The following is a 564,784-nucleotide window of genomic DNA, read 5'->3' on the forward strand; positions in this document are numbered from 1 at the left end:
TGGTTGGGTGGCATCACTGACTCAATGGACATGAGTTTGAGCAAACTCCAGGATACAGTGAAAGACAGGGAGGCCTGGCGTGCTAGAGTCTTTGGGGTTGCAAAGAGTCGGACCACAACATGCCCTGCAGCTCTAATTACAAAAGTCAAGACAGAAACAGCAAATCTTCACCAACAGATCAAAGCTTAAACAAGATGCCCCACATCTATACGGTGGATTGTTACCCAGTCATTAGAGACCGGCACTGAAGTTAGGAAATGATGCCACAGGTGCCCGAGGGTCGACACTAAGGGAACTCTGCCGGACACAGGAAGATAACAGCACAGGATGTCCTTTCTAGGCAAAAGAGAAACAGAGAAACAAAGGAACAGATTTACAGCCCAAAGAGAAAACCTGAGAATTCAAACTCAAACAATGGTCCCCCCAAAGAGGAAAAACTTAAGGGCCAGGGCTCAATTACTAGGTGGGGACTACCATAGACACAGAGATCTGTATCTGTAATAGATAATGCTCACAAATTATCAACATCTTTCCATCCTTCCACATACACAAAGAGCTTTCTGTCCTCCACCTATACACAGAAATGTGGATCTCTAAGGGATAATGCACAAGGATATCTATTCCATCCTTCCACATATACACCGAAAACTGCCTGTGAGACAGAAAATTCGCAAGAACCTAATATTCAGCACCATGTTCGACATTCTGCAATAAACTCTCCTGCCAAAGAATCCAGGAAAGAGTAGATACACTCCTTGGTTGCGTCACTGCTGAATCAGAGCGCTGTACATGGACATGGACTATACTTCAGCATGTCACTGGCTTGTTAAACAAAAGGAAAGAAATGTGGTAACTACTGTATTCCCTCGGATGTCCCTGAGTTGATTTCAATCGCTTGCCAGAAACCTGAGCAGGCTTGGGTTCCAGGGATGGACTGGGGTGAGCTGGAGACAGCCTGGCAGCGTGCCCTTAACGAAGCCCCTTTTAAAATCTATAATGTCTCTTTGTCTCTGGCTGGGACCAGAGTGCTGAGTGGGACAGAGGCCTTGCAGACCTTGGAGGAAACAGTCCGCTAGCCTGCAAGTGTGCTGGTGCTGGAGTTCCCAACGCAAGCCTCCCTCCTGACAGTGCAACCTCCTAGGCACCACAACACCCTCCGCTGGGTGTTGTGGCCAGAACTGACATTAGTCTGACAGTCTGGAATGTGAACTACTGGGGGAAGGACTAGTGGGACACAAGCCTGAAACGATTGCTCGGTCATATTCCACTCCAATTCACAATCCAGGAAGGTGACTTGGCCTAAGGCTCTGTTTTACCCAGGAACCTGAGGAGGGTGAGAACAGTGCCGCCACCGTGTGGACACTGCCTGTAACTACAATGGCACCGCCCTTGCTTATCAGTTCAGTTCAGTTCAGTCGCTCAGTCGTGTCCGACTCTTTGCGACCCCATGAATCGCAGCACGCCAGGCCTCCCTGTCCATCACCAACTCCCGGAGTTTACTCAAACTCATGTCCATCGAGTTGGTGATGCCATCCAGCTCCAGTAGCCTATTGGGCACCTACCGACCTGGGTAGTTCCTCTTTCAGTATCCTATCATTTTGCCTTCTCATACTGTTCATGGGGTTCTCAAGGCAAGAATACTGAAGTGGTTTGCCATTCCCTTCTCCAGTGGACCACATTTTGTCAGACCTCTCCACCATGACCCGGCCGTCTTGGGTGGCCCCACACGGCATGGCTTAGTTTCATTGAGTTAGACAAGACTGTGGTCCTGTGATCAGATTGGCTAGTTTTCTGTGATTATGGTTTTAGTGTGTCTGCCTTCTGATGCCCTCTTGCAACATCTACCGTCTTACTTGGGTTTCTCTTACCTTGGACGAGGGGTATCTCTTCACGGCCGCCCCTCCTGACCTTGAACACAAGGCAGAGGGGGCTGTGAATGATAACAGCTGCCCTCAGGGCCTGTTCTGCAGTGGGTATTGCAAAGATAAATTCCAAACACAACGGACATTCAGGTAAATCTTCCAACACAAACTTTAAGGGCAAAATAAAACACACATAATACCACACTCAGGACAAAATGCTCAGTATCCCTAATTCCTGACAGAAAGCCAATCAAATGGTCAATGAGAAAGCAAATTTCACCAGTCAGGTTAAATATCCTCATGAGGCTATAGGCAATAAATGTGGGAGAGGGGCTAGAAAAAAAGGAACCCCCTATACTGTGTGAAGGTACACTGGCAACACCCAGTAAAATGCACAGTCTCCAAAGGCCTGCAAAAAACTATCAAGAGAGGCTAAAACTAGGACCTGACATTCCCACACCTGGGCCTGGATCCCCAGAAATCCATCACTCAAAAAGAGACGTGCACCTCAACATGCACTGCAGCAGTATTCACAGGAGCCAGGGAACAGAAACAGCAAAACCCTCACCAACACATTAAAGCTTCAAAAAGAAGTGCTACATATACAAGAGGGACTATTACTCAGCCACAGAAAACCACCACCTAAAGACGGCGAGTATGCCCCTGGGGGCCACAGGGATGGAATGGAAGGATCATATCCTAAAGGAACCCAGCCAGACAGCAGAGACCATAGGACCACATGATGTCCCTTCTGGTTAAAATAAAAAAGAGGAACATAGGATCAGATTTATACCCCAAAGAGAGACCCTGAGAATTCTAACTCATACCAAGAGTTCTGGAGTGGGGGGGAAAGTGAAGGGATGGGGAGAGTTAGGGGGTCGAGGCCAGCATAAACAAAATAATCTGTGTCTGTCATAGATAATCCACCAGGACTATCAGCTTTCTAACTTTCTTCTTTCATTCATTTTTCAGCATACACACAGAAACCTCTATCACTGACTTGTCCACAGAAATGTCGATCTCTAAAAATAATCCACAGAGATATTCTCTTTCCTTCCTCACATACACTGAAAACTGGGTCTGAGATAGACAATCCCCAAGGACCCTGAGCTCAGGAGGAGGCTCAACCTTTTACAATAAACTCTGTGACCGGAAAACAAAGAAACACAGATACGCCCATGGTCACGCCACACCTGACTGGCGTCTGCGGCACTGACAGCAAGGACGGAATGGCCAGTCGACTGACGGCAGCACAACACGGGCACGATGCGAGAGAACCAGAAAAGCAAGACCCCCGGTATCCCTCAAACCTACCTTACTTTGCATTATGTATACCAGAAGTGTGTGCAGATTGTGTCTCAGGCCTGGGCAGGGTGGGCACAAGTGAGCCTGGCAGGCTGCCCTTCACTGAGACCTTTTTTCAATTTCTAGTGTCCTCTTGGCCCTGACTGGGACTATCGTCCGGACTGGGATTAAGGTCTGGACGATCTTGGAGGCAATAATCAACTCACCTCCACCTTTCCTGGTGCTAAGGTTCCCAGCTCAAGCCCCCTTCCTGACAGTGCAGCCTCCTAGGCACCTTCACATCTGGAGCTGGGTGCCCTGTCCCCCTTGGGATTGGTTAAAATTCGGGAGTGTAAAGTTTTAGGGAAAGGCAGTCGTGGGACAGAAGCCCCGAGGTGTTTGTTTAGACACATTCCACTCGAATGCACAATCCAGGAACCTGGCATTCCGTAAGACTCTATTGAATGGGAAACAAAAGGTGGCTCTGGGAAAGTGCTGCCGCCTTGTGGACACTTCCTATAACTACAACCAAGCCAGCGGTGCTTCTGGGCCCCTGGAACTCACAAGGCATCTGGTGCTATTAAAGACAGCTGCCCTTAGGACATGTTCTGGGGAGGGTATTGCAGAAATAAATTTTGACAAAAATGGAATTCCGGAAGCCAAGTTCCATGGTAAATTGGTAAATTATCCTCACACCCTGGGGAAAAAAAACACCTAAACCTCAATGACAAACCAAGATGCTCCTCATTCCTAATGACTGCAGGCTCGTCCATCAGAAGGACAAGGAGAAATCAAAGCCCACTAGACAAGCTGGCAGTCTCAGGGAGATACAAAGAGTAACTGTGGGAAACAGTCTTGAGAAGAGGAACCCCCTCACACTGTCCGAGGGAATATCCACTGTCGACAGTATAAAGGACAACAGCTGAATACCTGCTAAAAACTAAAAGAAGAGGCTAAGCCAAGGACCTGAGATTCCGGCACCTGGCCTCCAGATTCCGAGAAATCCATCATTCAAAAAACACGGGCGCCGCAACATGCACTGCAGCGCTAACTGTGAAAGCCACGGGAGGGAAACAGCAAATCCACACCAGCAGATTAACGCCTCAGCAACACGTGCTACATTCATACGACGGAGTGTTACCCAGCCATTAGAAGCCGGCACTGAATATGGAAATGATGCCACTGGCAGAAACAGGGATGGATCACGAAGGATCAACACTAGCGGAACTCAGCCGGACACGAGAAGACAACAGCATGTGATGTCCTTTCTAGGTAATGAAAAATAGAGAAACAAAGGAACAGATTTACAGCCCAAAGAGACACCCTGAGAATTCAAACTCAAACAAGGGATCCCAAAGGAGGAAAAAAGTTAAGGGCCAGGGATCAATTTGAAGGTCGGGACTAACGTAGACACAGAAATCAGTATATGTAGTAGATAATTCTCAAAATTATCAGCTTTCTTCCTTCCATCCACCCTTCCACACACCCACAGAGCATTCTTTCCTCACCTGATCTCAGAAATGTGGATCTCCACAAGGATTATCTCTTCCGTCCTTACACATATATACGAAAACTGCCTGTGAGATAGAAAATTCTCAAGGAGCTAATGCTCAGCACATTGTTCGACCTTCTGCCATAAATTCATGCAAAAGAATCTTAAAAAGAGTAGATATATTCCATGGTTACATCCATCGTGAATCAGGGGGCAACACCCAGACAACAAGCACAGTATGGCCCATGGACTACACTCCATCATGGCATCGTCTTGTTGCTAAAGAAAACTTAAGAAAAGTGGGGCCTTTTGTATTTGCTCAGACGTCCCTGAATTGATTTTAATCCCATGCCAGGAACCTGATTGGGTTCCAGGGCTGGACTGGGGTGGGGTGAGGTGGAGACAGCCTAGCGGTGTGCCCTTAATTAAGACCCTTTTAAAATCTATACTGTCTGCTTGTCTTGGCTGGGACCAGACTCGCGAATGGGACAGAGGCCTTGGAGAACTTGGAGGCAATGGCCAGCTAGCCTGCAAGTGTGCTGGTGCTGGAGTTCCCAACACAAGCCTCCTTCCTCAGTGTTTCCTCCCAGGCACCAGGACACTCTCAGCTGGGTGCTGTGGCCGGGCGTACACTAGTCTGGTGACCGGGGCGCGAAGCATTAAGGAAGGAATAGTGAGACTGTGACTGTTTCCTCCTGTGACAGTTTCCTCCAGTATATTCCATTCCAATTCACCGTGCAGGGAGCTGACTTGGCCCAAGGCTCTGTTAGACCCAGGAAACTGAGGACAGGAACAGTGCTGCCACTGTGTGGACACTGCCTGTAACTACAATGGCACCACCCTTGCTTACGGCACCTCTAATTCACAAGGCAGAGCGGGCTGTGAATGACAACAGCTGCCCTCAGGATCTGGGTATTGAATTGATAAATTCCAAGCACAACGGACTTTCAGGTGGCCTACTGCACAGGTAAATTTTCCAAACACAAACCACACTCAGGACAAAATGCTTGGTATCCCTAATTCCTGAAGGGATGCCAATCACACAGACACGGAGAAATCAAATCCCGACAGTCAGGTTAGGCATCCTCAGGAAGCTACAGGCAATAATATCAGGGGATGGCCTGGAAAAAGGGAACCTCCTATACTGTCAGTGTGAACGTACACTGGCAACACCCAGTAAAATGCACAGTCGCCAAAGGCCTGCAAAAAACTGTCGAGAGAGGCAAAGCCTAGGCTCTGACATTCCCACACCTGGGCCTGGATCCCCAGAAATCCATCACTCAAAAAGAGACGTGCACCTCAACATGCACTGCAGCAGTACTCACAGGAGCCAGGGAACAGAAACAGCAAAACCCTCACCGACACGTTAAAGCTTCAACAAGGTGTGGTACATACACAGGAGGGACTGTTACTCAGCCACAGAAAACCACCACCGAAAGACGGAGAGTATGCCCCTGGGGGCCACAGGGATGGAACGGAAGGATCCTACACCGAAGGGGCTCAGCCAGACAGCGGAGACCATAGGACCATAGGATGTCTCTCTGGGCAAAAGAAAAAGGAAAAACATAGGATTGAATTTACACCCAAAAGAGAGACACTGAGAATTCTAGGTCATACCAAGAGTTCAGGGGAAAAAAACGCAAGTGAAGGGACAGGGACCAATTAGGGGATCACGGCTAGTTAAACAGAGAAATCTATATCTGCCATAGCTGATCCACCAGGATTATCAGCTTTCTTACTTGCTTCTTTCTTTGTTTTTCCACATACACATAGAAATCTCTATCTCTGACCCATCCCAGAAACGTCAATCTCTAAAGACAGTTCACAGGGATATTCTTTCTTTCCTCAAATACACTGAAAACTGGAGACAGAGGATCCTCAAGCACTCAGCAGTGCTGCGGCCACTGCAGCAGACAGGGATCAAAAGTGGTTCACTCACAGTTTGGGGAAAAGAAACTAGAGACAGAATTGGGGTTTTACAGATGGGACCAGGGGACTCAAGACCCCTTGGATCAAGAGTCCTGTTCCTTGGAGCCACACCACTTTTATTTAGTGTCTTGGCAAGCAGGAAGTATCTGTAGTGCTATGATGAAGTCAGCCTGTGTCCCCAGTCACGTCTCCCATTTTATTATTGTTATAGCCACGCTTTTCGGGAAACAGACTCACTCAGAAGGACAATGCAGATAGTGGAGTGCAGTTTATTACGCCGGCGGGCCCAAGGCAGAGTCTCCTCTTAGCCAAGGACCCCGTCCAGCATTTGTGAAAATCTTTTATACCCCATGCGTACGTGTCTAAACCCACCATCTACCCCATGTGTACGTGTCTAAACCCACCACCTAACCCATGTGTACGTGTCTAAACAGTCAATAGTCAATAAGCCCGCAGTTACATTCCAACCAGTTAATAATCGATAAGCCTGTGATTACATCCTGATGGATATGAAAAAAGTTTATGACCTGTCCGGAGACAGGGGTGATTACGGTATGCTTCCTCTTAGGCAATGAGTAGCCTGGATGTGATCTTCAAGATTCCTCTGTCTGGAGGGGGTCTTATCCTTCCATTGTCGTCCTCACAGGCACTAAGCAGAGAGTTCAGAGTCCGCTGGAGAGGCAGCCGAGCACAGCCAGCACGGACAGGCCTGAGATGGAGTTCAGGCCCTATGAATTCCTTCTTCATTCCCCCCTCTTGATGCTCTTAGTTTCCATAACGAGCATCACTCATTGAGATATATTGTACCTTAGCCCTCCTGTCACCCACATGAGAGAATGCTATCAACCTCTGGGTTACAAAATTCACAAGGCATTGTAGGAAGCAGGGCCCACAGAGCAGTACGATTAAGATTACTATAACAACAGTTACAATGGTTTTCCACCAGTCTCCCTTTACCCAGGAGAGAACTGAAGTCCAAAAGGGAATATTTTCATTAGACATGGCTTTCACTTGATTTTGCATATCTTTCAAGGCAGTAGATACATTTCTAGACAGGTCAGGGATGTACACACAACATTTGACTTCAATTACGGCGCAAGTCTCTCCTTGGGCTGCCGTGAGTATGTCTAATGCCATCTTATTTTGAATTACTGCCTTCCTCATCTGAATCTGTTCTTCGCTCAAAGCTTGAATGGCTTTTGTACTGTCTAAGAGGGCCTGTTTAGTGAAATTAGTTAAGGCCTCTACCTTAACCATGATATCTGTTGTCCCTACAGAGGGTACAAACAAGGCAGCAAGATAGTCATACCATTGGAACACAGATCGTGTCCATCTTGCATGCAGATAAGGCAGGTTTACTGGAGGCTGGTGTAGGCTAGGCTTAATTCTGCCATGGGCGAAAGCAAATCCTAATGTGCAACGCCGCACCCAGCCAACTGGTAACCATGGCCATAAGTTAAGCCCACAGAGCCACTGGGTCCCATTGGGGGCTACCCAGCGGATTCCAGGATTATATTTTCAGTCGGAACCAGGCCACTGAACAGACTGATTGGGGTGATAGGTAACTTCCAAGATTTGTTTACATTGTTCAGGGGGCAAATAACCCATATATTTTAATTTTGGGGGGTCTAGGGGGTGGTCTCTAAATCCAACTTTTTGTTCTTTTGTTCCCAGCAAATAGTAGCAGGGGTAATCAACTGTCTTTTCTCAGGAGTCATCTAGAAATATTTATCCCAGACCTGGTAGTATTGCTCAAGGTACCGGGAGGCCTGTCCCCCTTTTGTAAGAGAACCCTTTTCCTTTTTATTTTTTATATATGAGGTATAAGCCTTTGTTACTTCTGTAAGGCTGGTGTTTATGTTAAATGTAACCCTATGCCCCTGGTCCATTGATGGCTTCTTCTTACACCAGGAGAGCAAAGAAAGGTTATGGTTGGTGAGAGAGAGAAAAGTTCCTTTCTGTTGCTCTAAGAAGGAACACAGTGGTATAAAGTCCCCATAACGGAGTGGTGATACCCACCAGGGGAGTCCGTCCATTACTGACAGGGGCATGGCCCCACATACCCAACAGTTGGAGGAGTTGTGGAAGTTCGTGTAAGAATGTGTCCACGAGATGAAGACGTTGTCCTGTGCCGGAACACTGGTCAGGTTCAGAATTGCGTTGATGAGGCCGAGCAGCAGGAGTCATTTACCCAGCTCTATCTTGTAGAGGGCTCGTCCGGGATCTCGTTCTCTTTTTTCTCTTCAGAATGATCTTGGTTCCCCGTGGGTCGGTGGGGTCTTTCTGGGTGGTCCACTCAGCGTCTTCCGGGTCAGTGTTGTATGCCTTCTTCGCTCTGGTGTGATGGATCTAAGGGGCAATGCCTGCAACTTTAACTGCAGTAGGGGTAGTTAGAATAACATAAGGGCCCTTTCACCAAAGGGCTAGCAAGTCATGTTCCCAATCTTTGACCCACACTTGGTCACCAAGTGTAAACTCATGAATCTGTTCCCCAAGGGGGAACGGCACCCTTTTTTGTATAGTTACCCGATTTATTACCTTACCCAGTTCCATCTGCTGTGAAATCCTATCTCCCCTTACCTGAGGCAAATTTGTTGACACCTGTTTTATTATGGGAGGAGGCCTCCCATACACAGTTTCGTATGGAGAATAGCCTTGGGACTGTGGGGTCATCCTGAGTCTGAGCAGAGCCATTGGAAGCAAGTCCACTCAGGAGCAGTCAGTCTCTCTGATCCACTTGGAGAGTCTCTTTAAGTGTCCGGTTGGTTCATTCCACCATCTTAGAACTCTGGGCCTATATGCAGTGTGCAGTTTCCATTTGATGTTTAAAGTTTTGCTTACTTGTACTAAATCAGCTGCAAAAGCCGGGCCATTGCCTGATCCAATGCTGGTAGGAAATCCAAATCTGGGAACCATTTCCCTAAGCAGGCACCGGGCTACTTCTGATGCTCTTTCAGTCCAGGTAGGAAAAGCTTTACCTATCTCAAGAATGCACATACCATGACCAGCAGGTAACGGTAGTGTCGGTGAGGTTTCATTTCAGTGAAGTGCACTCCCAGGTGTTCAAGGGGCAGCGTGCCTTTCACCTGAATACCCGGAGGATTTTGTCTGAATACCCGAGAGGAAGCATTAACCTGTGAGCAGGCAGCATAGCCTAGGTGGGTCGCTTGGTGTGTTTGGCTTACCAGAGTGTGTGCCAGCTCCTCCGGTACCAATAATTTGCCACTTGGCAATTCCCACCATCTCTTTTCAGTCTTGATGGCCCCTTCCGCTCTGGCTAATCTGACAGCCATTGTCCTTGTTTTATCAGGCTAGTGCCATCAGTATATAGGACCCAATTAGGGTCTGGAACCTTGAGCCCTTCTTTAAAACAAACCCCAGATACCTTACCTCCTCTTTGTAGATTGTGTCTTCTTTTTCAACACCCGGTAACCTGCTTCCATCAACAGCTGGAGCAGTGCATTTGTCCCTTTCCAGCACTTTTCCTTGGTCTCAGGCAGCCAGCAGCAGGTCATCCCCGTATTGTAGGAGCTGACATCCATACTCTTCTGGATGGAATGAGTCCAGATCAGAAGCCAAGGCTTCCCCAAAGATGGCTGTGGAGTTAGCCTTTGTTATCTGGTGCTCCCGACTGGATCTTCCCATTCAAAGGCAATGATGGGCTGTGATGCTGGGGCGAGGTGTATGCAGAAGAAGGCATCCTTGAGATCTAGGCAAGGGTAAACTTTAGTCCTCGGCGGGAGGAGGCTAAGCAAGGTATAGGGGTTTGCAACAGTGGGGTGTAAAGTCACAGTAGCCTGGTTGACTAGCCTGAGATCTTGTACAGGCCTATAGTCCTGTCCTCCTTCCCTTTTGACTAGCAGGATTGGCGTATTCCAAGCCAAATGGCACTCTACTAGAATGCCTGCTTGTTTCAATCTATTGATGTGGGGCAATATGCCGGTTCAGGCCTCCATCCATAGCGGGTACTGGCGCTTTCTAACCGGGATGGTACCTGGTTTGAGTTTCATTATCACTGGGGCGTGATGTTTAGCCAGCCTGGGGGGAGGGGGGGTTGTCTTCCACCCAGACCTCAGGGAATAATTGAGTTAGCTCTCTCTCATGCTCTTCTGGTCCACCCGGTTCTGCCTTCAGAGGCTCATGCAACTTCCAGTCATCTTGGGTTGGTATTGAGAGAGAGGGCAAGTAAGTCATAGAGTCCATCCAGAAGGTGGGCCTCTCCTCAGGGGAGAAAGTCACCTGTGCTCCTAGTTTGGAGAGCAAGTCTCCTCCCAACAGGGGTACTGGGCACTCAGGAATGTCACTTGGTGCCCCCCCCACCCCCATCTGACATTTTCTGGGCTGGCAAAATGATTTAATCATCTCTTCTCCCGATACCCCAGTTACAGCGGTAGTCTTTTTGGACAGTGGTGCCACAGGTTTTGTTACTACCGACAGTTCTGCTCCTGTATCCCCCATGAAATCAATGTTTTGGTCCCCCACTTTTAAGGTCACCGTGGGCTCTCAGGGACCTGATATCTCTGAGCCCCAGCAGCCCTAGTTAATTTCCAGGTCAGCAAGCCCCACAACTGCGGGAGCTTCCTCTTCCTTCCTTGCCTTAGGGCATTCATTCTTCCAGTGGCCAAAAGCTCGGCACCGGGCACACTGGTTTGGCTGTAACGGGCCCAGGGCTTCCCTTGGGACAGGCTGAAGGACTGTCCTGTCCCTGGGGCAGATGAGGTTTTCTGGAGGGCCCGAGTTAGACTTTCTCAGAGCAGCAGCTTGCACTGTAAGTCTCTTGTCTGTTCTCTTTTATTCCCTCCGGCTCTCTGGCAGAGCGCGGTCTCTGCTTAATTTCAACGTCTCCCTCCCCCTCTTGTCAGTACTCACCGGGAGAGGCGGGTATAGCTTGGGCGATTCGGGTGGAGCCAGATCCTGGAAGTGTTGCCCAGAGGCTTCTGTCCCCGGGATCGGAGCCTGCCCAAACGGCAGCTCTACGAACTCCGGGAAAGCTGGCGGAGGAGCAGCGGCTGTTGCAGAAACTTCACCTGGCCCTGGATCGGGCATTAAGGCGGCCTCCGGTCCTGGTGAAGCACTGGGAGGCAGGCGTGTCATTATCCAGCATGGGGGAGGGGTCAGTTCATCCCGTCCAAATCCTGTAGAATTTCCTTTTTTATCATCAGTCAATTTTTGTGCCCTTAATATTTTTTCTTTTCCTTCTGGATACAGAACCTTGTCCAAGTAGGAGGGTCTCAAGCTAACCCTAGCCATGAGTCAATAGATGGATATTGATCCAGGTGTCCTGGCTCTCCTGTGACTACTGTGTGGGTTGCTTCCACTATTTTTAAGTTCACGGTGTTCTCTGGTGGCCATCCTGCTCCCATAGGGGGCCATTCGACCTCACAGAGTATGTGGAGGCAGTTAGGCTTCATCTTCACCCCATAGTCTCCTCCTAATCCCTTCTTTAAATTTTTAATCATACACTCCGATACAGTTGCCTTAGATTTACTTTCCCCCATCTTGCTTACCTTTTCAGACCTTCTTCTACTTTTTCTTTTCATTCTGTCTACGAAGTTCTCAGTACCCTATGTACTTCTGATATTTCCACTCAGTGACACTTAAATTGCCATTCTGCCTCCTTCCTAATTGGGGTGAGAAGAGCCTTACCTGCCAGACTCCAGAGGGAGAAGGGGGATCGGCGTGTCTTCACCTGCTGGTCAGCATAGCTGAACCAGAACATCACATGGTCTGAGACTGTTTCTCCCTTAAAGTCCATTCTTCCTTGGTGGGCTTGATCAGGTGCGGATGAAAACACAGATGGGTTAAATATCTCATGTCCCAGGCCATCTCCAGAAAAGCCAATTCATACTCACTTTTGTTTCCCCCTCCTTCTAGCCTAACAATTCCGGGGGGTGGTCAAGAATTTCACAGCAGACGGGACACCTCCTGGGGGAGGGCAGAATACAAGCATACAAGGACCAGTTTCTTATCCTAAAAATCCCCTGGCGATCGCTTGGTAATAATTTTTCCTCAGACGGCGTGGACACACCTCCTAAATGTCTTTCACAAATTTCCTTCCTAAACCCTAGCACGCTCGTCGACCTGTGTACCAAGCAATCGCCACCTGCCTATTCCAGGCTCCTGTGGGTCCCCGCTCCTTCTGGTCCCTCCCAGGGGGGTGATCAGGCCCCCTCTTCCACCCTGCTGGGTGGGCTCCTCCTCACCTGAGCGCTCAGTTCCCCTGCTGCCATTCACTACCTGCCAAAGTGAAGAAACCGGGCTTTGAAAGGCTGAATTCTTCCAGAGGGGCGAGGCGCCTTTCCCCCTCTAGGAGATTCAAGCCACAAAGCCAGGGGGTGGCTTCAAATGAGACCTGTCTCTTCAAAGTGAGGAGTTTCCCGGCCAATGCACCAAATGTTATAGCCACGCTTTTCGGGAAACAGACTCACTCAGAAGGACAATGCAAATAGTGGAGTGCCGGCGGGCCCAAGGCAGAGTCTCCTCTTAGCCAAGGACCCCGTCCAGCATTTGTGAAAATCTTTTATACCCCATGCGTACGTGTCCAGACCCACCACCTACCCCATATGTACGTGTCTAAACAGTCAATAGTCAATAAGCCCGCAGTTACATTCCAACCAGTTAATAATCGATAAGCCTGTGATTACATCCTGATGGATATGAAAAAAGTTTATGACCTGTCCGGAGACAGGGGTGATTACGGTATGCTTCCTCTTAGGCAATGAGTAGCCTGGATGTGATCTTCAAGATTCTTTTGTCTGGAGGGGGTCTTATCCTTCCATTGTCGTCCTCACAGGCACTAAGCAGAGAGTTCAGAGTCCGCTGGAGAGGCAGTCGAGCACAGCCAGCATGGACAGGCCTGAGATGGAGTTCAGGCCCTATGAATTCCTTCTTCATTATTACTTTAAACTATTTGTTATTTTCTTGTGCAAGGGCTATCACCTAGCTGGAGGTCATAGGCCTGCATATGTCATGGGAAAACATCTTGGTGTGTGCACAGGCAGCGTTCTGAACTTGTGATGACCCGGCGTTCCAAGGTCCACACTGTGTTTTCCCTTAGCTTAGCAGGGCATGACAAGCCCAACTAATCAACCCGATGTACTTTTGTTTGGTTATGCTGTATTGTTATATTTTGCTTTTATTCTTTTCTATGGTGATTTTCTCATGGCTTGGCCACAGCAACAGGCGGCTGACTGTTAACCGCGGCACAGCAGGTTGCTCAACCTCCTACAACAAGCCCTAGCACAAAAACTAAAAGCATAGATACACCCCAAGGTCATGTCACCCCTGAATCAGGCGTCTGTACACTGGCAACAAGCACAGAATGGACAATCAACTGTTGCAACACGTATGGGCACGGTGTTAAAAGAAAAGACAGAAAAGCAATACCTACTCTCTTCCCTCAAACCTACCTTATTTGAGGCATCGTGTACCAGGACTGTGTGCTGGCTTGTGGTTCCACGTCTGGACAGGGTGAGGTCGGGACATCCTGGTAAGGTCCCCTTCACTGAGACCCTTTTTAAACCTTTGGTGTCTTCTTGGCTCTGGCGGGGACCAGAGTTCAGAGTGGGATCAAGGCCTGGACGATCCTGGAGGCAAGAGTCAACTAACCTCCGCTTCTCCTGGTGCTGAGATCCCCAGCGCGAGCCTCCTTCCGTAGAGTGCAGCCTCTTAGGCACCGTAGCGTCTAGAGCTGGGTGCTCTGGCCACGCTGGGATTAGGTAAGATTTGTAAAGCTACAGCGGGAGGCAGAAGTGGGACACAAGCCCCTGGGTGTTTGCTCAGACACACTCCACTTAAATGCACAGCCCAGGAACCTGATACTCCCTAAGGCGCAAGGAACCAGAGTGGTCATGGGAAGTGCTGCCGCCTTGTGGACATATCATATAACTACAACTGGACCACCAGTGCTTACGGCACCCGGAGACCTGTTAATGATAACGGTTGCCCTTAGGATATGTCCTGGGGTGGGTGTGGCAGAAATAAATTTTGACTAAAAAAATTTTCAGGAAGCCCAAGTGCCATAGTAAAATTATCTTCAAACCATTGAAGAAAAACAAACAAACAAAAAACCCTTAAATCTCAACGACAGACCAAGGTGCTTCGCAATCCTAATGACTGCAGCCACGTTCGTCAGAAGGACAAAGGGAAATCAAATCCCACTAGTCAAGCTGGCATCCTCACAGGGCTACAAGCAGTAGCTCTGGGAGAGAGCCTGGATGACAAGGATCCCCTACACTGTCCGTGGAGACCCACACTGCCGGCATTCAGTGTAAAGGACAGCGTCTGCAAATCTGAGAAAATGCCAAAAAGAGAGGCTAAGCCAAGGATCTGACATTCCTACACCTGGCTCTACATTTCGAGAAATCCATCATTCAAGAAAACACGGGCACCCCAACCAGCAGTGCACCTCCTATTAGGAAAGCCAAGGGAGGGAAACAGCAAAATCTTCACCGACAGATTAAAGCGTAAACAAGATGTGCTACATCTACATGGTGGGTTGTTACCCAGCCACAGGAAACCGGCACTGAAGTTAGGAAATGATGCCACGGGTGCCCCAGGGGAGGACCTTGAAGGATCAACACTAAGGGGACTCTGCCGGACACAGGAAGATAACAGCACAGGATGTCCTTTCTAGGCAAAAGAGAAACAGAGAAATAAAGGGACAGATTCACAGCCCACAGAGAGAACTTGAGGATTCAAACTCAAACAAGGGGTCTGCAAAAGAAGAAAAAAACTTAAGGGCCAGTGATCAATTACAAGGTAGGGACTAACAGAGACACAGAGATCTGTATCTGTAATAGATAATGCTCACAAATTACCAGCATCCTTCCTTTCTTCCTTCCACATACACAAAGAACTTTCTATCCTCCACCTATCTGCAGAAATGTGGATCTCTAAGGGATAATGTGCAAGGACATCTATTCTGTCCTTCTGCACATACACCAAAAACTGCCTGTGAGACAGAAAATTTGCAAGGGCCTAATGTTCAGCACAATGTTCGATCTTGTACAATGAACTCTCCCTGCCAAAGAATCCAGGAAAGAGTAGATACACTCCATGGTTACCTCACTGCTGAATCAGGGGGTTGTACATGGACAAGCAGCACAGTGTGGCCCGTGGACTATGCTCCAACATGGTATCGGCTTATTGTTAAAGAAAAGGAAAGAAAAATCGTGCTTTTTGTATCCCTCGGATGTCCCTGAATTGATTTCAGTAACATGCCAGGAACCTGAGCGGGGTTGGGTTCAAAGGCTGAACTGGAGAGGGCTGGAGACAGCCCGGCAGCGTTCCCTCAATTAAGCCCCTTTTAAATCTATACTGTCTGCTTGTCTCTGGCTGGGACCAGACTCCCAAGAGGGACAGAGGCCTTGGGGACCTTGGAGGCAACAGTCGGCTGGCCTGCCAGTGAGCTGGTGCTGGAGTTCCCAGTACAAGCCTCCTTCCTGACAGTGCAACCTCCTAGGCACCATAGCACCCTCAGCTGGGTGCCGTGGCTGGGGCTTACATTAGTCTGACGGTTCGGGGTGTGAAGCCTTATGGAAGGAATGGTGAGGCACAAGTCCATAAATGTTTGCTCAGGCCTATTTCGCTTGAATTCACAACCCAGGAAGCTGGCTTTGCCTAAGGCTCCGTGTGACCCAGGAACCGGAGGTGGGTGAGGACAGTGGCGCCACCGTGTGGACACAGCCTGTAACTACAATGACACCACCCTTGCTTATGGGCACCTCTAATTCACAAGGCAGAGGGGGCTGTGAATGGTAACAGCTGCCCTCAGGACCTGTTCTGCAGCGCATATTGCAAAGATAAATTCCAAACACAATGGGCATTCAGGTGGCTAGTGGCACAGGTACATCAACACAAACTTTAAGGAATGACAAAAAGCACAATACCACACCCAGGACAAAATGCTCATATCCCTAATGACAGAAGGAATGCCAATCACACGGACAATGAGACATCAAATCCTCCCAGTCAGATTAGGCACCCTCAGGAGGCTACAAGCAATAAATGCAGGAGAGAGGCTGGAAAAAAGGGAACCTCCTATACTGTCAGTGTGAACGTACACTGGCAACTCCCAGTAAAATGCACAGTCTCCAAAGGCCTGCAAAAAACTATCAAGAGAGGCAAAGCCTAGGCCCTGACATTCCCACACCTGGGCCTGGATCCCCAGAAATCCATCACTCAAAAAGAGACGTGCACCTCAACATGCACTGCAGCAGTACTCACAGGAGCCAGGGAACAGAAACAGCAAAGCTCTCACCGACACGTTAAAGCTTCAACAAGATATGCTACATATACAGGAGGGACTATTACTCAGCCACAGAAAGCCGCCACTGAGAGATACTATGTTCCCTGGGGGCCACAGGGATGGAATGGAAGGATCATAGCCTGAAGGAACTCAGCCAGACAGCAGAGACCATAGGACCACATGGTGTCCCTTCTGGGCAAAAGAAAAACCAGAAACACAGGAACAAACTTACACCCAAGAGAGACACTGAGAATTCTAACTCATAGCTAGGGTTCCAGAAAAAAACAAAAGTGAAGGGATGGGGACAGACTAAGGGGTTGAGGCTAGCATAAACAGAGGAGTCTGTATCTGTCATAGATAATCCACCAGGACTATCAGCTTTCTTACTTTAATCTTTCATTCATTTTTCAACATACACACAGAGACCTCTGTCTCCGACTCATCCACAGAAATGTCGATCTCTAAAGATAATCCACAGAGATTCTCTTTCCTTCCTCATATACACTGAAGACCGGGTCTGAGATAGACAATCACCAAGGACCTAGTGCTAGGCAGGTTGCCTGACACTCTGCAATAAGCCCTATGACAAAAAAACGAACAAGCGGAAACACAGATACACCCCATGGTTACGTCGTACCTAAAGCAGGCATCTGTGCGCTGACAACACCACAAAACGGCCAGTTGACTCCACTGCGACGTAACAAGAGCATGATGTTAAAGGAAAACAAAGAAGAGCAAGGCCTATTTTATTCCCCCGAACCTACCTTATTTAGCACTCATCCTATGAGGCAGCCTGGCAGGTTACCCTTCATTGAGACCCTTTTGAAACCTCTAGTGTCTGCTTGGCTCTGGCTGGGACCAGAGTCGGAAGTGGGATCAGGCCTGGAGGATCTCGGAGGCAACAGTCAACTACTCTCTGCCTCTCCTGGTGCTAAGTTTCCCAGCACAAGCCCCTTCCTGAGAGTGCAGCCTCCTAGGCACCTCAGCATCTAAAGCTGGGTGCTCTGGCCCTGTTGGGATTTACTAAAATTCGGGGATGTAAAACTTTAGGGAGAGTAAATAATGGGACACGAGGCCTTTGGTGTTTACTCACACACATGCCACTCCAGTGCACAACCGAGGAACCTGACATTCTCTAAGGCTCTGGTTGCAGGAGAAACCAAAGGAGGGTATGGAAAAGTGCTGCTGCCTTGTGGACATACCTGTAACTACGACGGGATCACCAGGGCTTACGGCCACCGGGAGTACACAAGGCATCAGTTCAGTTCAGTCGCTCAGTCGTGTCTGACTCTTTGAGGCCCCATGAAACCAGCACGCCAGGCCTCCCTGTCCATCACCAACTCCCGGAGTCCACCCAAACCCATGTCCATCGAGTCGGTGATGCCATCCAGCCATCTCATCCTCTGTCGTCCCCTTCTCCTCCTGCCCTCAATCTTTCCCAGCATCACGGTCTTTTCAAATGAGTCAGCTCTTCGCATCAGGTGGCAAAAGTACTGGAGTTTCAGCTTCAGCATCAGTCCTTCCAATGAACACCCAGGACTGATCTCCTTCAGGATGGACTGGTTGGATCTCCTTGCAATCCAAGGGACTCTCAAAAGTCTTCTCCAACACCACAGTTCAAAAACATCAATTCTTCGGCACTCAGCTTTCTTTATATTCCAACTCTCATATCCATACATGACCACTGAAAAAAACCATAGCTTTGACTAGATGGACCTGTGTTGGCAATGTCTCTGCTTTTAAATATGCTATCTAGGTTGGTCATAACTTTCCTTCCAAGGAGTAAGCATCTTTTAATTTCATGGCTGCAGTCACCATCTGCAGTGATTTTGGAGCCCAAACAAAGTCTGACACTGTTTCCCCATCTACTTCCCATGAAGTGATGGGACCAGATGCCATGATCTTAGTTTTCTGAATGTTGAGCTATAAGCCAACTTTTTCACTCTCCTCCTTCACTTTCATCAAGAGGCTTTTTAGTTCTTCTTCACTCTCTGCCATAAGGGTGGTGTCGCCTGCATATGTGAGGTTATTGATATTTCTCCCGGCAATCTTGATTCCAGCTTGTGCTTCCTCCAGCCCAGCGTTTCTCATGATGTACTCTGCATATAAGTTAAATAAGCAGGGGGACAATATACAGCCTTGATGTACTCCTTTTCCTATTTGGAACCAGTCTGTTGTTCCATGTCCAGTTCTAACTGTTGCTTCCTGACCTGCATACAGGTTTCTCAAGAGACAGGTCAGATGGTCTGGTATTCCCATCTCTTTAAGAAGTTTCCACAGTTTGTTGTGATCCACACAAAGGCTTTCGCATAGTCAATAAGCAGAAATAGATGTTTTTTCTGGAACTCTCTTGCTTTTTCTCTGATCATAGGGGGCTGTCAATGATAACAGCTATGCTTAGGATATGTACTGGGGTGGTTATTACAGGAATAAATTTTAACCAAAATGGAATTTCAGGAAGCCAAGTACCATGGTAAATTATCCTCTTAACCTTGAAGGAAAAAAAAAAAAAAACAAACTAAATCTAACCCTCAACTACAAACCAAGATGCTCCTCACTCCTAATGAATGCAGGCATGTCCATCAGAAGGACAACGAGAAAGAAATCCCACTAGTCAATCTGTCATCCTCACGGGGCTACAAACAATAACTGCACTACACTGTTCGAGGTAATAGACACTATTGACACTCAACATAAAGGACAGCTTCAAAAAAAATCTGCAAAATAAACTGTCAAGAGAGGCTAAGCCAAGGATCTGACATTCCCACACCTGGCTCTAGATTCTAAGAAATCCATCGTTCGTTGTGTCCTATATCCTTCTACTTCCCTGTATATTTATTCTATTAATTTTTGAGAGTTTGACAGCCAACTAAAAATCAATCTTCTTAAAAATAATTGTAATATGTAGTGGAACTTTGTTCTGTATTTTTCCAAGTCTCCTGTAAATGTATTAACTTATTTTCATAATTTAAAAGAGAAAAAAAATTTGTCTATCCAGGCAACACCACAGTGCTACAAAGACATAGCGGTGTGGTACTACACACACACAAAAAAACAGTCACACAGATCAATGGGCAGAACTGTGTGCCAAGAAACAAACCCGCGCACCCAGAGTCAATTAATCTTTTTCTCTAGTTTTTCTTTTCATTTTAGCCAATTAATCTTTGACAAAGGAGGCAAGACTATACAATAGAGAAGACAGTCTCTTCAATAATTGGTGTTGGGAAAGTTAGACCGCCACATGTATACCAGTGAAATTAGAACACACCCTCTCGCCACAGACAAAAACTCCAAGTGGCTTAAAGTGTTAACTCTAAGATGGGAACCATTATACTCCTAGAAGAGACTGTAGGTAAAACATTCTCTAACATAAATCATAGCAATATTTCTTAGTCTCCCAAGGAGAAAGAGCTAAAAGCAAAAATGAGATCTGATCAATCTTACAAGCTTTGGCACAGAAAAGGAAACCATGAACAAAGTGAAAAGACACCCACAGAATGGGAGAAAATATTTGTCAAAGATTCGGTCAAAGAAGGTTTTAATTTCCAAAATATATAAGCAGCTCATACAACTCATTATCAAAAAAACAAGTGATTCAGTCAAAAAATGGGCAAAAGACAGGCATTTCTCCAATAAGACAGAAAGATGGTCATAGGCACATGAAAACATGTTCAACGTCATTAATTGAGAAATACAAATCAAAACTACAGTGAAGGTCACCACACACCAATCAGAATGGCCATCATCAAAGAGTCCACAAATAACAAATGCTGGAGAGGGTGTTAGAAAAAGGAGACACACAGTACCCTGTTGGTGGGAGTGTAAATGATACAGCCACCATGGAAAACAGTACGAAAGTTTCTTTCCCTGAAAACTAAAAGGAGAGCTACTATTTGATCTAGAAATCCCATTATTGTGCATATATCCGGAAAAGACAAAAACTTGAATTAGAAAATATACATGCACCCCAATGTTCATAGCAGCACTATTTACAATAGCCAGGACAGTTACTTCAAACCCTAAAAGACGATGCTGTTAAATTGCTGCACTTAATATGCCAGCAAATATGGAAAACTCAGCAGTGGTCACAGGACTGGAAAAGGTCAGTTTTCATTCCAATCCCAGAGAAGCACAACGTCAAAGAACATTCAAACTGCCGCACAATTGTGCCATCATTTTACACGCTAGCAAAGTAATGCTCAAAATCCTTCAAGCTAGGCTTTAATGGTATATGAACTGAGAACTTACAGATGTTCAAGCTGGATTTAGAAAAGGCAGAGAAACCAGAGATCAAATTACCAGCATCTGTTGGATCATAGAAAAAGCAAGGGAATTCCAGGAAATTCATTGACTTCACTAAAGCCTTTGACTGCGTGGATCACAATATACTGTGGAAAATTCTTAAAGAGATGGGAATGCCAGACCACCTTACCTGCCTCCTGAGAAATCTGTGCGCAGGTCAAGAAGCAGCAGTTAGAACTAGACATGGGACAACAGACTGGTTTCAAATAGGGAAAGGAGTATGTCAAGGCTGTATATTGTCACCTTGCTTATTTAACTTCTATGAAGAGTACATCATGCAAAATGCTGGTCTGGATGAAACACAAGCTGGAATCAAGACTGTTGGGAGAAATATCAATAACCTCAGATATGCAGATGACACCAACCTTATGGCAGAAAGCAAAGAGGAACTGAAGAGCCTCTTGATGAAAGTGAAAAAGGAGAATGAAAAAGTTGGTTTAAAACTCAACATTCAAAAAACTAAGATGAGGGCATCCAGTTCCATAACTTCATGGCAAATAGATGGGGAAACAATGGAAACCATGACAGACTTTATTTTCTTGTGTTCCAAAACCACTATGGATGGTGACTGCAGCCATGAAATTAAAAGATGCTTGCTCCTTGGAAAGAAAGCTATAACAAACCTAGACAGCAAAGACATCACTTTGCCAACAAAGGTCTGTACAGTCAAAGCTATGGTTTTTCCAGTAGTCATGTAGGGATATGAGAGGTAGATCATAAAGAAGGCTGAACGCTGAAGAATTGATGCTTTCAAATTGTGGTGCTGGAGAAGACTCTTGAGAGTCCCTTGGACAGCCAGAAGATAAAACCAGACAAACCTAAGGGAAATCAACACTGAATATTCACTGGAAAGACTCATGCTGAAAGCTCCAATACTTTGGCCACCTGATGTGAAGAGCCGACTCACTGTAAAAGACCCTCCTGGGAAAGATTGAAGGCAGGAGGAGAAGGTGACAATGGAGAACGATATGGTTGGACGGCATCAACCATATGGGTTGGGGCATGAGTATGAGCAAACTCTGGGAGACAGTGAAGGACAGGGAAGCCTGGCGTGCTGCAGTCCATGGGGTTGCAAAGAGTTGGACATGATTGAACAAGAACAAATGCTCGCGCGCACACACACACACACCTATAACTGAATCACTTTGCTATATGTCTGAAACTAACACAATATTATGAATCAACCACACTTCACATTTTTTAAAAAATCAATTGTCCATAGATGAATGGGCTTATTTCTAAACTCTCTTTGAGTGATGAGGAGCTCATTTCCTCTAAAATCAACTCCTTTCGGATCAGGTAAACTCTCATCATTTTCCCAAAACGGAGTTAAAGTCTGGCTTCTCTGGACCCTTCCCTGATCATCTCTATTCTGTCTTTGGAGAACCGCTCCTCCCGTGTACTCTCAAAAGCCTGAGGGATTTAATGAATCAGCGGCCCCAGTCCACAGCTCCCCTACACTAGTCTGTTTTCCTCCATGGGAGGAAGAAGTATTTATTAGGCAGCTACTATGTTTGAAACTCATGCATTTTCACCACTTTACACTTATCACCACCCAGAGAGATACATGTGATTATTATCCCCATGTTACAGATGAGAAAACTGAGGCTCCAAGAAGTTAAGTGACCTACTTGAGGTCAGACTCCAGGCCTCACACCTTTTCCAATATACCAGGTTAAACCTTGTCAGTTTTTATTTCACTTCTGCCAAGGACACAGTTTTGAGTTTGTTCTGCATGCTGAAGGGGAGAGGTCAGTCTCTTCAGCTCACAGAGGAAAACAAAACAAAACAGTGTCTACAGAACACACTGCCAGCAATTAATCAGAGCTGAGGTGAGCACTGAGGCCACCGGATGCAGAGGAGTGGAGAGGATTTAACCAGATTATAATCCTCCTTTCCAGCCGTGTGTGCTTGAGCAAGTCACGCTAGCTCCCTGGGCTTCCGTTTCCTCACCTGTGAATTGTCTACAGATGATGCAACTGACCTTTCATTCAAAGTGGCCAACCCAGTACCCACTGAAAACTACCCATTCTGCTCCATACACTCAGAAAAGACAGGGAATACAACGTGAACAAAAGACCACAGCAGAGGTGCCCAATGGCAAGAGGCTGGGACCCGTGTAGGAGCACCTCATATATGATGTCAAGGACACGTGCCCTTAAACCACCGTGCCCAGATGCACATGAGAGAACTACCCAGACACGATAGAGTCACAACCATTTCATGTAGTTTCCCCAAACTCCCCAACGGGAAGAATTTTACATCTGAGGAAACAGAGAAAAAGAACAGTCTAAAAGGGGCTTAACACTACTGAGCATACACCCAGAGAAAACCATAGCTCCAAGAGACACATGCACACCAATGTTCACTGCAGCACTGTTTACAAGATCCAGGACAAGGAAGCAACCCAGATGTTTGTCTACAGAGGAATGGACAAAAGATGTGGTACATGTATACAATGGAATATTACTCAGCCATGAAAAGGAACAAGACTGGGTCATTTTTAGAGACGTGGATGGACCCAGAGACTGTCATACAGAGTGAAGTAAGTCAGAAAGAGAAACACAAATATCCCATATTAACACATAAATGTGTAATCTAGAAAAAGGGTAGAGATAACCTTTTAGCAAAGCAGAAACAGAGACATAGACGTAGAGGACGAATGTATGGACACCAAGGAGGGGATGGGCGGCAGGATGAAATCGGGAGACTGGGATTGACATATATACACATTTGATACTATGCATAGAATAGATAAAAAAGTGTTAATCACTCAGTTGTGTCTGATTCTTTGTGACCCCACGCACTGTAGCCCGCCAGGCTCCTCTGTCCATGGGATTCTCCAGGCAAGAATGGGTAGCCATTCCCTTCTCCAGGGGTTCTTCTCAACCCAGAGATCAAACCTGGTCTAATGAGAACCTACTGTATAGCACAGGGAAGTCTACTCAATGCCTGTGGTGACCTAATTAGGAAGGAAATCCAAGAGAGGGGATATGTATACAGACACACACACACACACCGATTCCCTTTTATAGTATAAAATAGCACAACTCTGTAAGGCACACACACACATACAAAATGTTAGTCATTCATTTGTGTCCCACTCTTTTCAACCCCACGGACTGTAGCCCAGCAGGTTTCTCCGTCCATGGGATTCTCTAGACAAGAACACTGGAGAGGGTAGCCATTCCCTTCTACAGGGGATCTTCCTGACCCAGGGATCAAAGCCACATCTCTTGTGTCTCCTGCAGTTCCTGCATTGGCAGACAGATTCTTTACCACTGAGTCACCTGGGAACCCCTTTAAAGCAACTATACTCCAGTAAATTAAATAAATAAAAAGGGCTCAACATCAAATATATTTAAATCACTCAAAGAGATAAAGGATGGAATAACTGCCATGAAAGAGTAGGAGACTATATAAACAGGCAGATATAAAAGACTCAGAGTTAGATAGAAAAAGTATAATTGATAGAATAAAAACTCAATAGATGGGGAATGGATGCAGAGCTGGGGAGGAGCTGAACGAGGTCACATCAGGGTTCAGTGGCAGATATGGAACTAGAACCAAGACTGGATTCTGGGCGCGAGGTTCTCTGAGGAGAGTGGATGTTCTGTTTTCCTCTCTCTTGTTGCTCATTTCTCTTTTCTCTCCTTGAAATGTTAGGCTGCTGTAAGGGCTGAACTCCATAGCCCCTTTCTAGTTGACAGACAAGTCTTCTGTTCCTAGACTGGGCCGGGGAGACAATAGGTTTCTCTTCGGGGTGGAGAGTTAGCAGCCCTCTCCCCTGGAACTTGAGTTAAATCAAACAGAATTCTTAATTTCTGAAGAGAAGTTGGTTAAAAGCCTAGAAAAGCCACCAACAGAATTGCCTCTTTGAAAGACAAATACTGTATGGTATCACTTATATGTGGAATCTAAAATATAACACAAGCGAACCTATCTATGAAGCAGAAAGAGACTCACAGACATAGAGAGCAGACTCGTGGTTGCTGAAGGGGTGGAGGAGGGGTGGACTGGGAGCAGTAGATGCAGGACAAAAGGACACGGTCCTACTGTGTAGCACAGGGAACTATTTTCAATGTCCTGGGATAAACCATAATGGAAAATATAAAAAAAGAATGTATATAAATATAAAACTGAGTCACTTCGCTATACAGCAGAAATTAACACATTGTAAATCAACTATACTTCAATAAAAAAATTAAAATTAAAAAATAATTGTCTCTTCTACATTGGTCATTGGATGCTGGGTTTGTATCTGAACCTCCCTGAGCCTCAGTTTCCTCATCTGCAAAATGGGTATGAGGGTTACCACCATCACGAAAATTAAATGGGGACGTATCAGACATTCATCACATCGAGCTTTCTCACATGGAACATCTCCTGGGGCTTCACAGCTCTGTCCTTTGAGCTCAAAGACACCCCCAGACACTAAGAACAAAGCTACAGGCACCAAGAGAGACCCCAGCCTCCAACATAGAAGAGAGGTATTTAAAACTGCAAAGGGGCATAAAAGGAGAAGAAAAAACAGGAATCAAAAGAGGGCAGGGAGACTGCTGCACCACTTCCCCACCCATGGGGCCAGAGCATGGAGCTTTGCTTTTGCTCCTGAGATGACGCACATTTTCTGCTAGGTTTGAGGCCTCATATTACAGGCATTTCTGAAAACATTGTCTGACCATGCCACATACACAAGAAATGTTGATTTGTCTTCATTTACACAATAAGACATAATCTTTCCCATCTGGAGTTCGAGAAGATTTAAAACCCATGCCAGGAAGGATGCAGTCACATGGGAATGGCAAGTGGCAGAGAATTGGGTAGGAGGGGGTTGGGGGTGAGTAAGGAGCCTCCGGGCAGAGCAACTAAAAAATACAAAGCCCCTTGTGTCCCATGAGGGCACCTGCTCCAAGGTGCTCATTATCCCTTTGCTTAAAAGCTTTTGCAGAGCAAGGGAACCGTCAACAAAAAGAGAAGTCAACCTATTGTATGGAAGAAAATATTTGCAAATTGTATGACCAGTAAGGGATTACTATTCAACATATATAAAGAGCTGGTACAACTCACCATCAATAAAACAAACAACCTGATTTTAAAATGGGCAGAAAAACTGAATAGATAACTTTCCAAAGAGAAAATGCAGATGACCAACAGGGCTAATCAGGGAAATGCAAGTCAAAACCACAGTGAGATATCACCTCACACCTGTCAGAAGGGCTATCATCAAAAAGAACACAAATAACAAGTCTTGGTGAGGATGTGGAAATAGGAAACCCTGTACACTGTGGATGGAATGTAAATTGGTACAAACACTATGGAGAACAATATGTAGGTTTCTCAGAAAACTAAAATCAGAACTACCATACGACCCAGCCATCCCACTCCTAGGTGGAATCGAAAAACAAATTTTAAAAGATGCATGTGTCCCAGTTGTCACAGCATCATTGTTTACATTGGCTCCTTGTGACCAGGAGAAAACCTGTTGTAAAGTAAGTGCTTGGTTGCACTGAGCGCCCCCTTTACCAAAGTCTTATAATATCCTGACCTTCCCTCTGCCTCTTTGGAGCAGTCTCTCAGAGCTGTCTGAGTGCTGTCTCCCGGGCTGCAGTCCTCGTTTTGCCCCAGATAAAACTTAATTCACAACTCTCAAGTTGTGTTTTTTTAGATGACAAGTCCATGGGGTCACAAAGAGCTGGACACAACTAGCATGCGCGTACACACACACAATGGAATACCACTAAACCGCAGGGGAAAAGAGAGGAATCTTGCCATCTGCAACAACATGGACGGCCGTGGTGGGCATTGTAAGTGAAGTAATTAACATAGAGAAAGACAAACACTGTACAATAGAACATACATGAAATCTAAAAAAAATACAACAAACTAGTGAATGTAACAAAAAAGAAGCAGACTCAAGGATATAAACAGCAAACTAGTAGTTACCAGTGGGGAGAGTGAAGTGGGGAGGGGCAAGATGGGGGGGAAAAAAAAGGTCCTCAAGTACAAAATGAGCTAAAAGGATATACTGTACAATACAGGGAATATAGCCAATATTTTTAAATGGAGGTAACCTTTAAAAATTGTGAATCACTATTGTACACCTGTAACTTATATATTATTACACATGGACTATACTTCAAATTCAAAGAAAGAAGAAAAAATTATATAATTCATGCACCATGGGAGGGTGGGAGAAGACAGGGAATAAGTTGCTTTCTGGCAGAGCAACCAGGAAATACAAAAGAAAAGGTCACTTGTCTCCCATGGGTACACAGTTCCAGCATGACCCCTTTGCTGGCCTCAGCATCCCTCTTCAAACACAGTGTTCCAGCCATTCCAAACCTCTTTTGGTTTCCAAAAGGATGTTCTCTGCCTTCCACATGCTGTTCCTTGTGCCTGGAACACTCTTTCCTCACCTCTTCTATGGCCAAATTTCATTCATCCTACAGGGGACTCAGGTTAGACGTTACTTCCTACATGAAATCCACCAGACTGACCTCCTCTCAACTAGGTCAGGAGCCACTTCTGGACTCCCGGGGTCTCCTGGCCTTCCACCATCACTGCAGCGAGACTCTGGGTCTGTGTACCAGGGACACACATCCCCACAACAGGCATGCAATAAGTATTGGAGGAGTGAAATATTTAGAGAAAGAGGTGAGCCTGGTGTGGTTAGGGGACCACAGGGGAAGGGTGGAGGTCCAGGTTGGGGTCAGCATTTGAAAGAACATTCCAAGAATTCTAGCTCATGGGCCAGCCTGGCTGCCTTGGTAGGTAATGAGCTGCTCATCACAAGAAGTCACACAAGGAGATGTCAGACACTGCCTCCCGCAGCCCCTCTCCTTCACCCCCAGGGAGCCTCTGCCAAGGCTCCTCCCTCCAGTCTTTGTCCAGCGCCCTCTGCCCCCAGCTGCTCCATGGGCCTTGTACTCCCTCCTCTTGTGAAGAAGGCTGCCCAGCAGGCTTGGGCTAAGGGGTCACAGGGGCTGTTCCCACAGCTTTGGGCAGCCCAGCCCATTCCTCAAAAGGCCTCGAGAGCCCTGAATCATGATGAGAAGGTTCCCATGCATGAAAGCCTTAGAATGAGTCCCACCTGGGCCCAGCCAAGCCCATATCCACCATGACAGCGGGCATCACATGAGAGCCGCGTTTGCAGACTGAGCTAGTCTGTGTTCAGAGCCTTGTGTGCCCAACCCCAGAGCTTCCCGCCTCACTTGGAGTGAGGGCAAAATTCCGCACACTCTGCCCCACCCCTTCCACCTGACCCACTCTGCTTAGCCACACTGGCCTCCTTGTCGTGGCCCAGGGCCTTTGCACAAGCTCTTCCCTCCCCCTGGAACACTCTCCTCCCACCCTACCCGCCCAGATATCAGCGTGGCTAGCCTCTCCCCTGATGCTCACAGTCCTCTCAGTTCCCAGGGGAGAGACCCTGCACCTGCCCAAAGTCTGTGACTGAGACCCCCGACCCCATACATTCAAGGCCAGTCCAAGCACCCCCTGGACTTAGCCTTAAGGTTCAAAGCAAGGAGCTTGATCAAGGGTTCTCTGGCACACAGCATCCAGCTCTTTCACCCCATATAAACCTATGACTTCAGTCCAAGGACCAGGCTCCATGACAGGGGTCCCACCTCCTCCCCTATGAGCAGGGTCCAGAGCCCTGCTACAGCTGATCTACACACACAGGAAGTGCTCAACACGTGTGGATGGAAAGGAGAAGTGCAGAGAGAGAGATGGAAACAGAAATGTGGGCAGAACAGAGAGATAACATAGGAAGAAGGAAAGCTGAGGGAGCTGATCTCCACTAACTACACCCCCAAGACGACACACACACAACACCCAGACTCCAGCAGATAACAGCCAGAGGCCTATAAGCAGTGACTGCCTGCAACACGCACTCATCCACTGACTCAGCAGCTGGAACTCCCCAGTACCCCGCTAGACCCACCACCAGCTATGAGGGGAAAAGGCCCAACAGCAACCAGACTCCCCAAACCAAAGGCAACGAATGAACACCCAGCAGCCAAGGACAAGCATCGACCTCCCAAAGCCAAGGACAAAAACTTACCTCCCAAAGCCAAGGGCAGCCTCTGACCTCCCAAAGCCAAGAGCAAACGCTGGCCTCCCAGAGCCAAGGGCAAACGCTGACCTCCCCAAACTGATGGCAACACTGACCTACCAAAGCTGATGACAACCACTGACTCAACAGCCCAGCCCATGGACCCAAGGTACCAGCCCATGGCACCACCCCACCCAGCAACCAGAGCTTTGTACCAGCACAGTTACCCTGGATCTTTACAACTGCTTCCCCAGGACAGTCAGACCTCCACAGCAGTGCAAGTCTCCCCATTAAGAAGCCCCACATCCTCTACAGCCAAGCCCAAGAACAAGTACCCCTAGAGCCACTCAACGGCCAGACCCTCCCTGGCCTCCAAAGTGCTGTCTTCTGAGTCCTCAAGCACCGCCCCAGCCGAGCCAGACTGCACAGCCCACCCCCAGCCAGTGGTCGTGGAAGGACCTAAGATAACGGAGCGTTAGCAGAGGTGCAGGCAGCCGAGGCCTGGCCTTTGGTCAGTGTCAAGGCCGTGGTAGTGAATGACAGGAAAGCCCAGAAGCTGCAGCACGCGGACAGCTGAGCCATGGGTGGGGGTGACACCTACAGAAGCAGCAAAGAAACAGGACAGAGGTCAGAGCCCGGAGATGAGAAAGGGCGCGAAGAGGGAAGAGGCAGCCCACAGTGATCAGGAGGTCATGGGTAAGGCCCTTCCAAAGTGGAGCTCAGCATGGGGTTTGCGACTCCACACAGCAGCTGTGCTCGCCACCTGGCCCTGGCCCTGGCCCCTTCCCTGGGCAGCCCCTTCCTTCTCCTCCCAGGGTGGGCACTGAGGTCAGAGGAAGTAGAACCCAAGAGGAGAGAGGAGGGACCCTCAGGGTTGAGAAGCCCAAAGATGGGAATCAACAGAGACAACAGTGGACAGAGAGATGGGGCCGAAAGAGAAGGCGGAGGCTGTAAGGGACTTAAGACAGAGAAACTGAGGCGGGGCAGAGGGGACAGAGAGAGGACAGAGAGACAGACACAGGCAGACAACGCTGGATGCCACCTCAAGAACATCCCACGCCCCCAGAATGCCGGCGGGCTCAGCCAGGTCCATGCCTACACACGGGACTTCGCTCCCGGCTGTCTCGCTGAATCCTGTGAGCCTCTTGTGGCCTCCGAGCTCCTCTGTACTGCAGGGAGTCACCAACACTTCCAGAAAGGTGACACCCAGGTCCCACCTGCAGCTGGCAGCTTCCCCACCGGGACTGACCCCGCACACACACCTGGTGTCTTCCAGGGACCAGAGGCCGGATCAGGCTCAGAGGAGGTCACCAGAGGGCAACAGCCCCACCCGGGAAAGCAAAGAGAGAGGAAGACCCTCTGGGCCAGACACGGCTGGACCCATAGAAGAGGCCTGGGTTGGCCAAAGCCAGAGCCCCCTACACCTTAAGGGCTGGAGGGAGGGGAGGCCTTTCTCCCTTTTTACTTCCCAGGACTCTCCCCTGCTCAAACACCCTCTGTGTCTCCCAACTGCCTTTCAGGTTTTCTAATTCTTCAACCTGGATTTACCTTCTCTTTCTGGCCAAACCAGAGGCACAGAGAGATTAAGTAACCTCCCCCAGTAACTAACTCATATTTTAAATACAGTATGAGTTTTGTGGACATTAGTAAAATAGTGAAAACCATTCAGGCAGAAGGAACAGGAATTGCAAAGGCCCAGAGGTCAGCATTAACATGAATATGTTTGGGGAACCCTGGAAGAGGTCAGAGCTGCTCACAGGAAAGATTCTTCAAGTGGCTGTGAAGTGAGTGGATTGCAGGGCACGGACTAGGGGCTGTGAGACCAGGGTGAGTCGTGGGTTCTGCTCCGGGCAAAAAGATAACTCAAACGGGGCAGCAGGCGGGAGCCACCGCGGCTTGGGGAACAACCCCGCCATCTCGTGGTATCTTTTTGAAACTGCACCCTCTGTCACTGGCTCCAAGGGTCATTTAGTGCAAGCTTCTCCAGCATCACCCACTCAATGCACATGAGTTTGAGCAATCTCTGTAAAATAGTGAAGGACAGGGGAGCCTGGTCTGCTGCAGTCCATGCGGTCGCAAAGAGTCAGACACGACTTAGCAACTGAATGACATCAGCTTTCTCCAGTGTATTTGACACCCAGAGCGATCACTTTAAACACCTCCTCCCCATAAAGTATTTTCAGCAATAATTATAACATGAAACAATAATAGTAATGCCCATAAAAGAAATGCAGACAGCGAAAATGTTTTCCCTTTTGATACAATACTTTATGTAACAATGTAAATAATTATCCAGGAATAACAAGTGGTTTAACAAAACTAAAATACCTGCAAACAGTACAACTTGGGAAGCCACAAAACAGTACTATTGATGTAACTTTTGTTGATTTGTTCATTCACTTGAAAAGTTAAAAAACAATTTTTGCATTTTAATGGTGTTAAAGTCAGTAATACAGTTTACAAACTAATATGTACATTTACCAAATAAAAGAATATCGCATGGTTTGCAAGCCTTCACAGCTTTAAATTTTAAAGACAAATAAAAATCTCCAAGTGGCTGCACAAAATGACAAAATGCAGGTAATTCAAGTTTGTGTCTTTATCTTTACAACAGCTGTGCTCTCCTTGTCTGTTGTCAATCTTTGCCGGAAGATACTGTCTGGCAGCGCTCAGAAACCCGCAAACAATTCCAAACCATGACAGATTTACTCTCCAAACACAGAGCTGAGAGTTTGTGTGTCTGGGGTTGACTATAAAACTGGGCGTTCTCTCAACTACCTTGCAGGTAGAATGCAAAGTTCATGAAAGAATATGCTAACATGAAGCTTACATGTAAATTATTATAACTCCGTAAGCGGTAAAAATCAGAGTAAGGTCTATACCTAAGTTAATAATCCTAACATCAATTTCCTGGTTTTGACAAAGCACCCACATCACCAAGGTTCCGGGGCCGCCTCCTGGGTGTCCCCTGCCCGGTCACCCACCCAGGTCTTGTGCTCAGCCTCCACACAATCCTGAAAGCCCCTGTCCCCCCACCCGCACCCTATAGTTCTACAAAAGAGCCTCTGACTTTCTAGAGCTCCACAAACAAAAAGAAAGAAAATCTACCTTCCCCGAAGCTGCAGAAAATCTCCTGGCATCTCCCTGGTTTTGAGGGGGATTCATGGCCACCCTGGAGCCCTCGGCTGTTTGAGGCCAGGGAACTGAGCACGGGGTTAACTGCAGTTGAGGAAGGGGGAGTGAGTCCAGAAAAGAGAGGCAGGGACCTGGCTCTGTTTCACCCACCCGGTTGGGTTCTGAGCTCCAGCACCCCAAATCTCCACGCAGGGAAGCTGAGGCAGCGAGGGCCTGGAGACGGGTCTTCTCTGGAGCGGGATTGAGCCGGGACAGAGTCCGCAACGGGGCATCAGGTTGATAAAGATTCCCAGCTGCGACTGCCTGGGCCAAGGGAAGAGGGGGAGGCAGCCGAGTAGGCGGGACAGAATGCTGGAATCACCTGAAGAGACTTTAAAAGCACAGGGTGGGGCGTGACTGGGGGGAGGTGCCGGCAGGGTGTTTTAAGTCTCTGCAGGTGACTGCTCACAGGCAGTGAACACGGGCAGCATCTATTTCACGCCGACCACAGAGGTCTGGCAGCTGGGGTCAGCAGTGACCCTGGCCCCTCAGCCCCCAGGCTCACCTCCCACAGACCCCCGACTCACAGGAACAGAGGGGTGGGAAAAGCAGCCCCCAGACCCACACAAAAACAGCTTCTTCAGGCACTTCTCATGGAGCCCTTGCATTGACCCTTTCCTGGTCCTCCCAGCCCCACCCCAGAAAGATGAGGGATCCCAAACAAGGGAGAGGCTCGAGTTTATTCCAATGATTCCAGGTCTCGCAGCCTGAGGACTCCCAGAGTCTGCCTTTCTGGACCCAGAGGAAGGAGGGTCCCAGCTGTAAGCAACCCCCCTCAGCTCAGGGCTCCCCTGTAGCTTCCAGTCCAGGACCATCTTCTTCAGGTATCTTGCTTCCTCCTCCAGCCAGAGAGGCCAGGTGCCCGGGCTGGGAACACCAGACCACTGTGGGCCAGAGAGAACCTGGGCCGGGCGCAGCCTGGAGGTCCCGGGAGAGAGCTGAGGGCACAGGAGGAAAAGCTGGGGGCGTGGGGGCCTCGGGCCCTGGGCTGGGTGGAGCTCAGGGACACGCAGCCTCAACCCCGTTTGCACAAGCGCCGGGCTCCTCCGCCTTGGTCGCCAAGCTGTAGTAGTAGGTACGCATGCGCTGTTCAACTGCAGCGAAGTCTGGGCGGTCCTCCCACCTGTGAGGGCAGTGGAGACCAGGCGGCTGACCACACCCCCGGAGCCCAACTGCAGCTCGTGGGTGGGCATGCACGAGGCCCAGAAAGCAGCGGGGCAGGGGTTATTGGGTGATGGGGGGGAATCTCCTGCGTGTAAGACAACTGCAGTTCAGGGGTCGCCCTCCGGCCTAAGAGAAGGGCCGACTTTCAGGATGGACAGGAAGCCTATACTGAGTCCTGACTGCTGAGGACTTAGCCTGGAGAGGTCACCGAGGGTTGGGGTGACAGCTTGACTCCAGGGAGCTGGGACCCTGAGTGCTGAAGTACTGAGCATGGGTATTTGGGCAGGGTACTTGGGTGCTAGGTGTGGACTCACATGGATGCAAGTACGCTGCCCGGGATGGAACCGTATTGGGGTGAGGAGGGGGCTGGGTTCATCTAGTGGAGATTCCAGGTGTTAATGGTACCGTGTGTGAAGTATCCATGAACTGTGTTGGAGTGTTAGACACTAGTCTCTTTGGATATTGAGGTGATGGTGTACTGAGCGTTTCCTGATAGAGGCTGGCTTAATATATATTGGAGTAGGAATGATCTGATCATTTCTTATTAATTTATCATAAATTTGTTGTTCAGTCACACAATCCTGTCCAACTCTTTGCAACCCCATGGACTGCAGCACGCCAGGTTTCCCTGTCCTTTACCATCACCCAACATAAATAGGGTGTCTATTTATTGGATTGCTTGGATGTCTGGGTATCAGTGTGACAGGTGTTGTCCAGTGGAATAATTGACATTGCGGCAGTAAAGGGATCAAATATTGGAATGCCTAAGCATTGCATGGTTAGTGAAGGGTGACAGCTTGTCTGGGTGCACGTTACCTGTGCTTGGAAGTGGAGATACTGATGGTGTTAGGGGTTACGTGTTCAAGCACTGGACTTCAAGCACATGAAGGTGGGGGATATTGAATATTTGGGGGCTTCAGTGTTGCCTTAATGGGCAACTAGGTGTTGGCTGATGGGGAAAAGGAATTATATTATACAGTGGAATATCACCCCAGGCCCTGAGTACAGGTGTCATATTTTTATATTATACAGTGGAATATCACCCCAGGCCCTGAGTATGGGTGTCATATTATTATATTATACAGTGGAATATCACCCCAGGCCCTGAGTACTGGTCTCATATTATTATATTATACAGTGGAATATCACCCCAGGCCCTGAGTACTGGTCTCATATTTTGGGTAACAGTACTGACTTGTTTGAATCTTGCAGGATTGCTTGAGTGCTGGCTGAGGGGGACTGAGGTTTTAGATGCTGGAGCCCTGGGTGTCCACAGGTAGGGTGTTGGGGTGCTAGAGCATTGTAGGGCCAGTGTGTTGAAGAGCTGAGCACAGACGCAGGGGAGTAAAGGTATTGTGGGTTGAAAAGGCCATGAATCGCGTGGGTCTCTGGGTGGGAAGAGTGATGTTTGACTGTTGGACACCACAACCTCCTGCCCCAGGCCCAGGTGTCAATTCAGCCAGGTACCCTCCCTCCCGCTGGCACTCACTTGTAGGTCCAGCAATCGCTCATGAGCTTGTACATCTCAGGGGGACACTCTGGTGGGCACTCCATCCGCTTGCCCTGCTCAATGAAGGCCATGACCTCTGGGCCCTTCATCTTCTGCTCAAGCCAAAGCCAAGTGCACGTGTGAGTAATCAAGGGCTCCCTCCCCCAGCCCCCCTTCCCACCTGGCCAACCACCCGCCTCTGCCCACGCCTGCCTTGTAGGGCTTCTGCCCGTAGGAGAAGGCCTCCCACATGGTGACTCCATAGCTCCAGACGTCACTGCGGCTGGAGAACTTGCGGAAGTTGATGCACTCAGGCGCATACCACTTCAGCGGCCACTTCCCAGCTGAGCGGGCCTGGGGGGCGGGAGATAATGCTGAGACAGGGCTCGGGAACCCTCCCCCGTCTGGGCATCCCAGGGCCAGGGGCTCACGGTGTAGTAGCTGTCGTCGGCACCCAGGGCCTTGGAGAGCCCAAAGTCGCTGATCTTGGCATAGTGCCGGTTGACCAGAAGGACGTTGCGGGCCGCCAGGTCACGATGCACAAAGTTTTTCTCTTCCAGGTACTTCATGCCCATAGACACCTGATGCAGCAGCTCCGCCACATTGCTGACGGGTATCTCCTCCCTAGGGGGAGGGGGAAGAAGGGAGCAGCTGGGACAGGATCCCAAGTCCTCAAGGGGGCAAAGCCCCAGTCTGACCCAGCTGAGCCTCTGTTCAACAGGAGCTTATTGTGCACCTGCTGTGTGCCAGGCATGGGGCGGGGACACACCCAGTGTGTGAACAAAACAGGCACAAACTTCTGCCCTCATTCAGGCTTTAAATTCTACCCACCATGATCCCCAAACCTAATGCATCCCCTGTGTGCCCTCAGGGCGTCTCCTGGCCATCCCTAAGATAATGAAGTCAAGCTCCTGATTGTTCACAGGTGCACACACACACACTCCCCTTTCATCTTGTCATGTACTCAAGCCTTGCCCTCAGCTCCTCTTTGTCACACACAGTAGTCAATCCATCAGCAAACCCTGGCAGCTCTGCCTTCAGAATTCCTCCAGTATCCCCCAACTTCTCTCCATGTCTGCTTCTGCCACCCTGGACCAGCCCCCATCATCACTAGCCGAGACCTGAACAGCCAGCTCTGTCCTCACCCGCCACAGCCTGTCCTTCACACACTGGCCTCAAGCCCTGCTCTCCTCTGCTCACAGCCCCCACAGCTCCCACCTCACTCAGCGTAAATGTCCAAGTCCTCCCCAGAGCCGACAAGGTCATGCGTCATCCACCTTGTCACACCCCTGCCCATATTACGTCCCCGCCCTCCTGCACTCAGGGCCCTAATTCATGGTTCCTCCACCACTCCAGGCACCTCAGGGCTTCGCACCAGCCGCCCACTCTTCCCCTACAGCTGCACCTGGCTGCCTCCCTCAGTTTGCAGAAACCTCACATTCTCACCTCCCAGCCTGACATTATATACTTTATTATAATTATTATTAAGGCCTCTCTTCCTCAACCAGAATAAGGGCAAAGAGCTTTGTCTCTCTCTTCAGTGATAATCCCAAGTATTGGTAACAGTCCCCAACACAGAGAAGTTGCCCAGGAAACACCTGTGGAATAACCGAGTACCTGAGCTGGGACCCGTGAAGGCACGTGCTCCAGTGAGGGCTCGGGTTCAAGGTCACATGCCTCCATGAATGTAAAAGATTCTGTCATAAGGATGAGAGTTTGAGGCATGAAGAAACCAAATGAAACTGCAATTTCTTTGTATTAAAAGTCGGCCAAATTTTTTTTCTCTAAAGGGCCAGAGAGTAAGTATTTCAGCCTTTGCAGGACACACATGGTCTCTGTTACATAGTCCTTTTTTTTTTTTTTTTTTGAGACCTTTGAAGATGCAAAACCAGGCTATAGAAAACAAACCTGGCTGCAGTTTTCTGACCGTGCTTTAGGTCAAAGACAGTCAACCATCACAGTGGATCTTGAATTGGCGGGAAGAGCTGGGGTGGCAGAAGCAACAGAGCTAATACTTACAAAGCTCCTACAAGCAGTGCTAGGCCCTGTTCTGAGCACTTTATAAATATCAGCTCATCTGACTTCAAGGGCCCCTGAAGGGGGCATTGCAGTTTTTCAAATGAAGAAACTGAGACACAGACAAATTAAGAGACCTGCCTGGCGTCACAAGAGTTAGTGACAGCTGAAACTCAAACCTGAGATCAGATCTGCCAGGGGTGTAAGTGTGGGCGGCAGGTGTAAATGTGTCTACAAACATGGGGACATGAGTGTGGTGCACACCTCTGGGTGGACAGGCTCAGCCCCCAGTCCCAAACGACCCGCCAGCCCAGGGGCTCACTTCCTCCCGGCCAGGAACTTGTGCAGGGGTCCGCCGCCGGCCATCTCCATGACCAGCATGAGGGCCTCGGCCTGGCAGACTCCAATGAGCCGCACGATGTAGGGGTTGTCCAGCTGGTGCATGATCTGTGCCTCCCGCATCATCTCGTCCTTGTCCGCCTTCTCCGTGCTCTGTTTCAGCACTTTGATGGCCACGTCGATCTGCTTCCTGCCGTGACACATGGAGGGGCACTGCCTGAGACCACACAGGCCTGGACCACTCCCTCATCCCCACCGGACCTGCCTCTCTCCCTCCCAGACCTGTGTAGCGGATACTGTGGTCTGCCGCCTAGACCTCCCCGTCACTCAGAGCTCACAGCCAAGCCCCTCGCCAGGAATTGCCCCTCACCAGAAAGAACCGGTTCAGTTTCACCCTCCCCAGGGGCAGCCTATATCCAATGACCAGCGTGTATCCAAAGGCCAATCAATGGAGGAGACGAGGGTTGGCCCCTCAGCAGCTCCCCTGCGATCAGCCAAGGACTCCATTGCAACTGCAGCTAGCCCAAACTCTCCCTGCCCCTGGCCAGCTCCTCACTCCCTCTCGGGACTGTCCTGAACTCTCCCAGGTAAGCCCCCCTCACAGTCAATCTGAAGTCTCATCCTGGCTCCACCCAACAAGGCCTGGAGAGGCCACGCCCCCTCCATCCCACCCACAGTGGTTCCCCAGCCAAGGTGGGGGCTTACTTGCGCATGCGGTAGACGCCCTGGCGAACTGAACCAAAGTTGCCGCAGCCAAGTTCGATGTCAGCCATGAGGAGGTTCTCACGCTTCAGGAAGAGCTTCTTGTTTTTGAGCTCCTCGGGGTCGCTGTAGGGGCTCTCGTAGACACTGGTGTCCATGGGCATCGTTCGCGGCTTCTCTGAGGACACTAACCGTGCTGGGCACACACACAGGCGTGCACTCCCAAGTCAGGAGCAGGGAAGGGGACAGGGGTGGGAGGAGGACAGGGCAGCCCTGGCCCCCACCAGGCACACACGCCACAAGTCGCACCATGCAGAGCATGTGTGTGCATGTGCACTTGTGTGTGCTCCTGGTCGCACCAACTGTGAAGCCACATCTAATGTGCACGTGTAACATGTGTGCACCCACAAATTCTCTCACCCATGTCTCTGTGTGTGATAGGGGTCCTAAAGTGTGTCTACACAAGCAACCATTAGTGTGCCAGCTGCAGCATGCACATCTGTGCGCGTGTGCACACTGACACATGTGCACACGTGTCATGCCCACCCCCATCCATGTGTGAGCCACACAGCATGTGTACAAGGACTCCAGGCTTGCATCCATACATGAAACACACGAGCATCTGCGGCAGGCATGTGAGGCACGTGGGCTGTGGAGTCAAACCCCAGCTCCACCCCCGGCCCGCTCTGGGACCTGACAGTCCCTGCCCCCCTCTCTCTTCTGTGAAATGAGAATAACGACCATGACCGCCTCCTGTGGTTTGTCAGGAGGACTCTGCAAAGCTCGCACGCTCAGTGTGCTACAGCGTGAATGGCACACAGCAGGTGCTTATGGATGTGTTCTACCCCCGGGGTTGCCTGGGCACGGCCAGGTGTAACCCCCGTGTGTCAGCATGCCCCGGGCACATGCATGCAGCCAGGCGTGATATGCATGCCCCCATGCATACCTGCGGGCACACTCTGCACAGGGCAACCCAGCCACTGCCAGAGGTCAGGCCTGGCCTAGGTCCCTCCCCGACACACCCCAGGGCCTAGCCAGGAGCCCAATCTCAGCCTGACACGAACCCCCACACACCTTCACCTCTGCCGGCTCACCTGGTTCAGGGGTATATCCATCTGAGTTGAGAGTGTCGATCCGTCTCTGAGGCTAAAGGTCATGGGGTCAGCAGGGCCTGGGCTGGGGGCACCCAGCCCCTCTCACGGGCCCACCTCCTCTGAGGACTCCCAGGGACAGTGCTCAGGGGGACCCTCTTCTGTTCCATGGCAGCCCCACTCTTCCCTGCCTGTCCCACCCTCGGAACAGGACCCATCGCCCACTGTGCTCCATCCCCGAGGCCCCTGACTCACCTGGGTGAATGTGGACGGGTGGGCGGGGAGTGTAGGAGCAGCGGCCCCTGGGGGAGCAGAAGGGACAGTGAGGAGGTGGAGCCGTGGTCTCCCGCCTCCCCCTGCCCCGGCCCCCACTGACACCCCACTCACCTGGGCTGGCGCTGCTGTTGGGACAGGCCTCCTTCAGGCAGTAGATGAGTCCATCAGCCTTCAGCTTCAGGTACTCCACCAGCTGTGGGGGGTAGGGTCAGGGCTGGGACTCCCCTCTTCCCCAGGAGCCTGAGCACCCCCCAAACAGTCTCTCCACTACAACAGGGCGGGTGGGTGGCTTACCTGCCAGAGTGTGTCAAACTTGGTCCCCTCGGGAATGCAGTATTTGCCCGCCTTGTCCTGGCTGATGAGGTAGTGGTACACAGTTTTCCCATAGATCAGAGACAGTGCGTACGTGCCCGGCTCCTTCCGGGGTCTCAGCCTGGCACAAGGAGGAGGGGGTGTCACCCTGACAACCACCTGGGCCCCTGGGGGTTCCCTCCTAATGGAACTCAGTTCCCACACATATACCCTACGGGTTCTGCACCCCAGAGCCCCATGGAGAAGTGGCAGGGGTTGTGGGAACCAAGGTCAGGCCCCACTTGACCTCCAGACCTACTGGTAACAGACTCTGGGTAGGGCTGGGGGAGGGGGCACCAGGGCGACCAGAGAGGAGGACCATGTTCACAGTCGTCCAAGCACAGGCATGGGGCCATCCACAGGGGAATATTGGACCACCTGTGGTGGATTTTCAGCCCTACATAGCCGAATACTCAGCCACCCTCAGCTGGATACTTGGCCATTCAGGGGGCAACACTTGGCTATAAACTGGGGACACCTGGTTCTCCGTGGCTCAACATCTCGCCACCCGTGGCTAGACACTTGGCCACAAGTGGGTGGGGGAAGACAGTTGGCCACTCATGGTGGGATATTTTTCCGTCTGTGGTGGACACAGAGCCACTCATGGAGGACACACAGCGTTAAGACCATTCTCCTGGGGAAGCAAAGCTATTTCTATACATTGAGCGATAAAGGTAAGCACAGGTCCATGGCTAGATCATAGGGCACCTTCATACAAATCAGAATAAGTCACCTCATCATCACAATAGATTCATCAATTATCATAACAGATGACCTTTAACAGAATGAGACCCTTGATTGTACTCTTCTGGAAATTTGCCAAAATAAATGTTAAGATCTTCCATGTCTATGAATGGGCATGGAGCCCCTCAAAGATGGTGACTTCATGCATTAAGAACCTGTCCAACCATGCACATGTGCTTGTGCATGGACGCACACAGACACACAGGCCAGTTTAGGCACCCCGCACCCTCCTATCCCATGGTAAAACCAGTCAGTGTCCTGGCACAAGGTTCTATTCCAAGGTTAAGTGTAGCTTTCCAGCAGAGGAGGGAAGGCAGCTGTTCCTGGGGTCTCTAGTATTGTGGAAGTTGCAGACAACTGACCAATAATCTAGAGGATTGAACTGACTTACACAAGAGTTGGACAGCAGCATGCAGCAGGAAACAGTCATGGGATAACCCATGTGGGTACCCTCAGACCATACACTCTCAGGGCTTGGGTCCTGCCCACGGATATCCATTCAATGGGCAAATATTTACTAAGTGTTGGGCACATGCCAGGCACTGTTCTAAGGGTAGGAGTCCAGTGGTGAACAAGAGAGATGAGAGTTCACCTTGCAACCCTTCCTTAGGCCAAAGGGACAGAGAAATATCCCTTAAATCTCCATGGCAAAACCTGAGTGAAGAATGGAGGGGTGACTGTGAATATCCCATCCATTCCCAGATAGCAAGTTCCCAAAAGAACAATTCAATGAAGGCTGACATGGTTCCCAGGCCAGCTCACAACATTCAGGGACACCTGGAGAGACAGGAAACAGGGTATGTCGGGGAGTAACAGGGGAGCACCAAAGTCAAGGAAGAGAATCCTACAACAAACTAAGAAATGCAAATATCCCACAGAAAGGAAGGAGCTTCCATAACTAGACTGGTAGGCTGGCCTGGAGGTAACGGCCTCTAATTTCTAGTTCTCTCCTTTTGAGAAGTGAAAAATACCTCATAAGTTCAAACCCTTAAGATTTTTGAACTGACAACAAAAACTCAATGCCCAGCCATTCACCTGCAAATGTGTGTGGAATATTGAAAAAAAAAAACAACACAGCCCCAATATTGGGCATTCCTTCCCATCAACAGACGGACTCTAGTTCTGTATACTTTGAATCAGGGCTTGACCACATGACTTTCTGTGGCCAATAAAACATTAGCAAACAGGACACAGGAAGAGACTTGAGAAATGGTTGAGCACTGGGGCTTGCCTGTCCTTTTTTGCTTTTCCTGGCAACCCTGCAACCACCACAGAAATGAGCCCATGCTAGCCTGCTGGGGAAGCCACACAAAGGAGAACCCAGGCACCCCAGCCTGCCAACTGCCAGACTTGTGAGTGAGGCCATCCCACACCTTCCAGCCCCAGGCAACCCTCCAGTTGTGACCATACAAACAAGTGCAAAGGAAATCAGCTGAAGAACCACCCAGCTGAACTAAGCCCAAAGAGCCAACCCATTGAATCAAGGATGAATAAACAACTGGCATTTTAAGCTACAGCACTTTAGGCTGGTTTGTTACACAGCAAAGGCTGACTGATGCCCTGTCTTTGGGATGAGACATGAGCGTTCATAAAAGAGCAGCCACCAGTCCCATATGGGCAAAGACATTGGTGTGTTCACCAAATACATTTCAATACCACAAATTCTACTTTGTTTACTAAAAATCCACCAGTTGGTGGCAGTTCTCTGTCCTTGAAGTTCAAACCTGAACTTAAAAACTAGAGGTACAGGCTAACACATCAACTTCTATCTCCACTTTTAAAATAAATTATAGAGGGCTACCCTGTGGCTCAGTGGTAAAGAATCCGCCTGCCAATACAGGAGACACGGGTTTGATCCCTGAGTTGGGACGATCCCACATGCCACAGAGCAACTAAGCCCATGTGCCACAACTATTGAGCCTGTGCTCTGGAGTCTGGGAGCTGCAACTTCTGAGCCCACAAGCCGCAACTACTGAAGCCCAGGCACCCTAGAGCCTGTGCCCTGCAACAAGAGAAGCCACAATGAGGAGGCCATGCACCACAGCGGAGAGTGGCCCCCACTCTTTGCAACTAGAGAAAAGCCCGTGCAGCAACGCAAACCCAGCACAGCCAAAAATAGACAAATATTTACAAAATAATACATGGAACCGGATGATGGTGATAAAAATAAGCTACCATTTATGACTATACTTGCTCAATTCTTCAATATTTGTCCTTTCATCTTCACCACGTTCTCCACAAGATACCCACCCTGTGCTCTAATTACCCACATTTTGCACACGAGGAAGCTGAGGTTCAAGGAGATCACATCTCTTGCCTCAACTGCACAGTTGGTTTGGGATGGATCCAGGATGTAAACCCATTTCTGACCCTACAACTGATTGCTACCTGGGTCTGACAGATTCTCTGTGCGCCTCCAGCAAGTTGCTTCTCCTCTGTGTACCTCAGTTTCCTCACATGTAAAATGAAAGAACAAAGCTAACTCAGACGATCTTATCCTGAAAAGGGCTCCAAAAATGAGGTTCAGGATTAACCATGATCTCCTATAAGTATGAGCCACTCAGCTGTGTCTGACTCTTTGTGACCCCATGGACTATAACCCGCCAGGCTCCTCTGTCCACAGGATTCTTCAGGCAAGAACACTGGAGTGGGTTGCCATGCCCTTCTCCAGGGGATCTTCCCGACCCAGGGATTGACCCTGCATCTCCTGCATTGCAGGTGGATTCTTCACTGTTTGAGCCGCCAGGGAAGCCCATGATCTCATATAACTGTCTGCAAAATCTTTGGGGGTAAATATGTATTGGGGATTATGAGTAGTGTTCAGCTTCAGTACAATTTCCAAAGGGGCCTGTGGTCCATTAAGAAACACTTAATGATATAGTCTTGAAGGCCCTTTCCAGGGTTCAGGTGTCTTTTTCAGTTGAATCAATCAGGACCACAAATGCTGCAAATAGGCAGAAAGGAAGTAAGCTTTGGCAGCAAAGAGCAGTCGGTATAATTCCATCCATTTGCCAGCAGCTCTGAACAGTGGTCAGTGATAAGTATGGCGCTGGTCTTGACTCCTGGCCACAGGGGCCTGTGACTTTCCATCACACCTGCACCCTCATTGCAGAACTAGACCAGTCCTGGGCTTATCCCTGGCATCATGATGAGCCAGGGGTGTTCCTCCATGAGATTTTGTGCCTACAGCTTTGACCTTCAGTCCCTAACCATCCACATATTGAGAAAGCAGTTATTGGTGACAGGAAACACAAGAAGAGCCTACAACAGCTTCTGTCCAGAGCATGCCTTGCCTAATTGTCCAGGAGTCTGGCTCACTGTAGGGACTCTTTGTCTCAACATTTCCCTCCCTGATTCATGGCCCTCATAATGTCAGTGCCCCAGCTGTTTCTGAACCCCAGCATCAGCCTCAGTCTATACTGTATCCAGATCCTAGCTCCCTCAGCATCAGTCTTAGAAAATAGCCTTAAGTTGTTCAGAAGCCATCTTTGCAGCTGAGTATTATCTATAACATGCACTGAAGAACTCCCTCAGAAGCTTTGCAAGCTCCACTTCAATTTACAGCCTAGCTTTTTTACTCAGGGTGAAAAAAAAATATTGTATTATTTGACAATAATATTTTATTATTATTACAAGAATCTTGTAGAGGGATCCCTGCAGATAATCCGGTGCATATGCTCAGGCCTCACAGGGGAGGGGAAATCAAGCAGAAAAGGTCAGTTCCTCCAAGTGGGATGGCCCTGGGAGAGGAACAGCCCTGAGGGAGGTGGGTGAGAGCAAGGATTCAGCCAGGCAGGATCTCAGGCCAAGAAGAGACCATGAGAAGGGAGGCCCTCAAGAATTCACATCTTAGGGAAGGATGCTGTGCTTCCTGAGGCCACAGGAAAGAGACAGGCATCAACTTTCTCTATATGACCTCAGCTGACATCTGGATAACACCTGCTTGATAGAGGAACCCAGGTCCTGACCAGAAAGAGCAGCCCCAGCACAGGGCTGTAAATAGCTTTAGACAGACTCTTTCATAATAACTAACTCATAGACAGCCACATGGCTCAGCCACGGCTCAGGCTCAGGCAGAGATACCGCATTTACCCACATATACTAACATTCAGTGCACTTTTAGTATATGCCAGATACTTGACTTTTACTTATTGTTGTTTAGTCACCAAGTCATGTCTGACTCTTCACAACCCCATGGACTACAGCACACCAGGCTTCCCTGTTTCACCATCTCCCAGAGTTTGCCCAAGTTTATGTCCATTGCATCGGTTATGCCATCTTGCCATCTCACCTTCTGTCGCCTGCTTCTGTTTAAGACCGCTTAACACATTAATTGGTGTTTCCCCCTAACAGATCCTTGAGTTAGTACTATCGTCATCCACAGAGCAGTTTCAATGCTCCCCAGGGCTCCTACCTCACTCAGGGTCAAAGTCAAAGTGACCTCCCTGGCCTCACCCTCTCCCACTCCGTGCATGCATGGGTGCTAAGTTGCTCAGTCGTGTCCAACTCTGTGTGACCCCATGGACTGTAGCCTGCCAGGCTCCTCTGGCCATGGGATTTCTCCAGGCAAGAATACTGGAATGGATTGCCATTTCCTTCTCCAGGGGATCTTCCCAACCGAGGGATTGAACCCACGTGTCTTATGTCTCCTGCACTGGCAGGCAGATTCTTCACCACTAGTGCCACCCGGGAAGCCCTCCCACTCCAGCTGTCACTTACTCAGCTCCAAGCACACTGGCCTCCTCACTGCTTCTGGAACATGCCAAGAACCTCCTCCTGGTCTGAGTACTTGCCAGGAACACCTCCCAGAGAGCTCACAGCCCACTTATCACCTCCTTCAGTTCTTTACGCAAATGTCACCTTCTCTGGCCACCTAAGCTCAGCTTGCAACCCCCTGCCCAGCTCCACACACAGCACTTGACACCATCTGACATACTCTATGTTTCAGTGATTCCTCGTTTTTTGTCTGCCTGCTCCTTAAGGACACTGGATTTGTGTCTGTCTTATGCACTGCCACGTCCTCAATGCCTGGAACAGTGCCTGGCACATAGTAGGCGTTCAGTGAAATATTTGGTGAATGCAGAAGAGTTAATGCAAGCAAGCAGTTACGATACTTGCCCAGCAAGCCCAGCTGCTAAGTAGCAGACGCTGGCTTTCAACCCAGGCCACCCAACTCTGAGTCACTAGCACTTGTGAGCACAGGCACACTCCCTCAATACCCACCTGCACACTGAGGCCCACCCCAGCCTCACTCCCCAAAACCCCAGGCCCCAAGCCCCACATACAGGAACTTGCCGTCGGTCTGGGAGCCCGAGTAGAGTTTGCGCTCGGCCTCCTCGCGCGTCAGGCTGCTGTGGTACCAGGGCATCCGTTCGTGAGCTGTTGTGGCAATGAGCTTCTCCACCTGGGGTGCCTGGCTGATGATGGCTTGCTCCAAGGCCTCGCCCTGGGGAAGGGAGGGTGAAGAAGACGTGTGAGTGTCGTTAAGTGCCCGCCACAGGACCCCTCTTCCATCTCCTGGACACTCCCAACTCAGGCGCGCCTAGGACCTAAGTCTTTTAGGCTGATGAGGACAGCCACCCTCCTCTCATCTCCGTGGTCCCGCTCCAATCCATCCAGGCTCCGGGCATAGGCCACGGCCCAGGCCCTGCCTTCTAGTAGGCCCCTCGCTCACCTCCCACTTGAAGACCTGACACTGGTAATCGGGCAGTGCAGGCTGTCGAAGACCACAAGCCACTGCCCCTGCCGGCCAGCCTACCCCAGGGCGCTGCTCCCAGCCCAAACCCCCGCTCCTTGGGTCCCGCTCCCAACCTCGTCCGTCCCGGACTCAGAGAGACCTCAACTTTCCCCGACTTACACTTTGCCTCGGATAAGCACCATAGCATCGCTCAGGCCCCTGCCTCCGAGGTCTCCTCCTAGGTCCTGCCCCCAACCAGGTCCCATCCCTCTAAGCATCTAAAACGGGCGCAGCAAAGCACAGCGCAGGCTGGCAAAGACTGCCGGTCTCACCAAGACCCACAGCTCCCTCGGCCCCAGGTCCCGCCCTCCCCGACCCCACCTTCTCAAGGCCCGCCCCTCCGGCTCCGCCCCAAGCCCCTCCCCCAGCTCCGCTCTCAAAAGACCCGCCCCCTCCTAAAACGGCTCCGCTCTGGCCAAGCTCCCCCAGGGCCTGCCCCTCGGACCCCGCGGTCTCACCTCCAGCTTCCAAGTCTGGCGCACGTAGTCGCGCACCATGGCATCGCGGAGGTTGTCGAAGACCCCGGGCTGCGGCTCGAGCCCCGACGGCCGGTTGCAAGGCTTGCGCAGGTTGCAGGGCAGCCCGTCGGGGTCGCGCGAGTAGAACTCGCAGAGCTCAGCCGGGCCGCAGTGCGCCTTTCCGCCCGCGATGGCGTAGGTGCCGTTGAGCTGGCGCTCGATGGGGAAGTGGTGGATGCGCACTTCGTGCACCAGCGAGAGCACGTAGCCGCCCAGCGAGCGCAGGCACTGCCGCAGCAGGAAGAGCCCGTCGGCCATGCCCGCCAGCTTCAGGTGCTCCTCGGCCTCGGCGCGCGAGATGCTGCCGTAGAAGAAGGGCAGGTGCGCCGCGGGGTCCGGCATCGCCGCCGGCGCCCTGTGCAGGGTGCGTGGCCTCGCGCCTCTCCAGACCCTGTGGGTTCGAAACGGGATTGAGGGCACGTCAGGGCCTTGGTTTCCCTTCCTGAACCCATCCATTGGACCCAGAGATAGGAGGAGAGACCCCTCATTAAAGGGCATCCTTGCGGCACTGTGGGCCAGTTGTGCAGAGCCTGACGTGTGACGGAGTCAAATTGGAAAGGAGCCTTACCCTGCTGGACTCGGACTGGGGAGTCCCAAACCAGCCTTTGACTTTTCAGGCCTAGTACGGAGCACCGAGGCACCCCTCACTGGCCTGCACACACACGCATCGGACACATCCATCTCCCAAACACGTGTTGTATTCTTACTGTGTTTCAGGCTGGAGATATGAGTGAATAAGACAGACATGGTCTCTGCCCTCCCCGAGAAGACAGTCTGAGGGAGAGAGGATGCAATAAACAAGAAACAAAAATAATAATTACAGATTGAGGTCAGTGTTTTAAAGGAAGTAGAGTGAGACCAAGAAAGAAGCCACTGTAGCCAGGGTGGTCACAATCTCTGAGGAGGTAGCACGTGAGCTGAGATCTGAAGGATAAAGAGGAACCCACTTCTCAAAAAGCATCAGGCAGAGGGAACAGCAAGTACAAAGGCCCCGCAGCTGGAACAACCTTTGCTCACCAAAGGAGCTTGACTCCATTAGCCTTCCACAACCTGAGAAATGTCCGTTTGCCCTGAGTTTGTAGAAAGCAGAAACTAGCTCGAAGCTGTGGCTTTTCCAGTAGTCATGTACGGATGTGAGAGGTGGACTATAAAAAAGGCTGACAACCGAAGAATTGATGCTTTCGAACTGTGGTGTTGGAGAAGATTCTTCAGAGTCCCTTGGACTGCAAGGAGATCAAACCAGTCAATGCTAAAGGAAATCAACCCTGGAGATTCACTGAAAGGACTGATGCTGAAGCTGAAGCTACGGTACTTTGTTCACCTGATGCAAAGAGCCAACTCACTGGAAAAGACTCTGATACTGGGAAAGATTGAGGGCAGGAGGAGAAGCTGGCAACGGAGGGTGAGGTGATTGGATGGCATCATTGACTCAATGGACGAGTTTGAGCAAACTCCAGGAGATAGTGAAGGACAGGGAAGCCTGGCGTGCTGCAGTCCATGGGGTGGCAAAGAGTCAGACTGAGCCATTGAGCAACACATAAACTAGTTCAGATAAAAATATATTAGGATTTAACATCAATGTGAACTTTGATATGGCCATTAAACAAAATAAAGTGTGTGACTGGAAAGTATGACCTCTTGTGGTGAGGAGGAATTAAGGACATTTAAATAGATAGATATCTGGAGAGGCAGATAACTTAAAATTGCCCACCTTCAACTTTCCACAGTAATGGTGATGTCTGATATCTTGAGTAGCACTGGGTTACACAGGTGTCTGAATCGCTCAAAATTCAGACGATGTACCAACTTGTTCATTTCATTGTATTTGGGCCTCTCAATTTTACAAAGCACCATAAGAGACATCCCTGGTGGCTGAGTGGTTAAGAATCCGTCTCGCAGTGCAGATGACACAGGTTCGATCCCTGGTTGGGTAACTAAAATTTCACATGCCATGGAGCAGCCTAGCCCGTGTGCCACAACTACGGGGCCCACACACTCTGGAGCCGAAGGGCCACAACTGGAGAGCATGCGCCACAGTGAAAGCACCCGCATTGCACGGTGAAGACGCTGAGCGCCTGTCACAACTAAGACCGATGCAGCCACATTTAAAATAAATTTTTAAATATATTTTTTAAAGGCACCATAAAATATTGAACCCCAGTCAATGATCTGTGTGCAGAAATATTTAGGTGTGATGGGTAGTGATGACTGTAATTTATTTTGAAAGGAAGGCATCCAAAAACTAAAGTTGATGTATGGATAAGTAGATTGATATAGTTAAGTCTTGCTCTCTGCAATATTTCTATAAGGTATTGAATGAGGAAGTACTAAGCCATTGCTTCTAGAAGAAATTCAGGGTTAAGTTCCTTTACGTCTCTGATCACAAAATTTTCATCAACAGATCAGTATATAACCTTGTTTTATTTACTTCTGTTTAAAGACACCTTACATAATTATATTGACTCATTAGCATTGAACTCTTGGCCAACAGCCCTATAACTATAAGCTTATTCAACACGTACTTTTTCTGGGAGGCATAGCTCAGCCTTCCTGCACTTAGGGACACTAAATACCGCCTCTGTGCTGCCCTTGGGGACCATTTACACAGTGAAATTACGGACAAATAGCACAAAATGTGGTACCAAATAGACTGTGAGAAAGAGACTTGTTTACAATATGAGCTGAAACAAGAAGGCAAAGCATTGCCTTGTTCGGCCTCAGCAGGAACCAGCATGTGGGTTGACAAATCTCACACCGCTTTGCACATGCCTTCCAACCGTGAAAGTGCAGCGAGCATGAGCTTGGAGGTTACAAATAAACTTCAGCAAGCAGGCAAGTTGGCAGATACAGAATCCAATACTAATGAGGATCTAGTGGATGTGATGAAGCAAATATAGCAAAATTCCACTGTAGAATCTAAGAGGTAGATAATTTGTACAATGAATTGTTCTCATTTTCTGTATGTTTGTAAGTTTTTATATAATGTTGAAAAAGTATGCCCATAACAGTTTCTGGTCGTTTCTCTACTAAGATGGGTCCAGTTAAGGCCACCCGGGCATAGTTTTGCATTCAAGGAAGGGTCCTTGAGCACCCTTCTTAGTTCAGCAATTATGAGCAGGGGTGGGAAGAAAGCTTTTGTGGATTGAGAAAGGCTGCCTTTCCCTGGTGTTCAGGAACACGCAGAGACGGCGCTGGGACTGAGCGTGAATCATCCGAGGCCTGAATCGGGGCAGCCAGAGGAGGGGCCAGATCCAGCATTCGAACCAGAAGGCTTCCGGCACTGGGGTTGGGAGGGCCAGAGTCGCGGGGCAGGTCCTGGATGTCCCAATAGTTACAGGCAGGTGATTAACTGGGGACCAGGAGAGGCAGTCACCATCCCATTTACTGTTTTTGTTGAGTTGCTAAGTCGTGTCCGACTCTTTTTGACCCCATGGCCTGTAGCCTGCCAGGCTCCTCTGTCCATGGAATTCTCCAGGCAAGAATACTGGAGAGGATGACCATTTCCTTCTCCAGGGGATCTTCCCAACCCAGGGATCAAACCCATGTCTCCTGCAATGGCAGGAGGATTCTTTACCACTGAGCCACCAGGAAAGCCCCCATCATCCCTTAAGAGTGTTTAAAGGATTGGAAGACTTCCCTGGTGGTCCAGTGGCTAAGATTCCGAGCTCCCAATGCAGGGTTGAGGGGGAGAGGGTGGCGAGTTTGATCCCTGGTCGAGGTATTATATCCCACATGCCTCAACTAAAGATCCTGCAGCAACTAAGACCTGGCACAGCCAAATAAATAAATAAAAATTTTAAAATAAAATAAAAAGCATCAGTTCAAAATTAATAACCAACAAGGACGTGGAGCTTTATAGGACATGGAACTCTACCCGATATCAGGTGGCAGCCTGGATGGGAGGGGCATTTGGGGGAGAATGGATACATGTATATGTATGGCTGAGTCCCTTCAATGTTCACCTGAAACTACCACAACATTGTTAATCGGCTACACCACAATACAAAATAAAAATGTTAAAGTTTGAAAAAAAAAAATAGAGTCAGGATGGCTTCTAGGTATTCATCCTAGAAAAATGGAAACTTAGGTTCACACAAAAACCTGCACAGGGGCAGACCCGGGACCCGGAGCAGCTCAGAGGCGGTGAATAATAGCTCTTCAAGTCTGCAATAAAAAATGGCCTCCAGTAAAACTACATTGCAAAAAATGGGAAAGAAACAAAATGGAAAGAGTAAAAAAGTTGAAGAGGCAGAACCTGAAGAATTTGTAGTAGAAAAAGTACTGGACTGCCGTGTAGTGAATGGGAAGGTGGAGTATTTCCTGAAGTGGAAGGGATTTACAGATGCAGACAATACTTGGGAACCTGAAGAAAATTTAGATTGTCCAGAGTTACTTGAAGCATTTCTTAATTCTCAAAAAGCTGGTAAAGAAAAAGATGGAACAAAAAGAAAATCTTTGTCTGACAGTGAATCTGATGATAGCAAATCAAAGAAGAAAAGAGATGCTGCTGATAAACCGAGAGGTTTTGCCAGAGGTCTTGATCCAGAACGAATAATTGGTGCCACAGACAGCAGTGGAGAATTAATGTTCCTCATGAAATGGAAAGATTCCGATGAGGCAGACTTGGTACTGGCAAAAGAGGCAAATATGAAGTGTCCTCAAATTGTAATTGCTTTTTATGAAGAGAGACTAACTTGGCATTCTTGTCCAGAAGATGAAGCTCAATAATTGTTTGCATTGCCTTTTATATATATTTATATATATATATAAAATGTGGGTCTTGGTTTTTTGATTTATTAGTGTGAAGAAATAACTACATTCTCTAATGAAAATCAGGTTTGATATGTTTGTTTTGAAGTAATATTGGGGAAGTTACATTGGGTTTTGTTTTTTTTTTCCATCTGTAGCACTGGTTACTTTGAACAAATAAAAGCTTTCTGTAGTTGCTTCCTTCAGTAGGAAAGAATTTGATACCATGGTATATTATTTCCTCAGCATTAGAGAACAGTTTTTCTAAATGTTCGAGGAAATCTCCATAGTCATTACTCAGTCAGAATTTAGCATTTAACTCATATATGCTTGAGGACCATTCTAAGTTTTTTGTATGTGTATACATAAAAGACACATGTAAATGGTTGGGAGTTAATTTTTTGTTGTGGTTTTTGTTTTGGTAAATATACTTAAACAACAGCCTTTCATAACGATGGATAAGCCCATGTTCTGGAATTACATCATTTTGAGCAATATAAGAAATAACTTCAACTTAGATTGAAAATTTAAGTCTGAACCTTTCAAATTAAATAATTTTGTAGTTAATTAGACAAATTAAGCAGTTTAAATTGGGTAATTTTTTAAAGCATCCCTATCAGAATCTGCATCCATATCTGCATATAAATGTAGTTTTATATGCAGAAACCCTGGAAGGAAAATTTTTATCACCATCAACAACCTTCCCAACCAAATAAAAAAGTAGAAAAATTCTGGTATGTTTTAATATAGCAAAGCAAAACTTAGTTAAACAGACACTTGATGGTTCTTTTTGGTGAACCATTGTTTTACAAGAAATTGAAGTCTTTGTGCTATATTTAGGAAAGGTTGTGATACATGGGATGTCTCAGATTTGTTCATGGAAACCTAATCAGATAAATATTGGCAATTTACAATCTACAGGAATAAATGAGTGAACAAACTTTTCTAATCTATGCTTGACCTGCATGTTTTTTCAGACTCGACTCCAATCCATTCCTTACATGAAGGCTCAATTTTCTCAGTATTTTGGGTTACTAGTTCAGCATAAGCCAAGAAAAACAATAACTTTGTAGTAATCAGAATGTTATTCAACTGTATATTGTTTACTTTATTGTAAATACTGGTGAACAGTGGTCAATAAATAGTTTTATATTCCTTAAAAAAAAAAAAAAAACCTGCACAGGATGTTAACAGCAGCTCTGTTCACGATTGCCAACATGTAGGAAGAACTCAAAGGCTTCCCTGGGGGCTCAGATGGTAGAGATTCTGCCTGCAGTAAGGGAGACCCAGGTTCGATCCCTGGCTTGGGAAGATCAACGTTTTCCAGCAGGTGAAGAAAGTGGGAGTACATCCCACGTGGGATCCTACTCTATCATGAAATGGAAGGACATGGTGATACACACACATGAATGAACCTGAAAAGCATCATGCTGAGAACAAGGGGCCAGACTCAAGAGGCTACAAACCATCTGATTCCATTCAGAACTGCAGAACAGGTGGAGGCTGCCAAGGCTGCAGACCTGCTGGGAAGTGGGGGTGTCGGGATAAGGACTGCTTACAAAGGGGTAAGAGGGAATTCAGAAGAATAGCCTGTATCTTAAGATAGTTTCTCAGCTGTATGCCTTTGTCAAATCTTACAGTTTTTCACTAAAAGGGGTAAATTTTACTGTATGTAAATGATACTTTATTTTTTTAATGTAAACAGAGGAAAGGGAGCAGGAAACTATAAACATGATGTGCGTGTGTGTGCTCAGTCGTCGCCAACACTTTGTGACCCCATGGACGGTAGTCTGCCAAGCTCCTCTGTCCATGGGGTTCTCCAGGCAAGAATCCTGGAGTGGGCTGCCCTTTCTTCCTCCAGGAGATCCTCCAGACCCAGGAACTGAACCTGCATCTACACATCTCCTGCATTGGCAGGCGGATTCCGTAACCACTGTGCCACCTGGGAAGCCCACATATAGATATAGCAGGCACTAAAATATTAATTAGAAAGGGAAAGAGCAGGCTTTCTACACTCCTGTCATTATCTGCTCCCCCCACCTCCACCTGGCTGCCCTCCAGCTGCCAAGATATCACTACCTGATGGGCACCAGGCACCCTCTTTGAGGCTGGGTCCCCTGAGCGATGGACATTGTGACTGCCCCCACTCCTGCTTGAGCATCGCGGCTCTCTTGAGTCCTTCACCAACCCCCCAGCTTGCCTCCTTCCTCTCTGATGGTTCCTGTTCTCTCTCCTTCCCCATCCTCTGTTCCCAACTCAGGCCATTCTGTCTGCCTACCCACGCAGCTGCTCCCACCTGTCTGGTCCAGATCTCTTCCCCTGTGGTCTCTCTCTGCTGCTATCACCGCCTTTGATCTCCACCAGCTGTTTTCTATTAATAAAACCCGAGATCCAGATCTAACTCACATAGTGCCTGTGGTTGGCTGAACCCCACAGTCTGTTTCCCACATGAGCTGAAGCTCTGGGGTCTGCAAGTTGCTTTGAGGTAGTTCTCCCCCAGGGCCTCCCTGGCTCAAGAAGCTACTGTGTGGGACTTCCCTGGTGGTCCAGTGGTTAGGACTTCACCTTCTGATGCAGGGGGTGTGGGTTCAGTCCCTAGTGGAAGGAGTTAAGATCCCACATCCCTCGGGGACCAAAAACCCAAAACACAAAACAGAAGCAATGTTGTAACAAATTCAATAAAGACTTTAAAAATGACCCACGTCAAAAAAAAAGAAAGAAAAACCTTTTAAAAAGTAAAAAGGACCTACTGTGGCTCCCTCCTGCCGACATCACTGAATCTATTAACAACTGAATTCCTTGGCCCTTCCTTTGCTCCAGTCAGGCTGTGCTATCAGTCTTTCTTCAAATTCACTTCCCCACTTGAATCCATGCAGTGCCCTCCACTGGGTACCCCCTCCCCACTCCTCTCTGCTCCCCCAATCCAGCCAGCCCCGCCTGGCGGGCTCACAGCCCTGCTCCTCAAGGGGATCAGAACCTGACAAAAGGCAGCAAAGTGGAGGCTTGTCCAGGGACAGCGGGGAGGGGTGGGGGTAGTGGAGCTGGTCTCTGGGGCCGGAAGCTGTGGCAGGAAACTGTCGACAACACAGTTTGAGAGGCTCCGCCCCGCGGTGGCCACAGGTGCAGACTGGGTAGCCAGAGGCAGGTTGGTGCGGAGGCGGCAGTGGGGAGAGGCAGGCCCTGGGGACCCCGTCCAGGGCCAGAAGTTGTGATGGCCCACCTCAGACCTGAGTCCAAGGTGTCCCAGAGGCCAGAGCCTTCCCGTGCATCCTCAGTTGTATCCCCACTTCCCTGTCTCTGTCAATAACAGACAGCGGTAACCGCAGCAGCTCCAGAGGAGCCTGGCTGGTCTGCAGCCTCCTAGAGGACCAGATGTTTCAGTCCTGAACCAAGTCCCCGCAGACTGCATGACTTTCCCAGGAGACGTGCCCACCATACTCTCCCACCCCGCTCCTGCCCAGGCTGACTCCCCCCAGCCTCCCCTTGAGCTGGCGAGCTCCTTGTGAGCTCAAAGATGCTCCTCTGGCCTTCCCAGAGTTTGCAGCTCCATCAGGAGACCACCAGGCTGACTCTCACCGCCAAGGCCCTGTGGGGAGGGGAGGAAACTATGATCCTTGGCTAGACAGTTCTGTCTGAAATTCCACCCTTCAAGCCTCCTTTCTGGGGAAAGGTAGGGTTAAACTGTATCTGTTCCAGGCACAGGATGTCCAAATACATTTGAAAGGAAAAAAGGTCAAGGGACCAACTGCATTTTGAAAAGTTGTGGGGGGCATATTTGCATATTAAAGGCCCTGAGAAGACCTGCCAGGAAGGACCCTTTTTAGCTTTGTTTAATCCCCACACCTGATGAGAAGAGCCCACTCACTGGAAAAGACCTTGATGCTGGGAAGGAAATATTGAAGGCAAAAGGAGAAGAGGGCGGCAGAGGATGAGATGGTTGGACAGCATCAGTGACTCAATGGACATGAATTTGAGCCAACTCCAGGAGATGGTAAAGGACAGGGAAGCCTGGCGGGTTGTAGTCCGCGGGGCTGCAAAGAGTCAGCTGTGACTTAGAGACGGAACAACAACAACAGTCCCCACACTAGGTAGCAGAGCCTGGAAGCACTGCTGTTGCATAGAACAGGCCTTGAGCGTCCCAAGCTCCAGTTAAATGTTTACCTTGAGACACCAGAGGGGAGACTGAGGGCATCGGGCTGCCGACAGAATGAGATGATCCAACTGGATTTGGCAGGAGGCAGGGGGCAGGGGCAGCAGTCAGGTCTGGAGGCCCTGTGCGCCACCCGCAGCCCGGCATCAACAGCATTCCCACCCACGACGCTGCTGGAATGGAGGCACAGTCCCAGCTGCCCAGGCCCCCTCTCACAGACCCCAGTCCTCTGCCCAAGATGCCAAGTCCCCCCTGAAGCCACATTTCCTGCTCCCAGTCCACAGGCCAAGAACAGAGGCAGCACAGACATTTGTCAACTAACAAAACACCAACTTTGTTCCATCCTGAGTCACCAGGACAGTAGTGAGCACTGTGCCGTGGATGGCGACAGGCTCCTTCTCTCTTTTTCTGACACCACGGCATGCAATCTGATCATGGGATCACAGATCTATGGGTAGCCGCAGTGTGCATCTGGATGGGGAAGTACACTCGCCAAGACCCACCTGGAAGACAGGGCCAGAGAAGGTGCCCAGTGCTGGGGGGCTGTGAGGATCCCATGAGGTAAGGCTTGCCCAGCACTGAGCACGGGCCCAGCCCACTCTCGTCCTATCACCTCCTTTTCTGCTTGCAGCCCTCCAGGACGCCCACCTCACTCAGGCTTAAAGCCCCGGTCCTTACAGCAGCCCCTGAGGCCGTGCACAATCTGCCCTGCCAGCTTCTTGTCCTCACTCACTCCCCACCAGCCACACCAGCTTCCTTATGTTACTTGTTGAGAAAACTGGAACAAATTGGGCCTGGTCCAACCTCAGAGCCTTTGCACTGGCTGTTCCCTCTGCCTGAACACCATTCCCTTAACATCTGTCACTTCATCCGGGTCTCAGCCTCCAAGAGGCCCTCCCTGGCCTCTCTAAAATCACCTCCCCCTACCACTGACCCAGTGTTACTGTTCTTCACCATTGAAATTGTGTTCTATCAACTTGTTGACACAAGACCTTTGTCCCCTGCTAGCATGTAAGGCTGAGGAGAGTGGAGACTGTCTTGTTCTCCTGCCTCTACCAACGAGACACAGAGCAGGCGCCCAATAAACTTTGCTGGTGGGCAGAGGCTACCCTCTGATACCAGGCACCTGAGAGGGTATGTAGCCTGCTGTGGTGGGCGGGGACACCTCTGCAGGGTCTTGGAACATGGCAGTCTGATGAGGGAAGAGAGGTGATGGGGGCTTCCCTAGGAGAGAAGAGGGAATGGCGGATCTAGAGGCGTCCTTCACTAACAGAGGGTGGAAGAGGAGAGGACCCACTGGAGCAGACTTTGCACAGGCTGTTCCCTCTGCCTGGAACAGCTTGCATGCCCAGTCACTAAGTCATGTCCGACTCTTGGTGACTCCATGGACTGTAACCTGCCAGGCTCCTCTGTCCATGGGATTCTCCAGGCAAGAATGCTGGAGCGGGCTGCCATTTCCTCCTTCCGGGTATCTTCCCAACCCAGGGATCAAACCCACATCTCTTGGGTCTCCTGCACTGGCAAGTGAATTCTTTACCACTGCATCACCTGGGAAGCCACCCACGTTTCTGCTAGCCACGAGCCTCAGGTCCCCTCAGCAGTCCCTTCCACGCGGAGGTGTTCCATGACTCCCCTTTTCCTTCCCCAGCTGAGTCACCTACTCTGTTCTCCCAGGGCCCCATCCTCCCACATCACAGCCCTGATGGCCATGTGTGATCAGTGTCTCCGTTTGCCCCACAGTCTCTGACCAGCGTGAGCTCCCCCAGGCAGAGCCTACACTGTCTTGTTTTCACTGTGGCTCCCACTGCCTCCCAATGAAGATTTGTCAAATCAGCAACAATAACAATATCCTGTGTGCTGGAGACTTTATGACACCTCTTCTGAGCATGATCTCTTTAATCTAATCTTCACTGTTATCCCCATTCCTCAGATAAAAAGTCTGAGGCTTGGGGAGGGTAAGGTCATGTTCAGAGCCATGTGGCCTAAGAGTGGCAGTCAGGATTTGAGCCCAGGTCTCTCTGACCCAGCAGCCAGTACTAGCCACTGTGGTGCATGGCCATAAAGAAAGTGGCATCTATCGCTCTGAGCTGGGTTCTCAGGGCTCCCACGCCTGCCTGGCCCAGGTATTGCTGCACTCTGAGCTGCCTATGACTGTCAGGGTGCAGAGTGCTGGGCTGCTGCGGGGTCGGAGGCAGGTCCTCAGACCTCAAACAGACTCTGTCTGTTGACTGACTGAATAATGCCCCAAGACCAGCTCCCCACCACCACCACTCCCCACCAACTCCAACCTCTGCTGCTGGGGCTCTAAGGGCTGTGTAACCTGAGCAAGGAGCTAGCCTTCTCCAGGTGTCAGGCTCTGTGACTGTAAAAGGGGGAGAGGAAAAGGCTTAGGGGATGGGAAAGGTGGGACGAGTCTGGACAACAGAGCCTGACTGTGAGATCTCACGCTATCCATGCATTGCAGGGTGTTCAGCAGTATCCCTGGCCTCTGTCTTACTAGATGCCAGTAGCCATGAGACCACCCTGAGCTAGTGATAAGAATAAAGCCTTTAACATTATGCGTATAGAGCGCCTCCAGCATGCCAGGCACTCGAGAGCAATTCAGTCTCCTAATCCTGACTAGAACACTGTGTGTGTGGAGAATTCGTGGGTTTGGGACATGAAGGAGGGACAGAGAAGAAGGAACTAGCCGAAGGTCGCACGGCACACGCACAGTACAGGTGGCAGAGTCGGGCCCTGAATCGGCCTCCTGGCTCCAGAGTGCACACAAAACACTGTCTGCCTGGGCCCCCTGCCTGCCCAGCATCCCTGCCCGGGCCCCCTGGCAAGGCTGCAGGCCAGGCGGCGGCAGGAAAAAGCACGGGCAGGAGAAGAGCCCCCGCGGGTGACACCCAAGGACTGTCACAGGACACAGGCCCTAATCTCTCAGCAAAGCTTTATTAAGCACCTACCATGTACTGGCTGCCCTGGCTGAGACAACAGTACGTTCAGGGGCTTTCCTGCTGGTCCAGTGGTTAAGAATTCGCCTTGCAACGCAGCAGACCCAGGTTCAATCCCTGGTCTGGGAACTAAGACCCCCACATGCTGAGCGGCAACTAAGCCCTCACGCTGCCACTACTGAGCCTGCTTGCTCTAGAGCCCGAGAGCCACAGCTAGAGTCTGTGCGCGGCAATGAAAGATCCCACATAAAGCAACGCAATCTCGAGGGCCAGCTGCAACTAACACCTGAGGCAGCCAAGTAAATAAACAAATATTAAAAAAGAAAAAAAGGAACAAAGCTCATCTTGAGCTGCTCGCCACACGAACCCCTGTTCCTTCCTGCCAAGAACCTTCCCTGCCTGGGACAGCTTTCCCAACCTCTCACCCAACAGTCAGGAGCCAAAGAGCCAAGCACATACTGGGCGCCATAATTTGCTTCTGCATTTAAAAGATGGGCGAACTGAGGGTCAGAAAGGCCAGGCAATTTGCCCGGACACACAGCAGCTGAGCAGGATTCAAGCTGTTTACTCCTTCACCTCTGTCTCCCCTTTAACCTGAGCTCCCTACCAATGGTTGGAGCCTGCCCTGGACGCCCTCACGGAAACCATCCGGCATCTGGATGGTCCAGTTTACAGCCCTGTTGATGCTCCCTCATATTCCTGAGCCTGGGGCACAGAGCACATGTTTGCTTTCTCTGGACATTTCTCTGCTTCCTGGAACTAAGGTTGTCTCACTGATGGGGCCCTGCAGGCGGCTAGGGACCGAACCAGCGTCTGTGGGGCCCCTGGATACACATGTCCACTGCCACTCAGCTGGTGCTCTGGAGAGAGACCTCTTTGCCTCAGGAGGGTCACAGACCACGTCTGCTTCCTTCTCCTGTGGGACACCACCCACGAGAGCCCCTCAGCCTTCCTGGTACCCCAGTTCCTCCTGACTCTCCTCCTCCTTTCTCAACCAGACCCAGGCCACCCCTAGAGCTGGCGGCTAAGTGCTGCTTCATCCAGAATGACTTACCTGGGGACGTGCCGATGGACGCCAAGGCCCGGGCCACCTACAAGGCCTCAGGTCCCAAAGCCACCAGACAACTGGTTCTAGATGAAGAACCGGGGTCCGAGAAACCACTTTGGGCTTCTCTGCAGCCCGAACCCCCAGCCCGGGCCCCCACCAGCTAACCACCCCCTCATACACCCCTGCCAGGTGTAAAGAGGTCATATCCCACTAGGGTTTCTCACTCAGGTTGGGGGTGGGGGCGGAACCTGAGTCCCCCTCTGCCAGCTGCCCCGGGAGACCCTGCAGTCGGTGGCCATGCTGGACGCAGGCGGCCAGAGGACAGCCACTCACCGAGATGCCCCAGAAGGTCAGCACGCCCAAGCTGGGCAGGGACGGGCCCGGAAGGCCTGGTGTGCTCCTGGAAGCGCCTTTCTGTGAAACTCGGCCTATTTCCTTGATGCGCAGATAGGAAATGGGGCCGTGTTTGAAGTTTACGTCAAAGTCACAAAGTGCTGTGTTCAAGGAAAATCGCGAGGCCACGTGCTCCGGGGAGGGCAGAGGGCACTTCCTGGGCCAAACAGAGCCCACCCAGCAGTGGGAGGAATGGGGCGAGCCATAAGCGGGCTCACACTAGTAGGGTGCTTCCAACAGCATCCCCCAGACCTGGGGAGCGGAGAAGAGGGAGGCTGTGTGCTGGAGAAGCAGTGGGGTAGTGGCAATGGGAGGGGGATCCCCCGGACTCGCTAGAAACTAGAAAGCCCTTACTTTCCCCTCCCAAGGGGGTGTGGACCTGGGGCCTGACTGTGGCTGAACTGCTCATATGAGTTATTTATTCCACTAGCAGGTGAAAGCTGGAGAGGAGAAACCTAAGAAGTCGGTCCAGACTGCAAGGGTTCAGAGTACTTCCTGTGTGCCAGCCATCAGGCCAATGATGACGGCCCTGTCCCTGCCCTTGGATGGCTCACAGGCTCAACGAGGGGGCAGCTGAGTCACCGGGGAGGCCAGAGCGGGGATGGCAAAAACCTAGACACTGTGTGTACACCGTGGAGCCCGATGCAGCCCCGTGCTGGGGACAGACTCTAAGAGGGATCGCTCGTGTTGTCCAGTCTGGGGATAGTGTGTCCCCCCAGCGTCCCCAGTATCCCAGCCCGCCCCACGCCCCGCACCTGGCCGCTGACCACCTCCTGCGCTGCTCACAGCCCCTTCTCCTCCTTTCTTCCCACGTTCGCTTGCCCTCTGACCACGTGACCACGCTCACATCTGCTCCCTCAGCCCACAGAGCTGTCGGGTGGCAAGGCCGAGTCCATCCCGGTATCCACGCTGCCCTATTGGCCCTTGGTGCCCTGAGACCTCAGGGGCTTGCTCACCCATACCTCCTTGCCTTCTTGGACGGTGGGGACCTCTTCAGTGGCCCATCACCGTGGGGCCTCAGGGACCTATATGGGGCTGTCCTAGGCCACTGTTGAGACCCCAGGAACCCTTCTCTTGTGCCTGAGCCCTGCCAGAGTGGGGCTGGGCTCAGCTCCCCAACAGGCCTGGCGCTTCCTCCATGCTTTACCCCGATCTCCTTTCCTGGGGCCCTCTCCACAATCTCTACTGCCTCCCAGTTCTCTAAACCCCACTCGCCCCACTCACGAAATCTTTTCTCTAAGCTCCAGCTTCCCCTACATATGTGCGTGTGCTCAGTACTCAGTTGTGTCAGACTCTCTGTAACCCCATGGACTGCACCCGCCAGGATCCTCTGTCCATCGGATTCTCCAGGCAAGAATACAGCCCTGGGTTGCCATTTCCTCCTCCAGGGGATCTGCCCAACTCAGGGATCAAACCCATGTCTCTTGCATCTTCTGCAGTCACAGGCGGATTTTTTACCACTGAGCCACCTGGGAAGCACCCCCACCCACAGATTTCCCCTAAAACTGTTTTTGTTAGAAGCCTCCCCTTTCCCCAGGGACATGGAGAAATTCAGGATGCAGAAAGACATCTTTGTTTCCATCCTGCATGCTCTTGTCCCAGGGTAGTGAGGAAAGAACACCCCAGAGAACTGGAGAGGAGAGAAATCACAGCATCAGAACCACATGATTTATAATAATAGTAACTCTTACTGAGCACTTACTATGTGCCACACCACTGAATGAGTCCATTTTCCAGGTAAGGTAAGTGAAATCCAGAGAGGTTAAACCACCAGCTCCAAGTGGCCAGACATGATAGGGCAGGGCGATCTGGCCCCATAGCCTCGGTGATGGTGCACAGAGGCGGCGGGAAGCTTGGCTGTAAAGCGGCTCCTGTGCACCCCTCCCCCCTGTAAAGCAGCTCCTGTGGCCGCCCCCTCCCCGAGAGCTGGAAGGTGTGCAGCCTGCCTGTGGGGCACCTGAATGAAGGCAGCATTTGGGACTTCGATTCCAGGGTCTTCAGGCCTGAGAAAGGGGCTCCCAGCCTCAGAAAGGTGCTGGCTTAGCCACCCGCTCATCTCCTTCCGTCCCAGAGACCACGTCCTGAGGGGCCCAGGCCAGCTGGATGCTCAGACAGTTCTGAGATGGGCCTGCAGATAAGACCATGTGTTTTGCCAAAGTGGAGGGCGGTGGATGAGTCTTTTGAATGCGCAGAGGAAAGAGTGAACGGATGGAAATGTGGGCTGGGAAAGTTGCGGTGAGTTTGCCCTGCGTGGGTTTGGGTAAACATGCAGTTGAGACACGTGAAGAGCTCGGAAGAACCTGATCACTCATTTTCACACTCCCCGGGGCCTTTGGCCAGCCGTGTCCCAGCCTGAACTCTCTTTCCTGACCTCTTCTCCCATACCTGACTCCTCCTCCTCCAGGTCTCTGATTAAATGCAGCTTCCTCCAGGATGCCTTCCCCTCCTCAGACTGAGTGTTATGAGACTGGGCTGGTTTCACCTGCCCTGAGCCAGCCAAATTTAGTTTCACAGCTAAAAGGACACCAAGCCGCTGCGGGGGTGGAGGGGACATCCGGCAGATAGGCCGTGGGTCAGAGGCCTCAGGCTGCCAGAGAAGGCTCAGATCTCAGCACAGTGGTCCTCCCAGGGCCCCTCCTGAACTCCCTCCCTCCTGCGCGTCTTCAGCCGTGCAGCACCTTCCTTTCCTCTGGATGGTCAGACAGCGTGACTTTTATCTACTTGCTCATGTCTGGTTCTTCCACTTACAGCTGAGGGACCTTGAGCAAGCTCTTTGACCTCTTGGTGCCTTTGTTTCCTCACTCAGGAATAGGGATGATAATGGTACCCACCTCACGAGCACTAGAGCAATGCTCCATCATCACCGTCATCCTCATCACCATCACCACCTGCATCTCTGTGGTGTGCTAGTGACTGCACGTCCAAGGGCAGGGACGGGATTTCCTCGCACCCTCCAGGGACTCTTGAGTATAGCATCCTTCCAAGAGAAATTTAGGATTCTAAGGGCGAAAGTGACACACCCCTCAATAAAATCAGTCCAGTCTGGCTTAAGTCAGAAAGTCGCTCAGCTGTGTCCAACTCCTCGTGATCCCACGGACTGCAGCCCACCAGGGTCCTCTGTCCCGGCTCCTCTGTCTTTGCCATGCCCTTCTCCAGGGGATCTTCCTGGTCCAGGGATCAAACCCAGGCCTCCAGCATTGCAGGCAGATTCTTTACCGTTTGAACTACCCAGGAATAGAAGAGAATGAATTTGCTTCAGTAGCCACGTGCTGCACCCGCCTCTGAGGGTCAGCAAACAGACGGCTCCTTCTTATTAAACATCCAAACCACAATGACAATGTCATCTCTTTAGACTGGTCTTTGGGGGCTCCCTATTTATTCAACACTGAGCACCCACCCTCTGGCACACTCTGTTCGAGGCATCATGGAGCTGCTGTGAACAACCCAGACAGAAATCCCCGCCCTTGGAAGGACACTCAGGGAGTTTGGGATGGACATGTGTACACACTGCAGGCAAACCAGATTATCTCATTTTAAGATCCTTAATTACAAATATAAAAAAGAATGTATATACATGTACAACTGGGTCACTCTGCTGTATAGCAAAAATTAATTTAAAACAAGGGGCCAACAAGGACCTACCGTATAGCACAGGGAACTCTGCTCAATGTTGCGTGGCAGCCTGGGTGGGCGGGGATTTGGAGGAGAGTACATGTGTATGTATGGCTGAGTACCTGAAACTGTCACAACATTGTTAGCTGGTTATAGCCAATACAAAATAAAGCTTTTAAACATAAAATAAATTTAAAAATTAAAAAAAAAGAAAACCCCTTCCCTCATGAGGCTGACATTCTAGTGGAGGAGATAGAGAAGTAACAAAATAATCCAGTATTCTATAGAATAAACTAAATCAGAAAAGGGTAGAAAAGGTGCACAAGTGTGTGATTTTGAACAGAGAGGCTAGGGCAGGCCTCGCCGAGGGGTAACCTCTGAGTCGAGACCTGAAGAAGGAGGTGCAGGAGGGGGCCATGGAGATATTGGGGGAAGAGCATTCCAGGCGAGCACAAAGGCCCTGGGCCCTGGGCACTGGACCTCTGTGAGGTGAAGACTGTCTTGCTCCTGGTTCCATCCCCAGCAACTGGGATGGCAGCTGGCACATAGCAGAGTTGAACAAATACAGCACGCTGGGTGAAAAGCCTGGCGTGGACCTCAGAACAGCCTGCTCGAGGCCCATGTGATGCTCTCAGGGTTATCACCTCCTCCACCCGTTGGCTCTACTCTCAGACAGCTTTCTCTCTGTGCTCCAAGGTAGCAACCCAGCCTCAAACCCCACTCAGGAGCAAACACCTATTTCTCAGTATTCCCAGCAAAAGGCCCTTTTCAGCAAAAGCTCAATGGCTGAGTGCATCGCATGTTCCTCCCCCAGTCAGCCCCTGAAACCACCGGATTGAATGAAAACTGGTCACAAAGCCCATCCACACCTCATTGAGGTGGGGAGAAGAACCCAAAGGGAAGTTGGAGGCTATGACTGGAAGGATGCTAGACAGGTGAAGAGTCAAACTTTCGCAGAATAATCATAAACAGCTCACGCTCTGAAGCCCGCGAGCCACAACTACTGAAGCCTATGACCTAGAGCCCGTGCTCCACAAGAGAAGCTACTGCAGACAGAAGCCCGCACACACCACAGAAAGCAGCCCCCACGAGAGACAAGCACTCTTGCTGCAATGAAGACCCAACGCAGTCAAAAACAACACAAATTTAAAAGTCCCAACAGCTAAGATTTCTTTATTTCTTTATATTGAGCACAGCTGTGTGCCTCTCCAAGGCTCTGCTCTGAATTCCCCGGTGCTGTCTGCTGACACCCCCTCATCACTCCAGGGCCAGGCTGTCTGGACCAACCACTGAGCTGGAGGTGGGAGCCCTGAGCAAACAGAACACAAAGGGAGCAGGCTCCCTGCACAGAAAGAGGGAGAGAGATGGTCCAAGGCAGGCTCCAGCGGGTCCGCGGGCATGGGGAGGCCACGGGTGAAGGCCAGAGGCACGTGACCCCAGCTCATTTCTCAAACGGAAGTGCAGATGGGGGAGGAGGCCAGCGGGAGGGTGGGCTGCCTCTCCGGGCTGGGGTCCCGAGAGGTCAGGGTGAGGGTGGGATGAGGGCGGGGGCGCAACCTGTCGGGAGCTCAGGAAGAATCTGATATTTATGGGGTGCCTGCTGTATACCCAAGCCTGACAGCCACATCTCCTTCCAAGCTCAGGAGGGCACTGGCAGCCTATCAGGAAGCCAATCCACCTGCTCTCCCCACACCCCCAGCACCCAGCCTCACAGCAACCGGCGCAGGGAGGGAGGTAATAAACATGTGCTGCTGAACAAACTCCCCAACAACCCCGCAAAGGAGACAAATTCCTACCCCACTGCCAAGATGAGGAAACCGAGGCTCAGAGGTCAGAGCAGGGCCAGTATGGGGGTCCAGCTGGGCCCTGCTTCCCAGGACAGCATGCATGGGAAATGCTGCAGCAGTGAGGTCTGGGGGCAGATGGACGTCAGGTGGAAGTGGCTGGCCAGGCACCCAGAGACCTGTGGGGTAACCAGGGCCCCGCTCTCACTAAACTTTAGCTCTTCCCCTCCCTGGCCTCAGGTTCCTTGTTTGTGAAATGGGGACAATCACACCCACCCCGTGATGAAAGGGTTAACTCACTGACACAAAGACCAGGGCCACGACATCTCCAGCGTGAGCTCTGGGAGGACGGGGGAGTGGGGGGTGGGGGGCGGTATTTGCCGCCAGGGAACTGTGTCTGGCACAGGGAGGTGCCCGCTATACGCTTGCTCCATGGGGACAAGTGCTCAATAAATAATATTGTTGTTGATGATGCTGCCGATGCCAACTAGGGACAGCCCCTTCCCACCCCTCTGCTGCATTCACCCAGATCCCCCAATTCTTCCTGTCTCCCTTTCCTTATTCCTTCCCCTCCTCACTCCCATACTCCTCCATTCAAACTACCCCTGACAATATACAAATTAAATAAATAAAAAACTCCTCCATTACTCCATTTAAATCTTTACTCTTCCCCGGAACCCCAATCTTCCTTTCTCCTCCCCACCCATCCCCCTCTATTTTTTCTCCCCTCCCCCCACATCATTCTTCCCTAACCCTCCTTTTCCCCAACAGTGCCCCAGTGCTCCATCCTATTCTACCTTGTACCCTTCCCCAACCTTATCCTCCCATCCTGTTTGCACCCAGTTCTTCTCCCCATCCCCCCCCTCCCAACACTCAGGGGCACCAGGCCTGGCTGGCAGGGAGTTTTCATGGAAGGCCCTCAGGAAGTGCCTTCCCCTCACCTCCTTCCCCACCTCCTCCCTCCCTAGTGGTGACACTTTGGGGGGCTGGGGTGATGCTGCCCAGGCCAGCAGAGGGTGGGCCCAGGGCTCCCGTCCAGCCAAACCCAGGAAACATCAAACCTGCTAGTCCCCACTGCAGGGTCTGTGCCGCCACTGTGCACTTTCCCGGCTGCCCTAAACACAACGCTGCACACTCCTCACCGCCTCAATCTCCAGGGGCCCCCAAGGCCAGTCCTACGTGCTCTCAAGACTGAAGTATCAGAGACAGTGTGTATGGCCATGTACCTGTTTTTTAGGACTGCCACAGTAAGTCACCACCAACTGCGTAGTTTAAAACCTCAAAAATTTATCATCACATTCTGGAGGCCACAAGTCTAAAACCAGGTGTCATCAGGGGCTTCCCTGGTGGCTCGGTGGTAAAGAATCTGCCTGCCAATGCAGGAGACGTGGGTTTGATCCCTGGTCTGGGAAGATCCCACAAGTCTCGGGGCAAGTAAGCTCCTGTGGCACAACTACTGAAGTCCACTCTTAGAGCACGGGAGCTGCAACGAGAGAGGAGCCCCCACTCACCACAACTGGAAAAAAGCCTGAGCGGCAACGAAGACCCAGCACAACCAGTCAGTCGGTTTTCTTAAGAAAAAAGGGCCACAGTGGGTCTGGAGGCTTTAGGACAGTGGCCCCCCAACCTTTTGGGTACCAGGGACCGATGTTCATGGACTGGTTTATGGGGATGGTTTGGGGATGATTCGAGTGCATTACGTTAACGGTGTGCTTTATTTCTAAGCTAAAGCTGCCACTGACCTGGCAGGCAGCCCGGGTCCATGTCTGGAAGCTGGGGACCCCTATTCTAGAGCAGACCCACTGCCTTACCTCCTCCAGCTTCTGATGGCTGGCAGCAGGCCTTGGCTTCCCCAGCTGTGACCACATCACTCCAGTCTCTGCCTCTGTCTTCTCCGCGAGTCTTGTCTTTCCTCTTCTGTCTCTCATGACACTTGTCCTTGGATTTAGGACCCACCCAGGCAAACCAGATTATCTCATTTTAAGATCCTTAATTACAAATATAAAAAAGAATGTATATACATGTATAACTGAGTCACTCTGCTGTATAGCAAAAATTAATACAACATTGTCAATCAATTATAGTTCAATAAAAAATAAATTAGTAAGGCCCTGAACTTAATTATATCTATAAAAACCCATTTCTCAAAGAAAGGAATACTATGGGGGTCTAGGCATTTGGATGTGGACATATCTTTTTAGGGATCACCATTCAAACATATTCAGGCTATATCCGAGCTAGAATTATCTTAACTTGAAAGGGAGACAGAGCAGCTGTTGAAATCTCACTTCATTTTCTTTGTTCACAAATGTTCAGCAGCTGCCAGTGGGGTTGGGGGCTGGGTGAGGGACAAACTCTGGAACAATTAATACTTAATTGTCATTCCATGCTTGCTGCTGACCCTAACTTGGTTGGTAACCACTGAGCCTCCTAATGAATTTCTAAAGAGTTCTGAAGCTACCCCCAAGCATTTACTGTGCCTTGGTTACCCTAACACTGATGATAATGCTAAGATACCCAGAAAAAGAGAGGGGCTTTCAGGGGGGCAAGAAAACCAAGCACAGACAGCTTGGCATGTACAGTGGGTATTGCACCATACTGAATTCAGTCTTTTATCTTCTGAAGAAACATCTCTGTCCCTAAAAGCAAAGGGGGAAATGATTCAGTATCCATAAGCTGGTTAATAGATGTAAAGTGCTGGGCCTAGTGTCCGATCCACAGAGATGTGGTCATTATTACTCCTTTTAGGCAATGTTGACTTTTATGTTGACTCTGACACTTGCCTGTCACAGCTTTGCAGTGTAAACAAGGCAAACCTTAGGCTGTCCATTGTGTAGAAGAGAAAAGGCCCACAGAGGGGAGACGAGCTGAGGTCTCCTAGAGTGGCCAAGGTTTATTGAGTTACATCACAGTACCTCTCTGTGGAGAGGGGGCCTAAGGCAGAGCTGGGATAAGTCAGGTCTTGAATGAGGTGCCAAAAGTGGGATCTGAGGCCAGGTTAACATCTTTAGAAATGCTTGGGGGGACACCAGCCAAGTGAAGTCAGAAAAACAGACTGGGATTTTAGCCAAGAAATGCCTTGCGTGAGGGGGCAGAAATTAGGGACTCTTTGGAACAGGGATGAAGGAGCAGATTTGAAGAAAACCCAGCAAACCTACCATGAGCCGGTTTCACTCAGGGACTGTCTTTGGAAGGGTCCCCTCTTACAGTCACTGGTCAAACTCCAAGTTCTCAAAGCTTGGGTGGATCAGATTCAAAGGGAGGATTACATGTGTGGTGCTTCCTTTTAACCTTTTTTTTAAGAGGACACAGGATCCCAGTTACCAAAGGGAAGTCCTGTGGAATTGGACTGAGACATAGGTTAGAGAGTCTAAAGAGTTCTCCCATAGCTGAAGTCAGTGGAGTTTATACAGAGATATTAACCTGGACCTAAAGGGTCACAATGACTCCTTGAGCTGGTCCATCCTCCAGGCCAAGGCCTGGGCAGCCCCAGTAGGATTCAGACAGAAGAAAGTGGGCTGATATTTCACTGGAGAGACACAGGTGCCAGGAGTGTCCCACTCATACCCAACCTGGCCCTGACCCTCCCCCATTCCCCATGGTTAAAAGCTTTGGGGGCTTCCCCAGTTTTGGAGGGCAAACGAGGAAAACCACAGAGCTGGGAAAATCATCTACCAGGCCTGCTTTTTCAGAACCACCTCTGTTCCCCTGGGGCTGCTTCACTCACTCTGCCTCCCCAAAAAAAAGGAGATCAGAATCCTTCCTATTCATTCCTCCTCAACAGGTCCCAAGGGTCCTTCTGGAGACTCCGGAGATGACAGGGGCTGGGCTACTCAATGGTTACAGCACAATCTCTGGATCCAGATTAGAGGCCAGGATACCCCTTAGCTATATGACCTCTAGCTAGTGAATTTATCTGTCTGGGTTTTTCTTTTCTCTAAATAAGATGAGGACTATCATGCTTAAAAGATAAACAAGATTGACAAACCTCTGGCCAGCTTACCAAGAAGAAAAGAGAAAACTCAAATAAACAAAATAAGAAACAAAAAAGGAGACATAACAGCTGATATTTCAGAAGTATAAAAACCATAAGAGAATACTGTGAACAATTATATGCCAAAAATTCAACAACCTGGAGGAAATGGACAAGGACAAGTTTCTAGAAGCATATAGCTCACCAAAATCAAAGAAGAAACTGACAATTTGAACAGACTGATCACCAGAAGTGAAACAGAATCTGTAATTAGGGAATTCCCTGGTGGTCCAGCGGTTAGGACTTGGCACTTTCACTGCTGTGGACTGGGTTCAGTCACTGACCAGGAAACTTACATCCTGCAGTCCATGCATTGTGGACAAAAAAAAAGAATCTGTAATTTTAAAGCTTCCTACAGACAGAAGTCCAGGACCAGATGGTTTCACAGGGAAATTCTACCAAACATACAAAGATGAACTTATACTGATCCTTCTCAAACTCTTCCCAGAAAAATGAAGAGGGGGAAACATTCTCCAAAGACATCGTATGAAGCCACCATAACACTGATACCAAAATCAGATAAAGACACCACCAAAAAAAAAATTATAGGCACTAAATTTGATGAATATACATGCAAAAATTTTCAACAAAATATTAGCAAATACTGAATCCAACAGCACATAAAAAAGATCATACACCATGACCAAGTGTGATCTATCCCAAGTTCACAAGGTTGGGTCAACATACGTGAATAAATGTGATATACCACATAAACAAAAGACAAAAACCACATGATCACTTCAGTAGATGCAGAAAAAGCATTTGACAGAATTCAACATCCAATAGAAACTCTTACCAAAGTGAGTACAGAGGGAACATATATCAATATAATAAAAGCTATTTATGACAAACTCATGACCAATAAAACACTGAATGATGCACAGCTGAAAGCCCTCCCACTAAAATCTGCAATAAGACAAGGATGCCCTCGCCTCTTCTATTCAACACAGTATTGGAAGTCCTTCCTAGCCACAGCAATCAGACAAGAAAAAGAAATAAAAAGTATTCAAATTGGAAACAAAAAGGTAAAATTGTCATTATATGCAGATGACATGATACTATATACAAAAAAATCCTAAGCAAGCCACACAAAAACTAGTAAAACTGAACAATTAATTGAGCAAGGTAGACAGGATTTAAGATTAACATACAGAAATCAGTTGCATTTCTTTACACCAACAATGAAATATCAGAAAGGGAATATTAAAAAAAAATACATTTTAAAATCATACCCCAACAAATAAAATATTTAGGAATAAACCTGACCAAGGAGGTTAAAGACTTATACATTGAGAATAAAACATTAATAAAGGAAACTAAAGATGACTCAGCAAATTTGGAAAACTCAGCAGTAGCAACAGGACTGGGAAAGGTCAGTTTTCATTCTAATCCCAGAGAAAGGCAATGCCAAAGAGTGTTCAAACTACTGCACAATTGCACTCATCTCACACGCTAGTAAAGTAATGCTCAAAATTCTCCAAGCCAGGTTTTAGCAATACATGAACCATGAACTTCCAGATGTTCAAGCTGGTTTTAGAAAAGGCAGAGGAACCAGAAATCAAATTGCAACATCTGTCAGATTGTTAAAAAAGCAAGAGAGTTCCAGAAAAACATCTACTTCTGTTTTATTGACTATGCCAAAGCCTTTGACTGTGTGGATCACAACAAACTGTGGAAAACTCTTCAAGAGATGGGAATACCAGACCATCTGACCCGCTTCTTAAGAAATCTGTATGCAGGTCAAGAAGCAACAGTTAGAACGGGACATGGAATAACAGATTGGTTCCAAATAGGGAAAAGAGTACGTCAGGGCTATATATTATCACCCTGCTTATTTAACTTACATTCAGAGTACATCATGAGAAACACTGGGCTGGATGAAGCACAAGTTGAAAAAAATTGCCGAGAGAAATATCAATAACCTCAGATATGCAGATGACACTACACTTAGGGCAGAAAGCAAAGAAGAACTAAAGAGCCTCTTGATGAAAGTGAAAGAAGAGAGTGAACAAATTGGCTTAAAACTCAACATTCAGAAAACTAACATCATGGCATCTGGTCCCATCATCACTTCATGGCAAACAGATGGGGAAACAGTGACAGACTTTATTATTTTGGGCTCCAGAATCACTGCAGATGGTGACTACAGCCATGATATTAAAAGACACTTGCTCCTTGGAAGAAAAGTTATGACCAACCTAGACAGCGTATTAAAAAGCAGAGACATTACTTTGCCAACAAAGGGCCATCTAGTCAAAGCTATGGTTTTTCCAGTAGTCTGTATGGATATGAGAGTTGGACTATAAAGAAAGCTGAGTGCTGAAGAACTGATGCTTTTGAACTGTGGTGTTGGAGAAGATTCTTGAGAGTCCCTTGAACTTCAAGGAGATCCAACCAGTCTATCATAGAGGGAATAGTCCTGAATATTCATTGGAAGGACTGAAGCTGAACTGAAACTCCAATACTTTGGCCACCTGAGGCAAAGAACTGACTCATTTGAAAAGACCCTGATGCTAGGAAGGCTTGAAGGTGGGAGGAGAAGGGGACGACAGAGGATGAGATGGTTGGATGGCATCACCGACTCAATGGACATGAGTCTGAGTGAACTCTGGGAGTTGGTGATGGACAGGGAGGCCTGGCATGCTGCAGTCCATGGGGTCGCAAAGAGTCAGACATGACTGAGTGACTGAACTGAACTGAACAGAGAAAGGGAAGGAAATCTCATGCTCTTGGATTTGAAGAATAATGATCGCTAAAATTGTCATACTACCCAAAGTAGCCTACAGATTTAATTCAATACCTATCAAATTATACATGACATTTTTCAGAGAGCTAGAACAAGTTATCTTAAAATTCATATGGAGTCATAAAAGAGCCAGAATTGCCAAAGCAATCCTGAAGAAAAACAACAAAGCAGGAGGCATAACTCTCTCAGACTTCAGAAAACACTACAAAGTTATAATAATCAAAACAGTATGGCATTGGCACAACAGACATGAATCAATGCAACAGTCTAGAGAACCCAGAAATAAACCCACTCACCTATGGTTAGTTAATCTTCAAAAAGGTGGTGAGAATATACAATGGGGGAAAAGTCTTTTCAGCAAGTAGTGTTGGGAAAGTTGGACAGCCACATGTTAATCAAAGAAGCTATGACACTCCCACACACCATACACAAAAAGAAACTCAAAATGGCTTAAAGACTTAAATATAAGGTGCGTACTAAGTCGCTTCAGTCGTGTCCAACTCTTTGCAACCCACCAGGCTCCTCTGTCCATGGGATCCTCCAGGTAAGAATACTGGAGTGAGTTGCCATGCCCTCCTCCAGGGGATCTTCCTGAACTAAGGATTGAACCCGTGTCCCTTACATCTCCTGCATTGGCAGGAGGATTCTTTACCACTAGCGTCACCTGGGAATCCCAAAATATAAGATATGACATCATAAAACTCCTAGAAGAGATCATAGGCAAAACATTCTCTGACATAAATCATACTGATGTTTTCTTAGGTCTCCCAAGACAATAGATATAAAAACAAAAATAAACAAATGGAACCTAATTAAACTTAAAAGCTTCTGCACAGCAAAGGAAACCATAAACGAAATGAAAAGACAACCTACAGAATGGGAGAAAATATTTGCAAGCAATGTGACTGATAAAGGCTTAGTTTCCAAAATATATAAACAGCTCATATAACTCAGCAACAAAAAACCAAACAACCGAATTGAAAATTGGGCAGAAGATCTAAGTAGACATTTCTGCAAAAAAAGAAATACATGTGGCCAACAGGCAGTGGTAACCCATTCCAGTATTCTTGCCTGGAAAATTCCACAGACAGAGGAGCCTGGCAGGCTATAGTCCATGGGGTCGAAAAGAGTGGGACGTGACTGAGCGACTAACACTTTCACTTTCAACAGGCACAGGAAAAGATGCTCAACATGGCTCATTAGAGAACTGCAAATCAAAACTATAATGAGGCACCACTTCATACCAGTCAGAATGGCCATCATTAAAATGTCTACAAATAACATGCTCCTCATAGATGTCTTGGGCCAGGTCCCCCCATCCCTTGAGTGGGAATTCTGCTTAGGCCACAGTCCTTTCTTGAACCTCTGACCTCAGATCTCGCTCCTGTCCTTGCCCTTCCCAGAATGACTAAGACCCACCCCCAAGAATGTGCTTGTGGCTGGGCTCCTCCATCGCCCCTTTCACATTCCCAGACATAAGAAGGTGTGCGTCCCCTCCATGGGAAGGCATGGATGGCACCTGGAGCATGTGCACCTGAGGGACCCCTGTGGTCACACATGCAGCTGCAGGGCAACCTCCTCCAGCCTCAGGAACCCCCTTCCAGGAGATAGGAAGGTAGCATCCTTCTCTCCAGACCCTGCCTTCCAGTGTAGGGGCAAGAACTGACTGAGCTATAATGGCTACTCTCTTGCTCTTGCAACACCAACATAAGTTTCCTTTTCCTTCCTTTCTCCTCTGGACCCCAAGCCTCAGACCCTTGGCCCCTTTAGCAATGGAGACACAGAGGCATAAATTGACTACCAGAGAGCTTCAGCTGGCTGTTTGCCATGTCTTCAGAAACCTGTGATAGCCATGCCTGATTCAAATATCTTTGATTGCCTCATGTATTTTAATATCACCTGTATATTAGTTGTTTGATTCATATCTGTTCAATGAATGGCTGAAAAAAACGAATCAATATTATCAATAAATAAATCAATCCATTGTTTTGTCAGGTTAGTCTCTGGGGAAATGTGCTAAGTCTCCTGTATTAGCCATTAATGCTGTTAACATTATGAGCAATCTGTGGTCAAAACTGTTTTCTTGGTCCATTCAAAATTGAGAGGAAAAGGTACACTTTTTAGGGTGCACCTCACAGTCAGAAATCCAAATGCCTTTCCATGCGTCTGGATGGAGAATCACCTCACATCACAGCTTTAGGTGCTGGTTGGCTGGCCTCACCACCTGGCTTAGATACCGGAATTTAACTTCAGCTGTTTCTGTTTTCCTGCATGTTTTTTGGTCTTCTTGTCTTGAGACTTTTGCCACCAAGTCTTTCCATTCATTATAAAAATATTGTATGTCATGTCTGCCGGAGAATGTCTAAAACAAAAGACACAGAAGCTGTACTCCACAACTAAATGTGTAGCAATTCCTAATGTCTATTCCTTGGGAGGCAATAGAGGCTGACATTTCTGAGCGGGGAAGAGTCTGAGTGCTACCCATCAGGAAGGTGTGTCATGTGTGAAATTCATTTTGCCTCTGAGAATTATGGAGCCTCTGGAAATGTCCTCCCCCATCCTCAACCTTCTCGTAACCAACCCAGGCTCTTCACAGCTTTGATCTTGTCTTTGGAAGGGAGTCGCAGCCTTCACTACTTCTTTTGATACTTCTGAAAGACCCAGGAGGGAAATGGTGACTCTGATGGATAGGCCCCCGTCAGAACCATGAAATGGGTCAAGTTTATTCCCAGGAGCTCTTTAAATCTTCTCTCTCTAACATTTGCCATATCCAGGGCTCCTCTTTCACTTCAAGAGACCAACTGCTGCCTCAGAGGAGAAAGCTGGGTGTGAGGTGGTGGTGGTTGGCCTGAAAGGGTTACTGGTCCTGGGAGCCTTGGCATTTTAAAGGACACTTTTAGGGAAAGCCATGCCACTGTTGTAGGGAAATGTAAATACTGCAGTGATGGGGGCGGGTGGGATCACCACACACCGTACCCCTTTCCCTGTGGACAGGCTGAGCATCCAACACAGTGGTGGGCAGGAGCTGAGCGGCCCTAGGGAGCTGCTCTTCCCCGTGTGTGTCCCAAGGGATGCAGATGGAGGCACATAATTTTGAGGTACCGTTACTGCAAATGCACAATGTTGTAAACGCTGTGTTGTGCCTGCTCCTGATCAGAGCCACTGTGCCTGAGCTCTCCCTTCAGGGGGATAACTGAGGTATTTAACAGCTAGTACAGGAGGACACTGACTAGTCAAGATGGCCACAGCTGGAACAGAGGCCTGGAGAAGGGGCTGCTTACCAACCAGTAGAGGCATCTTTCAATATTTTACCAATCAGCGCTGCTGCAGGAGCGTGAGCGAGCTGAACGTCAGCCCACCTCCTCTCCGCCAGAGCCTCCCTCCCCACACTCGCGGAGCTGGGCCTTTCCATTCCTTTCTACCCCACGTTCCTGTTTTCTGACCTTTCTGCCAGAGGCTGTCCCATCTCCGCCATCCGTGGCCCTCAGTGTAAGAAGCGGTGTGGCCTGATCTGTGGTGGCCTTCACAGGCCAGGACGGCCCAGACCAGGAAACCCCAGACCCAGCTGCGCATCGGAACCAAAGGCAGGGTGTCCAGGAACCGTGCCAGCCAATGCTGACACACAGCCAGGCCCGGAGGCCCTGCTCTCCTGCTGGATCCGGGGCCAGAGGACGCTCTGGGCCAATGCTGGTACAAACGCCTGTGGGCTCCTGGGAGGAGGTGGGGCTGAGAGCCACTCACAGCGACCGACTCTTCCTGACGTACACGAGCAGCGCCAGGAGCAGCAGCACCGCGGCCACGGCGATCCCCACCACCGAGACGGCGGCGACGATGATGTTCTTCTGGAGGAACTGCAGAAGCTGTGAGCACGGCATGCCCCTGCTTGGAACATCTAAGTGAGAAGACACACAGCCGAGTCAATGGGGAGCAGCCATCCCGTACAGATCAGCAGCACGGCCTGTTGGTTCTGCTTGCAGCCCAGAGGGAAACCTCAGCTGCTGGCTCCAGGGGTCCTCTTGGGGAAGAAATGGCTATGTTTAGGGAAAGACATTCATGACCTCTTTGGTGGTGAAGGTGAGATGCTGAGGGTATGAACTAGCGAGGAGCCAAGCAACCAGTCTGGAGCAGGTGAGGAGAGAAAAAGGTGAGAGTGAATATGCAGGGAGGAGGTAGGGCCACCATTGGGGGTGAAAGTCCTGCTGCGATGGCTTTTAAGAAAGATGGAGTTAAAACCATTAAAAGGAGTGAAATAATGCTGCTCCCAGCAACATGATTGGACCTAGAGATGATCATACTGAGTGAAATAAGTCAGACGGAGAAAGACAAATACCATGTTATCACTTACATGTGGAATCTAAAAAAAATGATACAAGTGGACTTATTTACAAAACAGAAACAGACTGACATAGAAAACAAACTTTTATGGTTACCAAAAGGGAAGGAGGGGCAGGGATAAACCAGGAGTTTGGAATTAGCAGATATAAACTACTATATATGAACTATATAAACAACAAGGTCCTACTGTATAGCACAGGGAACTATATTCAATGTCCTATAATAAACTGTAATGAAAAAGAATCTGAAAAAGAATATGTGTGTGTGTGTGTATATGTTTATATCCTGAATCACTTTGCTATACACCAGAAACTGATACAACATTGTAAATCAACTATATTTCAATAAACAGAAAAAAGAAAAACAGAGTCAGGTATTCAGTCCAAGGCTTGCACAGGGCAAAGATACAGTCTCTTCTCTGCTGCCTGCCACTCCCAGCTTCAGGAAATTATACCATGCACACTATCTGCCTTGTGCGCGTGTGGGTTTGGGGGAATTTCATGACATAAGGCAAACATGATGCCGAGCTCTTTCGACCCTTGAGGACTTGCAGAAAGCTTGAGGGTAGATTTGGAATGCCCCTGCATGTGGGCTGGGGACTACAAGGCAATCTTAGCTAGAGCTCAAAGGAAGGTGTCCTCAGCTGACACTGGGGACTCAGAGCTTCTGTCACCCCATTTGTAACATGACCCCAAACAGACACAGGAACCAGGGAAACGGGGCACGGAGGTACAATGACAGGAATCAGATGTGGAGAGCTGCTGAGGGGAGCTTAGTGATGCAGGCAGGAGGATGCTGGCCAAGGGCCTTCTTGGGATATAGGGAGACAACTGGGGCACCTCCAACTCCCCACCTTCATCAGCTGTGTGTCAAAAGGCAGCAGCAGCAAGCAGCTCTAAGGGCTCTGCTGGGATGATTCAGCATTTAATCCCTCAGAGTTAGGAAGTAACAACCAGCTATGATTTTGATAGTGGGTGGCTATGAGGAGGGAGTGTCCTGGGCTTGGTACCAGCACATGGCCATGATGGGTAAGTTTCTATCCATTCTGAATGGGCCCAGCTCAGGCTATCCAAGGTGAAGATCAAGGACTAGGTTAACCTTTGGCATGTAATCCCTCCTGCTTGTTAGAAAGCATCAGTGCTCAGTAACGTCAAGGACTGTGAACATGATGTCTGTGTTATGAGTGACCCTAGCTGTGTAGAAACAACATCAAAGTAGCATCTTTCTGAAAGTGAAAGTGAAAATGTTACTCACTCAGTCATGACCAACTCTTGCAACCCCACAGACAACAGACCACCAGCTCCTCTGTCCATGGGATTCTCAAGGCAAGAATACTGGAGTGGGTTGCCATTCCCTTCTCCAGGGGATCTTCCTGACCCAGGGATGCAACCCAGGTCTCCTGCGTTGCAGGATTCTTTACCATCTGAGCCACCATGGAAGACCATTTTTTTGAAAGGGTAGGGGCAAATTCTTGGAGTTAGGGACTTCCCTAGCAGTCTAGTGATTAAGACTCTGTGCTTCCACTGCAGGGGGCACTGGTTCAATCCCTGGTCAGGGAACTAAGGTCTTGAATGCCTCGTGGCATGGCCACAAGACAGATTTTTTTTAAAAAAATTACTGGAGTTAATTTAATTCATAATTTTAACTGCTGTCTGTATGCTTTTGTGAGTAAATTAAAGGTGTGCTGACATCTAGTCTCTTCCCTTAAAATACCATGAAAGGCAAACAGACGCCTTCTGAAGACATCCATACTGAGGCATCTTTTTTAGCTCATGCTGTGCAGATTATTATTAATACCTGGACTGACTGCTTCTTGATGCTTCCCCTTATTGATGGTCGTTGATTGCGTATCACTCACATCCCTGTTAAAGAGAGAGGATTCTTGATCCCTCTGCTCCCCTGCAATGTGATCTATAAAAGACAAAACATACAACGTGTTCATCTAAAAACATCCAGCGGCCTGTGACTAGTTCTGTTTTCATGATGAAAGTAAATGCCTCCAGAGTCAAAGTGAGGAGTCAGCAGAAAGGCAGTGTTTTGGGGTTTTTTTAATTTATTCATTTTTGGTTGCACTTGGTTTTTGTTGCTGTATGTGGGCTTTCTCTAACAGAAACACAGGCTCCAGAGCGTGCATTGTTTATTTTTTTAATCTAACACATTCCTGGATGGATCCAGGCCCTGGTTTTCACCCTGGAGTGTGCATCAGAATCACCAGGAGGCCCTGTTAGAACACAGATTGCTGGGCCCCACCCTAGAGTTTCTGATTCAGTAAGTTTGGAGTGTGGCATCCCAAGTGATGCTGGTGCTACTCATCAGGGACCACCCCTACAGGACCTAGCAAGAGCCTTTCAACTAGTTGCCGAGACTCTCTGACCCGTGTCAACTAGTATAAAACAAGAGATAATAAGACCTATCTCCCTGATAGCATGATGTTCGTGAAAACAAATCATAACCACAAAATACTATTAAAAAAATGTTTCTTGAGGTATGTGGCCAAGATGGCAGAATAGGAAGACCCTGAGCTCATCTCCTCTTACAAGCACAACAAAACTACAACTATTTGCAGAATGACCATCTATGAGAATGACCTGAAGACCAGTAGAAAAGATTTCCCACAACTAGAGATGTAAAGAGGAAACCATGGTGAGACAGGGTATAATCAGGACCTACTCCGCAGGCAAGGTGATCTGCAAACAGGAGGGCAACCACAACTGGATATTCTCCCCAAGGAGCAGGGGTTCAAACCCCACTTCGGGCTCCCTAGCCCAGGGCTCCTGCACCAGGAAGATGAGCTTCCTGGCTTCGAAGGCCAGCAGGGTTTGCAAATGGAAGAGATAAATGGTTGTAGAAAACCAGGGACTCCCCTGGTGGCCCAGTGGCTAAGACTCCATGCCCCCAGTGCAGGGAAGGCAAGTTTGATGCCTGGTAAGGGGGCTGGGTCCCACATGCCGCAGTTAAGAGCTCACCTGCCACAACTAAGACCTGGTGCAGCCAAATAAATACATATTAAAAAACAAACAAAACAAATAAACAAAAACCAACAGAGACCCTGCTCTTATAGAATACACCCAAAATCTCAGTCCCAGCACAGAGGCAATAATTTGAAAGGACTCTTGCTGATCTCAGAGAGGCTCCCAGAGAGGGAGGAGGCAACAGGGACTCCCCCTGAGAACACGGACGCTGGCATAGCCATTTTGGGTGACTTGTTCTTCCACAAGCACTCTGGGACTGACAAGCACCATCTTGGAGTCTTGCAGTCCTCCCTCTAGTCTATCAGTGCTGGGGGCTTGCCCGCCCACCATTGGACTGGCACCAGCCCCAGGACTCCCGGGCTGTGCAGCCAGCCACCCCAGGACCCAGTGCCGCAACACCAGAGGGCACGGGGCAGGGCCTGGCAGCCGACTAAGGGCCAGCCTCACCTACCAGCACCCACAGGAGCCAGCCCTGTCACAACAGAAGAGCCCATCAAGCCCACAGAGCAGGCACTGCTAGACCACACAGCCTGGGTGACCACAGGGACGTGGGCTGTGGGCCCCCTAGCAAGTCTCATACATAAGGCCACTTCTCTAAGAAAAGGAAACATGACTGATTTACTTCACACTTAGAAATAAACACAATTAGGTAAAATGTGGACACATATGAAGATATTCCAAACGAAGGAATAAAACAAAACCCCCAGAGAACTAAGCAAAGTATAGAGAAGCAACTTAGCAGATAAAAGACGTCAAGGTAGGATCATAAAGATGTCCAGTGAACTTAGGAGAATGATGAACACAGTGAAAAGTTTAACAAAGAGTCAGCAAATATAAAGAAGAAACAAACAGACTTGAAGAATAATAACTGAAATAAAAAATACACGAGAGGGAACCAACAGTACATTAGGTAATACAGAGGAATGGGTCCACAAACTGGAAGATGGAGGAGTGGAAATCACCCAAGCTGAGCACAAAAAAGAAAAAAGAATTTTAACAAATGAGGATAGTAAATTTAAAAATATAATATGTTTATATGTTATGTTAAATAATGTTCATATGTTATGTTCAACTGAATATAATATGTTAATATATTAATGTTAATGGAGAAAAGACAATCTCTTTAACAAGTGGTGCTGGGAAAAGCAGTCAACCGCCTGTAAAAGAATGAAACTAGAACACTTTCTAATACCATACACAAAAATAAACTCAAAATGGATTAAAGATCTAAATGTAAGACAAGAAAATATAAAACTCCTAGAGGAAAACATAGGCAGAACACTCTCTGACATAAATCACAGCAAGATCCTCTATGACCCACCTCCCAGAGTAATGGAAATAAAAGCAAAAATAAACAAATGGGACCTAATTAAACTTAAAAGCTTTTGCACAATGAAGGAAACTATAAGCAAGGTGAAAAGACAGCCTTCAGAATGGGTGAAAGTAATAGCAAATGAAGCAACTGACAAACAATCTCAAAAATATACAAACAGCTCATACAACTCAATACCAGAAAAATAAATGACCCAATCAAAAAATGGGCCTAAGAACTAAACAGACATTTCTCCAAAGAAGACATACAAATGGCTAACAAACACATGAAAAGATGCTCAACATCACTCATTATCAGAGAAATGCAAATCAAAACCACAAGGAGGTACCATCTCACGCCGGTCAGAATGGCTGCTATCAAAAAGTCTACAAACAATAAATGCTGGAGAGGGTGTGGAGAAAAGGGAACCCTCTGACACTGTTGGTGGGAATGCAAACTAGTACAGCCGCTATGGAGAACAGTGTGGAGATTCCTTAAAACACTGGAAATAGAACTGCCATATGACCCAGCAATCCCACTGCTGGGCATACACACCGAGGAAACCAGATCTGAAAGAGACACGTGCACCCCAATGTTCATCGCAGCACTGTTTATGATAGCCAGGACATGGAAGCCAGCTAGATGTCCATCTGCAGACAAATGGATAAGAAAGCTGTGGTACATATACACAATGGAATATTACTCAGCTATTAAAAAGAACACATTTGAGTCAGTTCTAATGAGCTGGGTGAAACTGGAGCCTGTTACCCAGAGTGAAGTAAGTCAGAAAGAAAAACACCAATTCAGTATATTAATGCATACATAATGGAATTTAGAAAGATGGGAACAATGACCCTATATGTGAGACAGCAAAAAAGACACAGATCTAGAGGGTGGGATGATTGAGAGAATAGCATTGAAATATAAATTACCATATGTGAAATAGATGACCAGTCCAAGTTCAATGCATGAAAGAGGGCACTCAAGGCCGGTGCACTGGGACAACCCAGAGGGACGGGGTGGGGAGGGAGGTTGGAGGGGGCTCAGGACGGGGGTCGCATGTACACCTGTGGCTGATTCATGTCAATGTACGGCAGAAACCACCACAATGTTGTAAAGTAATCAGCCTCCAATTAAAATAAATAAATTAATTTTAAAAAATAAAGTAAAATAAAAATATTTCCAAAAATGAGGATAGGTTAACATATTAATATGCATGTTAAATAAAAAAATTCAAAAAATGAGGGTATGTTAATATATTAATATGTTAAAAATATTTCAAAAAATGAGGATATTAAATTTTAAAATATAACATGTTAATATATTGTGTTAAATTAAATATAATATGCTAATATATTAATGTGTGTATCCTTCTCCAGGGGCTCTTCCCAACCCAGGGATCGAACTCAGGTCTCCCTCATTGCAGGCAGATTCTTTACCAGCTGAACCACAAGGGAAGCCCTTAATATATACTAATGTGTGTGTGTGTCCGACTCTGCAAATCTATGGACCGTAGCCCACCAGACTCCATGTCCATGGGATTTCCCAGGCAAGAATACTGGAGTGGTTTGCCATTTCCTTCTCCAGGGGATCTTCCCAACCCAGGGATCAAACCCAGGTCTCCTGCATCACAAGCACTGAGCCACCAGGGAAGCCTGGAATATGTTAATATGTATATTAAATAAAAAAATGTTTTTAAAAAAATGAGGATAGTTTAAGAAACCTCTGGGACAACATCAAGAAAACTGACATTCATACTGCAGAGACCAAGAAGCAGAAGAGTGAAGAAAGGGGCAGGGAACTTACTTGAAGAAATAATAGCTGAAACTTCCCTAATCTGGGAAAGGAAATAAACATCCAGGTCCAGAAAGCACAGTCTCAAACAGGATGAATCCAAAAAGGTCTGCACCAAGATCTAAAGTGGCAAAAATTAAAGATAAAGAATATACTCCAATAACGAGAATTTTAAAAGAAAAAAATAAAGAGGAAATCCACAAAGCAGCAAGGGAAAAGCAATTTGTCATGTATAAGGAAACTTCCATAAGGCTATCGGCTGACATTTCAGCAGAAACTTTGCAGACCAGAAGGGAGCGGCATGATGATCAAAGTGGTGAAAGGAAAAAACCTACAACCATGAATAGTCTACCCCGCAAAGCTATCACTCAGATTTGAGAGAGAGATAAAGAGTTTTACAGACATGTGAAAGCTACACTGAAGCAATTTTACAAGAAAATCTAAAGGGACATCTCTAAGCGGGAAAAGAGAAAAAGGACCACAACTGGAAATATGAAAATTACAAAAGGAAAAATCTCATTGGTAAAAGCAAACATATAGTAAGGTAGTGGAATAACCACTTATAAAGCTAGTAGGAAGGTTAAAAGACAAAAGTAGTAAAATCATCTACAGCCACAATAAGTAGGGATACACAAAACAAAAAGGTTTAAACTCTGATGTCAAAAACATTAAATATGGTGAGGGTGCAGGAGTGGAAATGCAGGACTATCAGAATGCATTCGAACTTAAGAGATCATACTCAATGGTGAAAAGCTGAAAGAATTTCCCCTAAGATCAGAAAAAGACAAGTATGCCTACTCTGTCCACTTTTATTCTGCAAGGTATTAGCTCTAGCCAGAGAAACCAGACAAGAAAAAGAAATGAGGAATTCAAATAAACAATTGGAGTCTACAGATTCAATGTAATTCCTATTAAAATACCAATGGCATTTTCCATGGAACTAGGAGAAATAATTATAAAATTTGTATGGAAAAAAAGAATGAAATATTGCCATCTGTGGCAAACGGATGGACCTAGAGATTATAATTGGAGAAGCCAATGGCACCCCACTCCAGTACTCTTGCCTGGAGAATCCCAGCGATGGGGGAGCCTGGTGAGCTGCCATCTATGGGGTCGCACAGAGTCGGACATGACTGAAGCGACTTAGTAGCAGTAGCAGCAGCAGAGATTATAATACTAAGTGAAGTAAGTCAGACAGAGAAAGACAAATATACGATCTCACTTATATGCAAAATCTAAAAAATAATACAAATACATACACACACACAAACAGAGGCATGAAACAGATGAGGGGGATTAAGGGGAACAAACTTCCAGTTATAAAATAAACATGTAACAAGGATGTAATGTACTGCACAGGGAATACAGTCAATAATATAGTAACTCTGTATGACGCCAGATAGCAACTAAACTTGAAAAGTGTGAGTTGCTCAGTCGTGTCTGACTCTTAGCGATGTTATGGACTATAACCCGCTAGGCTCCTCTGTTCATGGAATTCCCCAGGCAAGGATACCTGAGTCGGTAGCCATTCCCTTCTCCAGGGTATCTTCTCAACCCAGGGATCGAACCTGGGTCTCCTGCATTGCAGGCAGATTCTTTACCACTTTAGTCACCTGGGAAGCCCAGTAACTAAATTTATGGTGATCATTTTGTAATGTATAAAAATATTGAACCACATATATTTTATACCTGAAACTAATATGATATTTTAAGTCGATTATACTTCAGTTTTAAAAAGAATGTTTCTTGAATTGCAAGGGCAATGCACTCAAATATTCATTTATTGGTAGAGGGACAACAGAATGGTTTAGTAGAAACAGACAGGGTTGAAAACCTGCAGCTAACTCTGCAGATGAATCTGTCTAGGAAGTATGTGAGAACAGCCTCACGTAGTTAAATTATTTCTGGGGAAAGAAAGAAACTTGTTTTTATACAATTTGGCTTAGAAAAAGAGAGAAAATGTGCAGATTAATATGACTGGTAATTACTTGACTTTAGAAATGCCAGCTTGTCCAATGAGAGTTGAGAAATTAACCCCACAGACAGAAAACTCTGGATAACATAGATTTAATCTACTAAGGGGTTGTGTTTGCCTTGCTCTTTCATAGCATTGTTTAAAAAAAAAAAAAAAGATGGACTTGCCACTTAAACACAAATTTTGACATTGTCTCTGTAACACAAAAACAAAAAGCAGAATCAGGAGCCACAATCTACACTTATCACCAATAAGGTCATAAACTCTCATTTACCTGACAATCTTTGGAGAGTTTGGGAGATGTTTTCCACATGTGGTGGGTTGTGATTTTGATCATCTGTTGGATCATCTTCTGTAAGAAAAAAAATAAGCACAAATTACCAAGGTTCGCCAAATAACGGTCAATTTTCAAGCTCTGTTTCAACTTTAGAAAGCCATTAACTATGAGAAAAGCAGCAATCCATTACAAGAGCAAATACAAGGAACAACCCCCCCCTCCCTCTCCCCCGCCGGCTGCATTTCCATGATGGAGACTCGATCCAAGTTGTCCTTCAGTAACATCCTAGACCTGGTAAGATCGTCTTGAACGAGCCCAGAACCAAGAAATCTTGGTTTTGTGCTTAAGGAAAAGCTGAAGTTTTACATCTTTAGAATTTCTTTGGGTTTTGTTTTACTCTCAGGAGGCTCTAGCATAGAAATGAGCCTTTGGTTGTGTTAACACTTTATTGCTACGCTGTTATTGAAGACTAAACTCACTTCAGTATCATTAAGGGCTTGAACTCTCCACAGACCTGGACACACTCTTTCCAAGACACTTCACTTCTCAAAAGGATAATTTCTTCACCCCTCTTCCTAGCCAGTTTTTACTATTAATTCTGGTTTTTTGAAAGGTCTGCTAAGGAAGAGATGCAGACAGTGTGGTCTAGGATTTCCTGGTCCCCACAGAGTAGCCCAGAGTGGCTCCTGGCCTCTGAAGAGGGGTCCAGTCAGCCTCTTTTTCTTGCGGGGTGTCACCTTCACCACTGTCTGCAGGGGCTCCTCGGACCCCTTCTTTCTTCACCCCTGCCTTCTCGTTTGATCTTCCAAAGTTCCATGCAAGCACAACCGAAAACACTTGTTTTGGTGGCAGGGAGTGTGTGGTGCTAGGTCTCTGCTGTGGCGCACGGGCCTCTCTCTAGTTGTGGCAAGCAGGCTTAGTTGCCCCATGGGCATGAGGGATCGCTGTCCCAACCAGGGATCAAACCCGAGTCCCCTACCTTGGAAGGTGGACTCTTCACCATTGGACCACCACGGAAGACCCTAAAACATTTTTTAAATACCTTCAAATGTAGCAGATTTCTGTCCAGCAATTATTAATGACACTGATTCTCTCACTAGCTGTGAGCTTTTGGAAGACAAGAATGCCCCCTCTCGTTCTCCAATTCCTGGCACAATGCTGACCACTGAGAAGGACAGCAACAGATAGGTCTTAACTGAGATCTCGACTGCAAGCAACCTCATGAAAGACACTGAGCCAGAACCACCAGTTACACCTGTCTTACTGGCCAAGACTGTAGCTGTTTGAAGGCTGAAAAGTACTGCAGGCTCTGTTTCCAAGATGGCTCACACAGCTGTTGGAAGAAGGTCTCACCTCTGCACCGGCTGTAGGCAGGAGGACTCAGGTCCCTGTCACAGGGGACTCCTTAGAACTGCTGGAGTGTCCTTACAACATGACAACCAACTTGCCCTCAGGCGAGCAGGCAATCCCAGACACAGCCGGGCGGAAACCCCAGTGTCTTCTCTGACCTAATCTCAGTCATCAGAGGCAAGTCACTAAGCTTAGCCCACAACAAGGGAATGGAGATGAAGCTCCATCTTTTGAAGGGAGGGGTATCAAAAAATTTATGGACATATTTTAAAACTGCAGTTTTGTGACCCTTTGTGACCCCATGAACTGTAGCCCATCAGGTTCCTCTGTCCATGGGATTCTTCAGGCAAGAACACTGGAGTAGGTTGCCATCCCCTTCTCCAGGGGATCTTCCTGACCCAGGGATTGAAACGGCATCTCTTGCGTCTCCTGCATCAGCAGGCAGATTCTTTTATCACTGCTCTACCTAAAATCACAGTAAGAATGAAATTCCAAGGAAAACAGTTGAACAAAAAAGGAACATTCACTTGTGTCCATATAAATGAGGATTTTAATCAGCTGCCTCTGGTTTGGTGTAAGAACTGTGGATGGAGAGAAGTGACACCCTTACAGAGGCATCTACACTCTGCCGGAAGCCAGGATCTAGGTATACAACCTGTACCATTAAGCAGAGACCCCTGAAGGATTCCCAAGATATTAGACTGAACCGCATGAAACTGGAGATCTTTGACAATTTTTGACCTACAAAAACAGTAAGTTCAAATGATTCAACCTAACATTAGAGCCCCAAGGGAGGTTTTCTAGTCTACCTATTTCTTCTAATTTTGGTCCCAAGAGAGGTTTTCTAGTCTACATATTTCTTCTAATTTTGAGACTCCTAGAAACCCAACATTATGGATTACCAAGATAAGTGTGATGATCAATTTGTAATATGATCCTTTGTTTACAAAGAAAATACAGAATTGGCTTCACACCAAGTTTATATTGATCACTGCACACCTTGGGGATCCAGGAAGAGAGAGGAAAATAAGTCCATTTTGTACTTAGAAAGTGGTCAAACATCCTGTCAAGCTCCTCTCAAGGAGAAAAAGCAATAAAGCTGATGATCGATCGACAGTTTTAGAGGTGATGTCATTTTTGGTAATATGCAAAAGTTGAAATCTACCAACAAGACCAGTAGGGATATGCTGCAAAGGTCTGAGGGGGGCGGCACATTTTTCCCAGGGGACCAAGTTTAATTGGGCACCAGGGACTCCTGGCCCCCTCCTGTGTCATAACAGGGAGGCAGCAAGTGCTCACTGTCAGTGGCTGTATTTGCCAATTCTTTCATATGGCAATTACTTGAGAGGAAAATGCTGCCCTCACTGTTCTCCACTGGTAATGTTTCCGGCACATCAGCAGCATGGGTGGAACCCACTCAGCAGAAGACAGAAGGAGGTCTTGCCCTGGGAATACTGGATAGCTGGCCTAGTGAGAAAATGTAAGGATTAGTCAGGAGCAATGGCAAATTACTCCTCAGTGTGGTGTCCGTGAAACTCTTTTGCCTAAAAGTTCTTCCGGGTGTCCTTAAAAGGGACACTGGGTAGTCATGTCACAGAAAAATGGGATGACGTGGACTGTGTTGATAAAGCCACTCTCGCCCATGTGTGGTCCTCAGCACAAAGACATCCTCTCGCTTCTTTCAGTGGAGACCCAGATACCAAAGAGATGTCCAACCATATCTAATTTATGACTATCATGCAACTTACAGAAGGAAATGTGTAGGGCAAATTCAGGGATATTAGAACTATTTATTTTAAAGAGAATTCTGTGGTAAATTTATCTTCGAAAACCATCTAAGCCAATGGTTCCAAATGCCAGGGGCTGGCGTCTGACCGACTGAAGCCAAGTCACTCAGAGAATATGAAAAGATGTGCAGAACCAGGACTCCACTTCTAGAGATTCCTGGTCACTTTTGGAAATAAGATCCCCTGGAGAAGGAAATGGCAACCCACTCCAATATTCTTGCCTAGGAAAATCCCATGGACAGAGGAGCTTGGCGGGCTACAGGTCAGGGGATCACAAAGAGTCAGACATAACTGAGCCACTAACACTTTCTACTTTCTGGAAATAAGGATTTTTTTTTTTTTTTTTTTTTTGGCTGGGGGTCGGGGGTGGGGGGTGGCATGTGGGAATCTCAGTTCCCTGACCAGAGATCAAACCTTTGTCCCCCGCATCAAAGTGTGGAGTCTTAACCACTGGACCACCAGGAAAGTCCCAGAAGAAGGGTATTTAATAAGCTCTTTCCATTCCACAGCCTCTTCCCTGTGGCTGATGCATAGTTGGGATTGGGAACCACTGACCTAGTTTCTATTTCTGCACCCAGAAAAGCCTACAGAGTTGCCAGCTCAGACAGTGACATATTTGGCCTTTTTTGTTTTTGTTTCTTTCTTGGCTGCACCACGCAGTTTTTGGGATCTTAGCTCCCTGGCCAGGAATCAAACCTGTGCCCCCTGCAATGGAAGTGCTGAGCCTAACCACTGGACTGCCAGGAGAAGTCCTTATTTTTCCTTTTAAATCTTTAAATCTGTCAAGGTAAGAAATGCTGCGTGAGATTCTAGTTCCTTATCCTGTCTTCATCCTGTTTGCTTTCATCCTAACTGGATCTGAGATGAGTCTGCTCATCCTCTGAATGGATGGAGAGAGGCCTCTGGGTACCCCTTCCAGGAAGTGCTCAGCCCCTCACTAGCCCTGCCCCCTGGGGTAGGGGAGGGACTTCACTGGTAAGTTTGGGAGGATTCAGGTGCTTGGGACTGGCTCCTTTCTCCTTCCCTCTCTCTCTCTAGCTCTCTACCTCTCTCTCTCTGCAGACAGCAGACATTTTGATCTGCTCCTCTATGCTATGAATTTTACAAAGCCACATCTCTCGTGGAGGGAACTGAAGAAGGCAAGGGCATCCTAAACCTTACCAGTGATCACAGCACCCCTCCTAGCTTCAGGTGAAGCCAACCAAGTATTCCTGGAGAAGATGGTCTGAGCGCCATCTGCTGGGGCTTTAGCTTAGTGTCACACTTTGTTCTGAACTTGGGCAAAAGGAAGACGTATTACTTATTGACCCCTAACTCCACTTTTATCCATCTGCATTTACCGTTATTGGACATTCTGTCTGTGCTATCAAAGAAAAGTTCTGGTTCATGAGAATTCCCATCAACGGTTGCTCCTGTGATGATGAAACACATGAAAAAAATAAAAAAAAATTTATCAGTACATCCTTAAAAGCACCTTAGGCCCATATTTTCAGTGTTTTTAAAATTATTTTTCATATTATTCTCCATTATGGCTTATCACCGGATATTGAATATAGTTCCCTGTGCTGTACCGTAGGACCTTGTTTTTATTAATCCTATATATAGTATATATCCTATACTACAGTAGTATAGGATAGGATATAATCCTATATATAATAGTCTGCACCTACTAATCCCAAGCAGCTCCCAATCCAGGGCTGAAATGCTAATATAGAAAGCAAATTGTACTTGGAAATGTGTGTTTGGAAGTTTGTATGTCATTGTGGAGAGAAGCACCAGCCAGTTGCTGATTGCAGAGGCCATGGGAATGGAACCTCAGAAATCGAAGTTCACATCTTTCCGCAAAAATTTCAACACAGCGCTCACTGCTCTGCGGCTCTGCTGGCAGTTCCTGACACACAGTTCCATCCTTGTGACCTGTGATCTGCCTAATCCTCAAAGTGTTCCTTCAAAAATAATAATGTTATGAAGCTGCTTTAAAGGGATGTCCCTAGGGCAAGTGATTTTTGTCCTTGATCTTATCCATGGAATGAAGCTCTAATGACTGCACCAGCTCTCACCCAGGGCTGGGATTACCCTCAAGCCATGTCACACACGCGGAAGTACAAAGCGTGTTCAGCAGAAAGCTATTACGCCAACTCAGGGATCTGGGTGTGAGAAACAGTAAACACCATTTGCAATTCCAGTCTCTGCCCTCTGAACAGCCTCCAGAAAGTAAGAACTTGTCTGACCCATGAACTTGAGGGATTTCCCCCAAATAGGGGGACAGTCACACTTTCATCTTGGAGGTTTATAGAGGGAATTTCAGACAGTTCTTTCCTTCACATCTCAATTTGTCTTTGCCGCACAAGTAGCTATTCTAAAGAATGCTAAGATGATAGCACAGTGCCTACAACACAGAATATAAGCCAACAGAAAAACACACACTCAGAGTTTTAAGCACGTATACTTGCTTTCTTTTGTGTCTCTCTTTGTAATTGATCTGCCAGCTGCTGCTCTTGTTTCTTCTAATGGAACTTTGGAAAATACTTGCAGTAGAATTTCATCTCAAGAGAAGTAAATAAAGGCGTATTCATATCAGCAGTGGTGTTACAATTTTTTGTAAAAATTTTTTGTAAAAAAATTTTGTAAAAAATTATGATTTTTCTCTGTAAATACAGTGAATAAATAATACAAACTCAACAAATACATGAAATTACACTCGCAAAGTCTTTCTGTTGGGAAGGGAACTTCTAATGACATAAATCATTTCTGAAAAATTGTGATTTCACTATATGTCCTGGGTAGTAAAAACTGTCCACTAAAGATATGTGGCTAGAAACTTTCTCTCAAATCTCATAATATGGAGTGTCATAATTTTCCTTCTTATTCTTGTCATTTTGACCCACCTCTGACATTTTCCCTAGGACAGCCCATAACAATGGGTGAAGTCTGGAGGGTAAAAATAAAGCAGAATAGATCTTTAAGCCAGAAAAACCTTTGTGTATAAAAAGTTTTTTAAAAGAAATCTGTTTATAAACTGTTCCAAATTTTTAATGTTACAGTTTTTTTTTTTAATATCTGCATTTCTCCTTCCATTTTTAGGGCTTTCCTGTGGCTCAGATAATAAACAATCTGCCTGCAATGCAGGAGACCTGGGTTCAGTCCCTGGGTTGGGCTGATTCCTTGGAGAAGGGAATGGCAATCTACTCCAGTATTCTTGCCTGGAGAATCCCATGGACAGAGGAGCCTGGTGAGCTACAGTCCATGGGGGTCACAAACAGTTTGACAAGAATGAGTGACTAATACACTTCCCTTTTAAAACTATTTATTTTATTTATCTATTTTTGACTGTGCTGGGTCCTTGTTGCTGCTCAAGAGCTTTCTCTGGTTGCAGCGAGCAGGGGCTACTCTTTGGTGTGGTGCACAGGCTTCTCATTGCAGTGACTTCTCTTATTGTGGAGCACAGGCTCTCAGGCATGCAGGCTTCAGTAGCTGCAACACAGGTTTAGTAGTTGTGGTGAATGGGCTTAGTTGCTCCATGGCATGTGGAATCTTCCCGGAGCAGGGATCAAACTCATGCCCCCTGCGTTGGCAGGTGGATTCTGATCTACTGCACCACCAGGGAAGTCCCCTTATTTTTTAAAAAAATATTTATTTATTTATTTGGCTGCATTGGGTCTTAGCTGCGGCAGGCAGATTCTCTAGTTCAGGAGCATGGGCTTAGTTGCTCCTTGGCATGTGGGATGTTAGTTCCCCAACCAGTGACTGAACCCATGTCCCATGCATAGCAAGGCAGATTCTTAACTATTAGACCACCAGGGAAGTCTCTCTCCTTCCCTTTTAAAAATTTTCAGTCTTCTACTTTTCCCTGGGGACAGCAGCTTTGTTTGTCCTTCTAGGTTGACTTTGCAAAGCCACAGAAAATAGTTATCACAAATTCAGTTTATTTTGTGTATATTCTGAGCCCCTTTTCAAGAGTTGTTGGTACATTGGCACATTGATGAGGGGCCTACTCACCTGATGGACTAAATGCTTACAATAAGGACACAAAGTTTAGCCATCACATTCACTCATTCAAGATGGGGAGTTCTCACAGCCCCTTCCTTGATGAATGCAATGACCTACCAGTTCCTGAACGATTGCTCAGAGAGACTCTGGCAAGTTTATTGGTGGCCCACCAATGCCAAGGTCAACACTGGCCTGGCAGTGGGCATGTCAGTCGACCCAAGGGGGTGATGGGATCCCTCCCAACTCTGAACCAGACACCATCTTCAGATGTACCCACTCCCCTTTCACACATGCGGGGCTGGATTCAGAGACACAGGGGAGCTGCTAAGAAGAGAAATGTGCTCTCATTCCTAGATGGGAATTTCTGAAAGCCTGGATAGAGTGACTCCAAGAGCTATCTGCATCTACTCAATCATTCAATCATGGTCACTTACCAATGATCAATTAGCCAGAATTATTGATCCTTACCTCACACATGGAATAAGGACAAACCTGAAACTCCTGAAATGCTTTATCTGCATCAGTTGAGATGATCATGTGGTTTTTTTATTTCATTCTGTTAATGTTTAGTAGTACGTTACATTGATTGATTGATTTTCCTATGTTGAACTGTCTTGGTGGTGGTTTAGTCACTAAGTCTCATGGGACACTTGTGACCCTGTGGACTGTAGCCGGCCAGGATCCTCCGTCCCTAGGATTTCCCAGGCAAGAATACTGGAGTAGGTTGCTATTTCCTTCTCCAGGGGACCTTCCCAAACCAGGAATCGAACCCACATCTCCTGCATTGCAGGCAGATTCTTTACCTCTGCACCAGGGAGCCACATGGGAAGCCGAACTGTCTTAACTTCCAGGAATAAATCCCATTTGGTCTAGTGTATAATCCTCTTAATAGGATGATGAATTAGGTTTCCTAGCATTTTGTTGAGGAATTTTGCATTTACATGGACAAGTGATATTGCTCTGTAGTTTTCTTATAGTGTCTCTATCTGGCTTTGGTATCAGGGTAATACTGGCCTTTTAAAATGAGTTAGAAAGCATTCCCTCCTCTTCAATTTTTCATTGTTTCATTTTCGTATACTTGTGCATTTTCCAGTTTTCTGTTATAAATTTCTAGTTTCATTCTAATGTGATCAGGAAAGATACTTTATATGATTTTAATCTTTTTCAATGTATTAAGGAGTTGTTTTGTGGCCAACATATGGTCTATCCTGGAGAATATTATATGTGAAATTGATAAGAATGTATTTTCTGCTGTTGTTGGGTGGCATGTTCTGTATAAGTCTGTTAGGTCTAATTGGCTTATAGTAGGGAAGTATTCTATTTTTTATTGATTATATAGTCTTATCTATTATTTAAACTTGGATATTAAAGTTTCCAAGTATTATTGTAGAATTATTTCTTCATTCAATTCTGTCCATTATTGGTTCAAATATTTGCGGGCTCTGTTGCTGTGTGCATATGTGTTTATAACTGTTATGCCCTCTTTCTGTGCTGAAATTCTTATCAATATATGTGCTTCCTTGTCTCTTGTAAACTTTTTTACTTGAAATCTATTTTTTTTAGCCACTCCAGCTGTATTGTTTTGGTTAATATTTGCATGGAATACCTTCTTCCATTGTTTTACTTGCAACCTCTTTGTATCCTTTTACCCTAAGTGAGTCTCTTGTAGACAGCAAAGAAATCCTCTTTTTCTATCCAATTTGCTACTTTCTGCCTTTTAATAAGCATCTAATTCTTTTACATTTAATGTGATTACTGATCAGGAAGAATTTACTAATGCCATTTAGCTATTTGTTTCCACTTATATATTTTATATTCCTCCGTTCCTCCATTATGACTTTTCTTTGGGAGTTTTTTGGTTTTCTGCAATGTTACATTTTGATTGCCTCTGTTATGCCTTTTTCTGCATTTTTAAATTTTCTTCATATTTACCTTGAGGATCACAATTAAGATGTTAAACTTATAACAACCTAAAGTACCAACGTAGTTTCAGTAGCATACAAACATACTGCTCATGTATTAATACATCTCCATCCCTCCCCTTTTATGTTATTATTAGCCTAGATTACATCTATGGACACTGCATGCCTATTAGATAGATTTGTTATAAATCTATGTCACAAATATTTGTTATAAATCTATTACACAGATTGTTTTATGCACTTGTCTTCTAAATCATACTAGAAAAAGAGAAAAGTCACAAACCAAGCCAAAATGACAATAATATTGGCTTTTATATTTACCTGTATAGTCACCTTTACCAGTGTTCTTTATTTTTTTCTTATGGCTTTGAGTTACTGTCCAGTATTCCTTCATTTCACTCTGAAGCACTCTCTTTAATATTTCTATCAGGGCAGATCTCTTAGCTTATGTTTATCCGGAAAAGTCTTGATTTCTCCTCCATGATCAAAGAACAGTTTTGTTAGATACAGAATTCTTGAATGACAGTCCTTTTCCTTTAGGACTTCAATTATGTCATATCACTGCTTCTGGCTTCCAAGATTTTTATGTTGAAGTCAGCCATTAATCTTATTGAGGATCCCTTGTACATAATGAGTTGCTTCTCTCTTTGATGCTCCGAGATTCTCTTTGTCTTTTGGTTTCAACAATTTGACTCTAATGTGCCTTAGCATGGCTCTCTTCCATTTACCCAGCCCGGAGCTTGTAGAGCATCTTGGATGTGAATAGTCATCAGATTTGGGGAGTTTTGTTAGAGCATTGCTTCCTGACATTTTTTGTCTCCTGCTCGCCTCTCCTCCTGGGACTTCTAAGATGTGTTAGTTGATGCTGCTGCTCTTCATGGTGTCTCATGGTCCCCTGTGCCCTGTGTATTCAGTTCATCTTTTCCTTTCTCCTTCTCAGACTGGATTATTTCAAGTGTCCCAGGTCAAAGTTAAGGATCCTTAATTTTGCCTGCTCAAATCTGCTGTCAAATCCCTCCAGGGAGTTTTTCATTTCAGTTACTGTACTTTTCAAATTCAGAATTTCTATTTGGCTCTTTTTAATAATTTCTATTTGCTTATTGATATTCCTACTTTGTTCAAACATTGTTTTCCTGATTTCTGCAAGTTCTTTGTCCATCATTTCCTTTACTCATTAAACATATGGAAGACAGTTGATTTAATATCTTTGATGAATAATTCCAACTTCTAGGCTTCCTCGGGGATGAGTTCTATCCATTTCTTTTTTTTACCCTGTGAATGGGCCATTCTGTCCTGTTTCTTTGTATGTTCTGCAAAATTTTTTGTTGAGAGCTAAACATGCTGAGTATTATATTTTGGTAAATTTGGAAATCTACTTCTCCCAGTCCTCAGGGATGGCCAATTTCTGCTTTCAAGGGCTACAGCCTTAGTTTTGCTAAGGCTTAGTTTGGCTTTTCCAAACTGTTTTGGCAAAGTGTGTATGGGTTCTGAATTTCTAGTTCCCTATGTCTGCTGTCACTCAGCAACCTGACAAAGGTTTCCTTAAGTGTCTGTATTTCAAAAGGAGAAAAACAAAAAACACCATCTCTTCAATCCTTGACAGAGTTTCTTGGAAGCCTCTTCAGCTCATGAAAGTGAAACAACGACAAGCCTCAGTGCCAGCCCTCAGTGATCAAAGGCAGTGATCAACATACACTCAAATTTCTGAAGGACAAGGTTCCCAATTGCCCATTCTGGCACCAGCAAGCACACTGCCAATGTGGGCTTCCAACCACCCGGCTACCTGCCGTGGGGCTGGAGGGTGGAGAATGGTAGACTCTAAATGGAACACTAAAATTCACTAAAATTTATTAGTCTCTTCATCAAGCTTTTTCAGGACAATGCAAGTGTTCAATTGATAGCTTATGTTCCAAATTAGTTGCTTAAGATAGTTCTTCCCAGATTAGGTGTAGCTTTGGTTAAGAGATGTATTCCTAGAACTTCCTACCTCCACCATCTTCTACCTAGGCCTTGGTTTTTCTCAAATGTTACAGGGGAGCTTGGAAGAGATCAATAAGTACCAGACTAGAATCACCTGGAGAGCTATAATAACTCCTGATGCAAACATCTCATCCCACCCCCAAGTAACCTGATCACTTATCTCTTTTTTAATGAACTCCCAGGAGATTCTCATGCTCAGTTAGGGCTGAAGACCTGGGAGAAAGTCTGTCTTAGCCTCAAGGCCTTGCCATCTCTAACATGTGCAGAAATCACCTGGGGACCTCATCCAGACTGGTGTGACGCAGCTGGTCCAAGCTGGCGTCTGACACTGCACTTCCAGTAGCTCCCAGATGGTTGGCCCTGCTGCTGCTACACGGGACCCTCTTTAGGGAGTAGAATCCTTTCAGCTGTTTATTTTCTATGTTTTGCTTAATTTCTTGAGATTCTGGCATCTGTTTTAGCCTCAAGGCAAAGCACTTTCCTTCTCATCAGAGCAGCAGGGACAGGTTATCTGGGAGACCACCATGGATAAGCACGAGATTCTACAAACACAGCCTGACCATTTCACATGGGAGGGATACCTACCAAACAATTTAGCCAAATGTTCATCTCGCTTATTTGAACTCAATGCAAAGTCGGTTTCTCTTGAGCTCTTTTGTGGAGGATAACCTATGGGAAAATAAAGCTTAGCTGTGAGTCAATCTTTTGCTGGATCTGTGTGTGATTCTTTTGAAATCGACACTTTCTTGGATGGTATTCTGAGAGGAGCATCCTGCACTTGGCCTGCTCTAGGGAAAGAGCACTGGGCTTGGGTTCTGATAGGACATTTGAACACTGTGTGACCTTGGGCAGTGAAGTTCTGTGGGATTTGACTTTCTCATCTGAGGCTGAAGGGAAAGACGTGGACCAGAGGAGGGCTATGGGGAAGGGAAGGAAATACACCGATGTGACCGTCAGACTCAAAGTGCTCGCCCCTCACCCCGACTCAGTGCTGTTATCCATGATGGACGACAGTAAACAGAGCTGGTTCCAAGCAAGGGGATGCTCAGCACTCAGCTGTGGGAGGAACGGAGACAGATGGACACACGTCTCGGCGGCTCTTCAACCAAAACTCTCCCCTCCACAGGCAATGAGGCCAACAGTCAGTGTCTGACCATTCTGGAAATGTGATGCTTTCTCACTTTGGAGGAAAGAGAACAATCCTGCTGCATGTTCTGTACTGATCCTCACTGTAGGTTTACATTTAGGAGGGGCCTGGGGGCCTGAATTCATCCAGACTTGACTCATTTGATAAACACAAGGAATTCCTAAAGTTGTCATTCAGGACTGAAAAAAAATGAAGTTGCAAACAGAGATGGACTGGGTCAGCCATCTCCCCTAGGACAGCATGGATGGGTGTTAAGACTTATGCTGACCCACATCTGGCTACATCAAGGACATGAGCTAATTGTGCCAAAAGACTGTGGCGACCTGTGGAGATTTTGAGCTATATTATCAAGCTTTTTTAATGAAGGTTGTGATGTCTCAGGGTCTGGACACATTTTCTTGATTCAAGATCAAGGTCAATCCTTTTCTCTGGCCCCTGGGGAGAGGGCAATGAAGTTCTGATAAACCCTGACAGGTTTATCAGGGAGGCTATATTTGTGCCCTAATGAAGGTGTTTCAGACCACAGAAGCCATCTATTCTGAATGCCACAGAGCATTCATGAAGTGTCTGCAAGAATCTGAACTTTTAACTCAAAACCAGTGATAACACCAATTTTCTCATGGTTTCCTCATAATCTGCATAGCCACTGAGTAATCTGTGCACTTGGCAACTCTCAACTCTCAAAGAAACAATTGATAGGAAGGCCGACCTCGTGCATGCCACACGATTAAGTGTGACTACTGTGATCCAGTAAATGACAAAGGCCCATGTCTCTGTTAATGAGACGCTGGTGAATTACTGGGAATAGACACACTTAATCACTTTGGGAAGCAAGCACTTTCTAAAATGTGTTCAACACACAGTGTCAGTCAATGGCGTAATAAGATATTGTGCGGGACACACCATCACTATTACACAGTACAAAATTCACTGTTTTAATCATGTGGCTTATAAAATGCACCAGGAGGGCTGTTAGTTATAAAACAGGTTTGCCAACAGCTCTGCAATTTCAACATGGCATGTGTGCCTGGCTTATCCCAATAAATAATTACCTAATTTTAATATTATCCTAATGCACATAGTGTCACCTTAAAGGACTTCTCAGTCCCTTGTGTGATTTGGACTAATGTCCATGTTTTGGGCATTTGTGACCAGCTTCTTTCTCTCAGCCTCCGCATTTGAGCATCAGTGTGAGCAGAGAAATCAGCTCGGCTTCCAGTGCAGATGTTTTCCAGTGGCTGCAGTGGGGGCAGGTGATGGGAAGGGATGTGGGAGGACTTCCTTCTCAGAAGCCAGTGAGTAGAGCACATGCACCCTAAACTATGATGGGCCGCTGAATAAAGCGTCATTACAAATTTTACCAGAAATAAAGGACACCACTGGAAAGTCTAGTTCCTGTCCCCTGAACAGCCTCCAGAGTGACAGAACCTGTCTGACTTTTAAACTTCAGGGATCACCCCTAAATACAGGGCTCTTCATACTTTAGGCCATAAATTCCATAGGCAGTGATTCTTTCTTCCATATCTCAATTTGGTTTTGCCCCATACCTACCTGGTTTAAGGAATGCTAAAATGATAGAGTAGTAAAAATAATACAATACAGGCACATCTTGAGACATTGCAGGTTGAACTATTCCAGACCACTTCAATAAAGCTAATATAATAATAAAGCGAGTCACCGGGATTTTTTGTTTTCCAGTGTGTATAAAAGTTATGTCTTCACTGTAATTCATTAAGTGTGTAGTAGCATTGTCTGAAAAACCATGTACTTAATTTTAAAAAACTTCATCGCTAAAAAATACTAACCATCATCTGAGCCTTCAGTGACTGTAGTAATAGTATCAAAGATCATTGATTACATAACAGATACAATCATAATGAAGAAGTTTGAGATATCGTGACAATTACCAAAATGTGATGCAGAGACACTAAGTGGGCTCATGCTGTTGGGGAAAATGGCACCAAGAGACATGATCAGTGAAGAGTTGCCACAAGCCTTCAATTTGTAAAAACACAGTATCTGCCAAAAGCAATAAAGCACAGCGCACTAATATGAGGTCTGGCTTGTACATCAGCCTTTAGAAATATGTGTACTTAAGAGTTTAAAGACATATACTTGCTTTCTTGCATGTCTCTCTTTGTAATTGATCTGTCTGCTGTTCTTCTTGTTTCTTCTAATGGAACTTTGGAAAACACTTGCAGTAGAATTTCATCTCAAGTGAAGCAACGAAAGGCATGTTAATACCAGTAGTCTAGGATTAACATATTCTGTTCTGTATCAAGTAGTCTACAAATACGGCGAATAAATTATGCAAATGCAATACAACACCTTGTCTTAAAAAGGGGAACTTGGTATATCTAAAGCATTTCTGAATCTTTGTGATTACACTAGATGGTTGATTCAGGAAACATTACCCTCTGTAAATATGCAACTACAAATTTTGCCCCGGATCTCATAATATTTAACATCATAATTTTTCTTCTTGCTCCTGCTGCTGCCATTCTCCCTTCCTCCAAGACTGTCCCCAAGCTGTCCCTTTATAAGAACAAACCTCTTCCCTGTTTCCACAAGATACACATCATTTTCTGCCACTGAAACCTAATGCCTCTCCCAGAAAGCTTCTCACAGTGAGATCCTTTTTGGCAAAGACCTAGAAGCAAATCCTGATTTTACTGTTTACCAAGATGTGATCTTGGGCAAATAACTGCACTTCTTTGAGCTTGAATTCCCTCACTGGAAGGATGGGCATAGGATCACTGAGCACATAGAATGTTTGTGAAAAGTAAATAAAACAGTATTTGTAAAAGCGCTCAATACACAGTGCCAGTGTGAGGACCATGCAACAAAGGCCGAGTATTTGGAAACTACTGATCATCATCTTACTTATAAAACCCCCAGGGCTTCCCTGGTGGCTCAGTGGTAAAGAATCCACCTGCTAATGCAGGAGACACAGGTTCGATCCCTGATCTGGGAAGATCCCACATGCCGCAGAGCACCTAAGCCCACGCATCATAACCACCGAGCCGGTGCTCTAGAGCCCGGGAGCCCAAGTACCGAGTCCAGGTGCCACAACCAACAAAGCCCGCGCACCCTAGAGTCTGTGCTCCGCGACGAGAGAGGCCACTGCAAAGGGAAGCCTGCACATCACAGCTCCAGGGTAATCCCCACTCTCCACAACTAAAGGAAAGCCCGCGAGACAATGAAGACCCAGCACAGCCATCAATCAATCAATCAATAAAACTCTAAAAAAAAACAAAGAACCCCCTGATCAGCTAGTATTAATTGCTTGTTTTCTGCTCACTGGAACCCTGTGCAAGTGGAATGATATGCAGGAAGAAGAAAGACATAAAACACACAAAAAACAAAGATGTTAGTATGTGACAGAAAAAAGAGGTATCTGCCACAGATTCTACAGCATTCCATCACCAGCCACTTTCACCTCCTTTCATGCCTAATTGTGACCAGAAACAAAGGGACCGGACCTCAGAAAAACACTTCCTTTTCACCCTCCCTGGCAGGAGGGAGGGCAGTGGGACATGTACATCTCTTCCAAAGACCCCTGGGACCCTGGAAGATTCTTAGACCTCCAGATGGATGCAAAGGTAATGCTGAGGCTGCACTTCCACACCCCCTTTACCTCCTGTCCTGAGAGCAGATATGGGCAGAGGATCTGAATAGACTTTTTTCCCAAGGAAGACACACAGATGACCAACAGACATGTGAAAAGATGCTCAACATCACTAAGCATCAGTGAAATGCAAATCAAAACCACAATGAGCTATCACTTCAACCTGTCAAAATAGCTATTGTCAAAAAGACAACAAGGGCTTCCTTGGTGGTGTAGTGGTAAAGAATCTGCCTGCCAATGCAGGAGACACAAGTTTGATCCCTGGTCCAGGAAGATCTCACATGCCATGAAGCAAGTAAGCTCGTGTGCCACAACTACTGAGCATGTGCTCTAGAGCCTGGGAGCTGCAACTACTGAGCCCATGTAGGCAACTACTGAAGCCTGAAAGCTCTAGAGCCTGCACCATGCCACAGTGAGAAACCCCTGTTTACAACTAGAGAGTAGCCCCTGCTCGCCGTAACTAGAGAAAAGCCCGCATGCAGCAACAGAGATCCAACACAGCCAAACAAATAAATAAGACGACAAACAGCAAGTGTTGGTAAGGATGTGGAGGAAAGGACCCTCGTACACTGTTGATGGGAAAGCAAGTTTGTGTAGTCACCACAGAAAAAAGTGTGGGAGAAAAATTAAAAATAGAACTACCGTACAACCCAGCAACTCCACACTTGGTATTGATCCAAAGAAAACAAAAGCACTAATTAGAAAAGATAAACGCACCCCTATGTTCACTGTCAAGACGTGGAAACAACCAAAGTGCCCGTTAATAGTAAATGGATAAAGAAGATGCAATGTGTGTATGTACATACACAGATTTGCTCAGTCACCCAGTCGTGGTCAGCTCTTCAAGACCCCATGGACTGTAGTCCGCCAGGTTCCTCTGTCCATGGGATCTCCCAGGCAAGAATACCGGAGTGGGGAGCCGTTCCCTTCTCAGGGATCTTGTCAACACAGGGATGGAACCTGTGTCTCCTGAATCTCCTGCATTGGCAGGCAGATTCTTTACCACAGAGTCACCTGGCAAGTCCAAGAGTTCTCATGAAGAGAAAAAAAAATTTTTCTATCTCTTTAATTTTGTATCTATGAGATGATGGATGTTCACTAAACTTATAATAATAACTTCATGATGTATGTAAATCAAGTAATTATGCTCTATACATTAAACTTATACAGCACTATATGTCAATTATATCTCCATAAAAGTGGAAATGACATAAAATGAAATGAAATACAACCTAACTTTACATATCGAGAAACTAGAAAGGGGAATTCCCTGGCAGTCCATTGGTTAGGATTTAGCCCTTCACTGCTGGGGGCCTAGGTTCAATCCCTGGTCAGGGAACCAAGATCCACGAGCCTCATGACACAGCCAAAATATTTTTAAATAATAATTTTAAAAATTGTTTTAAGTTCCTAGAAAAAGAAAAACAAGGTAAGCCCAAAGTTAGAATAAGAAAGGAAATAACAAAGATTAGAGCAGAAGTAAATGAACTAGACACCAGAAAAATAACAGAAAATTTTACCAGAAATAGGAGTCAGTTTGTTGAAAAGATAAACAAAATTGACACACCTCTGGCTAACCCATCCAAGAAAAACATAGAGAAGGCTCAAGATCATAAAAGAGGAGACACTACTACTGACAGCACAGAAATCAAAGAATAAGAAGAAATCGCTATGAACAATATATATCAGCAAACTGGAGCATAGAAGAAATGGATAAATTCCTAGCAATAAACTTACTAAGACTGAATCATGAAAAAAATAGAAAATCTGAATAGACCAAATAATGAATAAGTAGACTGAATCAAAACTTTCCAACAAAGGAAAGCCCGGGATCAGATGGCTTCACTGTTGAATTTTACCAAACAAGGAATAATTAATGCCAATCCTCCTCAAAATGTTCCAAAAAATTTAAGAGGCAGGAACCCTCCCAAACTTATTTTATGAGGTTAGCATTATCCTGATACCAAAGCCAGATGAGAATACCACAACAAAAACAAAACAAAACCACAGACCAGTATCACTGATGAATGAATACAAATGTCAAATTCTCAGCAAAATATTAGACTGAATTCAACGGCTAATGAAAAGGGTCAAGCAAGGGGGTTAAGTGGGGTTTATCCCTGGGATGCAAGGACGGTTCAACATATGCAAATCAATAAACATGATATATTATGCTAATAGAATGAAAGACAAAAATTGCATGATCATCTCAACAGATGCAGAAAAACCACTTGAAAAAATACATCATCATTCCACAATAAAAACACTCACCAAATCGTGTATGGAAGGAACATACCTCAACATTATAAAAAGCTATATATGGCAAACACATAGCTAATACCATACTCAACCATGAAAGGTTGAAAACATTTCCTCTAAGATTAAGAACAAGACAAGGATGCCCACTCTTATCGTGCCTATTCAACATAGTGCTGGAAGTCTAACCAGAGCAACCAGGCAAGAGACAGAAATAAAAGGTGTCCAAATCATAAAAGAAAAAGTAAAACCATCTCTTTTTTCACAGTTGATAGGTGGCGCCAGTGATAACCTGCCTATCAATGCAAGAGACCTAAGAGACACAGGTTGGATCCCTCGGTTGGAAAGATCACCTGGAGGAGGGCATCGCAACCACCCCGGTATTTTTCCCTGGAGAATCCCATGGACAGAGGAGACAGGCAGGCTACAGTCCACAGGGTTGCAAAGAATTGGACATGACTGAAGCAATTTAGCATGCATGATCATATATAGAGAAAATTCTAAAGACTCCACGTACACACACACACAACTGTTAGAACTAATCAACAAATTCAACACAGTTGCAGGATACAAAATCAACATTATGTTGCATTTCAATACACTGACAATGAAATATCTGAAAAAGAAATATAGAAAAAAAATCTCATTCACAACAGCATCACGGACAATAAAACATTTAGGAATAAATTAACCAACAAGGTAAATGATCTATCTATACAGTGAATAGTACAAGATTTCGATGAAACAAATTGAAAGACACAAATAAATTGACATATATCCTGTGTTGATGGATGAGAAGTATTAACATTGTTAAATTGTCCACACAACCCTAAGCCATTTATAGATTCAGTGCAAGCCCTATCAAAATTCCAATGGCATTTTTTCACAATCCTAAAACTCATTTGGAACCATAGAAGATCTCAAATAGCCAAAACAATCCTGAGAAGTAAGAACAAAGCTAGGGGCATCACACTTTCTGATTTCAAAGTACATTATAAAGCTCTAGCAATCAAAACAGTATGGTACTATTATAAATATTGACACATAGACCAATGGAACAGAATCAAGAGCCAAAATAAACCCTAGCATATACAGTCATCTCATATTTGACAAGGGAGCCAAGGAAAAGACAGTCATTTAATAAACGGTGTTGAGAAAACTGGATAATCACAAGCAGAAGAATGAAACTTGATCACTAACACCACTCACAAAATTTGACTCAAAACGAATTAAAGACTTAAACAGGAGAGCTAAAACGATATGGCTGCTAGAACCATGGGTGACTAAGCACACCCGCCACAGCTAAAGAGAAGCTAAAGAGAGCGCAACGGAGCGCTGCGACACACGACACTGCACGCCGCAGCTGAGGCCTGAGGCGGCAGAAATCAACCCGCCTCAGGTTAGTTCACTGACCTTTAAAATCTAGAAGAAATCTCAGAATAAAAGTTTCTTGACATTGGTCTTGGCAACAATTTTTTGGATATATCAAAAGCATAGGCAACAAAAAAGCAAAAATTAGTAAATGAGACTTCATCAAACTAAAAAGCTTCTGCACGGCCAGAGAAACAACCAACAGAATGAAAAGGCGGCCCACGGAACGGGAGAAAATACGCGAAAGTCACAGAGCTGCTAGGAGGCTAGTGTCCAAGATACGTAAAGGATTTATACAACTCAATAGCAAAAAATATTATCAATCTGGCTTTTAAATGGGCTGAGGAATGGGATAGACATTTTTCTGAAGAAGACATACAAACGATGAACAGATATATGAAACAGTGCCTGACACCACTAACCGTCAGGGAAATGCAAATCAAAACCACAATGAGATGTCACCTCACACCTGTTAGAATGGCTCCCATCAAAAAGACAAGACATAACAAGTGTTGACAAGGATGTGTAGAAAGGGAACTCTTGTGCCCTATTGGTGGGAATGTAAATTGGTACAGCTGCTGTGGGAAACAATATGGATGTTTCTCAAAAATTAAAAATAGAACTACCTTAATTCAGCAATCCCACTTCTGGGTATACATCCAAAGAAAACGAGAACAGTATCTCAAGGAGATAGCTGCACTCCCATGTTCATTACAGCATTATTCACAATAGCCAAGATACGGAAACAATCTAAGTGTCCGTCAGTGGATGAATGGGTAAAGAAGAGGTAATATGTTTTTTTCACACAACACAATGGAATATTGTTCAGCTATGAGAAAGAAGGAAATCCTGCCTTTTGCAATAGCCTGAATGGATTTTTGAGGGCATTATGCTAAGTGAAATAAGTTAGATAGAAAAACAAATGCTATATGATCTCATTTACAGGTGGAATCTAAAAGTCAAACTCCACAGAAACAGAAAGTAGAATGGTGGTTGCCAGGAATCAGGGGTGGGGGAAATATAGGTCAGAGTCCAAACTTCCAGTGATAAGATGAGTATGTTTGGGGGATCTAATATACAGTGTGGTCATTACAGTTAATAATACTATATCAGATACTTGAAAGTTGCCAAGACAGTAGATCTTAAATGTTCTCACAACAAAAAATAAATAGTTATTATGTGACATGGTGGAGGAGTTAGCTAACACTATGGTGTTACTGAATTTGCAATGTATAAGTGTATCAAATCATCACATTTACACCTTAAACTTACATGACATTATGTACCATTTATAGCTCATAAAGCTGGAAGTGCATAAGGTGATTGTCTTTTTATGAACCTACGTGGGAAAAGGCTTACTATTAGTAGCACTGTTTGGGGGTAAAATGTGGTCTAACTTTAAAACTAACAAGGTCAAAATAAACATTTGCAATCTAATTGTACAAATAGGACTTCTCTGGTGGCCCAGTGCTTAAGACTCTGCACTCCCAACGCAGGGAGCCCGGGTTCAACCTCTGGTCAGGGAACTAAATCCGTGTGCTGCAGCTAAGACGTTGCCTACTGTAACGCAGATGGACGATTCCACACACCACAACTGAGACCCCATGCAGCCAAATAAACTAGTAAATAAATAAATAAAAATATATAAAATGACTAACGTTTTAAAAAGAATAAAAAAATAATAAATTGGACAAATAAACTCTGTATAACATACATAGTAGGCACTGAATGAATGATTAAATATTTTAAAGAAAACAAAACAAAGAGGACAGATCTGCCTCCTGGTCTGTGTCCCTGAGCCCCTCAGACACAAAGGAGAGCCATAAATACACACAGACATGACCAGACACACCAACACAGCCACCCTGGAGCAATGAGGCCAGGGCCAGCAGCACATGGGAGAGGACAGTCAGCTCAGCCAAGGCAGCAGGGGACAGACTAGGCTGAGTGCCTGCAGGAGCAAGCAGTGGGCCCTGTCGGGTAGGCTGAGCTCAGAATCCAACTGACAATGATATTTAGTGAGATGCCCTTCAAGGCCTCTCCTGTCCATAGAATAAGGTATCAGTCAGATACGGCAGCCCCTACTGAGTCCCCACAGATATAAAATGTTACTACTCTTTCATAGCTACATATTGGAAGTACATTAACTTCTCCTTCCCTTTTAAAAAATTTTAATTGCAGTATAGCTGATTTATAACATTGTGTTAGTTTCAGGTGCATAGCAAAGTGATTCAGTTATACACATTTTTTCAGATGCTTTTCCATCATAGGTTATCACAAAATATTGAATATAGTTCCACGTGTGTGTGCTCAGTCGCTCAGTCATGTCCAACTCTTTGTGACCCCAAGGACTGTAGTCCGCCAGGCCCCTTTGTCCATGGAAACCTCCAGGCAAGAATACTAGAGTGTGTTGCCATTTCCTAGTCCAATAGTTCCCTGTGCTATACAGTAAATCCTTGTTATTTATTTTAATATATAATAGTGTGTATCTGTTAATTCCATACTCCTAACTTACAGTGTGTGTATATGTACATATATGTTGTTTTCTAGTTGCTAAGTCATGTCTGACTCTTTTGCAACCCCATGGACTGTAGCCCGCCAGGCTCCTCTGTCAATAAGATTTTCCAGGCCAGAATACTGGAGATGGAGAGGGTTGCCATTTCCTCCTCCAGGGGATCTTCCCAACCCAGGGACTGAACCCCCCTCTCCTGCATTGGCAGGTGAATTCTTTACCGCTGAGCCATGGGGAAAGCCCCTCAATCATGGTCACAGACTATTGATCAGTCAGCCAGACAGTTGGTGAAGATTTAATGAAGCTTCTTTAATAGCATACATGGAAAAAGGCCAAACTCAGAATTCCTGACAAGAGACAGGAAAAACAATCCACATCTCGTGTAGACAGAAGTCCTCCTTCCAAGCAGGGCTGGAAGGCATTGCTGTGATCAGAACATCTAACAGCTCCTAACCCAGAGGAAGCATCAACACTTACACACCTGGGAGCTCTTTCTCAGACCAAAGACGACTCTCAGTGTCCACTCACGACAACACAGCCACCAGAAAGGAAATATTTCTCTAGAATCTAGATTGCTTCTTTCAGCAGAGGATTGATTTTTAATGTTTTTCATCAGCTAAAGATGACCTCCCTGGACCTCAGATTTTCTCAATTAAGTGAGAGGCTTGGAGTAGACCAGTAAGTCCCAGCACAGAATCCCTTGAAGAGCTTAGAAAACTACTTATGCAAGGGTCTCACCCCACACAAAGGAATCTGATTACTGGAGGCGGGCCTGGGTATCCCTTTCTAACAATCTCCCCAGAGGATTCTCATGTGCAGTAAGGCTGAGTACCTCCAAGAAGGATTATCTTAGCTGGGGCCTTGCCCATCCCTGTGTGCTGAGCTCAGTCGTGTCCGACTCTCTGTGACCCCATGGACTGTAGCCCACCAGGCTCCTCTGTCCGTGGGATTCTCCAGGCAAGAATACTGGAGTGGGTTGCCATTTCCTGCTCCAGGGGATCTTCCCAACCCAGGGATTGAACTTGTGTCTCCTGCTTGGCAGATAGATTCTTTACCACTGTGCCACCTGGGAAGCCCTGCCCATCCCTAACACAAGCAAAAGTCCTCTGAACAGATGGACGCAGCTGGTCTCAGCTGGGGTCTGACACTGCATTTCCAGTAGCGTTCCCAGATGGGGGCCCTGCTGCTGCTACACAGACCCCTCTTTAAGGAGCACAATCCTTTCCAACTATTTATCTTCAATGATTTATTTAATTTCTTGAGATTCTGACATCTAGAAAATCTGTTCTAGCCTCAAGGCAAAGCACGTTCCTTCCCATCAGAGCAGCAGCAGGGACAGGTTATCTAGGAGACCACCACGGACGAGCACGAGACTTCAAACACAGCCTGACCATTTCACGTGAGAGAGGTACTTACCAAAGAGTTTAGCCAGACCTTTGTCCAAAATTTTAGAATTTGATGAAAATTCAGCATTTGAACCTGTGGGGAAAATAAGCCTCAGCTGTGAGTCAATCTTTCACTTAGGAGCTGTGTGTGATTCTTCTGAAATCGACACTCTTTTGCATGGTATTCTGAGAGGAGCATCCTGCACCTGGCCTGCTCGAGGGGAAGAGCACTGGGCTTGGGTTCTGGTAGGACATTTGAACACTGCGTGACCTCGGGCAGTGAGGTTCTGTGGGATGTGGTTTTCTCATCTGAGGCTGGAGGGAAAGATACGGACGGACCAGAGGAGGGCTATGGGGAGGGGGAGGAAATTCACCAATGTGACCTTCAGACTGAGAATGCTCGCCCCTCATCCCAACTCAGTGCTATTATCTATGATGGACCACAGTTAACAGAGCTGGTTCCAAGCAAGGGTATGCTCAGTACTCAGCTGTGGGAGGAATGGAGACAGATGGACACACGTCTCGGGAGATATTCAACAAAAACTCTCCCCTCCACAGGTAATGAGGTCAATGGGCAGTGCCTGACCATTCTGGAAATGTGATGCTTTCTCGTTTTGGAATAAAGGGAACAATCCTGCTGCATGCTCTGCACTGATCCTCACTGAGGATTTTGTATTTAGGAGGGACTTAAGGGCCTAAGGTCATCCTGATTTGACTTGATAAATATAAGGAATTCCTGATGTTGTCACTCAGGATTGAAAAAATGAAGATGCAAACAGAGATGAACCAGGTCAGCCATCTCCCCTAGGACAGCATGGACGGGTGTTAAGACTCCTGTTGACCCACATGTGGCTACATCAAGGACATGAATTAATGGTGCAAAAAGACTGTAGCGACCTGGGGAAATTTTGAGCTATGTGTGTGGGTGCTCAGTCCCTCAGACATGTTCGACTCTTTGCGACCCTACAGACTGTAGCCCTCCAGGCTCCTCTGTGCATGGGATTTTTGTGGCAAGAATACTGGAATAGGTTGCCATTTTCTCCTCCAGAGAATTTTCCAGACTCAGGGATCGAACTCACATCTTCTGCATTGCACGCGGATTCTTTACCACTGAGCCACTGTGGAAGCCCTTTGAGCTACAATATCAGGCTTTTCTTTTTGGAGGTCATGATGTCTGTGACACATTTTCCTGATTCAAGGTCAGCCCTTTTTTCTGGCCCCTGAGGAGTGGGCAAACCCATCAGGGAGGAGAAACTTGTGCTTTAATAAAAGCATTTTAGGCCACAGTGCCCCACCCCCTGCCCCCTGAGTTCCCCCTGAGTTCTGAGTTCCACAGAGTATTCATGAAGTTTCCTCAAGAATCTGGACTTTTGCCTCAAAGTCAAAACAACACTGGTTTCCTCAGTCTGCAGAGACATTGAATAGTATGTGCACGACAGGTTCCCACTCCACAGGGAAATTGCTAATTAGTGGTTAATAGTGCATGGATATGATGGCTTTTTGGTGTATGAACACAACAAAAATTTTTCTCTTGCTGAGACAGTTGTGAATCACTAAGAATCAATAAGGTGAAAGTGTAAGTAAGCCCCATGAAGTAAAATATTTGTTCACAAAAACTCTTGGTTTTTAAAGTGACTGTAGCCACAAAATTAAAAGATGATTGCTTCTTGGAAGGAAAGCTATGACAAACCTAGACAGTGTATTAAAAAGCAGAGACATAAAAAAAAAAAAAAAAAAAAAAAAAAGCAGAGACATCACTTTGCCAACAAAGATCCCTATAGTCAAAGTTATGGTTTTTCCAGTAGTCATGTATGCATGTGAGAGTTGGACGGTAAAGAAGGCTGAGCGCTGAAGAACTGATGCTTTCAAACTGTGGCGCTGGAGAAGACTCTTGAGAGTCCCTTGGACTGCAAGGAGATCAAACAAGTCCATCCTAAAGGAAATCAACCCTGAATATTCATTGGAAGGATGGATGCTGAAGCTGAAGCTCCAATACTCTGGCCACCTGACGCAAAGAGCTGGCTCATTAGAAAAGACCCTAATGCTGGGAAAGATTGAAGGCAAAAGAAGGAGCTGGCAGAGAATGAGATGGTTAGACAGTATCAGCAACTCAATGGATATAAATTTGAACAAACTAGAGGAGATGGTGGAGGACAGAGGAGCCTGCAGTCCACGGGGTCACAAAGAGTGAGACAGGACTCAGTGACTAAACAATAACAAGGACAAGAGGAGTTACTATCTTCCCTTTCCTTGAAGTCACCCCTGGTGGACTGCTGTATAATGTACCTCTGTCCCTCATGACAGATGACACTGTTTTGTACTCTTGGTCTGCTAAATTTTTGGAAAACAGTACTATAGTTTCCTCCATCATAAGGATTGCGTCTACTGCTTTTCTCCACAGACCCAATTTCTTTACATTGAGAGAATGTCCCAGAATGTGGTCAGCCAATCAGTTTAGTAAATAGCACAAGTGCTTCCAATTGCAGTAAGATCCTGAAAGTAGCATGGAAATCTAATGTTCACTTTGAAAAATCCACATTCATAAGATGTTCATAACAGCACTATTCAGATAGTCAAAAGGTGGAAACAACCCAAACGTCCATCAACTGACACATGGATCAACCAAGTAGGGCATGTCCATGCGATGGACTATCATTCAACCATAAAAGGGAATGAATTCCTGAGGCATGCGACCACGTGGATGAACCCTGAAAACGTGTTATATGTAACAAACTGGTCACAAAAGACCATACAGTGTGTGATTCCATACACAAATACCAAGAATAGACAAATCCATAGGACAGACAGTGGGTTAGTGGTTGCCAGGGTCTGTGGAAAATGGGGGATGGGGATTGATAGCAAGTGGGTACGATATTACTTTGGGGAGTGCTGAAAATGTTCTAAAATTAGATAGTGGTGGTTCACAACCCCATGAATATACACTGTAAGGGTGTATTTTATGTTATATAACTAATATATCAAGCTGTTGTTTAAAGTACAGTGTGTGAATAGCCAGTGGGAATTTGCTACAAGGCTCAGGGAACTCAAACTCGGGCTCCATGACAACCTAGAAAGGTGGGATGGGATGAGATGCCATAGGCAGGCTCAAGAGGGAGAAGACAATGTAGACTTATGGCTGATCCATGTTGCTATATGGCAGAAACCAACATAATGTTGCAACTGTTCTTCAATCAAAAGTAAGTTAATTAAGAAAAGAACAAAAAAGTGTGAAAAATAATAAAACTTTAAAAAATAAAACATAGTGTGTGTGTATCTATGAGGGGGTAGACAAAACAAGATGTGACTGATTAGCACATATAGGTTCATTATATTACTACTAATCTCTCTCCTTTTGTATACGTTTGAAATTTTTCACAAGGAAAAGTTAAAATGTGCAAGTATGCTACTCTCGCACGGAGCTCTGGATTTTGAGTAGTGTGCAAAGTTAGGAATACTGATAAAATTTCTCCTTTCTCCTTTGCAAAGAATCCCTAAGGTAGATCCGGGGAGGTGAAGCAGGTAGAGTGAGGAGAAACCCTGCGTTCACTCCAGCACCCATCGGAGGCGAGCACCGTCTCCTGTCTGATTCAGGCTCACGATGAGTCTTCACACGCATCTCCACCTGCCACAATACACCTGGGGCGGTACCTCTGGTCAGACGGGAAGGGTGAGGCTCTGCACCTTGCCAATAATCCAGGAAGAGAACAAAGAAGAGCGTCTCTGCTCCTCTCTTCTTTGCCATAGTCTGTGTACCATTACAGAGAAGCAATCTCCCAAAATACTTCAGACAGAACAGCCTTTAACTCCAGGATACTTCAGAACCGACGGTCTGTGACGTCACACCCGGAAACGGAAACGGAAGCGAGGGCCTGGGCAGGTCCACAGTGGGAAGGGGGAGGGTGGTGTCTATGGGCCAGCACGGGAAAGGGAGAGGCCACCTTAAGGCAACAGCCTCTCCACTCAGCCTTGGGTTCTGCACTGCCTTCCTTCATCCCCAGGCACCGCCTCCTGGAGGCAACCAGAACTCTTCAGTTGCAAGTGACAAAAACTCAATTAAATCAACTTAAATGAACTGTAAGTAGCTAGAGTAGCCAGAAAAATCTTAGGACAAATCAACATATCACATTACAAAAGTATCATTATTTATTGCATCACATAATAGAATTGTTGTTGTTGTTCAGTCCCTAAGTCATGTCCAACTCTCTGCAACCCCATGAACTACCATACACCAGGCTTCTCTGTCCTCCACTATCTCCTGGAGTTTGTTCAGGCTCATGTCCATAGAGTCCATGATGCTATCTAACCATCTCATCCTCTGCTGCCCTCTTTAACAAGTATAGCACCAAAAATGTTATAAATAAAAATATAAGTTGATGCTGTCACTCATATGTCAATATTTCCCCTATTACATTTCATAAGTATTAAAGTATTTCCAAAGGGGAAAAATGTCTTTATATTTTAGCACCTTTAACTGTACTTTTCTTCCTGCATTTTCATTATACACTGAGTCCTACAAGTTATGTAGCCAGTCCTGCTTTGTATGCAGTGATAGGACGAAAGAAATCTGAGGAGGGGATGGAGTGCAGGGAGAAGTTATAGAAAAAGTTATAGAGTTGAATTCTGAGTAGCTCAGATGTACTGGATTGTTGAGGCTGCCCCAACAAAATTCCACAAAATGGTGAAGTTAAACAACATGAGTCTATTGTCTAATAGTTCTGGGGACCAGAAGTCTGAGACAGAGTTGGTTCTTTCTGAGGCCTCTCAACCTGGCTTGTAGGCAGCTGTCTTCTCCTTGTGACTTCCCTCCACAATCATCTGTGTCCAGAGTTTCTCTTCTTATAAGGACTCCAGTCATATTGAACTATAGTCTACCCTAATGTACCTCATTTCTGAAATACTGGCAGTTAGGACATCAGCATATGTATCTGGGGTGGGGACACAACTCAACCCATAACAGGAGGTAACTGAAGCAGCAAAATGTTATTTTCCTAAAATATCTTCAAGAAAACAAAAACAACAAAAAGAACATATACCCCAACACAAAACTCACATCCTCAGCATAACTGGGAGACAGAAAATGTCCAACTTCAAATTCCGGTAATATAAAAAGAAGTCCTAAGCCAAGACACTAATTCTCTGGCTTCTGCCACTTGTCTTGGTGGAGAGGAAACACAGCAGCCCCCAAATGACCTAAAATCTCCTGTAGAAAGAGAACACTCACCCTACGAACACAAGCACCCCACATGTGTCCGGGTTCAGTTCAGTCGCTCAGTCGTGTCCAACTCTCTGTGACCCCATGGACTGCACCATGCCAGGCCTCCCTGTCCATCACCAACTCCTGGAGTTTACTCAAACTCTTGTCAATTGAGTCGGTGATGCCATCCAGCCATCTCATCCTCTGTCGTCCCCTTCTCCTCCTGCCTTCAATCTTTTCCAGCATCAGGGTTTTTTCCAATGAGTCAGTTCTTTGCATCAGGTGGCCAAGGTATTGCAGTTTCAGCTTCAGCATCAGTACTTCCAATGAATATTCAGGACTGATCTCCTTTAGGATGGCCTGGTTGGATCTCCTTGCAGTCCAAGGGACTCTCAAGAGGCTTCTCCAACACCACAGTTCAAAAGCATCAATTCCTCGGCACTCAGCTTTCTTTAGAGTCCAATGCTCACATCCATACATGACTACTGGAAAAACCACAGCCTTTACTAGACAGACCTTTGTTGGCAAAGTAATGTCTCTACTTTTTAATATGCTGTCTAGATTGGTCATAACTTTTCTTCCAAGGAGCAAGCGTCTTTTAATTTCATGGCTGCAGTCACCATCTGCAGTGATTTTGGAACCCAAAAAAATTAAGTCTGTCACTGTTTCCACTGTTTCCCCATCTATTTGCCATGAAGTGATGGGACCAGATGCCATGATCTTAGTTTTCTAGATGTTGAGTTTTTTTTTTTTTTTTTGATGTTGAGTTTTAAGCCAACTTTTTCACTCTCCTCTTTCACTTTAATCTAGAGGCTCTTTAATTCTTTGCTTTCTGCCATAAGGGTGGTGTCATCTGCATATCTGAGGTTATTGGTATTTCTCCCTGCAGTCTTGATTCCAGCTTGTGCTTCATCCAGTCCAGCATTTCTCATGATGTACTCTGCATATAAGTTAATAAGCAGGGTGATGATATACAGCCTTGACGTACTCCTTTCCCTATTTGGAACCAGTCTGTTGTTCCATGTCCAGTTCTAACTGTTGCTTCTTGACCTGCATACAGATTTCTCAAGAGGCAGGTCAGGTGGTCTGGTATTCCTATCTCTTGAAGAATTTTTCACAGTTTGTTGTGATCCACACAGTGAAAGGCTTTGGTATAGTCAATAAAGCAGAAATATGGAACTATTTTTCTGGAACTCTCTTGCTTTTTTGATGATCCAACAGATGTTGCAATTTGATCTCTGCTTTTTCTAAATCCAGCTTGAACATCTGGAAGTTCTGAGTTCACATACCGTTGAAACTTGGCTTGGAGAATTTTGAGCATTACTTTACCAGAGTGTAAAATGAGTGCAACTGTGCTGTAGTGTGAGCAATCTTTGGCATTGCCTTTCTTTGGGACTGGAATGAAAACTGACCTTTTCCAGTCCTGTGGCCACTGCTGAGTTTTCCAAATTTGCTGGCATATTGAGTGCAGCACTTTCAAAGTTGTCATCTTTTAGGATTTGAAATAGCTCAGCTGGAATTCCATCACCTCCACTAGCTCTTTTTGTAGTGATGTTTCCTAAGGTCCAGTTGACTTCGCATTCCAGGATGTCTGGCTCTAGGTGAGTGATCACACCATTGTGGTTATCTGGGTCATGAAGATCTGTTTTATATAGTTCTGTGTATTCTTGCCACCTCTTCTTAATATCTTCTGCTTCTGTTAGGGCCGTACCATTTCTGTCCTTTATTGTGCCCATCTTTGCTTGAAATGTTCCCTTGGTAGCTCTTAATTTTCTTGAAGAGATCTCTAGACTTTCCCATTCTGTTGTTTTCCTTTATTTCTTTGCATTGATCGCTGAGGAAGGCTTTCTTATCTCTCCTTGCTATTCTTTGGAACTCTGCATTCAAATGGGAATATCTTTCCTTTTCTCCTTTGCCTTTTGCTTCTCTCCTAGTCACAACTATTTGTAAGGCCTCCTCAGACAACCATTTTGCCTTTTTTGCATTTCTTTTCCTTGGGGATGGTCTTGATCCCTGCCTCCTGTACAATGTCATGAACCTCTGTCCATAGTTCTTCAGGCACTCTGTCTGTCAGATCTAATCCCTTGAATCTATTTGAAACTTCCACTGTATAATCGTAAGGGATTTGATTTAGGTCATACCTGAATGGTCTAGTAGTTTTCCCTACTTTTCTTCAATTTCAGCCTGAATTTGGCAATAAGGAGTTCAGCTCCCGGTCCTGTTTTTGCTGACTGTATAGAACTTCCCCATCTTTGGCTGCAAAGAAAATAATCAATCTGATTTCTGTACTAACCAGCTGGTGATGTCCCTGTGCAGAGTCTTCTCTTGTGTTGTTGGAAGAGGGTGTTTGCTATGACCAGTGCATTCTCTTGCAAAACTCTCTTAGCCTTTGCCCTGCTTCATTCTGTACTCCAAGGCCAAATTTGCCCATTATTCCAGGTATTTCTTGACTTCCTACTTTTGCATTCCCGTCCCCTATAATGAAAAGGACATCTTTTTTGGGTCTTGTAGGTCTTCATAGAACCGTTCAACTTCAGCTTCTTCAGCATTACTGGTCAGGGCATACACTTGGATTACAAACCATATTAAAAGGTTTGCCTTGGAAACAAACAGAGATCATTCTGTTGTTTTTGAGACTGCATCCAAGTACTGCACTTCAGACTCTTTGGTTGAATATGATGACTACTCCATTTCTTCTACGGGATTCTTGCCCACAGTAGTAGATAGAATGGTCATCTGAGTTAAACTCACCCATTCCAGTCCATTTTAGTTCACTGATTCCTAAAATGCCAAACTTCACTCTTGCCATCTCCTGTTTGATCACTTCCAATTTGCCTTTATTGATGGACTTAACATTCCAGGTTCATATGCAATATTGCTCTTTATAGAATTGAACTTTACTTAAATACCCAGAGGTGGAAAAGACCTGGGCAAGAGATTGGGGAGGCTTCAATCAAGCAAGACCCTGGAAGGGCCTGGGCATGGACTGGATGTGGGTTGGAGATGGAGTCCTCTGGGGGACTGTAACCAAGGAGATTTCACACAATGCTGAGGGTCAATAAAACCAAAGCAATGGCTAGCTTCAAACTCAAGATGTATATGCATCTGTCTTTCAAGTCCTATGGCCCACTCCTGCCACTTTCCCCCATCTCAGCAACAAATCAATCCTACTTCTTCAGGCCAAAATCCAGAGTACACCCCCAGACTCCTCTCTTTCTCTTTCACCACGCATCCAATCCATGAGCAAATCCTCTATTTGATTCTCAAATACATCCCCAAACCTGGCCAGCTGGCCCCCCTCTACTGCTACAGCAGACACCAGCCAGCAGCATCCCATCCTCACCTCAGTGCTGGTGAGATGAGAGGCCACTGTTGAATCCCAACGAGTCATTACCAAAATCTTCACCACCTCCTCTCCCACTTACCCCTCCTTTCCCTTCTATCTGCTGACATCACCAGAGGAAGAGAATATGGGTTGCTTTGCAACCTGAGGACACCAGACCACACAAGGTGTGATCTACCAGCTGCCTTTACATGATCAACAGGCTTTCTCTCCCCCGATTCTCTCGTTTCCCAGCAGAACTGTTAGGTACCAAGGTAATAGGGTGAGACATTAATAAACAGAAACCTCAGCTCTATTCAGAGCTGAGAGACCACAAGGGGGCGCTCTGACGCTCAGAGCCCAACAGGAAGAAGAAACAAGTCCTCTTCACTTCCCGCAAGGGCTCAGCCAGTGAAATCCATGGATCCTTTGTTTGCTACAGCCTCCCCCAACTTGCTTTTCTCCTTATAAAAGAGTTCTCTCTCTCTCTTGCCATGCAGGGACTTATCCGTAGCACACCATGATTGAGGACCCCAAATTGGAATTCTCTGTGGATCCCAAAATAAACCCCTTTTCTTTTTTCCTGGAGAAATCACCGGCAGTCTACTTCTTTTACTTCAACAACATCTATATTTACATAGTCATCCAAGTATGGAGTAAGAATCAATAAATCTTTTCCGTAAAGAGCCAGATAGAAAATATTTCAAGTTTTGCAGGCTATGTATGTTTCTTTTCTCTTTGCTGTTATTTTTATAACCTTTTAAAAACATAAAAAACACTGGGGTGGGGGTGGGGTGGGGATCAATGAAACAAAAAGCTAGTTCTTTGAGAAAATCAATAAAATATAAAACTCTAGCCAGACTGATCAGACAAAAAGACAGAAAACATATTAACAATATCAGGGATGAGAAAGTAGACATTACTAGAGATACTACAGATGTAAAGGAAGATAAGTGTACAATTATTTTAAAAAACTTTCTGCCAATAGATTCAACAACTAGATAAAATGTACAGATTCCTTAACACAAACTAATAGAGCCTCCTCAAGAAGAAATAAATAAACTTAATAGGAATGTAAGACAGAAAGCACTTTTCTTTTTTAAAAAAGAAAAAAGCTCCATATTAAAGAAAAGGCACTTGATGAAAGCTAAATGGCAACCCACTCTAGTACTCTGGAGAATCCCATGGACAGAGGAGCCTGGCAGGCTACAGTCCATGGGGTTGCAATAGTCTTAGCAACTAAACACAACTTAGTGACTAAATCAACCAACCAAATCAACCAACATCCATTTAAGATAAAACTCCCATTAACTAGAAAACAAAGAGAATTTTCTCAGTTTGATAAAGAGAATCTATGCAAGACCTAAAGTAACATCATCACAAACAAAATGGTAAAAGATTGAATGCTTCCTCCCTAATCTCAGGATCAAAACAAGGATGTCCACTCTTACCACTCCCATTCAACTTTGTCCTCAAGGGTCTGCCCATGCAGTAAGGCAATGAAAAGAAAAGGCATACAGATTAAAAAGGAAGAAATAAAACTGTCTTTATTCTTAGTTGACTTGATTATCTAGGTACAAAAAATCTAAGAATTCCTAAGAAAAAATAAATGAGTTTAGCAGGGCAGCAGGACACGTTTTTAAAACCAATTGTACTAAGAGAATGAAAAGACAAGCTACAAACCAGGAGAAAATATTTGCAATACACATGTAATAAAGGACTTGCATCTAAAATATACAAAGAATTCTTAAAACTCAACAAGAAAACAACTCAATTAAAAAATGGGTGAAACCTGAACAGACCCCTCACCATATTTGCTACACTATATAGGTAGTAAATATTCATTTGAAAGATGTGCAACATCACAGGTCATTAAGAAATTACAAATTAAAACAACAATGAGATGCCACTACACACCTATTAGAATGGCTACAGTCCCAAACACTGACAACATCAAACGCTGTAGAGGATGTAGAGAAACAGGAACTCTCATTCATTACTGATGGGAATGCAACACTGGTACAACCACTCTGCAAAACTTTTCTCACAAAGCTAAACATAGGTTTACCATCCATCAGTTATATTCTGAGGTACTTAAACAAATGAGTTGAAATTGTATGCCCACATAAAAAGCTGTACATGGATGTTTACCACAGCTTTACTCATAATTGCCAAAAATTGGAAGCAAGTTAGATGTCCTTCCATAGATGAATGGATAAACAAACTGCAAGGGACTTCCCTGGTGGTCCAGGGGTTAAGACTCTGTGCTCCCAACACAAAGGGCGCAAGTTTGATCCCGGGTTGGGGAAGTTTCAAGTGCTGAGGGGTGCAGCGAAGAAAAAAAAATGCAATACATCCAGACAATGGAATACTATTCAGCAACAGAAGAAATGATTCTATCGAGTTACAAAAAGGTATGGAGGAGCCTTAATTCTAAGTGAGAGAGGCCAAGCTGAAAAGACTACACACTGCATGATTCCAACTGTATGACATTATGTATAAAGGCAAAATCATACAGACAGTTAAAAAAAAAAAAACAAAACGGAGGAAGAAAGGAATGAATATGTGGAAACAGGGAATTTGTTTAAAGCCATAAACCATTCTGAATGATACTGTACTGGTGGATACATTATGCATTTGTCAAAAACCCACCGAAAGTAAAACACAAAAAGTGAGCCCTAATGTATGTGCTACGCTGTGCTCAGTTGTTTCAGCAGTATCTGACTCCCTGTGACCCCATGGACTGCAGCCCACCAGGCTCCTCAGTCCCTGGGATTTTCCAGGCAAGAATACTGGAGTAGGTTGCCATACCCTCCTCCAGGATCTTCCCAACCTAGGGATCCAATCCCCGTCTCCTGCATGTCCTGCATTGGCAGGTGGATTCTTTAGGCTGAGTCACAGGGGAAGCAATGTAACCTATAGGCCTTAGTTAATAATAATGTATCAATATTGGTTCATCAGTTGCAACATATGCATACAGTAATGCAAAATGTTAAGAACTGAGGACATTGCAGCAAGGAAGGGTGGGTGTTTATGGAGGTATAGGGGAACTTTGTATTTTCTGCACAATTTTTCTATAAACCTAAATCTGCTCTAACTATAAAATCTACTGTTGTTTTTTAAAATCAATTTTATTTCTACCTATTGACAATGAATAATTAAAGTTTAAATTAGAGAAACAATACTATTGATAGTAGCATCAAAAATATGCATTATTTAGGGATAAACTTGATGGAGGACTCTAAAATCTATACACCAGAAACTTTCAAAATAAAATTTATCTCACTCCTGGGCAAACATCCAGAGAAAACTCTAATTTGAAAAGATATATGCATTACAGGGACTTCCCTGGTGGTCCAGTGGTTAAGACTTCACCTCCCAAGGCAGTGGGTATGGGTCTGATCCCTAGTCAGGGAGCTAAAATCCCAAATGCCTCATGGGCAAGACACCAAAAAACATAAAACAGAAATAATGTTGTAACATGCATCCCAATCTTCACAGCAGCACTACTTAACAATAGGCAAGACACAGAAGCAACCTAAATATCCATCAAGATCTGGTCCTATATATATAGATTTCCCAGGTGGCATTAGTGGTAAAGAATCTGTCTGCAAGGTGGGAGACCTGGGTTCGATCCCTGGGTTGGGAAGACCCCCTGGAGAAGGGAAAGGCTACCCACTCCAGTATTCTGGCCTGGAGAATTCCATGGACTGTATAGTCCACGGGGTTGCAAAGAGTCGGACATGACTGAGCGACTTTCACTTTCACTTCATATTGGCTTCCCAGGTGGCATTGGTGGTAAAGAATCCACCTGCAAGGCAGAAGACACAGGACATGCGGGTTGGATTCCTGGATCAGGAAGATCCCCTGGAGCAGGAAATGGCAACCCACTCCAGTATTCTTGCCTGGAGAATCCCATGGACAGAGGAGCCTGGTGGGCTACAGTCCACGGAGTTGCAAAGAGTCAGTCATGTCTGAACACACAATGTCTGAGCACACACACACACACACATAATGGAATACTGCTCAGCCATAAAATTGAAAGAAACAATATGGCAACACAGACAAACCTAGAGACTATCATGTTAAGTGAAGTAATTCAGACAAATACAAATATCATACGGTATCACTTATATGTAGAATCTAAAATATAATACAAATTCACTTATTTACAAAACAGAAACACAAAACAAACCTATGGTTGCCAAAGCGGGGGAGGGGGACTAAGTCAGGAGCTTGACGACAAGGCCGTACTGCAGGGCACAGGAAGCTATGTTCGATGTCATGTGATAAACCGCAGTGAAAAAGGATCTGGAAAAGAATATACACGTATATATACGTACACGTATGTATATGTAACTGAATCATTCTGCTGTTTACCAGAAGCTAACACAACGCTGTAAACCAGTTATATTTCAGTAATGATAATAATAAAATTTAAAAGACCTACTACGAAGAGAGACACGCTTATGGATCAGAAGACATTTTGTTAAGATGTTAACTCTCCTCAAATTGCCCTCTCCTCAAATTGCAAAACCAATCAAAATTCCAAGAGGCTTTCTTGTGTATATGGAGAAGCTGGTCCCCAAATTGTATGGAAGTCAAAGGATCCAGATTTTTCAAAACAATTTGAAAAAGAACAAAAGAGGGCTTAACATTATCTGATTTCAAGATAAATAAAACTACAATGAATAAGACCATGTGGTACTGACAAATAGGTCAATGGGACAGAAGGGCCAGAAATAAATTCATACACACGAGGTCAACTGATAATAAAGGTATCAAATGACCTTTAACAGAATGTACTTTGGGGGCCCTTCCTCAGGCACTCTTTCTCCAGCACTGTTGTCCTGCTGACAAGAGTCCTGAGGACTCTTCACAAACAGGACCCTGGCACTTCTAAAGCTCAGGGGTTCGTTATGCAAGCACTTATTCATTCCCATTACATATTTCATTTTTAAAAGTAACATATCAAAAGCACCTCCCTGGTGGCACAGTGGATAGGAATCTCTGCCAATGCAGGGGACACAGGTTCAATCCTTTGTCCAGGAAGATCCCACATGCCTTGGACCGACTAAGCCGGTGTGCCACAACTACTGAGCCTGCGCTCTAGGGCCTGCCAGCCACAACTAGTAAGCCCCTGTGTTGCAACTACTGAAGCCCGAGCGCCTAGAGCCTGTGCTCCACAACAAGAGAAGACACCACAATGGAAGCCTGCACACTGCAACAAGAGAGTAGCCCCCACCTGCTGCAAATAGAGAAAGTCTGCACACAGCAACAAAGACCCAGCACAGCCAAAAATAATAAGTAAATAATTTTTAAAAAGAAACTTGAAAAAATCGGTACTGAACAGACATTTATCCAAAGAAGATATACAAATGGCCAACAAGCAAATTAAAAGCTATGCAACATCATGAATCACTGCAGAAATGCAAATCAAACCAATGATGAGCTACGATCTCATACTCATTAGGATGGCTATAATACAAAACAAAAACAGAATATAACCAGGGTGGTGAGGCTGTGGAGAAACTGGAACCCTTGTGCACTGTTGTTGGGAATGAAAAATAATGCATCCACTATGGAAAAGAGTATGGCTGTTCTTAAAGCAATCAAAAGCAGAATTTTAATATGATCCAGCAATCCCATCAGTCTGCTCAGTTCAGTTGCTAAGTCATGTCCGACTCTTTGTGACCCCATGGACTGAAGCACGGCAGGCTTCCCTGTCTTAGCACCAATTCCTGGAGCTTGCTCAAACTCATGTCCATCTAGTCAGTGATGTCATCCATCTCATCCTTTGACATCCCCTTCTTCTCCTACCTTCAGTTTTTCCCAGCATCACGGTCTTGGTCTTTTTCGATGAGTCAGTTCTTCACATCAGGTGACCAAAGTAATGGATTTTCAGCTTCAGCATGAGTTCTTCCAATGAATATTCTGGACTGATTTCCTTTAGGATTGACTGGCTTGGTCTTCTTGCAATCCAAGGGACTCTCAAGAGTCATCTCAAACACCACAGTTCAAAAGCATCAATTCTTCAGCGCTCAGGTTTCTTTATGGTCCAACTCCCACATCTATACACGACTACTGGAAAAAACACAGTTTTGATTAGATGGGCCTTTGTCGGTAATGTCTCTGCTTTTTAATATGCTGTCTAGGTTGGTCATAGCTATTATTTCGAGGAGCAAGCACCTTTTAATTTCATGACTACAGTCACCATCTGTAGTGATTCTGGAACCCAAGAAAATAGTCTGTCACTGTTTCCATTGTTAACCCATCTATTTGCTGAGAAGTGATGGGACCGGATGCCATGATCTTAGTTTTCTGAATGTTGACTTTTAAGCCAGTTTTTTCACTCTCCTCTTTCACTTTCTTCAAGAGGCTATTTAGTTCCTCATCCCTTTCTGCCATAAGGGTGGTGTCATCTGCATATCTGAGATTATTGATGTTTCTCCCTGAAATCCTGATTCCAGCTTATGCTTCACCCAGCCCGGCATTCCACATGATGTACTCTGCATATAAGTTAATAAGCAGGGTGACAATATACAGCCTTGATGTACTCCTTTCCCTATTTGGAACCAGTCTGTTGTTCCATGTCCAGTTCTACCAGTTCTAACAGTCGCTTCTTGACCTGCACACAGATTTCTCAAGAGGCAGGTCAGGTGGTCTGGTATTCCCATCTCTTGAAGAATTTTCCAGTTTGTTGTGATCCACACAGTCAAAGGCTTTGCCAAAGTCAATGAAGCAGAAGTAGATGTTTTTCTGGAATTCTCTTGCTTTTTCTATGATCCAACAATGGATGTTGGCAATATGATCTCTGGTTCCTCTGCCTTTTCTAAATCCAGCTTGAACATCTGGAAGTTCTCAGTTCACATACTGTTGAAGCCTAGCTGGAGAATTTTGAGCATTCCTTTACCAGTGTGTGAGATCAGTGCAACTGTGTGGTAATTTGAACATTCTTTGGTGTTGCCTTTCTTTGGGATTGGAATGAAAACTGACCTTTTCCAGTCCTGTGGCCACTGCTGAGTTTTCCAAATTTGCTCGCATATTGAGTGCAGCACTTTTACAGCATCATCTTTTAGGATTTGAAATAGCTCAGCTGGAATTCCATCACCTCCACTAGCTTTGTTCGTAGTGATGCTTCCTAAGACCCACTTGACTGCACAGTCCAGGATGTCTGGCTCTAGGTGAGTGATCACACCATGGTGGTTATCTGGCTCATGAAGATCTTTTTTGTATAGTTCTTCTGTGTATTCTTGCCACTTCTTCTTAATATCTTCTGTTTCTGTTAGGTCCATACAGTTTCTGTCCTTTATTGTGCCCATCTTTGCATGAAATGTTCCCTTGGTATCTCTCATTTTCTTGAAGAGATCTCTAGTCTTTCCCAGTCTATTGTTTTCCTCTATTTCTTTGCATTGATTGCTTAGAAAGGCTTTCTTATCTCTCCTTGATATTCTTGGAACTCTGCATTCAGATGGATATATCTTTCCTTTTCTCATTTGCTTTTTGCTTCTCTTCTTTTATCTGCAATTTGTAAGGCCTCCTCAGACAACCATTTTGCCTTTTTTGCATTTCTTCTTCTTGGGGATGGTTTTGATCATCACCTTCCATACAATGTTACCGTCCAAAGTTCTTCAGGCACTCTATCTATCAGATCTAATCTCTTCGATCTATTTGAAACTTCCACTGTATAATCATAAGGGATTTGATGTAGGTCATACCTGAATGGTCTAGTGGTTTTCCCTACTTTCTTCAATTTCAGTCTGAATTTGGCAATAAGGAGTTCATGGTCTGTGCCACAGTCAGCTCCCAGTCCTGTTTTGGCTGACTGTACAGAACTTCTCCATCTTTGGCTACAAAGAATATAATCAATATGATTTCCGTACTGACCATCTGGTGATATCCATGTGTAGAGTCTTCTCTTGTGTTGTTGGAACAGGGTGTTTGCTGTGACCAGTGTGTTTTTTTGCAAAACTCTGTTAGCCTTTGCCCCGCTTCATTCTGTACTCCAAGGCCAAATTTGCCTGTTACTCCAAATATCTCTTTACTTCCTACTTTTGCATTCCAGTCCCCTATGATGAAAAGGACATATGTTGAGCTGTTAGTTCTAGAAGGTCTTGTAGGTCTTCATAGAACCGTTCAACTTCAACTTCTTCAGCATTAATGGTTGGGGCATAGTCTTGAATTACTGTGATACTGAACTGTTTGCCTTGGAAACAAACAGATCATTTTGTTGTTTTTGAGATTGCATCCAAATACTGCATTTCAGACTCTTTTGTTGACTATGAGGGCTACTCCATTTCTTCTAAAGGATTGCTGCCCACAGTAGTAGATATAATGGTCATCTGAATTAAATTCACCCATTCCAGTCCATTTTAATTCACTGATTCCTAAAATGTCGACATTCACTCTTGTCATCTCCTGTTCGACCACTTTCAATTTACCTTGATTCATGGACCTAACATTCCAGGTTCCTATGCAATATTCTTTATGGCTTTGGACTTTACTTCCATTGCCAGTCATATCCACAAATGGGTGTTCTTTTCGCTCTGGCTCAGCATCTGCATTCTTCCTGGAGCTATTTACCCACTCTTCTCCAGTAGCATATTGGGCACCTACTGGCCTGGGGAGTTCATCTTTCACTATCATATCTTTTTGCCTCCTCATACAGTTCATGGGGTTCTCAAGGCAAGAATACTGAAGTGGCTTGCCATTCTCTTCTCCAGCATACCACGTTTTGTCAAAACTCTCCACCATGACCCATCCATCTTGGGTGGCCCTACGCAGCATGGCTCATAGTTTTCATTGAGTTAGACAAGGCTATGATCCAAGTGATCAGTTTGGGTAGTTTTCTGTAACTATGGTTTCCATTCTGTCTTCCCTCTGATGGATAAGGGTAAGAGGCTTGTGGGAGCCTCCTGATGGGAGGGACTAGTTGTGGGGAATCTGAGTTTTGCTCTGATGGGCAGGGCCATGCTCAGTGAATCTTTAATCCAGTCCAATTCCATATCTTGTTATATATCCCAGAGAATTGAAGGCAGAGTCTTGAAGAGGTATTTATACACCAATGTTCACAGCAGTATTGCTTACAATAGCTAAAATGTGAAAGAGACCCAAGAATTCATCAACAGATGAATGGATAAGCAAAATGTAGTATGTACATATCATGGGATACAATTCAGCCATAAAAAGGAAGGAAATTCTGTCACATGGGAAATGGGAAGTTACTGTTTAGTGAGTACAGCATTTCAGTGTTATAAGGTGAAAAATGTTATGGAGATGGATGGTGGCAACTGTTGCACAATATTACACTATTACCACTGAACCGTACACTTTAAAATGAGTTAAGAAGAATCTTAAGCACAGTGGATATGTGTATATGGATACCAGGTTCACTTTGCTGTACACGCGAAACTGCCCACTACAAACCAACCACACCCCGAATTAAAAGAATTTAATGGGTTATCGTGGTAAATTGTATGTCGCATGGATTTTACCACAACTTTAAAATAAGGAAAAAGTAATATATACTGAACAGGGGCTTCCCAGGTAGCTCAATGGCAAAGAACCTGCCTGCCAATGCAGAAGATGCAAGAGGGTCTTCTCCTGAGGGTTCGATCCCTGAGTCAGGAAGATCCCCTGGAGAAGGGAATGGTAATCCACTCCAGTACTCTTGCCTGGGAAATTCCATGGACAGAGAGGCCTGGCTGGCTACAGTCCATGGAGCCACACAATAGCTGGACACAACTGAGCAACTCAGCACCCACGTACAAATACATGAACATATTAAAAAATTAAAAGTTTACATTGTACAAAGAATTTGCTCTTCATTCCCCCACCTTTACCAGTGGTCCCCGTTTCCCATATTAAAAAGTCTTACAGGTTCCTCAGACATTCTTCAGAGCCATTCACACATAAACAGTCTGGACATTGTGACTGCCTTTCTTTGCTTTGACTTAGCCATATGTCCTGATGTATTTCATATCAGATTATATAGAACCCCTTCATTATTTTAAACAGTTGCATGCTGACCCATTTTATGAACGCATAGACACCAGATACAAATGAACACATACCTATGATTCTATTTGCATAAAACTCCAAAATAGGCTAAACTAACCTGTGGTGACCTGCAGACTGGAGGATAGTAGTCCCTTTCGAGGAAGAAGAGGGCAGTGAGCACGAGGGGTGGGAGGCTTCTGGAGTGCTGCTCATGCTGTTTTTTAAGCTGTGTTCACAAGTTAATAATTCATTGAAATGTACACTTACGATTTCTGCACTTTCCTGTATGATGTTGTGCTTCAACTTGACCAAATTTAACCTCACAGTCTAGTGGGAAAGTTCTATAGCGCGGCAAATAACTATGGCTCAGTCTGGTCAATGAATTCAGGACTGGGTATCTTCTTGCCCTGTGGACCCCTGAGCCGTTGGAGGCTCCCCGCGTGCTCATGCCAGCTGCTGCCAACAAGATAACTGTTGAGCAAGGTACACACGCGTTGAGGCTCGTCGGTTCCCGTATCTGTAAAATCGGGAAATAATACCTGAGTAATTGCAAGGGTGTAATATGATCATCTATGTAAAATGGGTAGAAGTGCTGCGCAAGCACTAAACTGGTACTCCGTTCACTTCAGCTACCGTTATCACGAAATTATCATTCTTATAAGTGAAAGGATCTTCCTCAGTGCTCAATAAAGAAATGCTTTGTGTGAAATATCCACCGCCGGCCTCCTTGGGGACTGCTCGCTGAGGAAAACGGGAGTCCTGGACAAGTGAACTACCAGCCCGCCGGGCTCCGACCGCGCCCTCTTTAAGCGCGGAGCGATGACGTCACCCACACGCGCTGCAGCCTACCTTGGAGGCGCCCGGGCAGTTCTTCCCGGCGGCCTCCATTGGCTGGCCAGCACCCGACGGGCCCGCCCCTTTGCCCCCGCGGGCCCCCGGCGCCCGGCGTCAATCTGCCTAGGTGGGAGCGGTGACTGGCCGCGGGGCCCGCCCTCTGGAAAGCCTCCGCCGGGCTCGCGTAGGCTGCGTGCTTGGGGTGGGAGGGGCGCAGCAGCGCGTCTGGAGCCGAGGTGGTCCCGGTCCGCCCGCCTGCCTGCCTGCCTGCCAGCCGTTGGTTACTACTGCAGCCCGTCTGCTGGGCAGGGCCGGCCCGGCCCGGCTATGGAGTCCTACGATATCATCGCCAACCAGCCCGTGGTCATCGACAACGTGAGGCTTGGCAACCGGGGGGAGGGCGGGCGCCCCGCCCCCAGGGGTGGACGCGGCGAGGTCCGCAGGGACCCCCGCCGATCTTGGCTGGTCCTCGACTCGTTGCCGGCCCGCCACTCCTGCGGGCTGTCCCCACTTGGCCCTGTATCACGGGCCGCGGGACCAGCCCCCCGCAAGCGTGAGAGAACCCCAGCCCCAGCACTCCCTGAGCTGGCGGGGAGGTCGGGGGAGGAAGGGGTCCCATATGTCTGGCAGCCCTTGATCAGCATCTGGAGAGCCGGGGTACAGCCGGGCGACCGACCGATGCACCCATGTGCCAGGCCCGGGGACTCACCCCGGACCCTTCTCGGTGGAGAATAGGCTCACTGGATGGGTTTCGACCCCAGCCCGTTTACCTCTCCTGAGGCTTTGGCTGCCCTCCTACTAGGGGAAAAACAGTGTTTGCCCCTTTGCACACTGCTGGCCCCATCTTTTGGGGACGCTCGACCTGCGGGCCTCTACAACAGCTCTTCCCAAGTGCTGCACCCCCAGGCAGCACGTCCAGGGTAGGCAGGCCCCACTATGCCCTTTTCCTGGGACTGGGGAAAATGCACGTTAAGTTTTGCCAACCACATACCCGCCGCTGCCTGGCTGGGCACTCACCTGCTTTGACCCTTTCCTTAAGTGTTGCCTGAGCCCAGCGGACGTTCCACAGCTGGGAGGGCAGTGGAGAGAATTCAGGACCACTCTTCCCAGGACCTGTAAGCTGTTTGGGGGTCTTGGTTGCAAACCTCAGCAGAAAGTTGCCGGGCTCCATGGTGGTCTTGTCCTTCAGCACCGGAGCTCAGCTCAGCATGCTTTCTGGTCTATAGGAAGAAGGTGAAGGGCACAGATCAGTGGATCTGCCCCAAGCTGAGTGTCTACCTCTGAACTGTGGGCCTTGGAGTTTTTAATAATGACTCACTGCTCTTTCTGGGATCTGTCTCCCTTGCACATGACCCCCATGTAATCTCTGAATGGCTGTCTGTTTTGGAGTAACCATGTGAGGGCCCTGAGTCACAGCAGGGGGTGTTTAATAAGACTGCTGAAGCTGGACTTGGGGATGCTCTCCATCAGACTTCAGGAAGGATCAGCCACTTCCTTTCTTGGCAGGCTAATGAACAAGTTTATGAGTTTCGAGAGCAACCTGCTTGGTCCCACTGGGCTTCCAGCCCCCTACTCTGTACCTTTGGGATGTTTCTTTCTCTTTTTAAAAAACTTTTTATTTTGTATTGCCTGTGTGCTCAGTCACTCAGTCATTTCTGACTCTTTGCAGCCCTATGGGCTATAACCCACCAGGCCCCTCTGTCCATGGGATTCTCCAGGCAAGAATACTGGAGTGGGTTGCCATGCCCTCCTCCAGGGGCTCTTCCTGACCCAGGGATCGAACCCACATCTCTTCTGTCTCCCACTTTGGCAGGTGGGTTCTTTACCATGAGCACCACACAAGAAGCCCATTTTGTATTGGAGAATAGCCAATTAAAAAACAATGTTCTGATAGTTTCAGGTGAGCAGCGAAGGGACTCAGCGATATGTACACATGTATCCATTCTCCCCCAAACTCTAGGCAATGTTTATTTCTGCTCTACAGGCCCCAAGGGTGGTGATGGGTGGTGGGGAGAGAGGTTGAGATGCTGATTCCTGCTGTGGGTGGGAGGTTTCTAGATACCAGGATCCCTTTAAAAGTCTCCATCCAGCTTCCACGCTGGAACGGACTAAGTTCTCCTGTTATCTCTGGGGAAGCCACTTGAGGAAGGGTGCTAGTTGATCCCCATGCACCCAGTAATCTTCCCCAGCTAGTCCTGTATGTGGTCCATGGCTTCTGAGGGGAGTGGGCCATGCTTTTTCAAGCATGTTGAAAAACCTTAAGGGTTGTTTCTAGCTGGGCTTTGGGAGTCACTTGTGCTGCTAAGGAGTCCTCCTGCCTGGAGCTGCCCCACGAGTGTGCCTAGGAGGGTGTACACTGGTGACATTCTGGCTTGGATAATTCTTGATGATGAGGGGCTGCCCTGTGCTCTGTAGGATGTTGAGCAGCATCCCTAGCCTCTACCCACTAGATGCCAATAACAGCCTCTGCCCCCAGTCTTCAGACATTGTCAGATTTGGGGCTTCGTGCATGCTCCATTGCTAAGTTGTGTCTGAATCTTTATGGCCCCATGGACTGCAGCCCACCAGCCTCCTCTGTCCATGGGATTTCCCGGGCAAGAATACTGGAGTGGGTTGCCATCTCCTTCTCCAGGCTATCTTCCCAACACAGGGACTGACCCCACATCTCCTGCATTGGCAGGCAGATTCTTTACCACTGAGCCACCTAGGAAGCCCTCAAATTATGGTGACGAGATGCAAAGTTGCCCCTAGTTTTGAACCACTGGTGTACGTGTAAATGGCCTTGCCCTCTTGGCAGGATCTCAGGCTTCCTTCCCAGGCTACTGTGGCGGGTAGGCCTCTCCACAGCAGGGCACCACCTTCACCTGGAGATGAATGTTGGAATCTAACTGCTGTTTTTCTTTGCAGGGTTCTGGGGTGATCAAGGCTGGCTTTGCAGGAGACCAGATTCCCAAATATTGTTTTCCAAACTAGTAAGTGTTGTTCAGGCAGTATTCCTAACCCTTTGGTTTGCTTCTGGGAAGAACATGGGTTCTGTGTCACAACCTTTTTGAGGCTAACTCTTGCCCCCGCCTGTAGGGGAAGACACCAGATTTGTGAAGCTGGTGCTGTGAAGGGCTATGGCAGGAGAAGTCAGGTGCTCTGGGCCTCCCCCACCCCTCCGAGTCTGGTTTTGGTCCCTCCTGGAGCCAGAAAGGAGCAGCTATCACCAGCATCCCCCTGGGGACAGGGCATGGCGGCAGCAGCAAGGATACAAGAGAGATCTAAACTCAGAGGAGAAGATTGGGGAGTTACTGCCACTCCCTCCTCCCAGGAAGTGTTCTCTTCAGGGCTCATTCATTTTCAGACTCTAGAAGATACATTGTGCAGTCAGGGGGAATCCTTCCCAGAATGATGCCAGTGGTGGCAGAGGAGAGAGGGGAGTGAAACCCAGGGAAAGTTGGGAGCATTCCACCGGCTGCTCAAGCCCATTGGGAAGTTTTCCCTTGATGGTGTTTCATCTCAAATCCTGGAGGCCTTAAAGCTTAGTGGCTGAAGCCAGAGTAGGGGAGTCCTCAGGCCCCCGAAGTAACTGGCCATGTGAAGACAGAGCCTGCATGGGGCATTCAGGCCTCAGCTGTCCTTTCTGAACTCACCTGGAGTGTAATTAAAGGTTCTTCTTGACGTGCAGGGAAACTGGGTCAGATTTTGGAATGGCAGCTTGTCCACTCTGCCAAGAGCTGCATCTGTGTTCCAGAAGCCCTGGCAGGGAGAAGGACGGGACTGACTGAGAGAGGGGTGTACGAAGGAGCCATGGCCCTGCTTCCTGGGGCCACCCCACCTTTTTCTGCCCCCGTGAAATCCACAGTGAGGGCTGAGACCCTCTGCCAGGGCTGAGGGTCTAGACCTCTTGGCCCTCTCTGGGAGGGCTGGTGGGAAATGGTGGGAACCCCTTTTCTTCTGACCCTGAGTCTTCTGTCCTTCCAAGGCCTGCTCTGTGGTCTTGTGGCCCATAGGCCTAGGTTCTGACTATTGGAGTCAGACTTTGGTTTTCCTGGACTAGGCTCAGCTATGTCCCCTGCCCATCTCCCTGACTTTTCCTGTCCCTGCAGTGTCGGGCGCCCCAAGCACATGCGGGTAATGGCTGGAGCCCTGGAAGGAGACCTCTTTATCGGACCAAAAGCAGAGGTAACATCTGTGGTGCCTGTCTGTGCCTGGGTTGAGGTCTTCTGTCCCAGGAGCCTTGACTGGCGGTCAGAGCTGAACCTCCAGAGAGGGCCCTCTCTGGGACCATCTGCTGGGTGCCATAAGCACTGTGGTCCATTTGCTCTGTGAGCTGGCCCAGGGTTCCTGTGTAAGGCGACACAGTAAGACCATTTCGTGCCCCTTCCTTTAGAAGCCACAGAGGAAAGAACCAGTTAAAAAGTAAGTTTAAAGTCTGAGTCACTGGACTGATAACTGATCAAGTGAGAAGGCCAGCTCTGTGCTTGAGCTGGGGGGTTGGGGGGGCTGGCAGGGACTAACGAGCAAGTGCAGTTTAGGCACCTGGGGAAGACAGGAAGGGGTGCTGAGGACCCAGAAAATGGGGTCAGCAGGAGCTGCAGGCATGGGTGAGAGGCCAAATGGTGCTGGACAGAAGGACCACGTTGGAGGGGAAGTTGAAGGGCAGGTCTCTGCAAGAGACACCTGTGCTGGCTGAAGAGCTGTGAGGAGAGGTGGCAGCATTGACCACAGGAGGGGGCCACATAGGACGGGCTGTAGCAGGATTGGCCTCCACAGAGGCTCCCGGCGCTGATGGGAATGGGGACTGAAGTGGTGGTGGAGCTGGAGGTCAGGCCGTGTGTGAGGCTGGAAGGGAAGGATGTGTTAGTAGTGAGTGTAGAGGACACGGGCCGTGGGGGAAGGAATGGAGGAACTGTGGGGTTCGGGGGAGCATACCACCACCCCCTGTGGTCCGGGTCTTCGAAACAGGCTGGACTCTCAGAGCCAGGGAAACAATTGGACAGATGAACCCATGCTGGGTTAAGGATCTAAGGGGCACAGGGACCCCCGGTGAGCGGATGAAGGGGTGGCCCCCGGAGGGCAGAGAACAGCTGCTGGGTGAGTGTCTGCTGCCACCTCCGGCCTCCCGGTCTGCAGGAGCACCGGGGGCTGCTGGCTATCCGCTACCCCATGGAGCACGGCGTGGTGAGGGACTGGAACGACATGGAGCGCATCTGGCAGTACGTCTACTCCAAGGACCAGCTGCAAACCTTCTCCGAGGAGGTGGGGCCGCGGCGCCCTCCCCCTGCCCCGCCTGCGGCGTCTGCATCAGGCCTCCACACCTTCTCTGGCCTGCAGCCCCTGCCGCCCGGCATTGTGTGGGTGGGGGTCCCTGCCTCCCCTCCGCCTGGCATTGTGTGGGTGTGGGTCCCTGCCGCCCCGCATTGTGTGGGTGTGGGTCTGCATAGCTAGCGGCTGCCAAGTAGAATATTCCAGGGGGCGCTGGGTCTTTGGAAGACTCACTGCTGGCAGATGACGTGCCGGCGCCCTTGGGAGGGATGGGAGGCGGCAGGTTCGTGTGCTCCCGGGGTAGGTGGCTCCCTGGAAAGATCCCGGTGGGGCCTGCAGGTTGCCTTTGCACCTGCCCACAACCCTGCCGTCACCTGCAGCATCCTGTTCTTCTTACGGAAGCGCCGCTCAACCCGAGTAAGAACCGGGAGAAGGCGGCGGAGGTGTTCTTCGAGACCTTCAACGTGCCGGCCCTGTTCATCTCCATGCAGGCCGTGCTCAGCCTGTGAGTGCTCTCTCGGCCCTGGTCCCTGCGTCTCTGACCTCCTGATCGGGATGCTGTGGCACCTGACTTCTCTGTACAAACAGCCTCCTGATGACCATCCCTATGGGGGGCCCGTGGGTCCCTTTCTTAGACCAGATAATGCACATGCCCCGGGGTCCCTTCCAGGGGTGCGGAGGTCCCAGTGCCTCAGTGGCTGAGGTGAAGGGATGCTGACCTGGTGACAGGTACGCCACAGGACGCACGACGGGAGTGGTTTTGGACTCGGGGGACGGGGTCACGCACGCCGTCCCGGTCTACGAGGGCTTCGCCATGCCGCACTCCATCATGCGGGTGGACATCGCCGGCCGCGACGTCTCCCGCTACCTCCGGCTGCTGCTGCGCAAGGAGGGGGCGGACTTTCACACCTCGGCTGAGTTTGAGGTCGTCCGGACCATCAAAGAGGTGACGTGGGGCAGGGAGTGGGGGAAGCGGGGGTGGTAGGACCCAGCATGAGGTTGAGCCCTGGGCGTGCGAGTCCCGGTGGCCACCTCCTGAGGGCCCTGTCTCTGCCCACTGCAGCGGGCCTGCTACCTGTCCATCAACCCGCAGAAGGATGAGGCCCTGGAGACAGAGAAGGTGCAGTACACCCTGCCAGACGGCAGCACGCTCAACGTAAGTTCAGGCCAGGCGGGGGAGGGTGGTGATGCCGGGACTGGAGGAGGCGGGACCAACTTCATCTTGTGTTCCAAAGGTGGGACCAGCGCGGTTCCGGGCCCCTGAGCTGCTGTTCCAGCCAGACCTGATAGGGGATGAGAGTGAGGGACTCCATGAGGTGCTGGTCTTCGCCATCCACAAGTCTGACATGGATCTGCGCCGCACGCTGTTCGCCAACATCATGCTTTCTGGTGGCTCCACGCTTTTCAAAGGTACCTAGTTGGTCAGGATGGTATGGCTTGGAAGCCACAGGTAGCGGGGCCCTCAGACTGCACCCCAATTCCTGAAAGCCTGGGACATGGCCCGTTTTCTGTGGGTTTTTTGGGTGTTCAGTGAGGTTTTTTTTTTAAAGGATAGATTTGAAATTAAATTTTGTTTACAAATAGATGGTAAGTTTAATGAGGTCTAAAATGTATTTGATGAAGTCTGCCTTCTATTGTCCTGGTCACCCAGTTCCTCCCCACAGTTATTGTTAGTTGCTCAGGTAACATCTGTGCCTAGATAAAGCATCCTTTTTACTCAGCCCTGGAGTACTCTCTGGACTTTCCAGATGGCTCGGTAGTAAAGAATCAGCTTGCCAATGCAGGAGATACGGGTTCAATCCGTGGCTCAGGAAGATCCCTTGGAGAAGGAAATGGTAACCCACTCCAGTGTTCTAGCCTGGAGAATTCCATGGACAGAGGAGCCTGGCGGGCTACAGTCCATGGGGTTGCAAAGAGTCAGACCTGACTTAGCGACAGAGCAGGAGCACAAAGAGCAGGAACACGAGCATACTCTCCAGCTCCACGCCCTGTGTTGTTGGTTTTGCTCCACAGACAGCGGATGTTTGTGTAGGTTCTCTTTATCTGGCCATGAGGGCTGGATGTGCCATTGAACCATTAACCTGCTGATGGCCTTGGAGGTGGTGGAAAAAACCTGCCGATGGCCTTAGAAGTGGTGAAATTCTTTCTCATCACAAAACTGTTCCACTGGGTGATTGCGTGTACTGTCATTTCACGTCATGGGAAGATACCTGAAAGATAAATCCTAGGGGTGGAATTGCTGGGTCAGAGGGTACACATGTGTGCATTTGATACCTGGTAGATATCACAAGTTTCCCTCCTGAGAGGCTCCCCCAGTTATGGCAGAGAGTCCCCCAGCACCATCCCAACACTGTGCAAAACATTTGCCTGTATACTGGATGAAAGTGACTGCTTGTTTCCTGACTCATCATTTGCCTTTGACTGCTTCTGGTGGTTTTGGCTCTGGAGTGTCAAGGGGGAGAGATTAGGGGTCAGGCAGAGGTGGGTGACTTGGAGTTCCATCTCCTGCTACCTTCCTTCCTTCCTGAAGAGGGAAGCAGGCCCACCTGCAAGCACACTGCTGGATCTTTTCTGCCTTTGGTGTGGTTCTCTCCACCCTCACTCCTAGCAAGAATGACTAAAACAAGGACTTCCCTGGCAGTCCAGTGGTTAAGACTGCACACTTCCACTACAGGAGCATGGGTTCGATCCCTGTTCGAAGAACTAAGATCCCACATGCTGCATGGCATGGCCAAAAAATAAAATAGTAGCTTAAAAAATAAAAAAAGTGGCTGGGGCTGAGGCACCAGAAGTTGGATGTGAGGGAGCTAGTGATGAGGGGTCAGATGTGGACCCTGGGTTCAGCCAGCCTTGTGTTCACAGGCTTTGGCGATCGATTACTAAGTGAAGTGAAGAAGCTTGCCCCAAAGGATGTCAAAATCAAGGTGAGGTTGTGGGGAGTCCCTGTAGGGCATAGGGGTGCTGGGCAACCTTGACCTGGGGCGGGAAGGGCAAGAAGCACCTTCAGATGTCCTCTGACTTCACACCCAGCCCGGCCCTGCTGCTCCGCCTGCTCCCAGCTGAGGCCTGGCCGGCCGCAGGCACTGAGGGAAATGCCCCCAAGGCTGGGATGGAGGTGCTGGGGGGTCAGGGCGGTTATGCTGTGCTTGTTCCCTCCAGATCTCGGCCCCTCAGGAACGGCTGTACTCCACGTGGATCGGGTAAGGCGGGGCCCAGAGCCAGGGCTCTGGGAGGAGGCCACTGTGCTCTGCACACTTCTTCCCGGGCTGGTCCAGGCCAGGTGGAGGTGGGTGGATGTCCCCCGCAGGTTAGAGAAGGGGAGTCCTGGGGCGCCCAGGGTGGGTGGCTGGCTCAGCCCTCAGGTCCCCAAGAATGCTCTCCCTCCCTCCTCACAGGGGCTCTATCCTGGCCTCACTGGACACTTTTAAGAAGATGTGGGTATCCAAAAAGGAATATGAAGAGGACGGCTCCCGGGCTATTCATCGAAAAACCTTCTAGTGCCCAAGGAGGAAGGCGTAGCTCTGGGAGGAAGGGGGAACCAGAGTCCTTAACCCTTTGTGGTTGGGTTCACAGATGAGGCCTGGACCTCCTGCATGCCCTGAACCCTGGGCAAGTGGTGCAACAGCGCTTCCCTGAAGCCTCCCCTACACACGTTTACATGTGCGCACACATACACACACACATATAGTCACAGTTAGCTGCATGGATGGGAGGCTGGAGCTGGAAGATAGGAATTGAGGGGCCCAGCTTTGGGTGGTTCTGGGTGTCCCCCTTGGCAGAGCCAGTTAGGCCCATGGTTCTCAGCTTCCCCAAGCTCCAAGGCCAGACACCGGAATGCCCCCACTGCCTCTGACAGAAGCCCTCCGAGAGTGCCTGGATGCCTGGGTGACTAGCCCTGGGGAGTTGGGGGAGGGGGGGCACCAGCAGTTCCCTCTGGGTGTCACTGCTGCTTGTGCCGCATCCTTGTCCTGACCCAGCAGGGCAACCCAGAAGGCCACACCGTGGCGTCCCTGACCCCCTCACGCTCTGTCCTCTCGTCTTCCCAGATGGGTGCTTTGGTGTAGACTGAGTTCTGGGCAGTCTTCCGTCCCCGGTGACGGGGTGTGGGCCAGGGCCCAACCCTGTGGAACCAGGACAGGATGCACGGGGTTTGGGCAGCCACAGTGGGTTGTGCGTTCTCCTCGTCAAAGCGCTTCATGGACCTGCTGCTCCCCTCCTTTACCCCAGTACCTGGGACGGGAAGGGTTAATGGTCTTCATTTGTTGAGGGGAAGCCACTTAATCAGGAGTCAGACCTAGTGGGGGAGACGGGAGGCACATTTCCTCCTCCCACTTCTCCCATGAAAGAGGTCTTCATTTACTCTATGGCCAGGACCCCCATCTCCCTCTCCCACACACGTACAATAACTTAACACAGTTGCCTGAAAAAAACATTTTTTGTAAGTCATTATAGTAATAATTATGAAAAAGGCCCAGCGCATGGCTCTGTTTTCATGTGTTTCTTTGTGCTGATTGCTCATACACCCCTGGGGACCAAAGCAGCAGGGCTCTGGTGGCTGCTCAGAAGCCTGCGGTCTCAGCGGTTGGTGGGGCAACGCGGCACGGGAGGCCCTGGAGGTTGGGCTTTCAACCTGGTGGCACAATTCCCCAGGCTCTTTACACACCTGCTGCGGTTCACCAGGAGAAGCAGGTGAGAGGCTGCCCTCCTCCCCCTTATTCCCAGATGGGTCCTTGTGGCAGATGGGGTTTGGTGGGCCCGTGTTCTCACCTGTTCTGTTTGGAGCACCTCTGTAGCCTGGCTCCGATGAAGCCACACCAATACTGATGCAAGTTCCAAGTTCAGACAAGAAGGGCGGGTGATGGGAGAGATGTAGAAGGCTGTATCGAGCTGGGTTCTGAAGGAAGAAGCTGAGTGGCATGGAGAGGAAGGGCTGTGGAGGAAGAGGGAGCCATGAGAAGTGAGTTTGAAGGGACTACCCTCTCCCTCCTCCATCAAATACTTGAACACATTACAGTAGGTCCAGGAAGTGTTATGTGTTTGGAGCCAATGGTAAACAAGACATATCTTTGCTACCCAAAACTTACATATCAGAGGAGAAAGGTAAACAGACTGTTTCAGTACAGAATTGCTGTGTCTAAGCCAGGAGGTGGGGCAGGCTTTTGTCCAGGAGGGGTTAGCCAGGTAAATAGGGCATGTTCCTGGGAGAGGTTAAGAGTTCAAACATACGCCTGGGACCCATGGGGCTAGAAAAAAAGACATGGACCAGAGTGATGCCAAAGCAGCAGGTCAGGGTGAGTGGTCTTTGGCTATGATGTGAGGTAAACCAAAGGGGTAAGTTGGAGCGAGCATGTAGGGGCCCTTGAGAGGGCATTCAGCTGTGTCTTGGGTGATGGGCAGTCAGCTGGGGGTGCATGGTTATAGCTGTATGTGGAAGGCAGCAACACCCCAGTAGGAGTAAGCACATAAAATACCTAGATCTTGGTTTCTAAATACAGTTCTTCAAAAGAAGGAGTCAGTGCTCCTTGGAGAAACTGCAGACCTGGGGCAGAGATCTGAGCCTGGGATATCTTGTGGAAGGGGCTTGTCTAAAGGATTCAGGAACCAACTTGAAGGAGCAACCAGTAGTCAGGTCTGTAATGGATTACAAATCATTAATTAATCATGAGTCCAGTCTGAGAAAAATAATTTAATATATATATATACACACAGGGGAGCAGGGGCAGTTCTTTCTTACTGAATTACAGTTAATGAATGTAGAAGGAATAGTAGAAAAAGAAAATCACCCTTAGGCAAACATCCCAGTCACCACTGGTGCAGGCAGAAATGGATACAAAAACAAGCAAAAGTAAGGACATTTGCATTATCTCAAAGTATATACCCATGAGGTACTTACTAGTTTAAAAAGGAAAAAATAGTAACTATACAGGGGAGGAACCTAGGAAATCACCTTAATCAGATTATCCAAGTTTACATCCAGGCGATGAGTCGTTACCTTGAGGTGGTACATTAAGAGCCTGCAGTGTCACCTCTGTCTTCTTGGACACCCTCAGTCTAACCAGGAACAAACAGCAGGCAAACCCAAACTGAGGGCATTCTACAAATGAATGGACCAGGTGTCTTGTTCAAAAGTGACAGGATATAAAGACAAAGACTAAGCAATTGTCACAGGTTGGAGACGTAAGAGGCTGTGATGATGAAATGAAGTGGATCAGAAAGGGCCTTACTGAGAAAGCTGGAAAAATCAGTTAACAGTGATGCATCAATGTGAATTCCCTGGTTTCAGTCACAGCACTGTGTGTTAATGTCACAGGTTAATGTCAGTGGAAACTGGGTGAAAGGTAATCAGGAACTCTGTATTATTTTTGCAACTTTTCTGTAAGTCTAAAATTATTTCAGAATTAAAAGTTAGGGAGAAAAACTCAGGCCTGAGCTAAATGGTCTGGATTCACAATTCTGCTACCATAACTAACTAGCTGCATAATCCTGAGCTGTTCCTAGGTTTCTGTATCTCTAATGTGAGGATGATAATAATAGCACCTACCTCATGGGTTTATTAACAGCCTGGGACATTTTGTGTCAGAGGATAGAAGAAGTTCTACAAGAATGATAGGGACCTGTCAAAAGACCATGGAGCCAGCCTGAAGACGTTCCACTGGTCAAATCTGGAACAAATTAAACATCAAAAAATAATGACAGTTATGAATTATAATTTACTGAATACAATATAAAAGCATGAGTCTATACTGACATAGATTAATAAATTGAAAGTTTGATGAGGAACAGGATATTGACATCTCAAAGTATTACCCCATTAAATACTTATTAATAATTAAAGGGCAGGGAAAACCATAAATAAAAAAGATACCTGTACCCCAATGTTCATTGCAGCACTATTTACAATAGCCAGAACATGGAAGCAACCTGGATGGCCATCAACAGAGGAACGGGTAAAGAAGATGTGGTGTGTATATATAATGGAATGTTACTCAGCCATAAAAAGAACAAAGTAATGCCATTTGCAGCAACATGGATGGTCCTAGAGATTATCATACTGAGTGGAGTAAGTCAGACAGAGAAGGACAAACTGAGACACTGCTTATATGTGGGATCTTAAAAAAGGCTACAGTGAGCTTATTTATAACACAGAAGTAGAGTCAGATGTAGAAAACCAACACGTTTGTTGGGATAGGGGAGGGGTAAGTGGGAAGATCAGGACTGACATATACACACTACTATATATAAAGCATAACTAGTAAGCACCTACTGTACAGCACAGGGAACTCTACCTAACACTCTGCAATGGCACGTGTGGGGAAAGAATCTAAAAAGAGGGTGGATATATGTATATGTAAACAAACACATAACTAAGTATTTTTTTCATACTGTTCATACTATTCATGGGGTTCTCAAGGCAAGAATACTGAAGTGGTTTGCCATTCCCTTCTCCCGTGGACCACATTTTGTCAGAACTCTCCACCATGACCTAGATGCCACACGGCATGGCTTAGTTTCATTGAGTTAGACAAGGCTGTGGTCCTGTGATCAGATTGGCTAGTTTTCTGTGATTATGGTTTCAGTCTGTCTGCCCTCTGACGCCCTCTCTCAGCGCCTACCATCTTACTTGGGTTTCTCTTACCTTGGACATGGGGAATCTCTTCACGGCCGCCCCTCCTGACCTTGAACGTGGAGTAACTCCTCTTGGCCCTCATGCGCCTGCACAGCCACCACTCCTTGGACGTGGGGTTGCTCCTCTCAGCCGCTGCCCCTGACCTCTTGAGAGTCCCTTGGACTGCAAGGAGATCCAGCCAGTCCATCCTAAAGGAGATCAGTCCTGGGTGTTCACTGGAAGGACTGATGCTGAAGCTGAAACTCCAATGCTTTGGCCACCTTGTGCGAAGAGTTGACTCATTGGAAAAGACCCTGATGCTGGGAGGGATTGGGGGCAGGAGGAGAGGGGGACGACAGATGATGAGATGGCTGGATGGCATCACTGACTCGATGGACATGAGTTTGAGTAAACTCCGGGAGTTGGTGATGGACAGGGAGGCCTGGCGTGCTGCGATTCATGGGATCGCAAAGAGTCGGACACAATTGAGCGACTGAAATGAACTGTACTCAAGTATTTTTTTAAAGTTCTGATAATAATAATTAAAGGACAACTTCACAGTGGGGAAACCTGGCAGACATTACTTTAATTAAGTGATCAAAGTGAACACCTTATCAGCAAAATGCTGTGCTTAGTCGCTCAGTTGTGTCTGACTCTCTGCAACCCCCTGGACAGTAGCCTGCCAGCCTCCTCTGTCCATGGGATTCTCCAGGCAACAATACTGGAGTGGGTTGCCATGCCCTTCTCCTGGGGATCTTCCCAACCCAGGGATCAAACCCAGGGATAGAACCCAGGGACAGAACCCAGGTCTCCCTCATTGCAGGCAGATTCTTTACCATCTGAGCCATCAGGGAAGCCAAAGAATACTGGAGTGGGTAGCCTATCCCTTCCCCAGGGGATCTTCCCGACCCAGGAATTCAACTGGGGTTTCCTGCATTGCAGGCAGATTCATTACCAGCTGAGCTACCAGGGAAGCCCCATTCATCAGCAGTGGGACAAATCAACATCGCATGCTCAATGAGATGGGTCCAGTATTGCTCTTGTTACTCCTGCCCAACATACATAACCTGAATCCAGTCATGAGGGAACAGCAGACAAACCCAAGTTGTAATTTTTTCAGTGTCAAAAGTAAAAGTTGCTCAGTCATGTCTGGCTCTGTGATCCCAGGGACTATCAGTCAGTTCAGTTCAGTCCCTCAGTCATGTCCGACTCTTGGCGACCCCGTGGACCAGAGCACACCAGGCCTCCCTGTCCATCACCAACTCCCAGAGTTTACCCAAACTCAGGTCCATTGAGTTGGTGATGCCATCCAATCATAGCATCCTCTGAAGTCCCCTTCTCCTCCTGCCCTCAATCTTTCCCGGCATCAGGGTCTTTTCAAATGAGTCAGCTCTTCAAATCAGGTGGCCAAAGTGTTGGACTTTCAGCTTCAAAATCAGCCCTTCCAATGAACACTTAGGACTGATCTCCTTTAGGATGGACTGGTTGGATCTCCTTGCAGTCCAAGGGACTCTCAAGAGGCTTCTCCAACACTACAGTTCAAAAGCATCAATTCTTCAGCACTCAGCTTTTCTTTATAGTCCAACTCTCACATCCATACATGATTACTGCAAAAACCATAGCCTTGACTAGATGGACCTTGGCAAAGTAATGTCTCTGCTTTTTAATATGCTGTCTAGGTTGGTCATAACTTTGCTTCCAAGGAGTAAGCGTCTTTTAATTTCATGGCTGCAGTCACCATCTGTAGTGATTTTGGAGCCCAGAAAAATAAAGTCAGCCACTGTTTCCCCATCTATTTGCCATGAAGTGATGGGACTGGACAACGTGATCTTAGTTATCTGAATGTTGAGCTTTAAGCCAACTTTTTCACTCTCCTCCTTCACTTTCTTTTTCTTTTTTTCCTCCTTCACTTTCATCAAGAGGCCTTTTAGTTCCTCTTCACTTTCTGCCATAAGGGTGGTGTCATCTGCATATCTGAGGCTATTGATATTTCTCTAGGCAATCTTGATTCCAGCTTGTGCTTCATCCAGCCCAGTGTTTCTCATGATGTACTCTGCATATAAGTTAAATAAGCAGGGTGATGATATACAGCCTTGATGTACTCCTTTCCCGATTTGGAACCAGTCTTGTTGTTCCATGTCCAGTTCTAACTGTTGCTTCCTGACCTGCACGCAGGTTTCTCAAGAGGCAGGTCAGGTGGTCCGGTATTCCCATCTCTTTCAGAATTTTCCACAGTTTATTGTGCTCCACACAGTCAAATGCTTTGGCATAATCAATAAAGCAGAAATAGATGTTTTCTGGAACTCTCTTGCTATTTTGATGATCCAACAGATGTTGGCAATTTGATCTCTGGTTCCTCTGCCTTTCCTAAATCCAGCTTGAACATCTGGAAGTTCACGGTTCATGTATTGCTGAAGCCTGGCTTGGAGAATTTTGAGCACTTTTCTAGCATGTGAGATGAGTGCAATTGTGCGGTAGTTTGAGCATTCTTTGGCACTGCCTTTCTTTGGGATTGGAATGAAAACTGACCTTTTCCAGTCCTGTGGCCACTGCTGAATTTTCCAAATTTGCTGACATATTGAGTGCAGCACTTTCACAGCGTCATCTTTTAGGATTTGAAACAGCTCAGCTGGAATTCCATCACCTCCACTAGCTTTTTTCGTAGTGATGCTTCCTAAGGCCCATTTGACTTCACATTCCAGGATGTCTGGCTCTAGGTGAGTGATCACACCATTGTGATTGTCTGGGTCATCTTTTTTGTACAGTTCTTCTGTGTATTCTTGCCACCTCTTCTTAATATCCTCTGCTTCTGTTAGCTCCATACCATTTCTGTCCTTTATTGTGCTCATCTTTGCATGAAGTGTTCCTTTGGTATCTCTAATCATCTTGAAGAGATCTCTAGTCTTTCCCATTCTATTATTTCCCTCTATTTCTTTGCACTGATCACTGAGGAAGGCTTTCTTATCTCTCCTTGCTATTCTTTGGAACTCTGCATTCCAATGTGTGTATCTTTCCTTCTCTCCTTTGCTTTTCGCTTCTCTTCATTTCACAGCTATTTGTAAGGCCTCCTCAGACAACCATTTTGCTTTTTTGTATTTCTTTTTCTTGGGGATGGTCTTGATCCCTGTCTCCTGTACAATGTCACGAACCTCCATCCATAGTTCATCAAGTACTCTATCAGATCTAGTTCCTTAAATCTATTTGTCACTTCCACTGTATAATCGTAAGGGATTTGATTTAGGTCATACCTGAATGGTCTAGTGGTTTTCCCTGCTTTCTTCTATTTCAGTTTGAATTTGGCAATAAGGAGTTCATGATCTGAACCACAGTCAGCTCCTGGTCTTGTTTTTGCTGACTGTATAGAGCTTCTCCATCTTTGGCTGCAAAGAATATATCCAATCTGATTTCAGTTTGGCCATCTGGTGATGTCCATGTGTAGAGTCTTCTCTTGTGTTGTTGGAAGAGGGTGTTTGCTATGACGAGTTCATTCTCTTGGCAAAACTCTGCTAGACTTTGCCCTGCTTCATTCCATATTCCAAGGTCAAATTTGTCTGTTACTCCAGGTATTTCTTGACTTCCTACTTTTGCATTCCAGTCCCCTGTAATGAAAAGGACATCTTTTTTGGGTGTTAGTTCTAAAAGGTTGTGTAGGTCTTCATAGAACTGTTCAACTTCAGCTTCTTCAGCATTATTGGTCAGGGCATAGACTTGGATTACCGTGATATTGAATGGTTTGCCTTGGAAACAAATAGGGATCATTTTGTCGTTTTTGAGACTGCATCCAAGTACTGCATTTTGGACTCTCTTGTTGACTATGAGGGCTACTCCATTTCTTCTAAGGGATTCCTGCCCACAGTAGTAGATATAATGGTCATCTGAATTAAATTCACCCATTCCAGTCCGTTTTAGTTTGCTGATTCCTAGAATGTCGACGTTCACTCTTGCCATCTCCTGTTTGACCATGTCCAATTTGCCTTGATTCATGGACCTAACATTCCAGGTTCCTATGCAATATTGCTCTTTACAGCATTGGACCTTGCTTCTATTACCAGTCACATCCACAACTGGGTGTCATTTTTGCTTTGGCTCCGTCCGTTCATTCTTTCTGGAGCTATTTGTCCACTGATCTCCAGTAGCATATTGGGCACCTACCGAGCTGGGGAGCTATCTTTCAGTGTCCTATCTTTTTGCCTTTTCATACTGTTCATGGGGTTCTCAAGGCAAGAATACTGAAGTGGCTTGCCAACCCTTCTCCACTGGACCACATTTTGTCAGAACTCTCCACCACGATCTGACCGTCTTGGGTGGCCCTATACGCATGGCTTAGTTTCATTGAGTTAGACAAGGCTGTGGTCCGTGTGATCAGATTGGCTAGTTTTCTGTGACTGTGGTTTCAGTTTGTCTACCCTCTGATGCCCTCTCTCAGTGCCTACCATCTTAGTGGGGTTTCTCTTACCTTGAACGTGGGGTATCTCCTCACCACCACCGTTCCTGACCTTGGATGTGGGGTATCTCCTATACAGTCCATGAAATTCTCCAGGCCAGAATACTGGAGTGGGTAGCTTTCCCCTTCTCCAGGGGATCTTCCCAATCCAGGGATTGAATCCAGGTGTCCCGCATTGGAGGAGAATTCTTTACCAGCTGAGCCACAAAGGAAGCCCTTAAAAGTGTCAAGGACATGAGAATCGAGGAAAGGCTGAAGAAATGTTCCAGTGTGGAGGAGGTTAAAGTAACATGAAAACTAAAGGCACCACAAACTGGATTCTTTGCTATAAGACATTCTTGGAACATTTAGCAAAACCTGAATAGGGTCTGAGGATTAAATGATAAAAAAAAGTACAAGTTGTAATATCCTGATTTTGATAGTCATACTGAAGTTACACAAGAGAACATCTGTAGGAAACACACACTCTCCTGTGATGGGGCATCTGATCAGTAACTTGCTCAAATGGTTCCAGAAAAAAAAAAAAAGGCCTTTGTTCTGTCTTTGCAGCTTGTTTAATAAACACCATTAGAGAGCTGCCTGTGGCCCTCTCTGCGGGTCCAGTGGTTAAGAATCCGCCTTCCAACGTGGATTGGAAGACACGGGTTCAATCCTTGGCCCAGGAAGATTCCACATGACACAGAGCAACTAAGCCAGTGTGCTGCGACTACTGAGCCCACATGCTGCGACTATTGAAGCCCGTGCACCTAGAGCCCATGCTCCACAAGAGAAGCCACTGTAATGAGAAGCCCTCACACTGCAACTAGAGAAAGCCTGCGCACAGCCATAATGACCCAGTGCAGCCAAAAATGAAAAATATGAAACAAGAGAGCTATCTGCATTCTTGCCTAGTAAGGAGAGATGGGATCCAACTTCTAAGCTACTAAATGGCCAAGGGTTCAAATGGAGCCCATTTCTATCCAAAAGCGTAGGTTTGGTGTTCTTAGTTGGGGCAGGGGGCTGGGGGCGGTAGTTTTACACTTCCTCTCTGACCCCAGGGTCCCAGTTACCAAGAGGCAAGAAAAAGAGCTTCTCCATGCTTTTGTGGTTAGCCAGAGGTGGAGGTTCTCTGACCTGGCTGAATGTTGAAAATACCTGGGGAACTTTAATAATGCCTGGATCTCACCCCCAGAAACTCTGCTTCGATGGTCTGGATATGATCTGGGTATTGGGAACAGAAAGAGCTCCAGGTAATTCTAATTAATGTGCAGCTAAATCTGAGACCGGCTAACCCAGGATACCGGAGAAGGCAATGGCAACCCACTCCAGTACTCTTGTCTGGAAAATCCCATGGATGGAGGAACCTGGTAGGCCGAAGTCCATGGGGTCGCAAAGAATCGGACATGACTGAGCGACTTCACTTTCACTTTTCACTTTCATGCACTGGAGAAGGAAATGGCAACCCACTCCAGTGTTCTTGCCTGAAGAATCCTAGGGACAGCAGAGCCTGGCTGCCACCTATGGGGTCACACAGAGTCGGACACGACTGAAGTGACTTAGCAGCAGCAGCAGCAACCCAGGATACAGGAGTTAACTGATCTACTGATGCCATGAAAGCATTACAGTTCTATAGAAGTCTGACCTGGGTCTCATGGGCTGAAATCAGTATGAAAGCCAGGTTTGTGTTTCTTTCTGGAGACTGGGGAAGAAACTTTCCCTTGCTTTTCCCTCCTTCTAGAGGTTAATTGCATTCCTTGACCTGTGATCCCCTTTCTCCATCTTTAAACCAGTAACATTGCATCTCTCTGAACATTCCTCCACAGTCACATCTCCTTCTGACCCTCTTCTGCCTCCCTTGTGATTACTGAGTCCACCTAGATAATCCAGGATACGCTCCCTATTTTCAGGTCAGTTGATTAGCAACCTTAATTGGAATTAAGGATCTGCAACCTTAATAACCTTTTACTGTTCAACTTAACATATTCACAGATTCTGGAATTAGGACATGGACATCCTTTGTTGTTTTTGTTGTTGTTGTTATGTTGCTAAGTCCTGTCTGACTCTTTGCAATCCCATGGTCTGCAGCACGCCAGGCTTCCCTTGTCCTTCACCATCTCCCAGAGTTTGTTCAAATTTATGTCCATTGAGTCAGTAATGCTATCTAACCATCTCATCCTCTGCCGCCTCCTTCTCCTTCTGCCTTCAATCTTTCCCAGCATCAGGGTCTTTTCCAATGCGCCGGCTTTTTGCATCACATGGGCAAAGTACTGGACATCCTTGGGGGACCAGTATTCTGCTACTGCAGTCTGAAAATATATGGAGATTCTTCTTAGGGGAAAACTGATTAAAAATTTTAAAAGACAGAGAAAATGAAGCAAGGGATACTTAAATCTACAGACTTACTGCAATCCCTATCAAAATACCAGAGGCATTTTCCACAGAACTGGAACAAATAATTCCAGAATTTTTATGGAACCACAAAAGACCCTGATAGCCAAAACAATCATGAAAAGAACAAAGACAGAGGTATCATGATTTTAATCTATACTTCAAAGATATAGTAATCAAAACAGTATTGTACTGGCACAAAAACAGACATATAGATAAATAGAACAGGTTTGTATCAACAAAATAAAAAGCAGCCCACTGAATGGGAGGAGATACTTGCAAAAGATATATCCAATAAGGGGTTAATATCCAAGGTACTTGAAGAAATCATACAACTCAACATTTTTTTAAAAAAAGGAACAACTCAATTAAAAAATGGGCAGAGGACCTTAACAGACATTTTCCCAAAGACAAATAGATGGCCAACAGATGCATGAAAAGATGCTCAGCATCACTAATCATCAGGGAAATGCAAATCAAAACCACACTGAGATATCACCTCACACATCAGAATGACTGTCACCAAAAAGGCAACAAATAACTAGTTTGACAAGGTGCAGGGAGCCGGCCTGAACGTACAGACCCCTTACGGCCCTAAGAGAGAACAAAGGGTCTCTCTTTGTCCTGCCACCCCTTCTTGTTAAAGTATAGACTGGCATTTGTCTCCTTCAGGGAAAAAACACACCGGTGACCTTTTGCCTGTTTTTCTGGTGCTGATAAATTCATCATGCTCGAAACCTGTTTTCCATCTAGATAATGTTCTATTGATGAAGCCTGTTTTCTATCTAATGTTCTATTGATCTTAATCATGTTGGGCGCTAGGGTAATTAATGCTTTACTGATCTTGAGTGTGGGAATTTAAAACATCTGTAGCTCTGCACGTATGCAAACCCTCGATCTATTCTTAGTAACTCCTGTTAACATATATATAGGCGTGGTATTCTTCAATAAAGTTGGCGGAGTCAGACGCAAGCGGACTCCGTCCCTCTCAACCCCATCTTTCTGAGTCTTATTTTTCCTAGGTACTCTGGTAATTGCGTTCTCGACCAGTTCGTTTGCCGGCAGGCTCTGGCAACAAGGATGTGGAGGAAATGCAAATAATCACTAAACTTATGAAAATAAGTTCAGCTCTCTTAGAGGTCAGGGAACTGAAATGCAAACTCCAGCAGCATCTCAGTTTTCATCCAACAGTGGACAGATTTGGCAAAAGGCGGGTAACCCTCACATGTGGAGGAGGGCACAGCAATCCACTCCAGTATTCTTGCCTGGAGCCTGGCAGGCTACCATTGAAAAGAGTCTGACCGACTGAAGTGACAGCACAGCAGGACGCAGCACGGGTAACTCTCACGTGTGGAGTTGGGAACTGGGACTCACGTACCCAGCTGGCAGGAGCAGGGACTGCTCCAAACTTTTGGGAACACAGTCTGGCAGATTTTTTTTTTTTAATCACCATGTAGATTTTAAAGTTATTAATATTTTGTCATATTTTCTTCAAAGCTTTAAAAAAATAAAAAAAGCTGTACAGATACTATCAAAGCTCTTGACCTGGTTGGAAGCACATAGATTTGTTACCCTGTATAACAATGTTTGTACTATTTTTTATATATTTTGCAGTAATTTTTTAAATTTTTGACAGAACTTATTGTTATGCTTGATGCAGACATCTTCTGACCCTATTCCTCAGAAATGAAGGCTCCAGAATTTATGGCTACATGATTGGGCTTCTCAGGTGGCAGCAGTGGTAAAGAACCCACTTGCCAATGCAGGAGAATAAGAAACTTTGGTTTGATCTCTGGATTGGGAAGATCCCCTGGAGGAGGGCATGGCAACCCACTCAGTATTCTTGCCTGGAGAATCCCCATGGACAGAGGAGCCTGGTGGGCTACAGTCCATAAGGTTGCAAACAGCTGGACAGGACTGAAGCGACTTTGCATGTACTAGAGATGTGCAGTGCAGCTTGTTTCAGAGGCAAAAATGTATAAACCATCTGAATATCCATCAAGCAGAAAATGATTATGTAAATTCATAGATATTACTTTCACAGTAGGGACTACTATGCAGTAATTACATAAAATGAGTTAGATCTCTATGTATTGATCTGTGATGCCCACAAAATAAAAAGCAACTTATAATTTGTATAGTAGTGATTTTTCTATTTTATATTCATTTACATGTCTGTACATTTTTAAGAAATATCTCAATATGTGCATTTGCTTGAGTATGACCATTGGAGCACGGAGTAGAGATTCTCAATCAGGGGCAACATTGCCCTCCAGGGGACATATGGTAATGGCTGAAGGCATTTTTGGAAATGTCAACCCACTCCAGTACTCTTGCCTGGAAAATCCCATGGACGGAGGAGCCTGGTAGGTTACATTCCATGGGGTCACAAAGAGTTGGACATGACTGAGCAACTTCACTATGAACTATGAAGGCATTTTTGGTTGTCACCACTGGGGAATGCTAATGGTGTAGATGCTGAACATCCGCAATGCATACAGGAAAGCACCTCCCCCCTCAACACCTGCAAAGAATCTTCCAGTCCAAAATGCCAGCACAAAAGTTGAGAAACCCTGGCATAGAGAAAGGAAAAAAAGGATAAACACGAAACTATTAACAATCAACTTGTTCCTTAAAACATACATGTTGTTTGGTTTATTACAATAAGTATTTATTTTGACCTCTAAGAATTATCCTATAAAAATAAAAAATAATACTCAATAAAAGTTTATTCTTATGGCAAAGACAATGGAGCAGGAAGGAGTGGGAAATTGTTGCCCAAGCCAAGCTGTTTCTCAGGAACAGATCGAGGGGCAGGAGTGTAAACTGAGGGTAATGAGAGCTGGAGGCAGGAGCGGATGGGTGGGGATGCCCTGGAGCCTGGCCCTGCCACTGGAGCTCACCAGCTTAGAGTGAACAATCCCAGGGCTTTTGTGAGTTGAACAGGGACCTGCAAAAAATGTCCTATGATTTGGAAAGCCTACTGTGAAAGGAAGAAACAAGCTTTAACTCTATTTCCATTTTATAGGCTGGAATAAACCATTTTATGATCAAGAACTGTAACATATCAGAAGGGAATTTTTCCCTGGTCTGCTGAGAGTTGAGTTAGCAGGTATTTCTTGGCAGAGAATGGTCAATTAAGGTGGGAAAACGAAAATAGCATTCTCTGCTGCAGGTCTAATCAGAGTCTTTAAGATACTCGTGTGTTCATCTCCAAAGGGCAGCTGTCAAACGCAGTACTTCCCTATCCTTCACACAAAAGTTCATGCTCCGTCTCTAAGTCATGTCCGACTCTGTGCGACCCCATGGACCATAGCCACAAGGTTCCTCTGTCCACGGAATTTTCCAGGCAAGGATACTGGAGTGGGTTGCCATCTCCTCTTCCAGGAGATCTTCCCAACCCAGGGATCAAACCCTAGTCTCCTGCATCCCCTGCATTGGCAGGCAGATTTTTTTTTAACCACTGAGCCATCTGGGAAGCCCTCACTATCTTAACCAAGTCTTTTTAACTGAGAGCATCTTCTGAAACCAGGAATCCATGGAATACACTTCAGGAAATACTAACCTAGTCTAATCATAGTTTTACAGATTAGGAAATGGTGGCCAAAACAAAAAGTGACTGAGTTGGCTGGTGGGTTTCATCCCAGAACACGTTTTCCAGACCACTGCTTCTCCCCACCCCAGCATTAAACATCTCACCATAGTTACAAATCAACTATAGATTCTTGGGGAACATTCCTAGGACTTAGGGATTTTTTTTCCAATTTAATTTGGTAGAGTTGCAGTGGGGGCAAGGGAGAAAGAACGGTGGAAGTCATTCAAAGCAAAACTCACCTTTCAATAGAATCAAGACATCTTTGGTCTTAGAGATTTTTTTTTCTCCTTGATGGAGAGGCACCCATGAAGACTGTGCTCATGTGAAGGGATGCTCCGTCTGGTCCTTTTGAAAATATAACCTGCACAGGGCAGGTGGGAACACCTGGGACTTCAACCCTCCCCAGTTTACCTCAAGTTGATCTCCTTGGGCCAGGGGAAGCCCTACAAAACAGATTCTGTAGATTCTCTCCAAGAAATAAATTTACTAAAGTTTCCTCAATCCTCTTACATGCTGGGCCTCTGCAAGACACTGAGAATTCAAAGAAGAATAGAACACAATTTCTGCTCTAAAGGGTCGTTTTGTTATTTAAATCAGGTAGGGAAACAGACACTGCATGTAGCCAGACTGGGACAGGGCTATACTGACCATGGCAATTAGGGCCTAGGAGCCCATGGAGGGCAGTGTTTACAAAGCCCACTCTAAGAAGCTTGCACACCCGAGCTCGTGGGCAAGGTCAGGGTGGGGGGGGAAGCTATGGAAGATGTTTCCAGTTTTCAACGGAGAACTCCCGTCCTAGGACATTCTGGGACTCCATTACCATTAACAACTCCGTTTCCCGCGGAGGAATCTCGCTTATCCTCTTCTTAGTTAACAGCCACCCCTTTAGCCACATCACCAAGGGCTTTGGTTCTGGGTGTGCTAAGTCGCGTCAGTCGTGTCCGACTGTGCGATCCTATGGACTGCCATCCGTCAGGTTCCTTTGTCCATGGGATTCTCCTGGCAAGAAATACTGGAGTGGGTTGCTGTGCCCTCCTCCAGGGTTGGTTCTGGGAGGGGCTCACAACCTGGCCCACCATCTTTCCCTTCCTCAGCCTCGCCTCAGGCCTGGATCTCATCACCTCAAAGCCACAGCTACAGGAAAATGATGCTAGGGCTGCGGGCAGATTCTGTCCAAGTTCTTACAGGTTGGGCCCACGTTCACAGTGACTGTCACACTGCCAGGAGACCCAGCATCACCATTTGCCTCCATCACCATTAATACTGTGATCTTTGGGACGCTACTACTAAATGGGGACCACTTGATGTGTGGCAAGTATCCTGACAGGCACTGGCTTCACGTCTTCCATCAGCAGCCTCCACGTCGCTCAAGTACAACTGTCAGCCAAGAAGCATATGAACTACAGTGGGGCTGCCCCATTCGGATGACGACACTGAGTCTCACAGGCGCAAAACAAGTTGCACCCAACCTCAGCGTTAGCAAACGGCAGCTGCCCAGAAGCCTACAATTGAAACCGTTACTAGCCCCGCCCCTAACTGGGTGCACGGATTGGGCAATGAGGCATAGTTGCGCAGGCGCAGCCTTTCCTGATGGCCCGCCCCGGAAAGGTCACGTGAGTAAGGCGGACACTGGGCGGAAGGAAGCGGAAGAGGGAAAAAAGCCCTCCCCCGGAAATCCTTTCTGTTTCAGGAGCCTGCTCCCGGAAGTGCTGGTGTTTGTAGCGGGCGTGATGGCGTCAAGGTTACTCCGCGGAGCTGGAGCTTTGGCCTCCCAGGCCCTGAGGGCCCGGGGTCCAAATGGAGTCTCCGTGGTGCGCTCTATGGCGTCTGGAGGTACTCGCCGACAACGTGCGCCGTTGCCCTCCCGCGGTGGTGTTAGGTCAGCAAAGGCCGGGGTGGGGGAGACCTTTAATCTCCTCTGGACCCCAAAGGCCTGAGGCTCTGCGGACGTCTCCCTGTTATTCTCGACCGCAGCTGCTGCTGATCACCAAAGTGACCCCGCTGCGAAAAATTCCTAAACGGAGTTGCTGGGTGACCTTGGTGGGCAGGGTTTGCAACCGGGGCGTGGAGGGGCCAAGCCGCCCTTCAGACCTGCGCCGGTCTCCAGTTGGATGCACCCCACTAGGACGCTAATTAACCTGCTTTTGGGGGGGAAAAATTGCAGAAAAATCGGCCTCCGTGGTTGAAGGAAGAAAAGATCACCCCGTGTTCCACTTTTGGGTAACTTGACAGGTTCTTAGGGGACAGTGGGTATGGGTAGACTGTGGGAGCCTATGGGCCCGCTAAAACTGTAAGCAAAAATTGACCTATGTGCGTTTTCCCTCTTGATCACGTCAGCCGACATCATAATTATTTTCTTTTCTTTTAGGTGGTGTTCCTACTGATGAAGAGCAGGCGACTGGGCTGGAGAGGGAGGTCATGCTGGCTGCACGCAAGGGACAGGTGAGAAGAATGTTCTGTGCCTTCTGGGAGAGTTCATTGCCTCGGATGGGATCAGAGCAGCCTCCTCTCTGGGGAGCCTTCCCTCCAGGAAACCTGGCTTCTGGTAACAGTAGTGGTAGTCCCTGAGGGTAGGGATCATTTGTCATAATAAACCCTTTATTTTGTTTTTTTCAGGACCCATACAATATACTTGCCCCAAAGGCAACCTCAGGTACCAAGGAAGACCCTAATTTAGTTCCCTCCATCACCAACAAGCGGATAGTGGGCTGCATCTGTAAGTGCTTCTCTACTATTTTTTCACCCTTTTGTTTGTTTGCTTATTCATTTTTTGTCTGTGCAGAATGTGGGATCGTAGTTCCCCAACCAGGGATGGAATCCACACCGCCTGCATTGGAAGCACAGAATCTTAACCACTGAACCGGCTGGGAAGTCTCTGTTTAAGTTTTTGGGTTTTTTTTAATATTTACTTATCTGGCTCTGCCAGGTCTTCATTGTGACCGTCGGGATCTTTATTACTGTGTGTGAGATCTTTTAGTTGCAGCATACAGGATCTAGTTTCCTGACCAAGGATGGAACCCAAGCCCTCTGCATTGGGAGCACGGAGTCTTAGCCACTAGAGCACCAGGAAGTCTCACCCATTTGTTTAATTTAATATCTGTTTAGTATGGAGGATGTCTATTTTTTCACATCTGTTGTCTGTGAATGTATATGTGTAAAGATATATGGATAAATGTTTTAAAGGTTTTGACCCTCAGGCTCCTTGCCAAAGTAGGTCACCCTCACTGTAAAGAGGCCTGGAACATCAATAATACTGCCTCAGTGGAGAGGTGGCGTGCAGAAATATTCATCTAGAAAATGCTGTACTTTCTCTTTGCCAGACACCACATCAGGCACTAGGTATACATGCCAAAATGGACCCAGCTTTGGGAGTCTACACATGCAGGGAACTGAGAACCTAATGAGGAACTGATAAAGAGGTCAGTTTACTCACAGGTAAACTTGGCCACAGTTCCTTCATCTGAAAAATGGGATCAGCTTGAACTGACCTTAAGGTGTCAACCATGGCTTTATTTGCATCTCAGAGGTGTCTGAGGGCAGTGGGTTAACGGTGAAGGTCCTTCTAGGCTGCATGGCCTTCAGCTACCTTTTTTCTTTCAGGTGAAGAAGACAACAGTACTGTCATCTGGTTCTGGCTGCACAAAGGCGAGGCCCAGCGTTGCCCCAGCTGTGGAACCCATTACAAGCTGGTGCCACACCAGCTGGCCCACTGAGCCGTTAACAGTAACGCACTCAGAATGTGATATTGAATTTCTTCTTTCCAGTAAAGACTAGTCATTACATTGGCTTCTCCTCCCATAGTTGGTTGGTCTTATTTCTTTCCTGTGTTCTTGGGGGAAGTGTGGGTAATTTTTATGTCAGAAATAGCTATCTGTTAATATTAGCTTGCCATCCCCTTGCTTTTGTACACGAGATTGTCGATCCCTAAAGCAGTGATGGTGACAGTCGGTATGGGGAAAATGGGCTGTGGAGTCAGGCTGACTGGACTTGTAATGTTGGCTTCATCATCTAGCTTTGTCACTGGGATCATGTTCTCTGAGGGTTTAGTAGCTAAGTTGTATCTTCTTTGTGACCCCATGGACTGTAACCTATCAGGCTCCTCTGTGCATGGAATTCTCCAGGCAAGAATACTGGAATGGGTTGCCATTTCCTTCTCCAGGGGATCTTCCCGACCCAGGGATTGAACCTGGGTCTCCTGCATTGCAGGCAGATTCTTTACCACTGAGCCACCTGGGAAGCCTCGCTGACCCTAGTGGGAAAGAAGGGTGAAGACACAGCGACCCTTTCAGCGTCAGAGGCAGCACAGCCACTCCCATACTTGGCATCAATTGACCCTCACGACTGTCCTGTGAAATGGACCTTTCTCTTTCTTTGTGTACTTAATTTCTAAAAATTCAGATATAATTCGCATACCATAAAATTCATTTCTCAAAGTGTACAATTCAGTTGTTTCTAGTAAATGCACAAGGTTTTACAGTCATTATCACTAATTCCAGAACATTCTCAAAAGTCACTACCCATTAGCACTCAACCCCACTCCTCTTTCCCCCCTGTTCTGACAACCACTAACCTACTTTCTGTCTATGAATTTGCCTATTCTGGACATTTCCTATTTATTGAAAAACTATTTTTCCCATTGTCTTTGTGTCCTGTTGAATATTGACCACTAATGTGTAGGGTTATTTCTGGACTCAGATTATCATATTACAGAGGTTCAGAGAGGTTAAGCTATTTGGCCGAGGTCACAGAGCTAATAAAAATACTGGGTCCACACCCAGCTCCTTAGATTTTGTCTAAAGTGCTATGAGAATACATGATGGGGGGAACGATTAACTTCCCACCCCAAGAGGCAGGTGTCAGGACTGGTCCTAAAATCTCCAAAGGGAAAAAGCATAGAGGCCTTTGGGAAAACAGCAAAGAATAAGTTGTGGTTGGAATGCCAAAGACTTGCAAGGATATTTGGCCTTCATTTTTCTGGGAGAAGGGGAGTCCCTGAAGGTTTGTTAGCAGGGAAGACAAGGAGAGGAAGGGGACACTTGGAGGAGAGAGGTGAGTCTGGATAACTTGATTTTGCAGGCCCTAAAGAATCATGGGGTGCAGATGGGGATGAACAGTTTAGCTGGGGAGAGTGGGCTGGAAGCAGAAAGAAGGTTCCAGTGGGACTTGAGTGATGCAAATAGAGCTGAGATCCAACCTCCAGCAGAGGGAGAAAAGCCAAGAAGAGGCTGAAAGGCAGGGTCGAGGAAGCTTAATTTGGGGAGGCAAGGAGAAGGGTTAACAACAGGAAGGTGTCTATCAAAACAAGGTTTTAAAGAGGCTGGGGCTTGGCATATAGGAGGCCTACAGGACGACAGTTTCAGGGCACAGTGCAGTCAGAAGGCTGGTTGGGTGAGAACACGTGCAAGTGTTTGCTGATGATGCAGACAAAGGGAAGAAGCAGTTTGCCCAAGCAGTCTGGAACGAGAAGACAGATTGAGGGCACAGAGGCACCGTGCAAAAAAAAGACTCCTGTCTCAGCATCCTTGAGGGCCAGCGGAGGGTGCCTGATGCAGAGGAGAGGAAAAGCCCTGGAGAGGAGAGACCCAATTTCTCCAAGACCAGAGGGAAGCGAAGAAGAGAGAATCAAAGAGGAGGGAAGGGAGGCTGAGTGAAATACAAGTAGGCAGGGCTGGGGCTTCAGGGCAATGAGCGAAAGAACTGCCAAGCTCCTAACACCAGCGGCTCAGCCAAGGGCAACTGCCACAAGCCTGTCCAAGTGTATGACATTCTCCAGCCACCTTGGAAGCAGGAAAATAGAAGACAAATGGTTGGGCAAGGGAGAAAGGAGCTGAGAATGTTGGTGACAGTGTGGTGGAACCATCTGAACGGGTTGTCCCAGCCAGAGAAGCAGGCTGGTCACTCCCTAGGTGATCCTCCAGATCCACCCTCCACCCCTATCTCTGCCTGGGGAGCTGACCACCATGGCTTGCATCAAGGGACTCTTACCTGTGGTTGCCAGTGGGGCAGGGAGGAGGGTGGAAGGGGAGAGAGATTGGGCAAGAAAGCTCTTCCACCCTGCCAGCTCTGCCTGGTTCTGGTCGGTGGCACAGCGCCCCCTGCTGCTGTAGCCTCAGGTGCCAGTACCACCCAGCCCAGCTGGTCAGAACATCCCACCGAGGCCTGCCCTGGTCCTCACCATCCCCTGGGGCCCCTAAACCCTGAGCACCCTCTACACACTGGCAGATCCTGTGGGCAGGCCCAGCAGGAGGGTGAGAGGGGGAGGGAGAAAGAAGAGATGGGTGGAGAGGAAAAGAGGAATACTAGATCTTCCCTGCTGGGGTCAGGTTCCTCCCTGAAAGGATCAACAGAGCTCCGTGGAGCTGGCAGGGTAATCAGTGGGTGAGAGAAGGGTCCTGGGAGAGGGAAGGGCAGTAATTCACTTTCTCCTGTGCAAGCTGTCCTGTGCCTCCTGCTTTTGTTTCTTACACACACAGGCACATACACGCACTAAATAAGAAGCCTCCTCAGATCCCTCTGAGCGGTAGTCCCAGCCAGGCCTCGTGCTGACACGGTGCCATATGACCCATTTTGGATTTGCAGCATCTACACAAAAACATTTGTCTGACCTGGCTTTTCCTCCAGAAGGGTCCTGGGCCCCACAGCCTACCAGAGGTTCAGCCACTTTGTCACATGGTCCTGAGGGCTCCAGGGCTCTGAGCTGTCTCTGGCTGCAGGATGGGGTGAACCCTCACACAGCGACTGTCGTCCCCCACTCCTGTGATAATTAAAAACTAGCCCTACCTCTGCTTTTGTAAGAGGTCAGGGCCTCTGTGGTTCAGTCAGAGCTGCTCTTTCTGCTGATAGAAATGCAGATTAAGTCCTTTATGACCCCGTTCCTTCAAGATTGTGTGAACTTGGCCCAAGTGAAGAACAACCCCCTCTCTTCTGCTTTCCTGAGATGGATTCAAGACAGAAGCCACGTTCCATTCCCCGCTCCCCCAACACGTACCCAGAGGCAACTGCTTGTATTGGTTTCCTGTGTATCCTTCCAGAGTTCCTTTAGGTAAATATAAACAACTATGAATACTGATTTAAAATGCTGATTAATGGTGAAAATTTTTATTGAAGTATAGTTGCTGTACAATATTATACAAGCTATAGATGTATACAATATAGTGATTCACAATTTTTAAAGGTTATACTGCATTTACAGTTGGGCTTCCCAGGTGGCGCCAGTGGTAAAGAACCCGCCTGCCAATGCAGGAGACAAAGAGACGCTGGTTTGATGCCTGGTTGGGAAGATCCCCTGGAGGAGGGCATGGCAACCCACTCCAGAAGACTCCCATGGACAGAGGAGCCTGACGGGCTACAGACCATAGGGTCATATAGAGTCGGACATGATTGAAATGATTTAGTACACATGCACCATTTACAGTTATTATAAAATATTGGTTATATTCCCTGGGTTGTACAATATATCCTTATATGTTATTATGTATAATCTCCTCCCCCATCTTGCACCTCCCTCTCCCCCCACCACTGGTAATCACTAGTTCTGTATATCTGTGTCTGCTTCTTTTTTGTTATATTCACTAGTTTGCTGTATTTTTTAGATTCCAACATATAAGTGGTATCATACAGTGTTTGTCTTTCTCTGTCTGACTTATTTCACTTAGCATAATGCCCTCCAAGCCCATCCTTGTTGCTTTAAATGGCAAAGTTTTGTTCTTTTTTGTGGCTGAGTCCTATTCCATTGTGGATATTTGTATCTATTACAATGGACCTCATTTTCTTTTTTTTTTTTTTCCTGTTTTTTTTTCCATCACCAACTCCTGGAGTCCACCCAAACCCGTGTCCACCGAGCTGGCGATGCCATCCAGCCATCCCACCCCCTGCCATTCCCCCCTCCCCCCGCCCCCAATCCTCCCCAGCATCAGGGTCCCCCACAACAAGTCAACTCCTCGAATGAGGCGGCCAAAGCACCGGAGCCTCAGCCTCAGCACCAGCCCCTCCGATGAACACCCAGGACCGATCCCCTCCAGGACGGACTGGCTGGATCTCCCTGCAGCCCAAGGGACCCCCAAGAGTCCTCTCCAACACCACAGTTGAGAAGCAGAGTTTTGTTGTTTAGTTGCTAAGTCATGTCCAACTTTTTTGCAACCCATGGACTGTTGCCCGCCAGTTGCCTCTGCCCATGAGATTTCTCAGGCAAGAATACTGGAGTGGGTTGCCATTTCCTTCTCCAGAGAAAAGGAAAGTAGCCATATTTAATTAGATGATTTCTAGATATGAGACCACTGTGCATCCTACTACAAATTATAAATTTTTAAGACATTTTTCTGAATTTTTAGTTATATAGAAATAAAAGTTATTTTCTATTTTGAAAATGCTCTCTCCTTTACTTTTCTGATTCTCTTTTTAAAATACATTTTCGTACCTGTACCATTATTATGCTGTAATTACTTATGAATATATACAAAATCTTTTCTAATCATAGGTTCTTTGAGGGCAGGAATCTGTTTTATTCACCTTTGAATTCTCCCCAGCACCTGGACTACACAGTAATCTTGAATAGAATAGTAATCTATTATTTTATTTATAGTGATCACTGTTTTATGAATACTTCATATGAACTTCTCCTGAAATTAAAATAATGTCAGACTCATTTTTTTTCAAAGGGAGATTTAAGATTTTTAGTTCTTCCTGGATCTTTAGCTATGTTATAGCTATTTCTTTTGTTTAAATCTTATGTATGTATACTAAAGTCAGTGGAAAAATGAAGTGAAGAGCTCATTTTCTTAATCAATATGATCTCAGGTGGCCTCAGCCTGCAGGGACTTGAAGTGGGGCTTCAGCTCCTGGCCAGAGATTGAGGAGGGGCCATGACAGTGAGAGCACCAAATCCCAGCCACCAGATTGGGGTCTGATCCTAACCACTAGCCACTAGACCAGCAGTCAGTGACAAGGCCCTGGCCCTTCAGCTTTGCAGAAAAGAATTCCCACAAAGACGGAAAGTAGTGAAATAAGCAATGTGTTTTTTAGGAGGAAAAAGTGTACAGTACGTGTGGATGGACACAGGGCCAGCCTCAGAGAGAGTCGCTCTCTTGCAGCAGTTTAAATAGCATTTATGGGGCATTTCTCCAGGTTTCCGTGGGCCAACCATTTTGATTTGCCTGGTTCTGAGTCTGTATTTGGTACAGCTTAGGATCCTCTAGGAGCCGGCAGCAGCCCATGGGGTCACAAAGAGTCGGACATGACTGAGCGACTAAGCACAGCACAGGGTCCGTCCACGTGTGCACATGCGACTCTCAGCCGGGACAGCGTCCAGCGAAGCGGCCTGTGGGTGTTTGGCATCACTTCCCTTTGACCTCCAAGAAGCTTCCTAGTCAGAAGTTCTCCTTGACTTAGAGAGATACGTGATCTCTCCTCTCTTTTCTAGACAGGGCTCAGCCTCCTCTCTGGATTGGCCTGTTGATACTTTGGAGTTGCTGTCCACAGGGAATGAACTCCACTGCTCACCCTGGGAGGAGTGGGCATCTGCCTCCAACTTCACATTCATTTGTTGACGGACACTTAGGCTGCTTCCATATTTCGGCAATTGTAAATAATTATGCTGTTGTGAACATTGGGGTGTATATTTTTGAATTAGTGTGATTTTTCCTGATATGTGCCCAGGAGTATCATCAGGTGTACCCCCGAACATCAAGGATACCTCCATTACAGTTGATTACACTACAGGATAATTATCTTTTTGCATGTGTTTTGCATCTCGGCAGCCAAGACATGGTAGGTGCTCAGTGTTTAGTGAATGATTGCTGAATGGACGAGCACATTACACAGGACAATTATTTATCTGTCTTTTGCTGCACCTAGTTTTTGAAAACTTTATTCACTTATTCATTTTGTTATGCAATGTCCTTGTATAAAACCCCACATGAGAAATTACTCCTGGAATGGAAAATAAGAGAAAAAAAATTATTTCCTTTGACCACAGAGACTCTGTATTATATAGAGAAGCATGTAGCCCTTCATCTCCCCACACTTTTGTTCTTGCTTCCAAGAAGCTCAAAGACAGATTTAATTGTCATTCACATAATCACATTAGTCCCCTTGGCCACATTTGGGTCTTCCTCCTCTTTGTGGTTTTGATTTTTAATCTTTTCTCTAATAACTTGAAATCAGCTAGTGGAGTGTGGAGGAAGAGGTATAGGCTATGGAGTCTGATCTACTAAGGCTTCCCTAGTGGGTCAGACAGTAAAGCATCCACCTGCAATTCAGGAGACAGGTTCGATCACTAGGTCTGGAAGATCCCCTGTAGAAGGAAATGGCAACCCACTCCAATATTCTTGCCTGGAGAATCCCATGGACAGAGGAGCCTGGCTGGCTACAATCCATGGGGTCACAAAGAGTTGGACACGACTGACACACAGTAACTAGCAGCTGTATTAAACTTGGGCAACTCACTTAACCTCTTGGAACTTCCAAATCCCCTTTTGCAGGATCCTTAAAAGGGATTAAATTACAACCCATATCATGTATGCAGCAACTACTAGAGGATCAATAAATGATAATTACATGAAGTAGAAGCCTTGGATGAATAAAATAATGAAAAGTGTCCCTCCAGGATGGCCTTTGAAAGACTAAGCAGCTACTCACATGGCATAACTTGGAAAGAAGCAAGGCCAGCTTCCTTGAGTGAGTCCCATTACTAGGGTCACTATTCAAAGGACTATTAGGAACATGGTTTTTTAACTGGGTTAAGAGGTCAAACCACTAGAAGGAGGCATGCACAGCAGGTGGTCCCATGGGGTAGGGCCTAAGGGAACAGAGATTTTAGGGAGAGGAGATGGAAGAAGAGCAGGAGGTAGACAGGGAGGGGAAAATTGGGCAGGTCCTCAGCTGGCACATGGCCAGGTTCTGCAGAGGTCCTCTCTCGTAGTCCCTGAGTCACTAAAGCATCCTTGTTGGTCAAACCTCCTTTTCTCTCTCAGGTTCCTCTGGAAAGGTTGCTGATGGCCTCAAGGACACAGAGCCTGAATGCAAACAAAGAAGTAGGACAAAAGGTCCCTAAAGTGAAGGCAAAACCCTAGGAGATGTGGAGGGAGATAGACCAGGAGTACGGAGAGTCCTGGACTTCAATGCTCCCTCTTATAACTACTCTTATGGCCCTGAGCCAAGTTGGTGACCTCCAAGCCTCAGTTTCTCCATCTTAATAATGAAAGTAGTAATAATGCCCTCCAACCTGCTGCGAAGAGGTAAAATTGGAGGAAGCATTTATATACTGAAAAGCATTATTCTTGTGTAAGTTATCTTCAATTTTGCCTATCTTAAACTTAGAAATGATGTTCATCAAAATGGATCTAACCTATATATGTTTAAAACATTTAAAATAGCAGGAATTCTCAAAAGAACAGTAAGGAGTTCAGATAGGATCCTTTGAACCTCCCCATTATTCCTTTTGACAACTGGAAGTAAGGTGAATTAAAGGGCCCGAACTCCTAGAGGTGTTGATCAAAGAAAATCAAGAAGCACTGTTGCTGGGAGGGCCTCTCAACACAATAAGGCTACTGCCTCCCCACCCATCACACCCTGGCCCCAGAATAGGGGCTCCTGCAGAGTATGGGCTTCCCCAGAGTTCCAGCAGCAGCTCTACCACCATCCTGTCTTAAAAACCATGCCAGGAGATCATTTTAATAAGTTATCTGTGATGCCTAACTAAAAATCAGTCCCCTGGAAGAGCAGGCTGTGGGTTTTAACTGATGACAGAACTGGCAGGGGATAAAGAGGAATAATGTGTAAATGGCTCAGCTCAGTGCCAGGCACTGGGTTGGGGCTCAATCCATCCTTGAGTGTGAATCTGAGGGCCGACATCCTCCAAAGTGCACACGGATATTCATACACACTCAGATACATGTGAGGAATCATAACGTGGTTGGTGGTTATCAGCCGAGTGTTCTCAACACACCAGGCCTGTGGGGTCTCACAGTTTAAAAAGGACCAAAGAGGTGGGAAGGGCAGGTCTGTTCTGGAATGAAATCTTGAAACCACCTCCTTCTGTCCGTGCGCCTTTGGCAAGTGGCCCTCTCTCCCTGGACCTCGGTGTCCTCAACCGTAAAATGGAAGCCGTCGTGCCCCGGATTTAGCGACTTACTCCGGGATTTGCCTGAGGGGGCGGGGTCTGAGTAGGAGCAGCGGGAGCGAAGCAGGCTGTAGCGCGGAGCCACCAGCGCAGGCGCGCACCCTAGAGGGCGCGCACGTGACGCGCACGTGACGGGACTGCGCATGTGTGTTGCAAGTGGCGGGGTGAGGGGGCGCGGAGAGCAGCCATCGCGGAGCCTGAAGCGAGGGGCTGTTGCTGTGTCCAGGTCAGCGTTGGGCGCGGGGAGGCCCTGGAGACCGGCGCCTGGCCCCACCCGGCCCGCCGGTCCCCCGTCCTCCACCCCCACCACCCTAGAGGCCTCTACCCACTCCCTTTCCCCAATAGCTGGCCGGGTCCCCTGCCACCAACCTGGCCCTCCTGAGTCCCGCCCTGCCAGGCCTCCATGGTGTGGGCTCCCTGTGTGGCCTTCGGCCCTGTAACTCATGGGTAGGCTGGTCAGCTCCATTTAACAGGTGAGGAAACTGAGGCTAAGAATCCTCAAGCAGCATGGCAGCCACAGTACCCACCCCCAACCCCAACCCCCGCGAAACCACGGTAGTTCCCAAGCCCAGTGTTGGTCAGCTCTCCTCCTGTCTTGTATTTTCATGGATTCCTTTGTTTTACGGGTGTGTTTGCGTTTGACTCTGATCTGTTTACAGGGATTGCCTCGACCAAGACGGGCCAGGCCGTCCTCTCCCCGGGTGGCGCAGTCGCCAAGCCATGGTTTGCTCTGTTAGGGGTGGAAATTTCTTCAGACTGATTTGGAATTAGTTTATATTTTGATTTGATGGTTTGTTGTTGTTTGCTTGTTTTTCATGTTTCCCAGGGCACAAAGGGTCACTGTTGTTTTTCTTTCCAGAAAGGCTTTCTCTTCCCAGCCTGTTCCCAGTTTGATGGATGTGTGGTTTACGATGCTGGAGACTCTTTGGCTTTTCTTTGTGGATAAAACTCATCTTGCTTCATCTTCCCATTTTGAGCTGAGTCCTTGCTGATGGGAGCCTCTGCCCTGACTTAACATTCCTGAGCTATTAAATATTTGTTTAAAAAGACAGATATAAAGCATGGTGTTAGGAATATGGCATCTTGAAGAAGTGATCTTCATAAGAAACACAGTTATATTCTGAGTTAATCTTGGATCTCTTTATATACCAAAGGCTCAAAACACTTTGGTACCTATAATTATTTGGCCTGGCAGTCACATTTTAAGACAGATGTTTTATTTTTCTTGTAGCCTGGAAAGTAAAAGAACAAAAAGAGTGAGGTGATGTGCTGAAATCACACATGAGAGCATGCTGAAGAGTGGGAGAGGCTGGGAACAGAGGCCGAACATTAAAAGCTTTGGGCTTGGGTTTGAAGGACTTGGGGAGGCACTAACCCTGCAGTGGGGTGTGTTTGGAAGATGGAACCCCAGTTCCTGGGCTGGAATGGGGAGGAGGGAATATGGCTGGACCAGGGACCCATGCTCTGAGATGATTTCCTTTTAAAAACATTTATGTATTTGGCCACGTCAGGTCTTAGTTGTGGCATGCAGGATCTTCAGTATTTGTTGTAGCATGCAGTGTCTTTAGCTGCGGCACGTGGGAGCTTGTTACCTTACCAGGGATTGAACCCAAAGCCCCTGCCTTGGGAACCTGGAGTCTTAGCCACTGGACTACCAGGGAATTCCCTAAGATGGTTTTCTTAACCTGGAAAGAATATGTGTGAGAACGAGGATGAACAGGCCCTGGATGTTGGGTGGTTGGGGCTTGGGAGGGAGACAACAGAAGTAAAGTTTAGGCAGTAAGTATGTCTCCCTGTTTGACTGGCGCAGGGCCCTGACATCATCACTTTTGTTCCCCTGTGCGTTCCTGTCTCGACACCTAGTACGCAGTGCTTGGAGCCTGTTGACTAACCATAATTATCCTTTTAATTGATTCTGGAATGCATCTTTGTTCACATTTTCACAGCTCGATGTTGAGCTGGGTCCCATGGTGGATGGTGACTTCCTTTGTGCCGTCATTCACTTGGCAGCTTTTTATGTTTCTTTGTTAACAGAAAGTCATGGTGCTTTTCTGTTTTTTAGGCACACCGAGCAACACGTGAGATCTTAGTTCTCTGACCAGGGAGACCAGGGATCAAACCAGTGCCCCCTGGTTTGTCTCAACCACCAGACCACCAGGGAAGTCCCCACAGGGCTTTTAAAATCAGAATTATCTTGGCTCCGATGAGTTGCAGTTTTCAGAGTTGGAGATTCAGGCCGAATGACCCTTGTTAGACTGTACCATGGCTCACTTCTTCATTGAAGATGCTGGTGTTTTTAAGGAACTGGAGGGAGGGGGTTGCTAGAAGCCAGGAGCAACAGGTACAAGCGTAAAAATGTATTCCTTTGTTGGTTGGAGAGGGAAGAAACAGCTGGTGGCTGTGTCTCCTTTATAGGGGAAATTGGACTGCCCTGCAACCACTGGCAGTGCATTAGCTTTGAGTGACAGGTGTTCTGCGGCAACCAGGCTTAGCTGCCCATTGGGCAGGTGGCCCTAGCCCACGAGCCTGCTCACAGCCAGCCAATCTGAATACACCTGTTGGGGCAGTGGGGCCCAGGCTCCATCATCTGCTGGAGTCTTGGTGACCCTGGGTTTGTCTCTTGGCAGTCACCTCCCACTGCTGCAAGTTTAAGGGCAGAGACCTTCTCTTCCCCTTCTTTGATGTCTGAGGGCTCAACACAAGGCCTGATGCATCAGACATGCTAAATTGGGTTTGCTGAGTGGAACTGTACTGGACACGTTGGGGCAGGTTGTCTTCCAGCGCCCAGGTCAGCCTTCATGTAGGAATCATGTTCTGGGCCGAGACTCCGTTCACGGTCCTCAGTCCTCCGTGCAGCTACATTGTGGGTTGCTGAGTTTGTGAGCTCACCTGGAGGCTGTCTTTCTCTCCAGCCCTCATCTTTCTTATTTCTAACCTTCAGCTTTCAGAATAAGTTTTTGGGACTTCTTAGTCCACTTACGGGCTTCCCTGGTGACGCAGCAGTAAAAGAAAAAAAAAAAAAAAAAAACCAGCCTGCCAATGCAGAAGAATTGGGTTGGATCCCTGGGTCAGCAAGATCCCCTGGAGAAGGAAATGGCAACCCACTCCTGTATTCTTGCCTGGAGAACCGTATGGACAGAGGAGCCTGGTGGGCTACAGTCCGTGGGGTTGCAGAAAGAGCCAGACATGACTTAGCGACTAAAAAACATAACGAAAGTCCACTTATACATTTTAGAACCTGCTTCTGTGTCAGCTCGCTTGGTGACTTTGTCGCCAGAGAGCCTGACTAGTTAAACTGCAGAAGAGCAGGATTCCAGCTGGTGTAGCAGGTTGTCTGTGCCGGGTTTGGTGTTTGAGCAGATGAGCAGGTCCCAGCCTGGGGAGAGCTACAGACAGGAGTGAGACTGTCCTGGAAACATGGGCCAAAGTTCATCTTCTTCTTTGTCTTCAGAGAAGACATGAGCTGACCCCAGGGCCCTCCAGATCTGCCCACCTTGATCCTGCCCCCACCCCATGTCCTGGGTGACCTTGTGTGCATCTTCTAGAATGAGATGCTTTGAGCATGCCAACCGTCTTTTCTCAGCTTGCACCAGGATTGTCTGCAGGTGTCTTGTACAGAAGTGGAGACTTTGAGGAGAGGTGATCTCTGTCTTCTTTGGCTGCCTTTCGGGCCTTCAGGGGAGGCTTACACTTTGCCTGAGAATGCAGCCACCTCCGGTGCCACCACCAGTTTGCCGGGTTTTTTGTCTGTTTTGTTTTTTAATCTTTGAAGGGGACTCTGAGGATATTTTAGTGGTGAGTGTCTGATGATGGAAGAACTGACTCATTGGAAAAGACCCTGATGCTGGGAAAGATTGATGGCAGGAGAAGAAGGGGACGACAGAGGATGAGATGGTTGGATGGCATCACCGACCCTATGGACATGGGTTTGAGTAACCTCCCGGAGTTGGTGATGGACAGGAAAGCCTGGTGTGCTGCAGTCCATGGGGTCACAAAGAGTTGGACATGACTGAATGACTGAACTGTCTGATGATCTTCCAGTTTCCATTTGATTTGTGAGAAGTACTGGTTATTACTGTGGGCTTGCCTGGTAGTTCAATGGTAAAAGAATCTGCCTGCAATGCAGGAGACACAGGAGACTTGGGTTTGATCCCTGGGTCAGGGAGAGCCCGTGCATCCACTCCAGTATTTTTGCCTGGAGAATCCCATGGACGGAGGAGCCTGGTAGGCTATAGTCCATGGGGTCAGAAAGAGTCAGACAAGACTGAAGGGATTGAGCACACTGCACACACAGTGGTTGTTACTGTAAGGTCTTTGCAACATGTGAAGTCGTTAAAAACAAACACTAGTTTTCAACCGTCCCCGTAAAAATTGAGATGAGAATCATCAGTTGATGCTGAAACTAGGAAGTGAAAGTATCATGAGAAAGAGGGTGTTTACATAGTCTCAAAGGATCTTCTCATAGATGTTGATTAATTACAGCAAAAAGAAAATGGTGATATGGTGGTGGAGATACCTGACAGATATCAGCTTCGCCAGGAGATGAAAGTTATCAATAGCAACATCAGTAATGGAACAAATTGACATCTGTGCGTTCTGATATGAGGCTCTGAAAAGGACATACCACTGCATCTGTATGTTCCTGCCCCAGACATATAATCTGAATCCAGTCATGAGAAAGTGTCACATAAACCCAAATGTATAGAATCTACAAAGTAGTCAGTACTCTTCAACGGTGTCAAGATCATATAAGTACACACACACATGCACACACACATGTTAGAGGTAGTGATAAAGCAAACATAATGCAATATTAACATTGACAGGATTTGGATGCAGGTCATGTGGAATTCTTCGTCTCATTCATTTAATTTTGGCTGCGCTGGGTCTTCACTGCTGCACTTGGGCTTTCTTCAGTTGCGACGAGCAGGGGCTACTCTCCAGTTGCGGTGCACAGGCGTCTCCTTACGGCGGCTCCTGTTGCAGAGCAAGGGCTTCAGGCACGTGGGCTTCAGTGGTTGCGGTGCACGGGCTTAGTTGCCCTGAGGCATGTGGAATCTTCCCAGACTAGGGATCAAACATGTGTCCCCCGCATTGGCAGGTGGATTCTCAACGACTGGCCCATTAGGGAGGTCCCACCCATTCTACCTCTTGGTAATCGTTTGACCTTTTCTAACACAAATGGACATAACTATTCCTGTGACCCATCAATTTGACACCTAGGTGCATTCTCAACAGAAATGCGTGTGGCTGGGTGTGAGGGTATGTGGCTGTGTGTGTACAAAATGCAAGTGTAACAGTGTTCATGGAAGCATTATTCATAGTGGTCACAACCCGAAAACAATGAATATGTCCGTCTGGAGTAGAAGAGTTGAGGCTGTATTCACACAATGAAACACTGCAGACCAATGAAAACATGGCACTGAACAAAACAAGCCTGACACAAAAGAATCCACACTGTGTGATCCATTTGCACATTATTCAAAAAACGGGCAGACAGATCTGTGGTGTTGAGCAGAGGATGGCGTCCTGACTGGGAGGGAGTGTGAGGAGGACTCTGGGATGCTGGCATATGCTACTTTTTGCACTTGCGTCGTGGTTACCCTGGCGTGCCTGGTGGCTCACTGGTAAAGAATCCGCCTGCCAATGCAGGAGACATAGGTTTGATCCCTGGGTCGGCAAGATCCCCTGGAGAAAGAATTCCCTGGTATTCTTGCCTGGGAAATGCCATGGACACAGGAGCCTGGTGGGCTGTAGTCCATAGGGTCTTGAAAGAGTCGGACATGACTTAAGCAACTAAACAACAGCGACCACATGGTTACCTGGATGTGTTTACTTGGGGAAAGTCCATCAAGCTGTATTCCCACTGTGGTTCCCTTGTCTGCGTGTATATTGTCCGTTCAAGTTGATTCATTTGATTTGTGCCTAGTGTGTACACAGTATGATATGCAGTGTTTGATATATTGCATATCACAAAGGACTGAACTGTGCCCGTCTCCCCGCCAAAAGCTTGCATTGAAGCCTTCACCCCCAATGTGGTGTTATTTGGAAATGGGGCCTTTGGGAGGAAACTAAGGTTAGATTAGGTCATGAGGGTGGGACCCCATGCTGCAATTAGTGACCTTAGCAAAGGAAGAGACCAGAGCCCACACTTAGGTTTACTTTCTCTCCCACTCCCTGTCCCATGAGTCCATAAAAGAGAGGTCAAGAGAGATGGCAGTCCCGCCACAAAGCTCAAGAAAAGCCCTCGGAATGCAACCTGCCTTGCCAGCACCTGAATCTGCCACTTCCATCCTCCAGAGCCGTGAGAAATAAATCTGTGGTTTAAGCAACCCCCCAGCCTATGGTATTTTGTTAAGGCCGCCCAAGCTGACACATAAATGTACAATAACATCGACCACCTAGGTTTTTTCTTTTGCTTTTGGCTGCACTGCGTCTTTGTTGTGGTGTGTGGCTTCTCTTGTTGCACGCAGGCTCAGCGACTGTGGCACTCAGTCTCTAGTTGTGATGTGTGGACTCTCTCATTGCAACCTGTGGGCTTAGTTGCCCTGAGGCATGTGGGAATCTTAGCTCCCTGAACAGGGATCGAACCCACGTCCCGTGCATTGGAAGGGAGATTCTCAACCACAGGACCACCAGGGAAGTCCACCTAGTTTTCTGAGCTTCCTTCTGGGCTTGGCCCTGGGCTGGGCACTGGAGTATGGAGATAAGATTTCCTCTGTGCACTCAGGTGATGCAGGAAGAGCAAGGACCCCCCCCCCCACCTCACCCCACCTCAGTGTGGGGATGAAAGTGCCGTTTCCTCACTCATCAGGATGGCGCACCCCTTGGCATCCGCATCATCTTCCCATGCAGAGCCCTGAACTGCTGAGCTGTCAGGGACCAGAGTGAGCTGCTTGTCATGATCTTGAAAGTGGAATGGCAAAAGCCAGTGACTCTGGACTGGAACAAAGGCTGTGCTGTGTCGCCTAAACTTAGTGAGCTCTGCATTGTTAGGAAGACACAGACAGCACTTGTGCTCAGAAAAGTAACCGATTTGGAAGGGAGAACATAGCCTCCCCCTCCCACCCCCTCACCCCCCAGCCCCTCATTGCACACAGCTTTTTAAGTGGAATTGGTCTCCTTGTATCAGCAGTTTCTGATTCTTTTTATATTTTATCTTATCATCTCCATGGACTTCTGAGCACCAAAGCATTTGCTTGGTTTGGGGCAGTTTTCTTGTCGTTAGATATTATAATGCAGTAACTCTGGAAATAAGAGTCGGCTGTTGCCGTTGGCTGTGAGTGGTAGTGTTCATGTAATGACTTTTCAAAACTATTTTTGTAAGTGAAAGTTGCCCAGTCACGTCCGATTCTTTGCGACCCTATGGACTATACAGTCCATGGAATTCTCCAGGCAAGAATACTGGAGTGGTAACCTTTCCCTTCTCTAGGGGATTTTCCCAATCCAGGGACTGAACCCAGGTCTCCTGCACTGTAGGCAGATTCTTTACCATCTGAGTCACCAGTGAAGCCCAAAAGACAATTATTTTGTTGTATGTGGTCACCAAAGTCACTGTTCCTTTAGCTTTATGGCCAGCTGGCGATTTTATAGATTTCCTGAAATGCCTAGAGCCCAAACAATGACGCAACTCTGCTCTGCAGATTGGTTCTGAGTTGGAGTCTCCCTTCAACACATAGCCAGGCCTTTGGTAACTCTGCCTCACCCTTCACTCCCTGATTATGTGGAACCTAATGAGCAGTCTCAGTGGTCTTCCCTGGGTCGGGAAGATCTCCTGAAGGAAATGGCAACCCACTCCAGTATTCTTGCCAGGAAAATCCCACGGTTAGAGGAGCCTAGTGGGCTATAGTCCATGGGGCTGCAAAAGAGTTGGACACAATTCTTTTGTTGTTGTTGACCAAACAACAATAACAACAATGAACAGAGATGAAAGCTTATGGGTTTCTCAAGTCTTTCATTGGCATGTCTTAGTCCTGGGTGTGCATGTGGCTTTCTAGACACTCTGCTTTACATGGGGACTATTTTATTTATTTTGGAAATTTGGAATATTTTTCTGTTTGGAATTTTCTCATTTTCTCTCTCTTGCTCTCTCTCTCTCTTTTTTTTTTTTTGTTAACTTATATCTTAGTTGTTAATCCGTTTTTTTTTTTTTTGGCCATATGACACTGGCATGTGGGATGTTAGTTCCAACACTGGAGATCGAATCCATGCCCCCTGTGTTGGAAGTGAGGCATCTTAACCACTGGACCACCCAGGAAGTCCCATGGGAGCTTTTAAAACTTCTTTCTCTCTCCGTCATCTCCTACCCAGCCCTTCATTTTCCGGCCGCTCGGTCTCTCTGGCTGCTTGTACCGCCTGTCGGTTCCCTGCCCCGGTGGCTGAGACTGGTAGATTTATCTTTTCATGACTTCAACAGATGCTACCCAGGACACTCCAGCCCTAAGACAGTTCCAGTGGGGGAGTGGGTGTGCGACAAAAGCAAGACCCTGGGTTGATTCTTTGGGGAGCTGCAAAACAGGTCAAAACACACAACCACCGTTCTTCAAGAACAAAGTTTGTGTTGCCTCGCTGGCACCAGCAAGCCACACCACTAATGCTGCCCCCACCACTGCCCCTGAGCTGGGAGCTGGGGGTGTTGGGAAGGTCAGATCAAAAGGCAGATCACAGACTTACTGACATCTAGCAGATCCTGCTTCTTTAAACACTCCCCTCATCATTGTTAGTTTTTTATTAGATTTCAAGAGTTCCGTTAAGTGTTGGTCCTGATGGGTTTCCCAGCTTAATTATTGCATTTGTGGAGGGACAGATCTCCAGGGTTCCTGACTGCCCGATTTGAACATCTCGCAGTGATTTTTGTATTGTTCGATTACTCTAGAAAGAATACTCCAGTTAGACAGTGCTAACAGTCATGCATGTCTTCATAGCCATGCCAGCATTTGTTGTTACAAATTTTTAAGTTTTTGATTGTTTTCTTATTATTGAATAATACTTCATAGTCATATTGATTTGGGTTTCTTTTATTATTGTTGAGTTTGAACCCTTGCTGAGTGAGTGAGTGAGCTTTTTTTGTAAACTGTCATTTCCTTTGATCATTAGTCATTCAGACATTAGCCTTTCATCTGTGTTTCAGGTTGTCTGAGTCCAGGCCTGCCGTGATGAGAGATGTCTGTGTATGTGGCTAGGTCCACCTTAGCTGAGGACAGGCAGCTGCTAACACAGGAGGAGGCTTATTGGAGCCCGGGGGTCTCTTGAAATCATTCGTTCATTCATCCAACAGAAATGCACCTAGCCTTCCATGTGCCAGGTCTGTGCTGATGCTAGGGAGATGGCAGGGACCAGACAGCCCTGTCCAGCCCCCTCTTAACAAACAGCCTCACAGGGGTGACACCAAGCAAGCAAAATGCACAGGATGTCGTTTCATGGGTTTTTTTTTGGCCATTTTGCGTGGCGTATGGGATCTTAGTTGCCTGACCAGGGATCAAGCCCACGCCCCCTGCATCGGAAACACAGAGTCTTAACCACTGGCGCCATCAGGAAAGTCCCAGTATATCGTTTTAGAATATGGCCTTTCCTCAGGGCTGTGCTGATTTTCATTTCATACAGGTTTTAAAAATGTTGATGTCTGTACACTTGGCATCGTGTCCTTGAAATGAGAGGTCGGGTGGAGCTTCCTTGACCTGAGCAACTTGATGTTCGTGGAGCACGTGCCGGGTCCCTGGCGTGGAGCTGGAGGAGGGCAGTTCCTTCCCGGGCACCCGGGGGCCCAGGGCCTTCCTCTCAAGCGCTCAGCCCTTTTGAAGGCTAGCCTCACCTGACAGGTGGTTCCTTCCAGGATAAAACTCCCAGTGGCTTGCCGATGGCCGGGCCCGAGAAGGCGGTGCTAGACCTTCCTTGGAGAGAAGGTAGGTATCTCTCACCTGTGCAGGTGGAGCCCTTCTGAGGTTTGGGGCCACGAGGGAGTGGGAAACCCAGTTGATAGTCTCCCCTTCCTTGCTGCCCGCTCCTCGGTGGAGTGGCCCGGGGGCTGGGAAGGTGGTGGGCCACTGGGGACACCGCAGCTCTCTGTCCCATCCACAGACGTCCAGGCCACCGCCGCCGGGCCCATCCTCCTGCCCAGCCTGAAGGGCAGCTGCTTTGACCATCCCCTGTACCAGGGGCTTCCGCACCCCACCCAGCGCCTCTGCAGTCCCACCTCTGCTCCAGCCCCCAAGTCGTCAAAAAAGCCCAAGATGCAGGCCGCCGGGAACACGTTCCCCAATGACTGGAGCCCGCCGCCTGTGGAGTTCCTGAACCTGAGGGTCCCAAAGGCCAACGCGGGAGACCTAGCCCCAAGGCCTCGGGGCCTGAGGAGGCTGGCTCACCAGCACCCCGAGGTGTTAGAGCAGGAACCCCAGGACCTGGATCGACTAGGAGGCCTGGCCTCACTGGAGGAGCCATTCTGGACCATGGCAGGGACCAGCCCAGAGACTGCAACTCCTGGGATGGGTGCCCACACCTCGGTAAGCCAGGGGCCTCCCCTCCTTGCCACCCCTCTCTGGCCGCTTCTCCAGAGTCATCGCCAGGCCATCCCCTCGTGGCCACTCCTCTTCAGCCACACCCCAACTACCCTCCTTCGGGCCCCTCCCCTTGACCACAGCTTGTTCTCCACACCCTCTGACCTCTCCCCAGCCCCTGGGCCCTCGTGACTGGGAGCTTGGGCCCCCAAGGCTGGGCTGTCTCCCCTTTTATTTCTGCCCCGAACTCCTAACAGAAATGCTTGGTGCGGGGCCCCTCAAGGCTTTCGCAGCCAAGGTTGAGGTCATGGATCTGGGCTAGGTCAGGCACAAAGCCTCAGGCTAACTGTGGTCCAGCGACTTGGGAATTCCAAAGTGGAAACTTCAGTGATGAACTTCAAACTGAGAAAAAAACGTGGTTGCTGGGAAGACTTTGGGGATGTTTGAGCGCCAGTAGATCCAGGAAATGTATTCTAAGAATAGGACCTATTTATTCGTAATAGCCCAAGATTGCCAATAACCAAAATGCCTATCACTAGGGAACTAGTAAATTACGTCATTATCATACTTCAGAATACCATGGAAGTGGTGTCTTTTTTTTTTAATTATCTCTTTAGTATTGCTATGGAATGACCCTGAAGACATACTGTTAATTGAAAATCAGAGCTCAGTACAGAATAGCATTTGTGTTGAAGGAGCGTCTGATGCATTCCTGATTGCTTCTCCTTGTGAACAGGGTCTCTAGCAGGGGACACCTGAGGTCACCTGTGGGGAGGGCCCCGGGGGCCAGGGGTGCAGGTGAGGCGAAGTCCTCGTGCTGTGCGCCCTTATGCTTTCCGACGGTTTTAATCGAGCGAATGTACTGCCTTTTCAGAGAAGTAAGCTAAATAGAGGGCTTAACATTGATCAGTCTTTTTTTCTCCCTCTGTCTTTGTCTTTGACGCCCATTCCCGTATGGTTTCGCCAGCTCGCCTCTGGGAGCTCAGGGTGCTATGTCAACAGCTTGGATTACTTACTGCGGGAGAAGAGGTGAGCGGGGAGGGTCTTCATTTCTTTGAGGTTAGCGGTAATATTACACCATTCGTACTCGGACTCAGAGCAAATTCCTCCCAGGATAAAGCAGCCTACTCCCCTCCCTGCCTCAGCGTGCCTCGCAAGTGAGTGCCCTGTGTGCCCTGGTGAATAACCAGCGCTTCGAATGGTAGGGGGTCAGAGGACAGCTTCTCCGAGGCAGAGAGCGCCAGACCGGACTGCGTACAGAGACCTCGCTGCTGGTCCTCTCTTCACCTGAGCACCGTTCTGCCCGATTCATGCCAGTCTGGGGCTCATTCAGCTCCCATGCAAGGGTTCAAGGGAAGTGGGGGGAATAGACGGCCTTGACGCCGAGATGTGCAGCCCGACACTGGCTCTGACAGTGCCGGGGGTCAGGGGCATGCGTACGGAGCTGGCCTTTCCACTCACCCTGTCCCAGGCCAGCCCCTGAGCAGTTTTCCTGTAGTACTTGGTCTAGTTCAGCCGCCCTCCCTCTGGCATTACAGTGAGCCTGTCTCACGTAGAAGTAGGTTTCTTTTTTCCTTTCTTTTAAAAAAGGTTTGTTTAGTTGTGGCTGTGCTGGGTCTTCACTGCTGCTCACGGGCTTTCTCTAGTTGAGGTGAGCAGGGGCTCCTCTCGCGTTTTGGTGAGCCAGCCTCTCACTGCAGTGGCCTCTCTTGTTGCAGAGCACGGGCCCCAGGGCACTCGGGCTTCAGGAGCTGGGGCTCCCGGGCTCCGGAGCGCAGGCTCAGTAGTTGTGTCACATGGGCTTAGTTGTCCTGCAGCATGTGGGGTCTTCCTGGGCCAGGGATCGAACCCATGTGCCCGGCATTGGCAGGTGGATTCTTTATCACCGAGCCGCCAGGGAAGCCTGAAGTTGATTTCTTAAAACGAAAGTCACATGGGATCAGAACCGGAATCCCTTAGGAAGGCACAGAGGGTGGTGGAAACCAGTACAAGTGCTCTTTCTCCCCTGGGAAGCAGGTGACGTGGTCGGCTTGCACTGAGGTCCTGTCTGCAGTGAAGACACTAGAATCCCACTCCTCCATTGTCCGTGAGGACTGGGGTGGCCAGGGCACAGATGGCCTTCACCCTGGACCTGCGCTTTGTCTGACGGGAGTGCATTGTCCACAGGCTTATTGTCTGTGTCCTCTTCCCACCTCTCACGTTGTTTTTGCTCAGTGCCTGCACACTGCCTTTGTGGAAGGTACACGTAGAAACAGGCAGTGCTATTGTCGGATGCTCGGGTTCTTATCAGAATAACCTCTCACTGGCCTCTGTTTTTCCCAGCCCCATGTTCTTGCCCCGCTGGAGAGGGTTAAACACATGTGTGGCATGCATTATCCTATTTTCCCCTGGAAACTGAACGCAGTGATTCTAGTATTTCACAGCCCAGGTGGCGCTGGTGGTAAAGAATCTACCGGTCAATGCAGGAGACGCAAGAGACGCAGGTTCAATCCCTGGGTTGGGAAGATCTCCTGGAATGGGAAATGGCAACCCACCCCAGTATTCTTGCCTGGAGCATCCCATGGACAGAGGGGACCTCCAGGAGTCGGGACACAGCTGAGTGACTGAGCACACACACAGAGGGGGCCGGGAAAGGGGCATCTAACTCAGCCTGAAGGTTAGGACAGGATCTTCAGGGGGATCCTTGTCCTTGGACCGTGCAGGATTAGATTTGGGAGGGCAATGGGAGCGACCACAGGTTTAAAGGCATGTAGGACAGACGATGCTGGGACTGGAATACTGTGTCAGAGTGTGGGGGCAGGCCAGAGCAGGAGCTGCAACCAAGATGTGAACTGGGGCCTTGTGAACACAAGGTCAAGTCACGGATGGATTTCAAGAAGGTCAGGATGTATTTTCCCATGTATTTAAGAGAGACTGCCCAGGCGGCACTGTGGAGAATGGACAGGAAGTGTGAGAGGGAGGAAGAGAGTGGTGGTAAGCTGACTCCCGTGGGACCTGTCGCCTTGGGTGGCTGGGGCCTGTGCTGGGACGAGGAATTCAGAATTGGGCACCTGAGGTCCAAGGGCTGTCCACCTTCGGCTAGAAATCATCCAGCTAGCCCAGTCCAAGACGGCGGCTGGGCAGGAGACAAAACCTTTGAGAACCGAGGACCTGTGGGCAAAGCCAGGGTGAGCCCACAGCGGGCAGGGCGATGGCTGGAGGGGTAGGGCGCCCAGGGCTCCCTCAGCAGCCGGAGGGAATGAGAATGCAGAAGGTCGAAGCTGGGACTGATGTCCCTCGGGGTTTGTGTGTGGTCAGGGCAGAAGGTGAGGGAGCTGATTTCTGCAAAATAATGGTCGGCTCACAGGGCCTGCAGTGGGGTTGGTTGAAAGGGGAGGTGAGGCACTCAGGGCTACGGGAAGAAACAGACTGAGGGGCAAGCACATGTAGGAGGGAAGGAGCAGGCCCTGGGGGGCTGTCACCTGGGGCTAGAGAGGCAGGCCCAGGGGAGCTGTGGGCACAGGGGCTGCTCCTGGTCAGGGAAGCTGGGCCCAGGAGGAGCAGAAGGGCAAGGCCCAGGCCCCAGTGTGGTGGTGTTCAGTTGCTCAGTCGTGTCCGACTCTTTGTGACCCAATGGACCACTCCACGCCAGGCTTCCCTGTCCATCACCAACTCCTAGAGTTTACCCAAACTCATGTCCATTGAGTCAATGATGCCATCCACCCATCTCATCCTCTGCTGCCCCCTTCTCCTCCTGCCCTCAATCTTTGCCAGCATCAGGGTCTTTTCCAATGAGGCAGCTCTTCACACTGAAGTTGTGTGGTGTAAGTTGCCGTCCTTCAGGCCCTCTCCCCTACCCCCACCCCCGTCGCTGGAATCTGAGTTTGAGAGCTTCTGTGCAGGGACAGGGCCCTGGGCTCCCTGGTCCCTTGCCCAGGCCTGGCCGTGCACCAGGAGGCCCTTGGGGCCCTGTGACGGAGCGGGATGAACAGGCCCTGGGCCGACCCTGGTTGACACCTCTCACCTCCTTGCAGGGAGCAGGAGCAAGAGAAGCTACTTCTTCTGGACTGTGCTGATCTCAGAGCCTGGGGTCTTAATGAAGACGAAGTGCTGCTCACACCTGAGCACAGGTAGGGGGGTGGGGACAGGTGGGGGGAGCGGGCAGCCTCAGGAGGGAGGTTCTGCCCACTCAGGGCCCAGTCCACACACCTGCCTCTCCAGACAGAGGGTTTCAGTGCTGACCTGTCCTTTGTTTTGGACAGCTTCTTTCTTTTTTAATTTTTATCTATTTGGCTGTGCTGAGTCTTACTTGCGACCTGCGGGATCTTTGATTTTTGTTGCGTCGTGCGACCCACTCCAGTCTGCTTGCCTGGGAAATTCTATGGACAGAGGAGGTCATGAAAGAGTTGGACACGACTGAGCGCAGCTGAGCACACACACAGGCACGTGGGATCTTTAGTTGTGACACGTGGGATCGAGTTCCCTGACCAGGGATTGAACCTGGGCCCCCCTTCACTGGGAGCACGGAGCTTTAGTCACTGGACCGCCAGGGAAGTCCTTGGACCATTTCACCCAGCGGTTTGTGTGCTGTTGATGGGTTCTCAAGCTGCCTCCTCCTCGTAACCCCACATCTGTTCATTAATTCGAGAAATATTTATTCTCTCATTGTGTGTCAGGGTCTAGTGTGGGCCTTTGAGGACACACAGGTATAAAACATGGCCTGTTCTTCCCTGACTGTCTGCCCAAACTCGGACGAGATCTCAAGCCACAGTCTAAAAGAACACTGCTTTTGAATGAGAGAGTACAGTCACGTGACACCTTTGTCCTCCCCTGTGTGGGGAAGGGAAGTGGCTTCTCTCAGAGGTATCATCTGGGCTGGAATCTCCTGGCCTATTGGCTGGAACCAGGGTGGGATTCCTCTATACCATGGAGATGCCCGAGGACCACAGTTGAATCCATCTTCAGGACACCCAGTCTTCCATTCTTCCGTTTGTCTGTCCATCTTTCCGTTTGTTCGTCTATCCAACAAGCATCTGTTATGTGCCAACTTTGTATCTGGCTCTGTGGAGATAGTGAAGGACAGGGAAGCCTGGCATGCTGCAGTCCATGGGGTCACAAAGAGTCAGACACGACTTAGCGATTGAACAACAAGCTGCAGACACTCTGGGGTACGACAGGAACAGAACCAGACCGAGGTCTTAGCCCGCGTGCTGCTCCAGGTCAGGGCCGGAAACCAGCAGTGTGCTGGTGAGTACAGGAAGCTGGGGACCGGTGCTGCTGGGAAAGGAGACAGTGGGCGTCAGCGGTGTCGGGGGTGCTGTGAGAGCTGGATGATGGGTCAGGGACTCCGAGAGCAGATAAGTTTTCAGCAGAGTCCCGGAGATGGTGAGGGGTGGCCCTGGGAGGGCCTTGCCATGGGAGCAGTGAGGAGGGGGCGGAGGTGGGGAGTGGAGGTTGGGGGGCTGCGTGAAACTGGTTGCCACTCATCTGAGCTGGGTCTGCTGCTGCTGCGTCCAGGGTAGACTGGTGGGGGTACAGGGGGCCATGGTAGTAATCCAAGAGAGTGAGGACGGGTGAGGAGGAGGAGGCACGTTCTGGGTAGACTTTCAGGCTAGAACTGACAGGGTTTGCGACGAGCTAGATGGAGGCCATGGGACAAAGAGAGGAATCAGAGTGGACCCCCTGAATTGAGGCCTGAGCAGATGGATTGTCGGGGTTGACTCTAATTGGGGAGGGCTGAGTGACGCAGGCTGGGGGTGGTGGCAGGCACGGGAACAAGTGTTCACTTGTGGGACCCCTGGGGCGAGACCAAGACAAGGACCTCCTTGTCTGGAGAGGCCAGCTTGGGAATCACCATGTGTAGGTGACATTTAAAACCGCAAAACCAGATGAGATCACCAGGGAAGGCGGTGTCGAGAGAACGGCCGAGGGTGCAGCCTGAAGGTCATGGTGACCTTGACAGGAGCCGCCCCAGTGGATGACCAGGGGCGAGCCTGCCTGGAGTAGGTTCAGAGACGGAGACTGGGCGACAGCTGAGGGGGAAAGTGGAGCCAGGACAGATCCTTCTGTCTGTCTGCCTGCCTGCCTGCCTTCCTTTCCCTTCTTCCTTCCCGCCCTCCCTCCCCTCCCTCCCTCAGGAACCGCGTGCCCCCACGTGACCCAGGGGCAGGCTGGTTCACACACCCTGGACTGTCTGCCTGTCCAGGCTTCGCTTTCTCTGTGTGTCCGGGTGACTTCATTCAGGCCTGAGCTGGGCGGTCTGGTTGGAATGCCCACACTGAGTCAGCATCCTGTGTCCACCCACACACACAGACTCCCCGGGGCCCCCTCTCACGACCCCGTATGGTCCCCCTCAGATCGGGGCTCAGCAGGTTGTCTGTAAAGCGTGTGAGCTGTAAAGAGTTCCTTCCGGCTCCGAGGGCCTTTGCAGCCTGCTTGGCTGTGCTGCTTGGTAGCAACGGCGAGCTTGCTTGTGTGGCAGCGAAAGCCTCATTTATTGAAATGGGCAGGAGGAGGCCACTGCTGCTGACCCTTGGCCTGGATTAGGGACCTCTGCCTCCTAACTGGTGGCTTAGTGGTCCAGAATCCACCTCCAATGCAGGAGAGGCGGGTTCGATCCCTGGGTTGGGAAGATTCCCTGGAGGAGGAAATGGCAACCCACGCCAGTATTCTTGCCTAGAGAATCCATGAACAGAGGAGCCTGGCGGGCTGCAGTCCACGGAGTCACAGAGAGTCAGACTAAAGAACTAAGCTGCAGCTGCCTTGTAGCTGGTCCCTGTCTCCACACGCTGCCCAGAGGCAGGGAAAGGGTGCCTGACGGGCACACGGTGACTCTGGCACATGGCATCAGCAGGTTTGGGCCAGAGGCTTTGCTGGCATCATGAGTAATGAAGCAGTTTTCTCTCTCTGTCAGGGCTCGGGATTCGCTTCCCAGGGTCCCCACTCACTGGACGGAGAGCCTTGGAAGTAGATGGTTTAAGACATCTCTGTAGCCTGGATAGCCTCTCTCGCTCTTTCCCTTCCTCCCGAGTGCATCCAGGATTTTGGAAGTTGTGGCCTGGATGCTTTTAAGATTCCCCACAGAAGGGAGTTAACCTGGGCAGCTGGTGCTCCAGGCTTTGGAATTGCTGATAGTCTTCTGGGCACGTGACCTTTTCAAGTAGTGCTCTGAGACAGCCTCTGCTGACAACAGCCACTTTGAGGTGGTGGTTTTGATGTGCAATCATCTTGATGGGTCAGTTCGGTTCTCTGCTTCAAAGAAAATTACTCACTGATGGACAAAGCCTGGCAGCCTCTTCCATCCCTGAGTGGGGCCAGGGCCGGGTGGGAGGGGCCATGCAGGAGTACAGGTCCAGAAGGGGTGAGGCCCAGGCCGGGGGGCTGGCCTCTATCTGGCGGACAGGTCGCCTGTGACCAGGAGTCACGTAACCCCCCACCCTTACCCGGCAGAGAAAGGCCCACAGTCATCCCGAGCCGATCAGCTGCTCCTGTTCCAAGGGTAGCCTGTGTCTTGAACAGACAACATCCTGCATTCTCTAGTCCTTAAAGTTAAAAGCCCTTTATGTGTGTGCCAGTGTCAGGGAGGGGAGGATATTTATACCACAGCATCATCCTTTATCCTCACTTCTGGGCTGCACAGGAAGTCCTCAATTAGAGTCATCTCAGAGCTCTTAATAATGCACATACATTGTATTTAATATCACAGAACTCCCTTTGAGCGATGGTTTGGGGTCATGGGCCAAGAGCTTTTTACAGATGAATCTGGTTCTTACAGACTTTTAATAATCTGTACTTTTTCTAAAATTATAAAAGCAGCCTAGGAAGCCGTTGTCGTTCTGTCACTTAGTCGTGTCCAACTCTTTGCGGACATAGGAAGCCGTAGAGACTCAAAAACTCAAACGGCTAATAAATTAACAGAACATTTGTTATGGTGGTTTGCTGAGGCTGTTTCCGAAGTCTGTGAGATCAGAATCCACCCGGTTTTCCGATGTCATTCCCATCTGTTGTGCCGTTTCATCCTTAGGATGACCTTCCTTACCTTGGGTCACTTGGCCAGAGAGTGACAGGTTTCCTCTGGCAGCTGGTGGGCCCCTAGCTCAGCTTGTCCACCTCCGGCGCTGGCTGCTGGGTCCCAGAGACTCACAGGAGCCCCTGGCCGTGTCCTCTCCATGTTTACTGTCTCAGGACCTAGCTGGCAATCTGGGTACCGGCCTTCCTCTGATGAGAAGAAGGGGTGCAGTGCCTGTGGCTTGCTTTATTTTGTTATTATTACTGTGGAGTGTATGTTATGTTAGTGCAGAATCAAGCCAAACACTGTTGTTTGAAGTAAACAGGAAATGTCTCCCCTTCCTTCCCCTCTCCCATCCTGTTCCCTTGGGATGACCCTGGACCATGGTTGGCTGTGTCAGATGTGTGCAGGCTGTTGTGTGTGTCTAAGAACATGTGTGCATGTCTGTTTACCTGCATCACACACACACACCCACTCTTGCTATTCTGTGGCTTGCTGTGTTCACCCACCGCGTTCTGTATAAGGGAGACCCTTCCATCCTGCACCGCGCTGCGACTGGCCTCATTCTGAGGAACACTCTGCACCTCTTCCCTTAGACACATCCCCGTAGAGCTGGAACGTGTCCCCCCTTCTTCTGCCTGTTCCTTCCCTATCCGTGGGACCTCGCTCTGGTTCACTAAATGACTCTCCGAGCAGGGCGGGCCTGGCCCTCGGCATTTCGCAGGCTCGCTGGGGAGTCCTCCTGCTCAGGAGGCCTTGAGGATGCTGCTCAGAGAAAGAGCCCTGGCCCCCTCATGGTGGTGCAGGGGCCCTCCCTGACCTGCCGCCCGCACCCGGGGCTTCTCTCCCACGCGTCTCCCAGTGCGGTGTGGCTGCTCTGGGGCTGGTCTACTCGCTGGAGGGCCTCGCTGTGATCGCGTTACACTGTCCTGGCCGAGCATGGGCAGCCCACGCCTTGTGCTTGAGCACCTGGCACCTGCAGGCGTGGCACGCAGTGGGCCTTGGCGCAGAGCCCACGAGTGGGCCAGGATTTGGGGCCAGGACTTTCGGCTCCTGCACCGAGGCCCTGAGAGAGGGGTTGGGGTCCAGCAGGGGGTTGGGGAGGAGAGAGCCCCTTTGTCTGCACATGGTGGGCTCTCCCTCCGTCAGCAGGTGGCGCTGTGTCCCTGGTCTGGTTCCCACCGGGCGGGGGCTGCGGGGCGGGGGCAGCCATCTGGCCTTCCCTGGCCTCCCTCCAGACTGCAGACAAGGTGCGCCTGCTGATGCCTGGCTCTCCCCTGCCCCTTGATTTGCCAGGAAGCTGGTGGAGAGGTTCTCCGTGCCCCTGCAGGTCATCCCAGCAGTGCATCCGGGCGAGATCGTGTTTCTCCCCAGGCGCCACCCTGTGCCCTGCCTCCTGGACAGTTCACAGCTGAAGCCACGGAGCCCCCTGGAAAAGCTGTTCCTCAGGTAAACATCCGTGGGGCTTGACCAGGCCCCTCCCTCGAGGAACCCAGTGGCAAGGACCACCCCAGAGGAGGCCGTCGGAAGCTGTGTTTTGCCGGTGTGGGTATGTCAGCCTTTAGGGAAACACGCAGGACACACGTGTCTGCGTGTGGTGTTGTCTCCACTAACTTGGATGTATATCCTTTACAGAGTCTTACCCTGTAGCAGATATTTGACATCTGTCATGTGCTGCTTTTTCCTCCCCACGGCCCCGTCGCGTGGTCAGACTCATCACACGTGCCTTCGGGGTTATGTCTCTGTCAGCACTGGGGCCACTTTCCTGGCTGTCCAGCAGTTTCCCAGAGCCCGTCATCCCCTCCTTTCTTCCTCCTGGAAAGTTTGTCCCCGGCCACAAGTACAACTCAGCATAATGTCAGGACAGCTGCCCTGGTCCTCTTCTTGGTGGGACTTGTTCACGGTCATTATCACATAACCCCTGACTATGTTTGATTTTTTTAGGGGATTTTTGAAAACTTTACCGCAGTAACATGCAACTCTTGCGATTGTGAGTTCACATGTCTAAGGATAAGAGCGAGAAAGCCTGCAGGATTGAGCCCATCAGCCTTCCACTGCGGGCTGGCGCCCTGCTGTGCCCCGGCCACTTGGGAGATGAAGGTGAGACCACCTGACCGCTCCCCACCAGCCCATAAGGCACGTGGAGGTCAAGGACACATTAGGATTAGAACACAAGAACCTTGTTCTCTTTTCCAGCTAGCCCATCTTATTTTATAACAGAAAAATAACGGTGCTTTGATGTGTTTCCTTTAAAGCTTTTTGTCATGGAAAGTTTCAAACACACATAGAAGTAAAGGGTACTTATGTGTACCTACCAGTCATCACCAGTTACTGACTCGGAGCCGGTCTTGCTTCTTCTGTATACCTACCCACTCACACTGTCCCCTCAAGATCATTTTTAAGCAAGTCCCAGACTCATAGAATTTAATTCTTTAAGTCCTTCAATCTGGGTTTCTAAAATACTACCTTTAGACATAATTTCAATACATTATTACGCTTAAAGAATATAGGCACGTCTTAATGTCATAAATATCGATCAGCATTCAGATTTCTGTGATTGCTTCTAAGTGGCTTTTTTTAATACATTGTTGAAATAAGAATCTAAATAGAAGGCCCAAATGTTGCAACTAGACCAAGTAATGTTGAGATTATACCTCACATGTCATTGATGCCTGACATATTTATCCGTTTTCTTCATTTTTCTCGACGTGCAGGTGGTTTCCAACTTCCCCCCATAGTAAACAGTGTGGTGGAGAGTGTCCTTATACAAAAACATTTGTCAGCGGTCCTGGAATAGATCTCTGGATGTGATGTGAGATGACTGGGTCTTAGGGTATGGACATTGGTAAAATTTCCCATTGCCAAATTGAAAATATATCTAGGGACTTCCCTGGTGGTCCAGTGGCTAAGACTCCAAGCTCTCAATGCAGGGGGCCCTGGGTTTGTTCCCCAGTCAGGGAACTGGATCCCACATGTTGCAACTAAAGATCCTGCATGCCACGACTAAAGCCTAGGGCAGCCAAACAAATAAATATTTTTTAAAAAGCAAATGTATCTCATAAAGAGATGATGAAAGGGGGGCAGGGGAAGAAATGAAGGGAACGACGACAGGTAGTGGAGGCACAGGGACAGAGAAGCGGCTGGACCGGGAGGATGTAGCAGGGGAGAGGCAGGTGGCTTCCTGAGCTGTTTCTCCTCGGGATTTGGGGCCGACAGCAGGTGTTCTGTCCCAGGCTGGATGGCGGGCAGAAAGTGTGTGACAGAGGAGATGGCCCGTGGTGTGGTGGCCTGGGATCAGAGCAGCTGTGCCAATTGGGGCTAGGTGGCCGGCCAGCCTCCTGGAGCGGAGAGTCCAGACCTTCCTCCCTCAAGTTTGCTAACGAAGCAGAGCGGAGATGGGGCCTGGGGCCAGGAATGTCCGTGCCCTGCCCGAGGCCAGGTCAGGGGACGCCTGCCAGGCGCTGGGGAAGGGCCACTTCCTGAAGGTCGCCCTTTAGCCTGTGGGTCATCCTTTATTTCCTGTTTGTGCCAAAGACCTCAAGTCGAGACAGAGAGTGGGAATTACTAGCCGTTCAATAATTAGTGCGCTGTGGGCAGCCAGAAATGCAAGGACAGAGGGAGAGGAAAAGGTTACTGCATCTCTCAAAGAGCAATGCGGTTCAGTTTCTCACCTTTCAGAAAGTGAATCTCACTTTGTGAGATTTCAGGTGACTTTCAGTCTCCTCATTAGACTCCTCTGTATTTTTACACTTTTTGTAATCATTAATGGTTTGGGGGGAGAATGAATACAGTTTTAAAAAATCACTTCTTGGGCTTGCATGGTGGCTCAGTGGTAAAGAATCTGCCTACCAATGCAGGGGATGCAGGTTCAATCCCTGGAAGTTCCCCTGGAGAAGGAAATGCCTACCCACTCCAGTGTTCTTGCCTGGGAAATCCCATGGATAGAGGGGCCTAATGGGCTAGAGTCCATGGGGTTGCAAAGAGTCGGACACAACGCTGAACGAACGAAAAGTATACAAAAGTAAAAAATCACTTCTTGAAATAGATTCACCTCTGCTTGCTGTCTGGTGAAGAGTTATCTTTCCACTGTACAAAGTGGGAAATGTTGGCACAGGTTAAGCTAGCAGTTCATCTCAGAGCAAGAGCAGGCAGTCTCGGTGTCTGACCCAGGCTGGTCCTCCCGGATTGGACCTACACAGGTTTACATGTGCCTCTCCTGCCTGAGTAGAGGAGTACATCAAGGCTGTATATTGTCACCCTGCTTATTTAACTTCTATGCAGAGTACATCATGAGAAACACTGGGCTGGAGGAAGCACAAGCTGAAATCAAGATTGCTGGGAGAAATATCAATAACCTCTGATATATGATACCACCCTTATGGCAGAAAGTGAAGAACTAAAGAACTTCTTGATGAAAGTGAAAGAGGAGAGTGAAAAAGTTGGCTTAAAGCTCAACATTCAGAAAACTAAGATTGTGGCATCTGGTCCCATCACTTCATGGCAGATAGATGGGGAAACAGTGGAAACAGTGGCTGACTTTATTTTTTGGGCTCCAAAATCACTGCAGATGGTGATTGCAGCCATGAAATTAAAAGACGCTTACTCCTTGGAAGGAAAGTTATGACCAACCTAGACAGTGTATTAAAAAGCAGAGACATTACTTTGTCAACAAAGGTCCGTCTAGTCAAGGCTATGGTTTTTCCAGTGATCATGTATGAATGTGAGAGTTGGACTGTAAGAAAGCTGAGCACCAAAGAATTGATGCTTTTGAACTGTGGTGTTGGAGAAGACTCTTGAGAGTCCCTTGGACTGCAAGGAGATCCAGCCAGTCCATCCTAAAGGAAATCAGTCCTGGGTGTTCATTGGAAGGACAGATGTTGAAGCTGAAACTCCAATACTTTGGCCACCTGATTGGAAGAGCTGACTCATTTGAAAAGATCCTGATGCTGGGAAAGATTGAGGGCAGGAGGAGAAGGGGACGACAGAGGATGAGATGGTTGGATGGCATCACCGACTCAGTGGAAATGAGTTTGGGTGAAGTCCAGGAGTTGGTGATGGACAGGGAGGCCTGGTGTGCTGCTGCGGTTCATGGGGTTGCAAAGGGTCGGATATGACTGAGCGACTGAACTGAACTCCTCCCTGAACTGCAGCTATAGGACCAGAGGTGGCCTGGACCATCCTCTTTCATTTGTCACCCTGCTGGACGTGTGACCTCAGGTCGCTTCCCTGGGACCAAAGTCACATGCTGCTGTGACAGAAGCTGGTACGGTGTGGGGGAGGGGAGGAGGAGGGAGGCTGAACTCTTTCCTCCTCCCCTGAGAGCAGTTCAGCAGGAAATCCAAGCCTCGTGACAGGGCCTATGCCCCAGGGCAGCTCTAAGACAGGAACCAGGGCCTCGGGGTTGGAGCTTGCCCTCCGAAGCACCCTGGGTCCTCCTTGTTCCCCACCCTCCCCCCAGTGTGTGTGGGGGTGTCAGGACCCACCTTTGTCCTCTGGGTGCACCTGCCGTTTGTTCTCAGGATGCCGGAGAGGCCAGTGGGGACCTTCCTTGGCAATGGCTTCAGCAGGCGGGGGCGGGATGGGTCCGAGTTCAGTGATGTAAATGGTACTCAGGCATCAGACCTCCCTGAGGCCCAGGCCCCAGCTCCTGTTTTGCCAAGACCTCCTCCTCGTCTTCCTGGCAGGCAGGGGAAGACCGGGTGAAATAAATCCAGGAGCAGGGGCAGCATTCAGCCGCCCCGCTGCCTGCGCCTGCCCCCCAAATCCAGAGCGAGTGGGAGTGGCCCTCCAGGCAGTTGCTGGGATCCCTGGGCTTTGGACCAGAATGGCTCTCATTGACTTTTTTTTTAAGCAGTCTTTTTTTTTTTTAATCTTTTTTACAAAATTATGTATTTATGTTTGGCTGTGCTGGGTCTTTGCTGCCGCACTCAGGCGTTCTCCAGTGGCCGTGCTCAGGCTCTGTCTGCAGTGGTCTCTCCTGCTGGGCAGCACGGGGCTCTCGGGCTCACGGACTCAGCAGTTACTGTGCCCGGGCTTAGTTGCTCTGTGGCACATGGCATCTTCTGGATCAGCGATCGAATCCGTGTCCCCGCATTGGCAGGTGGATTTTTAACCATTGGACCACTAGGGAAGCCCTCTGCTCACTGATTTTTAAACAAAGGAAAGAAAGAGAAGAGCACTGGGACCATTATTGGCTATTCTCCCTCAGCGTTTCACTTAAGCTTTCATCTTAGTAGCCTGGCAAAGGCGCAGAAGCTGATACCTTATAAATAACGACACTCGGTGTTTATCCTTCTGCCATCACTTGGGATTCCCGAGGCATTTAGAAACTTTGCCCCCTGGGACTGCTGCCCGTAAACTAGACCAGAGATGGGGGCTGGGAGATCCTGACTTGGGCCTTATCAGGAACACACAGTCCAAGCAGAAGATCAGAGTTCTGCCAGGAGCCCAGCATGCTGACTGAGGCTGGGGCCTTTGTTCTGTGTGATTCCCCCTTCTTGCTGATCCCCCCACCCTGTACCCTGTCTTCCTTCCTTCTTTTCCTATTGCCCCGTGTCCTTGCCACCACGGCTGGGGGTTAGCGCACTCTGACCGTGGCCTCTCCTCGTTGGGGTGGGGACCTCCCCTCCCTGGATCATCAGGACTGGCAGCTGCGACTTCACGCCCAGCTGGGCCTGAGCGGCATCTGCCTCCATGAGGAGGCTCTACTCCTCCCTGCTCGCCCCGTGGCATTCTGACATTCTCAGGATAACTTCCAACCTTGGCGCTGACTTTGCCACAGGCACAGGCACCGGCTCGGACCCAGTGTCAGCATTCTCAGTTTGTGAATCTGCCAGGGATTTTTATAAATCTAACCGCAGTGGATTCCGTAACCCGCTCACCTTCTCCCCCCGCCCCGGGGCCTCCCTACTTGCAGACTGTCCTCCTCCCTCAGATCAGGGTGGTCTCTGCCTGCCAGGCCCCTCCCTGCACTTCCACCAAGCAGGAGGTCCCTCCTGCCATCTCTCTGTCCTTCCCCTGAAGGGCGGCAGGGCTTGCGGTCCAGCCGAGGCAAGGCAGCAGTGCCCTTTCCCTGAGCACACTCACAGGAGATTCCTTGCATCTCATCTAGCTGAATTCTTCGACAGCCATTCGCTTGCAGGCCTAGCTGGACCATGCCGTTTGCTGCCTATCTCTGACCCCTTGTCCTACACACCAAGCCTAACTCCGCAGCAGTGAACCCCGAGGCAGACCGATCCTTCCTCTGGCAGAAACTGCACTGCCAAGTGTGTGGCAGAAGGGAGACATTGTCAACCGAGACGCGTCTCTCCCTCTGAGCAGCAGTTGGAAATGTGTTGATCTGAGCTGACAGGGGCTTGTAGAATCCATTCCCCTACAGAGAAGCTGGCGGGTGCCCCCTGAGCAGAATGCCAGAGCCAGCGTCGTCTTAGAGTCCCTGGAACGCCGGCCTCCTTCCATGTGGCCCCCGGCCAGGCCCTGCCAATCTGTGAGGTCCTCCAGACATGGCTGGCTTGGCTATTGTCTGCATTTGAGGGGCTGTACATGAACTACACAGGCATCGCTGGGGTCAGCCCATGAACGTGGCTGTGTGACTGAACACGTGGGGCAGAAGTGGCGTGTGCCAGCAGCCCTGGGGTACACACGTGTTTGTATGTACAAATAAAGGTCTGTTTTAGAACGGTCAGCTTCACAAACAGGAACAAAGCTGCTTTCTCCTCTGAACTTAAATGATTTGGTGGCGGGGGGCGGGGGGGGGTAGAAAAAGTACACAATTTGTAAATTGCCTGGATATACTCAAAGAGACAGCAACTTGGCTTGGAGGAGCATCTTTGTTTTGGAGCATTCTGTTCCTGGCAGATTAAAATATGATGTCCTTTTTAAAAAGGAGGAGGAGGAGGGTGGGCCGACCGAAGAAATTTCTATCTAGAGTCATGACTTCAAATGCCATCCGAAATGTTCTTTGCCTGGATTTGGTTGTTAGCAGAATGGACATGAAGTTAACGGTTTCATTTATCTGGAATCCTTATTAGTTGCCTTTAGGACATTATCTGGAAAGAGAGCAAAGAGGCGTTCACCAGACTCCGAGAGAGTATTAGGTTGCTGTTTTTCAGTCAGTCACTAAGTCGTGTCGGACTCTGTGACTCCATGGACTTCAGCATGCCAGTCTTCTCTGTTCTCCAGGGAGAATCCTACCCCAAACCCAACTTCCCCAGAATGCCAGGAGCACAGGACAGGGGTGAAGTCCAGCACCTCCCACCAGAGGCCCTGAAATCACACGAAATATATCAGCTCCTCGTTGTCCAGGGATCTAGGGTCCCATGGGTCCAGATGATCTCCTAGGACAACAGTGAGCTCAAAGCAGGGCTCCTCCCCACGCCAGCAGCTCAGGGCAGAAGGGTGAGGCCTGACAGCTCGCCATGCAGTCGTGGCCCCAGAAGCACGGGGGGTTCCCCCCCACCCCGTCAGGACCCTTGCTGTTTGCATGGTTTCCCCAGACTCCTCTGCCACCCTCAGTTATTTCCTTCCCCAGATTTCCCCATCCTGGGCCCCCGTCTGTTCTTTTCCCGTCTTCTCAGGTGTCCCCTTTGTTTTGGAAAAACACAAGATGGGGCAGACATGCTCTGTGTAACCAGACCCAGACGCCGGCCCCACGCCGCCTGGCGGGTAATCCTGTCCCCCGGCTGCAGCCGGGCTAAGAGGCGAGGCTCCCGGGCACGCTCCTCATCACAACCCAGACCCTTCTCAAAACTGGTCAGCACCTCAGTTTCCCCCTCCATCATGCTGGAAAAACAAACTGTGCTCCCCAGTCCTCTGTGTAAAACACTGAGAGGGGAATTTCTCTGGCATTCCAGTGGTTCGGACTCAGCACTTCCACTGGCAAGCACCCGGGTTCTAGCCCTGGCGGGGAAGTGAAGATGCTGCAAGCCTGGCAGGGCAAGGCCGAAAAAAAAAAAAGCAAACGACATTATGAGATGTGTTAGTGGACAGCAGATGATTCTGAATGGCGCTGTGGGTTGTTTTCTGTTCCAGCAGCTGCCTGCACTGAGCGTCTTTGTCCAGAGCGGTGACTGCTTCTAGTCCCGGGGAAGCTGAAATCCGGACGCCCCTGCTCAGCCTCACTGAGAGGGTCACAGAGGAGGGTCGCCTCCCTGACCTCCCCCTCTGTCCTTCTGCCCCTGCAGCTCCTCACCAGCCCGGCAGCTCACCTTCCTGCGCCAGGGCCTCCTGAGCAGCATCTACCTGCCCACGGGCGACCACCCCATGCCCCTGCTCCGGTGGCTGTTACAGGTGAGGACCACAACTGCCGCTAGGTGGCGGGAACGAGCCGGCCCAACACCGAGGGAAGGGCTGCTGGCCGGCGGGGCTGGGCCCCCATCCTCCTCCTGCCCTTGGGGGCTGCTGGGTTGGTCCTCACTGAGGCGGGAGGAAAGAGGGAGACTTGTGATGATGGAGTCAGGAAGGTGCAGGCCCCAGGCTGTAGCCTCACACCGGGACCCCCCAGAGCGTGTGCCTTGCAGGGTGTTGCCTCTCTGTGATTCCCACTCACCAGGTGCTCCCATTGTGTGCAGGCTGTTGAGGTCCCAGGTCTGGGCCCTCGTCCCACGGGCAGCGACATTGTAGGTGTGAGGGCCCTCCTGGCTCTGGAGCTGGGGTGCTCGCTGTGGAGTTGTGGGTCCGCTGGAAAAGCCTGGAACAGCTGCTCTGTCTTCCCCTCCCTTCCTTTCTGGTCACTGCCAGAACATTTTGCCCTGGGGGAACATGCTTTCTGCCCTAGGCTCAGAACCTCCACACGGAGAAAGACAGAGAGGAGCGGCCAGCAGGGAAAGCCTCGGCACCAGCTGCTGGGATCTGAACGCAGGGCATGGGGATGAGGCCTTGGCCCCCACTCCGGACCATCTCCGCCGGGGACAGCAGGTCCCAAGCTCCAGCTGGTCTCATTCCTGCCAGTTAGAGCCTGGACCCCAGCTGTAAATTAGAGCCGCCATGCGGGGCGGATCGTTCTTGGGACTCCTCCACCTCAGCAGACTGGCTGCCTTCCAGAAACAGCCCTCCAGCTCTCTCTCCTTCCCACTGGTGTCCTTCCCCATTGCCCCTCCCTGCCGCTGCCCCAGGCCCCAGGCGACACAGGGGACACAGTGGCCATTCTCCCCTGTCCTGTCCATGCGGCTTCTCTGTCCTTGCATAGCACACGACAGACACGGAGCCAGTCTGTGATGCCGGCCACAGAGGGTCCTTGTGTGACCCTGGCACGGCATGGAGGCGTGCCCGAGCCACGCCTGATCCCTGCCCCAGCCTCTGTCGCTTGTGGGGGGAGGGGTGTGGCAGCCGAGGACCCCCAGCCCTGCTTCTCCACCCGGTACTGTGTGACGTGGGCCGTCATTTAACAGCGGCTCCATGTCTCCGTCTCTCCCTCCATAAGCTGGGCCCAGCAGTCCCGAGTGAAGGTCGAGTGGGGAAATCCCGTGGCCCGCTGCTCTGCCCAGGGCCTGAACGCCATCGGGAAGGAATGGTGTCAACCCAGAGGTCAGGCTCTCCATCCCCAGGAAAGAGAAACAAAAGCTGAAGTCGGATCCATGCAAAGGGTGCACCTGGCCTTGGAGACGTCTTCTCGGGGAGACCCCGCCCAACATCTCTGTCTCTGGAAGGAAAGAAGGAGCAGGGCGCTGATGTCTGCCCCTCACGTGACCACCCTGCAGGCCTTAGGATGGGCTCTGATGCTTCACTTCCGAGGTTTAGGTTCTCTTGCCGCTTGGAACTTCCCCATGGGCAGAGGAGCCTGGCGGGCTACAGTCCATAGGGTCACAAAGAGTCGGACACGACTGAGTGAGTGACATGCACACACATCCCAGGTAGACATGGCTCCTGTGCTTCACGCTGCTGGGGAGGACTCCAGAGAAGCGCAAATCCATGGGGATCCCCGAAGGTGCTGGGGGCCTCCTGTGAAGCTGCAGGGGTGGTTCATGGGATCCAAGGGCAGGGATAGTGCTGGGCCTCATGGGACCTGGAATCACACTGCAGACAGGTCAGAACCCTAGGACAGACTTCGGCTTCTCTCTATGCCCAGATAAACCCTCAGGAAGAAGAGTCTAAGTGGCCTATGAGGGGTTAAGGGGCCACCCCCAAGCAAAGGCAGCTAAGGAAGCAGGGCCACAGGGCTGCTGGGGGCCCGCACACATACCTGGGATTAATGCTGGAGACAAGGGTTGGGGGTTAGACGTCTCCAACCCTGTTCCCTCAGCTACATCTCCGGAAGGGCCTCCTGAGTCCCCATGGGAACCAGTTCCTGCTGCCTGCCAGCCTCCCTACTCCTGGGGCTTCAGCGGGATGAACAGTGGACACTGGGGGAGTAGGCTTCAGCCTTGCGTGCATGCTCAGTCAGTTCAGTCATGTCCGACTCTTTGCACCCCTATGGACTGTAGCCCACCAAGCTCCTCTGTCCATGGGATTCTCCAGGCAAGAACACTGGAGTGCCATCTGCCAGGGGAACCTTCCCAACCCAGGAACTGAACCCAAGTCTCCTGCACTGCAGGTGGATTCTTTCCCGACTGAGCCACGTGGGAAGCTCAGGCTTCAGCATTAGTGCTCACCAATTATGTAAGCTCGTCCTCGGAGTTCTAGAGTGGACTTCCCAGGTGAGCCTTGGAGGCCAAAGCCTGGAAGCATACGCTGTCGCTGAATTCACGTTCTTGTTGGGGAGTGATCATGTGTTTAGCTATGAAGAAGTTAGGAGAGGAAGCGGGAGGCAGAGTTCTGGTGTCTTAGATCTCGTGGAAGCAGACAGTTTTGCCTGTGAGGGAAGGAGGCAGCAGGTGGGGGCAGAGAGTGAAGCCAGGAGCAAAACTAATGCAAGGGAGGTCACGGCTGGTCCTGGGCAGTGGGGCAACAGCCCTGGAATGAGGATTACTCTTTAGAGTTGTCCCAGTTGAGGCAAGGGTCCTGGCCTTGGAGCCCCTGCGTTGGCCGGTTATCAGGAAGACTGCTCTGGTGGGGGGTGGTGGGGGTGGTGGTGTGTGACCTTGAGTGATTTGAGTGAGGGACTCTCCTTAGACTCAGCTCAGGGCCCTCGGCCAGCAGTACCTCCCAGCCCTTGAGGATGGGAGCCCTAGTCCTGAAAGGTCTCTGCAGAGTCAGAGGTCACCCATGCCTGTGAGATAAGGCGCTGACCTGGAAGCCGTGTGAGGCTCACAAAGAGGAGCCACTTGACCTTGTCCAGCTTACTGTAGTTAATGCTTCTGAGCTCTTTCTCTTCCCTGCACGGTTGCCTACCCTGAGGGGCATGGCTGGGGCCTCAGGGAGTGAGCGGCAAAAGGAACAAGACTCCCACGCAGGGAGGTGGCCGGAGCAGGAGCTGTCAGGTCACCTAGACCTGGGGTTGGATCCTGGCTTTGCTCCTTACTTGCTGTGACCCTGGGACAGTCACTTGAGCTCTCTGAGCTTAGTTTCATCATCTGCAAAGTGGCAGTAATGACAGCATCCTTCTATCATGTGCATTTGTAAGGATTAAATGGGACTTGTTTAATATGGTGTAATAAAGGTTTACTGCTGTTACTCCATAGTGATGACCCAACTAATTTGTTTTTTTTTCTCCTCTTAGCTGCTGACATGGCCTCCAGAAACTTCTTCAAGAGCCTTTGGTCTCCTGTGGGACCTCAGCCTGGACGGGCTCTTTCGTCAGTCCGGTTAGTACCTGACAGAAGTGCAGGGTGGCAGCTTGCACTCTGGGCGCCCAAGCCGGCAGCTCAGCGCTCAGCGCCCACCCTGACTCTGCCCCCAGTCCAGGCCACAGGCAGGTGCTGGTGGGGGTGTTGCATCACTGGGGGACATGTAGACAGCAGGCCTGCTCGGGCTCTGGCTCCAGCATTAGGAAGAAGCTGAGCCAACAGGCTTCTTGCCACCTTATCTGGCCTCAGAATCACATCACAGGGGCCAAGTCCAGGCTGACTTCACAACCTTAGGATCCCAGAACAGTCTGGAAGGGGGGTTCTCTGGATTTATGGGGACAGCTGGCCTCCAGTTTCTTACTGAGAGCGCCAGTTTGCTTGGGAGGGTTGCAGGAGCCTCTGCATCGAATCAGGGAAGCTCTCTGAGTTGGAGTCACCAAGGTGGGGGTGGTTCCCGAAGCTGAGCCCCAAGCAGTAGCCCTCCTCAGTTCCCAGGGCATTGGCGGAGCCCCAAAATTTGGACGGGGCTGGGGGGAGAGCCTTGAGTCTGTACCTCGGTCCTGACACGTAAGGCGTACGCTTCGTCGTTTTTATACTTCTAAGATGTTCAGAGTTGCACAGACGCAATTAATTTCCCCTTTAGTGACTGCACCTTTCCCAGCCTGTCATCATTTGGTGCCTGAACCTAGACAGTTTGGCACCAAAAAATATCATGTAACCTACTGAAAGTTGCTTACGACAGACAGAGGGAGGGACCCACAGGTGTCCAGACTGCGTCCTTGCCCACCAGCTGCAGTCCACCCACACTCCCACTAAAACACGGGAGCAGTGAGCTCTGAAGGCTGAGGTTATAGACCCACGATGTGCCATTAACCACCCCCACCCCACCCAACCCCCAGCGGCCACCAGCCCTTTGGATTTCTGCCTCTCTGCCTCCCCTCCTGGAGGAGTTGGCTGAGCTAGGGGCCATCTGTCAGATGAGAGCATTCCAGACTCCTCCGGCTCCCCCCTCCCCCACGCCCCACCCCCACGCCTGGGACCCCTCTCACTGAGGTCCTCTGAATAGCGCCAGTCTCAGCTTCCTCTGCCTTTACATAACCTCTGCCCCTGCAGTCCTGGCTGCCCTTTTGCGCCCCTGGGGCCGCCTCTGCGGCTGGCCTGCCCTTTTGGGGAACAGAGGCCTCCCTTGTCCCACTCTTTCTCCTCCGTGCAGTGGTATGTGTCCCCTCAGAGACACGGAGGCAGAGGGGGCGTCCCATTCCTCTCCGTTGCTTGGCCACATTGTCCCTGATTCGCCCTCGTTGGGAGGGGGTGGGGCCAAGATGGCTTTCTCGGTCCCAGTCTCAGCTCAGCTTGGAGGCCGTCCACTGCAGAGCAGGTCTCCTGGCATCATGTGTAGGGGTGGGGTGGGGGATGTCTTTTTCCCTCCCCTTGGAATAGAGACTGGCCCCCAGAATGCCATGCCCAAGGTCAAGATCTTGATTGATTTGGGCAAAGGTCTGATTCACAAAAAAACTGAAAACAGGGACTGGAGTAGATATCAGTAGCCCCGCCACCCCCTCCCCCCCCGACCGTGTTCACAGTGGCGAACTCTCCAGGTGGCGCTAGTGGTAAAGAACCCACCTGCCGATGCCAGAGACAGAAGAGACCCGGGTTTGAACCCTGGGTCAAGAAGATCCCCTGGAGGAGGGCATGGCAACTCACTCCAGTATTCTTGCCTGGAGAATCCCTTGGACAGAGGGGCCTGGTGGGCTACAGTCCTTGGGGTTGCAAAGAATCGGACACGACTGAGGTGACTAAGCACGCACACACACGCGCACGTTCACAGCAGCATTACTCACTACAGCCCAGCGGAGGAAGTGACCCAAATCCCAAACGTCCACATGCATGGATAAGCAAAATGTGGCCTATACATGCAGCAGAGTATTAATCAGCCTTAAAAAGGAAGGAGATTCTGTCACATGCTACGACATGGATGAGCCTGGAGGACATTATGCTAAGTGAAATAAACCAGTCACACACAAAAGAACAAATATTGTAGGATTTCTCTGATGTGAAGTACCTAGAGTAGTCAAATTCATAGAGACAGAAAATAGAACAGTGGTTGCCAGGGCCTGGGGGAGGGAGAATGGAAGGGTTAGTGTTTCCTGGGTATGGAATTTCAGTTTGGGAGGATGAGAAAGTTCTGCAAATGGGTAGTGATGAAGGTTGTAGAACAGTGTGAATGTACTTAGCACTACTGAACTGTGCACTTGAGAATGCTTAAGATAGTAATTTTTGTTACCTGTTTTTTACATAATTTTGAAAAACAAAAGGCCAATTACAGAGTCAAGAGTCAGGTGCCAGGAGAGAATCTACCAAGAGCTGGAACTGAAAATCAGCTGCCAGTTCAGGCAGCATTCGTATGGTTGAGTTAGACCCAGGCTCGACGCAAAAGGAAGTTGTGCTTCTCAGAGTCGTCAGCACCTTGAGGGGCGCTGAGTGTCCTTGTCCCCTGTGGGGGTGCTGCCCTCCGGGGTCTTTGGATCTGTGGTGGGGATGTGAGCTTTCAAGTTGGCTAGCCTTTCTCTTGTAAAGCAGAGGGGATTTGTATGTGTGTAAATTTCCATTTTTTCCTGAAATTTGTGGTTGGCCAGAAGTTCTCCCCAGATTATCCTGGGAAAGGTCTTATACAATTGCCTTCATCCCCACATGCTTCCTGAGTAAGGGACAAGTCCAGGCCTCTGGCAGGAGCTGGGATCCAGGCTTCAGAGGTGACTGTCATAGGTGTGCCCCAGGTGACTAGGGCTGAGGGCTGAGAGCCCAGAATTCGCTAGAGGGTTGGAATAAGGTGGGAATCGTCTTCCTAGATTGAGAAGCAACGCATATCACCTGATGAACTTGGAGAGTGGGATATTCTGGAACACTGACATTCTTAGTGGTAGGAGTGTTTATTCATTTACTCAGCAAACCTTGAGTGCTTCCCATATATATTCAGGGACTTCACCAGAGAGCAGGAGATACAGGGATGAATAAGGCATGGTTCCTGCCCTCAGAGGGCTGACAGTCAAGTGGGAGGGGATTAAATGTCCAATTACAATAGGAGACAGAAAGGAGGGAGAGATTGAACTGTGGGGAAATTACTTCTAGCTGGATGGGGTTGGGGTGGAGGAGGTGGGAATCGGGAAGTGCTTTGTAGAAGCGGGAGCAGTTGATCCATCCATCTCTCAGCAGGTGTGTAGGGCAGGGATTGCAAACTTTGTTGCAGTGGGGACCAAGTGAGATCAGTAACTAGAGAGCTCCTGCCCTCTCTAAAGAGGCTGGCAGGGACCGTGTTGCCACATCTCTCCATTTTCAAGAGAAGCTGTGTCTTAGTTGGGATGTGCTCAGACTAAGTAACAGGTGTCCAGTTAAGAGCAGTTATCATCTCACATGACAGGAAATCCAGACACAGGTTGTTCCATAGTATGTTCAACAGATTTATGCTCTCAGGGCTCTCTGGCTTAGCTTGTGTCCCGCTTCCCACCACTCCCCGTCAAAGTTGCAAAATGACTGCTTTGCTCCAAGCATCATCATGTTCTCACAAGACAGCAGTATTCAAGGCAGAAAGGACAGGGTGATAAGAGGTCATTGCTTCTTGTACTTTTTCTCTGTTTTTGTCAGGACATCCTTTCCATTTTGTTTCATTACACAGAACTGGATCACAGGCTTTAGAGGACCCTTTTCCTGTATTCTAACTACTGGTACCCTTTGAACATGGACTAGGTCTAAAGAATTTTCAACCTCATGAATCCTGCACCTCCAGGATTCAGGATAGAGCAGATTCATTTTTTTCCAACCTCCTTGCAAATATTTGGATTTTTAGTTTTGGGATTTCCATTTAGTTCTTTATTGTTTCTTTTTTAATAGTTTCTGTTTCTTTACTGGGATTTCTTATTTGTTCACTCAATATAAGCGTATTTTCATTTACCACCTTGAGCATACTTCTAACAGCTGCTCTTTTTCTGCAATTCTGACAGCTGAAGCATCTAATTCATTACATGGAAAATTAAATATTGAAGTGAGTGTTCACTGAGAATGAGTCAAGAAATTGTACTGGATAAATACTAAATCCTGGGAGTCTCAGGGCCTTTTGCGCTCAATCTCTTTATAGGATATTTTTCAGAACTGTTCATGTTCACCTGCTGACTGCAGCTCGGCTTCCCTGCCTAACCTAGAACACTCACAGGGCCATGTAGGTGAGGTGTCTGGAGCTTAAGCTTCATGAACTTTAAGGTCAGTTAGTTTCTGACATATAATAAAACTGTTTTCTGCTAACAGCCAGAGCCTGTTGCTGTTGCTGTGACTCAGAGCTCCAGTAGCCACCCTTAGCCATTATCTACGAAGATAAATGGCATGACATAGTTCCTCTGCTGGGGGGTGGACCCACTTTCCCTGAGCAGACACAAGGTGAAACCAGAGTTCCCTTTCTAGGGACGAAGGGAAGCCTGGCACCTAGATTGACAGCCAACAGAATCTATTGTAGCCAGAACACGCGTGTGTATGTGCAGTCTCCTGCTGGTTACAAATTCAGTTAAAAAATGAAACCCAGATAACCCCCTCTGTGAGCCCATCTGCAGACTATATTTGACTGAAGGTGGAACATAGTTCTACTATTTGCAGCCCTGGGCATAGCCCTGGCTGTGGAGAGATGCAGGGCAAGCTGGGAGCAGCAGGCATGAAGACGAGGAAGTGGGGAGAGTGGGCCAAGTAGGAGAGAAGACTGGACGTTTGGGGCCATCTCTTGGAGGACAGTGGGGGCCGTTGCAGGCATCGTGAAGCTTTGTTAAATTTGGCAAGACCAGGACAGATGGTTGTTGCCATTGTTGTTATTTAGATACAATTCATGTGCCATATAATTCACCCTTTTAAAGTGTATGATTCAGTATGATTCAGAGCTGTTCAACTACCACCACTGTCTAATTCCAGAACATTTTCCTCACCCCCCCCCCCGGAAGAAGCCTCTTACATCAGCAGTCCCGTCCCACTCCCCTGGCAACCCCAAATGTGTGTTCTGTCCCAATGGGCTTGCTTATTCCAGACAGTTCATATACATGAAATGATATAATATGGGACCTTTTGTGCCTGCTTCTTTTACTTGGCATGTTGCTTTCAAGGTTCATGCATGTTGTAGCATGTAGTAGTACTTTATTCCTTTGACGGATAAATAATATTCCATTTTATGGATATACCGCATTTTATCCATTCATCAGTTGATGGACTATTGGGGTATTTCCACTTTGAGGCCACTGTGAATAATGCTGCTGTGACGGGTAAAGAATCTGCCTGCAATGCAGGAGACACAGGAGATGCAGTTCGATCCCTGGGTCGGGAAGATCCCCTGAAGGAGGAAATGGCAACCCACTCCAGTATTCTTGCCGGAAAAATCCCGTGGACAGAGGAGCCTGGCAGGCTACAGTGCATGGGATTGCAGAGGGTCGGACACGCCTGAGCGACTAAGCACACATGAACATTCCCACACAAGTGTTTGGGGACATATGTTTTTAGTTCTCCCCGGTATATGCTTACTAGTGGAATTGCTGGGTAATAGGGTGACTCTGTTTAACTTTTTGAAGGACTGAAAAACCATTTTCCTAAGGGGCTGCATCATTTTACTTTCCCACCAGCAATGTATGAAGGTTCCAATTTCTTCACATCCTTGCCGACATCTGTTATTGTCCATCTCTTGGTAGGCGTCATACTAGTGGGCATGAAGTGATACCTCATTGTGGTTTGGCTTTGCATTTCTCTGATGACTAAGGAGCACCTGTTCTTATACTTGCCCATTTGTGTATTTTCTTAGAGGAGGTGTCTATTCAGATGCTTCACTCGTTTTTTGATTGGATTGTTTGCATTTTTCTGTTGAGTTGCAGGAGTTCTTTATATACGCCGGATACTAGACCCCTCCCTGGTAACTCAGCTGGTAAAAGAATACTCCTGCAATGTGGGAGACCTGGGTTCAGTTCCTGGGTTGGGAAGAGCCACTGGAGAAGAGGTAGGCTACCCACTCCAGTATTCTTGGGCTTCCCCAGTGGCTCAGCTGGTAAGGAATCTTCCTGCAATGCAGGAGAATTGGGTTCGATCCCTGGGTTGGGAAGATCCCCTGGAGAGGGAAAGGCAACCCTCTCCAGAATTCTGGCCTGGAGAATTCCATGGACTGTATAGTCCATAGCATTGCAGAGTCAGACACGACAGCAACTTTCACTTTCACTTACAAGATACGTGATTTGCAAATATTTTCTCCCATCTTGTGGGTTATCTTTTTACTGTTTTGGTGGGTGGGCTTTGATGCACAGAAGTTTTTAATTTTGGTAAAATCTAATTTAGCTCTGTTTTCTATTGTTGCCTGTGCTTTTGATGTCAAACAAGATACCATTGCTTTGTCTAAAGTCATGAAGGTGTCCTCTTATGTTTTACTCTTGAGAATTCTGTAGCTGTAGCCTTTCTGTTTAGGCCTTTGATCCATTTTGAGTTGATTTTTGTATACAGTGTGAGATAGGGGTCCAGCTTCAGTCTTTTTCATGTGGAGATGCTCTTGTCCCAGGATCATTTATTGAAAGACTGTGCTTTCCCACAGTGAGTTATCTGGGCACCCTTGTTGAAAATCAGTAAATCAGTTGACCATGGATATGTGAGTCTATTTCTGGACTCTCAGTTCTAGTCCATCGATACATACATAGAATTGAGAGTTCTCGTCCTAATGCCAGTGCCAAAAATTCTTGATTATCATCAGTTCAGTTGCTCAGTCATGTCTGACTCTTTGTGACCCCATGGACTGCAGCATGCCAGGCTTCCCTGTCCGTCACCAACTCCTGGAGCTTGCTGAAACTCATGTCCATTGAGTAGGTGATGCCATCCAACCACTTCATCCTCTGTCGTCCCCTTCTCCTCCTTCATAGCTTGTAGTCAGTTTTGAAATTGGGAAGTGTGAGTTCTCCAGTCTCACTCTTTTCAAAATCATTTTAGCTATTCTGGGTCACTTGTATTTCCGTATTAATTTTAGGATTGGCTAATCAACCTCTGCCAAAAATGACAGGTGGGTTTTCCGTAGTGATTGTGTTGAATCTATAAATGACTGAGAATTACTACCATCTTAATAATATTGAGTCTATGAACATGGGCTATCTCTCCATTTCTTTAGATCTTTAGATCCAAAGATCTTCTTTAGATCTTTAGATCTTTTTTCATTTCTTTTTAAGATTGTTGTTTCATTTCTTTTTAAGATGTGTTGTAGTTTTTGGTATACAAGTCTTGCACTTTTTTGTTAAATTTATATCTACTATTTTCTTCTTTTTGATATTATCATAAGTGGGACTTTTTTCTTCATTTTCTTTTCAGATCATTCCTTGCTGGTGTGTAGAAATACAACAGAGTATTTCTGTATTGACCTTATATCCTGCAACCTTGCTGAACTCGTTTATTAACACTAACAGTTTTTTTTTTTTTTTTTTAATGGCAGAGTTTGATTTTGAAAGCAAACGTGTTCTTGTGCAACTAATTGCTTGGTGAGAAATGACCTCATATTTCTTTAACAAACATGCTTCAGCCATGCCCATGTAGCACTGGCCAGTAACCCAGGGCAAATCACACTGAGTAGGCAGCAGTGCCCGGAGAAGAGGAGCTCTGTCAGTGAGATCAAAACACTGGACAAGAAGTAAACCACATGTAGCTTCTTTCCCATTAGTTTTCAAGACAGTGTGGTTCGTTCTGACCTACTCATTCCATTCCCTGCCAGCTTCTGTGATAGCTGCGTAGGAGGGAGAGAATATATCAAGATAAAGCGACCCTGGCCGGGACGTTCTCTGGATACTTTTTTAAGTGGGTGTGACATTTAGCTTTCAGAACAAACTTGTTTTGTTTTCATGAGCAGTGTCTTCGGAAGCTTTGTCCTGCCCCCCTTGATCTTCACGCGTTTTCCCTTTGTCCCCAGAGCTCCAGGATCCTAGTCACTGCAAGTTTGGGGCTCTCTTGGACGTGCCCCATTTTGTGGGTGACTTTCTCTTCTGTCATTGCTTGCATCCTCTCTCCTTCCTCCTTTTCAACCCTCCTTCCTTCCTGCCTCCCAGATAATATCTATAGGATTACTTCTTATAAGAAAAATAACAGGGACTTCCCTGGTGGTCCAGCGGCTAAGATTCCACAGCACTCCCAATACAGGGAGCCCTGGGTTCAATCCCTGGTCGAGTAACTAGGTCCCACATGCCCCAACTAAGAGTTCACATGCCGCCACTAAAGATTTCAAATGCCCCGATGAAGATCAGAAGACTCCAAGTGCTGTAACTGAGATCCAGTTCAGTTAAATAAATGATTAAAAAAAAAAAAAAGAATAATGCCAAAAGATGACCAATAATCTCAGTAGCCACGAAACCTGTTTTTATTTCCTCAGAAGTGCTCTACGCATCAAGCGCAGAACATTCAAATAGGACAAAAGAAAGGTATTTGAAAAGCGAACGCCAGCTCTCCACCCATTCCCCACAGCCCTCTCCTCTCCTCATAATCAACAGCTTCTTGTAATGATTTTCAGGAGCGGAATTAATGCACAATCCACTTAGTGTGTGTTCTTGTATTTACGGGTTTATTTACACCATCTTTCTTCTGTCACATTGACATTTATCTGCAGTTGCCTCCCGTGGAGAGTTACTCTTGTAAGAGTTTCCCCATTGTCTCCCGGATGTCAGGAGAGGCCACAGGCCACACGGCACAAGTCAGGCAGGGTCTTCTCCAGAGTGGAGGGAGGTGAAACAGCCGCCCCCCGCCCTGGGTATGAGAAGGAGCCAGACAGGGTCCTCTCCAGAGTGGAGGGAGATGAAACAACCCCTACCCCGGGTGTGAAAAGAAAATATCAACACTTATATTTACATTTTAACTCATCTTTTTAAAGACAGTTTTGTTGAGGCATAATTTACATACCTTAACCTGTATGCATTCAGCATGCACCACTTACACACAAAACACAAACATAGACCCATAAAACTCTGACCACGATCAAAATAATAATGTCCGTTGTCCCGGGCTCTCAAGCTTTCTGGTGCCTCTTTGTCATTAATCCATCCCTCTCCCCTTTTATACCTGGGAAACTATCAGTCTACTTTCTGTCACTCCAGATTAGCTTGCATTTCCTACGCCTGCACGCTTGCTAAGTCGCTGCCATCGTGTCCGACTCTCTGCGACCCATGGACCATAGCCCGCCAGGCTCCTCTGTCCGTGGGATTCTCCAGGCATTTTCCGTAGTTCTGCATAAATGGGACCATGCAGTAGGTACTGGTGTTTTTGTTTTGCTTCTTTCAGTTACTTTGAAGTTCACCAGCACCGTTGTGTGTATCAGTAGTTGGTTCCAGTCGCTAGCTTTGTGGTGCTCCTTTGTGGGGCAGTCCCACAGCGTGTTCATCTAGGCACCGCTCATTGGACATACTGGTTGCTTTCAGTTTGCTGCGGCTGCCGGGTCACTTCAGTCGTGTCCGACTCTGTGCGACCCCATAGACGGCAGCCCACCAGGCTCCGCCGTCCCTGGGATTCTCCAGGCAAGAACACTGGAGTGGGGTGCCAGTGCCTTCTCCAGGCTTTCAGTTTGGGAGCTATTAAAATAAAGTCGACATAAACGTTCTTATGTAAGCCTGTGTGTGGACCCTTAGGGTGAACATTTCTGCGTGAATAGGCTGGGTCATGTGGTAGGTGTGTGTTTAGGCTGTTAAGACAGTGCTGCCCTATTTTTCTCTAAAGTTGCCGTACAGTTTCCCCCCAGCCATGCTCCAGTTGCTCCACGTCTTCCCCACCACTTGGTTCAGTCAGTCTTTTTAAGAGGTATGTAGTGGTAGCTCATTGCACTTTAATTTGCATTTCCCTATAGCATGATGATTTTTGCATTGCCTCAGCTGCCATCTGTATATCTTGTTTGGGCTCCCCTTTGTATATCCTTCTTTGGGCTTTGGGTGGGGAAAACCATGCAGCAGGTCCGGGCTGCCTTAGGACCAAGGTGGAGTTCGGCAGTCAGGTTCCAAGTTCTCACCTGAGGGGCAGGTGCTGAGCACTGAGCGTTCTTCTCAGTGTTAGCAGTGTGGTGCTGGAGAAGACAATTGAGGGACCCTTGGACTGCAAGGAGATGAAAGCACTCACTCCTAAAGGAAGTCAGCCCTGAATATTCACTGGAAGAGCTGATGCTAAAGCTGAAGCTCCAATACTGTGGCCACCTGATGCAAAGAGCCAACTCATTGGAAAAGATCCTGATGCTGGGAAAGATTAAAGGTAGGAGGAGAAGGGGACGACAGAGGATGAGATGGCTGGATGGCATCACCAACTTAATGAACATGAATTTGAGCAAATTCCAGGAGATAGTAAAGGACAGGGAAGCCTGGCGTGCTGCAGTCCATGGGGTCGCGAAGAGTCGGATACAACTTAGCGGCTAAACAATAAGTGAAGCACATGTGAAGCACCTGGTGTACAGTGGGCTTTCAGAATGATAGCTAGTATCAAAACCAAATATAGGAAGTTCCCTGGCCATCCAGTGGTTGAGACTCTGAGCTGCCAATGCAGGCGTTCAGTCCGTGGTGAGGAACTAAGATCCCACATGCCGTGCAGCACAACCAAAATAAATACATTTTTAATCTATTTCTTTATGAATCAGCGATCATTAGATAAACCGAAGGAACTAAGCAGCACGAATGTTCTAAATACTCTCTGTACTTCCTCTTAATTTCTGTAGTGTTTTATTTTGGCCATTTATCTCTCACCCTATTCTCAGATGGCTGGGTTTTGTTTTTCTGTTTTCTGTTTTCTCACATGGTTTTTAAGCAATCAAAAACTTCTCGGTCTCTAGATCCAGTTGACACTGTCTGCTCTTCGCTGCCTTATGAGTTGTCCCCACTTCACCTGCTCTGCCTACCACAGTGGGCCAGGCAGTCTCCAGATGCGGGGCTGACGGGGGGCGGGGGAAGCAGTCCATTCAGAGCCTCCTGGAGCTGAGTGGAGGCCCGGCCTGCGGACAGCTGCCCCTTGGGTCTCCCACAGCCTTGTTGCTTGTGGGTCACACACAGGCGGGGAGCACTTCTGTACAGAGTTCAGGGCCCACTCTGTGTTGGTATGTGGGTGCCGTTTACTCCTGAACTTCTCAGGGCAGCTGCCCCTGTCCCCAGGCCCAGAGAGACAGGCCAGGAGCCAGTTCTTTCTTAAAGACTTTTTTTTTATGTGGATCTTTTTTTTTTTTAAGTTTTATTCAATTTGCTACAATATTGCTTCTGTTTTAGGATTTGTTTTTTTTAGCCAGGAGGCATGTGTCATATTAGCTCACCTACCAGGGACTGAACCCATACCTCCCTGTATTCGAAGGTGAAGTCTTAACCGCTGGCCCACCAGGGAAGGCCCTAGGGACCCAGTTCTGCGGGCCCAGCTGCACTCATCCTGACCCTGATGGTGCCGCACGAGTGTCATGTAGACCCAAATGGGCAGGAAGATACTTTGAGGACCACCCAGGAGACCCGCCCCCCACTCCCCGGTTCCCTTGAAACTGTCATTGGCTCAGCACAGCCCCTCCAGAGTCCCCAGTTGGAATGCAGCAATAACAGTAATTCAGCTTCATAACTGAGCCTCGTTTTTGAAACATATTATTGTCTGCTGTGATGATAAACGTGATTTCATTAAGAATAAGAGCTGACTTTTCTAGAGAGCTCATGCCAGCCCCTGAGCCCCGGGCTCTGCCTATCATTCAGTCACCACAACCATCCAACAAGTAGATCCTGTCATTTTCCCATTTTACAGGTAGTCAGGGGGCTTAAAGGGGCTTCCTGGGGGCACGGATGGTAAAGAATCTTCCCGCAATGTGGGAGACCCAGGTTTGATCCCTGAGTCAGGAGGATCCCCTGGAGAAGGGAATGGCACCTCACGCCAGTATTCTTACCTGGAAGACTCCATGGACAGGGGAGCCTGGCGAGCTACAGTCCATGGGGTCACAAAGAGTCAGACTCGACTGAGTGACTAACACTTTCACTTTCAGGGGGCTAGAAAGACTGAGCTTCACAGTCTTCGTATGAAGTGCGCAGTCTCCTGTGTGGTTAGCCTGACCCCTGATCCAGCTCATTTTATCTTTTTCTCTGTCTCACTGTCTGTGCTCCAGCCTCACTGCCCTTCTCTCTCCCCGTTTGTCCTCCTGCTACAGGGCCTTTGCACGTGTCGGTTTCTCTGCCCAGATCTCCCTTCCCACCTCCCAGCAGTTCCCGTGGCTTCTGCATTTTCCACCCCTCCTCTCTGACACTGCCTGCTGACATTGCCTCTTTAGGGCGGTCTGTGCTGCCCCCGCCCCCACCGCCCCTCCTCTGCTCTCACGGTCCTTTCCCAGCCTTCGTGGCCCTGCTTATAGCTGATGCGCGGATTGTTTGATTCATGTCATCTCTCCCAGTGAGCTGTGAGCCCCAGAGCTCAGGGACCACGTCTCCGCTTGTTTTTGTTTTAGCCTTCGCTTGCATTCCTGGCAGGTCTGAGAGCCGAGCACACAGCTGGACATGGACTAGACCCATTGAATGGGTGGATGCGTCTCAGGGACCATGTATGTTGCCCACAGCGGACATCTGCATCCCCTCCCACCAGCTCCTCCCATCCCATGCGGTCAGTGGTTGAAGAGGCTGCCTGTCTGCCCCTCCAGCGTCGGGACACGGGGTCCGCTGGCCCCGTGGGGGCCGCATTGCACGTGTGCTCTGCCCTCACTCAGCCAGCATCTTCCGGGTTGATTCTGGCTGCTGCAGTTCTTAGCTGTGCCTGAGCTTTACTAAGTATGGGGCCAAGGTCCGGTCCTCCAGTACTGGTCTGGATGCAGCCTGGGCGCAGGTACCTTAAAACCTCCCTAGATGATGCCACAGGCAGCTGGCTTGGGTGCAAAGTTGGAAACCCTGGGTGTGATGTGGAGCTGGGGCTTCCTTCCCTTGATTCCTCCCCTACCCCACCCACACTATCTGCCAGAGCAGGTGAGGATGGGCCCCATGGTGCCACGGCTCTTCTTAGCTCAGTGGTTCCTGAACTTGGCTGGTATTAGAATCACTTGGTATTAGAATCACTTGGGAATTCTTAAAAATTCTACCGCCCAAGCCACACCCATGCTAATTAAACCACAGTCACTGGGGGTGGGGCACAGGCAGCAACAACTTTTGAAGCTTCTCCCTGATTCCAAATTCGGGAGACAAGTCCAGGAAGCACTGTATTAGGTTCCCAGTGGGGTCCCAATCCAGAACACACCGCCGTCCCTCAGACCATAGGGCTCTACTGCTCAAGGTGCTGTGTGGGGAGACCTTTTCCTCTCTTGGTTTTGTTTTCTTAGAGCTCTTTGTGTTGTTTATTTTTTTAGAGTAGTTGTTGTTTAGTTGCTAAGTCACATCCAGCTCTTTTGCAGCCCCATGGACTGTAGCCCGCCAGGCTCCTCTATCCATGGGATTTTCCAGGCAAGAGTACTGGAGTGGGTTGCCATGCCCTCCTTCAGGAGATCTTCCTGACCCAGGGATCAAACCCACATTTCCTGCATTGCAGGCAGATTCTTTACCACTGAGCCACCTGGGAAGCCCTAAGAGTAGTTTTAGGCTTACAGAAAAATTGATGGGAAAGTACAGAGTTCCCCTCTATTCCCCCACCCCAGTTTCTTTTAGTAACATCTTAAATTAGTGCAGTATAATTTGATCCATTACTGATCCATTGTCATTTTTTTTTTAATAAATGAGAGAACTTAAAAAATTTTATTTATTTATTTGGCTCAGTAGGCTTCCCTGGTGGCTCAGACGGTGAAGAATCTGCTTGCATTGGGAGCATGGAGTCTTAGCCCTGGACCACCAGGGACGTCTCTGCTGAGCCATTATTATGAATGGAAGCTCATGGTGTGAACTGAGGTCTGCACTCTGCCGCACAGCGTATGGTGTGTGTCCATCCCACCACGTCTCTGCCGCACGGGGTGCGTGCTTCAGTCGCGTCTGACTCTGCAACCTTATGTGCTCCAGCCCACCAGGATCCTCTGTCCCTGGAATTCTCCAGGCAAGAATACTAGAGTGGGCTGCCATATCCTCTTCCAGGGGATCATCCTGTCCCAGGGATCAAGCCCATGTCTCCTGCGTTGGCAGGTGGGTTCTTTACCACTAGCACCACTGGGGAAGACCCATCAGATAGATTAGTTTCAATCTAAAAATCCTCTGTGCTCCTCCCTCCCTCCCTACCCCTGGTAACCCCTGATCTTTTTACCATCTCTATAGTTTGCCTTTTGCAGAATATCATATAGTTGGAATCATACAGCATGTAGCCTTTTCATACTGGCTTCTTTCTCGTAGCAATATCCATTGGACATTTTTCCATGTCTTTTCATGGCTTGATTGTTTATTGCTCAATGGGTTTCCATTGTCTGGATGTAGTTTATTCGCCTATTGAAGGACATTTTGGTGGCTTTGGTGTGTCATAGCTTTTAACAGTTATGAATAAAGCTGCAGCTTTATTCATGTGCAGTTTCTGAGTTCATCTGGATAAATAGCAAGCAGTGTGGTTGCTGAGCGGTATGGTAAGAGTATGTTTCGTTTTGTAAGAAACTTGTCAGGCTGTCCTCCAAATTGGTCATACCATCTTGCGCTCCCATCGTGAGTGACTGAGAGTTCCTGTTGCTCCACATGCTCACGAGCATTTGGTGTCTTCTTCATTTCATTGTAGACCTCAGGACCATTCCCAAAATAGCAGGTTCAGGAATCCAAAGGTAGAGAGAACTGGTCGGCCTTGCGTTCAGGGATGTTACTGGGAAGCTCTTTGTTTGCTTCTGAATCTGTCTCAAATTCTTGCTTTTGAAACTTAAGAGGGCAGTTTGCAGCTGCCTTCCTGACTCACACTGAGGGGGCCTGGCATCCTCACAGACAACGCAGGGATGCATACTGAAGTGGCGAAGGGAGGAAGTGGTTGCCTGGAGGTGAGATGCAATGGCTGGCCTCTGGCAGCCATCCTGGGCCACCAGGTGGTCCCAAGAAGAGGCACCTGTGGAGCACAACAGAGCAGCAAAGCCATCGAAGATCCCACACATCAGTCAGTCCCCGCACACTGTGGCCCACCCACCTCCAAACTTCTCTTACACCAGAAAGAAATGAAACTCCAGTTTTGTTAAGCCCAGGTGGGTTTTTTGTTTTGTTTTGGAGCTCTTTGTTACTTGCAGCTGAACCTAATTCTAGCAGATACCAGGGGTTCAGTGGTTTGGCACAGAGCAGGTCTGTCCTACACATGGCCCTGGAAGGCTCTCGGTAGTGTTACAAGACGGCGACAGTGGTGTGAGTTACAGAGGGCAGCAGGGAGGAGAGGTGGCCTGGGGACGGCCTCACGCGCCCCACACACACCCTCAGCTCATGGATCAAGGGACCAGGAGCTGACTGAGCCCCTGTGTGTGTGTGTGAATAAGTGGTATGTGTGCATGTGTGTGGAGATGTGTGAGTGGTGTGGTGTGTGTGGGGGGCGGGGAATGTGTATGTGTGATACGTGAACAGATGGGTATACATGTGCGTGGGGATGTGTGAGTGGTGTGGTGTGTGTGTGTGGGGTGTGTATATGTGATACGTGAACAGATGGGTATACATGTGTGTGGGGATGTATGAGCCCTGTGTGTGTGTGTGTGTGTGTGTTGTGGGATGTGTGTGTGAATAAGTGGTGTGCATACATGTGTGTGGAGATGTGTGAGTGGTGTGGTGAGTGGATGGATGGGTGTATGTGTATGTGGTGGGGTGCGAGTGTGAGTGAGTGGTGTGTGTCTGTGCAGTGTGTGCTGAGTGGATGGATGGGGGTGTGTGTGTGTGGTGGGGGGTGTGTGAGTGGGGTGTGTGTGCAGTGTGTGCTGAGTGGATGGATGGGTGTGTGTGTATGTGGTGGGGGGTTTGTGAGTGGGGTGTGTGTGTGTGGTGGGGGGTGTGTGAGTGGTGTGTGTGCACTGTGTGCTGAGTGGATGGATGGGGGTGTGTGTGTGGTGGGGGGTGTGTGAGTGGTGTGTGCGTGTGCAGTGAGTGGATGGATGGGGGTGTGTGTGTGGTGGGGGGTGTGTGAGTGGTGTGTGTGTGCAGTGTGTGGCGAGTGGATGGATGTGTGTGTGTGGTGGGGGGTGTGTGAGTGGGGTGTGTGTGCAGTGTGTGCTGAGTGGATGGATGGGTGTGTGTGTGTGTGGTGGGGGGTGTGTGAGTGGGGTGTGTGTGTGTGGTGGGGGTTGTGTGAGTGGTGTGTGTGTGCACTGTGTGCTGAGTGGATGGATGGGGGTGTGTGTGTGGTGGGGGGTGTGTGAGTGGTGTGTGTGTGCACTGTGTGCTGAGTGGATGGATGGGGGTGTGTGTGTGGTGGGGGGTGTGTGAGTGGGGTGTGTGTGCACTGTGTGCTGAGTGGATGGATGGGGGTGTGTGTGTGGTGGCGGGTGTGTGAGTGGTGTGTGCGTGTGCAGTGTGTGGCGAGTGGATGGATGGGGGGGTATGTGTGTGGTGGCGGGTGTGTGAGTGGTGTGTGCGTGTGCAGTGTGTGGCAAGTGGATGGATGGGGGTGTGTGTGGTGGGGGGTGTGTGAGTGGTGTGTGTGTGCAGTGTGTGCTGAGTGGATGGATGGGGGTTTGTGTGTGTGGAGGGTGGGTGCAGGCTGTGTTACGTGTAGGGAGGCTGTGGGGGGAGATGGCCTGAGCCCCAGGGGCGAGGTGAGAAGAGGGAGAGTGATGGGGCCGGCAGTGAGGGTTGCGGAGCCGAGGAGGAGCAGGAAGGAGACCAGAGCAGAGCAGTTCTGGAGGGGAGACAGGTGTGAGAGCTGGAACGGCAGCAGTGAGTGGCCTGGGTCAGGGTGGGTTCCTCGAGGCCTTGGGGCATGGTCCTCTGGGGTGAGCCCTGAGGGCAATGAAATGCTCGTGTTTTTGGAATGTGGACTTGATGGGATTTTGTGTTTCTACTACGTATGTGGCAGATTCCTCTGATAACATCCCCTTTGCCCTGGAACCCGGGGGACAGGCCCGTCCCCTCCCCTCCCATGTCTCCCCGTCCCCACCTCGCCCTAACCCTGACCCAGCCCTGGGCCTGGCACCAGCTCCAGCAACACGGGCTCCTGGCTGGACCCAGGCTTCTGCAGGACTCTTCCTCCCGACCGTTACATCACTCTGCACCACGCTGACCCCCTCCCCTTCCTTACACGCCATTTACACCTCCTGGTACAGTGTGGTTAGCTTCCACCACATGGTCTGTTTCCTCACCAAACCTTCAGCTCCATGAGACCAGAACTTCAGTCACCTCTGTTCTCTTACTGTTTGTTGATTAAATAACTTTTTTTTTTTTTTAGCTGCACTGAGTCTTAGTTGTGGCTCCTGGGATCTTTGGTCTTCCTTGCTGCATGCGGGATCTTTAGTTGCCACACGTGAACTCATAGTTGCAACATGTGGGATGCAACAGTTCCCTGACCAGGGACTGAACCTGGGCCCGCTGCATGGGGAGCTCGGAGTCTTACACACTGGACCGCCAGGGAAGTCCTCTGAATAATAATTTTATGTGATGAAGGCTAGAGCTGATTGGCTAAAACCCGTGATACAGAGCAAGTTTAAATACAAAAGTGCTGAAGGAAGTTAAGTAATCCGAGTTGGGAGGATGAAAAACAGTTAGGTTTTAAGCCTCCCTTTCCCTGGTGGTTCATCGGTAAAGAATCCACCTGCAGTGCAGGAGGTGCAGTTTCAGTCCCTGGGTGGGGAAGACCCCCTGGAGGAGGAAAGGGCAGCCCACTCCGGTATTCTTGCCTGGAGAATCTCATAGAAGAGGCTGGCAGGCTGCAGTCCATGGGGTTGCAGAGTCAGACACGACTTGGTGACTAAACAACAATAAAAAAAATATGTCGTGAGCCCCATGCTCGGGTGTGTGATGGGTCAGTAGCTCACGTTTCTTTGGGAATCAGCACTCCCATTTAAGGGGAGCTGTGGGCCTGTGGGGTCTCCATGTCCGAAAATCGGGACCCCATCAGATGATGTCACTTGGGTCTCCCCACGGCAACACCCAGAGTGCGCGTTAGCAGCTTGATTTGGGGGCGGGGCGGGCATGAACAAGGACAGATGTCTGCAGACCCTGCTTCCCTTAGGTCCCGAGTGGGACCTGGCAGGTGTGAGGAGGGGGCGAGGAAGCCATGGCAGAGGGGCTGGAACTCGGAGGACTGAGGGGCTTGTGGGGGTGTGCGTGGTTTCCCCATGGTGCACTAACGGAGCCAGAAGAAGAGTGGCTACGTGAAGTCAAGAGGCTTCTGAGGCGCAGATGGAAAAGTTGCTCTTATTTCCGGCCTGTGCCTCTTTTCCCCGCCCCCGCCCCCCCAAGCCTCCGCTCTGTCCCAGGAGAGCTTTCAGACTCAGCCTCTCAACCGAGCCCAGATGCGCTGGCTGTTGGGGCTGGCATTGGAATCAGCCCAGGGCCCCGGTGCTCCCCCGGGGGATCACCTCAGATGACCGCGCCGTGGGTGTACAGAAACCGAGTTCTCGAGACTTTTCTTCTGTGTCAGCTCTCCAGAAAACCCTCACTGGGGACGCACAGTGCTCGGGAGAGGCTGAGTGCCTGGCCTACTTACAGGCAGCGTTAATTACGGGCTCCTGGGGGCCTGTTGTCACTTAACCAGCTTCCTGGGCTGTCAGTTTGACGGGGACTGGTTTATCCCGGGGCCACCCAGACCCCTTTCTCTGGAACTTCTCCTGGCCCCTCAGCCCTGGGGGGGTGGGGGTGTGCAGTAAATGGCTGGGCAGGCACACGGAAAGGGGTGAGGCCTGACTGGGCCCCAGGCCAGCGGGGTCTGCGATGCTGTCAAGGGCTTTACAGGAGCACCTGCGGGGGCCGCCATGGGGAGGTGGCTTGGAGGCTGCAGGGGCAGGATGTCGCCGCCCAGCCGGGCCTCCCTGGGGCCTCGCCCTCGACCAATTCTCTTGCAACAGGGTCCTCCCGTCCCTGGCAAGGTCACCGGCCTCCCACACAGTCCCCCCTCCCACCCACTTCCCCGGCTCGGGCTCTGCTTGGGCAAACAGCCCTCTCTCATTGTGTTTTGCAGCCTTCATTCTTCCCAGCTTGTTTGCGACTCAGGCAAGGGGTATTATTACCATTCTCTGACTTGTTAAGTTGCCCAAGAGGAAAAAAAACAAGAACGTTTTTCCTCCTCCCAGAGTCTCATTACCTATGGGGTGAGCCTCAACCGATATACGTTTCCAGAGAGAGACACTCAATGCCACCATCCCCGAAGACACGTCCCTGGCTGGGACCCAGACCCTCAGCCGGCCGCCACACAGGACTGTGGCCAAGACGTCTCAGTGCCCTGTCTCTGGCTGGACGCGCCATGCTCTTTCATGCTCCCTGCCACTTCCGTCCCTTGGCTAGGCATGGGCTTTGTTTCCTACTGCCTGTGCTGTCTGCCCCCTGCCCCAGCCCCCAGTTAAGTCTCTCCCGCCTGAGTGGGTTCCCCACCGTTCACCAGCTCTGGGTTTTATGGCGACACACTCTGTTGTATTGATGTATCCACCTGGCGTCTCCGCCTCCTAGAGCACAAGCTCCCTGAGGTCAGGGGGCCTGCTGCGTCACCTTTTAGTCTTTGGCAGCTGGCGTGGTTCCGACACACGGTGGGGTCCATCAAGGGGTGCCATGGGAGGGGAGGCTCGCCCTCCAGAATGGTGAGGGTTCAAGCTGGCGCTGCTCTTGGTTCTGGATTCCTGCAGCTCACCCTCCATCGGACCCTTCGTTTGTGTTCTCAAACGCTGCCAGCCTGTCCTGTGACTTGTCACCAGTTTCCCTCTTAGTCGTCTGCCCCTTGGTCAGGTTTATGTAGGATGCAGTCATTCACTCCATCGTCTATCCATCCCTCCATCCATCCCGCTTCCTCCACACGCCAGCCACCCTGAGTCTGCAGGGAGGAATGGCAGGCACCTGGCCCCTGGCCTCGCGGAATGTACATTCTAACGGGGAGACACAGACAAGCGGCGAGCAGATCTGCAAATAAGATCATGTGGAGGAGGGAGAGCGAGGGGCCAGCGCGGGGGCCGGGAAACAGACTCCATCTTTTGCTTCTCTATTCTCCTAGTTCGGAAAATATCCTTAAGTTGAAGGAGGAAAGGCCCTCAGTCGTTAAGGTTTTTCCCCTTTGTTGAGGAGGTCAGATGATCGCTCCTGTCCTGTTAAGAGAGAGTGGTCCTCAAAGCTCGAGCTTGCTGAGAAAACACCTCCAGGACTGTGGGGAGGACCTCCGGCAGGATCAGTGCACCTGGCAACACCCAGACATTGCCCCAAGGATGCTACTGAGAGTCCGTAGTAGGTGCCAAGCTGGACCCGGGCCTCGGTGGTGGAGAGTGCAGGGCTGGGGAGCCTCGTGCCTCCTGTCTTGCGGCTTGGAGACCTCTGGTTGGGGACTCAGCACCTGGCTGAGCTCGGGGCAGCTGATGGAGCTGGCGAGGGCCTGTCCTCCCCAGGCCCACACGTCAAGGTGGCCATAGCCTGAAGACGGGAGAATGAGTGTCCAGGTTCCCAGAGCACCCGCGAGTGTCTGCAGCCACTGAGGCTTCACCCTCCAGGAAACACCTGTGCCGCCCAGGAGCGCGGCCCGCCCTGTTCTGCCCCCTGACCCCCGCCTTCTCTGCTCTGACAGGTGGGGACACGAGCCTGTGGTGCCCCTCACTGCAAGAGATCTCGGCCATGTTCCACAGCCTCGGAGCCCACAGCCCTGCTCTGCAGCCCCTGGGGCCCACACAGCACGCTGGGAGGTGAGTACTCCCCGCCGTGGTACCCTTCTTCACATGGCCACGGCCACTGAAAGCAGTTCAAACCTATCGAATCATGTCCATTAAACATGTGCAGTACCAATTACACCTCAGGAAAAATGTAAAAAAAAATATGTATATATGTAACCCAAAAAGCAGACTCTTCTAAACATACTGGGTTGGGCAAAACATTGGGGTTTTTGTGTTACATCTTATGGAAAAACCTGAATGAACTTATCAGCCAACTGAATACATTCATGCGCCTGATGCTCAGTCATGTCCTACTCTTTTGTGACCCCATGGACTGTAGCCTGCCAGGCTCCTCTATCCATGGGATACTCCAGGCAAGAGTACTGGAGTGGGCTGCCATTTCCTTCTCCAGGGATCTTCCCGACCCAGGGATCGAACCGTGTCTGTTGCACTGGAAGGGGGATTCTTTACCACTGCGCCCCCTGGGAAGCCCACATATTCTTGCCTGGAAACACTAAAGTATTTCCTCTTCCGTAAATGTAGTACACCTGGCCGGTCACTGTACAGAGCTCCATTGACGTCATTGTTGGTGATAGCCGGGGCTCAGTGAGCATTTTACTAGTTAGAGAAAGGAGAGATTTCTTCTGATAGTTATTGGAAATTACGTGCATTTTTCTTTAAGTTAAAAAGTCACCAGACTGGTGACTGCAGACTCCAGACTCCAGCCCAAAGAGGGAAGCACAGAGTCTGAGGGGCCACAGTGCGTCATACCAGGGGTGATCGGCGTGTGAGTCCCCGTGCTCACAGCTCAGGGCAGCGATGGTAAGAACCAGGCACAGCCAGGTCTTGCTGCCCTGGCGGCTGGCATTTGCTCCTGCCCCTTCCTGACTCACAGCTCTTGCTGCCCCTCCTCTTCCAAGACGTGTCCCAGTCCCTTTGGCCTGTCTCCAAGCCCCTGCTGATTACCTAATATCAGCTCATGGCCAGCCGGGCATAGTTTTACGTGGAAAGTCTACAATGCCCCATTTTGTGGTGTTGGAGCCCCCGTCGTGCACTGGGTTCGGGGTGGGTGGGACAGTGACGCTAACTGGTACAGTACATAAATGACTCTTGTTGGATGGATGGCGGACTAGATCTGGGTTGTAAAGGCATCCGTTACAGCGCCATCCAAGCTTTTTGTTGAGACTTCTCTGAGCAGTAGGTTTGAGACTTGACTGTTTAGGGGGCTTCCCAGGTGGTGCTAGTGGTGAAGAACCCACCTGTCAATGCAGGAGACACAGGAGATGCTAGTTCGATCCCTGGGTCAAGAAGATCCTCTGGAGGAGGGCATGGCAACCTGCTCCAGTATTCTGTTTCTGCCTGGAGAATCTCATGGACAGAGGAGCCTGGCGGGCTGCAGTCCATAGGGTTGCAGAGAGTCGGACACTGCTGAAGCAACTTAGCACACACGCATGCACTAGTGTTTAGGACCCTGGACAGGCTGAGCCCCCTCCCTCCTGCCAACTAGCCCTGGGGCCAGCTGTGGTGGGCGGACGTGCCTCTAGGGCATGGCCAGAGCTTTCTCAAGAACCTGTTGCACCGCTGTGTTTGGTAATTGTCTGCCAAGCCAAACCAGACCAAACCGCCCTCGTTCTGCTATAAATACCCTGTGCTTGTGCCAGCCTGTCCTGCCCCTCCCCACCCCCCCACCGCGTTAGTACCGGGTGTAATAAGTTACTTGCCTCTTCCCCAACGCGGAGCTTCAATTGACTCACCTTCTAGGAGGAAATCAGGGAGAGAATTACACTCAGAAAAAACAAATATCCATGAAGGGGAGGGCCCGGAGGGCCTGAGGATTCAGAGGAGCTATTTCCGACCACTTGGAAAGGGGTGCACACCTGGTGTCCGCCTGGAAAGTGCGAGGTGGCCCTAGAGGCTCTTAACCTCCCTGTTTACTCTGCAAAGAGCCACACCCCCTAACTTCCCCCTTCCCCCAGGGCCAGGTGATCTGTGGAAGTGTGGCCATTTCAATGCATCATTTCACATACTTCAGGGTGGCTCACTTGAGCGATAAAGCATCTGCCTGCAATGCAGGAGACTGAGGAGACCCGAGTTCCATCCCTGGGTTGGAAAGATCCCCTGGAGGAGGAAAGGGCAATCTGTTTCAGTATTCTTGCCTGGAGAATCCCATGGACAGAGGAGCCTGGTGGGCTACAGTCTATGGGGTCGCAAAGAATCAGACACAGCTGAGCAACTGAACACGCTAGCACAAATACTTGAGAGCGAAACCCCAGCACGAAGGCTTCCAGCTTCTCAGCACCCTGTGGGAGCAAGGCAGGGCCCTGTGGTCCTAGCGCAAGGCCCAGAGTGCCGCGACCCCAGACAGCTGTTCTGACACCCCTGCCCCTTTCCTTGGGCCTCCCACCTTGGGATGGCTGCTGGCACACGCTCTCCACTGAGGATTCAAAACTGGCCCAGAGCATCTGGCCAATAGATTGCCCCTTTAAGATTGCCCCTGTACAGATTGCAGCTCTATAAGAGGGGCTGGGACCACCCACCAAGCCACTCAGCCTAGAGGTGTTCTTTTGGGAATATGCCTCCTTTCAAGAAGCAAACAGGTCCAGGAGAGACCGCTCCCGTGACTTCCCTGGGGTGGGGGATGGTGAAGTGCTGGCTTGCTTCTGTGTTTGGGAAACTCGGGGTGTCTCAGCGTTGGAAGATTCTTCTAGAGCACTCAGGGAACATCAAGGAAGTTCTGACATCTCCTCCACCAAGGCTGTGGCATCCTTCACAGCTCCATGGGGCACAAGAGCATCTTCGGGACAGGCGCTCCTCTCTGCATCGTCCTCATCCTCAGAGGCTCATCCCATGTCCCTTGGTTCCGCACCAGGTGCCTCTCTGTTGACCTCCAGGGATGTCCCCATCCAGGGCTCCTCTGAGGCACCCACACGCTGTCATGGCTGAGACTGGAAATGAGGGCACATGTGGGCCCACGGCTTGGCCATCTCTCCAGTCTCTACAAGAAAGACGGGTCTCTCACCGGCTGTTCCTAATCTCAGATTTCCTTGAAACTCATCACCATCTCATCGAATGCTTCAAGATTTTCTTCCAGAAGGAAACAGCCCTGCTGCTGCCGGACCACGTGCATTGTCTGACGTCTGCTTTATTGCAGATAGAGTTGCCCTCTGCCCTGTGATGAGCCTGGGGAGGGAGACAGCCAGCAGAGGAGGAACCAGAGTGTGAACACTGGACGGGAAGCAGATGAGCGCCTGAGCATCCTCAGAGGGGACCAGTGCCACACTCAGCTATACAGACTTTTCATCAGGTGTCCCCGGTCTCACCTGGAAAGAGAGGGAGCAGTGGCTGGTCCTCCTGGGCTGCTCCCTGACTGCAAAGCCCAGAGGAAGAGCCCTGGTCAGGTCATAGGTGTGTGTGCACACTTAGTTGTGTCCAACCCTTTTGCGACCCCCTGGACTGTAGCCCACCAGGCTTCTTTGTCCATGGAACTGTCCAGGCAAGAACACTGGAGTAGGTTGCCATTTCCTACCCGAGGGGATCTTCCTGACCCAGGGATCGAACTCCCAGCTCTTGTGTCCCCTGCACTGGCAGGCAGATGCTTTACCACTGCGCCACCTGGGAAGCCCCAGATCTCAGGTCCAGCCACTGAGGACCAGCAACCCGCTGCTGTTGCCTGGGGCTGGTAGCCTTCATCCACTGGGTTCCCTGAGAGGGAAGCCTGGTGCAGAGGCCAATGGGCTAAATAAATGACAATCAATCCATTGAAAGGGCATCCTGTCAAATGTGGGGGCGGTTGCCTTGGGACAGAGTAATTGGATCCAGGTAAAAGTTGCTCCCCTCCCCGCCGTCCCCCATTAGCTCAGCATCGATTCCTCTTCATTGCCTTGACCTCGGTCACTAGAGCCCAGCTGACAGCTCTGGTCTGGTTTAGCAGTGCCAGCCCGGGAGTGCGCCCTGCCCACAGGCTGTGTGGTGGGCCCCTGACCCCCAGCTAGACTCTCGGTTCTACCGTCTTCCCAAGGAGAAGGAGCAGAGGGTCACTTTCACTTTATTTTTTTTTTCTCAAATAGTAACAGGGGAAGACAAATGTAGAAGCCGACACACTTCTCTTAAGAGTGGAGAACAATACCTTTGCAACCCAAACTCTAGCTCCTGGGTGCTGGCCACGGGCCAGGAACCCTAACTCTGCCAGGCCGGTGTCAAGGCTGGGGCTGGGGGTGGGGGTAGGGGAAAGCTGCTTTGCTGGTGGGGCTGGTGGTGGGACCCTCAACTCGATTCCAACCTGCTGAGTCCAGGAGAGGAGTGGGCTCCTTAAACTGTGAATTCCTCTTCTCCGTGGCGGAGGCCTAGGGATCAGCCGATGCCACTTCCCAGAATAGCAGTCTCAGATGCCACGTTCCAGGCGAGCGGCTCCTCAGAGAGGCAGGCAGGGAAGGGGAACCCGTTATGTTGCCTGCTGGCTGTCCCAGCAGAGGCAGCCTGGGGAGACACTGGGGTGCAGTGCACCGGGGTTGGGGGGGTGGGGGGTGGGTAGCAGGGAGGCTATGTATCCTTCCCACTTGGAAAGCCTGGCATTCTGTCCATCCCCAGGAGGAGAGACCCTTGTCACAGACACACTTCCCCTCCCCAGCTCCGAGAAGATGAATCACCAGCCCACAGTTTCTGCCCTCTTTCTCCCCCTGGCAGCACGGAGCTGTCTGAGAGCCCCCTCCACTTGGGCAGAGTCACAAAGCTGGCTCTGAGGCTTCCTGCCTCTTCAGGCAATCTAAAAGCATTCCCTCCCATGCTTGCACGGCCCCACACAGGCTCACGGACAGGTATAAGCCAGGACTCCCCTGCGACTCTGACACAGGCCCAGTGCGTGAGCCCCAGCCTCCCCCGTCTGTTCGTGTTCTCTGGCCTCGCAAACGCTGAGGAAGAGTGGCCTGGAGAATGGCCCAGCCCAGGCCTGTCTAGGCCTCGTCCCCCCCACCTCCACTCCAGCAGTGATTTTTGACACCGACTTCCTGGGTGCCTAGAGACGGCACTTTTCTTCCCTCTCCGAGAAGCAGCAAGTAAAGAAGAGCAGAGCCTGTTCACTGGAGCATCTGGGAACCGTGGCCAGGGCGGCGACCCCATGTCGGCACTGTTGTCGTCATCATTGATGACTTCATTTGTAGGGAGTCCCTTGTTATCAGGAACTCCAAGCTAGTTAGTAAGACTGCAGGAGTGGAAGAGACGGCAAAGGGAGACTTGTCATAAAGTCATCCTACTTGGATTTCCCTGGTGGTCCAGTGTTTAGGAATCTGCCTGCCAATGCAGGAGACATGGGTTCAATCCCTGGTCCAGCAAGATTCCACATGCCATGGGGCAGCTGAGCCAGTGTACCACAACTACTGGGCCGGTGCTCTGGAGCCTGTGTACTGCACCTACTGAAGCCTGTGCCGCGAGCCTGTGCTCTGCGTGAGAGAAGCCACCGCAATGAGAAGCCCACGCCCTGCAGGGAAGACCCGGCACAGCCAAAAATAAATAGCAAATTAAGTTTTGAAAAGCCACCTCACTTATTTGATGCCAACAATACACACGTGGCCAGAGAAAGAGCATCGTTGAGTAAGGACACCCCAGCTCGGCGTGTCACCCGGGGAGCTGTGCCTGGCGGGCCTGTGCAGAGGGCCATGTGAGTCTGCTGTGCTGCCAGCAGCTCCCTCCCTGTAGGGCTCTCGCCAAACTGTGCATGATTCTGGTCTTTAAAGAGGGTGTTTTAAATGTGACCCTGGCCTCTGGCTTCATCCAGGCTGTTTGCTAAGAGGAATCTGGCCATGCCAGGCTTGTCTGCGGACAGCATGGTAGTGGAACACCTTGGAGGGGTTATTGAGGATCTCTTTCAGTCTAATTTCACCTTACTTGCAGACTTTGGAAGCTAACCTGACATAAGCTACAACGGAGTGTGTTTCTCTGTTTATGCACAGACTCACCATATCTGTGTGGACAAAGAACACTTTTAAATGAATTTTCTTTATTTTACTTATGTATTTATTTTTGTTTATGTTTTTAGCTGCACTGGGTCTTTGTTGCTGCCAGCAGGGTTTCTCTAGTCGTGGCGAGTGGGGGCTACTCTGTAGTTGCAGTGTGCAGGCTTCTCATTGTTGGGGAGCTCGGGCTCTGGGCACAGGCTTCAGTAGTCGTGGTGCCTAATTGCTCTGCAGCATGTGGGATTTTCCCAGACCAGGGATTGAACCCTTGTCCCCTCCATTGCAAGGCAGATTCTTAACTGCTGGACCACCAAGGAAACTCCAAACAATGCTTTTGAGGAGGACTTTGCAGGAAGCATTGAGTATGATTTTTCAGGCTTCCAAGCCCCAAAAAACTAAAGCTGGGGGCCCTCCTGGAGTGACAGTGTCGGGATGCCAGCCCCCGAGAGGCACCGGTGACTCCACGAGCTGGTGTTCACCCCCTGTGCGGCTGTCTCCCACCCTGAGTCAGACTGGCCCACGTGGCCAGGGGAGACCACAGAGGCAATGTCACCTCCAAGGTTAGGTTCTAAAAGGTTGCAGCCTCTGTCTTAGGTGGGCATCTCCTCTCTCTCAGATAACTCACTATAGAGAAAGTCGGGGCAAGTTAGGGAACCCTGGGGTGAAGCTCCATGGAAGGACTGAGGCCGGTGACCCCCAAGTGACCTGAGAAGCAGTTCCTCCAGGCCAGTCAAGCCTATGCTGACAGCAGGCACCCCCCCCCCACGAAAGCCTTGGAGGCAGCCTCCCCAGAGATCCTTAGTTAGAGACCCCTGGCTAAGCTGCTTCTGGATTCCTGACCCTCAGAAACTGCACAGGATAATATGTATTGGTTGTTTTTAAGCCTCTCCATTTGGGGGGAGTAATTTGTTACATAGCAGTGGATGACCTTTTCATTGTGTTCACGACAGTGACATTTTATTGTCTTGGGCTTTAAAATCATTGCAGACGGTAACTGCAGCCACAAAATTAAGATGCTTGCTCTCTGGGAGAAAATCTATGACAAACCTAGACAGCGTATTAAAAAGCAAAGACATCACTTTGCCAACAAAGATCCATATGGTCAAAGCTGTGGTTTTTCCGATAGTCATGTATGGATGTGATAGTTGGACTATAAAGAAAGTTGAGTGTCAAAGAATTGATGCTTTTGAGCTGTGGTGTTGGAGAAGACTCATGAGAGTCCCTTGGACAGCACGGAGACCCCAGCAGTCCATCCTAAAGGAAATCAGTCCTGAATATTCATTGGAAGGACTGATGCTGAAGCTGAAACTCCAGTACTTTGGCCACCTGATGCGAAGAGCTGACTCATTGGAAAAGACCCTGATACTGGGAAAGACTAAGGGCAGGCGGAGAAGGGGACGACAGAGGATGAGATTGTTGGATGGCATCACCGATTCAATGGACATGAGTTTGGGTAAACTCCGGGAGCTGGTGACGGACAGGGAGGCCTGGCATGCTACAGTCCTTGGGGTCACAAGAGTTGGACACGACTGAGCAACTGGACAAGTGAAAGACCCGCGCACACAGGGCACCGGGGCCCTGGGTTGAGTGGATCATCCAAGAACTCTCTTCTCCAGCAGCACGGCCTCCCCCTCTGCCTCAGTTCTTCCCTTGTACCTGCCTCTGACTGCTTCCCTTCCTTTGTTTTGTCTCACCGTAGCGAGGCCAGCCGGAGCCGCAGGGAACAGCAGGACACCCTCCAGGAGATGGCCTTGGACAGCAGCCTGAACTACATCTGCAAGGTGAGTCCCACCCAGACCCACTCAGCATCAAATTCAGTGGCTCCCACCGGGCACCGTCACAGGCACTTTGCTGACTGCCAGGATCGATGCTACAGGAGCTGGCTCCCTCCACGCCTGTGCCTGCCCCGACGACCCCAGGAGGCTCGACTTCAGGCCTTGTTGCTTTTCTCAGCTCCTTCCCAGCACAGCTGGGGGCTCACAGTGCCAGGAAGGCACCCCTGCCCTCGCGCTCTCTCCTCTCCAGTTCCTGACACTGTGCGCACTGGCCCAGCCAGGGGCCTACACCGACCAGGACCTTCTGGACCTGATTGAGCTGCTATGCCGTGCTGGCCTGGACACCAGACTCCGCCTGCTGCCCAGGACCGACCTTCAGCAGCTCCTGCTGCAGCTCCTGGAGAACATCCGCGAGTGGCCGGAAAAGGTGCTGTGGGCCCCTGAGTCAAAGCCCAAGCCCCAGCCTCACCTGTGAGGCCCCAGCAGGGACCACGCTGCTCCGGCGGTCCTCCCCTGACCTGGCCTCCGTGACCCTCCCTCTGCTCTCCGGGCCTCCCAGCTGAGTGGGCTGGCGGGGCGGTCAGGGTAGGAGGTGCCTGCCACTGGAAAGCCCCCCTGGACGCCCTCTCACCCCGCAGCTCCGGCAGCTGTGCTGGGCCCTGAGTCGAGCGTCTGGTCACCACCACAACCTGCTGGCACTCGTGCAGCTCTTCCTGGACGTGAGCCCCCGGAGCAGGTGGGTACTGCTCCACCTCCATCTCCCCGCCCTCTGAGGCTCATCCCCACCCCCGTGACGCCCTGTGGGGTGTGGGGGAAGTCCCCAAGACCTTCCCCTCGTGCCCAATGTCAAAAACCCAGGAGCAAGAACTAAAAATACAACTCACTAATGACTTCATTACCAAATGGGAAAAAAAGCCTCATTTTCTTAACACGGTCTTATTAGCAAAACAGTTGCCTTGTGCAATTAGCCTCAGACTCAGCAGCACCCCCACCCGCCTTCCAGACTGCTCCCTCCCCAGTCCTCGTGAAGGTAGGGTTCCTCCTTCCTCCTCGCCATTCAGACATTAGCTGCACAGTGTCCCCTCATCAATCCCCTTGACGCCTCCCTCTCAAACTCTCCGATCATTATTCTATTTTCTGCGCAGCACTGATCTCGGCCAGAAATTTCTTTATATTTGTTTCCCTTTTTTTTAAATTTATTTGTGGCTGCGCTGGGTCTTCCTTGCTGAGCGAGGGCTTTCTCTAGATGCAGTGAGCGGGCTTCTCATTGTGGTGGCTTCTCTTGTTGCAGAGCACAGGCTCTAGGGGCTCAAACATCAGCAGTTGGAGCCCGAAGGCTCAGTAGTTGCGGTGCATGGACATATTTGCCCTGAGGCATGTGGGATCTTCCCAGACCAGGGATCAAACCCCTGTCCCCTGCACTGGCAGGCGAATTCCTAACCACTGGACCACCAAGGAGGTCCTGCTTGCTCCTTGTTCATGGCTGCCTCTCGTCCTCATCCCCTCCAGTGAGCAGGCCCCTTACTGGGGTCACTGTCGTATCACCCCTCATCCAGAACAGAGCCTGGCACACTGTTGGCACTTTGTAAATTCTTCTTGAATGAATGAATGTGCCAAACAAACTTAGCCTGCAGGGAGATAAGAACCAATTTTCTGTACCTACTCCAGGCTCCCTTCTCCCCTCCTTCCTTCTCCCACTTGAGGGCATAGCCCAGGGAGTCCCTCTCGCTGCCCCGTGCAGGCCTCTCCCCACGTCCCCTCCTCTCCTGTCTAGGTCTGTTTGCAGCTGCTCCTACCTAGAATGGCGCTTCCCGGGCGGCACAGTGGTAAAGAATCTGCCTGCCAGTGCAGGAGACCTGGGTCCGATCCCTGGGTCGAGCAGATGCCCTGGAGAAGGAAATGGCAACCCACTCCAGTATTCTTGCCTAGAGAACCCACGGCCAGAGGAGCCTGGCGGGCTACAGTCCATGGGGTGGCGAAGAGTCAGACACAACTCAGCAACTATAGAACAACCATCACCACCTAGAATGACACCTCTTCCTACCTTCCAACCAGGCTGTCCTGGATCCCCTCCAGGGAGAGCCAAAGCTTTCACAGACAGTCCCAGCTCCTCCTTCGCAGCCTGTCTGCTCTGTGGCTGCACCGGATTGTCATGGCTCTGCTTGGCCTTGCTGCCCATCGCCTGCACTGTGAGGTGCGGAGGGCTGAGCCTGGCCTCCAGGGCCCCTTGTGCTCCAGCCCAGGCCATGTGGTTTGTCTGTTGTTTTCACTTTGACATGTATGTATATTTACTTACATGTATGTAAGTGTGTCTATATACTGGCAGACCTCATTTGATTGCGCTTCACAAATACTCCATTTTTCCCAAGTGAAGCTTTGTGGCGACCCTGCATTGAGCGAGTCTGTCAGTGTCATTTCCCAACAGTATCTGCTCACTTCATGTCTCTGTGTCACATTTTGGTAGTTCTCGAAATACTGCAAGCTTTTTCCTTATTATTATATTTGTGATGATGGTCTGTGATCAGTGATCTTGGATATTACTATTGTGAAAAGATTAGGACTCACTCTCTGAAGGCTCAGATGATAGCGTTTTTTAACAAGGGAATGTTTTTAATTAAGATAGGTACATTATTATTTCAGATGTAATGCTGTTGCACACTAATAGACTACAGAATTAATACAATTTTTGAAAAGATTTTATTGAATTATAGTTGAGTTGCAATGTTTTGTTACTAATAATTTCCGCTTCACAGAAAAGTGACTCAGTTATACCTATGTATATTCTTCTTCATACTCTTTTTCATTATGGTTTATTGCAAGATATTAAATATATATACTGAGCTATACAGTAGAACCTTGTTTATCCATCCCACATATAACAGTTTGTTTCTGCTAATCCCAGACTTCCAGTACTTCCCTCCCCCCGGCTTCCTCCCACTTGGCAAACATAAGTTTGTTCTCTATGTCTGTGAGTCTGTTTTTGTTTGGTAGATATGTTTATTTGTGTCATATTTTAGATTCCACATAAAGTGATATCATATGGCGTTTGCCTTTCTCTTTCTGATTTACATCACTTGGTGTGGTAATTCTAGGACCATCCATGTTACTGCAAATGGCATCATTTCATTCTTTTTTATGGCTGAGTAGTATCCATTGTATATATGTACCATATCTTCTTTCTCTACTCATCTATTGATGGACATTTAGATTGTTTCCATGTCTTGGCTATTGTAAATAGTGCTGCCAATTAACATAAGGGTGCATGTATCTTTTCCAGTTATAGTTTTGTCTGGATATATCCCCAGGAATGGAATTGGTGGATCATTTGGAAACTATTTTTAGTTTTCTGAGGAACCTCCATGCTGTTTTCCATAGTGGCTGCACCAATTTACATTCCCACCAACTGTGTAGGAGAGTTCTATTTTCTCCACACCCCCTCCAACATTTATTGTTTGCAGAATTGCTAATGATGGCCATTATAACTGGTGTGAAGCGATACCTTGTTGTTTTGATTTGCATTTCTCCAATAATTAGCAATATTTACTATCTTTTCATGTGCCTATTGGCCATCTGTATATCTTCTTTGGAGAAATGTCTTATTTAGATCTTCAGCCCATTTTTCGATTGGATTGTTTGGGAGTTTTTTGTTATTGAATTATAGGAGGTGTGTGTATATTTTGGAAATTAAACCCTTGCCAATCACATCATTTGCAAATATTTTCTCCTGTTCTGTAGGTTTTAAGCACAACTTTTATATGCACTGGAAAATCAAAAAATTCATGTGACTGCATTTATTGTAGTATTCGCTTTATTGTGGTGGTCTGGAACCAAACTTGTAATTTCTCCAAGGTGTGCCTGAACATAAGTGTGTGTGTGTGTGAGATGAACTGCATTATTTTCCATAGCTGCATAGTATTCCCTGGTTGTGCACGCAGCCGTTCCCTGGTTATGATATTTGTCCAGTATGCAAGCTTGTGCATCTATGCAAATACTTCAATAGGATAAGTTCTTTGAAACTGCAATCCTGAAGTATAAATATTTAAAATTTCATCTCCAAAAAAGAAGCTGTACTAATTAATAATAGACGTGAAAATGCCTGTTTCTCCACACTGTTATTAACACTCTCATTCTCAGTGTTGTTTTTAAGTTTTAGTTACTCTGGTAAGTGAAAAGTCTCATCCTGTGATTCTAATTTTCATTTCCCTGGTTGCCAGTGAAACTGAGAGTCTTTTTCTGTGTTTCCTTTGGTGTAAATTGTCTCTTGATATTACTCACCCATTTTTCTATCCGGTAATTTTTCTTCTTCTTCTTTTTTACATATTTATTTATTTGGCTGCATCTGGTCTTAGTTGAGGCATGTGGGATCTTCACTGCATCACCTTTCGTTGCAGCTCATGGACTCCCTAGTTGTGGTATGAAGACTCAATAGTTGCAGCGTCAGGCTTTTAGGTGCTCTGCAGCATGTGGAATCTTGGTTCCCCAACCAGGGATCAGACCTGTATCCCCTGCATGGCAAGGCAAACTCTTAACCACTGGACCACCAGGAAGTCCCTCTTCTTCTTAATTATATTGATTTGTAAGTTGCTTATTACATATGTTTTGGGCACCATGTTTTCTCCTAAGCCTGTAAATTGTCTTTTTTAAACCTTTGTGTTTATCGTTTCACAAAATGATTATTTTTCCTTTTTCAGTAAACTATTCATTTCAGAATAGCTTCAGATTTTCAGAAAAGTTACCATGCATAGTACAGAGGGTTGATTTGTAATTGACTCTTTCCAGCTTGAAAAGGAAGGCCTTCCCCACCCCAAGAGCATAAAAATATTGTGTCCTATTTTCCTTCAGTACTTATATAACTTTGTTTCTCTTGGCTCCTAATCCCATCTGGAATCCATTTTTTGTAGGTACAAAACAGGGCTCTAACTTGATGTTTTTCCCCACCCTCAAAGAGCCAGTGACCCAACACCAATTCTTTTCAGTCTTAATAATCCGTCACTTCCCAAAAGATTTGAAACTGCTTTTGTCATATCCTGAATTTATGACATCCTTCATCTGTTAGCCAAACTGCGATTTCAGGTTCCAGGAGTCAGTGTCTTTCGGAGGGCATCTGTTTGGAGCTCCCGTGCCCTTGGCAGATGCTCCTTGAATACTCGGAGTGAATATCGTGGAACAGACTTACCTGCTTTCGAACAGACACTCCCAAGTAGGGTAAACCCTGCTGTTGAGCACTTTGCTGAGAAAGAGGGCTCCTCACCAGGGCGGATATTATTTATTCATTTATTTAGAACTTGTATTTCTTTTTTTCTAAATAGATAAAGCACTCCAATTGGACAAAATTCAACAAGGACCAAGGAGTACCTCTAGAAAATGCGCCCGTCCCCCTGCCCCCACGCCTGTGCCACCCAGCCTGTCCCCATGTCTCATCTGCTCTTGCATACAGCTTGTCCTCCCCGCCCCTCTTTCCACTTCAGCGCAGGTTTTGGCAGCCGTTCCACACTGGATCGGAAAGAGCGCCTAACTCTCTTCCACAGCTGCCCTGTGTTTCCTGTGGTCTTAGTTAGCTGCCTCCTCCCCTCACCATGCCCCCGTGTTGGTGGCCTTGTCCCCTCCCTCGCGGGCGGCTGCCCTGCTGGGCTCAGACCAACCCCGGGGGAGGAGGGCGTATTATTGTACGGGGGCTGCCACTATCTCTGCCGAATAGTTAAGCACAAAAGATCAAGAACACTCACCAACACTGGTGTGATGCCCGCGCTCTCCCCGACCTCCTCAACCAGGGATGTGCTGTTATGCTGAAGGCAAAGTGGAGCTTAGCAGTGAAAAATGAGAGTAAAAAGCAGCCCCTTCTCCCACAACCGTCGCCTCTCCACGTCATCCTCCAAGGCTGGCCGCAATTCACAGTCTCCAATCTCTTGCCAGTTTGACCGTCCCCATGCTGCCCTGCGGCGGGATCTTGCTTCTGGCGCACATCTGGCCCTGTCACTCCTTCGCTTAAAATCCTTCAGACTTCTATGCCCAGGATGAAATTCAAACAGCCCTGCCTGGTACACTAGGGCCCTCCTGCCTGCTTTTCACGTCCCTCCATGTTCCCCAGCCCCCCAGCCCCTGCAGGCTTCCACACTCCAGCCCTATCCTGAAGCTGTGCCGCTACCCAAACCTACGAGGAGCAGTTGTCTCGAATGTTTCAACGCCTGTTCCCTCTTCACCGAAAAGCCTCTTTGCCTGGTCGACGCTTCCTCACCCCCAAGACTAGGCTCTGAGGAGGCAGCTTCTCTTTGTAGAAACCTCTGGATGCAGAAACTTGGTTGTTGGTGCCCCCTTGGACTGTGAGCATCCTGAGGACAGGGACTGTGACTTTGAACTCTGGGTCCCTGGAATCCTGGCACAGAAGAGGGAGCTTGCTTGTGGAGAGCTGGCTTCTGAAGGGCAGATTTCAAAAAGCAGAGAGAGCAAGAATTTTTCAGTAGCAGACTCCAAAGACAAAGTGGCTCAGCTGGGCCAGGAGATCCTACAGTAAGACTTCGGACATGGATTGCAAATGGACCCAGTGAGGGAAAAAGCAGGAAGTATTAATATCTAGAGACAGCAAGGTCTACACCCAAAGCTCATCATGCATGATCTCTGATCTTGAAAGATATGGAAGAGAGAAGGAAGGGGACACAGGCAAGGCACATGGAAAAATAACATGAACCCGATGAGCCAGTGACAATTCTTTTGGGAATAGCTAAAGCCCACGGAAGGAGCTTCTGTATAATTTTTTTTTTTTTTTTTTCTGCACCGAGAGGTATGTGGGATCTTAGTTCCCTGACCAGAGATCAAACCCACACCCCCTGCAGTGGAAGTGTGAGTCCTAACCACTGGACTACCAGGGACGTCTCCTGTATAGTTATTTTTGATGCCAGGAGAGCTCTTCTGGGTTGACAGGGAAATGATAACCCTGGTGAAGGGAGAACACCACCACGTAATTCATGTTTTGTTTCTGTTTTCTTTTGTGAAGGAGCCTAATTTTTCATCTGGACTGGAGTATTGATCAAAGGGGATTGTAGCCTGTAATAGCAGGGGGAGACCGGATGGCAGCATCTAACTGGGTAGAATGAGTTGAGGTCCCCTTCACGTCTGTCTGTCCTGCACAATGTGGGGGAGCCCTGACTCCACAGCGACCTCTGGGGAAGGGAGAGCTCCCCGGGGGATGAAGAAGAAGGGTGCTCTTCTTCATTCAGCTCTGTGGACTTGACGTGTTCCTCAACAGAACTCCCCAGGGGAAAGCTTGTGAGCACATACATAGAAAAGGAAGCCCTGCTTTCTAGGATTCCTAAGAATAAATCATACCAGCCTAGCCTCATTTAGTTTTTGATAGGCTAAGCAGAAGAATACCCTGGAGAGGGCTGTCTGGGTTCTGTAGGGCATTTGATGGAGATGCACATCCTATCTTGCCATAACATAGCAAGCTGAAGCGTGGGCTGAAGAGTGATGTCCAGTTAGATGGACTCATCGTCAGAAGGTGCCACTGGCCATCAGAGTCTGCCTGGAGGATAGGTCTGGGCGGCACCCAGAGCTCTGTCTCCACTGACAGGTTGGCCAGCACAGACCCAAGGTCTTGAACGAGGCCATTAACAGAACAGTGGTCGGGTTCATGCATAACATGAAGGCAACTGACAGCGAAGATCCACAAAGATCTCAAAAGACCATAACGATGGGCTGAGTGGGAGAGACCAAGCTGCACAGTGGAGAACAGGGTCTAGGAAATGGGATTTCACAGCCAGACGTGTGGACTAGACTTTGGGCTCAACCTGTCAAGAGCGTAGCGTTGAGGGGCTCCCCCCAAAATAAGGGTCCACTTCAGTTCTGAGCGCCTTGCTCAATGAGAATGTCAGCAACCTCAAGGGCTTTCAGAAGAACCCACCCAGACGGCAAAGATTCCCGAAGACAGAGAAGAGTAGCTTGTTGCGCTCGGGGGAAGGGATAGTGTGCAAAGTATGGCAACTTTTTAAATATTTGTTTATTTGACTGTGCTGGGTCTTAGTTGCAGCACATGGAATCTAATTTCCTGACAAGGGATCGAACCCAGGCCCCCTGCTCTGGGAGTGCAGAATCTTAGCCACTGGACCACCAGGGAAGTCCCTGGCGACTTTTCTCCAAGTATGCGGAGGCCCTGACTGAATGGACGGCTATGCGGGTCCCAGGACATGAGACCAGGTGACTTTTCAGGTGTTTTTAGGGGTCTAGGTTTCATCATCATACCAGAAAGAGAGAGAGGGAGGGAGGAGGGGAGAGAGGAGGCTGGCAGTCCGGATGTGACTGAGTGAACCTGGCCCTTGTTTGGTTGTGATGTACACGCAGGAGAGACCATGTCAGGTGGACACTGCACTGCACCGGGTGTCCTTGCAGCCACCACTGCGTCACCAGCCAGAAGGTCACCTGCTCCCCTGGAAGGGCCCTGGACCCGTCCCAGGCATGGCCTCTGCAAAAAGAGCCACTTCGGCAGCTTTCATCCCATGGATTTGTTGTGCTGGGCTTCAGACTCGGGTCCCAGTGGGACCGTACAGGGTTCTGTCTCGTATCTGGCTCCCCTGGCATGGCCAGCACTTGTGGGTGTCAGTCATGGCAAAGCCAGCGATCATAGACAGCTCCTTCGCATTGCCCGGTGGGAGCCCCCTGCGTGGGTCCGAAGCTGTCTGCATGCCGCCTTCTCTTCCTGTCCGTCCTGTGCTGTGTCCACGTTTGTGAGTGCCCCAGCGGGTGTGAGATGCCTGGGCAGACGGCTGAGGAGGAGACCCCCACCTCTGAGCCCAGGCCCCCATCTGCCTGCCTGGGTGACATGTGCTCACATGCAAGACAGGAGACTCCAGGGGAAGGACTGAGGGGCAGGTGGCATGAGAGCAGGCAGTGCCGGGAAAGGTGGCCTGAGCAGCCCAGGAGGGGCAGGCCCGCCGATGCCCTGGGGCAGGGTGCTGGTCAGTGTTTCCACCAGGAACCGGCCGCTGTGGTTGCTTCCTGAATTGCCCTGGAGACACGGAAAAGGCCGTTCACACCTTTGGCCAGATGCCCGATGGCCTTCCTGGGCAGTTCAGCTTCAGCAGGGCCCGGTTCCCGTATGAAGGGGCTACGTTGACCTGTGTGGTGGTCCTGGCACCCTCCTGGCCCACGCGGGCTTGGGGCCTTTGCTGCCCACCCCCCGAGCCCCAGCAGGCTGTCCCTCGCAGGAGCTGGGGGGAGAGGGGCTGGAGGCTGGGAAACTGAGCGCCTGCGCTCCAGGTCCGACTGGGCTCTGTTGTCGGTTTGGAAAAGTCATTTCCAAACCTCCCGGCGCCTTAGGCCCCTCCGCGTGCTGATCCAGCGTCCTGGTCTTGCAGCGGCGCGCGGGGGTGGAGGAGGCAGGCCGCTGCAGGGGCCTGGCCTGGTGTGAGCGCAGTGGGCTGAGCCCGTTGCCTTATATGACAGTAGCTGGGAAGGTTCCAGGGCCTTCTGCGTCCTCCTTTGTCCGCCTGTTTTGAGTTCCCGGGAGGTTTCCCGGGTGGGGTCAACCTCCGCCGAGCCGCAGGCCTCGCCCCACTCCCACCCCCCTCTCCACTCCCCACCCCTGCTTGCGCCCTGCGCAGTTTGGGTGGTGTTTGGGCTGAGTCTTGGCTTTCCCTCCTCTGTCCAGTAACTTCTCAGTGTAAAATTGAAAGCGGGTCCCGTCTCCCTGTCTGTGTGTCCCAGTGGGAGCTGAGAGGGCAGGGGACTAGTTTAGAAGGCAGAGCAGGGCCGTGGGGATGAAAGGCAGTGGGCAAGCAGGGAACGCCGCCCTCTGATGCGGGTTTCTTTCATCCATTCGCCCCCTTGGTGCTCTTTTTAGTGCTTTTCTCTTTATTTTTCACCCCCAGACAACAGCTCTGTCCGCCTCTTCCCTCCTGGAACCAGCCCTGGCTCTGCCTGAACCCCGATCCAGGGTCGGCCCCTCCCCTCCCGCTGTGGGCAAGAGCGCTCCCGAAGGCTCGGGTTTGGGTTAATGAAGCCCAGATGCTGGACTTCTGACTCCCGCTGCAAGTTCGCCTCGCAGCAGCGGCTGGAGGGGCTGGAGGGTCCGTCTACCTCCCATTGTGCTCTGGCCCAGCTGCTGCTGGGCCGGGCTTGGGGGGAACAGCTGGAGAGCAGCTTCTGGCCGACGGTGCAGCGATGGTGGGCGGAGCCCAGGGAGAGACGGGGTGGAGCTCCGGATGTGGGGCGGGGCCCTGCCTGCCTTCACCCGTCGGAGGCTGGTATGGGGGGCGCTGGAAGAGGGGCTTCTGCTTTCTGTCTCTTGGCGGAGTCCATGTGGGATTACCTCTCCCCAGGACTCAGGTGGTCGGTGGGAACACTGGCGCCCTCTGCAGAGGGAACCGGGGTCAGAGAGGGCCCCGCGCTGCCTAATGGCAGCCCTTCCCAGTCCAGGATGGCCGATCCCTCTCAGGGAGGCCAGATGCAACACAAAGATAACATGGGAGGAACTTATGCTAAGGAATTATTCCTTGTCTGTGGGATATTATTATTCCTTATCTATAAGAAATTCAAATTTAACTGGGCATCGTATGTCATCCTATAACTCCGGGAAATAGTGAGGGACAGGGAGGCCGGCTTGCTGCCAGTCCATGGGGGTCACAGAGTTGGACACCACTTAGCGACTGAAGGACCACCACCACCTATGTTTTTATTGGCTAAATTGGGCAATCCTTACCCCACCCCCACCCAGCTGAACTTCTTTAAGTAATCGTTTTATTGAATTGCAGCATACAAACAGAACACCGACTGTAAGTGTGTGCTCAACGAGTTTTCACAAGTCCAACACATGCAGCACCCAGAACGAAAGGAGGAGATTCCCTGGTGGTCCAGTGGTTAGAGCTCATCACTTTTCAATGCTGGGCACAGGTTCAATCCCTGGTCGGGGAACTAAGATCCTGCAAGCCATGTGGTGCGACCAGAAAAAAAAACCAAAAAATGCGAACAGAACCTGCCCCCCACCAAGGATAGCAGGATCCCCGGTTTTGCACTTAATCACACAGGTGTAGTCTTTTGTAATGGCTCCTCCCGCACAGCGCCGTGAGGTCATCATGCTGCTGGGCGGAGTCCTGGCTCGTCCGTGGTCCCTGAGCGCTGCAGATGAAGTCCAGTCATCTGTCCGTTCGTGGGCCGACATTGCACGCCTGCCTGCCTCTCTGTTTTTTCCTACATCGCATCTCTGTGCCAGGGAGGAGGACTGCTGGGTTGTGGGTGGGCACATGCACGTCTTCAGCTTGAGCAGGTCTCACCCAGCAGGTGACTGAGGTGGGTGTATGCATTTACGTCCCCACCAGCTGTATGGGAGCGTTCCGCTCTTTCTCACGTCTGCCCTTCTGGTATGGGGCACTGTTGCCTGATGCTGTTTTTTGTTTGTTTGTTTTAAATCAAGAGCTTCTTGCATTGTTGATTACTCTGATTTTCTTGACTGAGAATATAAACAAGGTGCCTGCTTCAGGTACCACCTGCTCAGCCCGATGGGAAGTTGGAGGAGGCCATTCCCACCTCCGTTCCCCACCACCCAGGAGCTCCCCACCCCCACCACATGAAGCCAGGGTGGGCGCAAGCCCTGGGGGAGTTGCAAGGGTGCCTTCAGCCCCACTGAGGGGGCCAGGTTCAGTCCTGCCTCCCCCAAGTACTTCTTTAGGGAAATGTCATTTCCGAGGGCGGCCTGCAGCTTGCCGTCCCCATGTGCCACCCTTCTGCTCCTTGTGGGGTCCTTCCAGGATGGGGTGGGGGTGCCCGTGGGGTCCCTCCAGCAGTGTTGCTACTCGAGGGAATGTCTCCTCTATGGAGCTGGTTCTGACCCAAGTGTTTTCCACCATGTTCCTTTGGTTTCCTCCGGCTCTAGGACCTCACCTTTGCTTCCCCTGGAGTCAGAGATTGTGGCCACATCAGAATCCATGTCAGGGGCTGACCTCTGCTGCCCGTAGGGGCCACAAGTGTGTGGAAGTGTGAGGAAGATGTAACCCCCCACCCCTCCTCCCGTCACCCCCTCCAGCCTCTCCTGGCCACTGCCACCCCCAGTCCCATCCTCTGGTCTCTACTCCCCTCTTCTAACCCTTTACTCACCCCAGCCCTCAGGGACCCATGAAAGCCAGAGCCCGACTAAGTCAAAGATCTCTCTTGGTAAATGTCACATTGCACTTCAAAATACGTGGGTTATTTTCACATATCTTTTGATACTGATTTCTAATGTAATTCCACTGATAACAGACTCTGATTTTAATACCTTTAGACCATGAAAATTTTGCACCGTGTTTTATGTCCCTGGATATGTTCCAGTATCTCCTAGTTAATAGTCTATGGAAACTTGAATAGAATTTGTATCCTACTTGTATGAAAATTATGTAAATCTTAATTCTATTGAATTGGTTCGTGGTGTTTTCAGGTCTACTGTATCCCTCTACTTTTCTGTATATCCCTTCTATTAATTTTTGAGAATTTGATATTGAAACTCTGATTAAAAATCTTAATCTACTTAAAAATAATTGTAATAATAGTGGTGGTGGTGGTGGTTTAGTCACCAAGTCGTGTCCAACTCTCTGTGACCCCATAGACTGTAGCCCACCAGGCTCCTCTGTGGAATTCTCCGGTCAAGAATACTGGAGTGTGTTGCCATTTTCTTCTCCAGGGGATCTTCCCGACCCAGGCATCAAACCCTGGTCGCCTGTGTTGCAGGTGGATTCTTTACTACTGAACTACCAGGGAAGCCCCAATATATTGTGGCTGCTGCTGCTGCTAAGTCACTTCAGTCGTGTCCAACTCTGTGTGACCTTATAGACGGCAGCCCACCAGACTCCTCTGTCCACAGGATTCTCTAGGCAAGAAGACTAGAGTGGGTTGCTATTTCCTTTTCCAAATATATCGTGGAGCTATATGTAACTTTGTTCTGTATTTTCCAAGTCTCCTGTAAATGTGTTATCATATTTTCATAATTTAAAAAATAAAATAGAAAGAGAAGAAAATCAGAGCCATAAACATTAGCATCTGAAATCCCCATTATAAGGCTTTACTCCAGAAGAGAGCCGGTACCCGCTCCACCCTGAGGAAATCAGTCAGGACTGGCGCTAGACTTAGAAGCACAGCTCAGACTTGCTGAAGAAGCAAAGGGGACTTTATTGGCTGAGCTACCTGACCCACTGACTGCATGGGTCTGGGGGTTGGAGGCTTCAGGCAGGGAGGGCTCTGTGTCTACTTGCTTCATCCTCCAGCCTCCCCCACTGCTGCCCCAGCCCCACCGAGAGGCAGGGTGGCCACCAGTGACTATAGGAGCCCCTCCCAGCAGATTAGTGGCCCTGCTGGAAGAGAACACACTCTACTGGTCCCAGCCGAGACCCCGAGGCCCCCTCGAGTGGCTTGAACTCAGGGGCTGATGGGCCAGGCTCGGCTCACGTGCCCGCCTGGGAACCTGAATCTGGGCTGGGGGTGGAAGTGAAGGGACTCTCCAAAGAAAAGTCACTGAATACTGGGTGGGAAAAAAACAACAAAATGTGGCCTCACCAGCCCCGGTCACCCACCTCCTACCACCTTCCAGGGCTGAAAGATCTTAACGCTGCAAAGGAAAAAAAAAGACAATGGTCTGTACAGAAGTGGATGCACGGTATCTCTGTGTAGCACAGACCTATATAGAAAAAAAACTAAGAAGAAAAGCACCACCATGCTAGCCTCTGAAATCACCACCTTTTTCTTCATTAATTATTCTCTTTTGCTTATTTTTAAACTTTCCCATCTGGCATGTTTTTTATGACTTCTAAAATGTATCATAAATGCTGGAAACCAAAGGAGAAAGCTGAAATTGCCCAGACAGAGGGGCTCTTCCCTGCTCACCTTTCCATGTGTGTCCCACACGTCCCTGCCCATCTCCAGACCTGAACCCCCACCCCCCTCGCAGGGTGCACCCCCTCAGTCTCTCTTGCCCCTTCTCCCACAGGCAGCTTCGAGGCCAGCTCAGCCTCCTGGTCATGGCGCGGCTGCTGAACCAGCAAGAGAGTCTCCCTCTCTGGCAGGAGAAGGCCCAGGTAAGTGTTGCCTCAAGCATCCTCTGGGAGCTGGGGGAACCTGGCCAGCCCCTCCTGCCGTTTTTCCTGAAGGTTGGGAGCCTCAGGCCAGGGGAGTTCAAGGTGGGTTTGCATTTTTTGCTCACATCCTTGCATCTAACAGTCACTTTCTGCACTCCTGCTCTGTGCCAGCCACTGAGGATAAAGCAATGAGCTGGGAGCAGGTATTGCTTTTTTTTAAAGCTGTGGTAAAATATACATAAGATTTACTATTTTAACTTTCTTTTTTTTTTTTTTTACTACCTTAACAATTTGTGTGTGTGTGTGTTAGTTACTCAGTCGTATCCAGCTCTTTGCGTCCCATGGGCTGCAGCCCTGCCAGGCTCCTCTGTCCATGGAATTTTCCAGGCAAGAATACTGGAGTGGGGTGCCATTCTTTTCCTCAGAAGATCTTCCCGACGCAGGGATCGTACCCAGGTCTCCTGCACTGCAAGCAGATTATTTAACTGTCTGGGCCGCCAAGGAATATTTATTCATTTGGCTGCACTGGGCCTTAGTTGTGGATGCTGGATTTTTTTTTTCCCCCTCCAAACTTCAAACTTTTTATTTTGTACTGGGGTGTAGCCGATTAACAATGTTGCGGTAGTTTCTGGTGAACAGCAGAGGGACCCAGCCATACATACAGACGTACCCATTCTCCCCCAAAGTCCCCTCCTAGCCAGGCCACCACATAACATTAAGCAGAGTTCCATGTGCTATACAGGGGGTCCTTACTGGTTATCCATTTTAAATATAGCACTGTGTACAAATTCATCCCAAACTCCCTAACTGTCCCTTCCCCCCAGCAACTGCATGAAGGATCTTTAATTGCAGCATGCAGGATCTAGTTCCCTGGACAGGTATTAAACCCAGGCCCTTTGCCTTGGGAGCTTGGAGTCTTAGCCACTTAGCACCAGGGAAGTCCCCATCTTAGCAGTTTTAAGTGCAGAGCTCTAACCATTCTGAAGGACCACCATCCATCTCCCAAACAGAAACTCTGCACCTGCTGACCTCCGATTCCCATTCCCTCCTCCCCAGCCCCAGCGTCTGTGACATTTTATAGGTGGAAGAACAACAAAGGTGAAAACGAATATGGCCATGAACACTGCCCACTCTCAGTGACCCTTCTGCCCCATGTCAGGCATGCTGGGCACAGTAGTAGAGGAAGGGTCTTCTTTCCTCTTCCCTCTTCTCTCCAGAAAGCTCTGATTGTAACCTCCTTGCAGTATGCAGGATCTAGAGAGCAGTGGTTTAGGAGCCCTGGAGGCAGTGTGGGTCACAACCAGCCCAGGATGTGGGGTCGGGGGAGGCCTGGGGGGCCTGGGGGGGGGGTTATTGAGAATACTCTTACCTGCCTCCAACCCAAGTAGTCTCCCTGGAACCCATAAGACTTGCCGGGGACAGCTGAGCCATCTAACTCCACCATATGAGCCAGGCGAGGCAGTCCCAGAGAAAGGCTGAGTCTATAGTCACTGGAGGTGCACAAGGCAAGGCAGCATCACCCCTTGGCCAGAGTGCCGAGAGAATGTTCTGGACCCTCCTGGGGTGGGGTGGCCTAAGACACCAGTCACAGTGCGGGAGCTCAGAAAGGTGACCAGTTGGGTGGGCTCATCCAAGTGGGCCCTGGCTTTGCCCCAGCTGCCCCCTCTGCCTTTCATGCATTTCCCCCCAAGACTTAGAAGCTTGGCAGGAGCTTCTGGTCCTGGTCCAGTTCCAGTTGAAGTGTCACCTCCTCCAGGAAGCCTTTCCTGACCACCCAACCCAAAGTGCCCTGGCATCAGCACCCTGTTTGAAAGTACTCATGGTGCTCACCTGGCTTCCCTGGTAGCTCAGCTGGTAAAGGATTTGCCTACAGAAGGCCTGGGTTCGATCCCTGGGTTGGGAAGATCCCCTGGAGAAGGGAATGGCAACCCACTCCAGTATTCTTGCCTGGAGAATCCCATGAACAGAGGAGCCTGGTGGGCTACAGTTCATGGGGTCACAGAGAATCGGACATGGCTGAGCGACCAAGCACACACAACACATGATGCTCACCTCCTGGATTTTTTTTAATTTGTTCAGGGTCTATGCCACACACACACAGACACACACACCCCCAACAGCAGCTCCCCAAGTGCACAGACCAGAGGGTTTGTGCTCACTCTTGCTTGTCAGCTCCTAGCACAGTACCTGGCACACACAGGACCTCAGCACACACTTGTGGGCTGAGGGAACCCAGGGCTGAGTTCCAGGGTGTTCAAGGGATGGTTCCCCAGGCAGAGAGCTTGGGAAGGACAGTGAGGAGTCGAGGGGTGGCCTGCACACAGGGCCTGATGACAGAGCCTCTCTGTGAGAAAGAGGATGGAGGGACCAGACAGGGGCAGGGCAGGGCAGGCAGAGATGCAGTGGGAGCGAGACCAGTGGTCCCAGGAGGCCCCAGGGGATGGGGCAGCCTAGTAGGCAGGCATTTCAGGGCAGCCTCTGAACTCTGCAGAGAAGGGAGAGCAGGTGAGAGGCCAGAGAGGAAAAGGCAGGGCCGGCCACAGGTGGTGGGTGGGAGAAGCCACCTTCTGGCAGCACTTAGCAGCGGCCAGGAAAACACAGGCGGGCTAGGGCTTCAGGGTCAGGTCAAGGCTTGGGGTTTGTTTTGATTTGTTTTTTGGCTGGAGCTTGTGCAGGGGAGGGTGTGGGGAGCATGATGAAGGCCGGAGAGGGTGAGGAGAGTGGTGTGGGGGAGAGCTGGGGGTCTGGGCCTGCAGGGGACCCACAGGGGAGGCAGGTGAGCAGGGCTGGCAGGGCGGCAGGCATGCCTCCCCCGGGAGAGCTGGCCTGGGCGCTCCCAGCCTGTCCAGCCAGGTCCAGCCCTGCGCTTGTGGGTCCCAGCTCCAGGGCTGTCCTGCCACACCAGTCGCCCACCTGCCTGCGTGCCCACCGTGCATTCAGGAAACCCCAGCGGTGCACCTCTCGTGTGCAGGCTCCGCACCCGGAGACGACCTCAAAAGAGAGGCTGTGAGCGAGCCAGGCTGAGGACACAATGACTAATTCTGGCCCAGGCAGCCAAGTGGCTTCCAGAGACGTCCTGAACCAGGTCTTGAAGGATGAGTCAGTGCTTGTACAGAGGCGCAGAGACCATCAGCAGGCAGGCAGCGCAGCGCGTGCAGACCCACACCAGATGGAAGGGAAGACGGACCGGCTGGGGCCTGCCTCAGCCATCCCTCCCGTGCGCTTCCCCGTGTGTCCTCCCTGCAAGCCCAAGGCTGCTGCGCGGCCTCCTCCCAGGTCTCCGGGTGCAAGCACTCCCCTTTCCAGTCAGGCCTGTCAGACGGTTCCTTAGGAAATGCGCCTCCAAAGGGTTACCTCGAGCCCACAGCCACCCATGTCCCACCCACATGCTCCCTTTCCCCACTTCTCCTCGAAGCCCTGGCTGCCAGGACTGCCCAGGCCCTCCTCACAGGCCAGTCTGGCCGCCCTCTGCACATGGCTTTGTGCCCAGGGCACTTCTTCCTTTCCACCCATCACATCGCAACCAGAGTGGTGGCTCTAACGTGCACGGAGCACAGCTGAGCCCCAGAGCCCCGTACAGGACTCGCCTCTTGCAGCAGGCCCAGGTGGTCAGGTCTGGTTCTGTTGTTGTTGTTCAGTCGCTCCGTCATGGCCCACTCTTTGCAACCCCATGGACTGAGACACACCAGGCTTCCCTGTCTTTCACCGTCTACTGGACTTTGCTCAAATTCATGCCCATTGAGTCAGTGATGCCATCCACGTTTATAGATAGGGACACGGAGGCAGGTTCAACTAGGAAATTTCTCAGGGTCACGAGGTGGGAGAACTGTGAAGCTAAGATGCAAAACCCAGGTGCCCTGACTCCAGAGTCTGTGCCCTGGACCCCTGCCATGTGCCATCTCTGCTTGTCCAGCCGCTTCCTCCTCGGCTCCCATTGTGGGGACAGCCTAAACCATACCTGCTACTTCATGCTGATGTGCCCAGCTGGTGCCGTGAACTCTGGTCCCGGATAGCAGACAGGAGGACAAGGGCCAGCCCTCCCGCTCCCTTCACCCATATATACATGCTTGATTTTTGCTGCTGTTGTTTAGTCACTAAGTCATGTCTGACTCTCTTGCGACCTCCATGGACTGTGTAGCCCCCCAGGCTGCTCTGTCCATGGAATTTTCCAGGCAAGAGTACTGGAGTGGGTTGCCATTTCCTCCTCCGAGGGATCTTCCCAACCCAGGGATCGAATCTCTGCCTTACTTGCTTGATAAACCTTGGCAGTTGATTCACCATGAAGGGCAGTTCAAGAGGTGAGAACCGGCTCACCAGAGGAGAGGATCCGGGGTGAGTGCCCAGGCAGGGGCTTTTGGGGCATTGCTGGGCAGGAGGAGCTCCCAGTGCCTAGATGGGTTGCATTTCTGTCTGAGGCTGCAGCCTAAGGCCCTAGGAGCAGAAGCGGGTGCTGGAGAACTGAATCTGAGGGACAGGACTTCTGTAGGTGGTCAGAATGCAACAACCCCAAGGCTTGCATCTTCCAGGAGAGTCTTAGGATCAAACTGCTTCTTTCTTGCTGTTCCTGCGAATCCTGAGAATATCCCAGAAACAGCAGGGTTTGGACCCCAGGCACCAGTGTGCTCCAGACACAGCTCAGGGCGTGGAAGATACAGCCCTGAACAGAGCTCAGTCCCTCCCTCCTTGAACTCAGCGGGAGACAGACACAGGCACCAAGAGAGAAGTACATCTTTGGCAACCCAGATGGTGCTAAGTGCTGTGGAGAAAAATAAAGCCAGATAAAGAGGAGAAGGGAGTGTTGGGAGAAGACGCTACTTTATAGTAGTGAACAGAAAAGGGGACATCTGAGCACAGACCTGAAGAAACCACACAGGTTTCTTGGGGGAAGAACATTCCAGGGAGAGGGAACAGCATGTGTAAAGGCCCTGGGGCAGACAAAGGCCTCTTAGGTTAGAGAAAAAGAAAGGCCAGTGTGGCTGGAGCAGAGGGCTGAGGGTGGAGTAAGAGGAGTTGAGGTCAGAGGGGTAAGTGGGACTCAGGTGGGAGCTTGACTTCCATGCCAAAGTGGAGAGCCGCTGGAAGGTTTTGATAACAGGAGAGACATAACTTGATTTATAAAAATCTTTTACTATTACACTGGCTGCTGCGTTGAGACTAGATTGTTAGGGGTTGGGTGTACACATGCTGAGTCACTTCAGTCATGTCCAACTCCATGTCACTACGTGGACCGTAGCCTGCCAGGCTCCTCTGTCCATGGAATTCTCCAGGCAAGAATACTGGAGTGAGTTGCCATGCTCTCCTCTAGGAGATCTTCCGGACTCAGGGATAGAACCTGCATCTCTTTTGTCTCTTGCATTGGCAGGTAGGTTCTTTACCACCAGCGCCCCTAGGGTGGGGTAGAAGGAGACAGTTGTAGTAATCCTGGTAAGAGCTGTTGGCCATGTGGCCTGGGGAGATGGTGACGGAGGTGGTGAGCGGTGGTTAGGTTCTTGGTGCGTTTCACAAGTACAGCCAGTGGGAAGTAGAATGTAAGAGAAAGGAGACGTGGAGGGCTCCAGAACCTGTGCAACTGGCAGGATGGAGAAGCCCTTAACTAAGATAGGCAAGACACTGGCAGAACAGGTTTGGAGAGAAATCGGGAGTTTCTTTCTTATCCCAGGCCACCTCTTGCGACACCATAAGCCTCTTTTGTCAAGCCATGACTTCCAGCCTGGAGTTCGGAAAATATAGGCTTCAAATGGCTAAAATCAAAGGGACCAAAGAGTTGCATCTACTATGGAAAGATCACCTGCAGACCTGACCTGCTATTCATTTATTCATTCATTTAGCAAATACTTATTAAGCATATACAGTAGTCCCTGCTATCCATGGGAGATACAGTTCGAGCTGCTTGTGGGCGCCTGACTGCACCAGGTCATAGTTGGAGCATGCAAACTCTTAGTTGTGGCATATGGGATCTAGTTCCCTGACCTGGGATCGAACCCCATGCCCCTTGCATTGAGAACCCCGTCTTAGCCTCTGGACCACTAGGGAAGTCCCACAAATTGCTTATTTCTGGAATTTTCCGTTTAACATTTTCAGGTCTTGGTTGACCACAGGTACCTGAAACCGTGGGAAGTGAAACTTTGGATAAGGGGGCACAACTGTGTCAGGTGCCATTGCTCTACTAGGCTCTGGAGACACTGCAGGGACCACACCTGCCCTCATGGAGCTGACGTCCTGGTAGGGGCGTGTGAGCAGGTGATCATAAACACAGCAAACAAGTAAGTGGCATCACATATCAGAAGGTGCTAGTTCAGTTCAGTCGCTCAGTCGTGTCCGACTCTTTGCAATCCCGTGGACTGCAGCACGCCAGGCTTACCCTGTCCTTCACCAACTTCCAGAGCTTACTCAAAACTCATGTCCATTGAGTCAGTGATGCCATCCAACCATCTCATCCTCTGTCGTCCCCTTCTGCTCCTGCCTTCAGTTTTTCCCAGCATCAGGGTCTTTTCAAATGAGTCAGTTTTTCGCACCAGGTAGTTCAAAGTATTGGAGTTTCAGCTTCAGCCTCAGTCCTCCCGATGAATATTCAGGACTGATTTCCTTTAGGATAGACTGGTTGGACCTCCTTGCTATGCAAAGGACTCTCAAGAGTCTTCTCCAACACCACAGTTCGAAAGCATCAATTCTTCGGTGCTCAGCTTTCTTTGTAGTCCAACTCTCACATCTATACATGACTACTGGAAAAACCATAGCTTTGACTAGATGGATCTTTGTTGGCAAAGTAATGTCTCTGCTTTTTAATATGCTGTCTAGGTTGGTCATAACTTTTCTTGCAAGGAGCAAGCATCTTTTAATTTCATGGCTACAGTCACCATCTGCAGTGATTTTGGAGCCCCCAAAAATAAAGTCTCTTACTATTTCCATTGTTTCCCCATCTATTTGCCATGAAGTGATGGGACCAGATGCTATGATCTTTGTTTTCTGAATGTTGAGTTTTAAGCCACCTTTTTCACTCTCCTCTTTCACTTTCATCAAGAGGCTCTTTAGTTCTTCTTCACTTTCTGCCATAAGGGTGGTGTCATCTGCATATCTGAGGTTATTGATATTTCTCCCAGAAGTCTTGATTCCAGCTTGTGCTTCATCCAGTCCAGCATGTCTCATGATGTACTCTGCATATAAGTTAAATAAGCAGGGTGACAATATACAGCCTTAATGTACTCCTTTTCCGATTTGGAACCAGACTGTTGTTCCATGTCCAGTTCTGACTGTTGCTTCTTGACCTAAATACAAGTTTCTCAAGAGGCAGGTCAGGTGGTCTGGTATGCCCATCTCTTTAAGAATTTTCCACAGTTTGTTGTGATCCACACAGTCAAAGGCTTTGGCATAGTCAATAAAGCAGAAGTAGATGTTTTTCTGAACTCTCTCACTTTTTCGATGATCCAACAGATGTTGGCAACTTGATCTCTGGTTCCTCTGCCTTTTCTAAATCTAGCTTGAACATCTGGAAGTTTATGGTTCACATACTGCTGCAGCCTGGCTTGGAGAATTTTGAGCATTACTTTGCTAGCTTGTGAGCTGAGTGCAATTGTGTGGTAGTTTTAGCATTCTTTGACATTGTCTTTGGTAAAGCGTCTGCTTACAATGCGGAAGGCCCGGGTTCAATCCCTGGGTTGGGAAGATCTCCTGGAGAAGGAAATGGCAACCCACTCCAGTATTCTTGCCAGGAAAATCCCATGGACAGAGGAGCCTGGTGGGCTATAGTCCAGGGGGTCGCAATGAGTCGGACACGACTGAGCAACTTCACTTCACTTCTTTGGGATTAGAATGAAAACTGACCTTTTCCAGTCCTGTGGCCACTGCTGAGTTGTCCAAATTTGCTGGCATATTGAATGCAGCACTTTCAAAGCATCATCTTTTAGGATTTGGAATAGCTTAACTGGAATTCCATCACATCCACTAGCTTTGTTCGTAGAGATGCTTCCTAAGGCCCACTTGACTTCGCACTCCAGGATGTCTGGCTCTATGTGAGTGATCACACCATCGTGATTATCTGGGTCATGAAGATCTGTTTTGTATAGTTCTTCTGCGTATTCTTGCCACTTCTTCTTGATATCTTCTGCTTCTGTTAGGTCCATACCATTTCTGTCCTTTATTGAGCCCATCTTTGCATGAAATGTTCCCTTGGTATCTCTAATTTTCTTGAAGAGATCTCTAGTCTTTCCCATTCGATTGTTTTCCTGTATGTCTTTGCATTGATGACTGATGAAGGCTTTCTTATCTCTCCTTGCTATTCTTTGGAACTCTGCATTCAGATGGGAATATCTTTCCTTTTCTCCTTTGCCTTTCGCTTCTCTTCTTTTCACAGCTATTTGTAAGGCCTCCTCAGACACCCATTTCGCCTTTTTGCGTTTCTTTTTCTTGGGGATGGTCTTGATCCCTGTCTCCTGTCCAGTGTCAGAAGGTGCTAACTGCTTGGGAAACAAAAGTCATGCCTGGAAGGGGATTAGCAAGTGCAGGTGCCGTGGTCCCACAGGACAGATGGGAGGGGGAGGCGGCAGAAGGGTGGAAGAAGGTAGGGGCAGCCGAGCAGTGTCGAGTCAGAAGGTCCAGGCAGGGCACAGGCCCCAGGGAACAGCAGGGGCATCTTGGGCCTTGCAGACACTTACGTTACTGACTAGAGGATTTTTGCAGAAACTAGTTCCTGTGGCCTTTGTTTCTGATAAGTGAATATTGAAACTTCTGCAGCTCATAAAGGTCGAGTATCAACAGACATATGAATACGTCTCTGGTCAATAATGTGTTCACATCCTGGCCTTCTCCACTGAGCTAACAGAAGCCGCTGCCGGGGTCTGAGTGCAGGAGTGACCGCTCTGTGGACAGTTGCCTGGCCGGGAACGGTCTGCCGCCTCTGGCCAGACGAACCACCGAGGCCAGTGGAGGCCTGCCTTTTTGGGTGATAGTTTGCTTCTTGCCCGGGGACGTCTGTCCTGAAGGGCTGAGTGTTTGCAGAGACAGCTCCCGGCAGTAGGGGTGGAGCAGGGATACGTGCTGGTCAGAGCCTGGCCCTGCCGGGGACCCATGCGGCCCAAATAAGTCCTCATCCCAGAGAAGGGTGTGTCTGCTGGAGAGGGACCGGCTGGGGCTGCCAGAGCTGGAAACAAAAGAGAATAAGCAATAGGAAGGCAGCAGCTTTCCACGCTGGGCAGAGTGGAGCTGTTTTCATGGAGAGAGAGGAAAAACGTGGGAGCAGCCAGCCCTCTGCCCTCTGCTCCCCTGCCTGCCGCCGCCCCCGCCCATGGTCCCAGCCGGGGCGGAGCTGCCTGCCGGGGCGGCTTCTGGGGCTGCGGGCTGCTGAGCGCGCCCTGTGCCTGCACAGCTGTGAGCCCAGAGCAGGCAGGACTGTTTTGGAAACTATCCGCAGACTTGGAAGGCCTGAGCGAGGCAGCACAGCCCTGGTTTTGGTGAGAATCCAGATGGTGCCTGTCTTCGCCCAGAACCTTCCCGCTCTGTCTCCCTGCCACCCGCTCTCCCTTTCTGAAAGGATCAGACGCTCAGCCAAGAAGCCCTGGCCGCCTTCCAGCAGCCAAGGGCCCCAGGCCTGACTCCTAGCCCTCACCAGGCCCAGCTGCTCCTGTGGGCTGTCTCAGCTTGTGACTGGCCGAGGTGCTGAGCAGGTGTCTGCGGCTGAGCTGGGGAGGAAGCCAGGTGTGCTGGGCAGGGCTGTGATTGGGTGGGAGCTGGCCCTGGGCTTAGCCCTCGCCCTTTGGGCCAGCCTACACCTGCTACATCTGAAGAGATGGCGCCTTCGTGAACCTCCCTGGCCCCGCACCTTTGTTCTGGGTCCTCCCTCCCCAGCGCTATAGGCAGCCTCAGAAGGGCCCAAGACGTAGAGCATGCCTGCCCGCCTGCCTGCCAGCCTTCAGTCAGCCCTGGGGCAGGTGGTTGTCCTTGCTGGGGCTCAGTCGAGACTGCCCAGACCAGGTGCAAGGGCTGGGCAGGAAGGGTGGCCTGCTGCAGACACCTGACTTACGAGGCCGCGTGTGCCCGTGTTCACAGAGGGTGAGCAGTTTAGGTGCAGGGCGGGGCGGCTAGCAGGTCAAGTGTCATAATAAGCAAAGGGCAACGTGTGGACCTCCTGGGGAATCCCATTCCACCAAAACGACTGTGTAAGGACATTGTTGAGACAATCAGAGAAACTGAGCACATGTGTGGGATCACAGAAGGAATGCTGGGTAGTCGTGTTGGGCAAGAGAATAATGTGATTACTTTATAAGGGGGAAAAGTCCTTATCCTCTTCTGTTAGAAGATCTTTGTGGGTAAAATGATCTGAAGTTTGGATTTGCTTTTAAATTCTCTGGAAGGAAAAAAAATAAAAATAAAATAAATTCTCTGGAAGGAAAAAGGTTATGGGGGTGAGGGAGAATGTGATGAGTGCAGTCATCATTCACATTCAGAGATGGGCTTTGGGGCAGTTCTCAGCCTCTCTTCTTTCAAGAGCATCGAAAAACCCTGTGTTGTTCAGTTTCTAAGTCATGTCTGACTCTCGGCGACCCCACGGACTGCAGCACGCCAGGCCTCCCTGTCCATCACCAACTCCCAGAGCTTACTCAAACTCATGTCCATTGAGTCGGTGATGCCATCCAACCATCTCATCCTCCGTTGTCCCCTTCCCTTGCCTTCTATCTTTCCCAGCATCAGGGTCTTTTCCAGTCAGTCAGCTCTTCGCATGAGGAGGCCAAAGTATTGATGCTTCAGCACTAGTCTTTCTGATGAATATTGAGTTGATTTCCTTTCGGATTGACAACCCCGATAGTAACTAGTTAAATGAAAAGAGAGGGCCAGTGGGCTTGAGCAGCAGCTGCTCAGAGTTGGGAAGGTCTTGTCCGGTGGCAGAGGAGACCCTCTTTCTGGTCTTGTTTCTTCTAAACTCTGAGTGTCTGCTCAGTCCCGGGATGTGAATTAAAGCTCCGTAGGTCCTCAGTCACTTGTCTAAAGCAGTAGTCCCCAACCTTTTTGGCACCAGGGACCAGTGTTGTGGAAGACAGTTTTTCCACGGACTGGTTGGATTGTGGGGTGGGGGGGTGGTTTTTGGATGATTTGAATGCATTACATTTATTATGTACTTTATTTCTATTGTTATTACGTCGGCTCCACCTCGGATCATTGGACATTAGGTCCCAGCGGTTGGGGACCTGGGTCTCAATGACATGCACCCCGTGCCTGGCCCTGCGAGCCTGTGAGCCCCTGCCCCAGGAGGAACGGCTGAGCCTGTCTCCATTTCACAGGCGGGGACGGGCTCCGAGGGGCCATGTGGCTCCTGAGGGAGAGGTGCCCCCGGTCATGGAGCCAACTGTCTGGCTGCAGAGCCCATGCCCCTGCCAGCCGGGGTCTCCCAGCCACGAATCCCGGAGGCGCCCCAAGCACTTGTGAGTGACGGTCCCCCTTCTCCTCCCCAGCTGTCCTCGCTCTGCCAGCTCCTGGGCCTCATGAGGCCATCATCCCTGAGGCGGTACCTGGGCCCTGAGACCGTGCTGCCTGGCCAGGAGCAACAGCCAAAACCCAGTGCCCAGCTTGACCACAAAGTGAGTACCCAGCCCCTGCCCACCTCCACCGGGGCGCCATCCAGGGATGGCAGGGCTGTCCACACAGCACAGCCTCCCCAAAGCCCTGCACAGGACCGAGCCCGCCAGCTGCTCCCACCGCCTCCACAGAGCCTGTCCCTGGGCCCCTCACAGAGGTGGCACGCTGCGGGCACAGGCACGCAGGCTGGTGGGTTTTGCTGCGTCCTTTGCAGCCTGTCGTGGCTTTGGTAGAGAGGATGCGGGAACTGAATTGCTGGTGAGGGGAGTGGGATGGAGAGGAGTGCCGTGGAGAAGCAGCACAGGGAACATCCCCATGCACGAAGCTGCCTGTTTCTGGCGATCAGAGCCGAGTCCAGCTCCCTGTTCCTATTTCCTGTGGTCTTCACCTGAGGCCGAGTCCTAAGCTTTCCCAGTTCTTCCCAAGTGGCTTCCCAGACCTCACTCAGCTTACCTGAAAATCACGCTTGGAGGGAGTCAGGAGCAATGAGGAGCCCCAGAGCCTGCAGGTCGTGGGGCTTGGAATGGTCAGGCCTGTGGCCTGTGGGGTGAATGTCAAGCTGGGGTGGCTGTGTAGGGCCTTCAGGCTGGGATTCCCAAGCCGGGCTCCCTCAATGAGCGCCCCCACCCCCCCAATCCCTCCATCCCTGGGGAATGGGGGATGAAGGATGCAGATAGGCATCTTCCTAATTTCGGAAGGTGGTTAATTCCAAAAGCTCTCCTGGAGGTTGGATGTTAACGATCAGGAGGCCAGCCTTTGGGCATCATTCTGCAAATCAGATAAGTGAATTAATTACTTAATGAACACAAATGAACTATTAAGAAGATGTGATCACCCCCAGGTGTACGCTCCTCTCCTGGAACACGGAGGAAAGGTTCTCAGCTAAACCTGATGTGAGCACACTTATGAGGCTGCTGCCTCCCAGGAGAGCCTGTCTTCTTTCTGGTCCCTTTCCCCTGAATCTGGAGCCTGTTATGGAGACTGAGTCTGGTTGTTCAGGGATGGGGTGGGGAGCTCGAGAACACAGGTGAGATCAGCCCTTGGGGATGGTACGTCTGAGCAGAGCACAAGTGGGCAGGCCCCAGGCCTGGGCTAGAGAAAGGGAAGAAGTGACAAGAAGGGAAGGTTTGAGAAAGGAGAGTGGAGGCTTGCGTCTGGTCTGGCCAAGGCACCTTGGGGCCACCCCTGGGCCTCACCTGCCTCGCAGAGGTGGTGTCATTGCCTGACCAGAGTGTGCCATTTGGCTCTTTGCATTCCAGAGCCTGTCTGGTAGGAGATGTCCCTTCAGAAGCCCAGGAAGAGAGGGGAGTAGCGGGCTCAGGGTATCCTTTTATCCTTGAGGATTGTTTTCATGCATGTAATCTTGGTGGCTCAGACGGTAAACAATCTGCCTGCAATGCAGGAGACCTGGCTTCGATCCCTGGGTCAGGAAGATCCCCTGAAGAAGGGAACAGCTACCCGCTCCAGTATTCTTGCCTGGAGAATCGCATGGACAGAGGAGCCTGGCGGGCTACAGTCCCTGGGGTGGCAGAGTGTTGGACACAACTGAGCATCTAACACACTCACGCATGTGAAGGATGCTGTTAAGTGTCCCCTTGGTCGGCTGCCATATTGAAAATGACCATGTAGCTGGGAAACGCGGGGAGGGGCAGGCATGTCTCGGCCAGGTGCCCCACACCTGTAGGGTGTGCTGGTCTAGGGAGGCCAAGGCAGCTCTTGCATGCCTCTGTTGCAGCTTGAGCCTGTGGGATTGATCCTGGCCCAAGAGGTGGAGAGCCTACACCAGAGGAGAGGCAGGGCTGGTGGGGGACACGGGGGTCTGCACAGCAGTGTCAAGCATTCTGATCTCCTGGGCTGGGTACTGTCTGACTGGGAGGGGCTCGGTGGGGCAGATGACTGGGCTCCCGCTGCCCGGCCCCACTCCCCACTCAGCTGACTGACTCCCCATTAGGCCCCAGCGTGTTTCATCTTCAAAGGTGATCAGGCTGCTCACCAGCCAAAAGAAGCAGTGGCGTCATCCGCCCTGTTTTACAGGGAGTGGTGGTCGGGGCTCACTGAGCTTTTATCCCCAGAGCTCAAAGTCTCTGCCTTCTTTCTCCCTGGGATGCAGAGGGGAAACTAAGGCCAGAGAGACGCTGGCCTAAGGCAACCCAGCCTGGAGAAAAGGGGGACAGGCCCTTCCCAGCACTGGGCCCCATCCCCTGGGCCCCCACTCCCTCCTGTCTAGGAGATTTCCTGCCCAAGACTACTGGGTCACAGCCCTTCTCCAGCGCTGCAGATAAACACTTCTGCCAGCCTCCATCCCACCTCCCCCATCCTGTCTCTGCCTGGGGCCTTGGCCCAGCTCCTGCTTCCCCTGGGAAGCTCCTTCCCTGGAGAGGCTGGGTGCTCAGATGCCCATGGCATGACTCTCTCTCCTCTCTGATTCCCTGGCTTTGCAGTTGTCCTTTGACTTGTCTGTCTCCCGGCTAGACTGTGGGCACAGCTGGTGTCCCAGCATCGCCTGCTGTATTTGGCACTAGATGATGGAATGAGTGAACAAGTGAATGAATGCAGTTGTAAGTCTCCCTGTCTGAACTCTCTTCTTCCACCCCGCTCTGGGCCTCCCACCCCTCTGCTGGAAAGCGCCCTCCCTCTGCATGCCCTCCGCCCTCAGACCAGCCTTTGCCTACAGGCCCCCTTGTCTTCTAATGTCCTCGTTTCATTAAGGCTACAAGAGTTGATTGCCTGGGCTGCTTCTGTGGGAGGCCCTTGACTTCAGAAGTGTCACCAGCTTATGAGAAAACCAACCACAGCCATTGTTTGTAATTATAAGCTAGTAAGATTCCTGCCTAGGGCTTCCCAGGTGGTTTAGTGGGTAAAGAACCCACCTGCCAATGCAGGAGACACAGGAGACACAAGTTTAATCACTAGGTCGGGTAGCCTGTGGAATAGAAAATGGCAACCCACTCCAGTATTCTTGCCTGGAGAATCCCATGGACAGAGGAGCCTGGCGAGCTACTGTCCATAGGGTCACAGAGAATTGGGCACGGCTGAGCGCCTTCGCGCGGCTGACAGTGTTGTGACCATCCCAGGCGTGCAGCAGAGCAGCTCGCCCACACACACATCTGCCCGTTCTCCCCAAACTCCCCCCACCCAGGCCGCCGCAGGACACTGAGCAGGGCGCCCCGTGGTGACCCACTTTAGACACAGCAGTGTGTGCACGTCCATCCCCACGCGTCCCTCCCCCATCCTTCCCCACCAGCGACCACAAGCTCACTCTCTAAGTCTGCGAGTCTGATGCTGTTTTGTAAGTTCATTTGTATCATCTCTCTGTAGATTCCACATACCAGTGATGCCATACGATATTTAAGGTGCTTTTGGATAAAGAAGTTGCTCAGCCCCTGGGTGCTTTTGGGGGGGCCTGGGCTTGCCTGGTTTGAGAAGGCAGGATCTCCCAGAGAAGGATCACTGAGGTCAAAGTGGTGATCTGGAGCCCTGCATGGGCCAGGGCCCTTCAAGTCTGAGAGGTGGGAGAGGATGTCTCAGTGCAGGCGTGTACTCTGGGAGTTGGCCTCCAGGTGCTTCCCTCTGGTCCATGGGTACCAATTCAGCAAGCGGCCAGCTTCTCCCCAGGCCTCCCTGTGTGTGAGGCTGTCCTTTCGGTTCCTGTGCAGACAGACTTCACATAACCGGACTCAGTTACCAGGATCTCCTCGGAGCCACTAGCTCAGCTGTACGGCTCAGAACCAAGGGTTTCCTGGGAGCTTTCTGTTTTCTTGTAGCCGACATGTGTAAACCATATTTGGCCAGACTTACTCACTTTTATCCAGATGACTGATGCTCTGGTCATGTTAAACCTCCGCTATGTGTGATGTTGCTATTGATGGCACTCCCCTGCCCTTTCTGGCTTCTCCCCAGGGCTACCTTCCACATCAATGCTACCATGAAGGAATCTGGGGTTCTGTTTTCCCCCTAAGGATTTGGAAGGTCTGTAGAACTAAGAGGGCTTCCCAGGTGGCACTAGTGGTAAAGAACCTGCCTGCCAGTGCAGGAGATGTAAGAGACGCAGGTTCGACCCCTAAGTAGAGAAGATCCCCTGGAGGAGGGCATGGCAACCCACTCCCCTATTCTTGCCTGAGAATCCCATGGACAGAGGAGCCTGGTGGGCCACAGTCCATAGAGTTGTACAGTTGGACACAACTGAGGTGACTTAGCACACACAACACATAGAACCAGGATCTTTATGGCAGGGTGGAAGTTTACCCCTTGGTTTGGTTAAATTTGGAGACTGTGAGGAAGTTAACCATCTCTCGTTGTGTAGAAAGAAAACTAAAGGCCATGGAGCCTGTTGTCCCAGGGTTGGGGCTGTGTGGAGGCATCAGGAGCCAGTCTCGTCTCCTCCTCTGCCTCCAGGGTGCGTCCTCCTCCTGGTCTGACAGTGTTCTCATGGGACAGCCTAGGACCCACTGGAGGTTCTGCCTCTGTGATGGTCCCTGTCCCCCAGGGCCCAGCTGCAAGGAGCCACCCCACCCAAACTGAGCCTGGCAGTTGCAGGCAGCCCCTGTCAGCGTCCTTACTGAGCACGGGGCCTTCGGTCCGTGTCTGTGCTCACGAGGCTTAGGGACGGCTTGTTTATAGGAGAAGTGCGTTCATGAGGAGGTGAAGGGGCGGGGTGTGCTCTGAGCTTGGGTAATGCTCTGGGGTGAACCCCACCCCACTGCATGGATTCCTTTGAACTCACTGCTGGGATTTCTGCACCTCTGCGTATCTCCTCACATCTTCTGCAAAGGGCACGGGCCTGCCACGCATGTGTGTGTGCACACACGTCTTGTGTATGCGCGTGTGTATGTGTGTGTCCTGTGCATCCCCTGTATGTATATCTTCATGGTGCACCCAGGCGTTAATGGAGTTGACAGACGAGTTATACTGCTTTTGCTCCTGCGCCGGCCTGTCCCTGTGTGGGGTCACCCTGCCAAGAGCAGCCTTAAGTGACTGGGGTGTGGTTGGGGAGTTTGGAGAGAGGAAGGGAGGGTGCCGCTGCCCTCCGGCTCTCCAAGCCGCCTCTGCACCCTGCAGTCTCCCGCAGGCAGTCAGCGCCAGCAACGGGACGTGGCCTCCCTCAGGCTTGGCTGGGGACAGGCATCTAGCCCTGTGTCACCCAGAAGGACAGGTGGAGGGGGAAGCCCTCCCTCTCCCCCTACCCTCTGCCTTCTCCCCGAGCTTCCTGCCCCTTGCCCTGCACCACGGGAAAGCCGTGCCCGCAGGGCTGGGGGCCTTGATCAGGCCACGAGTAGGAAGGCTGGGAAAAACTGGCTGGTTTTGAAGAATGGGCAGTGGCTATTCCGGACTCCTGAATCCCTCCCCTGGCTAGTCTGTTGTGGGTTCCTCCTCACTTCCTACAAAATGAGGAGCATCTGACTTCTTTTGAAATAAACTTCGAACACGTGGCCTCCAGGCAGCTGACCCTAAGGGGAGGCCCGTGCCCCAGCTGCACATCACAGCCACAGGCTGCGGGCCTCTTCAGAATGGGTACCTCTGAGCATCTGAAGACACCTGGAGCCAGGGCTGAGGCCAACTTTGATCGATTCCCAGGAATCCTGGCTTCTTTGCAAGTGTGTGAGCAGGGCTTCAAGTTAGGTTACTGAGCTGGGAGGAGAGGCGTGGATTCTGCAGGCAGCTGTTGCTAAGCCCAGCCAGCTGGCCTCTTCGGCAGCTCCTGGGCCTGCTGTCTGCCCTGCCCCACCCTGGGCTCAGTTCTCCTGAGGACCCTCCAACGGCCCCTCCTTCGGCTCAGTCCTCATCCCAGGCGGTGACTCTCAGCTTCTGACCTAACAGCCCACTTCCATCTCTTTCTCCTTCAAGTCCTCCTGGACAGCTCTGTGATCGTCTTCCTCTTGTTCTTTCTTAGAAAAAAAGTGAACCTGAGCACCTGCCACATCACTTTCAAACCCCACCATCCAAGGGCTTTGTTAGCTCACCCTACTCCATCCATGCAGTTCTCCTGTGAATCAAACTGCTCCATTTGATTCCAAGCAATGGATGTCTTTCCCAGAAAGCTGCCATTCTTGGGCCGTTGTCTTTGCTCCTGCTGGTCCTCCTTCCTGGCGATGCCTGGCCCGTGTCTCTGTCCTTGGTGATCATTGCAGTCTGTTTACTCAGCCCTTGGCTTGTCCGCCCATTCCTTCACACGCCTGAACAGAGTCGCCTGCGACTTTGAGGGCAGGGTCTGGGGTCTAATGTGCTCACTAAAATGCCTGCCCTGAGCAGGTGCAGTCTGGTGAGGAGCCCTTCCCCATCAAGTGTACCCAGCCCTGCCCCCCAGTCTTGAGAATACCAGTGGAGGAGCAGTGCTGGCTTGTAGGAGCTTAGTTCCCTAACCAAGGACCAAACCCAGGGCCCGACAGTGAGAGCACAAGGTCCCAACCACTGGACTGCCAGGAAATTCAGCATGTGGCTTCTAAGGGCCGCGTCTAAGCAACTCGGGCTCAGCTCCCACCACCATACCCCCGAGGGGGTTGGGCAGGAGGCTCCCTCGCTGGCTGCGCTCTGTCGGAAGGAGCCTGGCAGACCACAGCCCTCTCACCTGCGCTCCTGCTCCCCACCTTTCCTGTGCCAGGACCCTGCAGTGACACAAACACAATCATGTCCCGAACGGCCCTGGGACAGCTCATCAGGCTTAACTGGAGCGGGGCCGAGCAGCGTCGCAAAGCTCAGTGCTGCTCTCTGCCTCTCTCGCCTCTGCTCTTCCATGCCTTCCCAGCAGCTTTTCTGCTGCCCCGAGACATTCCAGGCTTATATCCTTCCCTCTGCGACCGTTGTTTTTGTTCAGTCATCAAGTCACGTCCAGCTCTTCGAGACCCCGTGGACTGTAGCACACCAGGCTTCCCTGTTCCTCACCATTTCCTGGAGTTTGCCCAAATTCATGTCTATTGAATCAGTGACACCATCCAACCATCTCATCTTCTGTTGCCCTCTTCTTCTGCCTTCAGTCTTTCCCAGCATCAGGGTCTTTCCCAATGAATCAGCTGTTCTCATCAAGTGGCCAAAGTATTAGAGCTTTAGCTTCAGCATCAGTCCTTCCAAAGAGTATTCAGGGTTGATTTCCTTCAAGATTGACTGGTTCGATCTCCTTGCTGTCCAAAGGACTCTCAAGAGTCTTCTCCAGCAGCACAGTTCGAAAGCATCAGTTCTTCAGAACTCAAGCCTTCTTTATTGTCCAGCTCTCACATCTGTACATGACTACTGGAAAGACCATAGCCTTGACTATACAGACCTTTGTCAGCAAAGTGATGTCTCTGCTTTTTAACACACCGTCTAGGTTTGTCATAACCTTCCTCCCAGGAAGCAATCATCTCCTAATTTGATGGCTGCAGTCACCACCCACAGTGATTCTAGAGCCGAAGAAGAGGAAATCTGTCACTGCTTCCACCTTTTTTCCTTCTGTTTGCCATGAAGTAATGGGGTCGGATGCCATGATCTTAGTTGTTTTTAATATAGAGTTTTAAGCTGACTCCCTAGCGAGGGGGAAAGAAAGAGCTTCTGTGCTAGATCCTAACAGAGTCCCAGAGTTGAGTGTGGTTGGCTTGGCTTGGGTCGTGTGCTCACCTCTCAGCCAATCACATAGCCAGGCATATGGCGGGCCTGGACTACTGGGCTTCCTCTGGAGTCAGGGCTGAAGTCCCCTGGGCACCTTGGGGCACCTTGGCCTGGGTGTCAGGGACAGGAGGCTGGGACTTGACAAAAGGAGGGGATGGGATCCTGGGCACTGGGAAACCTTAGTGTCCACAGCATCCCTCTGGTCTTCAGAGCCCCATGTGGAAAGTGTAAGGAGGGAAGCGCTTCCCAACAACTCAGCAAGTGACAAAGATAAGAAAGAGAAGGCAGGAAGCCACTGCTCCAAGGGGCCTCTCCAGCCCCTGGAGGAGGCCTTTACCGACACCCCAGCTGGTTTCAGGGGCTCCCCACAGTGCTGGCCCCCAGGCACTGATGCACTCATGCACACCCAGACATAGATTCTCAAACAGAGGCACCGAGAATCTCATCCCTCTCTGGGCAGCCGGCAGAGCTGGGCTTCTGTTCCAGATCCCCCGGAGATCAGAGTCTCTATCCCAGAGGAGGAGCAGGAAGGGCCGGCCAGTCCCTGCCTGTCATCTCCCCCGACCCCATGGCCAGCAGGAAACCAGAAAGGAAGAGTAGGCTGGGTGGGAGCACTCTCACAAGGGTCTGCCTGCAGTCCCTCGGTTCCTCCCACCTGTGGACGTTGGAGGGGGGCAGATGCTCCGAGATAACCCGTGCAGCAGATCTACAGGAACAAAAAGCCCTCGGCCTTCCGCTCTTGCCTCAGCTTGTCTTCCACAGGGCTTCCCTGGTGGCTTAGACAGTGAGGAATCTGCCTGCGACACGGAAGACCCGGGTGCAGTCCCTGGGTCAGGAAGATCCTCTGGAGAAGGGAACAACAACCAGCTCCAGTATTCTTGCCTGGAGAACCATGGACAGAGGAGCCTGGTGGGCTACAGTCCATAGGATCGCAAAGAGTCGGACACGACTGAGCGTCTAACACTCATCTCCTTCCCACCTGGCCCCACCATGGCCCCCAGTTCCCTCCGTATCCTCACTGCTGAGCCCAGGGGCCAGGGCCACTCCGGGTCCAATTCCAAGTTCAGGATACAGCTGGAAAAGAATCCCTCTGTCCCTTTCCAGTGAGTTCAGGCTCTCAGGTCTGTGAACGCACTTCCTGTGGACGGCTAGAAGAGCAGGTGAGGGGCTCATCTTCTGAGGAATCTGTAGAGGGGGACCCAGGCTGGGCCCTGGGGTCCTCTCACAGTTTCAGCAGAGATATCATATCACATCTCTCCGCCCAGCTGGGGCCTTGAGAGCAGCTCTCTAGGAAATGGCCATTCCTGGCAGCTGAGCCAGAAGTCCTAGTCCCACCCAGAGGCTGCCAGCCCATCTCCCATCACCCTGCTGGCCTCATCCTGCTCCTTGTTTAGGGCCCCACCCACGCCCTAGCCTGCAGAATGGAGCGTCTGGCCTTGCAGGCCGCCGGGCCGAGTCTGGCAGGCCCTGTGCCTGTGACGTGTGTTCTCTGGCCTCTGCACCCTGGGCTCTCAGGGACCCCGGGCTCGGAAGAGGTGCCGTGTCATCATGTCATTTCCTAGTGATGGTGCGTGCGTCCGTGTCATTTCCTTCTCTCTGGGACTTATGACCAGTGACCTGCCCTAGTCAGAGTCACTTCCAAACTCAGCTTTCCTTTGGGTACTGCCCTCCCCTTGCTGCTTCTGGGGCCTACCGAAGACATGGTCAGAGTGTAGTCTTGGAGCAGGAGCAGCCTGAGCAAGAAGAATAAGTCACGCAGTTAACTCGTGGGGTGGGAGAAGATAGGAAGAAATAGCATCCTAGAGGTGTTGGAAGGTACCACCCTCCAGGACCGGTCCAGATGGGGCTTGCCCAGGGAAATGCATACCCTCTTACCTTTAGCCTGTCACGTCGCAAGTAACCCTACCTCAGGATTGTTGTTTAGTTGCTAAGTCATGTCCAACTCGTGGCAACCCTGTGGATTATAGCGCACCAGGCTCCTCTGTCCGTGGGATTTTCCAAGCAAGAGTACTGGAGTGGGTTGCCATTTCCTCCTCTAGTTGTTGTTTAGCAGGAGATCTTCCCAACCCAGGGATCAAAACCCCTTCTCCTGTGTCTCCTGCATTGGCAGGCAGATTCTTTACCTGATGAACAATTGGGGTCGCCGAGTTGTTTCCGACTCTTTGCGACCCCATGGACTGTAGCCCGCCAGGCTCCTCTGTCCATGGGATTTCCCAGGCAAGAATACTGGAGTGGGTTGCCATTTCCTCCTCCAGGGGATCTTCCTGATCCAGGGATCAAACTCACATCTCCTGCACTGCAGGTAGATTTTTTACCACTGAGCCACCAGGGAAGCCCACTTCAGGATTATTCATGACTAGTTATTTTTGTTGTTATTTGCCCAGCTCCTCCTGGGGCTGTGGCCTGCAGCCCCCAGGGTTAAATCTGATAGGAAGTACTCACAGCTTGTCCAGCTTACGGGAGCTGGTCCACCCCTAAGCCTTACTGGAGACGGTCGTGCAGTCAGGGGACCTCTCTAAGCTCAGCTTCCACACCTATTGTGGCCTCTGTGGGAGCGTGCTGGGTCAGGGTACTGTGCAGTGGGGCTATGGAGTTCAGTTTGATAAATGGGAAAAGCAGTAGAGAATTTATTAGGACCCAGCTCTGGCCTTGGGTTTGAAATAGCTCAGTCTTTCCCAGACTCCACTGGTTCTAGAACCAACCTTCAGCATGTGTGTGACTCCACGGGATCAAACCCCCTGAGAGGACCCACACGTGGTAGTGATGGGACCTATGGCACAGTATTCCCCCTGGGCCCCTCGAGGTGTTCCAGCTGGGGCTGAGAGCAGAGCAGACTGCGGCTGAATGCAGGTCCCCCAGGACAGCCGCCCTCCCAGAGCCTGTGAGCATGGAGAGGCGAGCCCAGGGGAGCTGCTCTGGGGTCCTGGCACCCCAGCAGGGATCCGGGCAGCAGGTGGCTTTGGAGGCTGGCTTGCTGAACCGTGCCTGCGTGGTGTGCTCCTGGGCCCCGGCAGACTGGCTCGAAGGTCCTTGGAGTCAGTCCATCCTTCCCAGCAGGTGTTCCTCGGTCAGCCTGAGTTCTCCCACCTCCCAACCCCAGAGCAGCCACCCCAGAGCCTGGCTGGATTGCTCCTGAAGGATCCCCCAACCAAGGGCAAGGTCTCCCATACCCCACCCTCACCCGGGCCCCAGGCTGACAGCGTCTGGAGAGAGGGCTGGGTTCAAAGGGTTACCTCGGGTGATCCTAGACTCTTGCTCAGATCTGAGGTGGGAGAAACTGTACCATTCTTGAGGCTTCCTGGGGTATCCTCTCCCTCCCCCTCTCTGCCCTTTCTTAGGGTAAATAACCCACAGCCAGCTCCCTTGGCATTAGCTGGAGGGGAATTTTCTAAAGCATGAATTTCCTGGGAAACGTCCACCCTTTCTCCCTTTGTCTTATGACGAAAGCTCTACAAATGGAGACTTGGCCAGCTGTTCCCGGGTCGGAACTAGCTGGACCAGAAAAGGAGGCACTGGCCTTCCCCTTCCCCAGGGGGAGGACAGGGCCCGCCTCCAGGCTCTAAGCCGGGAAGGAGGCATCCAGCACAGCCCTTCTCAGAAGAGCCCGCCCACCAGACCCAGAAGATGGAAGCGGGAGGCTCCGCTGGCAGCGGTGGAAAGGGACCGTCCTTTCTTGTCAGCATTGGGTTCAGGCACGCCCCATGGCTCAGATTGTGCCTCTCCCCCGGTTGTTGCCTGAGGTCTCCAGGCCCTGTTTCCCTCGGGGGCTTCCCAGCCTCCACTCACGGCTGATCTGGAGGGAGTGGGTGGCCTGATCTGTGGAGCTGGGGAGGGGCCCATTCTACAGACAGATGTCCAGGCTTGGATGGACACAACCCCCTACCAGGGGCATGCCCCCAGCACTGCTGGTAACCCTGAAGCCACACCGACCCCTCTCCCCGCAGACACACACACACACCTGCCCTCGAGGACTTGGGCTTCCCAGGTGGCTCAGGGCTAAAGAACACGCCTGCTAACCCAGGAAACTCAGGTTCGATCCCTGGATCTGGGAAGATCCCCTGGAGAAGGAAGTGGCAACCCACTCCAGTATTCTTGCCTGGAGAATCCCAAGGAGAGAGGAGGCTGGTGGGCTGCAGTCCGTGGGGTCGCAAAGAGTCAGACACGACTGAGCGACCGAACAGCAACAACAAACAGAGGGACCTCAGGCTGGAGAAAGGGCCCCCTGGCGCTGGCAGTCCTGGCCCTGCCGAGGCTTGGCCTCTGCCCAGCCGCCCTTCCCTACATCATGACAGAGAAGACAGAGCCCCATGTCTCTCTGGTGCCAGCAGGACAGGATGGGGCTTGCTGAGTTCAGGAATTGGTCACAGCTCAAATGGAGCAGGAAACGCAGCCTCACACCTGGCTGTTCACTGAGCGGCCGGCCCTGTCTCCTGCACACTCCTGCCCACCCGCCCCAGAGGGCCTCCCCCAGCCTCCCGGAGCCCCCGTTTGTGCTCCTGTTCTGACTTTCACAGAAACAAGGCCAGGGGGAGGAGCCTGGGGGAGGCTGGGGGTTCAGGAGAGTCCTGGCGGGCCCCCGGTGCCCTGGTCTGTCCCTTTGAACCAGGGGACAGACACTGCCTTACCTCTCCTCATCCTCACAAAGCAGAGACCGTGGGTCTAGGGAGTATGAGGTGAGGAATGAGTCTAGGCGACTCTGCTGCTAACACAGTCCTCTTTACTAGAGTGCTCAGCCTGTCAGTCACGTCTGACTCTTTGCAACGCCATGGACTGTAGCCCACCAGGCTCTTCTGTCCACGGGATTCTCTAGGCAAGAATTCTGGAGTGGGTTGCCATGCCTTGCTCCAGGGGATCTTCCCAACCCAGGGATCGAACCCTGGTCTCCCACATTGCAGACAGATTCTTTACTGTCTGAGCTATCAGGGAGGCCCCCTTTTTCCTAAAGCACCACTGTCAAGACTGCTGTCTGGGTCCTGATTTCTGACCACAGGTGGTACCTTATCCCTTTCAATCAGAGCAGTCTTTCCTAAAGGGCCTCCGCTCACTTAGGCCCACCCGTAGGGGTCACCCTCGCGTGCTCCCAGTCATCCTTCCAGGTAGCTGTTGTCCTTTGGAAAATCAACTTATAAAAGGTGATTTAAAGGGCTTTTCTTCAGAATTACTTATTCCTTCTTGCTGTTCCCGCACCTTCATTCAGTTCAGTTGCTCAGTCGTGTCCAGCTCTTTGCAATTCCATGGACTGCAGCATGCCAGGCTTCCCTGTCCATCACCAACTCCCAGAGCTTACTCAAACTTATGTCCATCGAGTCGGTGATGCCATCCAACCATCTCATCCTCTGTTGTACCCTTCTCCTCCTGCCCTCAATCCCTCCCAGCATCAGGGTCTTTTCTAGTGAGTCAGTTCTTTGCATCAGGTGGCCAAAGTATTGGAGTTTCAGCTTCAACATCAGTCTTTCCAATGAATATTCAGGACTGATTTCCTTTAGGATGGACTCGTTGGATCTCCTTGCAGTCCAAGGGACTCTCAAGAGTCTTCTCCAACACCACAGCTCAAAAGCATCAGTTCTTCGGTGCTCAACTTTCTTTATAGTCCAGCTCTCACATCCATACATGACCACTGGAAAAACCATAGCTTTGACTAGACAGATCTTTGTTAGCAAAGTAATGTCTCTGCTTTTTAATATGCTGTCTAGGTTGGTCATAGCTTTTCTTCCAAGGAGCAAGTGTCTTTTAATTTCATGGCTGCAGTCACTCCACAGTGATTTTGGAGCCTGAAAAAATAGACTCTCACTGTTTCCATTGTTTCCCCATCTACTTGCCATGAAGTGATTGGACCGAATGCCATGATCTCAGTTTTCTGAATGTTGAGTTTTAAGCCAACTTTTTCACTCTCCTCTTTCACTTTCATCATTCATCAAGAGACTCTTTTTTTTTTTTTTTTCTTTCTGCCATAAGGGTGGTGTCATCTGCATATCTGAGGTTATATTCCAGCTTGTGCTTCATTCAGCATTTCTCATGATGTACCCTGCATAGAAGTTAAATAAGCAGGGTGACAATAAAGGCAAAGGAAAAAAGGAAAGAATGCAGTGCTCCAAAGAATAGCAAGGAGAGATAAGAAAGCCTTCCTCAGTCATCAATGCAAAGAAATAGAGAAAAACAATCGAATGGGAAAGACTAGAGATCTCTTCAAGAAAATTAGAGATACCAAGGGAACATTTCATGCAAAGATGGGCACAATAAAGGACAGAAATGGTATGGACCTAACAGAAGCAGAAGATATTAAGAAGAGATGGCAAGAATACACAGAAGAACTATACAAAAAAGATCTTCATGACCCATATAATCAGATGGTATGTTCAATCACCTATAGCCAGACATCCTGGAATGTGAAGTCAGGTGGGCCTTAGGAATCATCACTACAAACAAAGCTAGTGGAGGTGATGGAATTCCAGCTGAGCTGTTTCAAATCCTAAAAGATGATGCTGTGAAAGTGCTGCACTCAATATGCCAGCAAATTTGGAAAACTCAGCAGTGGCCACAGGACTGGAAAAGGTCAGCTTTCCTTCTAATCCCTCACCTTCCCCCCCTGCCAAAAAAAAGCCCCATATTCAGGATCGTATTCCTGGGATTTTCCCTCCAGATTCAATGATGGGAATCGGCATGAAAATGAAATTGTGAAACCTGCTTTTTTTTCCGCTCAGTAATTCCCCACTGCACAGACTTCCCTCCAGGGCTTTCCTCAGATCCCAGACCCACCCTCACCACGCCTCCCAGCCAGGAAGATAGTTCTGAGAGGAGCGGGGGTCTGGGGCGGGGGGAAGGCGGGCCAGAGCCTCCACCTGAGCCAGCGGTCCAGCTGGCGTTCCACCTGTCGACAAGTAAATGTTTACAAGCCTAAGGTCCTCTCTGCCCTCTGCCACACCCCCTCCCAGCCACCCTCCCTCCAGACATTGCTCCTGGTTGTTTTCCTTCGCTTCTTCCCCTTCTCAGCTTTTCCCCCAACTTGTTCAAAGCTCCTCTCCAAGACCAGCCTCAGGTTCCATGCTTTCCAAGGTTTCAGCCCTCTTCCCCGCCCCACACCCACCCCAGACCCAACTGGACACAGTCGGTTATAATTGGCATTGTCCCTTTTAACATTAATTTAAAATTTTTCCTTATATTCTGATTATATGAGGAAAGCACACACAGTGTAAAGAAATAATCTTAAAAAAAAAGATGAAGGCGGAACTGTAATTCTCAGAGTGGTGGTTCCACTTGGGTGGATTCTATCCCAACAGATTCTGCGTTCCCCGCGTGCCCCCTAACCCCCCATCCCCCACCGCGTGGCCTCCCTGCTCCAAAGCAGCACTGAGTGACCTCCGCTGCCCGCCGTCTGACCCCTCTGCCGCCAGCCAGCCCTGTTCCCAGGGTGTCCCTCCCTCCCTCTGCTCCAGCCCAGTTGGTCCCCCAGCTACGGTCAGTCCCCCAGAAGTGAGCCAGGGCTCAGCTTCTTGCATCAGCCCCCGGGGTCTGTCTGTTGGTGTGATTGCTGCCCCCTCAGGGCCATTTTCGCCTCAAATCCTACTGCTCCTCTGGGGCCTGGTTGGGTTTAGTCACTTCCTCCCCGAAGCTTTCGGAACTGCACACCATCACCATGACCTCCTGCCCCGAACAGTGGAAGGACCCTTTCTCCTCCAGGGCCAAGGCAAAGCCGAGATTCATTCAGTATTCATGGACCAGACAATTGCCTTCCTGAAGTCCCTTTTCCCCTCTAGCGTCTGGGTGTTTGCGGCAGTGTCTTAGTCAGGGTTCAGCGTCTGGTACACAGGCCTGAGCCTGCTCTCTGGGGCTGGGGTGGCGGGAGAGAGCCATTTGCCAGGACTGCAGAGCTCAGGAGTTGCGAATGCCCTGGGCCTCCGAGGGCAAGGCCAGGCTGGGGATGGGGCATCCAGCAGATGGAGCTGGCTAGGGAGGCTGGACTGTCCCCCAACCCCCGGGGCATCACAGCCTGGAGGCACACCCCGTAGGCTCCTACTTTTCCCTCCTGCCAGGTGTCAAGTCCCAAGCCGGCCAGCCCACGGCCTCAGCCACCTGCGGGCCTCAGCTGTTGTGCCAAAGAACAGGCTGGGTCCTGGGCAGCACAGGTGCTGCTGGAGCAGTGGGGTGGGTGGCCTGTGTCCTCTGGATTTTGCACATGGCGTTTGAGCGGGAGAAGAGTGTCTGGTGTCCTCAGACATGGCTCCAGCTTCTGCCCCAAGGAGGCCGCTGGCTCTGTGCAAAGAGGCTGTCACTATTTCTGGGGCACCGCCAGATGCTGTAAAGGGGGAGGGTGATAAGGGCAGGGGAAGTGGGGGAACAGGGGAACCTCGGCTGACTCTGAGCTCCCACCCCATTATCACCAAGCCGGAGCCTGGCTGGCCATCTCTGGCGCCTGCCTCTCCCCTCCCAGCACAGCCTCAGGGTGGGTTATCTGCCCGGGGCACCACGGTGGGGTGTTTCCTGCCACCCTTCCTATCTTAGAAGGAGCCTGAAGGGGACGAGGCCATGGGCGCCTCTGAGTGGGGGAGGGGCGTGCCCGCTGGGTGCCAGGAGCCTCACCCATCTTCGGGGCAGGCGCTCCCCACTCTTCATTCTCTCTGTGCAGCAGGTGAATGTCCCATAAACAAATGGGCCCCAACAGCCTCCAAGGGCACCAGGGGATCAAAGCATCCTCTTATCAGATAGAACTGGCCTTGATCCTGCCTTCACCCCTTGTTGTCCAGGGGGCAAGAGCGAAGGCATGAGTAGGTGGGTGAGGGGGCAAATGCTCAACCAGACTTCCTTCCCTCTGCGCCTCCTCGGGTCAGCACAGCAGGAGTGTCCAGACTGACCCGCACATCTGTCTGTGAAGGGGTGTCCACTGGAGCCCCAGGACTGGGGGACAGTGTGGATTTCCAGGTGGCAGAGATTTCTTCCTTTTCTGAAGGGAGAGAGGACGGTCATTCATCAGGGCCCTAGAGAGCGTTGGGTGAGTGGGGCCCAGAGCCCTCTTGGAAGACACCTCCCGGACACTGTGGGCGCAGGAAACCCAGGCTGGGCTTGCACAGTGGAGTCAAGGAAGCCCGTCTCTCCCCAGGTCTGCTACCTGTGCCACAGCCTCCTGACCCTGGCCGGGGTGGTGGTCAGCTGCCAGGACATTACTCCAGACCAGTGGGTGAGTCTCCCGAGAGAGGCTGGGCTGGGGCTGGCGGTGGAGGAGCCCAGCCCACTGCCAGGAACTGGAAAGAGTGGGAGGCAGAGAAAAAAGCAGGCCTGGGGGAGCTGGCCTCATCCTCCTCCCAGCAGGCCTTCCGAAGGGATACTGACCCATGCCCCCGGTTGCCCATGCCTCCCCTCCCTTTCCTGCCCCACTGCTGAGCAGTCACTCAAACCCATCCTCCTCTTTCTCTGACTCCGTGCTCCTCCCCGCCCCCCCCGCCCCGCCCCATGGCCTGCCCTCCCTGCCCTCCCTGCCCTCCCATGGCCTCTGCAGGGAGAGCTGCAGTTGCTCTGCGTGCAGTTGGACCGCCACATCAACACCCATATCCGGGAGAGCCCCCAGGCCATGTATCGGACCACACTCAAGGACCTAGCTGCCCAGACCCACATCCGCTGGCAGGAGCTGCTGGCACACTGCCAGCCCCAGGTGGTGCCCCCACCCCACCCGCCCCCAGGCTTGGAAGGGGAGGGAAGTGGTCAGTTGACTGACCAGAGCCCGCAGAGTGTCTGCCCCCTCTGCAGCTGCCAGGCTCCTGGCTGGGAGATGGGGGGCGAGGGCAGTGGGGGGTCAGAGGGGGACATGCATCCTCGGTGGACCATCATCTTTCTTACCAAGGGTCAGACGCCCAGGGTGGGGGTGCAGTGAGGGGGACACAGACAAGCTGACTCCTGGGTAAAGGCAAAGAGAATCTTCACTCCAGAGAGAGGGAGGTGCCTAGAGCAGAGGGCTGCCAGGAAGGGACACCAGAGGCCCCAGCTGTCCACCCTCTGCCCAGCTGTCCTGCAGGCCACTCTGCTGGGAGGAACACACCCAGGCGGCCCTGGTTCCTCCCAATTTTTGTAGCAACCACCCTGCGCTCCTGATTTTCTCAGATTCTTTGTGTAATAATTGTTCATTTGCTCAGTCATGTCGAACTCTTTGCATGTGACCCCATGAGCTGCAGCAAGCCAGGTATTCCTATCCTTCACTATCTCCCAGAGTTTGGTCGAACTCATGCCCATTGAGTAAGTGATGCCATCCAACCATCTCATCCTCTGTCGTCCCCTTCTCCCGCCTTCAGTCTTTCACAGCATCAGGGTCTTTTCAAATGAGTCAGCTCTTCACATCAGGTGGCCAAAGTATTGGAGCTTCAGCTTCAGCATCAGTCCTTCCAGTTAATATTCAGGGTTGATTTCCTATAGGATTGATTTGTGATAATATTCATAGCTAATATTTATTGAATAAAGATCCTCTTCTACATGAATCCACATAACTGCCCCCCTCTGTGAGGCAGGTATTGTGTGATCCCATTTTACAGATGGACAAGCTAGCCAAGAGTCGCTGAGAGGTTAAACAGCTTGCTTCATCACGCAGGCTGTGGCTTGCAAATATCAAGACCAGGGCACCAAGCCAGCCTGATTTGCACGCCTGCAGAATTAAGCACGGTCCAGCCCCTCTCTGGCAGCCTGGCTTCTGGCCTCTGTCAGTTCCTCCAACAAGCAGCCGTCCCACCTCCAGCCCCTGATAGAGATGAGCTGGGTCTCCTAAGAACTGTCTCCAACTCCCCTCACACTGCTCTTGAGTCCCCAACTTTCCTTTCCCTCCATGCCCCACCCCTCAGTGGCCCGTAACCTCTGACTTGGGGCTGACACATCAGCCACAGGCTGTGGCTTGGGTCTCAGATTGCACAAGTCTCTGAGAAAGCTGGAAAGCAAACCTCACCCTCCACCCCTGAGGAACTAGATCACACTGGTCTCTGGTGGGAAGCGGTGTGCTTGTCATGAAAAGAAGGAAAAATGATTTGCGGCCTGGCCGAGCCAGGGCCAGGCCCCAGCTTCCTCTCACACTGCCCCGGGTCTGCGAGCTGGCAGTAGAAGGAGGCAAGGCAGAGCTGTGGTCGGGTGGCCTGTTGACCTGCCGCGTCCTCGCCTGGACAGGAGCCCCCGGAGCCTTGTGGCTTAGTGAGTGGCACGGAGGAGGTGTCGGTGGACGTGCAAGGGGCGCTGGGGAGTCAGGGAGCCTCAGGTCCGTGGGCCCCACCTGGGCCCAGACCGTCACACTGTGTTTTGCTCTTTGCCACAGGCCCAGTACTTCAGCCTCTGGGAAGACGTCTAGTGGAGCAGGGCAAGAGTGGCCCAGCGCTCCTGGCTCTGGCAAGAAGCGAACACGGCCTAGGTAACTGGAGGCATGAAGAATGGGGGCCGGGGGAAGACCAAGCAGTGGAAGCAAGCGCCTGCCTCCCCCACTGCCCTGAGGCCGGCTGGGCAAGGGTTCTGCCTCTCACGTCTCCAGCCCTTCCCCATGTCTCCGCTCCCCAAGGCCATAGTCTCCAAAACTCTGGTTTCTCCGGGCCTCCCGAGGCCTGCAGCCACCCTCCTCCCCACCCTCCTCCACCTCTCCGTGTCCCTTGTATGAGGGTTCTGGGTGCTCACTACAGCCTCAGCATCAGTGGTTTAGAAGAGTCCCCCCAGCCCCTTACTGAGGGCTGTGCTCAGCGTCCGGTTTCCTGATTCCGCTTGTGCTTTGCAGAATTCTCACCCGGAGCCAGTTGTCTGACTGGGTCTTAGGCCCCGGCCTGCCCCCTGCAGCAGAGGACTGTTTATTAAACCTTCAGGGTTTATGAACAGTCTTGGCTATGGCCTGAACGCTGTCAGAAACCCCGGGAGCAGGGGTGGGGAGCATCAGTTTGGACCAGTCTGAAACCATCCCCCTGCTGCCACTGGGGAAGAGCCATGGGGTGAAATGGTAGATGAGGCCTGTAATTACCCTTAATTCGGTTTATTGTTGAGCTCTGAAATCAACTCCCAGACTTAGGAGTTGGGAGCGGGGGTGGTTAGTTCCCAATACTTTTTGTTTTCTCTTGGCCTTACCCACGATCAGGTTTTGTGGGCCCTGATCCCTGAAGGGGTGCTAGATGTCTTCAACCTGCTCTCTTTGAGAGCAGGTATCCTTCAGTACTCCCAGGATATCCATGGGTATCACTTTCTCTCTCTGTCCTAAGAATCCGTTGCTAGTCCCTGGCCCTTCCGGAGCCTTTCTAGGTTGGAAGGGGTTTTGCAGGGGCCACAGGGGTTGGAGAGGAAGAACCAGAGGTTGGACCCTGCGCACTGGGCCCGTGCCCGTGATCAGCTCAGCCCCTAGCGTCTGCCAGCGTTCACCACGGCTGTGCTTGTGACTTTTTCTGTTTGTTTGTCCCTCCCCTTTGTTCTGTCATGCCAAGTTAAGGCCGGTTAAGTAGGAGAGATACTCCCCCAAAATAAAGGACCTTCCAGTTCAAGTGCCTCAATTTGTAGACCTGAAGGGCAGCCTATCACTCCCTGGGCCTGTTGGAGATCCTCACTGGGTCCCCAGAATGCTGGGAGCTGGTGTGTGGGCTCAATCGTTTAGTTGCATTGGACTCTGCGACCCTATGGACTAGCTCACCAGGCTCCTCTGTCCATGGGATTCTCCAGGCAAGAATACTGGAGTGGGTTGTCATTCCCTATTCCAGGGGATCTTCCCAACCTAGGGATCGAACCCACGTCTCTTGCATCTCCTGCATTGGCAGGTGTGTTCTTTACCACTGCACCACCTGGGAAGCTGCTGGAAGTCAGGGACATCCATAATTCAAAGGGCACAAACTCACAGCAGGGTGCCAGGCACAATGCAGGTTGTCTCCCTGCCTCTCTGCCTTTGCCAGGTGAGAGGTAGAGAAGCTCTCTGCCAGGGAGGCTTGGAGGCCCAGGCAGCTTGCCTGGGAGTTCTAGTTTCTTTTCCTGGCCACGTCACAGGCCCCCTCGGCCAGGGCGCCACTGAGGCCCCAGCAGCATCAGGTAGGCCTGAGATCCTCCGATAACAGAGCGGAGGCTGCGCCACCTCCTTCAGCCCCCTTCAGGGCGGCCCCGGCTCCTGACACCACACATCCTGACGGTTAATCGGCTATTCGGTTTGCTCTGGAAACCTGGAAATCACCTGTGAAATTTCCCTTCTTTGTTCTCGCTGCCAAGGGAGGCCTAGGAAGCTGAAGCGGGGATTTTTCCAATTTCTCGAAGCTGCCCCTACTGGGCTCAGAGAAAGGGTTCAAGCTGTCCAGCTCAAGAACCCTTCCTCTCCAGGCCGGGTTCTTGTACACCGCCCCCTCCTCTCAAACACATTTATCCCCGAGAGAGAAATAGATACCAAGTAGAGAGGAGGTGTGGATGACAGCTCAGGCCCTCCGGAGGCCTCACTGTAACCTGAGCAGAGGTGTGCACTTTGAGGTCACCCAAGGGCATGCGGTATCCCCCGGGACGTGTAACGAGCCCTATCTGGAACTGGCTTGGAGCTGACCAGATCTTCTAAAATCAGTCTAGGACCAGTGAAAGAGTCAGCCTCCTTGAGGCCAAAAATTCACAGTGATGCTGGCAACTTCACCATTCACCCTTTCCAGATCCCTGAGCGCCTGGGAAAAGGCTGGGGGATATCCTGATGGAGGCCACTGGAAACGCAGCATCCGGGGCTGTGATGACGGATGCTTTCCTGCTTCCTTCGGTGATGGTGGCAGGGAGGGGCTGGAAGGGAAGGGCTTCCCAGGTGGACGGCTTTGATAACCCTCCTTCAGGAGGAAGTGGAGGGAGGAAGTCCTTTTCCTCTGTCCCCACTCACCTCGGTCCCCAGGCCCCCAGATCCCTGAAGGGTGGCTGACCCAGGCTGTTTCATTTCCCCACTGTGGGTTGACAGCGGCTTCTGACTCCCTTGGAAGTTGGCCAAGCAGTGTGGACTAGAGAATCCCACTGTGAACCCTGGGCCCCCCTCCTGGCAAAAGGCAACCTCTGGCGAGCTGGAGTTAAAAGGAAGGGGCACCATGGCGGGTGACCGAGACATGGGGACAAGGGGGGCCTAGCTATCTAGATAAGACTTCCAGATCTGTCTCTAGGGTTCAGCATGAGCTGCCAGTGGGTCCTTAGGGAACCTGGCGGGGGAGGGGGCGGGCGTTTAGCACATCTGCCTTTTCTTGGCCACAAGCGGTTGAACACATAGGGTAAGTAAGAGGGTCTGTCAAGGCCTAAGGCATGAATGCTGGGCCCCTTCCATACGAGTGTGGTCAGTCACTTCAGTTGCACTGAAGTGCACTTCAGTCTGACTCTGCACGACCTCATGGACTGTAGCCCACCAGCCTCCTCTGTCCATGGGATTTTCCAGGCAAGAATACTGGAGTGGATTGCCATGCCCTCCTCCAAGGATCTTCCTGACCCAGAGATCCAACCCATATCTCCTGCATTGGCAGGCGAATTCTGTACCATCTGAGCCACCAGGGAAACCCTCATTTTAAAGTATGAATCACCAGCAAATAGTCATGCAGGAAACTTTATCCCCTGCCCACCCACCCACGGAAAAGGCGAGCACTGGAAAGGAACAGAATCTAGCAGGAAATGAGCAAGGTAGAAAAGGGGAGTTGGCAAGGAGCGTTTGAAAGGGAAGGGCTCTGTGATGAGGAACCAAGAAGCCCGCCTTGAGCTACAGAAGACGTCCCTGCCAGTGAAACCAAATCTCCCTTCTTTCCACTGGGGCCAGTCTTGCAGGTGGGGCCAGGAGCTCAGGTCTTGGCCTGGTAGGTAACCCTCACACATAGAGGTGAGGAAAGACAGCAGGAAACAAAGTGTCTGTGGCCTAAAAGTTGTCAGGCTATCCCATAACTTAGTGGAAAGATGGGAGCAGGAGTCTTAAGGCCTGATTTAACATTCTGACCTTGCTAGTTATCACTGTGACTTTGGGCAGGCTATGCCTTTCTGACACTCATCTGATCTATAAAATGAGAGACGCATTTGTAAAGGGCGGTCGTAAGGGCAGAGTGAAGGCAGGTTGCAAAGTCTAAAGCACAGACCCAAATGTGAGGGTTCCTGCCTGTGGGTTTACCTGCCCTTAAATTAAGGAAGCATGGTCTAACTGGGACAAGGGGGTCGCACATCTTCTCCCACCCTGTCAACTGGAACAGAGCCTTCCCTGCCCACCCCTGCTGATTCATTGGCTTACCCCCTATATCCATTATCTCCAAGGCCTCAGGTTTTTGTTTTTTTTTTTTTTTTTTTTTTCTTTTTTTCTGGTGCAAAGGAGCTGGGAAATGTGGCTCTGGCCAGTGCGGGAGAAGGGGCCTTTATGTATACCAGCAAAGACCCAATTGTTACTGAATCCAAACTGGGCTGCTTTTCCCAATTATCTCCACTACTCTTCTGGTCTCTACTTTTTCTGATGCCAAGTTTTAACCCAGAACAAAAGCTCCTGTCGGGACTGATTTATAATCCAGATCTGCTGACAAGGCCCTAAAGGGTCCCTCCCCTCCAGGGCTGCACCATGCTTAAAGTTACCACCCAAGCCACTGGGCCACCAGTCTCTTCACCTCTGCCCTTTGCCCCTAGCCAGGAGGTGGCATCTGTCTCCAGGTCCCAGTGGGGTGGCCTCCCTGGGGTTCCTCTGTTCACCTGCCCAGCTCAGAGGACCAGCTGGCAAGGACAGTCCAGCACCACCCAGGAGGCCAGAGCTACAGGGTACTTCCAGGAGCGGCTGTGGGCGGAGGCTCGAGTCCTTCTCCAGCGTGGCTCCCCTCAGTCCCTTTCATCTGAACATCAGGGCTCATGTCACTTGTTATTCAGTCTTCTAGCGGCATCAGAAGGAGTAATTTCCTGAGGGTAAGCTCAGCGCAACTGGAGTCGAGGGTTGTTTCACCCGGATAAGGACGAGGGGCTCGCTGAGCGGGTCCCTTCTGGAGCGTGAGAAACTAGAGGCACAATGTCTCAGGAGATTTGGGGTGGGGGTGGGGGTGGGGTCGTCTTCCTGGCTGGTGAGGCCCGTTCCGGTCTGATCGCAGGGGTCAGTGGGAGTTGAAGGAAGGAAACAGAATCGGGGTCCAAAAGACAGACCACTCTGGTGCGCCCCAAAGAGAAGCCTGGGACACTCTCCAGGAGGTGGCCTGCCCGCCTTCGTTTCGGTAACCATAGTGTGGGGAGCCTCTTAGACCCCTTCCCGAGCCGGGCTGCCCAGCCCGCACGGTTGGCTTTGGGGGACACTTCGGAAAAACCGGGTGAGTCCGACACCCCCCTTGCTAGGGCCCGATGTCCCTCCCCCGCCCCACCTCCCGGCGCGGTGGCGCAGATCTCTGCTGCTGGGCGCGGGGCGGCCCGGCACCAGGAGGGGCGGGGGTCCGAGCCCCCAGGCCGGGAACAGGGAGGCGTGCGGGTCGCAGCCCCCTCCGGGGCGGGCCTTCGCGTCCCGCCCCCGGCCTCCGACGACAGCCCCCACCCCGCCTGACGTCAGGGGGGAGGTGGCGGAGAGCCTCGGCAGCAGCGGAGAAAGAGCCGGCGCCCGCCGCGGTGGCGCGGGGAGCCCGAGCCCAGGGGCGCCGAGCCGAGCCGGGCCGAGGGGCGGTGGCAAGAGGGGCAGCGGCGCAGGGCGGGCGGGCGCGCGCGGGCGGGCAGAGGCGGACCGTGGTCGGAGCCGAAAGCGAGGGCGGCGCCCAGAGATTCAAGCAGCGAAGAAGAGGTGAGTGAGGCCGGGGTTGCACGGAGCCGGAGCCAGGAGCTCTCCGGGGCCGCCGCTTTGTCCCCAGACTCGAGCTGGGGACGCCGCACGCGTGAGGGACAGGGTCTGGGGGCGCAGGGAGGGGCGGCGGCCGGGACAGCTGTCCGCCCGAGCGCCTCCCTGCGCCCCCCGCGGGCTGCTTCGCGGGGGCTCGGGAGCGGGGCTAGCGGCGCCCGCAGCCCCAGGGTCCGGAGGCACGGGCTGGCCAGGAGGAACGGGGCTCAGGGTGCGGGGGGTCCCTCGTACTGTCCGGTCCACGCCCGCGATCTTTTCCAGGCCCCCGAACTGCCCCCGGCTCCCCCACCCCCGACGGAAAGTTTGGGGCGGGCCTGGACGGAGGCCGATGTTATGAGATCGGATTTCCCTGCCGCGGCCCCCGGCCGCGCGCCCGCTCCGCTGGGGAGGCGGGCTGTCCTGGAAAGCCAGGCTCGGGAGCCGCGCCGCCCAGTCCCCGGCTGGAGCGCTCGCCCTGCAGCTGCTGGGGAGCCGTCCGCGGCCCGCCGCTCGGGGTGGGCAGGGGTGGGGGGCGCGCCCCCGGGACCCCGCACCCCTCTACACACCTCCACCCCCGGGGCTGCCCGTTTCCCCCGCCCTGGGAGGAGCAGTGCCGGCAGAGCCTCGGAGCGCGCTGCGGGGTCCGGCCTGGGCCTGGGGTAAGGAACCGAGGGAAGGCTGGGGGTGTGTTGGGGGGGTGAGCGCATCCCCGCCCCCCCCCCTCCCCCCGCCACCCTTCCCGCGCTGGGGAACTGGGCCGACAGGGGGCGTCCGTCGGTCGGGCTCCGCCACGCTCCCAGCGCCTCCGCTTTGTTTGCATTCAAATCCCCGGAGCTGGGGGAGGGGAGAATCGAGGGGAACCCAGGACGGGGTCCCGACTGGACCCTTTGCTTCGGGGTGAACAGATCCTCAGCTTCTGTGTCTCTGTGCCCTGGAGGGCCGGGACAGTGGAAATTAATCCAGATGGCCTGCCCCGGCCGGGGTCCCGGCGCGATCCCTGAGTTGGGAAGGCTCATCAGACCCCGGGAAAGAGCAGCAGGCGCTGGCCCTGCTCCGGGCGCCCTCGCGGTCCAGGAGGGAACCCCCGACGCTCCCCACCAGGCCCTCACTTCCCCCCGTCCCCGCCTGAAAGCGCCGCCGGGAAGCTCTCTGATGAGACCAGAGATTTGTCCCGCGGCCCCTCAGCCCGAGGGCTGGTGTCTCCTAGGAGGCTGTGCGTGGAACAGGATGAAGCCCGGGTCCTTTACACGCCCATCCCATTCCACTTCCTGCCTGCCTTCTTGGGCAACAAAGGGGCCTCGGGAAGCAGGGGGCCCCTCCAGCTCCCGGCCCCACTTCAGCCCTGTGATATGGAATGGGGTTTTGGGCTCTGCCCGGCTATTGTCTGCGCTGGGGGAGGGGAGAGGCTGGACCGCGACCCCCGCAGGCCTGATGCACCGAGTCCTCCCTGGGGGGGCCTTTCCTACCGCCTGCCCCACTTACAGGTTCATCCCCTTTGGGCTGGCTGGAGCCCCAGTAGGGCCAGGTCCTGATCGCATAGGTTATTTTAAGAAATCCTTCGAATCTGTCAGGCCCGAGTGGGGGAGGAGGGTCCTCTCTTTATTTTCTTAAACAACTTCCTGTCGAGGAGAAGTGGGGGAGGGCCGGAGGATCTTTGAGTGTCCACTCTTCCAGCTGACTCAGCTCTCCCCGTCCCCTCAGGGAGACCCCTTGGTCCTTTGGAAGCTGTGGGGAAGAGGCCAGGTGTGGGAGGGGACTAGGTCGCTGCTCCCAGGGCTGGGGCAGTGGGGGGAGCCCCGGGGAGGCCTGGTCAGATCTTCTCTCCTCAGTGCCTCCTGGCCCGGCTTGTGTGGGCCCCCTTCCGGTCTGTTTTCTCTGGATGTGACTCTGACCCTTTCTTTTCCCCCAGCAGGGCAGCTGGCCTGGAGCGCAGAGCCGGGGCGTGTGCCATGGCCCCACACTGGGCCGTCTGTCTGCTGGTAGTGGAGCTGTGGGGCCTGGGCCTTGGGGCTGAGGTGTGGTGGAACCTGGTACCCCGGAAGACGGTATCTTCTGGGGGTGAGTGTCTGAAGGCTGGGGAGCAGGCAGCCAGGAGGGACTGCTGGGGGAAGAGGGGTGCTAAGGAATTGCCTTCTGGAACGTCTGGCTTTATTCTGCAGTTGGGCGCAAGGCCCTGATGTATGTGACACAGCTTTCTAAGAAATGTGAGTGAGTGGCTCTAGGAACCCAGAACTGGTCGTCCAGGCCAGGATCTGGGGTGGCCTTCCTTACTTATGACCTGGCTGCCTTGTTATCCAAGAGTGACCATTCTGCACCTCTCTCCCTACATCTCACTTCTGGAATTATCCCTAGTACTGAGAGCCTAAAGAGGGAAACCTGAGCCAAGATAAACACGAAGCAAAGGGTGTTACCACCCACTCCCAGGTCTTCAAGCTCTGTGCCCCCAGGAGCCCCCTTAGCAACCCTGATATGATAGACTCCCCCCTCCTGCTGACCTGATCCTCTGAGGGCCCCGGACGGGGTGTGTGTGCACACGCTCCTGTGGGGAGGCTCAGTGGGCTCGACAGCCCTCTGTGCACACACTCCTGTATGCAGAGGTGATGTCAGGTGTTTGCGTCGTGCGCTCTGGGGACCTGGGATGAGCTCACCTCCCACAGGCTCCTCTCAGTGCTAACGAAGCCCTCCCTTGCTGGTCTGTGTCTGGGCCCGTCGTTGGCTCCAAACACTAAGGATGGTTTAGGGGGACCCTGAGGACAGTCCAGCAGCTATTTTGGGGGTTGACATAGGAATCCTGTGGCTACATGAATGTCGTGGCCCCCTGCTCGACGGATGGCTACAGGTCTCCCCAGCCCCAAGGCTGCGGCACCATCTCTGGCCCCCAGCCTCTGCTTTCCCCTGCCCTCCCTGTCCTGGTCTCCCAGCCTGATTCCATCTCCACATCCCATGGCTGGCTCTGCTTGTACCCCTAGCAGCCTGCATTTGGGACCCACTGGAGGGAAGGGTTCTCTAAGACAAGGAACGCTCGCAACTTCCATCCATCCTGCCTGGCTAGATCAGGGGCCAGGGCGAGTCTGGACCCTGGTGGGGGCAGTGTGCAACAGAGCAGAGAAGGAAGCCGCAGCGGAGGAAGCGGGGGCGGTGGGGCGTGGGGCAGCGGGATGGGGAGGTGGCGACTGACCCTGAGAGTGAGAGCCATCCGTCTGATGGTTTCCTCTGGCCGGAAGCTGTGGCTGAGATATCCTTCCTTCCTCCTCTCCAGCCCAGATTTGCCTCCCTGGGTGGGGAAAGCCAGGGAGGCCTGGGTGGAGCTGTCAGAGTCAAAAGCCTATTCAGAAAATGCCCTTTATTGCTGGTCAGAGGAGCTTGGCTGGCATCTGCTTGTGGGGTGCTGGCTCTAATGTGCAGTGAGCACTGCATAGAGGAGGGCTAATTCTAGGGGAGAGGGCATGCCTGGAGTCCCAGGAAGGTCCACTTACCCCAGCCCTGGTCACTCCGGCCTTGTCCCTGCAGAGCTAGCCACGGTGGTGCGGCGCTTCTCCCAGACGGGCATCCAGGACTTCCTGACCCTGACCCTGACCGAGCAGACTGGGCTCCTGTACGTCGGGGCCCGGGAGGCCCTGTTTGCCTTCAGTGTGGAGGCTCTGGAGCTGCAAGGAGTGGTGAGAGGTGGGGGAGCGGGAGGCACACGGGGGTGAGAGGCAGGACCTGGGGGCTTCGCTTGGACAGGCTGTCCCCTCGGCTTGGCCGCCCCCACCCCATTCTTCCTGGTGAGCATGTCGCTTCGCCCACGAGTCTGCAGTACTCACTGGGACCGCTGCGCTGGGGTAGCTGGGGCTCTGGTCCTCTCTGGAATAAGCTCCCAGAGAGTGGGGACACTGTCTTCTCACTTGGTGTCCCCATGTTGCTGCCACGAGCCGCACTGATGACACATGCTTGGTGCGTACCTGCAGCGATGCTGACCTGTTCCCTCCCTATCCTCAGATCTCATGGGAGGCGCCAGCTGAGAAGAAGGCTGAGTGTATCCAGAAAGGGAAGAGTAACCAGGTCGGCTCTCTGGGACCTGCTGGGGGGTGGGGGGGTGCATGGGGCATGCTCTTTCCGCTCCGTCCCAGTGCTGGTCTGGGTCCCGGGGTCCCTGTGTTCCAAACACTCAGACTTTAACAGATGCCTCTCTGTCCCCAGACGGAGTGTTTCAACTTCATCCGCTTCCTACAGCCATATAACACATCCCACCTGTACACGTGCGGTACCTATGCCTTCCAGCCCAAGTGCACCTACATTGTGAGTGCCGCTCCTCTCCCCAGCCCCAGGCCTGGCCCTGTTGCATTCTCATGGCCTTGTCCCCACCCCTAGGACATGCTCACCTTCACCCTGGAGCGGAGCGAGTTTGAGGATGGCAAGGGCAAGTGCCCCTATGACCCGGCCAAGGGCCACACAGGCCTCCTTGTGGGTGAGTAGCTGTCTCATTGCAGGTTGGGGGTCCCTAGGACTTGTTCCAACTCTGGGACCACCTGGCTTGAGTGTCTGCACCTCGCTTCTGCATGGGCTGACCCCGTGTCTCTTGTAGATGGTGAGCTGTACTCGGCCACGCTCAACAATTTCCTGGGCACGGAGCCAGTCATCCTGCGGAACATGGGACCCCATCACGCCATGAAGACGGAGTACCTGGCCTTCTGGCTCAACGGTGAGCCCTGAGAAGCCAGCTGGGTGTGGGAGATGCCTGGAGGGCCCGATGTCCGGGCTGACCCTCCTCCCCTTCCCCCCCAGAACCTCATTTTGTGGGCTCCGCCTACGTCCCGGAGAGCGTGGGCAGCTACACGGGGGACGACGACAAGGTGTACTTCTTCTTCAGCGAGCGCGCAGTGGAATATGACTGCTATGCCGAGCAGGTGGTGGCCCGCGTGGCCCGCGTCTGCAAGGTACAGACCGCCGAGGCGGGCAGCCCTGGGTGCCTGGCCGCCCGGCGGGGCTGACCAGCTGCGGTGTCCCCTTGCCGTCTGCCAGGGCGACGTGGGGGGCGCGCGGACGCTGCAGAGGAAGTGGACCACGTTTCTGAAGGCACGGCTGGTGTGCTCCGCGCCCGACTGGCAGCTCTACTTCAACCGGCTGCAGGCGCTGTACACGCTGCAGGACGCCTCCTGGCACAACACCACCTTCTTCGGAGTTTTCCGGGCGCGGTGGTGAGCTGGCCAGGAGCCCGCGGGGGTGGGGGGAGCAGGTCCGTGGGCTAGCGATGGTTGAAGGGGCAGGCCTCTGGGGGAGGTCCTGGGGGTCAAGGAGGGTGTTGGGCTCCTGCCCTTTCCACCACCCCTCCGTGAGCGGTGCCCCCAGGGGCACTCTGAGCTGCCACCACACCACGTGTGGCCATGGCCTTCTGGCGCTGGGGCCCTCCCTTTCTGCTGCACGCCCTGAGCTGTGGGCACCCCAGCTCTGACCCTTGGGGTCCCTCCCTTGCTGTGACAGGGGCGACATGGACCTGTCGGCTGTCTGCGAGTACCAGCTGGAGGAGATCCAGAAGGTGTTCGAGGGGCCCTACAAGGAGTACCACGAGCAGGCCCAGAAGTGGGGCCGCTACACGGACCCTGTCCCGACCCCGCGGCCCGGCTCGGTGAGTCGTCCCAGGCAGGGATGCATGCGCGTGTTCTCCGCTCTGGTGCCTTCCCCTCTGGGCTGACGGCTGCCCCCCAAACCCTGCCCACCCCCCAGTGCATCAACAACTGGCACCGACGCCACGGCTACACCAGTTCCCTGGAGCTGCCCGACAACATCCTCAACTTCATCAAGAAGCACCCCCTGATGGAGGAGCAGGTGAGGCCTCGATGGGGCCGCCCCCTGCTGGTGAAGAAGAATGCCAACCTCACCCACCTGGTGGCCGACCGGGTCTCGGGGCTTGACGGGGCCACCTACACGGTGCTGTTCATCGGCACAGGTGGGTACGGGCGTGGCAGCTTGGGGCCAGGCCAAGACCTGCGTGCCCGAGGCAGGGAGATCCAGGGACAGCCCCAGCCCAGGACCCTGCTGCCTTTTCCTGACCCCTGTTCCCCCCGACCCCCACAGGAGACGGCTGGCTGCTCAAGGCCGTGAGCCTGGGGCCCTGGGTTCACCTGATCGAGGAGCTGCAGCTGTTTGACCAGGAGCCTGTGGAGAGCCTGGTCCTGTCCCGGAGCAAGGTGACCATCAGGCCCCACCCACCGTGTCCCCCCACGGCTCCCAGTCCAGGGGCGGGGAGATGTCCGAGAGGAGCGAGAACGCTCCTGGAATCTGCACTCTGCAGGCGTCCTAACTTCTATACAGCCCAGTCCTGACGGCGCTTGGCAGCTGTTTTCAGGCCCCTCGGGGGGACTGTGCTGCCGTCCGCCGGGCCTCGTGCCACTCTGGCTCCTGACGCCCTCGTGACGTCTCCTTGCCTGCCAGCCCCGACCCCCGGCGCAGTCAGCAGTTCCCTGAAGTGCTGCTCGAAGCTTCCCTTCCCCAGCCTCTCTGCCCGCGTGTCTGTGGCACTTTGACCTGCTTGGCTTTTCCCAATTATGGAGGCTCAGGTTGTTCCCAGAACGGGGAATCCTGGCAGAAGGAAAGCCTGTAGTTGCAGAAACACACGGATTGGTGATCTCCATTGAAACAGAGGAAAACGCCTTATGCTTTGCTGGTGCTATTGTAAGGCTGACGGGATCTGCGGAAACTGAACTTCCTGCGCTATTTATACTATTCGGGAGCTGTATGTGTGTGTGTGTGTGTGTGTGTGTGTGTGTGAGTGAGAGAGTGTATGTGTGTGTGTATTTGAGAGTGTGTGTGAGTGTGGGGGGGACTGTGTGTGTGTGTATGAGGGTGAGTGGGTGTGAGTGGGTGAGTTTGTGTATGTGCTGTGTGTGAGTGTGAGAATGTGTGTACATGGGTGTGAGTGAGCAAGCACAAGGATACTTCTCGGCCTCACAGGTCTGCTGTTCCTTTCTAACAAGGTCACGGCCGTAAGGGGCTTAGGATTGCTCCTGGCTTATAGTAAGCCCTCCATGCCTTCCCAGCCCTCAGACTTCCCGCTTTGGGACGTACGCACAGCCCACTTCCTGCTTCGGGCCCCGGTGCCCCGGCAGTCATCCAGGCCCCCGCCCCGGGCCGCGTTGGGCCCTGGCTCAGCCTCCCTCCTGTGCTTCTCTGGCAGAAGCTGCTCTTCGCGGGCTCCCGCTCCCAGCTGGTGCAGCTGCCCCCAGCCGACTGCATGAAGTACCGCTCCTGTGCTGACTGTGTGCTCGCCCGGGACCCCTACTGTGCCTGGAACACCAACAGCAGCCGCTGCGTGGCCGTGGGCGGTCACTCCGGGTGAGGGGGGCTTCTGCGTGTGCGGGGACCAGCGGGGAGGGCAGGTGGCTGGAGCCGGGACGCTGACGGATCCCTCTTTCCCCGCCAGGTCCCTGCTGATCCAGCACGTGACGGTCTCGGATACCTCGAACATCTGTAATTTCCGGGGCAGTAAGAAAGGTGAGCTGTTGTCTTAGTCTTTCTTCCAGGGTGTACGGGCCTCGGGGGACCAGAACTGGGGTGTCCATGTCCCCCCTCAGCCTGGGCTTCTTGCACCCCACTGACTCTCGTTTTCTCTGCCGCTGCAGTCAGGCTCACGCCCAAAAACATTACGGTGGTGGCGGGCACAGACCTGGTGCTGCCTTGCCGTCTCTCCTCCAACCTCGCCCACGCCCGCTGGACCTTCGGGGGCCGTGACCTGCCCGCGGAGCAGCCTGGCTCCTTCCTCTACGATGCCCGGCTGCAGGCCCTGGTGGTGATGGCTGCCCAACCCCGCCACGCAGGCGCCTACCACTGCTTCTCGGAGGAGCAAGGGGCCCGGCTGGCTGCCGAAGGCTACCTCGTGGCCGTGGTGGCGGGCCCATCGGTGACGCTGGAGGCCCGGGCCCCGCTGGAGAACCTGGGGCTGGTGTGGCTGGCTGTGGTGGCCCTGGGCGCCGTCTGCCTGGTGCTGCTGCTGCTGGTTCTGTCCCTGCGCCGGCGGCTGCGCGAGGAGCTGGAGAAAGGTGCCAAGGCGGCCGAGAGGACCCTGGTGTACCCGCTGGAGCTGCCCAAGGAGCCCACCAGCCCCCCCTTCCGGCCCGGCCCCGAGACGGACGAGAAGCTCTGGGACCCTGTGGGCTACTACTACTCAGACGGCTCCCTCAAGATCGTGCCTGGCCACGCCCGGTGCCAGCCCGGCGGTGGGCCCCCCTCGCCGCCCCCCGGCATCCCCGGCCAGCCCCTGCCTTCTCCGACGCGGCTCCACCTGGGAGGTGGCCGGAACTCCAACGCCAACGGCTACGTGCGTCTCCAGCTGGGAGGGGAGGACCGGGGCGGCCTCGGGCATCCTCTGCCCGAGCTCGCGGACGAACTGAGGCGTAAACTGCAGCAGCGCCAGCCGCTGCCGGACTCCAACCCCGAGGAGTCCTCCGTATGAGAGGGGCCCCTCCGGCGGCAGGCTGGGAGGCACGCTCCCTACGTTTTTGCACAGGCACCAACTACCTCAGGGACATGGCGTGGGCAACCTGCTCTGCCCGGGACAGACCCTGCCCGGCACCGCCCGGCCATGAGGACCTGCTCTGTCAGCACGGGCACTGCCACTTGCTGTGGCTTACCAGGGCACCGGCCTTGCAGAGGGCACCTTCCTCCTCTGTGAGAGGCTGTGAATCACGGACGCGTGGGACCCCAACAGCCAAAACCTTTCAAGGCAGAAGTTGCAGATGTGGGTGTGTTTGTGGACACGTGTGTGAATGTAGATGTGTGCACATACGTACTTATGTTCATTCGTGTGTGTGTGTGTGTGTGTGTGTGTGTGTGTGTGTGTGTGTGTATGATGTAGTCTTCCTGTTTCTGTCAAGTCTTCCCTTGGCCTGGGGTCCTCCTGGTGGGTCATTGGAGCTATGAAGGGGAAGGGGTCGTATCACTTTGCCTCTCCTGCCCCCACCTGTCCCCAGTAGGGGGCAGCCATGTACATATGGGGGTGGGCTGGGCAGGGTGCTGGGCCCCTTTGTGGGAATCAGGGCTCTGGGGTGGGGCCTGGTCCTGCTCCCAGGGCTATGAATGTTTTCAGGGTGGGGGGTGGGGAGATGAAGCCTCCTGTGTGTTTGGGGTAAGGGTTGGGAGGGGCCCCCCACTTGGCCCTGGGGTTCAGTGGTATTTTATACTTGTCCTCCCTGGCAGGGCTGGGAAAGGTTGTGTGTGGGGGGGAGGTGGGGGGAAGGTGAGAGGGGTGGGCATGCTGTGGATCTGGCATATCCTCTCCCAGCCCTAGGAGGAGGGCTCCCAGCAGTGTAACTTATTGTGTCCCCGCGTATTTATTTGTTGTAAATATTTGAGTATTTTTATATTGACAAATAAAATGGAGAAAAGGAAACCATTCCTGTCGTGGAGATAAGACACTTGGGCTGAAACCTTCTGGGTGTCCAGATGGAGGCTCCCTCACTCCTGTCCACCCTCACAAACCACACCCTCTTGTGCCGTCACCCTCGGTCCGCCCCTTCAGGGGTCCCCCTCCGGCTTGTGCCCCTCTCTAGAGAGGGGTCCAGAGGCCAGGCTCCAGTGTTTTCCCACAGTGGTGGGTCGGGCTGGGAACCAGACCAGGGCCACAGCCTCTGGGGAGCCAACCATGGCTTCTGGCCAAAGGGAGAAGTCAGGGCTTGGGGAAAAGAACCAGTAGAGGGGAGGGGCCTGGCTTCCCAGTCCTCTCTCTGGGAAGGGGAAAACGGAGTGGGGGCCGTGGAGAGGAACTTCCTAGAAGCAGCTTAAACTTGTGGGGACTGGCTCGTGTGAGGACGGGGCTCCCCACCAGTTTAGGGGAAGAATGATTACTTTGCGCCTTTATCCTCCAGGAATGTTAGTCTTGAATGCTTCAGATAACCATGCAACATGGGAACTTCACTGCCTCCAGTAGGCACCGAGCCCCTTTGCTATATAGGAAGGAGCCGGTGCAGGGCCAAGATATTCTTAAGAAAACCAGGACCTAGCCTGGCTTCTATAATTCACGCCCACACACAGGCAGTGGAAATGAAGAGTCCTCTGTACCCTTGACCAGTCTGGGGGGCCTGCTGTGGCTGGAACAACCTGCTGCCAGTGCCCTGTTGTAATAGAGGCCTGGCATCTGCTGATTTGAGCAACTAGCTTCCTGCATGGTCAGTAACCCACAGCCGAAGGAAGTTGATTCAGTAAATTAGGTGCCCACTGGGGGGATACGGTTCCAATTTCTTTTCCCTGCCCCCCGCCCCCCCCAGCCCCTACCCCGGGCCTACTTGCTTTCAGGAGCCAATACAAGTTGTAGCCACCTGCCTCCCACGGCATTTCAAGAAGTGGGCAGCAGGGACGAGAGGAAGGAGGGGGTCTTGGCCTTTCAACTGGTCACCGCGCGGCCGTGGGGACCCGTCAACCTGAGCCCGAGATGGTGGGCGAAAGAGGTGGGGAAGGGCCTTGGGGCCCGCCTGGTGACCCCCGACCCTGGGGATCCCGGTGGGACGAGGAGAAACTGGAGGGGGTCACATCCATGGCTACCCTCCCCAAGAGTCGGTCCTGGGTCTCAGCGGGCGCGCCCGGGCCTCCGCTTAGCCTGGGACGCCCTCTCGTGGCCGCTTCGGGCCGGCGCGGTGCAGCGCCCCAGGTCCCGCCCTGCCGTCGCGATTGGCTCCCGGGCCCAGACTCGGACGCTTGATTGGTCGGGCCCGTGGTTCGTGCGGACGCCGAATGGTCAGACCGGGCGGGTACGCCGAGGCCGCGCCCATGCCGGCCCGTGGCGGTGCCCGCGCCCGGCAGCCGGTGGGCGGGCGCGGAGAGCGACATGGCGGCGCCGCGGCCCTGCGCGGATGGGCCCTGCTGCTCCCACCCCAGCGCGGCGCCCGGCGTGCAGCAGACGCTAGACGAGATGGACTTCGAGAGGGGTGAGGGGGCGTGTGGCTCTGCCGGCCCGGCGCCTTCCGGCGTCCGCAGGCCCCCGGGGCCAAGGAGGTGGCCGTGAACCGGGATCCCTAGAGGGCAGCGGGTGGGGGGTGGGAGCGGGCCTGGTCTGAGCGCGGGCCGGCTGTGGGCTCGCAGCTCCCGCGTAATGAGAGCCCGCCGGGGCCCTGGCGCGAGCTTGGCAATAGCAACGCTGGCTCGTCTGCAGGTCGGGAAACAAGCAATGGCTTCGGTAACTTTCCCCAGTGGTGCGGCGGGATCCGACTCCCCACCTGGTGCGACCCCGGGACACCCAGGCCTGCTCCGGGGTCTGAGAGGGGCCGGGCGGCAGAGTCTGCTTCCAGGACACTGCACCCAGCCCGAGGGTATGGAGCTTCAGACCAGGGGGCTGCGCTGCTCCGGGCTGTGTTGTCGGGCACTGCAGGCATGAGATAAGGCAGATGGCCTCCAGGAGCGCGATGTCATCCTTAGGTGTGCGTCAAGCGGGGTAACTCCTTTGCCCCAGACCATCCATGGTGCCCCCGGTTGTGTGCACAGAGCCTTGCTCTGTCTGGTTCCCCACCACCCACACGGCCTGCCGCCTTTGCCCCCGACTCTGCTCAGGCCTTCCAGCCAGAGTCCCTGAGCTGCGTCTAGGGCTCCGAGGACTCTGAGGGTTCCACAGACTGGATGCCTGCTCACCACTTTGGCTGTGGTTTTCTCTTCAGGCTGGCGCCTGACAGTGTTTGGTTGTGACTGTGTGTTCAAGCATCTTAAATAGCACTCTATCCAGCACTGGTGTGTTTGAAGTGGGGAAGAAGGGAGGTTGTGTCTGGCCAGTCTCCTGTCCTGGGTGGACAAGCCCCTGGTCTGTCTGGCTCACAGCGATGTCTCCAGCACCCCTCACAGTGCGCAGCTCAGAGGAGGTGCTCAGCTCACATTTGTTGAGCAGATGAATTCCCATTTGGTAGATGAGAAAGAAGACAGGTCGAGAGGTAAGGGAAGTGCTAGAAGCCCCCAGTCCGTGAACATTATTCAGTGCTTGGGTTGTGCCTCCGCAGGAATCTGGTCGGCAGCCCTGAACGGAGACCTGGGCCGAGTGAAATATTTAATCCAAAAGGCGGCGGACCCCAGCCAGCCTGACTCCGCAGGCTACACGGCTCTAGTGAGTTGGGGAGGGGCCTCAGCTCTGGGTTCCTGCTCTCTGGGCGGGGATGATGTTTGCCTTTTCCCTTCTCCCACTCTTTCTTCTCTCCCAGCAGGGTTTCTGTTTAAGCATCTTATGAACCTGGGTTTTTTTAATTAGCTGAGGTGTTTTTCACTGATTGTTTAATATCATTTTCGTAATGGTAAAGAATCCACCTGCCAATGCAGGAGACGTGAGAGACCTGTGTTCCATCCCTGGGTCGGGAAGATCCCTTGGAGAAGGGAATGGCAACCCACTCTAGTATTCTTGCCTGGAAAATCCCATGGATAGAGGAGCCTCTTGGGTTACAGTCCATAGGATCGCAAAGAGTTGGACACAACTGAGTGACTAACACTTTGACTTTTCACTTTAATAACGATACTGTGAGGTAGGATTGGTAATTATTGAAACTTCCCTGGCAGTCCAGTGGTTAAGATTTCACCTTCCCATGCAGGAGCACGGGTTCTATCCCTGGTTGGGGAACCAAGATCCCACATTCCTGGGGACTGCTGAGTCCGAATGGCGCCAGGAAAGATCCCGTGTGCCACGACTAAGGCCTGACAACCCCAAAATAAATAAATATGTTTTTTTAATGGAATGGTTATTATTCCCACTGTCAGTGGCTGAAGCGGAAGCTAGGCATGCAGGCTTGCCCTGCTCACCCGGCTGCCAGAGGGGGCTCCGGCCGCCGCTGCACCCCTAACCCAGGGTTCCGTCTCCTGACCCCGGCTCTGTTCGCTGCAGCACTATGCCAGCCGCAATGGGCACTACGCCGTGTGCCAGTTCCTACTGGAGAGTGGGGCCAAGTGTGATGCCCAGACGCACGGGGGAGCCACCGCCCTGCACCGCGCCAGCTACTGCGGGCACACGGACATTGCCCGGCTCCTGCTCTCGCACGGCTCCAACCCCAGGCTGGTGGACGCCGACGGCATGACCAGTCTGCACAAGGTGCGTCCCCTCTCAGGAGTTTCACAGGCTGCAAGAACTTCTTGTCTCTTATCATTATAAAAGCTAGAACACGGGAATTCTCTGGCTGTCCAGTGTTTAGGACGTGGCATGCTCACTGCTGGGGCCCAGGTTCCATCCCTGGTCAGAGAACTAAGACCTCACAGGCCACATGGCATAGCCAAAAATAAAAAAGGTATAACATGTTCATGGTAGAAAACATGGGGATAACAGAAGAGCATAAAGTAGAGAATCGGGATCATTTGTAATCTCACTGCTCACCCATCATCACTTGAGGATTAACATGTAATTTTCCAGCGAGTTTCCTGTGCACGTAAATGAGTACGAAACATAAGGTGTCATTTTCTTTCTTAGTGATGCATCCTCAGTGGTGCGTCACGTAGTTTTCTGAAACTTGAACCTCCCCTTGCCTGCCCCTCTAGTCTGCTTTACACACTGACCGGAGTGATCATTTAATTAGAAGTTTTCTGCCTAGAAACACGTACCCACAGTGAACAGCTTGAGGCGTACAGAATACCTGCTCTGGACACAAATTTCGCTCCCTGCCCCCCTTCCCGGTAGCTCAGTCTTCTGGGTCACTTTATTGACTGGGGGATTTCTACAGAAATTAACACCTGCGGCTGGCGATTTTTCTTTTGGCTCAAAATTAATTCTGTTATTTCACCAACACTTTGCAAGTTATTGGGCTTCCCAGGTGGCACAGTGGTGAAGAATTCGTCTGCCAAGGCAAGAGATGTGGGTTTAATCCTGGGTCAGGAAGATTCCCCTGGAGGAGAAAATGACAACCCACGCCAGTATTCTTGCCTGGGAAAGCCCATGGACAGAGGAGGGGTCACAAAGAGCACACGCATTGTGGGTTATTACATTCAGTAGTTACACTGGACGCACCTGTTAAGTCTTCTAATTTTGGGGAAATGTTGTCTTCAGTACACTCTGCTGGAAGCAAAGGAGCATTCTCTCTTTTTGTTGCTCTAATATTCATACCATCTGAATCAGAACTTTATTCTGGAGAACTGGCATCTTCTTAGACACTAGCATAGGTGTCGCTTGGAGGACTGGAGAAAGTATCTTCATAAAATTCACCAAAAAACTCTTCACTCAAAATTTCTCGATGCATCGTTTTTGAAAATTTTATGTTTATGATATATACAGCATTGGGACAGGAACCTAACAGAGCACAGTGTGAATGATGATGACGATGATGTTATATAATGAACCCTGATCAGTTCTAAACTCCAACAGTGCACAGTGATGTTAATTGTATCACTGTCTGAAAATGTATTGATATGTCTCTGGTCAGTCATGTGTTAGGGCATCCCCTTTTGCCGATTTCTTGTTTATCTTTGAAAGGCAGTTGATGCATCCGTAAGGCCTGTGTGTATAATCTGGTCCTCTCTTAGCCCACTTGATCTTCTCCCAGAGCAATGGTTTAAAGCGCAGTTCGGACCACACCATGTCTTAGAGTCCTCTGAAGGCTTGCTTCTATGAAGTCCTTAAGCTGGTTAACAGGCCTCCTGGGGTTGGCCCCTGCCTACTGTCAGCTTGTCATGAGCTCCCTCCTGGCCCCTTGCCTGTTACGCTCAGGTCCTGCCAGTTGTCTTCATGAAGTTTCTTTCTTTCTTCTTCAAGTAATTTTATTTCGTTTTTTTTTGGCTGGGCCGTGTGGCCTTTTCTCTAGTTGCAGCAAGCAGGAGCTAGTCTTCATTGTAGTGAGCGGGCTTCTCATTGCAGTGGCTTCTCTAGTACTGGAAGACAGGCCGCAGAGATGTAGGCCTCAGTGGTTGCAGCTCCCAGCTCCAGACCACAGGTCCAGTCATTGTGGTCCACAGGCGTAGTTGCTCCTCAGCGTCTGGGATCTTCCCAGATGAACCCATGTCACCTGTGTTGGCAACAGATTCTTAACCATTGAGCCACCAGGGAAGCCCCCGTCTCCCGTCTCTTGAACCCACTTCTGTATCCCTTGCAGACCACAGGCAGCAGCTCCTGCTGTCCGGAGGCCTCTCCATCCCTTTGCTCTCTGGCTTGTGTCTGTTCCTCTTTCTGGACCTCAGCTTCCATATCACACGCTCAGAGAGCCTTCCTCTTGCTCACGGACGGCAGCTTCCCCACCCGGATGCCCAGAGCACCTTGCACCTGGCTCCTCCTGCCTCTCTTCCCTCTTGGAGCCCCTCTTCGTGATCTCTGCCTCTCTCACTGGGGCAGCTGGAGTCAGCCTCGTTTCCTCCTGCAGCCCCAGCACCAGGCTCAGATGCCAAGAGAGCAGCTGGGGGCCCTTTTGTGTGGAGACCCTTGCCGGTTGGCGAGGCAGATTGCTCATTTCCCAGTGGTCTGAACCGATGTTGCTTGAGTGTTTCACCACCACAGCTCCTGTGATGAGTGTTGACAGGCAGGACACTGCCGGGGATAGACCCAGCTGCTTTCACCCACGGCTTGCAGCATTCTCAAGAAATTCAAAGAACGAGTATGTGTGAGGAATATGAATCATCCAGCCCTTCCTTCCAGCCTGCCTGCCTCCCTCCCTCCTTCCCTTCTGCAAACGTTGGTGCCTTGTGTTTTTTTTGCTAAAAATTATTTGGAATTCGTCTCACAACTGCTCATAACTCACCTGCCTGAATGGAAGCAGTAATATTCAGAACCCTGGGTCTGTTCCCATCAAGATATTTATGCCTAGTAAAGATTTAGATTCATATTTGAGATGGTGTTGGGTACTAATATTTGATATCCTTCAGGAGCCCTTGTCTGTTGGAAGAAGTGGGGAATAGTGATACAGCTGTTGAGAGCCCGAACTTTGGGGTCAGACAGACCTGACTTAGAACTCCCCAGGCTGCTACACTAGCTCTGTGACCTGGGACAAGTTACTCAATTTTTATAAGCCTCAGTTTCTTCATCTATAAAATAGAAACAATGGGATTTCTTACTTCTGATGGTTATTGGAAACATTGAACAAGATAATCTGTGTAAGTCACCTAACCTCTGTTCTTTTTTGGAGGATGTGGATTAGAATTGACATCTGAATGGTTTGTCTCAGAGGGAAGAGGAGAAGCCTGGGTAGTAGACCTAGTTCTCTCTGCTCGTCTGAAAGCCCCCAGGACGAGGGCCCTGTCTGACACGTCGTGTGCCCGTGGCGCCCCTGTAGACGATACGTGTGTTCGTATAGATGCTCAGAAGTCCAAGGCTCTCTACTTGTTCTTTTTTTAAATTTTATTGTTCTTTGGGCGTCCTGGGTCTTTGTGGCTGTGTGCGGGCTTTCTCTAGTTGTAGCGAGTGGAGGCTACTCTAGTTGTGCACGGGGTTCTCGTTGCGGAGCGTGGCTCTGGGTACGTGGGCTCAGTTGCTCTGTGGCATGTGGATCTCCGTGGACCAGGGGTTAAGCCTGTGTCCCCTGGACCACTGAAGAAGTCCCTGCACTTGTTCTTTTTTTTTTTTCCTTTTTGGCCGCACCTGGTGGCATGCACGATCTTAGGTCCTTACCAGATCCCTGGGGCATGTGGAATTTTTCTGGACCAGGGATTGAACCTGCACCCTCTGCAGTGTCAGTGCAGAGTCTTAACCACTGGATGGCCAGGGATGTCCTCTGTCCTTGTCCTTAATGTGCAGGCTTGAGCAAAGAAGCATGGCCCCTGAGCAAAGGGCACGGGAGGGAGAGCTCCAGCTGACTGCCCGAGCGGCACCAGGGTGCCCCACCACCCTGCATACGCGTCACTGGCAGGAGTCAAGGGAAACCTGCTCAGCCAGCCGGCAAGACCTGCTTTAGGACCTGAAGAGCCCCAGACGTAGAGCAAGAAAGTGGGGCGCAGCGGGGTTCAGCTTCTGATCGGCTCCTCTCCCCGCAGGCCGCCGAGAAGGGTCACCTGGACATCTGCTCCCTCCTGCTGCAGCACAGCCCAGCCCTGAAGGCTGTTCGGGACCGGAAGGCCCGGCTCGCCTGCGACCTGCTGCCTGGCAACAGTGACCTGCGGGACCTTCTGGCCAGCTGAGTCGCCGCCCCGTCTCAGACAGCGCCCGAGGACTCAGACTGGCTCTCCCAGCCCCCATCTGGACAGCACCCCAGCCGCAGGGTGAGCGCCTGAGGCCAGAGGAGCCCGGCAGAGCCTCGTTCTGGCCCGGCAAAGCGAGGGGACTCAGATTGCGGGGCGCCAGGGTGGCCGCCTGGACAGATGATTGTATTCTAAATTAGCTCATGTGGGAACATCTATCCGTTTAGAAAAAATAAAGTCATAGCCTCACCTCATCCCCTGCACAAAAATAAATTTGGAGTTAAGACCCAAATCTGAAAATATAAAACTCCGTAAGCATGAGAAGCAGCTTTGGAATACGTGACACATGAAAAGCTGCTTTCTAGCCAGGTGACCTTGGCACAAGTCACTGTCCCCCCTGTGTCCCGCGTCCCCATCTCTCGAGAGGAGTGACTGTGGTGGGGTCCGTGTGCGGATGAGACAAGTGAAGATCTGAGGAGCACTGGCGGGGTGCCCAGAGCCGTGCAGACAGCATTTGAGCTCCCACCTCCCCAAAACCTGACCCACACCTGCATCTATACCATAATTTCATTCATGTTAACTGCCCGAGAGACAAGGTGCTATTGCTTTGTTTTATGTTGCATTCACTGCTGATATTACTAGTGAGGTTGAATGCCTGTCTTCTGTGACCTTGTTCAAATTTAAAGTTTTTAATTTTTAAATTTTTTTTCTTTTTTCAGAGGAGTCGTTTATGTACTTTGGATATTGATCCTTTGTTTTGTGTATATATCTATATGTATCTTTTTCATGCTGTCTCTTGTCTTATCTGTGTGTGTTGTTACCTGTTTATGAAAATTGGTACAGTGGATGGCAGTTTGGCAATATCTACTAAAATTTAAGTGAGCAAGACCAATACTTCTAATTTCTCTGTAGCTCCCTAGAGAAATATCCATGGATACAAAGTTATCGTGCGTGTGTGTGTGTGATCTTAGTTCCCTGACCCGGGATGGAACCTGTGTACCCTGCATTGGAAGCACCGAGTTTTAACCGCAAGTCCCCAAAGATGTTTATTTACAGATGCATTTACAAAGATGTGCACTGGAGCATGGGGTGAAATGTTAAAGAAAGAAGAAAAAAAGTAGAGCTAACGCCAGTGCTCCCAACAGGGGGACAAGTAAGACTCCGGCCTTGGAGCCACATGAGCAGAGATGAGGGTCCAGCCCAGGAATGCAGCCTGTGCTGATGGGGAAAGAGTGCTGAGTCGTGACCACAGTAGAGGGTAGAGCTACAGAGGAACACACACACACACACACACTCAGGGGGAGTGTCAGGAGGAGGTGTGTGAAATTGCACCCACTGTCTCCCCAGGTGGGGGTCCTGAGCTTGATTCGCTATGTGTGGACTTACAAGAGGTAATTTTTTTCTTCAATAAAGTAATACCAACAATAAATTAATACTAGTTGCCTCCATGTGAGTACCAGCAAGCAGTCTTCCCCTGAGCGTTTCAGATGCAGCGTCAATACCCTCGCCCTGGGATGTTGGAGGAGAGGAGTAGTGGTTCCCTTCCTCAGGACCACAGGCCAAAAATCACCTTTGAGAAAAACACCCTGGGCCGTAAGCACAGAAGAGTTTTCTCTAAAAAGCCGTGGGCTTCCCAGGTCTTAGAGCTCAGAAGCCGGCTACAGGTGGGCCCTCGGCAGCCCTGGACCCACAGCTCTCCCTCCCCCGCTCCCGTCCTGCTCATCTCTGCTCATGTGGCTTCGAGGCCAGAGTCTTACTCATCAGCTATCAGGTTTCCTTTCAAAGGTCAAGGCAGAAATTCAAGGCACAGCTGGGTGGAAGGCATGCTTGGTGTCTTGGGGAGAATTAGGAAGGTTGACTGGTAGCTGCAGACAAATCACTTTGCAACTGGATTAATGGTTAACGTTTGTTCTTGGACCTAGAGCAGATCTGAACCTCACCTTGCTGGTGGGGGAAGGATGTGCCCCAGGCCCAGCAAGGCGTCTGGCTGGGGGCCTGCATGTGAGCCATGAAAGTCTCTTCCAGAGGCGTGAGGTGCCCATGACAGACTGGGCTTGGCTCCTGATGGTGGCCTAGCTTAGTACCTTGACCTTGACCATTGGAGTGGTGAGGAGGCAGGGGGTTGCCTGGGGAAGAAATCCTAGGAGCAGCCAGGTTTCAGCCTGGAAACTGGCTGAGAGGTGGGAAGTCACTTGGTTTCTTCCTGTAGGAGCCAGGAAGCTTCCTGAGGCAGAAGTCAGCCTCTTCGGCCTCTTCCGTAGAGGTCCACGTTAGGATCCTGGGCCTCCTGTTGCCAGGGTAGTTGCGTTGTCTCCCCGGATCTCCCGCAGCGAGCCCACGGCCTCCCTCCACAGCAGCGTGGAGGCTCACACTTTTTCTCCATGGTGTCTACACTTGGGAGCATGCATGAGTGCTAGGTCGTTTCAGTCGTGTCCGACTCTTTGCGACCCCATGGGCCATAGCCCACCAGGCCCTTCTGTCCTTGGGATTCTCCAGGCAAGAAAACTGGAGTGGTTTGCCATGCCCTCCTCCAGGGGATCTTCCCGACCCAGGGTTCAAACCAGCATCTTCTGCATTGGCAGGCAGATTCTTTACCACTAGCGCTGCCTGAGGCCCACACTTGGGAGAATGGGAGCCATTTCCCCTTGAACCTGGGCTGGTGGCCCCATGTCCAGGATGTGTGTTGATTGGTTGAAGCACCTCTGAGTAGGTGTGGGATGGGGGTGTCTGAGGATGCAGCTGACTCAGCTCAGAACAGCTCTTTCTCCCGCCTGCAGCGGGCTAAGTGCCCAAAGCACTATTTTGGTGAGGGTTACAGAGCCACAGAGTTACCTGGCCCGGGGCCCAGGCCTCTGCCTTGCCCTCCCCGCACCCGCCACTGGCTCTACTATAAAAGGGCTGAGCTGCTCAGCTCCTCTCACCGAGGGCCTGAAGAGCAGGGGGGACCATGAACTTCATCAGCATCCAGCAGCTGGTGAGGACTTGGGGCCGGGCGGCGGGGGCCGGGCAGCGGTCTGGGCAGCGGTCTGGGCGCCCCGGGACTGTCTCAGCAGAACCAGGGGGTCAGGCCGCTGCTTTGTGTGGCCTGAGGTTTGAGGAGTAGAAACATGCGGTTCCGTCTGGTCTGTCTGCCCAGGTCTCACGTGAGGGGCTAGGGAGCGAGAGAGGGAGGAGACAGTGAGGAAGGGGCCAGGCAATGGTCGGCAAGGAATTCCTGGAGTTCAGTGGGTTCTGCCCTTGACTGTGATGGCAGAAGAGGCACGTTACCCGGGAGACCCGAGCGTGGCCCAGGTGCTGGTCGAGCTCAGCTGTGTTGATGGTCGTTGCTGGGGACATGGTCTGGAGGGTCTGACTGCCTTGGCTGGGGAAGGGGAGAAGGTGGGCAGTGACAGAAGCAGGGACACCAGTGACGCTTCAGGCTGTCTGTTGCGGGAGGCTGGGCGTGGAGGCCTCAGGTGTCACTTTGCCCCACAGGCCCCACTGCCAGCCAGTTCTGCCTGTGCTGGGAGGCGGGTTGCAGGGCCCAGGAGCTGTTTGATTGCCTGAGTTCACTTTAGAAGGGAATGGAGTAGGGTCCCATGTGGCTGGAAACCATACACTCTGCCATCCTATCATGCCAGCCTCTTCTCTCCCCTCAACTTGCTTCTTCCTGGGTGCTGCCAGCTCCTGAATCCTGGGGGTGGGGGCCAGGGGAGGGAGAAAAGAATGTTTTGTTGTACAATGGGCTTCACCCTAGCCCCACTAACTCATTTCATCTTGGGCACCGAGAGGAAAGAGCTAGCTTTACCCCCAAGTTATTATAAAGAGAGCTTCCCAAAGAGCCAAAATCTGAATGCAGGAATTTGGCATTTTACCCAGGAGGCATCTCCGCTGTCCCCCTACTGACCCCCACCCCCACCTGGGGTCAGGTGGCAGTGTGGCGTGATCTGGTAGGAATGTAAGGACAACCACCCACGAGAGAGGCCCTGAGCTCACCTGGATGCGGCCCAGCAGTATAAATAGATGCGGTGTCAGGCGCCCGCTGCTGGGTTCCTGCTGACAGGACAGAGTGGGCAGCAGCCAGCTACCCTCCCGGGTCTCAGACAATGCTGTAGGTGGCGAGAGCCAACGAGGAGCGGGTGGACCGCCACGGCACTTCGCACAGGTCCAGACAGGCTCGTTGATCTTTGTATGTCAACTCCTGGCAGGACCCCACCCTGTCCAGCACCATTGTGTTTGCTCAGTTTTGTCACTTGGTCATGTCTGACTCTGCGACCCCATGGGCTGCAGCCCACCAGGCTCCCCTGTGCGTGGAATTCTTCAGACAAGAAAACTGGAGTGGGTGGCCATTGCCTTAGGGCTCCTCCTAATTTTCCCGAGTCTTTGTCCTCATCTGTGCCTACAGGTAAGTGGAGAGAGAGTTGAAACGACGAAATTGGAACGTGGACATGGAGTTCCTGATCCTGGAGGGGGGCTTCACAGCTGGAGGCTGGGGCCCCAGGAGGCCGAGGCCCGGGAGAGGCAGAAACTGGACGAGGAGAAGAGGAGAAGAGTGAGTGGCCAACGGTGGCGGCCCAGGGGGCTGGGTGCGGGCAGGCTGAGCAGTGGGGCTCAGGGACTGATAGCCTGGGTGGGCACTCCTACTGCCTAAAGACAAGGGTGAGACCAACCAAGAGATGCCCCAGGGCTCCAGTGGCCAGCGGCTGACAGCTCACGTGGTCCTGTTTCTGCCACAGCTTGAAAGATTTAACAGTTCCAGAACTAACTTGGAGAACCTGGCTGATTTGGAAAAGTTGGTTCAAAGACGGAAAGAAAAGCGACTGAAACGCAGGGTCCCCCCCAAGGCACCCCAGCCTGAGGTCAAGGTGAGCGAGGGTGCACACCCGGGCTGGAGTTCATGAGCCGGAGCCTCCCGTCCCCAGGAGAGGCCCGGGGAGGAGCTGCCCAGCCCACACCCAGAGACCCCTTTGCCCCCGCTGGCAGCCTGCCTGGGCTGCTGGCGAAAAAGAGCACCTCAAGCTGGGGGCTTAGACGGCAGCTGTGTATGCAGGGTCTGCTCAGAGGCTGGCAGTCCGAGATCAGGGCTTCATCCCGAGGCTCTGGGGCTGGATCTGTCCATGCCTCTCCCCAGCTAGGGGTTGGTGGTAATCTGTCATTTCCTTGGCGTGTGGATGTGTTGCCCCGGTCTCTACTCTGAGCTCACACAATCCACGAGGCCTTCCACGTGTGCGTGCCTGTATCCAAATGTCCCCTTTCAGTAAGGACTTGTCATATTGGAACAGGGCCCACCTACTCCAGGATGACCTCATCTTAAACAATTACAGCTACAGTGACCCCATTTCCAAGGAAGGTCACTCTCAGAGTGCTGGGGTTAGGACCTTAACATCTGAACTTGGAGGAGAAACAGCTCAATCCATAACCCCCACCCCATATACCTGTTCAGTCTTCTGGGGGCAGGATTGTATTTCTAAAGTTTGTATGTATTTATGTAATTGGCTGTGTGGGGTCTAAATTGCATCATTCTGAATCTTTGGTTGCAGCGCATGGACTCTAGTTGTGGCTTTCAGACTTCCAAGCGCACAAGCTCTGTAGTTTTGATGTGTGGGTTTAGTTGCCCTGTGGCGTATGGGATCTTAGTTCCCTAGTCAGGGATAGAACCCATGTCCCCTGCATTGCAAGGGAGATTTTCAACCATTGGACCACCAGAGGAGTCCCTGGGGGCAGGTTTTTTCAATCTATTGTTTGTATAAGCCGATAGTGCGCTGGTCCTCAGCCAGCTCTCTGGTTAGACTGGTGAGGCCATGCATCCCAGCAGCCTCTCGAGTGAGTGGGCCTTGTCCTTGAACTTACCTGGCTTTCCCGGTGGCTCAGATGGTAAAGAATCTGCCTGCAATGCAGGAGACCAGGGTTCGATCCCTGGGTCAGGAAGATCCCCTGGAGTAGGAAATGACAACTCACTCCAGTCTTCTTGCCTAGAGAAATCCCATGGACAGAGGAGCCTGGCAGCTGTAGTCCATGAGGTCAGAGTCAGACATGACTGAGCGACTAACACTTTGAACTTACTCAGCCGCAGCCACAGGCCCAGCTGGAGCCTGTGGACCTGGAGGTGTTCCTGAAGGCAGCTGCCGAGAACCAGGAGGCCCTGATTGACAAGTACCTGGCGGACGGAGGGGACCCCAATGCCCACGACAAGGTAGCGAGGGTGGTGCAGGCGTGGTGCATGCCTAGGAAGCAACAGGGCTTTTGTTTTATGGGTCCCGAGTCCCGTGGTGCCTCCTGAGTGGGGAGGGAGTGGCACTGGGAGCAAGGTCATGGGGTGGGACCAAGGGTGGCCAAGCTTCCTGCACCCGACCTCCCGCCCTCTCCCCAGCTGCACCGCACGGCCTTGCACTGGGCCTGTCTGAACGGTCACTGTGAGCTTGTGAACAAGCTGCTGGAGGCGGGTGCTGCCGTGGACGCTCGGGACTTGGTGAGACCCAGGGAAGGGCCACCCCCGCGGCAAACCTCCCACTGGCTTCCCCACACATCAGGGTGAGCTGGGTGCTTCTCTTTGCAGCTGGACAGGACCCCAGTGTTCTGGGCCTGCCGCAGAGGCCACCTGGACATCCTCAAACAGCTGCTTAACCGGGGCGCCCAGGTCAACGCCCGAGACAAGGTGAGGGCACAGGCCGGGGGCGGGGGAGGGTGGGGAGCCCGAGGCTCTCGGGGTAGGAACACAGCCGTGCCAGCCTGTGACGACACCGCTGCCCCTCACCGCTCCCTCAGATCTGGAGCACACCCCTGCACGTGGCCGTGCGCACGGGACACTGTGACTGCCTGGAGCACCTCATCGCCTGCGGGGCCCGCATCGACGCGCAGGACAAGGTTGGCGTCTGGTCACCAGAGGTTGGGACGGCTCACCCCCAGGGCTGGGGCCCGAGGGAGCCTGAGCTCAGCCACGCATGGTGCCCGCTGACCCGCCTGCCCCTCCCAGGGGGGCAGGGCTGAGGAGGATGACACCCCATCCCTCTCGACAGGAAGGCGACACGGCTCTGCATGAGGCAGTCCGACACGGGCGCTACAGAGCCATGAAGCTGCTGCTGCTCTACGGGGCTGGGCTGGGCGTGCGCAACGCGGTGAGTGTGGGCGGGCAGCGGGGCGGGGTGGGCAGCTCCGGGACGAGAGTGGGCTCTGAGCCAGCGCCCTCCTTCCAGGCTTCGGTGACCCCAGTGCAGCTGGCCCGGGACTGGCAGAGGGGCATCCAGGAAGCACTGCAGGCCCACGTCAGGCACAGCCGGACCCGGTGCTGACCACCTGCGGGGCCACTCAGCCTCATTCCAGCCCCACCAACTCCCGCCCTCCCGTGGTCCTTCCTTGGTACACCCCGGCCTGACCCCTCATCTCCAGGCAGCCCTGTCAGGGCCGCTCCGAGAGGGGGACAGGTAGGAAAGCCTTCCTGCCTCCAGTCCTGGGGCTGAGCCGTGCCCAGGAGGGCGCGAGCTGGGGGCCGAGGCAGAAGATCCGGGTATGGGGGGCAGGAAACTGGGTCCAGCTGAGGGGCAGCAGAGGGTCGGCGCCAGGATGGAACAGGAAGGGAGCGAGCCTCAGGCTCCCGGGGCCAGTGCAGGAGACAGCTCCTTGGTGTCCACCGGCCCTGTGGCCAGGAGACAACCAGGCTCAGCCCTCCACGAGGGCCCACCTGCCATCAGGGGGTGACGTGTCGCGAGGCCAGCGCCATCCGGGCCACACAGGTGCCCTTGGGCACAGGTTTCTCCAGGTTCCTCAGTTCCTATCAGCAGCAACCCTGATAGCGTCCGGAGTGGCTCCAGACGCTTCAGCCTTGCGGCTCTGAGCTGGGTCTGGCTGGACGGGGCTGCTCAGCGGGTTTGAGCCCCCCAGCACAGAAGGCCAGCCCCAGCCCGGTTGCCTCAGCAGCCCCAGGGCTGACGAGCTGGAGCTAACATTTACCCCAGGGAAGCCTTGTGCCCCTTTGTCAGGCCTGCCTGCCGCACTCGTCCGCCAGCTGGCAGCTCTTTGCAGAGGAAGCACCCGGGTGCTGGGGGTTGCTTGTGGCCCACTCAGCTTCTGGGGCGGTGGCCCGTAACCCTACTCTGCCCTGGGCGCGGACGCCCCCCTGGCACGAGCGCGGCACCGTGGCCTGGCCCCTGTAGCCACACCACTTCACCCACCATCAGGGCAGGACGCGGAGGGCTCTGAGCTCACCTGCTCCTTCCCCTTCTCTCCCGACCCGAGGTGGCCTAAGGCCCAGCCTCCACACACTCCCCTAAAGTTTCCTCTCACCATCCTTCCCGGGTCATGCCGCACACATGCAGACTTGCGCCTGTACCGCTGGCGGGGCTGGGTCCTTTAATGCCAGAAACCAGAAAGCAAACCTTTGAGAACAATTTTGCCCCAAATGGAGAACCACAGGCAGAGGGACGGGCTCCCGGACGGAGGTCAGCCTCCCTCATGTAAGGAACCTGGGCTGATAGCCTACTCTGCAGCAGTTATTTTTTAGTCTCACTGGCCGCTTTCTCAGGCCGAGGACAAAGCAATTTCTACTCTGTGAAAAAGCTGGCAAGAGCTCTGAAGGGCGGCCGCGTGCCCGCCCCTCACACAGGCACCTCCTGCCCTGTCGTGACAGAGCCCCCCGTTCACCCAGACATGGGGGCCATGGGCGAACAGCTGGTCAAGTTCACAGAGAAGACGACTTCCCATCTAGAAAATGGGGACACTTAAGTGACAGACAGAAATACCTTTTTATACGCATCACTACTTTTTGTTCATTAAAACTTGTTGATTATCCATCATGGCCTGGTTGTCTGTTCTGGGCCAGGAGGGCCAGTTCCACTGGCCTTGGGCTTCGTCTCCTCAGCAGCAAAGCCAGGCCTGATTACCATGCTGGCCCGAGAGCAAGACCGGCCCCTGAAAGCAGAGCAGGCAGGCAGGGCAGTGCTTCTCAGCTAGGCTGCCTGTTAGAATGAGGAGGGAAAATTTCAAAGATCCTCATTTTGGGTTCCCCTGGTGGCCCGGTAGTTAAGAATCCAACTGCCAACACAGGCAACATGGGTTCAATCCCTGGTCCAGGAAGAGCCCACCAGCAGAGCAGCTGAGCCTGTGAGCCCCAACAATTGAGCCCGTGCCCTAGAGCCTGGGAGCAACAACTACTGCAGCCCACACGCCGCGAACCTGTGCTCGGCGCCGAGAGAAGCCACAACTGAGAACGGCCCCCACTCACAACTGGAGAAAAACAAGCGCAGAAACGAACCTTCAGCAGTCAAAAAATCTGAAAAAATCCTGACATTCAGGGAGTTTTGAAAATTCCCTGGTGGTCCCATGCTGCCACTGCATGGGGCAAGGGTTCAATCGCTAGTCAGGGAGCTCAGATCCGGCATGCCATATGGCCAAGAGGTTAAAATAACACAAAACCGTGATGTCCAGCCTGAGGAAATCAGAATCCCAAGGGTGGGCCCAGGGGCCCAGGAATAAGCATTTTCATATAGTTGACATGCCTGTCTATGAAGGTGATCCTAAGGAATCTTATTTCTAAAAAAAATGAAAATAGCACCTAGAATGATCTCAGGATACAAAAACCTTTTTCTGTACACTAGCGATGATTCTGAATACTAAAACACACAGTACGACTTATAATTTGCTAAAAAGGAAGCCCACTTAGGTGTAAATCTTACAAAACATGTAAGGACCTGCAGGCTGAAAACTATGGTGCTGATGAATGAATCAAATTTAAATAGATGGGAGACATATACATGGATTGAAAGATGTAACTGAGTAAAGATGTCAGTGCCACCTAAATTGATACACAGGTTTAACCAGTTCCTGACAAAACCCCAGCAAAGTTTTTTTTTCTTTTTTTTGTAGATTAGACAAGTTATTCTAAAATTTAAAACATACAACTCTGGAGAAGAACAAAATGGAAGAAATCAGTCTACTGATTTCAGGGAACTACTAAATAGCTCCTAGGTGGTACTAGTAAAGAACCTGCCTGCCAAAGCAGGAGACAGTTAAGAATGTGGGCTTGATCCCTGGGTCAGGAAGATCCCCTGGAGGAGGGCATAGCAACCCACTCCAGTATTCTTGCCTGGAGAATCCCATGGACAGAGGAGCCTGGCGGGCTGCAGTCCATGGGGTTGCAGAGTTGTACACGACTAAAGCAACTTAGCAGCACTCAGTAATCAAGACAGGGTGGTACCAATGGAGAGATAGACACATCAGTCAATGGAACAGAATAGATGACCCAGAAGTAGAGAAAACAAATATGCCAAAAGATGCAAAAGTTATTCACTGGAGGAAAGACATGCTTTACAACAAATGGTACTTAAGGTAATGAACATCTATAGGCAAAAAAGACAACCACCACCCTTTACTCAAAATGGATCACAAAGGGCTTCCCTGGTGGCTCAGTGGTAAAGAACCCACCTGCCAACGTACAAGACACAGGCTCGATCCCTGGTCTGGGAGGACCCCACACGCCATGGAACAACTAGGCCATGAGCCACAACTACTGAGCCTACGTGCCTAGAGCCTGAGCGCCACAAGAGCAGCCACGGCAATGAGCCTGCAGACTGCAGTGAGGAGCAGCCCCATTCCTGGGGCTGGAGAAAGGCCCGAGCTGCCAAGACGACCAAGCACAGCCAAAAATAAATGACTGAAGAAAAACAAGATCACAAACGTAAACACAATGAAAAACTATAAACACTTTGTAAAAACAATCTTCAAGATCAAGTCTAGATTTAAAAAAAGAAAAACTAGGTAAAGATTTCTTAGGTGGTTTAGTTGCTAAATCATGTCTGACTCTTGTGACCCCATGGACTATAGCCCGCCAGGCTCCTCTGTCAATGGGGATTCTCCAGGCGAGAATACTGGAGTGGGCTGCCATTTCATGACACCAAAAGCATGATCCATAAACAATGAGTAAACTGGAATTCATCAAAATTTATTTCTGCTCTATAAAAAACCCCATTAAGATAAAAAAAAATAAGCTACAGACTGGGAAAAATATTTGCAAACCAAAAACCCAATAAAGCCTAGTAATTCTCAAAACTCAGCAGCAAAAGAACCAAACAATCTAATTGGAAAATGGACAAAAGACATAAACAGACTTTTCACAAAGTGAAATAAGCACATGAAAAAATACACAATATGGAAATGCAAATAAAATCCACAATGAGATAGCACTACATACTTACCAGAAGGGCTAAAATACGTGACACCACCAAGGCCTGGGGAGGACATGGGGAAAAAACTCAACATATTGCTGGTGGGAGTGTAAAGTTGTGCAGGTGCTCCGAAAAGGTTTGGCAGTTTCTTTTAAAACCTAAATATGCAATAACCATACAAACCTGGCAACTGCATGCCTAATCATTTAGCTCAGGGAAAAGAAAACCAGTGTCTGCACAAGAACCTGTGATGAATGTTCATAGCAGCTTTATTTGGAATAGCCAAAAACCGGAACCCACCCAGATGTCCTTATATAGGACAGCGAGTCTGTGGTGGAATACCACACAGCAATCATGAAGCAACAACTGACTGACATGTGCAACAGCCTGGAGGAGACCCCAGAACAATGCGCCGAGTGAAGAAAGCCAGTCCCCACACTTACATACCACAGGACCCCATTTATACAGCATTCTTCAAATGACAAAATTACAGAGATGATGTACAGATTAGTGGTTGCCAGGGATTACGGGTAGTGGCCAGAGGGGCTGGGTGTGGCTTTAAGAGCATCTGTTGGAGGGAGATCCTAGTGAGGAACAGTTCTGTATCTAGACTGAAGTGGCGGTTACACAAATCTACATGTGATATGCTACAGAACTACATACCCACATTGCACCAGAGTCAGATTCCTGGTTTTCATACTGAACTCTAACTATGTAAGACAGTGTAATCATGGAGGAAAACTGGGGGAAGGATACATGGGACCTCTATCCTTGCAACTTCCTATGAATCTGTCATTATTTCAAAGTAAAAAGTTATAGGAGAAAAAGAGGAAAAAAGGCAATAGCTCTAAATGCAACTTGGTGTCCTGGGTTGGGTCCTGCAACAGAAAAGGACATTATGGAAAATTTGATAAAAACCCAAATGAAGTCTGTAATTTAGTTAATAGTTTTGTACCAGTGTTAATTTTTTAATTTTGATAAGTGCACCAAGGTTATAGGTGTTAACATTCAGGGAAGCAGGCGTGATCTGTGAATATAAAATAATTTTACAGAATAAAATCCTGATGCCTGGACTGATTAAATCAGAATCCCTGGGTGGGTGGGTTGGGGGGAGCAGCCCAGGGAGCAGTATTTTTAACTTGCCATGTGATTCCAATGTGCAGCCAAGGTTAACCACCACTCTTCTGCAGAGAGAAAAAATTTTCAAGTATCTATTTCCCACCTGGGTTTGCTCTTGAGAGAGAATTCCTTGAGAAGTTTCTAAGTGAGCAGGCCACTGTTTTTTGGCCTTCACTCCCACTGATCCTGGATAAGGACCCAAATGCCACTGAGAAAGGTTCAGAAATCCTCCTGCCTCCCTCCCTGGGATCCCCATGATGCCCCAGTTTCTGCGCAGCTAAAGCACCACGGAAGGTGGATGTAGGTAACCAGAAGACGATACAAACGCCTTCTTGTTCCCACTTCTCTGAAGCCCCAGAGAGCTGGAATGGGAATAAAACCATGAGCTTAAAACATCTCAGAGCTCTAAGAAAAACTTTTGATTTCACCTTTTTTCCAAAGACAGGTGACGGGGGTCTACCTGGTCCATACCCAGCCCTGCCTCCCTTGCTGCTCTCCATGCGCTTTCCAGGCACACAGCACCCCGGGGGCCTCCAGCGACCCACTCTGGGATCTAACGACAACGGATCAGGTGCATCACAGCAATCCCTTCCCCCCACCTGTGACCTCTGCTTAACACACGGAAAACAATACTGTTAGTGCCACTGAGCCAGGCAGGTGGAGGAGCGGCAGGAAGAAGGGGCTCTTGAACCCCGCAGGGGCCAGTGTGCTCGCTCTGGGCTTGGGACAGGGCAGGAAAAGCCACCTCCATGGGAGGCAGCGGGCCTGGAGGACACAGCTTCCAGCTTTCGCACATGCCTGGAAGCATGGTGTCATAAGGGAAGCCAGCAAGGCTGGCGTGGCCAAGCCCACGGATGTGAACCCCCAGCCCACATGGTGCGCTCGGTTTGCTCAAGAGGTGCTGCCAGCAGCAGAAGGTTGGCAAATGAAGCAGAGAGAGTGCAGGTCACGGCCACAGGAAGGCAGTTACCGCGCTCACATCGTGGCCTGGCCGGAGAGGTATAAAGACACTGTCACAGGGAAGCTGGCCCCGGGGACTGGAGATGACGCTGTTCCTTTCACTCCATTCGGCAGCAGACCTGGAGGGCTGGCCCCCACTGACCCTCGTGTTCTAGGGGTGGGGAGGCAGAACCTGCTGAAGGCTCCTGGCACTGATGTCTGGTTCGGAGGACAGCCAGGACCTGCACGTACAAGGCCATCTAAAACGTGGCCCGCAGGGGACGGGATGGGCTGGCAGGAAGCTGCTTTCCGGCTTGCTCCAGTTCCCCACGTGCTTGTCTATTCCCCAGACCTGGGGCTGCTTGACAAGCGGCTAAACTCCCGGGTTCCGCCCGGGGCTCTCCTCTGCTGGGAGGCCGGGTCTGCTGTGGTTGGATCCTAAAGAGGAGAGGAGGGTCAGTGTTAGAGCATCAATCAAGGGAGCGGGTCCTATGAAACCAGCTGTAAATCCTCTTTGGGAAGGCAGCGGGCGGGTGAGGCAGGGGAGCCTCAGGCCTATTCGGGAGGCACTGAGGCAGAGCTGGGAGGATTTAGTTAAGAAAATGGTCAGCCTCACGAGAGAAAACCACTGTGAGGACGGAGGCCATCACCGAGAGGCAGGGAGGCAGGGCTGCTGCCCATGGGAGGCCAAGGCCACAGGGCCAGGCGGGCAGCACACCGGGCACCAGAAGGAAGCGGTCACTGCCAAGGCCTCCTAGAAAATGAGCCGAGAAGTAGCAACAAGGGACAAGAAGTGCCCACTCACCCCCATGGAGGAGAGCCTCCCTTCTGGGGGAGAGGTCTGCAGGGCACCCCCAGCAGCTAACAGGCTGGGGAAGGGAAGCAAAGAGAAGGTAAAGTAAAAGGAGAGATATTTACCTGGGGTGTTGTCTTAAACAAAAAATGCTCACTAGTCCACAGTCAATTATCAACTGCAGTTTCCAAATGTGCCAAAGAGGGAAAGGTCTATCGGGAAGGCTAGAGAGAGAGAAGGAAGAGGTGGGGAGGAGGGGAGAGAGAGAGGATACGCGCCAGGGAGCCGTACCCGCAGGGCCCCCGCTCAGCAGTGCTGCTGAGACGAGGCCACAAAGCCAGGGGGCCTGGGAGGCGTGGCCGAGCATGGACACTCCCTGGCAACCCCGCCCAGGGAACGATGGACACGGGAGAGCTTCCAGATTTCAAATGGCAGACCAGGGCTCGGAAAGTGGCGTCCAAGAGCATCGCTAGGTTTTGTGGGTCTTGGTGACAACGACTCAACTCCACCGTCTCAGCTCAAAGGCAGCTGCACGCAAGCCACCAGCAGATGGGCGCATCCAATCAAACGCTGTGAGAACGGGCAGACTGGGCCCTCAGGCCATTTGCGACCCAGCTGTATGCAGCTGCAAATTATGGTGCTTTCCAAGCATTTCAGTAAAAGTAGTTCTCTGCTGGGGAACCTAGAGCTGGAGTCACTCAGAAGGCAGCTCTGACCTGCGCTATTTCAGCAGGGCCCTGGGAACACGTCCACTGATTTCCCTCATCAGCAAAGCACGAGGTTAAGAGAGATGAAATGCAAGACCCTGAGGGCTGCCCAGGGCCAACATCAGGCTGCATTTAGGGAAGAATTAACACTGTGACTACAGAACAGGGGCTAGTAATCCATCACAAAGAATGGCCCACAAGCCACTAATAAACGATTCCCTCGGCAGACTGTCCAACAAGTGGCTCAAGCCGCAAAAGGATTTATAAAAAAAACTTTGGGTATATGATAAAAGATGAACAGAAAAACCAGGATTCTTAGGTTTCTACCTTAACTACAACCTGTGCAGTCTGAGTAGTAGATGGAGCCAGAAAAGCTCACACATGAGAAAACTAAAAGCAAAAGGCTTGCATTCTGCAAAACAAAATTGCCCTGATTTTTGAGACCTGAGTCTAAAGAGATGGTGTGAATTTCTGTGTAAGGGGTGCCTCACAAAATAAAAGGTCATGGTGGGTAAACACAGGAGCGGGCTGAAGGGAACGAAGGATCTGTTCATTCAGAAAGGGCCGAGACTGTGCCCAGCTCCAGGACCCAGCATGACCCCGGGAGTCCTTCACCAGCACCAGACTCAAGAAGTGGAGCCACAGTGAGGCCCGGGGAGGGGGGGGGGGGGCCTCACATCTCAGGAAGCACCTGTCCATCACTGAAACATGTTTTCTTCTCAACTGTGGCTCCAGTAACCAGACCCATTTCCTGTGAGGCACCACAACCCACAGGCCAAGGGTGTGCCCAGGTTCTAAGCCAGACTGCCTGTCTCTCCTGGCCTCCAACTCTCATCTGGAAAATGGGCATAACAACTACCACTTCTCAGAACTTCAGGGAAGTTATCAGAGCTGAGTCAGGATACGGCGGGCTCTCAACACAGCGCAAGGCACAGGCAGCCTTCAGTAAGACCTCAGTGTCCCCACTACAGGGTGGGATGTGGTGGGGGATGGAGCAAGAGGAGTCAGACCGCTGCAGGCCCCCTTCGGCCTCTCCAAAGCCCCACCAAACCCTGCTGGTCCTGAACAACGAGGGCAGCAAAGCTCTCTGACCAGTCCTACCACTCCTACCCAAAGCCCCTAGTTTACAGACTCCTTTTTGTTTTCCCTCCTTACACAGTTAGGGTGGGGTTTCCCCTCTCCCCCTGCAGAGTCCGCTTTCTCCTGCTCCCAGGGGAGTCCCACGGGAGGCATACCCTGAACAAACACCTCAGCAGGTGCCCCTCTTGGTTCTGGGATGGGGTCCACCCACCACCCAACCTCTGAGTCAGGCCCACTGGACCTAAACCTTCATTTTCCAGGTGCTATGCTGTGCTTAGTCATTCAGTCGTGTCCGACTCTTTGCGACCCCATGGACTGTAGCCTGCCAGGCTCCTCTGTCCATCAGATTCTCCAGGAAAGAATACTTGAGTGGGTTGCCAGGCCCTCCTCCAGGGGATCTTCCCTAAATGACCAATAGTGTGTCTGAATACACCCTTACTCCCATTTAGCAACTACAGCTGACCCTTAAACAATGCAGGTCTGAACTGCCTGAGTCTACTTACATGTGGGTTTTTTTCCAATAGTAAATAATACAGCACCGCACAGGCCATAGCTAACTGAATCTGTGGATGTGGAATTGCGGGTACAGAGGACCGACCATGTGACATGCACAGATTTTCTACTGCACAGGGAACTGGCGTCCCTCACCTGTGTTATTCAAGGGTTAATTGTATTCTCTAAATAAACCAACCCACCCTTCAGACCCGTGAGAGGAAATGCTGACTTACGTGCTCTACTCAAAATGCCAGCTGGTCTGTAGCTCGGTATTGTCCAAATTATTAAAAACACAAGAAGGGAGACAGAAAAGGATGGGGAGATGAAAGGAGAAAGAACGGATGGAGGGCAGGGCGAGGCAGAGAGCAGGGTGTGTGTGTGTGTGTGTGTGTGCAGGGCGAGGCAGAGAGCAGGGGTGTGTGTGTGTGTGTGCAGGGCGAGGCAGAGAGCAGGGGTGTGTGTGTGTGTGTGTGTGTGTGTGTGTGTGTGTGTGTGTGTGTGTGTGTGTGTGTGTGTGTGTGTCAGAAAAGGATGGGGAGATGAAAGGAGAAAGAACGGATGGAGGGCAGGGCGAGGCAGAGAGCAGGGGGTGTGTGTGTGTGTGTGTGCAGGGCGAGGCAGAGAGCAGGGGTGTGTGTGTGTGCAGGGCGAGGCAGAGAGCAGGGGTGTGTGTGTGTGTGTGTGTGTGTGTGTGTGTGTGTGTGTGTGTGTGTGTGTGTGTGTGTGTGTCAGAAAAGGATGGGGAGATGAAAGGAGAAAGAACGGATGGAGGGCAGGGCGAGGCAGAGAGCAGGGGGTGTGTGTGTGTGTGTGTGCAGGGCGAGGCAGAGAGCAGGGGGTGTGTGTGTGTGTGTGTGCAGGGCGAGGCAGAGAGCAGGGGTGTGTGTGTGTGCAGGGCGAGGCAGAGAGCAGGGGGTGTGTGTGTGTGCAGGGCGAGGCAGAGAGCAGGGGTGTGTGTGTGTGCAGGGCGAGGCAGAGAGCAGGGGTGTGTGTGTGTGTGTGTGTGTGTGTGTGTGTGTGTGTGTGTGTGTGTGTGTGTGTGTGTGTGTGTGTGTGTGTGTGTGTGTGTGTGTGTGTGTGTGTGTGTGTGTGTGTGTGTAGCCAGGAGGGCAGAGGGCACGCTCACCAGGGGGCGACACTGCGGGACCCGGGCTCACCTGGGGCTGTGGCCGCCTTGTCACCGAGGAGCCTGGTCTGGCTGCCGGGGATGGCCAGAAGCTCCGTGTTCTCCGGGGACTGCGGCAGCGCCTGGGCACGGGTGGCCAGGAGTGCATTGAGGTACTGCAACCGAGTGACCTGGGGGGCAAGAAGCATTGCAATTGGTGCGGGCGGGCAGGCGAAGTGAGACGAGGGCCCACACCACCACCCCTGCCCTCCAGCTCTGACTAGGGGGAGCCGCGCCTTGCAGGACGAGGGGAGGACGCACCGGGGCTGCTAGCTAAGGGCTGTGACGGCCCCCAGGGACACCGGGTGCCTGGGCCACCAGGGGACAGGGGGGCCAGGCGGCCTGTCCTTCAGAGCAAGTACAAGGCTTTGTTCTGAGACTCAACCACAATTTAATCCATTCTAACAGGTGACTAGCTGCTCCAGCCCTTGGGGACACAAAGCTGGTTAAAAGCCAGCACTGAGGAGCAACGCAGATGGTCACCTTGATGAACTGCAGGTCAGAGAGGGCCCTCACGGTGTAGTCGGGACAATACGCAGACAAGCGGGTGCTGTCAGCGGGCTCGGGCGGTGGGTCGTAGCGGATGGACTGGAGCGAGGACACCGGGGACTGGTGAACTGCAGAAAGGACAGTTAGTGATGTCAGCTGACCACGGGGGAGCGGGCCAGCCCCCGCCCAGCCTCTGAGATCCACCCTGCTGATCACCCCAGCGACGGAATGCAGCCTGGGACTCTGCACAGGAGGGCAAATACACCCCTCCTGGGACAGGCTTGGCAGGGGTGGGAAGAACAACAAAGACGAGGCCTGTAGAAACCCTGCCCTTCACTCCACACAGCCAGGAGACAGTAAGGGCCAGCAGGTCCCCAGGGAGACCGCCCTGCAAGAGGGGAACGGGGGAGCCCCTGCAGTGCCCACCCACCCCCACCTCCAGCTCCAAGAGAAGCGCCTGCCCACCCACTGACCCCCACCTCCAGCTCCGGGATGGCCCAGCTTACCCGAGGATGGCGCTGTCAGGGCAGAAACCCCGTAGTAGGTGAAGGCCCCATTTTCGAACTTCAAGCCCTCCTTCCCGATCTCCACCTCCACCCTGCCCTGGGAGGTGCGGGGAGAGAGGGAGGAAAAGAGGACAGGGAGAGAAATGGACAGGTCACCCTTCCTGCCCGCAAAGGGCAGGAGGAGAGCGCATGGACCCACCTATCCGGGGGCGTGCACCTGGGTGCTCCTCTTCCTACACCCTCCCCGTGTCCTGGGCAGCGGCGGGCTGCAGGCCGGCTGGCAAGTACCTGCAGGATGAGGATGAAGTAGTCCACCGGCCGGCTGCGCTGGTACAGGTAGTGGTGGGCGGCCAGGCGGTCGCTCTCGTCAAACCGCACTTCCTGGTTGACGCTGGGATGCTTCAGCAAGTGCAGGAGGACCTTCTCAGAGACCCGCAGCGGGCTGAAGACGTCCACCTCTGCCCCACAGTGGGAAAAAGGGATGGGGACACTGTCCTCTAGGTCCAGCACAGCCCGTGTCAGCACACCACTGCCCGTCTCAGCTGCCCCAGCCTCCCCGACACCCCCGGGACGCAGCTCTCTGTCATCCGGCAGAGGTCAGCCACCCTCAGGTGAACCGAGATGCTGACAGGGCAGAAGAGAGGAGTGCCAGGAATCGCAGAGGCCGGCGGGGTGAGCCAGAGAGCAGGGACGAGGCCCACCCCGGCTCTCACCTCGGGACAGGAAGCGCTGGGTGGCCAAGAGCAGCTGAGGTGAGATTTTCACTTTATAGTCGTCATCAGACACCTTGAACAAGGAGAACTCCTCTTTCTGTCTGAGAGGGGCGTTCAGAGACGCAGGCTTCTTCTTTATTATAGTGTCTCCTGGGGTGGGGTGAAGAGGGCCTGCTGAGGCGCCAGGAGCCCTCCACCAACACGACCAGACCGAGGGGTTTGCTGCCGCTCCCGCCTCCAAGGCCTTGGGGCTCCTGGGGGAACGGTGTCAGGACCCCAGGCCCTGTCCTGGGCACCGCTGCTTTGCCGGAACCTGCCTTGCCACCCCCACCAGACAATGATCCAGTACCCGCGTCAGAGGGGCAGTGGCCTGCATTCCAGGGACAGCCTGAGAAGTAGCAGAAAGGCCTGCTCCCCTCCTTGGAGTTGGGAGCAGATAATGCAGACATAACAGCAAAAAGCTTACATAAAACAGCAGCCCCCCTCCAGGAAGCGTGAGTATGAGGATCACTCGTCTCAAACAGCCACTGATCTGCAGAGCCTGTGCCTATGGCTGTCTGAGGAGCCAAACCAAGATGTCGTGTTTGGGGAACAGACACACGGGCAAAGAGATTCATGTGCAAACTCACAGGGGCAGGCAGCTCGTTTTCTGGGGCCCCTGTGAGCTCCCCACAAAGCATGGGCTGTGTTTGCCCTGCAGACTGCAGCCACCTGAGAGGCAGGCCCTCCTAAGACACAATCACAGGCCCCAAGATCATCTGATTGGGGAAGAACCTCTTGACAGTAAAGCAAGGGGTTCTTTGAGAACTTCTATGACGTAAAACAGGACAAGAGGCCAAGGAAGAGGAAGACTGGGCAACGCCCATTCAGGCCAGAGCCTCGTCGAGTGCCAGGACTGCAACACCGCCAAAGGGGTGGTCCAGCCACAGGTGAGCCCCACCTCCCGTGAGAGGCAGTCCCAGCTCCCGCAGGGCTAAGGACACAAGCCCAGGGATGTGACAGCTCTGCCCCGAGATCCAGCCCGACTTCGAACAACATGGGGACCCCCAGCCTCTGATATACACATGTCTCCGTAAGCTCGAGACCAGCTGAGCCAGAGACACACAGGAGCCTGGACTCACGGTAGTCTTCAGACTCATCCAGGATCTCAGACTTAATGATCTCCTCGATGACATCCTCCAGGGTGACCAGGCCCAGCACCTCGTAGAAGGGGTCACCTTCACCCTCGTTGTTCACCTTCTGCACGATGGCCAGATGGGACTTCCCTGCAGGGAGAGGACACTCACGTTACAGCTCACTGGAGGCCTCCTTTTCCCTCGTCCCGACTGACAAGCCCTCCACGAAGATGGAAGCTGATTTGTATTCCCATGATGCGCCACGCATCAGGAGAGACTATTCCTAGCTTCCCACTACCTAAGACACTCCACGTGCCCATGAGGATCTCAGACCTCACATCCCCCTGCCCAAGGGCCCCCAAGCAGCGGCGGAGCTGGGGTCACCCCAGGTCTGCATGACTCCACACCACAAACATGGTTTAGACAAGGAATCATCTGGGCCAGAACAGACATGGTAAAGAGCAACTGGACCTAGGACACAGGGCCCTGACGCCAGAGACGCCAGCTCCCCAGGAACCGCCTGGATGCAGGAGCCAAGAGGGGCCACGTCAGAAGTCTCCAAGGAAGCATTCCCAATTCTGAACGCTGCCCTGTATCTTCATGAAAGTCATGCAGGGGGATGAAGACAGTGGTAACTTGGGCAGTCAGAGCCCAAACTGTGTGAGAGGAACAGCGTGAGGCTGTGACTCTTGTCCTTCCTCCTCGGGTCAGCCAGCTGCTCGCTTAAAGAGAAAACGTAAGCTTGAGAGAAGCCCAGCCTCAGAATGCTGGGGACTGTTGCGGAAACCTCAAGAATTTACTCTGCTCCGGTAAGTGCTTTCCTTCTATAAACCTTTGTTATTGTTGTTGTTTAGTCACTAAGTCGTGTCCAATTCTTTGCGACCCCATGGGAGCCCGCCAGGCTCCTCTGTCCATGGGATTTTCCAGGCAAGAATACTGGAGTGGGGTGCCATTTTCTTCTCCAGGGGATCTTCCCAACCCTGGGACTGAACCCACAACTCCTACATTGGCGGGTGGATTTTTTTAACCACTGAAACACCAGGGAAGCTATAAACCTTTATGCCTGTTCAAAAGAAATAGAATGCAAGCCAAAATTTTTGAGTAGCTGTGTTAAAAAAAATAAAGAGAAATGAAATTAATATTATGATGAACTCAGTACAGTCAAAATATCACAAAATGCAGTCAACATAAACATATGAATAGATATTTTGCCTTTGGGGGGTACTAGGTCTTGGAAATCTGCTCACCTGCACACTACTCACTGCACACCTCAACCTCAATTCAGACTGGTGACCTTTCAAGACCCTTCAGCCACATGTGGGCACTGACTACTGGCCCGGGCTGTGCAGATCTAGGATACAGAACCATGCCTTTTGTCACTAGTGAAAAAAGCACAGCATAGAAGCTGGCCTAGACTTGTACACAAAGGGGCGCTTGCTTCAAGAATCTTCTGGCAAAGCAGAAAGGGAAGTTCACGTCTGTGAATCCTACTTTACATACCCTGGATTCAGTGACAATGCAGGGGACTGGGTTCAGAAGCACATTCTTTGGAAGAATCATGCTCTGCCTTGTTCTTCCAGCTTGTTCTTCCATGGGCTATGCTCCTCCCCAGCCCATTCCCCTGCCCCCAGTAATCAGATACAGAAGACCTCTGCTTCAAAGCTGGATGGAATAACTGTCCAGAGTCAAGCAAAAGCTATCATTACTAGACCACTAACCAGATGGTCAAGAAAGGAATAAGGGACTTCCCTAATGGCGCAGTGGTAAAGAAATCCACCTGCCAATGCAGGGCACGAGGGTTCAATCCCTGGTCCAGGAATATCCCACATGCTGCAGGGCAAATAAGACTGTGTGCAACTACTGAGCCTGTAGGCCCTGAGCCCGTGCTCCACAGTAACACGGCAAGAGAAGCCACCGCAGCGAGAAGCCCAAGTACCACAACAAAGACCAAGCGCAACAAAAATTCAATAAATAATTTTTAAAAACATATGAAGAAAAAATAAATAAAAACATATGAAGAAAAAACAAACTTCAAACCACTATATATATAAAAACAAGACAATGAACTCAATTAAAATTTTTTTAAAAAGGAATGAGGCTGTAAAAGAATAAAAAGATCACATTTACGGTATTTCATCAGATCTAAGACAGCATCAATCATGAGACTAGAGAGATATTAAAGTGCAAAACAGTCGTGCACCTGAGCACCGACGCCCCGCAGCACAGCGAGCGTCACAGACACTGCGTTCTTCTCACACGGAAGCTTCACGGCGTCCCCTCACTGAGCAAGTCCATTGGCGCCATTTGTCCAACAGCATCTGTTCAGTGGGTGTCACGTTTTCGTGATTCTTGCTGATTTTCAAGGTTTTTCATGTAGTAATAATATATAACAAGATATAATAATATCTGTTATGGCGATCTGTGATGCTCTACTGTAACTGTTCCTTTGTGGGGGGCACCACCAACTGCACCCACATAAGACTGGGAACCTGCGTTCTGATTGCTCCCCCAACTGGTTGTCCTGCCTCTCTCCCTCCCCTTGGGCCTGCCTGCTCACTGAGACACAGTAATACTGAAATTTAGGCCCATTAATAACCCTACAGTGGCCTCTAAGTGTCCCAGTTAAAGAACCACGGTCTCTCATTTTAAATCAACAGCTAGAAATGACTAAGCCTAGTGAGGAAAGCACGTCGCAAGTTGAGACAGGCCGCAAGTTAGGCCTCCTGCACCCGACAGCCAAGTCACGAGAGCAAGGATCAGTTCCTGAAGGAAATTAAAAGAGCTGCTCCCTCAGAATAAACACAAACAGGCATATAAATAAATGCACTAGTCAGAGGGCAAGAGGAGCAGGGGACGACAAGGATGAGATGGTTGGATGGCATCACTGGCTCAGGGGACCTGAGTTTGAGCAAACTCCGGGAGATAGTGAAGAACAGGAGAGCCCAGCGTGCTGCAGTCCATGGGGTCACAAAGACTCAGACACGACTGAACAACTCAATGAACACGTGAATGATAAGAAAACCAAACGGTCTTATTGCTGATATGGACAAAGTCTGAGTGGTCTGGAGAGAAGATCAAACCGCCACAATGTTCCCTTAAGCCAAAGCCTAAGCCAAAGCAAGGCCTAACCTGTTGTCAATTCTATCAAGGCTGGGACAGGTGAGGAAGCTATAGATGAAAATTTTGAAGTTGGCAGAGACCAGCTCATGAAGTTTAAGGAGAGCCGACTCCATAACATAGAGGCAGCAAGTGCTGATGGCGAAGCTGTAGCAAGGTACCCAGAAGGGCTAGCTCAGGTCACTGATGAAGGTCGCTACACTGAAAAACAGACGTTCAGTGCAGGCGAAACAGCCTTCTGCTGGAAGGAGATACCATGTAGAACTTCACAGTCAGAGAGGAGCGGTCAAGACCTGGTTTCAAAGTGTCAAAGGATAGGCTGATCCTCTTGTCAGGGGCTGATGCAGTTAGCAGGTGACTTCAGGTTGAAAGCAGTACTCATTGACCATTCCAAAAATCCTAGGGCCTATGCAAATTACACTAAATCTTCTCTGCCTGTGCGCTACAAATGGAATACTAAAGCCTGAATGACAACACATCTTTTTACAACGTGGTTTACTGAATATTTTAAGCCCACTGTTGAGACCTACTGCTCAGAAAAAAGATTCTTTTCAAAGTAGTTCTGCTCACTAACAATGCATCTGGTCACCGAAGAGCTCTGATGGAGATGTCCAACAAGGTGAATGTTATTTTCATGCCTACTAACACATCAGCATACTGCGGCCCACAGATCAAGGAGTAATTTCAACTTTCAAGTCTTATTATTTAACAACTATGTTTCACAAGGCCATAGCTGTCATAGATAAGATTCCTCCAGTGGGTCTGGGCAAAGCCAACTGAAAATCTTCTGGAAAGCATTCCCCACTCAAGAAGCTATTAAGAACATTCATGAGTCATGAAAAGAGTCAAAACACCAACACCAACAGGAGTCTGGAAGAAGCTGATTCCAACCTTCACGGATGACTTTGAGAGGTTTAAGACTTCACTAGAGGAAGTAACTGGAGATGTGGGACCAGCAAGAGAACTAGAATTAGAAGTGGAGCCTGTAGATGTGACTGAATTACTGCCACCTTGTGTAAAACTTCAACAGATGAGGAGCTGCTGCTCATGGATGAGGAAAGAAAGCAGTTTCCTGAGCTGGATGCTACTCATGTTAAAGGTGTTGCAAAGACTGCTGAAATGGCAACAAGAGATTTAGAACATTCTATCAACTAACTTGATAAGGGGTTGGCAGAGTCTGAGAGGACATACTCCCAATTTGGAAGAATTTCTACCGTGAGTAAAAACACTACCAAACATTTCTGTGGCCTGCTACAAAGAAATTGCTGGTGAAAGGAAGAGTTCATCGATGTGGCAAATGTCACTGTAGTCTTTTCTTTTTTTGTGTAGTCTTATTTTAAGAAATGGCCACCATGGAATATTACTTAGCCATAAAAAAGAACACATTTGAGTCGGTCTTAATGAGGCAGCTGAACCTAGAGCCTGTTATACACAGTGAAATCAAAATAAGAAAAACAAGTATCATATATTAATGTATATATATATGGAATTTAGAAAGATGGTACTGATGAACCTTCTGCAGGGCCCCAATGGAGACACAGCCACAAGAGAACGGACTTGCGGACACAGCGGGGGAAGGAGAGGGTGGGACGAGTTGAGAGAGTAGCAAGGACACATATAAACCACCGTATGTAAAATAGGTACCCAGTGGATATCTGCTGTGTGACACAGGGAGCTCAGATCAGGTGCTCAGTCTAGAGGATGAGATGGGTTGGGAGGTGGGAGGGAGGGGACATATGTGTACCATGGCTGGTTCGTGTTGATATACAGCAGAAAGCAACACAATATTGTAAAGCAATTACCCCCCAATTAAAAAATTAAAAAACAATCAAACAACTGCTGTGGCCATGTGAGCTTTTAGCAACCACCACCCATAACTATCAGCCAGCAGCCACTGACAGGGACACGAGGCCCTCCTCCGTCAGCTTATAGCTCACTGAAGGCTCAGACGGGTTAACATCTGTTAGCCATAACATAACATACATACATGGTTCTTTTCAGACCTAATGCCAATTGCACACTTAACAGACTACAACATAAACATAACTTTTATACGCACTGAGAAACCAAACAATTTGCAGGCCTCGCTTCATCATGATGGTCTGGAACCAAGGTGTGCCTGTGCTTCGTGCTGGCCTGCTGTGTGTCAGCCACCGGGTGCTTTACTCACTGATTAACTTACCAAACCCTCTGGCAACTAACTCTGTGAGGCACATAGTATTTTTTATTTGCATTTTACGGTTTACAGAGAAAACTGAGGCCAAGAGAGTCAGTGGCCAACCCAATCTGGCACCCAGACAGCAGGCTCTGGGGCCACTGTCCTAACACCCTGCTCAAGTGCCTCTAGCCTCTCACTGAACAGACCGGACCTCAGGAGCTGCATCCCCTCTGGGTGACACGCGTGGTGCCAAGGCGCCATCCTCAGCACAGGCCCAGCCGGAGATGCATGCAGCCTTCTTCAGGGGCTCCACCATCCTGGGACAAAAACTAAACGTGGGAACACCCACATTAAGCTGCTTCCCCTCTTCCCATGAGGAACGGGTGAGGGATGCCTGGGGAATTGCCCGCCCACTCCTGCTGAGACGAGACACCAAATGAGGAACTTCTAGACATTTCCCAGCCCATGATACTTGAGCTGGGAATGGCTGACACCAGCGGGCAGGCAGCATTGCTACAAAGGCCCCGGAGAGACAACCATGGGATATAAATCTATCAGGCCACATCAGGAAGGCTGAAGCTCAACACAGAATACTGGTCAACAGCCTTTTTGGATTTTGAGAACCGAAGCTCAGGTTCAAGACGGCCGCCTGGGAGCAGAGAGGATCCCCTTACTTCCAGGAAGCCAGTCCCTTTGGCAGTCTACCTGCAGAAATGACCAAGTCCTCCCATGCTTTCAAACTTCTACAAAAGAGGCTCAAGGTTCTCAGTGAGATGATTCTATGATGAACAGAAGAAAGGAGAGCCTTGGAAGATTCCTCAAACACTGGCTGTGTGACTTAACCTTGAGACAGCACGTTTGAAGGGTCCAGAAGGCAACCAGGAGAGAGGGCTAAGAGGCACACAGAGAAAGGGCAGCTGGAGAGACTCAAGTTTCTCATCTGACCGGGTAAAATGCTCGGAAGATACGGGGCCCTGGCTGGCTGACTACAAACACTGACACACGCCCCAGGACAGAGGCCTCGGGCTCTCCCTGAAAAAGGCCAAGGTGGACCACACACCTGCCAACACCAACCAGGGAGCTGGGCAAAGCTCTAGCACTCTCATTTTAGTTAGCAGGCTTGAGAACGCTCACCAATGACACGGATGCTAGAGGACCTAATTTCTAGAATATTCCTACAAATGCAACTGGAGTTGAAATGCCTGTCTTCTCATTTCAGTTTTTTTTTTAAACTGTCTGAATGTATCCTATGAGAAAAGTACCATGTGATCATCCCTCATAGATGCCTGAGCAGGTCTAGCTATTTTCACAGTTGGCACAATCCTTTGGTTTCTGCCAAAGAATGAACCAGAACTCAGCAAATTTAAAATGGACTCTGAAAAGCTCCCCTCTTCTAATTTCTCCTTTGGTTGAATGTCCTTGAAGTCACTGGGGGTTGACAAAGAAGGCAGGGATTAATGGCTTTACAGAAAATATGTGCTACTTACTATACCATCTGTTATTTACTAACAGAAGTTGAAGATATTAAGAAGAGGTAGCAAGAATACACAGAAGATAGAAAAAAGATCTTCATGACCCAGATAACCACGATGGTGTGACCACTCACCTAGAGCCAGACATCCTGGAGTGCAAAGTCAAGTGGGCCTTACGAAGCATCACTACAAACAAAGCTAGTGGAGATGATGGAATTCCAGTTGAGCTATTTCAAATCCTAAAAGATGATGCTGTGAAAGTGCTGCAGTCAATATGCCAGCAAATTTGGGAAACTCAGCAGTGGCCACAGGACTGGAAAAGGTCAGTTTTCATCCCAATCCCAAAGAAAGGCAATGCCAAAGAATGCTCAAACTACCGCACAATTGTCCACATCTCACATGCTAGCAAAGTAAGGCTCAAAATTCTCCAAGCCAGGCTTCAACAATATGTGAACCATGAACTTCCAGATGTTCAAGCTAGATTCAGAAAAGGCAGAAGAACCAGAGATCAAATTGCCAACATCTGTTGCATCATCAAAAAAGCAAGAGAGTTCCAGAATAACATCTACTTCTGCTTTATTGACTACGCCAAAGCCTTTGACTATGTGGATCACCACAAACTGTGGAAAATTTTTAAAAGAGATGGGGCTATCAGACCACTTTACCTGCCTCCTGAGAAATCTGTATGAAGGTTAAGAAGCATGTTAGAACTGGACATGGAACAATGGACTGGTTCCAAATCAGGAAAGGAGTATGTCAAGGCTGTATAATGTCACCCTGCTTATTTAATTTCTATGCAAAGTACATCATGCAAAATGCCAGGCTGGATGAAGCACAAGCTGGAATCAAGACTGCCAGGAGAAATATCAATAATCTCAGATATGCAGCTGACACCACCCTTACGGCAGAAAGAGGAACTAAAGAGCCTTTTGATGAAAGTGCAAGAGGAGAACGAAAAAGTTGGCTTGAAACTCAACATTCAAAAAATGGCAAAGAGATGAGGAAAAAATGGAAACAGTGAGAGACTATTTTTTTGAGCTCCAAAATCACTGCAGATGGTGACTGCAGCCATGAAATTAAAAGACACTTGCTCCTTGGAAGAAAAGCTATGACCAACCTAGACAGCATATTAAAAAGCAGAGACATTACATTGCCAATAAAGGTTCGTCTACTCAAAGCTGTGGTTTTTCCAGTAGTCAAGTATGGATGTGAGAGTTGGACTATAAAGTGTTGGGGTCCTTTAATGGACCGGAACCTGGTGGTCCGGAGTCGACGATAAGAAAGTGAAAGAGAGAGAGAGGCTGATATTCCCTGGTTTACGCAGAAAACCAACAAAGCCCTTGACATAGAGCTTGCATCACTCACGAAGACACCAGGCACCCCCTCGAGGTGGGGAAGGCACAGGGCGCCTTCTCGAGAGGGTCTTAAGAAGCCCAGGCAGGAGAGTGAGCACGCTGGGTCTCCATGCTCCAGAGAACCGGGGGCCGGGGGGCGGGGGGGGGGGCGGGTTAGAGGGAGGGAAACAAAAAAGGCACGGGGACCTAAGCTCTGATGGAGCAAAGGTGCTTTAATGATTTTTCTGTGAGTATATATAGGCTGTGGCATAAGAAATTTCTTTTGACAATGATAGAGATCAGAAAACCAAATGTACAGCAACCGTTACCAAGGAAACCAGGGATAATAATGATCACAAGGTCAGGAGACAATCCATATCTCAAGAAAGGGGAGCAAGACTAAGCAGTTTTGTCGTAAAGAGAATGTTTACTAAAGGAGACCCAAGCCTGCCTCACACAATGACCTCAGTCCTGGGAGTAGCATGCTGCTCTGCTTGAAGAGGGACAAAGGAGTCATGAGAGAGGGCAGGTACGAATACTCCTGGTAAGCACTCCCCGAATCCTCCTGGTAAGCACTCCCCGACAATAAAGTTGAGAGGGGTGGTCCTAAGGTGGCGGAGGAATAGGACGGGGAGACCACTTTCTCCCCCACAAATTCATCGAAAGATCATTTGGACGCTGAGCAAATTCCACAAAACAACTTCTGAATGCTGGCAGAAGACACCAGGCACCCAGAAAGGCAGTCCATTGTCTTCAAAAGGAGATAGGACAAAATATAAAAGATAAAGAGAGAGACAAAAGAGTTAGGGGTGGAGACCCATCCCGGGAAGGGAGTTGTAAAAGAGAAGTTTCCAAACACCAGGAAACCCTCTCACTGGTGGGTCTGTAGGGAGTTTTACAATCTCAGAGGGCAACATAACCGGGAGGAAAAATAAATAAATAAATAACACCCACAGATTATGTGCCTAACGGCAACTCCCAGCGGAAAAGTTGCCCAGACGCTGGCACCCATCACCAGCCAGTGGGGGCTGGACAGGGAGGCGTGGGCGGCATTGCTTAGGGTAAGGACCGGGCCTGAATGCCCCGAGGACAATCTGAGGGAGCTAACGTGAGAGAGCAACCCAAACCGTGGGATAGTCAGAGAGAAAAGAGAGAGAACTTTCCCGCAAAAACTCTAACCTAAGGCACTGTGGGGCCAATCACGGAACAAAGGACTGAGCGAATAGCAGAGGAGAGCTAGCTGACTGCGGACCGGCCCATCTCCCGCCAGAGGCAGACAGGCAGGCAGGCGACAGCCAGAGCCGGAAGGCAAGGGGCAAACTCGGCCCCAGAGACGGCATCCCCTACCGAACTGCGAGCAGGCCCCCAGTTGCTAACCAAGTCTTCCTGGGATCCCGGACAGCTGACATCCGCCAGGAGGTTCGCAGCCAGAGATCAGCTCCCCAGAGGAGACTCACGGCGAAAGCAAGCGGCTGGGACCGGGGAGATGATAAGAAGCACCGCCCACCTGAGGAGACGGCGCTCGCCAAGCACCTGGCCACCTGAGCTGCTCCGACCTGGGAAGGGCGCAAAATGCGGGCCTTGGTGGAGCACCCGAGAACCTGAACCTGAGCGGCTGAGGCCTGGGAAGGGCGCAAAATGCGGGCCTTGGTGGAGCACCCGAGAACCTGAATCTGAGCGGCTGAGGCCTGGGAAGGGCGCAAAATGCGGGCCTTGATGGAGCACCCGAGAACCTGAATCTGAGCGGCTGAGGCCTGGGAAGGGCGCAAAATGCGGGCCTTGGTGGAGCACCCGAGAACCTGAATCTGAGCGGCTGAGGCCTGGGAAGGGTGCAAAATGCGGGCCTTGGTGGAGCACCCGAGAACCTGAATCTGAGCGGCTGAGGCCTGGGAAGGGCGCAAAATGCGGGCCTTGGTGGAGCACCCGAGAACCTGAACCTGAGCGGCTGAGGCCTGGGAAGCGCACACAACCCGCTTTAGACAGTTCCCCTGCAGAGCAACCTGGAGCCTGAACAGTGTAGACTGGGAGGGCACACACGCCGTGAGCGGGGGCAAACCCAGGGCGGCTGAATCACTGCGCACACTCCCCACACTCACCGTGAGTGGGGGCAAACCCGGGGCGGCTGAGACACTGCGCGCACTCCCCACAGTCACCGTGAGTGGGGGCAAACCTAGGGTGTCTGAGACACTGCGTGCACTCCCCACACTCGCCACGAGCAGGGGCAAACCCAGGGCGGCTGAATCACTGCGCGCGCTCCCCACACTCGCCACGAGCGGGGGCAAACCCGGGGTGGCTGAGACACTGCGCGCACGGCCCACACTCGCCAGGGGTACTTGTTTGCCGTGCCCCTCCCTCCCCAAGCACGACTAAACAAGCGAGCCTAAAAAAGTGACCACCACCGCCCCCTTGTGTCAGGGCGGAAGTTAGGTACCGAAGAGACCACCAAACAGAAGAACCCAAGATAAACAGAGGGAGCCCGCTTTGGAAGTGACAGGTGCAACAGATTAAACCCCTGGACTTAGCACCGACTACACTGGAAGGGGCCTATAGACCTTGAGAAGTACGGGCGGGAACAGGCAGCTATCTGAAACTGAACTGACCCCACACTGCCTGCAACAGCTCCAAGAAATTCCTAGATATATTTTACTATTATCATTTTTTTATTTTAAAAAATTTTTAAGTCCTTTCTTACTCCTTCAATTTTCATTTTTATAACCTACTACTACCTTGCAAAAAAAAACAAAACCCTATTTTTTAAAGCAAATTTTATATCTATTTTTTATAATTTTTGTGATTTTTTTTGTTTGTTTTTTTAATATTATATTTTTGAGAGTCTAACCTCTACTCTAGATTTTTAATCTTTGCTTTTGGTATTTGTTATCAATTTTGTACCTTTAACAATCCAACCTTCAGTAGCCATTTTTACTTGGGAGTGAGATTACTGGCTTGATTGCTCTCTCCCCCTTTTGACTCTCCTATTTCTCCCCCAGGTCGCCTCTATCTCCTCCCTCCCCCTTCTCTTCTCTACCCAACTCTGTGAATCTCTTTGGGTGTTCCGGGCTGTGGAGAACACTTAGGGAACTGATCACAGGCTAGATTGCTCTCTCTCCTTTTGACTCCCCCTCTTCTCCTCCTGGTCACCTCTATCTCCCTCCTCCCTCTTCTCTTCTCTATGTAACTCTGTGAACCTCTCTGCGTGTCCCTCACTATGGAGAAACTTTTCATCATTAACCTAGAGGTTTTATCATCAGTGCTGTATGGATGAAGAAGTCTTGAGGCTACTGTAAGAATAAGACTGAAAGCCAGAGGCAGGAAGCTTAAGTCCAAATCCTGAGAACACCAGGGAACTCCTGACTCCAGGGAACATTAATCGATAGGAGCTCATCAAAAGCCCCCATACCTACACTGAAATCAGGCACCACCCAAGGGCCAACAAGTTCCAGCGCAAGACATACCACACAAATTCTCCAGAAACGCAGGAACACAGCCCTGAGCTTCAATATACACGCTGCTCAAAGTCACACCAAACCCACTGACATCTCAAAACTCACCACTGGACACTTCATTGCACTCCAGAGAAGAAATCCAGCTCCACCCACCAGAACACCAACACAAGCTTCCCTAACCAGGGAACCTTGACAAGCCACCCATCCAACCCCACCCACAGCAAGGAACCTCCACAATAAAGAGGAACCACAAACTGCCAGAATACAGAAAGTCCACCCAAAACACAGCAACCTAAACAAGATGAAAAGGCAGAGAAATACTCGGCAGGTAAAGGAACATAGTAAATGCCCACCAAACCAAACAAAAGAGAAAGATATAGGACGTCTACCTGAAAAAGAATTCATGATAGTGATAATAAAAATGATCCAAAATCTTGAAAACAAAATGGAGTTACAGATAAATAGCCTGGAGACAAGGATTGAGAAGATGCAAGAAATGTTTAACAACGACCTAGAAGAAATAAAAAAGAGTCAATCAATAATGAATAATGCAATAAATGAGATAAAAAACACTCTGGAGGGAACCAACAGTAGAATAACTGAGTCAAAAGATAGGATAAGTGAGGTGGAAGACAGAATGGTGGAAATAAATGAAGCAGAGAGGAAAAACGAATTAAAGGAAATGAGGACAACCTCAGAGACCTCTGGGACAATGTCAAACACCCCAACATTCGAATCATAGGAGTCCCAGAAGAAGACAAAAAGAAAGGCCACGAGAAAATACTTGAGGAGATAATAGTTGAAAACTTCCCTAAAATGGGGAAGGAAATAGAACCCAAGTCCAAGAAACCCAGAGAGTCCCAAACAGGATAAACCCAAGGCAAAACACCCCAAGATGCATACTAATCAAATTAACAAAGATCAAACACAAAGAACAAATATTAAAAACAGCAAGGGAAAAACAACAAATAACACACAAGGGGATTCCCATAAGGATAACAGCTGATCTTTCAACAGAAACTCTTCAGGCCAGAAGGAAATGGCAGGACATACTTAAAGAGATGAAAGAGAAAAACCTACAACCCAGATTACTGTACCCAGCAAGGATCTCATTCAAATATGAAGGAAAAATCAAAAGTGTTACAGACAAGCAAAAGCTGAGAGAATTCAGCACCACCAAACCAGCTCTTCAACAAATGTTAAAGGATCTTCTCTAGACAGGAAACACAGAAAAGGTGTATAAGCTCGAACCCAAAACAACAAAGTAAATGGCAACAGGATCACACTTATCAATAATTACCTTAAAAGTAAATAGGTTGAATGCCCCAACCAAAAGACAAAGACTGGCTGAATGGATACAAAAACAAGACATCTATATATGCTGTCTACAAGAGACCCACCTCAAACCAAGGGACACAGAGAGACTGAAAGTGAAGGGCTGCAAAAAGATATTTCACACAAATGGAGACCAAAAGACAGCAAGAGTAGCAATACTCATATCAGATAAAATAGACTTTGAAATAAAGGCTGTGAAGAGAGACAAAGGACACTAAATAATGATCAAAGAATCAATCCAAGAAGAAGATATGACAATTATAAATATATATGCACCCAACATAGTGAAGTGAAAGTCACTCAGTCATATCTGACTCTTGTGACCCCATGGACTGTAGCTCGCAAGGTTCCTCTGTCCATGGGATTCTCCAGGCAAGAATACTGGAGTGGGTTGCCATTTCCTTCTCCAGGGATCTTCCCGATCCAGGAATCAAACCCATGTCTCCTGCACTGAAGGCAGATTTGTGACCCCATGGACTGTTATAGTCCATGGAATTCTCTAGGCCAGAACACTGGAGTGGGTAGCCTTTCCCTTCTCCAGGGGATCTTCCCAATCCAGGGATCGAACCCAGGTCACCCGCACTGCAGCTGGATTCTTCACCAGCTGAGCCACAAAGGAAGCCCAGAGTTAGTAAAGTACAGCAGAAAATGTGTTCACTAGGAGAACAAAGAACTAGAGCTCCAAGCATCCATACCTTGTCCTGAAGAATCCCGGACGAGCCCCCAAGATGAAAGGTTGTTGCTGAATCACGCAAAGACACCGGGACTCTTGGCCTCCGGAGGAGAAGAATTCAATCTGGGGCCAGAGACAAGGCTTGATCATGCAGAGCTTTTGTGTAATAAATTTTTATTAAAGTATAAAGGAGACAGAGAAAGCTTCTGACATAGACATCAGAAGGGGGCAGAAAGAGTGCCCTGCACCCAACATAGGAGCACTGCAATATGTAAGGCAAATGCTAACAAGTATGAAAGGGGAAATTAAGAGTAACACAATAATAGTGGGAGATTGTAATACCCCACTCACACCTATGGATAGATCAACTAAACAGAAAATTAGCAAGGAAACACAAACTTTAAGTGACAAAATGGACCAGTTAGACCTAACTGATATCTATAGGACATTTCACCCCAAAACAATGAATTTCACCTTTTTCTCAAGTGCACACAGAACCTTCTCCAGGAGAGATCACATCCCTGGGCATAAATCTAGCCTTGGTAAATTCAAAAAAACTGAAATCATCTCAAGCATCTTTTCTGATCACAATGTGGTAAGATTAGATGTCAACTACAGGAAAAAAACTATTAAAAATTCCAACATATGGAGGCTAAACAACACACTTCTGAATAACCAACAAATCACAGAAGAAATCAAAATATGCATACAAACGAATGAAAATCAAAACACAACAACCCAAAACCTATGGGACTCAGTAAAAGCAGTGCTAAGGGGAAGGTTCATAGCAATACAAGCTTACCTCAAGAAACAAGAAAAAAGTCAAATAAATAACCTAACTCTACACCTAAAGCAACTAGAAAAGGAAGAAATGAAGAACCCCAGAGTTAGTAGAAGAAATCATAGAAATTAGAGCAGAAATAAATGCAAAAGAAATAAAAGAGACCATAGCAAAAATCAATAAAGCTAAAAGCTAGCTCTTTGAGAAGATAAATAAAATAGACAAACCATTAGCCAGACTCATCAAGAAACAAAGGGAGAAGAATCAAATCAACAAAATTAGAAATGAAAATGGAGAGATCACAACAGACAACACAGAAATACAAAGGGACTACTATCAGCAACTATATGTCAATAAAATGTCAATAAAACTATATGTCAATAACTTAGAAGAAATGGACAAATTCTTAGAAAAGTACAACTTTCCAAAACTGAACTAGGAAGAAACAAAATCTTAACAGACCCATCACAAGCACGGAAATTGAAACTGTAATCAGAAATCTTCCAGCAAACAAAAGCCCAGGACCAGATGGCTTCACAGCCAAATTCTACCAAAAATTTAGAGAAGAGTTAAACCTATCCTACTCAAACTCTTCCAGAAAATTGCAGAGGAAGGTAAACTTCAAACTCATTCTATGAGGCCACCATCACCCTAATACCAAAAGCAGACAAAGATGCCACAAAAAAAGAAAACTACAGGCCAATATCACTGACGCAAAAATCCTTAACAAAATCCTAGCAAACAGAATCCAACAACGTATTAAAAAGATATACATCATTACCAAGTGGGCTTTATCCCAGGAATGCAAGGATTCTTTAATATCCGCCAATCAATCAATGTAATACACCACATTAACAAATTGAAAGATAAAAACCAAATGATTGTCTCAATAGATGCAGAGAAAGCCTCTGACAAAATTCAACATCCATTTATAATAAAAACCCTCCAGAAAGCAGGAATAGAAAGAACATACCTCAACATAATAAAAGCTATATATGACAAACCTGCAGCAAACATTATCCTCAGTGGTGAAAAATTGAAAGCATTCCCCTAAAGTTAGGAACAAGAGAAGGGTGTCCACTCTCACGACTACTATTCAACATAGTTTTGGAAGTTTTGGCCACAGCAATCAGAGAAGAAAAAGAAACAAAAGGAATCCAGACTGGAAAAAGAAGAAGTAAAACTCTCACTGTTTGCAGATGACATGATCCTCTACAGAGAAAACCCTAAAGACTCCACCAGAAAATTATTAGAGCTAGTCAATGAATATAGTAAAGTTGCAGGACATAAAATTAACACACAGAAATCCCTTGCATTCCTATACACTAACAAGGAGAAAACAGAGAAATTAAGGAAACAATTCCATTCACCACTGCAATGAAAGAATAAAATATTCGGAACAAATCTACCTAAAGAAACAAAAGACCTATATACAGAAAACTATAAAACATGGATGAAAGAAATCAAGATGACACAAATAGATGGAGAAATATACCATGTTCATGGATCGGAAGAATCAATACAGTGAAAATGAGCATTCTACCCAAAGTAATCTATAGATTCAATGCAATCCCTATCACGCTACCAACGGTATTTTTCACAGAACTAGAACAAATAATTTCACAATTTGTATGGAAATACAATAAAACTCAAATAGCCAAAGCCACCTTGAGAAAGAAGAATGGAACTGGAGGAATCAACCTTCCTGACTTCAGACTATACTACAAAGCTACAGTCATCAAGACAGTATGGTACTGGCACAAAGACAGAAATATAGATCAATGGAACAAAATAGAAAGCCCAGAGATAAATCCATGCACCTATGGATACCTTATCTTCGACAAAGGAGGCAAGCATATATAATGGAGAAAAGACAATCTCTTTAACAAGTGGTGCTGGGAAAACTGGCCAACCATTTGTAAAAGAATGAAACTAGAACACTTTCTAACACCATACACAGAAATAAACTCAAAATGGATGCAAGATCTGAACGTAAGACCAGAAACTATAAAACTCCTAGAGGAAAACATAGGCAAAACACTCTCTGACATAAATCACAGCAGGATCCTCTATGACCCACCTCCCAGAGTAATGGAAATAAAAGAAAAAAATAAACAAATGGGACCTAATTAAAAGCTTTTGCACAAAGAAGGAAACTATAAGGTGCAAAGACAGCCTTCAGATTGGGAGAAAATAATAGCAAATGAAGCAACTGACAAAGAATTAATCTCAAAAATATACAAGCAGCTCCTGCAGCTCAATTCCAGAAAAAGAAATGATCCAATCAAAAAATGGGCCAAAAAACTAAACAGACATTTCTCCAAAGAAGACATACAGATGGCTAACAAACACATAAAAAGATGCTCAACATCACTCATTATCAGAGAAATGCACATCAAAACCACAATGAGGTACCATCTCACGCCAGTCAAAATGGCTGCTATCAAAAAGTCTACAAACAATAAATGCTGGAGAGGGTGTGGAGAAAAGGGAATCCTCTTACACTGTTGGCGGGAATGCAAACTAGTACAGCCACTATGGAGAACAGTGTGGAGATTCCTTAAAAAACTGGAAATAGAACTGCCATATGACCCAGCAATCCCACTGCTGGGCATACACACCAAGGAAATCAGAATTGGAAAGAGACATGTGTACCCCAATGTTTATTGCAGCACTGTTTATAATAGCCAGTACATGGAAGCAATCTAGATGTCCAATGGCAGACGAATGGATAAGAAAGCTGTGGTACAAATACACAATGGAATATTACTCAGCCATTAAAAAGAATACATTTGAATCAGTTCTAATGAGGTGGATGAAACTGGAGCCTATTATACAGAGTAAAGTAAGTCAGAAAAAAAAACACCAATACAGTATACTAACGCATATATATGGAATTTAGAAAGATGGTAACAATGACCCTATATTCGAGAGAGCAAAAGAGACACAGATGTATAGAACAGTCTTTTGGACTCTGTGGGGGAAGGCAAGGGTAGGATGATTTGAGAGAATAGCATTGAAACATGTATATTATCACATGTGAAACAGATCGCCAGTTCAGGTTCGATGCATGAGGCAGGGCGCTCAGGCTGGTGCACTGGGATGACCCTGAGGGATGGGATGGGGAGGGAGGGGGGAGGGGGGTTCAGGATGGGGAACACATGTACACCCATGGCTGATTCATGTCAATGTACGGCAAAAACCACTACAATACTGTAAAGTAATTAGCCTCCAACTAAAATAAATAAATTAATTTTTAAAAAAAGAAAGTTAAGCACAGAAGAACTGATGCTTTTTAACTGTGGTGTTAGAGAAGACTCCAGAGAGTCCCTTGGATTGGAAAGAGATCAAACCAATCAATCCTAAAGGAAATCAGTCCTGAATCTTCACTGGAAGGACTGATGCTGGAGCTCCAATACTTTGGCCACCTGATGTGAAGAGCTGACTCATTGGAAAAGACGCTGATGCTGGGAAAGATTGAAGGCAGGAGGAGAAGGGGACGACAGAGGATGAGACGGTTGGATGGCATCACTGACTCAATGGACATGAGTTTGAGTAAGCTCTGGGAGTTGGTGATGCTGTCGACAGGGAAGCCTGGTGTGCTGCAGTCCATGGGGTCACAAAGAGTCGGACACAACTGAGGGACTGAACTGAACTACACCTCCAGAAGTCTGCACTCCTCCTAGCAGCACGTGCACAAAACAATCAGCTGATACCCCAGGTCTGCACACTGACTGAGGGGTGCCTCACCGGGGAAGGGGCCTCTTCCAGACTCTAAAGTTCCAGAAAAAACCACAATCTGAAAGAGAGAAAGGAATGGGGTCTGAAATGGTAACTGCCAAGACACCAGGGCCTTCCACCTCAAGGAATTCAGAGGGATCCCTGCCTCATACACTTAGCAGAGAGACAGGAAGGGGACTGATTTCTGAAACCTCGTGCACCAAGGAGGCTACAATATGCTCTCTGTTCATGAGCAGAGGAATGAAGAAGAGGGCTGGGTTAATGAGGACTTCAGTGAGGAAACATAAAGCTAGCTGCCAAAGGACTGCATTTCACAGAAGTGGAGAGAGTTCAGGTGACACAGGAAAGATAAGGCTATCCAGCTCTGAGAATGGCCCTCACTCTCCACAGGAGTCAGGAGGTCAAGGGGACCAAAGAGTCCTCCATTCAACCTCCACACTGCATCCCCCCCACTACCTTCTAGAAGGGGGCTCTCCAGACCTGTCCCAAGGCCACCACCCCAGAACAGGAGCAGCCTGCACTGTGACTGTCCCTCCCTACCAGCAACTTCCTACCAACATTTATACCCAAGCCCAGTGGACTCCGCCATATTAGAACCAAAGAGCAGAGCGTTCCTGGCGGTCCAATGGTTGGCTGAGATCCACGCTTCTGGCCGCAGGGGCAGCAGTTCAATCCCTGGTCAGGGAAGATGCCACATGCCACACAGGCAAATTAAATAAATGAAAAGAGCAGAGAAAGGGGACATACGTAAAACTATAGCTGGTTGCAGTCACTGTACAGCTGAAACCAACACAACACCGTAAAACAGTTTTCCTCTGATGAAAAATTTTTAAAAAGCTAACAAAGAAAAGGCAGGAAAACGGCACCAGAGCAGAAGGCCTCCCGCCCTGCTGGCTTCTCCTGGCCACCGCTCTCTAGCGTCCCTCTGCAGCCATGCCTCCCTGAAGGCCCATCTCCTTCACTGCTAGCCCCACCCCCGCTTCCCCACGCCACGCCACAACTGCTCCTGCAAGGTCAAGGATATCCTGCTTGTTGGAGCCAAAGGACATGATGCAAGTCTCCTCTCCTGATCCCTCTCCTTCCCTCCCCTCTTCTCAGCAACCGTCCTCACTGCCCACCCACTCCTGCCCTGCTAGTGCCCCTCTTTCAGCTAACAGGATCACTCCCTGGGACCACCTCCCCACTGACATCCAGATCCTTCCCTCCTGCTTGAGACTTTCATTTGTGCTTCACTGCACATGGGCTGCTCGTAGCAGCCCACGTCTCAGGCCACTGCACACACAAATTCCAGTGTTCACAACAAACTCATCTGCCTGCCCCGGCCCCAAAGCCCAAGTCCTCTCTTCCTGCATGTGCTCGGCCTCAGGGAAAGGCAAGGCCACCACCAAGCCAAAACCCACATTCATCCTCAGCTCTTTCTCCCGCCCCACAGCCCCTCAGCAAACCACAAAATCCTAAGCCCACCTTCCAATGCTCTCTTGGGTCTTCCTTTCTACGCTTGCTGAGCACCCTTGTTCAGGCTACCATCACCTCTCACTAGGCCCTCCCAACCATGGGGACCCCCCTACTCTGGTCTCCACACCAGTCAGTGATCTGTGGAAACCACTTAAAGAGGGTGCCACACTCTGCCTGCAGCCACCGCCCTGGTGGTCAAGCCTGGCCTCAAGCGGAAAGATGGCAGGGGCAGGATGGTACCCTCCCCTGCTGACTCCAGGGCAGCCCGGCGGCCACACAGCCACGAGAACCACCACTGCCTCAGAAAATACCGTAATACTTGGAGATGGGCACTTGCTCCCGGGAGGCTCCTCTCCCCAGAGCAGGGCTGCAGGGCTACATTCTGAGGAAACTAGTAGAAGCACCCAGAGATTCTCCACTGGAGCAGCCAGAGCTGCCCATCAAAGTCTCCCACCCAATCCTGAGAAACAGTAGTAACAGTAACTGCCTAATTCTTCAAAACCCAAGCCTCCTGCAAGGATTAAAGGAGATGGTGCGTGAGGGTGGCCACTAGTGGCTGGCATACAGCAGTGCTAACGGTCATTAAGGCAGAGCTTTGCCTCCCTGCCCTGACAGTCCAGGGGCTCACAGGGAACCTCCTATGGGATCCCGGGACCTGGAGACTTCACAGCTGTCAGGAAGTCATTATGAGGGGCCTTGCTCACTTCTCGGCCTCAATTATGCAGTTTTTGTGATCAAGCTCATTCTAAGTCCAAAAGTGTCCCCACAGAAGTTCAAGCATGATCAAGCCCAATTACCGAGAGGGAGACTGCAGGCGAACCCAAACCTTCACAATGGGAGGGTCTCAGTTTTCACCTGAACCGGGGTGAAAGGAGAGGACAAAATGTGGAGTTAAGAAAACTTGAGCCCTTACTTGGGTTTTAGGTTTTTTTTGTTTTTTTTTTTAAGGAAAGGGAGACTAACTGGTCTCCATGATCAAGTAGCTTCTGGTGAAATCAAAGTGGAAGCTTCTTTCACACTGCAGGAAGTATTGATCAAGCATTCCCTTTTCACTGACCTTAACAATGATGCCCTGGAAACATCACAGGTTCAGCTAATTTGGTATTATACATGTGCAAACAACAGCGTCCAGGTATCTAGACCCTATACTCTATGTTCTTTCAGTTTCTATCCAAGAGTCTGGACCTGCCACAAAGCCCAAACCCACAAAAATGACCCGGTAAAGAGCTGGAAAGTTAGAGTTAAGTACACATACCTCCCCAAACTGGGTGCCTGCCCGGAAAAGATTTTTATTGTTTATAGTTCTGTCATTTTCGGAACGAAAGACTTTAAATGATATTTTCCAAGATCATTCGGAGCTACAAAACCATCATCTTCATTAAAAGGGTGCTCAGAGGCCTCCCTGTCGTCCACCGAGTTGGGACCTTTCCCCAAGGCTTCCCTAAACCCCACTCCTTCTCTGGGGGGAGAACGCTGACATTCGCGTCCTCTCCGCGATTCCCCAGCAGTTACCTCGCTTGAACTCCTCCAGGACGGCGTCCAGCTTGGTGTCGTTGAAGACGAAGTGGAGTGGGTGATTGTAGAAGCGGGTGATGGTGCTGAGCGGCGTGCAGTCTTCGGGGTCCACGAAAGCCAAGTCCTTGAGGTAGAGCATGTCCACGATGTTGGAGCGCTCGTCCTCGTACACGGGGATGCGCGTGTGGCCGCTCTGCATGATGCTGGCCAGGACGCCGAAGTCCAGCACGGTGCTGGCATCCAGCATGAAGCAGTCCTCGAGGGGCGTGAGCACGTCCTCCACTGTCCGGCAGGGCAACACGCCCTTGCTGAGATCGCTGTAGGGGTCGCCGCCGCCGCGCGCCAGCTCCAGCACGCGCTCGCGCAGCCTCCCTGGCCGCGCCGCCAGCTCCAGCAGCTGGCCCACCGGCAGCGCCACGGGCAGGGTGAGCAGCACCGCCAGGCGGCTGAGGATCAGCGCGCGCGGCGCCAGTGCCAACGTCCAGCGCCCGCTCACGGCAGCCGGCACCACCTCGCCCACCAGGAACACGAGCCCCGCGCTGCCTAGCACGGCGGGGACTGCGCGCTGGCCAGCCGCGCGGTACAGCAGAACCGCCAGCGCCGCCTGGGCCAGGCTGGCCAGCAGCAGCAGCGCGCCCAGGGCGCAGCCCGCCCAGCGCCGTGCAGGCTCCAGGCGCCGCGCCGCCGCACGCTCCGCCTCCGAGCCGCTCTCGCGCAGCACCTGCACCTCGGCGGGCGCCAGCGCCAGTGCGCTCAGCTGCAGGCCCCGCGCCAGAGCCGCCAGCGCCAACAGCCCCGCCGCCCCCAGGCCCAGAGCCCAGGGCGGCGCCTCCTCCTCGGCCGCCGAGCCGCCCGGCTCCACACGCACGGCCAGCAGCGCCGAGTGCGGGCGTGCGGCCTCGGCGCGCAGGCGCAGCAGTGCGCGCCACTCGCCCGTGAGGGCTGCCGCCTCTTCGGCCGCCGAACCGCCAGGCTCCCCGCGCACCGCCAGCCGCACAGAGTGCGGGCGCGCGTCCTCGGCGCGCAGGCGCAGCAACGCACGCCACTCGCCCGTGGGGGCCGCCGCTTCGTCGGGCGCCGCGGCCGGCCCGCCCTCGGGGCAACCCGCCCCCTCAGGAGCCACCCAGGACCAGGAGCTGTTGGAGAAGCCCGAGCCGAAGAGGCGCAAGCGGAAGGTGGCCTCCGGCGCTGCCCGCACCTCCCCTTCGTGCGCCCACCCCGCGCCCGCCGCTCCGTCCTCCTCTAGACAGACGCCCAGCACTCGCGGGTCCGGCGCCGCCTCGCCGGCGGCGTTGCCCAGGCAGAGCGCGGCGAGCAACCAGCCTAGCCGACCCGCCGCCGCCGCCGCCGCCATCGCCTGCTGCCCCCTCTCGGCCTCCCGCGCAGCCTACCTCTCCGCCTCCGCCGGGCCAATCGTCGCCAGCCCTGGAGTCTCCTCAGCCAATAGGCGGCTGGTGGGGGCGGGCCCCAGGGTCGGACTAGGCTGCGCCGGGGAGTAAACAAGCGGCGGCGAGATCCCGGGGCGGGCCGGGGGCGTGGGGCTCTTGGCCCTGTGGGCCTGGGCCGCGGCAACCGGAGGACGCTGGGCGGCGAGCTGGCCCGCTCTCCGCGGGCGTCCGGTTCTCTCCGGCCGTCCCCAGCGCCGGGAGGCCAGGCCCGTACTCTGGGAAGTCCCTGACTCGGGACTCGGGCCGCCGAGAGGAGTGGCGCTCCTGAAACTGCAGCTAGAGTATTCAACGAAGGGAGATGGTCCGTTTTCTCAGAAACCAACGACCCAAACCTCGAAGAGGGCTAAAAGAACCGGCGACTGGGCGTCGGAAGCTAAAGCTTATTTTAAGTATTCCTTGTCGCGCGCGACTCTGCTATGGGTCTGGGACGTAAACACACAGTCCCTCCTTAGATGAACTTGCACCCTGCCAGAGAGAACGAAGAATGTAAACACACGAAATCACTGCCTCATTGGAGCCTTGCAGCTACTTCGTTAATTAATACACTTTACCAGAGAAAAGTGAACACTACTCGTGCACGGATGATAGATTCCAAAGCGACCAGCCTAATATCCTGTAGCCATCCCAGCCACACTAGGAGTTGGCATCTCTGTCAGGAATTACAGTATCTGGTCACTTCACTTCTAGCAGAGGATCCTTGGGAAAATAATTCCTAACGACGAACAGGAACTGTTCAAGAGGATCCTCCCCGGATTGTTGTTTTAGAAGACTGTATGGTCCTTGACAGTATGGAATGTTCCTCAACCTGTTATATGTGAACTTTACCTGGTTGGAAGGAAATGGACAAGCTAACAAGACTTCTCTATAAGTGTGCCAACAAAATGTTTTTTTTGTATTTTCTACATTTTAATGTATTTTCAACCTTCCTAACATAAGTAGACTGATAAGACGATCCATATGAGTGTTATTTAAAATGGGCTTTGCATGGACTGTATAGAAACACATATATTGTCATGAAAATACTATTAAAAAGCTTAGGCACTGTGGTCACAGTTAAGTGAAATATACTTGTGTGGAAGGTAATGTGCAAAAATGAGTAAACCTGTGGTGAGTGACCAACATAAGTATTGTGTGAAAAATTCCAGAATAAGCTGCCAACAGAAGCAATTATGACCTTTGACCCTTTCCACCGGACTGGCATGCCTCTTTTGAAAAAATAATAATAGACTCAGTCCCTTTGGTTCACACTTGTCTCCAAGTCCAGATAAAAATGCTGACAGAGATAGAATGGACAGCATGCTTGAAATGAGCTACATGCCTGAAAAGTTAACCAGCAAAGAACAGTTCCAGAGGTAAGGTGGGAAAAACACCCAGTACCTCTACACAGGGCTCTGACCTGTGACTTTTCCTCTGGGCTCAGGCTCCCTTGGAAAACAACCTTGTAACTTATTTTGGCAGAGAAACCTTTAGATAGAACAATCAGATCACACTTGGAAAACACGAATGATTTAAACCATGAGACCCAAGGATCCAGCGCAGGGCAAACAAAGTTGCCCATGAATGACCTTCTATGAACAACATAGGTCCCACACCACTTTCCCAGCTTCTCTCTTCCGTGGCTCCGCACCATTCTTTGGTCCATTATTGCAGCATCGGTGGAGACACTTGTCAGCAGACTTCCAAGTCCCTCATGGGCGATTTTCCTTTCTGGCCATTCAGCTCAAGACATTTCCATGTTTTATTGAAATATTTATTCTTGAGTTTTAAACCCATAACTATTGTGTGTGACCCCTGACTGACTCCTGCTTCTCTCTCACGTCTGTATACATCACTTCCTCCAGCCAGTTTTCCTCGACCATCTTTACTAGGTTCAGTCAAGGTTATAGGAGCAGCATGCTCCCCTCCAATAAAATCCGGTACTTACCTTCTGGTAAGGCCCATTCATTCGTTCATTCAACAAGTATTTCCTGCATCTGGTGCCTGCAGTGCACCAGGTACTGCTCCAGCATTGGGACTACTGTTGAAATAACAAATACCCTGACCTACTGGAGCTTAAGCTCTAGTGTGAGGACAACAAAAAATACACAAATCCTTATTTTAATACCTGACAGTTAAGTTTGACAGAGAAAAAAAACAAGGCAAGATGAGGAGACAGACAGAGGGATGGGGGCCAAGCTCTTTTGGGTGGTCTGATGGGGGAAGACTTCTTCAAGGAGGTAGCATTTGAACAGAGACTTAGATGAAGCGAGGGGTGAGCCTCACAAAGACCTGGGAGAATAATCCAGGTGGAGAAGACAGCCTGAGGGGTTGGTGGCATGCAGCAGAGGCTGAAATGTGTGTGGGACAGATGAATGAATGAAATTTATTCTTGCCCACCTATACACAAGACTCTGCATTTGTTATTCCTTTTATCTGAAATGTCCTCTTTCCTTTCTGCCTACCCAATGCCTAACATTCCCCCCAGTTCCCCTCTTAAGCCAGGCTTCCTTGAGCCCCTGGCCTGGGCGCACACGATTGTACCCACCGGCTGAGGCACCTGGGGGCGCTGTGGGAGTCTGCCCGACTGAAGCCTCCGGAGTGGATATGCAGTGAGGTCCCTTCCAGGTGGTATCTCCTGGGGTGGGCACTCCAACTTGGAGACCACAACCAGCCCCCAAGTCTGGACCGAGAGGCAACTGCTGTTCTTAGACAATGCAATCATAGTTTTAGATCAAGCACCTTTCTCCTTCAGCCCCTAGAGGACAGAGGAGGGGCAGTTTGCCCATTCCAGCTGTCCCTGACCCTCTGGTTTCCATTTTACTGGATTCCTAATGGTGGCAGTTGAGCACACTTGCCGTATCGGTCTAGCAGCAGCTGGCACTCTCTAGCTCCTGTGACAACAGCCTTGATTATGTTTTTGTAAGTTACATGTCCGTTTCATTTTTTTTTTTTTTAGTGCTAAACAGTCCCAGGATGCTTGTCTCTTGCCCTGTCATAGCCAAGCACAGCCACTTCAAGCTCTGTGACAGGACCTAAGCTCAGACAGGCCAACTGCAGGCTCGCCAAGATTTATCCATATTTCATTTTTTTATTACCAATCAAAAATAAATTCCATATATCGTTTAGCAAATATTATCATTGTTTTGTGACAAAAGACACAAGAGTCATAACAACAAAACTCCCCGAGAGTCAAAACTCATAACAATGCCAAAATAAATCACAAAAATATACAAATTAAAATCTTATGCAAAATAAATACGAGTTACTTGCTACGGTGGCTGTGACTCGCCTACCCACATGGAGGCCTGCTGTTTGCGGAGGTCCCCCTTCCATGGGAAGACACGCAGGGCTGGGCCAGGTCCAGGGTACGGCTCAGCCCAGGAACCAGAGGCTGGAATAGGAAATGAGAAATTGCACTGGGAAGAGGAAGTCATCGGACCAGTAATATTGGAAATAACCATGACCCTCTGCAAAAAGTGATTATAAATGGGGACAGGGAGAGGTGGGGAGGAGGGACCATCTCTTGAGAGCATCTGTGTGTGCAGAGAGGTAGCCGTGGAAGTGTGTGTACCTGCTCCATGGACTTCACACACAAACACTAGGTTCGGGCAGTGGGTGGGCTCAGGCAGCACTCAGACCCCAGGAAAACCGTACTGCAAGCCCCCATGTGGACGCGGAGCGCAAGCTGCTCCTGGAGAAAACTAAGGGGTTTCCCTGGACAGGGCACGAAGGTCTGGTGTCTTCCTTATGGCCGAGAACCCACAGGTGTCACCACCTTCTCCCCAGACTTGTGGGAATCACTTCTGTCACTGGTGAGGCCTGTTACACTGACCAGGGCCCAGCATGCTTGGTGCAAGCCGTTTCCCGATCACTGCCAGCAGAGCACTTCGGGTACCAGGTCTCACGGGTTGAGGAAAGACGTGAATAAACAACATGCGGGAAGGCCTGCGAGGCTCCCTCGTCTGTTCCAGGCCCCCCAGCAACCGTTCCACCCAACCAAAGGGTCAAAGCGGACCTCGGTCCCACAGCCTCCCCGACAGTGGGAAGCCTGCTGCTCAGGGAGAAGGTGCAGGACTGCATGGGGCTGGGGCACCCAGGGTCCAGCACCACAGGCTTCAGCAAAGACCAGGATGACAGCTCACATTAGGATCACACACGTGGGTAGGACAGGGCTGCTGGCTGGGTGCCTTCTAGGTGGAAACCTCCTTTCCCGGGTTCTGTAAGTGCGTGAACAAGGTCATGTAAGCCTTGGCCACAGAGGAAAGGGCATGAAGAACCGACTTGTGTTGGCTTCCTACACGTCCTCCTGACCTCAATCCCCAAGAGACACTGGGGTTTGGGATTAGAAGCAGGGAATCTGGAGAGAAGGGCTTTGTGGGTCAGTAATGAGACTTGACTTTGGCTATGGAGTGGGAGGGGGATGAACTGACTGCTAACAATGTAGACGCTCATGACCAAGTTCCCTCCTGGCCCCGAAAAGAGCATCACAGGTAAACCCCGTAACATAGACACTCTCCCCACTGGGGGAAAACCTTTGGTGAAACTGAGGGCAGGGCCTGGGGAGCAGTCTGGTTAGCAGTCTTAATGGTGTGAGACCCCGCCTAATACTTCGGAGTCAGTCCCACGACAAGGGGAGAGCTGTCCAAAGGGGTGGACGTGAGGCAGACTGTGGGCACAGGGCTGAGAGGCCTCGGCCCAGCCCAACTCACCAGGAGACCCCATCAGCAGAGTTCTAGGAGGTTCCTGGGTCCAGCGATTGACAGGAGGAGGCATGCTCCTCTCCACAGCTGGGACTGTCACCTCCCTGACCAGGGTTCCCAGAAAAACCCCTTGGCCTCGGTGACGACAGGTGAGCCTTAGTGTGCGTCCAGGCAGTTGTTCTCAGCGCTATTTGGTTCTTTGCTTCCTGGGAAGAACTGTCTTCTCTCCCAAGAAGAAATCCTCCCCCAGGAGGCTGCAGTGGTGCCATCTCTGGAGGACGTGGAACAGGAGTAGGGAGAGTTGGCTCCCTGAGTCGGGGATGCAGCCAGAAGGTCACAACTGGGAGCACACTATGGCTACTGCTTCCCGGGGTGAGACACCCTGCCCCTTTTAAAGTTTCTGTGGGAAAAGAATTGCTTTTAAAGTTCCTTAACCCTGTCTTCCCTTCCCCCTGACATTTAAAAAGAGGTGCAACGAGCTGAGTTTAGGAGCGCTCCTGGTCGCCGGTATACTGCCCCACGGTCCGGGGCCGTGCAGCTGCCACCTCCGAGCTGTTCAGAGGACCCTGTCAGAGACCAGGTCCCCCTCAGGCAGGGGACCCTCTGGCTGCTCAGTCAGACAGGGTAACTGTACCCCTTCCGGCCTAACAGGCCCCCTGTCCTCTTGTGGGCCCACTGGGGAGGCCCCCGCGGGGCTGGCGGGGGACCCCGGGCCCTCCTGTCAGATGGCGCTCTCGTGAGACGTTCGGTGCAGCAAGGAGTTGCGCTCATTCAGCAGGTTCGTGGTCTCGTCCGCCAGCGGCAGCTCGGCCTTGTCAGCTGAGTTCTCGGTGCAGAGGGTGCACCCGTCCAGGGGGAACTGGGGGCAGTTCTCCATGCGTGAGGCCAGCAGCCCGTTCTGGTACTGTTGCCGGGTGATCTGCAGGGGGGTGGGCAGGGGTGGGGTGGTCACTGAGAGCAGGGTTGGGGGGCCAGGGAAACGTGGCAGGGATGGAAGCTGAGTCCAGGAAAGAGGGCATGACCCAGGGCAGAGGGTCTCAGAAGCACCCCCCACCAAAGAGTGAGAAGCCAGAGTAGGAAGGACACACATCCCAGGTCCGGGCCCGCCATGCTGGACCTGCGTGTGCCGTGTGCTCAGCTTCAGTCATGTCCGACTCTTTGCAACCCCATGGACTGTAGCCCACCAGCCTCCTCTGTCCTTGGGATTCTCCAGGCAAGAATACTGGAGTGGGTTGCCGTGCCCTCCTCCAGGGGATCTTCCCAACTCAGGGATCTTGTGTTTCCTGCATTGGCAGGCGGGTTCTTTACCACTAGCAACACCTGGGAAGCCTATCCATGCTGGGTGCAGTGGATCAAAGAAGCTGCCGATGGACTGGAGGCAGAGGACGGGACTGCCCCAGGCAGAGGGCTGTGGGAGTGCTCACCTTAATGTATTGGAGGTCCATGAGTGCCCGCACGCTGAAGTCAGAGATGTACTGGCCCAGGATCGAGCTGCCAAACTGGTTGCTGCTGCCTGCCAAGGGCACGGTGCTTGCCGTTTCTGAGCGGTCTGGGTAGCTGAGGGAGGCCGAGCGGCTGAGGGCCGTGGGGTGGGATGGGGAGCGGTCTGTGGTGGGGAGAGAGACCGTGAGATCAGGGGCCGGCCTGGTGCCCCTCACAGCTTCCTGTCCAACCTTGTCCCTCAGACGCCTGGGCAGTGGTGCCCTCACTGGAAACGGGAAGTTCTTGGGTGCAAACAAAGCCCTTACTCAAGGTCTGACTTCATCAGAGCAAACGAGTTAGTTTGTTTAGAAGTGTTGTGCAGTAAGTATTCAAAAGTCTACCCGAACAGAGAACAAAACAGAAAACAAAAACCTGAGACACAGAAAGTTTATGTCTACAAAAGCTCTCATTTCCCCCGACAAGTAATGAGGCAGGGGCAACACAGAGATGGCCCGAGTGTGGTAGACAGCATCTCAATGCCCACTTCTGTCAAGGGATGTAAACTGCACACTTTTAAACTATATGAAGAGGAAAACCTACAGTTTGTACTCTCTCACCATACATACAGACACCCCCAACGTGACACCCTGCTCGTATCTCAAAATGCTTCTAAGAGCTCAAAACCGTGTTCCATGAGACTTGTGTGTGGAACAGTCCTGCCTGTGTCTGCTGAGCCCAGCCAGTCTGGCAGGGGGATGGAGGCAGCAGACTCTTCTCACAGGAACCTGGAGGCCCCAGAGCTCCAGCTTCCCACGCTGGGGTGCCTGGAAACTGATCCCAGTCTCCATCCCATGAGGCAGAGCCCTGGGGTAGCTATGGCAGTGCCTCTTCCCATCACTAGGGGCAGAACAGGCTTCATTCAGCTGATAGTAACCAGGAAAAGGGAATGACTCAACCTCCAATGAGGAAGGAACCAGGTCCTTATTTTGCAAAAGCAAGGGCACACACATGATTGTACCTCATTAGCTCGTATTTTGGGGGAACATTCAGAGAACAATGAAATGCACCAAGAAGTTAATTGTGAAGGCATGCTGGCTTGTTTTAAACAAACAGATAGTGGCCTAAGCTGATTTGCTTAGTTAACTACTAACTTACTAATGACTCAGTTAACTATTCTAACAAACAGCCCAGTGAAAAAAGCAACCACTGAGTCTAGGTAACTGACTGAACCAACTGAGACTGAATTCAGTAATACTCCCCAACTGAATTTCATTCATAAAACTAGGAACACACAGTCTGGATATTCCAAGATGGGTAGCATACAACAGCAATCCCCAACCTTTCTGGCACCAGGGTCCAGTTCCATGCAAAACAATTCTTCCATGGACCAGGGTGAGGGCGGATGGTTTTGGGACAATTCGAGGACACTACATTTACTGTCACTTTATTTCTATTATTATTACATCGGCTCCACGTCGGATTATCAGGCATTAGATTCCGGAGGTTGGGGACCCCTGGTATACAACCACTAGAGGACCATGTGCATCTATCACTCATTCAAACTTAAGTAACACCTTGAAGGTCAATATTTCTTACTGTTTAACATTAATTATTTCGATGACATAATGCTTTTAATTAATGCTTATTAACACTCCAGAGATAGGAAGTGAATTTAAACCAACATACATTAGTCACATGGTCTGTTAAAACAGAGGTCCTAGGAATTTAAAAAATACGAAGTTTTGTTTCTGAATAATGAAATTATGATACTTAATTTTCTTAGGATTTTTCCTAATTTTCTAAATAAGCTATGTTACTATTAAAACAAACCCAAAAAAGTAACAAAAAAAACCCAGGCAATTTTGACTTGGTAATTCCATCTCTGTAAATAATATTCTAAGGACATAATCTTAAACACAGAAGAAGTTTTTCCATAAAGAGGTCTACATCACGCCATTGTTTAGAATACAGACCCCCATGAACATGCATAAGGGGGAAGTAACAAACGAAGGCACTTCTGCTTGGTGAGACCCTGCATAGCTCTAACTAGAAAGCTTATGGAAAAGTGTCTCTGGTCCCATATCAGGTAAAGACATGAGGATTCAAGCCATACGTGTGTCAACCCCGCCATCTATGAGACAGGAGCAAGTGCAGGAGAGGAGAGTGAGGCTGAGGGGCTGGCCAGTGAAGACCGACGCCGTCCACTCCGTTCTCATCAGGCAGCCTCCTGCTCAAAGGCCACTCATTACAGCCAAAAGGTGGGACCAGTGACTGCTAAGTCACCTTTTTACTTTTTTAAGAGAATCAGTTTTTTTTTAAAGTGTGCTTTCGTATATTTAAGAAGGAAAATAGCCCAACTATATGAACATCAATGGGAAACAGGTGCCTGAAATGATAGGTTTCTAGGACGGCCAGGGCCGCGGGAGCTACTTTAAGCTATGCAGGGAAACTGGAGCTCAGAGACACTCGCTGTGCTCCTCTCCCCCGGGCGCAGCAGCCCAGGCCACGGGTCTGACATCAGGACCTCTGCTGCCCCAGTGTACACGGGATACGGGAATCCCATGAACTGAAAGATGCTGGGGCCAACACGGTTCCCAGCGACCCTGGTTCAGCGCTCAGGAGTGTGACCTGAGGAAGGCCAGAAACAGCACAGGGCCTTTGGCCTTTTCCCAAATGCTTCCTGGTTTCACTATAATAGAGAAAGTACAAGTAGTAATTGAGCTCTAGCTAAACATTTTATATCAATTCTCTTGCCTACTGCGACCAACAATTCTTAAGAAGTGGGTACATGTCTTGTTCCCATTTCACAGGAGGAAATCAAGACTCAGAGGTCAGTCAGCTCCCAGAACCATTCAGCTGGTCTTGGCGGAGACGCCACTCAACCAGGGCAGTCTGACTGTGGCCGCACTTCTGACTCCAAGAGGCTGCCTCCCCCTGGCCAGTGGACACCATTTTAGCCACAGAATAAAAAAGCAAAGCTTGTGAGGAAAGGTGGGAAGGGAAGCTTCTTTTAGAGAAAGTTGCATGTGTGTGTGTGCTCAGTCGCTTCGGTCGTGCCCGACTCTTTGCAACCCTGTGGACTGCAGTCCCCCAGGCGCCTTGGTCCTTGGGACTCTCCAGGCAAGAATGCTGAGAGGCGACAAGTCGTCCTGCTGGAGTCTGTGTGGCCCTGAGCAGCAGGGCTCGCCTGGCCTGGCCGGGAACGGCCCTTCACTCCCAGCCTGTCACGTGCGGGTGTATGTGTGTGTGCACCAGTCTTCTCAAAGACTGAAGGACCCTCAGGGAAACCCTTCCAGGACCTGGGCAAAGGGACACAGTAACACAGAAGCCCAGGTCAAGCAGAACCAACACCTGTCAGGCTGGCCCACACATGTGAACGGGCGGGGGGGGGGGGGGCACAGGTGCCGGGAGGAGGGGCGGAGGTGGCCCCAGTGCCTGCTGGGAGAGGTTAATGCAGCGGCAGGATGCAGGCGACAGGTGGCAGTGCGCATCGTCTAGCCGTGCCTCGTTACCTGAGAGCCAGGAGAGCAGGGAGTTCCGCTTGCCAGGCGGACACCCAACCAGGGTGGAAGGTACTGGAGCAAAAGAGGAGAAGGTCAGTGGTGGGAGGGTGGACACTGAGCCACAGGAACAGCAGGGAGAGGCAGACCTGCTGGGGGCCAGCTGCCTTGAGCAGAGACGGGGTGCCATGGGAAAGGGGACCCGGCTCTGACGGGGAGGGTGCCCAGAGCCCACAACTGGGCCCTGACCAGAGAAGGGCAGAGCTGGCGGCGTGGGGCCAGAGCTCTCACAGTGAACCAGAGCCCCCAAAAGTCATCTCCCCTCCCTTCCAGCCACTGACGTGGGAAGGAGGGGCCTCCAGGTCAAGACAGGGCCCAGGCCCCCAACCTGGCTCTGAGGCATCACTGCAGAGAAACAGCGCTTAGAGGAATGTCCTGTGATGGTGTGCCCTGCTTTAGAAGGCTTCCCGAAGCTGGATGGTAAGAGGTCCTCCTAGGAGGGGCAGAGACGTCCTCCCCAGGCATGGAGCACCTGGGCAGGGGCCGCCTGTTCCCAAACCCGGCTCTGGAGCCTTGTTTCCCATCCCCCTCCTAGCAGGTGCCTGCTCGGGCTGCTAGATGAGCTGAACTGTCAATACGCATGTGTGCCAGGCCGCCCACAGGGAGGTCTTCTTTGTCAAAGGATAGCAGCAGGCACAGCGTGAAGGCGCCCCTCTCCCCCTACCATGCGCCTGTGCTCAGCACCAAAGCAGACTTCCCCCCTCCAGCCTGCAGAACCTGTGGCTGCTCTCAAGGCTTGGAAGCGTCACACCACTAGCGAGATGCCGAGTTGGGTGACACTGGGCCTTGTCTGCAGGGCGCCCACTCCAGCCACAAGGCCCCTCTGGTAACAGGAGCCTGAGCCACCTAACAGTGGAGAAGCAGAGGGCCCTGGAGTGGCAAGAGAGGCCTTCTCAGAGGCTGCCCAGTCCTTTCTCTGTCCCCGAGCTCCTTTATTCCATTAGAACTGACTCTTAACCAAAAGGCGGCGGCTCAGCCCCTTTACTGCATGGCCAACAGGCCCTGGCCTGGCCCCCGACCATGGGCGCCTCGGATTCCTTACCCCATCGACTCCCCTGGCCCGGTCTTCTCTAGTGAGGCCACACAGCTCCCTCCACCTGCCTCTCTCTCAACTGTTCTCCACCATCATGGCCACGGTGGCCTGCTTGCCCGGCTTGCCCACTCTGTTGCTATAGGTCCCCCTGCTCACGGGCCACTAACGGCCTCTTGCTTCGTATTATGAGCAAACGCCATCGACTTCCTGGGCCTCCCTGACACACACCCACCAGCTCCCTTGTCTTCTCCAGGCTCGTCTCACCATCTCAGAACACACTCTCAGCTCCCCTCCAGGCTCTGCTCAGAATCCCCTTCCCGTCTCCTCCCTCCACCCTCGGACCCCTGTCCCCACAGGCGAGTCATTTCTCCAGCCTACCTCCTCAAAGTCCGGGCCCTCACTGGCCACCCCTCCCCGAAGGCCCCAGGTTCTGGTGGGGGGGCAGCCCGCCCATATCCCGACCCCCTCCAGACGTGCTGGGGGGCGGTCCAACGACTCACCAGAAGGGGCCGAGGACAGGGCCATGGTCCCATAGTAGGAGAAGGCACCCGTCTCAAACTTCATGTTCTCCTTCCCGGCCTCCACCTCCACCTTCCCCTGAAAGGACACAGGTCATGGTCAGAGAGAGAGAGAACACCACCAGGGAGATGAGCTGGAGGAGTGAGGCGTGAGTGGGGCTGCGGGCCCTGTGGAGGCGCTGAGACCCCGAGACCGCGAGGAGGCCAAGGGGGGCCTCCGGAGGAGGATGGGCAATGGGGGGTGGGCAGAGGGCACGGAGGGGGCAGGCCCACCTGCAGGATGAGGACGAAGTAGTCGGCCGGCTTATTGCGCGTGTACAGGTAATGACGGACGTAGTGCTTGTTGTGCTCGTCAAACTTGAGCTCCTGGATGACGTCTGGGTACTTAAGCAGCCGCAGCAGGATCTTCTCTGATATCAGAGAAGGGCTGAACTGGGGGACCTCTGGGGGAGGAGAGAGGAGGGTTTCGCAGGAGGCCAGGCGGCACCTGGGGTCAGTCACACCTGTGCTGGACAGCTCCTCATCGCCTGGCCCTGCCTCCCTAGGGTGGGCAGGGGGTGCGCCCTTGGCTCTGGCCTCAGTAGACATGAAGCTGTCTGCCTGCTGGAACCATGGCTCCTGCACTAATAGAACATGACCTCGGGCACATTCCTTCACCTGAGTCTCAGTTTCCTCATCTGTAAAATGGGGATTTAAAACTTCATGGGGTCACTGCTTGCTGAAATGGGATAACAGACGTAAGACACTGAGACACGTGCGTGCCATGTGGGAAGTGCCTGGTACACATGACTAGTGCTGTTGTCAGAGTCCACAGCATCCATATCCTGGCAGAAAAATCACAGGATCACAGCTTCAGCAAGTGAGGGCGGGAAGGAAGTCAAGAGTGAGGGGAGAGGATGGGGCAGGCAGGCAGGCAGGCATTTTCCTATTTAATCACCCAGGTCTCCAAGGGAGCTATGAATCAGGGGTGAGAAGAGAGAAAAATGATTGACTGGCAGGTCAGGTCCCGTGGGACCTGGCAGATGCAGGTGGAGGGAGGTGGAGAGACGAGAACAGAGCAGGATCCAGGGGCTTGGAGAGGATGAGTGCGCAGGGCTGCAGGTACACCCACTGGGAGGCGGCATGTGGAAGGGTCTTCTTCTCCCTCCTCAATGGGGAACCTGGTGCCCACCTCCCATCCTCCCAGCATCAAACCTCCATAACAAACCCAGACGCTTCCTGGAAGTTTGCAGAAGCAACTCATTAACAGGGAAAATAAACTGCAGGGATGGTCAGGAGTCAGGGTGAATGAAGGGACAACGCCTCGCCCCCTTCCAGAGGCAGCCAAGCTTGCCCTGGGCCCTTCATCTGCCACAGCCCTCTAGGGAGGAGAAGCCAGAACGGCTCCTTCCACGGCTACATTCTGCCCCTACCCGAAGGGCCCCCTCTTGCTCTTACCCGTGGACAAGAAGCGATGAGCAGCCAGAAGTAGCTGAGGTGAAATTTTCACCTTGAGTTCATTGTCAGCATCTTTGAAGGCTGAGAAGTCGCGCTTGTTCTTCTCAGAGACCCGTTTCCGGCTTCGGTTGTCAGCTGCAAGAGAGAATCTGGAACTGAGGCCAGCGTCCTGCAAGGACTCAGGAACAGACTAGAGTCCACCCGCTGGCTCCCAGCTTAGCGGGCCCTCCTTCCACCAGAAGCAGCAGCAGCAACAGCATCTGGACTGAGACACAAAGGCCGGGAGGAAGGACGGCCCTGGCCTCACACTCGGCCTTCCCATCCCAGGACAGCAGATGTCCGTCCGAGCGAGGCAGGCGGGGCGGGGAACTCACTGTACATATCAGACTCATCCAGGATCTCGGACTTAATGATCTCCTCGATGACATCCTCCAGGGTGACCAGGCCCAGCACTTCGTAGAAGGGGTCACCTTCGCCCTCGTTGTTCACCTTCTGCACGATGGCCAGGTGGGACTTCCCTGAGGAGAAAATGTAGTAAGTTGGAGGAGCAGAGAGACCAGTCCTGAGACTCCTTGAACAAAATATTAACACACTTGGGGTCACCAGTCCTGAAGTTGTTGCTGAAAAAGGATATTGCTTGTACAGAAAGGAAAACCAAAAGTATCTTTTAATTTAGGACCATGTGTTTAAATAGAATGAAGATGGCAAGTCCCAGCTTGGTGTGGCGTATCAGGGGCTCCTGGGAGGGGGAGAGCCCCACCCTGACAACCTGCAGACACAGACAGCCTCCATCAGAGCCCCGAGTGCGCCGGGTGGACACCGGGCTCCCAGGGGGCCTCAAGGGCCAGCCACATTCCTTCAGCAAGTGCCCCTTGGCATAACTCTCCTGGGAGTACCCAGGAGCCATGATCCTGCCCAAGGCAAGGCTCTCAGTTCCCAAAGCCATTAACAAATTAGCCCAGGCTATAATTAGGCCAGGCGGGTACTATAATTAGAGGAGGGCCACCCTTGAACCCAAAACAAGAGAAAGTTAGGAGGTAGAGGGTGGGGAGGAAGGACCCTCCACAAAGCTGAGTGGAGTGGCAGCGCTTCCCAGGCCTTCTGGGGTCCCATGCTTCTCACAGGTCCCGAACCCCAGCAAGTGACAATGACAGGGCCCGGCCCCCACTCTGGGTTGAAAGGGACTGTGTGCCCCCCACACAGGGACATGGGTCTGGAGGGGCCTAAGGGGAAAAGAGCCAGAGGGCCGTGAAGGTCAAGTCAGGTCTCCCACTCAGCTTCCCCTCCATGACCCAATCCTAGCCGAGACTCTGCACCGTGTCCCTGGAGGAGGTTCTCCAGGTCTCCAGGGTCCCAGGGAAGCCCAGCCCCAGGAAGCATCTTCACAACTCCCACGGGCCTTGGAGAGAGAACAGAGAAATGCCACTTCCCATGACCAGCATTTTAAAAAATAAAGTGAAGAATCACAGAGTACACTACATGTGATGGGGGAAGTATTGCCCCTTTATGAAACTTTTCCACAATGTGCCAGTCACCGTGGTACACGGATTTCCAGTTGTGGTCAAACAAGGACTTCCCAGGTGGCACTAGGAGTAAGGAACCCACCTGCCAATGCAGGAGACATAAGAGATGCAGGTTCGATCCCTGGGTTGGAAAGATCCCCTGTAATAGGGAATGGCAACCCACTCCAGTACTCTTGCCTACGATATCCCATGGACAGAGGAGCCTGGCGGGCTACAGGTCATAGGGTCACAAAGGGTCAGACACGACTGAAGCGACTTAGCACGCACACACATGGTAAGTAACTCTCAGCACCTTGCCAGGCAGAGCCATGGCTAGACTCGATTAAAATTTCCCGAGGGTCTTGAGAGATGAGCCAGCAAGAGCTTGGCCAAGGTCCTCTGTAGGCAGCAGCCAGTCAGGGACTCGACCCTAGGGTCCAGCCCCCAGCCTCTTCACCTGCCGGGTGTAGCCCATACAGAAGTGCCCTCTGGAGTCAGAAACAATGTCCCCAGGGGCCTGGGGCAGCCAGTTAAACTATGTCATGGGGCGGCTCGGGGAACCAGGATTAAAGCAAGGTAGCTCTTGCCACTTTCGGACCTACACGCCCTAATTAAGCCTGGCAGTATCCAGTGCTGGGGAGACACACAGGTCCTCACAGGCACTCTGTCTGTTGGGCAGGTCTGTCGCTCATTTCAGCAGGCAGTATGTCTCAAAATTCAGGGTCCCCAACCTTGGATCTGGAAATTTCAGGGGTAGGAACTTTTTCTATGGGTGTAATTTTCAAAATGCAGAGAAAGCAAAAGGGTTCATCAGAACATTCAACAATCTCAAACCTCAAGGGCAACAGATGGGGAGGGAGGTGGGAGCAAAAGTCAGAATGGGGAACACATGTACATCCATGGCTGATTTATGTGAATGTATGGCAAAAACGACCACAATACTGTAAAGTAATTAGCATCCAATTAAAATTAAAAAATAAATAAATAAATTTTTTTTTTAAAAAGGCCACGGATCAGGGGCCACTGCCGCTCTGGGAAGAATGCGGCAGAGCGGGGTGGACCAGGCGTGGGAGGAAGCCCTGCAGAGGCTGTAAGGGGACGGGACGCATGGTGCCACCTGCAGACCTGTGGGGTGGCAGTGCTAAACCAACGTCTCACTGTCGGGAGGTGGTAACGATGGTCACCTCTGGGGCTATCTGGAGTTTGAGGGAGGGCCTCAGTACCCTTCTATATTGTACTACTTGCTGGGCATGTTTTACTTCTACAGCTTTTTTTTTTTTTTTAATTGAGAAAAAAAACGAAGGGGAGAAACAAGTTAAAGGGAACAAAGGGAAAGTGGTGAGAGAGGGTAGACAAGGACCCTCCGTGCCGAACCCCTACCGCAGACTGAGCCCCGGGGACCAGGTGGGTGTCTGGATATGGCTCAGTTAGGGGGTCCCTGCTCACAGCCTAGAAGTCGGAGCCCCTGGAGAGAAAGGACAGTTCCAGTAATCTGAGGAAAAGTCCTCCCCCACTGCTGCGACTGACGGTGACTTCAGCCATGAAATTAAAAGATGCTTGCTCCCTGGAAGAAAAGCTATAACAGACCTAGACAGCATATTAAAAACCAGAGACCTCACTTTGCCGACAAAGGTCCATCCAGTCAAAGCTGTGGTTTTTCCAGGAGTCATGTACGGATGTGAGAATTGGACCATAAAGAAGGCTGAGCGCTGAAGAATTGATGCTTTTGAACTGTGTTCTTGGAGAAGACTCTTGAGAGTCCCTTGGACTGCAAGGAGATCAAACCAGTCTATCCTAAAGGAGATCAGTCCTGAATATTAATTGGAAAGACTGATGCTGAAGCTCCAATACTTTGGCCACCTGATGGGAAGAGCTGACTCATTGGATAAGACTCTGATGCTGGGAAAGATTGAGGGCAAAAGGAATATGGGGCGACAAAGAATGAGATGGTTGGATGGCATCACTGACTCAATGGACATGAGTTTGAGCAAACTCTGGGAGACAGTGAAGGACAGGGTGCTGCAGTCCCTGGGGTTGTAGAGTCAGACACGACTTAGTGGCTGGACAACGACTGAACCCTCTAATTAACCCACAGGCTCAGAACAAGTCCTGCCGCACAAATGGTCACGGGTCACCCTGGGCCTCACCGGGAAAGGTAAGCAGCTTCTCTGAAGGACCAAAATGCCCCTCCATGGATGAAACGAGTAGGTTCCTCAGTTCCCGCTCAGCCCTCTTGCCTCCTCTCTGGGGCGCCTGGGTTTGTGGGCTCCACTGGTGGGTGTGGGTGCCCTCTAAGGGCAGCAATTTCCAGTCAGGTAGGTATCCTGTAGGTGAGCGGACCTGGGGCACCGTCCTCGACCAGCCCTGCCCTGCAGGCTAAGAGCCTGGAGCCCTGGCGCCAACTGCAGCTGGCCAGTTGGGGCCCTGACACAGAGGTCACCCTCTGCTGACCCGAGTATGGACCCTGGGCTGTGTTTGCCTTTTTCCTAACTTATCTGTCTCCAGAAAGGCCATTCTTTGGTCTTAGCAGAACCTTCTCCCCGCCTGGCCAGAGAACCTCTCTTGCCCAGGTCACCAATGACCTCCAATGGTGGGGTCTCATTCTCAGGAGACCTGCCCAGGCTACAGTTTCTGAGCAACTCTCTCTCTCCTCCTGGAAGTCCTCCCTCCCCTCCGCTTCCAGACACAGCTCTCCTGGTGTCCCTCTGACCCCAGGGCTGCTTCTCCTTCCTGAGAAGAGTCCCGGGGCTCAGTCCTTGCACCTGGCCCTTGCCTCAGGACTTTAAATACAAACTATACATCAAGGTTTCTCCAATAACTGTCTGCAGCCCTCTCCTGTGCCCTCTAGACTCACATCCAGCTGCTGGCTCACAGCTAGCTCCACATGGATGTCTAATATTGGGGTTTTCCTGTAAGATGTTACAAAAAAATACCTGAATCAACTTTTTGGCCGACCCAGTATCTTGACCTTGACTCGGTCAACCCCCTGCCCCAGACCTGTGAAGTGGATGGGGGTCTGGGGGAATAAAGTGCCTCCACTACTTCTCTACCCTCTGCATCCAGCCAGTTCAGCGGACTCCATCAGCTCTGCCTGCAACGGACACCCAGAATCCAACCACTTCCGGGAGCCTCCGCTGCTACTGGCAGAGGCTGCCGTTGTTGTTTAGTCGCCGAGTTAAGTCTGACTCTCTTGCAACCCCATGGACTGTAGCCCGCCAGGCTCCTCTCTCCATGGGATTCTCCAGGCAAGAATACTGGAGCGGGTCGCCATGCCCTCCTCCAGGGGATCTTGGAGGATCTTCCCGACCAGGGATGGAACCAAGGTCTCCCGCATGGCAGGCGAATTCTTTACCGTCTGAGTATGCTGAGCCACAGGCATCTCCTCTCACCCAAAGAGCGAGATCCTAAGTCTTTATCCTGGACCTGAGTCTACTCTCCACACAGCAGCAAGGGGGAGCCCCGCTGCACCCCAAACCCTCCAGTGGCTCTCCCACTCCACAGAGACGCCGTGCTCCTCACGGGGCCTGGGCCCCAAAGGCCTTCGTGCTGCCCTCCTCTCCAGCGCAGGCGACTCTCAGCCCCCCGGCTCTTCCTCCAACACCTGAGGCCGCTCCCCGGGCCTGACCTGCTCCTCCCCCAACAGCCGCCCACTCAGCCCTGCTTCAGGCCTGCGTTCAACGTTCAAACATCCCCTTTCGGTGAGGCCTACAACCCTTCCTCCAGCCCCACAACCCGGGTCTTTATCACTGACAATAAACAACAGAAAGTGCTTGTTCATTGCGATTATCGTCTCATGGCCCATCTTCTCCCACTAGATTGAGAGCTCCATCAGAGCAGAGGCTTTCGTCTGTGTTTCCGAAACTCAGAACAGCGAGCGGCACATATCGGTGTTCGATAACACCTGTGGAATGGATGCCACAGTTCTCGTGGTTGTGCTTTAGGAACCAACAGTGGAGGGGGAGAGGGACAGAGACTGGGCAAAGAATTATTCTGAATTTCAGTCTTCAAGAAGCTTTTGGGATTTCCCAAGTGGCCCAGCATGCTAGGACTCTGTGCTCCCAATGGAGGGGGCCAAGATTCGATCCCTGGTCAGGGAACTAGATCCCATATGCTGTGACTGAGACCCAGTGGAACCAAATAAAATAAATAAAATATATATTTTTTAAAAAAAGAAGCTTCTGTAATTCAGAAATTACTGTTAGCTGATTTACCATTTAGAATAAGAGGATCAAATTAGGACTCAGACTTGTGACTCTCATTGTATGATATTTATTAAATCTAATGTAGAATTTTATTTTAATGAGTCACCTCATTTGATTATGAGTGTCCATTCAACTGGATAACTGGGTTTTGGGGGACGGTAGGAATGAGAAATGAAACATGTAAACAGACATAATGTGTCTACTCCAAAAACTGATAATCCAACATTTTCCAAAGCAGTCCTAATTTAAAAAAACTGCTGAGAAAATGTAGTAAAAAGAATATATTTGGCTGAGTCATATGAAATTACTGATGTTTGAGTATTTCCAACCAAAAAAGAGAAAAAAGACAATTTCAATTCAAGTGGTTTAACCAGTCTAGGGGGATTCAGCATGACTTCTGTTTTCTTTTTTATACTTTCCTAAATAGAAATTCTAACATTTCCATTTCCATAGTCAATAGTACAATCAGAAAGAAACTCTTACAAACGTCCTCACGTTGCTTCTTGGGGCTTAGGGCTTCCCGGGCCTTCTACACTCAAGCGCTGCAAGGACCGGGAGAGTCCTGTGGGGCCGGAGGCACCTTGAAGCTGCTGTCCCCAGCTCACCTCTGGGCCCTATCTGGCTGCAAGCTTGCCCGCTCCGCCCTGGGCAGCCTTGGCCCAGGTCAGAAACCTGCACGTGAGACCTCAAGAAACCCTGGCAGGATTGGCAGGTACAGACTGCCAAGTGGCCCAAGCAAGCCTGGGCCTCTTTCACTGCCCTCTCCCACGGGGAAGAGGAGGTGAGCAGAGGGAGGACGCAGAACCTGCCTGAGTTCCCCCTCCCCCACCTCTCCACCCTTCCACCTGCCCAGGCTCAGCCCGGGGTGCCCTGTGAGCACTCACTGCCCCCGAAGCGCCCCAGGTCTTCCTTTCAGTACTCGCAGGGCTTGTCGCATCAGCCGCCTGGCATCCAGCCAGGTTAGGATGCAGCGGCACAGTAACTCCCTCCTCTCCAAGCATCCTCCCATCGTCTCTCACCCAATGCCGGCACACAGCAGACACTCCAAAGTCTTTGCTAGAAACACACAGGGAGGTCTCCAGGGGCACCGGAAAGCCCACTCCTCAACCCGCCACAATGCCCATTTTAGCAAGCGCCTGTGTCCCCTTCTCCCCCATAAAAAATCTTTATAGTCTCTCAAAGACCATAAGAAAAACACATTCCTAGGTGCTGGATTTCAAAGTACACAAGGGCTCCAAGAGGCCCTGCTCACCTGCTCTAGCCACCTTTGCTCACGGAAAGATCCAGGGGCCCCAGGTCAGACGCGGGCATCCCACAACCCAAAATGGTGTCCTCCGCATCTCTTTCTGGCCTCCCGGCAGGTCTCATCTCCTGCCAACCCAGGTTCCAGGGCTGGCCCTGAACTCTCAGCAACCCCCACCAGGAGAGGAGCTGGCCAGGCTGCCAGAGGACAGAGCCCTGGGCCACAGGTTGGCACTCACAGAGAGTGGGCACCCCGATTTCCTGGGAATCCCCCTCCTCTGCCTCCCTCCATCCGGCCAGGGCAGGATTAAGCTGACTATTAATAGTGCTGACCTCAGCCAGCAGGAGGAGCCTGGCCCAGCCCAGCAGGAAGGCAGGACTGGGCAGAAGAGGAACCAGAGAGGCAAAGCACAGCCCTCCCAACCCCCAGTGGCATCAGTTCCAAGGGGGTGGGAGAGTTACACACAAAAGGAATATCGCAGAATATCTACAGCAGGGAAGGCCTGACTGGGGAGGGCCGGGAGCTGTTTAATCAATGAGCAATTTAAAAGGACAGAGGGACTTTCCTGGTGGCTCAGTGGATAAGAATCCACCTGCTAATGCAGGAGACACGGGTTCAATCCTGGATCCTGGAAGATCCACATGCCATAGTGCAACTAAGCCCCTGTGTCACAAGTATTGAAACCCGCATGCTTTAGGCCCCCCACACTGCAACTACAGAGTTCAAGGGCTGCAATTACTAAGGCTCTTGTGCCTGGAACCTGTGCTCTGCAACATGAGAAGTCACAGCAAAGAGAAGCCCCAGCACTGCAATTAGAGAGTATTCCCCAACTTGCTGCAACTAGAGAAAGCCCACACACAACAACAAAGTCCCAGGGCAACCAAAAATAAAATTAAATAAATAAAATTTTTAAAATATTTTTAAGTGAAAAATTTTTATAGTTAATTTTAAAAAACACTGAGGAGGTCCTTAATTCTAATATAAATTAAAACATGAGGCTATGGTGACTAAAAGAGAGCAGTATTGGAAAGAACAATGAAATTTTTCCATCATGATCTGACAGTATGCATCAAGATGTAAAATGTGTAAGACCTTGGATTAGTCAGTTTTCTTTCACTTCTAAGAAAGACCTTAACACAAAAGAAGTGCCCAGGCCATGAGCAAGGTGTGCCCAGTGTGGTTTATGACCCAGTACGACAGCCACTATAAAGGCTGTCGTAGATACAGATTTATTTTAAAGGACGGCGGTTCACCATTTGTGTAAAGCAGACAGCTCCAAACCAGGGCAGTAAGAGTGACAGTGGTTTCTTTTGCTTTGGCTTAATGCATTTTAAGGGCTTCCCTGGCGGCTCAGATGGTGAAGAATCTGCCTGCAATGCAGGGCACCCTAGTTTGATCCCTGGGTCTGGAGGATTCCCTGGAGAAAGGAATGGCAACCCACTCAAGTTAGTATTCTTGCCAGGAGAAATCTACGGACAGAGGCTACAGCTCATGGGGTCGAATTTTAAGTGGACTTTAAAGTCAACCTGTATTACCTTTTAATGTTTCCATTTATAATCAGAAAAGAAAAGAAGGCTATCTCGTTTTGAAGGGGAGAAGCAATCTAGTTCACCGCTGACTCACTGGAAGAAAACCCAACAAAAATATTTACAGTGGCAGGATGAGAGTGACTCTGACTTTTAATTCTTAATCATTTTCCACTTTTCTGAAAGTTTCTATGATAAAATCCATTACTTCTATTTTTATTTTAACTAAAAACATAAGACACACCTTTCTGCACCTGGCATGTTGCACTCGGCAATGTCGCTGCAGCACAGGGCTCCTCGACTGCCCCGTGGAGAAATCCGCTGGTAGGGGCCAGGATGGAGCTTTGCTGATGGACACATGATCGTTTCCAGGTTTCTTCCTACTGCAGACAACCCCGCAAGGACAATCCCTCATTTGACACATGTGAGATAACATTTATAGATGTGGAGTCACTAAGTCAAAGGGCAAGTTCAATAGAAACCTCCAAACTGCCTTCTCCAGGATGTGTCCGCGTTTACACTCTCACCTATAGAAATTGTATTTGGCGGTTCTTGACTCATTCCTCCATGTCCAGATATACAGCAGGTACTCGATAAGTAAGCTATTCAATAAATATCACCAATGAAAATACTGCCTTTTGGTGGGCTATGTTTTTAAAAGGAAAGACATGAAAATGAATGGCAAGAAAAAGGGTTAAACAGAGTAAAGCAGAAAAAAAAAAAGTCATATGGGGACAGTCTCATAGGAAAGATAAATGGAAATGGAGGCACGGGTGGGTGCTCACTTGCACAGGAGTGCACAGGTAAAAGGGGTTCCATAGACTGACCAGGAAACCAACCAGCCCAGCCACCCTGAGCAAGACAACAACGCAGGGACTTCCCTGGTGGCCCAGCAGTTAAGAATCCACCTTCCAATGCAGGGGACTGGGGTTCGATCCCTGATCCAGGAACTAAGACCCCACAACCTGCAGGGCCACTAAGCCCGAGCACAACTAGAGAGTCTGTGCACCACAACAGAAGACCCCACATGATGCAGAGAAGATTCCACATGCCACAGCTAACACCCGACGCAGCCAGATAAAGATAAAAAAAAGACAGAAACGCTGACATGGCTTGTCAGGACAGGATCTCCCAAGGGGGTACCTATCCCTGACACTGTTTCCACTGATTTTTAATCCAAGATATATAAGCAACTTTAGCTTTTGTTACTATACAGACTGACCATGGGTGGACCCAGACTAGGTCTGCAAGTCAGCAGGTCACCAGCCATCACAGTTGACCAAGGGGCTCTGGGGATCCTGCACACACAAACACACTCATTCACTCACTCATATTCTAGCAAATCGAGAGCAAGTGCAGACAGGGATTTACACATGATGTGAAAAACATAACCGGAGCACAGCTCACAAGATAGAGAGCTGCTTAACAAGGAGATCCCGGAGTGAAGACAGAGGCCCCTACAAAGGCCCCCTTGCCACCCACCACCCCAACCAGCACTGGGGGGAAATCAGTAAAGATGGAGTCAGGGCTGAGTGACTGGCCAAAATAATTCAAAACAAAGAAAACTATGTGAAACGTAGACATACAGCCACTGTCAGTATTGAGGGATAGCACAAGGGTATTTTGTGCCTTGAGAAAATATATAAAGTATGTGCTAGAGATGATAGGAAGTGATAACTATTAGCAAAATGTTTTAAAAGAATGGTTATTCTATTTTTACTTCTTTGACAATTTTTTCCTTTGTTTTATAATATTTGTATTAGTAAAACATACATGTATACAGTGTTTGAATGGAGATAGAAATTATAAAAATTTAGAGGAAGACTTCTCTGGCAGTCCAGTGGTTAAGACTCTGAGCTTCTTATGCAAGTGGCAATGGTTCGATCCCTGGTCAGGGAACTAAGATCCCACATGCTGTGTGGCATGGCCAAAACAATTAAAAAAAATTTTTTTTTTCCTAATAAGGTCCATAATCCAAGAAGTTTAAAGAGCTGTTTACAGCCTCCCTGTAAAGAGCCACACTTTCACCGTCCCTTCACTTAGTAGACACTTGGGTGTCCCTCCCAGGGTCCACATCCCCCCCACCTCCACCCCGGCACCAAGCAGTCAGGGCGGGTGAGTGTGCGGGAGGGGGCAGGGAACTGTCCCCCTCTCCTCTCCCCCAGCCCTGAGGAGCATCTATGATGGACCCCACTCTTCACAGGAGGGAAGCCCTGCTCAGAGAGGTCCCTGCCCAGGATAGCACTGTGAGTGAGTGAGCGAGCTGGGATTCAGAAATGGGACTTCCCCAAAGAGCCTTCTTTAACCCAAGTGCCCTAGGGGTGAAGCTGTTGACAAGGAGATGCTGGGGGACCCTAAGCCTGGTCTCTCACGCTGGGGACAGGTCTTCATGCCTTTGATTTTTCAGTTAACCAGTAGTCTCTAATTTTTAACCTTTTATGATGGAAAATAAAAGCATATACAAAAGTAGAGGAAATAATATAATTACATCCTTCACATACCTCAAACAATTAACGACTCCTCTGGCCAATCTTGTTTCCTCTCTCCTCCCACCCACTCCACTGGTTTATTATGAAGGAAATCCCAGATCTTATCTGTAAACATCTGCTACTTTTACCCAAGCACTTCAGTGGTGGTGATTTAGTCGCTCAGCCCTGTTCAACTCACACGTGACCCCATGGACTGCAGCCCTCCAGACTCCTCTGCCCATCGGATTCTCCAGGCAAGAATACTGGAGTGGGTTGCCATTTCCTTCTCCAGGGGATCTTCCCGACCCAGGGATCAAACCCAGGTCTCCTGCATTGCAGACAGATTCTTTACCAACTGAGCCACCAGGGAAGGAAGCCCAAAGCACTTCACTCAGCATCTCTAAAAGTTAAAGACCCTTAAAAAAAGCAAAACCAGAACAGTATCATCACACCCAAACATGTAATTCCTTAAGATCCTCAACAGTCAGTGCTCTAGCTCCCCAATTTTCTTGTAATTTTTTCTCATATTTAACTCACATTTCTCACATTTCTCACCCCAGCTCCTGGCTGCCTGGCCTCCCACCCCAGAGCCCCCAGCCCAGGAGGCGCCCCTTCCCCATCACCCCTCCCGTGATGGCTCACAGACTCACAGTGTCCTTACTGCCTTGAGAGGCATCCACTCTTTGGACCTGTTTGTGCAACCAGCTAATAATCTACAGGCAAATCAATCTAAAAACTGGACCACCGTCCAGGAATAGAGATGCAGACGTAGAGAACAGTCTTGTGGACAAAGTGAGGGGAGGAGAGAGTGGGACGAATTGAGAGAGAAGCACTGAAATATGTATATTACCGTGTGTAGAACAGATAGCTAGTGGGAAATTGATGTATGGCACCGGGCGCTCAGCTCAGCTCTCTGTGATGACCGAGAGGGTGGGATTCGGGGTGGGTGGGAGGGAGGCTACACAGGGCGAGGATATATGTATACGTATGGATGATTCACCTTGTTGTGAGGCAGAAACCAACACAACATTGTAAAGCAATTATCCTCCAATTAAAAATAAATTTTAAAAAATTAAATGGGACATTCATGGCCCACGTGTCTCGTGTTAGCCATGAAGATATAACAGGAAATCCTCTTAAATGCTGACATCAAGATACCTTAAGTCTAGGGCTGGCTTTCTCCTGAACTAAACTAGTAATCCTACCCGTTTCACAAAAAAAAGGGGGGGTTCCCTCGGTGAACCCCAGTTGGTTCCTGGTAGTCACACATGTTCCCAAATAACTTATAAACTATTAAAATAATTCTAGACCTTGATATAAAAACCTGAAGGAGAAAAAAAACTAAAAAATGGAAAAAAAAAAAAAAAAAACAACCCTGCAGCAACATTTGCTGTAAGAGGCTTGTTGTCAGAAGGAGAAGCAGGTGACGGGGAAGGAGAAGGTGAGAATGTTACTTGCTATGTTCAAATTTGCTTGCCTAAATTGGGATATTTTGAAAGAAGGGAAAAGACGCAATAATTAAGCAATTATTTTTCCTATCACAACAAACAAAAACCTAACAGGGACACCTTGTAACAATATCTTTCTCAATTGTTTTTTATTTTTTTAATGTCAGAACAAATAATTATAGACCTATCTCGCTCATGAATGTAGACACCAAAATTCTAAAAAAGGTACTGGCAAATCCAGTGAGGTGCAAAAAGAATACATCGTGACTGTTAGGTTTATTCCAGTTATGAAACAAATGTTTAAGGATTAACACTCAAAAATCAATCAGTATAATTCAGAAAAAGGAGATTTACCATTCAATCTTCTCAATAGATAGTTAAACAAGGATGCCCACTGTCACCAGGTCAACATGATCCCAAAGGTCCTAACCAGTGAAATAAGGCAAGAACAAGATATAAAATGCTTAAAGTTTATCAGTAATGTTGCCATTATTCATAGGCAACATAATCATATGTGTAGAAAAGCCAAAAGAATCTAAAATAAACTACTAGAATAGTCAGTTTGGTAAAGTCAATAAACTCAGAGTCACTATACAAAAATTAACTACATTTCACTATACTTGTGTAATGTAATAAAGAATACATCTGAGACTTCTCTGGTGGTCCAGGGGTTAAGAACTTCCACTTCTACCAAAGAAGGCATGGGTTCAGTCCCTGGTAGGGGAGCTAAGATCCCACATGCTGCACAGTGCAGCCAAATATATGTATATGTATATTTTTTGAAATTTTTAATGAAAAGAATATACCTGGTCTCTGATCCTGCTTCCTGTCAAAGAGCTTGGAAAACACTTGGACTTGCTGAGTGACAGGAGTGTCTCTGTGCTGTTAATAAGATGACTCTAGGTGGGACCCTAGAGGGAGACTGGAGATGGTCACCAGTTAAATACAAGAAGCTACACAAGGCCCTGCCTCCAGGGAAGGCCGATGACTGCACCAATCATGCTAAGGAAGTTCGATGATAAAAACTCCAGATCTCAAAACTCAGGGGAGCGTCCCGGTTGGTGAAGCCACTGACAGACTGGACCGGGAGCGTGACACACCCCTGCTCGGGGGGAGAAGGCCTGGACCACTCTGTCCCTCAAACAGAGCCCGTCCTAGGTACAGCCCTTAAAATAAAGCTGCAATCCTGAGTGGAACACTTTTCTGAGTTCCGTGAGCCATTCTAGCAAATTCTCAAACCTGAGGGGAGTCATGAGAACCCCTGAATTTACAGCCAGTTGGCCAGACGTACACAGGTGTAGGGAACCCCACTTGAGGCTGGCATCTGAGGTGAAGGCAGTGTGTGGAGGACTGCGCCCTCACACTATAAGGGCGCAGGGGGGACGGAGTCTACTAACTTGTGGCTAGCACCTGAGCTGACCTGCAGAACACCCTGGTTGAGAAAATCTGCAACAAACATTTGGAAAAAAAATTTTTTTAAATCACCGAATATCTAGCAATAAATCTAAGAAAAGCGTGAGACTTCTACACAGAAAATGACTATTATCATTGAAAGAAATTAAGAGAGTACAAATTAGGAACTTCCCTGGTGTTACAGTGGTTAAGACTCTGAGCTCCCAATGCAAGGCGTCTGAATTCAATCTCTGGTCAGGGAACTTGAGCACACATGCTACAACTAAGATCCGGTGCGGCCAAATAAATAAATTTTTAAGTATAGATTTGAAAAAGCAAAGAGAGAGAGCATGTACTAATACAGGGGTAACCATGTTTGGAGACTGGAAGATTCTTTACTATAAAGATGTCAATTCTTCAAGTTATGTATTAAAAAAAGAAAGATAGCGCTAAGTCGAGTCTGACTCTTGTGATCCCACAGACTGCAGTCCACCAGGTTCCTCTGTCCATGGGATTCTCCAGGCAAGAATACTGGAGTGGGTTGCCATTTCCACCTCCAGGAGAATCTTCCCAACCCAGGGATTGAACCCAGGTCTCCCGCATAGCAGGCAGACGCTTTACCGACTGAACTATGCAGGAAGTCAATGCAATTCCATACAATTCCCAGGCAAGAGGTTAAATCTTGAAGAACAACAAAGAACAAAGTGTTTAACATTAACAGATTCCAAAGTTCACTATAGAACTACTGCAATTGTGGCAATGCAGTACTGGAACAAGAAAACAATAAACAGACCAATGGAAGAGGATCCAGAGACAGACCCCCACAGATACCATGTTTAGTGGAGAAACAAGAGGCTTTTCAATGAGTTCTACTGGAGTAGTTGGACATCCATAGGAATTATAAAAAAAAAATCTTAACCTGTGACACATAAAAAACAAATTCCAGAAGGATTAGAGATCTCTAAGGTAAACAACACCGCTTCCAGAATACAACACAGGATTTCTCCTGGTTTTCATACAGGCAAAGAATCTTAATGCATTCATGTGTGCATGCTCAATCGTGTCTGACTCTTTGTGACCTCATGGATTGCAGCCTGCCAGGCTCCTCTGTCCAAGGGATTTCCCAGGCAAGAATACTGGAGTGGGTTGCCATTTCCACTCCAGGGGATCTTCCCGACCCAGGAATTGAACCTCTGAGTCTCCTGCTTTGGCAGGTGGATTCTTCACCGCTGCATAACCTGGGAAGCCCCAAAGAATCTTAAACAGGGACTCAAAAGCATTAGTCACCAAAATGGATGATAAGCAGCTGAAAATATGATCAACATTAGTCACTAGGGAACTCTATATTAAAATCACGAAGAAAAGAAAATTACAGTGATATACTACCACCCACCTACCTGACTGGTTAAATAACTTTTTTTTAAATGTAGAACAGACAGTATATTTTTTAGCCTGGGGTTACTGGGATATCCCAATCTTCTGGCCTCGTTTTCAGGATCTACAGTCTCACTAAGTAACACAGAACAGCAGTTGAGGGCTTGGCCCCGGGGAGGGGAGCAGTCTGGGGCAGCCACTTAGCTGTCACGTGGCTGAGAAAGAAAGATTTTTGTCCTCTCTGAGCCTCGGCTCCCCGTCTACAGCGCTTGGAGGGTTAACCCAGGATTCATGAAGGTACTTCCTTCTTCATGATCCCTGCTCCACCCTCTTCCAGACCTCGGGTCCCCTTCTTGTTCCTACTTTTCTGTCACAGCCTCTTGCTTCCCTAACCAGGGCACCAAGGAGGATTGGCAACTGGCAGGTCCTGAGATGAACGAACCCACATGGGGTGCAGCCACGTTGTTTCCCTGGCCATCTCCCGAGGGCAGTGACCCCCACTCTCTCCTCCTGCAGTGAAGGTGCTGGCAATCAGGATAGTGGCAGGAATTTGCAGGGGAAAAAAAAATATAAGTAAATGAGGCGCATTTCCTCAGTTTTAAATTACTCTTCCGGACTTTTCTTTGCCTTAAGCTCTGGCTTCTGTTACCTTAACATAACCGCTAGGGTCCAGATAAGATGCCATCTGAATTAAAAAGAGCCTGTAATTATATAACAGGCTCTTTTTGACCTCAATGTCTTCATAATTCCAAGAAAGGCACCACGCCCAGACGGTGGGGCAGCTGCCAGCCAAGTTGGTACGTGAGAACCACCATGGCCCAAATGAGGGGCATCTTTTGGACAGCAGTAACAGTAATGTTTAAGATAGCTGACCCTGCAGGGTGACACGGTGCCAGGCCTTGAGCTAAGCCCCGTGCGTGCCTCACCTCATTCCGTCCTCCCCACAAGCCTCTGGCTAGATGCTGTCATTAATGTGGGTGACCAAGTCACCAGCCACCAGAGCCCAAAAGCCAGTCACTGTTTTGAGCCTTTAACAAAATAAACTCCACTACATAAGCTTTTCCTCCTTTTTAAACTCACTCTTGGGAAAATTTGATGAGAGACGGATGTACATTAAAAGCAGGACTCCAGGTGACTTTGCGTATATGTGTACAGGCCTATGTGTGAGAGAGAGAGAGGAGCGCCTGCCTGGAGGGGAGGATAAATGTGCATGCCTGTCTGCCTGTGTAAAAGCAGTCTGTGTGTGTGTGCAAGTGAGCCGCCTGTGTGTGGGGGGGTGTGACAACTGGGTAGGGGGATGTGCACATGTATGTGTATGTGTGAGGGGGTGGGTATGGGGTTGAGTGTGTCAGTGTGTGGGTGACGGTATGAGGTTGTGTGTGTGAGTGTGCGGGTGTGGCTGTGGGAGGGGGGCTGTGAGTGGGTGGATGCGGATGTGTGCCATGTCGTGTGTGAGTGTGTGGGTATGGATGTGTCTGGGTGTGGAGTGGGTGGGCGGGCGTTGAGTGTGTGAGTGTGTGGGTGTGGGTATGGGGTTGTGTGTGTGAGTGTGTGGGTATGGATATCGGAGGGGTGTTGTGAGTGGGTGGATGCAGATGTGTGGCATGTTGTGTGTGAGTGGGTGGGTATGGGTGTGTCTGGGAGTGGAGAGGGTGGGTGTGGGTATGGGGTTGTGTGTGTGAGTGTGCGGGTATGGGTGTGTCTGGGTGTGGAGTGGGTATGGGGTTGTGCGTGTGAGTGTGCGGGTGTGGCTGTGGGAGGGTTGTTGAGTATGTGGGTATGGACGTGTGGGGGAGTGTGTGTGTGTTGTGGGGGTATGGATGTGTCTGGGTGTGTGAGTGAGCCTGCCCGGGGCGGTGACAATGTGGAGGGGGGCACCTTCCAACCAAGGCTCCTGGCTGCCTGCTGACCAGAGACCACGCGTTCCAGAGAGCCCGGGGAAACCAGTCTTTCGAGCACCCTGCCCAGGTCACGGTAAATGGGCCCTGCAGCAGGGGAGGGCCTCTGGCTGTAAGCTCTGGAGAATGCTCCAGCAATCACAGCTTTAACCCCCAACACAACAGGCTGGAGGCTGCACACCCCAGCCCTCTGGGCTCCCGTCAGCCACAGGGCACAGCCAGCCCTCAGCCTTTGGAAATCCTCCTAGAGGCTCCTCCTAAGAAACCCAGGGATAGAAAGGGATTTCATTTCTTATCAAAGGAGAAATCTGAAGAAGGGATCTAAACTCTGGTCCAAAGAGCAGAGCAGAAAACTATACACAGTGATTTCAATGTGGAAACACGTAAGGACAGCTAATGGGAGAGAGTAGTGTTAGTCACTCAGTTGTGTCCGTCGCTTTGCAACCCCATGGACTGTAGACCCCCAGGCTCTTCTGTCCATGGGGTTCTCTAGGCAAGAATACTGGAGTGGGTTGCCATTCCCCTCTGCAGGGGATCTTCCCTCCCCAGGGATCGAATCCAGGTCTCCTGTATTACAGACATATTCTTTACCACTGTGCCACATGGGGAGCCCAATGGAGAGAACATGACAGTAAAAATGAAAATGATTTTGACCCTGTTGTTTTGTCATAAGACTTTTTAAACTTAGAAGAAGAAAACATTTAAGGGACTTCCCTGGTGGTCCAGCGGCTAAGACTTCACCTTCCAGTGCAGGGGGTGCAGGTTCAACCCCTTGCGGGGGAGCAAAGATCCCGCATGCCTCGAGGCCAAAAAAATATAAAACAGAAGCAATGTTGTTACAAATAAAGACTTTAAGAATGGCCCACATCCAAAAAAAGTCAACAATCATCAAAAAAAAATTTCTAATTTCTTAAAAATTTATCACAATAGATCAAAATATCAAAAGTGGTTCCTTCTATCTACAAGATCACGGGCTTATAGATATTTTGTTTCGATTTCTGTGTGTTTTCAAAGGTTCTGATAATGATATACAGGTCTTTTTAATTAACATCAATGAAAAGAAAATCACATAATCAATGGAACAGGAATAGACTATGTAGTCTAGAAGCTACGTAATCTAGACTACGTAATCTAGAATCTAGAAATGAGCCAGGAGTCTGTGCTGTAGCCACAAAGCTTTGCACAACCAGACGTCTGTCCTGAATCCTCAGGTGTGATGAGAGGACAAGACAAGTCGTCCCTCCCCACAGGGAGGGGCTGCAGTAACCAGGGGCTCTGCCAGAATCAGTCACCAAGTCAGCGACAGAAGGGCCGGTCCATCCTTCCATTCCGGCACACTCCCCTGTTACAGAGTGTTTGATAAACAGGCTTGCAGTCCCCGCCATCAAGGAGACGAGGCAAACGTCACCAGGCACCATTCCTTTCCCTCAAGGATGTCCCTGCCGTTCAGGTACCCGGCTCGTCAGCCTGACAGCGCTACCGTGGGGGATATGGGCACACGACGCTGGAACCTCCCTGCCCCTCTGGGAAGGCCAGAGAGCCAGCCACAACACACAGAAGCAGCTTTCTCCCAGGATGGCACCCAGAGCTGAGAAGCTCATTTCTCACCCCGTGATCTCATCCAAGTGCTCCCAGCACGTGAAAAGAGCCGTGTCTACTCTGCTTTGAAAAGCCAGCTGAAACGTCAGACTTCTACTGACAAGCCTCACTTCCTGAGAGTCTTCTGCCTCTTATTCACTTCTGCGGACACAGGTCTGCGGCTTGGGGTTTGATGTCTGTGCACTGTCCGAGACCCCCTGTGCTGACCAGAGCGGTCCAGGAAAACTCTGGAGCTGGTCTTTTGAATTAGAAATACAAGACTTTTGACAAGTAAGGCTCTAAGCAGCTCTTACTAGGGCCTGGCTGTAAGGCAGCACCTTCCAGGACACACACAAGAGCTGTAGGAAGAGTGTAAACAGAAGATGGCTCAAAGTGCTCTCAGCTCCAGCACCTCTGTGGAGGCTGTCCGTGGGCTGCAAGATGCCAGCGAGGTGCAGAGGTGCCCACAAGCCTCACAGTGAAGAGAAGCAAGCGGCAGCCTGGCCAACGTCCTTTCAGCTGCCTGCTGGCATCTCCCTCATTCGCCCAGATACACTGGCCCCCGGAGAGGCTTCTGGAGGTCAAATCACCAGCTCGGATGGAGACTGCTTCTAGGTGGCGACATCCGAGTCCAGGTGCGGGACTGCCTGATCTCCACTCTGGAAGCTGCCCCATCCCACAGCTGGGCTCGCTTCAGCCAGGCGCCTCCATGCCTCACGCACGCTGCTCCACCTCAGCTGACTCCCAAACCGTTCAGCCTTATTCCGGCCTCACTCCCAAGCCCACGTGGCACCTGAGCTGCACACCCACGTGGGTGGACTGTGCCCTCCTGCTGCTCAGGGTGGTCTAGGACCAGCGAGCACGGCATCGCCTGAGAGCCCGTCAGAAGGGCGGCCTCCCGGGCCGCACCCCAGCCCCACTGAGTTCTGTTCATGCCCCATCTGCACACGAACAGGAAGCCCAGGCGGGCATAGCACTCACTGACCCACCAGAGTCCTGGAGTCCCAGAAAGGGTCACCCCGCTATTCTTTGCCGCCGCCCTTCCCCGACCCTCACCACCCCAGCTCTGCTCCCTCCTCCGCCTGCTCCCCTTAAATGACAACAGCTTCAACCTGAATCCCAGGCAAAAACCTCACATGTTCACAAACACGTCCCAGTCAGACTTCAACGTTTCTGAATAATCACTGGGTCCTGTCCTTCTAACTTCAGAAGTTTCTGGAAGCCTAGGCCTTCCTGGGAGCCCCACAGTGCCTGCTGAAGTTTTGTTCACATGTCTGTCTCCCTAGTAGACCGCGACGTCTGTGAACAGGGCTGTGTTAGTCCTCTGCTTCCCAACAGCCAGCACACCGTCTGACACACAGGATTGCAAAAATTAGATGTTTGTTGAGCAAATGAAAGAACAAGCAGGCGCAGGGAAACAAGATACCTTCAAGGTGTGCCAGATGGTAGGAACCAAAAGCAAAAATTATGTGGTGTTCTTTCCGGCCTTTATAAAGTTGTTTCAGGAGTAAAATGAAGCCACTGGGGAAAATGTGATGTGGCATAGGAAATACCGGAGGAGTTTTTAATGAAATCATTTCTAGCTTTTTCCCTCCAATATATACCCCACTATCTATAAGGAGCAGTTTAGGTCTAAGGTTACCTCAGGGGTCAGTGACCAAGCCATAGAGTTTAAACCCAGCTCTTTACTGGGGGCTAGGTGGTTATAAAGTGGGTGGGGAAAGATAAGATGACTAAAGAAGAGCTGAATGTCTGGGAGGAGGAGGAATGAACTGGAGGGAGGGGCAGAGCAGAAGCTGGAGGGTAGGTTTCAATGAGGGGCGGGGGCTTCCAAACCCTCTAGTGAAGAGTTCATTCATTACTGTGCTTCCAGGGTCTTCGGAGGCATCTGTGGTGAAGGAAAGACATGGCCAGCCAGGAGTATCCCAGGGAGGCTTTGTTTTCAGATTTCCAGCTGTGGCCAAACTCAACCACAACACCCGGTACTGCCAACATTCTAGGTGAGGTTCAAGTAGAAGGAGGACCAAGGTTCAAACAGCAGGGGCCTCCCAGTGGCCTGACAGCTCCCACCAGCTAGCGGGTCTTACCGGGGCCCACAGCACCGGGCATCATGTCTCACACATTGTGCAGGGCTCAGCAGGCGCCTGGCAACAGCTGCCTTCTGTTGGGAGGCAGAAACAGCTGGGAAGCAGCCAGGCGGGCACGCTCAGCCACTCAGTCATGTTCAGCTCTTCACGACCCCGTGGGCCATAGGCTCCTCTGTCCCAGTAAGAACACTGGAGCGGGAATACTGCCTTTTCCTCCTTCAGAGGATCTTCCCTACCCAGGAATCGGACCTGTGTCTCCTATGTCTCCTGAACTGGCAGGTGTATTCTTTACTGCTGAGCCACCTGGGAAGCCCGGCAAGCTGTCACCTCCCTGCTTCAGTCTCCAGGCGAGGCTCAGAGCCGCCGGCTTGCAATGACTCTCTGTGCCTGTCTCTAAGTGTGCAGAGCATATTCATGATTCTCGCTGGTGAGTGAAGTCATGTCAGCTCCTGATGCTCAAAGACCGCTTATTCACTGAGAAACTGAGGCACAGGGAAGGGGAACCAGGACCCCAAACTCTGCTTCTGAGGCCGTGACCCGAACCTCTAACACATGTGTCTCTGCAGGAGCTCCTCCTGGCTTTCCTGGCGCAGCTGGAAACGGGTCAAGTCCCTGGATAACAGCACCGCACACCGATTTGTCTTTATCCCTTATCAGCTCCTCAAAATTCTAACACTTCTGGAATGGGGATAATCCTCAAATCTGGCAGGTCATTCGTTCCTTCAGGGACTTTTCAATCAAAGTCTTACTACGTACCAAGAACCATTTTAGGGCTTCCCTGGTGGCTCAGTGATAAAGACTGCCTATAATGCAGGGCACTTGGGTTCAATCCCTGGGTTGGGAAGATCCCCTGGAGGAGGAAATAGCAAACCACTCCAATATTCTTGCCTAGGAAATCCTGTGGACAGAGGAGCCTGGTGGGCTACAGTAAGTGGAGTCACAAGAGTCCAACGTGACTGAGAGACTAAACAACAAGAACCATTCTAGGGGCAGGGATATATGGATGAACAAAACTTAGACCGTGCCCTTTGGAACAGTGGGAGGAGACAGACAATAAAAATGTAAACTCATAAATCACTTAGAAAGTGATAGAAGAAAAAGAAAAATGAGCACAGGGTGGGTCAGGTTAGATCAGGAAGGTCAGGGAGGGACCAGGAGTTACAGTTTTAAAAAAGGGTGACAGGAAGGCCTCATGGAGAAGATGAAGCAGACACAAGGGAGGGGAGAGTGAGCCACAAAGTCTGGGGGAGAACATTCCAGCCTGCGGGAGCAGCCACCGCAAAGGCTCCGGGCTGGGAGTGTCCTCAAGGCCAGCAAGGCCGGCCTGGCTAGTGACAGAGCCACTCACTTGTTGCTCACTCATTGTTTAACAAACGTTTACTGTTCGTTTCTTCGCCAGGCAAATGAGTGGAGAAAATGCTAACAAGGCATGATGCCAACCCTCAAGGAACTCACAATGCTGGTGGGTAAGGTGGAGATGAAATGACCTTAAAAGAGGATCACACTCACAGCAGAAAGACTCTGGAGAGATTCAGGACCCTCATCCAACCTGTAGGTGATGAAGGGTCCCCCAGAACACAGAAAAGCCCCTTGGCTCAACTAGGTAGGCACCCTGGCTTAAATATCTGTGCTGCTGACAATGCTGGCTGTGTTAACCCAGCTTATGGGTTTTTCTTAGCTAAAAAAAAAAAAGAAGCCTGGGACCTCCCTGGCAGTTCAGTGGCTAAGACTTCACGCTCCCAATGTAGAGACCTGGGTTCGATCCCTGGTCAGGGAACTAGATCCCACATGCTGCAATTAAAGATTTCACAGGCCGAAACTAGAAAGATCCCATGTGCCACAACTGATACCCAGAGCAACCAAATACATAAATATTTTAATAATGAAATAAAAAAGAAGGCTTCTAAATACCGGATTTGTAAAGAAAAGGCATAAGTTGCAGGTGTACACTGAGCATTTGCCATGTCCAAGAGGGCCCTGGACTGAAAAGGAAGATGCCAGAGGGGAAGATGTGGGAGAGAGCACAGCCACGAGTTAAAACTAGGAACCAAGAAGTGATGGTGTAATGCCCAGGGCCTCACAACGCAGGGAGCAAACTGTGCCTGTGCGCCCACGGAATTACCAGCAGCCCCTCCAGGCGTCAGCCTCAGGCTATAGCTTGATAAGGAGTAGGGTCCAGGGGACTCAAGTGTGTATCTGCAGAGCCCCACTCAGCACAGCTCTGGCCTCAGAGATGCTAGCTCTGTATTCCCAGCTTCAGGAAGTGGTGGTACTTTTTTTTTTTAAAAGATGAGCCCAAAGATGGCCCTGCTGAGATTCAGGAAGCTCTCACCCTGCTGATCAGGGGCTGGGAAGCCTGACCATACCAATCCATACGGGTTGGATCCAGATCCGGGCTGGACGATGCAAACGTGCTTGTCGGGTGTGTCACCAGCAAGTCCCAAAGACCATAGAGGTGGTTAAGGAGAAAGCCGCCCTGGTGAGTCCTAACCCTGCTCCTGACCAAGCAACATAGGAAAAGTCCTCCAGGCCTAGAGGCTGCAGGGTGGGGGTGGGGCTCAAATCCCCCCTGCTCTTCTGTTTGGACTTGATACCTGGGGGCAACAGATTCCTGGGTCTGCCCACACTGAAGCTCCCCCGGGGCTGTGCCATTACCACCAGCCCCTTCACTTCTGGTCCTTACAGGCTGTCTCCCATTCAGGCTTATATAACTGGAGTTCTCCTCAGCTCTGATGCTGAGATTCAGTCTGTCAAACTGAAAAAGGGAAGGTACCCAGTCCCCACCCTGGCTCTAAACCCAGCATCCTTGCCAGGCCAGCTCCTCCTTATCCTCCTCTGTCACCCACTGATCCAGCCAGTTGAGGCTTTCCAGAAATGAGCAACAACGGGCTGAGGTCTTGCCTCAGCCAGCAGGAGTCCCACCTGTGGGGAGTGAAGCAGAGTTCTGGGGTTTAGGTGAGCCCCCCATTCCTTTATAAAGAGCTCCCCTTCTAGTCTCCTCACTGCCTTTGGCCGAGGAGGGTCTTGCTCCCTAACTTGACTTGTTTACTGTCACTCGGAGCGGGAGAGGCAGGAGGAAAGTTTTGCTAGAAATAAAGAAAGGGGTGTGTGCTCTGAGCACCGAGGCTGCTGAGTAAACCCTCCAAGTGTCTAACTACCAACAGCACGTGTGAGGAAAAAAACCAGGCCGACTGAAGATACCCAGCAGACCACAGGAGGGAAGCTTATGTGCGGCGCCTGGGAAAGATAGAATAACCAAAACTTAATCTGCTCGCTTCTACTGAACAGTCAAAAGCATTACTTCGCATTGCTCTTGGCAGAGAGCCAGTGACTGCCCTCCCAACTTGGCTTCCGTGGGCCAGGCGCTCCAGTGACAGCATTCTCGCTTGGCTCCAAAACCTTCCAGAGCTCCGAGCGCCCAGCAGACTGACTGCCCTGACTTTCAGGCTCTTCCCAAGGCCCTGGATGGCTCAGTCTCTCCCCTACTGACCACTCATCAGCAGAGCCTGTACCCACAGGAATGGAACCACCTGCTGAAGCAGAAGCACATCCCCTGCTCCCCAACTCAGCTTCTCTGCTCAAGGAATTCCCTCTGCCTCAAGTACCAAGTCTCCCCAGCTTTCAAGGATCTCCCCAAATGTTCCCTCCACCGTGAAGGTTTTCCGGGTCCCCCAGCCCTTTGCCCACCCGACCCCAGTAGGACGTGCCGGCTCCAGGACCATGCCCTAATCTCCAAGCCCCGGTGCTGGCCTCCCTGAAGGATGGCCTCACTCCATCCCGCTCCCACGTGGGCAAGACTGTCTTGCCTTGCTTGAATCCACCTGGGGCACAAGCACAGATGCCTAAGAACTGTTGCTGCTGGCCTGACTGCCCATCTCTGCAGAGGCATAGGACGTGCTGGGCAAATGGACAGGGTCACATGAATGGAGCGCTAAGATCAGCAGACACAGAACAGGTCCCCATACGAGAGGCACCGCACAGAGGGATGCGGGAGCCGCTCCCGGCGCCTTACCCTTCTTGAACTCCTCCAGCATGGCATCCAGCTTGGTGTCGTGGAAGACGAAGTGCACCGGGTGGTTGTAGAAGCGGGTGATGGTCTTGAGCGGGGTGCAGTCATCGGGATCCACGAAGGCCAAGTCCTTAACGTAGAGGATATCGACGATGTTGGACTGCTCGTCTTCAAACACGGGGATGCGGGTGTAGCCACTCTCCATAATCTCCGACATGGTGTTAAAATCCAGGATGGCATCGCTGCGGATCATGAAGCAGTCCTGCAGCTGGGTCATGATATCCTCCACCGTCTTGGTCCGAAGTTCCAGGGCCCCCTGGATCATGTTCAGCTCCTCTTTCACGAGGTCATTGTAGGGCTCGGTCACCTTCAACATCTCCATCAGCTTCTCCCGATTGTAAACGGTGCGGATCTCCTGACCCAGGAAGAAGTCCAGGAGTTTGCTGATGGGGTAACTGAGGGGGAAGGTGATCAGCATAAAGAATTTGGTGAGGATGATCGTGTTGGCACCCACGGCCAGCCCATGTCGGGAGCACAGGGCCTGAGGCACGATCTCCCCGAAGATGACAATGCCGATGGTGGAGGAGGCCACGGCCACCAGGCCGGACCCGATGAGGTTGTCTAGAAGGATGGTGAGGGAGGTGTTGACCAGCACGTTCCCCAGCAGCAGGGAGCAGAGCAAGTAGTTGCCCTTGCGACGGATGGGCTCGATCTTGCGGGCATAGCGCCGCTCCTTCTGAGTGCCACAGTTCTGCACGATGCGCAGCTCCATGGGGTCCAGGGCCATCAGCCCCAGATTGAGGCCAGAAAATATGCCCGACAGCCCCAGCAGCACCATAATGATGAGGACGTGCAGCCAGAGGGGCAGGAGCCTCCCAGCCTCCTCCACCATGAGGAGCAGCGAATCCTTGTCCGTCCACCTCTGCCAGGGCCTGTCCACGCCCGCCCGGGTGCACAGCGCATACAGTTTCGTGTTCTCACTCCTCCGGAGGAACTTAGTGAGCACCACCAGCATCCCCGACGTGTCCCCGCGGCTCACGTTGACCAGCTTCTGGACGACCAGGTCCTTGGTGAGCTCGGGGCACTCGGTGGAGTTGTGGAAGGTCTCGGCGTTGTCCACCTCAGTGAAGGAGATCAGGTTGCTGGAGAAGGAGTTCAGCCCCTGGCCGTACAGCCTCAGGTTCACCGTGCTGCCCTCGGACACGGAGATGATGCCATCCGTGTTTATCTCACACGATTTGCTGCAGCTCGTCAGCCTCATGCCCAGAATCGCGCTCCGCTGGGGGCCGCCCTGGCCGCGGACCCCCGGCGCCCACAGCAGCACCAGCAGCACCAGCGCCGCCAGGAGGAGGCGCCCTCGGGCCGGCCCACCACCCGGGCGCCCGCCCCCGCCCACCGGCGCCATGTTGCTCCGGCTCGGCCGCCGCCGCTCCCCGCGCCCCGCCGCGCAACCCTGCTCGCGCCGCCGCTCCTGCCGCTCCGCCGCCGCCGAGCCAACTGTCCCGGCCGCGGGCCTGACGTCAGGTCAGCGCCCCATCTGCCCCGCCCCGCGACCCACGCCTCTTATTTGCATGGGAGGCTCCGCCCCCTGGCGCGCGGCTCGGGCGCCCTCCCTTAAGGAAGTCCGGCGTTTAAGGTGGCGTGGTTCGAGAGCGCCGGAGCAGCGGGCGGCTGTCCGCCCCACCCTCCTCCTCGCAAGCTTTTCCGCCCTCTTGGCGGGTCCTGCTCTCCTCCGCGCCGACCTGCTCTGCCTATCACACTGCTCCCCTTCCGCAGCCTATCCTGGCCTCGCTCGCTGGGCTCCTTCCCCTTCCCCAAAAAAGCTGCAACGGAGGCGGTGACTCTTCTCTGTAAGAAGCTCCGAAGCAGCACCACGTGGTGCTCGGGCCAGAAAATTGCTTTGAAAAAAGAAAAGGAGAACCCGAGAGCAGAGGCCTGAGGGAGGTCTTCACGTCCACAGGCATTGTTCTGACCTCTGCACTCCTGGGGCTTTTGCCCACCTTGTCCAGAGGCCAGAAGTTGATCCCCAGGACCAGGCCAGAGATCTCTGGGGCCAGTGGAGGGGAAATCTGGGGAACCAGATGCAGGGAATGCAGATAGAAGGGGCATGGTCTGCCATTTTCCTTTAGTACACAAATACTGAGCGCTCCTGAGCCGGGCACTTGTTCCAGGCTCAAACAATATAGTAGTGAATGAGCCAAAGATCCTGCCCCCTGGAGTTGGCAGTCTAGGATAAGAAACAGGCAATCAACAATCAACACATACAAGGACTTCCGTGTTGGTCCAGTGCTTAAGATTTGCCTGGTAGAGAAGCCCCTGTGCCGCAATGAAGACAATTCAGCCAAAAAAATTTTTAAAACATCATATTTTTAACCCTCCCAAACAACCCTAAGATATTTTCATATTACAGTTGAAGAAATTGTGTCTAGGCACAAATCAGGGCCCATCTAGACTGTTATCTTAAGAGCAGTTTCAAGGAATTTGGGGTGGTGGGTTTGGACATGTACACATGGGGTATAAAAGATTTTCACAAATGCTGGTTGGGGTCCTTGGTTAAGAGGAGACTGCCTTGGGCCCGCCGGTGTAATAAACTGCACTCCACTATCTGCATTGTCCTTCTGAGTGAGTTTGTTTCTCAGAACGCGTGGCTACAACAGTGTGACTTTGGTAAGACAAGTTGAAAAGTCTCTCAGCGCCAGCTGCTTCATCTGTAAAACGGGGTTAAAAATGATAACACAGGGGCTTCTCTGGTGGTCCAATTGGTTAAGAGTCCACCTTCCAATGCAGGGAATGTGGGTTTGATCCCTGGTCCAGGGACTAAGAGCTCACATGCTACCGGGCACCTAAGCCCGCACAGCAACTAGAGAAGCCTGGCGCGCTGCAAGGAAGAGTGCACATGCCCCAGCTAAGACCTGACGCAGCCAAGTAAATAAATAAAAAGAAAAAAACGCTAACAGAGCACCGCTTCACTGAGCCTGTGGGAACAGCTGCCCTAGGCACGGAACAGGAAGGGACAACTCTGTGACTGCTCTTTGACTATGTAGCTGTTATTGTTACTATTGTTGTTATTGTTGTTACTGCCTGCCCTTCCGGGACCAAACGCCTAACCCTAGATTGTGGTGACTGACCAGCTGGGACAGCTGCATGTAGAAACGAGCTGAGAGGCACGGCGCCAGACCTAACCCTGAAATGACTGCTTCCTGGCCAGCCCTCCTCAGTGTCAGTCGGCAACTATGAATTGAGTGCCAGGCACTCAGGGTGTGGGGGGAAGGCCAACCGCAGCTGCCGGTCCTGTTAGAGGGGGAAGGAGGAAGACAGACAAACATCCTTATAATAATCGCAGAGGTGTGCCGACGAGAGGATCAAGTACCAGGTTGACCCCTGGGTCTTGAAGCAAGGATTTTGCCAGCCCTGGAGACACAGAAATCCGTTTCACTGTCTCTCTGCACAAACACTGGTGTTTATTTTTATAATGGCGTACTGTTTGCCAGTAAAAGCAACAATCAATACCAGCCGGAAAGAGATTAAACAGAGAGGAACAATCATATAGCGTTTAGAAAGGTGGCAGAAGGCTGATTCAAATAAGCCCTGTTAGCAGGGGTAGTGAGTGTGGCATCCCAGGCCAGCCTAAAGCAATCCCTTGCAGGGAGATCCCTCACTTCATATTTCACAGGGAGTGCCCAGCTTGCCAGTTTTTCAGAAAACAGGACTCTCAGGTGGGCACTGGCCAACCCAGAACACAAGCATAATCATTGACCCACTGTTTCCACCTACCTCCTTCAACCAGCATGTGCTATCGCCTGGGAACAAGTGCAGTCTCAAGGAATCTTCTGCCCTCATATCTTTCCAGCCAGTTTTAGGACCAGCGCCCTCCCCCAGAGTCCTTAGAGACTCCCGTTCTATTATCGACCAATTGGCTGTTTTTATTTTGCCCTTTTCAGATGTCTGTGCTCAGAAGCGTTCTATGCATGCACTGAGCCCAATGACAGAAACCAGCAAAGAGAAGGAAAAACAAACAGAAGCTTTCAAGATACTTAGGTTAAAAATGCAAAGGGTGGGTCTTCCCTGGTGGCTCAGTGGTAAACGATCCACCTGTCAATGCGGGAGTTGCTGGTTCGATCCCTGGGTCAGGAAGAGCCCCTGGAGAAGGCAATGGCAACCCACTCCAGTATTCTTGCCTGAGAAATCCCACAGACAGAGGAGCCTGGCAGGCTACAGTCCATGGGGTCGCAAAAGAGTTAGACATGACTTAGCGACTAAACCACCACAGTTCATTTAATTACACCCATCCATGCTCTTATTCACACCAGTGATTAAGTGAATACAGCCAATCCAATGAAGTCAAGAAATGAAATTCCCCTTTCTGTGTTACCCCAGCAGGGGTCCATACAGCCTTGCTCTGGGTTCCCAGTGTAACTTAAAGGGAAACTTCTGCAATGTCCAGAATCCTTGATGCCCTGCAAACGAAGAAGAGGAGGAATCTGTTGTTAAATAGTTTATACAGTCTTAAAAAGAGAGAAAGAAAGAAGAAAGACAGAATAAAGAAATTTCTCTTTACCCTCCCAAGGCCTTCAATCTGCAGGGAAGGCAAGACTCGTTGTTGTTGTTCAGTCGCTAAGTTGTGTCCCACTCTGCAACCCCATGGACTGCAGCACACCAGGCTTCCCTGTCCTTCACCATCTCCCAGAGTTTGCTCAAATTCATGTCCATTAAGTTGATGATGCCATCCAACCATCTCATCCTCTGTCACCCTCTTCTCCTCCTGCCTTCAATCTTTCCCAGCATAAGCATCTTTTCCAATAAATCAGTTCTTTGAATCAGGTGGCCAAAGTATTGGATCTTCAGCTTTAGCATCTGTCCTTCTAATGAATATTCAAGGTTGATTTCTTTTAGAATTGATTGGTTTCATCTCCTTGCTGTCTGAGGGACTCCCAGAAAAAGTCAAACACATTATAACCCAGAAAATGTCAGAAAAGATATTTGAGGCCCAGACTGGAGTTCATGTTCATTCTCTGCCTGACTTTGGTCCCTGGTTAGGGCATTTAACCTTTCCTCATCTGCAGAGTTCACACAGCACATGAGGACCATGTGGAGATGGAGGTGTTTTAATGTACAGGAGGCCTGGGCCATCATATCTCGCTCCTGTGAACCAGGCTGCGAGAACGGCAGAAAGGGACCTGCAAGTGAGAATCCTCCCTCCTTTAGGGGGCAGACCTGTTCCTCTACCTGGGGCAGAAGCCTTAACTCACCTGAGTTTCCTTCATTTGCAAGTAAGGAGTTTAGAGAGGATCCTTCTCCGAGAGGTCCTGATACCTGACCCCCCCAAGCCTCCCAAAGCACTCCATTCTTTATTAATTTATTACTATTATTATTATTTATTTGACTGCGCCGGGTCTTAGTTGTGGCATTCGGGATCTTAATTAATTAATCTTAATAGTGGTATGCAGGATCTAGTTCCCGGACCAGGAATCAAACCTGGGCTCCCTGCATTGGGATCAGGGCATCTTAGCTGCTGGACTGCCAGGGAAGTCCCCCTAAGCACTCTATTCTTTTTTTTTTTTTTTTTGTCCTATTTATTTTATTTTATTTTTCATTTATTTTTATTAGTTGGAGGCTAATTACTTTACAATATTGTAGTGGTTTTTGTCATACATTGACATGAATCAGCCATGGATTTACAAGTATTCCCCATCCCGATCCCCCCTCCCACCTCCCTCTCCACCCGATTCCTCTGGGTCTTCCCAATGCACCAGGCCCGAGCACTTGTCTCATGCATCCAGCCTGGGCTGGTGATCTGTTTCACCCTAGATAATATACATGTTTCAATGCTGTTCTCTCGAAACATCCCACCCTCGCCTTCTCCCACAGAGTCCAAAATTCTGTTCTGTACATCTGTGTCTCTTTTTCTGTTTTGCATATAGGGTTATCATTACCATCTTTCTAAATTCCATATATATGCGTTAGTATACTGTATTAGTCTTTATCTTTCTGGCTTACTTCACTCTGTATAATGGGCTCCAGTTTCATCCATCTCATTAGAACTGATTCAAATGAATTCTTTTTAATGGCTGAGTAATATTCCATGGTATATATGTACCACAGCTTCCTTATCCATTCATCTGCTGATGGGCATCCAGGTTGCTTCTATGTCCTGGCTATTATAAACAGTGCTGCGATGAACATTGGGGTGCACAGCACTCTATTCTTGACATAGGCCTGAAGCGTTCTTTCCCGGCCCTATGGCAGCCTGTCTACAGCTCCTGTGTGTGTGGTTTTCTAAATATATATATTTTTTATTAATATATATATTTCATTGAAGTATAGTTAACTTACAATGTTTCAGGTACACAACAAGGTGATTCGGTTATATATAAACACATATATTATTTTTCAGACTATTTTCCACTAGGTTATTACAAGATATTGACTATAGTTCCCTGTGCTATATAGTAAACTTTTGTTCTTGTTGCATATCTATTTTTTTAATTAGAAATCTAGCATTCTATTCATACTAAGTCAAATAAGTGGAATCAAAATGCCATTAATATTTTAGGCAAAAGTTCATAAGTTTTCTAATGTATATATATTATACATAGTATTTATATGTACTTGCATGCCAGGCGCTTCAGTTGTGTCTGACTGTTTGCAACCCTATGGACTGTAGCCTGCCAGGCTTATCTGTCCATGGAATTCCCCAGGCAAGAATACTTGAATACAAGAATGGGTTGCCATGCCCTCCTCCAGGGGATCTTCCTGACTTAGGGATTGAACCAGAGTCTCTTATGTCTCTAGCATTGGCAGGCCAGGCAGGTTCTTTACTGCTAGTGCCACCTGGGAAGCCCTTGCTATTTATATATATGTATACAAAAGTTTTTCTACTACATTTGATAAAGGTTTGAAAAAGAACATCAAAAAAAAGAAGAAGAGATGGAGAAATTGGAAAACATAAACTAAATGAAATAAGAGCACCAGCATGTCTACAGTTCCCGTGGTTGAGTCCACTGCTTTCTGGTCCTGTGCAGGGAGACAACCTAAAAGGTTTATTGCTCTTTCTATACCTGGCATTGTGCTGACACTGAGGATCCTGGATGAACAAGGTCTTGAATTAGTGACCTGGGTTCTCCTGCCCCTACTCCCGAGGCTGGGATCCTCCCAGGCCGGTTTCTTAGCCCTCTTCAACCTCTGGGTCTACACAATGGGGAGCTGCGGGCAGAACAGCTGCCTGTCTGCTGGTGGAACTCAGAGTCTGAGGCCTGCCACAGCCCCCACACTGGACAGAGGCCTCAGGGATGCTGTGGGCCTGGGGTATGAGAGCCTGGATAGCAGCAGAGTGAGACACGGGCCATCCTCAATACATGCTCTGAGGAATTCCCTAGTGGTCCAGTGGTTAAGGATCTGCCTTCTAAGGCAAGGGACTCAGGTTTGATTCCTAGTTGGGGAACTAAGATCTCACATGCCACAGAGCAACTAAGCTCTCACACCACAACTAGAGAGAAGCCTGTACACTACAACAAAGATCCTGTGTGTTGCAGCTAAGACCCAAGATGGCCAAAAATAAATTAATTAATATTTTAAAAAATACATGCCATGGCCTGTTCACCACTGTCCGTAAGTCTACAGTAACTGAGCATTGCAGGACAGATCTGTGCCATTTAATTGTTTCGGAAGGGAAGGGGCAGCTGTCCCTCCTCCAAGGGATGGAGCAAGCACGGAGTTTGCGCGATGCTGCTCTTTTCTGGGGCAGGCACACCTAGGGGCAAGTGGAATCTTAGTTCCCTGACCAGGGATTGAACCCCTGCTCCCCAGCATTGGAAGCACAGAATCCTAACCACTGGACTGCCAGGGTGGTTGACCCTGGATGCTGCTTTGACTCACATCCCAACTCACGTCATCCCAGGGAGTGGGGACATGGGGACCTCGTGTGTGAGAAAGACTCTTCATTGAGCCAGAGAAGTGGATGAAAATGTCAGGTCAGCGGATCCAGGCCCATAAAAGGATGTGCCTCTGACAGGCAGTCAAATGCCAGAGTGGCAAGGGGGAGGAGCATTTGTATTCATTGGGTAGGCTTCCTATTGCCATAGGACAGGTTGTTCTCCTTTGGGACAGGCCCACGGGAGGCAGGATGCCTCACTATGGGGATTCAGGCAGAGCTCTGGAGGCCCAGTGCGGGGGTTGGCTTATCCACAGATCGCTTGCATGACCTAGGACTCTGGGACATCCTTGAATGCCTAGTGAGAGGAAGTCTGGCCCACGGTGAGAGCTCAGTATGTGATCAGTAACCACGACGACACTGGGAAAGAGGTAGCCAGGATTTTCAGAGGACGTGCGGATGACCTTAGCTCCCCTGTCTCCCCATCGAACTCCAGCCAGTCTTCTTGTCCTTTCCATTCCCTTTCCTGCAGAGGGAGAAAATCAGCTGAGGATGAGCGGAAGATCACTGAGGCCTGAACAAGACCACATGGGACCCCCGTGGGCCTCCGTGGGAAAGGAGGACGGGAGGCTGGTGGAGTGTGAGTGTAGGGAGTGTCATACAAAGGGCTCACGCTGCTGGGAGGGAGAGACGGCTCCAACTCGGGATCCCGATCAGATAGCCCTAACACCACGCAAGCTCAGGCTTGGGGAGCCCCTGCTAACCCAGGTCCCCTGTGAGAACCTCAGGCAGCAATGGATGTGAGGGTGGCCCTCAGGCCCAGGCCTCTGCCCCCTGTCCCCCTCCCCTGCTTCCCTCCCCCTAAGAAGTACTGGAACACCTTCTGGCCCCAGGACTGGCAACCCCAGCAAGCTTTCCCTTCTGCCTCCCAAAACACAAAGATTGCCCCCTCCTTTTTTTTTGATGTGGATCATTTTTTTAAAGTCTTTATTTGATTTGTTGCACTATTTCTTCTGTTTTATGCTTTTTTGGCAGAGAGCCATGTGGGATCTTAGCCCCTAGACCAGGGGTTGAACCCGCGCCTCCCCTCTCCCCCACCACCACCACCACACTGGAAGGGGAAGTCTTAACCACTGGACTACCAGTCCCAAGACCCTTTACTATTTTAACAAATTAATGGCTCATCACTAGAGAAAAACTAGGAAAAGCAAGATAACAAACCCTGAGTATTTACGGAGACTTAAGAACGGTTTTCAGAGTCATTGTCCCTAGTTTCCAACTCTTTTTCTTGGAGGAAATATCATGGGCTTTGAACCTGACCAGCTGGTAAACTGGTGCAAAGTGCTGGCCTCTCATGGCTTTGGTTTCTCCACTTTAAAGATGAAGATCATAATAACATTTTACTGATTTCCAATAACTCTTTTGTAGACTGAAGTCCTGCTTAAACTGATGATAATAATGATAAAAATGATGACCATGATGTCTATCCAGAATAAGAATTCATATAGCTAAAAGAGGAAAATTAAAAAAAAAAAAAAGATGAACAAGAAACTTTTCTTGATGTATTAAAAGGACCAAATAAGTCCAAGTTTGAAAGTTTTGCTCTGGGAACTTCCCTGTGGTCCAGTGGCTGAGACGCTGAGCTCCCAACTCAGGGGGCCTTGAGTTTGATCCCTGATCAAGGAACTAGATCCCGCACTCCGTAACTAAAGATCCTGCATGAAGACCCCACACAGCCAAATAAATAAATGAAAAAAAAATTTTTTCTTTAAGCACTGCTCTGTAAACCTTGGTTTCTTTCCCCTTACCCAGGCTAGGACTTTCATATTACTGTACCTTTCATTCATTTCTCTGTTTGTGTATTTTTTATATTTTTACTAGGCTTATAAAATAACTGAGTTATACATGTGCATTGAAATAAATTCAAATAACACAGGGTGTATAAAGTAAAACACGAAAGTGTCCCTTGCCCCCTTCCCACTGCCCAGGGGCTGTCTTTCTGCAAAGTATTCCGCCACTCTCTGCCCTTTCCATTTTCATCTCTCCCCTGCTCTGGACTGGAGGTCAATTCCCACCGGCCGAGAATACTTCAAGGGCAAAAACTGTGTCATAGTCATCTCTATATCTAGAATATTCAGCATTCCATATTCATTTGTAGAATGAATTGGATTTTCCTTAAAAAGAGGATGGGAAAAACACCGTTGGGGCCAAGGATGGGAAATGAGAGGAAAGCATTTAGCCAGTAGCTTTATGTATAAAATTGTAACTGAGAAAACTGTTTCATATTTACCCCTTGATATCATTTCTCCTCTACTCTATTTCTTAAAAAAAAAAAAAAAAAAAAAATCTGATCTTGACCTAACTAAATTGATGTCTTGACAGATTCACAACTTGAAAAACACTAGTCTCAGGCACTGCTCATGAGCATCCACTGGAATTCCCTTTGGGAGTGCCTATGAGGATGGTGGGAGTTAGAAGACTCTCTTTGTAAATGGCCCTCACACCCACAGTGCGTGCCATAATCCACACGTGGCAATAAATCAGCCCAGCAGATCAGTGAGCCAAGTTCCTGATTCCCGAATCTTATTGGCTCCCAGCCTGACCCAGAAAGGAGATGGCCTTTCAGATATTTATTCCCAAGAGCTCAAACAACTGCCAAGTCACCAAACACCTGTGGAGCCTTCTGCAACCAGCTCATCTTGCTGGCCTCAGGGTCTTTAACTTTAACCTGAGGGAACCGGATCAGATAAATAGGTTCTATTCTAATTTAGAGTCTTTGATCTTGGATTCTTCCTGGGTAACCAAGGGACGAAGGTAAAGGCCAGACCAGCAAGGTTAGAGGTAGTAGTGGTCCTCTGTTCTGGTCTGCTCAGCTTCCTTCCCCTTCTCCTGGAAATGGCACCTCCCCTCTTCTCTGGGGCTTGCTTTCCTGGTAGCTCAGGGGGTAAAGAATATGTCCGCAACGTAGAAGGCCAGACTTCCTGATCCCTGGGTCAGGAAGATCCCCTGGAGAAAGAAGTGACTACCCACTCCAGTGCTCTTGCCTGGAGAATTCCATGAACAGAGAACCCTGGCAGGCTACAGTCCATGGGGTCACAAAGAGTCAGACACAACTGAACAACTAACACTTTCATACTTTTCCTCTGGGAACCTGTCCCACTGGCATTTTCATGGTTTCTAGTGGAGGTGGGCAACTGACCAGGCCTGAACCAAAGTACCCTAGGCCACAACAGCTGACCTAGGGTGGGCAGGACACCAAGAAGGGCCAACTAGGAATCTGGCCTAGGTTTTTATATATAGCGGAAAAATGAAAGTGTTAGCCACTCAATTGTGTCCAACTCTGTGCGGTCTCATGGATTGTAGCCTCCAGGCTCCTCTATCCATGGAGTTCTCCAGGTAAGAATACTGGAGTGGGTTGTCATGCCCTCCTCCAGGGGATCTTCCCCAACCAGGGATTGAAACCCAGGTCTCCTGAATTGGCAGGTGGATTCTTTACAGTTAAGCCACCAGTGAAGCCTAGGAGGAAACTGCTATTGCAATTCAAATGTGAAGGGACAGGTAGCTATTAACAAAAAAAGCTCCCATCTAGTGAGTACTATGTGCCAGGCACTGCCCTTTGAACTCCTTTTCTCATTTAAATATTTATAGCAATTTCATGAATATGGTTATTATTATTATTCTCTTTTTACAGATAGAAAAATCAGGTCCCAAAGAGGTAAAATAACTTGCCCAAGGTCATACAACTAGGCAAGGTCAACAGAGCCATGTCCTGAAACTAAAACATGTCTACTGCTGATGCTTTCCCAGCTGTCATTTTCACTAAGTGTTGAAACCAAAGGGCATCATAAGTCTTCAAGACAGAAAACAGAAATCTTTATTATAAAACACACATACATGTGTGCTAAGATGCTTAGTCATATCTGACTCTTTGCAACCCTATGGGCTGTAGCCTGCCAGGCTCCTCTGTCCATGGGATTCTCCAGGGAAGAATACTGGAGTGGGTTGCCATGTCTTCCCCCAGGGCATCTTCCCCACCTAGGGATCGAAGCTGCATCTTTTATATCTGCTGCATTGGCAGGTGGGTTCTTTACCACTAGCACCACCTGGGAAGCCCAGACATGCATGTGTATGGTTGTTTAAAAAAATTCTAAATGGAATACAATTTAAAGAAATAGAGCCATATTTTTATAACTGGGCTTCTTGTACATTAATCTTCAGATTTTGTCCATTAGTGTTTAATCTCACCTTGACTACTTGGCTTCCTCCCAGAGCCAACAAACTTCTACGTGACTTTGGAAATGGCCATCATCAGACTGAATTAGAACTTCAAACCAGGTTGATTTCCAAAGGCAAAATGGCTTCCCTAGACCCCATGGCTCCCAGTCACCCTGAAGAGCCTGCCATTGCTGTGATGGGCTCTGAATTCTCTGCACAGAGTGAGAATGTCCAGCCTCATCCACCTCCCCCCATGGCTTCTCTCGTGGCTGCAGCTCAGCTGTACCTGAGCACTCGTCCAGCTCCTGGAGAGGTCAGGGCTCCTCCATCCATCCATCTTCCACAGGAAGGAGAATGAGGAAAATTACACCCAACAAAGACTTTACTTGGCTGTCTGACCTTCAAAGTTATGTGTGTTCGTTGCTCAGTTGTGTCCGACTCTTTGAGGCCCCATGGACTGTATGTAGCCCACCAGGCTCCTCTCCGTGGGATTCTTCAGAAAGGAAAACAGGAGTGGGTTGCCATTCCCTTTTCCAAGGGATCTCCCCAACCCGGGGATCGAACACTGGTCTCCTGCATTGCAGGCAGATTCTTTACCATCTGCGCTACCAGGGAAGTCCTATAAAACTATAACTTATTGTATTTCTAATTAGAAACCCCAGTGATAAAATTTGCACATTACACAACTTCCACTCTGCACCCCAGATCTCTGAGCAATATCCTCAAATAAGCCAGTGGTTTCCACTTCATATAGAAAGCAACCCTGACAGAGGTACTTCCTTCCAAAAGGACCAGGACACAGTCCAGAACACTGTGGACAAGCCACAACAAAGCTTTCCAAACAATAGTAATTTCTGTACTTAAGGCACTCTTTAGAATCAGCAAGGTGCTTGTGCATCTTTTATGCATTCTTTAGTTTAATGCAGTCAGCAATCCAGCGTGGTAAATTTCATCACACCCAATTTACAGATAATGAATTTGAGGCTCAGAGAGATTATATAATTTGCCCAAGGTCATACAGTGGAGCTGGGTTTCAAAAGGGCAGAGGTTTTCATTCCAACTCAAATATGCCAGGGTTCTCCTCCCTCCCCCACCCCCAGCCTGCAATTCTTGATGACACTTATGTCCCAACTCTGTGACAAACAGGCATCTGGATGCCTAAAGGCTGTCCCTAATCTGTAGGCGTTCTACCACTTCATCAAGTCATTGCAGATTTGAGTTCTGGTCCTTAGGACACTGACTTTTATTAATTCACTGATGAGTTAATAGATTGGGGAGGGTAGGCCACACTAATTAAACACATAACTAAGTGGTCAACCCAAACATGAATTTCTTTTTTTAAATTAATGTATTCTTGACTGTGCTGGATCTTCACTGCTGCTTGTGGACTGTCTTTAGTTGCGGCAAGTGGGGGCTTCTCTTTGATTTTGTACACAGGCTTCTCATTCTGGTGGCTATTCTCACTGGGAAGCATAGGCTCTAGGCATGTGGGCTTCAGTAGTCAGTTGCAGTTCCCAGGCTCTAGAGCGCAGGCTCAGTCATTGCGGGGCATGGGCTTAGCTGCCCCTAGGCACATGGGATCTTCCTGGATGAGGGATCAAACTCTTATATTCTGCATTAGCAGGCAGATTCTTTACCACTGAGCCACCAGAGATGCTCCCAAATATAAATTTCTTAACTAATATACTAATATTTGCAATATAATAATATACTGACACTAATTTCTTAATATGTGTGTGTATGCTCAATCGTGTCCAACTCTTTGTGACCCCATAGACTATAGTCCATCAATGCTCCCTCTGTCCGTGGAATTTTCCAGGTAAGAATACTGGAGCAGGTTGCCATTTCCTTCTCCAGGGGATCTTCCTGACCCAAGGACTCGAACCCATGTCTCTTGTGTCTCCTGCATTGGCAGGCAGATTCTTTCTCACTGTATCACCTGGGAAGCTCAATTTCTTAATATATTGAGAAATTAAACTGCTGCTGCTGCTGCTAAGTTGCTTCAGTCATGTCCGACTCTGTGCGACCCCACAGACGGCAGCCCACCAGGCTCCTCCGTCCACGGGACTCTCCAGGCAAGACTACTGGAGTGGGGTGCCACTGTCCTCTCCGAATTAAGCTGCTAAGAGTCTGTAAAACAATTATCCTTCAAACGAAAAAATTTTTTAAAAAACTGCTGAAAGGGCTAGAGTGTTCAGTGGGAAATCCTTATGAATATATTAATAAAATAGGCTTGATTTGAATATCCAACACAGGACATTTGGAAACAGCCTCTCCCTTGGACAGAATTGATACACCCTGACAGATTTTTATCCCTGAGTCTTCTTTTTTCTAGATTGTAGATGCCTTTCTTTTTAGTTATGACAAGATTGTTTTGGATGGGTCATAATGATCTTTGCAGATTATAGCTAATTACAGTTTTCAAAATGAAATTTAGAAAACACCACACACACGCACACACACACACACACACACACAAAATGTATACCCAGCACATTTCCTAATCATCTCCAAAGGAAATTTTATAAAGCTTTTTATTATGGCAGCTGTCAAACATCTATAAAGCTAGAGGGAATTCATAACTCAGTTTCAATATTTATCAATATCCTGCTGCCTTTTCTCTTTTTTTCAATCTATCCTACCCTGGCCTGAACACACACCATATTCCCCCAAGGTATTTTAAAGTAATTCTTCAAGCTGAGCTTCAACAGTACGTGAACCAAGAAGTTCCATATGGTCAAACTGGATTTAGAAAAGGAACCAGAGATCAAATTGCCAGCATCCATTGGATCATCGAAAAAGCAACAAAATTCCAGAAAACATCTACTTCTGCTTCATTGACTACACTAAAGCTTTTGACTGTGTGGATCACAACAAACTGTGGGAAATTCTTAAAGAGATGGGAATACCAAACCACCTTACCTGCCTCCTGAGAAACCTGTATGCAGGTCAGGAAGCAACAGTCAGAGCTGGACGTGGAACAACGTATTCATAGTAGTAGTGGGTTAGTTGCTCAGTCGTGTCCGACTCTTTGCAATCCCACAGACTGTAGCCTGCCAGGCTCCTCTGTCCATGGGATTCTCCAGGCAAGAATACTGGAATGGACTGCCTTTCCCTTCTCCAGAAGATCTTCCTGACCCAGGGATCGAACCCAGGTCTCCCGCATTACAGGCAGATTCTTTACCACTTGAGCTACAGGAAGACCCTATGGAACAACAGACTGGTTCCAAATTGGGAAAGGGGTACATCAAGGCTGTATATTATCACACTGCTTATTTAACTCATATGCAGAGTACATCATTCGAAATGCCAGCCTGGATGAAGCACAAGCTGGAATCAAGACTGCCGGGAGAAATATCAATAACCTCAGATGTGTAGATGACACCACCCTTATGGCAGAAAGCAAAGAAAAACTAAAGAGCCTCTTGATGAAAGTGGAAGAAGAGAGTGAAAAAACTGCCTTAAAACTCAACATTCAGAAAACTAAGATTATGGCATCCGGTCCCATCACTTTATGGCAGGCAAATAGATGGGGAAACAATGGAAACAGTGAGAGACTTTATTTTGGGGGGCTCCAAAATCACTGCAGGTGGTGACTGCAGCCATGAAATTAAAGGACGATTGCTCCTTGGAAGAAAAGCTATGACCAACCTAGAAAGCATATTAAAAAGCAGAGATATTACTTTGACAACAAAGGCATGTATAGTCAAAGCTATGGTTTTTCCAGTAGTTTTGTATGGATGTGAGAGTTGGACCATAAAGAAAGAATTGATGCTTTTGAACTGTGGTGTTGGAGAAGACTCTTGAGAGTCCCACGGACTGCAAGGAGATCAAACCAGTCCATCCTAAAGGAAATCAGTCCTGAATATTCATTGGCAGGACTGATGCTAAAGCTGAAGCTTCAATACTTTGGCCACCTGATGCAAAGAGCCAACTCATTGGAAAAGACCCTGATGCTGGGAAAGATTGAAGGCAGGAGGAGAAGGGGACGACAGAGGATGAGATGGTTGGATGGCATCACTGGATCAATGGACATGAGTTTGAGCAAACTCTGGGAGATGGTGAAGGACAGGGAAGCCTGGCGTGCTGCAGTCCGGGGTTGCAAATAGTCAGACAGAACTGAGCGACTGAACAATGACTGATTTTTATCTCTAAATTCAGGTGCTGTAAGCTGCTTGAAATTTATTCTGTTAACTGAGAACAAATGTCATCATCTGAAAGTGGAGCAGTGGCTGCCTTGCCTACCGCACCAAGTCCTTGTGATGTTGAAAAGAGAGACTAGAGAGGGCTGTGGGTCTGGAAATTGGCTCAGGGCAGATTCTCTGAGGGGTGATTTTTGAAACCGAATCCCTAGGCCCTTCCCCAGACTTATGAATCAGGTGTCTGGGAGCGAGTCTCAGGCAACTGTACATGGCAAAAGCACTCCAGGCTATTTAAAATTGTGACTTGTTGGGAAGTCAGAATTTATGCATTGCCACTGGTTAATGTTCGAGCTACTGTCCACTTCTGTCCTCCAGAGTCTGCTGGGAATGCGGGGGGGGGGGGGTGGGGGTGGCGGTGGAGCCAGGTCAGATGTAACTATGGAGCTGAAGATGAGCCCAACCACAAGGCTCAACCTGGATTTCTGAGGATCAAGGAATGGTCTACCTGGAAGAATAGAAGGCCTGATGTTAAACCTTACTCTGTGTCCTAGACTTGGGTGAGATTTAAATGGAATGTCAAGGTTTAGAACTGAAGGGTGGTACTAACACAATATTGTGAATCAACCATGCTTCATTGAAAAAAAAAAAAAAAGAATTGAAGGATGGGAGAGAGAAGAAAGGATGGGGCCAAGCTTCTACCTGGAGCCTCTTGCCTGGAGTAGGGGAGCATCAGGCTTCCAGGTGCTCCTGAGTGGAGGTGCCTGTCTGATTTTGAAGACAGGAAGCTAGGAATTATCCAGAACTCCAGAATGCACAGTTCACTTTGTACATGAATGCCCCCTCCTTGGAGATGTGCAACCCCAGGTCATGATTCCGTGGAGAAAAGAGGAATATCAGGCAGCTGAAAGGGTGGTGTTAGTGGTAAAGAACCTGCCTGCCAATGCAGGAGACACAAGAGATGTGGGTTTGATCCCTGAGTTGGGAAGATCCCCTGGAGAAGGAAGTGGCAAACTTTTCCAGTATTCTTGCCTGGGAAATCTCATGGATAGAGGAGCCTGGCAGGCTGCAGTCCATAGGGTCACGAAGAATTGGAGACGACTGAAGTGACTTAGCACAAAAGGGTGGTAGGTCAAGACCTGACCCAGCTTTCAGAAGTTGCGTCTATGTGTGTAGGACCATGCTGGAGGGGGACAGGGCTCCTTTTTCTCTTTCCCTCCACCTCCCTTCCACACCTGAACATGTCGAACTCCGTCTGAACCCTGTAATTCTGGAAAGCAGCTACAGTCAAAAAATGCTTCCCTGTCTTTGTGTCCCCTCCCCATCCCATTTTGAGTTCTGAAAATGACTAACCTTAAAGGAGACTAGTTACAGAATATTCTGTTACAGAATATTCCAAGATAAGACTCACTTCTACACTTCCTCGCTAACTCAGATAAGATTCTCTCCAGCCTTCATCGTGATGGCTCCTTGTTTACCTGCCCCTATAATACCCCAGGTCTCCCTCTTTTCCTATGATACATTCCTCACTAGTGAGCATTCTCCTTTTTGCAACAGTCTGATTTATGGTCCTTCATCGTGATGGCTCCCTGTTTACCTGCCCCTATAAAACCCCAGGTCTCCCTCTTTTCCTATGATACATTCCTCACTAGTGAGCATTCTCCTTTTTGCAACAGTCTGATTTATGGTCCTGTGCATTTTGTCTTTCACACCCTTCTTTTATTCCCTTTTTATTCATTGTATTGAATTTTATAATGAGAGATCTCCTGACATAATCTACAGAAAATCCAACTGACAGGCTGTCCAACAATGTGAATGTACTTAATGCCGCTGAACCATATACTTAACGATGGTTAAAATGGAAAGTCTTATTTTTTGTCTATTTTACCACCATAAAAAAAATTCCAGCTGACAGAGAAATACAATGCACATTGTTTTACTAAAAATAATTAGAATCCCTACTATGTGCTGGGTGATGGGTTAAAGAGTCAGGAAGTGGGTGGGGCCTGGGATAGGAAATGAGTAAGATGTGCTCCCTGTGGTCCAGGAGCACCCAGACTTGCTGGGGCAACAAACACATACTCTGCTAATTGAGCTCTGTAATTCAGGATGACACACATGGTAATAAACACATGTAGCCTGACTTGCTGCAGGCTGAGCAGGGCCTTCAAACACTAGGGAGTTTGAATTTTAACTCCTAGTAATTGGAAGCATGAATGATTTTAAAGCCAGGACATGACACAAATAGATTCATTCAATTCCTAAGGTTTTATCACCCAGTCATCTGCTTTGTGTGGAGTGTGTTAAAGATCAATGGCTGTGACAACTTCAATTTTAAAAAGTCGATCCTGCATAAAACAGGCTCATATTCATGTGTGTTTGTGTGCTCGATCACCTCAGTCATGTCTGAATCTTTTCGATCCCATGACTATAGCCTGCCAGGCTTCTCTGTCCATGGAATTATCTTGACAAGAATACTGAAAAGTGAAGTGAAAGTGCAAGTTGCTCAGTCGTGTCTGACTCTTTGCGACCCCTTGGATTATACAGTTCATTAAATTCTCCAGGCCAGAATACTGGAGTGGGTAACCATTCCCTTCTGAAGTGGGTTGCAACTCCCTACTCCAGAGGCTCTTCCTAATCTAAGGATTGAATCCAAGTCTCCTGCAGCTCCTGCATTGGTATAGGTGGATTCTTTACCACTGAGCCACGTAGGAAGCCCTCATAGTCATATATCTCCTATTACATATATTTATGCTCAAGAAAGAAAGATTTAACTTTGATTAAGTCTATCAGGAAAACAAGCAAATGCTCTGTAAGAAATGTTATTGGAACACTGAAAGCTCAGAATGCCTGAGGGAGTCAGGGAAGGCTTTCAGAGGAAGTGGATTGGGGAGAAGAAGAGGGAACAGGGAAACTGGAGCACGTAGATGAAGGAAGGGGACTGTGGGTCAGATGGCAGAGGGCTTTGTGTGCTAAGTTGAGGGGTCCGAATCTGTTCCTCTCAGGTGATGGTGAACCCTCATTTGTGTGTGTGCTCAGTCGGGTCCAGGTCTTTTTCATTCCATGAACTGTAGCCTGCCAGGCTCCTCTTGTCCATGGAATTTTTCAGGGAAAAGAATGCTGGAGTGAGTTGCAATTTTCCTCCTCCGGGGGAATTTATCAACCCTGGGATTGAACTTGCATCTCTTGCATCTCCTGCATTGGCAGGCAGATTCTTTATCGCTAGCGCCACCTGGGAATCATCATGGGCTCTGTTAATAATGTTGATACTTGGACTGCAGGGAGATCAAACCAGTCAGCCCTAAAGGAAATCCAACCTGAATATTCATTGGAAGGACTGATGCTGAAGCTGAAGCTTCAGCACTTTGGCCACCTGATGTAAAGAGCCCACTCACTGAAAAAGACCCTGATGCTGGGAAAGATTGAAGACAAAAGGAGAAGAAGGTGACAGAGGATGAGATGGTGAGATAGCATTGCCAACTGAATAGACATAAGTTTGAGCAAACTCTGGGAGGCAGTGAAGGAGAGGGAAGCCTGGTGTGCTGCAGTCCATGGGGTTGCAACAAGTGGGACAAGACTTAGGGACTAAATAGAAGCAGTGCTTACAACATGCCAAGAAACTACTCTAACAGCTTCATAATACGAACTGGCTTAACCCTGACACTCAGGAAAGAGCATGGCTACACGGCACTTGGTTTGCCACGTTGATGATGGTGGCCAGAACAACAGTTGGGACACTTGCTGCTGTTGTCCAGCAGAAAGACAAAGGGAGGGATGACAAGGCTGTGGTGGCTCTGAGAAATAATTAAGACTAAAACCATCAGTTATTTATTGGTTGGGTAATGGAATTGGTGAGGAAGAGAATGGAAGCTTGGAGGAATCTCAGTTTTTTGGCTTCAGGGCTGGAAATATGATTACACTAACAGGTAAAGGATTGATTATTCTGTTTCCTTTCTCAGAGGACCTGCTGAAGTCCCCCAGAGCCCCCTACTCTCTCACAGATTATTTAGAAGTGAGTTTACTTTCCAAACATTTGGGGATTTCTCAGAAATCTTTCTGTTACAGACTTCTAGTATAATACCATCACGATAGGAGAATGTTCTTTGTGTGCTTTCAATTCTTTTAAATTTGCAGAGGTTTGGAGTTTTTTGGCTCAGATTATCTTGGTAAATGTTTCTTTTTCACAGAAGAGAATATATCTTCTGCCATTGTTGGCTGGTTTTATGAATGTCATCAGGTCAAGTTGTTTGATGAGTACTCTTCAAGCCTCTTATAAATTTGATAATTTTCCAGCTACTTGAGTCGTTAATTTCTCTATTTCTCCTTTCAGTTTTGTAGCCTCTTGATTGGTAGCTCTGTACAGTCAGGAGTGAGTGAGTGAGTGAGTGAGTGGCAGTGAGGCCAGAAGGTTTGCGTGGGGACTGGAAGAAGCATTTTATCTCTTTAAATTTACTCCAGAACGCAGACACAAAATGAAGATCACCATGTATGCCAGAAGGCCTAGTGGCGCTCAGGATAAATGCAAAAACGTAAGCGAGTCCAGGCGGGTTGGCAAGGCAACTGGTACTCAAGCCAGCCAATCGGTGACAGCCTCACCTGCGGGGGCGGGGATTATATGAGAGCCAATAGGACGTGAAGCAGATGGTCCCACGGACCAATGGCTTGGACGACGGGGCGGGCCTTTAGTGAAGGGACGGCGGTGGGAAAGATGGCGGTGGCCCTGGCACCGTCTGGGTGGTGGCGGCGGTGGCGGCGGCGTTTGTCGGCACGGGAAGTTTCCAGGATGTTGCTCCTTCTCCTTTTGCTGGGGTCTGGGCAGGGGCCACGGCAAGTCGGGGCGGGTCAAACGTTCGAGTACTTGAAACGGGAGCACTCGCTGTCGAAGCCCTACCAGGGTGAGGCGCCGGGGGCGAGGTGGTCGTGCACCGGGAGGGCTTCGGGACCTGAGCTTGTCCGTAGAGGCGGGGGCGGCGAAGGGCTTCGTGACCCCGAGGAAGCTGGCGGCAGCGGGTGGGAGCCCCTGGGGACTCTCGCTGTGTTCGGGAGCCACGGATCCAGAGGACAGGGGTCAGCTTTCTCTCTCCCCACCCCTCGGAATTAGTCCTGGAAGTTTCCAGCAGGTCGAAGCAGGGTTCTCGGATGCCACTAGCGCCCGGCGTGGATGAAGGGGAGTTACGGATGAACAGGTGGAATGTGGGCAGGGCAGAGAACTGCGAACGGTGGACCGTGATTGAGGGCCACTAGCAGTGAGCTGGGCTCCTGATGGAGCTGTGGATGTGCTAGAAATAAAGCATGAGGCAGAACTGGGGTAGAACTTGGCCGCACTGAGAAGATAAAATTCTGTTGTCAATTAAGACACCTGTTCTTCTCCAGTCCAGAAGCCCTATCGATGAAAGAGGCTGGTTAGCTTTGCTGTGTTTAGTGTACATAGGCCACTAGACACAACTTATCAACCAGCAAATTTACATGGTTAGCTACAAAGAGGACCAAATCAGTGCGGATGGCTTAATTAACACGAGTGTGTTTCCCTACTGGAGGGTATGGCGACAGCATACAAACAAAAACACGAAGCATAAAGGGGGTATACTCTGCTGCTAAGGGTGATCGCTTATTCACTTAGAGGATGTCTCCAGTGCCTTCTCCTTGCAAATACTGTGGGTAACAAGAGTTCTCACTTGCAAGGGGTTGATAGTCTGAGGTAAGGGGGAAAGTAGCTTCTTGTTCAAAGAAATAATGTGATTAAGCCCTAGAGCCCCAGAGGGTCAAGCTCTTTTTGGTATAACTGGGGAAATTTTTTCTTTCACGGTGCTAAAATTTACTCACATATAAAATGGGGAAGAATGAATCTGAGCTATGGTTACTGTGGCGTGGATGAAGTGACAGCTCTGATGTGCTCTAGGGTCTTCACCTGAGAAGGGCTTTGTGAAAAGAAGAAAGGTGGTAAAGAGTTAAGATTTACTGAGTGACAGGAGGTGGGACTCATATGAAGGGGGAAGAAAGATGACTCCAGCTTTCAGAGGGTCCATGGCGGTTTTCCAAATGGGTTGGGGTTGAAGAGAATGAACTGATCTACTTCTTCCCCGTAGGTGTGGGCACAAGCAGTTCCTCCCTGTGGAATCTGATGGGCAATGCCATGGTGATGACCCAGTATATCCGCCTTACCCCGGATATGCAAAGTAAACAGGGTGCCCTGTGGAACCGGGTGGTAAGAATCTTTCTCCCTCCTGTGTTGGTGACCCAGAAACTACTAAAAAAAGTTCAGTGGCATACTGACTATTCTCAGTCCCACCCCCCTCCCCATATTCTGTCTTCTGTGAATATGAAGTATTTTCATTTCAGAGATTATAATGATGTTCTTATTGAAATCAGATATTTAGGGAGATGATCTCTCTTCCCCTAATTATAGCAAATAATTGGTTTTGATTCAGTTTTCTGAAATGTCTTTAGTTCCTGATTGACCTGATAGTGTTAACTTTGGAGGTTAATAAGTCAACTCACATTTAATTACTTTGCTTTATAAAATAAAAGACTACTCTTTTAAATTTATCCTACACTTCATCTCAGTATTCCTGACCCCCTTCCCCACCCCCCTCCCTTGTTATTCCCTTTTGAGTTGAATTTTAAATTTTATTTTCATGTAAAAACCACTTTGAGCCCTTGGTCATTTTATTTGTCCTTCTCTGGACCTTTTCTAGCGACATTGTCTTCCTTGAGGTATGGCGGCAAGAAGTGAATGCAGTATTCCTGGTGTGGCTGCACTGTGATTTTGTACAAGTGTAAGATGATGCTTTCTTTTCGGTTTCCAGGGCTCTTTGCAAATCTTTTATGATCACTTTACTTTGGGGAGTGACCTTGGCATTCTTGAATACTTTCTTTTGGGTTCTCAGAAGCTAAGAACTTACTTTCCCATGGTTTTTATCATTAGTTGTAGATAAGTGGATCTCAGAAAAAGGAACAATTTCTTGTCCCTGTTCATTTTATGTGGCAGAGAATTCTGAAGAAGCAGAAAGACAAGAAGTTTCTATGTGAGCTATTTGTACACTCTGGCCCCTTAACCCAGATTGCAGTGCTGAGCTCATTCTTGGACGGAATGCAGGGCAGTGTGTTCAGATAGAAGTGGAGGACTGGCAGCTGAAAGACTTGCGTTCTCAATCTAGTGGTCTCACAGACCCTCAGTTATTTATCCTTGCTCAGTTTTCAATTTCTCCAACTGTCAAATGAGCTTCATCTTATCCATTCTGCTTGCCCACCAGGGTTACTGTTAGAATAAAATAAGGCAATAGACATGAAAATGCTTCGGAAAGTTACCATGGTTACAGAAACGCTGCTGCTGTTGTTTGTTACATGTCTATTACAAGAGTCACTGATACAGGTCTATGGATTATAAATGATTTTGTCCAAGGCTTGATACTTTGATGTTATCTTGCTAGCTGTCTCTATGTAACGCTTTGATGTAACAGTGATTCTAGTCTAGGATCTAGTTATCTTGCTCTTTTTCAGATTCTCTGTTACCTGTGTTTTTTGTTATCTGACTGTCAGAGTGAGCCTTAGCATTGTTTCTAAGTTATTTGAATAGGATGGATTTGTTTGAGCAGTGGTGCTCCAATTTGGCTGTCCTTTGGAGTTGGTGGCTGGGTCCCACCCCCAGAGATTCTAATTTAATTAGAATGGGGTACAGCTTGGACACTTGGATTTTTAAAAGTTCCCTAGGTGAATCTGACATGCAGCAAAGTTTGAGCCCTACTGTTAGACATCACCCTGAGCAGGACTGTATAGCATCGTGCAGCACGAGGCCAAGGGTAAGAGCGGCGGATGCCTCTTGGCTCATTGTCTTCCCAGAGGCATAATACTTACCCACTGGCTATGGGGGCAGCTTCCTGCCACTGAATTTCACTCTTGCCCTGAAATCTAAATGAAATAGCGCAAAGATGAGAACCCAAGATGACAACTGGGGGCTTGGCTTATCAAAGGAGGGAAAGCTACTGGAGATTTCAGGGTTCTTTGGTGAACTCAGAAGTGTCCACACCCCTTTTATTTTGGCTATGTACTAATACCATCACTTTAAGAGGATTTCCCAGAAATTGAAAACGGAAGCTGAAAATAATTGTTGCTCAAGAGCCAGAGCAATCTACTGGGTTTTTTGGTTTGTTTTTGAACAATCTACGTGGAGGGCCTTTGCCTGAACTGGCCTATCTGCTCTTCCTTCCCCTCGTTTTTCACGGTGAAGCTTAACCAGGAGCCTCTCCAAACCAAATACCTACTCTGGTTTCTCTTTCAAAGTGTTCAACTATTTAGAACACTGAATTATCCACTTACTTCTGTCTACTTTTTTTTTTTCCCAAGGTTTTGATACACAGTTCAAAAGGAAAACAGGAGTCTGTTTAGTGCCCACCTCCTTCATGATTTTCCACCAAAGGCTGTCTCTGTGGTGGTGGGAGGGGGGGGTAGTGTCTCCTTTGGTGCATTTCTGTTCCTTGGCTGAGGGCCTGACACTGGTGGGGACATAGCTTATCCCTTCTTGTGGGAACTCTGGGTTGCCCCTCAGCTTGGCATAGAGCCAAGTCTAGCTAATTAGAGTTGTTTATAGCAGATGTTCATTATTCCTGGAGACCTTTGTGTGATGCCTTAGGTTATCTTTTTTTTTTTTTGTAATGAATGAGGCTTTGACCTTTCTTGAGATCCCAGCTTTTTAGAGTCTTTCTCTCAGAGGGGTGATCATAATTGCATATGAGTATTAATTCAGCCACCTCTACCCTGGATGCTGAGATCTTTTGCTGGGTGGGTATAGGATCACAGCAGTCTAACATGAAGTTCTCTCGTCTTTTCCAACCTTGGGATGCTATCCTGTTTCTGTTGGGAGATGGTGACGCTGATTGGGAGGTGTATTCACTTTACATATTAAATACCGCATACAGATAAGTGACTCAATCTATTTAATTTTACTACATAAACCCTTAGCGAGTTTTAAGTTTTGGTTTTACCTCTTAGCCTCACGTCCCCCGCGTGTGTGTTTTCCAAGTGTGTAGACCGTGGATGAGGGCCTGAGGCCTGGTGTTTCAGGCTCCTCTTTGATTGCAACGTCTCTTTCACTTTAGCCGTGTTTCCTGAGGGACTGGGAGTTGCAGGTGCACTTCAGAATCCACGGGCAAGGGAAGAAGAACCTGCACGGGGATGGCTTGGCCATCTGGTACACGAAGGATCGGATGCAGCCAGGTACTGGGGTGCTGGGCTGCTCTGTGTGGGGGGTGACAGGCCTGCTTTTTCACGTGCCCTCTTCTGGAGACAGACATGACTTCACAGTGCCAGCGGTTTTCCCTCTCCCTTGATGTTTGGACACACGTTAGCCTGTCTAGTCTTTAGAATGGGATCTGAGTCCTAAAAGCAGCTGACCTTGACTCATCCTGGGATGGCTTCTTGTTTATTGGTTACTTCCGCTTTCTCTTTGAAACTTCGTGGCCTGATTGGCTGAAGGAAAGCACTGGCCCTCCCAAATACTGACACTGGGTGTAATGGTTTCTCCTGAGCCTGAGTAGAGACCCATCTCAGAACTGCTGAGTCAGGAGAAAGGAGAAGACTTACCTATTTTTCCTTTTTGTACGGGAGGCTTTGCTGCAAGTACAGGACAAATTGAGCCTGATCTGACCTGATCTCTTCTGCAATTAGAAGCAGAAACTTGGGAATTCAGTTCACTCGGGGGCATAGTCATCAACAAGTGTTTGTGAAGCAGAATTCTTCAGGGGCACCTTAGCAACCAGGTCAAATCAGGGAGCGGCTGGAGCGCTAAGCACGGTGACGCTGGCCTTCTCTCTCTCCCCTTTAGTGACAGACAACTGCGGGTGCTTACTGAATGCTTGTTACAGGCCGAGCCCTTCATGGGGTGTTTCTACAGCTGCTTCCTCATCTTAAAGGGACGCCTGGGGTCCTTTGAATCTCACTTTTTCCTCCATCACAGTGATGTGTTATTCCTTTATCAACTCTTGGCTTTGTTTCACTGTTGTTCATCATCTGTTCTCTCTCTCTAGGGCCTGTGTTTGGAAACATGGACAAATTTGTGGGGCTGGGAGTATTTGTAGACACCTATCCCAATGAGGAGAAGCAGCAAGAGGTAATGGCCAGTGTCATAGCTTAGGTCAGCCACAGTGAACTGACATCACAGCCCTTTGCCTTAGGAATGTTGTTCAGGCGGGAACACGGAAGAGGAAGTGAGGGGTTTGGTTCTATTTTCTTCGTCTGTTGCACTTCAATAGTTAATGTCTGTGTCAGTTTTTTTTTTCTAGAAGAGAGTTGTTCATGGTGCACAGTCTTGGCAGTGGTCCTCGTGATGGGGGCTTTTCAGGGTTAAACAGTGGTGTCTCTCGCGCGCACATTGGGTGCCACTAGACTTGAGCTTGCATGGCTAGGCCAGCACCAGAGCAAGCTGAATTCTGTGCCTCCACTCCCCTGACATCCTATGTCACTGCTGAGCTCTCTTCTGTAGCTGCTCCCCCTTGCCAGTGTCCTTTTCTTCTTCCTCTTCTCAGACCTGCACACTGGTCTCCTCTAGGAAAGGCTGTGAAGAGAAATGGATGAAATCTCAGCATTTTGTTGAAACCTGGTAGAGATCCAGTTGACTTCCCTGGTAGCTCCGTGGTAAAGAGTCTGCCTGCCAATGCAGGAGACACGGGTTCAGTCCCTGGGTTGGAAAGAACACCCAAAAGAGGAAATGGCAACCCACTCGAGAATTCTTGCCTGGGAAATCACATGGCCAGAGGAGCCTGGTGGGCTACAGTCCCGCCAGGGGGTCACAAAAGAGTCAGAAACGACTTAGTGACTAAACAGCAACAGCAGTCTGGCTGTTAGCAGAAGCGTCCTGCACTTCGTTAGCTGGCCGTAAGGGTTTTCTCGTACTTGCTTATGCTAGCAGCAGGCCTGTGCTCTCTGCCTGGTGACTCTGCCAGCAGATGGTGGGGAAATGATTAGGACATGTTGTTGCTGGGTATCCTATCACTAAATAATGTTTAGCAAGAAAGGCACGATTAGAAATGAAAGCAGAACTTACTTTTTCCCCCAAAAGTTCTTTATGAAAAATTTCAAACGTATAAAAAAAAATTGGATGAACACATCATTGTATATCAACACCCAGATTCAGCAGTTTTTCACATTTCCATTCAGAGTTTGGCTTAAAGGACATGGGTAGTGAGACCTGAGTTATGAGAGGAAACTTTTGTTGTGGGTCAGTTAGAGGCTTGCTTCTCGGTGTTGCTTCTGGGCTTTTCTTCAGTCTGCCAGACATCAGCCACTGTTGAGGTGCCAGACCCTGGGAATTAGTGAGTGAGATCCATGTGGTCCTCACACTCGGGAGCACTGATGTGTCAGCGTGCTGATGGGGGCTCTGCAGAGGTGCTCTCGGAAGACCTGGCAGAAGCATCTAACCTGGGGGGGACGATGGTGGTGGGGATGGTGGTTGGGAGAGACTTCCTCCAGGAAGTGATATTGACTTTGAAATCTGCAGAATTAGATTAGATTAGCTGCAGATAGAAAAGCATATGTTAATGTGTTAAAGTCAGAGAAGGGGCAGTGAATGTGAAGGGAAAAAGGCGGGGTCAGAGAGAGATGAGGCTAGAGAGAAAAAGAGGGCCCTCAGCCTCCCCGTGTTCCAAGGCCGCCCTTCACCTTGTGTTCCTTGCTGCTAACGCTCTTCCGTCCCAAGCGCGTTCACGGGCCACTATGACTGAGCAGCCTCTCGGGTGGCTGGTGACCTGACTGTCAGACCAGCGGCAGAGCCATTTAGTGTGGCTGACTCGCCCTCAGCGTGCACCTGGTGGGGCGGGCTCTGGAGGGCGGTGTGCCTATCGGGGAGTCTGAAGCTATAAGTATTTTAGGGGGTAAGTGCACGAAAGGATTTTAGTGAGGGGACGTCGTGAGAAGGGTTTGCAGTCCCATTGAGGAAATAGTGGTGGTTAGAAATGCATCTGAAGCATGCGTGGGCTTTAGGGCTTGACTAGACTTTTAAACATGGCTCTCTGTTTCTCCCAGAAATAAATTATTCACGCTCTCCTAGCTTCTATTTCACCATCAGGCAGGAGTCATTCTGCTTAAGAGGGCAGATCTGATGGGCCTTGTTTTGTAAGGAGAGTAGATGTTTAACAAAAATATCAGTTTCAGGTGGTTAAAATTGGGACCTCTTTTCTGCCTTAGCTGCAGTTGCTCTTGGAATTATCTGCAGAGCGTTTAAAACTACTTCTCTCTAGACCCCAAGCTCGGAGAATCTCATGGGCAGCTTAACCTTTTCAAACATCTCTAGGTGAATCCCATATATAGCTGTCATAAAAGACCCCTGGAGGCAGAAACAGCTGGTTGGCGAGTGGCGTGAGCAGCTCACTGCTCTTCTCGGATCAGGCCAGCTTGGAAGTCGAGTTTGAGGTGCTTCCCATATTTTTTTAATGTAATGATTGTTTTTCCTCTTTTGAAACTGGAAGAAAATAAGCAATAATATGCCGTGAATTTAATAACACATTCCCTCCAATCTTTATATTGATGAAAACACTGATCCCTCTTGGTCTCTTTATTGTTGGTGGAAAGAATTTTTACATTATTAAAAGAACTCTATAACTTCGTAAGTTCTCTTAACATGCTATTTGGATGTGATTTAGTGGGGTTTTTTGTTTGTTTTTTCTCAATCCTTGGTGAGGCAGTGTTTTCTAAGAGACACTCCTTTGGAAATTAGGTCCCAGGAATATTGGCCAGCTCTCAGATGTCATCAGGGAGTGAGGCTGAGCTTCATTGGTGAGAATTAGTTTTCAAGAGAAGTAGAAATGTATTTCTGTTACAGTTGAATACAATAGGATTTTACATGCAATTTCAGGAGGTTCATGGGTTCCCCAAAGTAGAACTGTAGACGAGATCTCCTCTTCCACAGAGATCCCTCTCATTAACAAGAGCATTCACATACTGGGCTTTCCCGTGGTTCAGTGGTAAAGAATCCACCTGCAGTGCAGGGGACGAAGGAGACAAGGCTTCGATCCCTGGGTTGGTAATATCCTCTGGAGGAGGAAATGGCAACCCACTCCAGTATTCTTATCTGAGAAATCCCATGGACAGAGGAGCCCGGTGGGCTGCAAAGAGTAGGATACAGCTGAGAATTTACGGCACAGCACAGTGTCCGCGTGCCGCTGTGATGGTGTGAGCAGCGAAGGTTGAGACCACCTCTTAGGCACAGAGTAAGCTCTCAGAAAGTGCCGACTATTTGTATTCTCAGCACTGAGTGACGTCCCCGGAGACATTTGCAGACATCTCGACAGTGCTCTTGTGGCTCCGTGCTCTCCCTCTCCCCTCCCACCCTCCTTGTCTTCACACCTGGGTTCCAGAGAGCAGGCCTGGTCAGCGTGCTCAAGTGCAGTGTGGTTTAGGTTGGTAAGACCTGCTCTGAGAGTGACTCCTGCATGCTGGTTCTTAGACTTGTGTTGGTTGGTAACAGAGCTTCCCGGGTTTGACAGCAGGAACAGTGAAGTGACTTCTCATAAATGTGAAATGTTTTATTATTTATTTATTATGAAATATTTAGGTTTTTTTCATTTAAAATGTTCTTTTTCAAACTGATCTGTATTTTAGATGGCTGTCTTGTCATTGTAAAATACAATAATATAGTTATTGTATTTTAATTGTATTTTAACATATTTAATAGGCAAAAAAAAAAAAATCAAGAAAAAGTAGACCTATTAATCCCCGGAATGTGTTATGTGTTTGGAGATTTTTAGTGGTCCGTAACAGCCAGTGGTCTGGGAATTACTGCTCTAGAAAAACGTATGTTTGGTTTTGTGTTTACATATGAGCACCTGTAAACAATATTTAGATCTGGAAATTCACTTAGTCATTGAATGAATGTTTGTTGACTCCCTTTTGAACACCAGGCACTGTACCAAATGCTCTGCATATCTCATTTCGTCTTCATGGTGAACCCTGGGAGCTGTGTGTTCTCCCCGCTTGCAGTGCGGAAGTAGACTGTCCGAGATGACGCAGGCGCGCGTGGCGTGCCTGCAGTGAGAACCCAGGTCTCCCTGACTACGGAGGGCTGTGTGTGCCCCTTTTTCTCCCTAGTGAGTCTCAGCGTGTGTGCTTTGCACCTGCGGAGTTTTAGCGTAGGACCCACAAGCTCTCGAGTCTCTTCATTCAAGGTATGCTGAAGGTACAATAGTACCGTGTAGTACAAAAAGTTAAAAACACTTCCCCAGTCTTCAGACAACCACCGTTTGGACAGCAGGCAAGAGCTCCCAATTTTTGGTGACTCTTAAAAGAGGAATGAAACTGCCACCTTTGCCACAGTCAGGGTGATTCTTCTGCCTTTGGTTCTGGCTGTATATAGGCTGCTTTCCAAGGAAAGAAAATTAGCTTCTGTGTGAAATTAGTGGGTACACAGGAAACCCTTCAAGAACTCCTGACTAGGCATAGAAGTTAAAGTGGCATTTAAAGACTTACGGTTAATGTGAGGTGTCAAGTTGAAGGCCAAGCCATGAATTGCTGAAGTGGACAGATTCCAACTTTGAAGCTGTAGACCTGTCTAGTGCTATATTTCTTAAATTCTCCTGCCACATCCCAATCATCCATAGTGCCTTTTTTTTTTTTTTTTTAATTAATTAACCACATCAGGTTTTAGTAGCGGCACACAGGCTCTCTAGTTGTTACCCCGAGGTTTGTGGGATCTTAGTTCCCCAACCAGGGATCAAACCTGTGTCCCCTGCTTTGGGAGGCAGCTTCTCAACCGCTGGACCACCAGGGAAGTCCTGCCTTTTAAAAAGATACGTAGTCCCATGCCCCATTCTAAACTTGCTGAATCAGGCTCTCTGACTGTAGTTCCCTCATGTATGTGCAGTTGAAAAGCTCCCCCAGGTCATGGCGAGGCCCAGCTGACCTCTGGCGGGTGCTGAAAAAGAAGGTGCCTTACCAGCCTTGGCAAGAACAAGGCCCCCTTAGGTTAAGGGTCACTGTTCTCAGCACTCCCTTGAAAGTTTCAACTTAAACTTATGATCCCAGGTACTGGGGTTGAAACATCAAGCAAGCCTTGGGATCACCAGAGCTCCCGAGTGCATTTTCAGTCCCTCCTTTTCCCTCATTATTCACTGAAGTTATGGAAGCCCATTTCTGTCAACTGCTGACAACACATTCATAATTCCCTTGTCCTAAATGATAGTAGTAGAAGAGTAGTTTTCCAGCCGTTCAATCACCCACTGATTGGTTTCATACCTTCTGTGGTCCTGTACATAGGCCCCCAGTGGTATAAGAGAGCAGCTGGGGAGCTGGTCTGAGGCTCCCCCAAGACCCTCACTGTGGCCTGTAAGGCCCAGCATGGTCTGGCTCCCGCCTCAGCTCCCACCAGCCTGTTGCAGACACCCCTAGTTCTGAAGATGCTAACCTCATGCTTCTTCAGCCCTCAGATTTCTTGGTGAATTCCCTCTAACTGCTTGATCTCCTCTGTTCAGATGTTGTCTCCTCAGGTATATGTCTTCTCTGTATTGTATTACCTATATTATTTTCACCATAGCATTTATCACTGTCTCAGACAGTGATGGATTTATTTTCTTGGGCTCCAAAATAACTGCGGAAGATGACTGCAGCCATGAAATTAAAAGATGGTTACTTCTTGCAAGAAAAGCTATGACCAACCTAGACAGCATTTTATAAAGCAGAGACATCACTTTGCCAACAAAGGTCCATATAGTCAAAGCTATGGTTTTCCGGTAGTTATGTTTGGATGTGAGAGTTGGACCATAAAGAAAGTTGAGCGCCAAAGAATAGATGCTTTTCGAACTGTGGTGTTGGAGAAGACTCTTGAGAGTCCCTTGGACAACAAGGAGATCAAACCTGTCAGTCCTAAAGGAAATCAACCCTGAATATTCATTGGAAGGACTGAAGCTGAAGCTCCAATCCTTTGGCCACATGATGTGAAGAGCCAACTCACTGGAAAAGACCCTGATGCTGGGAAAGATTGAGAGCAAGAGGAGAAAGGGGTGACAGAGGATGAGACGGTTGGATGGCGTCATCAACTCAATGGACATGGGTTTGAGCGAACTCTGGGAGATAGAGAAGGTTAGGGAAGCCTGGTGTGCTGCAGTCCATGGGGTCACAAAGAGTCGGACCTGACTGAGCAATTGAACAACAACAAGATTGATTGTATGTCTCCTCCCCTCTAATGTCAGCTCCATGAGAGCAGACATCTGCCTGTCTTATTTCCCACTGAGCGTCCAGCGTCTGGGACAGTGCCTGGCTCATACTAGGTGCATACCCAGTATTAAGAGAAAGGAATGCTTTGGGTTCTACCCGTTGGCCCACAGTAGGGCAGGGCTAAACTGAGCTTGTGCAGGTATCTCTTACTACTGGTGCTGAGAACTATAGCAGTTTTTTTTGGAGCAAAGCTAAACACCATTGAACCTTGTGACTTTTCTAAATCTGTCCTGCTGCAATGTTCCCACGGAGCTTTTTCTTGCACGCATGTTGTAGGTTAGAATAACAGTAACTGTTTGGAGGTATATGTCCATAAGGCTCAATTAGAGGGTAAATGATCCCTCTGGATTAGAGTTAATTTGATAGTCTCTCAAGTGGTGGGATTTTTGTCTTCTGGGCAAGAGCTATAGCCTGAGATCCTGGGCAGTAAAGGACATCTTGAATTTGGAAGACTCTAGCCCTATTTATCACCCTCGTCTCTCTCCTTGCCACAGAAGTACTGTTGTCTGGGCACAGACACACTCATGGCCTGACCTTTGGACTGTCAGAGACATAAGTGAGGCCTGCTTAGAGAGTGTGATGCTGGGTGTTTTTATAAAGTTCTGAAAGTTTTAGGACCCTGTTTGGGTTAGAGAGTTCTTCCTAGTGGACCACCTTGAGAATCTGATGATAGCAGCAGACCCTAGCCTTAGAAAATGTACAAGTAGTTTTTTGCCTATAATTTTGAGGGGCCTGAGGACTTGTGGAATGCCCTCCATGGACCCTAAAATTCTATTTGGGGATTGAGATTGGTTTGCTCTTCCACTACAGCTGGGTCATAGCTCTTCCACGGATGTTTCTCTCTGACTTGGTCTCCTGTCTTCTGTGCCCTCTCTTGTTTTTATAATAACCTGCTGGACCCTCTCAGGCCCAGAAGAGGCGGTATTCTCCAGGAGTCCAGGTACTCAGTTCTTGACTCACTGTGGCCGTCCCCGATTTCCTTGTGTGCCCATCCAACATTTGCGACTGTTCACGATCTGTGTGGCCATTGTCTCCAGAGTCACCAGTTCCGCCTGCATTTTCATCTTGCATGTTGATTGTCTAGAACAATGAGGAACTCCCCAGAGAAGTGGCATGTCTCATGTTTCCTGTCCTTTCATCACCGTGTCTGTCTCTTCACTGCCTCAGTTCTAGGCTTATTCTGAAGTGGTTGGCTTGTCATTTCTAAGGAAGAGTTTGCTCCGCAAGGGCTATTGGAGAGAGAGGGTCTCCGAAGTAGGTGGGAAAATGAATGGGCTACGGGGAGACTTTCAGTAGGAGAACCTTGCCCACTGAGTATTACTGGGAGAAGTTGTGTGCAGTGAAGGGCCGGAAGGTCTTTTGACTGAGGAGTCACCTGTGGCTGGAGAACATCACCAGTCCACCTGGTTCTGGCACTGTCCTTTCTGAGTCCTGATCCATTTCACATCATGTGCTTATAGAATGTTAGAATTTGAAAGGTGCTATCCTTTGGAAAGAGTTCCCTGAGGGAACAGGTATTTTCAGAATACCTGGGTACACCAAATATTGGGTTGGCCAAAAGGTTCATTCGAGTTTGTCCATCAGCTGTCATGGAAAACTAAAACAAACTTGCCCTTGTGGGGGAAGAGGTGGTGCTAAGGTGGACACATACAAAGAAGCATAATAAATGATTTTTCAAGAAGTTTACTTGGCAGTCGGTGATATGTATTTGTGTGTGTATGTATATACACACACATACATACACATGGGGCTTCCCCAGTGGGCTCAGTTGTAAAGAATTTGCCTGCGATGCAGGAGTCACAGGAGACTCGGGTTCGATCCCTGGGTCGGGAAGATACCCTGGAAAAGGGCATGTTAACCCACTCCAGTATTCATGCCCGGAGAATTCCATGGACAGAGGAGCTTCTGGGCTACAGTCCAGAGGATTAGAAAGAGTCAGACATGACTGTAACAACTTAGCATATGTGCACATACAACAAGTAAGAAGAAAACCAGTCTTGGGCAGAATGTAAGTGCCAAGTGCTAACCTCTGGGAGGATTCCAGTCAGACCCCAGAGTGTCAGAGGGGCCATTTCGGACCCACCCCAGATGGGAGGAGAATGCCTGGAGGCAGGTACTGAGGTCAGTCACCTCTGGGCCTTGTCCCTCAAGTGACCCTCTCAGCGTGGGCCCTCGGAGGCTGCTAGGGACAAGGCAGAGTGGTCGTCTGGTCTGTCGTGAAGAGCTCAGCTTTGTGTGCAGAAGTCCCGTTGCTGTTTGCACAGGCGTTCCTGCGAGAGCTTCCTCACCGCCCTCTGCTTTTCCTCCCCTGCCTTCGCAGCGGGTGTTCCCCTACATCTCAGCCATGGTGAACAACGGCTCGCTCAGCTACGATCACGAGCGGGATGGGCGGCCTACAGAGCTGGGGGGCTGCACGGCCATCGTCCGCAACCTCCATTACGACACCTTCCTTGTGATCCGCTACGTCAAGAGGCACCTGACGGTGAGTCCATTCCGGGCGCGCCGCCCATCGGCAGCGCAGGCTGTCTCACTCCGCTGCCGGGGCCCGGCCCTGACGTGCCTCCCGCTCTCTGTATTGCAGATAATGATGGACATCGACGGCAAGCACGAGTGGAGGGACTGCATAGAGGTGCCGGGGGTCCGCCTGCCCCGGGGCTACTACTTTGGCACCTCGTCCATCACGGGCGATCTCTCGGGTACTGCCCTGCGCGCTCCTTACTGGCCCTAACTCAGGTCACGTCTCCCTAGGCAGGCCCGGGCGTGAGAGCCAGCTGGGCAGAGCTCTGGCAAGCAGGTGCCCACAAGTGCTCCCCTTCCTGCATTCTTGTGTGTAGAGCCCAGATTGCCCAGGCCTGGGGTCGTCTCGCACAGTTGTGTCTGGGAGCTATCTGCTGCTAACAGCAAGCAGTACTCGCCTCTTCATCAAGCCAGTGCTTCCAGTCTGTGTTTTCAGGTCTGTGCTTTCCTTTTTCTCTTGCCTTTTTCCACAGGCAAGTCCCTTCACCTAATGTGCTGGCTTCCCCTTCTCCTCACAAAGCTTTTCCTTGACTGACCCCCAAACTCTTTTGTGCTCAGATTTCTGTTTTTTTTTTTTTTTTAATAAAACCTACATTTTATTTATTTATTTATAGTTTGGCTGCACTGGGGCTTCTCTCGATGTGGCGTGTGGACTACAGAGCTTGCAAGCTGGGTAACTGTGACTCTTGGGCTTAGTTGCCCAAAGACATGTGGGATTTTAGTTCCCCAATCAGGGATCGAACCTGCGTCCCCTGCACTGGGAGCACGGAGTCTTAACTACTGGACCACTAGGGAAGACCGTGTGCTCGGACTTCTGAATGTGCTGTGTGTACAGAGGCTTCTGCTTACAGGCCACCCACCTCTGTAAATCACCAGCATGGTAAATGCTGCGTTCGGACCTGCATCTGCCATGGCACTGTTCTCATAAAAGCTCCCTCTGTTTCTCTGCTCTGTCTGTTTGCTCTTTGTCTTCTCTTGAGCTCATTTGATCAGTTACCCTGAAACTCCTGCCTTACTTGACTTACGTGACCTTAGCAGAACCAGACTTTTCTATCTTTTCTGGATTTTCTACCTACTTGTTTCCAAAGTTTCTCTTTTATGTCCATTCTCCCCCTAAGCCTCAATCATGACGTCTTTTGAGGTAAAGAAACTTTTGGTTCTTTTGATTAATATAGTGTATTATGAATGAAGCTGGTATGAGATAGAACTTTCTTGTGGCAAAACAGGAAGGCAAATGCCCATCTGAAACGGGCAGCGTCTACTTAGCCTTGGCCCATTGTTGTCAGGAGAAAATGTGGGCTGTCCTGTTGTTTAATCTCAATCCTGGCAGAGAAAACATTTTTTCTAACTGAAGGTAAATCCAGTTTTTTGTGTGTTTTTTTTAAACTGGTTCTACCTGCTAAAGATTCTAAGAACCCACAAACAGCTGTAAATGTCACCCTAATGATACAGATGGTAAGAAGTCCAGTCCACAGTAACAACCTAGTAGCACTGAGCACCCCTACCCTCATATTTGTGGCCTCTTAATACCAATTCCCACCAGCGAGAATAAAAGCTTCCTGGAGATGTGTCTCATGCCAGGTCTAAGGTAGGAAATACAAGCTAAAAACTTCCCAGAAAAGCAGAGAACATATCAAAAACTTTTAGATTCATGTAAAAGGACTCAGGAGTCCACTTGACTAGGCTCCCACTGGGTCGAGTTGGTTTGAGTTGCGCATCAGTAAGAGGTACAACTTCAGTGTATTTTGTTGTTCAGTCATTCAGTCATGTCTGATTCTTTGCAACTCCATGGATCATAGCACGCCAAGCTTCCCTGACCTTCACTGTCTCAAAGTTTGTTCAAACTCCTGTCCACTGAGTCAGTGATGCCATCCAGCTGTCTCATCCTTCAGTTCAGTTCAGTTCAGTCGCTCAGTCATGTCCGACTCTTTGCGACCCGATGGACTGCAGCACGCCAGGCCTCCCTGTCCATCCCCAACTCCCGGAGTCCACCCAAACCCATGTCCATTGAGTCGGTGATGCCATCCAACCATCTCATCCTCTGTCACCCCCTTCTCCTCCTGCCCTCAATCTTTCCCAGCATCAGGGTCTTTTCCAGTGAGTTGGCTCTTCACATCATGTGGCCAAAGGATTGGAGCTTCAGCATCAGTTCTTAAAATGAATATCCAGGGTTGATTTCCTTTAGGATTGACTGGTTTAATCTCCTTGTTGTCCAAGGGACTCTCAAGAGTCTTCTCCAGCACCACAGTTCAAAAGCATTAATTCTTTGACGCTCAGCCTTCCTTATGGTCCAGCTCTCACATCCATACATTATTGCTGGAAAAACCATGGCTTTGACTACATGGATCTTTGTTGGCAAAATGGTGTCTCTGCTTTTTATTTATTTTTTTGATGTCTCTGCTTTTTAATAAGCTGTCCAGGTTTGTTATAGCTTTTCTTCCAAAGAGCTAACGTCTTTTAATTTCATGGCTGCAATCACCATCCACAGTGATTGAAACACAGCAAATATGTTTGAATCTGTGAGTTTATAATCTTACTTTAAAAGGGGAGAGAGAAAAATTGAGCCCCTGACTCCTGCATCCTTGTCTGGTAATTAATATTGAGATTCAGGGTCGTGGTCACAAGGGACTGGGAAGAGTTAGCCTCAGCCCAGAAGGGAAGTGTGTTCCAGGCCAGTGCTTGTGCCCTGCTCGTGGCCCTTTCCTCTTTGCTCACGTGTGTAGTCCGTGTTAAAGGGAAGCTGTGGGGCTGCTCTGTCTCCTTTCACGAGAAGGTTTTACCTGTGACTGGGGCTTAGTTCTTGTATTATCGCTCAACTTTGAAATTATACAGGGGGCTCCCCTTGTGGCTTAGTGGTAAAGAATCCGCCTGCCAATGCAGGAGACGTGGCTTCAATCCCTGATCCGGGAAGGTACCACGCGCTGTGGAGCATCTTAAACCCGTTCGCCACAACTGCTGAAGCCTGTGCTCTGGAGCCCGTGCTCCAGAAGAGCAGAAGCCGCTGCAGTGAGAAGCCCATGCAGCAACAAAGACCCAGCGCAGCCAAAAATAAAATAAATAAAATTATGTAGGTAGGGCATGCTTGTTGATGAAAACTCTCTATATAGGATAATGTAGAATATTCCCTGTTACCTGTCCTTATGTCTAGATGAGAAATAAGAGGTTTTGGTGGTGGGTTTTTTTTTTTTTTTTTTTCAGGTCACTGTGTGTTAGCTGTGGACTAGAAGCTTAAACCAAGACATTCTTCTCAGGGTGCCTTGAGTCATCCCTTTGTCATTCTCTCTGTCTTTAGACAACCACGATGTCATTTCCCTGAAGCTGTTTGAGCTGACGGTGGAGAGGACCCCGGAAGAGGAGAAACTGCATCGCGACGTGTTCCTGCCCTCAGTGGACAACATGAAGCTGCCTGAGAGTGAGCACAGGGGTCCCGGGAAAGGGCCCCACGGCCAGCCAGCGGGGTGAGGGCCGCTGGGGGGCCGGGGGGCCGTGCAGCCCAGCGGTGGCGGCTGACTCCTCTCTGTTCTTCTCCGGGGCACCTGAGCACTGGCCCTGCCCTCTCACTGGTCCCCACGTTACCGACGAGCAGTTCAGGGCTGCTTGGGTTTTAAATGTGGCATATGGAGAGGGCATACTGGAGCTCCGGCTCCCAGAAACGGGAACCGCCCGTCAGCCGGTCCTGCCCTCCCCGAGTGGCCCCCTCCTCCTGACCTGCTTCTCTCTTGCTTCCTCAGTGACAGCCCCGCTGCCTCCCCTCAGCGGCCTGGCCCTCTTTCTCATCGTCTTTTTCTCTCTGGTGTTTTCCGTCTTTGCCATTGTCATCGGGATCATCCTCTACAACAAATGGCAGGACCAGAGTCGGAAGCGTTTCTACTGAGTGGCCCCCGCAACCTTGACCTGTGTGGCTGTCCCTGGGAGGCGCGGGAGGAGCACCGCTGACCTACCCTCCCGGCCGGGCGGGCCTTCTCCTGTCGCCAGCACCTGGTCATGGGTGCGGGTCTGTCACTGGAGCTTTGCGGGCAGGGACGCTGGCTCCCCCATCACCTGTGAGGACGGCCAGCTCTGGCTCGGGAAGCCCGCCCGCTGGGTGACACTGCTGCGATGTGCCTTTCCCCAAGGTCCCGCCACTTGGGAGTGAAGAGGGCTGGTGAGAACCTGGGCCGCCATGATGCCAGAACCACCGGCAGGAGTTTCCTAGCCCAGGCTGCCTTGCTGTTGGGCTCACAGGGCCCTTGGGCTTCACTTGTAAGTCTTCAAAGACTAGAAAGTGGTCACTCCTCACACCTTCTGGCCAGCCAGCCACTGGTTTTTGCTTTTTGTCCAAGCCCCTGTCCACCTGAGGCACTTTCCTTGGAAATCTGGATGGAAATCTCTTCCCTGCCTCTCCCTCCTTCCATCATCCTCTGCAGATGCAAGCCGAGCTGGAAAAGACACCTGGCTGCCTCTCCATTAGGGCCTGGGACTGCAGGACACACTCGAGTGTCACTGACCCTTGCTAGGGGGCCATGGGGAGGGGGCATTCTGCTGGGGCTTGCCACTCTAGCCTTTGTTCTTGAGGGTGGATCTTGGTTCTGTTGGTGGGTTCGTAGCACTCCCAATTAGGCCCCTTTAGGCCCCCGGTCAGGTGTGTGAAGTCAAGAGAAGCATGGGAGACGTCACGGGTGCTGTGGGACTGTGAAACCGCTCCACGTTTTGACACTGAAAGCAACATCTACCATGTGACCTGAGGACATGGAGGTGTTTCTGGATGCTCCAAGCCTGCTTCGCTGCATGTTTTATATTCATCTTAACTTTTGGAATCCTACTTAGAGTGTCAAAATGTAAGGAACCTTTCTTCTATAGCCTCAGTTTGGATGCTCCCCAAAGAGGAACTCTTGCTTCTCTTTCTTAAGTGATAAGAAACGGTGGTTGTAAATCTGGAAGCAGTGGATCCTGGTCACCTGTGCCTGGAAGAGATCATTGTTGTTTGAGCGGCAGAGCCTGAGCATCCTCCTGTCTGGGTCAGCCCTGACGCCACTGCCTTACCTGACAAGGAGTCGGGTGCTGCTCGCCTGTCTGCCCTGTGATTCTGTTGCTTACAGGTGGACTCTCCCTGGAGGGTCTGGACTCAGCTCTCCTAGCCCTTGCTTTTGTAGCCCGAGGGAAAGTCCTAATGTGGCTGATGAAAACCAAACATGACCTTCCGTGTGGCCTTCCTTTAGGGGTGGGTTCGGAAACCTTCAGCCCATCCACCCTTGCCCTGCCTGGGATGGGAGCACACTCTGCTCCATGCAGAAGGCAAGGGGGGTCCCCTCGGCTGGCAGGGGGGTGGTGGTGGTGGTTTCTGTTGTCTTTGGCTTCCTCACATCCTTTCCACGAGCTGTAGGTCTCTCCTGCAGGTGGGGTGACAGTGGGGCCCTTCTGACCTCCTGCCATGGGCCTTCAGACCAATTTCTTTGGAACTAAGGAAGCAGATGGCTGTTTTGTGTTTTTGAGTTCCAGGGGAGATTGGATAGACCTCTGTGGTGGGGGCACAAGGGTGGGCTCATGAACTGGCCCGAACGTGGGTGCAGGAGGGAGATCTCAGCACAGAGGAGACCACACTTGTGACTTCTGTGTGATTCTAGCTCAGGAATTTTTCGAGGCTCTGAGGAGGGCAAGAAGATGTGAAAGATGGTATACTACCCCCAGCCCCCCACTCGGGGCCAGCCTCAGAGCAACATGTGTGAGGAAACCGTCTGACTAGCATTGTAGCTTTTGCTTTGGTTCTCGCCTTCTGTCCTAGAAACAGCCAATTCCCTTCTCCAGGGGATCTTCCCAGCCCAGGGATCGCACTCAATCTCCCACACTGCAGGCAGATTCTTTACCAGCTGAGCCCCCAGGGCAACCTTCCTGTCATGAGTGGGGCCCAATGTTGCTCTGGGCCCTGGAGTCCCAGCTGTGTCCCAGGGCGAGGGGGCCACCTGGCCACGTGATGGAGGAGGGCAGCGGCCTTACCCTCCAGGAGCCATCTCTCCTCACGGATGCCCTGGCCTTCTGTTTCCTGCAACCTGAGGCCCACAAAGTGGATGAGCCCTGGGGGCTCAACGAGGTGCCTCCCGCCTTCCTGGGTCTCGTCCCAGAGGCTGGCCTTGCCTGTGGTGGTGTCAGCCGCCCAGATACAAGGTGCCTCTCTGTTACAAATGCTCTTTATTTCAGTGGAAAATTACAGCTCTGCTTGTTGGAAGTGGTTTCTGAACAGAATGGCCGGACTATTCCGAGTCCCCAGAAACAAGGAACTGGTAGGAAGCCGAAGGGTAGGGCTGTCCGTGGGCCAGGCTGTCCAGGGGGATTAGTTTTGTGGGGCCAGAAGTTCTGGAAGAATATCCCGCAGGCGCGTCACGTGTCCCTGGAGGTGTTTCAGCTTCAGGGCCGTTGTAGGTTTCAGGTTCTGCTGGGGAGTGGTGAGGTTGGAAGAGTTGGCGCTACTGGTGTTTGGCGCATTGATGATATTGGTGTATATTTGAATGGGGGCATTCAGCCGAAGTTCCGGTTTGATCCAGTTCATGGCCAAATAGTTCTAGAGAGAACAAGCAAAAGTCAGCCTGAAGTAGCTGCCCAAAAACGCTGTCTCAGATCATCCAGGAGGCACGGCACCTTTGCCCCGTCCCCTAGGCTTGTCACTCACCGGAGCCGAGTAGATAAACTTGAACAGCAGAAGCCCTATGAGCAGTATGATGGTGGTGGCTATGATTTTGAAGCGGTAGCGTCTCCAGAACACACGGATTAATCTCCCAATGGGTGACCGGATCCACATGAACAGGGTGTGGGTGCGTCTGTCCGGGAGCAGGGTTGGCAGAGAAGGGAAGAGGGCAGAGGGAACCTTCAGGTCAAGTAACCCAGAGCAAAAGGGCTTTCATTTGAAAAAAAGCAGCTCTGCTTCTGCCCACCCCTCTCTCCCGGCAGCTGCACTCCCCTGATTATAACTGAGCTTTGAGCTGGAGTTGGCTGGTGGGTTAAGTATCCCTCTTTACATCTCAGCCCCCTCCCCAGCAACACCCCCACACCAATTGCCAGGCCCAGCAACTCAGCTTTTTGAACCAGGAAGAGTGCCTCAGTGCCTTAACCCTGCAGGACCCTTACAAGGGAGGATGGAGTGTAGGGTATTGGTTGGGCTCTGACTGGCCTCGTCCTGCCGCCTTGATTAAGGCTTCCTTTTCTGTCAGTATCTCCAGGGTCATCTTCACTTTACCCTAGAAACACGATGGGTTGTGGGGGCACTGAGTTCAGATGGCAGGAACAAGAACCTGCCTTTTCCCGGGTTCGGAAGGGAAAAGGGGTTCAGCTCAGGCCCCCAGAAGTCTGTTAGAGCCAGGTTATATGACACAGCGGGCTTCCCAGGTGGCTCAGAGGTAAAGAATCCACCCGCCAAGGCCGGAAACTTGGGTTCAACCCCTGGGTTGGGAAGATCCTCTGAAGAAGGAAATGGCAACCCACTCCAGTACTCTTGCTGGGAAATCTCATGGACAGAGGAGCCTGGTGGGCTACAGTCCATGGGGTCACAAACAGTCGAACAGGACTTAGCGACCAAACAGTGTGGCTCAGCAGTCAGCCCTGTAACGCAGGCAACAGGCATCCGCCCCAGCTCGTACCGACAAGCGCCATTTGCCACCATCGAGGACCTGGCAAGGCCACCAGCCAGCCACATTCTTCATCTTAAAGAGGGACGAGTGCTTGTGCTGGAGGAAGTGGGGCCACTTGGGGTCAGCCTCCAGCATTCTGACAGAGCACAGCCTGGAGTGCGGGGCCGGGAGGGGCATGTCTGACAAATCCAGCTCCAGGACCCCTGAACCCAGAGAAAGGTCGTCAGCGACTAAGGCACTTCCCTGCCCTGTGGCTGCAGGCCCCGCGCTGGGGTCTCACCTAGAAAGTCATCCGTGGAGATGATGTTGTTGTCCCAGACCTGGATGATGAGCCGGGCTGGGAACTTCGTCACCGTGGGGTCCAGGCTCCATATGTAGTCCTGGAGGGTGGCAGAGCATGTATTACTGGCCTGGCTCTTCTTGAGAGTTCATGGCCACTGAGCCACTCACCACCCAGCCGTGATGGGATGGTCATGGAGGAGGAGGGGCAGGAGGGTTTATACCCAAGGCCACATTCCAAGCATCTCTGTGCAACTCACAGGCTCCGAGGGGAGGGGAGGGAACGTGTCTGACCCCCCACCCCACCTCGGGCCTGTTGGCTGTGTGCTCGGTCACTCAGTCGCGTCCGACTCTTTGCAACCCCATGGACTGTAGCCTGCCAGGCTCCTCTGTCCACGGGATGCTCCAGGCAAGAATACTGGAGTGGGTTGCCATTTCCTCCTCTAGTGGATCTTCCTGACCCCAAGGATGGAACCTGTGTCTCCTGCATCAGCAGGTGGATTCTTTACCATTGTGCCACCTGGGAAGCCTGGGCATGTTACCTTCTCGCTCAAGACACACACATGCTCTGCCACCAGGTAGTCCAAGGTGAAGATGAACCGCCAGTTGAAGATGCCCTCCCCCATCAGGGAGCGGTAGTGGACGTCCGTCTTCTGCATGTCCTTCTCCAGCCCGAACAGCCACCTGGGACCAGAGTCTCCTCACCTGGGGTTCTCGGTTCATTGTCCCCACTCCCTGAGCTGGCGCCCCGGGGGGAGGGCTGCCCAGTACACCCCGAGATCAGGAGCATCCCCAGGAATGACAGAACTAGGCACATTGGAGGGCACTCTGCTCCTTCCCTCACCCTTTGACATAGATGTCGTTTATCCTGTCGTTACTGTTCTCCTTCGGGTCCACGAGGGTGGTTTTCCAGATAATGCAGCGGAGCTCATACCTGCAGCCACCGTTGTCTGAAGCTTTGTGGAGGAATAGCTCCCCAACCGCAGCCTCAGCAAGGTAACAGGCCGGGGGGTGGGTGGTAGCTGTGCCCCGTGCCCACCCAAGTCAGGCTGGGCTTGGGGGGCCGCCTGAGGAGGCGGCGCCCTCGATCCCCCGCAGAGGGCAAGTGTCACGGTGACTCAGCGCTGGAGCCTGTTGGTGCCCCGCCCTGCCTGGTGCCACTCACCTGTTAGGCTTCCTGGGCCCAATGTTGACTGGGGGGCCGGGAGGCCCAAGCTTCTTAGGGAAGATGTCCACCCACATTTGCACCTTTCCCTAGAGTGGACAAAGATGAGCTGGCTGGGCTTGGCCAACCCCCCTCCGCCCCAACGCTACTCCCCGCTCTCGGCATGCTGGCCTGGGGGGAGGTCCCCGTCCCAGGTTCCAGGCCTGCTGAGGCTGTTTGCAGCACTAAGCATTGGGGGATCTAGGAGGTCGATGGACTTCAGATAGGAAGTCAGTGCGCCACGCACCAGCTTCCACTTGTTTCTTTTCTTGGCGGGGAGAACACGCTGGTGCTGTGCGACGGCTGTGAAGCTGGGGGCTGTGATGCCAGGGTAGCACATGTCACTGGGGTCTAGAGGGGGATGCCATTTAACAGGCCCTGCCTGACAGCCTCTGCACACAGCTACGAGTGGGATGGGGGCTGTGTTGACTAACCACCTAGTGGCCCTGAACAAGGGTAAGCTAGGTGATCTCCAGGTCATTCATGTTGTGGAACCACATCCGAAGGATGTTAAGCTTTCCACCAAGCGCAGAGGTCTAGGCAAGAAGGGGTAGAAGCGGTGAGGGAAGGGGAGAGAAGAAAGCAAGAGAGTAGAGTCACCAACACTTTGGCCACCTGATGTGAAGCGCCAACTCATTGGAAAAGGCCCTAATGCTGGGAAAGATTGAGGGCAGGAGGAGAAGGAGGCAACAGAGGATGAGATGATTATACAGCATCCCTGACTCAGTGGACGTGAGTTTGAGCAAACTCCGGAAGATGGTGAAAGACAGGGAAGCTTGGCGTGCTGCAGTCCGTGGGGTCACAGAATCAGACACGACTTGGCAACTGGACAACAGCAACAAGAGCTACCAACAGTGAGAGTCCTTCAAACCACGTGACCTGGTTTTATTCTGAAACTGGCCTCACTGACTGAGAAGACAAGTTCAGTGAGGGTGGTTTTAAAAAGTGCTCGGCAGAGAAGTTTGTTATGTAGAACGTGCTGTCAGGTTGAGAGATGGGGAGAATGAGATGAGCCATTCCGGTGGCTGGAGGATGGGGGATCGCTGGGGTGCCTGTGGGGATTTTTATTCCTTTTGTTTGGAGTTCCTTGCTGTGCAGAAAACACAGCCTGCATTTCACAGCCAAGTCAGGGTTCTGATGTCTGCACTCTGACCCCCGCTCCATCCTTCCCACCTTCCATCCAGGGGAAACTCGGGCAGTGCTGACCCTGGCAGGTGGGGCCCCCAAACACTTCCACAGCAGACATGGGGCCTCAGCTTTTCATCAGCAGCTTTTTCAGCTCTGACTCTCTCCACTCTTCGTGACATCGCTGCAGTTTCTTAGTAACACACTCAGAACATGTTTGCCATCTTTGCACTCACACCTGTGGATGCCTGGCCTTTCCTGCCCCTCTCATCCTAGGTGGTGGGGTTCCCCGCCTCCCGCTCCGGCCCCTCAAGGCTCATACCTGGTCAATGCCCGGCTGGCTGTCGCTGTACAGAGTGCGGGTCTCCACATGCTCGGGTACCAGCCCCTGGGTGTTCAGGAGGTACAGAGCCAGGCGCTCTTTCTTAGATCCCAAGAAGTGCGCTCTAGGGGGCTTGAGTTCTATATGGGGAGAGGGGACGGGTAGGAGATATCAGGAAGTCACGGCCTTCCCATCCCCCACATGGGCCCCGCCTTCTCCACCCTCAGCCTGGGAGGCGGACTTGGTTATCCTTTACAGGAGGGTAGCAGGCAGGGTGGCGCTAGTGGTAAAGAACCCTCCTGCCAGTGCAGGTAGACTTAAGAGATGTGGGTTCAATCCCTGGGTTGGGACGATCCCCTGGTGCAGGAAATGGCAACCGACTCCATGCCTGGAGAATCCCACGGACAGAGCAGCCTGGCAGGCTGCAGTCCATAGGTCACACAGAGTCAGACACGACTGAAACGACTTAGCTTGTGTGCAGGGACAGGGTGGGGGTAATGCCCTCTGGCAACTCCTCCATCCTGAGCCCCACCGGAGGCAGAGGCCTGGCCCTGCGCTTGCTGGCAGGTGTGTACGCTTCTCACCAAAGCTTTGCAGTTCGAATTTTTTCCCGTTGTAATAAACAGAGTCACCCTCAGGGCTGAAGAGAGGCGGCGGTAGTCCCTTTCGCTTGGCGTGGTGCTCCAAGAGCAGGCTTGGGGGCATCTGATCCCGCCACCTGAAGGGCCCTGACCTGTGGGGAGACCCGAGTCCTGGAGAAGCCCCTGCTGCGCGCTGCAAGCTGACCGGTGCTGGGAGTAGGCATGCAGATGGGTTTGGGCCCCAGCTCCCCAGCCTGGGATGCAGGTGTCTTCAAGGGGAGCTGTGGGCTCCCTCCTCCACCCTCACCTGCTCCCTTGCCCACCGCCACCCCCCACCCCAGCTCAGGTCCTCACTGGCAATAGGATTTGGAGAGCCCACAACGAGCTCCAAAGCCAGACAGGAGTCGGTCTTCAAGGTCAATGACTGTGGTTCCAATCATATCATCAGGTGAGAATAGGTCAAAGTCATATAGCTGGATCTCTAGGTCTTTCTCCAGGGGGATGGTGCAGCTCAGTTCAAACATCCTAGGGAGAGGGTGTTGGAGACACAGAGACTGACCGTGTTATCCACCTGCCTCCGTCTCCAGCACCCTGGCCCCACGCGCCTGTGCCCAACTCTGTTTGGTCCCGGTGAATATAGACAGCAGAGCCTGGCATGACTGTCATCTGCCAAAAACCAGCCCTCAGTCCTGGTGGGAGCGACTTTTTTTTTTTTTTAAATTTATGTGGCTGCTCTGGGTCTTAGTTGTGGCATGCAGGATCTTTAGTTGTGGCGTGAGAACTCTTAGTTTCGACATGTGGGATCTAGTTCCCTGAGCAGGGATCAAACCTAGGCCCACTGCATTGGGAGTGCAGAGTCTTAGCCACTGGACCACCAGGGAAATCCTGGGAGTAATTTTTGATAGGCCTGGGGTGCAGGACTCTGAGCTCCCTTCCAGGGCAACATGTCTGAGAGGGAGGGGAGGGCTGGGCTGCCCGTTGGTGCTGGTGCATTGTCCATCCGTTGAACACAGTGCTAGGGACGCAGAAGTGAAAAAGGAACATGAGCATTCTCTGCCTCCAGGACTGCTCCCGACCCGCGGGGGATGAGAGCAGGGGTGTGGGACCGGGCGCACTGGGGCGGCTCACACGCCAAAGATGGGGTCCAGAGTGTTGGGCTGGTACTTGTCCCGGTTGCCAAGCATCGTCTGTCCCAGTTTCAGGATCACGTAAGGGTCACACTGGGGTTCAGAGAGAAGTGAGGGGAGGACAGGAAACAGGAATCAGCCCGGGTTGGCGAGGGAGGGCAGGAGTGAGTCAGAGAGGAGCCCCTTGTACAGACGTGGCCTTTGGGAAGTCTGCAGTCTGGGCATCAGCCCAGGGGGCTCTGCGATGCTGGGGTGCAGAGTGTGGTGTCGGGGTGGGGGGGTGGGGAGGCTGGTTACCAGGCCGTTGATGTCTTGGGGCTGCAGGTGGGAGGCTCGCACAATGTACACCCGCACCACGCACTGCTGAGGGAAGTCCTCTTTCTTAGGCCAAAGCGGGAACTGGCGAGGGGGCTTGGGAGCTTCCGGGTTCTCAGGAAAGGGGTAGACGCGGAACTGGCCCTGTGCGTGTGTCAGGGAGGGAAGGTCTTGGCCGACAGCCTGGCAGCAGCGGCCTGGCTGTGTAACTCCCTCCAGGAGGGGCCCCGGGCCCCCAGTCAGAAGAGTGGGTTGTGTTGAGGATGGCAGGACCTGAAACCCACAAGGACCGGTGGGGGCAAGTGCTGCAGAGATGCCCAGCCAGGACCACGATGTTCAGGAGGGGTGATCAGGAAGGGCATTCAGAGGGGTGTTAATGCAGGAACTGAGCTCCCGGTTTCTGCTGAAGGGAGCTGTCTTTCCACCCGCATCCACCCCTCCAGGTCCGCACTTCTTTTCAAAAGCTCTTGAGCCTGAGCAGGGATTGAAAAGCCCTAGCCCTTCGTGCGTCAGGGGAGGCGACCCTGAGTCCCCGCAGAGGTCAGTCTCTGCCCCCCACTCCCGAGAGTGTCAAGCCCTCCATGCCCATCCTCACAATGAACATGCAGAACCAGGGCTCCTAGCAGAGCCTCCCCCGGGCAGAAGGGGCCCAGGGTGGCGGGTGCAGCCACGCGGGGCGGGACACACACCTTGAGCTCCCCGACCACAGGGCTGCCCAGCCTGGGCCGCTCCTGGTAGAGTTTGAAGGTCTGGCAGAAGTCCTGCAGGCCTTGGAAGGCTGGCACAGCCTCCAGCTCGCAGTCATACACCTGTGGGAGGGCGCGGAGGACCCCGCTGCGGGGTGGGGCAGCCGGCCAGGCCCGGCCGAGGGCACCATCCCTAGGATGGGGCGGGCGGAGGGGCCCCTGGGCTGCTGCCAGTGGAGCGCTGGTTCCTGAAGGCCAGGGGTCGTGTGGTCCAGTCTTGTGGAGACGGTGCGGGAACATCCCCTGCTGCCCCTCTCCCCGCCCCTCCACCAGCTTGGCTGTTCCCTGAGGGCCCCGTGCCCGCATGCTGGCCTCCCCCGCACAGCCTCTCGGCCCCCCTCAGCGGTCCTCGCTCTCAGGGGCCTGCGGACCTTCAGGGTGTGGTAGTCTTTGTACTTGTACTTCAGGGTCCGGGGAGCGTCTCCAGTGGCCCAGAACAGCTTGCTCCACCAGTCTACCTCCTGGTCATTCTCGTCCTGGCAGGAAGAGGGGGCGTTTCCCTGGGGAAGGGGCGCGGGGGCTTCCTCTGCCCCACCCCTCCCTGGGCTGCCCAGGGTTGTGCCTTATTCCCCGAGGCTGAGCCTCCGTCACCTCAGCTTTGCCGGACTTGAACCAGAACTTTTCACAGAGGTAACCTAGGAGCTGAAAAATGACTGCACATGAGCGAGGCAAGGCCCAGCTGCCCAGCCCACCCATCGCCTCCCACTTCCCAGAGGAGAACGGACTCAAGGTCACAGCCTCCTTCCCTGGCTCCCTTCCCATTCACAGAGGCCTCTTAATTCAGGGGTCCTCAGAACTAGGATGGGGGCCAAGAAGGAGGGGAAGGTTTGTTCTAGGTTCTCTTGCCCGCAGCCCAGATTGAACTCCGGAAGGCTCAGAAGTTCAGAGCCTTAATCCCCACCCCAGGCTTCTAGATCCGAATCTGCATTTGTTCAGGACGTCCCAAGGATTCCTGTGCATTCAAAGCCGACAGGCGCTGCTCCAGAGCAGCAGTTCTGAAGTTCAGAAACACTGGAATCACTCGGGGTGGGGTGAGGTATGAAAGCGTTGGTCACTCAGTCGTGTCCGACTCCTTGTGACCCAATGGACTGTAGCCCGCCAGGCTCCTCTGTCCATGGAATTCTCCAGGCAAGAATCTGGAGTGGGTAACCATTCCAGGGAATCTTCTCCAGGGGATCTTCCCCACCCAGGGATCAAACCCAGATCTCCTACATGGCAGGATTTTTTTTTACCATCTGAACCACCAGGGAAGCCCTTGAAAAAAAAAGAGAGAGAGAGAGAGATTGATGCCACCTGGGTCCTACCCCCAGCAATTGGTCAGTGGTCTGGCCATCCGGGCTTTTTAAAATTCTTGAGCAACTCTAATGTGCAGCCCAGGTTGAGAATCGCTGCTCTTGAGTTTCCCTGAACAATTAGGCCTCACCCTGGAGGCACAGACATCAGAACTGTGTTTAATCCACCCTCCTCAGGCACAAGGGCCATTTCCTGAAATGGCACAGGGCCTCCGGCCCTTCACTCACCTCCTGGTACTTTTTCACCGACAGCGCTGCGTGGAGAAAGTGCAGTCGTGAGTCTCAGGAGAGAGGACGAGGGGGAGGAGGGGCACCCCCGCGCAGGGTCAGCCCTTGGGTGAGGCCTGGGGAAGGGCAGGGAGAGAGGGTCATACTTGGGGGCCGCGGGGGCACGTAGTCCTCGGCCCAGGGGTCACAGAAGTAGGGCTGCAGAGAGTGAACGTTGGCCTGACCCACCACGGTCTCCTGGCCGAAGTCCTGACTGTCCACCACCTTTAGCACCAGCGGCAGTGCAAAGGTCTCCTCCGTAGGCATGTACTGCAGTGCCGGGACAGGCCAGGGCGTGAGGCTTCCCGCGCGACGGGCATCGTCCCAGCCCTCACCCACGGTGTCCTTACCAGTGTGAGGAGGAGGGCTGACTGGGCAAAGTTGGGATTGGTCTGAAAGTCCCTGATGGGCTCGGTCTGCAGGGACTCCTCCCAGCATTCCACCAGGAGCCGGGGCGAGCGCACCTGCTTCATGTTGCGAAGGCCCCAGACCAGCATCTGGCGGGATGGAGAGCGGGTTGGGGCGGGAACAGGCGGTGCCTCTGTACCGGGGTCCCGGCCTGGCTGGGGGGCCTGCAGGGCCGGGACACGAGGCTCGCCCAGGCCCCCTCTCCTGTGGGGAGGAGCGCTCCTGCTCCAGGCCTGGGCACCGTCCTCTCTCCTCCATGACGGAGGTGCCGCGCTTCCCCCCTTGCTGCCCGTCTGGCCTCTAATCACTTCTCTGGGAGGAGTTCCTGACGCTGGCTGCCTCCCAGGCCTACAGCAGCTGGTGTGGCCCCGGGCTCCCAGGCATGGCGGTGCCCTCTAGCTGGTGGCTGATTTGGGTCCCACAGAACTCCATGGCCGGTTAGCACGATAGTGCCCTGAGATCTCGCTATCTGTGGCCCCACACTGGGCACCCCACACTGGGCACCCCCTCCTCAGAGAGCTGCCTCGGGGCAGAGTGGGAACCAGCCACCTGGCCTGATCCGGGCTGTGGTGCTGGGAAGACCTGACCACCGTGCACTCTTGGCCAGGTCTGTGGCAGGCACCAAGGTTCTAACATGGGGCCCTCCATGCTACTCTCAGAAGAGGTGAGAAGCGTCCTGGCATTTGGAGCCTGGCAGGGCCGGGCCTAAACTCTGGAGCTGCCACGGAGCCCCTGTGTTGCTGCGCGTGGGTGTGTTATTTCTCAGAGCCTGAATTTCCTTCTCTGGAAGGTGGTAGTCCCTAATTTTTGCTCAGGGGCCACGTGAGGCTCACACACAGTAGGTAGTGAATGCTAAAGCCGTTTGTCTACGACCTGCTGGGTGCCAAGCCACTCAGTCATGTCCGACTCTTTGCGACCCCCTGGACTGTAGCCCACCAGGCTCCTCTGTCCATGAGATTCTCCAGGAAAGAATACTGGCGTGGGTTGCCATTTCCTTCTCTAGAGGATCTTCCCAACCCAGGGATCGAATCCGTGTCTCTTACGTCTCCTGTATTAGCAGGCAGGTTCTTTACCACTAGTGCCACCTCATGATATTTTGCTGCTGCAGAGATTTGCATTAAAATACTGCAAAATATTCTATCAGAGCTTTTGCCCTTCACGTCTCTCCTGTCTCTCTGTGTCTCTCACAGGGTATCTTCTTGGGGTCCAAGCTTTGGATCAGGTAGGCAGAAGGCACAAGAGGGTCAGCAGAGAGTGCTCCATGATGCTCAACTGCTCTGGGGACAGCTTGTGCCCCACCCACCCGCCTGCCCCGCTCCACACTTTGTCACCTCGATAGCCATTTTCCTGAGCGTGGGCTGGATGCTCTTGGGCAGGATGTAGATGCCGTTCTTCCAGGGCACACTTAACATGGGCAGCTGCTGTCTGAGGCTCTGAAGGGATGAGGCAGGGGAGGAGGGAGATGAGGCCCCATTGCTCTGGTCCTACTGTCCCCCCTCCCCGACTCAAGCAGGACCCTGAGAGCGCTCAGCTGAGGCAGCCCTGGAGCCCTTTGGGCAGAAGCTAGTGGCGGAGTCATGGAGAGGCTGGGCAGGTCGGCACCTCCCACCCAGCGGTGTCTGAGCCAGGGCCCCCCAGGGCTTTCTTGAGGGACCGGGCTTGGGGGCTGCCAGTTGTGGAACCCATGGCAGAGGAGCCAGGCAGGGTGGGGGCGCTGGGCACCCCACCTCCCAGCTGGACCCCCTCTCCTAGCACCTCGGTCTCAAGGATCAGCTCACAGGACGCCAAGATTTCGCCCTCTTCGTCCTCCAGCCCTCTTACAAGGGGGTGCCACCTCATGGGGGGCAGGATCCGGTCTTGGGCGTCCAGCCAGACCACCGGCTGCCACATGGTCCGTCCCCACAGTGTCTCACTGCCCTGGAGGGAAGGGATAGTTCACAGAGCACGGGGGCCAGGCTGGCAGCATCCTGGCTCCTCCCGGGACTCTGACGCCGCCAGGATCAGGGCTGACATTTATGTTCTCAGGCTGTGCTCTGCGAATCGGCCTCACTGAGCACTTTCTGAATATTCTCCTCCACAATAATGACTCCTCACAGGAATTCCCTGGTGGTCCAGTGGTGAGGACTCCTCACTTCCACTGCAGGGGGCATGAATTCAATCCCTGGCCAGAGAACTAAGATTCCTTCATGCCACGTGCATGCATGAGTGCTTAGTTGCTCAGTTGTGTCTGACTCTTTTTCAACCCCGTGGACTGCAGCCCGCCAGTCTCCTCTGTCCATGGGATTCTCCAGGCAAGAAGACTGGAGTGGCTTGCCATGCCCTCCTCCAGGGGATCTTCCCCAACCAGGGATTGAACCGGCATCTCTTACGTCTTCTGCACTGGCAGGCGGGTTCTTTACCACTAGCAACACCTGGGAAGCCCCGGTCATGCCGCACAACGAAGCAAATAAATATAGTCTCCTCAGAGCTCTGCCCAGCCCAGCCCGCCTCACCTGGGGGTCCCGCTGCCACAGTTCCAACACCACACACGGCGGGCCCTCTCTGGTGTCCTGAGGGTTCTCGTACAAAAGGAGGTGCTGAAAGATGAGCGTCTGGGCCCATGTGGGGGCCGCAGAGCTCTTCAGGGTTTGGGTGCACTGGCTGTGGTTCAAGAAGACCAGCCTGATGAAGGGCCCTGGGGGTGGAAGTTGAGGAGGTGGTGCCTTGGAGCTACTGAGTGAGGCCCTCCTCTCTTCTGGCTGCTGGCACCACTGGACCCAGCACCCAGGGAGCCTCAGTCCCACCGGCCGCAGCCATTCCAGAAGGCCACCTCAGCGTTAGGCGCAGAGCCCGTGGGCTGATAGCCAGAGGCCACCTTAAACTGTCATGGCTGGGGTCCAGGCATCACAGACTCAAGAGTGCCCAGGGGCTTCTCTGGAGGGGTTCTGGGGACCAGGCTACATGTACGTGGCTGCTCTTCCTCATTATCAGCAAGTGGCCTTGGCATCAAGGGACATCACAAGTCCCTTTGGAAGAGGGTGGTGGTGATTTAGCTGCTCAGAGGTGTCTGACTCGCAGCGATCCCATGGACTATGTAGCCCGCCAGGCTCCTCTGTCCATGGGATTCTCTAGGCAGGAATACTGGAGTGGGTAGCCATTTCCTCCTCCAGGAGATCTTCCCCACCCAGGGATCAAACCTGCGTCTCTTGAATCTCCTGCACTGCAGGTGAATTTTTTTTTACTGCTGAGCCACCAGGGAAGCCCTCTCGATGCTCCCAATGGACACAGCTACCAGCGGACACCCACTGCCCCGGCTAGACCCCGTCTAGCACTCTGGCTCCTGACAGACAGGGCCACTGCCAGCCCAGGGCACCTGAAATCTCCATGTGGGGCTGGAAATTGCCAAACCTCACCCCCACCTGTCGCTTGCTCCCTGCAGGGGACAAGCGGTGCCCAAGCCTGTCGCCCTGTCTCTCGTCTGCGTGTCTCCTCCTCCCCCTCCCAAGGCCCAGCTGAGTGGCCTCCTCTGGGTGAAGCCTCCCCTTCTCGATCTCACGGTGTTGGGACACACGGCGAGACTGCTCCCATCCTGTGTTCCCTGCTCCTGCGTCTTCTCCCCAAACCAGGGTCACGAGCTGCAGGGGGCAGGGATCTGCAGCTCTGTCACCGCCTTCCTCGCCATCCTTTACACTGCTGGGTGGTCAAGTGGGGGGTCCCTGAGAGGCTGGTGGAGAAGGGGTGCCCTTGCCTACCCTGGAATGTCTGGACATGGCTGGACATCAGGTTCCGGGCCTGGTAGATGTAGCAGAAGAGCTGGTAGTAGTGGGGCTCTGGGAAAGAGAGGAGCCATGTCTGCCACCTGCCTTCAGGCCCCCCACCCCAGGCCCCCTGCTCCCCACCCTCAAGCACTGGGGGCCTCTGGGGCCACCCAAGCAGACTGTCCGCTGCACGCTCACTGTTGAAGACGCAGTAGATGAAGGGCAGGTTGGGCGTCGGGGTGACGGCTGGGGGCGCCCTCCGGACACGCCTGAGGCTGTCCAGCCTCCGTGTGGACGACACCATGTCCACCTCTCTCTTCGCCTGCTCTTTCATATCTGTGCTCTGTGCCCAGGACAGACTCCCTGAGGCTCTTGGGTGCCTTTCTTGTCACTCCAGCGCAGGCCCAGGTCACCCTTCTCCCCAGCCAAAGCCCAAGCATGTCCCCTCCACCACCCCACAGTGGTCACTGCGTCGGACCACACAGGACACCTCCGGCTGCCTGCCCCACCAGGCGTGCCCTGGCTCCGGAGGCGGGGTTGCAGGAGGGGAGACCCCTAGCCCACCGGGGCTTTACCAAGGATCCCTCCAGGAGGAATATGGGTGCAATGCCCTTGACCTTGTTGGGGGCCAGCCTGCGGTGCCAGCAGCGGCGGCGGAAGCGGCTCTGGGGCTGAGGGTTCAGGTGGAACTTGGAGCCGAAGACGCCGTACTCCCAGCCTGCCTCGTCCTCAGCCAGGCCGGGGTGGTGCTGTGGGGGGAGTGCAGGCGCCCTCTCACCCGCCGTGGCTGTGGCTGTGGGTGGGCGCCCTCTGCGGGCCCCCCTCCCGCCCTGCGGTCCCCCCCCCACCCCGGTCGCTGCCCGGGCGGCCCCTCACCAGCTGCAGGAAGGAGAGGGTCTCCTGCTCGTGGCTCAGCCGCCCGTGGTCCCGGTAGCGCACCCGTGCCCAGCGCCGGCGCCGGCGTGAGTAGTAGGTCTTCTCCACCGAGTTCCAGACCTGGGGCAGCCCCGAGGGCGGGATGCCCACGCCATACTCCCAGCCTGTGGGGCCAGGACACGGCCCGTGGGTGCCCAGGGGCTCAGGGGCCTGGATGGGCCTGAGACAGGCCCCGGGAAGGGCAGGCCAAGGGGGCAGTGCAGTCCCTCATGTGTAGGTCTGTCTGGCCACAGGGAAAGGTGCGGTCACACAGCATCACCCAGTGGGCCGAGCCCAGCAGCCCATCTGATAGATGAGGAAGGTGATCGCACAGATGTCCCGGGACCCGCACACATCACCCAGTTCATAAGTAGCAGAGCCTGCACCCGGAGCCCTGGTCTTCTGACTCCTAGCCCATTCACTGTCCCTTCCCTGGGGCCGCTAGGCTGAACCAAGCTCTGGACTTGACCTTCATGTGCCCAGGAGGCGTTCAGCATATGGGCTTCCCGGATGCAGGCAGTGGTAAAGAACCCATCTGCCAATGCAGGTTAGACAGAAGACACTCAACCCCTGTGCTGGGACGATCCCCTGGGGGCACGGCAACCCACTCCAGGATTCTTGCCTGGAGAATCCCCACGGACAGAGGAGCCTGGCTGTCCATGGGGCTGCAGAGTCGGACACGACTGAAGTGCCTTAGCACGCATGCACACACCTGTCTTAAAGCTGGGGCCCATGTCTGTGGCAAGTAGGGAGGCCCCACTCTCTGAAGGCTGGGGACCCCAGGGACATAGGCCCACTCTACCCGAGAGCTTCGCGGTTTTCAGCTCCAAACCCTTCCACCCTCAGCCAGCGTCCAGAGGACTGACCCTCATTGTCCACTGCGTGGTTCAGCTCCACAGCCCAGGTTTGCTTCACGTGCCAGCCCTGGGGGCACTTCACAATCTCCCGGGCCTCCACGGGCTCTCCATTCTGTGGGTGGACAGACAGGGCAGGCCTACTGCGGCCGTCGTGGCCTCCCACCCCAGGAGCAGACAGTGCTTGTTACGGCTAGTGCCACCCGAGTGTTCACTTAATATGCTTTTATGGGTTTGCCTTTCTGAACCGTACATGCATTTTTAAAAGGAAACTTTATATAAGCACTATCAGTTTTATATAAACTTTATATAACCACTCACCATAAATAGGAAATAACCGTACGTATGACTATGAAAGTAAAGTAGCGTGACTTAATCTCAGGTGGATGCTGCTGCCTGCCCACACCCAAGCCAGCTCTGCCCTTGTGCAGAGGAGACCAGACTGTGAGACGTGAGTTAACCTCGCTGTCCAGTCAGGAGTACGTCAAGGCTGTATATTGTCACCGTGCTTATTTAACTTATATGCAGAGTACATCATGAGAAATACCAGGCTGGATGAAGCACAAGCTGGAATCAAGATTGCCCGGAGAAATAATAACCCCAGAAATGCAGTTGTCACCACCCTTATGGCAGAAAGCAAAGAAGAACTAAAGAGCCTCTTGATGAAAGTGAAAGAAGAGAGTGAAAACACTGGCTTAAAGCTCAACATTCAGAAAACTAAGATCATGGCATCTGGTCCCATCACTTCATGGCAAATAGATGGTAAAACAATGGGAACAGTGACAGACTTTATTTTGTGGGGCTCCAGATGACTGCAGCCATGAAATTAAAAGACGCTTGCTCCCTGGAAGAAAAGTTATGACCAACCTAGGCAGCAGACTAAAAAGCAGAGACATTACTTTGCCAACAAAGGTTCATCTAGTCAAAGCTATGGTTTTTCCAGTGGTCATGTATGAATGTGAGACTTGGACTATAAATAAGGCTGAGCACCAAAGAATTCATGCTTTTGAACTGTGGTGTTGGAGAAGACTCTTGAGAGTCCCTTGGAATATAAGGAAATCCAACCAGTCAATACTAAAGGAAATCAGTCCTGATTATTCATTGGAAGGACTGACGCTGAAGCTGAAACTCCAATACTTTGGCCACCTAATGCAAAGAACTGACTCCTTGGAAAAGACCTTGATGCTGGGAAAGATTGAAGGCAGGAGGAGAAGGGGACGACAGAGAATGAGATGGTTGGATGGCATCACTGACTCAGTGGACATGAGTTTGAGCAAGCTCCAGGAGTTGGTGATGGACAGGGAAGGCTGGCCTGCTATAGTCCATGAGGTCGCAAAGAGTCGGACACGACTGAGTAACTGAATTGAACTGATCCAGTAAGCAGCCACCAGCCTGCATGTGCGTGTGCTCAGTTTGCAGTTGTGTCGGATTCTTTGTGACCCTATAGACCGTGACCCACCAGGCTCCTCTGTCTGTGGGATTCTCCAGGCAAGAACACTGGAGTGTTTCCTCCTCCAAGGGATCTTTCCAACCCAGGGATGGAACTTGCGTCTCCTGCATTGACAGGTGGATTCTTTACCACCCAGCCACCTGAGAAGCCCACCAGCCGCCTGGGGCTCCTATTTAAGTTCAGTAAAATGAAACAAAATTTGGGAATTCCCTCGTGGTCCAATGGTTAAAACTCTGAGCTTCTACTGCCGGAGGCCCAAGTTTGATCCTTGGTCACAGAACTAAGATCCCACAAGCTGTGCAGTGTGGCCAAAGAGAAATGAAGCAAAATTTAAAGTTCAGTTCCTCACTTCCACAAGGGCCACATTTTAGGCACTCAACAGCTACACGACAGTGGAGATACAGAACATTTCTATCATCACGGAAAGTTCTCTTGGGCTCACAGACTTAGAAAATGAAATTACGGTTGCTGGGGGAGAAGGGATAGTTAGGGAGTTTGGCATGGACATGTACACACTGCTGTACTGAAAATGGATGATCAACAAGGACCTACTGGATAGCACAGGGAAATCTGCTTAACGTTATGTGCCAGCCTGGATGGAGGGGGGTTTGGGGGAGAATAGATACATGTATGTGTGTGGCTGAGTTACTTTGCGGTCCACCTGAAACTATCACAACACTGTTAATTGGCTTTACTGCAATAAAAAATAAAAAGTTAAAAAGAAAAAATGTTCTCTCGGACAATGTTGGTTCAGACCAGCCCCAAACAGTCTCCTATTCTGGGTAAAAGCACTGCCTTTGCACGGGGGGCGGAGACACTCTGCCGTTCTTCCAGTCCCACTTAGGGTACCTCTTCCTGCCACCTAGGGATACAAACCCCATCAGTGCTCACCCGGGTCCCACTGATCCAGCGCTCCCAGCTTCCAAGGCCCCCGGGAGCATGGACTGTCCCCCCACACCCCCTACTCACCACATCCGTGTTGGGGATGGCGGCAGGTACCCAGGCCCCCGTGGCATCCCGGCGCTGGTTCTCATATACCTCCTCCAGCACCTGGCTCTTGTTGATGTCCGTGTCCAGGAGCAGCCTGGGGGCGGTGAGACCCCAAGTTCCCAGCACACCTCCCTGAGCTTAGCGACCCCTGGGGTCCTCTTTGCTGGCCAAGCACTCCCATACCTGGCAGCAGCACCTGCTCTGGGCAAGGCTGGGCAGCGGGGCATAGCATGCATGGTAGGGGGGGTGGGCAGGGCCCCCCGGGACCAGGCTTCAGTGGCTGTATGCCTGCCTCCCTGAGTTGCTGCCTACTGGCCCTCCTGGGTAAAATGAAGTGCCAGCTCCAAGGCTGCCTGTCCAGGGGCACCCAGGCTCCAGGTCCCACGCCCCAGCCTTACCTCCTCTGAGGCTCCACTGTCCATGGACCTTCCCAGTGCCATCCATGGGGCTCTTTGAAATCTTCCTTGGGAAGGGCCTTGTGCCCCATGACATCCGAGAAGTTGGGGCAGTGTTGCAGGAACTGTTGTCCCCACTGGTCCTTAAACTTGGCCTGGTTCTCGTACTGAGAGAGGGGAAAACATCAGTGCCCACAGCCCCCTCCGCACACCCGGCATCCGCCCAAAGCCTCCTACCCTGGGCTGTACGTGCCTCCTAGAAACATGGAGCCAGGCAAGAAAGGGCGTGGGACCTGCCTGGGGGCAGGAGCTGTGTCGATGGGACAGCACCTCCCCTGCTGTCCGTCAACACAGGCGGATGCCATGAATCAAGTGCTCATGTGGCCAGGCCCCTTTCAGCCACACTCTCCCATTTCACAGGTGATGAGCCTGAGGCTCAGAGGTCACCTCTACTCCAGGTGGCTCAGCCATGGAGGAGTGGAGTGGGGTGGATGCCTGCGTTAGAGCCTGCTGGTTGCCTGCGACGTGACCTGTCCTCCCCACGTCACTGGGGAAGCCAGTCCTGCTCCACCACTGCCACTGGGTCTGGAACTTTCTTCCACATTCCCCCGAGGGACCCTCAGCCCCTGCCCCCTGCACTCATCCTAACCCCCCTCTGTCTCGGCGCCTCCAAGTCCTGCCTGCTGTCTCTCCATCCACAGCATGCAACTTAGGAACCATGAAAACAGGTTTTAACTCAGTTAAAAAGTCTGAAGTGTTAGTTGCTCAGTTGTGTCTGACTCTGTGAGCCATGGACTGTAGCCCGCCAACCTCCTCTGTCCATGGAACTCTCCAGGCAAGAATACTGGAGTGGGTAGCCTTCTGCAGGGGATCTTCCTGACCCAGGGACTGAAGCCAGGTCTTCTACATTGCAGGCAGATTTTTTACCACTGAGCCACCTGGGAAGTCTGAGACTCAAAACTTATTTCCCCTCTATTCTCAGGAACTTCTCCTGAGCCATGTCCTCCCCCTTCTCTGATTATAGAGCAACCTCTGGCCGGCTGCTCACCCACCCCCTGGGTTTACAGTTCTGAGGGAAGATACCCCATTTCCAATTCCTCTGTTTCAGAGCTCCCCCTCCCCGGCTGGGGTGGGTAGGGGCCCCGGGCTGTCACGTTAATGATGGACAAGGACCCTGCAAGCAGTCAGAGCCTTACTCACCTCATGTGCCCTGAACTAACTGGGAGAAATTCCCTGTAAACCTCCATCCCAGTGAAAGTGACTGGCCCCAGGGGACCACTCAGTTGCCCTCCTGTTACCAAGGCCATGGCTTGTCAACAATGGACTCCTTTAGTCCTTGTCACTTCCCTCTAGCTCCTTTTACGGTTCTCAGATTCTGCCAGCGATCTTTTCTCCACCTTCGGAGTTGGGCTGGTGCCAATTCACCCCCCGCCAGCACCCCCGCCTCGCCCCCACTCACCGTCTCTGCATACACGACCACTTCGCCCTGGCGGAGCAGCTCCAGGTCCCTGCTATCAGTCACGTTGCCAAGCCACATGCAGACCCGGAGCTGGGCGGGGAGGGTGTCCTTCTCTCCTTCTCCCTCTGGGTACTGAGCCAGAGGCAGGTCAGCACCCACAGGGGTTCGGGCCCCCCGGGGGCAGGGGCATGGGTTAGGGAGGGGCACACACACCTGCCCCTTCACCCTCAGCCCCGGGAGCAGGGGCTTCACACTGAGCTGGGTGACGGGCATCACAGAGGCTGGTGTGGGGTGAGGGATGCAGGAGTGCGGAGGGGCAGGGCCACTAGGGAGCCTGGGAATGCCTTAGGGAGGAGTGGAGCTGATGGTGACATTGACAGTGACACTTGCCATGTGATGTGCCAGGCACTGTGCTAAGTACCACACATGTCATGTATGCTCTAATGCCCACACACCACTACAGAGTGGGTACCTTCATCACCAGGCCCATTTCACAGAGGAGCAGGCTGAGGCCAGACACGGTGGGCCCCAATGCACACAGCCAGTGAGCCACAGGACCAGGATTCAAGTCTCAGTGTTCTTGTAGGATAAGAAGGACTCAGATGGGCACCATTGGGATGGAGCCTTCCACGACGGCGGGAAGGGCAATGGGGAGCCAGGAAGTCTCTGAGAGGGAGGCAGGGTCTCCCACCTGCCTCCCCGGGGCGGGACGGGGAAGGCTGGAAGCTAGGACTGTCTTCAGGGCAGGAGACTTGTGTTCAGTCAGCCTTATTTACGGATTGCATCTGATAGGAAGGGCTGGAGCCCAGACCTTAAAGGTATTAAATATGTAGATAGCAGCCAATGATGGACCAGGGGAGACGGGACAGGGACAGGACTAGGTGAGGTGTGAGGACAATGGAGGGGACAAACTTGAGGAACATTTATGATGGGCATGGACTTGGCATCGGCTACATGCCGATGGACCCAGGCTCCCGCCTCCCTCTGTTTAAACCCCATTTCTCCTGGTAAAGGGCCCAGCAGAGAGGAAATGGGCATGCCCTCCAGAGGCTCATGGGGGCTCTCCGGTGTGGGGGTGGGGGGTTCAGGGCTTCTCCCTTGGGGTGTCCTGGGCCCTCTCCTCCCCTGAGGACCCCCGACCTCCCCACCTGCAGGAATAGGGTCTGTGTCTTCCCACAGAACCTGCCAGAGTGCCGGGCCCCGTCTGGGGAGAACAGGACGCTGTGGGCGGGCACCTGAGCATAGGCCACCCGCTGCTCCCGGGACATCAGCCAGATCATCACGTCAGGGAGGTTCATCTGGGGCTGCGGGCGCAAGAGCGTCAGTCCCGCCTGAGTGGCCGGTGCCAAGGCCTGCTCCCGACCGGGGTATCCAGCGCCCACCTCGGGGAGCACGGCGTTGAGGCGGTACAGCCAGCCCTCTGCGGTGGCCACCATGTCCCTGGGGGGCGCCTGCTTGGCCTTCTGGGCCAGTTCCTGCAGAAGGAGGCGGCGGAGCTTCCACCTGTTCTTGTCCAGGTCGGTGGCTTTGGGCTGACTGGTCATGCAGGGCAGCGGCCGCCTGTGGCCAGGAGTGGGGGAGCGGGGGCTGGTCTCTCTCCCATCTCACCTGCTCACCACCCCGCCCAGCCTCAGTGTCCTCCCTAGACTGGAGAGCTTGCCCTACTGTTTGGCCCAGCTGACCAGTCCTCTGAGACCAAGTTGGCTGGAACAGCTGGTCGACCTGGTGGACCGGCCTGCAGACGCAGAGTGCAGGCCTGGCGAGTGGGACGGAGCCCTGCCTGCCCTCCCCAGGAAGCACACTCACTGGGGGTCTAGCCCTGGGTTCTCATACCTCCTGCTCCGGTCCTCCCAGCCCCCGCAGCGTGCCAGGCCCGTGCTCAGGACCTCCTCGTGGACAGGGATGTGAGCTGTGAGACGGGGGCCAACCAAACCCGGGGAGGAGGGGATCTAAGTGGGCTGTAGGCCGGAGAGAGACCTTACAAGGGCTCTTCCAGAACAGGCAGAAAACTGACGAGGGCCTTGTGGCGAGGGGTGATGGAGGAGAAGGTGTGGGCTGGGACGTGCAGGGCTTGTCTGGAGGGCTTGTCTGGACAGTGGAGAGAAGCTTGGTTTGATGGGAGCATCAGGCGTGGATGTAGAGGGGACAGTGATGGGAGGAGAGGTCAGGACCGTTTTGGAGGTCCCTGAATGGCAGAGAAGCAGTTCTGTTATTTGGAGAGAGATCTGAGCTTATGTTTGCTGTGGAGGCAGGGGTGCGGGAGGGAGGCAGTGGGGTAGTTGTTCTGTAGGGTCTGGTCTGCGCCCCAGGCTTTGTGTGGACTTGATCTAGCTCAGCCCTAGCCCCGGGGGTAGGTGCTCCCTGCCCCTACTTGCAGTCCTCCACCAGCTCCCTCAGCAGTTTCTCCCACTGCGGAAGCAGAGCCGGGTCCCTCGGATTCCTCATGGACTTCAGGGTGTCCAGGTTGGCCTTCTGCCCAGCAGGAGAGAAGCAGTGTGTGAGTGTGGGGCTCCCCTGGGACAGGCTGATTGGCCTAGGATGCTTTCAGCCAGGACTTGGGGACCTTTGAGTTGGTGATGGACAGGGAAGCCTGGTGTGCTGCAGTCTGTGGGGTCACAGAGAGTCGGACACGACTGAGCAACTGAACTGAACGGAGGGGTAACCTGGAGATGTCCAAATCCAAAGCTGTCACATAGCACTGAAGGCTAGGATTCCCTCTCGACTACCCTACAGAAAAAATGGGTGGCAGGAAGAAGCCAGGATGTAGCAGGACTGTGAAGGGGTCACAGGGTCTTAACCTCGGACTTCCCTTCTGTTGGTGCGAGAAAGTCACATCTAAGGCGGGGGAACCAGGGGGGCTCTGCTGCCTAAAACTGCTCAGTGGCTCCCACCTCAACACACGCTTAAGATCTTTTGTGGTCTGACCCTTCCCAGCTCCGCTGGTCTTATTTCCTCATCACCTCCACACCCCAACCACCCACAAACTTCCTATCACTATAGCTTTGCGCAGCGTTCCCTTCTCTGCATCCCCACCACTCACCCCAGCAAGACTCTGCTCAAATGTCATCTCCTTTCCCAACAGCTCCTCTGACTCTCCTCTCTTCATCTCACCCCTCCCACCTGAGTCTCTCTGCCCCTGTGGCTCTTAGCACCTGAATCTCCCCTGCAGCCCTGCTGCTCTGCGTCCTAACTATTGCACGTCTGACTTCCCTGCTGGTGAAGACTGTGTCTATGTATCTTTGTGTCTCTGGTGCTTGTGTCTGGCACCTCAGCTGGTGTGGGATGCATGAGAGAGCTGAGTGACCTGATTCCTAAGGCTGCGACTCATTTTCCCAAGTTTCCCATCAACGACCTGGGTCCTGGGACTTCCCTGGTGGTCCAGTGGCTAACACTCCATGCTCCCAAGGCAGGTGGCCCGGGTTCCATCCCTGATCAGGGAACTAGATCCCACATGCTGCAACTAAGAGTTCACATGCCACAACTAAAGACCCGGTGTAGACAAATTAAAAAAAACAAAAATAGACCTGGGTCCGCCCCTTGGCCCCCCTCACTCCCCTGCCCACACGACTCACCAGGCGATCCCGCGTGAACTGGAGGAGGTTGAGGCAGTTCATACGGAAGCCGACGTCCTCCCAAAAGGAGGTCACGGCCACAACAGGCTTGGTGTTGTACCAGGGCACGTAATAGTAGATGTTCCCTGAAACACAGAGCCACGTGTGTGGGGCGGGGGTGTCTGAGGGACACCCTGCACTGTGTCCCCTCTCAGAGGACCTTCCCTGGGCCATGCCATTCCTCTAGGGGGTGATCTGCTAAAGCATCCCAACTGGACCTCTCCTGCTGGAGGGTAGGCTGTGGGCCAGTTCAGGATGGATATGCTTTGATGAGCACAGCTGGCCTAACGGGGCCCTCACGGTGCTCCATGTCACTTGGGTTCACAAGGTCCCCAGTTCACAGGTGGGAAAACCCACGCTAGAATAGGAAGTGGTTTCCCTGCGATGGCTCAGCCAGGTGGTATGATGCGGGCATTCAGTTCCAGAGCCTGTGCCCCTAACTCAGGCGAGATGCCAAGGCCCAGGTCTGCCTTGAGGTTGGGCCTTCCTTCTGGGTGTCAGGAGGCAGAGGAGGAGTGGGCCCTGGGTTCAGAGACCCAGAGTTTGGTTAGGGTGGGCAGACACCTGACATAAAGGGCCTGCCCATGCAGAGGAGTGGGGTGGAGGGGCAGGCATGGTCAAAAGCCACTGATGGGCCTGGCAGACTGGGTCCCCTGGCCATGATTCTTATTGAAACAAGGGCAGGGAAAGCTAGATGAAACACATGTTATTCTTTTTTTTTTTTTTTTTAAGAATCAAACTTTAATACTTCAAGGACACCCCAAATGAGTTACTGGTGGGGTTACAGAAGCTTCCATTCAAGCCACCACAGCAAGAATCAAGAATATTAAAGTTGAAGCAATCATCTCTTTGGATACATAAAAGCTATATATTAAAGCGTGTCACAAAGTGCAAAAGGGGAGGCATTCAGCAGAGCAAAAACAAGCAGCAGACTGATTGTCCTTACAATAGGGCAGGGAAACTCATTTTGGAGTTCACACTGCCAGGAAAGAGAGCTGCTTCAGGCAAAAAAAAAAAAAGGTTTTCACTGATTCTTATTACAGCTAGCAAAGGCAAGCTCAAAGAAAATCAAGGTTCAGATTTCTCATGACTGTAGTTGGATTTGCAACAAAGAGAGCCTTTGGTCACTTCTCATATGTAGGCTGAAAAAGAAGCAGTGAGATTTTAGCCAGTGATTCTGACCCCAGGCTGACACCTCAGTGCCCAAGCTCTGAGCTCCTCAGGGAGGACGGCCTGGAATTGCTCCTGCACCAGCATTTCCACAATCTGCTCCTTCGTGTGAATATCAGGTCGCAGCCACTGTCCGGCAAGCTCCTGGAGATGTCTCAGGACATCCCTGGGCCCAGCTGCATCTTCATAGCGGAACTCCCGGAACCTCTGCCTGGAGGCTGCAGGGTTGAGAGGCCTCCTTAGGGGCACGGTCTCCAGGTCGTCTTCAGAGTCTTCATCCGGGCTCTCTGCTGGGACCTGGACCTGGGGCGGCGCTACCAGGATGCCTTCTGGCTCCTCAGCCATCTCATTTGGTGGTGACCTTATTTCATCATTCTGGACTTCTCCATCTCTTTGCATCTCTGGATACCCTTCAGTCTCCATCCTAGACCTCTGCAAAAGGATTTTTCAGACTCCTGCGCAGGTGCCCCTCGGAAGGCCGGGTGAACGGGGGGAAGGAGAGGAGCGAGACGCCAAGCCCCGCCACCAGCTCCGGGAAAGAGCCACATGTTATTCTTTTTCTGAAACATTTTGCTGAGTTGAAATAAAATCCACAGGAAACCGAAAATAAAGTCAAAGCAGAAAGTCTGTGAGGCAAGTGGAAGCAAAGTGGACAACTGTCCTCTGAGTTTCTGGAAAATCTTGAAGAACTGGCTCTTCTCTGTGACAACTGCCAGGGCCCAGAGGTTAGGAGAGACAGCCGAGCACTGTCTAAGGTGTGTGGTCTAAGAGGACACCCCTGTGAAATAGGTTGAATTGCGTCCCCTATAAAGCTATGTTGGAGATTTCCCTGTGGTCCAGTAGTTAAGAATCTGCCTTGCAACGCAGGGGACTTGGGTTTGATCCCTGGTGGGGGAACTAAAATCGCACATGACTCAGGGCAACTAGAGTCCATGCATCACAACAAAAGATCCCACATGTCTCAACAAAGACCCGGCACAGCCAAATAAATAACTGAAGAACTTTTTAAATCCAGAAATTAAAAGAAAAAGAAAGAAAAGTTAAAAATAAAAAGTTAAAAACCAGACAAAACTGTCAGTTAGGAGAAGGACAGCAGCCCTTGGTGTGGGTGGGGGGTGGCAGGTTCAAGGGGCCCCTGGGATGTTGGGATTTTGTTTCATGGTCTGAATGTTGTTATGTGGCTATGTTTGCTTTGCAATAATTCATTGAGCTGAATACTTTGGTTTGTGTACTTTTCCATAGATGTGTTATATTTGAATCAAAAACCTACTCAAGAATTATTAAAAAAAAAAACCACTAGGATCAAAATATATAAAATACATATAAATATATAAAATATATATAAAATACAGTGTCAAATGGTGGAAAATGCTGGAGAATGGTGGAGAAGGATGATGTGGGAGAGAGAGAGGGAGCTGCCAGAAGTTTTTTAATAGAATAGTTACCTACGGCTTTTCCTAAAAGATCTGGAAGAAATTATGCAGAATGCAGCCCAGAGAGATGAAAAATACAGAAGGAAGATTTAAAAATGTGTGGAACAGCATGAGAAGTTCCACAGAGGATAGAGTAAATTTGAGAAGGAGCTAGAAGAGAGAAGGGTAAGAGGTCATTTTCAAAGAGAAAGTATCTTATAATTTTCCTGAATTGTTGGAAGGACACCAGTTTCAAACCCTCGCACTGAGTGAATCACAGGAATGATAAATAAACAGAGACCCAGGACTGGGGCTCTCAGATGTGAGTGAGCCGACACAAGATGGCAATTTTCTTCTGCTGCTCTTGGATAGCATACAAAAGCAACAAGGAGAAGGGAAATAACTCCATTTTCAGCAAAACAAGGAGACAGATATAATCTGCAGGCTCAAAATACACATAAGGGTTGCCAGAATCAGCTGTGAGTGCCTGAGGAGCTGTGAGGGTTGAAGGGTGACGGAAGTCACCTGGGGGTGGGGGGATGAATGGCAAGACAGACAGCGGGAGCCACGGCTGGATGGGGGCAGAGTGCAGCTAAAGAACACCCCCGGAACGAACTCAGGACTCAGACGAGGATGTGTGAGCCGGCAAGACTCAGAAAAGGAATAGAAGAGAAAACAAAAACATTACAGGAAGGAAGACGGCATGAAAGGAAGCCCAGCAGGGATGAGACTCCACAGACAATCCAGCAAGAGGCAAAGAAATCAGAAGGGCAACGGGGGGACCTCCCTGGTGGCCCGGTGGCTAGTACTCTGTGCTCCCAATGTAGTGGGCCCAGGGTTCGAGCCCTGGTCAGGGAACTAGATCCCACATGCCACAGTTAAAGATTCAGCATACCTCAATGAAGACTGAAAATCCCATATGCGGCCACTAAAACCCAGTGCAGCCAAGTAAATAAAAGTAGACATTAAAAAAAAAGAAAGAAGAATGACCAAAATAAGATAGAAATAAAGAGCCAAAGAGGATCAGGGAGGAAATGACAGATACAGAAGAAAAGTAAGGAGAATTGTTAAGCCCATAAATGAAGCCCCAATAGGAGAAAACCTGAACAATGGAACAGAATATTTAAAAACACAATTAAGAAAACCCACCTGGAAAAAGGATAATCCTTTTTAACAAATGATGATTGATAAACTGAATACTCATATGAAAATTATTGATAATTCAAAAGGAACCACGGGGACCTTCCCCGGCAGTCCAGTGGTGAAGACTCTGCAATTCCACTGCAGGAGTCAGGGTTCCATCTCTGGTCAGGGAACTAAGATCCCATATGCTGTGCCACGGCCAAAATAAGAACCATTACAGCTCGATGTAAGAATTAAAACTGTAAAAACTTTAGAAGAAAAGGTAGAAAATCTTTATGACCTTGAGTTGAGCAGAGTTCTTAAATATGACACCATGAAAGAAAAAAAAAACAAAACTGAACTTCAGTCAGTTGAAAATGTTTGCACTTCAAAAGATACCATTTAAAAAATGAAAAGACAAGCCACAGACTACTTGCAAATCCTATATCTGATAAAGTATTTGTATCCAGAACATATAAAGAACTCTTACAACTCAATAATAAGACAAACAACCCAACTGAAAAAATGGGCAAAGATTTGAATTAAACATATAAACAAAGAAGACACATGAATGGTTAAGAGCATATGAAAAGATGCTCAGTATCATTTGATGTTAAAAAAATTCAAGTTAAAGCCACAGTAAGGTACCTGGCCACAATAATAAATAAATAAACCACAGAGAGGAAGAAAATATTAGCAGAACCTATCTGACAAAGGAATTGTATCCTTGTAAAAGAACTCCTGTAATGTGATAATATAAAAAACAAACGATGAAAGATAGGCAAAAACCTGAACAGTCCCTTCACTAAAGAAATATATGTGAGCATGAAAACACGCTCAGTATCATTAGTGATTAGAGAAATGGAAATTAAAATTAAAATGAAGGGGAATTCCCTGGTGGTCTGGTGTTTAGGACTTGATGCTTTCACTGCAGGGGCCAAGTCCCACCCCTGGTCAGAACACTAAGATCCCACAAGCCACTTAGAGTGGCCAAAAAAATAAAAATTACAATTAGGTACAATTTCACACCCATCAAAATGATTCAAATGGTAAAGGCTGACAATACCAAAAGTTGACAAGGACTTTGAACAAGGAAACACATTGCTGTGAGCGCGTAAAATGCTATAACCACTTGGGGAAAACGTTAGGTGTTTTAAAACCAATTCCATTGCTAGCTATTTACCCAAGAGAAGTGCAAGCTCATTTCTACCAAAAGACTTGTACCAGAATGTTCACAGCAGCTTTACTCATAATACTCCAAAACTTGAATCAATCCAAATGTCCATAAAAAGGGAATGGATAAACTGTCATAGTCATATAACAGAATGCTATAAGATATAAAAAGGAGCCAAATATGAAATATGCAACCACACAGATGAATATTTAAAACACTTGTTGCTGTTTTTTAGTCCCTGAGTAGTGTTCAACTCTCTTGTGACGCCATGGACTATAGCCCGCTAGGCTCTCTGTCCATGGGATTTCTCAGGCAAGAATACTGGAATGGGTAGCCATTTCCTTTTCCAGGAGATCTTCCCAAACTAGGGATCGAACCTGCATCTCCTGCATCGGCAGGAGGATTCTTTTCCAATGAGCCACCACCTAAAATACTAGGCTGAGCTAAAGAAGCTATCGGGGAAAAAAAAGGGTACCATGTGTATGATGTCATTTACATGAAGTTGTAAAACAAGCAAAACAAATCTATAGTGATAGAAAGCAAAGCAATGATTGCCCCCAGTGGCTGGGGAGATTAACTGAAAAAAGGCACGTGGCAGTTCTGTGGGATGATGGAAATTTCTGTCCATGATGTGTATGTGGATGTATTGGGCTGGTCAAAAAGTTTGAGTTTTTCCATAAGATGTTACAGAAAAAACCCAAATGAACTTGAATGAGCCAAAATTCATCCAACTCACCTAAAGTCTGTGCATTTTATATTTCATAATACCTCAATAAAAAAAATAAGCCACCATTAAGAGAATGAAAAGCTTCAAACTTAGAGAAGATATTTAGAACATACTCACATCTGACAAAAGATTATTTCCAGAAAAAATAACGTACAAATCAATAAGAAAAAATAGAGCCAAATAGGATAATAGTTGGGCTTCCCTTGTGGCTCAGCTGGTAAAGAATCAGCCTGCAATGCGGGACACTTGGGTTCGATCCCTGGGTTGGGAAGATCCCCTGGAGAAGGGAAAGACTACCACTCCAGTATTCTGGCCTGGAGAATTCCGTGAATTATATAGTCCATGGGGTCACAAAGAGTTGGACAACTGCGGATAATAGATAAAAGATCTCGACAGACTTTTTACAGATGAGGAAAGACAAATGTTTGTAAACATATGAAAAGCTTCTCAACCTCCATTTATAATCAGGAAATTGTAAATCAAGATCTTGTAACATACCCACCAGACTGGCAGGAATGAAAAGACTAGGCAAGGTCAAGTACTGGTGAGAACGCAGAGTAATAAGAACTCTCATGCCACGCTGATGAGAGTGTAATTGGATATAATTACTTTTGCTTTGAATTTCTCCTCCACTCCTGGGTATATAATTTAGAGGAAGTCTTACACTTGTGACCAACAGATATGTACAAGAATGTTCACAACAACATTATTATTATAGAAAAAAGATAAAACCTCAATGTCTACATATACCACAAAACTTGTGGCATAATCATACGATGGAATATACACAGATATGAAAATGAACTTCAGTTATACATACCAATATAAACATTTACTATTGAGAAAAAATGCAAAACAGATGAATACACACTGAAAGTTTCCATTTATATAAAAATGCAAAAATAGTATGCTCTTTAAGGTAGCATGCATAGGTGGTAAAAATAACGAAGGAAAGCAAGGATGTGATTATCATGAGACTCGGGGCTGTGGTTATTTCTTGGGTAAGTGGATCTGGGAAGAGCATACAGAGAACTTCTAAGATGCTGAGATAATTTTCTTCCTTTCTAAGAGAATTTCGGCCTTTTAATCTGGGTTATGACTTCATGGTACATATTTTATTATTTGTTTTAAACTACACATATGCATTTAATATACTTTTGTATATATTTCATAATTTAAAAACATGTAGAGGATTATGCTAAATGAACACAGCAGTTATCAGGGACCATACATTGATTCTATGTATATGAAATGTCCAGAATAGGAAGCGGCAGAGAAGGGGCTTCCCTTGTGGCTCAGATGGTAAAGAATCTGCCTGCAATGTGGGAGACCCAGGTCTGATCTCTGGGTCGGGAAGATTCCCTGGAGAAGGGAATTGCTACCCACTCCAGTATCTTTGCCTGGAGAATTCCGTGGACAGAGGCTACAGTCCATGCGGTCGCAAAGAGCTGGACACACATAAGACAGGAAGTAGATTAGTGGTTGCCTAAGGTTGGGGAAGTAGAGGAGAAATAGCAAATGACTGCTAGTGGGTACAGGGTTTCTTTTTTGGACTGATGAAAATGTTGTAAAACTAATCACAGTGATTAGAGCACAATGCTGTGAATATACTAAAAAACTATTGAATTGTATACTTTGCGTGGATTAATTGTATGGTGTATGAATTGTATTCACACAGAAAATAGAACAGAAAATAACTGTTCTTAAAAAAACAGGCAGACAAGTGGGATGCACAGAAAAGCTCTCGAGTGATGAGAGGGTGAAGCTGACAAAGATGAGATAGGGTTTCTCTAGAGCAATGGTCCTCAAACTTTTGCATGCCGCCCCTTACCTGGACAACTTGTTGAAACACAGATTGCTGTTCTGTTGTCAGATTCTGTAGATCGGGGTGAGGCCAAGAATGTGCATTTCTGTCAGTTCCCAGGTGATGCTGCTGGCCCAGGGACCTCACTTTGGGAAACTTATAGTGCCCAATAAAAATGTCCAGTGAGCATATATTAGATGAAAAGATGGATGGGTGGATGGGTGGGTGGTTGGGTGTTTGGGACAGTGGATGGTTGGTAGTTGAATGGATGAATGCATGGATAAGTGGATTCATGGATAGATAGAAGGTGGGCAGCTCTTTTGGGGGAAATACAGTCTACACACCATACAACTAATCCACGCATGGCTGGATGAGGGTGGTTCAGAGTAGCAGGAGAGAAGATGGGATTGAGAAGTTGTGGTGTGGAAAGCATGGTAGAGAAGGACTTGAAGTCAAAACCTAGTTGCAGCTCTTGTCATGAATTCACCACCTACTAGTTGTGCAATGTTTGACAGGTGACTTTACCTCCCCAAAGCTCACTTTCCTCACACCTAATGTGGGTTAACAACGTCTATGAATGTCCTTTGGGCTAAACACCTTAAAAGGGCCAACCCAGAGCCCGACATGCAGTGGTTTCTCTCTACCCTTCAGCTGGATCTGACTCTTACCATCATATATCGCTGGGCTGTACTGTGTGGTTGAGACGAGAGGCTTGTAACTCAGGTCCATCTTGTTTCCATAGTGACCAATGCTGACTTCAAATTGGATCAGGTCCTTAAAGTCAGGCATCATGGTACAGGAAAGGAAGATGACGCACAGCCCATACTTCTGTCGGTTCTGGTGCTTCTAAAACAATAACCCCCAACATCCCCAGCACGTGAGTCAAGGGATGAACAAAGCTATAGAGACAGGCAGGGAGGCAAGCATGAGGTGCCCTGTTTCTTTCATTCATTGTGAGCCAGACCATCCCTGAACTCCTGCCCCCTCTCAAAATTCTGCCTTGACTCCCACTCACGTGGCTGATCAAGGGAAGTTCCTCCCATGACCTCCATCACCTGGCCCCTTCACCCAACCAGCCCTGGTCTTCTCTTCCTGAAGTCAGGCAGGAAGGTCTTCTCCTGGTCAGTCTAGGCTCTGAATTGGTCCACTCCACCCCTCTTCTTTTGGTCTAAACGCCTCGCTTGGATGAGACTGAGTGTGGGGAGGACTTTGTGGTAGAGGATGCATACACGTGCACATCTGCTCTTGGCTGTTCTCAAGCCCCGTCCCCCCACCCTGAGCCCACCTTCTCAGGTCCTCTGTCACATGAGCCCCTCTCTCATTTCTGTTGCCAACCACTTCCCTACTTTTGCATTCTCCCATTCTGTTCACTAACTCAAATCTCTCCTGCCTTAAAAAATAACCCTCCCTCTCTCCTCTGAGCCCCTATTTTTCTAGGACCTGTTCTTATCTCCTTTAACTTTGCAGCCAAGTTTTATTTATTTTTTTGGTGGTGTTGCATGGCATGTAAGATTTTAGTTTCCCAATCAGGACCAGAAATCGAACCATGTCCCCTGCAGTGGAAGCACAGAGCCCTGACCACTGGACTGCTAAGGAAGTCCCTGCAGCCAACTTTCTATAGACTTGTCTCTATGCACCATAAACAACTTCTCCCTCCCACCTTCAGCTTCTCTCCTGACCCAAGGCTACTGGAGCCTTCCTCATTCCACACTTTTGGGTCCTCAGCTTTTCTGTCTGCCACGTTCAGACTGTTCTGCTCTCTCCTTTCTGCAACTCCCCTCCGGAGGCTGCCCCAGTGCTCCCCTTTGCCAGCTCCTTCTCCATCTCCCTGCAACGCCCCCCGCCCCCACCCTTCTCCCTGCAATCTCATAGGCTGTGATTCTCAATGGGATCCAACCTCAGGTCCCTTCTCCTTTCATTCCATCTACTCCCCCAGGGTGATTCCTCCATAATCTTGGGTAGATCCTGGTGTGCTGATGACAAATGTCTCTATCTAGCAGGCTTAGGGACTGGTCCTCATGGGTGTCTCACAAGCACTGGTCAAAGGTGGGATTCATCATGATAAATGGAATATTTCCCACCATATCGGTAAACAAAACACATCACAGTCATCAGTAATTGCAGCCACCCCTGATGGTGAGCTGGTGAGCCCTGAGGGAACTCAGGAAGGAAAGAATATCTGCCATCTAGCAGCTGTCAGGCTGCAGCCACTCCCCATGGTGAAGCCTGAGGAAACTCAGGATGTGAAAACACGGGATACCAGCCCCTGACAGGTGAGGTGCATATGAAAGGAATGAGGCCAGACTCTTGCATCTTCCCATACATAGAAAATACCTAAATTCCTTAACTTGAGATGTCTGATTTTCCTTTAACAATGATCTTTTGATGTTCAGACTACCTGCTCTTTGTTGTAATACTTCTTTATGACCTGGCTCCCCTCTTGCCTCCTCAGAGCAGTTCTTTCAGGGTTGAGATGCTGCCTCCAGGGCCTGAAGTCCTAAAAATTCCACTGAATAAAATATAACTCTCAACTGTCAGGTTGTGAATATTTTTGTTTAAGTTCACAATCATCTCCCCAGACCTGTTCTTTCTTCAGGGAGCCCATGTTGATGTCTGACCCCACCTCCCCACCTCCCCACCTGAGGCAGAAGATGAATGTCAGCCTCACTTCTTTTGTCCTGTTGGTCAGTGACTTTGATCATTGTTTCCAAAGGGTCTCTGGTGACTGCTCTCTCCTCTCCAGCTCTCCTCCCTTGTGACTATGTCCCCATTTCTCCTGAGTAAGTGGATGGCCCAATTTTACTTCCATTTAAAGCTATGGTTTTTCCAGTAGTCATGTACAGATGTGAGAGCTGGACCATAAACAAGGTTGAGCTCCAAAGAACTGAGGCTTTTGAAATGTGGTGCTGGAGAAGATTCTCAAGAGTCTCTTGGACTACAAGGAGATCAGATCAGTCAATTCTAAAGGGAATCAACCCTGAATATTCATTGAAAGGACTGATGCTGAAGCTGAAGCTCCAATACTTTGGCCACCTGATGGGGAGAGCCAGCTCACTGGAAAAGACGCTGATGCTGGGAAAGACTGAGGGCAGGAGGAGAACGGGGTGACAGAAGATGAGATGGTTGGGTGGCAACACCGATTCAATGGACATGAGTCTGAGCAAACTCCGGAAGATATTGAAGGACAAGGAAGCCTGGCATGCTGCAGTTCATGGGGTCACAAAGAATCAGATACAACTTAGCAACTGAATAACAACAAATCTATTTCTGACGTGTCTTCTCCTGTCCTTTCCTGCCTCAGTGGTCCTCCTTGGCCTTCAGGAAGAAATGCAGACTCCTTATAACATCATTTCTCCTTAATATCTCTTAATTTCTCCTTGCATATTTCTTAAATCCAAACCTTTTCTTTACTGGGTCCCTTGACCTCCTGGGATTTGGCACAGCAGGAAGCCCCCACTGGGGCTTAGTAAAGACTCAGGTGGAGGGACTTCCGTGGTGGTCCAGTGGTTAAAACCTCACCTTCCAATGCAGGGGGTGTGGGTTCAACCCCTGAGCGGGAGCTAAGATTCCACATGCCTTGTGGCCAAAAAATAAAAATGTAAAACAGAAGTAATATTATACAAATTCAATAAATCCTTTAAAAATGGTCCACATCAAAAAATTCTTAAAAAAAAAAGACTCAGCTGGATTGAGGAAACATCCCATACATCCAAAAAGCACATTCCACTCCTGACCAAGGGCTTCTTGCAATGTCAGAGATGGGACCCATAGGAGACTAGAGGTGGGCAGGAGGGGTCTTTATTCCTGGGTTACCTGTCTCTTGTGGTTACCTCTATGCTGATCACATCTAGGGAGAGATCCTTCATCTTAGCTTCTTGATGGGATTTGACATGGGTGATCAACTCCAGGAAGACCCGGCCTCGATAAGCTAAACCATCCTTGACAATGTTGGGAATATTCTAGGGTAATAGTAAGGAAAACAGTAGGAAAAGGAATGAGAGAAAAAAGCAGGAAAAGTCTTTCCTGAAACCTCTGTAGCAAATACAGGGCTGTTCTGTAACTTTCTGCCTTGGGCTGACCACAGTCCCAGGGAGGAATTTCAGAAACTCCAGTCATGGCCATGCCTGGAAACCTCTAGGCCCTGAGCCTTCTTCCATACCTGAGGCCTCCTCTTCCTCTTCATTCATTCTATCTCCAGGCCCACCAAAAATGCCCTGTTCCTGTAAACCCTTTCTGCTTGGAGGGGACTGTGGTAACTGTTAAATTATCCCAGGCTGGCCAATCAGGACAGGCCCTGCCCCCTTGGCAACAGTGATTGGCGCAAGGGGAGCACACATGACCTAGGAAGGCCAATTAGAATGCTTCCTTGGCCTTCCCAATTAGAGGCTACCACGGCCCTGTTCCCATCAGGGAGGCCAGACTGTGGTAGAAATGAATGAGGCCTAGAAAAGAGCAGCAGAGATGTGGGAGAGGCTCCTAAAGGCATTGAGGTCCTGGTTTCTGAGGCTCTTCCTCACTCAGAGGCCTTCCCAGCCCCATTCTCTTCTTTTACCAATTGACTTTCTGGTGTTTACTGCCATCCTCTCTCTCTTTTTAAAAAAATTTTTACTGGAGGGTGGTTACTCTACAATATTGTGTTCGTTTCTGCTATAGGCAAACTATACATCCCCTCTTTTTTGGATTTCTTCCCCATTTAGGTCACCACAAAGCATTGGGTAGAGTTCCCTGTGCTGTATAGTAGGGTCTCATTAGTTACCTATCTCATACATGGTAGTGTATATACATGAATCTCAAAATCCCAATCCATCCCACCCCACCCCCCGCCCCTTATCACCAGTGTTAATAACCCAGTGCTTTTCCACATTTACCTGTGCTGGTTCTTTTGCTGCCCATGACCTTTCCACCTGCCAAATCTCTTACCTGAGGTCTCATCTCAATGCCCCTTCCTTAGTGAATGCCCAGAGCACTCCATCTGCTCCTTTCTTGGGTCACAGCACAGGCCCTGGGCTTATGTGGCCCTTTGTGTACAGGCTTCAAGTCCTCTACTGGAGTGTCATGGACAGAAACCAGGGCCTGGCCCTCCCCAGGCATCTCCCAGGCCCTGGTGCCTGACACATGGTTGATTTCACCTCCAATATTCCCTACAGCTGACATGAGAAGCTTACAGGGTCTTCTTCCTTCATCCTGAAAGGGGCCTTTTTACCCCCACGGAGAGTCAAGAAGCTGGGGCCAAAGCAGGGTAGGAAGCCAGAGTACATTCCTGCAAGGAGAAAGGGGTGAGAGAGGGTGGATTCGGGTGGGGGAGGTGCAGGAGGCAGGGCACGGGGGGCTTGCTTGCCTTCTATTTCGGCTCCAGTGGACGAGATCTGGTTGAGGGACAGGCTGACCGTCCCAATCTCATCACTGCACCTGTTCCCGGGGCTGGAGAGAAACACTGCCTGCAGGTGGGGTCCCCAGCCCGGTTCTCATGTCCTCCTGCCTGTTGTTTTTTCCAGCCTCCACCCAGTTGCTCACCAGTCCAAGACTCTGAACTTGATGTAGCTGGAGAGGCAGGGAAGCTGTGAAGGGCAAGTGAGAAGGGCAGTGGGTGCCTGCCCAGATGGCCTGGTCTTTGCTGAGACGGAGCAGTTGGGAAGTCCTGAGTCTGGGTCAAGGTTTGGCTCTGTTACCAGTGAGCCCAAAGGGACGGACCACTGAGGCTTATGAACCTTCAGCTGGGGGCTCCCCACTGTATAGGCCCTTTGCAAGGGCCTGGGGAAGGCCTCGGACTGTGTCCCATGATCATTTTATATTCTCATTCTTAAAAATGGTCCCTCATTATATCAGCTCCAGGGTCCGCGAGATGTGAGTCTACCCAACTGTGGAGTCCATGACTGCAGTCCTTACATGGCCCTTCAGTCTGGGGGCAGGTTTACCAAGCCATCTCACGGGGACATTGTGGGCCTCGAAAGACTTCCTCACATTTAACAGTTAACCTTTATTTGCTGTTTAAATTAAAAAAAAATTTTTTTTGGCCACTCAGGGCGGTTTGTCAGATCTTAGTTCCCCAACCAGGGACTGAACCCAGGCCCGAAGCAGTGAGAGGACAGAGTCCCAACTGCTGGACCACCACAGGATCCCCTAGCAGTTAATCTCCAAACGGCAGGACATCTGTCTCTTCAGAGAGTAATAATAGCTGCCACTCTGGGGAGGGTTTCCGTTGTCCCTAGACTGCCCTGAAAGTGTGTGTGGATCACCTCAGTGACCCTTACCTCCACCCCCAACAACTCCAGAAGCCAGGGGCTGTAATCATTCCCATTTTCAGACAGGAACACTGAGGCCCCGAGAGGCCGAGCTCCTGAAGCCCTGGGGTACTGTGCAGACCCCTGCCCACTCCGCCATAACCCAGCAAGGTATGGCTGTCCTTGACTGAGGGGGACTGAGGCCCAGAGAGGGACAGAACCAGGATCGGAACCCAAGCGTCTGAGTCTTATCTCTGCCCTGTCCTCAATTATAAAAACAAAAAGTCCATGTGTAAAGCACAGCTGTTGGGGCTGAGGCCTGAGGGGACCCCACATCCTCACACATCCCTTGTTCAGGGGGCGTGGCTGGGGGGGGTCCTCTGTTCTCCACTCTCCTTGTCCTTTGTCCCTGGCCGTGGAGGCTGAGGGTCAGGGGAGCAGGGGGAGTAAAGGACTTTCCATGGACTTCCCTGGTGGCCCAGTGGCTATGACTCTATGCTCCCAATGCAGGGGGCCGGGTTCAACCCCTTGTCAGGGTACTAGATCCCGCATGTCACAACTAAGATCCAGTGTGGACAAATAAATAAATGTTTAAAAGTACATATATAAAGAAAGGGCTTTCCCACCGAGCAGCTTGAGTAAGCCATGAGATCACCCTGCTTAAGGAAGGACACTGGAAGTGGAGAGAGGGGTGCCCTTGGGTACCCAGGTCTTCCAAAGCACCAAACCCTACAAATTGATGGAACCATATTTTCATCTATCTTTGAGAATTCTCTTCCCCTTTCCCACTTCTTTGTTTTGATTGCCCTCCTGTCTGGGGGCCCCTGAACTGCTAACTGGCACAGACCATTGTCAGCAGTGCCCCCTGCAGCCTGCCTTGCTAGGCCCCTGACCAGCTGGCCTCAGATGTCACTGACTGCAGGTGGTCATCCTGCCACTTCACAGTGAGGTCCAGAAGGCTGGCAACAGGCAATAGCGCTTCTCTGGTGGTCCAGTTGGTAAAGAATCCGCCTGCCATGCAGGAGACTGCCTGCAATGCAGGAGACCCAGGTTCGATCCCTGGGTCAGGAAGAGGAGGGGCATGGCAGCCCACTCCAGTATTCTTGCCTGGAGAACCTATGGAGAGAGGAGCCTGGTGGGCTACAGTCCATGGAGCTGCAAAGAGTTGGACATGACTTAGTGACTGAACTGCCAGCAACAGTCAGGCCGCCACCCAAACAGCCCCAGCTCTAGAGAGAGACTGCATCTACAGGAAATGGGTGAGGGTCTGGGGTGTTTGGACATCTTCAAACATGGGAAGGCCTCTTTCAGGGATGGGGGGCCTGCCCCTCCCCCACTGTTTTCCGAGCCCGGAGGAAGCTGAACATGAGAGAGGACGTCCAAGGCCCTGAGCATCCACAGAGCATCCAAGGATTCCTGTCATGAGCCTCATCCCAGCCAGCACAGGGGGAGAGAGCAAGGGTGCGGGAAGGACTAGGTCCTTCTTTAAGAGTCTACAAAATCACCCAAGAAGGTGGGGATGGAGAGAAATGGTTAAAAATGCTGACTCACGGAGAGGTAGATGGAGATGTTTCTGGGAGAAGCAGGGAGAAGGGTCCATAGAAAGGCAGAGGGGATCTCCTTTGCTAATTTCACATCACACAAATGTAAGGTATGTTGTTGTTGGTGGTGGTGGTGTTGAGTTGCTAAGTGGTGGCTAACTCTTTGCGACCCCATGGACTGCAGCATGCCAGGCTTCCCTCTGCCACCCTCTTCTCCTGCTTTCAATCTTTCCCAGCATCAGGGTCTTTTCCAGTGTAAGGTTTAAGGACAGTGAAACACCCTCTGGGTAGCCAAACAAGTGCCACACAAAGTTCTACACACTCACACGAGAGTGCTCAAGTCCTCTCTCAGATTGCTGACTCTTATTTTACACACAGTTTTTACAAGCCTTGCATGGAGTCAAAAGTCAGTCATAGCTCTCGCAGGACTTGGAAGAAAATTGTCATCCACACTGCTGACAGGTGACTGAGGAGGACTGAAAAGCTGTAGAAATCAGACTAAAAGCCCCACCACGTTGAGACCACTTATTATAGTAACAAACAGTCCCACACTGCACATAGCCCCGGACATAATTATGCTCTTGTAGTGCCTCTAAAGCCATCAACAAAGAGATACAATTATATTCAGGGCACTTTGATTAGAAGATAAGAAAATGCATAGTATAATTTATAATGGGTTTTTAAAGTGGTTTTTTTTTTTTTTAATGTAAGTGAAAGGGCATGTTTAAGTTCTCTGGAAAGTTCAGTCTTAGGGCCCATTCATTTCACTTTTTTTCTAACCTGGCCTTAATGATTGGATCATCGAAAAAGCAAGAGAGTTCCAGAAAAACATCTATTTCTGCCTTGTTGACTATGCCAAAGCCTTTGACTATGTGGATCACAATAAACTGTGGAAAATTCTGAAAGAGATGGGAATACCAGACCACCTGACCTGCCTCTTGAGAAACCTGTATGCAGGTCAGGAAGCAACAGTTACAACTGGACATGGAACAACAGACTGGTTCCAAACAGGAACAGGCATACGTCAAGGCTGTATATTGTCACCCTGCTTATTTAACTTATATGCAGAGTACATCATGAGAAATACCAGGCTGGAGGAAGCAGAAGCTGGAAACAAGATTGCCGAGAGAAATATCAATAACCTCATATATGCAGATGACACCACCCTTATGGCAGAAAGCGAAGAAGAACTAAAGAGCCTCTTAATGAAAGTGAAAGAGGAGAGTGAAAAAGTTGGCTTAAAGCTCAACATTCAGAAAACTAAGATCATGGCATCTGGTCCCATCACTTCATGGCAGATAGATGGGAAACAGTGAAAACAGTGGCTGACTTTATTTTTCTGGGCTCCAAAATCACTGCAGATGGTGACTGCAGCCATGGAATTAAAAGCTTACTCCTTGGAAGGAAAGTTATGACCAACCTAGACAGCATATTAAAAAGCAGAGACATTACTTTGCCAACAAAGATGTGTCTAGTCAAGGCTGTGGTTTTTCCTGTATGGATGTGAGAGTTGGACCATAAAGAAAGCTGAGTGCCGAAGAATTGATGCTTTTGAACTGTGGTGTTGGAGAAGACTCTTGAGAGTCCCTTGGACTGCAAGGAGATCCAACCAGTCCATCCTAAAGATCAGTCCTGGGTGTTCATTGGAAGGACTGATGTTGAAGCTGAAACTCCAGTACTTTGGCCACCTGATGCGAAGAGGTGACTCATTTGAAAAGACCCTGGTGCTGAGAAAGATTGAGGGCATGAGGAGAAGGGGACGACAGAGGATGAGATGGTTGGATGGCATCACTGACTCAATGGACATGGGTTTGGGTGGACTCCAGGAGTTGGTGATGGACAGGGAGGCCTGGCATGCTGCGGTTCATGGGGTCGCAAAGAATCGGACACGACTGAGCAACTGAACTGAACTGAACTTGATCATTAGTTGAAATCATCTGGGTCATATTTGTTTCCCTTTTTTTTTTTTTTTTTTTTGGCCTCACAGCACAGCTTGCACTTGCAGGATCCTCGTTCCCTGATGAGGAACAGTGAAAGCATGGAGTCCTAACCACTGGACCACCAGGGGATTCCCCCCATTCATTTCAAGTAAGGTTCACTGTAATATGTCCTGGGCTTCCTCATGCTCCCTATAAAGCAGAACTCCCTGCCCCCTCCCACCCCTAACTTCCCTCACATGCCCCTTACCAACACCCCTTCTGTTTGTGGAGGGGTGAGGAAGAGAAAGCATGATGAAAAAGCAATACCTGAATCCGGAAGGTCAGGATCTGGTTCCATATCGGGGTCTCGGTTTGGGTCTGCACATGTGTCTTGAGCTGGGAATATCCCAAAGAAATATCAGTCCAGCCTGTCCCTCCTCCCTCCACTGGCCTCACCTCCCAGCCCTTCTCGTCCAGCCTATGGGTGGACCCTGTCTGCAGCACAGAGTTGGTCATGGGAGTTCCTGGTCCAAGGAGACTTTGACAGCTCTCATCAGCTACAACTTCAGTCCTTTGAGTAGCTATCTAGAGCCAGACTTCTTCACATTTTCCCTCAAATCAGCTTTCAATTGATTTAACTTTTAAATAGAGGGTTACTATTTAGTTCAGTTAAGTTCAGTCGCTCAGTCGTGTTCGACTCTCTGTGACCCCATGCATCGCAGCACGCCAGGCCTCCCTGTCCATCACCAACTCCCGGAGTTTACTCAAACTCATGCCCATCGAGTCGGTGATGCCATCCAGCCATCTCATCCTCTGTCGTTCCCTTCTCCTCCTGCCCCCAATCCCTCCCAGCATCAGGGTCTTTTCCAACATTACATGAGTGCAAACATATTGCTTTTGTTCGAGAAATTCTAAAATCCCAACAAAAAGTCAGCAACAATGATACTGATGGCATACTCCTTTTCAAAGTATCACTTGATTTTATTTTTAAACCTAGCCTTATTCTAAGCAATCATGTTGGTAAAGTCAAGGGAGGTGCTGGTTAAATTAGACTGGTTAAACTTTTTCATACACTCTAAGAAAAATATAGACATATTAACATTTCTGAAAATATGTGTGCCTCTGCCACCCAACAGTATCTCACCTACTCCCAGAGACCAAACCACTCACTGGGAAATAAATACTCAGTGTGGTGCTCTTAGAATATATCCACACACCCTTTGGTATGCTCTCCTTCAAAAGGCGGACACTAACCTCCCTCCCCATTTGTCTGGGCTAGATTTAATGACTTCTTCTAATAGGTAAGATATGGTAGAAATGATGCTCGATGAATCTTGAGACAAATATACTTAATTTCAGCCCAGAATTCCCCAAATTTGAACACAGGGTCCTTTTTTTTTTTTTTTTTTTTTTTTGCCCATGACATCCATCAGCACACTTTGGAAAATGCTACTGTGTGTTCAGAGAGCTTCAGGGAATGTTAACAACTCCCTTGCCCAGAACCTTCCATGTCTAGATGCAGAAACTGAGGTTCAAAGGGCTCAGCGACAGTTCCAATGGTGTGCATTTGCGGACTTGTTGTTCACTGGTCCACCATCTGTGCATTTCGATGTTTGGTTTTCGCTGGGCATCTTCTCCCTTCAAGGCACTGGGCACAGCTCTGGGATACGGGCTGACTAAGCCATGGCCTCCACCTTCACAGAGACCCTCCCTGGTCCCACGGGATCACATCACTCATAACTGGGGTATGACTCCTGGGGTCCTGGCCTCAGACCCAGTCTTTTCCTCCAAGCTATTTTTTTCTAGGTGCCAATGTCTCTAAGCTTCAGACCGTTTTCATGCTTACCTTTTCCCCAATTAGTTCCACCTCCAGCACAGGACTCACAGAGTAGTGTTTCTCTAAGAATAAGAAGTTAAAAGATTTCTGCAGCAGCATCATTTTTCAGGAGGAGGAAATGGAGAAGAGACAGGACCTCATAATGAAAACCCTCCCTCATCATTTGGTTTCGTGCCCCCTGGGCAGACCCCTCCCACCTTCACTCTGCTTCCCTGTGCCCCGGTGTGTCCTGGCACACGACGGGGGTGGGGGCTGGCAGAAGGAACCTTGAATATGGGTATTAGGGACAAGTCAGGGGCTCGTGGCCCATTTTAAAGGCGCCTTCATAAAACCATTCTCGGTGGATTTCAGCCCCCCCTCCCCACCCCAAGTCTTAATGTCAGAATGGAACTGGGGAGCCCTGTGAGGAGCCCAGGTGGCCGGGGCCACTCCCTGCCCAGCCCCGACTGACTGAGGTGGAGGTCCTCGGCACAGTAGATGAAGAACTGCAGGTAGGCCATGCTGATGGGCACCACCGACGACTTGAAGATCCGAGTGTCCATGTCGTCAGCCCTGTAGGTCAGTCTCTGATCGACCTGGAGGGACCAGAGAGCTGAGAGGGTTAGAATCACAAGGAGGTCACAGGCCACCAGACTCGGCTTCCCCAACCTTGGGCTTGCTTGGGGTGGGGACGGGCAACCGGGAAGTAACACAGCGAACAAAGGAAAGCGTGTGAACAGCAGTGGCTGCCTGGGGGTCCTGGGGGCTGGTCACCCACAGAAGCAGCCAGGATAAGAAATGTCCCGAGGTGCGGGGGGCAGCCTCACCGGGGCCTGGTCGCCCACACCAAGGGCACAGATGGTGACTTTCAGGTAGCCTCTCACACCACTGTTGCGTTCACTTGGCTGGCAGAGGCCAAGCCATTTCCTCAGGAGTGTGTGACCTGGAGAGGCAGAGGGCCCGTGGGAGACCAGCCTCCAGTTCCCCTCTTCTTCCCTGGAACCAGTCTTTGCTTCTGGAGTGGGGGCACGTGTGTGGAAAAGTGTCTCATATATTCTGGTTTCCATCCAGGGGCAGAGGGAAATGGGACTCACTTCTTTGTGCTTAGTCATTCAGTCGTGTCCAACACTTTGCGACCCTTTGGACTGTAGCCCGCCAGGCTCCTCTGTCCATGGGATTTTCCAGGCAAGAATACTGGAGTGGGAAGCCATTTCCTACTCCAGGGAATCTTCCCAACCCAGGGATCAAACCTGCATCTGCTGCATTGGCAGGTGGACTCTTTACCCGATGAACCATTGGGGAAGTCATAAAGTACAGTATCATTAAGCAAAAGCCATGAAGTACAGTAAAATGTTGCCAAGTACAGAAAATAACCCACAGCCTCTTCCCCCACCATGCGTTGAATATACAGGAATTTTAAGATGATTTCAGCACCTGACTGGTTTTTCTCAGAAGACACTCACATTTCCAACAATGATTACCTACCTGGACAGTTGTAGATGAACCCGATATCTGTCTGAAAACACCGTAGAGAAAGGATTAGTTAGGGTCTCCAGCCAAGATTTGTAATAACCAACCAACTTGATGACAATTCATGTACTTTGTTGCTGTCCCATTGCTAAGTTGTGTCTGACTGTTTGTGACCCCATGAACTGCAGCATGCTAGGCTTCCTGGACCTTCACTATCTCCCGAAGTTTGCTCAGACTCATGTCCACTGAGGCAGTGAAGCTATCTAATCATCTCATCCTCTGCCACCCTCTTCTCCTCTTGCCCTCAGCCTTTCCCAGCATCAGGGTCTTTTCCAATGAGTCGGCTCTCATGGACTTGTCCCGCCCTAGTTCCTTTCATCTTTACAGCAACCTGGAAGTTGGCCCATTGTAATCTCCACTCTACAGAGGCAGATGTTGACTTTGAGCCAAGAGCCCAGAGTCTCACAACTAGTAAGGAGGCTTGGATTGAAAGGACCCTTGACACCACCAGCACTGCTGACAAACACAGCCTTGTTCTTCCCTATGCCTGAGTGGAGGAAAGTGTTTATCCCATCCTGCGGAAGAGGATGGCTGAGGAGTTGGCCAACAGACTATAGGAGATAGATGTTTTTCCCTGGGAGATAGATATTCTGTTTGTTTGTTTTTGATGTGGACCATTTTTAACACCTTTATTGAATTTGCAACAACACTGCTTCAGTTTTGGTTTCGGTTTTTTGACAGTGAAGCATGTGGAATCCTAGCTCTCCAACTAGGGATCTAACCTGTGTTCCCTGCAGTGGAAGTTCAGAGTCTTAACCACTGGACTTCCAGGGAAGTCACTATGTTCATTATCTTGATTGTGATAATGGTTTCAAATACATATTTGAAAATGTATCAAATTATACATTTAAAACGTTTATACATCATTGTATGTCAATTATATCTCAAATAAAGCTGGAAGAAAACAAACCAAAACAAAACTTATTCACCTCTAATGGGCAATAGATCTAGGCAGTGATCATCAATAGCTGTTAACAACAAAGAAAGAGACCAGCAGTCATTCTGTGCCTGTAGGTGATGTCATCTTGCCAAATAATTGACCTAAGTCTGATCCAGCCTCTAGATAGCAAATACCTGGGTGGAGGATCATGAGATGAGAGCCCCTGGAGGTACAGTCAGCAAGATCCAGACTGAGGGAAAACTCTGCAGGACAAACTATCCAGTTGCTTCAAGAAATAAATGGCCAGACTTCCTTAGTGGTCCAGTGCTTAAGAATCCACCTTACAATACAGGGAACTAAGATCCCATGTGCTGTGGGGCAACCAAGCCCTTGAGCCACAACTACTGAGCCCTCATTTCAGGACGAGAGTCTGCAAGCTACTCTGAAAGTGCTTGCACGACACAGTGAGCATCCTGAGTGCCAAAACTGAGACCTAAGGCAGTTGAATAAATAAATATTAAAAAAAGAAAAAGAGATGCAAAGAAAACTAGGGTGCAAGACAAACTGAATAAAATACACCTAAAAATATATTTCAATCAACTGCAATATGTGCACTAGGTTTGGATCCTGATTTAAATAAACTGTAGAAGGAATTCATGAGACAATTAGGGATATTTGAACACTGACCAGATATTTAGTGCTAGCCAGGAATTATAAAGGTGTTTAGATGTTGTCATTGTATTTAATTATGCTTAATAAAGTCTGTATGTTTTTGAAATAGGTAATGAAATGTTTTAAAGTAAAATTATATGTCTGAGATTTGATTCAAAATATTTAGGTTGGTACAAAGCAATTGCCGTTTCGGGCCATTACTTTTAAATCAGTCATGTCAGACTCTTTGCAACCCCATGGACTGTAGCCCAGCAGGCTCTGCTGTTCATGGGATTCTCCAGGCAAGAGTACTGGAGTGGGTTGCCATTTTCTACTCCAGGGGATCTGCCCAACTCAGGCACCCCCAACCATTCCAGAATCTCTTAACTCCTGGGCCTGTGCTGCTTCTTTGAGACTCGGTTGGGAGAGGGGCAGGTTATGAACACTCACATGCTTATTACAAGTTGTGAGAAAGAAACCTTCCTTTGACTTGTCCTAAATTTGCCTTTCCCAAGGGTAGGGCCCTTTCCCAAGAGTTGCCAGATTTAGGAAATAAAAATACAGATGCCAGTTTAAATTAAGATTACAGATAAATAACGGCTTTTTTTTTAGTAAACGTAGGTCCCCATCAATATTTCATGAGGAGCCATGAAATATTGGGGACATACTTACATTTAAAAAGTACCTGTTGTTTAAGATTAAAAATTTCCAGGGCCTTCTGGATTTAACCTGGCAACCCTACCTTTTGGTTAGCCCTTCATGATTGTGTGAATGTTCTTCATTTCTCAACCTGGGTCTTTGCCAAAGCAAATCTTTTCACTCTGTCTTCAAGGGCAGTCTTTCTCCAGGTTTTCCAACAATTAGTTGACCTTTTGGATCCTGTTTCCATTTTCTGGAGACAGAGATGTGAGCTGTGTCCATAAATATTCTAAGTGTGGGGGAGTCAAGGTGGCACCCAGCACTCTCATAAATGTTATGTACTTTATTCCTCACAAAAATCCTGTGGGTTGAGTATGTTATTATCCCCATTTTACAGATGAGGAAGTAGAGCCTCCGAATAACTTGTCTAAATCACCCAGTTGGTAGGTGGATTAACAACTGGATCTTCCTGCCTGAAAATCTCAGTCCTTTTCCCTAGCCTGGGGCAAGTAGCCCTGGGTGGGTCTCTGTAACTATTTCACCAAACCTCCTCCTCCATCCAGTGCTCACTTGGAATCTCCCAATCTCTGCATTGAATCTCATCACTGAGGAGTTCATCACCTGCAGGGAATTCCCAGAAAGATTTGTTATTCACAACCCTGATTTCCCCAACCCCATGAGAGGAATGGCAGGGTACATCTGGGCTCTCCAGGACTGACTCAACGCTTCCTAATGACTGACACTTCCAAGTAGTGTTTCTCATTTAATTCTCAGAGGACCCCTGAGAAGTTCAGATTTTTATTTCCACTTTCAGGATGAGGAAATTGATCAGAGAGGTCAATTCACTTGGTCTCCACAAGGTAAACTTGCTCTCAGCTTTCTCCTCTGCATCCTATCTTGGCTGTTTCCTAAGAACTCTTCAAGGGAGAAGCCTTGGTCTCACTAGCCCTGTGCTGGGCACATAGGAGGCATTTGATAAATACAAGTTTCCCATTGTTACTGGGCTCCCTGTGGTCGAAGAATGGAATGTCTCATTTGGAGGGGACGTTTGAGGGGTCCTTTGGTGACATGAAAATCCTGGTACATGGGAAAGGGTTGCTTTGTTCACCTTGGAGCTAAGCTCAGGGCCTATCAGTTGGCATTTCATAACATTCATTGAATGAATGAATAAGTGGATGGCTGGATGGATGGATCGGGCGGGTGTCTGGCTGCTAGGGTGAAGAAGGTGGCAGAGATGCTGCCTTGGGGTCAGAAAGACCATCTGATGTGACTCTAGCTCTACAGATGGGGCTGGAGGGGAGTGAAGCACTTTTCAGAATTGAGGTGGGAAAGAAAAGTGAACCTGTCTTGCCCGGCTCCTCACCTGGATTAAGATGATCTCATCGAAGAACTTCATAGGAGCCTCATAAAAATTCTGAAAGAAGATCTGAAGTAGAGAGAATGGGAGGGGGCTGGGGGTGGGAGTGGGAAACATGTCTCCATCACATCCCCCAGGGACTGAGCAAGCCTGAACTAAGAGGCTTCTGCCTGTCATTTGCCCATTTCAGTGACCTTCAGCTCCTTACCACCCACGTGCTCCGCTTGCAGAAGCAGAGGCCTGCCCAGGTCCTAAAGGATTTTTTATCCAGAAAAGGGTGGTGTAGGGGAATCCCTGGAGGACCTGGGAGCAGCTCAGAGCCCATCACACTGTCCTGGGATGGAGATGAAAGTGTCCGCCTCTTTCCAGATCGCCCTGTCTGTCCACCACACCCCCACTTCCTGCTGCAGCCAGAACGTCCCCCCCACCGCCAGAGTGGACCTGGCCCTGTCACCCTCCTGCTTGAGTCCCTCCATGGCTCTCAGGTCCCATCCATGATGAGGCCGCAGCACATTTTGTAGGCTTACCTACGGCCACCCCCCATCCCAGCTCCACCCATGTCTACAGTTTTGCCAACCAGCCCTACTGTTTCTTCCTTCCAGGTCTCTGAGAACACAGTTCCTTTTTCCTGAATTATTTTTCTCCATCTTGTCCCTCTTTCCTTGGTAGACTCTTCCTTCAAGGTTTCAGGAGACTTTTCTGAGTCCTCTCCACCCTCTGTTCCCTGCCCCCAATGTGCTTCTCTCTTTCCTTTGGTGATCTAGTCACAGATTAATTCAGCGCTTATTTATGGAGTTCTTATTGCGTCAGTCATGATGCCAGGATGGGAGGCCCCAGCGCCGGCAAAGTAAGCATTCTTGTTCAGTTACTCAGTCGTGTCCGACTCTTTGCGGCCCCATGGACGGCAGCACGCCAGGCTTCCCTGTCCATCACCAACTCCCGGAGCCTGCTCAAACTCGTTCATGGAATTGGTGATGCCATCCAACCATCGCATCCTCTGTTGTCCCCTTCTCCTCCTGCTTTCAATCTTTCCCAGCATCGCAGTCTTTTCTAATGAGTCAGCTCTTCGCATCAGGTGGCCAAAGTACTGGAGCTTCAGCTTCAGCATCAGTCCTTCCAATGAATATTCAGGACTGATCTCCTTTAGGATTGACTGGTTTGATCCTCTTGCAGTCCAAGGGATTCTCAAGAATCTTCTCCAGAACCATAATTTGAAAGCATCAATTCTTCAGCACTCAGCTTTCTTTATGGTCCAACTCTCATATCCATACCTGACTACTAGAAAAACCAGAGCTCTCAGCTATGCAAACCTTTGTCAGCAAAGTGATGCCTCTGCTTTTTAATACAGAGACATTGAAGTTGTCTAGGTTTGTCACAGCTCTTCTTCCAAGGAGCAACTGTCTTTTAATTTCATGGCTGTAGTAACCGTCAGCAGTGATTTTGGAGCCCAAGAAAAGAAAGTCTGTCGCTGCTTCCACCTTTTCCCCTTCCATTTGCCATGAAGTGATGGGGCCAGATTGCTATCACTTCTACATGGGGCCTGCATTTTCTGGCTGCATCAGTGGCCCTCCCAGATTTTTATCCCCCAGGCCCTTGTCCCCCCAGATTCCTGTCTCCCCAGATGTCTGTTCCCCCACATCCCTGTCCACTGCAGTCTTGCCCCATTGTCATCATTTATGTGCTCACGTGCTATTCTCTCCGTGGTGGACCATCTGTGCCCAGTTTTGTGGAACAAACAAATGAAAGCGGCAGAGGCGGGGAGCAAGCTTACCGTCCACCAGCAGGAAAGGCCTAGCCCTCGGCCGGCCCCTTTGACCCAAGGGCCCCATTCAGCTCTGAAGGGCATGGGCTGCCCACCTCATTGAAGAAAGGGTTGTTCCCCATCTTGATCCGTGAGTGGTGCTGGTGGCCTGCAATGACCACCTTCACCACTGGTTTGATGTCGTTGCCCATCAGCTGCCGGGCTTCAAACACTTGCACTCGGACCTGCAGGGAGAGACCAGGGGAAACTGACGTTGGGGGTCCAGGCTCCTATTTGTCAAGGGGGACTCTCCTCTGAAAGAACAACGCTCTAGTAAGCAGCGTCTACTGCCGATGGAAAGAGGCCCCACAGCCCTGGGAAGGCTCTGGCTCCCTGTTTCCTCCTGTGGGAACTGTCACCTCCACTTCGCCCTATCATTTTGGGTGCACACAGGGTTTACTGAGTGGGAGGGACTTGTTACAGAATAGGGTCCAACATTTCTCAGTTGTTGTTTCGTTTTGTGTGTTTTAAATATTTATTTGACTGTACCAAGTCTTAGTTATGGCATGTAGGCTCTTTAGTTACAGCATGTGGGATCTAGTCCCAGGGATTGAACCTGGGACCCCTGCATTGGGAGTGGGGAGTCTTAGCCACTGGACCACCAGGGAAGTCCCACAGTATATTGTGTTTTATACTTGTGATCTTTTTACAGAATTGAACACTTTATTTAATTTTATTTAATTATTTATTTTTTACCAGAGATAAAGAAGTTTATTTCATAGTGATAAAAGGACCAGTTAATGAAGAGGACGTATAAAGATTATAAACATTTTTGTTTATACCCTTGTCAGGGTATAACAGATCTTCAGAATATATGAAGTAAAAACTGACAGAAGTATAAAGAGAAATAAACAAAAACTTTTCTCTCCATTGATATAGCAGGTGGGCAGAAAATCATCATGGTATAGTATATTTGAATAGCACTATCAATCAACTTGGCTTCCCCAGTGGCTCAGCAGTAAAGAACCCACCAGCCAAGGCAGGAGACTGGGTTCCATCTCTGGGTCGGGAAGATCCCCTGGAGAAGGAAATGGCAACCCACTCCAGTATTCTTGCCTGGGAAATTCCATGGACAGAGGAGGCTGGTGGGCCACAGTCCATGGGGTTGCAAAAGAATTGGACATGACTTAGAAACTAAACAACAATAACAACAATCAATCAACTTGACCCGATGGACATTTATAGACTATTTGATCCAACAGGGGCAGAGTGCAAATTATTCTTAAGTGTGCACAGAATATTTACCAAGAAAGACCATATTCTGGAACATAAAACATGTTTCAATAAATTAAAAAATAATCATTCAGGTTATGGGTTTTTTTTCACCATAGTAGTATTAATTTATTTTTTTCAGTGTTTATTAGAGTATAGTTGTTTTACAATGTTGTGTTGGTAGGAACTGAACATTTTAAACTTCTGTGCAGTTCAATCTATGATCTGTGTTTCTTCTTCTCTCCTGAGACTCAGTAAAGGTTCTCACCTGGAAGTGCTGAGGCTTTGGGGACAGAGCCTTGTGCACTGTGGCACTGGGAAACATCAGCTTCTGCTTAGCCACCTCTTGAGCTGTTATGGCCAGGAGGTCTTCATCACCTGGGGAAACAGCCCAGGGTGGGCTCTCATGGGGGGAGAGCAGGACACTTGGGGGCATGTCCCCCATTTCATCGTTCTGTCCTCAGTGTCCCCAGCGCTGGCTAAAATCACAACCAGGAGGCCCTGGTAAGGACACATGACCCCCAGAACCCTCCCATGGTCCCCCCCTACCCTCGGTAACCCTGGGCCTCACTCTTTATACATGGGTGGGGCACGCTCTTGGAAATGGCCATCCTTGCCTCCCTCTGCAGCCCGTTGGAGGCTGAGTCTTATGTCTACGGTGACAAGTAGACATATTGGGCAGGCGTCTGGAGATCTCACAATCCTATAGGCCTCAAGGGTTGGGTCTCCAAGATTCCCAAGAGCCCATCCAGCTATGGTTGGAGAAGGGCAGGGCTCAGCCCCGTGGAAGCACATACCGATCTTCTCCATATCCTTGTAGGTCATAAGGGCTGCCTGTAAGGTGATGGTGCACTGCAAGGCAAAGGCAGGGAGCTGTAAGATCCTGCAATCCCTGGCAAGACCACAGCGCTGGAGCCTGGTCCATCGTGGCAGGAGTCACACCCAGCCATCCTGGGTGGGGTGATGCTGACCACGGCACTGGGCCACAGCAGGGGGGACGGTGCAGTCTGGGGCGGAGGGAGATTATGAGCTGATGGGGAGAGAGCCATGGGTCACTGCGGATGGGGGTTGAAGAACAGAGGAGGCGCGTGACACTGGTGGTGACAGAACAGAATGCCGCAGGGTGGGGATGAGAGAAGTGACTTGGGACCAGTCCAGACCACTGATGCTAAACTAGCCCAGCGTCTCATGACGTCGTGTGGGAACTCCAGCAAACACCCAACTGACCTCCTGCCTCCAAGTGCCCTCACTGCTCATCCATCGTCAGAATTGACCCGTAAACTCCCTAAGTGCCCTAAACTATCAGAGTAAAGTCACAGCTTACCGCGTAGACCCCACGAGGCCCTTCACTTCTGGCCCCTGGCCACCACCCAGTCTCGGCTCTCCCACAGCCAAGCCCCCCCGCACCACCCCCAGTGCCGGCAGCGCAGGCAGCCCAGCCTCCTGAACATGCCGCGCTGCCTTCCTGGCCCCCAGCCTCCGCGCAAGCCCCTTATGGCCCTGCCAGGGGCTGTCTCTCTTCCCTCTCCGCTGGGCAAACCCACGTGTGGCTGTGCTCAGTCGCCCCGTCACGTCCGACTCTGCGACCCCATGGACTACAGCCCAGCAGGCTCCTCTGTCCGTGGGGATCTTCCAGGCAAGAACATTGGAGTGCGTCGCCATGCCCTCTTCCAGGGGATCTCCCCAACCCAGGGATTGAACTTGTGTCTCCTGCATTTCAGGTGGATTCATCTGAGCCACCACGCCTCTCCTTAAAAGCCATCTATAGGGCTTCCCTGGTGGCTCAGTGGTTAAGAATCCTCCTGCCAATGCAGGAGACACAGGTTTGACCCCTGGTCCAGGAAGATCCCACATGCCAAAAAGCAACTAAGCCCATGCCCAACAACTATTGAGCCTGTGCTCCAGAGCTCGGGAGCTGCAACTACTGAAATGTGAGCGCCCTAGAGCTGGTGCTCTGCAACTGCAGAAGCCATTGCAATGAGAAGCCTTCACACTGCAACTAGAGAGAAGCCCTTGCTTGCCACAAGTAGAGAAAAAGCCTGCACAGCAACCAAGACCCAGCACAGCCCAAAATAAATAAATAAAACCACAGTAAAAATTTATTTTAATCTATAAAAGTGGAACTCTGACCTACACTCTGTTGCAATCAGCTCAGGAAATGAACCTGATACTCACAGTAACCAGCCCAGAAAGTCAGTTTGTTGTGAGTCAGACCTATAGAAAGTCAGACCCCCAGCTCTAGCATCAAACAGCCAGGACTTGATTAATAACTGACGAATCACTTAATTTTGTTCCCACTTTTAGCTCAGGGCCAAGGGGAGAAAGCCAAATATATACCCCTAAGCAGTCACATAGGGCACTCAGCGTCTAGCTGGTCCACTCACAGCTTCCCCCACATCAACAGCCTCCCGTCAGGACATACCTGAAGTCTTCCCCTTTTCTACCACAGAGTTTTATCACTCCTCTGCCTGCCTTTGCATCTCTGTCAAATCCAAGTGCTGGTGGCTGACTCCCTTGTTATATCTGTTGTTGTTGTTTAGTCGCTAAGTCATGTCCAACTCTTCTGTGACCCCATGGACTGTAATCCACCAGGCTCCTCTGTCCATGGGATTTCCCAGGCAAGAACACTGGAGTGGATTACCATTTCTTTCTCTAGGGGATCTTCCTGACCTAGGGATCGAACCTGTGTCTCCTCCATTGCGGGCAGATTCTTTACCACTGAGCAACCAGGGAAGCCCCTTGTTACACATTAATAGCGAGCTCTGAATAAATCACCTTTGCTCATTCTCATCTGGTTGGTCTTCATCGCCTTTCATTTTCTCTCAAGTGAAATCATTCATTCCCTCCTGACCTCAGTGAACTAGCTTTACAGACCCCAGTACACATGTGCTGGAGTGCTTGTCATGTGAGTGACAACAGATGTGGGCCTCATTCAAGTTTGTATCCCAGGCCTAGCACCATTGCTAACACCAGGAGACAATTGACTGAATACTGATCTCAACGGGTGTATGAAGGGTAGAGGGGTGAGTAGGTAGATGGAGAGTGTCGTGGAACCTGGGCAGATGATGACAAGTGTGATGGGTCCCCCAGGGTAGAAAATGTTCTCTGGGTTAAGCGGGACACTGAGACTCTGCTGCCGGGCATGGCCCAGCTTCATCAGCTGCCCCCCACTCCTTCAGCCACCCTCCCTGGGGCCCGACTCACGTCTGTGGGCATCATGGAATGGTTGAGCAGGGTCAGGTCATTCACAAAAAGGATCTTTCTTGGTTTTTTCACCAAGGGCTTGAGCAGTACTGTGGCCATGCCAATGAACCTAGGGAGACAGGGAGCAGGTGTGAGATCCTGAGCCACTGTCCCAGGCGTAGCTTTATCCAGGGATGTCTTTTCCCTCCTTGAGGCTGTGCTGTCCAGACAGAAGGAAGGATGCAGTGATGGGGAGCATCCACTAGAGGGCGCAGGACTCTCAACTCTCTGGGAATTGACCTGGGGGCTTCCTTGCCAGTGGACACCCTAGTTACTGGCTCTGCCATGCTGTGCTGAGCCCCTTTCCAGAAACTCTGCTCCCACCCTCCTCTGGAACAGGACCTGAGCCAAGGAACAGCTGATTGGACCAGGAGGTGGGCATCTGACCAAAACTGGGCCAATCAAATTCTCTGTCCTAGGAATTTTGACCTGGGATGCCGAAGCTCAGACTCAGTAGGGCACTAGAATGGGGCTGTGATGAGAAACCAGTGTTGGGCAGAAAGAAACAGGTTTGAGATCCTGTGTCTTCAAAAGAGACAGAACGCTCCTGAGTCCCTAGTTTCCTAATTCTGTTTGATCTATCTGTAATCCTAGCCTTGATACTTTTTTTTTTTTTTAGCTGTCTAGAGTGGGTTCTAGTCCTTGCATCTGAGTTAAGGCTTAGAGGCTGGAGACACAGTATCTACTGTAGATTTGGTCAGAGAATCAGGCTCCTCCTGCCCCTCTCTCTGGGGGAGCCTCACCTTTCCTTCTTCACTGAGCCCATGTCTCGAAGGGTGATTTGCAGGAAAGAGTCCTTCTGCAGGGGGTGGTTCCAGAGGTGCCAGATGAGCGTCTGGGGGAGCCACAGAGAGGTCAATATCTTCCCTCTACCCCGCCCCCTTCCCATCCTTCTAGGAAATGAGAAAAGATGCAGGTGAAGGTCTGACACTGTGTTTCTCTCGAACTGAGGACTCTCCCTCAAGTCCAGTTTCCCAAGAGGAGGCATTTGTTACCTTCACCCAGGAGCTGGGCACCCTACCTGAGCTCCTAGAGCTTAGCTGCAGTACTGGGGGCTTGTTAGTGGTTAAGCAGCTTGGGAATCAGGTGGTGGGACAAGGATGGGTGAGATGAGGGGGGATCCTGCAGAGGCAGCCCTGTCTCTGGGAACATCAGGATGGCTTGTTGGACAAGACGAGTCCATCCCAGGGTGAGGGAGGAAGGCCAAGAGCTCTGAGCAGCTGTGGTTGCTATGGCCCTGAGACCCCACACAGACTTCTCAGCATAGAGTCTGCTCACAGGGCAAGATGCTCCAGCCATGGCAAGGCTGATGAGGCCCCTGTCCTCTCTCTAGACTTCTGAGCACAGTCAGTCTGGACCCAGCCTGACTGCTGGGCTTGTCATCGTCTCATCTGGGCTTTCCCTGATGTGTTTTACCTCATTCCACATGGGGTGATTGCCTTCCACCTCACGAGTTGTCCTCTTGACATCTGAAAAGACACCAAGGGGCCAGCATATGGATAGGACATGTTTCAAAGTCTAGGTTCGAGTGAGCAAACAGAGGTCAGACTCTTTAAGAAAACATCCAATCTACATTGGCAGATGTGATGTGGCACTGATTCTAACTTTGGAGTTTTCTAAATTTCTCTCCTTTCGTTAAGAGTGACATCACCCCCATGTGACAGATAATGTTATGTGTTCATTTCATTTTCCTCCTGGGTACACAGTTCCCAGTCATCTCACACCAGGGTGGCGCCGGGTAACTCGTCCTGGCCAATGGAGTGTGGAGGCGATACTTAACTGCTGCCTGGATTGGCTCCCAAAGCTTCCCATGAGAGTCTCCATTCCCCTCCCCACTCCCGTGTCCACTCTCACCGTCTGCTAGCAGAGCAATGCCTGGTGACTCTGCAGCCACCAGCAACAAGCAGCTGGTCCCCAATCTGCTGTTTGGAGGAGTCATTCAGGATTGCTGCCTGATCTATACCATTGACGTTAGACTTGGTTGTAAGCAAGGGGTGAACTTCTGCTGTGTTAAGGCACCGGGATTTAAGGGTTCCATTGTTACCGTTGAGTAACAATCAACGGTAAAGTCAGTGTACCCTGAGACATCCTAAAACATCTCTAATGGGATAAAAGGTCTTTATCCACTACAGTTTGTCTTCTCCAGAAACATCCTTAACAAAGAACAGTCCATAGCCCTGCAAAGAACCTCTAAATTGGTAAATCTGAAATTCTTCCCAAGGAACGAATATGTGTGTGAGGGCACGGTAACCCACTCCAGTATTCTTGCCTGGAGAATACCATGGACAGAGGAGCTTGGTGGCCTACAGTTCATGGGGTTACAAAGAGCCATTCACCGGAAAAAAGGAAGGCGGAGGAGCCATAATGAGAACTCATAGCAATAAGGATGATAAATTTGAAAGATCCAGATGATGTCTACCTCATCTTCTGGTCACACGGCATCTTTTACACAGTAGGGCACCAATGGATCTAGTTTGCACTGGACACATGTTGCCTCTTGGGGGTCCTGGCTCTTACCTCTGAAGTACACGGACACGCAGGGTCTGGGTGGGGGGCTTAGGGGTGGGCTAATCTTGGCCGACTGCACGATAAGCCGCAGCATCTTCCCCACCTACTTCTCAATGTCCTTCTCAGGCGAAATTTCCTGCTTGGAGCACCTGGGTCCAGGGCTGCTCCTAGGGCTTATAGGGTGAGTAAGGTCTGTTGCTTAGCAACAGAGGTGATGTCACAAAGGTCGGTGGCTCTTGATTCTGGAGAGGAATGCAGAGAATGGAAAGAGGAATAAGTCATAGGGCATGATTAAGCCAGTGGCTTGAGGTGACCAGGGCTGTAGAAACAAAAGTTTGACTAAATTTCATTTCTCCTTCCCATTTTCTTTTCTCTCTCATTCTTACTGTCCTTCTAATTTCAAGATCAGGAAAAAGGGGAATATCTTGCTTTATACAAGCAAGATATCTGGACTGAATCATTGCCAAAGTCACACTGTTTCCATAAGAAAATAGAGAAGGGAAGTGAGTTGACAAAAGGAATAGGGAACTCAAAGATGATTTCAGTGGTGTTTCAGAAGTCCTTCCTAATGTGAAAGCAAACATTGAGGCCTCCCTTTTTCTAAACAGGACAGGAGCTTAAATAATGAGTCTCTCTTTAACCAAACTAGCTTACTCATTAACAAATTCCTATGCCAGCCAGCTGGGTTTGTAAGGTTAAAGAAAACTCTCTAAAGAAAAATCTCACTGACTATATAATCTTGTTGTGGTGTCTTGATTGCTCTCAAGGCCTCTCAGAATGAGAAAGGAGCAGGTCATTGCTTTTGTTGTCCCTAAGCTTTTTCTACTTTAACCTACATCTAACTACATCCAATAGTTAGCGTGAAAAAAATTTTTTTGTCAATTTATTTACTTGGCTGTGCCGGGTCTTAGTTGTGGCATGCGAACTTACTAAGACTTTTTTTTTTGTTTTTTGATGTGGACCATTTTGAAAGTCTTCATTGAATTTGTTTTATGTTTTGGTTTTTTGGCCACAGGTTATGTGGGATCTTAGTTTCCTGATCGGGGATGGAACCTGCACCCCTTGCATTGGGAGTGGGGAGTCTTAGCCACTGGACCCCCAGGGAAGTCCCATTAGCATAAAAATTAATGAATGTTTTTAAAATGTGTATTAGTTGATGAAACAATTTACCACTAAGCTTACTACACATTCTGAAACATGCATAGCATTCAAAGAACAACAACAATTTAAAAAAACCAAATTGGATGTGTGATTATGGTGCTAGGATTGTTTTTAGTCTTCCTTACAGTTTTTCTCGAAATCCAACAATGACACAATGCTTGTTGCTTTGTGAAAGATTTTCCAAACTAATCATGACACAAAAGGCAAACCCAGTAAAGGAAGAGGTTGATAGATTGGATCACATAAAATTTAAGATTCTTATATAGAAAAATATACCTTAAAAGGCAAATATCAAGGTAGGGAACATGCAACAGTTCTTATAATTCAATAAGAAAAAGATGAATACTCCAGAGAGAAATGGGCAAAATTTAGATTAGAGGATTGCCCAAACAGATGTTTAAAAAAAGATGCAAAAACAAATTCAACCTATTTACTAATCAAAGAAGTGCAATGAGATACTGTTTGTCATTTTGCCAAATTGGACTCAGAAGCCCCCAAAACAAGAAAAATGCAAAAAAAAATTCAAGCTCATTAATAAGCAAAGAAATACAATAAGATACCATTTATCACCTCCCCGATCGGCAAAGAATGAAAAAAAAATGATTAACTTGGTGTGCTGACGAAGGAAGAAGGGGCAGAGAAAACATACCAGTTCATACACGGTGCTGATCAGACATAAAGAGAAAAAAACAGCAGAATGCTGAAGCAAAATAAGTGCCAGGGCAAGAGAATTAAGGGTGGTGAAAGATGAACCAAAGGCTGCTCTTTTTCCATCATCCTAATAATATTAACCTCTATATCTCTAAATAGTATATTTAAATAACATCTCTTGAATTTTTCACTTTAAGAGATTATCTACCTTCAATCTTTCCCAGCATCAGGGTCTTTTACATCATCTTTCACTCCTTTCCCATCTCCCAGCTTCTCTCTCCTAAACTTTCCAACTCACCACTTTTAGACAGTATCTACCCTGGAGGAGGGCATGGCAACCCACTCCAGTATTCTTGCCTGGAGAATTCCATAACCAGAGGAGCCTAGAGGGCTAACATACAGTCCATGGGGTCACAAAGAGTCAGACACAACTGACTTGCCATGCAGGCACTGTTGTTTATCTGCAGATTTAACTTTTATGCAGAGTGCATCATGAGAAATGCTGGACTGGATGAAGAAGCACAAGCTGGAATCAAGATTGCCAGGGGAAATATCAATAACCTCGGATATGCAGATGACACCACCCTGAAGGCAGAAAGCAAAGAAGAACTGAAGAGCTTGATGAAAGTGAAAGAGGAGAGTGAAAATGTTGGCTTAAAACTCAACATTCAGAAAACTAAGATCATGGCATCCGGTCCCATCACTTCATGGCAAATAGATGGGGAAACAATGGGAACAGTGACAGACTTTATATTTTTGGGCTCCAAAATCACTGCAGATCACAGTGACTGCAGCCGTGAAATTAAAAGATGCTTGCTCCCTGGAAGAAAAGTTATGACCAACCTAGACAGCATATTAAAGAGCAGAGACATTACTTTGCCAACAAAGGTCTGTCTAGTCAAAGCTATGGTTTTTCCAGTAATCATGTATGGATGTGAAAGTTGGACTATAAAGAAAACTGAGCACTGAAGAATTGATGCTTTTGAACTGTGGTGTTGGAGAAGACTCTTGAGAGTCCCTTGGACAGCAAGGAGGTCCAACCAACCTATCCTAAAGGAAATCAGTCCTGAATATTCATTGGAAGGACTGATGCTGAAGCTGATAATCCAATACTTTGGCCACCTGATGTGAAGAACTGACTCATTTGAAAAGACCCTGATGCTGGGAAAGATTGAAGGCAGAGGAGAAGGGGATGACAGAGGATGAGATGGTTGGATGGCATCACGGACTCAACGGACATGAGCTTGAGTAAACTCCAGGAGTTGGTGATGGACAGGGAGGCCCGGCATGCTGCAGTCCATGGGGTCGCAAAGAGTCAGACACGACTGAGCGACTGAACTGAACTGAACTGTTGCTTATCACAAACGATGACAGGTTTAGCACACCTGCCTTTCCTGCAACCTGTTTTCATTCATATCTCATTTGGGGGCTAAATCTATACTGTATTTGGTATTTTCTTTTTATGATAATACATTTTTTTCAGTGGGCTTCCTAGGTGGTGCAGAGGTAAAGAATCTGCCTGCCAATGCAGGAGACTCAAGAGATGCGGGTTCAATCCCTGAGTGGGGAAGCTCCCCTGGAGGAGGGCATGGCAACTCACTCCAGTATTCTTGCTAGAGTATTCCATGGACAGAGGAACCTGGTGGGCTACAGTCCACGGGGTTGCAAAGAGATGGACACCACTGAAGCAACTAAGTACAACCACAAAGTCTAATCTCTGCCTTGAGGGCAGCACTGCCTCGCTTTAACTTCTTAAGGGTAGGGCCATCTTGACACATCTTTGCAGGGACCAGCAAGCAGCACTCCACAAATTATTTATTTTTAATAGTTTTTTTTTTTTTTAGAGCAGTTTTAGGCTCACAGCAACTTTTAATTTTTACATGTATTTTTATTGTGGCTGTTTCTCGAGTAAATTTCTTTTTCAAATTTTTTAAGTCTCGTTGCTTTACAGTATTGTGTTAGGTTCAGGCATGCAGCATAAGGAGCAAATTCCTAAAGAACACAACCTGGTAGGTAAGGGATGAGCTTTGCGGAGTGGAAAATAGGTTGCCCCGCCTCCCGGCCCTGGCCAGGCAATCTACAAAGCAACAGTGGGGGGCAGCGAGAATAGGGGCTGCAGGAGCCAGCCTCCTTCCTCACCCTCATTTTTCCTGCTGAAGATGCAAGAACCCATACTCCGAACTCTGTGCTGTCTGCAGGCGAGGCCTGCATGTGTTCTCAGTTCAGTTCAGTAGCTCAGTCATATCCGACTCTTTGCGACCCCAGGGACTGCAGCACGCCAGGCCTCCCTGTCCATCACCAACTCCTGGAGCTTACTGAAACGCATGTCCATTGAGTCGGTGATGCCATCCAACCATCTCATCCTCTGTCAGCCCCTTCTCCTCCTGATTCGCTAGTTGGATCTCCTTGCAGTCTAAGGGACTCTCAAGAGTCTTCTCCAACACCACAGTCCAAAAGCATCAATTCTTCAGTGCTCCGCCTCCTTTATAGTCCAACTCTCACCTCCATACATGTTTACTGCAAAAACGTAACTTTGATTAGATGGACCTTTGTTGGCAAAGTAATGTCTCTGCTCTTTAATATGCTGTCTAGGTTGGACACAACTTTTCTTCCAAGGAGCAAGCGTCTTTTAATTTCATGGCTGCAGTCACCACCTGCAGTGATTTTGGAACCCAAGAAAATAAAGTCTGTCACTGTTTCCATTGTTTCCCCATCCATTTGCCACGACGTGATGGGACCAGATGCCATGATCTTAGTTTTCTGAATGTTGAGTTTTAAGCCAACATTTTCACTCTCCTCTTTCACTTTCATCAAGAGGTTCTTTAGTTCTTCTTCGCTTTCTGCTGCATATCTGAGGTTATTGATATTTCTCCCGGAAGTCTTGATTTCAGCTTGTGCTTCATCCAGCCCGGCATTTTGCATGATGTACTCTGCATATAAGTTAAACAAGTAGGGTGGCAACATACAGCCTTGACGTACTCCTTTCCTGATTTGGAACCAGTCTGTTGTTCCATGTCCAGTTCTAACTGTTGCTTCTTGACCTGAATACACATTTCTCAGAAGGGAGGTAAGGTGGTCTGGTATTCCCATCTTTTGAAGAATTTTCCAGTTTGTTGTGATCCACGGTCAAAGGCTTTGGCTAGTCAATAAAGCAGAGGTAGAGGTTCCCTGGAGAAGGCAATGGCACCCCACTCCAGTACTCTCTCCTGGAAAATCCCATGGCCGGCGGAGCCTCGTAGGCTCCGCGGTCCACGGGGTCACGAAGAGTCGGACACGACTGAGCGACTTCACTCTCACTTTTCACTTTGTCCTGCATTGGAGAAGGAAGTGGCAACCCACTCCAGTGTTCTTGCCTGGAGAATCCCAGGGACGGGGGAGCCTGGTGGGCTGCCGTCTATGGGGTCGCGCAGAGTCAGACACGACTGTAGCGACTTAGCAGCAGCAGCAGAGGTTCCCTTGCAGCAGCATCGTTTCCGGGTTTTGCGGCTCACCGCCCCTCCCTTCCCAGCTGGAATCCACTTCCGTGTTTTGCTGCGTGCCCGGGGCGCCAGGGCGGGGAAGCGGTAACGCGCACGCGCACAGGGATCCGGCCCGGGCCGAGCGCGCGGCCGGACGATTGCGGGTGAGGGAGAGTCGGTCCTGGCCGGGATGGCGGGCCTGAGGGGTCGTGGTCCGGGTCGGAGCGGGCAGGGGGACTCGGCCAGGATCTCCCGGCTCCCGGGGCATGCGGGGGCCGGGCGCTAGAGCCCGGGTCCTGGCGGTCTGGGTCGGACGATCGTGTAGGGCCGGGGGCGGGCTCGGGCCGCCGTGACGCGGGCACTCAGCCCGGCCGGGGCGGGCGGGAGGCGGGTGCGAGGCGGCTCCTCCTCGCCGCGAACTCTCGGTGACCTTGGCCAAGTCACTCCATCGCCTTGAGCCGGCGCCTGTGTCTGTGAAGTGCGAATTACGAGCCCTGCCTGCCTGCTAGAGCGGTTTTGAGGCGCGGGGGCAGGACCCCCGAGGGTACCTGGGGTGGGGACCACCTGGGCCTTGGGTGAGGGAGAGGGGCCTTCCCGGCGTAGCATTTTGTTACAGACTTTGGGGAAGACCGCTCATCTGTAGATTTTTAAAACTCCAGAGCATTATGAAGTAGTTAAAAAACTTTTGCTTAACACAAAGGAGAGACGTCAGGGCTTCCCCGAGGCCCACGTTGCGCAACTGTTTCAGCAACGCTCACGCTCCGGCCGGAGACGGCTCCATGAGAATGGTTCGCAGCCGTCGAGACCCTTAACTGTGGAATTAGTACTATTTGTGATTCCTCTTGTTTGCCAAAACCCGTTGCTCCCACCTGGGAAATTGTGGCGCTGGCCAAGCCAGTCTAGTATCTGTCCACGTGAGGCAGTCCCCCAGCTTCCCAATGGACCGAATTGTAGAGACTGAGGATGGAGGGGGCGCCATAGCCGTTTTGGGTGGTGGAGTGGGATCTCAGGAACCCTCCCGACGCGGGCAAGGGTCTGCAGTGTGACAGATGTGTAATTATATAATACTCAACTGCCAGTGGTAGAAGGTCACTAAAATAAGAAGCCTATTAAGATGTCCTAGGTTGGAAGAAATTCAGAGCGTTTGAATTGACTTGAACTGAAACTTTTCACCGCAGGTGACTAGCATGCAGATAACCATTCTCTGACCTGCTGCCCCTCTTCTGACATGGCCCACCGCGGTGGGGAGAGGGACTTCCAGACTTCAGCGCGGCGCATGGGCACCTCTTTGCTGTTCCAGCTCTCGGTGCATGAGCGGGAGCTGGACCTGGTGTTTCTGGATCACAGCTATGCTAAGCCGTGGAGTGCCCACCCCGATGCCAGCAGTGCCCGCCCCACCCGCATGCTCTTTGTTACTCCGCGGAGACAGCATGAAAGTACCATGTGAGTTTGGCCTTCTCTCCTATGGGCTGCGGTCACCCTAACTGGGCAGTAATCAGCTGGGGATTAGAGTGGATTATTGTGGGAGATTAGGGGTGGGGTGGGGCATGGATGTTTAATTCAGCATCCTTCTTGACCATCCTGAGGATGTCAGGCCTCTTGGTGAACATCTGGATTCAAGACATCTAATGAGTTAGGAAGGCAGGATATCCAAAGGAAAGCAAACAGCTGATTGCATTTAGGATAAGAGGACTTGTGTGGAAAGAGGAATTGAAGAGGATTATTTAAACGGAAGAAAAAGATGGAAGAGTTGACTTTTAAAAATTGTCACATAGGATTAGACTCATTCCTAAAATAGCCCAGTGTTCTGGCTCCAACACTGGCAAGTAACCTTTTTATGGGAATTTGATTTGTTTTTCCTCCATTCACCTGCAACGCTTAGGAGCACATGCGCACCACTTTTCTTTCCCCCTTAACTTGTTATAGAACTGTCACCATGGGTTGATCTTAACCCTTCTTAGATCTGGTTATATTTTCAGCCCACCTACATAATAGGGTCAGAAATTTTTTCATAAACTTACCATGTAGTGTGTGATACAGTTACATTTGGTCTATGCAAACTTGTTTAGCAATTCTTTTGAGCTTTAAGGCATTCTGATTACCTTGGAACACAAGGTGTTTCAAGATTTACTGGTATATTCTATTTTGATGATAAAATCATACCCCTAATAATTTTATAAACTTTTTTTGGGAGGAGTTGTTTTTGTTTGTCTCAATCTGACCTGATGTTTAATCTCTCTAGCACAGGTTTTAGGTTTGCTGGAAAACAGAGATCTTGTGCTTTGCTTCTTTTGATCCCCCAGTGAGCCCTAATGAGCTAGAAGTGCCACGACCTGTGTTTGTTTAACACATGTAGAGTAGTGGTTTTTATTTCACTTCCCAGCGAGTGCCTCATTTTGTTGGCCTGTTTTGGATGTACAGGTCACAGGATCTGTGATTTTAGAGAATAATTGAGCATAATCCTGATGCTTCTCATCAAGGGCATCACTGAAGAGCTCTTTTAAATAGAATTGCAAGTCTCTCTCTTAGTTATGTAATAGCTTCTTGTAAACATTGAAACTCCTGTATTTAAATCTCATGATTATTTTCTTAAAGTGAAATTTTGTGGACTTGGTCATTTCAATACTCAGAAAATTACTTCCTCTTATAGACTGGCTCCATATATGGGCCCTGTAAGTGGGAGTTTGGCATATTTTAGGAGCTGTTTTTAGGCCACTGGATCTGGAAGGTGGTTGCAGTGGGGGCGTAAGTGGGAGCTAGGGGAGAAGCTGGCAGTGGCGACCTCATGTAGGAATTTGATTCTCAGAGTTGGTGAGAAGTCATTGAAGGATTTTAAGCTAGAGATTGAATTTATATTTAAAAAGATCACTTTGAATTTTTGTTGAATACATGATAGTGCTGAAGTGGAATAGATAAGGCCTGGCTCGGAGACCATTGCAGAGTGGTCAGGGTCGGAGATCATGAGCCTTGATGGGACAGGCATATTACAAGTGGGGAAAGAGGGATGGCCTTGAGGTGTATTTCTTGGGTAGATCCAACATGACCTGCTGTGGTGAGTTGACAAGAGTGACCAGGATTAAGGGGAAAAGAAGGGAGGATGACTCTCATGTTTCTGGCTCAGTAATGCCATTAGTTGGGAGGGACCCCAGAAAGATAGGGTTGGAGTTGTGACATCAGAACTTCTTTTTCAGGCATCCAAGTCTAAGTACCTTGCCCAAAGTCTGGTCCACAAAAGATAATCAGCTCTTTCACCCACCACCAAATCCAGCTGCACATTATTTCACTTCATTTTATAATGATGTAATTATTCTAGCCATTGGGAATGTATACAGTAGCATCATTGAGGTCAAAAAGTTAAAGTGACATTTGCTAGATAGCCAGTAGACCAGTGTGATTGACACCATATTTTGGGTGCATCACATATTGCAGTGAAAAACACAGCACTAGGATCTCATTAACATTTTATTTATTTTTTTCATTAATGTTTTAAAATACGAAAGATTTTTCAGGTATCCACTTGTGTTTGTTTCTGTTGTGGGCTCCTTACAGAGTGAGTAAGCTAAGGTGTCTGTCTGCGTTCCCAGCGATCTGTCTTAGACAATCATGGGCTTTTACAGCATGTCATTAGCTATTGGTTGAGTTGGTAAGGAAAGGAAAATTTGTATGAATAATTTAGAACTTTAGACCAACATTGCCTGACAGACTCTGTAGTAACAGAAGTGTTCTGTACCTGCTTCATCTAATATGGTAGCCTTAGGCAGACATTTCTTTTTTTTTTTCTTGGAGAGAAAAGAAAGAAATGCAAAAAGGCAAAATGGTTGTCTGAGGAGGCCTTACAAGTAGCTGTGAAAAGAAGAGAAGCCAAAGGCAAAGGAGAAAAGGAAAGATACACCCATTTGAATGCAGAGTTCCAAAGAATAGCAAGGAGAGATAAGAAAGCCTTCCTCAGGGATCAATGCTAAGAAATAGAGGAAAACAATAGAATGGGAAAAGACTGGAAATCTCTTCAAGAAAATTAGAAATACCAAGGAAACATTTCATGCAAAGATGGGCACAATAAAGGACAGAAATGATATGGACCTAACAGAAGCAGAAGATATTAAGAACAAGTGGCAAGAATACACAGAAGAACTGTACAAAAAAGATCTTCACGACCCAGATAATCACGATGGCGTGATCACTCACCTAGAGCCAGACATCCTGGAGTGCGAAGTCAAGTGGGCCTTACCAAGCATCACTACGAACAAAGCTAGTGGAGGTGATGGAATTTCAGTTGAGCTATTTCAAATCCTAAAAGATGATGCCTTGAAAGTGCTGCACTCAATATGCCAGCAAATTTGGAAAACTCAGCAGTGGCCACAGGACTGGAAAAGGTCAGTTTTCATTCCAATCCCGAAGAAAGGCAATGCCAAAGAATGCTCAAACTACCACACAGTTGCACTCATCTCACACACTAGCAAAGTAATGCTCAAAATTCTCCAAGCCAGGCTTCAACAGTACATGAACTGTGAACTTCCACATGTTCAAGCTGCATTCAGAAAAGACAGAGGAACCAGAGATCAAATTGCCAGCATCCGTTGGATCATCGAAAAAGCAAGAGAGTTTCAGAGAAACATATACTGCTGCTTTATTGACTATACCAAAGCCTTTGACTGTGTGGATCACAACAAACTGTGGAAAATTCTTAAAGAGATGGGAATACCAGACCACCTGATCTGCCTCCTGAGAAACCTGTATGCAGGTCAAGAAGCAACAGTTAGAACTGGACATGGAACAACAGACTGGTTCCAAATTGGGAAAGGAGTATGTCAAGGCTTTATATTGTCACCCTGCTTATTTAACTTATATGCAGAGTACATCATGAGAAACGCTGGGCTGGAAGAAGCACAAGCTGGAATCAAGATTGCCAGGAGAAATATCAATAACCTCAGATATGCAGATGACACCACTCTTATGGCAGAAAGCGAAGAAGAACTAAAGAGCCTCTTGGAAGTGAAAGAAGAGAGTGAAATGTTGGCTTAAAACTCAACATTCAGAAAACTAAGATCATGGCATCCGGTCCCATCACTTCATGGCAAATAGATGGGGAAACAATGGAAACAGTGACAGACTTTCTTTTCTTGGGCTCCAAAATCACTGCAGATCACAGTGACTGCAGCCATGAAATTAAAAGATGCTTGCTCCTTGGAAGAAAAGTTATGACCAACCTAGACAGCATATTAAAAAGCAGAGACATTACTTTGCCAACAAAGGTCTGTCTAATCAAAGCTATGGTTTTTCCAGTAATCATGTATGGATGTGAAAGTTGGACTATAAAGAAAGCTGAGCACCGAATAATTGATGCTTTTGAACTGTGGTGTTGGAAAAGAGTCTTCAGATACCCTTGGACTGCAAGAAGATCCAACTAGTCAATCCTAAAGGAAATCAGTTCTGAATATTCACTGGAGGGACTGATGCTGAAGCTGAAGCTCCATTACTTTGGCCATCTGATGCAAAGAGCTGACTCATTTGAAAAGACCCTGATGCTGGGAAAGATTGAAGGCGGGAGGAGAAGGGGATGACAGAGGATGAGATGGTTGGATGGCATCACCGACTCAGTGGACATTAGTTTGAGTCAACTCCGGGAGTTGGTGATGGACAGGGAGGCCTGGTGTGCTACAGTCCATGGGGTCGCAAAGAGTCGGACACGACTGAGCAACTGAACTGAACTGAACTGAGGCAGACATGTCTCTTGAGCTCTTGAAATATGGCTTGTGTGACTGAGGAAATGAATTTTTTATTTTATTTAATTGTTATTAAGTTAAATATTTGCATGTGGCTTATAGCTACGGTATTGAAAAGCACCTTTAGGCAATCAACTATATGCTTATGGAATATACTTGTCTTTTTAAAAAATAGCTCTTTGTCAGTTTTACATAAGCTCACTTAAAATGACTTTGTCTTTCCCTTTCATATACCAGTATGTCACAGAGATCTAGATACGTGTGGGAAAGGTAACTTTAGATCCTAATTTTCTGTGGACATAGTGTGCTTACGCATATTTTAAAGCTGATTAAGGACTTCCTGGGCAGTCCAGTGGTTAAGATTCTGCCCTCACCAGTGCAGGGGCCACAAGTTCGATCCCTGGTCAGGGAGTTAAGATCCCACAATCTGCATGGTGGAGCCAGAAAAAATAAATAAATAAAAAGCTGATTATGTTAAAGAGACATATTTGGCAATGGTACAATCATTAAATACTTAGGTTGTGTGAAATATGTGTGGCTGGTTCTATTTCCTCACTTTTACAGTGAATCAGATGTCCCAATAGACGTGGAGACAGTCATATCCACCCCTGTGCCACTCTACGACAATCAGAAGGCACGAAGTGTGATGAATGAGTGTGAACGGCATGTCATCTTCGCAAGGACTGATGCAGATGCCCCTCCCCCGCCTGAGGACTGGGAGGAGCATGTCAACAGGTAGGTTGCTTCTGAGAGGACTGGGCACTCACTACAGGGTTCATGGTCAGTGCATTGTAAATATCTTGTATCGTTGTCATTGAAACATATTTTTAGGAGTTTATTTCATTTGCAGCCATAGGAATCAGAATGTTCTCCTGTCTTTGTAACTCTCAGCTCATTCTGCAGTGGGCTCCCTGGGAGGAGAGCTTGTGTCTCAGCCATCTTTGCATCCCTGACACCTCGGACATTGCCTGGCACATAGTAGGCAAGTAGTAAGTGTTAACTGAATGTATAAATGAGTCAAATTTGATAGGTGTGACTTGCTCTGTAGTGTATATAGTACACGTTATGATACGGGGGTTAGCCAGACTACCAAAAAAGATTAAATGTCCACTTGTATGATACTTATAGTGTCTATAACTAGAGTAGTGAAAATATTTTGGAGTCGTATGAAAGGCTAATAGATGTTTGACTTGAGTGACTTTTAAAGATAGATTTGTAGTCTGTGGTTTTGGGGGAGCACCTCAGCCTGTTTTCATGAGTTTGCTGGCTAGTTTTGCTCTCTTATATCCTACTGACCCTGGGGACTCAACATTCCTCTTTAGGTCATTCGTTGTTGTTTGTTTGGCAAACATTTGTTTATCTTGTATTTGTTGCATAAAACTTTATGAAAGTAAAATTTACATAGCATACAATTCACTTATATAATATGTACAACCAGTGATTTTTAGTATATTCATCACTGCAGTCAATTTGATGAACGTTTTCCTTACCCTCAAAAGAAACTCCTTACCCGTTAATGGTCACTTCCCATTTCCTCCCAACCCCTGGCAACCACAGTCTACTTTCTGTCTCTCTAAACTTACCTTTTCGAAACATTTTATAGAATCATACAGAACATGGTCTTCTGTGACTGGATTCTTTCACATAGCGTAATGTCTTCAGGACTCATCCATGTTGAAGCATGTGTGAGTGGTTCATTCCTTTTTAATGCTGAATAATATTCCACAGTACGGAAGTGCCACATTTTGTTTATCCATTCATCTGTCGATGGATATTTGGGTTGCTAATGGTTTTTTGGCTACTGTATATGAGTAATGTCACTATGAATATTCATTTACTTGTTTTTGTATGGATATACATTTTCATTTTTCTTGAATATATACCTAAGAGTGGAATTGCTGTGTCATATGATAACTTGTGAGAAATCTTCAGGTTCTTCTCCCAAAGGACTGCATCATTTTGCATTCCCACCAGCAGCGTATGAGGGTTCCAGTTTCTCCACATCTTTGCCAACATTTGTTTTTCATCTGTCTTTCTTATTATGACCGTTCTAGCAAGTGTGAAATGACATCTCATTGTGGTTTTAATTTACATTTCCCTCGTGGCTCTCTCTATATGTATTTATCTTCTAAGGGAAGGTTAAGGTCTTTACATCAGGAGTTGGAAAGTAGTAAACGTGCCATAATGTTAGAGGGCGCTTACTTTATGATAATAGAGGAAAAAGAAGTAATTTGGTAGGAAGAAGGGCAGGAAAGTTCCAGGCTCGTTGGAATGGTTCATGAGTTTGGTTGGAAGCAGGGAATGACATTGAGATGGTGTGCCTGTGTGATCAGGTGGTGGCTGGTGAGGGTGGAGCAGTTCTGCACCCTGGTTGAAGATCTTGTGGAGAAGTTCTTCGGGGTCTTGAATTGGAATTAGTCTTGTGCCCTAAGAAGGGGAAATGCTCTCTAGAGCTTCAGATAAAGAGGAACATTGCTGTGAATGAAGGTCGACTACTAGAATATTGCCAGGGTCAGAGCTCAGCAAAATTGTTTATCACCATTGTCACAGTTAATAACTGACAATACTGACAGTGGTGGTAACAAAGTAGAACTCAGGTTTGTCGCGTGCCCTCTAGGTGCCAGGTGTCGTACCGAGCGCCTCACACGCGTTGTCTCTCTTAAACCTCCCAGCTCCCCTGGGCGCATGCCTTCTGTGTCTGCTCGAGGGGTGAAGAGACTGAGCCCCGGCAGGGGAGGGGCCGCTAGGAGGTGGTGGAGCGGGTTGTCAGAGCGTGCAGTCTGACTGGGGCCCGTGCTGGCCCCTGCTGTGCCCTTTTTCTAAGGGCAGTGAAGAGAGACCAGTGATGGCCAGACAGGGTGGCTTCATGCAGATATGTGTCCTCGTGGTGTTATTGCTTGCCTTGTCCTCAGTCTGCAGTTTCAGAAGCTGCGTAGGAGAATTGCATGAATTGTTCTATCAGTTCACCCTTGGTCTGGACAAAGGGTTTTGGGCGCGCTCGTCACGCTTACCAAAGTCATCAGAGACTTAATAATACGTAGGAATGCCAGTTTCTTAATTTATAAGGAGAGATCCAGCTGCACGGCAGATGAGATACTGGGGCAGCCTAGCCCAGAGCCTTGATGCTCGATAGGAGAGTCTGGGAAGCTGTTCTCTTCCAGAGGTGGCTGGCTGGTAGACCGTCTGCGCAGGAGGTGCCCTCCTTCAGCAGGGTAGCTGGGTGACAGTAGGCCAACAGTAGGCTGGGCACACCTTCACCTGCCCAGTCCTGGAGAAAAATACTCACAGGTTCTACTCTTTGGCTCCTCTTTCTCCATGTGGACCTCCACACCTGTGTTAAGCCATTGCCACAGATTGGTATGATTAATTAGCGCTCAGTTTATCTCAGATTATGTGCTTTTTAGTGTCTGATGAGATTTTGGAGGTGTCCTTCTCTCATTAGCAACAGGCTTACATCTTCAGGTACATCACTGTTGCACACAGCTAATTTCATTATTTGATGATACTTAACTGGCTTCAGTCTGAGAGGTCACCATTTTTATGACCTCGTCCGCAAATTCTGGATCTGTAGACTGTTTGGAGGTTGTAGTTAGTTCTCTCTGCTCTGATTATTATCATCTGTTGCCATTCTTTCACTTGATTTTATTGTTAAATTGCTGCTTCTTTTCTTCCATGTATAAAATAATGTAAAATTATAGTTTGCTACATCAAGAACTCATATAGGACAGCTCCCTAGAAATGTATTTTTCCTCAGAGAGATGACTGATCTATCAGGGAGTCAGAAACTTACTTTTCTTTTTTAGTGCCCCATTTTGCCCTCCTGAATTATTTCAGTAGCAGATAGCTTCAGATCACTTCTTTTTTTTGGCTGAGCCACACAACTTCAGGATCTTAGTTCCCTAACCAGGGATCAAGCTCATGCCCCCTGCACTGGGAACATGCAGTCCTAACTACTGGACCACCAGGAGGTCCCCAGATAACTTGCTGTGTTTAGAAAACGCACCCCCCCACCCCAGCTGAATCTGGGTTTCTCTAGTAATGCCTGATTTTCCATGAAGCATGATTTTAAATATCCCTCTCTTCTTGATTTAATTGTCTAGATCAGGGGTTGGCAAACTATGGCCTGTGTGCCAAATCCAGCCCATTGCTTGTTTTTCTATGATCCATGAGCTAAGAATGGATTTTACATTTTTGAGTGGTTGAAAAAAAATCAAAAGAAGACACAAGGAATTCAAAATTCAGGGTACATAAATACAGTGTTATTAGAACACAGTCATGCCCACTCATTTAGGTATTGTCTGTGGCTGCTTTGCACTACAATTGTGGAGTGAAATTGTTGTGACGGAAACTCTAAAATATTTAATATCCAGTCCATTATATAGAAAAAGTCTGCTGACCCCTGGTCTAGATTATGTTTTTGTGTCTGCATGCCAAAATCGTGTGACTTGATGAACTTTTGAAAATGATATATATTTGCAGGTATGGTGATGTTTCCCAAAGAAGTTGGACCAGCTTTTTTTCCCCAGATGTTTGTCAGATACCTATTTAGATGCACAGCTTTTCAGAGACATGTAACAAAATACTCCTGACATGGTACTTCAGGACCTTGCTCAAATGGATTCTAGGACATTGCCAGCATTTCAGTAAAAGCGTCTAGTGTCCTACAGCAGATTGTCTTATCTTAGAAATCAGAACCTCTGAATTCAATTAAAAGATATTCTCCTTTTCTGAATTTGCTCTAATTGTATCTCTCAGTATTGTATGTATAATATCTATGTGTTAATCTCGGACGGATGTTTGAAATTTCTATTCAAGACCTTTGAGTTGTTTATTTTCCCTCCCTCTTGCTCCGTCATTCCTTTTCCTTTCTCGTGGTGTTTAAGCAAAGAATTTTATGATCTGAAAAAGTAAGTGTGACCTTTTTCTTCTCTCTGATGTTCTTTGTTTCTCTCTGCTTGACTTCTGGTTAAAGAGAAAAAATCCCTTTAGACATTTTAATATTGAATTAGTGTCAGAGAAGGAATTATCTTTGAAAATACCAGACTCTTCTAGGACTGGTGTGACTTTTTGGCTGCTTTGGATAAGAGAAGCCAGAAGTCAGAATGTCATTCGGTTTCAGTGGGAGTGTGGAGAACATAAAATGGTCTGATCTCATCTAAGCAATGGAGAGAAGACATTTTTGTACTCATGAAAATTGAATAGGTTTAGATGGGGGAGTGTATTGACTCACCACAGTTCCCATCAGCTGTTTGACTGTTTAGACTTGTATCTAAAATTCTGTCTCCTGTTTTTAAATTTTTCCTTAATTATATCTTTTACATACTCTTAATCTTCGGTTAGATCATTTTTTTCTGCCCATTTAATTTTCTAGCCTCCCATGAAGCTCACAAAATACAGAGAATATGTTTCAGTTCTTGGAATCACTTTGTTATATATCCAGCAACAATCCTAAGAAGTTTTTCTGGGGGTTTTAGACTCATTGTGGTTTTTCAATTTAATTTCAGCTGTCAGTGGTGTATGGTGGTAATTTCTAAATAGCTTTCTAGTCCCCCTCCCATTTTGTTCACATCATTTTCCTTGCTCCCATCATTTTGGGTTTCAGAATAAATACAGGGTAAGAAAAACAAATAGAGAAAACATTCTGTTGTATGATAAAGAAGAAGATAATTTTGGAAATGCTGTCGGTACCTCATAAGTAAAAATTATATACACCTCATTCTCTGTCCTTGGGATTAGGGTTTGCAACCTGATTGATAGGCTTTGAGAAAGCTCAAGAGATCTTTGAACATAAAGAAATTGTATTCGTTGTTTAACCTGTTTGATTATCACTGAGCATTATTGCTGGGGTTAAGCGCTCAGTTGCTCTATCTTGTCTGACTCTTTTGTGACCCCATGGACTGTAGGTCACATAGCCAGGCTGCTATGTCCATGGGATTTTTCAGGCAAGAATACTGGAGTGGGTTGCCATTTGCACCTCCAGGGGCTGGGAGTAAGGCTGCAGTGTAATACCGCTTTCAAGATTTTGCAGGTTCTTTATACATAATATTTGCACAGAACTGGAAATTCTAAAATTTTAACACAGATCTTTCATTTCCACTTCAAGAGATTTATCCTGCAGAGAGATTTGCATGACCCTGTGAAGATGCAGAGAGATGTGTATATGAGTGTACTGGGGAGAGGTGGGGTTGTCACTGTGACTGTTTATAATAGTAATAAAAGGGACAGAACCTCAATGCCCACCAGTAGGGTAGAACCAGCCACTAAAAGCAAGGAAGTTTATTAATAAGGAAATATCCATGTATCTCCAGAGAGCTTTTTATAACTGCTTATGGACATCTTTGTCTCCTCCCACCACCCCCAAAACCCAAGCCCACCAGAGAATCACTATACATATACATACATAAGAGAAGTGCTACTATACTATACTACACTATACTATACATAAAAGAAGGGCTACTCGTGTTAGTGTGGAGTACCTTTAAATAACGTAAAGGAAGATCAGATTATGAACCAGTGGGCTGGTGATGCTAGTTCACACAAGCCCTCCTGGTCCCAAGGTATCCTGAGCCCCAGCCTTGAGTAAAAGCTTCTACTCCCCCATCTTCCACACCCACAATCTCCCTGAATATCAACCACAACAAAAACTGACTAGATCCTGATGAAGTAGCAGAAGTTAAGCCAGGAGAGCTATGGGAAAATAAGGAAAAGGACAATTCCAAGAAACCTGAGATGGCTGCTGGTACCCCACAAGGGGTTTATAAAAGGATGAGAGGCTTTGGAGGTTAAGACGGGCTTTAGCTGTGGCAACAAAAGCTACTAAAGATAGAGGGCACTTCTAAAGAAAGAATTCTGTGATCATGGACTTGGGCTGCTGTCATAGAACTTTTACTCCCATCAGTAATCGTAGCTAGCCTGAGTTTTATAGATCATCTTGTCCATCTCTTTTGCAGTCAAGGAGACTAAAGGCACACAGCCAGCTCCTGGCTCATAGCTAGTGTTTTCCTGGATTTTGCGACTGTGGTAAGTTGTAAAACTGGAGACGTAACGTGGTAGTTGGAGATTGTATTTTACAGAAGGAAAGGAAGCTGGACTGTTATTTTCCTCCTTTCTGGAGGGTATTTACTCTTTTCAAGGATAGTGAAATGATGGTTGAAGTTGGAAGCAATGTTCTTGTGGCCCAGGCACCCTGATCTGGTGAAGGACTCTATTTACGGTTGCCCCCACGTGAGGTATCAGTGTCGCACTGCTTCTCAGGACCTGGGCACCTACTGCGGTAGGGAGTGCGAGGGTTTGGATTTGTTCTCTGCTATTCACAGGATTTAGAATGTAGTGTGCATACAGTTCCTCCATGTCTGTCTTCAGCAGATGTTCAAAGTCCCTGCTCTGTGTCAGACACTTTTAAAACAGACAAAAATCTTTGCCGTCTTGGCCTTTACATTCTAGCAGAGGGAGACAAACCAAACATTTAAATAAAACAGATAGAATGTGAGGTGGGGATAGGGAATCCCAAGGTGAGAGTCAGGTGTTGGCAGTTTTAAGTAGGGGTGAGTCGGGGGAACCCTCAGTAGAAGGTGACATCTGAGCAAGAACCTGGCCGTTGGAGAGGGAGCCATTGTTTCTGGTGGAGGGAGTGGGTGGCTAGGGCCTGGTCTGTGTGGTGGGAGCTCTCAGGGTGTGTGGGAAGATAAGGAAGGGGCAATGCGGAGAAGCATAGTAAGCTGGGGGCTGTCATGAGGCTGAGGTTGGAGAGCCAGGGGGGTCCACACAGCCCATGGCAAGGACTTTGACTTTCAGCTGACTGAAATGGGCTTGGCTCGCAGTTGTCATAAAGTCCTACTTACTTTATCCCAACTGATGTGGAGTGCTACCTTGATGTCATTCCAGGTTCTCCTTTGGGTCTGGCATCCACCTAAATTTTTTAAAATGAGATTTAATCACCAGTTTATTTTTATGGCAGGGAGAGTTGGTAAACAAATACTGAAACAAATTGGGCGTCTTCTGTTACCTTTTTCTTGGTATCTGTAGGAAGATTACTGGCCAGAGTTGGAGTCTCAGAGTAATTAAGGTTGTCAGGAGTGGGGTGGAGAGGGTAAAGCTTCAGTCAGCTCTACGCTGCTGTGCCGAGTATCGTGAGGTTGGGACGAGCAATAGGGTAGGTTTCTAATAGCAGGGAATTTATAGCTGAGTTGGAGGAAGAACCGTAAAGCCTTCCATAAGGAAGGTCAAAGTGTGTCAACCAGGGCCATACGCTGGATGTACAGAGTTAACTTATATGGAACAGTTGTTGTATGGCAGAAACTAACAATGTTGTAAAGCGGTTATCCTCCAATTAAAAATAAATTAGAAATACATAACCTATTTTAAAAATTAAAAAAAGTACATTTGTTAATTGTGTGATATACAGAAAAAATCATGGAGAAAGAAGGAAGGTTAATGAGGGGTGGATTAGGTAGGAGTGGGAGACCAGCCACTTCGTTTTGTTGTATCTTTGTCCCTAACACTGATGTAAGTAGGCCTCGCCTCTTAGTGTGAGGTTTTAGTGCACTAAATGCTTCCTCATCCTGTCTACCTTTTTTGAGTAACTTGTGAAATTCAGATACGTCTATGCAGTGCTGCCATGCTTTTGTTTTAGCTGCTGGGTAATTAATGAGCTTTGCTAGAACCACAAAGGCATAATTCCTGGTGGCCCAGCAGTAAAGAATCTGTCTGCCAATGCAGGAGACACAGGTTCAATCCCTAGGTTGGGAAGATCTCCTAGAGAAGGAAATGGCAGCCCACTCCAGTATTCCCAACTGGAAAATCCTATGGACAGAGGAACCTGACAGGCTACAGAGTTGGACACGACCCAGTGACTAAACAACAAACAGCAAAGCCCCACAAAGACTTATTGTGTGTGTATTAACACATATGCTGAGGTGCTTCACTGGCAAGATTGGGACCAGAATCTGGGTGTTGTGCTTTAGCTTAGTACTCAGCTACTTGGAGTTATACTGTTTCACAGTAGGAACAAAAATCATGACATAATCTTCTTTGCAGTGTACTGGCGTGGGGAGTGTCACCGGGGTTTGACTCTTAATTCCTCAGAGTGTCTCTTACAGGACTGGCTGGACCCTGGCCCAGAACAAGCTATTCAACAAGATCCTCAAAGCCCTGCAATCTGACCGGCTTGCCCGCTTGGCCAATGAAGGGGTAAGACTCCAGAAACCTGCCCCCGGCGGGCTTTCCCTCGCTCAGGCCTCTCTGACTGACTCATCTGTTGGGCAACCCCCCCCCCGCGTCCCCCCAACCCCAGTTGCTAACAAGGTGACCCTCAGACTGTTCCCTCTGCTTCCACCCTCAGGCTTGTAATGAGCCCGTGCTGCGTCGTGTTGCTGTGGACAAGTGTGCGAGGAGAGTGCGGCAGGCTCTGGCAAGTGTGAGCTGGGACACCAAGCTGATCCAGTGGCTGCACACCACCCTGGTGGAAACCCTGAGTCTGCCCATGCTGGCAGCCTACCTGGATGCTCTGCAGACGCTGAAAGGGAAGGTGAGGCTGTGATGGGCGTCTGCCCTGTCCTGGGGTAGCCGGCCTCTGCTGTGGATTCAGGAAGCGGGATTGGGCTGGGTCATTGCCTGGTGAGTCTGGAAGACGTGACTGAAGCTAATGTGCTTGCTATTGAAAACAGGAGACATGGTGTCATTTCACGTTTTCATTTGGCATAATGTCTTTAGCCCTCCTGTCTCTAGGATGAGGTGTGGCACCCCCAAACCAGAGAACATGTTTAGCCTCTACAGCCCTGCAACTTGTGGTTTGAGGTGAGGTGAGAAAGGAGAAGACAGATGAAGGGTTTACCGGGGAGGAGTGATGAGAGAGGAGGAAGACGCAGACTCCCGTGGAGCTGAGGGTGTGGGGTGGGGCAGGGGAGGTGCTGGGAGCAAGGAGCACAGGGGCCGACGCCTCGGTCTCTCCTCACTATGACAAGCCTTCGGTAGCAACACTCGGACTTTAATCATTCTTTAAAAAGCGTCGTTACATTTCCCCACTCTTTTACTTTGACAGTATTGCAGTCACACTGCTTTCCTTTATGACTGTAGTTTACTGTGGTTGTAGTTACTGCACTGGACTGTGTTCAGTGTGATGGAGTACTGGTTCTGGATGCAGACTGCCTGGCTGATCCTGTCATCACTAATTAGCTTTGTAATCTTGGGTTAACACCTCAGTTTCCTCATCTCTAAAAAATGGCTGATTATAATACCTGCCTCGGGCTTTTGTGATAATTTGTTAATCTGGATAGAATGCTTGGCACAAAGTTTGGCACATAGGAAACCCAGAGTAACTGTTAGTGATTTATAAGTGGTACCACTATATTTAGTGTGTTTTTTGCTCCAGCATGTCCTCAGATAACTTGGATTAATTCAGTTTTTTACTTTTGTGGGTTTTTTTCTCCTTTGCAAGCAGCTGGCCAGCAACTTTCCCCATCCGTATTCCCCAAATTTCCAGACTTACTGTTTACTATCTGTTTGTAAGTTGAAGGATGCTGAGTTTGTTTGAAAGCAAAAGAAGACTGGTTTAGCTTCTGGAAATAAAACTCAGGACTAGATGCATTGATGAAATGCATGGTAGGAGTTTGACATTAATTTGTACATTCTGCCTTTGGAAAGAGAATAGCACCAGTGAATCTACTCTAGGGGACCAGTGCAGTCGTGCCCAGAGTCCACTTCCCTGATTCTCTTTGTGTGCCCAGTGGGCCTTGGAGGTCTTTTTCCTCATAATGAAGTTGTCACTGCTTTCCAACTGAAGTTATTGTCTGGATGTTGCCAACAAATACGTGTTTTGTGTCTCCAGTGTGCCGGGTGTTGGGGTGAGCAAAACAAATTCTCCTCTGATGGAGCTGATTTTCTTGTGGAGAAAGAGACAAGTGAAAAGATGGCCCCAGACTTCCCCCCGTGCTGCTCCTCTGCAGTGGGCACCCTGGCTCACGTGTGAATAGGGGGCGGCAAGGGCACAGCGTGGATATGGAGCCAAGATGGCCCCTGCCAGAGGGCAGTGGTTTGTAGTCCAGCATTCTGCCTGTGGAAAGAGAAGAGCGTTGCTGAGTCTGCTCTGGGGGACTGCTCTGGGTGTAGCCGTGCCCAGAGTCCACTTCTCAGCTTTTCTTTGCATGCCCAGGATGCCTTGGAGGTCATTTCCCTCGATGAAGTTGGCACTGCTTTCCAACTGAAGTTATTGTGTGGGTGCTCCCAAGAGAATGAAGTAGTGTTCAGATTTATTGAGCATCACGGACCACTGGCGGCACTCCACAGGCGTTCCGGGTGCGTGCTGCTGCTAAGTCACCGTGTGGGGCAGCTGGGGTGGCAGAGGACGCTCACTCAGCAAGGGCCCAGACTGCAAGGCGCTCTTCTGTGCTCAGCGGTGTCTATCCTGTCAGGTTCTTGTCTTCCCATGACTGTTAGATTCACAACACATATTTAAGTTGTTCCCCACACTTCTAATGTACCTGCTGGATGCAGTTGTCAGTGAATGGGGTCACGCTCTAGGCCCGGTTACTTTCACCATCAGACCTGTTATAAAGGGAGCGGAGAAGCTATGGGCCCATCCTCTTCATTTTCTGCTGAGAGTGATCCTGTCCTGGAGAGAACAGGGATGCTTGGTCTGCCTAGCTTCATTCAGACAGAGGAGTCTTGAGTGTTCTGTATTTACAAAAAAGTGAGCTTCAAGGCTTTGTCATTTCAGAGGTGTACTCTACTATGTGTGTGTTCGTGTGTGCTCAGTCATGTCTGACTGCGATCCTGTGGGCTGTAGCCCGCCAGGCTCCTCTGTCCATGAGATTCTCCAGGCAAGAATACTGGAGTGGGCTGCCATTTCCTACTCCAGGAGATCTTCCTGACCCAGGGATTGAACCTGCATCTCTTGCAGTGGCAGGTGGGTTCTCTACCACTGAGCCACTGGGAAAACTGCCAGATAAAAGTTTTAAAATCTAGTATTCAGTCAGATCCTCTACCTCTAGGTGTTGAGTGGCTCACAGTGACAAAATATCAATTAGTTTTAAAGAAACACCCAGTTTAGGGTGAAGATCCTTTGCAGTTTGACACTGTCCTTTGTTACTAGCCTATATCCTCCTATTTCCTTACTTGAATTCTTGACTTCAGGCCATCTGTGCCTGGAGTGAGCCCTGGACTTTCTTGCTTATATCTGGTGTCTGTTTAGAAAGCTTTTCCCTATCTTTTGTTGGAATTCTTCAGAGTGCATCTCACTTCGCATGCTGTATCTTCACTTCCCTCTTCTCTGTTGGATGGTTCAGATCACAGCAGTGAGGCTTCTGTTTCTTTATGGCACATACCAGCCCCTCCTCTCTAGTTATTTGTGTGCTTGTCTTCATAGATTGTAGATTAAATTCCTTTGCAGTCAGCACTAGCCTGGTGCCTTGTAACAGCAGTGTTGCATCAGTGTTTGTTTCCTGAGTTAAACTGAGACAGCCTCATGGGTAAAATAGTCCCCTCATTTTTTGTGCAGAGCTCTTTTTAGTCTTGCTCTTTTAAAATTAGAAACACTGTCCTTTCTTGTCATTTCCAGAAATAACTTATCTTCTTGTGCTATCTTCAAACTTTTTATTTTAATTGAAATATAATTGACATACAGGATTTCCCTGTTGACTCAGATGGTAAAGAGCCTGCCTGCAATGCACTGTTCGATCCCTGGGTCAGGAAGATCTCCTGGAGAAGGAAATGGCAACCCACTCCAGTATTCTTGACTGGAGAATTCCATGGACAGAGGAGCCTGGTAGACTACAGTCCATGAAATCACAAAGAGTCTGACTCAACTGAGCAACTAACACACACACACACACACACACACACACACACACACACAATTGACATTTATTGACAAGTACACAATACATTTCAATATTTGTATGTGTGGTAAAGTGATTACCATAATAAGTCTAGTTAACATCTGTCACTGTACATAGTTAAATTTTTTTTCTTCTGATGAGAATTTTTAAGATTTATTCTTGTAGCAGCTTTCAAATATGGAGTATAGTATTATTAACTATAGTCATCATGCTGTATGTTACATCCCTTGACTTTATTTATTTCATACTTTTTTATCCCTTTTACCAGTTTTACTAATCTCCCATCCCTTCCCTCTGAAAGCCACCAGTCTGTTTGTATCTATGAGTTTGGTTTTTGTTTTGATTTTCCATATTCCACATACACATTAGATCATATGATATTTGTCTTTTTCATCTGACTGACTTCACTTAGCACAGTGCCCTCAGGGTCCATCCATGCTTTTGCACATGGCAAGATTTCCTTTTTATGGCTGCATAATATTCCATTGTGTATATATTGGATGTTTTCTTTATCCATTCATCCATCACTGGGCACTTAGGTTGTTTTCATATCCTGCCTGTTGTAAATAATGCTACAGTGAAGATGGGGGTGCGTATATCTTTTTGAGTTAGTGTTTTTGTTTTCTTCTGGTAAATGCCCAGAAATGGAATTCCTGGATTATGTGGTAGTTCTGTTTTTAATTTTAGGAGGAACGTCTGTTAGTGTTTTTCATAAAAGTTGTACCAGTTTACATTCTCACCAAAATGTACAAGGGTTTCCTATTCTCCACATCCTTGCCAGCATTTGTTAATGCCTGTCTTTTTTGATAATAGCTACTCTAACAGGTATGAGATGATATCTCATTGCGGTTTTGATTTGTATTTCCCTGATGATTAGTAATTTTGAGCGTCTTTTCATGTATAGTATATAAGATCTGTATGTCTTCTTTGGAAAAATGTCTATTCAAATCTACCCATTTCTTTTTTTTTCAAATCTACCCACTTTTTAATCAGACTGTTTTACTGGTGTTGAGTTGCATGAGTTCTTTGTGTATTTTGGATATTGACCCCTTATCAGATACGTGACTTGAAAACCTTTTCTCCCTTTCAGTAAGTTGCCTTTCATTTTGTTGATGTCTGCCTTTGTCTTGCAGGAGCTGTTTAGTTTGCAGTTCCACTTGTTTGTTTTTGCTTTTGCTGCCTCACTTTTGGTGTCAGATCCAAGAAAATATTGCCAAGACTGACATCAAGGAGCTTACTGCCTATGTTTTCTTACAGACGTTTTATGGTTTTAGATCTTCATTAAAAATCTTTAATCCATTCTGAGTTAATTTTTGTGTATAAGGTAACATGACGGTCCAGTTCATTCTTTTGCCTGTAGCTGTCCGGTTTTCTCAGTACCATTTACTGAAGGGACTGCCCCTCCCCCTCTGTGTCTTCCTGGCTCCTGTGTCATAAGTTAATTGGCTGCGCATGCCTGAGTTTACTCTTGGCTCTCGGTTCTGCCCCACTCCTCTGCGTCTGCTTTTCTGCCGCTACCATGCTGTTTTGATTACTGTAATTTTGTCAAATAGTTCGAAATCAAGAAGCATGATGCCTCTAGCTTTGTTCCTTTTTCTTAAGATTGTTTTGGCTATTTAGGGCCTTCTGTGGTTCCATACAAATTTTAGGATAATTTGTTCTATTTCTGTAAAAAATGCCATTGGAATTTTGATAGGGATTGCATTGAATTTGTACAGTATATTGTGTTTGGGTAGAATGGACAGTTTAACAATATTAATTCTTCTGATCTGTGAGCGTAGAATATCTCTGTTAGTTTGTGTCTTATTCAGTTTCTTCAGTCAGTGTCTCACAGCTTTCAGGGTATGGGCCTTTTACCTCCTTAGTTACGTTTAACCAGGGAAGCCCTAGTTAAATTTATTCCTATTTAATTCTTTTTGATGCATTGTAAATGAGCATGTTTTCTTAATTTCTCCATTATTATTTAGAAATGCAACAGATTTTTGTATATTGATTTTGTATCCTGCAAATTCACCGAATTCATGTATTCTAATGGTTTTTCTGGTGTCTAGGGTTTGCTGTATGTAGTATGATGTCATCTGCAAATCTGTAGTTTCACTTCTTCCTTTCTAATTTGAATGCCTTTTAGTGCTGTTTCTTGCCTAATTGCTCTAGCTAGGACTTCCAGTACTGTGTTGAATAAAAGTGGTGAGAGTGGGCATCCTTGTCTTGTTCCTCATCCTAGAGGGAAAGCTTTCAGTTTTTCACTGTTGAGCTTGATGTTAGCTATGGGCTGAACTTTTCCCACCTGCATCACCATAGTAGTTTTTATTCTTATTTCTCAAAAAAATTTTATTTGCTTTTGGCTGTGCTGGGTCTTTCTTGCTGCATGGGCTTTTCTTTAGTTGTGGTGAGCGGGGCCTTCTCTTAATTGTGGACATTTTTACTCTTTGCGGGCAATGTGAGATTCACACAGACATTTCTTTTCAGGGAAGCATCAGCAAGTCTGTAATCTATATTTACACATCTTTGAGGTCACATTTTTGGTAAATTGTAATGACGTAATGTGGAACCACTGATATGGAGAGCAAACTGAAATTACACAGATTTTTCAGCTTCATTGGGGGTGGTTAGTGTCCCAAGCCCATGTTTTTCAAGGGTCAACTGTATACACAGTATAGTAGGCTGTATTACTTGGGGCATAGTAACAAATTTCTTCAATACTCCAGAGCTTGAAGGCAGTATACTGGAAGAAAACGCAGAGTTTTATTTTGTTTTTAACTTACAAAATCAACTGATGTTCGTTGAGGAAATTTAGAAAATACAGAAGGAAAGGAAGAAGCTTCTTCATATCTCCATAAAGTTTATTATTAACATTTTGGCATGTTCTCTTATTGTATTTTTCTTAATTAGAGATGATTTTTATATTTTGTTTTTTTTTTTTTAATTTTTTTTTATTAGTTGGAGGCTAATTACTTCACAACATTTCAGTGGGTTTTGTCATACATTGATATGAATCAGCCATAGATATATTTTCTGTTTTACCTTTAACATTTTAGCAGGTGACTTTCCTATATTACTACAGACTGTTTTAAACATTTTAAATTTAATCCATAATATCTGATTATTTCAATAATTTGCTTGACCACTTCTTGTACATGCCTTTATGTTGTTTCTACTCTCTGACTATTACTGAGAATGAATTTATCTTTTGCTTACCCCCTACCCCCTGTGTGTGGGTGTGTGTGCATGCGTATGTGCGCACATGTGTTTCTGATACAGAGTTTTAGGAAAGGGATAGGAATAAGTTTAAGTCTCTCAATGCATATCACCAGATTGGTTTCCAAAGGACTGTATCCATTTACCTTTATTGATGGAACGTGTGTTTTTAGCCATCCTCTTGTTTGTACTTTTTCTTGTGAGGAAAGTCTGAGAGGTGTCATTGGAATCTGTCCTTGGCTCACAGTGGGGCTGTGTCCTCCCACCTGACCCTGCTGTTGGGGTCTCCTGCCTCACACTGGAAGTGTCCTTATTCTCCCTTGCTTCTAGATCCCCACCTTGATTGACCGGATGCTCGTGTCCTCCAACACAAAGACCGGGGCTGCAGGAGCCGAGGCCTTGTCCCTCCTACTGAAGAGGCCCTGGGACCCTGCCGTGGGGGTGCTTTCTCATAATAAACCAGTAAGTTGGACTTCACTATGGCCCGTGAAGTTTGTTTTAGATTCCAATCTCAGAACCTTGGCAAGAGGATAATAAATGGTGTGTTTAACTGTGTTCACTAATAACTGGCCGTGTGTCATGCTTAACATAGTTTCCTGAGCAAATCCACGTTGGCGAGGATAAGATAGGTCGTGGGGTACGTGGGGTTCCGTGGGGGAGCCTCCCTCACTCACTGGCTCTCTGATGGGGTCTTACTCTGTAGAGCAAACTCCCCGGCTCTCCTCTCATCCTCATCGCCTCCTCCGGGCCGTCTAGCTCCGTGTTCCCCACCTCACGCCGCCACCGCTTCTGGCAGTCTCAGCTGTCCTGCTTGGGCAAGGTATGTGGGGGGCGGGGGGCGGCTTGAGAGGCCGACGCGGGCTCATTGCTCAGTGCACTTAGTACACTCCTTAGTGTACAGGAAGCGGGGGCCGAGATGCAAGGCGGATGAGCTTGAATGTGGAGCATCCTCCAAGTCTCTGGAGTGCTGATGGTGCTTATCTGGGGTTGGAGGGTTTAGGGGAGGCTAAGCAGACTGGAGAGACGATGACTGGGGACTGAGCTCACGGCCTGGCAGCCTCTCTCTTTCCTTTAGGTCATCCCTGTCGCCACCCACCTGCTGAACAACGGGAGTGGAGTGGGAGTGCTGCAGTGTCTGGAGCACATGGTCGGGGCCGTGAGAAGCAAAGTGCTGGAGGTGAGGCTGCCCTCCGTCAGCTCCCCGCAGCACACCCGCATTCTGCGCCTGGCCGCGGCTCCTGTCTCACTCTCTGCTTTCTCTCCCCACCAAGGTTCACGGCCATTTCCCCCACAGGCCCATCATCTTGATTGGCTGGAATACAGGAGCTCTGGTGGCCTGTCATGTAAGTAACCCCATCTTCTTCAGAGGTTGTCTGGGGATAAGCTGCTGCTGCTGCAGATAGCTACTTTTGAGCCAGACACTGTGTTGACTGCTTTGCCTGCATCCTTGGATTTTAAACTGTGGGAGACAAACTTTGTTTTTTAACTTTATTGTGGAAAATGTTAAGCAAAAATTTAAAGGGAGGATAGACTAATGTAATAAACCCTTTGGGCTCCTTGTTAAGCCCTACCAGAAATCGGCTCAGAGCCCAAGGTCTTTTTCATCTTACCTCTGCCCATTTTCAGCTCCCTCCAGTTATTTTGAAAAAAAAAAAACCAAGTATTTTGTTTATATATATTTTAGTGTGTAGCTAAAAGACGCTTACTTCTTGGAAGAAAAGTTATGACCAACCTAGACAGTGTGTTAAAAAGCAGAGACATTACTTTGACAACAGAGGTCCATCTAGTCAAGGCTATAGTTTTTCCAGTAGTCATGTATGGATGTGAGAGTTGGGCTATAAAGAAAGCTGAGCACCGAAGAATTGATGCTTTTGAACTGTGGTGTTGGAGAAGACTCTTGAGAGTCCCTTGGACTGCAAGGAGATCCAACCAGTCTATCCTAAAGGAAATCAGTCCTGAATATTCATTGGAAGGACTGATGTTGACGTTGAAATTCCAATACTTTGGCCACCTGATGTGAAGAACTGACTCATTTGAAAAGACCCTGATGCTGGGAAAGATTGAAGGCGGGAGGAGAAGGGGATGACTGAGGATGAGATGGTTGGATGGCATCACCGACTTAATGAACATGAGCTTGAGTAAACTCCAGGAGTTGGTGATGGACAGGGAGGCCTGGCGTGCTGCAGTCCATGGGGTCGCAAAGAGTTGGACACAACTGAGTGACTGAACTGAACTGAACTGAACTGGGCACTGTCTATTAAGGTCAAAAGGGAGAGGTTTTCTTCACATAAGGGATAAGAGCAGCATTTGTATTCTCTTAGTTGCGTTTGTTCTTAGTGGAGGAAAAAGGAAGGACTCAAGCCTTGCAAATTGCCATGATGGAAGCATTAAACCTCCCATTCTCCCAGAGGTTCGGGTGGGGTCCCCTGAGGGCCCCAGTTCTCTCAGTGGGGGCTGCTGGTGTAACCAGACATCCTGTGTTCTGTCTTCTTACTGCCCTACTGTGTGGCTGGTACACCTGTGTCATCACCTAGGGGGTTGGTTGTGTCATCACCTCGGGGGTCGTGTCATCACCTCGGGGGTCGTGTCATCACCTAGGAGCTACAGCAGGGGAGGAGGAGGTGGGACTGGCTGGTGGATTCTGGGTAGGGCAGGACGTAGCTGTGGTGAAGTCAGTTGAGCTTGAGGCAGACCATGCCATTATTTGCAGGTGTCGGTGATGGAGTACGTCACTGCTGTTGTCTGCCTTGGGTTTCCTCTGCTTACCGTGGACGGCCCCAGAGGGGTAAGCGCGGGGTCTGCGGGTTGCCGGGTCACCGGCAGGCAGGAGGACGGGAGGACGAGCCTGCCCCTCCTAGGCTGCTGCTCAGGGACCGCAGCTGCCCGGTGGACTATCTTGAGTGGACTTGCCAGGCAATGTTCAGCAAGTATGAACTGGCTGACTGTAAAACCGGGACCTGTTTAGGATGTGGACGATCCCCTCTTGGATATGAAGACTCCAGTCCTCTTTGTCATCGGTCAGAACTCCCTGCAGTGCCACCCTGAAGCCATGGAGGACTTCCGGGAGAAGATTCGGGCGGAGAACAGCTTGGTGGTGGTTGGGGGAGCTGATGACAATCTCAGGTGGGTGGGGTCCCTGGGCGATGCCAGAGTGCCATGTTGGAAGGATGCTTACAAGGTGGTGATACAACTATGCCCAACCTAGTTCAGTGAAAGGGGGGCATTAAAAAACTTAAAAAAATTTTTGGACTAAGATTTCTAAAATGTTGCAAAAACTGTACCAAAAAATTCTATATAATGTTCACCCAAATTTCCCAAATGTTAACATCTTGCATAACCAAAAAGTAATTATCAAAGCTGGGAAGTTAACATGGATATGATACTGTAATCTAGTTTACAGACTCGGATTTCATCACCTTGTCACTGACACTCCTCTCGTCCTGGACTGAGTCCAGATCTCACGTGGCTATCGGTTGCTGTGCCTCCTCAGCCTCCTCTAATGGGACGCTGCTCCTCAGTCTGTCTGTCATGACCTGGGTACCTTTTAGGAGTGCTGTTTTGTAGACTGTCCCTCAGGGTAGGGTTTGACACTGTCTCGTGATTAGGTTGAGGGCACGCTTTTGGCAGGAATGCATGGGGCTCATGCTCCCTTAGTGTGTCCTCGGGCTGCGTGGTGTTGCTGTGTCTTGTTACTGGCGAGGTCACCGCTGATCACGTAGTTAGGGTAGTATCTGCCAGGTTTCTCTACTCTTGATGTTTTTCCCTTTGGAGTTAGTCATCATCTGGTGGGGAGAAGATATTTCAAGATGCTGTAATCATAGTCTTTGCCATTGGGCTTACACTGGGGTAGGCATTTCTTTACATTTTCTTCCTTATTGAGGATGAATGTGAACAAAGGTTTTATTTGCATTAGGCATCCTTTTATATATTTTGTAGTATAAACAACCAGAGTTTGGAATTGATTTTAGGGGGCCATGTTTAGTCATTGAGATGGCCATTCTTCCCTTCTGGGTCTGCCAGCGGGGCCTTTAGTTACATTTTCATGAAATGTACTGAAAAAGAGATGGTGTCATTTATTGGTGTTGGGTCTTAGCTGTTAGCTTCCTGTGAATGTTTTAACTGAGAGCTTAGGGTGAGTGCCTGTTCCCGCCTGTCCTGTCGGTTTCTCACCCAGAGATCCTCTGGAGAACGCCTCCTGGCCTTTGTCATCTGACAGCTTCTTGTGGACCCAGAGTCTAATCCTTGCGTGCTCAGGGCAATGCTTGCTTGTAAATACATTCTTTCTTGTTAATTCAGACATTCTTACCTGTAGGAGAATAGACTGTTGAGTCGTGGTGAGGGAGTGGGAGGGGTGAAAATGCCTTTTGTTAGAGTCGCCTCATGAGGCTGCTTGTGAGACGTATTTGCATGGTGCCGAGGGTGCTGGACTGAGAGTCAGGAAACCTCAGTTAAACCCTTGGCTCCTTTGCTTGGGTAAATCGCTTAACTTCCGGGACTGGGTGTCCTCATGTGTAATACGAGCATGTTACATGACAGGGTTAGAGGCCAAAAACCAGTGAATTGGAGTCTCAGAATGTGGAGGCTCGGAATGTTGTTCTTCATCTTTTCACTTGGTGGCCTGTTTCTGTCTGTGCTGAGACCCCCAGGCAGAAGCCAGGGGATTTAAGTCTGGCTTTCGAAGAGGAGAATGCAGCCAGCTGTGGTCAGTTTCTCTGATCGCTTTAGAACTAACCTGTGGCCACCTTTCCTGGTAATCTCATTTCAACAGCACCCAGAAGTCTCAGGGTTTGGTACTGTCTTGGGGTACCTCAAGATGAGGTCTTAGCAATCAGATAGAGTTTACCTGTGAAGCCATAGGCGTAGGACTTCTGGAGTGAACAGTCCCAAGTACCTTCCATGTTTTCTTTGGTTCATTACCTATGTTGCTTTGTGTCATCCCCACAACTCCATGAGGAGGTGTTAGGGTTCCTCATTTTGCAGATGTGGAACCTGAGGTCAGAGAGGTTGCAGACCTGCCTGTAGGCTACCTTTATCTTCCTTCTTGGGTTTAGAAAAGCAACACAGAAGAGAAACCCATTCTTTTTTTTTTTTTTTTTTCCATTTATTTTTATTAGTTGGAGGCTAATTACTTTACAGTGTTGTAGTGGTTTTTGACATACATTGACATGAATCAGCCATGGATTTACACGTATTCCCCATCCCGATCCCCCCTCCCACCTCCTTCTCCACCCGATCCCTCTGGGTCTTTCCAGTGCACCAGCCTCGAGCACTTGTCTCATGCATCCAACCTGGGCTGGTGATCTGTTTCACCCTTGATAGTATACATGGAGAAACCAATTCTTATTTACATTTGTTACTGTAGAATGTTTGAAAAGTAAACATTTCCTCTTTTTTGTCTCTTAGAATAAGCAAAGCAAAGAAGAAATCGGAAGGGTTGACTCAGAGCATGGTGGACAGATGCATTCAGGTACACAGTTGCTTTCCGTGGGTTTCTCAGCCGGGCTTGTCTGTAACCTTTTAGGCACGGTCTCCTGGGCAGCAGCATCCTTCTGACTCTGTGGAGGATTGGGTAGCCCCTGGGGCCTCTGGGGGACCTAAGTCATAAGCAAAGAAAAGGGGGAAGGAGGGAGGGGAGGGGGAAGGAGGGAGGGGAGGGCGAAGGAGAGTAATGATCTAACATGTGAGCAAAGTGGGTGGGGAGGAAGGGTTTGCTGAGCAGTGGTAAAGTGTGACCGCCCCAGAACGCCACCCCGCACCCTGGGCACAGGACCTGGGCTCCTGTGGGTCCTGGCTGACGGTAGGGCTTGTGCCGGGCTTTGTGAAGTAGGAGGGACAGCACACTGATTTTGAAGCTGGGGTGACTCCGTTTTAGTAGGAACTGTTGGGGAGCTTCCTGAGGCCTGGGCCTCTCCTTGCCCTAGGACGAGATCGTAGACTTCTTGACCGGGGTACTTACTCGTACCGAGGGGCACATGGGCTCCGAGCCTCGGGATCAGGACGCCGAGAAGAAGAAGAAGCCCCGAGACATGGCCCGCAGAGACCTGGCCTTCGAGGTCTCGGAGCGGGGCAGTCGACCTGCGTCACCAGCTGCCAAGCTGCCTGCCTCCCCCTCGGGCTCAGAGGTAATGCAGGCAGATGGGGTGCTTTTGCTGGGGAATCAGCAGAGTGGGTTCCTGTACTTCCCGGGGAGGGCTGCTGGCCTTGCCAGGCCTCGGAGTTCCTACAGGGAGAATCCCTGACTGGGGAACTCCAGGGGGACTTGATGATTGATAGTCCATCCAAATGACCTTGACTTGGCCCTCGTCCTTCTCAATCTACTCAGGATCTCTCCAGTGTGTCCAGCAGCCCCACCTCCAGTCCCAAGACCAAAGTGACCACAGTGGCATCTTCCCAGAAGTCCAGTCAGATTGGAAGCACCCAGCTGCTGAAGAGACACGTGCAGCGGACAGAGGCTGTGCTGACCCACAGACAAGCTCAAGGTGTGGCCGCCTGGCCCAGGAGCCTCTCTTGGCTTCTGCCTTCTCGGTTGACATCATGTGGCAATTGGAAAGTATGGGCACCTGCCACTTTTTCCCGACATATTTGTCCATGCAGAATTAGGTTGTAATAAATACCGAGGGCTGTTTTCAAGGGTAAAATATGACACAAGGTCTATGCGTTGGTGTGACTGTGTGTTCCACTAATTATAACCTCGTCTTAGTATTTGGGCAAGTTCACCTTTATGAGCTGACTCCATGTAAATTGGTCTCAGATATTTTTTCTGACTCCCAGTTGGGGAAGCTGTGTCTTCTCTTCAGGCCCAGCCTTTCCTGCAGTCTGGGAGGTCTCCGGGTCCTGCAGACAGGGGGCTGACCGTGCTCATCAGATACCAGGGCAGCTCCAAAGCCTCGTGCCCACCCTTGAAGAGTTAAGATTCCTACACTGGGACTTCCAGTGATGTTTTTCAGGAATCTCTGGAGATAGGTTTTCAATTAGGCTGGGAAATACTTGTTCAGTTGAGTTAGAGTTTGGAAAGTAGGGACCATGATGTAAGAAGCTGCCCTGCCCCACTTTGATCCAGTCAGCAGTCCTGAGGTGAGGCCTCTTGGGTCTGAGCCAGGAGCGGGTATCATCCGAGAGTCTCCGGCTGGGGAAGAGGCGGCAGCCAGAGCTGGCTGTCAAGCAGACAGACTCTTCCGCTGCATTTCTTGTAGTGGAGCTGCAGGGTCAAGACTTAGACCGAGGCCCTTTACAAGGTTGCCCGGAGGTGGTTGTGAGTGTGAGTGGATCGATGGAGACACAAAAAGAGGCCAGGCCACTGAGATCCACATGGATGCTCTGTGACCCGCACCTTCCTCACTGGTGGCCAGAGCCAAGTGGGCACTGTCCCCTTCGGCTTTTGATGAAGAGAGAGACAGCAGTGTGTGATGTTTCTGGAGGCAAAGACTAGTCAAGGCTGGAAGGCCTTCTGCAAGGCTGACTGGGGAGCTGGGTGGAGAACGGGACCCAGAGCGGCACGGAGGAGAGCCACAGCACAGCCGCCTGGCACAGGCAGAGCTCGCAGGCAGGGGGTAAGGACAGCTGGGGTTCCCGGGCCCTCGCCAGCGCCTCGCCCTCCTCTTGGCACTTGACTTGCTGTTGCTCATGGAGTCCGGGCCGTGGCCCCATGAGGCAGGTACATGCATTATTTCCAGTTTATGGATGACTCCAAGGAGCTGCTAAGTGGCAGAATCAGGTTTCAAATCCGTCAGTAATCCCAGGAAGAGCCCCTGTTGACCATTCTTCAGAACATTTTCACACCTTTTCTTACTCCTTCTCTCTCTCCTTTCCCTGGCTGGCTGTGATTCTGTAATTCTTTCTGATTCATTCCAGCTCAGTTTGCTGCTTTTCTGAAACAAAATATGCTGGTGAGGAAAGCTCTTCCTCCCGGCACCTCCTCCTGTCTCTTTGGTGAGTATCACTCCTCGCCTGCACCCTCCGCCTGCGGCTTCTCTCCTCCTCCCTCTCATCTCCTCCCCAGCCCTGCTTCTGTCTTGTCTCTGATCCCCCTGTTCTCTCCGCGTCTTTCTCTTTGCTTTGCTGTCCTTTGGCTTACTCCGTAGTCTTTGCTTTCCCCTCTCACTCTGATCGCCTCTCACAGCGGTTTCCCCTTTTGTCCTTTTGTGTCTCACTGTGGTCCTTGGCTCTGCTTCTCCTGTGTGTGCCTGTGGGCATTGCCTGCGAGCCTGCACCTCCCTGTGTTTCTCTCCTTGCCTCTGATTTCCTGCTTCCATCCTGGTCTCTGCAAGCGCTGAGCAGCATAACTATTATCTTCTTTCCCTTTTGCCCTCCTCCCTGTGCTGATTCTGGTCAGTGCATTCATCCCCCGAGCAGTCCTTCCTTTCCGTTGACGGCAGCCTCACTGTGGTCTGGAGGTTCCCTGTGGCCCCACACCAGCCTCCCCCATCACTCCCACCTCCCATTTTTCGTGTGAGTCCAGCCCTCTGTTTCCTTCCTCCTGCCTTTCTGCCCCTGATTGCCTATGCTGAGAAGGACTGGTCGTGCTTCTAAGTATAAAGAGGAGGGGATCTGTGAGCAAGGCTGAAGGGTAACTTAACAATCTGGTAGGCTTCGCTCTGTGCAGGATGTGTCTGTTTGATTTGGTGGACAGGGAGGCCCACGTGTGAACAGATGGCCTTCTTCAGTCCTGTTACCACTGACCTGGGGACTAGCCTGTGACGATGGGTAGTAGTAACAGGGTAGTAACGTGGGCCCCTGTTACTCTGTTACTTCAGGGCCGGAACTGTAAAGTCGTCTCAGCTATGATGCCCCTGCGCCTAGTAGTTACTCAGAGCCAGCCTGGAGTCCTGGTGATAGTCCTTCTCATGGTCAGCATTCGGCAAATAGACCCTCAGCCTGGGCCCTGAGGGGACTCAGAGCTCTGGGGACATCTCCCTTGTAGGGAGGATGGAATAGCCTGCTCCTCTGTTGCTTGTGCAGAACGTGTTGGCTGGCCTCTAGCTGTGTGACATGGGGGAGGGCGGGCGGCTTGTCACGTTCTGTGAGTCCGGGAACGCCTGTCGAGGTCCACTGCAGTGAGTCCCATTTGTTCAGCACAGTCAGGATGGCGTCTCCATTCTTTCTGTTTCCACTGACTCAGAGCTCCTTCTTCCGAGCCCAGGACGGGAGAGGAGGGAGCTGTCCTCGGAGAGGGCCATTGTGGAGATGAGCATAGGTGGGCCTGGGTGGGACTGAAGCAGTGGCCTTCTTTGTGAACATGCTGGGCCGGTTCTTCCCACATGGCCATGCCGATGCTGGTCCCAGTCCTCAGTGTCTGTCAGGCTTCTCTGGATCATGAACTTCACCACAGCTCCATGTCTCAGTTCCTATTTCATCAGAGCAAACCGAGGAAGCTGAGAAAGAGGAGCTCAGGGTCCAGCTGAAGCGGCACCATCCCTCCAGTCCCCTTTCTGGCAGCAAGACCTGCAAGCGACCAAAGATCAAGGTGTCCCTCATCTCCCAAGGGGATGCAGCTGGAGGGCCTTGCACCCCTTCCTCAGGGGGCGCTCCAGAAGGTGAGTGTCTCTTGGCTTGCTTAAATAACAACCGACGGGACCATCCCAGAGACACAGCATTGCCCCCTTGGCGGCTACTTGCTGGGCGGCTTCTCCTCTGCCTTGGTGCAGCAGGCGCCCAGAGAAAGACAGCAAGGGTTGCACGTCGGGGAGAGTGGGCAGTGAACTAGGATCAGGGAGGCAGGACAAGGATCAGAGGGAGCTGGGGGTCGTTCACAGCGTCGTACTCTTTGTTTCTTTTTGCTTTCAATTAAAGGTGATAAAATATTCCAGGAAGTTTAGAAAATAGAAGGAAAAGATAACCCCCAACTCTTCCCCACTCTAATGTAGAGTTATCCTTCGTTTTTCATCTTTCAGTCTTTTCTAGAATATTTTGCATTTAGCCTGGACTCTGGGACCCTGAAAGGTCAGCACCAAACCGGACTGACCGGCAGCCTTGGGGTTTTCTGTTTTGCAGCTGCAGGAGGGAAGCCCCTCACCATGACGTTGGGACAGGCGTCCACAGGGGCCACAGAACTCACCGGGCTTCTCGCCACAGCCAAGTGAGTCTGTCTGCTAGAATATCTGTGCCCTTCTTTCTCTTCACCTCTTCTCAGGGTCCAGTGAGTGCTTTGGAAGATAGTGGATTCTGGAGCCTGTCTGTCCTGTGAATGTGACTTCTTTCTGAGTCGGGTGTTTTTTCTTTGGGTCAACTCAGAGTTGACTTTTACTTAAAGTTTACGAAGTGTCCTGTAGCTCTTGCTTCAAGACCTGAAGTCTTTCCTTTAGGCCTGACTTAGAAGGACTGGAGGCTGGATTCAGAAGGTGAGACGAAGACGCCGAAGTTCTAGCTTTGTGTCCATTGCTGAAAGCCTTGCTGGGCCCCCCACTGGACTCTCCTGCTATTGCCAGGGACCTTTAGGTGACGGAGCTCCTGCCTTTGTCTCCAGGTCAAATGCTTCTGAAGGGGGCGTCTCAGCCAGCCAGGCATCCTCAGTGGTCTCCAGCAGCGCCACGCCCAGTGCCTTGCACACACTCCAGAGCCGCCTGGTGGTCCCCTCTCCTGGTGGCTCCCTCCCAGGTACCTGCTAACTCAGCACCCCCACACCCCGCCCCCATCTCCCAGCCAAGTCTCTCTGTGCTGCTGCTGGAGGGTGGCCCTGGGAAAGCACTGTGGAGCTAGGTCTCAGGGGTGCGCCTCTTAGGCTTGTTGTAGAGGCTTGGCATGGAGTGGTAATTAACTTTGAGGTGGGGGCCTTAACATCTGCAGTGAGTAAATGCCCTAGTCTGCAGGTGATATCTCTTCTACTGTAAGGCAGGGGTCCCTAACCCACAGGCCTTGGCGGTCCTGCTCAGTGACCTGGTAGGAACTGGGCCCCACAGCAGGAGGTGAGCTGTTGGCTAGTGAGCGAAGTTCCATCTGCCACTTCCCATTGCTTACATTACTGCCTGAACCGTCCCCACTGCCCCTGCTCCTGTTGTCTTCCACGAAAAGTCCCTGGTGCCAGAAAGGTTGGGAATGCTGCTATAAGGAGAAATAGCAGGTAGGTTTCCAGCTGCGTTGGTGGTGTTAAGCATATCTGGTTGAATGAAGCTGGAAATGGTGCTGCACAGGGCATCAGCAGAATGAGACATGTTTCTGCCAGGCTGATCCCCTCACCCTGCATTGAAAGGCTAGTTGCTTGAGCCCAGCAGGGTGCCCTGTTCTTCCAGAGGACCTTCCTCTTTGCTCTCAGGCCACTGGACTGTGTGTAAAGGGAAGTCTAAGTCAGGTATTGGATATTCTTTTGGCTTGTAAGTGGGTCCATGGTCGCCTTGGTGTTACTGAACCCATCCAAAATGCAGGCCAGGTGGTTTGGAGCTGGCTGGGATGTGCAGAGGGAATCTAAGACAGTGTATCAGGAATAGTGGGCGTCTGGCGCGCATGTGTGCGTTCTGGCACCTCTCTGGGCACCGGAAATGTCCAGGGAAAAGAGTGTCGGTGTTTCAGCTGGTCACTGAGGATGGCAGGCATGGCTGCTCATGAGGAGGCGCCCCACCCCCCGCTGACGTCTGTGGTGTCCTCTCTTAGGGGCCGCGTCAGCCAGCAGCCTTCTCCAGGGCCTCAGCTTCAGCCTGCAGGACATCAGCAGCAAGACCTCTGTCCTCCCGGCAAGCCCATCCCCGGGGCCAGCCCCACAGGTGCACGTCCGCCTCCCCTGGGCGGGACGGAGGGGAAGGGTGGAGGCCCCCTTGGCTTAGCTGGTTCTGGCAGGGACACTGGGTCAGGAACGGGTAGCCTCTGACTCCACAGCGGGGGACTGCCAGAGGCTAGTGACAGGTTTCTAGATCTCTTTGTATCTTTGCGTTCTTGGTTGTAAAATGAGGATAATGATAGTACCTCCCTCGCAGAGCTGATGTGGGGATTAAATAAGAGAATATGTGGAAATGCCTGGCAGAGTACCTTGCATGGGGTAGGCGCTCAGTTCCAAGCACATGGGCCCGCCACACTCGACTGTCGCTGTTGGTTGCAGCTTCTGACTAGCTGGGCTTGTGTGTCCCGCAGGCCACCGGTGTGAAGTTGCCCACCCCCATGCAGAGCCTGGGTGCCATCACCACGGGCGCCAGCACCATTGTCCGCACCATCCCTGTGGCCACCACCCTGTCCTCCTTGGGCGCCACTCCTGGTGGGAAGCCCACAGCCATCCACCAGCTGCTGACCAATGGGGGCCTCGCTAAGTTAGCAAGCAGCCTCCCTGGCCTGGCTCAGATCTCTAACCAAGCATCAGGTGAGTATCTCATGAGAACTGTGGGGATCTTCCCCCAAGACCGTCTCACCTCACACGGGCAAGGTATGATGTTGAACCCAGTTCCACAGGGTCCTGGCCTTGACCTCAGGGGTTCAGCTCCGAGGTTCCACCCCCAGGGAATGTGAGAGTACACAGGCTGTTCCTGTTGCTTTTGGGCGTAGGTGACCCAGCTGGGGAGGAGACCAAGACGGGAGGCCTGTTGGGGGGTGTCACATGGGTGGTCAGGGGGATGCCCCAGGAAAGGGAAGTGGAGGCTGTGACAACACAAGCCTACCACTCTCTCTGTCTCTCAGGCTTGAAGGTCCCCACCACCATCACTCTGACACTGCGTGGCCAGCCCAGCCGAATCACCACGCTGAGCCCCGTGGGCACAGGAGCAGCTCCATCAGAGGAGCCCACCTCCCAGGCACTGCCCTCCAACTCACAGGTGAGTCTGTCTGGGGAGACCGAGGACTTAGGCTCCAGTGTTGGGCGGCGGGGTCCAACTGGCTGGCTGACTGCAGGAGCTGGGCTGGTAGGCAGGCCCGATGCCCCTCCACTCTCGGCGTTTGCGGCTTCGTTACTGTGGTTGGGTCTTGGGTTTTGTTTTTTAATTGAAGTATAGTTGACGTCCAGTGTGTTAGTTTCAGGTGCAGAGCACGTTCGGTTATATACCTTTTCAGATCCTTCTCCCTTTTAGGTTGTTATAAAACTGTTGAGCATAGTTCCCTGTGCTGTACAGTAGGTCCTTGCTGGTCGGAGTTTGTAGCTTTGAGGCTGAGGGAGTCCTGGGCCTCTGTGCAGCTTCTCTGTAGCGCTCCTGGATTGTGTGAGGATCAAACACGAGCTATGTTCAGCGCCTGGTCAGTGCTCGTCTCCTTCCCCTCTCCGCCCGTTTCTGCTCCGTTCTTGGCTTCACTGTGCAGAGGTTGCGTAGGAGCTAAGTGGTGATATTCTCTGTTTGACTCGCCAGCCTTGGGCCATCGCAGGTCTTTGTGTTCATTGTTGTCTTTTCAGGGCACAGTTAGGTTTTTATAGCTCTTACACAGGAAGCCACCATCAGTTTCTCGTAACTGATCTGATTTCCATTGTGACCTTTTCAAGTAAAATGTTTCTATTTTAAATGGTGATCTGAGGGCCACCCAAAGATCAGAGGTTAACAACAATGCACAATCCTGACTCCAGCAGTGCACGTGCTCTCCTGCGTGTCCAGTTTTCAGCCGAGGCCTCCTGCCTGGGGCCCTGGCTTCCGTGCAGGCTTCCATGGCTGAGGGCTAACCGGTCCCCTCACCGCTGCCGCGCCAGCCCCGCCCTGCATCTGGGCACCGGTGCCCTCCGACCTGAGCCAGGAGCTCTTCTGCCTCTTCCTCCCCAGGGGAAAGTACTGCTCAGAGGTCGTTACCCTGGCTTTGTGCAGAGAAGCACAGGTGATTTAATTTATTTTATTCTCTGTTCTTTTTAATTATAAAAGTGATTGCACTTACTTTAAATAATCCAAAAGTTATAGAAATCATTTAATTTGTAAAGTGAAAATTCCCCATGATACCACTCCCAGAGATGATAGCCCCTGTTGGTAGCTTGATATGCATTTTTCTAGATTCTTCTTTCTACAGAATTCATTATTTTACTCTTTTGACAGAAATTAGACCACAGAATATGGCTATTTTGTAACTAACCTTTGTTTATGAAACATGTGGTGTCTTTCCCTGTCCTTTACTTGGAGACTTGTCTATTTCTTGTCAGTGGCTTTCACTGGGTTAATGTACTAAAGTGTATTTCACCAGTTCCTGTTAGAGAGTTATGTTTTGTTTTTCAATAGAGTAAATATTGGTATGGTGACTACCCTTTGTTCGTGATTTTTGTGTACCTCTGGGAGATTTCTATAGGCTGGAGACAGTAAGCTGGGGCCTGTACATCTAACATGTGGCTGTTGTTTAGTCGGTAAATCGTGTCCGACTCTTTTATGACCCCATGGCCTGTAGCCTGCCAGACTCCTCTGTGCATGGGGTTTCCCAGAACATCTGGCTAGCTGCTGACTAATTGTCCTTCAGAAGGTTTGTTCATTTATAGTTCAAGCCACAGTGATGAGAATACCTCTTTTCCTCCACGTTGTTGATTATGAAAATCAGTTTTTTAATTTTACTAATTTGATAGGTGAAAAGTGAAATTGTTTTAATGTGCATTTTCCTGATTGCTTATGAGGTTGTGTCTTTAATGAATTGCTTGTCATATTCTGTATCTACTCAATTCATAGTAGCTTCATATATGCAGGTGTCTATCCTTTATACAAATACGAAAATATATTATACAAGTTGTACATGCTTTGTTCCAGTCAGTTACTTTTTTTTTTTCTGTTGAAGTATTAAGTTGCTTGTCTTTTAATTTTTGTTTCTGGGTCTTTTATCAAACAGACATTAAAAATTGTGTATGTAGTTACATCTTCAGAGTCTTCCATTTATGACTCTAAAGTTTTCTGTTTTAAGAAAGCTCTTCACATTGTAAGGATATAACCTTTTTATGTTTTAAAAATTGTAATGTCCAAACCTGTGGTAACATTTGCTTACAGACAGTTTTCCATTTTACCCCCTTTAAACTGGTGGTGCGGTGCGGTGCACATTGCTGTCCCGCCGTCACCGGCGCACCTCCGGAGCTATCCTTCACCCCTTGCTGAAACTCTGAGTGTGTTTTCTTACATGGCTGTGTCCGTTTGCTTACCTTCAGTTGTTCAGTCCTTTTGGAATTTATTTTTCATTCTAAGTGAGGTAAGGATCTCACTTACTGAGTCCATTCATCTTCCATTCATTTGAAGAGAGCTGCTCTCACCTTCTAGATGACTGTACACACGGGACCTGTTGGTACCCTTGACCTGTTTCTATACTACTTGATTATTGTTTGATAATGCATGTTCTTAAGTATCAATTATGTTTCTAGTTCCCTAAGATCATCTTTATTCTCTTCTTTTCCTTTTATAAATAATGAGTTTTAAGATTTGTTCATTGCCTTTTTGGAATCAAATGAAATGAATGAGCACAACTATTTCTTTTAAGTCAGTTAATTACTTTCAAACATTTCCTAATATCAAACTGTCTGAATTCCAGATTCAGTAGTTTGTTCAGTATGTCCTATTCTGTTTTTGTTTTTTGCACATTCCTAAATTTTACTGTACATGTGTAAGAAACAGGAACTTCAGAGGTAACGCATGTCTAGTCTTGATTTACTTTTGTCTTACTCAGGGTTTTGACGTCTATGTCTGTTAGTAAGATTGGCCTATAGTTTTCTTCCTCTCTGCTCTTGCTTTTTGAGGTATGTCCTTTCCTTGTCCAGTTATAGAATATGGGAAACATTTTCTTTCTCATATTCCAAAACATTTATATAGCACAAAAATTACCAGTTTTTTGATGGTTGGGTGGAAATGACCTGTAGGCCATTTGGGCCTGTTTTCAGGCTGTCTTAACCTTTGCTGATAACATGTTGATGCCCAGCTAGAAGACAGATCCTCACGAGTTATGTTCCTTTTCTTTCAGATGGTCCTCTTCAGCTTGCTCTGGCTGGGGGCAGGCGGGGGAACCTAGTTAGAGTTGAGAAGAGAGCAGAAGTCAGCGAGAATTCTTTTCCATGGCTAAATTCAAGGATGGAATAGATATCTGACTTCTACTTGATGGTATTTACTTGAGAGCTTAGTTTTTAGCTGAGTAAAATGGGTGTGTCAATTACTAGGAGGGTTCTAGTGGTGATTGTTTCCTTTTAGACAAAGGAGGTGTTTCTAGGTTAAGGCTTGCTGATTCAGACATGTTTAACAGTTGTTTCAGTGTTCAGACTGCCAGACAGTGTGACCGCAGGGAAAGCTCAAGCCTTCTGTCCTCAGTTAGCTGTGTGACCCTGGACGGATTGCCCGGCCTCTGTGCATTTTCTCATCTGGTCTAGTGAGGAGGTTGGCGGAAGTCAGTGACTGTTGTGGTGGTGGGCTTAGTAGGGGCTGTCTCAGAAAGCTCTTCTGGCTCTGGGAAGATGGAGTTCTAAAAGTTGAGAAACAACCACCCATTTCTGATGTTTATAAGACAATTGGAGATTTGAACACTGACTGGATTATTGTTGATTAAGAAATTGTTAATCTTTTTAAGGTGTGATAATAGTTTTAAGTTTGAAAAATAATCTTTTTTAAACTTGAAGCTTATAGACTACAATATTTATGGAGAAAATGAATTTAAAAAGAAAAAAGATTGTAGACACTGATAGACTTCTCTAAGGTCTGTGCCCTTATTTATCTCTGTTGTTCCTGGTGGAGAGGAATACTTACTGTTTGTTTCCTTATGAAACCGGACCATTATGTGGCCCTACAGCTGCGAAGCTGCAGGAGAAAGGGGAGACAGACAGTGTAGTGCCCTGCATCAGGGTGCTGGGAATGGACTCCTTGACTGTGACCACAAGGTTTTCCTGTCTCTGGCCACACAGTGCCCTCGTCAGGCTGGCAGGCAGCCTCCAGCTGTCCGCCTGGCGGGGTCATTGCTCGCAGCACTCCTGGTCGGGACAGAGCTCATCTGTGTACATTCCAGCCCGCCTTTGGGCAGGGCCAGCACTCGGGCGACAGAACCTTTCAGGTTTTGATTGTCAGGCCTCTCTTCATTCCTCCTCCTCACCTGTGTCCTCTTTCTTCCCCTCCTTTACTGCATCCTCAGAGACCTCTTAGGAGTTTTCCAAAGGCGGAACTAGAGAAATAGGGAAAACATTTGTGGAAAAAGGCCAACTCTCTCTACTTGCTTCTTCCCAAGCTGCAGGGCTCAACAATTCATGGCATCTTCCACAGCACTTAAAAAATGAACATGACCTAGAGCAATGATACTGCCAGAGCTGCCACGTAAAACTTCTCTTCAGCTCTGCCACCCTTAAGAAGTCACCTGTTCCCTTTCCCCTGCGTTCTTTCCTTTTTCCTTGTGTAATAATAAGAGCCAATGATTGTGGTTGACACATAGGCGCTTTATGCAGATTGTCCCGTGTGATCTCACAACAACCCCGGGGAGTAGGTGCTCTCATATCTGTCTCACAGAGGAAGGAAAGGAGGCTCAGAGGATGGAAGTCACTTGCCCTGAAAAGCAGTGGAGGTGACTCTCTGACTCCAGAGTCTGTGTTATACTCATTACTTGGCTGCTAGAACACCTATCCTTGTACATCTACCTTTTCCCCCATTGAGCATTATTTCTTTGGAATAAGTTCTCAGGGGTGGGGTAACTGGCTTAGTAAGAGGGTCAGCTGTGTTAACCTGGCAAGCTGTTGACCTTGTTCACTGCCTCTCCCGCCACAGCGCCTGCCTCCAGCCCCCTGAGGACACTGTGCCACATGTCTTCCTCTGCCAGGCTGGTGATGGCTGCTGCACGGTGTGGCCTGGGCGGCGGTGCAGTCCTGCTGAGCTGTCCACTTGTCCAAAGACCTCTTTAACACAGTCACTTTTGCCTCTCTGTCAGCTGTCTTCAGGGCTGGACCTCCGGGTCTTATGTAATCCTGAGGCAAGGTGATACAGCACCAGCAACGGGACCCTGTGCCCCAGTCGCTACAGGTCTGATTCCCAGGATCTCCAGGTCCTCAGCACACCTGGCTGGGCACGAATCTGAGGCACTGCTTCCCTCTCAGTAGCTGTAACTTCACCCAGGAAGCGGCGTCGGACTGCTCACTGCATCGTAATAAAGGAGTACCTCTTGGAAGTGTGTGCCGCCCCGCACAAAGTTAGGAGGAGACATCGTGTGGTCCGGGGCTGTAGGAGTTGGGGTCGAGAGCCCTGTGCTGAGGGCAAGGATCATCCCGGCCCCGCAACTGGCGACTCAGTGCCAGGGGGCTTGTTCTGTCTGTCGCTGTCCACCAAACAGTCGTGGGAGAGGTCTTTCCAGGCAGCACTCTCCGTAGGCGCCACCTGGATACCAAGTGCCTGCTGAGACCTGGAGACTCCTCACTCCAAACCCGTGAGAGGGACAGAGAACCGGCCTGCCGTCTCTCAGTCCCTTTGGCCACTCACAGACACGGGGAGCAGCAGTTGCTGGGAGGTGAGAGCCAGCTTTTCTCCTTTCCATCACGTTTGGGCAGTTCTTGTATTCAGAAAGCCTGCAGGCTCAGAAAGCTGACGAGAACGAAGGGGACAGCCAACAGTGTCCTGGAGGGCACGTCAGCTGTGGAGGTGCTTTGGGCTTGAGGCTTTGCATCTGGCACCTAAGGAATTGTGGTTTCAACTGGAGATGAGAATTTGCCAGGCCAGAGGAAAGAAGCCCCAACCCCTGAAATTTCTGTGCTCAGTAGTGGAGCAGGGACAGCTGCTCGGTGAACACCTTGGCCGTTCGTCCCGTGAAACCCTGACATCAGGACAACAGATGCCACGCTTCGGTGTTTCTGTTTCAGCTCTGCGTGTGACTCCTTGTCTTCTTGCTTAGAAGTGGGAAGATGACTGGCATGGACTCTACTGTGAAGGGTGCTCAGTACCAACCTGAGCCCTGGAGGTGCGGGTCCCTGGAGAAGTGATTACTGAGGATGGAGCCCTGAGCCCTTCCTTAGCTCCTCACGACACTTGTATGCTAAAGTATTTTTAGATTTGGTTTAGAAGCTGTCCTCCAGAGCAGGCTCCTTTCCCTTTTGTAGTCTAGAAAGTTTCCAGCCCAGGTGTAAGGCCCCCCACATATGACTCTAGAGTATCTAGGCAGGGAGGGCCCACAGCATACCATGGCTGGACTTGCTCAGGGTCCTGCCCTGAGGGCAGCGTGTATCCACAGCAGGCCACCTGTGTTCAGTCCAGGAGCCTCCGTCCAGTCCGAGTGGCAGCCGGGAGGGAGCCTGTGGTAGAGGAGTCTCAGACACGGCGGACTTGGTCCAGGCCGGGCCCGAGGTAGTGTCTGCCACAGCCGTGGAGTGGGCAGGTGTCACACTTCACCCTCCCTCCCGGCCTCCTGCCTAGCTGGTCTCCGAAGTGATTCACGCAGAACTAGCCTGCATCCTTGCATTGGTGGGCAGGCAACTGCTTTCTGAAATTCAGGCAGCATTTAGTAAGTTGGAGGAAGATACGAAAGGTGAAAAAGATGTCCAGGGTCAGGGGTTTGGTGACTTTACAGGTAGGATAGTAACACACCAAGAGGAACTGAGGACAGTGAGACTGTGAGACCTGTGTGAAGCTTTTAGCAATCACTCAGGGCAGGTTCCTGAACAACCCGTTCATGACTTAGGAGTATATTCTAGACAGCACTGGGGGCTGCTCTGAAAGATGCTGACCCCCCTGTGGGCTGGGGCCAAAGAAGAAGCTGAAAAAGCATCCCGCATCTGTCTCAATCCTAGTAAGCTTCCCACGAATGATTTCCTGAGGCTTGGCTTATACACCGGGAAGGATGCCAAAGCTGGAGAAGGGGAGTAGTGAGAACCTTGGTTCTGCTGCACTGTGGAGGGACGGGCTAAAGGGGGAAGTAGTTGAAGTCCCTGGAATCATGCTCCCCAATTCCATACTTCTCCAGCCACATTTCTCGAACTGGAGAAGGAAGCTTTCCTCTGCCAATCACGTAGCAGACCTAGAGTCCCTGACCTCAGAAGGCAACACTACTGGCCAAAAGTGTAGAAGGATCGAGAGCGCTTTAGCTGAGTTCTTGGGTGACAGGTTGATGCCCTGTGAAAGCAGTCTTTGTTTGAAGATGAGGTCGCTGATGGAGTAAGACCTGTCCTCGGCTCCACCGCTGGGACAGCCCTGGGCTGGATGGGGTATCGAGCTGAGTGCTGTGACAGTTCTGTTTTTCCATTAGCCAAAACAATTAAAAATAAAAACAGATTTTGGATTGCTTCAACATGTCTTCAGTCAACTTCTTACTTTTATTCTGGTAACCACCCAATGGAATGGCACAGAAAACAAAAGCTAAAATATTATGGTAATTCCACTGACCATCTTCCTGATGTCTGCAATACCCACGAGGTGGGTGCTGTAATTCCCCTTTTACAGATGAGGAAACAGAGGCACAGAGAAGCCACACAGCAGGACTGAACCCAGACAGTCTGATACCAGTGTCTGTTCTTCTCTGCACTGTGCTGGAATTCTGAAATGGGAGACTGGAAGTGGAAATTAGCGCAGGAGGTGAGGAGATGGTGACTTGGCCTTGATGTGACCCCTTTCAGTTTAGACTAGGCCCACCAGGCCTAGGGTGATTGCTGCTGCCCTGGTGGGCTCTTGGCTGGGCCTGAGTCAGTAGGTGGGGTCCCTCACCCTTGGTCCTGAGAGATGGAAACCTCTTTGCACATCCTATCCCTCTGCTGCCCTCCAGTAATTAATGACTTAGCAATGAATGAAGGAATTCCAACCTCCGTGTTATCTGTGATCTTGTATCTAAGAGGACCTTCCTGAAAGGAAAGTGAAAGTCTTAGTTGCTCAGTCATGTCCAACTCTTTGCAACCCCATGGACTTTGCAACTTCTCTGCCCATGGGATTCTCCAGGTAAGAATACTGGAGTGTTGCCATTTCCTCCTCCAGGGGATCTTCCCAACCCAGGGATGCAGCCTCGGTCAGGTGACCATTGTAGGCAGATTCTTTACTGTCTGAGCCACCAGGGAAACCCTTGAATTCCAGGTACCCACCCTCAATATTGGAGCCCCCAGTGGGTGGAAACTGTAGTTCTGGTATACTGCTTAAAAGATCTTCAACGTGTGAACTCTTGTTGTTTCCTTCCTTACTGAGACCTCATCTTCCTTTCAACTCCAGTCTCACCGACTTGGGTGTGCCAGATGAAGGGAGAGGTGAAGATTAGGTTGTTTAAACTTTAGCAGTATAAGGACAGGGCCATAGCAGATTAGGAGGCAGAAGAAATCCTGTTGCCTTTTTATCTCCCTTTCCAAAGCATATGTTTTAGTCAGGGTTGATGGTTGGAAGAAGCAGGAAACTATTCACTACCGAAATTAGTTCTAAAAGGTGATGTTCTCTCAAAAGGTATCTTCACTGACGGGGAGCCTGACAGTTTCCGCTACTTGCCTGATGACGTCCACTGACCTGGAATGGCCAGGGACCAGTTTTGATCCTGTCATTACAGGATTTTTTTGTCATCCCTTTGTGAGTGGCCAGTTTCTGTCTTTCATTCAAATTCTGAACACAGTGAATCTGGTTGGCTCAGTCCCACTTACAGGTTGGTTCTTCTTATATCCTTTCTCACCCCAGTTTAATAACATCAGAGGATGAAGTCATATGGCCCATGTTTTTGCCTTCCTAAGGGATTAAAAAACAAAACTACCTGAGCTATTTCGATGTGTGTGTGTTTAACTTACCTTGAGAGCGTAGGGAAGTCCCATGTTCATTTCATCCAGTATCCTCCATTACTTAAGTTCCCATAACTAATAAATAGTACAGTCTAAGTCAGTAAAGATTGACAAGTTTGACTACATAGAAATTTAAAGCTGTGGTTTAAAAAAACACCTTTTTTAAAAGTGTGAAATAAATTGTGTATGTCTGTGTGAAAGAAAACAGAAAAGGATGGAAATATACATATCTGCCTATTGGTAGATGTCTCTGCAGAGGATAAAAGGATTAGGGAGAAAGAAATCTATATACAAACCCCAACAAATTTTAAACGACATAATGAGGCATCACAGTGCACCTAGGAGAATGGCTAAAACAAAAAGCAGAGACAGTATAAGGACGCAGGGAAAATGTATCTCTTCTACATTACTGGTGGGACCGTCAAATGGGTTTGCTCTAAGTTTTTGCAATGGCTACATATTACTTGGAATATCCAGGTGGCTCAGTAATAAAGAACCCGCCTGCCAATGCAGGAGATGCAGGTTCTATCCGTGGGTCAGGAAGATCCCCTGGCGTAGGAAATGGCTACCCACTCCAGTATTCTTGCCAGGGAAATCCCATGGACACACAAGCCTGGCAGGCTACAGTCCGTGAGGTCGCAAAGAATCAAACATGACTGAGCAACTACACAACAACAACAAAAATGAATGTTGTGTGGATTGAATGTACCATAGTTTTTGTTAACTGCTCACTTGTTGAGTGGCATCTTGATTGTTTCCAGTTTGGGACTATTGCAGATACAGCTGCTGTGATCATTTCTAAGTGGGTTTTTGTATAAACTTTCGTTTTCATGTCTGGAATGAATGCCCAGGAGTGTGATTATCAGGTCATGTGGTAAATTTTTATCTTTTGAAGAAACTGTCAAACATTTTCCTAAGTAGCTCTTCCATTTTATGGTCCCACCAGTAATGTAGTCAGTCAGTCAGTTCAGTCGCTCAGTCGTGTCCGACTCTTTGCGACCTCATGAACCGCAGCATGCCAGGCCTCCCTGTCCACCACCAACTCCTGGAGTCCACTCAAACCCATGTCCGTTGTGTCAGTGATGCCATCCAACCATCTCATCCTCTTTCGTCCCCTTCTCCTCCTGCCCTCAATCTTTCCCAGCATCAGGGTCTTTTCCAATGAGTCAGGTCTCCGCATCAGGTGGCCAAAGTATTGGAGTTTCAGCTTCAACATCAGTCCCTCCAATGAACACCCAGGTCAGTAATATAGAAGAGATCCCTTTTCCCTGTAGTCTTTTTTTTTTTAAATTTTTTATTTTTTTTTAATTAGTTGGAGGCTAATTACTTCACAACATTTCAGTGGGTTTTGTCATACATTGATATGAATCAGCCATAGATTTACACGTATTCCCCATCCTGATCCCCCCTCCCACCTCCCTCTCCACCCGATTCCTCTGGGTCTTCCCAGTGCACCAGGCCCGAGCACTTGTCTCATGCATCCCACCTGGGCTGGTGATCTGTTTCACCATAGATAGTATACATGCTGTTCTTTTGAAACATCCCACCCTCACCTTCTCCCACAGAGTTCAAAAGTCTGTTCTGTACTTCTGTGTCTCTTTTTCTGTTTTGCATGTAGGGTTATCGTTACCATCTTTCTAAATTCCATATATATGTGTTAGTATGCTGTAATGTTCTTTATCTTTCTGGCTTACTTCACTCTGTATAATGGGCTCCAGTTTCATCCATCTCATTAGGACTGATTCAAATGAATTCTTTTTAATGGCTGAGTAATATTCCATGGTGTATATGTACCACAGTTTCCTTATCCATTCATCTGCTGATGGGCATCTAGGTTGCTTCCATGTCCTGGCTATTATAAACAGTGCTGCGATGAACATTGGGGTGCACTCCCTGTAGTCTTATACTGTCTTTGTTTTTCGTTTGAGCCATTCTAGGTATATTGTGATGTCTCATTATGTTGTTTAAAATTTGTTGAGGTTTGTATATGGTCTAGGATCTGGTAGTTCTGTCCTCTTGATATATTTTCTATAGGTTCTTGAAAGATTATACTGTTGGGTGGAGGGTAAATGGTGATAAAATTCTTGTTAGTTGATGGTATTGAGTTCTTATAGCTTATACCCTTGCTGATTTTCTTCAGGTTCTGTTGGTTGAGAGAGTGCTGTTGAAATTCCCAGCGATAATTGTGGAATTGTCTGTGTCTCCTTCAAGTTTTTGCTTCAAATATTTTGCAGTTCTGTTATCTGGCACATACCACTTAGGATTTCTGTGTCTTTTTGGTGGATTGACCTTTTTATCATTATGTAATGTCCCTCGGACTGCAAGGAGATCCAGCCAGTCCATCCTAAAGGAAATCAGTCCTGAATATTCATTGGAAGGATTGATGCTGAAGCTGAAACTCAATACTTTGGCCACCTGATGTAAAGAGCTGACTCATTTGAAAAGACCCTGATGCTGGGAAAGAGTGAAGGTGGGAGAAGGGGACAACAGAGGATGAGATAGTTGGATGGCATCACCAACTCAATGGACATGAGTTGGAGTAAATTCCAGGAGTTGGTGATGGATAGGGAGGCCTGGCGTGCCGCAGTCCATGGGGTCGCAAAGAGTCAGACATGACTGAGCGACTGAACTGAACTGAATGTCTCTCTGTACCTGGTTATTTTCTTTGCCCTGAAGTTTACTTTTATCTGACAGACATTGACATGTCACATCTGATTCAGTTTCTGGTTTTGGTATTTTTTTGTACTTTTAAAAATTGTATTTTATTATTTTTGGCTGCTCTAGGTCTTTGTTGCTGCACGTGGGCCTTTTGTAGTTGTGGCGAGCTCGGGATACTGTTTGCTGCAGTGCATGGGCTTCTCATTGCGGTGGCCTCTCTCGTTGTGGAGCACCGGCTCTAGGGCGCATGGACTTCAGTAGTTGAGGCTCATGGGCTTATTTGTCCCATGGAATGTGGGATCTTCCTAGACCAGGGATCGAATCCGTGTCTTCTGTGTTGACAGGCAGATTCTTAATCACTGGACCACCAGGGAAGTCCCATGATTATCTTTTTTGTACCCTTTCTTCTGTTGCCAAACATCTCCAATTATTTTCTACAATAAATTCCCAGAAATAAGACAATTAGTCAAAAGGTATGAATATTTTTTATGACTTGCTGTTATCCAAGCAGCTTGTGATAAATTATGACCTCACCAATGTATAATGCTGATTGTTTGTTTTTAATTACACCTCAGTTTATATTTTTAATTTAGAACAATGGAACAGGGGAAGATGTTTCCTTTTTCTTTCGACATACCTCAGTTCCCAAATTAGAAATTTCCTGTTGAAGGAACCACATATCCCAAGTTCTAATTTGGGACATTCGGGAATGTGATAAGGGAGATGGAGAAATAGGTGATCTTTGATTTGATATCACAGCTGCTTACATACATGAACACAGGCCCACATGCACTCACACACATGAACACTACACATGTGTACAAACGTTCGTGCCTCACACCCTCACAAGCACATTACACATGAGTAATTGCATTTGTGCGTGCACCAGCAATTTACTCCTAGCTTTCGTCTTATTCTATTTGGTCTGCTATAATAAGGTGCCACAAATTAGGAGGTTTATAAGTGAGAAATTTATTTCTCACAGTTCTGGAGGTTGGCAGGTCTAAGACCAAGATGCCTACAAATTCAGTGTCTGGTGAGGCCCCCTTCCTAGGCTGTCTTTTAGCTATAACCTCCCTTGACAGAAGGGGGCAAGGGAGCTTTCTCAGCCTCCTTTATAAGGGCACTAATCCCATCCACACGGGCTCTTCCCTTCATGACCTAATCATCTCCTGGAGGCCCTGCCTCCCTAGTATTGTCACACTGGAATTAGGTTTTCAACATCCGAATTTGGGAGGGCATGACATGAGACCATGGCAGATCCCTCATGGAGCCCCTGGCTGGGCAGGAGGCTTCAGCATGGCCAGGTTATCCTCAGAGTCTGTCTCTGGCTTCTTTTGTTCCCTTATCCTTGCCCAAAGTCCCCACTGCTACCAGTTTCAAAAGTTTTAACCACTGGTCTGGGAGCGGAGGTTGACTCTGGGACCGGAAATGAGGATCTGGGGAGAGAAGCCTCAGAAGAAGGTGAAGGCAGAGCTTCCTCCCCTCTCTGCAACGGTGAGTGAGTTTGGCTAAACCCCTGGGTGGAGCTCTGGATGCTGACCGGAGGTCTGGGTTCTGATAAGACCTATGCTGGGAACCAGGGGCGGCACCGGCCACATGGGTGGGGTTGAGGAGCAGTTTCGAGAGGCAGTTAGGATTTGTGTCTGTGGTGGCTCCCTTTTGTTCCCCAACATTTTAACAGAGTTTTGTTTCTCTCCTTGCCTAGTCTCAGGAGTGTGTGTGTGTGTTTAGGGGGAAGGGGATGGGCTTGGCCCATATCTCCGCAGGTGGTAGTCAAGAGTGGGTTCTATCTCCTCTCCAAAGCGGGGTGGGGAATTGACCCAGGTCACTGGCGGGAAGAGCTGGTCTTCTGCAGACCCCAGCATCCTGGGCTGATGGGGCGAGAACCAGTTCTCCAGAGTGAGCCTGGGCATGGCTCTGTGTGGGTCCGAGCCCTCTGGGAGCCACTCAGAGGCAGCTGGGGAATTCTGAGGGGGAGGGGAGTTGACTAATACGCACAAATACCATGATAATTCAGGTGAAAAAAATTGGGGTGGGTCCAGGACACCTGTCCTATGGTCTGTCTGTAGTCTCTCAGTCGTGTCCGACTCTCTGTGACCGCATGGGCTGCAGCCCGCCAGGCTCCTCTGTCCATGGGTTTCTCTGGGCAAGAATACTGGAGTGGGTAGCCATTCCCTTCTCCAGGGGATCTTTCTGACCCAGGGATTGAACCCGGGTCTCCACATTGCAGGCAGATTGTTGACCGTCTGAGCCAGCAGGGAAGCCCGCTGTCCTGTGGAGACAGGTAGAACTGGGAATTGGTGGTGAACAGGATTCTCTGACTGCCCTGGGGGAGCCTGCATTCTGGGGCGAAGATGGAGAATGGGTCTGGCAGTAGCAGGATGGGCGAAGCACTGGGTGCCTGCAGGCATGGTAGGGGTGCCCGCGCCCGTCAGGCTCCCTCAGATTCTTCTGAGAGAGCCTGGAAGGAAGAACAGAGCTGTGGAGAGGATGCTTTTCAGGTCAGTGTTTTCCATGCTTCCAGGCCCGAGGGAGGCCCGGGCAGCTGGGAACGGAAGTGGGGCCTCAGGACTCAGCCCAGGCAGGCTGTGAGGGTGGGGGTATCACAGTGGGGAGGGGGGGTGCCATGGGGGTGTGGAGTCAGGAGACTGGGAGGAAGCAGGGCCAGTAAAGAGCCTTTCACACTAAGACGTTTGAGGTTTAACTTGAGGGCAGTGGGGGGTGTTGGCCAGGTTTATGCAGAGCTGGAATAGGAATGATTTTTTTGATTTACCGTCTTACTTCTTCAAGAGGTAAGGCCATCGCAAATGCATTGCAGCTACTCTACAAGTGACGCTACAATTGCTCCACTCCACTCTTGGTGTTTTTAAGTTTTTGTTTATTTTTGGCTGTGCTGGGTCTTCATTGCTACATCTGGACTTCTCTGGTAGCAGCGAGCAGGGGCTACTGTCTAGTTGCAGTGCACCGGCTTCTCATGCGGTGGCTTCTCTTGCTGCATAGCACTGCTCTCGGGTGCTTGGGCTTCAGTAGCTGCGGTTCCCGGGCTCTAGAGCACAGGCTCGGTACTTGTGGCACATGGGCTTAGTTGCTCTGCAGCTGGTAGGATCTTCCCTGATCAGGGATCGAACCCCTGTCTCCTGCACCGGCAGGCAGATTCTTTACCACTGAGCCACCAGGGAAGCCCCATACTCTTGATGCTGACTATAGATAATCCTTCACACAGCCCATGTAGACATTTTTTCCCCCAGGGTTGTAGGCAGCCTGCCTAGATTTCTCCCCAGAAGCTGCCTTGCTGATTACTACCCAGGCATTGAACTTAGTAGCCCATGAGCAAGTGATCTCCAGCCCCAGTTTCTAGGATTTGGCTCCGCGGCCCAAACCCTGCTCCCCCACCACCCTTGCTCATGTGGGAGGGGAACCAGACAGCTCCGCACAGGACCTGCGGCTGACACGTGGCCGTGAGCTCAGGGACCTGCGTTTAAGTGAGACAGCCCCTCATCAGGTGGTCACCAGCTAGTCATCATGTGTATACACAGCAGCTCTGTGGCGGGTAAGCCTTCCCGGGCTCTTGGCAGACATTACCAATCCATTACGTCACCTTCACACTGAGTCAACCCAAAGCTGCAGACAGACCACCACCAATCAGAGCTGGTACCTGGGATGAAGCCGATTTGCCATCCTCGTCCCAGACCAGACAGGATGCAAAGGTCAGGGTGACTCTGAGTCAGAAGCCAGGCCAGAGGGCAGTACGCCAGGGATTTCAAAAGCCCTGTGGTAAAGGGCAGGGCAGGCGATGGTCAGGCTGGCCAAGCAGAAGTGCAGGGAAGGAGCTGATGGTTCACATTCACCCAGAACCTCAGTTTACAAAGCACTTTCACTAAATGCCCATGACTCTCAGGTAGAAGTTACTTGCATGTTATAGATGAGGCAGTGGAGGCCCAGGGGGCCTGTTCGCCCAGTGTCACCAGTGTGGCGGCTACGGTTTTGGTCTGCCTGACAGACCACTTCCTGTGAGGTAGCAGGCCCACGCGCCTCGTCAGCACAGGATGTGAGACCAGGCTTTTTGCTGAGAAGTCTGTCCTTGCCTTGAGACCCCCGGAGGGAGGGTAATAAATTCTGGAGTACCAGCTCCCAGAGGGTGCGGTCCTCTCACTTTGGCCTCGTTCAGGCTGCCAGTGTGATACTGAATGCAGGGTTGGGAAGAGGAGCCAGTGGGAGCCAGCTGCAGCTCCCCCCGGGCAGAGCCCACACCCTGGTTGTTGAGCTCTCCCTGCAGTCCCGTGAGCCGCACAGGCTCTTTCCTGCCTGAGTGGGGATTCGCTTCTGTTGTTGGCAAGTAAAGGGCTGAGCCTCCTCCCTGCACCCACGGAGGAGTCGGTCTCAGGGGTGGGGATCTTCCCTCCCTGCCCCCTGCTCCATCAAGGGAGAGGTGACCAGGCCAGGCAAGTGGTAGGAATCAAGCCAAGAAGGGCCCCCCACAGTCAGGTGAAGGTAGGGAGGTGCCCGTCCCTATTCTTCCCCAGTGGCCTCTGGCTGCCCAGGTGGCCTCATACAGGGCTGGGCAGGGACTCCACTTGCTGGTCGCAGGTGGTATTGGTTCTCCAGGAAGGGCCGGGGGCCCAGAGGAGCCAGCACGGTCCTCTTGGGACCAGGGTATGGTCAGTGGGCAAGGAGGAAGGTACCTGCCCTTCTCCAGTCACTAGACCCTATCTGTCTGGGCCTCACACCAGGCCACAGTGCAGAACCTGGAAGGGACCGCACTCGTTTCCTAGATGTGCAGACATAGCCCAGGATGGGGCAAAGGCTTCTGATATCTGAGGAGTTGGGCAGAGGGAGCCCACCTCCTGCCCCTGTGGCCAGAAGCCAGGGGACCCTGCACAGGTGACTCTGCCATGACCCACTTCTGCCCTGCTTACCTGTCTGGAAACCTTGTTCTTTCCCAGCAGGACATTCCTGGAGTCATTTGCTTAGGAAGTTGGCCTGGATGATCTGATAACAATAGAGCACCTAGTATCTGAGCTGCGAAGGGCTGAATGTGGAAACGCCTGGGAGACCTGGAGGCCGGACAGGCCAAGCCCCTCGGGCCTGGGGACGAGTAGGGCTGTAGTGGATAGGCGGGTATACCCTGACCGAGCGCCAAGCAGTGGCCCCCAGTTGTCCAGAAATTCTGATTTTTAAAGAGCAGCCCAGTACCCACATTTTTATGTAAAATTTCTTGATTTTTAAATGCTGACAACTAGTTACAGAAACATTTAGAAAAAAATCACATGGGTCAGTCAAATGAGACACATCTTCAGGCCATCATCTGCAGCATCTAGTTTTGAGCCTACATGGAAATCTCTGCCTTACCTGTGGGGTCTTCCCAGCCTCCCCTTATAACACCTCCTTCCTTCCGACTGCCAGCCCGCGTCTGTGCCCACCCAGAGCCCGCTCCCCTGCGGCCCCCTCCTACTCTACCCACAGTGGGCTGAGAGACCTCCCTGCTTCCAGACCCTGTGGCTCCCCCTTTTGAAAGTCACACAAGGAAAACAGACACCCCCTCCCTACCGTGTCCTTGCTGCAGTCACCAACAGACCCTCGAGTCCTCCCAGTCCTTGCAGACAACAGTCCTCGGCCCAAACTGCTACCATCCTATCTGTGCTGATTTCAGGGCAGCCACAGGATTGCCAGGAGAAATATCAACAACCTGGTATATGTAGATGATACCACTCTTAATGACAGAAAGTGAAGAGGAACTAAAGAGCTTCTTGATGAGGGTGAGTGAAAGAGGAAACAAAAAGCTGGCTTTAAAACTCATCATTCAAAAAACTAAGATCATGGCATCCGATCCCATCACTTCATGGCAGATAGAAGGGGAAAAAGTGGAAACAGTGACAGACTTTATTTTCTAGGGCTCCAGAATGACTGTGGACAGTGACTGCAGACATGAAATACTTGTTCCTTGGAAGAAAAGCTATGACAAACCTAGACAGTGTTTTAAAAAGTAGACATCACTTCGCCAACAAAGGTCCATATAGTCAGTTATGGTTTTTCCAGTAGTCATGTATAGATGCGAGAGTTGGACCATAAAGAAGACTGAGTGCCGAAAAATTGATGCTTTCAAATTGTGGTGCTGGAGAAGACTCTTGAGTCCTTTAGACTGCACAGAGATCCAACCAGTCCATCCTAAAGGAAATCAACCCTGAATATTCATCAGAAGGACTGATGCTGAAGCTGCAGCTCCAATACTTTGGCCACCTGATGTGAAGAGCCAACTCACTGGAAAATGCCCTGATACTGGGAAAGATTGAAGGCAAAAGGATAAAGGGGCGGCAGAGGATGAGATGGTTAGATGTCAGCTCCACGAGGGTAGAAACTTGAAAGTTTTGTCCACTGAGTTGTCTATCCAATATCCAGAACAGTTCTGGCACCCACTGGAAATAGACATTCAGTATTTGTCAAATGGCCTGTACTTAAAAGACTGTCACCAGGAAAAGGGCCAGGACTGTAGGGACATGCCTGCCAGAGTTGCCTCCACTCACCACCAGAAACCGTGCAAACACCACAGATGGTTTGGAGGGGCTTTAAAACTCAGGGTCCTAAAAATGACCCTGAAACAGTTTGTGCCTCAAAGGCAGATGCTGGCCTGTAAGTCCCCAAGGCAGAGTCAGGGACTGTTAGGGGACACGGCAGGTAACACAAAGGGACGAGTATAAAAAGCAAAATGACGTGGGGTGACCAGTTCACCTAGGGCTGCAGTGCCAGGAAACCTGCAGGGTGCCCTGCCAGGCGCTCCGCACAGCCCAGCCTGGCGTCTCAAGCTGCAGGGTCTCTCAGAACTGCTGGTTCAGGATGGTGCCACCCCTCGGAGTCTCGAGCAGTGAGAAGAACCACAGAAAGGTGGCATGCCAGAGCTGCAGGCCCAGAGGCCTCCCAGGAAGCAGGGCCAGATCGGCTGCAGTGTTTGCTGAGCTGGAGCGGAGCAGAGCCGCAGCGCGCCGCCCGGGGACCAGCTCAGGACAGAGGACGCCCGTGCAGAGTAGTTCCCGGCGCAGCCTCCAGAGGGCGCCAGCGTCGCAGCTCTGTGCAGCCCGAGCTCAAATCCTGTTGCCAGGCCAACGGCCAACTTCTGTGCCGGGAAAAGGCCGCTGTGGCTTTGCAAATGAAGGGGACCCCAGCGACCCTGCCCCACATCAGGCAGGGCCCCGCACACAGCAGATGCCCATATCCAGGGGATCTGACTCTAAAAGAACTGCAGCCCAGCACCCAGGGCACGTGACGGGAGTTCTCAGTCGTCTCCCCGCTCCTTGTCAACCATGGAGACCCCATAGGCTCAGAGATGGGAGCACGTGGGTGCCTGCAAGGGTCAGGAGCTCAGGGCTGGAGATCACGCGGATGCTTGGGCTGGCATCTCCCCACAGGAGGGAGCAGGGGAATCCCTGCAGAGCCTGCCTGTTCATCCATCATCAGCTGATACACCTGAGACCAGAAGTCAGGACCCCGGGCCAGTAGCGGCACTGCCTTTCCAGAAACCTGTATGGAGCTTGGCCGGCGGCTGTGCCCAGGTTCTAAGAACAGGCAGCCTGAGGAGGGGAGGGGAGCAATGCCTCTGACGGGGCACCCGTCCCTGCGACAGGTGAGGACACACTGCTCTCCAGGCAGAGTCCATAGCAAGGAGGGCGTTAGGCTGCAGGGTCTGAGCCCCAGGAGCAGCCACACCAAAGGCCGATGCCCAGGTGAAGATTCTGATCCCCTTCATCCCCTTTTCCCTCCAGGCACCCCCGGTGGGAACCACTTGTGCCCCCACCCCGCACATGTGGCAGGTGAATAGAAGAGCTCACCAAGAAGACTCGGCAGCAGCCCCCCAAGTTGGCACCCAGCACCAGGGCAGGCGACTCCAGCGTCCTGCTTGCACCCTCAGCCCCAGGAGCGCTGCTGACAGCTGCAGCGCATCCATGTGGTTGAGCTCAGGGAACTGGATCACGCCCCAGTGCGCAGCTCTGCTCCCCCACGTACCCACTGGGGGAACCAGGGCAAGTCCCAGCCTCTCGGCGTCAGACTCCGGTCTGCACCATGGGGAGGGTAACAGCTGGCTGTCCCCAGACTCAACCAGCCCAGTGGGCTGAAGGCACAGGGCAAAGGGCACAGCGTGCGGAAGTACGCACTGGAGGCTGGGTTTGCTCTGGCCCTGCTCTTTACTCCTGACAGCATCCCAAGCAGGAGTGGGTGCTGGGCAGGCCCCTCTCCTTGGCTCCGTCACCCCGTGGGTGGCACTGCCCACAACACCCCCACCCCGCTGCTATGCAAAGTCCACACCACACACCTCAGGGCTGCCTGGACTCACAGGTGTTTTCTTGTTTTTTTTTTTTCACTGATGTTTTATTGCCTTTTCCCCTTCACCCACCCTGATCCCTGCTCTGGGGCCCGGGCTGGCAGTTGTCCGCCTCTCCATGTCTTCGCCCGAGGCATGCCATCACTGGGCCCCAGCCCCTGGGCTCGGGCTGCCATCTTGAGAGAGAAACCCAGTTTGCCCAGGGCCTCTTTTTGGGCCAGGCTTCCCAGCCCAGGGCCCGTCCCTATCAGGCACAGGCAAGCTCTCCTGAGGAGGGGCTCCAGGCCAGAGCTCCCAGCAGTGGCTGTCAGACAGCATGGTGGGCTCAGACCTACAGCTTGGTGTTGAGGTGGAAAGAGAAGTGGGGTGCTGTGTAGGCTGTGGCAGGCGGCATGTGCCATGGAGACGAGGCCGGGCAGAGTCTGTGGCACAGGGCACCGTCAAAGGACGCCGGTGGGAGGTGCATCAGGCCAGTGGTCATGGGCGAGGGCGCTGTGGCAGCCAGCAGGTGGGCTGGGAAGGCGGGGATGACCAGGGGGCTGAAGGGGAGGGTGGCCTGGCCCTTTAAGGGGCCCAGGGTGCCAGTGAAGTTCAGTGGGCAGCGCAGCATGGTACCCCTGTAGGCCTCCGGGAGGGCGGGGCCCAGCAGGCAGGAGACGGCCAGGTCAGGGCCCCCGGGCTTGGTCCCACACTCCTGGGCATTCGCCTCCTTAAGAAAGGGAGACACTGCCCGCAGTTTTTTGCCGCCGTGGACCGAGCCCTCTTCCGCCAGGCTGCGCTTGTGGCCCAGGCCTGGGCTGCTTGGGAAGGTGGGCAGGGGCACGGGGCTCTCAGCAGGGACCTTGGTCATGGGGGACACCCAGCAGGCTTTGGGTTTGGGGTAGAGGCTGCCCTTTCTGGAGCTGCCCTTGTGGAATGCAGAAGGGCGGCTGGCATCCCCGCCCCACACCAGCGGGGGCTCTTTGGCTGGCAGCCCCTCCTCCTTGGCAGGGGGCCCCAACAACACCCTATCTTTAAGACTGGGGAAAAGGTCCCTGGGATGTTGGCTGACAGGCTTCAGCACCTCGCTGGGGTAGGCGTGGAAGCAGCCGGTGAAGACAGGGGCCGACGGGCGAGGGCTTGCCTGTGTCTCCTCCCAGAGGCTGCCCCTGGAGGCCTGCCTTCCTTCCAGAGGTGTCAGCCGGTGCCTGGAGTTCTCGGCCGGCCCTCCTGGGCTCTGGGGACTCTCCACGGGCGGGACAGCTGGGGACGCCTGGGGCTCCCCACCTGCCCCGTGGCGACAGCCCTCCTCCTGACATTGCAAGGCCTCTGCCTTGCTCACCTGGGCCAGGAGCTTCTTTTTGGCCAGCGGTGACATGATACCATGTGTCCCTCTGCAGTAGAAGCTGGACAGGAGCCGTTTGTAGGCCTCCGGGCAGCCACTGGCGCCCACAAAGGGCAGAGAGGGCCCCGAGGCCGGGCCTCGCTGCTCCACGCCGTCCCTGGGTGTCTCCTGGCTAGGAAGCCTTGCCAGGTCAGGGGCGTCTGTTTTGGTCTTCCCGGGCATCAGCTAGAATGAGAAAAGGCCAAGCCTCAGGGCTGGGTGTGAGCTGTGCAATGCTGACCTGAGGACGTGGTGACAGGAGGGAGCCAGCCCTTCTAGCACCTTCGTGCAGAACTGTCAAAAGGCGTCCCATCCTCTGAACAGACACAGCCTGGTGTCAGGACATGGGGACTGGTGAAATGGGGTGCAGACTAGGACTCAGACCTCAGACCCCACATGTACCCCCAACTTGACCCTTGCCCGCCCCGTGCTGCCCTTGGGGGAGGGGGTGTCCCGGGGGTTCCGGGCAGGGATCTCTGCAGCCACAGTGAGGACTGGTAGGGGCGCTGTGAGAGGCACGGCGCGGGGCTCAGCTCACCTGGCCCACCCGCTTCTCCTCCTTGACCTTCTTCGGCCTCTCAGGGGCCCCCTCATCCCCCCGAGGCTCCTTGGCCATCTTGTACTGCTTCCTGGGTTTGGAGGGGGGCAGGGGCTTGTCATCTTCCCCCTTCAGGTGCCGCACGTATGGGAGGACCAGCCTGGGGAGGAGCCAGGCATGTCGTCAGGGGGCCGGGCTGGCAGGAGGCGCCCACCCTCTAGGCCCTCCCGGCTTCCCCCCTGCCCGACCGGCACACAGACAACCCCGGCCGCGGGGCCGCACGCTGCGTCTTGTCCGGGAGGCCTGCCGCCCGCCCCCAGCCCCGCCGCCCCTTGGAGTTGCTGGCCCGGCCCGGGTGGAGGCCCAGGCGCGCGCACCTCTCGTAGTGGCGGCGCGTGCACGTGGCCGCGCTGGTGCTGCCCGGGCTGCCCCCCAGCTCGTCGTACACATTCTTCCAGAGGCGGCGGCCAGTCACCTGCAAGGCGCCACGTCAGGGCACGGCTGGCGGGCACCCCTGCCTGCGGGGCCTGGCAGCTCGGGCTCCCCACTCGGAGGCTGTTTTCTAATTGCTTCTCCACCAACAGGCGCGGGGGGGTTGGAGGGGGCTCCCCTGGCCAGTAGCCAGCCAAGTCCCCCTCCCAGGGGCTGCCCGAGCACTGGCCCTTTGTGAGTGCAAGGACAGAACAGATGGAAAGGGTGACAATCTTGCTTGGAACAGCAAAGTACTGGCGGGTAGGGCAGGTCCCTCTTCCCCGTGGCTCACAGGGGGCTGGGGAAAGGGAGGGTTTGGACACCGCCTCGTCCTCCTGCCGAGGGGAAAGGGCAGGTCTGCTGGGCTGCCTCTTTTCCCAAGCTCCCCGGGGGCACAGCTGAGCTGTGCCAGGGGACACGGCAGGGTGAGGACTCAGAGGAGCTGTCCTTACCAGTTCATAGGCCCCTAGCTTCTCCACGGCCTTGTAGATCTTCCACAGGTTAACTGGGGACAAGAGAGGGCGGGGCCGCTGTCAGTCTTGGTGGGAGGAGCAGGCAGCCTGCAGCCTGTCCCCATGGCCCCACAGGCAGGCACAGAACCAGCACATACCCAGACAGTGCCACCGGGATGGCTGGGCAGACCGCACCCTGTGTGCTGGGGGCCCAGTGGCCTGTGAGGACGGACATCTGGCCCCACCCACTGCCAGGCCAGTGCCTGGAGGGGGCAGCCTTTCTGTGTGCAACCCCTGTGGGCTGGCAGCGGCGGGGGTCGCCCCGAATGGAGGTCCCGGCTGGGCCCCCCTCCCGTGCCTGCACCCCGGGCACGCACTCTGCTTGAAGCCGAGATGGGGCACCCTCTCGATGGGCGTGCGTCGCTCCTTCATGAACTTGTAGAGGCTGACCAGGAAGGCCTGCTCCTCCTCCTGCTCCTCCTCCCGCTCCCTGCCTGCCTCGGGGGGCTCCTGGGGAAAGAACACGAGGCAGTGGGATGAGCCCCCAGCTGGCAGGAGGCTGCGGAGAGGCGGAACCACTGGCTGCTGGGGAGGAAGGAGATGCATGGCCACCAACCCCAGGCTCCCAGAGGAGGGAGTAGACCCCCAGGCCCAACTCTGGGATGCAGAGGTTGTTCCTGGGGACAGAAAGACAGAGGTGTTCCATGTTAGCCCAGGACCCCAGGTCAAGGTCCAGAGAGGCCTGGCTCCAGGAACAGCCACGGGAGCAGCCCTGCCCCTTCAAGCTTCCGATGGCTTCTTCACCTGGCTCTAGGTTGTCACATCGCCAACTCAGCTCCTCTACCAGCCTAGAGGCAGGCTTCGTGGCCCCGGGGTTCCCAGTGGCCCCTGTGGTCCAAGCCAAAGGATGGTGCATTCCAGCTGTGTGGGGCCGTTCGGCCAGGCTTGCTTCTGTGACCCGCCTGTCCATGTGCTCAGCTTGGGGCGGAGAGACCCTGTCCTGGGCTCCAGAGGGTTATTGTGTCCAATGCACAGGTCTTTTGGCTTCTGCTCCCAGTGGGGATTTCTCCCGATGCCCTTCCTGTGGCTGGTGGCTCAGGGCAGGGGCTCCTGTGGGGCTGGGGTTGGGGTCCCGGCTGGGGTGGCCCCAAACACGAGAGGGCTGGCAACCATCATCAGGGTGAGAATCGTGCAGAGAGCCATGTGTTCCAAAAATACTCTATTCGAGTATCATGACTGTGGTTTTGACTAATCAAAGACCTCTGGAAATAAACAAGCCAGCTTGCACGTCACCTATGAAATTGGAACACACTGCCGCGCCTCAGAACAGAGGCGCTCTGACCACAGCTCTTCAAATGAACATGCTTTTCTGTTCCTCTTCTCTGAACTCCAGGATATCTGTTAAAACCTGTTCCCATTTGCAGCTCCCTCCAGCCTGTGCCTCCGAAGCAAATGGCCAAAGAGCACTAATGCAGAGGCTGACAGCCGTGACCGTGCTGGTCAGCGCAGCAGCACTGACCTCACTACGTGACTTCAGCGTCCGTGTTATACGTTTGGAGGGACAGAAGGGTGTACGTGTAGCTTAACATCGTAGAGCAGTGCTTTACTGTTTTATAGATCAGGACTCCAGGTCATCCTCATGTAATAAAAGGGTTCTGCTGTAAAAACCAGGCCTGAACATCCGGCCCGAGGCGATGGGCGAGCCCTCCCATCTGCCCAGCGCCCAGTGCCCAGCGCCCAGTGCCCAGCGCAAGGCCCCAGACAGTGGGGCTGTGCCCCTCTCTGGACTCTTTCAGGGCTAGGGGGGTCAGGGAACACATCTGCAGGGCGTCTCCGGGGTCACCTGGGAAGCTGCACACAGGTGGAGCAGGGTGAGGAAGGGGCCCAGTGGGGGAGGGTCACCCAGCTCACCTCCAGGTGCACGGGGCTCTGGCTCCTGCTCGGCTCACCATCGGGCTGAGGAGACGCTGGGGGGTCTAGGGGCTCCCCTTCCTCTGACTGCTTCCTTTTACCTTTGACTGGAGGTGCTAGAGGAGAAGAAGAAGGGGAGAAGGGCAGGGGAGAGTGAGAACATGAGATGCCGGCAGAGGAGTGGGTGGCAGGAGGGCGGCGGGGCTGCTGGGACTGTAGACCCTCCATGAATAACCAAGAAGAAAGTTCCTGTTTATGAAGCATCCAAGCTTTTCTTAGGCATCTCTTGTGTTCCCATGCATGCTCAGTCATGTCTGATTCGTTTGCAACTCCAGAGACTGTAGCCTACCAGACTCCTCCATCCATGTGATTCTCCAGGCGAGAATACTGGAATGGGTTGCCATGCTCTCCTCGAGGGGACCTTCCTGACCCAGGGATCAAACTCACATCTCTGGCATCTCCTGCATTGGCAGGCAGACTCTTTACCACTAGCACCACCTGGGAAGCTCAGCAGAGTCCTGCTGCTGCTGCTGCTGCTAAGCCGCTTCAGTCGTGTCCGACTCTGCGCGACCCCATAGACAGAAGCCCACCAGGCTCCCCTGTCCCTGGGATTCTCCAGGCAAGAATACTAGAGTGGGTTGCCATTTCCTTCTCCAATGCATGAAAGTGAAAAGTGAAAGGGAAGTCGCTCAGTCGTGTCTGCAGCAGAGTCCTAACTGCCCCTAATTAGGCCACATACTCCCCTCACCTTCATGGCTCCTGGTGACCCTTCAGGTCTCAACTGACAAGCCCCAAGCAGGTAGTGGGGGGCCTTCCCAGCCCTCAGCCAAGCACAGCACTTCTCTCTAGTCATCCTCACCTCCTCATACCATATGGATGGGGCCATCTGGACTGAGATGCCTGTGGTTTGTCTGGCCTCCTGACAGTTCAGTGAGGCCACCCAGCACCCCCCGCCCCCACAGCAGGTGGTAGGTAAGGGAAAATGTCTCGTCTGTCCATGGGATATTCCAGGCAAAGATACTGGCGCAGGTGGCCATTCCCTCCTCCAGGAGATCTTCCCAACCCAGGGATCGAACCCAGCTCTCCTGCATTGCAGGTGGATTCTTTACTGTCTGAACTATTAGGGAAGTCCCATTTTGGAGGAGAAGATGGGTGAGTCCCACGACAACCTGATGGAGGGGAGGGAGGAGCCAGGAGCTCAATTCTCCTAAGGGCATCCTGAGAGTTGATGGCTGCAAAGACATAGCCACCGCGAGCTGCTCTGGCCACGCAGTGGGTGATTGGCCATGTGAGCGCAGCCTTTCTTTTCTCCTTTTTGTTCATGTTGCATGAAGTGTCCTGGTTCACTGCAGCTCAGAAAAAGCCTTACTTCTGGGAACCTGCAAGATTCCCCCTCCATCCCAGGTAGAAAAGAAACTTTTTAAGAACAAGAAACCTGGGCTTCCCTGGGGGCTCAGTGGTAAAGAATCCGCCTGCCTATGCAGGAGATATGGGTTCAATCCCTGGTCCGAGAAGATCCCACATGCTGCGGAGCAACTAAGCCTGCGAGCCACAACTACTGAGCCTGCGCTCTAGAGCCGGGGGGCCATAATGACTGAAGCCCTCCAGCCAAGAGCCTGCTCTTCAACAGGAGAAGCCACCACAGAGAGAAGCGTGCACTCCACAACCAGAGGCAGCCCCTGCTCACGGCAACTAGAGAAAGAGCCTGTGCAGTGACAAAGACTTAGCACAGCCAAAAATAAATTAAAAAAAAAAAGAAGAAACCCACAGCAGAGTGACCCATGAGGCCAGCGGTACCCAGGAGCCTGAGCTGTGGACCTCTGGCTGCTGGACAGTGTCCCCTTGGGCGGCTGTTCACAGAAGTGCCGTGCGGGTTCTCAGCTCTGTGTCTCTGGCCCTTTCATCTATCTGTTCTCTCACTGAGTCCCAGAGGGATCCCGTTTTAAAGGCAGAGTAAGTTGCCTGCCTCCCTGGGGGACCACATTCAAGAAAAGGTCTGCCTGACCACCCGCCCAGGGGCCTGGCCTCACCACCACTACAGCTGTGCTGCTTAGCGCCAACATTCACAAGCTTTGCTGGGGAGTCCGAATAAGCCTGGAAGAGAAACTGAGCCTCATGCTAATTGGGCCTGGGCCGTCCTTGCAGGCTGGCTCCTGATCACCGGAGACACAGCCAATCTCCAGAAATCACTGGGTACTAATAACTGACCCCTCCCACCCCTGACGGATGCCTTTCCAACCGGGCCTTGGGCAGCTCTCCACCTCCATCTTTCCTTCTGTGAATTGGGGCGGGGGTGGGGGGCAGAAAGACACTGATATCCTTTGCTAACTATCCGTGAATCCTGAAGCCTTCAGCTAATTGGCACGCCTGTGTCCCCCCAGCTTTTCTCCTTTCCGTTCCTGCCTTCTCTGCTCTGCTTTCACATCCCTTCTCCCTTCTTTCCTGAAGGGAAAATGCTCGGCTCCGAAAGACTCTGTCCATCTGTTCCTGTGACAAGGCTTCTCCCTGGCACCCTCCTGCAGGTCGGCTACAAGGCTGTCCTCGGGCCTCAGGGAAAGAAGGTGGTGGGACCAGGGCCCACTGGACTCACCCAGGGAGAATTTAAAAGAGATGGTGCCTGTCTCCCCCAACACGAGTCTGACTTAAGGTCCTGCAGGGGGCGCCAGGGGTTTTCCGGGTGGCTCCGCAGTAAAGAATCCGCCTGCCAGTATAGGAGACATGGGTTCCATCCATGGGTCAGAAAGATCCCCTGGAGAAGAGAATGGCACCCCACTCCAGTATTCTAGCCTGGGAAATCCCATGGACACAGGAGCCTGGCAGGCTACAGTCCATGGGGTTGCAAAAGAATCAGAGAGGACTTAGCGCCTAAACAACAAGGGGCTTCAGGGTTTAAAAATTCCCAGGGTGCCTGAGAGGGCAGCCAGGTTAAGGGCCAGCGGGATAGAATGGCCCTGGTCGCTCCTGCTAGGTTCCAGGGGCTACGCTCTCCTAGGGAAATCTCCAGGACTTGGGCACTCAGGTCACCTGGGAAGGAGGTCACCATCTGAGCTGTTTCAGCCCAGCAGAGATGGGGATGAGAGCCACAAAGGGAAGACACTCTATCTCTGTGCGGTTGGGTGAACCGGCCCCCATTCTCGCCCACCTGGGCCGCAGCCCTGGATGAGGGGGGTGGAGAGAGTCTTCACTCTCCTTCCCCAGCCTGTCCTCTCCCTCTCTTCTCCAGTCATTGCAAGATCGTAGTTCCCACTAAATCTTCATTTGGAAAAAGAGTTCTGCCTTGAGAAATAAGTCTGAAACCCCCTCCCGTAAGGGCCAGGTGAGTCCTCCTGCCTGCCCAGCTCCCCAGACCCCAGCATAGACTGAGTTATCTCCTCCCCGCATAGTTTGAAATACTACTTTCCCCACAATCTAAAGGTTTGTAATGAACACTCCGGGAGCTGGTTTTGGACTTTCTGTTCTCTTTCATTCCTTGTGGAATGTTGGACCCATGCACAGTTTTAATTTCTGTCGCGTTGTAACAAAACTTACTATCCAGAGCTCAAGTCCCCCATCATTACTCCTCTTAAAAAATTCCATCTGAACTCTAGGATAATTCTGTCACATTCCAGGATGAAAGAGAGAGAGAGGGAAAGGTTGAAGGAGAAGAAAGAAACAAAAGCCACTGGGGTTTTGACTGAATTGCACTTAAACTTAGAAATTGCTCTGAAAGTGATGACGCCTTTCTGACGTGCACCCTCCTCTGCAGGAGGATTGCGGTCTCCTCCGCACGGCTCAGGGACTCCTCCTACCCAAGGGCGCAGTGGTCCCTGTTGAGCTTATTCCCAGCTGCGTGCAGCTAGACAACTGAGTGAGAAGAGGCCTGACAAACAAGGGCAGCAGGCCTTCGCTCACAGCCCCGGCCGTGTGACCCCCGCTCGGCCGGCGAGCGGGCGTGGCCGGGCAATCCAGCCCCTTCCCGGGCAGCGAGGGGGCGGGGCAGCAGCCCTGCCTGTGACAGCAGTCTGCTCAGCTCCACAGCTCTGTGGAGGTCACGCTCAACCCTCGATCCTAAAGCCGAGGCAGTGAAGACGTTACCGTCAGTCACTAGCTGTGGAGGAGGAGGCTCCTGAAGTGAAGCCAGCCTGCTCTCAAGCTACGCCTCCCTCCCTACACTGTGCACTTCACCAACCGAAACCAGCCTCCCCTAGGCCCGGGTCTGGGCACTTCTGAACACTGGCTCACTACATCTTCCCAGCGCCCAGTGGGTATGATTATCTCTCTGCCCCCATTAACAGATAGTACAAGATCTGAAGATCTGAGAGATTCAGTAGCTCACCTGAGGTCACATGGCTTACTAGTGGCAGAGCTGAGATTTGCAACCAGTGCAGTCTCCCTGTCTCAAGACACAGACTCCAAGGTCAAGAGTGGGTTGATGGGAGCAGGGAAACCCCAGGGCTTCCCTGGTGGCTCAGTGGTAAAGAATCTACCTTCCAATGCTGGAGATGAGGGTTTGATCCCTGGGTCGGGAAGATCCCCCAGAGAAGGAAATGGCAAGCTACTCCAGTATACTTGCCTGGGAAATCCCATGGAAAAAGGAGCCTGGCAGGCTCCATGAGGTCACAAAGAGTCGGACACAACTTAGCGACTAAACAACAATAAAGCGAGACCCCAGGTTCCTTCTCTGTGCTCAGAGGGTGCAAACTGGCCGTCTCTCCCCAGGGGACCTGCAGTGTCACACTGCGGCATCCCTGTTAACCTGCTGATAAGAACCTGGGCCTGTCCTCCCAGAGAAGCTGAAAGCAGAGGAGGGTGAGGAGGGGGCTCTGACCCCACACGGGTGTTTCTGTACTTCCTTCTCCCACCTATAAGGTGAGTCTGTTAGACCCAGTGGGCCCAACGCTCTAAGCAGAATGAAGCGAGAAAACGAGGCTCCCCGCCAAAAAACCACAGGTGGCTATGTTTGTGCGTGTGTGTGTGCGTGTGTGCACGTGGGTGTGTGTGCGTGCGTGGGGGGTATGTGTGCATGTGTGTGTGCGCGTGAGTGGGTGTGTGTGCGTGGGTGTATGCGTGGTTGTGGGTGCGTGCGTGCATGCAGGGGTGTGTGCGCGCACACGTGAGTGGGTGTTGCGTGAGTGTATGCGTGGGTGTGGGTGCATGGGTGTGTGCGCGCACGTGTGTGTGTGTGCGCGTGCGTGGGTGTGTGTGCGTGGGTGTATGCGTGGTTGTGGGTGCGTGTGTGCGGGTGTGTGTGCACACACGTGAGTGGGTGTGTGCGTGGGTGTATGCGTGGGTGCGTGCGTATGTGCGTGGGGGCGTTGCGCGTGCACGTGAGTGGGTGTGTGTGGGTGTGGCTGTGTGTGCATGCGTGGGTGTGTGCACACACGTGGGGGGTATGTGTGCATGTGTGTGTGCATGCATGGGTATCTGTGCGTGCATGTGTGTGTGCGTGGGTGTGTATGCGTGGGTGTGGGTGCGTGTGTGCGTGCGGGGGGTGTGTGTGCGTGCACGTGAGTGGGTGTGTGCGTGGGTGCATAGGTGTGGGTGTGTGCGTGCAGGGGTGTGTGTGCACACACGTGAGTTGGGGTGTGTGTGGGTGTATGCGTGGCTGTGGGTGCGTGTGTGTGTGCGGGGTGTGTGTGCGTGTGTATGTCTGAGTGCGTGCGGGGGTGTGCGCGCGCACGTGAGTAGGTGTGTGTGCGTGCGTGTGTGTGCGTGGGTGTATGCGGGGGGTGTGCACACACGTGAATGGGTGTGGGTATGTGTGTGGGTGTGCGTGTGCGCATGAGTGGGTGTGTGTGCATGGGTGTATGCGTGGGTGTGGGTGCGTGTGTATTTGTGCGTGCGTGCGGGGGTGTGCGCGCGCACGTGAGTGGGTGTGTGCATGGGTGTGGGTGTGTTGGTGTGTGCGCACACGTGTGTGCGGGTATTGTGTGTGTGGGTGTGCGTGCGTGTGTGCGCGTGGGCGCGTGCGTGTGTGCGGGGGTGTGTGTGCACACACGTGAGTGGGTGTGGGTGTGTGTGTGCGCATGAGTGGCTGTGTGTGAGTGGGTGTGTGCGTGGGTGTGGGCGCGTGTGTGGGGGCCTGCGCGCGTGCACGTGAGTGGGTGTGTGTGGTGTGTGTGTGCGCATGAGTGGGTGTGTGTGCGTGGGTGTATGCGTGGGTGTGGGTGCGTGTGTGTGTGAGATCTGAGGTCTGTCACTCCGCTGTGTCTCATCAGTGCCTAGAGTTCTGCACCGCAGGGAACAGCTGCTTCATAAACATGACCTGACAGAGGAGCTGGGCTGTGACTAGCTCAAGGCCTCTCTCTCTCTCTCACTCTCCCGCTCCCCCCCCCCCCCCTCCTGCCCCGCCTCATTCACTCTCGGTGTGATGGAAAGGAAGCGACACTTCCTTTCATGAAAAGTCACCCACTGGGAGCACCGTGTCAATTACGACAATAACGCTAACAGAGGCCTCAGTAACAACCAACAGACACGCCACACCTTCTTGCCTGAGGCTGTTGGCTTAAGTTGCTCTTTGGCTAGAGCTGGAGCTGAAACAAAGACAACCTTTGAAGCGGCCAGTCCACTCAGCTCGGAGCCGGCTGCCTGGCGGAGCAGTGGTTTGGGGAGGGGGAACCTGCCAAGGGCTGTGCTCCAACCTGCATGGAGAACAGACGGACAACCTGGACCTGTGCAGCTACCCACCCGGCCCTGCCTCCGTGTCTCAGGGGAGGGAAGAGGGGCCAGGGTGGGGGAGCAGCTGGGGCCAAAGTGACGGCCTTGAGTGTGGAAAGGAGGGGTGTGGGGGCACGAATGTGGAACGACCAACTCCCAGCCCCCTGGGGTCTGGTGATCCTGAAAGACCCTGATCCAGGGTGGGGCTGAGTCCCCACTGTCTTGCCCCTCCAAGTCTGGGTGGTATCTGGTGATAAAAGTAACAGCTCCATCTCTGCACTGCTTCCTGCGTCCCCACCAAACTGGGCTGGGTGGCGGCTTGTCCGAGACGTGGGTCAACAGTAGAGCGCAGCCAGGACACAGGAAGGCTGCCTGACTTCTGCCTGGGGCACTCTGCTTTCTCTCTCTTACTACAACTCTCCCAGAGTGGCTCTCGAAGCCCAGCCGGTAAAGCAAGGTCCCAGGCGGGTGTGGGCCATCCCAGGTCAATTTCCCACCTGGGAACAGGAGACCATTGGGAAGGGACAGAGGGGAAGGGTCTCAGAGGCCTAAACTGTCCTCACTGTCAGACCAGGGCTGGTCTCTAAGCCTCAGTTTCTCAGACTGTAAGCCCCGCGGAGAGAGAGGCTGATTCTCTGAGGTCCTATCTACCACTGCCATTCCAAGTTCAAGGTCCAGAAGGGTCCCCAGGGCTGGGACAGGCTCTGGAACTCCACCCGGGTGACCCAACCCACTAGCTGCCATCTCTGCCCTAGCACGGCCTCTGGGCACAGAGACCCCACACCCCTAACTCTGGTTCTCCAGCTGGGGCAAAAAGCACCTGTTATCCTCCCTTCAGCTCCGCGGACTCCTCTTGGCTAGCTGACGAGCCCGCAAAGAAAGGGACCCTGGGTCTGGCCAGTCCAGTGCCTCCAGGCCCGCACCCTGAGCCCTGGGGGTCCGGCATCTGGCGATCTCTCCTATTCCCGGCGTCCGTCCGGCTGGAGGGCCTGAGGCCGCGCCCCCTGAACACTCTGCGCAGGGACCGAGATGAGGCAGCTGGATTTGGTCCGCGATTCGGACTGAGCGCGAAGTCAAACCCTTCTCTCCTCGCAGCCCGTGCGTCTCCGCTTTCCACCCCCTCCCCGCCCCCCATCACTCGCGGGTCCGCCACGCTGTCCCTTCTGGAGCCCCAAGGGGAGAAAAGAGACACAGGAGAAAGATGAGAGGAGCAAAGAAGGAGTTACTTCTTCCCTGTCGGGGGTTGGGAGTGGGAGAGTCCAGAGGAGGGTGGACAGGAGACAAGAAGAGGAGAGACTACAGAAAAAAAAGAAAAAAGGGAAGAGGAAAGAGAAAGAGAAAGGGTAGGGGGCGAGAAGCCGGTAACCGCCGAAGGATCAGCACTCCTCTCGGCGTAAAGAGGAACAGTTGATTCTTCAAAATGCATTGAGCAAGTTCTTCAAAACCCGCGCAGAGTCACTTTCAGGAAACGGCAGCCGCAGTGGAAAGCGCCCCGCGCGCCCAGCGGACCCCGGTGCCCCTTCTCGGCGGCGCCGGCGGATTCTGAGAACCGCCGGGATGTGACGGCGGGGAGGGGAGAGGGGAGGGTGGGGGGCGGGGGGCGCTGCAGACAGAACTGCTGCGGACAGCTGTCACAACAAATTAGCTGAGACCAGCTCGAGATTGAAAACCACAGCAGGAAGTGGGATGACAGAACCGTACAGGACTTGGTAAATTTCAGTCAAGAGACGACGACGAGAGTTTCGAGATAAACGCCCGGGAAGCCCCTTGGCCGCCAAAACTTTTTGTCTTTCCTTTTTTCGAACAGCGCGCGCCCGACACTAGGCTTTGGCCCCGGCTCGCGGCGGGAGGACGCGGGCGTCCCGGGCCAGACTAGCTCCCCGCGCTCTCGCCCCCGAGTCCACCCCCAGCCCCCGCTCGCCCCCCAAGGCAGCACCGACCGCCGCGAGCGCCGGGAAAGACCTGGCGCCGCAACCGCGCCCTCCCGCGGGGCCGCCCGTCCCGTCCCGGGCGCACCGCAGAGCCGCTTACCCATGGCCCGCAGAGCGCGCGCGGCGCCGCCGCAGCACCCTCCTGGCGCTCCTCTCTCCGGACCCCGCGCTCCCCGCGCGACTGACCCCGGGGCGCCGCTCGCCGGCCACCTCCCACGCGGCCCCGCCCCCGCCCGCCCCCAGCCCCGCTCTGGGCTCCGGTTGGTGGGTCCAACTCTTCCGCCAGGGGTGGGGACCGCCTCCTCAGCCCGCAGAACCCTGGGAGCTGTAGTGCGCTCTCCCCCTCCCCAGGCGCGGACGCTGCGGAGCTAGGCTCCGCTCCCGGAGGGGCTGAGGCAGAGCGCCCGGGAGTCACGGCTGCCTTGCGCCTCTGGAGGCGAAACTCGAGTCTTGGAAATTGCCTCTTTCGTCTTAAGCAGGGCACTGGGGTCTGGGTGGGGGTAGCAAAGCGCTTCCGACTTTGACTTGAACTGGGTGGAAGACATCTCCCATCTCCCTTCCATCCCAACTTGGAAGTAGAGATGGTTGGTGATAGCTAAACAAGGACCCCTTCCAAAGTGACAAGTCCTCGGCCAAAGCTCTGTGGGGGCCCAGAAATGCCTGGGGCAGGAAACCTGCTGACCGGGGCCCGTGTCCACCTACGTCTCAAAGACAGAGAGGGCAGCTACAAGGTGAGCAGCGCAAAGAGGGGGCATGATCCCTGCTTGGGGAGAGGAGGTTTTGAGTGGAGTAGGTGCCTTAGGAGATGCTGAGCCAGCTGCAGCTGGGCTTCTGCCAGAGGGAGAAGTAACTCAGCCATATTCACCTCACAGAAGAGAAAACTTGGGTTTTCTCTTGGGTTTGAGAGTTCAAGGTCTGGAAGCATTGTTCACAATAGCCAAAAAATGGAAGCAATCCAGTGTCCATTGATGGATGAATGGGTAAACTGTGGTGTGTACGCAGTCAAACCCAAGTCTTTGCCACCCTTTGAACCATGGCCCACCCAGGCTCCTCTGTCCACGGGATTTTTCATGCACGAACACTGGAGTAGGTTGTCATTTCTTCCTCCAGGGGATCCTGCCGACCCAGGGATCAAACCTGTGTCTCCTTCATCTCCTGCATTGCCGGCGGGTTCTTTACTGCTGGGAAGCCCCTAAACTGTGGTGAAAGTGAAAGTCGCTCAGTTGTGTCCGACTCTTTGTGGCCCATACACTATACAGTCCATGGAATTCTCCAGGCCAGAATACTGGAGTGGGTAGCCTTTCCCTTCTCCAGGGGATCTTCCCAACCACCCAGGTCTCCTGCATTTCGGGCAGATTCTTTACCAGCTGATCCACAAGAGAAGCCCAAGAATACTGGAGTGGGTAGCCTATCCCTTCTCCAGGGGATCTTCCCGACCTAGAAATCTAACCAGGGTCTCCTGCATTGCAGGCGGATTCTTTACCAACTGAGCCGTCAGGGAGCCCGAAACTGTGGTATGTACATACACGGGACTGTCACTCAGTCTGAAAAAGGAAGGGAATTCTCACGTGTGCCACAACATGGATGAACCTTGAAGACATTATGCGAAGTAAAATAAACCAGACGCAAGCTACAAATACTGTATGATTCCACATATGTAGAGTACTTAGAGTCAAATTCATGGAACAAATAGTATAGAATTATGGTTGCCAAGGGCTGGGGGGAGAGGGGTGGGATAGGAGTTAGTATTTAATAAGGCTTCCCTAGTGGCTCAGATGGTAAAGAATCTGCCTCCAAAGCAGGAGACTTGGGTTCGATCCCTGGGTCGGGAAGATCACCTGGAGAAAGGATTGGCAACCCACTCCAGTATTCCCGCCTGGAGAATTCCATGGACAGAGGAACCTGGCAGACTACAGCCCATGGGATTGCAAAGAGTGGGACATGACTGAGTGACTAACACACACACACACACATTTAATAAGTACAGATTTTCAGTTTTGCAAGATGAAAAATTTCAGAAGATGAATGGTGGTGATGGTTGCGCAAAAGTGTGGATGTATTTCACGTCCCTGAACTGTATACTTAAAAATGGTTAAAATGGTAAATTTCATGTAATGCATATTTTCCCGCAATTTGAAAAAAAGAGCCAAGGTCTCACATATGGACTTGAACCCTGTCTTAACACAGAGTAGTCAACCACAAATTGTTGAATAGTTTTAATACAGACAGCCCTATGCATTTCCTAATTTTATACGATAAAACTGAGGCTCCAGAGGATTAATTAGCTCAAGTAAGACAGCTGGTAAATGGTGGAGCTGAGCATCTGAGCTCTAGTACAGGCCCCCTCAGTCATTCCCCTCACCGTTTCTTGGCAGTGCGGTTAACTGAATCAGGGAACACAGCCTGAGAAGGAGAAAGTGTACAGGGGAAGACTTGAGCGCTGGTGAGGACGTGGTGGGCCAGAGAGGTGTCCAGTGAAAGCTGGCGGTGAGGCCTGGAATCCATGACAGAGCACCGACTGGAAACACAGCTGGTTAAGGAGCGCTTGGGCCTGTGCATTTACCAACCCTGTGTGCACTCATCACCCAGCCATCACCCTAAACAAGTGGACCGGGCTTGTAGTTTGGTGACCCTGAAACTCTGGCCCTTATCCTTTGGCTCTGGGATGGAAGAACTCTCCAGGCTCAGTCCAGAGTGGACAACACGTGGGCTCCCTTGTCTACCTCGTAAAGGGTCATTTTATAAAAGTCTGTGCCTGTAGATTTACTAACAGACACATGGTCAACAATAGTAACTGCCTCTAACAATCGTTATAGTGGTGCTTATAATAGTGCCCCCACACTTCCCAGTTTATAAGCCCTCCGGGAGACCTGAGGCTGTGTTGGCAGATGCTATGGTAGAAAAGCTTTGTCCATTCTTTTTTTCAGTGGGGGGAGCCACAGCTTGCAGGATCTTAGCTCCCATACCAGGGATCGACCCTTGCCCTTGGCAGTGAAAGCTCTGAGTCTCAGCCACTGAACTGCCATCCTATTACTATTGTTTGCCCAAGGTTTGGGACAGAGGCCTCGGCACTACCCTCAGCATCCCCGTCTAGGCCAACCCCACCCTCCCAGGCTGAATAGACTCATTGCCTGACAAAGCAGCAGATCATCCCACACAGGATAGAGTTATTCTGGCCATCCCAGGCAGTCGAGCACACTCTTACAGACAGTGGCTGTTGTGCAAAGCCCCAGCAAGTCGACACCTGCCTGTGTCAACCTGGGAACAATATGATCTAAATTTAATTGCCTCCTGAGGCAACTGTTTGCAATAGAAAGTAATTTACAACAGCCAGTAAATCTTGCAGAGGAATGACATCTCCATTTGCTTCCCTAAAATCATAAACATGCCTATTGGTCAAGCCACTATCTGATATACCTTCATCTCCTACCCACAGCTACCCTCCTCCTGCATTATCTAACCATCAGATCCAGCCCATGATGGCCTGAGAGAAGTCGCCTGGGCCCTCCACGTCCTGGTGTCTCAAATAGATTAATTAAAAAAAACAAAAAAACAAAAAACCACAAATGCATTCTTCCCATAAAGACATTACAAATAAATCACTTCTCTCTGACACCATTCCAAATTCAGTTCCCTCCCCAACCTAGAGATAAGGGCTCTTATTACATTGGGTGGGCTTCCCAAGTGGCACTAGAGGTAAAGAACGTACCTGCCAATGCAGGAGACATAAGAGATGTGGGTTCGATCCCTGGGCTGGGAAGATCCCTGGACAAGGGCATGGCAACCCACTCCAGTATTCTTGCCTGGAGAATCCCATGGACAGAGGAGCCTGTCGGCTGTAGTCCATGGGGCTGCAGAGTCAGACACAACTGAGCAACTGAGCATCAGACTGGGTAAACTCTTCTGGAACTTTCCCTGTGTATTTTCATAAATACATGGCGTAGAAAAACACGTAAATTTATGTGTGCTTTTAAAAAGTGATTCCATTCTAATTGTTCTATTCTGCAACTTGATTTTTTTGTCCAACAATACGTCTTGGAGAACCCTCTTTGTTAGAACACAGATCTGTTTCCCTCTTGTAGCTGCTAGACCACACATCTAGTATGGACGTACAGCAGTCTTTATTTCATCACTTCTTCGTGGTGCTTGGTCTTTTTGCAATTATAGGAACTTTCCAAGAACATTCTGGACCCCCTTAGAACATCTGCAGGGCTCTGCAACTGACAGAGGAGTCCCAGAGATTGACCTAAAAGCTGCTTTCTCCTAGCTTCTGTCTCCAAGACTCGGCATCCCTTGCTGGCCCAAATCTAGGAAGAAAACCTGGTCCTGGGAGGGGTGGTCCTCATCCTGGAGCTCTCGGAGCTGGAGGGACCGTTCACGAGCATCTTCCCACCTGGCCTTATTCTGGAGAGGAGGCCAGCAGGCCCAGAGATGTCAAGAGAGTTTGAAGGAGGTCACACAGCAAATCTGTGTTGTTGCTTTTGCTCCTGGGACCCACAGACACATCCAGCACGCTCAGTCAGTTTTCTGCTCTGGGAAGCTCAGTTCCCAGGCTCCAGCGGTTGCAAAAGGCCCCCAGGGCTTTGTTTTCAAAGGAGAAATGAATCAGGAAGTATTTTTAAGTGCTGGCCCCGCCTGGCTCCTGCCTCACTCCCTCGTGCCCTAGCTGTCCAGGAAAGGCCAGCTTCACAGTGGCATCCGCAACTCGTGGAAAACAACAAACGCCCGAAATAGATGATACCCAAGCTCAGGAATGGAAAGAATTGGCTCATGGCTTCAAACGCCTCTTTTAGAAAAAGCCAAGAATAGCTTTCGGCCTTTGGGGAACTGCTGGAGGTGAGGGAGGGGGATCTGAGAGCTTTGGTCACTTTTTTTCACTTCCACCTCCCCCCACCCCATGTGAGCACTTAGTTTCCCCAGCTGATCCACTCCGGGGGCACATCCACACCTGGCTGCTGCCGGAAACTGGAGATACTACGTGATTCTTATGCTTCTTGAACCTGAAAGGTAACAGTCAAATTCCTCTGTGTGTCTGTGTTGGCGGGAGGGCGGGAGAGTGGGGAAGGGTGACAGGGAGAGAAAATGCGGATTTTCATCCCCACTCAGATAGCCCAGCTGCTGTGTGACCATCTGCAAGTCTCTTGACCTCTCAGAACCTCCAGTTCCTCACTGGCAAAGCAGGCATAATAATTCATTTATTCATTCATCTGACATTTGTTATGATCCAGCTCTGTGCCAGCACTGGACTAGAGACTGGGGATATTGCCACAACCAGGACAAAGTTCTGATCTTGTGGAGCAAAATATACAGCGCTTGCCAACCTTACAGGTGATGAGAATCAGCCATTGCTTCTTCAGACAGTTCCAAAGTCACTCAGGGCCTGGTGCCAGAGGGGTGACAATACCTTTGACCAGTGTTTATCAGGTACTGAACCTAGCATCTTACATGGATTATTTCATTCAGTGTCACCCAGCCCTATGAAGTGGCCACTATATATTTATGCCTATGTTACAGTTGAAGACATCGAGCAGCAGAGAGTAAATGCTGGACGAGGCAATAAAGAAAGGCCAGCTGCGGGCCAGCTCCCTGTTAGGCGCTGGATGCCTGGACAAGCAAAGCCTGGTTCCTTCTTTATGACACAAAGTAGTAAGTCTAGACTGGAGATCAGTACCAATGCACTGGACAAAGGTTTTTAAAAAAACAAAACAAAAACAAAAACACTGGGTCTGTATAGAGCTTTTTTAAAAAATGTATTTTAAATTGGAGGATAATTACATATTGTGTTGGTTTCTTCCATACGTCAACATGAATCAGCCATAGGTATACATATGTCCCCTCCCTCTTGAACCTCTCTCCCACCACACCCCACCCTACCCCTCTAGGTTGTCACAGAGCATCAGATTTGAGCTCCGTTTATCAAACAGAAAATTCCTATTGGCTAGCTATGGTATGGTAATATATATGTTTCAATGCTACTGGCTCAATTTGTTCCCCCCCTCCTTTACTCACTGTGTCCACAAGTCTGCCTCTCCTTTGAAAGTGAAAGTGAAGTCATTCAGTCGTATCTGACTCTTTGTGACCCTATGGACCTGTAGCCCTCCAGGCTCCTCCATCCATGGGATTTTCCAGGCAGCAATACTGGAGTGGGTTGCCATTTTCTTCTCCAGGGGATCTTCCTTACCCAGGGATCCAACTCAGGTCTTCCGCAGTGTAGGCAGACTCTTTGCCCTCTGAGCCACCAGGGAATCCCTTGCTGCCCTGCAGATAGGTTCATCTGCACCGTCTTTCTAGATTCCATACGTGTGTGTCAATATATGATATCTGTTTTTCTGACTTACTTCACGCTGTATAATAGGCTCTAGGTTTATTCACCTCATTAGAAGTGACTGGCAGCACTATTTACAATAACTAGGACATGGAAGCAACCTAGAAATCCATCCACAGATGAATGGATAAAGAAGTTGTGCAGAGCTTTTGTTCTTATTTTAAAATAAGCTCTCTGGTAACCCTTCATTTCCCTGGTGTACGACTGTCTCCCATTTGACAGATGAGTAAACCGAGGCATGCGGCGCTAAGTGCCTCTTCGGAAGACTGCACAGACTGCATGATGGGAGCTTCTTACCACCTGCAGGTTCCCAGGACTCTCTGGGAGGGAGCGGGGGCGGAGGCCAGGGGGGTCGCGCCCCCAGGGCAGGAGAGAACTACATCTCCCAGGATGCCCTGCGAGGGGCGTGTAGGGGTGGAGCCGCCGCCGGCCCAAGCCCAAGGCAGTCATTTCTTGGTATTAAAAAAAAAAAAAAGTAGCAAAAGAAAAGAAAGAATCAAAGCCTCAAGCGTCACGTCTAGGAATAGCGTCGGAGCCAGGCCAAGTCATTATAGACGATGAGTAATCCGGTTAAGTCATTTCTCTAAACGCCATTCCTTGTAAGAGAATTAAAATATCAGCTTACATCAGTCGGGGAGAGGCAGGCTCCAGGGGCCCGGGGCGGGAGCACTGCCAGGAGGGCGCGCGGCTGGCGCGCCTCGGCCGCTCTGCTCGGTCTGGGGCAGCGATCGACAGCTGGGCCCTGGGCTCGGCCTGACAGCCAGCTAGGGCGCGGCGGGGGAGCCGCCCGCCAGGCCTCAGTTTACCTTCTTGTTAAGAGCTTCTAGGAAAGTTTGGGCTGCCTCCTCTCAAGAGAATCAGTGTCCCTTGTGGGGGTGGACCTGCGAGGTGAATGAAGGCCAGGCTACTAGGCCAGATGGGAATGGGGTTCCTTATTCTTCAGTGTCCCCCCCTTTCTGTCAGGTTCCAAAGTTCCAATCTTAGCTGCAGGAGCAACGGGCTCGGGACACTTAGAACCCTGATGCTGGGAAAGATTGAGGGCAGAAGGACAAGAGGGCGACAGAGGATGAGATGGTTGGATGGTATCACCGATTCAGTGGACATGAACTTGGGCAAACTCCAGGAGATGGTGAGGGACAGGGAAGCCTGGCGGACTGCAGTCCGTGGGGTCGCGAAGAGTCGGACACGACTTGGCGACTGAACAACAAGCAGTCAGGGTCGGGGTGGATCTGAATCTTCTGGAGGTGTGAATTTTGCCCTAGACTTTCAGGAGTCATCAAAGCATCTTGAGATGAGGATTGCAATGAATCTGAAGAGGGCAAGCTGATCCAGAAGCTGACCCTAAAACCTGTCCCCTAAATTCCTCTCCAGGTCCAACAACATGAGCTGGGTCCTGGACACTCATCTCTCCCTCGGTGACCCTCACGTGGACCCTTGGCAGATAAGGGCACTGGGCCCCGGAACCTTCCCACTGGCTTCCCACGCCAGTCCCCAAAGCAGTAGAGAGTCACTCAAGCTTACAGATGAACGCTTGAGGCAGCCTCTGAGCAATTTACACACATTCACACTTGCAATGAATCAGGTGCTTTTGAAATTCCCTTTTCACCAAAGGGCAGAGAGAAACCGAGAGGTTCTCGGCTTCTTAAGAAGCTGCACTCAGGCTCAGCCAGTCCACTGAAACAGGAAGCTCCAAGGCCTTGGAGTCAGGCTGACAGCTCCCCAATCCTGGCGCCCTCACTGAAGATGACCTTGGATGAATGACTCACCATCTCTAGTCTTCGATTTTCCCACGTGTAAAACGGGATTAGCAATATCTACCTTGTGAGATTACTGTGCCGGTTAGAAATAACTTAGACCTTTAACAAATGGCCATTCTGTTGTGTTGGTGTAATGTGAAAACAGCCTCCGACCAAGCAGATTCTGCTTGCTTCTGAGCCTGCAGAAGTGAATACTTAAATCACCTGCTCCCCCAAACCCAACGATTTCTTAGCGCAGCAGTCATCTTCCCTACATCAGGGGACTGAGCCCTTGGCACGCCGCTGGCTCCTCTGCACAGTCCTGTCCTGCGTGCACCCCAAGCCCTGGCCTTAGCGACCTGAGCCGGACCCTGAGACTCCCCACCTGACCAGGTTTTCTAGGTTTACAGGTAGTAGCTTCAAGGTCCTGAGCGCCCCAGTTGGGGTCTTCACATTTGGCCAGGATGTTGGGAGGAATTGTGGTCGAGGTGAATGATGTAGCTCTAACCTGAGCGGTCCCACTAACCCCTTCCATGCTGGAAGCCTAGGCTTGGATGGGTGGGGTGGGGGTGTGGGGCTTGCTGCTCTAATTACTTCTCCTGCTCAGTCCCCTAGAGGCTTCAGAGTCTCCCAACCCTGACCCACACAGATCTCTGCAAGAGGGAGATTCCAGACACCGCTTAGCCTCACTCTGATGAGTGAGGCTTCCTGCGGCTGAGTGGCATCTGCCTCCTGCGCACAGTGGGAAAAGCGACCGCCATTCTCCATAAGAAGACCAAGTGCCCCAGGACTTCCCTGCCCGTCCAGTGGTTAAGACTCCAAGCTTCCAATACTGGGGGTGCAGAAGCCCTCACACCTGCTAGTGCAGTTATAGGCACTAGATGAGTTATTTCTTATAAACAGCTTAGGACTGTGTTTGGTGGGAAGGCAGATCTCCATAAATATTAGCTCTTATCCAGAGCCCAGAACCAAGCAGAAGGCATGGGGTTAGCCAGGGCTGGGGGAAGGACACAGGAAACCTGGGTTCCAGGGACCCATGGGACATAGCAGATAGTGGTCCTTCCCACCCACCCCACCTTCCCTTCTTCTGCTGCTGTGTGTCAATGTGTCAAATTTTGTTGGCTTTAGGGCTTTTTTTTTTTTTTTTCTTTTTAAATAAACACGGGCTGCCTGAAAACCCTAATATTCTGGTTAAGTTTTGAAACAGCTCAGAAATCCCCTCCTCCTCTTGTGAGTCAGAGGCAGGAGCATTAAGCAGAACTGCCAGTGGGGTGCTGCGCCGAACTGCAAAATAACAGCTGGGCAGCCCTGTGACCCCAGGGAGCTGAAATGGGGGCTCAAAAATATTAGGGTGCGCTGGCGTGGCACGAAGGCCGGAAGTCCCCAGGGATAGGGGGTGGGGCACACTAAAGCCCCAAAGGATCGCCATGTCCACCCCCTGACGGAATCTGAAATAAAAACAACTCGGAACGGTTCAATTAGTGTAAGGAAGTCTCACAAGACTGGCTTTTCCCGGAACGGCGATTTCGATACTCGCCTGGAAATATCAAATCCTTTCCAACTGTTTTTCTTTTTTCTATTTTGGTGCCTTAAGCACGTGTTTGGGGAAGTGATGGGTAGTTTTCTCTTTCCAACCCAGCCCGCGCGCAGGGGTCCTCATCGACCCGCTCCGGGGAGCTTGCGTCCCTCCTCGCCCACCCATCCTCAGCTCGGCTCCGCCGGGGCGCGGTGGGAGGAGGGGGGCGGGCTGCGGGATCGCGGGGGGCGCCGCCCTGGGGATGGGGGAGAGGCCGCAGGGCGGGGTGGTGGGTCCGCGCGCCCGCTCCCCTCCCCCGGGGCTCGCTGGGCCGAGTTGGGGAAGGCGGGCGGGCGGGGGTTTCGGAAAGCGCTTTCCATGCCCCGCCGGATCTGAGTCAAAGAGGGGGAGCTGGTTCAAACCGAAAGAATAATTCGGTTAGCCAAGGCCGCCAATATTTCTCTGGCGCCCAAATTATTGCTAGGCAGGGAGAGCCTGAGCCGGAGCATCGCTGGCCCCTCGGCCTCACTGAAAGCCCCGGCCCCCCACCCCCACCATAGTTCCTCTTTTTCCCCAGAAAAAGGACCAGGGGGCACGCCTCCTCCAGGCCCACAGGCTCTGCCAAGTCCCCAGGGCCATCCAGACCCTCCTGAGGCCTGGAGGATCGGGCCGGCAGAGATGAGTGAGACCTCGCTCACCTGCCCTGGTCGGCCTTTCTCAGGTGGATCAAGAGGTCCCTTGTGCCTCTGAGCATTTGTACTCTCTGTTCCCTGTACTGTTCCCTCCCCATCAGCCTGCAAATTCTTGCACATCCTCCTAGGGGTAGAGATGTGAAGCTTTTCAGACAATTTTCTGGATGTCTCATATTGACACTCCTGGGGCCTCTACCAGGTCTTAGAACAGGCCTGGCTTCCCATCATAGAGACCTGCTTGAAACCAACTTGAAAAGAACCCCCAAGTAGGTTCAAAATCCCCCGCACTGGCCCCCATGCCTCGATTTCACTCCCAGGGATCTTTGCTTAACAGGGCTCACCCTCTGGCCAGCATCCCTAGTGGACCCAGTGAGGCCCAAATTAACAAGGTTTTTTGAACTGACCTTAATGGGGAGAGAAACGTTGATCTATATGTAGGAGCTAATGATTTTCTTTTTTTTCAGGCTGGCCTCCCAGTGAGGAGTGGGCTAGGGAGGGCCCAGGGGTTCTTCATGGATTCTGACCCCTCAAACTCAGCTTCCCCAGCCTTTGCGGTCACAGAGACTCTCTGGCTGCACCCGAGTCCGTTCTGACCTTAGGACAGGTGTGGAAAGGAGATGCTGATCGCTCATCTTCCTGGGCGACCCGCGACACCTGGCCTGGGCCTGCTGCACTGCTGCCTCGGCCCAGCTCATTGATTCAGCAGAAAATTCGCCCTGTAAGCAGGACCGTGGTGAGCTCCCAGGCAGGGCCAGCTGGCCTTATGCGGAAGAGCCCTGTAGACAGCCAGATGACTGAGGCATAGAGGACACATCACACACAGGGACAAGCAGAGAACATGTTCAAGGTCAAGGGGCATGCGGGGTCAGCTGGGCCTATGAAGAGGGCACAGATCCCGCCCCAACCCCACCCCAAGGCTTACGGCCTAGGCTGGCAGGGAGGGGTCAGCATGGCCACTGACCTGTGAGAGCCTGGCATTAACCTGGCATTAGCCGCGGGGGTTGCTGTGTTGGGGGAAATTCTGAGGTCCCTGAATTCCCTTTTGGAATGTCTTACTCTGGCCAGCAATGGAGACATGCACGTGGACATCAGCAGGTCCAACATGCTCCCCCATCAACCGTCGGCCCACCTCTGTGCCAGGGAGCATCTTTCCTCTGTGTTTAGCGGTCACTGTTTCAGACTAACTCTAACCCCAGGAAAAGGAAGTGGAGATCAAGGGTGGCCGAGAACACCAGGCTGTCTGCCAACTGCAGGGTGGGGGCTGCCCCCAGCCCAGGAAGTCTTGTGGAGGGAGGAGAGACATATTCTCAGGGATCACTTCCTGTGGATGCTCCCACTTCCAAGGGCGCTCTGGACAGGGAAGCCTCCCGAAGGGCCGGGTTCTGGGACCATCACTGAACTCCCTGAGGTCTCTCTCTTGCCTGGGGAGGGGCTGGCTGGAGGGGCTGGCTGGACGTGGAGGCCTCGAGTAAATAAGGCCCAGAGAAGTTTTATCTCAAGGCTCCCAACAGTTTTTGCTTTGTTTTTAATTTCATTGTCAATTTGGAAAAAAAAAAAAAAAGGCGGGAGGAGAGTTCTGTATAAAATTCTAGATTTCAGACTTCTCTTAAAATCAGATCTGCCTCACCAGTCAAGTGGCCTGCCCCCTCCACCATCGGATGGACCCTCTGTGGTTCCCTCAGCCGCTGTATGCCTCCCCACTCTGAGGCCGTTTGTCACTGGGCTCTGTCAGCATTATCTACCAGGCCCCAGAGGGATTTGAGGGTGGCCACCCACTGAACGTGGCCTCTGTGTTACAGAAGACCTGGCTGGTCTCCGGGGTGTGCTTTTGTTTACAGCTTCTTGGGTTCTCTCGCTGCAACACGTAGGCCCCGCGGCCCCGCGTTATGTGGGACCTTATTTCCCTGACCAAGGGTCGAACCCTCATCCCCTGCATTGCAAGGCGGATTCCTAACCACTTGACCACAAGGGAAGTCCCTGGTCTTTGTTTTCAGCCATGCTTTTGAGCAAGGGAGTAACTGTTCATCCCAAGGGGCGAAGAGGGCCCTGGCTGCCGAGAGAAAGCTGGGAGCCTCTCCATTTTAAGGAACTCAGTGAGGACTTAGAGGTAGGATAGGGGTTCTGCCTTCTGGTACATTCTGGGGTGCTTCTCTGGCCTGGCTCCATTTTGATAGGGCTTTATATTTTTAAAGGGTTGTAAAAAAAACAACAAAAAAACCCAAAACACAAGCAAACAAAAATGAAGACTATGTGGCTGTGATCGAAAGCCCCAAATATTTATTATCTAGCCCTTTTTGTTACAAGCTTGCTGAGTCCTGGTTTTACGGATGGGAAAACTAGGCTCCAGAAAGGGAAAGTGACACGCTCAAGGTCACAGACAATGCAAGAGATGCAAGAGACACGGGGTCCGTCCCTGGGTGGGGAAGATCCCCTGGAGGAGGACATGGTAACCCACTCCGGTATGCTTGCCTGGAGAATCTCATGGACAGAGGAGCCTGGCGGGCTACAGTCCATGGGGTCGCAGAGAGTCGGACACAACCGCAATGACTTAGCAGTAGCCAGACCATACAGCAGATGGGTGACTGAGCTCTGTCTGTGCCGATGTTTCCCGCTTTTCCTTCAGTCTTCTAGTGAGCTCAGGGAGGTGCTCCGTCAGCCCCGGGCCAGCCGTCTGTGAGCTCAGGGCTTGGAGTGGGCACCAAATGGACGCTTGTGCCCTTGATGGTGGCCGTTTCCTGACAGTTGCTTTTACAGAGCTACGTTTTGTTACCTTTTACCTGGGGATCTCCAAGCACACGACTGAATTCAGAGAATATAGTTGCTGGTTTCTGTACATTTTCCCTCCTGTGGTCTGGCCTGTTCATCAAGAACTCTATGAATCAGAAAATTCAAGTGCGTGCAGACACACACAGGCATGCGTGTGGAAGGGAAATGACTTTTCTGGGTAACTGAGGGTTAACTGGAACCCTGTGTTCTTCTGCTTTGTTGAATTTTTTTTTTTTCTACAAATGATGAGCATTTCCCCAACTGAGTATTTTGAAAAGTTCCACCACTTTCTAAATATGTGACCTTGGTCAAGTTACCTAACCTCAGTAACCTCAGTTTCCTTATCTGTAAAAATGCACCGAGCACCGCCTCTCTAGGTTGTGAAAGGCACTAGAAAGAGGAGTGTGTGCCTGAGCGATGGAGGCGCCAGCATTGTAGTTACTGTTCTTAGTGGGTCAGCGGAGCGGCCAGGTTGGCTGAGGCTCTTCGTGGATATTTAGCATTATGGTTTGGAATCCGTTGTGCCTTTTGTACACGTTGACATGGAGATTAGCCAGAATTGGCATTCATCTGCAATTTCTATCCCAACTAAGTCCTCCCAAAGAGATGGTTTTCCTTATGATTTGCTGCTTTCTCATAAAAGCCGGTGCCTGCAACGCGCCAAGGACTCTTGTTCTGTCGGGACCTGAATGCTGTCTTTACCTGGGAAATGTTTCCAGGTAAAGGGCAGGGCTGGGGCTCAGCCTTCCAGGTGTCCCATCGCACCCCCATCTTTTCCCATCCTCCCTACACAGAAGCCAGGACCCACCCCCAGGCCGAGGGTAGCCGGGAAACAGGGACTGGGGAGGCACTGCGGACCACTGAGAAGGCAGGAAGGCCTTGTGGGGGGAGGCCTGGGCAGGTCCTAGATTCTCAGCAAGTGTAGGGGTGCAGAGGGCAGTGGGGGGTCAGGTGGGTCTCTCGGCCCAGTGCACTCTGGAAAGACAGCGCCTGACTCCCACGAGGGGACTGAGCTCAGAGTGCGGTCAGCCCCTGTCCGGCCCCTTGCTGTGGGGCCCTGGACATGCCCTCAGCCTCTGGGCCGCACTCTCCTCTCCTGTAAAGTGGGAATCCTTACCTCTGGGTGTTGACGTGAAGACAGTGAGATTAGTGTGTGAGAAACGAGCTTCGCGTGGGTCTATCGGCTTACAGCCTGCCCTCTTCTCAGGGCTGGCAAGCTGCCTCTGGCATGGGTTTGGTTTCTGGGCTGTAGACAAAGGTTTTCCTCGGTCCTCATCTCTGCTCCGTCCATCCAGCGTCCCCATTCTCCCACCACTCAGCTCAGCCTGTCCCGGCCTCTCCGCCTCTCTGTGCCCCCACAGCCCACCTGACGGCATTGGTGGTGTAGATTTCAACTTCTGTTGACCCCATAGCGTGCTCACCACCCAAAGTTCGGTTTCCGTCTGTCCCCATACAGCTGACCCCCTCACCCATTACACCTCCCACTGCCCTTGGCTTCCCCTCTGGTTCCCTCTGGTAAATACTACTCTGTTCTATGTATCTACATGTTTCTGTTTGCTTTGGTTTATTCACTTATTGTGTTTTTGTTGGTTTGTTTTTAGATTCTGCATAGGAATGAAATCATATGGTATTTGTTTTTCTCTATCTATTTCACTTAGCATAATATCTTCGATGTCAACCGTGTGTTGCAAATGGCAAGACTTCATCTTTTTTAATGGCTGAGTAATATTCCACTGTGGGGCTTCCCTGGTGGCCCAGGGGTAAAGAATCTACTGGTAAAGATGCAGATTTGATCCCTGGGTCAGGAAGCTCCCCTGCAGAAGGAAACGGCAACCGTCTCCAGTATTCTTGCCTAGGAAATCCCATGGACAGAGGTACCTGGTGGGTTACAGTCCACGGGGTCGCAAGAGTTGGACATGACTTAGTGATGAAACAACAATAACAAAACAATACTCCATTGTACGCATAAACCATTGATCTATCCATTCATCCATTGATGTGCACTTAGGTTGTTTCTTGGCTATTGTAATTAATGCTTCATTGAACACACGGGTCGCATATGTTTTGGAATTAGTGTTTTTGTTTTCTCTGGATAAAAACCCAAAAGTGAAATAGCCAGATCGTATGTTAGTTCCATTTTTAATTTTTTAAGGAAACCGCATATTGTTTTCCATAGTGGCTGCACCAATTTACGTTCTCAGCAACAGTTCAGGAGTGTTCCCTTTTGTCCTACGTTCAGTTCAGTTCAGTCGCTCAGTCGTGCCCGACTCTTTGCGACCCCATGAACCGCAGCACGCCAGGCCTCCCTGTCCATCACCAACTCCTGGAGTCCACCCAAACTCATGTCCATTGAGTCGGTGATGCCATCCAACCATCTCATCCTCTGTCGTCCCCTTCTCCTCCTGCCCTCAATTTTTCCCAGCATCAGGGTCTTTTCAAATGAGTCCACTCTTCACATCAGGTGGCCAAAGTATTGGAGTTTCAGCTTCATCAGTCCTTCCAATGAACACCCAGGACTGATCTCCTTTAGGATGGACTGGTTGAATCTCCTTGCAGTCCAAGGGACTCTTAAGAGCCTTCTTCAACACCACAGTTCAAAAGCATCAATTCTTCTGCACTCAGCTTTCTTTATAGTCCAACTCTCACATCCATACATGACTACTGGAAAACCATAGCCTTGACTAGATGGACCTTTGTTGGCAAAGTAATGTCTCTGCTTTTTAATTTGCTGTCTAGGTTGGTTATAACTTTCCTTCCAAAGAGTAAGCGTCTTTTAATTTCATGGCTGCAATCACCATCTGCAGTTTGGAGCCGAGAAAAATAAAGTCAGCCACTGTTTCCACTGTTTCCCCATCTATTTGCCATGAAGTGATGGGACCAGATTGACTCTTATTTATCCTGCCTAGGATTCAGTGTGCGTCTTCCGTCTGAAGATTCATGCCTTTTTTTTAATCCTAGGAATTTTTCATTCATTATTTTTTTGAATATTGCAAATGTTATTCCTGGCCCATTCATTCTGATTTTTCTCTTCTACAACTTCTGTTTGTTATATATTGAACCATATCATTTCATCGTCTGTCTCAACCTTTCTTTCAAATGGTCTCATCCTTTGATGGAATGTTGCATTCTAATTAATTTTCTCAGATTTGTCTTCCAGTTAATCCAACTAGTGTCTAGTCTGCTGGCTTATCCATCCATTCCATTTACAAATTCAATGTCTATGTCTTTCATTTCCTTGCTCCCTTTTCCAATCTGTTTCATCCTTTTCAAATCTTTTTCATAATATCCTTCTCCTTCCCTATCATTTTTATTCCTCCCTTTATATGTTTAAGTATTTTAGCATATCATTATGATCTCTTTCAGCTTGTCCTATTACCCAAGTTCTCAGAGATGATTTTTCCATTTGCTGTATTTGCTGACTCTCCTTCACAGTAGATAGTTTTCTTGTGTGTAATTTAATTGGTGTTTTTGAACTCATCTTCAGTGAGATTATTTTGCTCTGTGGGAGTCCTATGTGTCCTGGGCTGTGAAAATGGCCTCAGAGATCTATTTTTGTATGTTTTCATGCTAACTGTTCCGAGGGCTCATTAGAGTAATTTTTAAAAAATTTATTGAGGTATTATTTCTTTATCTTTATGCAACTTTTAATTTTATTTTTAGGCTTTTGGCCATGCTGCAAGGCATGCAGGATCTTAGTTCTCAGACCCGTAGGGAAATCTTTTTTGTGTTTATTTTTCAACTTGGGAATTTTTTGCCCCATAGAGAGTATAAATTTGGATGCCACCTCCATGGATAGTTTGAGTTTTCAGTTCTGGACTTACCCAAGCACCTTTTCTCCCACCCAGAGCCATAAACCAGAACAAGATTCACTGTCCGTTCCCTAAATTAGTGGGTAGATTATTTCCTGATGGCAGCCTTTTCAGGGTTCTAGCTTATATAGCAATCTCGGTTCTATTTCTTCTTCTTTTTAAAATATTTATTTACTTATTTGGCTGTGCCAGGTCTTAGTTGCAGCATCTGTGATCTTTGGTTGCAGCATGTGGGGTCTAGTTCCCTGACCAGTGATGGAACCCTGGCCCCCTGCATTGGAAGTATGAACTCTTGACCACTGGATCACCAGGGAAGTTCCCTGTTTCTTCTTAAGCCCATACTCTTGACCCTGAGGGGCTGAAACTTCAGCCCCTATCATTAGGCCCATGGTCAAGGTCAAAGCTCAACTTTGATTTCAAGTCCTTTCTATACACCCAATACCTGGGTTTTTCCCCACCCTTTTTTCAAATTCTACTGTGGTTCTAACGTCCACTCTGAATTTCTCTGTGTTTTTTGGGGGAGGGGTGTCAGTGTTATTTCCATACACAATGTTGCCAGAATCTGAAAGTAGTGGTCATGAACTTTAGCAGAGCCCCTTGGGGACTGGGGGGGCCTGGAAAAATTAGTCTTGGGGGTTATATTGGTTCAGAGGGATAGCTGAACATCTCTGCTTCAGAAATAAACAGAGACCACAGGTGAGGAGAAGGGGAGAATAAAGGGCCTGGAGGTATGAAGGAAGGTCGAGGCTTATAAAGCCAGGAACGGGGAGAAATCCCAGGGGAGAAACAGGACCTTGAAAACAGTGGTTGGTTGGGTTCTGATTTAACTTTGTTCTCTGCGCTGAGCGACACTGTGGGTCCCCCTCCCCATCACACAACTTCATTGTTAGAGCTTATCTGGGGTGTGCTGGGTGGGCTGCAGGGAAGAAAACCTCCATGGGAAAGGAGACCAGAGAGGGGGATTTGGCAGAAGGAGGCAGCAGCCAAGAAACAGTGGGCAGAGAAGGGAGGCCTTTGTTAACCTCTCCCCAGAGTCCCTGGAGCCTTTGAGGGGAGGCACTGGGTTCCCCTCTGGTACTAAAAGGCTAAAAGGGGGGCTCAGGCTTTTTACTTCAGCTCCGAGGACCACACCCCACTGGGCGAAGCCTGGGGGAGCTCACAGACAGGCCCCACACTCAGAGCAACTCCCACAAACACAGGACCCACCCAAAGACGTGGCACCTCAATTATCCAGAAGTATGAGTTTTATTGTTTTTAAGCCTCCTTATCTATCTGGAACAGACCTGCAAACAAGGAAATGTGGTTAAAAAATACATGCTGCCAGGTACATGTACTGATTTTTTTTTTTTAATATTTCACTTGATAGTAGAATTTATTTCTACTTTGGAAAATTGTCATTCTTTTCAGATTTTGGGTGTTTGTTTTGGCCACAGCATGTGCTACACAAGATCTTAGTTCCCCTACTGGGAATCAAACTCAGATCCTAGGCAGTGAAAGGGACCTAATCACTGGGCCACCAGGGAACTCCCTATATGTACTGAGCTTTTGCCCATTTTTCAAATGTCTTTGGGACGTTTACTCGGGAGACTGAAAGTGAAAATCACTCAGTTGTGTCCGACTCTTTGTGACCCCATGGACTATAGCCCACCAGGCTCCTCTGTCCATTGGATTCTCCAGGCAAGAATACTGGAGTGGGTAGCCTTTCCCTTCTCCAGGAGATCTTCCCGACCCAGGGATCGAACCCAGGTCTCCCAAATTGCAGGCGGATTCTTTACCATCTGAGCCACCAGGGAAGCCATCAGGAGACTAGTTATCTTTATTTTAGAATTAATAAAAGGGTGGAGAACTTAGGAATCAGTTCTGGTTTAACCTCTGCTAGTTACTCACACTTGAGCCTCACTTTCTGCATCTGAAACACACCCAAGGCACACAGCCAGTGGTGGCCGAGACCTGACTCTGCGCTGCCAACGGCACTAAGGTATCCGGTGTACTTAGCACAGGGCCAGCGCATCAGAGGCCCAGGAAATGTTTGCTGACTGTCCCGCTGAAGGACTCAGTGAGTTGATGAAGGTCTTGGAGAGGCCACACGTGGGGGTGGGCACGGGGGGGCTGGTCCCCACTCACAGGTGAGAGAGTGAAGTGCAGGGTGGTGCCCGGAGCACTTGCTCACACTTAGTCACCCCAAGACCCACCTCCGCCCCCACCAAAGTCAGCGCTCAGGACAAGCGAGACCCCTGGAAACAGAATTTGAGGACCTGTCTTCCTCGCATATATTTTCACACATAATCAGGAGCTGAGAGAGGCAGCAAAAGTCAGTGGGTGCACGGCCCAGGGGGACAGACACCCAACTGTTAACCCCTTCATCCCCGGAGGATGGATCAGTTCTCATCTTGCATCTGGAAGCTCAAGGGGAGAGTGGAGAGTGCCCTAGGAGACAGAATAGGCTGGAGCCCACTCTGGTGCCGGACATCTGGGGTCGTGTCTTTGCTGGGGTGGAGGGAGCACCAGGGGGCTTGGAGGGTGGTCATCCCTTGTCTGAGGACTGTGCCCACGGCCCAGGCAGTGGACACAATGACAAGGGCCAACGTGAGCAATGACAGTGGGCAAAAGCTCAAAAGAGTGGGAAATATCTTTTAAAAAAAAAAAAAATATATATATATATATATATTTATTATTTATTTATCTGGCTCACCGCTCTTAGTTGTGGCACACAGGATCTAGTTCCAGGGCCTCCTGCACTGGGAACTTGGAGTCTTCGCTGAGAGACCACAGGGGAAGTCCCAGAAGAAAGACATTTCTTACTTTCTGTGTTATTTCGGCTTTGGTGTGGGGCCAGAAGACCCTCCAAGGGAAACTTGAAAAATTCTTCTGAAAAGCTCTGGAATGTGTCTTCCTGGCCAGCAGAGGGCGTTCTCAGCAACACCGACTCCCCTCCCTGCCCACCTGCACCCCCACCCTCACAGTGGACACACGTGGCTACGGACCCAGGAGACGACTCGCCAGGGTGCACCTGTGCTTGGCAGGGGTTCCCTGGGCAAAGCGCTCTCCTCCCTTCACCCTGTGCTCCTGGCTGCCGCCCCCTCTTACCCTGCACCCTGTGACCGCTCCTCTCCCTCCCGTATTCCTTCTCTCCTATGGTAACAGCCGGCCCCCATTCCTAGCTGGACACAGAACTATCCAGAATAAAGGCTACCTTCCTAGGCCCTGTAGTTGGATGTGGCCAGTGGGAAGTGAGCTGGAGTAAGGGCCTGTGTGAACCTTCCTGTTGTTCGTTCGCTCAGTCGTGTCCGACTCTTTGTGACCCCATGGGCTGCATCACACCAGCTTCCCTGTCCTTCACAATTTCCCAGAGCTTGCTCAAACTCATGTCCATTGAGTCGGTGATGCCATCCAACCATCTCATCCCCTGTCGGCCCCTTCTCCTGCTGCCCTCAATCCTTCCCAGCATCAGAGTCTTTTCAAATGAGTCAGCTCTTCGCATCAGGTGGCCAAAGGATTGGAGTTTCAGCTTCGTCATCAGTCCTTCCAATGCATATTCAGGATTGATTTCCTTTAAGACTGACTGGTTTGATCTCCTCGCAGTCCAAGGGATTCTCAAGAGCCTTCTCCAGCACCACAGTTCAAAAGCATCCGTTCTTTGGTTTTCAGCCTTCTTTATGGTCCAGCTCTCACATCCATACATGACTACTGGAAAAACCATAGCTTTGACTAGAAGGACAATAATAGAATGGGAAAGAGTAGAGATCTCTTCAAGAAAATTAGAGATACCAAGGGAACATTTCATGCAAAGATGGGCTCAATAAAGGACAGAAATGGTAGGGACCTAACAGAAGCAGAAGATACTAAGAGGAGGTGGCAACCTTCCCGACTCCGCCCTAGAAAGGAGGGGGCACGCCCGTGCCCCGTCTGAGCGCTTTCCTCCTGCTGCTGGCGCGTGGCTCCCGGGCAGGCACTCTGGCCATGTGGAGGAGACAGGACCCCGGCGAGGAAGAGTACGTGTCAGAAGCGGCCTGGCCCGGGATTTCCCTGGTAGTCCAGTGGTGAAGGCTCCTCGCGTCCACTGCCGAGGGCACGGACTCGTTCCCTGTTTGGGGAACTGAGATCCCACATGTTGTGGGGCATGGCAAAAAGAAACAACAGACACGTGGGCTGGCTCATGATGGTTCACAGAGTGGAAGTCCCCTTCCCCTTGGACTTGGAAGGAAATGGAACGTATCTTAAGCAATTCTGAGCCTCTCTCACAGCCTATTGGGCGCAGCTGCCCCCTGACTTCTGCCTCCACCCCTGACCTCGGACCTGCTCTCCAGCCACTGACCTCCTTCCCCACAAACCCAATGGCCTCTTCCCAGCTGTCATCCCACCTGACCTGGATTGAGCTTGGCCACCTCCAGTTCCTCCCTCTGGGCTCATCCTTAGCTTCTGGATGCCAGGCTCCTCCCCTGTCTCTGATGCTCCTCTCCATGTCCTTTGAAGGCCCTTATTCCTGTGCTGGTCCCTGACATGTTGGTTTTCCCAAATGCCGTCTGCGGTCATTTTGGGGATAAGGACTAGACTGACCTTCTAAATGGAAGGGTCAAGCAGGGGATACTGTTATGGCAACCCACTCCAGTATTCTTGCCTGAGAAATCCCATGGACAGAGGAGCCTGGCGGGCTACAGTCCCTGGGGTTGCAATGAATCAGACACAACTTAGCGACTAAACCACCACTATCTACCAGACTCCAAGTCAGGTATTTTCTCCTGTTTGGACACTGCCCATACCACACGCTGAACTCGTGCAAATGTTTGTGGGCCACTGCTCCACTCATGACGGCGGGCTGGACCTCTCCCTCTTCCCCATCAGTTATCTTTCTCAGTTTCCCAAACCGGGCTCCTTAGAATCATCTCTATGGGGCTCAGGACTGGCCCTCACCCTTCTGCTCATCTGTGTCCTGGCGCACACACAACTCCTTTTCCAAGCCAGCGGCTTGGGCTGGCGATGCCCCTGCCTGGGAGATCCGCCTGAGCCCGGGGCTGCCCTGGCCGTGCTGGGTCCGGGCTCCGCGGGGCCCTGCAGATGCAGAGTACCGGTGCCTCCCTCCGCAGCGAACTCAGCTGGGGCCCGGGGACCCTGCCCTGCAGCAGGAGGACTGTTGGGCAGGCTCAAGACCCCAAGAAAGGCCCTGATGTCCCTCCAGCGAGGAGAGAGCTGCCCCTTTAATGGTGAGAGCTGCTGTTTACTGGCAGAGCTGTTGCCAGGGCTGAGCACTCACCCATTCCATCCTCCTGTCAGCCCCCGAGGGGGGTTCTTCATTCCCACCTCGCAGCTGAGAAAGCCAAGGCTTAGGAAGGCAAGCAGCTAGTCCAAAGCTTAATGGTTGTTAAGCGGCAGCTCTGTCCGGCTCCAAGGAGTGTGCGCTTACCCTCACCCACTCCCTTGTCCTCCCTGCCTAGTAACTCTGGAGACTTTATCAGATTCCCCCTGCTGGACACCTCAGCACCGCTGCGGGCAGATCTCACGCACAGCTGGAGAACTGGTGGCTCCTCCAGGTGAGTCCCCAGCACTGGCCTCTAGCTTCTACTTCTGCCTGGATCCTCAGGTGCCCTCGAGCCATCTGACCTGAAGGGTCACCTCTCTTGAGCTCTGTCCTATATCTTGAACTCACCGTGTCCCTCCCCTGGTAGCTGGCAGTGCCTCCGCTTTCCCGGGCTCCGTCCTGTCCTCATCGCCTTCCTCTTGCAGTCCCCGGCTCATCGCCCGCTGACAGCTCTCCTCCCTGCCCTCAGCCCTCTGTCGTCCTGACTTTGGATAGTTCTCTTCTGTTTGAATCTCTCCCCAAAGGAAATTGCTCCAGACCCTTCACCCAAACTCCTGTTCGGAATCCTTTAGTGAGTCCCTGTTTTCTACAGAATAAAGTCCATGCCCTCCTTAGCGTGGCCTCTGTGAGCTAGTTCCCTGCTCTCACCAATCTCCACACACTGGAGGACCCCTGCCCCACTGTCCCTGGGCTGGACAGTGCTAGCTGCCCATATCCTCCTTCTGTTTTTAAATTTTTATTTATTTATTTTTAATTGAAGGATAATTGCTTTACAGTATTTTGTTGGTTTCTGCCAACCATCAACATGAATCAGCCATAGGTATACATATGTCCCCTCACCTTTGAACCTCCCTCCTCTTCCCTCCCCATCCCACCCCTCTAAATTGTTACAGAGCCCCAGTTTGAGTTCCCTGAGTCATAGGGCAAATTCTCATCCGCTATTTTGCATTTGATAATGTATGTTTCCATGTTATCCCCGCCATACATCCCTCCTTCTTCCCTAATAATAGAACCCTGTGTTTATCTGCTCCCTCAATAAAGACTGCATCTCTCAGCTTCCCTTGCAGCTTTTTGTGGCCACATGACAAAATTCTGGCCAATAAAGTGTCAACAAAAGTGTTACATAAATCCTCCGGTATGTCAACTTAACAAGGAGCTGATGTAGCCGAGAGGAATGCCTTGGGTAACTTTCCCCTTCCTGCTACCTTTGGAATGCTGGTGTGCTGGCTGGAGCTCCAGCAGCCTTTTTGATCCAAAAGTGACCTTGAGTATGAAGGCTATCGCTAGAAGAGTGGAGGAGAAAAGTAGAGAGAACCTGGGTTCCTTATGGTCATAGAGCTATCACAATTACCCCAGACTGCTTACTTGCAATTTATTTGGTGTGAAAAAGGGATGAACACCTCTCATTTAAGCCACTATTCTTTTGGGTATTCTGTCATATGTAAGCAGTCCTAATTTTAATTGATACAACCAGAGAGTAGTGTGTGTGCACAATTACATTTCTGTGCCTTTACATATGTGGTTTCTTCTTCCCAGACTGCTTTTCTTTTTCCTATTGCTGTTTGAAGTCTAATGATCTTTCAGGGATCAATTTTTAATATCTGTTGCTCTGCAAAATCACCCATTTTCTGTGCATAAGAGCTCCCCACTGAACCCATGGTTTTCCCAACCCTCAATCTGGCTTTCTTGTAGCATTTCTTTAAGTATCAGGGTGTACTTGAATTAACTAAAGGTCAGGTACTAGGTTTCCTTCATTCTCTGGTCACTTGGAAAAAGAGAACAGTGCTTGGCACTTAGTAGTTCAGTTTAGTCACTCAGTCATGTCTGACTCTTTGTGACCCCATGGACTATAGCACACCAGGCTTTCCTGTCCATCACCAACTCCCGGAGCTCACTCAAACTCATGTCCATTGAGTCGGTGATGCCATCCAACCATCTCATCCTCTGTCAGCCCCTTCCCCTCCTGCCATCAATCTTTCCCAGCATCAGGGTCTTTTCCATCAAGTCAGTTCTTTGAATCAGGTGGCCTAAGTATTGGCGCTTCAGCTCAACATCAGTCCTTCCAATGAATATTCAGGATTGATTTCCTTTAGGATTGACTGGTTTGATCTCCTTGCAGTCCAAGGGACTCTCAAGAGTCTTCTCCAACACCATAGTTCAAAAGCATCAATTCTTTGGCACTCAGCCTTCTTTATAGTCTAAGTCTCACATCCATACATGACCACTGGAAAAACCATAACTTTGACTAGATGGACCTTTGTTGGCAAAGCAATGTCTCTGCTTTTTAGTCTGCTGTCTAGGTTGGTCATAGCTTTTCTTCCAAGGAGCAAGCGTCTTTTAATTTCACGGCTGCAGTCACCATCTACAGTGATTCTGGAGCCCCCCAAAATAAAGTCTGTCACTGTTCCCATTATCTCCCCATCTATTTGTCATGTAGTGATGGGACCGGATGCCATGATCTTAGTTTTCTGAATGTTGAGTTTTAAGCCAACCAAAATGGTATGGACCTAACAGAAGCAGAAGATATTAAGAAGATGTGGCAACAATACACAGAAGAACTATACAAAAAAGATCCTCATGACTCAGATAACCATGATGGTGTGATCACACACCAGACTTCCTGGAATGTGAAGTCAAGTGGGCGTTGGAAGCATCACTACGAACAAAGCTAGTGGAAGTGATGAAATTCCAGTTGAGCTATTTCAAATCCTGAAAGATGATGCTGTGAAAGTGCTGCACTCAATATGCCAGCAAATTTGGAAAACTCAGAAGTGGACACAGGACTGGAAAAGGTCAGTTTTCATTCCAATCCCAAAGAAAGGCAATGTCAAAGAATGCTCAAACTACCACACGATTGCACTCATCTCACATGCTTGCAAAGTAATTATCAAAATTCTCTGAGCCAGGCTTCAACAGTATGTGATCCATGAACTTCAAGCTAGATTTCGAAAAGGCAAAGGAACCAGAGATCAAATTGCCAACATCCACTGGATCATCAAAAAAGCAAGAGAGTTCCAGAAAAACATCTACTTTTGCTTTGTTGACTATGCCAAAGCCTTTGACTGTGTGGATCACAACAAACTGTGGAAAATTCTTCAAGAGACAGGAATACCAGACCACCTTACCTGCCTCTTGAGAAATCTGTATGCAGGTCAGGAAGCAACAGTTAGAACTGGGCATGGAACAAGACTGGTTCCAAATTGGGAAAGGGGTATGTCAGGGCTGCTTATTTAACTTCTATGCAGAGTACATCACACGAAATGCCTGGCTGGATGAAGCACAAAGTGGAATCAAGATTGCCAGGAGAAATATCAAAACCTCAGATATGCAGATGACACCACCCTTATGGCAGAAAGCGAAGAAGAACTAAAGAGCCTCTTGAAAGTGAAAGAGGAGAGTGAAAAAGTTGGCACTTAGTAAGAATTCAGTAAGTATCTGTTGCGCACATACACAGACATAAATGACATCCTCGGGGCAGGTGCCACAGTCTTCCGGGAACAGACGCGCTGAAGATGCGTGTGTGATGGGTGGGCGCAGGGAAACGGAAGCAGGAAGCCAGAAGAGGAGAGGCTGGGCCTCCCCCTTTCCCTCACCTCTGAGCTGCGCACAGCCCCCTCAGCCATGCCTCATTCCCTGGCTCCCCTCTCCGGCAGCTTCCAGGCTCGCAGGGTTGGGGGTGCCCAGGGCGGTGGAAGCCGTAGAGAATCAGGACCCAGGAGGTCTGGACAGGGCGGCAGTGTGGAAATAAGAGCACAGACTTAACTAGGGGCTGACTACTTTGCTGGCAGCGCTGGCCTTCCTCTCCGACCTCCGGACCTCTGGGTGGGGGGGTCCAGCCACTCACCAAAAGGATTTGGTGGACTCCAAAGAATTTCTAGGAGGTTCTTTGGCAGGAAGCAAGTGGGCAGAGAGAGCCGGGGCCTGGGAACGAAGCT

General features: G+C 50.2%; 16 protein-coding genes and 2 non-coding genes across 47 annotated transcripts; 9 read left to right on the forward strand and 9 right to left on the reverse strand.

The window, feature by feature from the left end:
* Positions 1-31,418: 31,418 nt before the first annotated feature.
* Positions 31,419-60,284, reverse strand: LOC133065181 (tyrosine-protein kinase ZAP-70). 4 transcript variants are annotated; one of them, XM_061155972.1, is made up of 14 exons: positions 59,995-60,284; positions 47,793-47,998; positions 46,716-47,166; positions 45,806-45,966; positions 39,720-39,858; positions 39,537-39,618; positions 39,405-39,451; positions 39,153-39,204; positions 38,062-38,254; positions 37,340-37,546; positions 35,433-35,625; positions 35,215-35,355; positions 35,002-35,114; positions 31,419-33,471 (listed from the first exon to the last, which is right to left on the reverse strand). In XM_061155972.1, exons 3-14 carry the CDS (start codon positions 47,115-47,117, stop codon positions 33,348-33,350), a joined length of 1,854 nt encoding a protein of 617 aa, XP_061011955.1. In that variant the 5' UTR covers positions 47,118-47,166; positions 47,793-47,998; positions 59,995-60,284; the 3' UTR covers positions 31,419-33,347. The 4 variants fall into 4 exon arrangements, with proteins under 4 accessions (XP_061011955.1, XP_061011953.1, XP_061011954.1 ...); XM_061155970.1 differs by lacking the exon at positions 47,793-47,998 and having other exon boundaries at positions 59,995-60,281; XM_061155971.1 differs by lacking the exons at positions 47,793-47,998; positions 59,995-60,284 and adding an exon at positions 59,668-59,814.
* Positions 50,937-51,756, forward strand: LOC133065183 (chromobox protein homolog 3-like). The gene has a single exon (XM_061155974.1). The coding sequence runs from the start codon at positions 50,952-50,954 to the stop codon at positions 51,501-51,503; it is 552 nt and encodes a 183-aa protein (XP_061011957.1). The 5' UTR covers positions 50,937-50,951; the 3' UTR covers positions 51,504-51,756.
* Positions 60,285-74,189: 13,905 nt separating the features above from the next.
* On the reverse strand, positions 74,190-130,471 carry C11H2orf92 (chromosome 11 C2orf92 homolog). 4 transcript variants are annotated; one of them, XM_061155975.1, is made up of 8 exons: positions 127,005-127,493; positions 108,254-108,316; positions 96,509-96,592; positions 90,485-90,577; positions 89,372-89,443; positions 84,892-84,969; positions 75,971-76,121; positions 74,190-74,591 (listed from the first exon to the last, which is right to left on the reverse strand). In XM_061155975.1, exons 1-8 carry the CDS (start codon positions 127,183-127,185, stop codon positions 74,459-74,461), a joined length of 855 nt encoding a protein of 284 aa, XP_061011958.1. In that variant the 5' UTR covers positions 127,186-127,493; the 3' UTR covers positions 74,190-74,458. The 4 variants fall into 4 exon arrangements, with proteins under 4 accessions (XP_061011958.1, XP_061011959.1, XP_061011960.1 ...); XM_061155976.1 differs by lacking the exons at positions 89,372-89,443; positions 90,485-90,577; positions 96,509-96,592; positions 127,005-127,493 and adding exons at positions 78,362-78,475; positions 128,589-130,471; XM_061155977.1 differs by lacking the exons at positions 89,372-89,443; positions 90,485-90,577.
* Positions 127,668-137,291, forward strand: ACTR1B (actin related protein 1B). The gene is made up of 11 exons (XM_061155979.1): positions 127,668-127,946; positions 130,479-130,543; positions 131,663-131,738; positions 132,690-132,815; positions 133,202-133,326; positions 133,551-133,767; positions 133,885-133,977; positions 134,057-134,231; positions 135,684-135,745; positions 135,981-136,021; positions 136,217-137,291. Exons 1-11 carry the CDS (start codon positions 127,899-127,901, stop codon positions 136,317-136,319), a joined length of 1,131 nt encoding a protein of 376 aa, XP_061011962.1. The 5' UTR covers positions 127,668-127,898; the 3' UTR covers positions 136,320-137,291.
* A 15,217-nt stretch (positions 137,292-152,508) lies between these two features.
* LOC133065186 (cytochrome c oxidase subunit 5B, mitochondrial) lies at positions 152,509-154,633 on the forward strand. 2 transcript variants are annotated; one of them, XM_061155981.1, is made up of 5 exons: positions 152,509-152,666; positions 153,202-153,275; positions 153,450-153,549; positions 154,154-154,252; positions 154,434-154,633. In XM_061155981.1, exons 1-4 carry the CDS (start codon positions 152,564-152,566, stop codon positions 154,243-154,245), a joined length of 369 nt encoding a protein of 122 aa, XP_061011964.1. In that variant the 5' UTR covers positions 152,509-152,563; the 3' UTR covers positions 154,246-154,252; positions 154,434-154,633. The 2 variants fall into 2 exon arrangements, with proteins under 2 accessions (XP_061011964.1, XP_061011963.1); XM_061155980.1 differs by lacking the exon at positions 154,154-154,252.
* A 365-nt stretch (positions 154,634-154,998) lies between these two features.
* Positions 154,999-155,069, reverse strand: TRNAC-GCA (transfer RNA cysteine (anticodon GCA)). The gene has a single exon. It is a non-coding gene; the product is annotated as a tRNA-Cys (tRNA).
* Positions 155,070-182,747: 27,678 nt separating this feature from the next.
* On the forward strand, positions 182,748-268,192 carry FAM178B (family with sequence similarity 178 member B). 7 transcript variants are annotated; one of them, XM_061155991.1, is made up of 12 exons: positions 182,748-182,880; positions 190,614-190,719; positions 194,027-194,111; positions 214,707-214,821; positions 222,436-222,517; positions 222,762-222,938; positions 223,150-223,247; positions 236,454-236,541; positions 247,983-248,108; positions 264,779-264,856; positions 265,175-265,327; positions 266,963-268,192. In XM_061155991.1, exons 2-12 carry the CDS (start codon positions 190,693-190,695, stop codon positions 266,993-266,995), a joined length of 1,062 nt encoding a protein of 353 aa, XP_061011974.1. In that variant the 5' UTR covers positions 182,748-182,880; positions 190,614-190,692; the 3' UTR covers positions 266,996-268,192. The 7 variants fall into 7 exon arrangements, with proteins under 7 accessions (XP_061011974.1, XP_061011975.1, XP_061011973.1 ...); XM_061155992.1 differs by having other exon boundaries at positions 222,789-222,938; XM_061155990.1 differs by lacking the exon at positions 182,748-182,880 and adding an exon at positions 183,396-183,531 and having other exon boundaries at positions 222,690-222,938.
* A 3,703-nt stretch (positions 268,193-271,895) lies between these two features.
* Positions 271,896-281,777, forward strand: SEMA4C (semaphorin 4C). 4 transcript variants are annotated; one of them, XM_061155984.1, is made up of 15 exons: positions 271,896-271,916; positions 274,320-274,465; positions 275,918-276,066; positions 276,389-276,451; positions 276,590-276,688; positions 276,761-276,857; positions 276,975-277,091; positions 277,175-277,326; positions 277,412-277,587; positions 277,871-278,015; positions 278,114-278,336; positions 278,465-278,577; positions 279,564-279,721; positions 279,810-279,880; positions 280,009-281,777. In XM_061155984.1, exons 2-15 carry the CDS (start codon positions 274,357-274,359, stop codon positions 280,836-280,838), a joined length of 2,502 nt encoding a protein of 833 aa, XP_061011967.1. In that variant the 5' UTR covers positions 271,896-271,916; positions 274,320-274,356; the 3' UTR covers positions 280,839-281,777. The 4 variants fall into 4 exon arrangements, with proteins under 4 accessions (XP_061011967.1, XP_061011965.1, XP_061011966.1 ...); XM_061155982.1 differs by lacking the exon at positions 271,896-271,916 and adding an exon at positions 272,275-272,374 and having other exon boundaries at positions 274,317-274,465; XM_061155983.1 differs by lacking the exon at positions 271,896-271,916 and adding an exon at positions 272,279-272,374.
* A 1,407-nt stretch (positions 281,778-283,184) lies between these two features.
* On the forward strand, positions 283,185-290,214 carry ANKRD39 (ankyrin repeat domain 39). Its single transcript, XM_061155987.1, has 4 exons — positions 283,185-283,305; positions 284,362-284,465; positions 285,231-285,434; positions 289,286-290,214. Exons 1-4 carry the CDS (start codon positions 283,206-283,208, stop codon positions 289,427-289,429), a joined length of 552 nt encoding a protein of 183 aa, XP_061011970.1. The 5' UTR covers positions 283,185-283,205; the 3' UTR covers positions 289,430-290,214.
* Positions 290,215-292,351: 2,137 nt separating this feature from the next.
* Positions 292,352-298,643, forward strand: ANKRD23 (ankyrin repeat domain 23). The gene is made up of 9 exons (XM_061155986.1): positions 292,352-292,403; positions 293,814-293,960; positions 294,145-294,273; positions 295,476-295,601; positions 295,779-295,877; positions 295,965-296,063; positions 296,174-296,272; positions 296,425-296,523; positions 296,602-298,643. Exons 1-9 carry the CDS (start codon positions 292,377-292,379, stop codon positions 296,695-296,697), a joined length of 921 nt encoding a protein of 306 aa, XP_061011969.1. The 5' UTR covers positions 292,352-292,376; the 3' UTR covers positions 296,698-298,643.
* Positions 298,644-300,810: 2,167 nt separating this feature from the next.
* On the reverse strand, positions 300,811-332,066 carry CNNM3 (cyclin and CBS domain divalent metal cation transport mediator 3). Its single transcript, XM_061155988.1, has 9 exons — positions 331,805-332,066; positions 330,710-331,663; positions 309,692-309,835; positions 308,571-308,720; positions 308,146-308,315; positions 307,858-307,954; positions 307,346-307,479; positions 306,855-306,993; positions 300,811-303,060 (listed from the first exon to the last, which is right to left on the reverse strand). The coding sequence occupies exons 1-9, from the start codon at positions 332,064-332,066 to the stop codon at positions 302,996-302,998; spliced, it is 2,115 nt and encodes a 704-aa protein (XP_061011971.1). The 3' UTR covers positions 300,811-302,995.
* A 3,141-nt stretch (positions 332,067-335,207) lies between these two features.
* CNNM4 (cyclin and CBS domain divalent metal cation transport mediator 4) lies at positions 335,208-370,941 on the reverse strand. The gene is made up of 7 exons (XM_061155989.1): positions 369,540-370,941; positions 345,184-345,327; positions 344,810-344,944; positions 343,646-343,815; positions 343,355-343,451; positions 338,264-338,445; positions 335,208-337,758 (listed from the first exon to the last, which is right to left on the reverse strand). Exons 1-7 carry the CDS (start codon positions 370,939-370,941, stop codon positions 337,561-337,563), a joined length of 2,328 nt encoding a protein of 775 aa, XP_061011972.1. The 3' UTR covers positions 335,208-337,560.
* A 19,522-nt stretch (positions 370,942-390,463) lies between these two features.
* LMAN2L (lectin, mannose binding 2 like) lies at positions 390,464-409,649 on the forward strand. Of its 7 annotated transcripts, XM_061156003.1 has the most exons (10): positions 390,634-390,655; positions 391,847-391,965; positions 392,456-392,536; positions 394,856-394,973; positions 395,783-395,865; positions 402,865-402,897; positions 404,278-404,439; positions 404,539-404,653; positions 407,767-407,886; positions 408,206-409,649. In XM_061156003.1, the coding sequence occupies exons 4-10, from the start codon at positions 394,964-394,966 to the stop codon at positions 408,346-408,348; spliced, it is 666 nt and encodes a 221-aa protein (XP_061011986.1). In that variant the 5' UTR covers positions 390,634-390,655; positions 391,847-391,965; positions 392,456-392,536; positions 394,856-394,963; the 3' UTR covers positions 408,349-409,649. The 7 variants fall into 7 exon arrangements, with proteins under 7 accessions (XP_061011980.1, XP_061011985.1, XP_061011982.1 ...); XM_061155997.1 differs by lacking the exon at positions 392,456-392,536 and having other exon boundaries at positions 390,464-390,655; XM_061156002.1 differs by lacking the exons at positions 390,634-390,655; positions 392,456-392,536 and adding an exon at positions 390,465-390,587.
* A 1,132-nt stretch (positions 409,650-410,781) lies between these two features.
* FER1L5 (fer-1 like family member 5) lies at positions 410,782-465,970 on the reverse strand. Its single transcript, XM_061156132.1, has 53 exons — positions 465,886-465,970; positions 464,785-464,837; positions 464,112-464,203; positions 463,330-463,438; positions 460,923-460,977; positions 460,394-460,503; positions 458,970-459,098; positions 457,119-457,181; positions 456,326-456,376; positions 453,541-453,571; positions 452,883-452,998; positions 452,528-452,651; positions 452,086-452,138; positions 450,567-450,635; positions 446,073-446,116; positions 445,897-445,979; positions 445,724-445,818; positions 444,389-444,517; positions 441,227-441,404; positions 433,111-433,235; positions 431,910-432,010; positions 430,921-431,098; positions 430,687-430,842; positions 429,539-429,670; positions 428,083-428,246; positions 427,664-427,778; positions 425,257-425,359; positions 424,352-424,515; positions 424,051-424,224; positions 423,674-423,818; positions 423,470-423,547; positions 422,231-422,412; positions 421,479-421,655; positions 421,070-421,159; positions 419,681-419,827; positions 419,438-419,600; positions 419,292-419,317; positions 418,363-418,413; positions 418,143-418,247; positions 417,715-417,834; positions 417,008-417,169; positions 416,712-416,803; positions 415,938-416,108; positions 415,587-415,735; positions 415,003-415,142; positions 413,517-413,605; positions 413,196-413,285; positions 412,894-413,035; positions 412,353-412,452; positions 412,082-412,275; positions 411,573-411,682; positions 411,118-411,265; positions 410,782-411,009 (listed from the first exon to the last, which is right to left on the reverse strand). Exons 1-53 carry the CDS (start codon positions 465,968-465,970, stop codon positions 410,782-410,784), a joined length of 6,180 nt encoding a protein of 2,059 aa, XP_061012115.1.
* TRNAG-CCC (transfer RNA glycine (anticodon CCC)) lies at positions 416,392-416,464 on the reverse strand. The gene has a single exon. It is a non-coding gene; the product is annotated as a tRNA-Gly (tRNA).
* LOC133065198 (SCAN domain-containing protein 1-like) lies at positions 434,278-434,857 on the reverse strand. Its single transcript, XM_061156004.1, has one exon. The coding sequence runs from the start codon at positions 434,740-434,742 to the stop codon at positions 434,314-434,316; it is 429 nt and encodes a 142-aa protein (XP_061011987.1). The 5' UTR covers positions 434,743-434,857; the 3' UTR covers positions 434,278-434,313.
* Positions 465,971-471,233: 5,263 nt separating the features above from the next.
* On the forward strand, positions 471,234-542,212 carry KANSL3 (KAT8 regulatory NSL complex subunit 3). 7 transcript variants are annotated; one of them, XR_009694867.1, is made up of 23 exons: positions 471,569-471,934; positions 472,325-472,589; positions 477,434-477,604; positions 485,968-486,058; positions 486,210-486,395; positions 493,231-493,362; positions 493,604-493,720; positions 493,976-494,077; positions 494,172-494,243; positions 495,611-495,685; positions 495,866-496,023; positions 498,304-498,367; positions 498,822-499,022; positions 499,223-499,379; positions 502,242-502,433; positions 502,891-502,975; positions 503,363-503,493; positions 504,484-504,593; positions 504,958-505,180; positions 505,495-505,628; positions 513,135-513,266; positions 514,113-514,305; positions 516,576-516,806. XR_009694867.1 is itself a non-coding variant. In XM_061156010.1 (22 exons), the coding sequence occupies exons 2-22, from the start codon at positions 472,375-472,377 to the stop codon at positions 510,498-510,500; spliced, it is 2,715 nt and encodes a 904-aa protein (XP_061011993.1). In that variant the 5' UTR covers positions 471,566-471,934; positions 472,325-472,374; the 3' UTR covers positions 510,501-512,982. The 7 variants fall into 7 exon arrangements, 6 of the variants coding, with proteins under 6 accessions (XP_061011989.1, XP_061011988.1, XP_061011993.1 ...); XM_061156010.1 differs by lacking the exons at positions 513,135-513,266; positions 514,113-514,305; positions 516,576-516,806 and adding exons at positions 500,752-500,829; positions 510,480-512,982 and having other exon boundaries at positions 471,566-471,934; XM_061156007.1 differs by lacking the exons at positions 513,135-513,266; positions 514,113-514,305; positions 516,576-516,806 and adding exons at positions 540,180-540,223; positions 542,146-542,212 and having other exon boundaries at positions 471,568-471,934.
* On the reverse strand, positions 525,461-538,910 carry ARID5A (AT-rich interaction domain 5A). Of its 2 annotated transcripts, XM_061156011.1 has the most exons (7): positions 538,810-538,910; positions 530,143-530,258; positions 528,609-528,741; positions 528,232-528,284; positions 527,686-527,783; positions 527,309-527,468; positions 525,463-526,956 (listed from the first exon to the last, which is right to left on the reverse strand). In XM_061156011.1, exons 1-7 carry the CDS (start codon positions 538,811-538,813, stop codon positions 525,739-525,741), a joined length of 1,782 nt encoding a protein of 593 aa, XP_061011994.1. In that variant the 5' UTR covers positions 538,814-538,910; the 3' UTR covers positions 525,463-525,738. The 2 variants fall into 2 exon arrangements, with proteins under 2 accessions (XP_061011995.1, XP_061011994.1); XM_061156012.1 differs by lacking the exons at positions 527,686-527,783; positions 528,609-528,741; positions 530,143-530,258; positions 538,810-538,910 and having other exon boundaries at positions 525,461-526,956; positions 528,232-528,254.
* Positions 542,213-564,784: the final 22,572 nt, after the last annotated feature.

Source organism: Dama dama, chromosome 11 (genome assembly GCF_033118175.1).
Source record: "Dama dama isolate Ldn47 chromosome 11, ASM3311817v1, whole genome shotgun sequence".
NCBI lineage: Eukaryota > Metazoa > Chordata > Mammalia > Artiodactyla > Cervidae > Dama > Dama dama.

Excerpts from the sequence above, each read along its gene's own strand:
- LOC133065181 (XM_061155972.1), bottom strand. The coding sequence starts at position 47,117 with ATGCCGGACCCCGCGGCGCACCTGCCCTTCTTCTACGGCAGCATCTCG. Across the intron at positions 39,859-45,805 it reads CAGACCGACGGCAAGTTCCT|GCTGAGACCCCGGAAGGAGC; the intron begins GTATGTGGGGCT and ends TCCTTGTGCCAG. Across the intron at positions 35,356-35,432 it reads CCGACGACAGCTACTACACC|GCCCGCTCAGCTGGGAAGTG; the intron begins GTGAGCCCCTGG and ends CCCGCCCCCCAG.
- LOC133065183 (XM_061155974.1), top strand. The coding sequence starts at position 50,952 with ATGGCCTCCAGTAAAACTACATTGCAAAAAATGGGAAAGAAACAAAAT.
- C11H2orf92 (XM_061155975.1), bottom strand. The coding sequence starts at position 127,185 with ATGAGCACGCGGGGAGCCTCCAACGGCTCAGGGGTCCACAGGGCAAGA. Across the intron at positions 90,578-96,508 it reads ACATTTGGCTAAATTGTTTG|ATGAAATTCTACTGCAAGTA; the intron begins GTAGGTATCCCT and ends ACTTCTCTTGAG. Across the intron at positions 74,592-75,970 it reads GTCAGGAAGAGTCGGTCGCT|ACATTCTCCGGCAGACATGA; the intron begins GTGAGTGGCTCT and ends CTTTTGTTTTAG.
- ACTR1B (XM_061155979.1), top strand. The coding sequence starts at position 127,899 with ATGGAGTCCTACGATATCATCGCCAACCAGCCCGTGGTCATCGACAAC. Across the intron at positions 127,947-130,478 it reads AGCCCGTGGTCATCGACAAC|GGTTCTGGGGTGATCAAGGC; the intron begins GTGAGGCTTGGC and ends TTTTCTTTGCAG. Across the intron at positions 135,746-135,980 it reads CAAAGGATGTCAAAATCAAG|ATCTCGGCCCCTCAGGAACG; the intron begins GTGAGGTTGTGG and ends TGTTCCCTCCAG.
- LOC133065186 (XM_061155980.1), top strand. The coding sequence starts at position 152,564 with ATGGCGTCAAGGTTACTCCGCGGAGCTGGAGCTTTGGCCTCCCAGGCC. Across the intron at positions 152,667-153,201 it reads GCGCTCTATGGCGTCTGGAG|GTGGTGTTCCTACTGATGAA; the intron begins GTACTCGCCGAC and ends CTTTTCTTTTAG. Across the intron at positions 153,276-153,449 it reads TGGCTGCACGCAAGGGACAG|GACCCATACAATATACTTGC; the intron begins GTGAGAAGAATG and ends TGTTTTTTTCAG.
- FAM178B (XM_061155990.1), top strand. The coding sequence starts at position 190,693 with ATGCCCCTGCTCCGGTGGCTGTTACAG. Across the intron at positions 223,248-236,453 it reads GACGTGAGCCCCCGGAGCAG|GCAGCTTCGAGGCCAGCTCA; the intron begins GTGGGTACTGCT and ends CTTCTCCCACAG. Across the intron at positions 248,109-264,778 it reads GTGCCCAGCTTGACCACAAA|GTCTGCTACCTGTGCCACAG; the intron begins GTGAGTACCCAG and ends GTCTCTCCCCAG.
- SEMA4C (XM_061155984.1), top strand. The coding sequence starts at position 274,357 with ATGGCCCCACACTGGGCCGTCTGTCTGCTGGTAGTGGAGCTGTGGGGC. Across the intron at positions 274,466-275,917 it reads GAAGACGGTATCTTCTGGGG|AGCTAGCCACGGTGGTGCGG; the intron begins GTGAGTGTCTGA and ends TTGTCCCTGCAG. Across the intron at positions 279,722-279,809 it reads GCCGTGGGCGGTCACTCCGG|GTCCCTGCTGATCCAGCACG; the intron begins GTGAGGGGGGCT and ends TTTCCCCGCCAG.
- ANKRD39 (XM_061155987.1), top strand. The coding sequence starts at position 283,206 with ATGGCGGCGCCGCGGCCCTGCGCGGATGGGCCCTGCTGCTCCCACCCC. Across the intron at positions 283,306-284,361 it reads CGAGATGGACTTCGAGAGGG|GAATCTGGTCGGCAGCCCTG; the intron begins GTGAGGGGGCGT and ends GTGCCTCCGCAG. Across the intron at positions 285,435-289,285 it reads GCATGACCAGTCTGCACAAG|GCCGCCGAGAAGGGTCACCT; the intron begins GTGCGTCCCCTC and ends CTCTCCCCGCAG.
- ANKRD23 (XM_061155986.1), top strand. The coding sequence starts at position 292,377 with ATGAACTTCATCAGCATCCAGCAGCTG. Across the intron at positions 293,961-294,144 it reads ACGAGGAGAAGAGGAGAAGA|CTTGAAAGATTTAACAGTTC; the intron begins GTGAGTGGCCAA and ends TTTCTGCCACAG. Across the intron at positions 295,602-295,778 it reads ACCCCAATGCCCACGACAAG|CTGCACCGCACGGCCTTGCA; the intron begins GTAGCGAGGGTG and ends CCCTCTCCCCAG.
- CNNM3 (XM_061155988.1), bottom strand. The coding sequence starts at position 332,066 with ATGGCGGCGGCGGCGGCGGCGGGTCGGCTAGGCTGGTTGCTCGCCGCG. Across the intron at positions 308,721-309,691 it reads GGATGAGTCTGAAGACTACC|GAGACACTATAATAAAGAAG; the intron begins GTGAGTCCAGGC and ends ACCCCACCCCAG. Across the intron at positions 307,955-308,145 it reads ACTTCATCCTCATCCTGCAG|GGCAGGGTGGAGGTGGAGAT; the intron begins GTACTTGCCAGC and ends CGCACCTCCCAG.
- CNNM4 (XM_061155989.1), bottom strand. The coding sequence starts at position 370,941 with ATGGCGCCGGTGGGCGGGGGCGGGCGCCCGGGTGGTGGGCCGGCCCGA. Across the intron at positions 345,328-369,539 it reads GCTGGAGGAGTTCAAGAAGG|GGAAGTCCCACCTGGCCATC; the intron begins GTAAGGCGCCGG and ends TTTTCTCCTCAG. Across the intron at positions 343,452-343,645 it reads ACTTCGTCCTCATCCTGCAG|GGGAAGGTGGAGGTGGAGGC; the intron begins GTGGGCCTGCCC and ends GTGTCCTTTCAG.
- LMAN2L (XM_061155997.1), top strand. The coding sequence starts at position 390,469 with ATGGCGGTGGCCCTGGCACCGTCTGGGTGGTGGCGGCGGTGGCGGCGG. Across the intron at positions 395,866-402,864 it reads ATGAGGAGAAGCAGCAAGAG|GCCCAGAAGAGGCGGTATTC; the intron begins GTAATGGCCAGT and ends GGACCCTCTCAG. Across the intron at positions 404,654-407,766 it reads CATCACGGGCGATCTCTCGG|ACAACCACGATGTCATTTCC; the intron begins GTACTGCCCTGC and ends CTCTGTCTTTAG.
- LOC133065198 (XM_061156004.1), bottom strand. The coding sequence starts at position 434,742 with ATGGAGACTGAAGGGTATCCAGAGATGCAAAGAGATGGAGAAGTCCAG.
- FER1L5 (XM_061156132.1), bottom strand. The coding sequence starts at position 465,970 with ATGCTGCGGCTTATCGTGCAGTCGGCCAAGATTAGCCCACCCCTAAGC. Across the intron at positions 453,572-456,325 it reads CAGAGATTGGGAGATTCCAA|ACAGATATCGGGTTCATCTA; the intron begins GTGAGCACTGGA and ends CGGTGTTTTCAG. Across the intron at positions 450,636-452,085 it reads TGGAACTAATTGGGGAAAAG|CTCAAGACACATGTGCAGAC; the intron begins GTAAGCATGAAA and ends GGATATTCCCAG.
- KANSL3 (XM_061156006.1), top strand. The coding sequence starts at position 472,375 with ATGGCCCACCGCGGTGGGGAGAGGGACTTCCAGACTTCAGCGCGGCGC. Across the intron at positions 477,605-485,967 it reads TGGGAGGAGCATGTCAACAG|GACTGGCTGGACCCTGGCCC; the intron begins GTAGGTTGCTTC and ends TGTCTCTTACAG. Across the intron at positions 496,024-498,303 it reads GGAGCTGATGACAATCTCAG|AATAAGCAAAGCAAAGAAGA; the intron begins GTGGGTGGGGTC and ends TTTGTCTCTTAG.
- ARID5A (XM_061156011.1), bottom strand. Across the intron at positions 527,784-528,231 it reads AGCTAGGGGCCTATGAACTG|GTGACTGGCCGCCGCCTCTG; the intron begins GTAAGGACAGCT and ends GGCGCCTTGCAG. Across the intron at positions 527,469-527,685 it reads ACGCGCCGCCACTACGAGAG|GCTGGTCCTCCCATACGTGC; the intron begins GTGCGCGCGCCT and ends GCTCCTCCCCAG.